This window comes from Harpia harpyja, chromosome 12 (genome assembly GCF_026419915.1).
Source record: "Harpia harpyja isolate bHarHar1 chromosome 12, bHarHar1 primary haplotype, whole genome shotgun sequence".
NCBI lineage: Eukaryota > Metazoa > Chordata > Aves > Accipitriformes > Accipitridae > Harpia > Harpia harpyja.
In genome coordinates, this window is record NC_068951.1 from 8175731 (window position 1) to 8752446 (window position 576716).

At 42.8% G+C, this 576716-nt stretch overlaps 9 protein-coding genes and 2 long non-coding RNA genes across 28 annotated transcripts in view; 4 read left to right on the forward strand and 7 right to left on the reverse strand.

The window, feature by feature from the left end:
* The first annotated feature begins 393 nt into the window (after positions 1-393).
* Positions 394-2463, forward strand: LOC128149385 (DNA-directed RNA polymerase II subunit RPB11-a). The gene is made up of 4 exons (XM_052804531.1): positions 394-538; positions 705-794; positions 1082-1256; positions 1948-2463. The coding sequence occupies exons 1-4, from the start codon at positions 486-488 to the stop codon at positions 1981-1983; spliced, it is 354 nt and encodes a 117-aa protein (XP_052660491.1). The 5' UTR covers positions 394-485; the 3' UTR covers positions 1984-2463.
* LRWD1 (leucine rich repeats and WD repeat domain containing 1) lies at positions 2371-19336 on the reverse strand. Of its 3 annotated transcripts, none has more exons than XM_052804520.1 (16): positions 19184-19336; positions 16846-16992; positions 14434-14668; positions 13294-13413; positions 11632-11784; positions 10751-10891; positions 9768-10109; positions 9009-9135; positions 8653-8762; positions 7969-8176; positions 6363-6435; positions 6118-6258; positions 5338-5435; positions 4555-4716; positions 3648-3772; positions 2371-2755 (listed from the first exon to the last, which is right to left on the reverse strand). In XM_052804520.1, the coding sequence occupies exons 2-16, from the start codon at positions 16923-16925 to the stop codon at positions 2615-2617; spliced, it is 2256 nt and encodes a 751-aa protein (XP_052660480.1). In that variant the 5' UTR covers positions 16926-16992; positions 19184-19336; the 3' UTR covers positions 2371-2614. The 3 variants fall into 3 exon arrangements, with proteins under 3 accessions (XP_052660480.1, XP_052660482.1, XP_052660481.1); XM_052804522.1 differs by lacking the exon at positions 19184-19336 and adding an exon at positions 18413-18521; XM_052804521.1 differs by lacking the exon at positions 19184-19336 and adding an exon at positions 18359-18487.
* Positions 19238-22568, forward strand: ALKBH4 (alkB homolog 4, lysine demethylase). Its single transcript, XM_052804523.1, has 3 exons — positions 19238-19367; positions 20210-20407; positions 20853-22568. The coding sequence occupies exons 1-3, from the start codon at positions 19266-19268 to the stop codon at positions 21492-21494; spliced, it is 942 nt and encodes a 313-aa protein (XP_052660483.1). The 5' UTR covers positions 19238-19265; the 3' UTR covers positions 21495-22568.
* Positions 19821-21386, reverse strand: LOC128149386 (uncharacterized). The gene is made up of 2 exons (XR_008237624.1): positions 21295-21386; positions 19821-20443 (listed from the first exon to the last, which is right to left on the reverse strand). It is a non-coding gene; the product is annotated as an uncharacterized LOC128149386 (long non-coding RNA).
* A 1851-nt stretch (positions 22569-24419) lies between the features above and the next one.
* Positions 24420-42493, reverse strand: ORAI2 (ORAI calcium release-activated calcium modulator 2). Of its 6 annotated transcripts, none has more exons than XM_052804527.1 (5): positions 40372-42493; positions 40053-40163; positions 37581-37626; positions 35044-35284; positions 24420-29542 (listed from the first exon to the last, which is right to left on the reverse strand). In XM_052804527.1, exons 4-5 carry the CDS (start codon positions 35269-35271, stop codon positions 28997-28999), a joined length of 774 nt encoding a protein of 257 aa, XP_052660487.1. In that variant the 5' UTR covers positions 35272-35284; positions 37581-37626; positions 40053-40163; positions 40372-42493; the 3' UTR covers positions 24420-28996. The 6 variants fall into 6 exon arrangements, with proteins under 6 accessions (XP_052660487.1, XP_052660486.1, XP_052660484.1 ...); XM_052804526.1 differs by having other exon boundaries at positions 40053-40177; XM_052804524.1 differs by lacking the exons at positions 40053-40163; positions 40372-42493 and adding an exon at positions 39631-39833.
* Positions 42494-42624: 131 nt separating this feature from the next.
* Positions 42625-51548, reverse strand: PRKRIP1 (PRKR interacting protein 1). The gene is made up of 6 exons (XM_052804530.1): positions 51407-51548; positions 50048-50126; positions 48510-48610; positions 47631-47716; positions 45735-45802; positions 42625-43364 (listed from the first exon to the last, which is right to left on the reverse strand). The coding sequence occupies exons 1-6, from the start codon at positions 51524-51526 to the stop codon at positions 43249-43251; spliced, it is 570 nt and encodes a 189-aa protein (XP_052660490.1). The 5' UTR covers positions 51527-51548; the 3' UTR covers positions 42625-43248.
* A 3689-nt stretch (positions 51549-55237) lies between these two features.
* SH2B2 (SH2B adaptor protein 2) lies at positions 55238-81703 on the reverse strand. Of its 2 annotated transcripts, none has more exons than XM_052804559.1 (10): positions 81620-81703; positions 80509-80634; positions 70231-71118; positions 66992-67093; positions 62862-62953; positions 60605-60699; positions 59855-60037; positions 59536-59729; positions 58565-58736; positions 55238-58082 (listed from the first exon to the last, which is right to left on the reverse strand). In XM_052804559.1, the coding sequence occupies exons 3-10, from the start codon at positions 71089-71091 to the stop codon at positions 57769-57771; spliced, it is 2013 nt and encodes a 670-aa protein (XP_052660519.1). In that variant the 5' UTR covers positions 71092-71118; positions 80509-80634; positions 81620-81703; the 3' UTR covers positions 55238-57768. The 2 variants fall into 2 exon arrangements, with proteins under 2 accessions (XP_052660519.1, XP_052660520.1); XM_052804560.1 differs by having other exon boundaries at positions 81603-81672.
* A 13308-nt stretch (positions 81704-95011) lies between these two features.
* On the reverse strand, positions 95012-378683 carry CUX1 (cut like homeobox 1). 10 transcript variants are annotated; one of them, XM_052804538.1, is made up of 25 exons: positions 378548-378683; positions 325149-325259; positions 264869-264916; positions 250599-250677; positions 236586-236723; positions 233039-233162; positions 230994-231070; positions 230117-230183; positions 197558-197606; positions 186957-187061; positions 184070-184258; positions 178249-178307; positions 173252-173300; positions 172120-172216; positions 170349-170714; positions 169283-169348; positions 167832-167933; positions 164753-165579; positions 163146-163311; positions 162433-162489; positions 144058-144360; positions 142499-142561; positions 139409-139597; positions 134302-134566; positions 117510-129279 (listed from the first exon to the last, which is right to left on the reverse strand). In XM_052804538.1, the coding sequence occupies exons 1-25, from the start codon at positions 378608-378610 to the stop codon at positions 128568-128570; spliced, it is 4371 nt and encodes a 1456-aa protein (XP_052660498.1). In that variant the 5' UTR covers positions 378611-378683; the 3' UTR covers positions 117510-128567. The 10 variants fall into 10 exon arrangements, with proteins under 10 accessions (XP_052660501.1, XP_052660498.1, XP_052660493.1 ...); XM_052804533.1 differs by having other exon boundaries at positions 170349-171020; XM_052804539.1 differs by lacking the exon at positions 142499-142561.
* Positions 378684-379155: 472 nt separating this feature from the next.
* On the forward strand, positions 379156-381709 carry LOC128149389 (uncharacterized). The gene is made up of 2 exons (XR_008237626.1): positions 379156-380870; positions 381439-381709. It is a non-coding gene; the product is annotated as an uncharacterized LOC128149389 (long non-coding RNA).
* A 112149-nt stretch (positions 381710-493858) lies between these two features.
* On the forward strand, positions 493859-516315 carry MYL10 (myosin light chain 10). The gene is made up of 7 exons (XM_052803820.1): positions 493859-493902; positions 501760-501846; positions 504641-504716; positions 506180-506284; positions 509822-509900; positions 514906-514954; positions 515716-516315. Exons 1-7 carry the CDS (start codon positions 493900-493902, stop codon positions 515812-515814), a joined length of 498 nt encoding a protein of 165 aa, XP_052659780.1. The 5' UTR covers positions 493859-493899; the 3' UTR covers positions 515815-516315.
* Positions 516316-575062: 58747 nt separating this feature from the next.
* The window catches only part of LOC128149525 (3 beta-hydroxysteroid dehydrogenase type 7-like), a 14830-nt gene continuing 13176 nt past the window's right edge, over positions 575063-576716 (reverse strand). Inside the window, 1 exon segment of the mRNA XM_052804834.1 lies at positions 575063-576088. Coding sequence (XP_052660794.1) covers positions 575649-576088 — 440 coding nt within the window. The 3' untranslated portion in view covers positions 575063-575648.

Below are 576716 nucleotides of genomic sequence, written 5' to 3' on the forward strand. Positions count from 1 at the left end.
GTGTCACTGGTGGCCCTGCTTATGGTGGCCCTGGTGCCATCTCTGGTGACACTGCTGGTGATGCCATTTCTGGTGGCCCGGCTGGTGGCGGTGGTGGTGTCACTGGTGGTTCTGCTGGCAGCCTGGTGCAAGCTCTGCTGGTGGCGGCACTTGGTGATGTCGCTGATGGTGGCACTGGTGACGTCGCTGATGGCACTGCTGGTGGCCGCGGTGGTGGCACCACTGGTGGTTCTGCTGGGGGCGTTGCTGGTGGCGTCACGGGTGTTGGTGCTCCTCACGGCATCACCGATGACATCACCGCTAGCCCCGCTGCTGCCCTTTCTGGTGTCACCGACGCTGACGTCACCCCCGGGGGCGGGGCGGGGCTGGGAGGGGCCGAGCCTGCGCCGAGTCCTCCCGCTCGCCTGGGGGCGCTGTGGGCCGGCGGGAAGGAGCGGAAGTGAGGCGGCGGGCGCCGTGGTAACGGCGGGGCGAGCGGCGGCGGGATGAACGCGCCTCCGGCCTTCGAGTCCTTCCTCCTCTTCGAGGGCGAGAAAAAGTGAGAAGCGGCGAGCGGGGGCGGCGGACGGCTTTTGGTCGGGGCACAGACCCTGGTCGGGCCGCGGGGGGCCGGGGGGGGAGCCCGGGCCTCCCCCCGCGGCCTCCCGGTCTGTAACGGGGCCGGGGGGAGCCGCTGTGGTAACGGCCGGTCTGTATCCACTCAGGATCACCATCAACAAGGACACGAAGGTGCCCAACGCCTGCCTGTTCACCATCAACAAGGAGGATCACACGCTGGGGAACATCATCAAGTCGTGAGCTAAGGGCGGGGGGGAGGGGGTAAATTTGGGGGGGGGGGGTTAGGGCGTTTGGTTTTTTTTAACCTTGGGAAGTTTAGTCACGTTGTGATAGATGTTGTCAGGGTAAAGCAATTCTGCCTTTGAAAGTGAGGGGATTGCCTCCACGAACGAGTTCGTAATGCCCTGTTTGAAAGTGTTTTGGGAAAGCCCATCAGAAACACGGCTTTTAAATTTTTTTTTTTAATATAAAAAGCACTTGTGTTTGTGCTGCGTGGTTGTTCACTGTTGCTTTTCCGTTCCAGGCAGTTACTGAAAGACCCCCAGGTGTTATTTGCAGGGTACAAGGTCCCGCACCCGCTGGAACACAAAATTATCATCCGGGTCCAAACCACCCCAGATTACAGCCCCCAGGAAGCTTTCACCAACGCCATCACGGATTTGATCAGCGAGCTTTCCCTCCTGGAAGAGAGATTCAGGGTAAGTTTGTTTCTTTTTTCTTTAAAGTAATTCAGCTTCTTGCAACTAAAAGTGAAACAAAGGGAGGGGTAGTGTATCTTAGAGCTGCTATTTTAGGTCATTGAAGCCACGCAGCATCGTGATACTTGGCTTCTGTCAAGGCATGGTGGAGCCTGCCTGCTCTTAACGGTTCAGTGGCTGCTCTGTAATTCCCTAGATGGCTGCCATTGGTTTTCTTCACAGTCTTATTAGTGTAGAAAATAATTTTCTATTCTTCTAAGTGTGGGGGTTTTTTTTTTTTTCTTTACTTCTCCTGCCAAATCTCTGGGACAGTACTTTTTTTTTTCTTTTTTTTGACCACTTGTCATTGCTTTCTGCTCAACTGTGCCGCTGTATTTATTATTTATTCAGCCCCTCATTTTTGAGACTTAATCTGCCCAAAAGGTTATTCAGACAAAACCGGGGGGTTTATGAACAGGATACTGTCTGTGTAGCATTCTCTGATGTGCTGGTAAAAGGTAACAGTGCACCACTTTTGTAAATATGTTTTGATTTTAATTTAAGTATTATTTTTCTGGATGGTGTAGAGATTTCCACTGAAGGTTTGTAGCTCTTCCTGTGTTTCACAGAAGACTGTTATGAATGTTTAAGCTAACCTTCTCCACCTCAGCAGTGGTTCTTCTCTTAGCATATGTATGTTTGTGTTTTACAGGTTGCTATTAAAGACAAACAAGAAGGAATCGAGTAAAATCACCCCATTTAGAGTGGACTGTGCTTCTGAGGCAGAATGACGTGTCTGTTTGTTAGTTGAATGCTATATTTAAACCTCCATTCATGGCAAATATTTTCCCCCTTGTCCCACTTATGTTTAATTTTTGACAGCAGCAGTGACATTCTGAGGTGATTTTTTTTGTACTAGACAGGCACTTTGCCAAGAGGATAAATGTCTTGTTTGATTTGATGGATAAGTCATTAAAATTATTTCTACTTTTCCAATTGGAGCCTTAAGGCAAATATTTGTACTGGGCTGTTGGCGAGTTTATTGTGAGTGTACTGCCAGAATGAGAAGCTGCTGAGTGACAGTGGTAGATGAACTCTGCTCTTCCTTTTCAAAAAGTCTAGGCACTCTCAACCGAACTGGTATTTTGTTTTATTAAGTGTCATTTCTATAAAACAAATGCACAAATTGTGAAAACTTACAGTAAAAGAAACCGGATGTTTACAATGACTTAATGAGTTTAACAAACTCTTTTTTTTTTTTTTTTTCTTTTTTTCTCTTGCATGTAATAGCTGGTCTAGAAAACTTCATGATTACATGGGTAACAGTCACTAATACTGCACTATTTCAAAGCACGGGAATGAAACTCTGTTACAAGGAACTATGACTTCTTCCAAATTGCTGTTATGTTCACACTAGTTAGAACAACAAGGTAAGTAAAAGTAGGGTCTGATACCACATTGTTTATTAGGACTTCAGTCAGCTGCTCCCCGTTTGCTCGAAGCTCTGGCCACTTGAGAATCTACGAGGAGAACAGAGTTTGGGTAGGAAAGGCACAGTGGTATTGTCTCTGAAAGTGGGAGGTTATTAATTACTGCAAGGCCTGGTTTGATGATTGGGTTGCTGTGGAATCCGCTTCCCTACCAACCTGGGGAAGCTGAATGAAAAGGTTCTTCCCCTTTCGGAGGGAAGTGGTGCAACTTTTTGGTACTCCTCCTAAAGGAGCAGGGTTTAATGCAGAGGGACTTGATCAGAAAGGAAAAAGTGAAAGCAGCTGGAGCTGACTGTTGACTTGGGCAATATGCTCGCAGAAAGTTTATGGAACACTAGGTCACGTCATGCCTATATATATAATGTAGCTCAAGACCAGGCTCTGGAGTGAGAGCCTTTTGCATGTGTGTGCCTTCATCACACAAGGGAACAGTAACTGCCCAAAAGAGGACTATCACTGGAGGCCAGGGACGTATCAAACCAAAGAAAAAAAGGGTGGCATGAGCTTGCAGAAGCAGTGAGCCCTTTCCTGTGTACAGTTCTGCCAGGAACAGCCACTCTGGCTTCCCTCCCCTCAGCCCGCCAGGGAAATGGTGTCTGCATGCTTGTATTGTCAGGCTTTCCAGTTTGACCACTAATTTTTTACCGAGGGCCCTTCTGCTAGGAAAAGTTGCCAAGCTGCAGAACGCAGGAGCAAACAGCCCTGCTTTACAGCTCCTAATTCCTGTCACAGTTGTGTTTGTGTGAGATTTGAAAGATGGCCTTGGTCACGCTCTGGAGACAATTGCTTTTAATTGCTTGTGAGTGTTAGGTAGAGAAAACACTAGGCATGTTCTGGTGCAAATCTGCTCGGGCGACTCGGGACAGCTGCACGGGGAGCAGACGGGAGGTCTGCTCAGCCCCAGCAGGTAAATGAGACTTACCTGTGTGGGAGGGATCTTCTTGTCTGAGCGTTTTCCCTTTGCAGAGCTCCATGCTGCGGTGTAGTTTGAGAGGTTGTACATCCACACACTTCCCATCTCATCACCACAGAACACGTAGTCTTTTGCTGTAAGACCAAAAGAAGCAGCTGGAAAACGTGTGGAACCGAGAGTCCATTCTGCTATAAAGCAGAGCTCAAGACATGCTGTAGGATGCCGGGGAGGATGTCTTATTTCAGCAAAACCTCTTTCTGGCACAAATATACCCATCATCTACCTTGCTCTGAAAAAACTCAATTCATTTAAAGATAAATCAGCTATCTTACTCTAGTAGACAAAAGCTAGTGATAAGTGTTTTGGGATTTCTTTTTAGACTTCTTTTGGTTTTGGGAAGTGGTGACCAGGTCAGGTTTGTCTATTCCTTGTTAGTGTTAAAAGCCAGCTGCCCATCGTGTGGTGTTCCTACCCCTTACTTTAGATGCACTAAGCATTAAAATGGCTCTAGGAAAGCTACAGGGCCAAGCCATCAGCTCTGTGAGCTTTAGAGACCTGTACAAGGAAGACCGTGTTGGTAATGTAATCGGTCCACGTAATGCTGTAAAACCTCAGTTGTTTCCCCCTTGTATGGCAGATGGTATAGCTGTAATTATTTGTTACTTATTTATATACAGCTGGTGCTGGGCTGTTGCTGCCCAGTGCTGGAGCTGTGGTGCAGGGAGTCGAGGACTGGTGTTGCTTGCTCGCTGATGGGGGCTGAAATCCAGGCCTCTGGCTCGAACTACGGGCTCTTCTGATGGGTGAAAGGGGAGGCAGGCACAACTGTTCAAAGCAAATTTTGACCCACGTGGCCATCTCTGCTGCAGTGACTGGCACAGCCTCTCTGCTCACCCCGTGGAGGGGTGCTGCCTACCTGGGCAGGTGCTGAGCGTCAGGTAGGACAGGTCTGTCATAGACCACTCCAGCTCAGCTAGAATAACGGCAGATACCGTTCGCTGGCATCCTTTTCCCTTTGTGTCAAAAGACCGACTCCAGCTCCATAAGTATATGCATCCCGGTTTAGAGCTCTTGGAAGCTAGGGAAGAAAGACGGGAGAGGCTGTGTCAGTTACGGAGAAGTGAAATGCCTCAAGACAAAGGCTGGCCTCTGGTGAAGCTGGTCCATCCAGAAAGTGGCTTTTAAGACGTGGGACCTGGTACCGACAGCAACTGTTTCCATCTTCTTTACCTTATTTCAGGATAACTGGAGGCTGCAGAGGGATGTTCAGTCCCATGCTTATGTTCCTGAACTGTAGAACAAGCATAAGCTATTCAGAAAGACCCAGCCCATGCTTTAAGCATGCTCCCAGATGTGGGAACCCCCAATTCCCCTGCAAAAAACTACTGCCACCACCAGCCCTTGAGCAGAAAGGGGCTCTCCTCCCTTCTGCTTCAGCACTGCTTGGCCAAGCGTGCTCTCGGGGATGGGTCCGTCTGATTTTCAGTCTTGCTCAGACACGGGTTTGCACCTCTAGCCCACATTTCAGGGAAAGCCAAGTGGCTCTGGGAGACAACTCCATTCTGTGTAGCCCCCAAAAATCTAAAGAAGAGGTAGTCACACCCCATTCAGTCCCTCTGCTCATCATGCTGACTTCAGCCTGCCACATGCTGAGGTGCCTGACTGTTTTTCTGCATTGGGCTATTGTGTTCATACTCACCAATGACATCATCATTCAGAAAAGCCAAACCGTCAACCCTGTGAGATGTTGTAATGCCTCCATCCTCATCAGGAAACTGGAATACGGCTTCAAAAGGCCTAGAGTAGGGAGAAGGGTGAAATGAGTCAAGTCCTGAATGGGCAGCAGTGGAAGGGCTCTTGGGTACAAAACCCGAAACGAAATTCATGTGTTAGTGAGTCTCCTGCCAAACTCGGACGAATTCTCACTTGAACTTATGCTTTTGGCCACCTGGATTTATTAATACAGCAGAAGCCTGTTTGCTTAAGAGACTGCTGTTTTACTTCATCTGTTTTTGTAGGCATCAGGATTAGTCAGCAGGGCATGACTTTGCTTGCTGCGTTCTTGTAATTTTTTTCTGTGCTCCCATAAAACTCACATACCAGAAGCAAGGTAGGCCTTGCTGTGAGACTGGAACTCGATCCAAGAATTTACACTCTCGTACGCCACTTCAAGATGATACGCCCTTAAATTTCAGGGTATTGTATTGCACTCATGTCAGCCTTCCTTCAAAGCAGCCTGCAACACTTGTAGACTGGAGCATCAATACAAGCTCAGGGCTGTGAACTTTGAACACTCCTTTAGCATTATGCTAGTATTTTTTTTCTTGTCACTATGTGAAGGGGAATAGGGTTTAAGTAAGTTTGGTAGGACATGCTGCTTTTCTTGACCAGACCTCCTCGGTTAGAAATAAAGCCTTTGCTAGGACTGCCTTTTCTTGTTATGGGAAACAAATGCATGCCCCCAACTTTTGGTTCTCACCTGCTTTTTTGTTCCTTATCCAGTTTTATATTCCAGGCAAAGCAGCCGCTTTCACAGCCAGCCAGCAGGTACTGATCTGGGCAGGTGGGGACTGGGGCAATCCGTAATGGAATAGAGATCGCTTCCAGCACCAGCAGCTGGCTAAAAAAAAAAAACAACAAAAAAAAAACCCCGCAGTTAAGTGGTGCTGCAATGTGATAGTTACAAGCTCCTGGACTGGCCACATCGTTTTTTTGAACCTTTACCTTGCCTTGAAATTGTAGTCACAGTCTGGAATCCCAATATCCCAGAGTGCAATTCGCTTGTCATAGGATGCAGCTGTGGGACACAGAAGAGAAGCAGGTAGTGACACCGCTGCTCATCTGGCTCTTCTCATGCTAGCTGGCAATTCTACCTGTGTCACAGGCTGTAACACTCTAAGCCTGTGGCATCAGAGAGCTCATTAAAGCACAGCAGCAGTCACAGAGGCTCCTGGCTCAACACCACTTCACAGACATTGTCAAACATGCACGGTCAGTAATTTGCATTCTTATCCTGTGCTCTAAGAGGAGCAGATAAAATAAAGTTTGTTTCCTGGTGTCCATTACTAAGTTGTGGCTTCACAAGGTCACTAATTAGTGCCCCTTTGAGCTCATGTTTCTGGTTGTGGGTTCTAGTGGAATCTACATTACAAGGTCCAACCTCTACTCTTAGGCAGACACCACTTTATTCCACATGTCCACAGCTTACTGTGTTCACATCTGCAGCAGCTCTCATTGGGAAAGTCAGGCACTGATGTAAAGTGTGAAAGACACTTAATGTCCTTTGTCACCAAGCTGATGTACTGATAGCAGAAACAATCCTAATCAGATGGCATCCCTCAAACTCAGAGTAAATGGGTTAGTGTCCAGTCCCTAAACAGGCATGCAAAGACTCTCACTTTATTACTATAAATTTTTCTATATAATGTAATGAGCCTTGCTGTCCACACCATTATATGGGTGTGCCATCAACCTCCTTACCCCTCTAGGCTTCTGCTTTTTGCACTCTTGAGCTGCTTCTTGAAAAGTATTCACTACAGATACCTGTGTTTTAAAAAAATTCCACTTTTAATGGTTCATGTAGCACTCTAACCACTCCAGGATGTTGGCAATTGTAGGCAAGAGAAACAATGTGCTGTGGGGGGCAGGTGTGGTCTGAAAGGGTCTGTAACAGCTTACTTTACAGGCCTGACAATGCAGCTGCAATTTGTAATATGACGGTTCATTTCTTACCAGTCCGTAAGCCTCTGTGGGCCCTGCTGTGGCAAAGCTCTCTTCTACATCAGGACCTGAATAAAAACTTCTGACGAGGCACAGAACTCAAAATATTTTTCATTTATTCAAAAGCAATTAAGCGCATAGTTTTGCTCGCTGGAAAAAATGAAATCCAACAGCCCATTATACGCTGCATTGCCCCTGTTGCCATGCTTGATGAGAGCCCTGCCAGCTGACCCCTTGCTTCCTGGCCCCCAGCAGGCTGCTCTGGCTATCATTCTTCTTACTCATCCCTGCAGAACGGATCCACTACTGGCTTTGTTTGTGGCTAATGTGTGCGTGACAGCCACCCTGAGAGCTACTGAGAGGGAAACGGGAGCTGCTGCACCTCAGCTAAAGAGTCAGGCTTTGTGGCTGAAACAATTTGTACCTTGTGCAGATGACTGCCATATGACACTAACAATACTCTCTCCATAACGTCTGTCCATGCTCTTTGTGCATGTGTGCGGTCCCTACCTGCACCTGCTTGCACTGGGGACAATTCCCCTTGTTAAGGAAGCCCAGCCTTTTCTACATTAGGTACTAAAGCTAAAGAGATTCTGAACCAGAGACTTACTGAAGAGGTGAGTTTCTCGAGTTGGGCTAAAGCAGACAGTAGCTATGGGCTTTTTATGAGCCTTTATCTCTCCATAGCAGAAGTCAGCCGCCACATGAATCAGCTTGACAATCCCTCTCCTCCCAGCAGCTGCCAAGATATTATGAGATTTTTTCCGACTGTTGCTGATTACCATTGTGAGGGTTGTCCATGCAACACTGAAAAACTCCTAGGATAGAGAGAAACCAAGAATAGTGTGAAAGAGAACAGCCAGCAGGATGGCTGTTAGCTCAGAGATAAGACAACTATCACAAGAGCTACTCAGGTGAATGACACGACTATTCGAGCCGGAGCATCGAATCTCAAAACCACCCTCAGAAGAACATAAACTATCAAAACAGGATGTTTATTCCTCTATGCCATCAAGCAGTCTTAGCAGCCTGGATACACATACGTATGCCTGTGTGAGAGAAGACAGGCAGACTTATCTTTTAAACTATTAAAAAAAAAAAAAAGAAATCAAACCGGGCTAAAAGGATAAGCAAGAAATATTTACTATCTATCTTCATCCTTTTAAGACCTGTCCAAGCTAATGCTTGAAACCCTTTCAGAACTCTTTGTAATGTATATTATATATACATGTATGTAATTATAACAGATTATGGTATTTCCATTTAATGCTTACTCTTCCCACTTGCAACCTACCTCTGTAGCCACCTTATACTTTTTCAGCACCGTCCCTGTCTCACAATCAATCAGACAAACAGATTCCCCTCCACATGTTGCCACGGTTCTTGAGGAGCTCACAATGGGATCTGAAAGATTGAAAGAAGAGGTGAGAAGTTCCCAGGTTCACGGATAACACATGAAGACTGCAGCTTATCACTGCCTGGTGCTCTCCCAGTCTCCTGTTTTCAAAGTCAAAGAAGGAGTATGTAAGCAAGTCTCTTCCTGACAATGGAGACTACAGCTTGAAGGAGCAGGGGTCTAAGGCATGGAGTCCGCTGGGATTCCAGAGCCAGGTGGTTCTGGGAATCCTGCAAACCTCTTTAAGAGCTCACCTTTCCTGGCTCCACAGTCTAGCAATGGCTCGAAGACACAGGACCAGAGCTGCGTTTTAAAATCCTCGCGGCTGTTGCCTTTACTGTGACACTGAAGAAAATGCAATGGCTCTGCACTGACATCCTCCTACAATAAACCATCCACATTTAGAAAATTCATTCCCCTGACAGCGGTTTGCCTGTGATGATTGCCTTGACAGAACCCTCTACTGAACACAGCAATTTGAGTTAAACTGAAGTATTTTTCAGCCCTTCTGTGCTACAGAGAACAGGAGAGACTGAGGTGCCACCAATGCTCAAGACTCCTAAACCAGCAGTCAGCTGTTTAGAAAAGAAGTGCCCAGCAGACCCCAGCAGTGAACCCCATTTCCTGCTGCAGAGAAATGTGAAAAAACCTTTAGATCCCCGCTGGTCTGAGCTGAGGGGGAAACACCTTTCCCCATGCAGCCACCAGTTTGACCTGAGAGCAAGTCATGCCAGTTCCATTTCTAAGAACAGGCTTTCTTTCAGTGCACCACCTTAGAGCGCTGGTCCATCCATCCCCTGCAGGGGATTCACTGTCTCCAGGGGGGGCCTTCCCTGATGCCTCTGAGAGATTTAAAACAACAGAAAAAAAAAACAAAACAAAAACCATAACTCACAATATATCTGGCCAATTATGAGCTCCAAGCTGTGTAGAGCTCTGATGAAATCTGAATGCAGCTCCTCCCACTAAACCAAGAGGCCGAAAGCCAGTCCCAAGGGGGCTGATGAACATACCTTGCCCTTGGAGTTCTTCACTGGAGTCAAGCTAACAACTCCGTTGTCCTGCTCCTGGCTTTTCTGTTCCCCTGTCAGCTGGCTGGATCTTCTGTTGCTTTGCCCCTTGGGACACTGCTCTCCATTCTTATGTGTCCCTTCAGCTCCCTGCTCAGGGGTTGCCTCTTTGGCTGACTGGTTCGATGTTCTTGGTTTATCAGGAGCTGGGTCATCCTGCACATGACTGGACTTTCTGGGATTAACTACAGCCTCCTCCTCAGTCTTTGCCTGGGACTTGGATCTCTTGTTTCCAGACCCCGATTTTGAATTATTTCTTTTCCTCTTCCTGGGCATTATCGTGACCTATAAAGCATGTTGTCAGTTTCTGCAGGTTTCTAGCTTCTCTGAGTTGTGCAGATGATTTGTCAGTCAGAGATATTAATTATTCAAATGCAAGTACCCTCCCACAGTTATAGACTGGGTTCCAAATATCAGACAGCACAGAGCTCCAGAGTTCCTAGAGGCAGAAGCTAATGAAAATCACACAGCCAGCCTCATTTTCATCTCCCTTCCCTTGTCCCAGTTACTTACAATTTACATACGATGTGGAAAAACAAATCTGGCCCATGGACTGAGGGGGTTTAATCGGCAGCCATTTCAAAGAAGGCAAGCACCATCACAATCTGGCCATGCATCAGCCCAGTTCTCTCATAAAAATATCCCTTCCTCAAAGGATAGGTGGAGTCAGTAGGACTATACTCATGAAATCTTTTGGGTGTCCTATGAGAATGGAAGTTCTCTCCTCTTGGAGAGCAATTCTACCTTCACATTGCTGGGAAAGCTTCAATCTGGCCATAAAGAACAAGCCTCAGCTGCTGAATACAGGCTGCAGCCTGAGACTGCCCCTACGGTTACCAAAGGGTCATAAATGTAAACTGACAAGTGCTACTGAATTCATAAGAAATAAAAAGAACATTGTTAATGTAACTGGAAAAATCACCTACCTGACCCACGTCCTCTGCAGCTTCCCTGGGGCTCTCTGTACTTTCTTCCTCATTTTCATCCATCTTTTCCTCTAGTTCAGGATCTGTGTTTAACTCCAGACCCAGTGAGTATGCCAGAAACTCTTCTGCAATCATTTTCACCTTAGAAAAAAATATGTGGATATGTAAAAAAAAAACAACCCAAAAGACAAAAAGCAACAGCAGTCAAACTCTGATGTGTAATGACAAGAGCTGCTTTGCTGAGTTTTTAGTATCTGCTTCCACTATTCTACGTGAATTTCACAAGTGATGGATGAGTCGTCAGCTGAGAGCCTGGCAGGCCAAATCCTCCATTACATGACCCAAGAACTTCACTTTGTTACGGGTATCCAGGGTACACATTTGCAAAAACAACAGCACAGCAATGAAACAAGACAAAGGAGAGATGGAAGCCTCAACGGTATGTATGCACATACAATTAAAACATATGTTACAAACTAAATGGTATCTTTCCCCACTGGGAGTAACTACAGTTCTGTCATTATCTTTTCTCCTTTCATACAGCTTCCATCAAGACCAAAGGTTGCCATTAGAGTTATTTGCAAATAATTAAGTACTAAGGATACTGCAGTCTCGTTAATTAGTACAAGTATCGTTATTGCTTATGAATTAAAAAACAATGTTTAATGGCAGTCATTGCAACTTGGTGCACGTTTAGTCCTAGTGCTTCTCTAACTGCTTAACAAAGCAGTGAAGAAAACCAGAAAAAGTGATACCACCTGCCTTCAAAAGCCCTGATACCCTGAACCCAAATCCATGGAGCTTTTTAATCAAATCCATTTCAGAATAAGGCTGCAGAGTCCTTGCCTGAAGAACAGAAGGGTAAGTGAAATGTAACCTACCCGCCAGCGGGTGAATTCACTGAGTGAGCTGGGTCCATATACTACATTGGTTTGTACTGACTTCAGGAACTTTTTCTTGATGGACTTCACTTGCTCAGCTGTATATTTCTCAGGAAGTTGGTCACGGAAGAATTTTTCCCAGTGAGCAGTAACCTAGGCAGAAAGACTGAGTTTATCCAACAGAATACTACAGAAAACCAGAGCAGAAAAGCACAAGAGTACTTGTGAAAGCATTTAAGAAGTTGCCAACCCTGAGGCTCTGCTAGCTACACGATGGCACTGCTTCCATTTATTTTATCAGTGTTCAAACCATGACTTCAGCTAACAAGAAACCCAATTCCTCTGAACCAACTTTAAGTGAGTGTGGCTAAGCAGATACCATCAACATGGACCCAGAGCAATGCCTGATTTCATGCCTCTGGATCCATAGCAAATGGTCTTAAGGAGTCTTGCGCTGTGCCCTACTAACAGGGAGCACCTGACAGGTAACTAATTTATTATAACAGGCATGGCATAACGGGCATGTTTGAATTTTCTTGTAGTTCAAGAACTGTGTGTGCGTGAGCAGGACTGCTGCACGTCATCCCCATTTATAAAGATGCTTTGACTCCAAAAGGCTTCTGAACTATGGGCACAATCATGCAGACGCTCACCTATCAGCACAGTTTCCCATCTGAGAGTTTCTGGTGGGTAGTAACACATCCATAAGCATTCAGACCCAAAAGACATTTTACATTTAGACAGCAGTAAGAACTGGGCAGCCAGGTACAAAGCAATACCATCAGGGAAAAGTATCTGAGTATCTGGGGCACAGGCACCAGCACAAAATGAACAGCACGGGGGAGCATTTGGTGTCTCATTAAACAGCAAACCATGCTCAGTTGCCTGGAGAATAAGAGGCTGAGCAGCCCTCACCAAGACCCTTTGAGGTACAAAGTATTACACAGATAACACTTTGCACAATAAGCCATCCCAGTCTTCAGTATTTGATCTCTCCACCACTGCTACACAGAAGGAATTAACAAAATCAACTAACTAGAATACAAATGCTAAGAGCAGTGCTGTACAAAACCCCCCCTTTTTCATAATAGAACAATAATTTTGCTCAATATCACAACATGCTTTGTGGGGACAATCTGTAGGAACTAAACTGTGCACATAAATGAGCGAAAATACAGTTGCAAACATGCGCAGCTGAAGAAGAACAAACAAATCCTTGTTCCTGGTGTATGCTGGAAAAAGCAAGATTATCCTGAGCTTGGTTTTGTGCTCCCCGTGCCCGGGGCCAGGACAGTAATGTAAATTAGATGAGGAGGTGTATGCAGCTGTTATGTCAGCACCAGGCTTCTCCCATTTTTTAATGATGATCGGAGTGACCTGAAAAACCAGAGAGTCACACACAGACCTTGTTGGCCCGGCTCCTGTGATTTAAACTGAAGGCAGAAGTTGGCTATACAGAACAGGTAGAGCAAATGCAAGCAGTGACCAGAGAAAGCAGCTGTAAGACATTTACTAGGTGGCCAAAACCACAGGCTGTGCTTAGATCATACCAGAATTATTGTTAACCATTTGATGCTTGTTTGCAACTCTGTCATTAAACTGAGCACAGTATTTAGTTACTTCTAAGGTGTTTAGAGATTAAGAAAATATCACACATCTTACCTTGCTGGTGAGCTTACGACTATTGACACGCCTCACATGATTAGCCAGTTTGGTTATATCCTTGCCATTGAGTAGCCGAAGATTTTGCAAAAGAAACATTACTTTATAGTCATCGTTGAGCTAGAAAGAGAAGGCATCAGAGTTACAAAAATTGTATGCATGGTACTTGCTTTAGCTTTAGTCCTTTATTAAAATACAGCCAAGGATGAGAAGAATATATTTAGTCAGGAAAAGTAATTTCATGAAATCTTCTCAGCATTTCCGACTCGAATATCACCTTTTAGTTGTAAATTAACCTTCTCCTATGAGTTGGGATCTTAAACTGCAGACAGAAGACCTGCCTCGCACTTAAGCAGTACTAACATCCAACACAAGGTGGTGGCGGTGTAACCGGGCTCATCAGCTCCGGCCTGAGCACAATGCAGGGTATTCTGTTCACATCCTTTAACTCTGAGTGAGCATCTAATACAGAGGAAGGCCTGCCCTGCCTATAGTAAACGAATACCAGCAGGGATTCTGTGGGTCAGGTGTGTTTTAGGTCAGACCAGTTTCCCAATCCAGTTTACCATACAGCTGCACGTATACTTCCACCAGCATGCAACAGCAACTAGCATCTGGGTCCGGGATGGTGGCTGATGCCAGTTTGAAGCACAAGTAAAATTACAGTTTCAGATGCTTACACTGCACAGTCAGCAGAGCCTCTTGGGAGAAGTCAGAAAACCAAAACTAGACTAATCACCAAGTTTAACCCCTCATCAGATGACCAAATCTGCTCTTCCAGAGCACAAGGGGCACTAAAACTAACATCTAAGAAGGACACTTCTACACAGTCATTACTATATTTTACACAAGCATGAGCATAAGATATCCTGCCTGATAAGCTCCCTAAGATGGGACTCTGGCCTGGAGAATCAGCAGTTCAAGATACCCAGATTTTAATATCCGAGTGGTTTTGGGCAAGTCACTTCTGCAGATTGGGAAATAGTGGCACAAACTGGTGAAGGGGCACAAAAAGACTGGCTGCTTTCTCAGATGCCCTAACACTTGCTGCCTAAGAACAACATACAAGAACTAGGCACAACTGCTGTTTGTTTCCCCCTCTATTTAACGCTCAGCTTCTAAGGATGGGAGGTAACTCACTGTCAAGTACACATTGTTCTCGTAGGTTAGCTCCTCGAGCAGAGGGAACTGTTTCAGAGCAGTTACATCTTCTAGTTTGTTGTTGTTGCAGTTTAGGACACGCAGATCAGGCAGGGTTAGACTGTTGGGAAATTTGTCCAGTAAATTATCAGAGAGATCTAGTTTCTGCAGATGCCTCAGACGGGAAAACAAACGTGGGTCTAAGTCTCCAGTCTTCAACTGCAGCTTGGACAGGCTGAAAACAAAAGAGAACACGAACTATCTGCAGTTCATTGGAAAAACAAGTGCTGACTTTCACAGGATACAAGGTCCCACCTGGTGGCACCTCTCAGTCTAGCACAACTCACTGGGTAAATCTGACCAAACCTGCGTTTTCTTGTCTGCAGCATTCTGGACTGCAAGCACGCATACCTGGAAAAGATGCTGTGTCTGAGCTAACAGACACCATCAGAGACGCAAGACTACCAAAGTATTTGCAGTGCAGTTAACCTGCAATCCAGATAAACCTCCTATGGATAACAGAGCTGGCTGTGAGCAGTGAATTGCCGGAAAAGTTCTTGCTCATATTAAAAATTACTACACCTCTAAGAACGTTGGTATTTTATTCCTTTGCAACGTAAATTCAACAAAACAAGCTGTGGCAATACAAGACACTTATTCACTACACCGTCAGTCTAACCTGTCCACAGAATGCCCTAGATTCATTATTTCACTCATTTTTTTAGAAATCACCATCTCACAACTGGTGTAAGCAACATAAGACTACGGTGATTCCAAAATGCTAGTCCTGTCCTCCCCCTCACTTCATGCCGACACCTGCATTCACACAACAACGTAGCAAATTTGATCAGTTTGCTGATCTGGTTCAAAACTTTTCTTCTCTGCATTAGAAGTTAAGTTCAGGCCAAGTGCAGAGTAGGTCCCCAAATCATTTGGCTGTTTTCAAAGAACTAACAGCATAGAAAAGTGATTCTTCCATTTCTTTTACAGTGAATTTTACTGCAAAATCTTCCCATGGCAAATATGGAAATCTACCCAACAAAATCCCAAGGCTGCCACCAAAACAGAAGCAATCTGTCCTGAAAGAGGAAGAGGGGCAATATTTGTGAGGGGAAAAAAACACTCCTTCTCCATAAGAAAGTGAAAACTGCATATTATAAGAAGGGTCATTTAGATTTGATTAGATTATTTAGTTGAGCTCCAAAGAGAGTTCCTAGTCCTGACAGCCAACATCTCTTGAGGATACAAGCCTGAGTTCCTTTAACAAACAGAATCTCCATCTCTAATGATTAGTTAAAAAAAGGCCTTCTAAATATAAATGAAGTGTGAATAAATAAGGTAAATAAAATTAGGAAGCAAGACCACTCCTCCTTCACTTGTCATCTCAGAAGCCTAACCAGCCAGTCAAAGCATGTAAGAAAGGTTGAACAGAATTCAGCTGGCTGCAAAGCGTAGTGCGACTACTGTGTCATTTTGGGGAGAAACTCAACACAGTGTTCCCCAAATGGACTTTCTGAAATATAACCCTTCAAAATCATGGTACAAAGCTGCATGGAAAAAGCCACACTCTAGAAATTCACTACTTCAAACATCTCAACATTACTTTGTTACCCAGATTACTGCAGCTTATACTCTTCAGATAAACTTTCGATTTCTCTCTAAAAACAATCATTTTAGCACAAGACAAACTAAAAGAAATAACTTTAAAGAGTACATATGAAACCCAAAACTCTTACATCAGCAACAAAAACAACAAAGGTGCCAGCCAGAAATTGGCTAGCTGAGTCGCTCAGATTGACCAGTTCTGGAATAGCAAAATTCCACTGTATTAAACATTTGGAAAGACACATATTTTCAATGACCTCTGTTAAGGATCTGAGCATCAAAACTGGTTTTACTGGTTTCTAATTGTGTCAGAGTTTATTCTCCCTCTCTGCAATGTTTGAGGTACTAACATAATTAGATTTAGAAGAGATGGAAAGTGATGGAGGGAGAGGAAAAGGGAGGGGAAATAATGCCAAAAATATTTTTTAAACCCTCTAAAATCTAGGCCAGAAGAGATTCTCTTATTCACATTAAGCAACTGCTAGCAAAGACAGAAGTGGTTTGGGGGTAGGGAGTATATCTTAGGGTTAGGAAATCAGGATCCAGCCTTAAGCAGTTTTACAGAAAGAAGGTGGCAGCATATATACAATATAAATGGTGAAAAGAGGTGCTAACTGCTGATAACTTATCTAGTGAATGCAGTTCCACTAGTGCTTACTGGTCCTGCATCGAGAATGCCACCTCCTGTTCTGTGCTTTGTAACCGTCTCTCTTTTTTCAGTAAAAATGCTTAGGGGAAGAAAGACAAAAAAAGGGATCGCCCAGGCTGAATTCAGCTGGAATTTTCCATGGGCCTGTCTGCACTTACTTCAGCGTCTCGATCTTTCGGAGCCTCGTAGATCTTGGAACCGCTCTTTCCAAAAGAAGTTCTGTAGTAATTTTTGACATTTTTAATCTCCACCCCTCTGCTGGAATCACTAGTCAGTCAGCTGTAGGACCTCTTCTCGTAACCTTCCTGGTAAAACAAACAGGAATAAGAGGAAATCCTTTCAACTGACTCCAAAAGGGGAAAAAAAGAGTTATGAGGTTAGCTACTGATTTTGCTGCTGTGTTTGAAGTCGCCTTTTTTATACAGTTGAAATGAAAATACTAGAGATTGTTATTACACTGGGCACACACTCTCAACACGCTGACCCAACCCATCTCCAAAACAACAGCGATACCTCCCTTGGCTATTCATGCGACAGACTTGCTGTAGATGAAAGCTGTCCACGGGGTGACAGCACTCGGGACCAGGACAGTCTCGCAGTTACCTGTTTGTACCTCTCCTGTGCAACAGGGCCCTGCTCCAAGAACTCTGACACACTTTCAAATAAACAGCCACGGTAAGAATAAATACACCTGTTGTGAATGTCTTACTCCCAAGAAAATGACACAGGGCGCTCAATGGCCTGACCAGATGGATAGACTCTTGGCTGACAACTTCTAAATTCCCTAAAATTTTTGAAAACTGATTAATTAATTACCAGAAATGTAAATACCCACCGATCAGTAACATCATTTCTTCACCAAGGAAAAAAATCAACAGCATTCTGTATGTTATTGGCAATTAACAGATGTTTTCATGCGTTGTTGTGGATAGGATAGTGCCTGCACACGCATGGATACACTGATATTTAGAATAAGAACACTGATAGGGCCAAAGTAGCTTCAGGAAATTACTAGTTTGTGGCTCACCATTCCTTCTGACACAGATTCGAAGAGAGGGAAATAAAAGAGAAAAGAGCTCCAAGGCCAGGCTCGCTACTGTCTTTTTGTGTTAGTCTCGCTGCTGCCTAAACGCCACTTCAGTAAATCACGAGGAACACGCAAGGCACTAAGCTGTCCTTAGGCTTGACTTCAGCACCGTAACATGCCTACAGCACCCGGACCGTCGGGTTTGATGAGCGATGGGGCATTGCTTTGTTAACACCTGTACTTAAGGTCAAGCCTTCACGTATGGTGTATTTTATACCAGCATAAAGAGCATTGAGCCTGAAAAACAGCTGGAACAGCAGCCGTTCAGGATTTGATCCTTCAAGCGACAGAGCTGTCCCTGAAAGCCAAACCACGGGATCAGGCCCTTACCTGCTGAACCTAATAAACCTCCCTAAGCTCTAGTATCTATAAGAAAAATTTCACACCAGCGACTGTGGATGTTCCCATCACCCTCTCTTTGACCACCCCAACGCCTCAGACCACCCCAACACCTCAGACCACCCCGGGAGCAGCAGGGCAGACCACGACGTAACACGGCCCCATCACCACAACATCACGGGTGATGCTGCAGAAGACACGTTCAATTACCCGGGGGCCTGACGAACCCCGTAACCCAGCCTAACTGGGAACCGCCACCAGAAGCGGCCGCTGACCCTCCTCCTGCCCCCCAGCAGCACCTCTCGGGGTCGGCAGTCCTGCAGCAGGGTGCCAGTTCAGGCCGGACCAAGGCAGCAGAGATTAAAATGAGTTTAGCTGTAACTACTCCACAGCAGCCGGACCACCGCCTCGCCTAAACCGAGGAGAGCCCGGCCCAACCGGCGCTGCCCGCTGCACGACACCACCACCGCCATGCCGGGGATGACGACGACGACGACAACGACGGCCTGTCAGCCCATCCAGCGGCGGCCTCCCGGGTGCGAGGCGGCCCCGACGGCCCCTCAGACCGCGGCAGCCCCAGGCCCGTGCCCGGACCGCCGGGGCACGGGCTGCTGGGCGCAGGCCGCGGCACCGCCCGCGGGCAGGGACGGCGGCCCTGGCTTCGCGCCGAGGCGGCCAGGTGCGGCTCTGGACCGCGGTCGCCGCCTCACGCTGCCCCCGCGCGGCGCCGCCTACCCCGAGCCCGGAGACCGCGGTGAGGGCCGGCGCCTGCCGCGGCCTGAGGCGCCCTCGCCGGAGGGGGGGGGGGGGTGTGTGTGCGCGTTGGGTGGCGGGACTACAAATCCCGGCGACCCCCGCGGCGCGGCCGGGCCCCGCTCCGCTGCTCGGCGCCGCGGGGGCTGTTGGGAGAGCGAGTCCGTGTGTCCCCCTCCCCACCCCCGCTCATCCGACCGACCGACCGACCGCGCGGCCTGCGCCCGGCCCGTGTGTCCCGCCGCCGCCGCCGCCGCCGCCGCGGCTCCGGGCCTTCCCCCGCCCCCCCTCCCCCCCACCCCCCCCGCTCCCCTCACCTGGAAGCGGGCCGTGCCGCGGCGGCGGGAGGGGAGGAGGAAGGTGGGGGGGGGAGCCGTATCCTGATCGCAGGCGGCGGGGATGGAGGCGGCGGGCGGCGGCGAAGGGCCGGGCTGCGGCTGCAAGGGGATCCGCTCCTGCCTGCTCTGCGAGGGGCCCGCGCAGGCCGCTCCGCCCCCGCAGGTACCGGGGAAGGGGCGGCGGGGCGGGGCCGGCGGCGGGGCGGGGCAGGGCCGGCGGGAGGAGTCGGGGGGCGCCTGCCATGTTCCCCTCGGTGTGCGGGCCTGGCCCCCTGGGCGACGGGAGGAGGGACGGCTCAGGGCCGAGGGGGGCTGGGGAGGGGAGGAGGGACACCCCCCCCCCCGCTGCCCCGCCATGTCGGGAGAGGGTCTCGGCTCCGCAGGGGGCTGCAGGGCCCCGAGCGGGAGCCCAGGCTGGGGGCAAAGCAGAGCCACCCAGGGCTGGTCCCGGTGGCCTCCCCTGAGGTATTTGGGAAAAGGGCCCGTGTGACTTCGCCTGAGTAAGGTTAGGTTACAGATGCACACGGCAACCTCAAAAGCCGAGCCAGACGGTACCTGAGTCTCCTACGTTAAAAGACAAGACAGGTTTGCTACCGCTTAGCCTCTCAGCCGTGGCGATTTTTATCAACTTTCCTCATTCAACATTTATTGATATGACAAACCATATCTCTACAGCCGGCCTGAGGAATACCAACCATTAATCTCCTTATACATTTGGCACTGAGCATCATCTGTTCTTCCCCAGCTTTGCAGGATAAAGACATTACTGGGAAAGAAAAGCGGCTCCAAGCAAGCAGCGCAGGAATGCTGCACCTGTAAAAAAAAAAAAAGCAGGGAAAAGTTGTTCCCCAAAAGCAGCTGCAAAATTTCTCATGTCTACAAGAATGCTGTACCGACGGTTTTCATGCTGCGACATCAAGGTTGCAGGGGTAAATCATGGAAATACCTTATTGTGATAGGTTTTCCCCTCACTGCTTTTTTTTCTTCTCCATTGTTTTTCCACAGGGAGAAGATAATTTCACTTACTGTCCAGCAACAGGCCTAGCTAAAGGAAATGAGCACTCAGAATTTGCTGGCTGGGCATTTCCATTTCCAGGGGTGTTTCTGATGGAGGAGTTCATTAGCGAAGATGAAGAATCTGAGATAGTTGAACTGATGGATCGAGATGACTGGAAACCATCACAGTCTGGCCGAAAGAAACAGGTTTGACTTTAGAAACACATTTGTTCTTCGGTCCCTCTGGAAAAGGAAAGCTGTTTTCAGTTAAAACACAGAACATTTACATGTTTCATTAAATGTTTTCCTTTGAAAGCTTTTCCTGAAATCAATTGCAAGAATTACTTCTAATTAAAGTCAACTTCTTGCAAAAATATACAGTAGTTGCAACAAATCGTACTTGATTAAAGTTCACACAATCCCCAAGTGAAAGAAGTGGGTGTTTTGTTTTTACTTTGCAAGTGAGAAATCTAATTCCAGAGAGATTAATGTAGCTTCACTGAGTCCTCTTGCAACCTGGTGACCAGGTCACTGGAAGAGATGAGAACTAAAAAGTCTTGACCATGAGCCCTGTAGGGATCACAGCCTCTCCGAAAAGACTCGTCCTAGATTTTTCCTTAACGCTAGCTTCTCCCTTCTTCTTTTCCAACAGGACTACGGACCCAAAGTGAACTTCAAGAAACAAAGGCTGAAAGCTGGCAGCTTTACCGGTTTGCCAAGTTTTAGTAAAAAGATTGTGGCACAAATGAAGGCCTGCTCTGTACTAGGCGGTTTCTTACCCGTTGAACAATGTAACCTGGACTACATGCCAGAAAGAGGTTCTGCCATCGATGCACATTTTGATGACTGGTGGCTTTGGGGAGAGCGTCTGGTTAGCTTAAACTTGCTCTCAAAAACTGTGCTATCCATGTCTTGTGATTCAGAGGACAGTATCCAATTATTTCCCACTTCCAGTAAAGGAAACGGGGAATTAAGTCCCCCTGGATCTCTTACAGAGACGTCAGCATGCAAAAATTCAGACGAAGAGGGAATCAACTGCATTTTATCCCCAAGGCTTGTTCCAAGTAAAGAGGTGACTGTTGCCATTCACTTACCCCAAAGGTCTCTGGTGGTGCTGTACGGTGACGCACGGTACAAGTGGAAACACGCGATTTACCGTAAGCATATAGAGCATCGCCGAATCTGTGTCACATTCAGGGAGCTGTCTGCAGAGTTCAGCGCTGGAGGAAGGCATGAGCAACTGGGTAAAGAACTGCTAGAAATAGCTCTTTCATTTCAAGGAAGACCAGTGTGATCAGCAAGAGGAAGCCAGAATCGCATTTTGTTAGGAAATTTGAAAAATAAAGTACAGAATTTGTACAGCTCTGTTTATTTCTGAAGTGTGCGTAAGGGACCAGGTGTGTACAGAGATAAGCTCAATCAAATGGAAATTTAACAAACAGAAATAAGAGAGTGCAAGGAAGGGGTGGGCTATTGGTTTCTTCAAAGACTCTCCTGGGCAATGGGAACTTTTAGGCAAAAGTCAGAAATGAGCTGTTGTATTCATTGTAACAAAATGCAAAAAGCAAATAGCCAGTTTTTAAATACTGAAATGAAACCAAGAAAGAATCATTAAACTGAGCTGAGTATCAAACTGCCCTTGGCACAGATTCAGCCCAAACTCTGCAGCAGATTTTGACCCTTCCTGGCCTGTACTTGATTCTGTCATACTGCTTTTTGCGTTGCACTGTGCCGTAGGGACACAACTATCTTCTCGCCCGCTTCAGATAGGTCCTTTAGAGATCAGCTCTCCAGGGGAGGAGGGTAAGCGAGCGTCTCTCCACAGATAGTACAACACACTGAGAACTAATTAAAGTAATTATCCTTTGCTGAAGATTCATGCTCTAACAGTGAGGATTAATCATAAATACCGTGTGTGACCTATATCTTCTGGGACCAAAGAGAAGCATTTGCAGAGGGCCGAAGCTGACTCTTCCACAGAGACAGCTTGGACAGAGTTCAGACCAAAGACTTGCACAGACTGTGTTATTTTCTGATCATTTGTCATCTCTGAACCCTGCTGTCAACTCTCAGTAGCAAGAGTCTGATTTTGGGAATAAGCTGGGCAACAGACTGCAACACTGGCGGCTATCATTTTTTTTCTTGGCACCTCCAGCAGTCAGGTTTGAATCATGCCTTGTACCTAAGATTCAAGTAGTCATTTGTAGCAGAAGCTGATTTGAGGCCATCTGTCTGCTCTGAACAAACTTCTGTGCTCTTGAAAATGAAGTTGTGTCGTGGAAGAAGTGCGATCCTTTAATAAACACAGATGTGTCATCAAAACCATTCAGCACAGTCACACCTACAGCAATAAAACAACACTTTACAATGCTGCCTGGTTTTGGTCAGTAAGGAAAGGGGGGAGGACATGCTTTTTGTGTGGGATCTTAGTGTCCCTGCACAGGTGTATCCCTGCCCTAGCAGTACTTCCTTGGCACAACGCACAGGTTTTACTGTATAGTAATGCATTCGCGCCATAGACACTGCCCTCTGCTTCAGGCGCTGTGGGGGAGGGAGCTCTTCACCCAACAGTTACTAGAAAATCAGTTGGGTGAATCGGAATATTTGTTATCAGTTTAAGGTAACAGATACAACCACACCCCTTCTTGGCTGCAGTGAACCAGTTTCAGTTTAGCCCAGTATTTGAACAGTTGGGGACATCGTCTACATCATAATTCCAACAGGGACCCACAAGCAAGGCTCCCCTGGGCGGTCCTGAACCCCAAACTTCCATCCAGACCGGCCAGTGAGTGCCACCTACGTGCTCCAGCAGCAGTTTCGGCAGTCACAGCATGCCCTCTCTGACAGAAACCCATCACTGCAATCGCAGCCAGCCCACATGCAACAGGCAGGCCACGCTTGCTCACAGCAAGCTTTATCCCAGGAGATTTCTCATAGGCTACCACTTCTTCAGCTCGCTCCCAAAAGCAGGTCCTTGTGCTCTCAAAATAACAGTTCCTAACCTTTTTCTGGTAGACTGCTGTGATCAGCGCTGTGCCGCTGGTGTCCACGGGGCTCCCCAGCCGTAGAGAGCATGATGTCCCCAGGTCAGCGCCTGGAGCTACCGTCGGAGCAGAGGACCTTCAGCCAAGCAGGAGGACACGGCTGGCAGCCTGCTGGAGCTCAGCACAAAGCCACACTACGGGAGGAAACCCAGGGCAGGCTTTCACAGATAAAGCAAGCGTTGAGCCCATATCCTCATCACCCTTTCAGTACTGAGCCTCTCCAGCAATCTGCGGCAATCAAGTATTTCCATTAATGTTTGGCCCTTATTTCCAGTGCTCCCTTTTAGATTTATATTGTGCTCTCAGCCTGTTAAAATACTTTCTGTGTGCTACCTGCTGTTTCATTCTCTCCGCAGTGAAAACAGATGATGGCTTCTGATGAATCAGAGTGCCACAATAACAAGATACACAATATTAGTGCATTTTGTGCTCTGCATTTGTTAGCTGAATTTTTCTGCCTCAATCGAACTATACGGAAAGCTGCCATTCTTGCCAGAAAATTCCAGCTCTTCCTAGATGGTATCTTAAATAAAAAAAAAATGCAAATAATTAAATACTGAGCCAAAGACTGAGGGCTTTGTCTAGATGTTTTTGAAGTCCAAAACTTAATCTAGTCACTACACAGTCATTGCTATGTCTATCTTTTTGACATTTTTTGCCTGTTAAACAACCTCTTGGGCATCATCTTAGACCAAAATGCAATTACACACCCATTGGTTCTGTATTACTTCCTAAAACTTTACGTACATTCTCTCCTAAAAAGCCAGAATCGCAGCCCTGCAGAACATTAACAATTGGTTTGGACTGTCAAGTATCACAGAAATCCGAGAAAAGTATGAAGAGGTTTTAATCTTAATTAATTAGCTTTTAAAACTAATTTTGACCACTATTCTAGTATTATTAATGTAAGACAAACTTTAATGGTCTTCATGTTATAGGATTTTCTATCACAGCTGTTTATTTCCTTAACCAAGATCAGCACTTGTAAAACACATGCCAAGAACCAGGCCCTCATTAAAAGGAAGCACATCTGATTGTTCTCTACTTGTGTATTTTTGAAGGATAAGGATAATATCTGACCAAGCTTTTTTAATAAAAGGCAAAACCCAAGTTAACCCATAGAGGATGCTGGAGGACTTGAGCTGCCTTTCAAAAAAAAAAAAATCAGTCTGAAATCAGCAAGAAGCGTAAAACATAGCAAGTTTATCCAGTTTCTCTCACACAGCTGGACAATAACTGAGATACATAAGTTGTTCTACATTAAACATTGTTCATGCAGAGATAAAACAAGAATAGGCAAAGCTAAAATACAGAGTTGGTTTTTTTTTTTTCTCCTAGCACTTAGCACTCGTTGTTACAACCCTGGGCAGAAGGCAAAGCTCCCAGTTGTACACACAGGTATTCACGGGAATGCTTTCCAAATTCAGCCAGTCAGTAATTACTGAAAGTGCTTTGTTTGAAATGGGTACAGAGGAGACAGCCTGCAAGAAGTTAATCAGAAAATAACCACACTGGCCCAGTTGTGCTGGGATCTGAATTTGAGGTTGTAGCTTGGGGGGTGTTACTGAAGAAGCTATCTTAAAAGTAGATGTAACAAGATTTAGAAGATAAGGAAGCTAACAGCAGCAGGGAAACTCGAAGGCCTTTTGTTTGTTAGTTTTAAGGGAGGGGAGGAAGAGAAAGGACATTATGAAATCCCGCGTAAAGCCACGGAAAGGCAAGAGGAGAATGTGAAGCGTGAGCAACCAGTCCCACATCCAGCTGGGCACCCTGCACCTCCATCCCCAAGCCCAGCGCAGTCGTCCCTGTGGCAAGCTGGGATTGCCCATCCCAGAGTCAGGGAACTGAAGGATGTTCGCCCTGCAGCTGCACCCACCCCACCAGCTCTCTATAAACACTTCCACATATTTGAGCGCTTACTGCAGAGCACGCTCCACCCAGGGCTCTCGCACAGTATTGCTTTCATCCATCACGTGGGTCAGGCCCAGACGGTCGAATCCAACATCTACTCCATCTCCCCCGATCATAAAGCCTCCCCGAGAGTCACATATCCACCGAAACAACGGGGCAGCAGCTACCAGAGCCAGGCCTGCCCCAGGGCAACGTTAAAAATAGGCAGCTCACAGGCGTAAGAGCTGCCACTAACCACAGCAAAGGGAGAACCTGATACTGCTCCGGCTCCGACAGCTCCCTCCGGCTTGCGTTCATGCCCAGTCTTGACTCCTGCTAACGAGGGAAGGAGAGGGGAATCGTCCCCTAAACCAGGGCAGGTACCTGGGTATGATACAAAGCAGGGCTGTACCCCTGTCCTTGACAGCTCCTTCCCCGCTTTAGGCTGGGCAGGCAGGGCCCCTCCAGCGCTGGAGCCCGCAAAGGTGTTTTTCTGCCAGGCAAAAACTGTCCAAAAAAATCTGAAGGAGGACTCAGGACTCTGGAGCGACATCGTGGCTGTCCCCTGCGGCGAGCCCCACTGCAGAAATTGGAGAAATGGCCCAAACAAGGCAATAACTGGTCCAAAGAGTCACAGCCCACGGGAGCTGAGAATTAGGGCAACAGCCACCCCAAACCCCTACAGCACCCCAGAGCCCAAGGCTGGTACAGAAACCTAACACACATGTCAGGGGAGATCCTCGACACCCATCCCCAGCCTGAGGGTGGGACCCTTGGGAGAACCATTGTGCAGGCACTGCAGGAACAGAGCTACACAAAACCTGGGACACTCCAGGAACGACAGACACCCCGGGAACAACAGAGAGGTGACAGCACAGGTCAGACGTGGCCAGGCACCAGCAGGCAAACCTGGACGTGACACAGCGCGCTGCCAGCCCTGCTGAGACACCAGCGATGGTGTGGAAAGGCAGGCATCTCCAGGCTTGATTGATGGGAATCCTGCTGACAGTCACGGGGGCAGCAGCAGAAGCAAGGAGGATCTTCTGGCACAGCAGCACAGAAACCCATCTGGACAAGTACAACGTCCCTACTCATTTACGGATGAACTACGGTGGCTGATACCACAGGCAATCTTTCCACAACACAAGTCTCGACCCAACAGCTGTGAAAATGTAAACAAGTTGGAGAAAGAGAGGCAGGAGCAAGAAAAGCAAATGCTGTTGTTGGGAAAGAAGAAGAGGAGTTACAGCACGAAGGTGATGGGTAACCTACAGAGATCCCAGATGCCAGAGTCAAAGAGCAAAAATACTCCCATGGGCTTCTCACAGAAGGGAGAACTCAGTGCCGAGAAAGACACAAGAAACAAAGCTGCAAGCAAAGATGGGAAAGCACATTATTATTCTGTTTGAAGTGCATTCACCCTTGGGACACCACCTCAAACCGTACCTCAGACTCCCTGCTGGAGTAAGGCAATCCCACTCCAGTCACAAATGTGCTGCCTTGAGACTTATCTTGCATCCAATCCCACCAAAGACTCACCAAGTTATTCTACAAAATCAAAGCACAGTTTCTGCTGCATTTCTCCATTTGCTGAAGTTTATTATATTTGCAAAGAATTAAATGAACCATTTGGCTGTTTCCAAATGAGCTGCATTGCTTTTGCAGCACTGTATGCACACTGTGAAACTTTTTTTATTGCAAAAATGACTCTATACTTTCCTCAACAACCTCCTGAGCTCCACAGCACACAGAGTCCTATTATTACTGATGTTAAAGGAGAGTGCAAAGTACAGATGAGAGATTCATCCCATCTGGTCTGGCTCTGGCCTCACAATAGAAATTTTGTTGGTAGAAGAGCTTACACGTGTAATACTTGGCAGAAAACTCAACTCTGATTTTGTTGTGTAAACCTTTGATTTTTATTATGGTAAAAAGAGGAGGGAGAGAAGGCAGACTTCTGGGGAGATGGTATGAATTTTATGACCACCCACTTCCTGAAGGATACTCCTTATTTTTTGCGTATGTGCCTAAGTACAGACTAGTCATTTAAGCACACAAAGACTATTTTCTTTGCGGCACATCAGCCAATATGGTACATGCCAACTGTGGCAAGAACAACAGATGAAAGCCACAGACACGGTGCTAAACAACTTGTTCAGCAATGCTCAAACTCGCATGTAAACAAGAGAGATAAGAGTTGGGTTCCCAAGGCCCTCGCCAGAGAGGAATATTGGGATAGTCTCACCCCGCTGCACTGGGATTTGCATGCACTCTCCCTTCTGGGAGGCTGACATGTAATACACTGCCATTAGATTTCTCAAATCCCGGTGGAATAAGGGACCAGGGTTAAATAGAACATTACAAACATCCTTAATGATTTCAGAAACCTATAAAGCCTGGGAGACTCTGAAACTGCAATGTTTGAGTGCAGAGCAGGAGATCAGCACAGATCAGGGCCAAGAAAATGTGCTTGTGCTTCTTTCAGCCCTGTGTGGCAGAAAGCCTTACTTTCCCTTAAAAGAGCTGATGATTGCAAAACACTCTTTTCCCTCCACAAAGTTACCATAAATCATAAAATCATTTTTACAGACGTTTTCACTCACAAGGATGCTATAGAATTTACAAGCTTCCCTTGCTAAGCGATACAGACTTGCAAGTGTCATTTTCTCTGCTGCTGGAAAAAAAAAAAAAAGTCAGCTCAAATGAAACGTGATAGCTCTTTAATGGCACACAGCTCTCCTGCCGGATCCAGCTCCATCAGACTCGCCAGTACAGCTCCAGGTTCCACCAGAAGAGCTGCCTGCTTTGGTGGAGGGAGAAGGAAGCATTCGGTTTTGACAGATGAATGCTACAGCTGACAAAAACAACCAAACAACTGATGAAACACGCAGGACTGGGGCTTGTTCTCTCCAGCAAACCAGGCAAAAGGCATTACAACAATACATAAACGAAGACGACATAGTGACAGATTTCTACAATATGCTATATGCTGTCACTCCTTACCTCCTTGAAACTTGCTTTTCTAGTCCTTCAAAGTTTTGTCTCATTAAATTCTCTGTCACTGTTCTGTTTTAAGAATGTCCTTGTTAAAACTAAAACACCTGTAAGCCTTCCCTGGGCACTCTTGTCTCTTATTGGGAAAAAACACATGATCTTGGCATTCATTCAGTCTAAAGTGACAGATGTTGCTGAAAAAAGTACGACAGAACTTCCCAGTCTCCTGCAATTCAAAATTCTATCTCCCCAGCTGTAAAAATGTAGTAAGGAATAGCAAGAAAAGAACATAAGAGCTAAGGCCGATTTCCTTCTGGTTATGTATTTATGGAATACTTGCTTTGGAACAAAGGTGATCAACACTCGCCATTTCTATTGCGCTTTCCTGGACATCCTCAAGTCAGCTGCAGATACCCACGTTAACCAGCTCAGCTCTAGAAACGAGCTGCCAGTTAATTGCTGCTGCACTGACAGCCAGGGAGTTCTGACACATAAGACAGGTCCTACACACACACACACTGGCTTTTTGGACAGCTGATGCAGTTTTACTTTTGGCAACAGAATATTGCCTTTGTAAAAAATACAGATTTTTGGCTACCTGAAACAATGTTAAGGTAGATAAAGTTTTGATCTTGAACTCCATGACAGTGTCAACTTAAGTACGCAAGTGTGTAGGACCAGAAACAGGCCAGAGACCTCAGCATCTGAAACAGCACTAGAACCCACAGCTATATATGGCAGGCAATTAGCATTTACATATTTAAGCCTCAAGACAATCCATCACTGGTGCGTCTCACCAACTAGCAAAACAGGTATTTTGCTCTTAGCCTTAGCTGAGCGGATTTGCTGGAAGCAGCCTCTGCCTCTGTCACACTACCTGCATGCCTCTGTCATGCCCGTCTAACTGCACTTTCAGTTTGTGAAGCTCTTCGATCTCTCGGTTGTGGCGCTCCGTTTTGTGCCGCACCAAAGAGCGGTAGAAGTGAATGGTGAAGACAACAAAAATCAGACCCACTGGGACCATGATGATGGTGGAGACCAGCGCTGACTGCCAACCTGCATGGCCGCTGGGCTTCTCAACGTTGGTGGTCTCATTTTTCAGGATGGAGCCCACAGGCAGAAATTTTATCCAGCACAGAAGCACAACTTCCGCAAGGAAAAGGAGGATCCCCAAGACGGTGGAGAAGCCCCACGCCAGCTCGATGTAGGGATGCATGCGCTCATGCGGGGACTCACTGATGGAGTTCAGGTTGTGGATGTTGCTCACTGCTTCCACATTAGGCAGAATGCAGGTGCTGATGAGAAGGGCAAAGAGATGAACTGCCACGAGCACTGTTGTGCAGGCACTGAAAGCAATCAGCAGCATCTGGGGGTACTTGTACTGTACCTCCAGCTGCACCTCCACCATGGCAACCTGGGGGGAAAGGAACAAAAAGCTTGTCAACAGCTGCTAGTTTTCTCTTTTCAAGGCTTTCATCCAGGAAAGCATCTTTATTGAAGAACACCTAAGGTCAAGTACACACTCCAGTGCTTTTTAGAATTGCAGCCTAGACGGATCATTTCTGTTTCCCGTGAAGACATACAGCGAAGACACAGTCTGCAGCCTGGCCTTTCTGAAGGCTCACGCGCGCATTTCTGCCCTGTAGTCTTCTGAAATAACATATCTCTCCTTGCAACCATGAGCCATACGAACTGCATCAAACCAAACACACAACAGAAGGAACTCATTAGACAACAAGTGGAGCTCGGAGGCAGCTGACAGCCTGCTAGCCAGCCCACCCGCCCATCACACATTCTCCTTCCGCTCATCACTTGCGGCTGCGGTGCAGGAAGTTTCAACTTCAGGCGCATAAAGAAAAGCAAAAGCAAGCAGCTCTTCTGGCCAGCAGCCAGCAAGGTTTCGCCACCCCCCATGGGAAGCACACAAGCTACTTTACAGTTTAAGTTAGTCCATAGTTAAAATAGCTGCTTTCTATTCTCAGAACATTGTATGTTCGTTTTTATTATGAATATGCCCAGATACAAGTTATTTATATCCTCAAATTTCTCCCTTGAGAGCTAATAACTTACTGATATACACAGCAGAAGCGGACAGCTACTGGCTTATGGGCGTGCTCAACAACCAACGATTCAGATAGAAATCTGTCTTCTCAAAATAAGAGCTATCATATAGCATGTCTCTAAAGCTCTCTATTTTTAATTTAATCAAATAAAGCTTAACAAGCAGAATAAGCACAAGAGAGCAGGGGGCTCTTCTGAGATCAGAACTGGAGTCCTAGGCCTGTTAACTGGTTTAGCATAAGAATTTGTAAAATTACTTAACCTACCTGTGAACTAAAATAGTACTTCTGTGCGGTGGCATCCCTGAAAGGACTGCAGAAACCTTTCGCTAAGAAAAGCCACAAAAACAGTGGACAAGCCTATCAAACATTCCTCTCTAGTAGCTCTCTAGTGGCTTGCTTGGATCTGCAACTGCACTTCATGATTTGCATGGATACTAACTTGCCTGGCAGCAGGCACAACCTCTGGTGATCCCAGGTGACCTGCTGCTCCATCGTGGCAAAGCTTGCCAGATGCGTTAAGGAAAGGAGAAGCCGATGCTTGGATGCCTGCCTCAAGACCATCTCAAGAAGGCAAAGTCCGAACAAGCAGCTCGATTCTGGGGGCTAGATGGATTTTGCAGAACGGACTCATGATTACTTTATCCAGACTTCGCATGAGACCACCACTAAGCAGCCATTTCACGCTCTGTATAATAATCTGCACCATTCGCTCTGTCATTACTTGTTAATAATATTATTTGGGCACTGGAAGATTAGGGGTACGCTCATGCTCTCCCTGTTGGTAGCCCTGAAAAGGATTAAAGGGGATGGAAGCAAGTGCCTACATTGGCATGACTGCTGCCTTACCTGCATTTACTCTGAAACCATCAGCAGCCTGAATGAGGGGATCACAGTCAAGTCTGAACAAATCTAGTAGCAACTAAGATATAACACATGTGTTTGTGGTAGCAAATGGTCAATCTCTACAAGTCCAGATTTTATATGTACATCAACTATTTAGGATATTAGAGACACAAAAATACTGTGACAGTTCTTGGACATTCCCAGCTTTTTGTTCTGATTATGAACATGTGGGGTTTTTACTTTTCTGTTGTTTTTTTAAAGGTTCCTGTTTGCAGTTTACAGTAGTTCTTGTTGTATAGCGGAGAAAATAATAATGCAGGATTGGCTTCACCATCCACTGCAAGGTCAATTTAATTAAAACACATTACACATTGCCTTGCAAATGTTCTCTCTGCAGTTCCCCTTATATTTATTCGAGACGGAGATCAGACTTATTCTTTGCTGTATTGTTCTGTACAGTGAATTTGTACAGTGCTGTGATTGTCAGTCACACCCTATCAGCCAGGAAAAGCTGCAGGTATATTGTTCATTATTGGGTGCTGTAATACCCAGAGACATAGTATTCAGCAAGCTGAACAGAAATTGTACCTGCATGTTCAATTTATAGCTTTATATTAAAGCTGAAAGCCTGGCTGATGTCAACATATCAATTTCTACTTGTTATCCTTCGCATGAGCAGCACTTTTGAGCTAATTGGATGTTTCCTCCCAGACTAACCTATTCCCTAGGGCTAGCTTCAGCTGTGCAATGTGATGAATTTTTAACACTGACTGATGGCTCAGTAAGAGGTATTTCAGGGAAAAACATCAACAATCCAGATAGGGCAGCAAGGCAGAAAAACAGTTCATTTAACCCGAACAAGAGCTGGAAAGGTAAGTGAGCTTTTATCGCTTTACCCTGTACAAACTGTCATGTCATTCTCTGACCGGGATAAGAGAAAGAGGACAAGCTGACATAACCCATTTAAAAATCATTAAATATGCTGCTTAGTCTGTAAAACTATTAATATGTCATGTTTGATACAATTATACTCTTCCGTGATAATAGACCCCTTTATTTTAACCTCTTCCCAGAAGCCAAGGTGTCAAGGGCTTGACTTTGCAAGGCACTGAGCACTCTGCTGAGCCACAGAATATTTCAGCATAGGCTTAATTTTAAGCTCGAGAATCACCCTGTTGAACTCCACGCTCACAAGTTTGCTAAAGGACCAAGCACTCAGAACATTTCAGAATTAAACTGCAATTAAATTACATGCAATTATGTTTGGGGTTTTTTTTTTAGACCAGTATAGCCCAGATTGTCCACAACAAAGGTGATGCTCATCCTGAGAAATTTAGACCGGGATAGATAGTATCAAGCAAAAGGATGACAAATGGCTTAACATAAACCATGATACATTCACACAGATGGTTTGGCAGTTTGTAAAAACTATCACTCCAGTAGATCTGTTAGGTCGGGGTTTTTTGGGGTTTTTTTGGTTTTTTTATTAAATCAAATACATATCCTGTAGCAATTGGACAAGCACTGAGAAGACTGATTAGCAGCAATAGCTCTTATTTCCATCAGGAAAATTATTAAGGAGGTTTCCTACGCTCCCTCTGAATCTCATTCATCTGCAGTCTCCCTGGGGCAAATGCAGTAGCCCTACAGCCCACCTCCAAACAGACCTGGCACTGGAAAGGACCCACATCCTCCTGATCTGCCCAACTCTCTGCCAGAAATATCAGAGACAGCATCGAGTAACGAGGAAGGTTCGCATTATTCTGCAGCCTGTCCAGAAGGAGCTGGATCAAAGCCACTGCCTGTTGATTAAATATCCATCAGCTCATAATAATCTTCAGCCAATATGGAACTGGCTTGAATCAAACACACTGACAGGGAGGTAAATAAAGCAATAGCCAAGCCCTGTATGACATTTGTTTACATAGCTAAATGCACACAGGGCTTCAGGGAAAGTATTTAACTCTAAATAACTTCTCTCCTTTCATCAATAGCCAAATAGATGCTCTTATTAGAGAGTAAACATCCATGTACCAAATACCTGCATGCCAAATTACCAGTGGAGAAATAACCTGGTAGGAACAGATACCGCAGCTTTCACCGGAAGGTCCAGTACAATCAGGTGGGAAAAAGCTTGCTAATAAAGAGAATTCCTTATTGCAAAAATTTTTATTTCCAACAGTTACTGATTTCAGGTGTACTTATTATCTTAAGCTGGTGATTATAACTAACACTACTTATACCTATGTGTTTACTTGCAGTTTAAAGAGAAGTCAAATGGTTCATTTTGTGTGTTTGCCAAGGACTTTCAGCAAGTTTCTGTTGTGTGAGTTGAGAAGGCATGCTTTGTTTTCAGATACGTAGTTCAGCCCCGCAGTGCGGGTGGGCTGCAAGCCCCTCCCTGAGTCCCAGTGATGCCAGTGAGAGCACACCCCAGCATGGGCACCTGTTGTGTAACCATGCCGCCTAGATAGAGCAGTTCACAACAATACGAAACGTTAATTTAACAATCATGTTGAAGAGAACAGTCACAAGCGACTAACACAGAACTCTGGTAACCCAGAGGCACAAAGGGCAAGCACACGAGTGGCTTTTTAGAGTAAGAAAGCTTCTCAGTGAAAGTAATCTACAGGAAAGCACTCAACTTTCTCAAAATGAGGAGGTACCTTCTGCCATTTCAGCACACAAGCTTGGTTACAAACCAACATACGCTGCATGAAAAGTTCTTATGAGCATCGCTTGCACGCAGTCAGCGAGTGGAGAGGAATCGCAAAGCAACCAAGCACCCTCTCTCCTCTGCAGCCTGCTCCCCCTTAACTCCCCGCTTGCATTTTTCCAGCTTCACTTTGGGTGGCCAACTTGGTCATCCCAGACTATTGTAATGTTACAGATGATTCACGTGCTGGGGGATTGGGGGAGGAAAAAGCAGTGGAAGAAGCTAAAATAAAACAAGGAAAGCGATCCAGAAAGTTCCCAAGATCTGTCTTCCCCCCCAGCTTCTGAGCTGCAGGATGCAACATCTTCACATCACATCCCACTCACCCAGGCACTGCCCTCTGCCACTCTGCATTCAGCTGACAGACCTCAGGAACTACCAAACCTGCCCATTTCCTGAGCAGAAAACCTCCCCCAAACAGGTTTCAATTCTCACTCCCGGTAAGCAAGAACTGGAGGGGAAATGAAGAGGCTCACGCTGACACAGCATGGCTGTGTTTTGCTAATACCACAGCTTGGACAGTCTGAGCACTGGACCACTGTCTCCGTCTTGTTCATTTGCTCGCTCCCTGACATGATTTTGACCTATGCAGATAGCTTCCAGATAACACCGAAGTGCTGCACAGAGCAAAGCAAGCACCAGGGATTATGCCCAATTGGCAGTACTGACACAAATATACCAGGTTTGTCTCCCTTCAGGCTACAGAGTCCTCTGACACCAGGTCCAAGACTGCAGGGCCTCTTCTCACACCTCAGCGTATAACACGATCTCCCTGATCATGCTATGCAAACTTCACTCTGGCAGACTGTGACCCAACCTCCACCTTATTTTAGACACTGTGACCTGAAAAAACACATACATAAATTAAGATAATGTTCAGGACTACAGCAACCGCAGTGGCCTGGAGAAGCTCCACGCCCAAATGCAACCTCACGCGAAGGCAGCCAGCTACAAATGGCCTTGGGCCCAAAGGAGAGCCCAGGTCCTGTATTCTTTAGCACTGGTGGAGCACTTAGGATCACTTGCAGGTAGGGGATTAGTATTTTTAAAGGGCTGACTTGGGAGCATGTGGGTTGACTGTCAGGCAGCTCATATATCCGTGCTGCCTTGAGCGAGCCAGCCTCAAACTTTTCAGCAGGAGCCAAGCAGAAGCCCCCTGGCAGATGCCTCCTGCCTCTTCAGAAGACAACACTATGTCCTGCTTCTTCACAGGAGGCAAACACGGATTAATAGATGGTTTTAGTGAACCAAAACCTTCATGATCCAGAAAGTGTGGCTACAAAATACACATACCATTGCAAATCCAGAGAGCAGAGCAGAGGTTCTGCTGGAAGCTTTCAGTTTGGCTCGGCTCAGGTACAGTTTTCTCCATGAAAGGGCTTGAACAGAGTGGTGGTTTGATGTGACCAATTCCAGATAGCTGCGCCGGACCCAGTCCCGATAATCCATGCCTTTTGTGCCAGGTTCAGAGCAGCAAGCAGGAGTGGAAGGATCCACTGGAACATTTAACTCAGAACTCATGATGAGAAAAATGCTGAGGGAACAAAAGAGTCATGTTCAAAAGGAGGTAGGGAACAGGACAAGCATCAACTACTGGAAAAGCTACGTTTAAACAAAGTTGCCCTCGGTCAGTAGAAAAATGATGGACCAAATACCATCACGCTTGCAAGGCACAGAACAGAGAAAGGACCATCTGTAATTGCTAAAAATGACCATGAGAACTAGGAAAGATTACACAAGTAAACCCGGGAACTACTCCAGCAGGAATGCAGGAAGGGTGCACAGCATCTGGCTTTTCATTTCAAAGCTGGCATCTCAACTTTCCCCTTTAATGCTTCCTTGCTAATAAAAAAATTGTTTTACATAAAGACACTTTGGAAATAGGGCCCCCATCTTATCATTTTGTTTTAAGCTGACAGTTAATTTCACAGTGCATCACAGATTGGCTCCAAATGCATCTCCTTAGAGTACCAAAGTAATGTCCGCTAGCATGTTCAGGGAGTCACTTTTTGCTCTTTCTTTGGAAAACAGTTTTTTTCAGTTAAACCATTGCTCATCATAGCTCAGTTTAGACGGGCACAGTCCTTCCCCAAGACTTCCCCAATAGTCATAGAGCTGAATGCTGTGTAGGGTTAACAAATGAACTCCCCAAGCTTCTGCGGTGGTAAGTTTCCTGAACTGCCCACACTCCACTTATCAGCCACATCTGACCAAGAATCCTGTTCCTTTACTTCCACTGGTGGCTCTTAGCACAGGGAAAGGAAAAGACAATTCCAAGGGGAAAAGCGAGCTGCCTTCCAGGTAGTTTCAGCATCTTCAGATTCACGAGATTACACTGAAAGACGTAAGAAAGCAGCAAGACTATTTCAGGTGGTGAATGCCACAGCTGCCAGCAGAGACAAGCACAAGGTCCAAACCACCCCCTCCTTACACCACAACATAGCCAGGCTGCTGCCAAATGGCTCTGGTCGATCTCCATGCTATCCACAGACACAGAACAGAATTCACTAAATGTTTCAAGCAAAAATTTCTCAACTCTGACAAACATCTGAAACTAGACATTTAACTCAGCCTTCTGAAGAACAGAAACCACAATTCTCTGATTAATCGCCACATTCACAACTCTGCCACTGACCACCACGGCGGTGGCAGGTAACACCACCAAAGCTGCACCACATGAGACCCTTCTGGCCATAAATACTTACCAGCTCCTAGGAGGAGGAGATGCATGCCCAGAATCACACATGGTGTGGTACTAATTAGTCCCAGCGCCACACCTCAAGGTCACAGGCACCTTGCTGTTCGCTGTTCAGGCACCACGCTTGAGAGGAGCCCCAGCCCTGCCTGCATCCCCCCTGCTCCACCCAGCTCTCCACGGACGCCGGCCACATAGTGACAGCTAATAAACCCCCATTTGCTGTGAGATTTGAGGAAGTGGCAAAGATAAAAAGGACATCAACTGCCCACAACTCCGAATGCTGTTACTAAAAAGGAACAAAGATATTCCAGGCACAATAACAAAGATTAGACTGCAGCAGCAAATAAAGCATTGCAGGTCGTAAGACTGTCTGTCCCCCCTGAGCATGGTGGGCTTTCAGATTCCAGCCCCCTCAGACATAATAAGGATGGCAGCAAGAGCGCAAGATGACTTCTTCTGGGCAGTTTTTGATAAGGCCACTATTACAGCCCCTGGAGGACTCTATGATGGCTCCTGAACTGCTCAGGAGTTTTCAAATTATTTAAAAAAAAAAAAGTATAAAAGAACATTCACACAACAATAAAAACAAGAACAGAGTAACAGGGACGAACCTCCCTGCTTGCTCTGTGTTTCCAGAAAAGGCAAGAATCACCTATTTTACAGAAGAAGAAGAAGAAAAAAATCTCTCCCCAAGCCTCCTGGGACGACTGGAGCAGAAACATTCTGTGAGCAGCAAAATTATAAAGCTGTTTCCTGTGACAACATCCTGTGTGGATTCTGCAACGTATAGCGTGGGGTGAATTTACTAGCTTTGTCCTTATTTGGGACACTGATGGCCGCTACCCTGCAATTTATTTTCACAAAATACGTAGGAACTTTGTATGTAGGAAACTTCAACCCCTGGGACAAATTCCATTGAAAAGACAAATGAATTCAGAGGTTACAGAGGGAGAGCAAGGGTACCCAATCACATCTGCTTCTTTCCTTAGAAAAATAAGCTAAAAATACCACAAGGATGAATTTTCACTCTGGAGCAGCTCAAGAGATGTTCCCAAATAAGTAAACAACTTCAGAAAAAAATCCATAAACATAAACGTAACCCAAACAAGCAGTAACAGGACAGCAAACTCACCTTGGTGGCTACAGACATGGAGGGACTCAGTGGAGGGCTCCGAGGTCTGAAACACAAGACCAAGGAAGCATTTTACATGCACTGTATCTTAAGCAGTTTTACTCTGGAAATATTTTTCAGCCAGTTATCTGCATAAGGGCAGAGTTATTCCGGAGATTTCATGTTCCTATCTTGCAATGTTAAAGGTTTAGGACACTTGCTCTTACAGAAATAACTGTCCTACAGGGTTTTACCGCACAGAGCTGTTGAGTTTTGGATGGAGAATCAGGGCTTCCTCAGGTGACCTCTTCCTCAGCCTAACAGCCAGCTCCGGCCAAGTCCATCCCAGCTGTGTCTTTACTCACTTCCGTTGCACCACCGATGCATTTGACCCCGCTTCATTTCACACCACTGAAGACAGAAACCTCTCTGTGATTGCTACCTCGTATTGATTTTGTTAATCTGTCCAGTGTTGTCCTTCAGAGCCGCGAGTGTAGCGGGGAAAGCCTTTACCATGCCTTACATCTCAGCTGGCCCTGTGCAGTTGCAAGCACACATGAGGGGATTTCTTCACAGCAGGGAATGAAGCAGACGCCAGCGGGGCTGAGATATGTGGATCTCCCTCCCGCCGCCAGCATGCCCTGAACAATCGCCCACAGAGTGCTGTCTCAGCAGTACTGTCAGCTCCTCTGCCTGGCTTCGGGATGCCAGCCCCCCGCCAGACCCAGATTTCTGTCCCACACCCCGAGACTGATCAGTGTGTTTGTACCAGTGCCTTTCTCTCCTGTATATTATCATTCAAGACCCTGCACACCATGGCTAAGCCTAAACCCAGGCCCCGCTATTCCTCCTTCTGCTACTCTGGGCCACCCAAGCTCAGGCCCTCTTTGCTATGGGGAACCCCTTCCCATGTTCTCTTCCGGCTTGGGACCCCCCCCAGCAGCACCCCTGGGATGTCACACCACCCAGGCAGGGTATGAACACCCCACAGCTGTGACCACCCTTACGGCAGCACCCCTCACACAGGGGATCAGCCCCCGAGCAGGATGTGACCCCCTCACCCCACCACCACAGCTGGGATCCTACTCACAGGGCACCACCTGAGCAGGGGATTTCTCCTCCTCCTTCCCAGCCACCCTCAGCACACCCCGGGCAGGATGTGACCCCACACAGCGAGGATCTCCCCTCCAACAGCACCCTCAGACAGGGGATCCCCCAGGCCAGGATGAGACCCCCTCACAGCTAGGACCCTCTCCTCCAAAGGCACCCTGGACAGGGGATCCTCCCTCGGCAGGATGTGACCTCCTACCACTGGATCCTTGTCCAGCATCCCAAGGATCCCCTGCAACTCCTCAGGCAGGATGGCATCCGCTCCCTCCCCACAGCTGGGATTCGCCCTTTCCAACGGCACCTTGGGTCAGGGCCTTCCCTGCACCGTGGGCTGGAGGTGTCTCCCCTACAGCACCCCCAGCGAGACGATCCCTTTGTCAGGATACAACCCCCGAGAGCTGGCCTGCCCTCTGCATCCCAAGGGAGCTCCAAAACACCGCCGGGCAGGACGGGACACCCCCCCCCCCCCCCCCCGCTTCTCTGCCCACAGCGGACCCTTCCCACACAACCCCACCGCCCCTGGCAGGGGATTGCCCGCAGCTAGGCAGGATGAGGTGCGTATCCCTCCCCACCACCCCGGACAGGGGATTCCCCCCACCTGGGCAGGATGAGGCACGTACCCCCCCTACACCACCCCGGGCAGAGGAAGCCCCCCCCAGGCAGGATAAGCCCAACTCTCCCCCCGCAGCGCTCCGGGCATGGGATGCCTCCAGCCGGGCAGGATGAGACCCCCTCCACCCGGAGCACCCCGGGCAGGAGATGCTCCCCTCTATGCAGGATGAGCCCCCCCCCACCACAAACACCCCGGTCAGGATGAAGCCCGCTACCCCAGAGCACGGGACCCGCCACCCCGAGCAGGATGAGACACCAGCCCCCGGGACAGGAGACCCCCCCAACCCGGCCAGGATGCGACGCTTTCCCCCCCCCCACCCCGGGGCCGCAGAGGCGGGCCCTGGCTCACCGCGCTGGCTGGCCAGGGGCCGGGCCGGGTCGGGCGCGGCGCCCCGGGAGCGCCCGCCGCCGCCGCCGGCCGCCGAGAGCCGGAGCCGCCTCCGCCGCTGCCAAGGCAACGCCGGGCACCCGCCACGTGACCCACAGGAAATGGGGGAGCGGACAGCCGCCCCGCCCTCCCCTCACGTGACCGCCGCCTCATTGGACCGCGGCCACACCAGGCACCGCCCCTTGGCGGCGGGGGCGGGGCCAGGAGGGAGGGCTGCCCCGCCGCGTCCCGCTGTGCAGCGCCGAGCACCGCGGCGTGCGGGGCCGGGGCTGGACCGGGAGCTGCCCCCGCTGGGAGGAACCGGGGCCTCCGCTGCCCCCCCCCCCCCGCCCTCCGAGACAGGGGGGCACCCTTTGGGGGTTTTACTAAACGGGGGAATGTACTTAGCGGTTACAGAGGAAGGACATCCCGAGCTGTCCCCAGCGCCTCCGGGGCCACCGAGCCGTTCCAGCAGCGGGCTGGGATCCTGGGGGCCGCAGCCCTCGGAGCTCCCGCTGTGAACATACATCTGCAGGAAAAAAACATCAGGTCTGCGGCTCCCTAAATTCATGGGCGGGGCGAACCCGCCCCCCCCCCCAACAATGTTACTGGGTCCGGACCTTGCGTCTCTCAAATCTTTCCACAGAGAAGGTATTGGTGCAATGGGATGTAAATGTGCTTTTATTACAATTATTAATTATACAGCAAAAAGTCGCCACTTACATAAGTCAAAAGGCAGTGCTGACTTCTGCCTCCGCCGAGCTGCAACACCCTCTGGCTCCCTGCGTAAAGCCAGACCGCTATCTCCCTGCATTCCTCCTCCATTGACTCAGCAGGAAATCCTGTATAAACCCATAAAAAGAGCAAGGATAGGGACAGACTTATGGGAAAGAGGAGGGAGTGCCTTCCCTGCAAATGAGAGAAAATGCTGAGAGGCGGCACAGTGGGTCAGCTTTATGACACGGCAGTCCCATCTTCCTGAATTCACTTCTGCCTGGGGAGGGGAAAAGACAAAGGGAAACAATTCCTAAAAGCTTATTAAAAAGACAAATACATTTGTCATCCTGAGTGTGCTTTTCACCTCTGAGATTATGAATACTTCTGCTCGGTTACAGCACTAACACTGCTGTCTCTCGGGGTCCCATGCTCGCACAAACGCATGTAGAAATGGAACAGCAGCAAACTTTAGCCCCTGAAGATTAGTCTCCATCAGAGAAAGGAGAGGGACTCCTCTAGAAAAGAATCCAGAGCAAGAATTTAACGTAAGCAGGTCAAACTCCTTGGCAGTTTAAAGCCTTTACATTATTACTGCTTTTTTGGTGTCATATTTGGAATAGGAAGCAATTGTAGAATTCTTCCTCATTTTACTACACATGGGAGCACTCCCTTTTTCTACTCCATGGACAATATTTCCCCCGTTTTGAGGTCACGCAGTATTTGCATTTTGTCTTAATGAAGAAACAACCCTTCAAACGCTCACTCTGAAGTGCCTTTGTATTCTGGAAGACATAGTACTGACACAACCAACCAGAACATGGCATAGTATTTTTCAGAATTCATAGCAACACCTACCAAATACAGCTCCTACTGCTACAATTCAGCCACTCCAGCAAGAAAGACCGTGAGGCAGATACCACCTTCAGCAACACATTCCCTTTGCTTTTTATGGATTTCACCTACAAACTTAGCATTCCTAGAAAATGTAGCGTGTGAATAGTTCAGCATGGGTAACAATGGCATCTTAAGGAGGCAGGATGAGGCCACACACCTGAATTCCTTTAGTTCACCAAGTCCATCTTCCTCACTACTGAGAAGTGTGTCCTCATGCAGCAACATCTGCTCTAGTTAATGCAAAACAGCACTTATTTATTCAGCTCAAAAGCCTGACAAGCTCAGAGGCAGAACAGCCTTTATTTGTGAGACTCTCACTTCTTCATCCACGAAAGCTAAGAAACATCACGTTTTTGTGGCTTATCTTAGGACACAGACTTATCAACAGGCTTTACCTGCCCTAAGGGGGATTCAAGTGAAGCAATTCTCACAACTCATCCCTCTCCCCAGGGAAAATGCCAACACCTGCAGAACATCCATTCTGCAGCTTAAGCGCTAGGGAATGAAACACTGTGACAACTTACTCTGAAGCACCTGCCTCAATGGAGATTAAGCAGAAAACAATTCCATGCAGATCTCTAACCCGGGGGTGGGGTGGGGTGTGGGGATACGGACCTTGCAGCTCAGAAGTTATCCAGCTCTGAAGTCTTTGGGTATGTACAGGGGAACTAAACACAAACATCACTTGCACTTGATCACATCTGCTTCCTTGCCGCCACAGTAACACCACTGAGAAGCCATTACATAAAGCCAGCTCAGACAAAATGCAGGATTTCTGGCAGCACTGTTCAACAAAGGCTAAATCTAAAAAGAGAGCCTCCCTTTTTATTGTTTTTGCTTTAAATAATTTGGCATTAACAAAAGCTTGAGAAGAAGTAGCACCACATTCTAGATGCTGAGGTCCTGGGATGAGCGTGTCTGAAAGATAGCAGGCACTTCTAATTAAAGATACACTGAAAAGACAACAACCTAAGTTACAAATAAAACTGCCACTGCATATGCTTTTCATTTAAGCACCAATAAGTGAATATATATATGGATGTTATGATTCCTACCAAGGAACCCGAAGTTCAAAGCAGAGAGCTCAAGCAGAGAGCAAGGCAGGTGTCATTACATGAAACTGAACACAAGCAAAACCATTCCATTCCAAGCCTTTCTGCCACAGGGTGTGGAAGCTTTACAGACATAATCTTTTGGAAAAGATACTGTTCCAATCCAAAAGCAAAAAGTAAATGAAATGCAGCTAACACCTTTTTCCATATTTTCCTGTGCGCCACATCATTTGGTGTTTTTGTCCTTCCTGCAGCACTGCAAGCATCTCTTTATTTCACTGAAATCCTCTTCAAAAAAAAGAAGACAGAACAATCCAACACATCCCCTTTATTCATTTAAAAAACACAGAAGAAAAGTAATAAGGAAAGTTTTAGCAATAAAAAAGGGATCCTGCTTAAAAATCTATAGAACTTGTCTAGCAACATAAACTGATTTCTTTGGGTTAGAGATGACCCCATACAAAACCCCAAATTCAGAACACTCACAGTGCAGGAGAGTCTGGCTACAGACCACTTTTCTACTTTAGGTTATACTCTTCCCTTAGATTCATGTATCCCACTGCTACCAGCTTTGACATAAGTAGAATACGTAGCCCTCACAGTAATATTTTCCTTAAATGGTAATGGATATGTTTTAGCTTTCAGGCAGAAAAACACTCTGGGCCATGTTAGAAAGAACTCTAGGGTCACAGAGACTTATGGCTGACTCTTTAGAGCAAACTTAGAGCAGACTGCACAGCAGTTATACAAGCAATTAAGAAAAAAATCTCTTATTTGGCATTTCTCTATCAGTATCTCTTGGGCCTGTGTCGTGAAGGCCATTCACGGTTAAGCAGATACAACGTACGCCAATGGGTTCTGCTTGGCTGAGATGAAAGACTTTCATGCTCCTGAATATAAAGCAATGAACAGTGTTTCCAGCTGTCCCTGAAAGGCCTCATCCTCTTCCCATCACAAAACTGGGCTCTTCAGCATCATCTTCCTTCTCTTCCTCCTCCTTGCTATCCTCTTCATCATCCTCACTGCTGACTCGCTCTTGAGATTGACCAGGTTCTAAAAACACAAACAGTATGAATTGATAACATATTCCCATGTGTTTCCCTTGTTAAGTATTTCACAATGAAATAGTCTCAGGTGCTAAGCAAACATGTATTAGGTCACACTAATTAGTACGGATGGATAACATATTCCCATGCGTCTTCCTTGTTAAATATCTCACAACAAAGTAGTCCCAGATACTAAGGAAACAAGTATCAGGTTAAATTAATTCTACTGAGCGATGTAGAGCTCAGAATATCAAATTCTCCCTTGGAGAAATATTCCCTCACCTCCAATATTACCACTGTGCCAAGTCCATCATTAAACAACTCCACCTCCTACGGAACATTATTTCAACGGAGGCAGTCAAATGCTGAAGTGATAGATTATCTCATTCGCAATCTCACCTCTGCATGTCGGCATGAACTTTCAAGTATCACAGAGTACTGTTAAAGAATGCAGGCACTGGAAAGCCACAGGCAAGACTCGGTATATTTCTACGGTTATCCAAGTTTACAGAAATTCCACAAGGTGCCACAAACTTTTACAGAGTGTTTGGTATACTGCAAGTACAGGAACTCATTAAGATATGTGTAAGATTAACGAGGGTCACAGAAAACTCATGAAGCCTGCTAAAAAACCAGAAAACGGCTAGTAGAAATTAGATAACAGATAATAAAAATTAGGTATGGCATAAAGTGGCACCTGAATCTAATAGCCATTCTTCTGCTCCCAGCAGCTCTTGTACCTTTACTGTTTCTCAGGCCAAGTCACACTCAGCTCATGCTCTGACCAGTTACACTCAGGATTTAGGATTAGTGGTCTCATGCCACCGCGTGGTGAAGTTCGGCACTTTCATTTTTTATTAGGGATCTGTACAATAATGCAACTTTTAACAGCTGACCTTACTTAGCACCAAGCTTTGCTCTTCATGTTTTTACTATAACAAAGGTGAAAGCAACTCAGAGGTTTTATTTATTCATTCAAAAAGGAAGATAGATGCTTGCCTGCCACATCCAACAAATACACTTCAGTTACTTTGGAAAAACTCTCAGATCTCAACCCAGGGCACACAAAACTAGAAAAAGACAAGCCTGTTCTCGGTAGACTAAAGATGGCTATCAGTGGCCTCTATCTCCACTGATTTTTTTATTATTATTGTTCTTGTAAATAGAGAACCACAAACAGTAAAGAGCTAAGAACTGTTCTAAAGACAGAGGAGTTTGGATTCTGGCTTCCTGAAGATGACTTACTTGTGCCGAACAAAAACAGTCCAGCCCAACAACTGGTACATGGCAGTCCCATACCACAGTGCCAGTCCCTGATCCAGCTCCCCTCTCCCCCAGCCACTCCCTAAAGGGATGAGTATTCTGTTTTGTTCACTCAAAGTGAACAAAAGTATGCTCATATTTAAATTTTCTTCCCAGTCACAATAAATAAATGAGTAGCTTTAAAAAAAAAACAGAATCAAAACAAAACACCAAAAAAATCCACGCTGCTACATTCACTTGCTGTCACAAGTAAAATTAACCTAACGATTAATTTGTCCTCCCATGTTCATATGGGAGGCTGGCAATGGTCCAGCTGAAACAGATCCAATTCTGAAAAGCAAAGCAGAAATAAGGTAGAACTGTCAGACAAGTCACTGTTCTAGCAGAATTATCAGAAACCGTTGTAACTTTAAGACTAAGAATTACTGCAGAGTTGGTGTGCTAATCCACAAAGGACAACTATTTGAAAGAGTAAGCTAAAACATACTCACTGAAAGGAAGCAACAAGTATTCAAAAGTTTGAGCAAACAGTTACACTGACATTGCTGAACATTAACTTTCAAAACCGCAGGAGAACAGAGGCAATCAGGTTTTTCACGTTTATTTCTATGCAAAATAAAATAGTTGTGTGGAACAGATGGCACCAAGGTCGCTCAATTTCTTACACACAAAATCATAACTCAGTTTCTTGCTGTCCAAGCTGTGCGTTTCTTCCACCTGTTTTCCCATACACATTCAAAATATACTTTAAAAAAGAACAGCCTTTAACAATACTGCCTTTTTTAGCAAAGATGTTCTAAATCTGCAGTTTGTCAGAATTGCTGGAGCAAAACATCCACAATCAACAAAGTCGGATTCCAATGTTTGCTGTCCAAAATTTCCCCTAATAAAGGGAAAATATTCACAAACAGTCAAGTTATTTGTAAGATTAAATCTCAACATAGATGGCTTTCAAAGAGGACTTTCGAAACATTAGCTAAAATAACAAGCTTAAGGCTCAGTCTTCCTATCCATGTATCGAGAATGCTTGGGACAGGGGGCGGAACAAACCCTTCTAGGCTCCAATTAGGCAACAGCACTAAGTCTTGAGAAAAGAAAACAAAATTTCACTGACCTTTTTCCTGCTTCTTTTGTTCAAGTTTATTTTTCTTAGCTTGCAGTTTCTTCTCTTTTAACTTCTGGCTATAAAGCAAAGAAAAAAGACTCTTTTCCAACAAGCTTCTGCACATTCATACACTGATAAAGGACGTTACAGACATCTTGGAAAAGCAGCCTTCAGAAGAGAAGTTCAATTTAAATTTGGCCTCAACTGAAAATTCAGTGAGAGCAAACTTAAACACATGATCAATAGAAACTTTCCTATGTTGTTTTTAGTCTAATGGATTTTTTTTTAAAAGTCTTCTGTGATGCCACTGCAACCAAAACTATATAATATGCAAGAATCTCCAAGAACACAGAAGGAACGAAAATGAAACTGCCCCTACATTTTAGCTACCTAGCCTAATAAACCAAAAGAGAAAATGGTGTTAAAACCCAGACTGCTGGAACTGAACATTGGAAAAAAAAAATTAAATCATCACCAGTAATATATACTTCAATTGAAAAAAAAAAAATGCAGTATGCTTTGACCTTCATCTTTGGCTGCACTTCATCAGTATGTTGGCCCCTAGGAGTAGCATTAGGAGTAAGAGGGAATTTCTGTTCATACGACCCAGCTCTGTTTGCCTAGCAAAGGTAACCCAGCAATCTAACGGCAGACACAAGGCAGAGCAACCTGGGATTCATGTTCCTCTCTCAACACCATAAATGAATTCTCCTGAAACAGAGAGCCAAGTACTGTACCTGTTAGGTCAGGACAGAAGAAAAAGGGTGGTGAGGGAAGTTAGTTAGAGGGGTTCCTACAGGGCAAAGCTGGTTGGTACCTACATCGTTAGACTACAGAAGGGGGACAAGGAGGCGTTAAGTGTTTAGGCAGCATTTGCTGTTTGAACAGTTGTTCTCCATCTCAGCCAGGGAAAAGGCAGCAGGCCAGATCTGACTTGCTGGCCATCTGTTGGACCACACTAAATTAAAGTAAGGTGGCAACAGTGTTTGTGTTGTGCGCTTTTGTGCTAATATGCCAGCGACTCACTTTGCACAGGCCTTTCAGCAGCAACTCTCAGCTACAAGATGTAAAACCCCCATTCTCAAAGAAGCGAGAGAGAGGCTGCTCAGGGTCAGACCCTCTGAAAGACCTGAGCCATGATACTCTGCTATTTCTGAAAGGTATGGTGGACACACACTGTGGAATTTAAATTTTTGTATTGCTGTATTACAATGCTCAGACTATTTCTTGAGAGCATCAGTTTTGTAACTGTTTCACTTTGTCTAAAACTTAGGAGAAGGATGGATTTAATATTTTTTAATTTTTCCATCTAACTTACTAGACTTGACCTGCCAGGCATTTCAGTGAGGTAGGTAGAAGTGGCTACTGATTTTAACAATACTGCACCCATCTGTGGCCTTTTCAGTATTCACAGACTGAACTGGACTAGTCACACTGACAGTGTATGGGAGGACAGCATCAGGCCCCGCCACACCCTGCTAGTCCAAATCCATACGCGTACCCATTAAGCAGCAGCCATTTTTGCACTTAAGCTGCTTGGTGTCAGCTGTTTCAGATATTTATTTAAGCCAGATGTACAAACTTCTCCTGACATTGTTATAACAAATATGCAGTAAGGCATGCTGCGGTCAACACCACAGTGTCAGCAAAAGCTGCTCAAGCAGTCAAAAGTTATCCTGCTAGCTATGGCATGAAAAATAAGCCATGCCAGCAAAGCCTGTCAAGATTACAGCTACCTTTAGAAACCAAACAATGACATTAACAAAATTAATTTCCACAGCGTGACTTCTCAGCTGAGAGATGTAGACACAGAATGATAGCAGTTACCCAAAGCATGCAGCTACAGATGAGGCACAGGGCATGAGGGTTTCCATGTCAAGCCTCCTGGGAACAATCTGCCCTTACCGCTTCCTTCTGCGTTTTGCTGTTTGTTCTTCTGCAATCATCTTATTCCTCTCCAGTTTCTTCTGGAATTCCTCATCTAGTCTTTGCTGTAATTGATCACATGTCATACTTTGGTCACAATCTAAAATTAAAATACTTCTTTTAAAAGAAAGTCATGTCCTTTTAGGGAGAAGTCTTTTAGCAAAATACAGAAGGGAGCTTTGCCACATTTTGTCTGGCTGCTTCTTTATACAAAAGCCATATTCCTAGGGATGACTTCTGTACAGACAGCATTTTTAACCTGCAGCCTGAGCCAAACACTGAAGCCTTTGGAGGGAGGAATCCTCACCAAAACAGATGAGGGAGGTTGGGCTTCTGCCCTAAAGAACGTTTCAGTGAAAACAAGAGAATAATTTGAGAAACAAACATTAACATACGGATCAAAGGACTCATCTTGGCCAAGAGAGAGTATAATAATAATGCTCTCTGAAAAAGGTGCTATTCTACTCGATGAAGACTTAAAGGAAAGAGATCTGGACTGTGTGCACAGGCACTTGCTTTGATTCTGTCTGTGCAAGACAGTGGTATTAGGGATTTCTAGTTCTGAAAGCATTTTCAAACCAACCTGAGAACACACACATTCACATGCGGTCTTACTGTGTGCTAGGACCCCAGTGAACAGAGAAAATGGAGCATGTCTGACACAAAGCACCAAATGTTTCAATACTGACAAAGAAGCCACATATCACATACTCCTACAGCTTTCCTCTGATAAGGGGTGGCTTGGAACTGAATTATTTGTACATGACTTTAAAAGAAAAAAAACATTTGCAATGAACACCAAATAGTCGGGGGTGCAGGGGGGCAGGGGGGAATGGAATTATAAAGAGTCCTGCTGACCTTCTCAGCCATGGCATCCATGAAATCTTGCCTCTGGTACTCTCGCCGACGAAGATGCCGGTACACATGAAACTCCCCACTCCCAGCTCCAGCACTGGAACCTACAATAAAGAAGAGTTAGCCTACTAGAAAATAACATATACTAGATGTTCACAAATGACTACAGCTAGATGCTGAGGGACAAGACATGTGAAAGGGCCCCGTAAGATGAAAATCTACTAACAACACACAGAGTGTGTCACCATTTTATATAAGCTCAAATCACTCACAATCAAAAGCCAAAGCAAGCTGCAAAACCATACACTTATGGGTCAATGCAGTTTCTACTGGTCAGTTACTCCCCTAGAGAGAATCCAGTCTTAGCTGGACATTGAGGCAGTAAAAGAACTAGAAATCAAATGCACACCCCATTCTCTTATAGGCAGGGGTGAGCTAAAACATCCTACTGAGGCTGCTTCTGGCTAATTTTCAGCATCTCATACAAAAAATAAAGGTCAACAGAAAGGTGATAAACGCCATCATATTATGCTTTCCCATACAAGACAGATACCACTGACAGTTTTTGACCATTTCTTCATAAATGAAATCCCTATTGCCCTCTCTTCCTGGCATTAGTCTGCATGTTGAAGTCTCACAGGAGCTTTCAACATCACACTCCATTCTCTTCCTCTGTCTCCTGAGCCATTTCTCAATGCAAAGCACACAAATACATGCCTCAAAGACGACACCTAGTAATTAAAACATGGCAGCTGGGACTGCAATAGGGGTGCTCTTGATACCAACAGAATCCTAGCACATCAGGTGCTCCCAGAAAAACAAGAGAGTTCAACTCAATCACACAGCAAAGCTATTTGAAAAAGCCACGAGGGAATTACAATAAGCAGAACAGTTTATTCAGAAGTCTATAAAAGCTTTAGTCCCAGATCAATTACTCTGAAATAAGACCAAGTCAGCCTCTAGAAAGGATCATTAATAAGGATGAAGGTCCCAAAGAAAGCCAGAGCTTCTACATGCAGATACAATTTATACCACAACTACTACATTCAATCCCTGCAGGTAAAAGTAAAGTGTAAGCAGAATACTTGGGTCATGTTCCTTGCACAGCTACCAGCTCCCTACCTGATCATGTACAATCATATCTGCTGCACATGTCTGCTTCTCACTGCCTGAGATTCAGACTCAAAGCAGTCAAAATGGGGACTTCATAATTATAAGCTTCCAGAGCACTCTCAGATCCATGGAAAGGACAGATTTACTTATCATCATTTACTTGTCATCACCAGAGCAGCAGCTTATTTCATTGCACACAGTCCACATGCTGGAGTGCCACAGGCATTGTTCACTTTGCATTCTGACAACAAGCAGAAAGTGGCATGCAAGAACCAAAAAAAACTTGAAAAAGCAACTCTCAAAGCACATTTCATACCTCTCCAGCAAAATGAGCAACAACAGAAAACCACCTCTGGCCTTTTCTGTTAAACAATTTCCTCAGTTTAATGTAGCTGACCCTAGAGTTATCTGAAGAATAGTATCTTTACCCATCACATCTCTAACGAACTCCGGGGGAGGTCGTGGTGCCCATTCATTCAGTTTTTCAGGAATTGGTACAGTCTTTTCCTGCAAGAACAAACCAAGCAGTCATCAGTATCTTCTAGGAGCAAAGTCTGTAATTTTAGCACATTGTTGACAGGTGGTATATGTCTGACAACAGCTTCTTCCATCAGCTGACAGATCTCAGAAGGAGCACAGCTGTAGTAATTTCTTCATGCATAAGGATCATGCATGCAGCGTGGCAGGCAGCAGGCAGCAAACAAGAATCAGAAGGTATCCTCTCTTTCCCCCACATTCAGGCCTGCAGGTCAACAAAACCCAGGAGGATTAGGGGTGCCTATGCTTCTTTTCAGTATGGAAACTAGAAGAAAGCAAGTCAGCACCTCCAAGCACTCGCAGAAACTCAGTATACTCCCACTACCAGTAGTCTGGGAAGCGATGAAAGGCATTTGTGTACCTTCCATGCCAGATCTATGGAGGACCGGGAAGAGCAGGGAAGGGAGAACACATGGTGCAAGGTCAGAGGAAGAACACAGTGCGGGGACGCCTCAGCCTCCTCCAGCACACACAGAGGGAGGGTGAGAGTCTCTGCCTGCCAAACACCTCCTCCTCTGGACAAGGATCAAAACACCCGGTCAGAGGAACCAGGGTCATGCTCCCCCCCATTAAAAGCAGCAGGCAGAGGAGAGACAAGCAGGCAGAGCACTGAGGGGCCAGTCCTCCCCCTGGGTCCCCAGAGAAGGGTCTCTCCCCTCACAACAGCCCAGGAAAGACGGGTCCCTCTCCCCTCACGCCAACCTGGTGTGTGTGTGTGTGGAGGGGGTTCGGCCTATCTCCCCTCACAGACCCGGGGAGAGGGGAGGTGGTGGTGCCGCTCCCTTTTCCCTCACGGACTGAGGGGAGGAGGAAGGGGGGGCCGATCGCTCTCCCCTCACGGACCCGGGGAGAAAGGAGGTGGGGGCTGGTCCCTCTCTCCTTACAGAGCCACGGAAGAGGATCGGTCCCTCTGCCCTCAAGGACCCGGGGCGGGGGTGTGTGTGTGTGTGTCCGGTCCCTCTCCCCTCAAGGACCCAGGGAGGAGGAAAGGGGGGGTCGGTCCCTCTCCCCTCACGGAACCAGGAAGGGGGGATATCGGTCCGTCTCCCCTCACAGACCCCGGGAAGGAGGAAGCGGGGGGAGTCGGTCCGTCTCCCTTCACAGAACCGGCGAGGAGGAAGGGGGGGTGTGGGGGGAATATCGGTCCCTCTCCCCCTCACGGACCCCGGGGGGGTGGGGGTACCGGTCTCCCTCTCCCCTCACGAGCCCGCCGCCCCGGGCAGGGGCAGAGGCCCGGCGGGTGCCCTCACCGGGTTCCTCATGAGCCGCTCGAGGCGGAGGCGCTGCTCCTCGGCGGCGCTCCGCGGGATGACGAGCGGCTGCGGCTCCTTGCGGGGCCGGGGCGGCCGCGGGGCCGAGGGCGCCGCCATGCTCCAACCGCCACCGCGCCCCGCCCCGCCGCTGACGTCACGCCGCGCGACGCGCCCAGCCTGCGGGGCTGCCGCCGCCCGTCATGGCGGCGGGCCCTCGGCCTGCCGTGGCCGAACCGCACGCTGAAGAGAACACGCAGCGTACCGGGGGCTCCCGCGGGGAAACGGGCGTCTGACGGGCCCGCCAGGCCCCTGGGGCACGGCCGAGGGCCGTCAGGCCAAAGCAGGCAGCGGCGCCCGTCAGCAGTGTGCCCCGGGGGCCGAGGGCGGCTGCGGGCCCTGGCGCGGCCTCGCTGGGGGGCTGAAGTCGGCCCCTGCGTCGCTTCTCCCAGGTCTCAGCTGTAGCTGTGGGGCCCGCTGCCCCCGAAAGCTGCGTTTGCTGGAGCTCTGATTTCCCCCGTTCCCCCCCCCAGCACGTTCTCCGGGCTGCAGCGAGTGCAGCCTGTCCCCCACGGCACCCCCGTAGCAAGGCAGCTCCGGCATCTGCTGCACTCTGGCCAGGCTCTGGGCTCAGCCCCTGACAGCAGAGCCCCGAGGAGGGTGAAAATGCAGTGCATTTCACACTGGCACCCTCAGGCGTGCCAAATCCTTTCCCCGTGACAGTGTAAGCGATACAGGACTTCCTAGTGCCTCCCCGGCAGGCTGCCTGCACCATCTGTTCGTGTCACTTTGGTAATTAACCGGTGCTGCCTGTGCTGCCCGCAGGCTTTGTCCGCTGACAGTGATGAACGGCAGCGTGATTCCCCACGGCGCGGCCTTGCTGGGCGCTGGAGAGGCAGGCAGGTAGCAGAGGGGGGATGCTGTGCCATCTGCATTCATATTCACTTCTGGGCTTTGCAGGAACGGTACCTGGACCAGCTGAGGGCTTGTACGCCCAGATCCGCGCTGGTCTGACAGGGACGGAGGAAGCCGTGAGTGGGGAAGAGAAGACGGAGCTGGCTGCGATACAGGCTTCTGTGCAAGCCAAATTTCTTGTCAAGCCACTGTGGCCCTACAGAAATGGCATGGCATGTGCTCGGGCTGTGTGTGCGTCAGAGAATTAGCTAGTAAAGGTCAGCTGCAATGGAAGAGGGGCATAAGCCTTTGTGTAGTTCATGGAGATAAGCTGGAGCGGTGAAGTTGGGCTCTGGGTTTCAGACAGCTTCGTGCTGTGCATGTGGAGAGGGTGACAGAAGGGGGAACAGAGAGGTTGGGAAAGGCTCCTCCTGAGATTTATGGGTCATTTGTATGACCTGAATTTATGAAGTCCCCATGCTTTTCCCCCTTCCTTAAAGAAAATCGGAGCCGATCGTCAGGTTCAGCCCTATGTTTACAAAAGACTTTTCAACCTCTACTGAGGTTGCTATGGAAATCACACTAGTTCATGCCTCGTGTTTGTCTTACCAACCTGATTTGTAAAAGAATGGTGTGAATTTAGTGTTGGCTGAGTTCCCAGCTGGCCGCGCTGGCCCTGGAAGGCATCCTTGCAGTTGCAGCCCTGGCTGGAGCAATGCAAACAGCTCCCCCCATGCTGTCTGCCAGCTCATGAGCTCCTGTGCCTGTGGCTCTCCCAGCCTTGGGTCCTTTTCAGCTCACCAGGACAGAAACTGGGTAGTGCCAGCCTGTACTTGGCCCCTGCCAGAGAGACATCAGCTCCATTTGCAGAGGCCACGGCAGCTACATGCCCCCGTCCCCTCTCAGTCACTGCAGAATGGGTTTTAGAAGTAGAGTTGCTGCAAATCGATTGAGTTTCCTCTCCCCTCTGCTCTGCTGAGTCCTGAGCACAACACAGGCCAGTTTAGCTCACTGGCCTGTAAGGTGTCACCCTGTTTCTTCCTCCTTGCTGTCATGGCCACGTCTCCAAAACACAGCTTCCAAAAGCAGGGGTGTGAGGGACGAGCTGTCAGGTCTCAGCCCTCTCATGCTAGACCCCACGGGAGGAAGGCAGAATGGCAACTGTGCCCGCAGACATTGCAAGAGCTCAATTCTCTTGCCCGAAGCATGGCTTGTGCTAGTGACAGCTCACAGCCCTGGGACACAACAGGCAGTTGCCTGTCATCCAATGGAGCCCACGCAAACAGCATGGGGAAAGAGACCTGGGAGGCACCTCACTCTCAAACTACACATCTAGGGAAATGGTGCAGACTCTTGATGTATTATGCACGTATTACTTTTAAAGTATATCTATCTGGGGAGGGGGGGATAAGACTATTACTTGGATCATACAAAAATAGGAAGTATTTCATCATGCCGTTGAAAAATACGAAGCCCATGAAATCAGAGTGCTGGGCTGGGATCTGGGCAGAACTAGGCTTACTGGGGACAGGGGATTTTCATTAGAACAGGGAAGTGTTTTCATAGTTCAGTGCAAACAAAACAACAAAATTCAGCTCCCTGATCCATATCAAAGAAGTTCATTTGTGTTTCAGAGCAAAGGCGTTCTGAGGAGTTTTCCTACCAAAGGGATCCTTCTGGAAGCACTGTAAGCCTTTGCTGAGAAAGACCCTGTGTGTCAGGCAGGAGCAGCCCCGGACAGCTCAAACACCCACATGAAATGTGGGAGGCTGTGCTGCTGAAATCACTTCACATTTTTGTCCTCTTCATAGTATCTGCCAGGGTGCAGCTCAGCACCAGCATCCCCGCAGACCCGTCCTGCTCTGTCCCTGGGCAATGGATATCACTGGCACGCAATCCAGCCCAGCCCACACGCTGAGGCTGCCTTCCCCCTGTTTCACTACTAGATCTCTGTGTTTGATGCAAAAGGCTGTTGCGTCCTGCCCCTGCCCTCCCAGCAACCCTGTGAAAAGATGGAAAAGCATGTTTTCCAGCAAGACTAATGCTGTAATTAGTCAATTTGCTAATATGCTGAGGTGTGAACAGCTTACGGTGAGGCAGGAGGAGCAGCTGTCCTGCAGGCACAGCCCTCAGAGCCTGCCTTGCGGGCAATGAAGGAGGAGTCCATACAGAGGGGCTGTCACCTCCCCAGCTACCCATCTCCTGATGGATGAGCTCTCCAGGACCGGCAAACAGGCTCTGGAGGCTTTTGGGGAGGGAATGTTTTTCTGAATGGATTGTGACACAACCGTGGCCTGATTACAGAGCTGAGCAGCTCCCTCCACCCCCCCAAAAGCCATGTGTTAGCTGTGTCTGGAAGCCGTGTCTGTCACGCTGCTTAGCTGTGACAGTACAGTCTGGGACAACGTACCAGTTTTCTCCAGGGATCCTCAGCAGAAGAGAGCACACTAGAAAGACATACAACAGAAGAGTGTGTGGCACTGCCTCCCAGGAGAGGCAAAAGCATAGGAGGGGGGAAATGACACACTGTGGGGAACTCCAGTGCTAAGAGAGGCTAGCACAGGTCTTTGGCAAGGGAGGTCCATCTTCACTCCCCAGGGCTGCTAATTCACTATTATCTGTGCTGCTTCAGGGATGGAGGCATTCTGACTTGCACCAGTGACAAACCAGACAAAGAAAATAACAGACTGGGAGGAGAGGAAATCCTGCCCTGTGCAGCCTGGATTCATCCTCCACCTCCCTCTGCACAACAGTGAGAAAAATACCCCTCTCCTCCATCCTTAGTGCACTCCATCAGGGAGAGAGTCTGAGCCCAGCCCCAACAGCCTCGAGATAGCAACGAGGCCTACACACATGCAACATGACAGCATTATCCCTCTGTTTTTCTTTTTTTATGTAGTAAGTCTAGCAAAGCTCCAAGCTCATGCTCATGTGCTGTCCTTTTTGCAAGTGATTTTATTTTAAAACTGGAACTTGAATTCTCCATTTGTTTAACAAGTCCTCCCTTTTTTTTTTTTTAAATAAAATTAATTTATTCTACAGAACAGTAAACTTCCAGACTCTTCCCTATTTACAAATTAACAATTTTGCTTGTAGATCATTGCTTCCCCCTCCTTTTCCTATCCCGTGACGCAGAAGGTGAAAAATCAGACAACATCCAAAGGTCTGTAAGGCAGTGCTCCCATCTACAACCACCTGGCCCGTTGGGACCTCAGTGAAGAACAAGAGTGACAACGTACTGCTTCCAGAGGTGCCCCCTCATTCACAGTGTGTGTAAAGGAAGCAGTTCCATATTAAACCCATCAGCCAAGAGCATCTGGCCTCTCCCTGCTGCATGGGCTCCTCTGAGCTGGGTTTTAGCTGTGCTGAGGAAAGAGAAATACCCCCCACCAGAGCAAACTGCTCCTGTTGCCTTCTGAAGGGCCATGCATTTGGGGAGAAGGTAGCATTTGCTGCAGGAATGAGATCCATCAGCCCTCATCTCACGCACCCATGGGCCAGAAAGGCAGCTCTCACATCGCAGGAGGAGGCAAGGAGCCTTGGAAACAATTTCCCTGCCCTCTTGAAGTGGGAAAGACAAGCGACTCCAGCACTGGGGACATGCTTTGCTAGCTCAGGAAAGAAGGCACCTAAAAAAAAAAAAAAATTTGACCCAACCCAAAACTCCAGGCAAATTCAAGGGGTTTTGAGCAGATTGTGGCTTGGCTTGCACCTCTCTTTGCACTAAGTGGTAACTTCCTAGCTGGGTACAGTGAGATCTGCTCTACCTGGAGACCTATCCAGACACTTCAAAGCCACCTCGCTCAGGTCCTGGTAGCACTGTCACCCAGGCCTGGCAGCCACATGAGGAGCCAGGAGTCCTGGTGATGGGGAAGACAAGCTGTGTGAGGCAAGCCAAGAGGGATGTGCAAGCACTTTGTCTGCAGGCAAAGCTGCCCTTTTGGATGGTCTCCCACCCCCTACAAGGCATGCAGTCCCAGTAAGCAGCCTGGCCTGTAAAACCACCCTAAGGGCTTCAGTGACTTGTAGTAAAAGCATTGACAAGATACCGCATACCTGGCCACAGCAGGTTTCTGCTCTACAACTCTCTTCCAGGGCTCACCTCTACCAGGGACCTCTTTTTTTTCTGCTATAGATGCATGTGGCTGCACTGGTCTATCAGAAAGCCACCAAGTAGTGGTGACCACTGCAGTGCCTGGTCCTTCCCAGCAGCAGTGCTGCTACAACCATTGCTGGCAGGGTTTTACATCTGCGGGGAGGGACTTCAGCCATCGGTGAGGGCAATTGTGCCTGTCGCTGCAGTCGGCCTGGCCTGGCCCCTCCATGTCAGCTGGCTGTTCACCCACCTGGCAGCAGCCCCATTCCTTTTGCTCTTCCTGGGCATTTCTATTTCTCGAAGAAAAAAAATAATCCTTCAATAGCATCTACTAAAGATGTGTAGTGTTTTCATTCCTGGGAGCCCAGCCGAGCACCTGCAGGGTGAGGCTGCCCCTTACCTCTGGACCCAGCCTCCGGCCTCTGTCTGACCCCCCCCGAGACATCCCGAATGACTAATAACTGATGCAAAGCATGGGTGTTGTCATATTTTTCAAGGTTTGCCTTGAGCAATGGAAAATATTGCCTGGCTGCGGTAGAGAGAAGGCAGAAGGCTGAGCTGATGCCCTTGCAGAGAGCTTAGGTTTTGAAAAAGCAAGGAAGAGAGGGAGGAAGAAAGGGGTTATCTAGGGACTCTCCATAGGTACAACAAGGAGAGAAAGGACAAAGGAACAGAAATGGCAGGACAGCAGGAAAAGCCTTCCTCAAATGCGATTCATTAAGCTTTGGAAAAAATCTCCTGGCAGAGGGTTGGAAACACATGCCTCAGGGAGCCTGAAAGCCAGCCTGGATAAACCCTCATGCCTCTGCAGCGGTGCCCACTCAGGCACACAGACCCGTGTGTGCGAGAAAAGCCTCTGCATAGGGATCTGCCATTTCCATCATCATCCCAAAATGCCACAGTCCCTTGGCAACTGATTTGCAGGGCAATGATGTCAGAAGGGATGTTGGCCATACTGGGCTCTCACCCCAGAGGGGACGTGCCGAGGTGCTTTGGCTGGAGGATGGAGCCCGTCATAGCTTCGGGCTGCCATCTCATGATGGGCATCCCTGGGAAAGAGATGCAGGGACCCTGGCTTGGCCCCAGAAGAGCTCTTAGTCCGGAGGGAAAGAGAAGAGGCTGCAAGCTCCAAAATGGCACTGACTCTTTCAGCCTCCCAAAGCCCCAGCACTGCCCCAGCCTCGGGGCTGGTGCCGGCTCCAGCCAGGACATCACCTGTCGCTGACACGGCTCCTAAAAGCAGCAGGGAGCGATAAGGACATCCCGGATGGGTTGCTGGTGGTGGCAGGAGGAGGTGGTGAGGCTGGTGCAGTGGTGAGGGGCATGGGTGCCCCGCATCCCCCCACCATCCAAGCCCCCAGGCATGGGGGCTTCAGTAGAAGGAGTATTGGTTTTCCACTGCCCGGGTCCGGCTCCGGGCACCGTCAGCCTCGTGGTAGTCCTCGGCACTGGTGGTGGGGGGCTCTGGCCGGCGCTCGGCACTGTCGCTGCGGCTCCGGGGGCCCAGGGCACCCTCCAGGCGGTGGTAGGGTGCAGGGACGGTGACAGTGGGGGCCACGGCCACCCCCTCGGCAGGCGGTGGGGCTGGCGGGCCAGCGGGTGCTGTGCTGCAGAAGTAGTGCGGAGGCGGCAGGTCGACCCGGCAGCCTGGCGGCTGTGACACGAGGGCTGGCGGGGGGCCGGCATCTGCAAGGGAGACAGGAGCTTGACCCCTCCAATGCTGCCTGGGGGCTTGGCCCCCCCTCTCCCTCGCCGGCACCTTCCCATACCCACCTTCTCCCTGACTCACCCTCTCCATCCTTGATCCTGTCCTTCCCCAACCCTCCTTGCCCACCCTCTCCCAGCATAGCAAGATGCTCCGAGTCCCACAGACCCCTCTGCTCCTCTCCTGCCCAAGCCAGGGGACTGACAGCCACAGCCAGGGACACACAGGTCACCCTGGCACAGCCCTGCTGCTGCATGGTCCTCCCTGCCCACCTTCCGTGGGATAACATCCACCTTGGTGCATCTCCAGAGCCACGCGCACCAGTACGGGCACAGCTTTAGGGAGGGGGTCGGTGGGGGAAATCCCAGGGATCAGTCCCTTTTAGGTCCATGTGAGTTCCCAGCCCAAGCACCAGTCCAACCCTCCACATGCAGCCATGCCCCTGCCCGACCCCGGCACCTACCGGGCAGCGGGCTCTGGGCCACGACATAGCTGCGGAGGGTGATGTCGGCCGCGCCGCCCGACTCGAGGGGGATGGGGTGCGTGTGGAAGTGGCGCAGCATGTCGAAGATGGTCTGGAACCAGAGGTGCTGCACGTGGCACTGCCCGCTCTCGTTCAGCGACAGGCGGAGGTGCTGCAAGTGCAGAGGGCCAGCGGGTGAGCTGGGGATTGCAAGGGTGAGATTCACCTTGCAATCAGCAGAAGAAGCCATCTCCATCAGCCAAGGGAGGTTTGCTCGTAACATAGGGCTGTTCTTTTTTTCCCCGCCTGGCTGGGAGGGTCTCCTGCAACAGGGTGTTACCTGCAAAACCCCACTTGCTGCAGCCCCGGGAGAAGTTTATCCCCTCCTGGTGATGAACACTGTACAGAAGCAGCCAGAGAAGAGCAGCTGGGTGCAGCCAGGGGGGCTGCAACTCCAATCCTAGTGACACAGACAGCCTAGGGAAGCCCACAGCTCACCTGAACTACTTCTTGCGGGACAGGTGACAAGAACAGGCAGTTATACCTCAAGCCCTCATAGTGTGTGCCCTCTGGTAGAAAAGGGACCCAGCAGAAAACTACACATGGGTTGTTTTTTTTATAGTGCATCTGTGTACTTCAGGACATGGAGCGGACAAGAAGAGGGCAGGGGATGACGTGCCAGGCTATGCTGGGCTCCTGTGGGGTATTTAGCCTTACGCCCATGTAGCGGGCACTGATCCAGCTGCGAAAATGCTGAAGGGGCTGGGCAGGGTGCAGAGGGCTCTTGGGGGACAAGGGCAGGTAGTCCCGAGGGATGCCCTGCCAGGGTGCAGCAGCTCTCCGCAGAGCTGCCGTGTTTGGGGTCACTGCATGGCACCCACTTACTCACAGAGTGCCAGCAGGGCAGTAAGGAGCCTGGGGTGCAGGGCAGGGCTGGCACTAATTTTCAGGGAGAAGCAGAGGACACCCACCTTCGCTTTCCCCTGGAAGTTGAAGGTCAGCACGTACTCCCCCGGCCGCGTTTCGCTCTGCCGGATGACAAACAAGCCGTGGCTCCGGGCACCCCCGAAGAGCACCAGCTGAGCCGCCTTGATCCGCGAAAGAGTCCCATGGAACCAGGGGAAATCAGAGAGGTTGATCTCTGCCTCCGCCTCGCTGTCATCCCCTGTCCGCAGGAACAGCAGGCTTTTAGGGAGCACCCAGACATCACCACCCTCTCCCGCCCCTTCCTCCTCTCCCTCTGTGCACCCCTAAGAGCAAGGGCTGGGGCCACATCCTGCATCCCAGTACCTGTGAGATGCCCGCCAGCGGTGGGGGCGGACTCCAGTGTCTGCAGAAAGCTCTCCAGTGGGACGTGGGTGAGGAGCTCTCCCAGGGAGTCCCTGCCCCGGCTGTGGGGCGCGGGGACGGCAGTGGCCGTGGCGGTGGTGTGAGCGCCGGGCAGGGCACATCTGTCTGGTGGCCTGGGCACATCTGGAAGGGAATTTACAGAGGGATGGGCTCATGGATCAGCATCACCCACCATCGCTGGACAAGGCTGGGGGCTGTCCTGCTCAAAAGGCAACCGCATTGGAGCGCTCCTGGCTCTTGGGGACATCTCGGGGCTGGGTTATGTCTCTGGCCACAGTTTGGGGGACTCCCTTTCAGCCTGTGCTGGGTTTCCTTCCCCTGGCGCAACCGGGATGGGAGGCACGGATGTGTCTTGGTTGGGCATAGAGATGAGGTGGGCCTGTGCAGGTGGAGGCTGCTCGCTGGGACCTGAAGACCCCAGTGCCTGCAGACAGGGACTTGATTTTCTGCACATACCAGGATGTACGGGGGCAATATCAATGTCTTCAACACGGGTGGGCCACCTCCCCAGGGCGGGGGCAAGTGTGAGGAAGAGGAAGGCGATGGACAGAGGAAGATCCATCCCCACAGCACCCGCTTCAGGCTCCTTCACTTTATTGCTGGCAGGATCTGGCCCCCTCCAAACTAGAGCTGTCACCTAGAGACACCCACCCTCCCCGGCGGGTGTTTTTCCCAGACGTAGGTCCTTACCATCAGCCAGGAACTCGCAGCTGCAGGAGGACACCCTGCCTGGCAGACAAGCTCCCTGTGCGCAGGACGCCAGCTCGATGTCGTCCCCACTGTCCCTGGGGGTAGAGCACAGAACAGACAGTCACGCACCAGCTGCCATACTGCAGAGACACACAGGCATGGCACCTCCGCTCACAGGCATGTGATGGGGACTCAACCAAATGAAATTCCAGCTGTGATCCGGGACCATATCCCAATGCTCCTCGCTTCCTCCCGAAGGGGCTGCCACGGACAGAAACACCCACAGCATCAAGAGGCAGTGGCTGGCAAAGCAACATGGCTTTTTTGGGGTGAGAAACCAGCATGGGAGGGATTAAACCCTTGAAAGCCTTCACTATGTGGGTCATGCTGGTCAGTCCTAGCTGCAGTATTTTGCTGCAACCTTGTTGGTTTGGATAGAAACGTTACCTTGACTTTCAGCGCTTTGCTTTGCAAGACATCAGTACACACACACTCCCACCACCGACTTCCACCCAAGGGCGCTTTCGCTTTCACCCTCTGCGAAGGGAATTACCAACCCACAGGAATTACGCCCCTAAAAGACACCAAAAAACCAAGCTGGGAGGCCCAGAGCGAGACAGTGAGCGAGAACAGAGCAAGGGGGGGCCGCAGTGGTGCGGCCCCCGCAGAGAGCATCCCTACTGCCCGACCCCTGCCCGTGCACTTCAGCACCCTTCTTGCGCAAGCCCCCCAACTTGCTCCACAGCCTATTTTTATCCCGGCCGCCGGCCAGAGCCCAGCACTGCCGGAGCTGCCCGCAGCACTCGGCTACTCTTGCTTAACGGCAGCCACGTGGGTGCAGGCAGCGAGGAAGCGGCTGCGTTAGTGGTAACGGCTCACGAGGGAGCTGCTGAATTATTTAGCAGCCAGTAAGTGAATCAGCCATTGGGAGTCATTCAGCTGCAGCCGGTTAAAAACAAGAAGGGAGGAAGGAAACCAAAACCAACAGCGCTTTGCAGAAAAGCCGTCGACGGGCGCTCACGCAGCGGCTCCAGCGTGCAGCCCTTGGCAAAAGCATCGGGAGCTGATTGAAAATTCGTTCTTGGCACCAGGCATGTGTGTCGGTGTATTAAACAGCTCATTATTATTTGCTCTGGAGTTCATTATTATTTGCTTTACAGTCACGTCCAGAGGCCAAAGCGGGACTGCGCTGGGTGCTAAGCAAACATAAAAGGCTGGGAGGCTGCCGGTGGTGGAGCGAGGGGCTGGTGCAGGGCTGCCGGCAGTTTCTGCAGCGGCTTGAGGCGAGCATGGCTGAGGTGCTCGGCTCCGGCTGGAAAACCGGCACTGAAACATGCAGTGGGAAAAAAAGGGCCATTTCCCAGCCTCGCCTCCATCAGCAGCCCAGCCTCAGCTTCACTTCTTGAATTATATGTTTTTAAAAAAACAGCAAAAGGAGCTGAAGGAGCACAGATCTGGAGTGCATTTAGTGCATCCTCCCTGCAAGATGCAGCCTCCACAGTCACTGACCCCGCAGTGCCCATATTGCATCTCTCCAGCAGAAGGGGGCAAAGGCAGCCTGGGGGCAGCTGGAGCCTCTCCAAGCCCCTGTTCCAGGTTTGCTCGAGGTTTTCACCTCTGCAAGCTTCGACACCTTATTTTTCCAGAATTGTGCCAAGAAGGGCAGTGCCAGGGTTTCCCTGGAGCCTGGGGAGCGCCTGGGCTGATCCTGCCTCCCCAGGACTGGGCCTGTCTGAGCCAGCTGAAGGGCGGCAGCACCGGGCACACGAACCTTCCTACAGTGTAACCCAACGCATGGGCCGATGAAAAAGCAGATGAGAAGTTTTGGTAGGGTTGTCGTGACTCCAATGGCAGCATTAATACCACAGTGATAGAAACATAAATAAACCAATTTAGCCGGCAGAATCTTAAATATACCATGGATGCTGGACTGGCAAAAGGCATAGAAAATAGCTCAAATACAGTATAAAACCTTCAGAAGGCAGGTGTTAGGAGCCTCCCGTGCTGAGGACTGCGTTCCCGGGTCACCTGCCTCTGCCTGGCCGAGACGACACAGAGCAGGAAAGGGTGAGCAAGCAGCCAGTGCCCTGCAAGGCTGCACCTCTGACACACACAGGCTGCTAACTTTGCCTCCAGACTTCTGCTGGCGTGAGTCAGGGACTTTCTGTAATAAGTCAAGTAGCAAAAATTGCATCAGGGGTAATAACCCGTGCTTGGTGGTGAGGGCACCACAGCATCTTCCTCCAGTGAGCCTTACCCAGGGTCAATGCAGTCCTGGATGTCCGCCACCCAGGAGTGCTTCTGCAGGGAGTCGATGGTCTCCAAGATGTATTCAGCCCCGTTCTCCACCTGCAGGCAATGCGGGACAGTGTCAGGCTGTGCCAGGGTCCTGCCACCCACCCCAGGGCAAAGCACACCCCGTAACCCAGCTGGACCCCCACATTCACCTGCTGCTATGAAACAGCACCTTGGTTGAACAGGAGAGTTGTCTGCCTCATCCCAGCAAAGGGATGCCGAGGGGTGACCCACAGAGATGCTTTGGAGTGTCCAAGCGTGACCCCTGACCAAAGTCAGGGCTCAGAGGAAAATCCCCACCCCATCGTTATCAGCAAATGCATCACAAGATTTTTACAGCCTCCGTGGCAAAACCACACCTGGCTGGCAGCATCGGGGGTGCATGGCACCACACACCAGCACAGACAGCATCCCTCGCTTCTGGGGAGCCTCAGTGTCCCCCAAAAACCAGCTCTGCACAGGTAGAGCAGAAGCCATGCTGCTTTCTGCCCCCAAATCCTGCCAGACTCCTAAATCCAGGCATTTAAAACCTCTCCTCTGTTATCTTTTCTGCCTGCTGGTCCATGAGGCTTCTGATTTCTGATTGCAACAGGGTGGGAGAGAAACCCACTTTAACAGGAAAAAAAAAAAAAAAATTAAAAATCAGGATGCAAAAGAGCCTCCAAAATTGCAAGCCCAAAGGAGCTGGGCCTTTCTGGGGCCAGGGAGGACCCAGAAGCCCCCACATCAGCAACAGAGCAGCAGGTCTCAGAAGCCACACCATGCAATGCTGTCTGCCTCTGGCAGGTTTCCCCGCATCCCTCCCAGACCCCTTATACATCGCGTTACCGAGCTGGTGGGGCAGCCCTGACTCCAGGAGGGTATCGCATTGCCAGCTGAGACAACCTCCTAGCAAATTAAATTAATCACAAACAACTGAATCACTGTCCTGAAAATAAGCAGGGCATGCAGGGAGCAGTGCCCAGCGCCTGGGCTGGGGCCAAGCAGCAACCTGCTCCCCTGCTGCAGCCCAGGGCTGTGCATGGGTGATCCTGCCCTGAGCAGAAGCGGAGGTGAGCAGCAAAGATCTCTCCCTCTGTTTGTTTAACCAGAGCAAAGGAGCCTCTCTGGCATTCTGAGGGCAATGCATGAAGCTGGCGTGGGAGACTGGCTGCTCTCTCACGCAGAGCATGACAGTAAGCAAAGCACGTGCAGGGCTTGGGTATTTTGCAAGTGCCTGCTTGTGCAATGGAAAAAAATGCATGTACTTGGTGTCTGACAGGCGGTGGGGACATGCTGCCTGCTAATTTTTAGGCAATTTGATAGAAACTATTCCAGCGTGGCCTCCCTGAACAAGGCAGGGGCTTTTCCACCCATCATAACCTGCCAGAGTGTGGCACATTGCGTGCGAAGGTTGAGATCAGGCTGGACACTAGCCCTGTGGATGGGAAGGCAGCAGGGAAACCACAGCAGCCAGCTCCCTTTCTTGCCCCTTTAATCCATACCCCGACATCGAGGGGTTTTTCACCCCCTCTGCAAGTCCAGCCAGCAAAGGGGGAATGCAAAAGAACAGCAGGAAGATGTCCTAGCAAGAAGGGCTAGGGCAGAAAGTGAGCTACAAATAATAAAGGATGTCAGGAATAAAGGAAAAGCATCCTGCACCGACAGCCGGGAGGGGAGGGCAAAGGCTGGCTGGAACAGCAGGAGAGAGGCAGCAGGAGATGAGAAGCCAGCAGATGGGCTCAATGCTGTGTTCGCTGCCTCGGGTAACTCAAAGGATCGATTGCAATCAATTAACCCCGTGGCAGGGTAAGCACCCTGGCCAGAACAGGGCAGGAGCAGGGTTGAGGGTACCTGGTAAGTCAGGCATGTTCAGACAGGCAGGGTTTGGAGCGTTCCCCGGGGTAATTAAGGAAATGGCTGAAGCAGTCACAAGGCTGTTAGCGGTGGGAGTGGAGAGAGCATGTCTGGCTCCAAAAGATGGGAAGAGGGCAAGCCCAGAGCCCTCCTCCAGCAGCAAGAGAAACCAACCCTCCACAGGCACCCAAGAAGCATCCTGGAGCTGAATCCCCCCTAGCAGGGATCTGCCATGACCAAACCCTGCCAAACCCATCTGCTCGTGCTCGTGACAGCCCCAGGGATGGGGAGAAGCAGCGTCACATCCTTGGCATTGGCCACACTTTGGACACTGATGTGACACTTCAGCAAGCAGGGTAGCAAGACATGGTTAAGATGACTCTTGTAAGGGGATCTAGAAAACATGATCAGAAGTAGCTGATGAGCCATATTCCAAGAGCAGTTATCGATGGCTAACAGGTTATCGATGGCTAACGATCAAAGCTGAGGGATATGCTCAGAAGCCCCTTCACATCAAGGACTCTCTGTGCGTGCTGCTCTTCAGTAATGATTAGGACAAAAGCAAAGTGAGGATGCCTAATCAATTCATGGATGACACCGCGTTGCAAGTGTGTTGAAGGATGAGGCAAGAATTCAAATGAACTCATCGAAGCTGAGAAATGCTTGGTGGAAGAAAAAGCTGAAACCAGCCTCCAGCACAAGGACACAGGCGAGCTCTGGGCTCACACTGATCACTCTGGGCGTCTGGGCTGGGGAACCACGACTCTGGAGCAGTTCTGCAAAAAGCATCGAGGGGTTACACCAGCCCACAAGCTGCGTATGAGTCAACATCATCATCAGGGTATGAAGAAAGCAAGTGGATCAACTTGGGCTGGATAAAGAGGAAGAAGAAGGGAGAAGCAATCAAAGAAGCAGCAATCCTTCCCATCTGCTCCTGGCCACAGCACCATGTACATTTTGGGGCATTCTCTCTCCAGATCCCACAAGGAAAGTGGTGAGGACCTTGGGCTGGTCAGTCTGGAGAGGAGAAAATGCATGAGGTTGGTCTTTGAAGCACAGAAGACAACAGCTGTATTATCGTCTGTGTCCATTGTGGACACCGACCACAGCAGAGGTTGAGGTTGAACAGCAAGAAGCCCTTGGGGCAGGGAGGATGCCCTGGAGGAGGCTGTCAGGAGAAGGTGTGGGAGCTTTATAAGGAGCCAGGTTTGGTGGAAAGGGATTTCCCGCAGGAACGCGTGCCAGGGCCAGGCAGGCTACCAGGCTTGGGGGCTTTCACGAAGCCAGGCTCCATTTTTTCCCTCCTCTGCTTTCACAGTTTTCTAAGCTTTTAAGCAGGTGCATTCAGCCGGGAAGCCTGGCCTTTCCGCTCTGCCTTTGCCACACGCTTTTAGGGAGAAGCATCAGGGAGAGAGGTGTTTTTTTAGCAGAGGCAGGACACAGAAATCCTCAAAATGCTGGTGTTCCCCCACATACATGTGCTACCTCCCAATCAGGCACGTCCAACAGCTCTGATGGAGAACACGAGTCCGTTAGTACGAGCAGGGAGGCACAGCCTCATTAGCTGGAGAGAAACACTATCTTCAACAACATGTCCATCATCACGGTGGCACATCACGCCCCAAGCTGGGACACCGTGAAATTCAGCTCCGTTCTGCCATGACAGGTTGCTGCCTTTCGGCAGAGCAGGAGGGAGCATTAAGCTAATTAACTGCATGATGTGGAAACTCTTTCTGGGGAGAGAGAGAGAGACTTTCACTCTCTGCTCATGCCCCCAGACTTGCATGGGGTGGTTGATCCCCAGGGCCTCGGTGGCCCCACACAGCCGTTCCCATCGCACCGTGTCAATGAAACAGACACCACGTGCCACCGATCTGGGGCAGCAGCCGTCACAAAACCACAGGCAGCCACACCAAAGAGCGTTTCCCCTTGCAGGTTGTCTCTGGACACTAATTTAACCCATCTCCTGGTGACACGGAGAAGAAAACTCCACGGTGAAAGTCAGGCAAACAGCTCGATCCCAAAATACCTGGGCATCAGGTGGAGGTTGCATCATTTTGGAGGGGGGGGGACGACACACACAACTCAGGGAGGGGAGGCAGCGATCCCGCAGGGAGCTTTAGAGCTGTTGGCGTCTCAGCTCCGAAAACCAAGGCAACGATCCCCTTGGGGACTAAGCATCCCTGCAGCGGGGGCTGGATGCGAGCACGGATGGGGTCCCCGTCGGAATACGCACTGCTGTCGCCCTGCTCTCACCTTTAGGACGAAGGTGTTGTCTTTGTCGGGCATCTCCAACGGCATGGTGGTGCGGACCTCAATGATGGCCGACAGCGGGATGCTCACCTTGGGTTTGGAAGCCTGGGAAAAGAAAAACAAAGAAAAAATTAAAAGAAATCGATAAATAAAAGTCACTCAATTGAATCAAACTCTCCCAGGGGACGACGTAGCATGGCTCTCAGAGGCAAGATCGCAGCTCAGCCTGCACGGTTATTACAGAGGGGGGAAAAAACCGCATTGATTTCCTTCATGTGCCTGATAACTCCAAGCTCTTTTAATTAAACCAAGAGGCAGCCCCGTGGAAGATAGGGAGGTTAGTGCATTTAACTGCCAAACCTCTTCCTTGCTCCAGCGCAGACTGATATGCCAGCTCTGCCAAGACCACTTATTTCTCTCCTTTCTAAACCCTCTCCCGATGGAGATGTGCTGTCTGATGGGGGACAGTTCCTATGCAGAAAGCAGCCCAGGAAGACTCCCCGTTTATGCAGCGCAGGAGCAGCATTTCAATTGAGAAGCTACGACGCAGCAGCCTTAGCCATGCAGGGAATTTTAATTACATTAAAATAAAGAAAAATGAATTTACCCCGGGGACCCTGGCACCTGCCGGAGCCTCGATGGGGGGGCAGGACCCAGTGCCTCCCACTTGAAGTCTCTGCTGAGCAACAAATTCCCCAGATATTTGTTTTAATTATAACAAATCCCTCCAAAGGAGCCCGTGGAGCTGCTCCCGGGGGCTGGTCCCCTCCGGGATTCGGAGAATCGTGGCTGCAGGAAGCAGAGATGCAATTCAGTCACTGAAACCCGCGCCTGGTACCTTGGGCGCACGGGATGGGACGAGGCCGGTGATAAGCACTGGGCTGCACGTTACCTACAGTGGGTTCAGTTCCCTTTTTTTGGGGGGAAAAAATAAATAATCCAAGACAGAACAGGAACTGCTTTTTCCCCTCTAGGATGTTTCGTTTCCACCAGCCCCAGGGCCCCAGCGCTGCCTCCAGGCACCTCTCGGCTGCCCCGGGGAATTTTTCCATTTTGGTGTTTGCACAGGAGAAGGTCAAAAAGGAAGAGGCAGCTGCTTCGAAAGGAAATAAAATAGGGTGTTAATTCACCCCTGAGCCAGAGAAGGGTATTCTCCAGGAAGGCTCTTCCCTTTAAAGATTTAAAGATGTGACCATAGTTTTTGTAGGGCCTACACAAAAACAGCGCTGTGGACTGCTGAAGCTAGAAACTGTTTTCCTCCAGCTGTGCCAGGCTGGTGCCACTTTTACAGCTGAATCATTTGCCAGATGGAAAGCAAGATGGGATGAGGGGAGAAAGATGCAAACCAAAGCAGGGTGTGATTATAACAGAAGAGCAGACAATGTTCATGGCAACTTTTATAAAATAATTTCAAAATTGATTTTTAGAGGCAAATCAAGATACATTAAAAAAAAATGCCTCTATGAGCACTCTTTTAAATGTTTTAAGAGCAGAAGTTGTTCGATTTTAACCTGCGTTTATTGTCCCTTTGGTGTGGCCGGTGTGCCAGCGCTGCTCCGTGCAGCCTGCACCCACTGGGTTCACCAGATCCTCCGTGCATCGTGCCAGGGACATGGTGGTTTCCTTCCAACCAGGTCTCGTGCTGTCCCTGGGCCAAGGAAGCCCCCCGAGCCAGCTACCAGCAATGCACGCCATCCGTACCAGTGCTGAGCAGCTCTATAGAGAGATCCACTTGAGTTTAAACTCATGTTTCATATTTTATCAGGAAAGATGTGACAGTTAGGCGAGAGGCACGGACTAACACCAACAGTGCCAAGGTTCATTTTGGCCTCAAAAAATAGAAAATGCTGTCTAAAAATATGAAATATCCTGCTGTCCCTATGTATAACGTATGGATCCATCTCTCTACCAAACCGAGAGTTACCAGAGGTTCAGAGCACATCAAGACCCATGGAGCAGCAGCCCCAGGTGCGTGCCCGGCACGAGGGCTCACATTGGCCCAGCTTTGCTAGCAGGGACTGAAACATTAGCGGGAAAGTCCTGGAGAAGATGAAGTAAATGAGATTTGTCTTCCCTAGGTATTTAAATAACAGGAGATTTCATTACCAGCACATACAGCTAGTAACACCCCAGGGAACGGCTTATTATTTGCCCTGTGCTCTTCAGAGATGAGAACACCCAGCACAGGTGAGGCACAAGCACGGCGTTAGCACAGGTGAGGGTTTGGCAGTGCAAGGCATCCCTTCGCTCAGCCCAGGAGCAAAGGTGGTCCTGTGGCGAGAAGGGAACTGAAGGTCTCAGAATCCACATTTCTTGGGCAAACCGCTCCACCGCTCAGCCTTTCCCCCAGGAAAAGAGGGACGTTTCCCTCCATCATGTGCAGGGGGGATGCGTGTGAGAAGGGGAGGGAGGATGCGCCGAGGACACGCCGCAATGAAAACCGGCTCCTGCTTTTGAAGCTTTCATTGAAATTACAGAAGAACAGCAGGTGCAGGCAAGGAGAAGTGATATTGTGGATAATAATAACAATAATATCAGTGTTGTTCTGCCCAGGAGGGTACGTAGCTGGGGCTGTCTGGGAGGAGAGCTGCAAAACCCACCCATGGCAGTGATGCTCCAGCCCCGGAGGGTATCACTGGCGTCTTCTGTCCCCATCACTACAAGCTACACTGGGGGGAGCCTTGCAGGTGTAAAATTACTCCAAACAAATTATTATTTTTAAAAGAAAAAAAAAACCCAACCAAACCAAACCTGCTTTCAGAAAGTGGACTAGCAGCCCTCTGAGGTCTAAAGCACAAAGCCCAGGCAGCGATCCCAGCCATACTGCTGCTGCATGAGCCACTGGTCAATCACATGTCTCCCCAACACACTGGGAAGAGAAAAAACCCCCTGGATGGCCTGGACACCCCATGTCTTGATGGGGGAATAAGCTTTTCTACTAAGATTGCTGATATTTGGGGGCCAAAGGACCAGGCAGAGGCTTCAGCATCTCTCCCAAGGGCTGTGGGGAAGAAGGGGGCTATGCCCTGGTGAACAGCAGCAATCAGGGCTTGCAGGTTGGATGGGTTTCAACCACGTTGTCCTGTCTATTCACATCTCAGCCACACGGCACCAAATCTCCCTCTGGACCAGAGCTGGATTTCATCCCAGCTCAGCAGTGGAAATAAGAAAATCCTCAAGCAAAGCCCAACCGCTGCTTGAATTGCTCAGAAAAACAACAGCAGAGAAAATCCAGGACTTACCTTTGGAGGGACATAAAACTCGAGGAGGAACCTCTCTCCTTCTACTTTCACCGCTTTCCGGAGCAGGAGGCGGCACTTCTGCCACTGCGAGCTCCCCACACAGTTCGTGTCGTCGGCCACCATGTAGCGCAGCGTCCCCTCCCTCTGGATGTCCACCAGCTCCACCTTGGAGGAGGGCACCTTGGACAGGCGCAGCTTGTGGGTCCATTTCTCCCGTGGGTCACCAGGCTCCTTGCCCCCAGCCGGCCACAGCTCCCTCTCGGCTCTCCGGCTGCCCGGGGCAGCCTCGGCGCCCGGCTCCGGAGAGGACTTGCGATGCCACATCTCCTTCATACCATCCACCACACACAAGCTCATGTTCCTCAGGGAGAAGCCTTTCTTGAACTTGGGCTTGGCAGCAGCATGGATGGAGACGTCCTCCGAGCTGCGGGACTGGCCGTAGGAGGACACCTTGCGTGCCTGTGCTTGCTGTGCCGGGCTCAGGTACCGTCCGGCACCCAACGGGGGGTCCATGCTGTCCAAGGACTCGGTGGATGTCTCCTCCTTCCTCGGGGTGACCTCGCGCCCGTAGGGGACGTGGCAGTTCTGCAGCCCCACGAAGGGCACGATGTTGTACTTGGTGGGGGAGTCGGACACGAACACCCGGCTGACCTCCAGGCTGAAGATGTCCAAGAAGTTGGCGGCGAAATGGTGGGAGAAGGAGGTCTCTGCCCCGGGGGTGTCGTAGTGGGGGTTCTCCTTCAGGAACTGGCAGAACTTTTGGGCGAAGTCGACGGCGGCTGCCTGGGCGTGCAGCTCGCAGAACTCCCTCCAGTCGGGGAGCGGGGAGGAGGGCTCCTGGCACAGGGCATCGCCGTTCATGGCTGCCCCATTCCACCTGCCGGCGGGCTGCGGGGGCAAGGGGACAGCGTGAGTGTGGGCATGGACACGGGCAACCCACCCTGTTGGGCCATGCCGTGTGCCATCCCCAAATGGGGGTCTCCCCCCCGCCACAATATAGGAGCCAGTTTCCAGGCCCGGTGTACATGGAAGCGCCATGGGAAAGCGTTTTTGCGCCATTCCCTCTCCACCTCATACGCTAGAAAAAAATCTTGGCCCCGGCAGCAGCCATAAATTGTACTTATTTTACGATTATGACCATGCAAAAGCATTATTGATTTCTCATAAAACCGCTAAGGAGTCCCCGACCGGAGGAGCCCAGGGGGATTCGCCTTCAGGGTTTCTCTCGCCTGTGTGTTCTGCCTGGGCACAGCGGCAGCTCTCCCACGGGGTAAGGGAGCACCGGGCATCCCAGTGGCACCTGCATGGGTGCACAAGGTGGCACCCTCCCCTCTGCACCCAGCAGCTGGTCCTTCTCTTTCTCCATCCGTATTTCTGCTCTGATCCTTTGCCACATCAAATTTTTTTTTTTTTTTTTTTTTTTTTTGAGAGACACTCATTAGAAGAGACACGGATCTTGCTTCTTCAGGTGGCTCTGCCAGAGCTGCTCGTTCCCAGGCTTTATAGCCCAGACCCTCCTTGGCCAGGTGACATCTCTGCTGGGGCAGGTGCTGCTCTCGTGTCCCCCTGCCACGGCCGAGCCCTCACTGTCTGGTCACATCTCTGTCAGACCGAGCTGAGCTGCTGGAGCTGTGTGGGAGCTCAGCCTCTGCCCCTCACCCTCCTGGCTGAACATCAGGCGCCGTGGCATAACAGCTAACCCCCGGACAGGTCCTCAGAGGCCAACAAGTCGGTAGGGTACAGGGGGAAAAAACCCACCCAAAACCAGAAGCCAGACCCAGGAGCCCACCAGAAGTTGAAGGGAGCTGAAGGCCAGACCCGCACACCCACGGGAGAAGCGCCACTTTGCCCGACCTCCACATCGGTCCCTCTCCCAGCAGCCGTGGGACTCACAGGGGCATGTGTGCATCTCCAGCTGTGTGCTTACACTGTACTTCCCAAACCTCTTAACCTAGCTTTGGGCAGCTTGAACCACCTCCCTGGGGAGACCCCAGCAGTGATCACATCTCAAAAATCATCTCTCAGTGCCGAGATGGCTGGTGCCTGCTGGCAACGGTGAGCCTTGCCCAGTGAGCAACTGGTGCATCACTCAGCTCACGTCCCCAAAAACATGTTCTGTGTGTCCAGACACCCCTCCTTCCCACCAAGGGCAGCAGTTTGGCTAATCCACCTCAGCTGGCTCAAATATAGAGCCCTGGGGTCTCTGTGGCTGCCATGCTCCAGACCCCTGCCTTCTGCAGGGCCTCCTGCCCAGCACTGGACAGCCAGGGACTGTGCCAGGGGACCATGCCCGGGGAGCCAGACTTCAGGAAGGACGGGACAGCTCCCCTGGATTTTGCTGTTCTCCATTCACAGAGCAGTTCTTTTGCTGGCAAGGGATTAGTCCTGTTAATAAATCACATGCAGTAACCCGCCAGCAGCTTACACAGCCAATAATTACTGCTCGGATGAACCGCACAAGCCATGGGATCAGGGCAGGCACTGGGGACTGGGCTAACCTGCTCCTCGTCCTCCAGACCCCAACCATGTTGGTCACCAGACCCCAGGCGGGACCGAGCCCCAGAAGCTGTGATCCAGAGCAGCAGCCGTGGCCAGGAGCCGGTTGCCATTTCCCCAGCACAATCCTACGGAGATGAGACACTGCCTGACCCACCAGCACGAAACATCTGAGCGCTCTGGCAGCACCTCCATCCCTGGAAGTGGCTCTCAAACCCCCTCAAACAGGGAGAAACTCACACGCGCAACAAAAGCGCTCAGTGGAAAGAGAAACCCTGAGCTGCTTGAGAGCCAGAACCGGGGGAGCTTGGCTTCTCTGCTGTCTCCTAAGGACCACGCGGTTTCCCTCAGCAGCGCCTCTGCCCCCGACATGTGGCATCTTCCCGCTTTCGGAACAGGGATGCTGCTCGGTGCCCTGGCTGTGCCAGGGAGGCAGTGAGGACAGGGCACAGACATGGCCACTGAGGACCCGCACTGGCCCCCCATGCCCCGCAGTGCCATCACCAGTCCCCAGCAGAGCTCCAGTCCCTGCAGAAATCCCTGGCGAGGCTCTCCCCAGCATCGCAGGGCTTTCCCAGAGACCTGAGCGATCCTGCTCGCAGGGATCCATGCCAGCTAGGAAAAAACCCATCCCTGCAGTTTAGGAGCAGTGTCTGAATTTCCCCAAGAGACAGTAGGAAAGCAACAGAAAAATGCAAAGCTGTTTGTTAGCCGCCCAGCAAATGCAATTCCTACTTATCCATCCATCACCAAGCAGAGAATTTAAGGACTCAGCTTGCAGCGGCGGCTACCGCCCTTTGGCTTTAAAATTCACAGCCCTGGCTCTCCACCACTGCCCCGGGAGCTGCCCCGGCACCAAGCCACGAGCCGGGAGTATTTGGGCTTCAGGAGAAAAGGGATGTGAAAAGGAATCTCCTGCTGCCAATCCAAGTGGGCATGGCAAAAGCAAGGGAAAAGAGCAGAAAGGGGCTTAGGGGGGAAGAGAAAGCCCCACAGTGATGGGTTTGATTGCATCTGCCAGAAGGGAGCAGCTCAGCTCTGCCCCCAGTGTTGAGCCCCAGGGCTTTGCTGATGTCCCCCCACCGTGGATAGGGGGAGAACACTTCTCCCCATCCATCTCTCCAGGAAGGACCAGTGCTACAGAGTGGGGCCTGCCTGCCCCAAACCGATGGATGGCAAACCAAGATGCAACGGCCTCTGAGAGATTAAGGAAAAAAAAAGAAAAAAAATAAAAGGCACTTCAAAAAAGATAAAGCCCCCAACAAAAAGCCTCGCCACCCAGGCACTGCAGCCAGGCTCAGGCTCAGAGTCACGCACACAGAGGCATCACAGCATCTTCCTTTCATCTGCACGGGGATGACAGACTTTAAAAGGCCAATTTATAAAAATGAAGCCTAGACGAGAGACATCTGGCAGGTCTGAGGAGGCAGGGGGAGGGTGGGGGTTTACCAACCCTGTACTACATCTCCAGCCCCCCCTACCCGGAGCGGGTCCATGAGCCCCCCAGCCAGGACCCAGCAACAGAGGCTGGGAGTAAGCGGGGTGGCTGGGGGCAGCCCCCCAGGACCGCAAAGCCATCGCCACCCCGGCACCCACCCCGGCACGTACGCATTCACCTGATTTCAGCAGGAGACAGGCTCCCAATTATCTGCATAGATTTACCTTTAATCTCGGTGCCTCCGCTCCCCTCCATACCAACAGCACTGCCCCACTTCTTGAAATAACTTATCATGCCACAGACAGCATCCCTGGGCAGAACAGTGGAAGCGAAGACGAAAATAAGCTCAAGATGAAAGTAAGCAGCAAATCTGCGATTGCTTTTTGGAAAGCAAGGGCCATCCGCTTCCAGCCCAGCTCACTGAGGGTTGCAGCATGCTCCCAGGCACCTTTTGAAGGAGCCAGATCCCTTTGGAGGTGCTATTTGCCGGCTCCAGAACTGGCTCAGGGGCCACAGCCTCAAGTCCCTGGCCTGGGTTACATGAGAGGACAGACAGACGAATATATAAAACGAGGAGGTTTGTTGTCAAAGGGAAGCCACAGAGTGGCAACCGAGACATCAGGCTGGTGATGGGCTCCTAACCCCCCTGCACGAGTCCCCAAACACCTCCCAGGGCAGAGCTGTGCCCTGCTGCCGTTGTCACTTGGGAAAGCAAGCCAAGGTTTAAAAAGGAAGGAAAAAATAAAGGATTTCTGGGGATCGGCCAGGTGGAAACCCAGGTTGCAATCGCAGGCAAGAGCCAGCCGCTGGCAGCGATGTTATGACAGTATCTCCCAATAAGCTGTGCTGATGCATCCCCTGTACCAGGGATGCGTGATGGCACACACAAGTAGAAAGATCTGAAAGTTGAAGTAAGCTCCTGACCTCAAGAAGAAATGAAATTTAAACTGTCAGCACGAAGTGCAAGAGACCATGAAAAAAAAGTCTCCAGTGAAGCAGGAGTCAGGGAGCAATGACAAAGCCACTGGGATTTGCTGAACCAGAGACGTGAGGAGGAACCAACATCTAATGAGGTGTTAATAACCCGAACGCGCAACACCCGTCATGGGATAGCCAGAACAGCCAGCCCAGCGCTTGCTCTGAGGGCTTTATTTAAGGAAACAACCCTAATAAAGAGATGTTTCCCTTCCGCCCGGCGCAGCGCAGCCAGGCTGGGCCAAAGCGATCTAAAATTCAGCAGGGAAAAAACCACTGTCTGATGGAAGTTGTGAGAGGCAAGCCTGTATCCCTCCATCTCTACCTGCACGAGAGAGCTCCCAGGGCCAAGCGTGCACCCAGCTGGGAGCAGGGAAAGGCAGGAGAGGAAGGAAGAGTCCACACAAAGGTGTGCAGTGAAGCCCTGGCTCATGGGGAAGGAGGTCCCCAGCTCGGTCCCGGCTGCTCCGACCCAGCAAGCTGCTCAGTTTCCAGCAAGATCGATGCCACTCCAAGCCCCGGCTAGCGATCCCGCGGGAATGACGCGAGGAAACCCAGGCACCTGCTCCCCCAGAAAAGCGCCTGACCTCAGCGTGCTGGGCCAGGGGAGATCCCCAAGTCACGAGCAGGTCCAAGAGCAAGGCGATACCTCCCCGGCCCCCCGGCAGCCAGCTGCGAGGCGATGCTCCTGGCAGGCAGGCAGCCCCTCTGGCAGCTCGCAAGGGAGCCTGGCGCCTGCCTGTATGGCCCCGAAGCACTGCCTGCCCCTGGCAGATGGGGAAATAGCTAAAATCGGGATGGGGACTGCCCTTGGGAATGCCAAGGCAGGGTGAGTGGCACACAGGGCTCAGAGCTGACGGCAGAAGGGAAGCAAGCACGTCATCTTTGCTCTTACTGCGCGAGCCCAAAGGGATGGGGGATGCCGTCAGCCACGGAGCTGATGTCCCCCGCTTCCACAGCGGACACCTGAAGCATTCAAAGACCAAGCGACCTCCTACCAGGGGCTTCCTTTGCCACCTCGAGGGGCTGGGAAGGGTCCCAGCCCTCAAGACCCATTAGAGCTTTAACCACACACAGAGACTGAGCTGAGGAAGACAAAGCTGTAGGGCAGAAAAGCAAAAGTTATCTGCTCTTGTGTGTTACACACCCCTCCAGGCCCACTTACTATCCCCACCACAGCCCTGGGGTGGGAGAAGTTGATTGCTCTCTGCGCTCCTCATTGCTCCATGTACTATTTATACCCTATAGATCTTAAATCAGACTGGCTGCCTGAATCAGATAGAAGTGGAAACAATCTTTGTTACTCTCATTTACTGTCCATCCCACTAAAATATTAATGGAACAGCATTTTAGCCTCAAATTTAATGGTCAAACCACCTTCCTTGAACCAATCCCCCATTAAATGTGTGCTTTGACTCCCTGCCCAGATGCACCATAGGGTCCTCCTGTCACCTGCAGCCTAGAAAACATTTGTCCGGACTAAAAAGGCTTCTTGGGTCTTTTTCCGCTGGCTGATGAGGGATTCCTCTGGCCGCAGCATTAGCCGGAGCGGCTCTCAAAACAGATGCCCCCAAAGCACCCAACAGTGTTGGATGGCTGTTTTCCAGGGCAGGGTTTCAGGGCGCAGGTGCTGAAGGGAGACATCTTCAGAAGATAAAATGGGCAAGAAATGACCCTTTTTTCCCCCCCTTCTTGCACATATGACAGTCCCCCCACAGCTCTGGTCGCAATCCTTCAGTTCTGCATCCTGATGCCAACCCCACAGGAACCAACGCTCCTGCAAATATACCAGGCTTTGGGGGCCGCATCCTGCCCGCAGCAGCGCAGCCCGAACGCAGCTCCCACCTGCCGCTGACTTACTGAGCAAATCCCCAGCACTGCTCACCCTATGCCAGGGGACCCGCTCCTGGCCAGGACCCCTGGGTGCTGGGGGACACACGGACACTCTCCATTCCCACATGCAGCCAGTCTGCCCAGAGCAGCCAGGCAGAGCCCAGCCCCGTGAGAGTTCCCCAGCAAAACCTGAGATTTTTCTCCATTTCCCACTATTCTTACCAACTTCATATCACATGGCTGTTTCTCTCCCTCCCCTCCAAAATCCCCCCAGTGTACATTTTACCTCCCATGCTGACAGCTGCTGGAAAATAAAGACAAGTTAATAGACAAGATCCACTGGGTCTTAGATAATCTCTTCCCTGAGTAATTCCATCCAGCTTGCAGGGAGCCATGCTGCCAGCCCATGCGCAGGGCTGGAGCATCACCCAAGCCACTTAGCACGCCACTGATCCGGGTACACCGGCGTGGGACCTGAGGAGTCTCAACCTCACCCATGGGGAGGGGGACCCCAGGGTGCAGTGATACCATGCTGTGCAAAGCATCGCTACAGCTGGGCATCATGAATGCAGCCTGGGGCTTGGAGGCAGCATGATGTGTCTGGAAATAAAGCAAAGACACCCCTTAAATGCCCCGAAAGAAAAACTGGCAATTTCTTGAAAAAATAAAATAAAATAAAAATTTAAAAAATAGAGCTTTTAGTAAAGGTCAGAGGCTGTTGTCCCTTCCCTCTTCCTCAGGTGCTACCTCACCTGCCTGTCTCCGGCCAGGGAGCTTCCCACAGAAGACTAACCAGTCCAAAGTCTATTTTTAACCACCACAATAGCAGAGCTTCCCAAGAGAAGCGGCCGAAGTCCTGTCCCCAACCAAGCAATCTCGCATTTCCCTCACTAAGCCTAGATTTCCTTCCGCTCCTCAGCCCACAACAAAACCTCTCGGCTTCCCACCCTTGTAAAACTATTTGCACATCCACCTCCAGGCTGGACCATCACTGGTGCCATGCGGCAGCAGGGTGCATGGTGTCACGCACATGTGTTACATATTAATTACTGACCTGGTACCTCAGGGCAGACCCTTCCTGAATTCAGACATGCCAAATAACAGGAGATTTAGCTGCTCACTCACCACCCCTGGATGTACCCGAAACTCAGGGGATTTAAAGAAAAAGCCCTGCAACATAAACCCAACTGCAATTCCCCAAACAAGTGCAAACTCTTTTAAAGAGATTACTCTTGCCCTGTAGATTGCTATGCCATTGAGGGGCTCCAAGGGTGTTTTTGGGAAGTGAGCTGTGCAGGTCAGTGGTGCAGGATGCCCAGCAAAGTACATCCCGGTGTGGTACGGCACAGCCATCGCTGTGTGCCTCCATCCTGGCTCACAGCTGGGGATCCCCCCTTCGTTAGGGCAGAACCCCCCCCAAGATTGTTTTTTCAATTATGGCACATAATAAACATGGGATAAAGTTACACAGGTTTGTAGGAAATTTTCTTATTACGTTTCTTTATTTTGCAGATGTAATTCCCCATACACATCACCGTCTCATACTCGCCTGCAAACGGCATTGAACTGTTGCCTAATGGTATCTGAGCTTGGGAAATTCAATTCTACCCCGTGCCTTACCCAGGACTGCTACAATCGCTGCTAATTGCTTAAGTGGTGTATTAAGCAAAACACCTCATAAAAATTCCAGTGGGCTTTGAAGCCCCCCCTCAACAAGATGATGCCAAAACACCCTGTTACGGCTGCCATCCCTGGCTGGAGATTCAACCTCAACCATCCCTTTTCCCTTCGCCATGCAGGGGAGCTCCCGGGCAGGCAGCGCTTCGTACCCAGCGTGGCAGCCACGACCACGCAGGAGGGATTTACGGACTGCGTCCGACTTCTCCGCCAGCCCTCCTTCCCAGGCCTCCCGGCCAGGGCACTGCCCCGCTGCGCTGCCATCGCAGCCCCTCTCCTGCCCCAGGGTCTTGCATGCCAAACGCTGCCAGGACCTGGCGTAGCAGGGCACAAACCGCCTCCCGTCTTCCTGATGGGATCCTGGAGCCGATGCACACCGGCTCCCTTTCCTGGCCCGCCCCCCCCTCCGAAGCATTGCAAGCATGCCCTGATGGATGCAGGGCTCCAGTCGAGTCTCACCCCAAGCCCGGACCTTGCACCCAGCAGCATGGGCGCTCCCCCAGCAAGCAGATTCTCCAAGCCCTTGTGGTTTTCCCTTTAACAAAAATCAGGTCTGGGATGCAGTCTTGCCTTTAGGGATAACCTCTCCTCCTCTCCACTGCGACGGAGCCAGCTGGAATTCAAACTTGTAATTCCTGGGAGCAGGGAGCACACCAGGCGCTCCCCACAGTGGCAGGGTCCCCAGTTTCCCTCTTCCAGCCTCCGCTCTCCGCTTGCATGAGGAAGCGGAGCACCGAGCCAGGCACAAGTCTCCAACCCTTATCCCACCACCTCGCTGGCACCTACGGGCAGGGAAACCAGCCAAGGGCAAGCGAGGGCACCAACACACGGGTGCACCAGGAGGGGAGCACTGCCAGGAGTGGCTTTGCTGGCCTTTGGGCTGGAGAAGAGCAGGGAAGGCAGCACTGCCCTGGGGCATCCCAGCCAGCCTGATTCAGCAAGACCAGCAGATGTGCAACCATCATCGGGTTTCTCTGCCTGCCATGCGAAGAAGAAGAGGAGGAAGAGGAAGGGCGTTAGCCAGTAACATCCTCATCTTGAAAAGATGGGTGATTTACCTCTAAGGAGGAAGGACAAGAGGAGGTTGGACAAGACCACCCTGCCACGAGGGTGCATGAGATGTGCTCACACTAGTCCAGGAGAAGAGGGGACAGACCTGATGGTCAAGAGGAGCAGCCAGAAAAGGTAACCCTGCAGTCAAGCAACGACAGTGCCCCTGAGCTAACCGAGGGGCTCACACTTGAGGAAGGCGGCAATTTTAACCCCAAATCCTTGCCCAGAGCAGGGGCTCCATCCTGCAGCCCCCAGCACTGACTTGTCCCACTTGACGGCACAGGGGGAATGGTCACCTTGTGTTGGGCGAGACACCAGACACCGGCAGGCAAGCCCACACCCTTCTCAAATGCACATCAACAGGCTGGAGCATCTCTGCAAGAATTATGCAATTTTTTTAGAAATAAGTTATTCAACGGCCACCCCGGGGTGCGCTGCAATGGGGAGGCGCTGTGAAGCAACACCGAGGAATGCAAGAGGGGAGCCCCAAGAGCACTCGCGATCCCATCTAAGCACATCTCCTGGCAGCACACAACCACCTGTCTGAGTAAATGCGATGGCCGAGGGCCCCAGGGTAGGAGGGCCGAGTGTTTCAGAGGAGCCTGGTGGTTTAGGAACACAATCCCCGTTTAAAAGCACAGCCCCAGATGCCCAGCATTGCAACCGTGGTCCTTCTCCACCCCTCTCCCAGCAAACCAAACCGAAAATCCCCACAGAGGGGAGGTTTGAGTAATCCACTCAAAGAAGCAGTGGCAGGGCCTGCCATGGATTTTGGGCAGGGTGCCGGGTGGACAGAGCGGTTTTACCTCCTTTCCCGTTTCAGTTCACAGGGTCCCCGAGGTGCCAGCAGTGCGGTTCCTCCCGGTCAAGCGCATAACTTCAACTGATGAATTTCTACACTGGAATGAGGGGCCAGACCGACTCAGGAGGGCCTGGAAGGCAAAGTTTTACACTGTCAAGCCCTGGTGTGAGCGCAATCATCCCCAGGCACGTTTCACCCCTAAGCTGCAGTTCGGTTATACTCCAGCCTGACCGTCCGCTTCAGCAGAAACTAGAAATAAGGGCCACAGAGAAAGTCCCTCTGCTTTCCACAGGCCTTCACGTGACGCAACCCAGCCTCACCAGAGCTGGAGGAAGTTCAGGAGCTGCAGTTGCCCCACGGGTGTCCCCAGAGCCCCGCGGGAACTGGAGGCACTGGCTCCCCAGGCGGGACCGGTGCTGCTCTGCCCTTGGCAGCGGGGACGAAGCCCTTGCAAACCACCCGAAGCAGCCTGCAAGCCTCACGCAAAGCCCAAGCAAACAATAATGATTAAAAAAAAAAAAATTAAAAAAAAAATAATCCATGTGGGGTCTTGCGCGTTGTCCGTACCCCCACCGGAGCATCCCCCCACCCCCCAGGAGCTCCGGCCCGAACCGGGCAACGCCGGGATCCCCCGAGTTTCTCCTCCCCGGTACGGCATCTCGCCCCCGGAGCGCTGCCTGCCCCGGGGCGGCCCCAGCACCGCCCGCCGCCCCCCCCCTCGCCGGGGCTGGGGGCCGGCCGGAGGAGCGCCGGTGCTCACCGGGAGGGGAAAGGAACCAGCCCAGGGGTGGGGGGAGGCGGTAGCGGCGGCAGCCCCCGGCCCGCCCGTGCGGAGCCCCAGCCCGGCGGCGAGGGGAGGGGGCGGCCCGGAGCAACCCCCCCTCTCCTCCCCCGGTTCCACTGCGCCGCAGAAGCGACCCTCCCCCGGGGGGGGACTCCGCTCTCCCGCTGCAAGCGGGGACCCTCCCCCGGCCCGGGGGTGGCGAGTGGGGGGGGGGGGGGGGTGTCCGTTCCTTAAACGGGGGGTGGGGAATAACCGGGAAAACAAGGGACCTCCCCCCTCCCCCGCCGCCGCCAAAGGCGACCGCCATCCGGTACCGGAGGGATGCGCTCACCCGGGCGGCTGCTCGGGGCTCCCGGCTCGGCTCGGCGCGGCTCCCGGCTCGGCTCCCGGCGGGCCAGCACTGCCCGGCCGCCCCCCGCACCGCCCGGCAACGCCGCCTCCCGCCCCTCCCACCGCCCGCCGCTTTAAAGGGCCCCGCCCGGCCCCGCCGGGGGGGTCCCCGTTCTCCCCCCGCAACCCCGGGCCCGGCCCGGCCCAGCCCAAACGGGGTGCAACGCACCGGGCCGGGGGCCTCCGGGGGGGGCGGCACCCCGCCTGTGGGGTCATCCGGCCCCGCCGGCCCCATTGCCTGTGCTGGGGTGGCATGGCTGCGAGGGGGCCCCAAATCCCCGGGGGGCACCCCAAATCCCCCCCCAAGTCCTGGGAGGGCACCCCCATACCCTAAGAAGGGAGAGCAGCATTTTCTCGCCCCATCTACCAGCCCCAAAGCTCATTTTTGCGCTGCATAGGAGAGGGTATTTGGGGGGATCCCCCGGCACCCCCACATCCCCGGGGTTCACAAGGCAGCGCTGTGTGGCCGGAGTGGGCTCCGGGGGGGGGGGGGAAGAGATTTGTGGGCCAGCTCCAGCACTCGCCTTCGCTTGTCCTGCTGACATATTTATAGGGCCCATCTCCGAGCACCTTCCTCTGCCAAGGGGGTCAGGACAGATTTATAATCCACATCTTACCGCAGGGAAACTGAAGCCCAGAGAGGTTTAAGTGATTTAGTCAGGGGTCACATTACCGCGGGCTGCCCCGCAGACCCCACACGGCTCACCCCAACCCCCCCCCGGGCCTCCTCGCGATGGGTCCACAGGGCAGATAAGGATGACTCACCAAAAAAAAAAAAACCCAAAAAGAAAAAGAAACAGGATTTGCAGGAGGAACAAATCCTTTTTACTTCTGCAAAGCACCTGTAGGATTAAGACAATGCTGGTTATGTAAGGGGCGGAGAGGGGGGTGGGTTTTTGTTACTATTATTATTTATTAATTATGCTTCCTTGCCATCCTCTTACCCTGCAAGGTGTAATCTGGGGAGATTTTGGGAGAGGCTGGTTTGCGGGCACTCAGAGGGTGCAGAAAGAAGGAGGAAGTTTGGTTGCAGGGCTGTTGCACTACGATGCACCATTTGCTTCTTCTTCCCCCAAACCCCCAAAGCAGAAGAACGCATCATCTTCCTAAACCTCTTTTTTGTGTGTGTGTTTTAGGCAGTAGCGTGAAACACAGGGCAAGGGGGATTTGCAAAAGTGCTGTCTAGGAGGCACGACCGGGGCATGGACTCTCGACTTCTCTCCTTGATTTCATCATCGCTGGTTTTGTGATGATTTTGGGTGAATGCCCACCCTCCTGCTTCTGGCTGGTCACAATTCCCCTTCCCAGGGGTGTTTTGAGAGTGAATTAATGCTCACCTAGGGACTGGAGCCCACTGCTCAGTGCAGGTTACCCTGGACAGACCACGTTCGCCCATCTCCCGCAGCAGCTGATGCTGCGTTTCCACTCCCGCCCCCCTTCCCCGGCCTCTCCTCCAAAAAGCCTCTCTCCCATTCATATACATTTTTAAAGAAAATACACAATCAATAGTCTCTTAGGCTGGAATTTCATTAAGGGTTTCATCTCACTCGCGATCGATTGCCAGCAGGGCTGGGAGCTGCACGGCGTGGGTCTGGCAGCCCCGGCCGATGCCCTGCCTGCCCGTGCCATGGGACCATCCTGACCATCCTCCGCCGCAAAGGGCAGCCGTGGCAAGGACAACCCTGGGTTTCACACCAGCATCGCCGGCCGGGCAGAAGGATCCGGCTGGGTCGGCAAAGGGGCTGGGGGGGGGGCGGTGCTGGGGCAGAGGCAGCACGGCGGGCGCAGGGAGCCTGGCAGGGCGTGCTGTGACCCACGGCACCCTGTGCTCCCCTGGCTCATGGCCTGCTAAGCCCGCAGATATCACCAGTATGAACAGCACTGCAAGGCCAGCATGCCACTGGGAACCACTCACTCCAGACCCTCCTCTGCCCCTCCTAGATTTCAGTTACCATACGAGCAGCAGAAAGCCCAGCATCCCGGCTTTTACTAAACTCCCGGATTTTACTAAACATCACTCGAGAGCAAAACACGCCAGGAGCCCAGGAAAGGGCTGGGATGCTGGGATTTTTTCCATGAACGAGGATAAATGCTTTGTGATTGCTTTGGTACATAACAGGTCTCTTCTGCCTATCCCTCTGTGGGTTGCTGCTTGTTTCAGGACGTGTAGAACAAGGTTGGAAAGCCTGGCCTTGCTTGCGGTGAAACACCGGGTAACCTTGCAGGGCTGCAATTAAAAAGAAAACCCCAATGGCTCCAAGTGTGGAAGTGCACAGTTTGCACCACTGCTGGTCAGTCACTTGAAAAATCAAGTGAAAAATCCCAACCTTCAAAAGGATTTGAGGGCTAATTTTAGGTCTGCGCCTTGACCAAAGAGATTTACAATAATTGCCGGGGTGAAAGTTTAATTTCCTCCGCGACTTTTCTCAGCAATCCCCGAGGAACCGTGTTCTGCTGCGCAAAGAGCGTTCCCGGTCCAGCTCCCCAGATTGTCTTTTTAAGGCTTTATTTTTAAACCAGAGCCACAGGCTGCCTTCAATGGGACGTAAATTCTTCACGAGTGCCAGTCCGCAGCCGGTGGGACCTCCTGTGGAGGTGGATGAGCTTCAGCTCAAATCCTTGGCCCCAGTTTCTGGCCCCGCTCATCCCTGTCCCATTCCCCACGGACACGGAGCAGAGCGACGCCGCTCCCCCCGTGGACACCACCGTCCCCATTCATCACTAAACCCTTTTAATAGGAACCGTGATGCGAGCAAAGCAGAACATATTGCTTGTAGAAACACGGCCTTTCTGCTATGCTAAATGATTTAAAACTGGTGGTGAATAAACCTAATATCTGCTCGCTTCTGCCAATTCTCATTACGCCGGGACTCCCTCGGAGCTATTAGCTGCCTTAAAAAAATCGCTGGAAGGAGTCAAGAGAGCGGCGCAGCCAGCGCTGGGGAGGGTTGCTGGCAGCCGCCCGGCTGGAGCGTGACGTGCCCTTGAAATCCTGTGCCCGGAGGCATCCGGCGGCCGAGCGGTGCCAGCTCCGGCAGCGTGCCCTCCGCCACCCGCGCCTCCCGGCGAAGCTGGTTATTTTTAATTTCATCGCCTCCATCCTCTCTGCATCCCGGGGCAGGCGGGGGGTTATGCAGGGAGCGGGGACCGGAATGCTTTTGCAGATTTTCTTGCAAAATCCTAATGCTGTGGGTTTGCAAAGCCACAAAACCACGGTGGGGAGAGAGGAACGTGTTAGCGGGGGGAAAGCAGGGGCTGGAGGTGAAGCGTTTTGTCCAGCATCCCAGGAAAACCCTGGAAAGGAAGGTAGGAGACCTCCGTGGCCATGGCATGGGGCAGCCCAGCCGTGAAACCATTTGGTGGTGCAGGCACAGCAAAAAGCCGGGTGCGTATGTGAGCTGTCAGCCAGGCAGACAGGCCCCAGGCATCTCCCGGGTTGTCACAGCTGCAAATTGTCCAGGAACAGTCTCTAATGAGACATAAGGGAAGGATTTACTGGAGGAAGATGTCACAGGGATGAAAGGGGAAAAGAGAAGAAACCAGGAGAAATAGCGGTTTGGTTTTGTATTTATTTGTGTGGGAGAAACTGCTTTAAAATGTCCTTTGGTGTGTTAGAGAAGGCAAACAGCCAGTGACAGCCCGGCCGTGGGGCTGGAGGAGTCTCCTCCTGGGGATCGCGCTGATGTGAACACCTTGATGTGCAAATTCCCTTCTCCTCACGTCCCAACTCAGGACTTCCCTGCGAGAGGGAGAAAAGCCCTTTCCTTTCAGCACAAAGACCATGGCTAAAATTTCCTCTGCAACCTGAGCTTTTCCTTCCCCCACTGCCCGGGGTGCCTGCGCAGCCCTGGGTGAGCGATGGTCTCCCAAGATGACCCTCAAAGATGGAGAAGCCCAACCGCAGACCAGCGCAAAGCCAGACCAGCTGAAATCCCCTGGGGGAGGATATAAAACCAGGTAGATATACAAACAGGACCAAACCCCGTCCTCATCTCTCCCCAGGGTGACCGATGGAATTTGGGTGGAGGCAGAGAGCACCGGCCGACCGGAGGAGCCACGCAGGAGAGCAGTCGGCCGGCTTGCAGCATCAACAATTCATCCCGCATCCTTCTTGTGTGTGCACAGCCTGTCCCCCCGCCGTGTCCCAGCTCTTCTAGCATCTGTTCAGGATGACGTCCAGTGCCCTCTCAGTGTCGGCCCCAGATGGGGAGGGAGTAATATTTAGGGTTGATGATCTGGGAAGAAGTGCAATCTCCTGGAAGGTTTGTCCAGCTCGGTGTCAATGGACACAATCCATGGCTTCAAGATCTACCATCCTAAAGTGTTTCATTCTGCCTGATCTTGATGCCTCCACTGCATCCTGCTGGGACGGAGCTCAGTGGGCCCCTCTGAACGCCCTGGCCCCGTACAAGCAGGACGGTATTTGTGCTTGCTCAGTGTCTCCAGGGAGCACCTTTTGAAGAGAGATGGTTGCATTCAGAAACGCAACATCTCCTCTGAGGACACATCACTCATGAGGGAGTCGGGCGTCCGCAGGGGAAGCCACAGGAGCCCAGCAGCGGTGCTGCCGCTGCTCTTCTTCCTCCTGCCGATGCAAATGAAAAGCGATGCTTTTTCTGTGCTAAAACTTCCCCTCTGCACCCGCCGGCAGGACAGCAGGTGGAGAGCTCGCCAAGCGTGCAAGTATTTGCAAGCAGGTGCAGAGCCTTGCGCTGGGACGAGCACCCAGATTCCATCTCTGTGTTGGGGACACACACGTGTGTCCACACCTGGGGCTGCAGAGCTGAAACTCTGGCAAAAAAACCCCCAAAACCCCAGGGTGATCACTCCTGCCTTCTCTCGCCCAAGGGCTCTGCTCCTTTGCTGCTCCCCGCAGCCATGCCTGCCCATTTCTGCTGGAGCAAGGTCAGAGGCTATTAGCTACTCTTATATTGTCTCTGAAATATCCCTTTTCTTTGTGCTGTTCTGCTCTGCTGGGGCTGTGCTTGAAAGATGGTGTCAGAGGCTTTGTTTTGCCTGGGCAGAGCACCGTGTAGGAACCAGCCATGGGAGGCAAAGGCTTCAGAAAGCCTTCCCACACATCTTCCGTGGCCGTGCTGTCCTGGCCAGGGGGTTTCCCAGGAGTGAAGCCCTCCTCGCTGCATCACCCTTCAGTCACCTCCTGCAGCTGCATCTATTTGGTGGCCTCTGCTTGGGGACGGGCTTGGGACCCCCACTTCGCCGGTCCTCACCTACAGCCAGGATGACGGAGCTGTTCACCCCAAGGACCGCGGGACCACATCCTCCGGCACAGCTCTCCCACGGGGTCTGTCCCAGGTCGGATCCTTCCCTGCTTGCTCTCCCCAGGCATCACACAGCCATGGGCTGCCTCGACACTGCTGCTCCAGGCTCCCATTTATTCCAGAGTTCCCTCCGCTCTGTGCCCGCAGCCTCCAACCGGCGGGAGCCAAAGCCCTGGAGATTTCAGGCACACAGAAAGGGCTTTCACCTTTCTTGCTCGCAAACACTCTTGCAATGACAGCTCCTTGTGCCTGGTGATGGAGGGGAAACCACGCTGCTCCTGCCTGCGAAGGGCTGATCTTTGCTGTGCGGCATCCTCTGCCCGGCATTTCTCGCTGTGTTGGTCCAAGCGGCTCTTTCATTGCAGTTTCCCAGGGTTTTGCCTTTCCTACAGGCTGGAGAACGTCCTTCTGGCAACCTTGGCTTTGAACCAGTCCCACGCTGCTGGGTCAGGCTGGCCCCGGCGTTTCCGTAGCGCAAAGCTCTCCCTGCAGCAGCTCTGAATGCACACTTGCACGTGTGTTAAAAAAAAAGCATTAAATATTAAAGGCAAAACTGCCTCTTAAAAACATTAGCAGTTCCAAAATCCCAACCCTCCCTTAGCTTTGAAAGCTTCTTCCATCTTTTTACCAGCCCATGGGGAGCTGGTGCGAGGTGTTGTGAACAGCAAGGCTGGTGTGCAAAAAGCCTCTGGAGGAATTCCCAAAGTGAAGCCACGCGGCTCACAGCAGCGGCTGGGAAATTCCTAAGCCCTGCGAGCCTGCAGGGACTGGTGTGCGGAGAAGAACTGGGAAAAAGCCCTGGAAAAACCCAGTGCTGGGCCAGGGCACTGGAAGGTGGTCAGTGAGGGCAGCCCCCTCCCCACTCTGGGGCAGGCTGCGTCACCCCAGAGGAGGGTGACACATCACTGGGACAGGACAAGTCCCATCCTGACCCACGCACCCAGGACATGCACCGATTGCTGTGCAGCCCCAGCAGCATCTGCTCGTGGGGGTGGTGTTAGGGTCCCCTCCATCAGTGGGGACCACAGGGGGCTGGCACAGCCCCAGCTGCTGCTTTTCTTCTGCAGGGGAATGGTGATGCTTTGCCCGCTCCCGCACCCACTGCCCCCCCGCCCCCAGCACCTCCCTGGGTGGTGGGATGCTCGCTGGGAGTGGGCTGCAGAGGGGACAGCATTTGCAGAGCAAAGCGTGGGTTTTTAAACTCAGGGAGCCCTTTCCTGGCTGCTGAGGGGTGCAGTGCTGGCTCCCTGCACCCGGGGAAGGGCGAAGCCTTTTGGGGACATCAGTGGGACCATTCATGTGGGTCCAACCCAGAGCCCTCCTCTGTGCTAAACATCTTTCCCAAGCCTCTAAAACCACCAAGAGGCTATTAAAAACCCCCACCATTCCCTATAGAACCCTTTCTTTCCCCGAGAGACCCTCACGGGGGGACTCCACTGCTCCCGCTGTGGCTGGGACCTGTAGGACCACCTCCCTGAGCATCACCTTGCAGCATCAAGGCAGCAGCACAGACAGGCTGAGCATGGACCGGCACTGTGAAAAGGGGTTTCCATAGCGACAGGCACCTGCAAGGCGCCAGATCCTGGGTGTTCAGGGCAAGGATTTGGGGTGGGGGCTGGTGTGCAGAGGGGGTACCCCAGAGCCCCACACTGCAGCCGGTTTGCTGCTGGGGTGCATCCCCTGGCCGGCTCGGGGCCCCCATCGTCCCTGGGATGGCTCCGCATCTCATAAAATCACGCCTCGCATCGCCTCCCTCGATAACCCGCCGGGCGTTTTGCAGGATGCCTGGGGAGGACCTGTCCTCCCGGGGGGTTCGCAGCGGGGTGCTCAGCCCCTGCAGGGACTCCGGTGCTGCCAGCCCGCCCGTGCCTCCCTTCGGGAGCTGGGGAGCACAGCCAAGCCCCAGTGGGGTCTATGGGTTCCCCCCCGCCCCCGCTCTCTCTCAGGCTACTTTTGGCCACATACCTGGCAGGCCACATGCCGGTGTCGTCCCCCCCCCGCCGCTGCCGGTGGGGACAGTTATTCTGGGCAAAAGGTGACATCAGAGGAGGTCGTGCCAGGGCTGCGGTACTGCCTTCAGCCCCGGCACCGCTCCTTTGCGGGTGGGAAAGCCGGGCGTTGCTGCTGCAGGTTGCATTGGGGTTTTTTCCACCCGTTTTGTGTTACAGTGCTGAGCTCACAGGGGCAGCATCGGTGCAACAGGGGCAAAGCACCAGTGCAGGGGACAAAGCACTAATGCAGTGGGGACAAAGCACCATGCAATGGTGCTGAAGCACTAACGCAACAGGGGAAAAGCGCCATGCAAAGGTGACAACGCACTACTGCAACGGGGAAAAGCACCATGCAAAGGTGACAAAGCACTAATACAATGCAACAGGGGCAAAGCACTATGCAATGGGGACAAGGCACAGAGAGTGGCTCAGCGCAGACACCCTTGGCCAGTGGCACTGCCCATCCCCTTGCAGCCGTGGGCAGATGAAAGGAAGGGAGCAAAATGGGTTAGAAGAAAAGAAAAGGGTGTTAGTTCTTCCAGCACGGGTGGGACCTGCCTACCATTTGACACCTATACCGTGCCCACAGTTAGGCCACGATCGTGCCGTGCCCGAGCCACCCAAGTACCCCGGCAAGAGCGGGTACACCTCTCAAGCACCCATGGATCTGCCTGGCACCCGCACCTGCCCTGGGCTGCAAACTCCCCCCATGGCCAGGCACATCTTACCTGCAAAGCCAAAGGGAGACGTGCCTTTTGCCACCGGTGAGACCGCATCGGTAGCACATGTCCCTGCATCCCTCCCTCCCCTTGTCTTAATTCCAGCACGATCTCTCGCCCCTTCGGGTCACCGGGCCATGCTGAAAGCCAGCACAATCTCCAACTCGCCCGGGGGCTCACCGCCAGCTGGCAGCTAACCCTCAGCAAGAGCTGTTCCCAGCGGAGCTGCTGGGACTGAGCGTGGCTCGCCGGTTGCCTGAGCTCTTTGTCTTCCAGGGGAAACAGCCGTCGGGGACAGGGAAAAGAAACCGGCCGCCCTGAGACACCGCGGGGCCATGAGCTGGGTTTTTTTCCAATGAAAAGGCCGCACGCAGCTAACCGCTGAGCTTCCCACCCGGCGCTAATGGCTGGGCCAGGCTGGCAGGACACCGCTCGTTGAGCAAGGAGCTGCTGGCTGCGCTGGCCGGGAGCCGTTCCCAGTGTGACTCAGTGATCGATGGCTGGGGCATCGTTCAGGGAAATACAGCCAATTTCCTTCCTTGTTTTTTTGTTTGTTTTTTTTTTTTTTTTCCATTGCAATGCCGGCGCCAGGGGAGAGACCCTCACAGCAGCACATTGCAGGGTTGGCAGCTCGCGGGCATCTGTCCTGTGCTGGTCAATGTTAAAAAAACGTAATTGAGGAATAAAAGAATAACTGGGGCGTTTTGGAGATGCAGCCTTTCCGTGCCCGCCCTGGCTTTGCAAACTGTCACTCTGCCAAAGCAAAGCCTGGAGGTGGGCGCTGCCCCGGCCCCCCCATCCTGGGGCACCCCCAGGGATGCAGCCACGCAGGGAAGGGCTTTGCAAGCCCCCGCGGGGCTTTGGGCATAATGGGGGGCAGTGGGATTCCTAAATGTCCTCGTGCCACCCCCAGCGTCTCCCGCTGAAGGCAGGGTTGGAAAATGAAGGGCTGGGGTTTGGCTGAGCCCCCGGCACAGGCTAACGTCCCCGTAGGGAGCAGGGACCCCCTGAGGAGGGTCCTTGCCCACGGCCCCTTTGGCATCCCCAGCCCCGGCACTCTCCCGGTGCTCACCGCGGCACCACGGCATTTCCACCTTATGCGCCTCGTTTATGTTTTCCTGCCTTAATGAGAACAGACATTTGGGGGGGAGCGAGGTAAATATTTTTCCGCTTCCGCTCCGAGCTGGAAAAGCCTGCGAGGCCCATCTCCAGGGAGACTCTGTAAATAAGGCAGAGGGGGAGGACGGGGAGGGGGGGCTGCTCCATATGCTGCACCAGCTTTCGGCCCCGGCTTGCCATCAGATGTCTAACACAACAGGAAGCAATAAAACAGTTATTACCAGCCAGCACCTTCCAGCACGGCCGCGCGGAGGAGCCTGCCTTCGCTTTTGCCCTCCTTGCCCAAAACCCGGCTTAATAACAGGGCTCCCCTATTAATAGGGTTATCGGGGCACTCATATTATTAGGGCTCGTGGCAGAGATGCCCAGCTCTGCTGCAGCAGGGCACGGTGCCACTGCACCGCTGCGATTGCAGCATTGAGACAACCCTGCTGCAATTCCCATGTGCCCCCCCCCGTCCCTCCGACGGCTGCTGTTACCTCTCGCGTGGGACAGGCTGTCCCAGCTGGGGACAACCGCATGGGAAGAGCACCATGGCAAATGCATCCTGCCCAAGGGAGTTCCCAGGATTCAAACCCTGCTGTCATGTTTAAAACAACCCATCTAAAACCAGCAGCCCCGGCTGCTCCATCTATTAGGAAAGAAATGAGAGGGATGATGGTTCATAGATCGTAAAGCCATGGTGCTCGCCATGCGCCCTTGGCCGATAATTCCTGCCACGTGGCCGTAACTCCCGGCTGAACCAGAGCATGTCTTCGAGACAGACGTTCAGCCTTGATTTAAGGGCATCAAGCGGTGGAGATCCACCACCATTTCCCCGCCTGCCTACAGCAGATAATTAGAGCCGCTCTTCCAAAAATAAATACCAGTCGATCCCTATGGCCGGGCTGGTCAGGCTCCTGCCTCCAGATATCCAAACCCCTTAAATCTTATCCCCTTTTTTCCCGTATGGGCTGTGTCCATGCTCTGACGCAGCGCGATGGACCCTGCGAGCTCCCAGCCACGCGATCTGTTTATCTGCCGCATTTACTGGGTACACCCTGAACTTAAAATAACCTGCAATACCGGGTGCGTTTCTCCCGGCGCTGGCTCTGCGCGTGTTTGTGTTTGTGAAGCTCCTTTCCTGCCGGCGGGGGAGTCTCGCTCGCATCCTGCACGCCAGGCGCTGGCTCCGCTTCACTCAGCTCCACTCAAACCCTATCGATCTCACTTTTCCATTTGCAGAGCGGGGCAAACACGTTTGTGCTGCCTGCGCGTTAGTGCCTCTGCAGACCCGTTGCCAGCAGGAACCGGACCGGAGGGACGAGGCGCCTGGCCGGAGACCTTTAGAAAAATCATATTTTTTTTTTTATAGCACTGCAGTAATTGCTGCTGTGGCTTGCCCTGCAAATGCCACCGCATCGTCCCGCTCCTCCCGCATTTGGCATCCCCTGCACGGTGGGGACGGTGAGGGGCTGGAGCCGGATCGGGCCCCTCGCCACTCTCCCCTGCCTGGGGGGCAGATGGTGTGTGTGCTGCAGCCGAAAATCAAGACAGCTCGGCCGCATCCTGGCAGTGATTTCTCTCCTGTCTCCTCTGCCTGCAGCAAAAACTGAACTTGTGACCCAGATGTGAGCAGCCTGTTATCTCATTAACCATCCGGGCTTCCCCAGGAGCCTTTTATTACCATATAAACCTCCACCACCCCCTGAAATTCAGCCTGAGTCTCTGAGATGGGACGGAAGATTCTCAGGTTAAATGGATATAAAAAGCACAGGTTTTCCCGTAATTATTTTTCCTGAATATGTCGATACTAATTAAAATTGTTTCCCATAATCAAATTTAAAACAGCAAGGGAGAGCAAGGGGTCACTGAAATCCTTTTCGTTCAAGTCGCTCAGGGATAAAAGGGGCTTTCAAATGAAATTAGCAAAGAGTCCCCTCCCATCTCCCCTCCCTGCCTCTTCAGAAAGAGGACCAGCCTGTGGGGTGCTTTGGGGCTGCCCTCCGAACCCAGCCAAAAATGGGGTTTAGGGGGTGCTGGAGCTCAGGGGGGGTGCAGGGTTATGGCTCTATATGGGTGTGGCTCTATAGGCACATCATGTATAGAGGTGTGGGTCTGTAGGGATGCCCAGGGAGTTGCAGGGAAGCTGCTCACCCGCGGCAGTGGGGAGATGCAACGCCGTACCTGCCCTCACGCCACATTCAGGGGAGCATCGAGGCCCGTGCAGAGATGCCGGTGCATTCACTGCTCGCCGTAGCCGGTGCTGCCGTCGCACCGGTGCCGCAGGCAGACGCCGTGTCCCTTCACGTGGCTGCGTCAGCCCCAGCCCTGCGCACGTGCTGCCATGGGCCGTGGCCGTCTGCGGGCACTTCTGCATTTGGGGAACAGCATTTCGGAATGGTGCCGGGGAAGGGGGGATGCCACCCCATCACCATTTCTCTCCTCGCCTGACTGTAAGGAGAACTGAACCGGGCTCTGAGCAAGTGCGTCCCCAAAAAGTCATCCAGTGCAGCCAGTGACACCCGAGAAACCGGTGATGGGCCAGGCAGGGCACGATGAGTCAGCTGTACCCCAAACCCCGTGCACGCTGGGACAGCGAGGGCAGTCCTGCTCCCGCTCCCGGCCGGGCACGGTGGTGTTTGTCCTGCCTATGGCAAACCCCGCACAGGGTGAGCTGTTTTATAGCTCTTGCTTGAGGATGAGGCTTCTGCTTCCTTTAATTGACCCGCTGCTTTGGTTTTTTTGAAGGGGAAGGGGGTTCAGGCACAGGTCTGCCAGTCCTGCCCTTTCCCTGGTCTTGCCAAGCTTGGCTGGGGGGTTCCAGGAGGTTTTGGGGGGCTGGAGGAGACATCTCCCGGTGCCCAGCCACCCAAGGACACCCCCCGCCACATCCAGGGCATCTTCCCAGGCACCAAAATTGCCGATTTTTGTTTTGTGCTACGCACGAGCATCTCACCAGCTGTTCTAGTGCACGCTGCTCTGCCCGGAGGGACGAGGCTTCCCCCCGGAGCCCTGCAACCCCCGGCTCTGCCCGCGCCCTTCGTCTCCAGTACGTCTCTAGAAAGCAGCTCTGAAAACTTGGCCGAAGCGCCGGCCAGCCGCAGGCAGGCAGTGACCCGAGAGCCCTCCCCAGTTCGGGCTTTCCCTGCCTCCGGTCAGAGGTTTTTGGCAGCCAAAGCCGGACTCTCGGGAGCGGCAGTTGTTTGCTGTCCGGGACACCCACATGGCCCTTAGCTGCCGTAAGATCGCCGGGGCTGAGATGAGCAAGCGGTGCGTTACCCCGAGCGCTGCCGGTGCTCGCCGCGATGCCCCGGGTGCGCGCAGCCCCTCGCCGGCGGCTGGTGCCGGGGGAAGGCAGGAGTTGTGGGTCCTTGTGCCACGCAGTGGCAGTAGGAACTGCTGGAAGCTGTGAAACAGCATGATTAAAAGAGAAAACAACACCCTGCATCTAACCTCTGCCCTCCCCAGGAGGGATTTTGGGGCAAATTGGTGAATTTGCCATTTTTATTTTGCATGGAAGGAGGCCGTGACTCTGCCTGAGGGATGAAACCCAGCAGCTCCAGGGCCAGGGTTAGATGCTCCCCAGTAACACCTGGGAGTCCTGGGGGGCTGCAAAAACCTCTGGCACAGCCCTCTGCCCTCCAGCCCCTCGCGGTGGGGGAGCACGTCTCTCGGCTCTCCCCAGATCCCCTCGTGCTCACTGGGCTCGGCAGAAGGAAGCCATGGCTAAATCCCAAGGTCAGAGCCTGTAAAGCAGCCTGGCCCCACCAGGCTGGGGCTGCCGGGGTCCCCTGGGGCTGGAAAAGCAAAAGAAAAGGAGGATGAGGAAGGGGGGGCATCACGACCAGCTCCCCCAAAATTAGCCAGGCAAATTTACACCATTCAACCCGAGTACCTTTACCAACAGCCGCGTGGGGATATACAGAATATCTCTGGTTTTGGAGGCTGCCTGGGCTCAAGCCCCCCTGCTTCCATAGTCCCTCCTTCACTGGGAGCCGTTCACCTGGCCCGTGGGATGCCGATGTTCGCCGGCAGCCAGGACGACGGCTCCAGCACACGGGGACAGAGGTCCTGCCCTTCCTGGCGCTGCGAGACATCACTGCCTTTAGCTGCTGTAATGGGTTTCTAAAATTAGCTGTACACTCTGCCCTTGGATTCGAGCGGGACAGTTCTCAGTTGTTTAATATCAAAAGTCAAAAAAAAAAAAAAAAAAAGGAAGCAAAGCACAAAAGCAACCCCATCAATGCATGTCTAAGTTTATTTTATCACTTGTCCTGCAGAACTCAACATCTATGTTAAGTCATTTATGAAGAGTACAAGTGTGAATAACTGCAGAAGTTTTGCAATTCCAAGACACCACATACAGCTTCTAAAAAAAGCAAATTTAACCTTCCCAACAAAGCCTCAACAAGCATCCCACCCTTCCCCAGATCATGTTTCTGAGCTACTGATTTCAGACAGCAAAAGCTCATCTCCTCCACATCTGAAGTTGATTATTTTTATGAAGAGGTCCCCGGCACGCGGCAGCATCACCCCCCTCGCCCCTCGCTGGCATCTCGCCCCATGGGTGCCTCCCTTCCGGACGGGCTCAGCTTACCCCACGCCGAGCGGGACAGGTGCAGGTTGGTCCCTCAGGGTTTATCCCTCCCTTCGATTTATGAGTATTTTACATTTTGCCACGGGCCACAGCTCCTATAAATAAACCTGGGCTGCCCGTGGCAGATGTGAAGCCTATCGCTGCCTGCATGCTCCGTTAGAGGCCTCAGCTTCCCAGCAGCGTGAATGTGAATAGATCTGAATCTGCAATGAAATATTAATTGGAAGCAACACTATTCTATCTTCGGAAGGGGAATTTTAATTGAGGACCACCATTAGCTAACAAGCTAATATCTTCCTGCACCACGTGGTCACAGCGAGCCGAGGCAGGAACAGGAGGTGCTCTTTTTAATCAGAGCTTCTCCTATCACCTCTTTCTCCCCAAATCAACCCAAATTAGCAGCCCAGTGTTCATCACCCAGCAAACCCGCCACCAGCAATTGCTTGATTTGACTTGTAGTTTCCTAAAAGGGGCAGATATTGAGCAGATCAACTACAAGGCAAGTAAAGCCCCGTAAGGCCAGGTACTGCCTTGGATTAGGTGAAGCCGTTGCACCCAGCAGGGCAACCAACACTCCGCAGAAACATCTCAGCAAGGTGAGCGTCCGGAGCATCCCAGTGAGATCCGTCCTGACCAGCAACACCTCCCTTCATGCCCATTAAGTCATAACTAGCTGGGCTGTTTTCAAGCTGATGGCTCGAGTTCAAGACGAGCATCTGCTGGCGCTCAGTGGGGTGATACGGGGTGCTGCAGAAGGTCCCAAGAAGCCCTTCAGATGGAGCACAGGGCTGAGCAACAGCTTAATTTGACTTGGGAGGCAGCAAGAAGGCAAGGTGCTGAGCAACCCCGTCTTTGGGGATGGCTGATTTTTATCTGCTGCTGTCTCGCTTGCTCCGTCACAACCTGGCAGGACTGCTTGCTTTCTGATAATTCAATAAATGGGAGTAAAATAGGAATTCTCAAATATCACCACACTTGAAAATGCAAGGTTCAGGATGTTGTTTTTTCCCCCCATTCCTGGCTAAATTTAGTCCACCCAGTGTTGCACTGAATTCGAAACAGGATGGAAAGAGAGATTGTATCTGAGAAGAGTACCTCTAGTCTTGCATTTTCCATGTATTTTGGTAAAGACAGCTCTCTGGGACACCCGGGAGGACACGGGCACCACTGCAGCCTCCTCCAGGGAGGGAGGCAGGGCTGGAAACACCGTGTCCTGCAAAACAACTCTCCGTTAGCTGAGGCTTTTGATTTCCAAGGGTGGGAGTGGGGGATGATCATTGCCTCCATCCTACAAAGCAGAAAGCAAAGCTACAGCGAAGTGGCCAGCAGGGAGCGAAGGGACAGATCCTGCCGCAGGATGAAAGGGGAGCGGGCGCCAGCGAAGTTGCGTCCATCCGTCACTGCCACATGTCGCCCGTGTCCCCGTTCTCGTGGAACTTGTGGACGTGGTCGGCGTACCTGGGGAAAGGGCACAGCCATGTTAACTCACAGCAAGGTCTGAAGCACTTTGGCGGCTGAGCAGGAGCTGCTTCGTTTCTGAGCGCTAGCCATGATAATTAGCACCACGCTTTCCCCCAGCCATGGGCAGCAGCGCCTGGGAGCTGCTCAGGGCAACCGGAGTGAAGGCACGGGCCTGATCCTGATCTCCAGGCTCACGTTTGGCTTTAGCAGGCTTCCTCACCCGGGCAAGAACAGCTCAAGGGAAGGGATTTGGAAAACACCTGCCTGAAGACAGGCGGTTGCCTCGCTCCGTGCACTTTTTCTCCCCCCTCATCCTCATTGGATTAAGGATTTAAAACCCAGTGAACCACCCTCATTTGCAGGATAGATGTGCATTAAGCAGCACCCAAAAACTGCTGCAAACCACCGGGCTCTGTCCACCGAACCTGGGTGGACAATGCTGCCGAGCCCCGGGGCCAGGCTGACCCAGCCTATCCTCACACCCACTTCTTAGCACAGTACGCGGCACAATCCCTTCCCACGCTCTCGCTCCAGGCCGTTTTGTAGAGCACCTGCAAAATAAGAAATGCAATCAGCTCTGCTTTCACCTGCCCATCTCTGCCCACCCTTGCAGCAGCCCGTGTCACCGCTGGGCCATCCCATCCCTGCCATCCTGTTCCCGTGGCCACTGGCAAAATCTCTGCTACAGTGTTTTGCAGGCATCCGTGGCTTTAGTGCATCAAGCAGAGACCTGCAGCGATGCTCTGGGTAAAATCAGTGTCGCAGCCTTACACTACCAGCATGGAGAAACCCAGCGTGTGTTTCAGGCGGTTGCCCTCAGGACGGTCAGGACGACCTTTTCCAGTGGGTTATTTTTGCCGGGGCAGCGCTGCCGCAGCTGCGGCGGTTTGAGGTAAGGCGGGCACGCTCGAGGCTGCACCCAGATGGAGATGTGTTTTTGGAACAGGCTTAAGGAAGGTCACTGCTCGGTTTGGCTCCTTTTTCCCTTCAGGCCACCAGGTTTCCATTTCAAAGCTGTGGTCCGAGGAGGCGGGGAGGCAGCGGTGGGCGCTGGGAAGAGGGAGAAGCCCTCCCGTCCCAGGCTGATGCACTCAAGCCTTGGGGATTTGTAAGCCGTTGTTATCTTATCACCAGGGAAATACTCTAACTCCACAAACACCCGTCAGCGGGCCTCCAAATTAGGGTTAATTGAAATCACAACAGGCAGAAGGCAGCAGGCGGGAAGGGGTGAAGGCCGCGCTGTCTCCCGGGATTAGCAGCAAAGACATTGCTCCCACCGCCAGGATGGAGGAGCCGGCGGATTGTCCGGTCCCCAGTCAGACACATGGTGTGTGCCCAGCCCAGGCAGTGCTGGGTGCTGGATGTCAGGCCCTTTTGTGTCTAGAGGAAGTAAGATCGTTCCAGCCATGTAATATTTATGAATTTCACTTTTTTTTGGGGGGTTAGAGCTTTAAAGTTTAATGATGTTTAACTTTTTATTTTCTTTGCTCCTTTCCTCACCAAAATAACACAAAGTCGGTTTTACTTTGAGAAGATCAGGAGAAATATTGTTCTGATTTGTCTTTCATCTTGTTTCATCGTTTAATTATTGATGATTTCTTTGGGTTTTTTTTCCCTGAAATGATAAATAAACTCCCAGAAACTGCAAGAATATAGGAGGAGTTTGTACCACAACTGAATCCCAGGGGATTTGGGCTGGCTCAAGCCTCTATTCCTAACCAAACCTCTACCTCTCTATTTCCAACCCTACGTACAGTCATGGAAATTTGAAAACTAGAGAAAAACAGAGCCACAGGGCAAGTAAGAACCGTGGGGAGAACCACAGCTCGCACAGCATAATGCAGAGGCAGAGCTCATCACTTGGAGAGGCAGTGAACGTAACCGAGCTCCACTGAGCAGGAGGTTAAGGGATGTATGCAGAAATAGGAAGGTGGAATTGCACATGGTCTAGAAACAGGCAATGTGGGGTCACGGGATGTATTTTATTCCTAAAATTGCTTACGGTATTAGCTTCACAATAATTAATCAAAATTTTGCTGCCTGATGAGCAGAGGACTTGCTTGCCTGCGTGCAGGGATGGCAAACCAGACCTGCACCCAAATAGGCTAAACCCCGTGTGAGCTCCCAGGACGGTGGCACCAGGGCCCCACGGCTGTTTCCAGGCACGACATGAAGACACAGATGGCTTCCAGCTCCTGTCCTTGGGCAAGTCCGTGCCCACCCAAGGGTGGCCATTCCTGCCCCATGAAGCCAAGGGGCATATTTATTGGCATGTACGTGTCTCCGCTGAGCCGTGCTGCCCACGGTCCCAGCCGCCCTGTGCCTCCGGAGCCAGTGAGATAGCAGCTGCAACGCACTCACTTGGCTTAATATCTTAAAAAAGCAAAAATTGCCCCTGGATGGGATGCTTGCTGACACTTTTTTGGGGTGCCCCCCTCCCTACGTGGCCCCTGCACTTACCAGGAAGACAAGGCAGTGTAGGAACAGGGTGTAGAAGAAGGCAACCGTACGAGCTGTCTTGTTGGACAGGATGAGCCGCCCCTGCAGCAAGAGCAGAACAGAAAACCCCATTTTAATGTGGTTCAGTGGAAACCAGCCCTCCCCGCGCACAGTCTCGGAGAGACATTGGCTGAGATCAGGGCCCTGTTTGTGCTAGACCCTACGTAAATGTGTGGGCAAGATGGGATGCTTTGCCACCCATCTGTGCTCATCTCTGAGCAGCCGCTCTCCTTCAAGGTGACTACCACAAGTGCCTATGCTCTCAGCCCAAAACTGCCCAAATCGAGGTGAATTCAGGGCTGCGAACCGTGGGGTTTCCTGCACTGAAAACTCTCAGAGTTCATTTTGAGCTGCTTTTACCCCAGCTTTCTCCACTGGCTCTGCCTGCTCCCTCTGCACCAGCCCTGACTCAGTGCCTGCCTGCGGCACAGCGCTGCTCCGGAGAGAAACCCCGGCAGTAATTAAGTCTCGCACATTTTTAATTCATCAGCTCAAACAATTTGTGATTTGCAGCGTCCCCTCGCCGCCTCCTCAGCAGGGCGGCTGAGCAAACGCTACGCTGGTGTTCCCGAAAGCTGGCCTTGCTGCACAGCCCTGCCTGCACCCCAGCTCTGCTGTGGGACCCCAGGAATGTCTCAGAGGAGGATTTTGTAGCCAGACCCACAGCGATGGTACAGCCTCCCAAGCGCCCTGGCATGTTTTAAGGGTGACCACTCTGCACCCTGGGGTTTGCATGCTCCTCCAGCTCCTGGCGTCCCTCCCTGTGAACCTCCAGCCAGCTCAGCCTAAAGCAACCACGGTCCCGTGCCATGGCTCTGGACCCACCGGCAGCAAAGAGCCGGTAAAGTGGGATTAAAGGCTTGGTACGGTGTGGAGTCCCCAGCTTTGGCAGTGGCGAGGCAATGTGCTTGCTGAGAGCTGTGAACACCCTCTGCCAGGCTGCAGTGATGGCTGAGCACCTTGGAAAATGTATGCTCTCAAGGATGCCAGTTGCTGCTAGGCTATTGATTTTAGGGGAGTTGCGTGCCGGACCCTTGGCTGCTTTCCCCAGTAACAGCCCTGCTGCTGCACGGGGGAGGCTCATGGCTGGGCCTGGTGGTCCGCGCAGGTCCCTGGGGTCCCACAGCTTGTCCCGCTGCTCTTCCGACTTGTCACAGATAACTGTATTTAAGGGAAGGTCTTCACCCCTGCTTCCTCACCCCTGAGCATGAGCTCTCAGGCAAGTGCTGCCTCCTCCTGCTGCCAGTCCCCAGCACGGCTGGGTACCGCTGCGGGAGAGGTCACGAGGTGGAGGAGCATCAACGACCCTTGGGAAGGCACACAGCACTGCTCGGGCTAAAGCAAAGCACCCCCAAAGTAGGGAGTGCCAGATGGACATTGCCCTGTGGGATTTCAGAGAACAACCAGGAACATGGAAATGCCTTGGGCATCTTCAAAACCTCACTAGTACCCTGGTCTGCAGGTTTACCCATTTCTCTGGCTCTGCAGGGTCTATCCTGAAAGATTTACCCTCCACCTTTGCCAGTCCTGCGCCAGCCCGCAGAGATGTCCGAGCTCGCTGGGTACGAGAAACCCTGCGGGACCAGGCAGTGTCGTGCTCCAACCCCTCATTTTGGGGAGGCCACTGAACAGCAGCCAGACCCTAACGATGTCTGAGCCCTTCTGGCTCAGGACACTGGAGTCCCAATGGGAAAATCTTTGTGTCCATCCCTTCAAAAGAGCCAAAGCCGGGACTAACCGCAGCCTAGAAAAGCAGCTTACGAAGGATGGATCCTACCTTCCTACATAGAACTTTTTATTCCTGCTGTAAACGTTAGGGATTCATTATGGACATAAGCACATTCCCCAAACCACAACGTGGGCTTTCCAAAGCTGGCATTAAAACCCACAGATCTCCCACCAAACCAACTCTGGGCTGAAATCTTCTTTGCTATTCATGGCCATGGCGGAGGCTGCTGTAACAAACAAGATTATGTTCTTAAATATTCCCAAGGAATAACTCCCCTAAGTCAGTTTTTTTTGTAAATGCCTTTCATTAATTCTCTGTGGTGCTGGCACGCCACCCAATCCATATTCATGTTGGCATTTGCTTGGTTTTTATGCAAATGACAACTTTGCCTTTATTACAAGATAGTTCTGTATTCTGTGGCTGTTGCAGACCAGCGGTCCCACATTAACCTCTGTTGTGCCAGACAGCTGGGGGTTAGCTCGGCCAAAACCTGATCCCGAGCCTGCTGCTAATGTCACAAATAATGTCAGATCTCAGTAACAACACTTTTAGCTCAGAAAGCAGTATTCATCCCTAAGAGATGGTACCCAATACCCACCGTGGCAGCAGCAGCCCTCCTGCCCGCTACGGCTCAGGCAAGGACCCTCTGCTGCTGCAGACACTAGCAGCTCCCCAATATTTTCCCCGATGCTTTTTTTGGAAGAGCAGGAAGGGTCAGGGCTCGAGAAGAGGTTTTTCTGGAGAATGCGATAAGAAACCACTATGCGCCCGAGGATGCTGTGCTGTGCAAGGCAGAGCGTCTCCCCTGGAGCGGGACCCTTCGCGGCCCGGCGCTCGCCTGCTCCCCAGCTGTGCGGGGTGCCGGGGCTCTCTGGGTGAGTCTTCTATGGGGAGTCGGGCTGAGCTAACCCCGACTGCATGCTGTGTGCAAAGAGGCTTTGTCCCCGGGCCAGCCCTCGGCCGGGGGTGCAGTGCTGAGCCCCCCCAGCCATGTTACAAACCAGAGGAGAGCTGCTTCCCGCAGCCCAGCGCATCCTCCTCCCAGCACTTCCCCGGGGGAGAGACAGAAGTTCATGGTGATCCTCTGAGACACACGCTGTCCCCGAGCTCCCGGGCTGTGCCCTGACACTGCAGCGGCCTGGGCTGTGGCATCGCTGGCTGGGTTGGGTCTGGGTCACCCGCTCTGGCCAGGACCCCCTGGGATGCTGTGGGATGGAGTGGGGGAAAAGGGAAGGAAAAGGGAAGGGAGGAAATTGAGTTCTCCCAAACTGAGCCCCAGCGCGGCCCTGGCATGGACTGCACCCCTGCCCGGCGGAGCAGGGATGGTGTCTGTCCCCCACCCATGGCCAAGCCCAGCAGCAGCATTCCCAGTGCAGGCACTGGGCTAAAAACCTCTCGTCACCCACTGTGGCACGGCGGATGCAGCCCACTCACCATGCTCAGCGTGGCTTTATCCCAGGGACTGAGGCTCAGGTACTTCCGCTGGCGTTCCTGCAAGTAAACAGTACAAGAAGCTGATTTTTGAGCCTCAAATGGCTGATTTGGGGTTTGCAAATCAGGAAAGGAGCTCTGTGCCTTGGGATGCTCCCATGCCCCCATACACACAGCTGTAGGGGACACTGGGTGTGGACAACGGCTTTTTTTTTTTAAATTATTTTTTAATGTGAATGGCATTTGAGTATGTTTTGTGCTGTCCCTGGATTTCATCCGAGTCATAAAATAATTTCCCTGAGAGGTTTCATTCTCTGGCTGCTCCCTCCCTTCAACACACCCGGACCACCTTGCTGTGAGCAAAACCAGAACCGAGCAAAGCAACCTGCTCATCGCCCGCAGCACGCTGCAAAGCCTCTTTCCTCCCTATGCTGGGCAAAGCCAGGCTCTGTGGTGCCAAAACAGGGCCGGCTGAGTCCTACCCCGGCCGCGGGAGTCAACGATCCCATGGCAGAAGGAGGGTCTGATGCGGAGGGAGGGTGCTGGGGGCTTTTCATACCTTCCTGCTGAAGGAGGAGAAGGGGTCCAGGCGCTCTTCGTACTGGGAGGAGTAGCGCTGCTCGGTGTCGTCCCTGCTGCCGCCCTGCGGGAGCAAAGGCAAGGTGAGAGCCAGCGGGCACCGGTGCTGGCGTAGCTGCCCGTGCCTATCCCCCGCCAGTGCAAGAGGTGTATGGACACCCAGCACAGGGACAGGCCCCCCCGCCAACCCCCCTGAGCTGCTCATTTGGAAGACATCACCCCCAAAGGATGGAGCAGCACAGCCCAGAGCTGACCTGCGGGGCCGACAGCATCTGTCCCCTTCAAAAAGGAGAAGCACAACAGGAGCTATTTAACAAAGTCCTTTCTTCCACGGGGACTCCACCTGCGCCTCCCTATTTTTTGCCCTTTCCGTGAAATAATAGTCATCTGTGTCACCCCAGAGAGCTCACCTGGAAACACCTGGGCTAGTGCAAATCCCACTCTGAATTCCTTTGCTGCTGGGCCGGGTAGGAGGCAGACAGCAGTTTAGGAGGAGGAAATCATTGTTTAAACATACAGCTGTTATTAGCTGGGCAAAGGGCAAGGAAAATGAAGGAAACTCCTTCAAAGAAGTGAAAGGTTTAGGTCGGTTCAGCCAGGCTGGGTTTTAAACTCCTCCTGGGACAGAGGTTCCCCTCGCGCAGCCTCGCAGGCGGTGCTGGAGGAACGGCGGCAGCGAACCCCGAGGATGCTCGCGCAGCCTGCACATCCCTGCTCCTCCTTTCTCCAATGCTACCTCTGCAGGTCACAAGAATTGCAGATTCCACGTCGTTCATACCTAAATCCAGCCTGGAAACAGCACGTGCTGCCACCAGGCATGATCGTAGTCCAGTGTGAGCCCTGGCTCTCAGCTACGTGGGCTGCATGCCCCTGCTCAAGGGCTCCGGTGCTAATCCATCTCTCTCCCCCAGCACTGTGCCTTCTCCAGCTCTGCCCTGCCAGCACCGTGATGCTGACATTTACCAAGGTCTTTCTGGACCATTTACTACGTGCCGCTGGTTGTCCTCCTGCCCGACCACCCCAGCACGCTGGCCGGTGGCTCCGTTTCACCGCGGGTAAACCCCGCTGCACGCAGACCTTTAGCAAATATGCCCTTACACGCCGCAATACGATCCACGGGTCACCGCGCAGTCAGAAGCCAGCGATGAGACCAGCTCCCAATTTAGGGGCGATGAATTCGCTATAGCCTGGCCTTATTGAATGATCTTTGATGATTATTTTTAACATGTCACATGCCCGATTAGGTGGTGAATTATGCAATCCTCTGTGCTGCTGCGTCGAAGGCTTTTGCTCTTTAGATCATGTGAATGGCATTCAGGGGTTGCCTTGTGGCAGCAGATAAACAGGGGTATGATCTTCCGCGGGAGAAACGGGCAAAAATGTCAGAGGCCCCGACCCAGCGTCATCACTGAGACATAAATAAAAGAACCAAATAAGGTCCTTCACGGCTGTAGGAGTTTCCCATCCCCAAATGCTATTAAAATATCCATCAATAAAAAGGACTCAGTCCAGTCAGCAGCTTTGGGGGAGGACGGCAGGGTAAGCAGAAGGCAGGGTGAGGAGCCGGCATTCGAACCGATGTCCCACCCCCCGTTATTGTCACTTTTGCATTTATAAGGAAAGCCTGAGGTCACGGTAGCCCAGCTCCAACCAAGGAAGTGGTTGCAGCTGAAAGCTCCCCAGGCGGCAGCCTGACCCGCTGCCAAAACCCCCAGGGATTTCCAGGGATGAAACCCCCAAGGGACGTGACATGAGAAGAGCAGGTTGCAGCAAAGTCTGGCCCCCCTCCCCAGCCTCCTCCTGGTGTTACTGGGATGGTTTTGGGCCGGTTTCTGCTCTTTTGGGGACAGGCCCTGGCTGCCCAGGAGAGTGAGAAGCCGAGCAGCTCTCTCTGCTGGCCACAAGAAATTCAGAGCAGTGGGGAATGAACATAGGTATGACAGGATGAATTATTTTTCAGCCTCTGACTGTAGGGATTTATTGCAGAAGGTCCCAATTTAACATTTTGCTGCCTGGCTGGGCAGGAGCATCCACGACTTGCCTGCTGGAGCATCACGCTGCTGGCAGTGAGCATCAAAGGCGTTTCTAGCAGCTCTTTCGGGGAGGGTCTGAGCTTCTGTCATCGAAGATGTCAGCCACCCTTCAGCACAGTTAAAAACTACCTTCCCAGCAGAGAGGCTGGGTACCTCCTCCTCTATACAGAGCATTCAAACCTTCTTCACCCCGATTAGCTCTGATTTTCTAACTTTCATGCAAGGTGCATGTGGGTAATGTGCAATTTCCCCATTGGTCCTGTACACATAGGGTAATGGTCTGCGTTTGGAGTCTGTCCGTCCGTGTGAACCCAGGTGGAGGACGGACAGACAGATAGCCACTCACCCGGCCGGGGTAGCTCTGCAGGAACTTGATCTTCTCGTAGAGCTTGATGTTGTCGGCTCTCAGGTTGTCCAGCTCGCTCTGCAGAGCGTGCACCGTGTGCTGCATCATGCGGTTCTCCTGCATGGGGGAGTGAGGGGGCCATTAGCAGCGAGGCTGGGGGGAGGACAGGATCTGCCCAGGTGGGAAGTAGAAGGGGGTGTTGATTTGGTGTGTCCAGCTGGAGTTTAGTCCCCTCTCAGTACTTCAAATCCCACGGCTTTGAATTAAAATTGCTCCCAAATTAAAATTTTCCCAGCTGCTGCTGAACGAGGCCTCCAATCCCGAACCATTAACGAACCTGATCCCTCCGTGGCCGAAGAAGGGCCGGACAGCCAGGGTGGCTGTGGGTGGCTTTGGGCTGAGACCTTGCCCCACAGGAGGTGGAAAGCCAGCCTGCTGGCTTTGAAGAGGTCATTTTGAGCTGTACTTCAATTTGCAGAGCTATCGGGTTTTTACTCCAAACCACATTCCCTATGTGCTTTTTATAGGGCACCCACGAACGCTGTGCCAGACGGCCAAGCACACGTGCAAGGCAACAGGGATTCGGACCTGTCCTTGAAGTGGAGCAACACCGACGGGCTGGGGGGGGGCTTTGGTCCTGCTAACAGCAGAATAGATTTTTCTCTCGCTTGCAGTGGTGCTGACTGCGTTGTGCTGATAATAAATTCCCTGCAGGTCATTAAAGCAGCCAGCTCTAGACTGCAGGTCCTGCAGCCCCCGCTGGCCACCTTCCCCACCCGACGTACCCCCTCCAGCTCCTGGTTCCTGGCCCGGAAGCGTTCCCTCTGGCTGGAGATGATGGAGAGGAGCGAGTCCACCTGCCCCTCGGGGAACGAAGTGCCAGGGGACGGCGGGTGACCTGCAGACAAGGCTTGGTATGAGAGGTGACCTGGCAGATGCCCACCATCCATCCTGGAGCGAGCAGGGCTTGCTCGAGGTTCCCCCTCTGACACCATGGGACCTCAGGGGCACCCAGGCAGATAAATTCCTGTGCACAGCTATTACAGCGTGGACTAGTTTTTATGCTTTTGTTCATTTTTTGGGGACATCCAGGGAATGGACAGGTTCACTCCCCAGGGACAACCAGTCACGTTATTTGGTGCAACCTGTGGCTGCCTTCCCATGACCCCAACCCTCCCAGTCCCTGCTACGACTCCATCCTGCAGCTTCTGCAGCAGCCGTAGCCCTAAGAAAAGACCCAGTGCCGCAACCAGCCCCTCCATCCATGTACTCTTCTCTCCCCTTCCCCTCCTTGCAAAACAGTCACCCCCATTTTGTACTTTCTCCTCTTTCAGCCACCCCAGCAAAGCAGGGGCTGCTCGCCTGCAGCCATCGCCAGCTTGCCGTGCCCAGGAGCCCCATTTTGTGGGTGCCCCATGCAGCTGCCCCCCACGACGGGGCTCTGCCGGTACCCTGGGGGGGGCTGCGGCCATCTCTCCCCACTCTGCCTTCCCAGCAGTGGGAGGCATCCACGGCCAAGGAGAAATACGTCCCCGAGGCTGTGACTCAACCAGCTGCACAGAGGATCTATTCATAGCGCAGGATGGGTGGCTGCAGGTTGTTTGGCTTGGTGGGACTGTTGCTGTGATATTGTTTATGATGTGTTTTCAAAACCTTTCAAAACAAAAAACAACCAAAAACAACAACAAAAACCCACCCAGAAAGGAAGTGGGTTTTCTTCCAGAGGAGCCAAGTGTCATTACTTGTTTGATTCATTTTCTCCTGCAGACCTCGGCGCAGGAGCCAATGTAAAGGAAATGTTTAGCTCACTGGCTCTGGAGGGGGTTTGGTGTGGAAAGAGCAGGAGTTAAAGTGCAGGGTGTTTGGTTCAGCCTGGGTTCACTGACTCGGCACAGAGCCAGGCCTGGCACAGGGCTACTGCACCATCTCGGGAGCAGCTGGAGGACCAGCAAACCATGCTGAGCGTGGAAAACCCATCACTGGCCCCAGTGATGGACATGCTGGGCAGGTGATGTCTGTGCCTGCTTAGGAGCATCCTCATGCCGCCATCCCAAGAGGTGACCACCCTACCCATGGCACCAGGATGGCCCCTGCCAGCACCTTGGCTCGCAGCACGGCTCCAGCTTCGCGCCCGCCTCTCACCGTAAAACAGCGCCGTGGCCTCCTTGATGGGCTCAGGTATCTTCTCCAGGCTGGGGACGGCCGCACCCTGGGCAGCACAAGCAGAAGGGATTAAGTATTTCCCACCCGCCCAAAGGTGCCTGGCCAAAGCAAACCCCTCCTGGGTCCTGCTGCTGTCCTGGCACCCACAGCCTCGTGGGAAGCATTGCTGACAAACAAGCACCCTGCAAAGATCAAGACTGAGACAACGTGGAGAGGCTGGTGTTCAACCCTCAAATCCCATCCTTTGCCCGGGAAGGAGAAGGGCTGGACGGTCCCTGGATGCCACCACTGTGACTCCCTCCCACACCAGTACCATCCATTGCACGGGGACAATGCAACCCTCTGCTGGGCGAGTTGGAAAAAAAAGAAGGAGAAAAAAGAGGAGGGGATCAAACAACCCCCATGCCTGCTGTTGACCCCTCCATCAGTGACAGTCAACCTCTGGGGCCATTTTGAGTGGTCTCTGCCTGCTGCCGAGAGCCGAGCGTCATGGGTCAGGGTTACCTCTGCATCCGGGCGATGCACGGCGGACAGGGCCTGGATGGTGCTGAGGTCGTGCTCCAGCTTGGCGATGAGCTCCTTTTGGCCAGCCAGCGTGGACACAGACTCTGTCAGCTGGATCTGCAGCTCCGCACAGCGCACTGGAAAACAGAGCCGGGGCCGTCACCCAGGGGTGGCCCAAAACCCCCAAATTTTGCCAAGTGGACACCGAAAAGCTGAGAAACCCCCACCTGGAGCACCAAAGCCAACTCACAGGCAGCAACCCTGTTTTCTCCTTATTTCTGGGGGCAGCAGGAGGGACCACACCAGCAATCCCTGCTCTGCTCCAGGCAAAGGCAACCAGGGATCCGGCCCACCTTGGCGATGCCCCAGGGTGGGCAGCCATCCCCGGGCAGGACCAGTGCCACGTCCCAGTGCCAGAGGCAATGCGAGCAGGCAGCTGCTTGCACTGGCACGGCTGCTTCAAACGCATCAGCAATATATTTTTGGTGCCCCAGGGGTACCTGGCAGCATCCTGGCTGGGCAGAGTGGGGGGACCTGGAGAGGGATAAGGGGAGCTGAGCCCACGAACCGATCCCCAAGTCCGGTCTGTGTGATGGAGCCTCCGGGCAGCCCATTCCCGGCTGTGGGTGCTGTGACAGGCACACACGGGGCAGACGGCTGCTGGGGGGGGCGGGGGTTGGAGCGGGCTGAGGGACATCTCCAAGGAGGAGCTCAGGTGGGACCAATCCTGCCCTCAGGTGCTGGGCAAGGCCGTGCAGCCCCTGGCATCCCCGCTCGGCCCATTTTCGACAAATGAACCCTCCTTCCAGTTGCCCCCCCCAAGTAAAACCCACGCCCTAAACCACAACAGGCGCTGGCTGGAATGCTCCAGGAGCAAAACAAAACCCTCTCATTCCCCTTGTATAACCCCAGCCCAGATGCGAAGCAACGGAGAGTCGCGTCGGAGCCAAAACGCAGCTACAGCGAGAAGCACAGGACCAGCACCGCAGGGCAAGCTCCTTGCTCCATTTGCAAATCCATCCTGAAACGCAGAGCGTCAGCAAGCAGAAGCCTTGTCCTGCAGCAGAAATCTACTTCTTTCACCTTTCTCCCTTGTGGCCAGCAATGTCTGGGCCTCTGCCTGGCTGAAAAAACTGCTCAGATCAAGGTTCAAACCCTGCATTTTGCACCGCCAGCCTCCCCGCTGCAGGGATGCAGGATACGTCCCTCTGTGCCTGGATTTCCAGGTGGGTGAAAGCTCAGGTCCCAGCTGTTCCAGTCCCTCCCTGATAATTCCTGTTGTAATTATTCTCCTAAATTCCAGACGGCTGGAAGGCAAAAAAATTCCTCATTTATCAACAGCCAGGGAGCAAGAAACGCAAAAGCTGCCTGGGAAGCAGCCGTGCTGGGGGAGAAGTGAGGGCAGACTGTTGCGCCCGCGGGGCCTCCTACCCTCTCTGAAGACTTCAGACGAGAGGTGTAAAGTGTGTGCAGCTCAATTCCAGCTCGCCCAGTCCTGCTGGGCTGGGAGCTGCCCCGCGCACCCCGAAACCGGCTACAGAGGGGGGTCTTGCAGGGGGCTCGATGCCCTGCGGAGCCTGGATGGGATGGTTGGACTCAGGGCAGGAGCAAACGAAGTCATGCCCAAAACCAACGCTGCTTTCCCACGAAGCAGGGGCTTTGCTGGTGCAAATTCCACCCCCCCTCCCCTTTTTGTCAGAAATGCAATTCCTATGTTACTCGTACAAGCCTGCCTGCAGGGAAAGGGAGGTGACACATGCTTCAGACACAACGTATGGATTTATTTTTTTCCCCTCTACATAATTGCATTTTATAGCCTCCAAATAGAAGGCTCAGGAAAGCCAGCAGCAGTTGCGATAAAGGCGCAGTCCCACTGGAGGTCAGTGTTTCTCAAGAAATGGGGAATCGCTGCCTGCTCCTGAAACATGGGTGGCCTGCTGCAAAATATTTGCATTAACAAGATTTGGAAAGAAGAAAACCTCTTCCCTACGGTTAATTATTTAATTGGCTGTCTCTTTAAATTGCATTAAAGTGTAATTGGGAAGCTATTACTAGCCAAACATGAGCTGTGGGGCCCAATTCTGCACAAGGCAGCCCTGATCACTGTGCAAAGGGCCTGACGCTGCTGCCGGCGTGCCCGGGCTGCACCACGCCGGGAGCAGAGTGGAGGGCTGGCTGGGGCAGGACACGCTCCCCTGCCTCCCACCCTGCCCAAAAAACCTCCGCAGAACTGAGCTTTGGCATCCTGCTGAAGGAGATCTGAGCCCTGGATCCCAGCTCCTGAGGTTCTCTCTTAAATCATCTTTTTTTGCTTTTGAGTTACATGGACTGAGTTTTTCAGTTTGCTTAGGAGAAAAAAGGGTCACCAAAGAAATACGTTTCCCAGTTTTAAAGCAAGCCGCATCCTTCCTTCCTTTGGGTTTCACTGCATCGGCATTGGCCCGTCTTCTACAAACCGTCTGTGAAAAAAGAAAAGACTGGAACCCTGTCTAACACTGAAGACAACCAAAACGCATGGAGCTTCTCTCTCATCTCCCCTTCAGTATCTCTTTTCACAGTTGTTTTTGGTGTTTTGTTTTTTTTAATCATAACTTTATTTTTTCAAAGTGGCAGTGGCCACCCATGAGCTCATGACTTCTCTGCCAGCAACCCTTCACCTCCCGCAGCGGGTGAACGGCTCTCCCGGGACAGCAGGTCAGTTCAAGCACTGAGACCGAGCAAAAGAAAATCTGCCTTTGTCTTCTCTAAGCTGCTGTGCTGGCAAGCCCTCGCTCTGACCCTTCAGATGTACAAATAACCTCAAAAGCTGCAGAAAACAGAGAAGTACTGCAGAAGATAATGGGACAAAGAAGGTGAAGCCCTGGGGAAACTGGGATTTTAAACCACGTATCTTTAGCCTCAAACTCTGTCATTCCTGACTTTTGAGGCAATGGAGAAACCGGGCTTGACATTGCCGTCGCCTTATGGAGAAAAGTGATGAAGTGCGGCAACTGGGCAGCTAAACGCCGGCCAAAGTCACCTGCCCTGCCTGCTGCCACACTGCAGTGCTGCTCAGCACAGGCAGGTCTGGTTTCTCCTTGTCCGATACACAGAAAACAGCTGAGACTGGAGCATGACTGAAAAGTATCTTCGGAGTTCTTGGGAAGGTGGCAGAGCAGATGGGAGCTGGACTAGAGAGTTTTGCACAGGGCACTTGTGAAGTTCCTACATAGCAGTTGGCTGGGTGAACTCTCCTTCTTGATCAGGGTTTTCTTAATTCAAATCCCCCATGACACTGATCCTAAATCCCTCAGCTTTCATCTGGCCTGGCTGGCCAATAACACACGGGTCATTAAAAAACATTTCTGTGAACAGGCTCCCAGGAATTTGGCCGAAACCACCTGCAACAAACATGGGGTGAAGAGCAAGTCCCCAGTGCAAGCACTGAACTTTGGCTGCCAAGAGTTGAACCTGGGCTAGCACCTTAACACCACAGCCGGACCCTCCTGGGGAATCCTGGGCTTGAAGAGAAGCACCTTTCAGGACAACCATCAGCCACAAGCTTCTTCCCACATCCCCTATATGACTGACCAAGTCTTTTCTGTATCGCTGGATGTGTGGCCCCATGAAATGCCCAACATGAGTGGGGAGGGGGATCAGGCCCTCTGCAAGGAACCAACCGCTTTGCAAAAGACTGGTCATCTATCAGGAAGAATAATATTGGTAGGCTCTTGAAAAGCATCTTAGCTTGCCCCAAACCGAATGAGTGATTAGAAAGAGCCTCTGCTCAAACAGTGTGCTGTAAAGAAGATGTCTGTGCTGGGAAGTCTAAATGTACCTCCAACCCACTGCCTGAGGAGCACAGCCATGGATGACATTGCCATGGGATGTGTGTTTCTGAAAAAATGTAAAGCGTCTGTGCAGACAGGCCATGTGGTGAGACACAAAGGTGCCTCACGCAGAGATGAAACAAAATGGTACTAAACTGAGAATAAAAGATTTAGATCAATCCCACACTTCTTTCATTGTGGATAGCCCCATCGGTCTCGTACTCCTCCAAAGCTGCAAGTTAAAATCTTTGTAGTGAGTATCGAGGGGAAAAAAGTCCCGGAACCCCAGGCTCCATGGGCACATTCGCGGGGAGCCCTGAGCCCAGCAGATGTAGGGGCTCATCGGGAGCGCCTGTGAGACAGCGAGCCCAGCACTGTCACGGAGCAACAGCAACTTTGACTCCTATAACAAGCCCCAGCAATTGGACTCCCTTGGCAAATCATCCAAAATAAACAGCATCTGTTTTCACAGATGGAGAAAATTAAGACATACTAGCAACTTAGTTTGAAGTTATAAGGCCAGACATAAATAAATGAGAGGCAATCTTTCCATAAGATGGTGGCTTGATTACTGAGGATACAGACAGATGAATAAATCACCTTGGGGTGAGATAGGCTGTAACTTGCTACACATCCATGAGACTGGAGTAACTGCTCATGTGTATCTTCTGAGCCTGAAGGAAATGAGAGGTAAGTGGTATTGCTGAAGGGATCTGCAGGGTAGGAGCACACACATGGGCAGTTACTGCAAATTAGCTGATGCTCTGCAAGTTCACACCCTGACTTGCCTTATGGTAACTTTTTAATCTCCCTCCATTACTGTCTGGCCTCCTTGGATTTACATAACTGTAAAAAAATAAGAAAACAAGCAGAGAAGTGATGTGGCACGCTAGCAACTTTCTTTGAAAAACTATCCTCTCAGAAGTCAACTGAAGTGCACTGAAACCCACTACTTCAAAGGTTTAAAGTCTATTTTATTGACTGGAAGGAAGATCATGGTAAGATAACTAAATCTTGGAGTACCTTGACATGAAGGCTGAGAAACCCAGGCACAAAGCTGGAGACTTACTCAACACAAACACTGGTGCTTGAGCACGCCAGGACGAGGAGCGGGAGCCAAAGAAGTGGGAGGAAACTGGGTCTGCCACGGGTCCTCTGATTTTTCCAGCTCATTCACCTTTCCCCATGTTGGGCCACTCCGGTTAATGACCAGGTTGCTGTGGACAGTTACTTAGAAGTTGAAATTGTCCTTCTTCCCCATGCAGAAATAAGTGCTCAGGCTTTTTGGCATCTCTCTCCCATGAGCCTTCTCAAGCCAACAAAGTCTTACCTCCGGTTCCACCTGATGCCAGAGCTCCCAGATTTATACATAAACTAAAGCACAATTTCAGGCTCTTGAAATACTTGGCATTTAGCTTTTAAGGAAGTCTGAAAAAGACAGTACCGGTACTGCCCAAAGTCCTGCTCCCCTTCCAGAAGAATCAAAGGAAGATGACTTGACTCTGCGCTTCGTAGCTGAAAGGATGAGGGGCACACGGTCCATATGCTGCAGATTCAGTCCTGGATGAACCAGGTGATTTTCTCTGTCCTCTTTTTGTCTACGAAGATGCCAAGGAAGAAAGATCTAAGCCAAAATCCTTCCCGCAACAGGAAGGTTGTCAAAGGCCTTTCAGTGTTGCGCATCTCAACGGTTCTAGTTCTGTCTTGACCTTTTCATAATGTGGGACAGCATTTTTGCATGGTCCAGAGTTGCGTGGGAGTCATTCCATCTGTCTTAACTTTACGCAAAGCCTTTTCCTTGGGGCCACCATTGCTGTGAGCTGTCAGTAGGCTGAGAAACAGGACAAGAAGGCAGGGAATGATTGAACATTTCTTTCCTACAAGGCATCAGAGCCCTGTCTCTCAAATCTAGCAGAGTCCTCTGAGGTGCAAATCTGTTCAGAGGTAAAGGCTGAAGAGCAGATTGTAGCACAAAACCCCAGCTGAGCCGTCTGCTGAGGTCCACCTCACCTCACATAAGGCAATAAAAAATCACCATCACCTGAAGGGCGTATATTCTTCCAAGAATCTCCCCAGAGTGAATAAAGATACTGGAGATCAAGTGCTCCAGAGATCCCACCAACACTACAGAAGTCACACAAGAACTGGGCTTTTGAGACATTTTAAAGCAACCTCTCTAGAAATCTCCAGGGAGGGAGGAAAGATCAGTCACCTCCGAGAGCACCTGAGTAGCCAAAATGCCTGGATTATGTTAGTCTGACAATCATCTCAGCCTGCAACTTTCCCTATGGGTAGCAATCAGGCTGTCCTTGTTTATCACCTCTCTACCTGCCATGAGATTATTGTCTGATCAAACCCTCTGGAAGCTTTCTAAAAGGGTGAAAAAAGAAAGCAGATGATGAAAAGAAAGAATGATGACATCTCTAAAAGCCATCTGCAACTCCTAGCACAATCTACCTAGTCTTTAGCCACAGTTACCAGTCCTGGAAAAGCTCCAATAATGAAGTGATGAGGTTGCTCTAGAGACATAGAGGCTGTAGGAGAAGACATCAAGAAGCTTCAGTGACATCCTTCAGGGATGTATGCAGAAGATGTGCAGTCCTAGACAGCAAGGGCTGGGACTGGCACCAGCGAAGGCAGCAAGAACAACCCTTCTCATTTTTGCTTTCGCGAGCTGTCAAAAAGACAAGAAAAAATAGGGACAGTAGAAACCAGATCACATCCAACACCCCGAGGACAAAATCTGAGACTTCATCTGCCCAAGTGACAAAGGGTTGGGAGCACAGGGAAAAGACCTCTCACCCTAGCTGCCATGCTCATCACAATATATGAACATCCTTCTTTGAGTCCCCTGCAGCCCTTTTCATCAGTGTCCTCAGATGCATTTGTGGACTTGGGGAAAGAGCAAAGCGAGCTACCAAACCACAGCCAGGCGAGTGCCCGCCCCACAGCAGCTCACTGTCCAGCTCTCTGGGTTTCTCTGCCAGCTGCCGGCAGAGGAGGGCAGGCAAGATTTCTGCTCCCTCCCCTCCTTTTCCCCCTCTCTTTTCACATTTTGAGGACCTGCCAGGAAGGGAAGGTTTGAAGGATTTCTCCTTCCCTTTCCTCCTGGCCCAGCCACTCCAAAATAAACAGCCCCCAGCAAAGAAATATAGTACCGCTTAATAAATTCACCCTGTAAGGATAGAGATTTCATAGAAGAGCGGATTATTTCCAAGGATACTAAGATAATTACATGGGTAACTAGGAAGAGTTCAAGAAAACAGTTTGAATTTTCTTATCAGTTTCCCATAGCTTGTAGCAAAAAGAAAATAAAATGCTCTACTGTAATCAAATCATGTTTTCTGAAGCCCTCTGTTGGCAAGTACACAATTTCTTCACCACTTCCATTAAAACAGAAATACTTGGAAGAAAATGATAGCATTTCAAAATGGAAAGAAATGGGGCCCAAAAGCACCACGTCAGCTGCTCACAGTATGTTCTTACCTGGTGGGAACAAGATGCCATGTGAAAAAATATCCCCATTCCCACCGAAAGACAAACTACCTCTCGCTGACTGTGGGGCAGGAGCGGGCCCACGGCCAGTACCTGTGGCACTGAGGGGCTCACCGGGTGCTAACTTATTCCTGCACCTGAGGCTACAACGAACAAGGATTTCTCCCATTAACTCAGCAAATGCCTGTAGTATTTCCTATGTAAAACCTCACCCTTGCTACAGCATCTAACTCCAAAAGCAGCTGTTTACCGGCAGGAACACTGACATACGGGTATGTTCCAGTGCTGACCAGTTAAGGGTCTATGGGAACACAGCATATACTTCTTCCGAAAAGGAGATTTTTGACATCCTTATGAAAGGCTACCAACGAAGCTATCGCGGAAGATCCAGCTATCTCCATGGAAGACCATAAGTATCTGCTCCTGACTTCTGAGATGCACCCTTGTGCTTTTGGTTGCCTTCCTAGTTTCCCAAAAATACACTTTTCGAGACTTAGGCTTGAAAGGACAATCTGGTTTTATCCCCGATGCCTACTTCCAAGGTACAAAGAACCCTCTCCAGCTTCTTCTGTACCAGGTCTGTGCTTTCACAAGTATAATGCATCTTTTGCTTACAACCACGTGTGTGATTTTAGTAGTTCAGTGCCGATACCACCATACCTGAAGAAAAGCGCAGGTTATAAATACACAAATTAACCAATTTAAGTCATAGCACTTTAAAAGTGTAGATGTTTAGTATCAAGCTTAAAATGATTAGGGTGAAATTATACAAGATAATGCCATTTATAGCAATCAACAGTTTGACCAGTAGTTAAAAAGTAGGGGGGGGGAATTGTGTTCAACCTAGAACCTTTACATCATGTGGAACAACCTGTCACAGACGTTTCAAAAGCAGAAAACACACATTTATAAAGAAATTTAGGCATTAAAGAGCATTTTCGATACATGTTGAAGAGTATCCCACCCACTCCTGCAGAACGAATCCAAGCTAACGACGGCAAAGACACACATGGAACGCCAACACTGACTTGGGCAAAGCGCTACGCTGCACCAGGGTGTCCGAGGGGGAAACCAGCTGGATGGAACCCGGCAACGGCTGGAAGGGAGGGAGCGTGCTGGGAACGCCCAGCCCGACTCCCTGCTCTCCAGGACAGCCAGCTAGACTTTCTGGGACACAACTACAGGAAATTTCCAGCCTGGCCCTCTAAAACTCCTCATGCCGTGCTGAACATACCTCATCAACAGGAAACTCAGCCTACAAGGAGGCAAGCAACACACAAGCTTACAGCCTGGTAGGAAAAATATGTAAGATACGTACTGCAGGAGATGATGTAAATAAATGTAGGTCCCTCAAAATAACCTCCAATTCACGATTCAAAAAGCAGACACGAGCACGCCAGGTAAAAGAGCAGTGCAGAGGCAAGCACACACACACACGCGCGCGCTCTACCTGAAACCCAGAGTACTGAAGCTAGAGATTTATACTAGTTTTTAAAATATAATTCCACTGATGGATTACAACATCTGTTCCTTACCTAACTTCAAATTCTAGACTCTGTAAATACTGAGTATATTTATAGGAACAACACCTCATAAGGCACTAGAACAGGAATTTATATAAAGTATCTGTAAAAATAAACAGTGAGCCAAATATCTGAGAAAATTTTTACATCTTCATTTTTGAATCTAAAGCATTTCTGACCTCAGACAATGTATTTATTTTTTTAAGATTAGCTAATACACTGTTATGGTGCTCAAAACAACCCCCCTTGCAGTCTCAGACCCAAAATACATCTTTTCTGTCCATGAAGCCAGGTGTCCACCTCCACTGCCTACAGCAGGAATCGTCACACTTGAATTTCACTAAAAAAAGGATACAGTTTGGAAATCTGACACTTCAGTATTCAAGGTATTTAAAATATTCCCCCCCCCAACTGATATATAAAAAGTAAATTTTCCTCCCCTGGACAAACACAAATCCCCATGAAATCCAGCCCCTTCATTCCTTGGACATCACTGAAATAGAACCACCAATGTAAATGTTTGCTGCTTGGACTCAGGTCTTACCTTAATAAAGACAGCCCACGCGTAATTGTGTTTGTATAAAAGATATTTACTTCAATTATCACACCTAGGGTGCTAGTGAATAATAATAATAATAATACATCGTGTGAGTTTCATACAGTGATATTGCTTCTCCATATCATATAGGGACCGTTGTACAGTGCTGAGAACAAACATTATATGGCTAACCAAACAAAGACAGAAGAAACAATGCCATTCTGCTGACGGAGGGAGCGCTGCCCTGCTACTGCCAGCCATATAAACTCTTACTTTTATGTTTAAACAAATACCAAGAAATAAAATGTTACAAAAGATGAGTCACAGCAACACAATGTGGGCTTCTCAAAGCTACTTGTACAAAAAAATGACACTTTTTTTTTGGTCAATTGGGTCTTTGTGAGGATCTTTTTTTTTTTTTTTTTAAATCTGTGATTGTGAATATAACAAACAAGCTCTAAAAACATCTAAGACTTAGTGCGTTACAGAAAAAATATAAAATACTGCTAAAAATGTAAGACACCACAATACACGGGGTAAAAATTGAGCTTATTATTAAAAAAAAAAAAAAAAAAGTTCTCAGGAAAAAGTACACCACTTTCTGTTTGAGTTCATCTTGTGCTGTGTTAGTAGTCGGGGCATTTCAAAGGTCTGCCCATTATCATGGCAAGTAGTTATTGCACAAATGCAAAGAGTTAATTTTTTAATAAAAAAAATGAAAAGGGACATGAGGGAAACAATTTAAAAAAAAAAAAAAAAAAAAAAAAAAAGAACAACATCTCCCCCCCCAGCCAGCCTCCATCTGCTTTGGAATTAACGTCCAAATTTGTACATTTGACATTCTCGCAGCATTTCCAGCGAGTGGGGCGCGCGGTGCCCGCTTTCGGAAAAGGAATGGTAGAAAACGCTTTTCAATACAGAAATGCATAGAGTATTCTGACAGGAACCACCTTTTTGTTTTGCAGAGGTTATCCAATAGTTACTGTAGGGCTTTTTTTGTCTTTTTTTTTTTTTTTTTCCCCAGACTATGCCAGAAGGAAAGAACCTCGTATGGGAAATTCATCTGATGGTTTTTAGTGGGACACCCTCGAAAGGCAAAGTGCAAATTTGCTTCCAAATCCACAGAAGTGGTGATGTGCCCTGCAACTAGCTCAGCACCCTCCATCTTTGCCCACTGCAAGGTTTTATTGTGGGGCCGGCTGGTTCGGTGCTGACCGGAGGCCCTTTGCATCGTCCCTCGTGCAGACACACGCTCCCCCGCGATGAGCAGGGGTCGTTTCTAGCGCAACGGTTTTCAGTTTGGTTTACGCAGCTTTTCTCTCGCTCGCTCGTGAAGTGTTACCTAGCCAGGGAAAGCCTGTCTGAACGTGTTTCGACACTGCAAGAAAACTAAACGACTCCTCCGTGACAAAGATCAATTCATAATGTGTATTTCCAGAGTTCACACCAGGAAAAGTTGCTGCTGCACAAGGTGGTTTTTTTTTTTCCTTTTTCTTTTTTTTTTCCTTGACCAACTTTGAATGAGAAGAAAAATCAGCTCTGAATTCAGAAATTCAAACATATGCCAACAAAGATGAACATCACAGGAAACCAGTCTCTCATTTTAAATTAACACTCTTGAGTAAATCGCAATGTACTTTGACAAAGGGGCACTGCATCTTCATGAAATTCTCAGTAGAGGCTCTAGGAGGCTAAGGGTATTTTCTCTCTCTGTATATTTTAAGTCTCTTCTCTCACAACTGAGGCTTCTTATTCTCAGTCCTAAATTATTTTAAACTATTTAAATAATATTATTTATTAGGCATTTAGATAAAATACTTTTTTTAAACAAAAATGATTGCTCTAGAAAACACAACAGGGGCACAATGATATGGATACTGCAACAAGCCGACACCACCCCGCTCCATCGCTAGGATAGCCCAAACTTTCTCCAACGTCCGTTTAAGGGATATGTATACTCCTGTTGTGTTTATATCAAACAAAAACAAACCTCAAAAAAGAAACTGTTAAAATTAATCTCATAAATAGGAAATATTAGTTTGTTTTCCTAATTACAAACCACCTTTATATATTTCACCTTATGATGCTGTAGAGAGAGCAAGCTTGAAAAATAACACACAAGCGCTGGTAAGGGCTGAGGATGCCGGTGGGTGAAAGCCTGTTCTTTACAAAACCAAATTAAGACTGGAATGACTTTACAGTGCCTCGCCATCCAGAGACAATGCGGCTCTGGGCATGGAAATGAAGACAGCATGTATTACTAATGGCACAAAAGGACACGGTCACAGTAAGCGGTGGCTGAAGTCCACGAGTGTTCCTTGAATGCTGACAGACCTACGAGTACGCCAGGTGAGACTGAGCCTTACGAGCATTGACGCTGCCGGGCGATGGTGGACATTCTAACCCGAGAGCCTGCCGTGCTGCTGGAGCCAACCCAGAGGGATATATATGTTTTTTTCCCCAGGTACCTGAATTCTCATAAACTAGAGATCGTGCTCGCCTGCGTTTGGTGGCTGGGACACAAACCTCCGAATGCAGAACGAGAATTTCTATTGCACAAAGCCATAATGCACAGTGTTTGAAGTGCTCGTCAGCAAAGGGTCAACTCGTGTCGGGCCACTGAAACGCTCCTCGATCGGTGTTTGCTCTGCATCCCCCCACTCCCCCCCCCCCCCCCCCCCCCAAATGAAAAGCGGCTGTGAATGCTGCAATCTAGATCACTGTGCTTTAGATTATTCTCCACAAAGAGATTAGGAAATAAGGCACATAGCTTTCCAAGTATAGAAAGTTTGTTGAACAGTAAATTTTAAGAAAGTAGCAAAACCTAAAAACTTAACGGGAAATGCGGTAACATACAGGATTTTGATGACATGCCTATTGAATGAAAATAAAATAATTTCAAGCTAAACTAAAATCTCCCCCTCCGGCCCCCGCCCCTGAAAAAAAAAGATCCATGATCTCCATCTCTCTAGAGGACGCAAGAAGGAAATGGAATCCCTGATCAAGGAAAAAGAAAAGTACGATACAGATGTGACCTTGCTTATTCCCCACACACCTCCTTTACGAACTAGATGCTCAAGTACTCCCTGAATAGCCTGTACTAGCATCCAGAGGTAACTAGGTACTTTGGAAACACTTTTAAAGCTAGTAATAATTTACCCACATATAAATAATACATCAAAATAGCACTAAGGGTCTAATGTAAGCTAACAAAAGCCAGAGGGGTCCAATTGAAAGACTGATTGTAGAAAATATTTTTTGTAGTTACTTGGAGATAAGATTGTACTTCAGAGCAAGTCAAGTGCCAAGTTTTATTTCTTCTCTTGAAAACACAGATGCTCGCCTTCTAAGAGGAACTGCATAACAGAGAATTTCTATCTCAGTCCTAAGAATACTTGAGTTTTCAGCTTAGGGAGAGCAAGAATGAACAGCTTGCTTTAATTTGATACTTGGCTTAATTTACTGATGAGCTGTTTTTGTGATTGTTTTAAATATGTCTTTACTGTTCACCTTCCTGCTGTATGTAGATATAGGAGAGTATATTTTACATGTGCAAATATCTGGGGTATTAACTTCCTGCAGGCCGTATTGCAGCAAAAGCTACAGACCAACTGTTGTTACAGGATGTTGCAGACGAGGTTTGACCCTTTCAGATTACTTGGCTTTTGCACATCTCAGACCCTTGGAATTATTTTTATGTATTCTGAACGTGATCTTCCCCCTCCTTGTTAGCTAAACCCACGTTTTTCAAACAGTCTGATCTCTCAATGGCTAATCCCCTCTTTACAACAGGGAACTTCCCTGACAAGTGGGAAAATGGCATCCTCTACGCATCAAAAAACATATTGGTTTTAAGCCCTCACTCACCTATGCCCCAAATGATTTCACGAATTTGGCTGTAGCAATTCTACTGCACCATTAAGACCAAGCACGCAAATCCTGCATATACAGAGGGGCTTTTCCATACTGGAATCATGTACATACACACATTTAACAACTCCTAAAAATGCATATTAATTACCCGCATAGACAGAAGAGAAGAACGCAACTTAACGCCGTTATTCTTGTTATCAATAGAGAGATTGCACTGTTATGAACATTACCACAGAATTACACAGTAACTATGCAAAAAGCAGGTATGCCACCATAACAGCAGGAAATTCCTGGCATGACTCTCCATTCCCAAGGATCTTTGGATGAAGATTGTACTATGTAGTACAAATATCGCTAAAATTCAAACAAAAAGTCAAAAGACACTATGTCATGGGGACTTCAGGCATCTACTTTTGCTGTACTGTTTCCTGCACTATTTCATTATGGTTAAGAATTCAGTCATTCTCTGCACTTGGCTGTTTCAAAATATGAAGAAACTGAAATGATACTATGAAACCAACAGTTTATAATAAGAAATCTACAGAACTGTGGCGAAAATGTACTAACATCACTGTGAGTAAAGCAAGCTTGAAAAATGGCAGCAACCTCCTTCAAAGAATGGCTGGACAAGGAAAAATGCAATAATCTTATTAATTTTTTAAAAGGAGGCATTTCCTTTTAATGCACTTCAGTGCCAGAACATGTTTGTGAATAGCAATGAAAATCAAGCCTGGGAACCAGTTTTTTCCATTCACAAAATAGCTGTAGAAACACAGACTTCATAGACAGCCAAGGACTTTGGATCCTGGACACGGAATGCCCAGGTTTTGGGAAAAGCAGGTATGATGCCTCCATCAGTCCTTGGCCCTATCAGAGGATGCTGGTGAGGAGGCTCACTACTAAAGTTCAATGAATGACTTTCTTCAACTGGAAAATGACCTTACAACTAATAACTTATATTAAATATGCCACAGTACCACTTGGCTGGGGGGGAAATCAACCCTGAGGAGAGAGATGGCACCACTTACATACCTGTTTTTAAGGCTTTTTGACAACTTAAGTGCACAGGCCTAATGCTAACCTTCTCCAAAAGGATAAATTTCACCTTCAGAGCATAAAAACTTTTTATCCTTGCATATTAATAGGGTAGGGTATAGTACATGACCTGGTCATGTAGGACAAATCAGTCCCTAGGCATAGCATAAAGGGCTTTTCTTGCTATAAAGTTCATTATTAACTACATTTTATATATGGTATAGTCAATGTATCCCATAAAAGAGATGGAGAGGAAAGAACAAATTGGTGAAATAATATTTCTACATTTTAGAGCTCAAATACGTATGTGAAGGACACAGGGACTGCTAAATCACTTTTCAAACTAAGAAGGTTGAGCCAGAAAAGAAATTCAGATCTTGTGCTTTCCATGCCAGTGCCTCTCCTTGCAATTCAAAACCATCTGGCAAGATTTTAAATGCTGGGAAAAAAAGTCTTTTGTTTGTACAGAATTTTGAAATTATCTTTTTTTTTTTTTTTTAAATAAGTTGATTGTATATGCAACACAAAGGAAGAAAATGTTGATGTTCAAACAGTGGGGCAGCAGAAAGTGCAAGGGGAAAGTAGCAGGACAACATATGAGTGAACTGAATACTGCTTTGCAGCTGTTTTATCTGTGTTGAGTTATATTTAGGAATGAGGCTATAAGCAGCTCATCTCATCAGGGCCAAAACTGCCACTCACTCACAGGAAAGACTTGATTTGGTTTTAGTGAATGTTAAATCCAGCCCCCACCTAAGAACCAACTTTTCTTCTCCTATGTTTCTGATAGTCTTCAAGAAATGCTCACAGCTCAGCCACACACAGTGGCTTTACGACAGAGACTATCCTAGGATACGTACACTGGGTGAAGAAGAAAGAAGAGACAATTTAAGAAACTCACTTGTTAGAAAGAGACAAAAATCAAACAAAAATAGTGCCCGCCATCTGCATGTTAAAATGTCACCGCTTTACTTTCGGTTTGCAACAAATTGCTAAGATTACCAATCTCTTTGCAACCTTGCTAAAGGCACTGGTCCAGATTACTGCGACATTTCAGTTTAAATAAGCTATTTTGGACTTAAGTGCAAAGAAGTGTCCAAAACCAATTACTTTTTTCATGTATTCTCATAATTTATATATGGTCAACTTTTTTTCCCTCCTGTTTCTAACTTGCCCTGTTTTTGCCAGGAGCATTTTTATTTCATGTAAGTTTTAAGAATACTTGAAATTAATAATTTTAAGATGGAAAATGACAGACTTCTGACAGCAGCTGTGCTAGTGGGGACTGCAATCACTGTTAGCATTTTCCATTATTTCATTTCATTACTTGATCAGATCTCCCTCAATCCTATTTTATGTGAATTTATCAGCTTTGTAGTTTGAATTACCACCAGAATGATGCACTTCTCTAAGTATTTCTCCCATTAAAGGATTGAAAACCAGCAACTTTTAAGTAATTGGATCAGAAAATATTGCATAGAATTCTGTTGTGTCCATGAACCCCCTTCTCTACACCATTCCCGTATGAACAAGTTACATAAAAATAATGCGAAGATCTTTCACCTAAGGAGAAAGGCACATACATTTTTTCTCTTTTTAACCGTAAGAACTTTCCTATTACAGCAAGGAGTTTATTACTAAAGGACTCACTAATTCATGATATGGGCAGAGTGCACCGATACAGGTTCCTTTAAAGAGTGGCTCTATTTATAGGCATTTTACAGAAGAATAAATAAACCAGTCAGATTTTATGGCAGCAACAGCAATTGTAATTAAATGCATTTCTGCCAATAAACATGTGCAATTCTGTTGTCTGAAACCTGTATCCTCAAAAATGGAAGCATATCGACAATCCCATTGTATGACCCCTCTGCCAAGGGATACTCTTCCCCTGCTTTTAGCAAACAAAGTACTACACTTTTTTCCTTCCCTAACCATCCAGAGAGAAAAATCGACAATTTTAACTGCAGGATAAAGGTATTTCTGTTAAAATAGCCTGGGCTCTTCATCCACAGCTTTAGTAAGAGCATGGAACTAGAAACAGAAAGAGAAAATAAAAATGCTTTTAAAGAACCTCAAGCAAATATAGTCTGGCATTACAGATTTTCTGAAAACTGCCTGTGCTTTTTATCCATCAGGGAAAGAAACATGGTCAGCGAGGGCTCTGTTGCCACGCTCTGCGCTCTACAAAACGACTGCCCTGTTGAGATGAGCCCCACGTCACACGTGCCTGAATAATGCCTTTTCCCTTCCCGTGTGATCAGTGACCCAAGAGGGTAAAAAGCCACCCTGCTACTCTTTGGCATTTCTTCTCCTCCAACTTTTTATCCTTTTCTTTTAATTAAGTAAAAAAAGTTATTCCAATACACATTTTCCTAAAAGCTTGACTTCCAAATGCCACACTTGATCAGAAATACAGCTACAATCTTTCAGTGTTGCTGAAGTTCAGTCTCTAAACCAGGGAGGTCTCTGCCAGTTTGGAAAGCCAGTAGGTAACTCATCTCCAACAAGAGAATCTCAGCAGTAGTTCAAGCTAATCCATTTTACTTTCCACTGAAACAGAAAAGCAGCTGTGACCTTGGCTAAGAACCGGGAACAAACAGCTGGGAACATCACTTAAACTCTACAAGCTCGATCTGAGGGTGTTCGTCTGCCCGTGCCCTTAAATAAGGTGGTCACTAAGGAACCCAAAGTGACTCCCGGAAGGACGGCCCGGGTCACCCCAATAGCATCTCAGCAGGCTAATCCACATTCAACACAGACCATTAAATATGAAACAACAAAAGGAGCTAAGCCATTAATAAAGTGCCAAAAATATAGGAAATACTGACAGCATTTTATTTGATTAATTTTATAATAGATACCAATGACAACCCTTGGCAGGATGGAGTGACTTCTGACTTATGAATGCTGTCTTTATCCAGCAAAATTACATGATTCAAATGTAATAATGGAGCTTAGAATTAACAGTTAGTGTTATAAAAGAAAGATTTCCTCTAGGGCAAGCTACAGATTTGCTTTTAAAAAAATCATTACAGCATTAAAAACTGGGCAGATGCTAAAGAATCCTAAAGAACTAGTGGAAACCTGAAAAGCAAACCAAAAATAAACAGAGAAAAAAAAGATACAAGTTTCAAGGCACTTTCGTATTGCTTATTAAGAAGAGAGATTGACCTTAAGTGCTGCATTTGCGTTCAACCTGTGAATACAGTTCTGCTGTTGTATAATGCAGCAAGAGCTCTCAGTAAGCATCATGGAATGCAATCATATAGACACAGGCACAAGAACAGTTTGGGGAATATTAATTTAAAAAAAAATTGTCGAAAAGAAAAAAAACACGCTATCGAGAAAGCCGAGAGTAACCACTTGACTGCATCAAGCACCTGGATCTCAAATCAGCAGACAAGGACAGTAGAAACAGACTGGCAAGTGTATTGCCTAGAACTAATAAAAAAAACCCAACCTGAACCAAACAACAACAAAGAAAAAAAAATTAAGGAACATAAGAAAATATCTGCATCTTCTAGACAGAAGTTTTGCTTCTTTGCTGAAGACACATCTTGTTATGACTTCTATTAAGGTATGTGTATTTTTACCGGGACGTGCATTTATCGATGGAGCTGTGCTTTGTAAGTCAAACCAGGACATCGTACAGATACAGAGAGGTAACACTTCGCTTCACCACGTTATTTCCCTCGCTGGCCTTTCCCGCAGACTACCTGCACTCCAGATAAGAAGCCGTAACCGCTTCCAGCACGTGCTGTCACATACTGGTGTCTGTTATTACAAATTGTCTCCTCAGCTCATGACAGAAAGGGGCAGTTGCTCTCTCTGTTTCTCAATTTTAGTTTTGCATCACAAGTCCCCAATTACCCAAGGAGGTATCCTGAAACAGCTAGCAGTAAAAATAGGAAATAAATCCCTGCCTTTCAGCCTCCTAGAGCCTTCTTTTCTTAATCATGAAAAGGATTGATTTTAGTGTACTGATTCTTAATTTGTGAAAACTTGCGCTAAGTGCTGCTGTTGCATGTTAAGAGACTGTAAATGAAATACATAAGTTCTAAAACATCATGCAAGAAATGTGGTTTCACATCTTACAGTCAAAAATCCTACTAATGAATTAATACAAGCACACTGAGGTGTAATATTGGGAACATACCTTTAAAGTCGGAACTCCTCTCCCCATCCCTCCCTCCCCCAAAATCAGAAAAGTAATATTAATTAAACTTAAGAAGTAATGAATGCACCATTAAAGTGTCATCAAAAAGATGCTGACCTAAGACAAAAGTTCAATGATACACAATACGGTCAAAAAGTCTTCAATCAATAATATACAGTATGACAACTACATCTTGTAAATTATACCCAATACTGCCGGCAGTCTATCCCTCTAAAGAATATTTGCCCCCTTTCATCCCTTCCTAACAATCAGATAATAAAATACAGCACCTATAAATAAGCAAAAAAAAATTATATATATATATATTTATATATATATATATATTCCGAAATCATCTATTGTTAGTTTTAAAGATATGGCAATAAAGGAGTCTAAATTAGCAAACTTGTAGAAGCCATAACTGATAAAACAGCTTATTGAAAAAAGGTGGCAGTAATGCACTCTATGTGTGCACAAGTACGTAAGAAAATACACAGACGTATAAAATTGCACGCACACACTCACGCACACACATCCTTCCACACACCTCTATGCTCACGCATATACATATAGACAACAGGAGGAGTTAGAGACAAGTTAGAATTTGATTTGTACTTTGATCAGCCCTAACCTGTGCATAAAATAATGGAAAAAGGCTGTATTTCTGCAGGGCAGAATGGTCTAGACTGGGACTCAAGAGCACAAATGTTTTGGTTTGGAGTTTGGGCTATTTCTGTCCCGGTAAGAGCCCATCTGGTCATTGCCATGTACTTTTTATCCACACAAAAACAAGCTTCCCACAACTAAAATGTATTTAAAATCAGTGCTTGTGGTGGGAAGAGAGTCAGTAAATGGTCACCAACAGCAGGAAAAGGTCTCTATCTGAGGCAGCTCCAGTCCCCTCTTAGTGGTGTGTGACAGCAATCGTACACGTGAATTACATTTTAATCGATTCCAGGTAAGCTGAAAATTTCGGGTTACGGAATACGCCCCCAAAGTAGCAGGCTGAAATGTTACTGGCCAACATTTTTTGAGCGATCTGTCTTTACTGAAAGGAAATTCTGTACACTACGAACCAAGTGAAATGATCAAGTACATGCTGTTTCTAAGTTGTCTCCTAAACCTCCTAGATATGAGGTCTGATCAGCGTGCTCTGTGGTTAGAGGTTAAAAAGCAGATTATAAAATACCTAGATTCAGATTTTTTTTTTGTCCTGATTTGGCCTAAAATGGAGTGTATTAAACAAATTCTGGTCTGCAAAAGACCAGAATCAGTTAAAGCTATGAAACAATGTGCACTACGTGTCAATATTCTATTTCACTTACAAGAAAACACTAAGTCAGCTACCACAAATTAAGATATTTTCCTGATGTGACTTTTTTTTTGTTTTGTTAAAAAATATGTGGAGTAAATGTGTTTTTTTTTTTTAATTCAAAGTTTCAAACAACAAGATTCTTTTCTTTTCTTGAAAATATGTAGGAATCCAAACTAGTGTGTTTAGAGTCGGTTGACTGTGCAATCTCTTAGTGGCAACTGAACAGCTACAAAAAACTTTCTTTTTTTTTTCTTTTTTTTTTTGAAAAATCTCCCCTTTTTTCCTGGTTTAAGAAGATAATAGTGTATTATCGCTCTGTAGCCATTAGATGGCAGATAAAAAGCCCCCTTTTAATATGTGGGTTTGATTTTTTTTTTCTTTTTTTTCTGTTTTTCTTTTTTTAAAGCCCACACCAAAGAGGAGGGCACAAGGCAAAGCTGTATGAGTTATTCCAGAAACTGTGGAAATCACTTAGGGCAATAATAAAAACACTTCAGGGTACAAAAAAGCTTGACTACACATTTCAGTTTTCTTCCTCGAAAACACAAACATAAATTGGGCTTAACGCTCCTTTTTGTTTTCTATATGCACCTTGGCCTATGGCGTTTTTGCCCTGTGGCCCGCAGGGCGGTTAAGTGCGCAACACAATAAAACCAGTAGAGGTCCAGTTTCACTTCCCAGCTCTCCAGAGTTGGGCGAGTTTAATCTCAAAACTCCCACTCGACGGCCTCTTCTCGACTCGCGGCCTTCTCCAAGCGGTGGATGATGTTGTTCAAGTTTGCCGCTTTCTTTTTCCTCAAGGAGCTGTCTCGCGTGTTCCTGGAGCTCGCTGCCTCCGAGAAGCCGAACAAGCTCTGAAGAGAGTTGGCTTTCTGCGAGCCTGTGGCCGGCGTCGAGCTCGTACTTGGCACACTGGAGATTTTCTCTGAACTTTCTTTTGACTTGTAGGAGCTCTCCCCTGTAAGGACTGAGGTGGAGGCAGCTGAGGTAGAGGCATCCCCTTCCGTGGCAGAGTTTGGCAGTGTCTCCAGAGCTTCTCCCGGGCGCTGCGATGCCGGCGGAGAGCTCTGGCGCGGTGCTCTGAGCCTGCCCTCGTCGTCGGTGTCCTCCAGGCTCTCCGCCTGGAACGGCTCCGCTTTCTCCGAAGACCTGGCGCCTTGCAGTGCCTCTTCCCCCGCTTCGAAAGCCGACTCCGCTGGCCCTCCCTGAGACTTTGTGGTTGCATTGCTGTACTCATCCGCCTCCGGGCCACTCGGCTTTCCTTCAGGTGGGCCTTCTGCGTCCACGCCATCGCAGCTGTCTCCCTCGGAGCTGTGAGCGGCCCTGCTGCTTCTGGCGGAAGGAGAGTCGCTCGACCCAGCCTGGCTCTGGCTCCCGGCTTGGATCTCCTCGATGAACAGCTCCCGGCGGATGCGAGACCTAGGAGACAGGGGAGAGGGATGGTGAGTCTGCCAGGGGTCACTCGGAGCCACCCTGCTCCACCAGATACGCCGCTCAAAATGCCCTTTCACGAGACGCCATTTTGTCTCCCCTACAGGACAGCCGCACCAAGCCAGGTCAGTGGAAGCACTCACACCCCCAGACCCAAAGGACTGACTGAAAAGGCATTTGGAAGAACATGAAATACTATCAAGGTGCTCTTAATCTCATCTTCCCCAGCCACACGCCCACTGCAAAGCCTGCTGTGCTAGGAGGACGCAAGCTGCAAACCCCAGACTGCCCCAGGGGCTGCTCCACAGTCTGTTGGGAGGGCAGGCAGTCGCAGCTGGGGTTTTGAGCAGATAAGCCATTTCTGGTAACTTCTGCAGTGCTTAGTGTTGAGACTGACCCACCTCACTTCAACCAGGATTTTGTGTATTTATTGTAAATCTGATGTTGACGACTGCCCCTTCTAGTAACCACAGCAGGCATTACGGAATAAAGCAAAAATATAAACTTTATGCAGGTAATCAATTCGTACTAAAAGGACTGGTGAAAACCAATGGCAGATCACCCTGCCTTTTTTTGCAAGTTTAAATTAAGTAGCATTCATAACTGTATGCTCAATTTTTATAGCACTGGATGTGGTTTAAGGGACAGAGATGAAAGGCTCTGCAGTCTCCCATTCCCACTAGAAGTCGGACATCAGAAAGGTGAAACTTTGTAATACACTGGACCAGAAAAGGGACGATTTTAGAAATATGAATACATTTCTAATAGGTCCAGAAGAAAACGGCTTGTAAACACAAACCAATTCAGATTTCTGCTAGAAATGAACCACAATTTGCCTAAACTAAAAACAAAACAAGGAAAAAATCTGGACAACCCCCTTGGTGGTCTCCTGGACACCCAAGGGGAAACTAAGATGAAACAAAGTCCATTGTTCTGAAGCCACTCTGGGGAAGCACAGCCTTTTGACAAGTTGTCAGTCCATGAGCTAGTCTGACTTCTGCCTCATTTTTTATTTAAAAAATCGATTTCAGAACATGAATAGTGACAAGGCAAGCAGTGCATTTCAAGGGAATGAATGCACTCCATGTGTGGTTAAAATTGCCTGGTGTGCCACCTTGCGCCTTCTATTACTTGAGAAGGTGCAATAATACCCCAAACACACTACCTTTGCCGATTAACTTGGTCCTTCCTCCCTCTTCCTTCTCTGTTTAGGAGCTCCCAATATCCTCCCAAGTACAGAACAGTTTATGAAAAAATCTTAGGGTCTAGGCTAACTCTTTCTCAGTACTGCTCTGTCAGTAGGAGAGGTTATGACCACTGTTCAGGTCCTAATTTGCAACCAAGAGGGAGCCTCAATGACCTGTGGTCAGGCATGAGACTACAGACACAGGGGGAGTTCAGCAAAAATTTATCTTTCAGAGTGAAGATAACACTTTTGGTTTTAGCCAGGGAGAACTGCTAAGGGTCTTGCAAATCACAAGTGAAATGCTGTCCCAACACTGATGGCTGTATGAATTTTTCATTTTTCCCTAAACACGCTATGGAAGACAGCACACAAGGGAAAAAATTTAGGATAAATGCAGAACACCATCTGAATCCTGCTTTTGAAGCTAATGATATTATTGACTTACTTGAAATGCAACAGAGTATTTCAGCAGTACTTGCTGACTCTACACTTTTGAAGGATTTAGGGGTCTGTAATTTTCCCTAGGAGAATATTATTCACCCAACAGAAGACCACAGGTGCTAACATTAATGTTCTATTACCAGGTGCTAACATTAATGTTCTATTACCAGGTGCTAACATTAATGTTCTATTACCATTAATTGCATGCATCCTGCAACATTGATTATCAGGCTCTATTTATGCCTATAATCTCCCTGCATGGACACTGATCCAGAACACCCTGCTTCCGTAACATTCCCCAAGTCAGGAGAGGAAACAGGTAAGAGCTTTGTGCCTGCATAGCATTTAAAATACCTCAGCTCCAGCAAGACACTGGATGATGACATGCTCACTGAGTATCTGACCACAGCCCTACAGAATACAGGTTCAATGTCTGTGGAAATCCCCGGAATTCACACCCAATATAATGCTTCTGGAATCTAGTCTGGCTCCTTATTAACATAGTAATTAAATCCCTACTGTAAAGAAGAACTGGTGACAGCAGCTAGGAAATTCCAGAGAGCATTCCTCTCGGTGGAAGGTGTTGGCCTCAACATCAACATATCCTCTTGGCATTCATCAGTGTAACTCAAAATATCAGAGTTCTCCTGCGGTATATGTTGAAGTTCCCTGTACAAGCCTTCACACAACATCTAAACAAGCACAAAGCTACAGTTCATTGAAAAATATGCCCAGAGTAAGAGCAATGAAATTTAGGTTCCAAGAGCGCTAGATTACAATTCAAGAAAGTTTGGTTTAATTCCTGATGCTTCTGTAGTATCATCTCTGTGACCTTACCGAATTTATGTGCCAGTTTCCACATGTGAAATGGGATAGAAATCCCTACCTCCTACTCTTCTGTACCATTCTTAAGACAACAGAGCCTCAAACTCTGATGTGTCCTGTATGTGCTCCACTAATGCAAAGTGAGGTATATTTATTTTTATGTTCTGAGCGCTATGTGATTGGCTATGTTCTGAGGGCTATTGGCTATGCAAAGCCATAGACTTGGAGAATTTTGCAGACATGTCAAAATCCTTTATACCCATATATATTCTGAAGTGAATTATTTCTTTGCCTGCTGAGGATTTTTTTTAAGTTTCTTTTTCTGCAGAGAATAAATGCTAGTGCTGACTTCCTAACTGGTGGATATAAAGGTAGATTCTGCTGTAGCAACCACCTTTGGAAAGTGAGGTTTGGGCTGAATCCCAAAGGAAAAGCATCACTGCAACAGGATTCCCAAGAGACAGGAAGAGAAACTTGCCCAAATGTGTAACCTGCCTTACCTGAAGTTACTTTAAAGAAAAATGTGTATTAAAGAATAACTAGATGGCCTGAGATGTGGAACTGCTTCTGTATGAAGACTCTTCAGTTTGGAAGAGAAATGGCTGAGGTAGAGTATAAAAGAGATAAATAAAGTTAAGTGTGGCCTGGAGAAGATGAAGAGGGGAAAGGCTACCCATTTCTTTTAATACATGAGCTGCAGAACAGACAGACCCTGTTCCCTGAGCAGAACATGTAACTTGTACCTCTTCTGCAATGTCCTGCAAATGATTTAAGAGCACTTCATGCATGAAAGCTAAGAAAATTATCGTACAGAGGAAAAGAACAGGCATGTGTTTTGATTTTTCAGTGGTGGCAACCGCTCAGAGCACCCAGGGCTCCAAACAGGCTTGAAACATCTCTTTAAAGTCTTGGAGACTCAGCAGCACATCTGGGAGCAGGTCCAGATCACTCAGTGCTGTGAGGCTTGTGCTACCCACCAGCCTATAGCACCTTGTTTATACATTTTTTATTTTGTATACAACTGTCAGCACCTAGTCTACATTAATGTATAGCTTGGTGTGGCTAAACGCGCTGATCAATCATGACTTGTCACGCTTTCTCGCAGCACGCCTAAACAGGAGATCTCATGATAATGAGGAAGATGACACATGCCACCAGTGCTCCTGCACTTGTCTGCGTAAGTGAGAACAGCACATTTTGCTGTCAGGCCGAAGGGAACATATTTTCATAGGCATCCCTCCAACTTGTGTATAATTGCCTAGAAGTGGGAATTGGAAGAGAGGCCTGCATTTGGAGAACTCTGAGCAGTGAAAGAGGCTGCATCTGTAGCAAATTCAAGTCAATGAAATTCAGTGTAAATATGATTACTTGTTGGTTATAATTTTTAAATTTTATATTGTTTACTATAAACATTATTTAACTATTGTGCATAATATTTATGAGATATCTCATTAAACTGTGCTGCTTCTGCTTCAGCAACTTCCCCATTAAAAGCTGAGAACGGCCAAAGTGGAAAATACCCTTTAAATGTTAGCAGTCTCTAAAAACAAACAAGTTTAGCAATCTGGGCTAATTAGGAACATTACTGGCTCTGAGTGAAGGAGCAGAATAGTACTAAATCTGGTATCTTAACTGTACCTGCTCAATATTCATTAGCACAAATTTCTTGGAGAAAAGTCTGCTGCACTAATTAAGATTCCCAATCCCAAGCACAGTCGATAATAAGTTTATTCAAATCCTTGTAATTCTTATATGCCATTCCAGCATTGGTTCTTTTTATTCGTGTCTCTAGGCCAAAACCTACTTCAATGGTTTAAATGTGGAGAAGGTTCCTTCTAATATGAGAAAGGAACTAAACTGACCAACATCTTATCTCATTTCAGTGGGATTCAATGATTTAATCATAACAATGAAATAAATCTGCGGCCACAACTGACTTCAGGGTTATCGGTTCTCTGTCCTTCGCGACTGTGCAGAGCTTCCCAGAAATACAGCACATGCTGTGCCTATTTTCAGAGCTCAGTGACTCAAGACCTAAAAGAAAATCCTCTTTTTGTCTTTCTGTGGGAAAATTATATGATGAAAGCAGTGCAATTCTGGTGCCATCCAGTAGAGGACACTTCCAGGCACCCCCCCCAGGTGACCTAGGCATAACACCCACAACACACATCTATTTGTGCATATATACTTGTGAGTCTATGTCTGTGTGAGTGTGCATATGCAAGTAAGAAAGACCAGTCTTGCTTACTGCAATGGGAGTTATAAATATTCAATAGCGGACATGTCTAAATCCACACCCATCCCAAAAGCGAGAGTTTCTGTTTAAAAGTACTACTTACATCAATATGTGAATATTGCTATTCCTCAGGGATGACTTAAAATTAGTCTGGAGCATTAGCATTACTGTTAGTTAGAACCTCCCTGCTGTTGAAACTGTTCATTTTGTATAACCGCTCAACCCTAGCGGAAGCAGACACAGTCTGCTGAAGCAGAGTAGTGCCCTGCCAACGCAAATAAAATAAATCCTTTATGAGTAGGGCTCCCAGGAGACCTCATACCTGTAATTGTGGAACCAGTTGATCACGGTGCTGGTCTTCAAGTTGAGCTGCGTAGCGAGTTCCTCAATGGTTTTTGGTGATGGGTATGGCTTTTGCTGGTAGGCTCGTTTCAGAGCTTCTTTCTCTTCCGGTGCCAGCACCACCCGGGGCTTCTTCAGCTGATGCTGCGGCTGCGGGCTGGCTCCCTGGCTGTAGTCTATTCCAGCGGATGAGGACTCACAAGACTGACTGTCGCTAACAGAGCTGTGTCGCCGTTTCATGTAGGCTGAAAGAGAAGTGCATCGGATCATCCCCAGCTGAATACAAATGCAAAATCAATGAATATACGAGCTGTGGAATAAATGTGAAGATGACAGCTTGTAGATGCGTGGATGGGCTATTCAGAGACAACAGAAAGGAAGGGGCATCATCAGAGATCAGAGGAAAGCAAATGTGGGGAGGATGCAAGAGGCAGAAAAAGAAGAAAGAGGGGGAAGAAAAGAGGGTAAATCGACTGGAAACCTGCCAGAGTTTTCTGCTCTTTCAATGAACACGGGACACGAATAACAGGGTTCAGTTAACGCGACTTATTTCAAATTCACTCTTCCAAGAGTGGTGAACTTCCACATAGGTACTTGATTAGGACAGTTATACTTCATTTCAACTTAAATAGCTTTGGTTGTTAAACACTTAAGGTGTACACTAAGGTGTCTCTAACTCGTAAGGTCTCTGAATTAAAAATACGACTATGGAAGCTGAAGGCAGCCACAGCCACGTCTCCAACACACGATGGCGCCCAGAGCCCGGAGATCCCAGCGATGGGCTGAATAACCTGTCAGGCATTTGCTGCTTTTTGCTGCAGATCTTCGTTATAGCGGTGACAGGTTATGAAAGAAAAACAGCCCACAGCATCCTCCCTCCCCTATGCAAGGCTCTTTCAAAAATGCATATACTTTTAAGAAAGCTCTTGCTGCACTGACGGAGCTCAGTGAGGCTGACGGCAGAAGCACGCAATAGCACCGCTGACCCTCCTCCCCAACAGGGACTGAATTGTCCTGGCAAATTCTGCAAGGAAAGAGTCCCAGCAAATGCTGTCACTGACTTGACTGATTTACACCGGGCAGAGAGAGGTGGGATTTACTGCACCTGGCAGTATCATGCACAAGCATTGCTAATGAGGGGGCTGAAAACGGCAAATATAGATGAATCTTGTCAATAAAATATTTAATGGCCTGTTAAATACCTTCTAGATATTTAAGAGTTTAGGTATTCAAGAACTGCAATTTGATAACCTTGGCTATTAAGTTCCAGATTACACCAGCCTGACATCAACGTAGCAGGCACTAAATCTCCAACAGCCAGGAGCTCCGATCGGAGCCAGGGACCCATGTGGGGCACGTCCCACTGGTCAGCAACCAAATTCTTCAAAAAATAAATTTCTCTCTCCCCACAGCTCTGCATTTAGGCTGAGTGTGCACAAAGAATAAAAATTCAATGCAATCAAATAAACTGAAATGTTCAAAGCCCTTCTCACACAAGCCAACTTCTTCTGGCAGAGCTCCCTACAGGACTGGCTAGGTTTTCTGTCTCCACTGGGTTTCAGCATCCTGTCCTCTACACGGTGGTATATCCAGTGGGACCTTTTTACACTGTGTCTTACTATCATCTAAGCGAATTTTGAACACACTCTGTAACCTTTGGGGGTATCTGCGTGGCCCTCATTTTGTTCTTCCTGAATATGACAGATTACCTGTGGATTGCCTACTGTGTAAGATCACTCATATGGAACAGAACGTGAGTTGCTCATGATCCATCACTCTGCCATGATACAGTCTTGCATGTGTTTGAAATAACCATAAAAAGCAAAGTTGTTTTTCTTTTTAAAAATAAACTGCATTAAAAAAATCACCTATTCAAGTTGTTCCAACAGGATGTAGAACTGCAAAGTGACCACAGGTAAATGCATTATTTCAAGGTGACCTATTGGCCTTATTTTTGCAGCCTTCAAGGAACTGCTACAACCTTCAACCATGGAATTAATCATTCCAGCAATATAATCTCACATTTATATAAGGTCTTTAATCTCAAAGACTCCCAGGTGTTACTTCAAACTTGCACTGACATCCAAACTATATACAAGGTTCCCTTGTCTCCTTTGACAGCACAACCAAGAGGGCTGAAAGACAGCATCTATCACTCCAGCAACATGCAGCAGCTTAAAGGAGGCCACAAGACAAAACAGAACCTCGCATGGAAGATGTAAAAGGTGTTTAGGCTGTCTCTAACTGGAGTTTCTGGAATTTGGTTAGGCGACTGAGTTAACACGAGACACCCATGTATCGGGATGCTCTGAATCTGCTTTCTCTGCTCTCCAAAGGATGGCATTTCTGGCAGGTCAGAGCTCCCATCTTTAAACTCCTAAGGACAGCACAGAGCTGTGATAGCTTGGGAAGAATTTCATGCCTTAATGTCTACCTCTGCTTTTGTAACCTCACACTGGGATCACAAAAGGTGCAATGGCTTATTTGGGTCTCTCTCATTTGAATGGAACAAATTCTATAAATGCATGTATTTCCTTAACATAAAAATAAAGAGAAGGATGTCCCACTGTTCTGTCATAAGCAATTGCTTTCTGGAGGATAATATATTATCAGAACAAATTTCCATTGGGCCAAAGGCACAATCCTGGCATTTCACCACGTGCTGAACTAGCACCTAAGCTTTAGGCTTTAATGGTGGTCTCTGGAAACTTTAGATGATGTTTATAAAAGCTTTTCCTTTTTAATTCTTATTTTAAACATATGTGCTGCGTGTAGACAACATAAGGAGATCATTCAGCACATCTGCAGTGACAGCAAGGCTCAAACTGGAATTCAAGTCGCAAACACACTTGATTTTTGGAGAAGTTTGCTTTTTGTCTGTGATTGGTCTCCGTTTCTCAGGAGACCTATGAAAAAAAAACAACCTCAAATGTAATTTGGGCAAAGGTCTGGATCTGGGTCTGAGACCAACTTGTCAAGGCCAGCTGTATCCCCTGAGTTTTACTACCGTTTTTTTTCCCTTGCTGTTGCAAACCCAGCATCACCGTGTCCCTCTGGGAAGACTCTCCAGCATGTGCTCAGCTATAGACACAGCAGACACTATTGCAGGACTAGTGGCTGCCCACTGAGGTAAAACAGAGCCCCTTTTAATATAATTTTTATCTTATGCGGTATTGAACAAGATTATTAAAAAGCGAAATAATGGGGAAATAAAGGGAATTAACTTTTCTCCTGACAGCAGGCTTCAGTGGTGTTCAGTGAGGAGTGTGACGTTACGAGCAGCACACACACTGGGAGGTTATAAGAAAGAGGAATGAACTCTTCCAAGGCAGGAAAGGTGGTGCAGAGTGTCTCAGCCTAGTGAGCGTGAACCCCCGTCTTCCTCCAAAGAGGTTAGTTAATGTACATTGCAAATTTTCAGAACCTCTTAAAATGGACATTTATAGCACAAACTTCAGACTGGCAGAACAGAAAGAGAGATATATGCAGCTCACCTTTATCATAATTATTAATTTACTCCCTTAATAAAATGTGGCAGAGAAATAAGTGATAATAATGTTTCACTGGTAGCAGATACAGCTGCATTGTTCTTTAACTGACATTAGCTGAAGGGAAAGCTAAATTCTTAATGTGGCTCTAGAGCAATTTAAAAGGTTAAATCACAGGATCCTTACCTGCATGAAAGGATTTTGCAGAAAATACAGGGTTGAATTCACTTTAGAGTGCTCTGCTATGAGGACAGCACTTACACAGTTCAGGAGCTCAGCACAGAGTCTCAATGATTTATAGCCTTATCTCTATTCAGGTACCATCTATAGAGCATATGTATTGCACAGTGTTTGATAAGAATCCAGTTTAGAAAATAGTTTTGAAAGGATATTGTCAGTACTACTTTTAAATTATTTTTATTTTATTTTTCTGCATTATGGGCGATATTCTCTTTGAGGCTATAAAAATCCAGATAGTTGACAATTTTATTTCTGCCATGTTTCCAATACAGCAAAAACCATCATGGCTCCCTTTGGTTTACAGTTGTAAGTGGGAAACCCAAGTGGATTTTACTCCCCACGGAAGATTATACACAATTTGTGACAAGATACTGCACTGCATTATATTATACTGGTTACTACGACAAGGATTCGAATTTCTTCTTAAAAGCATGCAAGACTACAATTTTCCCAGAAGCTCCCTCACTGCAATTTTTAATATAATCATAACGTTCTTGATCAAATGTGTTAATGCTTTCAGGACATCAGTCAACAGCAGCGCTTTCAGTGCACACGATTAATGCTGTCTGTACTAATATCATTAAGGGATAGCTCAAGAGATGTATATATCATTAATTAGTTTACTGCTGATAATGGCAGCCTATGAGTCTCTCTTGTAAAATCACACGAACGTACTAAAAACAGGGCTCTGAATAACCACTGGTTTTTAGTAATGACTTTAAAATATAGAGAGTAGGATAAATTTTCATGATATACTCCCTACTAAGATACCCAATAAAAACTTAGAACTCTCACTGGTACATACTCATGACCTCGCCGTTTTATGCGAGCATGTATTAACACAATCACCTTTCCCCATCCCTATAAAGGCTACAAATTTAATTATTCTCAAATGGCCTTTTATAAAGACTGCATTTTTCTTTCCTGCTAGCGACCACCAGTGCAGGACTGGCAAGAAGCTCTCTCAGGAATCAATGCGCAGTTTTTCGAGCCCAACATCTGTGACCAGCTGCAGCACTATTAACTAATAACCCAAAGCCAGCTCTCAAACTCACATTTCTCATTTGGTAAGGCAAGTTATCAGTGATACACCAGGGCCTCAGTAATTAATCTATAGGAGAATATAGCAACGATTTCATGACAGCTGGTGAATATTCAGGGTTTGGGGTTAGTTTTTTTGGGTTTTTTTGAGATGTATCGGCTTGAGCTAGCATCAAAAAAAGCTGTCATGAAGTCCTTGTGCATAACCTTCATAATACTGGATCAATGGTGCCTCTATACTATTTATGGAGAATTATAAAAGACACGGTCATCTTTGAAATAACAGAAAACATGAGTCAGCAGTCTGCTCCAAGTTACCTTTTTTCTCCATTCGTTTCATATCCATCAGCTTCTCCACGTTGTTGGGATCGTTCAGCCACAGCTGCATGCGGACAAAGGGTTCCCGTCCCTTCAAACTCAGCTTGTGCCAGGGCTTCGGGCGAGCCAGAAGGTCTGAGACAGAGCCTTGTGTTAGCCCTAGGATTGTCTCCCCAAACAAACGCTGACCTAATACGAAATTGAAAATTGCATGAATTCATTCAGCTAAGAGACAAGGCTAACTAAAAAGACAGAACACATCTACGAAATCATTCGTCAATTATTCTTACTTCAGAATTGCTTGAAAACCCAAAGGAAACATTTAGAAGAATAAAAGCTCTGCCCCCCACTAAAAGTGTAAATATTGAGCTTTCATTTAATCCTTAGGATCTGACTGTGGCAAAGAGGGGAGCTCAACATGTTTGGGGACCAGGATCTTACAGTGAAACAGTGTGCAAAAAATAAAATCAATGTGATTAAAAATAAACAGAACTTTTAGCTAAGCAGGCAACTAGTGAGAACAGTGAGGCTACTTAGCTCTTATGCAGGAGGGTAGTGCAACAGCTTTGTTCCAACAGGGCAATCCAAACATTTCAAGCAATCAATGAACCAAGACCAGTGCAACCCACCCATTCAGCAACGGTCATGTAAGTGTCTGCAAAGACACATGTAAGTACATATTTGCTGTGTTGTACTATCTGTGGTGTTCTAACTGTGTCTTACCAACCACAGATAATCACATTTTACAATATAACAGCTTTTTTTACAGCCTTTACAGTACTTCTAGTTAAGAACACTTAATTTTAGTTCTCTTTTAAAATGCTATCATCTAGCAGGGTGAAAACTGCATATGCTTTTCAATGCACAGCATTTGTATGTACATTGGTAATACTATTTTCATATGGTTAAAATCTAACTTATCAACGACTGCGGAAAATGCCTGTGCAGCTCAAACCCCGTGATACAGCTGGTTTTCTAAACCCCTTCCCTCACTTCAGTGTTCTTCCTAAGCTAAACTGCCTTGATATGGAACAGCTTTTGTTACAAGACAGAGCCTAAAGTCATCTGACTCATCGGTGGTGATTTCTGATAGAAGTGCAGCTATCATGTATTTTCAAGGTAACCCAAAGATCTTTCCATACCAACCAAGTTTAGGCCTCAGGGTCTTGTGTCTGATCCGTAGCTTCTGAATGCCCTCACTAGCGCAAAGCAGAACGCTTTTCCTTCACTTCCTACCAATGTTAGCATTCTTAGCCAGTGGCAACAAACAGATCCCTAAGAGACAACGCAGATGCGTGGGGGCTTGTGCTCCTACAGCTCTGCAGGACATGCCCGTGCTTGCAAAAGGACCATCGACTCTTGCCTTCATAGCCTCACCTGATCCTGACAGAAACAGGTTGTAGAAAGTATCTGCTCTACAGACCCATCCCCTGTGCTTAACTCCATCAATCTCCTCCTCCTCTTTAAAAACATCCCAAGACTTTTGCCCTGGTGATTTTTTTTTTTTGCCTGTATGGGGAGAGGAAGGAATGTGGGACCAGTTAGAAGCTGCAGAATGTCCCATTCAGATGCATGGGGCAGGTGGGTCTGCATAGCTTTTGGAGGAAGCAGCTGAGATAATGAAAGGCAGAAAGGGGAAACGAGGACAGGGCTAACATGACACAGCCTGCTAATAAGCTCTAAAACTAACCCTGGAAATGGTTCTTACAGACTGAACAGAAACCTAAATTCAGAATTCACTTAAGTTCCTAAGTAATAAGTCATTTTCCACTACGCTCAATATCAGGAAAATCAGACAAAAGATGTAATTCAGGGCCAGTTTTAGATCACACGTATTGCAGAGTTAACCTACTCCCTGTTTGTATTTAAAAACATCAGTAAGGCCTCATCCATTTACCTTTAAACCTGCCAGCTACTAGCAAGATAAGACAGCTACTTTAAAAATCTTTTAATTTGCCTTCATAAATAACTTTCCTTTAACATTCCCCACAGTTTCTAACCCCAGGCTGTGCCCAGGCTGCAATGCGATGAGCATTTCTCCCAGCGGCCGTGAGAGCTCCGACAGCCGCTGTGCAGTGCCAGTGCGGCCACTGCAACTGCCCGCGTGGCTGCGCAGTAAATCGGAGCAGGAAACTGATCCGAGTCAAACTAACCTACCAAGAATAAAACGGCCTCTTTTGACTCAGACCAACTGGTCCAGTTTACTGTGTGGCCACATGAACAGGAATATTGGCACAAATTTGCAAAAGGGTTGGGAAAAAGCAGCCCAGATCAGGTACTAGCAATGCTGCTAAACAAAAGGAACTTCAAACTACAGCCTAAAAATTAAAAATGCAAACGTGGAAGGAGGTAACAACATGTCCTCTAGGTGTTAAGAACAAAGCTAAAGATGTTTGTGTCATTTGTTTTATCCCAGGATACTGGAGGACAGGATAAAACACCTGAAAGACTCCAAGCTAATGGGGAATGTGTTAGAAATCATTCTCAGGAGGTAGCAGGTGTATCACACTCCATCTTCATCAGAGTGCTATTAATAACTGGAATACTTTTAAGCACAGGTTTCCTAAAACTCCTGCTAATTCTCTCCATCTTTTACCCTAATATCCTTCACGCCTGTTGCCACTGATGTAGCTCCTCATGGACAAAACTTTCTGTAAATCATGCTGGTTTCATGGTTAGTCCTGGCCCTTTCTGCAAAATCCCCACCATTGCCATCCTTCAATAGCTCACTGAATTTGCCTCCCTCTCTGTGTTGCCCAACAGGGAATCACTGATAATACTATGACATTTGGGACTAGGAATACAGCAACATCCCAGTGTTAATGCTGCCAGCATCGTCTGCTAAAATGGTGAGTGTTGAACAAATGCTAAAAGGCACGGGAGGAGAGACCCGCCAAACACATCTTGAATGGTTTTGCACAACCGTGGTCTTTACTGGCCGATGATATTGGAACAACTGAGCCACCACCAGTTGCCTAAGACAGGTTCACAAGGCCCTGTGGCCTAAGACAGAGAAACCTGTGCACCGAGTCAATCTGGTGCACTAGCACACTGAGGGCACAAAAGGAGACATTGAAACTGGTTCCACACCTAATGCAGAGTTTGGGGCACATTTCCTGGCTCTTCTGCTGCTTTTTAGGCTTGTCAGCCACACTGTAGGAAAACAAAAATCATGGGAAATAAAAAAGACTAAGTAAAAATGGCATCAAAGCAAATGTAAACAAAAATACTTTTTCAAACCTCTCTGGAACACCAGAGCAGGTACAGCACTCAACAGCATTTTGCCCAAAAACTAGGGGCTTGAACCTGCAAACCCTTACCGTGACTTGTGGTTTTATCTCTACAATATCTCCACTGAACAAGCAATCACAATCTGCCCATGCCAATGTGCACGAGCAAGTAATTCTGCTCGGTTCAGTGGAACGCAATCTCATGCAGGGTATGTCCATGATCAGGGCCATTTTCTTTTTTTCCCAAATTATGTTAAATGAGAACTTGCAACCTCCCCCATCCCAGTATTTTTCCCCTTTAAAAAAAAATAAAAAAAATAAAAAAATCTAAGGTAATACCATGTTATTCTCTGTCTAGCTGAAAAAAGGCTTCCTTACATACTAAAATAAAGGAGTTTTTACTTATTACAGTCACAGTGTTCAGATGATATGGATGGAATTCTTCTCACATAAGCATCATCAGTAGTCTAAAGCTACACTTATGTTTTTGGTCCCATCTGTAGTGAATAGAGAGAAACTGGTACTTCTGGGGAGTGATTCATCCCAACCATCTCGGACATCGATTTTGAACATCTAAATGCAGGCGAGATGAATCCCCTGCTAAGCCCCAGAAGCATGTGCAGGTAACACTGGGGCAGCCTTACTGCCTTCCCGCTAGAGACTTCAAAGGACTCCTAAAGGTTTCCCAATGCCTTGTGAGGGAAGCAAGTGTTAAACACATATGAAGAACTAGTGATTTAGAGGCACAGTCGCAGTATTAAGCATGGATTTCCCATACTCAGATCAGGTCATTCTCTTTGACTATTCCAAATATATAGCCATGTCAACATTAAACTTAATTCAAAACCTCATCTGTAAGCAAGAGCAGCCTTAGCTTTGCACATCTCTAAGCAAAATAACTGAATGGCCCCACACACTTATCTACAGGTTCACCTAAACCTCAACTGAGTCTGAATTTACCCTCCCAGCTCTACAGGTATGCTATGACTTTTGCTTGTGATGCACCTCCCTCTCCAATCATGCTGGACTGTACTTCACCTATGCCTAAAATGCTGGGGCCTTGAATCTACAAGCACGGGGAAAACAACGTTTCTCAAGGGGAGATCACACTGGCTTTGGGCTTTTGGTCTTCTTGACAGCCTGCTGGACTGTATTTAGGGAGGTGGGAGCAGTATCTGGCTGGTGAGCCAGGAGCAGAGCTTAAGAGCAAGAGTATGATGACATTTTAAGTAGAGTGTGACAATCTGAAAGGATTTTTCTACTAGTTTAAAAAAAATAAAAAACTTTTTAACAGATTAAAGCTTAGACCAGAGTCAAACCCAAGTATTCTTGTAAACATCTACTGAAATATAGTTTAAAAATAAAAGCATGAACACCTTCGTTTTGTTTTGGTCAAGAAATGAGAATAAAGTGATTTACCAAGATTGTTGTCTGTTAGCACTTCTTTGACCCTCTTCGTAATGCCATATGTATCCAGCTCAGGGGACATAGCAACCAGTTCTTGGATGCTGAGTGCTGAGTGGCCAGACAGTGGCAAAGGTGTTGTAGACTGGGATTCAGAAGCAGGCGGCTCGCTAGGTTCTTGGGATTTGCCGTCTTTACTTGTCTCTATAGTGGGACAGGGTTGCTGTACCAATTCAGTCAGGCTTTTCACTGATTCACTGGAACTCATGGGAGATTCAGGAGCAGGACTGCAACTGGCAGAAGTCTTTGGAGTGCTTTCTGCAATTAAAAAAAGAAAAAAGTCCCCACTTTAGCAAAATTGTAATGTTTTGATTGCAGGATATTTAACTTTCCTTCTCATTTATATTCTACCTACTTAAAGAAATGCCTAAGTATGCAAAATGCTACTTGTTATGACTTGGTTACTAAAAAGCCTCTTTTTAAAAACAGAATTATTTTCTAATTTTATCTTGAGTCATGTCTGCTTTCTTATAAAGACAAGATGTACAAATAAAAATCAGGAAAAAATGAAGTGCAATAGTCTGTAAGTTTGCAAGAAATTTCCTTGGTCAGGAAATCTCATAGTTTTGCTTTCCACACCATTTTTGTATAAGGATGCTCTTAAATCTACCATTATAGACTGGTTTAAGTCTCCTTCTGTGACTTGTAACTCACTCGCTCAGCCACTATTTTGTAGTGTCATAAGGGATTTTCTACAACTGATACAACTTTTTATCTTGAGAGTGTTATTGATTTCATTTTGTTTATCACTCGTATCACATTTTTGCACTTCTCTTTGCCCAGAAATAACTTAACAAGATTAAAATACAGTTTGTAATTATGTTGTATTAATTAACGTGTTTGAGAATCCAACATAAAGTTAGCCAGTGGATCAGAAGACACTCAAATCTGTTATTGTGACACTTTGTTTAAAAGAAAGCTTTCTGAATCTGTTAATTTGCCAACAACAATAGGTTCTGTACAAAATGTTGTTTTCCCCTAATAAATTCACATTTATCTCTAACGGAACGTACCAACTGAGCTTATGCAGAAAATCCAGACATCAAGGGTTCAGTCTAAACATTTTTTAAAGCAACAACACGTAGACAATGTGGTTTAGAACAATTCCCTTCAAAAGATAAAGAGCACAGGCAATTTTTCCATTCACAGTTCTTCCCCATTTTTGTGGGACTGCTTCATCCTCCTTGCTGTCTCACATCTCATTATTTGACACGGTTAACTGCATGTTTCTCAGATTCATACATCAACGGATTTGTCTCAAGATCTCTGGAGGAAGCTTACAATGCTCTCAATTGTACAAGGATGAGGCTAGTCGACATCAAAAACTTAGTCCCTCTAACAGAACTGTGTTTTCCTGAGCACTGCAACACTACTAGGAGAGCAGTTCGGTCTGCAGCATCATGTCCTGTCGCTACCACGGTGATGGCCTATAGCAAATTTCACTATTTTTCAAGTTTGCTTGTTTATTATCCAGAATATTGTCAAATCATTACAGAACACGCAGCTTGTGTAGCATGGAAACATATCCCAAATACTAAAGGAAAATACTACAGAAGTAAAAGTAGGGTTCAAATGAAGCAGCGTGCACAGTGTAATTGTCTTGTTCAAGGTAATAGCAGCTTTCACGATGCTGCATTGAAGAGAGGTTCCCTGACACGCTTACATAAAGTTGGTCTCTCAAACCAAGCAATTGGACTTTTTCCTTCGTGCTTTGAGAGATGCAAAAGAGGCAGACATAAAAGGAAAGCAAGGCGCATATAAATCTTTAAGGTAATAGGGATCTTAAAAATCTTATTTCTTTTCTCTGTTCACCCTAGGTCATCATACAACTGAATACAAAACCCAGCAAATGTTATTTTTGTATCAGGAGCAGCAAAGGAATTGTACTGTAAATTTGCCCTGATTCACCCATGCGAGGGACCAATTTGGCAGATCATCCATCTTGTTCACTGTACACTGTCAGGGATGGCATGAATTCCCTACATGATAAACAGATTTCTTCTCAGGTCTGTGTCCTTTAACCCACAGCAAGGTCAAAATTATGGCTGCCTAGCTAATAAACTGCACGGCACTCGTTCAAGTTCCCTCTAATTTTGTCCCTTGTGCCAGCTTATACAAATCTTACTGAATAACTAGAGCAGCTGCAAATTTCCTATACAATTCCTCATCCGTGCACTGCAAACCACATGCACACACGAAGCGCAGAAAAAATCCAAAATAAAAAAACCCCAACCACACAGGACTAAACAAAAGCATTTATTAATGCTTCTTTCTCCCTCTCGTTTCCCTGCCCAGCCTAATTATGTAAACAACAAAGGTAATCTATATTATCATCTATCACTGAAATGCTCTATGTTGTTCACATATTAGCTTATTTATTTTTTATATCACATATCAAGAGCTTACTTGAATTTCATTTTTAAGACCAATCTGCTGCTTATTTACTCAAAAAGGTAGGATTATCTGAATCTAATTTTGGAAGGCAGTACAGATGACAAACTGCTTTTTTTTCCCCAACGAAAGGCAAGTGTATAGTGATTTCAGATGAGGCATTATGCACATATACTACAAATAACTCAAAATATGTTCCCCATTCATTTTTAGCATTTTTCCCTTATGGAAAAACATTTTCAATATCACATAAATATTTGAGGAAAAGATCTATTATTTGGAAAAGTCAATTCAATAATCAAACAATGCAAACATTTCCCGTTAATCTGCTTAAAAAATTAAATAGACATTTAGAGTACAAGTGACTGCTCACAGAACAAAGGGGAAAATTGAATGTATTCACTATTACAGATTTAACTGTCAATCCACAGCCATTTCGCATGTTTTATGAAATAATTTGTCTGTATTCATTTCTCTCAAGTTTCTCACAGGACAAAGAAACAAATTCAGGACATCTGAAAAATACATATTAAGATTTCAAAAGTAGCAATTGAACATTTCCAATGAAAACAATACATTGAAAGCTTATTTCTTTAAAACGTGTTCTGCTTTTTTAACCCCAGACTGCACTGAAGAATAGCACTAACTTAAGAGCGATCCAGTTTCTTACGAGTAAGTGATGTTCACTGAATATTTACATGTTTGTATTTACTGAGGAAGAGATCATTTTGTCAATATGAGTGTAAAACTGCATTATGGTAGGCTATACAACCTGCAAACCCCAAGGCCACCATTTATTGATGAAGTTACTTTAATAAATTCCAGATAAACTTTGCTATACCAAAGGAGTGTTGCATTTTGCTTTCCAACAGCCTGCACCCAGTTTAAACCCTGAAGCAAAAGCCCCAAAACTTCAAAAATAATGTGCTAGAAGTAAGAAACTGGAGAGATCAAGAGCATCATGAGCAATGAGGTGATTGCAGAACCTGGGATTTTTTTAAGTCTCAGGTAGCCAAAGGCTTTAGCCATGCCCTGCGCTTTATAGAGGATGGGAGAAACAGGGTCTCCCCAAACTAACTTGGTGGAAAGACGGTGTCCATTAGGTCCCAAAGCACGTAATGAATACACAGTTCAACATGACAATTTTAAATGATTGGGAAACTCGTGTAACTTCTGCACAATTACAGGTTGATGTTGACAAATGTCATTAGAGATTCAAATACACCATAAATGCATTTAAGTGATCCAAATCTTGTAAAGCTGCAAGTATAACTGAGTCATGAAAGGGTAAAGGCTCTCCCATGCACTTTCTACATTATTAATTCAAACTATATGTCTGGGGTATAGGAAAGTTAAGACACCTCCAACCAATTTTTAAAAGCACATTCAAATATGCAGCATAGAAAATAATAATCTAATGCAAATCAAGTACTAGAAAGTAATCCTGCATAAACGGGTCACCAATCTGAAATACTTGGCAGGTGCAGTTGGCCTCCATTCATAGCTAAAACACGAAGACAACTGAAACACCAACACTGGCTATTTCACAGTTGATGAAAACAGCTAAGAGAGAGCTATGACTATACAGTGAAGGTGAGCACTCAAGTCTTTGAAGGCAAATATGTCTTCATAAAGACAAATACATCTGATGCAGTTTGCAAACGCCAGAGCACCATACTTAGGAACACATCACTCCTGGCGGAACACATGGTCCTTATTCGTAAGTCAGGAAATTCTTCAGTTTTGTTTTTTCCTACTACAATACTAGTGAGGGATGCATAATGTAAGATGAAGATGTATAAAGGAATGGAAACAAAGTCAACAGTATACAAATACCTTCTGTTTTCTTTTTAAATATTATCTTCCCCAATATAAAATTGCCTCTTGAATAACCATCTTACCGCAACAAAGCCCCAAACCAGCTTGCCCATTTCCCTCCCCACCCCTTAGTAGTTATCAGTTAAGAAACTAAACAAACTGTGCAAACAATTTAGCATATATGTGGTCTGTCTGAGCATTTTACAAAACTAGTTGAGAACCATAACAAATTGACCTTGCTTTAATTACATGAACACAGAAAAATCTTTTGTGGTCTTGCGTTCCTTAGTGCAATGGATGAAGCCAAATGATGCTTTGGTCCTGTACATCCTCTAACACCTTTCCCATAGCTTCGATCAAGACAGTGTTTTGGAAAATGTGAGAAAGTCGGAAAACAGGGTTCCAGTCTCAGTTCATTTGTTACGGCGGTTTTCCTGAACTTAACATTAGATTTTCTTGTTGTTCTCCAACTACAACATTTCCCAGCCCCATGCTGGGGTCAGGTCCCCAATACTGGATCCCAGGTCCTGAATTGCTTGAACACTGGTTGTAGAGCATTTTGGACTACGAATATCCCACTGGTGGCCTGCAAATTACCTGAAAACACTTCCCCCAACACAGCATCAGCCTGACACGTTCCTCTACGAGGTCCGATCACGTTCTGCCATCGTAACATGACAAAATCCCTATAGGGTGTAACAAACTAGAGGCCGCACTGGGCTCCCCTCCTGCAGCACTCCTGAGCATCACTCGCTCAGCTGCATGAACTCAGCAATCAGAGACATTTAATTATGTTCTGCAAAACTGCAGGGCACTGGTCAAGAAGGACCTTTTTTGTGATGTACAGGAACTCTTCCAACCACAGGAAGTAATCAAACATGGCCCGCCCTACAAAAGCAGCCATATAGCTCAGATCCACCGCACACTTCAGCTGGAGGCTCCTTCTGAAGCTCAGGACACCTCAGATGCAAAGACTTGCAGGTAACGCCTGCTACAACCTCCCCAGAAAATCACAGATGTCTACATGACCTGACACCAGTCCCGGATGTATCGCCCTCAACGGAGGTATCTAGATGATGGAGCAGTGTTGAGACATGGATACGGTTTCACCAGTCCCAGAGGCATCACGCTGCTGTCTGCCAGCACCGGCAGATTCCTCCAGTGGAATTTCTTGTACACATTTTGAGAGCTGCAGGTTTGCCACTTTTGCTCAGACCCTGCCTCAACTCCTACAGCCATGGCAGCATGCTGACTTTGCATCCACATGTAAATCCGAAGTTCAGAGCGAAGATTTGAACAAGAGCATCTGAATTCGCAAGCATAAAACACAAGCTCAATGCTCCGAGCCTCTCCTCCCAGCACACTCGCCTGTCTATAAAGAGGACTCTGTACTTTTGCAGCTCAGGAACCGCTGGGAGAATACACTGCCCAACCTTTGTTGCTAACACAAGCTTAGCTAATAAGCTGCAAAAGGACTCAAGGGGAATGAGGTACAGAACATGGCGAAGTTGGGGAAGACCATGCAAAACACAGAAGGTATTCAGGGGCCTCTAAAAGGATTATGAAAAATATTATATTCTAAAGGCAGCAGGCAGACAACAGCTGCCTTAAGTTTCAGAGTGAAGTGGATTGAAAAAGCAGATCCACTATAATTTTCAGAGACAAATCTCTGTAGTTTATCTGATCCACTATTTAAATTTCAATACACAGTCCTCTATCTGCAGTAATAATAACCTAAATTCCATTTAGTGTTCATTTGAGCAGTCAGGATAAAGTCATTTCTTATTATCTCCCCACTGTGTAAAAAACAGCTTGAAGGTAGGAAGTCAGCAAGCATTTTCACCAAAAAGTAATTATTGTAAGTGACATTTTTACTGCTGGCATGCCATAAGGCGAACTGCGCATTTGGAAGGACAAGTTGCTAAAACAAAATGACAGGGTACTCTGTGACATTCCGACAAGAACCCAAACATGATTTAACTGGCGCTTGGTTTGATGCACCACTTTTCATAATGTCCAAAGCTCAGGCTTCAGGTCTATGCCAAACTAGTCAAATTCAAAGTTCCTTATCGAGGCAAAGCGAGAACCGCCACGTCCTGCGCACAGCGGAGCGGGGAGGCAACGAAGCATCCTGTGCTCTGCTCGTTCCCTTTACGGCAAATTAGTAGGGAAGATGAAAGCAGACAAATGTGGACAGGAGACTTCTCGGCCACCTCTTAAAAGAGCATTTGCTACTTCAGGGCCTGCATCTACCTCCTTGTGCAGATGAGTTAATGGACAACAACAGACCTGGCAGGTTGCCTGAGATCAAAGCATCTCATATTGGGACTGGATTAGTTTCTGCTTTCCCCGGATGATGAGGTTGCCCATTCTACCCAACTTGTAGACCAAAACCAGGGGTATGTTGTCCTGAGAATCAGGACCTGATCACACAGCTGATCAGCAACATCCTCAAGACAACTGCATTATTCTGTTTACCAGGCCTGAAAATTTCAGGGAGAGATTCTTTTCCTCCGATTTTCTATCTAATTTTACCTTTAGCAACGGCTGTCTTTGCAGTATCTTCTAAAGCATCATAACAACTCTCCTCGCTAACAGTGGTGGCGTGCAAGTTTGAACTATGTAATAAATCTGATCAGCATTTGTGGAACAGCACTGCAATACATCCCTCTTCTGACTAATTAAACGAAAATACCCGTGAAAGCTGAACGCTTTCTCACAGGTAGTGGTTTTGGTGGATTTACTTTAAGTGAGTGAACCTTGCCTATTCACAATTTGCAAATTAATGTGGCTTATGAAAATATGATCCTCCCTACAGTTATAAACTCCCACAGTTATATGTAGGGAGTATACAAACCTCCCTACAGTGTGCATATATAATGATGTAAAGTATGTAGGTACGTGCAGTTATAGTTCCAAGCACTTGCTGTAGTTACGATTATAGATTTCCACTATGACCGTGGAGATTTTGTTTGTTTGTTTGTTTTGCAAATGTTGTAACTTTGGGGAAAATGTTATTTTGGGTCTTGGCTCAGAGGGAGATTTTATGTGGATGGGGGGAGGGATCAAAAGAAAACCCCTTTAGGAAAGCATGCAGATGTATTTGTGTCTGCACTGAAAGGGGAGGAAACCAGCTTTGGTTAACTCTGAAATTACTGGGGCAACACTAAAAATAAAGGTCCCCATTCTGCATATGAGTATATGTTAAACGACAGGAGCACATAAAACTAACTGAATGATGAAGGTGAATGTTAGAAGTACTTGAGAAAAACCTGCTTCTGAGTATTGTTAAAGGATTACAATGTTTCGCTGCAATTTTACGTTTCATTTTAAATAATTATGTTAGCTTTGTGCTTGTATTAAAAAAGGATGTTTTCAGCCATTCTAGAAACCAAAAGGAGCTGGAGACATCAGATGAACTTCAGAAAAAAGCAAGTAAGATGGGAGTTGGTGATAGACCCATGAAAAGAGATTTACAGCTGGACATTTAAAAGTACTTAGAGAATTTAGGCAACCAATTCTCCTTTCAATGAATGCACAACCACAAATGCCTCAGACAGTCTTGGATATCCCACTATTATGCCCAAACCTACATTAAGACTGCAACTTCTCATAGCCAAGAACTGGCATCAATTCCAATCTAAGGTATTCCTTTCCTGGCTCCATCCTTTACCTCCATTTCTGCCTGACACTGAAGAACAACTGTGCTGTCCCAAGTGCTTGGGGGAACCAAATCTGTGAACCAGATTTGAAAAATAGCCACCTGCCACCACACACCTGCAACACAGTATGGGTGGAAGGGATTAAGAACAGGAACCTGGACCTCTTTCCTGATCTCATTTGCAGTGCAAGCCCATTAGCAAAAGGATGGTCTTTTATGCCAGTCTCAGTGTTAGCGTAACGAGGGAAGTCCTAGTGCAGCCTTGGGAGTTAAATGTTGCTTGCGGAACGACAACTGAAGAACATCCTGTGCCCAGGGCCATCCAACCAACTTTATAACCAAGCAGAGGCATGTCTAGCTGCTGTGTGATCTATGCCTGCTCAGTCTGGATAGCGTGCAGCGAGGAACTAGGCAGGGGACCATCCTGCCCAGCTCACAAGCTTTGATTGGGTCAGATTTTCCTCCCTATGCCTGCCTCTTAAAAAGCCTCTGCCACGAGGAGTATGCCAGTGCTATCACTTGGGGCTCATCCCTTTTCCTCTGGCCACTGTAGGAAGGCAGCACTGAACGTTCTGGCCGGTGAACACTTGCATCCCTTTACACGCATCCCTCAAGCTCACACCTTGTGTCAGCGAGTGCCTTGCTGCTCTCCGAGAGGCATGCTGTGCCCCGCTGATGCCAAATGCCTCAATAGCTGAAAAGTTCTGTTCTGCACACTATATGCACCATGCTGCGCCCAGACGTGGGGAGGCAAATCCAGGTACTCTTACAAGAAGAATGGCTAAGCAACGTCGCAGAGCTGGACAACTAAGGCTGCGTAAACTCCAACCATCAAACTTCTACTGAGCTGGGAGGACTCTGGTACTTGGCTGTCTGTTGCAGTGTGGATGGGCTTGGATGGGGAGTACAGATGGCTACGAAGGGCAGTCTGAACATCCAGGATGTCCAGAATCTTGTGCAGAAAGACACAACTTGAGTTAATCAATTAAAATGAAAAGCTGCACTGAGATCTGTCGGACTTTGGAACAGACACACCAACCCCTGACACAACCGCACCAACTGACAAAACTCTCAAATAAAAAGCATTAAGGGACATTTTTGAAATGGCCTACAGGGAAGCGTGAGGTCTCTATGTAGCCATGATTTTAAGTGCTATTCTACAACAAAAGAAGGGGGGGGGGGGAAGGAACTTGAGAATTTTTTTAGCTGGATGTAGACATGCAATCGGAAACATCACAGCAATGCTCAGGTCAGCCCAGCAGCCCCAAATCCTTTCCCAGTCTCACTGGCCAAAAGCAGATGTCTGTGGACATCCATAAACAACACTGTGTAAACAACACAGCAAGCACGAAGGGAGAACATCCTCAAATGCCTACCTGCTCACGTATTGCTTCTTGAGCCAGAAGTAGGGTCTTTGCATTGAAAAGTGCTGAATGATAATTTTTTGTTTTTACGTATCACCTTTAAACAATTAAAAAACCCTTTCTAAAAAGAAATCAGATTTTAAATTTGGTGATTAATGACAAAATCATGGCTGCTTTAAAAGACATTGCTCTAATCTGCTATCTATTTAATATTCAGATTTTTCTGTGTTTCCCTTAGTCAGAAGTCAGTATTTAGAAATAACTGCTGGAAAATATTTTCAATAACCTTATTATTAAACCAGCTTGTGTGCAGAAGCTTTATTAAGGATTTTCTGAACATTAAAACAAATATGTCATGAAAGCAATCAATCAAGATGCCACAACCCCACATAGTTGTATTTTTAGTATAATCAAAATAAATGCGTGCACAATACCTCTTGGAAAACAGAGTTAGAGCTTTTAGAGGTTCTGCTGCAGTTTACGGTGTCTTTGTTGACTTGCTGACCTTGTTATTAGAGACTAACTTTAACGTGTTACCATGTTTATGACTGTTTGTTGTCCTCCTCTGTCGTAAGCCTGAGTGTGAAGGTATTTCTATATCCTCCTTCAAGATTTTAACCTCTTGTCTGCTCCAGACTAGAGTATGAAGCAGAATGCATATGTGCACTGTGCGCTGCATTTAAATGTATCTCCCCCACTAAATAATGTGGACATTCATTTGCTATGGGCAAGATACATACGGGATGGATCCAAGGCTAATGACTGCCTTCCTACCCCAATAAAGAAGTCCTATCTAACATCTGCAGCACAGTGGGTTGTTCTTCGTCTCAGAAGAAAGCAGTCGAAGACGAGTGACCCTGAACATTGCTATACTAAATGCACTCCTCTTCGGGAGGAGTATTGGCTAAAGTACTGAAACAAAATGACATTTACATTGTACGCAACAATATTATAAAAGCTATTAAGGTACATTATTTTACACATCCTCATAATCTCTCCATACTGCTTTACTTAATTTCTGATAAAATTGTTGAGAAAGGGTACTTAATGTAGGACAGTCAGTAAAAGTAATTTATCATCTTCCCGCTTCGGTGCTCACGTTATCAGCGAACTCATTTTCTGCATTCATCATGCAATCAGCCTATTATTTGCATATTAATCAGGCAGTGGACCATGAAAGAGCCGCATCCCAGCCAAATGCTGCACTATCTCAGGAGGAACACTCAGTAATTATCATACATCAGTGTTATGATGTGGTAATTGATTATAACATCTTTCTGTTGCCCCTGGGGAGTCCCACTGCTAACCCAGCTTCAGGCATTCTGTGCAGATTTTTCTCTGAAAATTAGAGAAACCATTGCTGTCCTTTTATTAGATTTCTTTTTTTTTACCTTTAGAATAGACAGCTCTCTGAGCATTTCCAAGTTACTTTTGCTTTTTTTTTTTTTTTTTAAATGAAACCTTCATTAGGAAAAAAACCCACCTGACTCGGATCAGAAAAAGTAAAAAAAACCAAACCCCCAAAACAAAACAGTTGGGCTCATTCTTGTTCGTCCTCTCTCTTTCAAGGTCTGGTGGCTTTTTAGGTGCTGGTATTGCTTACATAATACCCTTTCCCCATAAAACACAACAAAATGTTGCAACTTCAATAGACAGTAATTGCAAAGTTCGCATAAAGGCAGTTAAGCTGCTTTATTTAGGTGCCAAATGAGAGGCTAATTTTGGTCCTCTCGTAAAGGACAAATGAAACATCTGCCAGTTCAAACTTGCACTATTTTTAGGACCCAAGTTCCAGAGGGGTAAAAGAGAGAAACAAACATAAAACACAACCGTAGCTACAGTGCAGCTAATCTCACACCTCCTTCATGTGTGCAAACCAGGCAGAGAGGAGCTGGAGGGGGCAGCTCCTGTCCCCGCACTCATCCCAACCTCCCTTCGGCAAGCGAGAAGGAACCACGCCATAGAGAAGGATGTTTTGGCCGGGTGTCTGCAGCGGGGCCGGGCTACCTGCGAGGAGAGGTGGTGAGAATACCTCGCAAGGACAACGTTACTCTCCAAAGCAGCTTCTTGTCCTGGGACAGTCCCATCAGAGAGACTCTGAGCACTGACAGCAACATGGGGATATTTTGGCAAGCTCAGGTTTTGCCAATAAATAGTATCAAACAGTGCCTGAATTATTCTGGGAAACAATCGCTGTTTTCAACCCCACTCCAGGGCATTATAGATACAGCCAAAGGAAAAGTATCTTCTAAGCTGCTATCAGCAATATCTTTGACAAGTATAAATATGGGACATGTACTATCAGGCCTATTTTACATTTCTTGCTGTCGTTATATTTTCTCCTTTTGTTAGGCTTTTTAACTGGATATTTTTCTACTTTCACTTTTATTTAAATCTGATCTCAAATCCACTTTGCTTTGTTTTCAGTGCAAGTTTGTTTCTCACAAGATTTAAAATAATCACTGGATTCCTTCACTTGCTGTTTCTCTGGACGGCTGCTGGCAAATTTAAAAACCTCTGATACCCATTTTAGGTGAGAAAAATTCATCAGTTTTTCTTGCACCCTAATGCAAAGGACAGGCTAGAAGGTAACTTAGACGACATTAATTTTCTGGTAATTTTCTGGTTTTTTCTTCTCGAGAATGATTTGCTATCAAGTAATATATAACTCTATAATCAGAACAGGATTTCGTTGTTAGAGTCTAACAGGCTGTTTATTTCCCTGTTTCAGAGCTACTTGGTGGAGAAGACAGCTGTCTCGTAGCTCCATCCCCATTACAAGATGGGAATAACAACTCGTGAGTTCGGTGCTAGCACACCTTTTTTCCAGTGTTTTGGGAGGAAAATAGCCCATTATCTGTTCTTTGAATTGAAAGCAAGGTAATTTTCATCCAGCAGAGGAGCGTTCTGTAATTTGCTGAGCAGCGGTTGGGCTGTTGGCTGGGGACGGCCGAGGGCGCGATGGCTATCTCCATCCCACCGGTGGCCGCCACGTGGCCACGGGGGCTGGACCTGCAGCCCCCTCCTTTTCCCACAAGCAACCACAAGACCAACGTGAGCTTCTGCCAGCTGCCAGAGCCTCCTATTACCAATAGAAAAATAGCTGCTCCCTTCGGAGAAGAGCCTTTCCGACCTCTTCTGCAGCTGCCAGCCCACGGGGGACAGATCCCGGCCATCACCCTGGCTCCTGACACCCCCCCCGGAGCGGCCTGGCCTTCCTGTGCTGCAGCACGACTGCGACGGCCTCGCTCGCCTTTCAGTGCTGCTCCAGTTATTTTTATATTTGGCTTTCTAATGTATCAGCTCATCATTTTCCACCCAGCTCCTCTGTGGTTAGCAGCTGGCAGGAGAAGCCCCCCGTGCCTGGAAGCAGGGAGGGGAGGTAATGTGGGCCCCCTCCCCAAAGGAGGCTGCTCATCTCCAAATGCACAAGTGGAGGGAAAAGAAAATGCTGGTAATTAATGAAATGAAGTAATAAGTAATGAAATGATGAACAGTGGAATTTACAGAGCTCTAATATTCAACGGCCATGGTTTCTTTTAAACAAGGCCTGAAGAGAGCGCAAGGAAGTTACACGCTCAGATTGATGCAGAAGTTACAGTGGAAGCACGTCTTCACAAACTACATCTACTTTTTAGGAAGTATTATGCTAACTGGTACTCCTATGAACTACCTGAGAAGCGTAGCAGCAACAGGAAAGTTTCTTTTTTCATACAGCTTAAAAAATACACTCATTCATTAATTCTAATTTTTAAAAATGAAGACTTTGAGAATGAGCCATTAGTGTGCCTGACTAAATGCTACTGCAGAGGTGCACATGAGCTCTTTGCTCGGAGATCTTTTCCCGCGCACCAAAGGGGAGTGAGCATAAAGGACCCACATTCCCAAATTAGCCACAGAAATAAAAACATAGCTGCAACTTGACTGGGTAACTTCTCGAAAATGAATGCTGAGAACCCGTAACCACACTTCAGAGTGAATTAAATTTGTCTTCAGAATCCAGCATGAGTCTCCTCTTTGCCGTATTAATATGAAAAGTGTGTTGGTGCTTTGTCATTGTAATTCAGCCGCAAGGAATATCTGCCTAGAAACCAGTGTTCACTCTATGATTATATATTTTACTTTAGCACTTTCATAACAGTAAAGCTATGACCACAATGAGGATGGAGTCATCTTCTGCAAGTTTAATCACTGGGTGGTTCAATGGACAGGAAAGAATACAACTAGGACAGGAATTTCTCTACAAATACCAACTACTTGCAAAGCATTGCTGATGGACAAAGGACTACGGCCATGCAAGACAGCCTAGGGAGGACAGACCTAGGCAGGAGGCAGAAATGACCAGATGATGGCTAGCAATGATAGCCAATGTTATATTAAGAATGAACTTGAAACACTGACTTCACGCTGCATTCCCAGGTCCCAGTAAGGTGCCTTGACAGCGATTCTCCTAGTTTTATTGATACCAGAAAGGCTGCCAGGAAGGTTTTCATGGTCCAAATGTCAGGGAAATGGCACAGAATACGATCATACACACTACAGACAGACTACAACAGCTGCCCTTATGAGGAGCCAACTGATATCCTATGGTTTGAAATCAAGACAGCCACGGCCAACTGCTTCAGAGCCGCAATCTCAAGCCACACAGAAAGAATGTGGAAACTTCACCAGTATGCACCAGTGTGCTTCAGGCTTAGCATGAAGGTAACTGTTTGGCTGACTTAGTTGTTCAGCTCCAAACTTTAAAAATGCATTTGCACCTAGCACAAAAGCAGACAACCTTCTTGAACAAATGCAGACTCAAAAATTGGTCATCAAACATACACCATCTATGCGAAGAATTCTTGCAGTCCAACTACTCAGCTATTAAAAGCCATGTGATCTCCCTTCTCTTCCATTTTATAGACTACGTTAACCACAGACATTCCATGTCATACAATTTTATTAACCCAGAATGCCAGCAAATGAACGCAAACCAACCTCTCTCTTCTTTTTGATTCAACAACAAAAAATAGCTCAGATTTGGGAAGACCTGTCAGCTTCACTGGACTGATCACTTGTCTGATCTCAAGGATCATCTCTCCATGTGCTAATTCCAATCGTGCTCTGGAGTACCATCTTGGACAGCTCTGCCCGTCCAAAACAAAACAGTACAACGAAAGAAATAATCAGGAACCATGGCGAAATGGCGGGGTGTGTGTGTGTGTGTGTGTAAGAGCTTCTCCATTGCCACCATGTGGCCAGTGAGCTCCTCCTGTAAGCCCATCAGGATGGTAATCCTGAATATGGATTGCAAGCCTGAAATACACTCTCTCCCCACCTCGTTTCTCTCAGAGTAGTCAATGTGACAGCATCCTTCTGTTATTAGGTAAATGGGAAGATCTACCCCGTACATAGTTAACTACCTGCCCACTCAGCAGCTTCAGTACTGAAAAATATTACAGGAATATGTATTACATAAATAAAAATATAATGGATACCTGGGTTTGTCATCATTCCACAACATGTCTGTTAATACCATAACTACAGTAAACCATAGATTGCATTCTGATTTTTTTTCTGGTTTTCTTTCCCAAGGGATGATAAGAAGTAATCTCCCTGTTGTTACAAATGTTTTATTTTGAAAATAAAGCTTTTATGCATATTTTAGTTGATCTAAATACAGTAGATCTTGGGTTTTTAAATCACCAGATAATATGCAATTATCTCAAGCTAGATTCTGATTTTGAAACAAGCTCTAATTAGCTCCCCATTTTATGCTGCTATAATCCTTTCTTCAACTCCCATGAGTGTTACTATTGCTAAGCAGCATGAGGTTAGGAATGATGGATGATACCCAGAAAGGAAGACAAACAAAAGGGAAATTCAAAATCCCCTGAGATCACCCGCAGCTGTATCGGCAAATGAAGATTTCCACATTAGGTCATAAGACGACCCTTACAGAAACACATACCAAAAAGGCACGTCTTTTTCCCACTGAGTATTTGCAAGTCTTTAATGTAGTATATAGAGAGTATATGTCCTTCACAGAGGATAAATACAAAAGTGAATAAAAATTCAGCTTTCCTGGGAGTAGCTATGAAATCAACAGCACCAAAAGAGAAACTTTGTCTTAATGTCATATAGATGCTCAGTAAAGACATAAGACCCCAAAATAAAACAAACTAATAAGAGCTATATACAGTACAAGTATTTAGAAAAATATCCAAGCACATAAACCTTCTTCTGGCACATGGCTACTGTCCAAACCCAACCCAGCTCTGATCATCAGTAATGCAACTAAATAAGGGCCAAATTCATCATGAAAAAATGCTGATGCAGTTGGGTGACACTAATTCAACTTTTTTTTTCCATGTGATTTGGTCCGTGCTTTTGACACATAAATCATTAAAAAGGCAGATTTACCCAAGGGCATTAGAGCATTTAGGTGGAAAGAAATACACAGAAAAAACGTTAGAAAAGGCACAGTGATACTATTTTTGACCACCTAGGGTACAGACACCATTTTTGTGTAAAATACATTCACTGAAACTTGCACAAACTCATGAAAGCCTTGATGAAAGGTCACAGGCAGAAAATACAGATATATATCTGGTTGTAATTTTGGTATAGACTGTGGTTTTTTTCAAAATTCATAAATACAGCTTTCAAAGAAGAAGAACAAGCCTGGCTTCTCTTTGCTATCTCAAAATATATATACATGATGCTTATCCATTCATTCCCACATATAAAAGACTGATGGGTTCATCTGTCCACGTGTGACAATGGAAAATTACCAGACAAAAGAACAGATTTTCATGAATGAGGTGTTAATCAAAACCTTATGATCTAGAAGTGTAACTAACTGGGTCAGAAATCCAGAAAATCTTGCTAGTTTGATAGAATACTGCCAAACGGTAATGAAAATACTCACAGCTAATAAAAGTTTGAGACATTACTATGCATGTTGACACTCTGTACACTGAAGACCTTCTTGGCAAAGCACTCAGGAGCCACTGAATGTATTAGTTTAATTTTGCTTCTTTCCCTTCATGCATTCAACAAGTTCCAAGCCAATTATATTACATGGAAAAGGCTCCAGACCTTTTCTCGTTTCAAAATTGTTCTGATTAATTTCTGTTTTAAAATTACAAGTGTGCAACCTTTTCTGCCTTGATTTTCCTGGGAAATGTCTCAGAAGACCAGAAAATTGGAGCTGTCTCTTTTTTTCCTGCCCTGGAGTGGAGGATCTTTCACAAATGCATAATTATTATTACCTTTTCCAAACTGTTTGCTGCGTTTTTAATTACAGAACAGCTGCTAATAAAAGAAAATTACTAAACTGCCCTTCCTCATTCAAGTAACTTCGTTTCGTTCTTTTGTTCTGCGTGGCGTCACAACCTTCCTTATTCCTTTATACAGAGAAAGCCACCAAGAAAAGAACGTTTTGTACAACAATTTTATTTTTAATCATTGGAAAGGAGGAAGAAAAGGGCACAAGCCCATTTTCTCATTTGTAAGTCTGCTTTAAGGAAAGAAGGAGGGCGATCATCAATAATATGATTTTATTAGCTGATAGGAACGTGTTGCCTCACAAGATATTAGCTCAAGGGCAGGAACTGACAAACGAGATTGGGAGTGTGGGAAGGGAGCAAAATATCACTGCAGCAAAACTGAACTTCCTGAAGGAAATCACTTTCAGCTACCAGCGATCCTCACGGGAATCCGTAAGGTGGTCGGATTTTAATACTATGGGCTTGTCTTTCAATCTTTTATAATTACAGTTAGTCATAAATATGATGATTAGCAATAACAATGCAGCCTTTTCCCAGCTCCTCTGATTTCAAATTCCTCTTAAAATGGCTACAATTAATTACTCATATTTTCCATGCTGTCTTAGGCGTTTATAACTGTAACAGTTACTCTTGCATAGTACTGATGCTACGAAAAAGTAGTCAATGGCACACTTTTAATGAATGGCAGTGTATAAAACGTCGCAGGAAATTTCCATGTTCGCTAAATGCTTGGCTATAAGTAACAATAGCCCTATGATTGCAAATAATTTTTTCCCATTTTGGTTTTGTTTTCATGGTTTGCTTTTACCAGGGGCATTTTTTTTTTGCTTTTATCTATTTATTTTCCACTGTTGCTCTTAAGAAAAACGTGGACTGAATATCATCATGGATTCTCTTCTAGTAAAATCTTTTAGAATGCAAAATAGTTTCCCAGTAGAGAGAAAAAGCAGTTTGGTTGGGGTATTCAGAATAAACCCAGCAAGCTCCAGAAAAAAAAGTGTTTCAGAGTGCAGAAAGGTGGAAGAAGACCACAACCCATCCTTCTCTGTATCCTGAAATGCAGTAATTCTCCAATACAGGGCACCAGCTGTAAGTACAGAGCAGGGCACAAGTATTTTTCTAGAGTACAAACCAGCCCGAGTGGTTTACGTCAGTTAAACATATCATTGGTAAAAAGTCTGTGTGGGTAGACTTTGGTATCTAACAGCAGGAACACAGCTGTTCTGTTCCAGCCTCCTTCCTATACTGTGGCCATCTTAAAAAACCTTTAGCAATTCACTTCTCTTTGACAGTCATCTTTGCTGCATCTGCTTTTTTTGTAAACAGAAAGGGGAGAGAGAAAAAAAGGTCAGCTTGGAATATTTAACAAAGCTTGAAAAAGAAAGACATAATGTGGTCTTTTCCCCACCTTCAAATTAACAAAGCAGATCTTGTGCAAATGAAAGTGGCAAAAAAATATGCCAGTGAGTAAGGCAGCTGGAGTATGTAGATCACATTACAAACGAAAGGCTTGTTTTACAGCCATTGTCACATGTCAAGTTGATAAGCTGAACTATGGTAAAAAAAAAAAACCAACAGAGCCAATGATCTCCAAGATCAGACAGAGTCTCTTTACCTAATATATGCAGCTAAATATGTGTACTCCCTACATCTGCCATAGCAACAAGGAGAGAACAAGGAATTAACTGCGTTAATAAAAAAATTGAAGGGACTCCTGTATGATACAACAAAACGTGAGAAACCTCTCGGCATCAAAGCAAAAGAAATGTAACAAAAGCACAGAGAATTATTTCAGAGCAAATCATTGAAACCAGCTGATTACCTGAGCTTGCACATCCCTGCTGTAGGGAATCCTGTAATGATGTCACAGAGTGAAGGACTAGATAAGAGAGGAGAGGAAAATCAGGGAACAATAAAAGGAGATGCCAAACCACAAACTAAACAGTAAGCAGGCTCAACAAATAGCAAACTGCTGATCTCGGCAAGGGAACACTGCTCATTTAAGTCAGTGGCATTATAAGGGTACAACCGAGGCCAAACTCTAGTCTGGCCTTTCTGTATCAATAGGTATTAGGATAAGAGAGAGCCACAATAAAAGCGTAATTGCAACACAGCATTCCCCCTTTAAAGCCTACTTCTTCTAGCTCACCTCCTGAGAAAGCAATCGATATTCTCCTAGGAACAATAAAAATCCCCTATGCAACCCTAGAAAACAGCACACAAGATTTTCCAGCTCTTTGGCCAACATTTTTTGAATTACGTATCATATTCATGCCTAGATAATATCATCCTAATTAGGAACTTGATAACTGCTGCTTATCAATTACGCATAAACGAGTGCTTCGTTCGTAAACATTCCCAGCGCATCCGCCTAGGGACCGGCTGGGCTGTGAGGGTGGATGCTGCCACTTCCAGTAATGCCTGGACTAGGACCGGGTGCAAGTCTCACTTATTGCAAATTTAAAAAAAAAAAAAAAGAAAAAAAAAGAGTTTTCCTCCTCCTCAACTCAAACAACATAGTGGAATTTTAATTACCTTGTCCTTGTTGCTGCCCTTGTGCAGGCAGGACACACTGTCCCAGCTCACCATTCAACCAGAGCTGCATACGAATAAATGGTTCTCGGCCTTTTTGGGTCAATTTACTCCATGGCTTTGGCCTGGAGAGCATGTCACTGACACTTCCTTGGGACAGCCCCAATACCTGAAGTGAAGCAACCAAGAACGGCACGTTAACACATTTGATGTGGAAGGGGGGTAATTTAAGTCACTTTGGTTTCCTTTACTGCTGTACCGCTCAAGTCGGTTTTATATGGACAATTAGTAAAACTGAAAAATGATATCTGTAGGTAATTAATTGATGGAAACGCTTTTCTCCTGCCGTGGTTTCCTTCTGGAGCATAAGTTTTTTCCTGCAGGAACAGAGCGGCAGCACAAACGGCAGAAGGATGGTGCAAGATTTGCATGCTTTTCATATTTTGTGTCAAATAGTTTCATCAGTTCTAACAGGAAAAACACAGAGTCCAGGCACACACAGGCAGATAAAACAGGAAATGATTGGCATGTATTTTGTTCTCAAACAAAAATAATTGGGACTTTTGAGACTAGGCCTATATTTGGTTGATTTTTTTTTTGATATGAATTATAACAATGTGTGTTTTTACCTGTAGCAGCGGCTGCTCCACATAAGTAAATATTTAAGAATACAGCCGACTGCAGCGAAGGGGGAATTTCAGATGGGCAGAATGCAATTACTTGCCTGGAATTCAGCACAGGTACAGGGGTTAAAAATCACACTTAATGAAAGCTGCAGCGGGATCTTTAATGACCCCAAGAGGTCAGGCTTTTCATTTTACATCTTAGTGAAAAGGTAATAGTGCGATGCCAGCTCCTATTATACTATTATATTGATTCAATTCTTTATAGGAAGAAGGAACACCCCATGTCCACCATTTCTTATAGCTTGGGAGGTGTTTTCTGGTGGTTGGGGACCCCTCCGAAATCCCATGTGTTCCATGCTTAGGGCCCACAATGTGGGAACTTCAGAAAGCCTTATCATGCATCGCATACCTGTAATCAAACATTACTTAAAAACGTCTCAAAGCACACTAAGATACCAAGCACTAGGTGTAAGAAATGACTGTGAATTCTTGACTTCAGACTAAGGAGAGGTAGGGGATTTTCTGTGTGTTTGTTTAAATACCCTTGTGCACATTTCCAAATATTAAAAAAAAGGAAAAATGCTCTTGTGTTCATAATCTTCACTTATAACAAATTTAAGACTCTCCAGTCATGACAATGGTATTACTCAAATATTCCATGAATTCATTACATTAAGCATGAAATATTGAGTCTCAATAACGTTTGCTTCAGCTTTCAACGTTTCTAAACTGGGGGGCCCCATTTCTAATTACAAGTGGCTGAAGCCAATCTTTGTATAAAAACCTATGCAATTCACAAAATACAGGAAAACGAATACTTTCCTTTGTGAGCTTATTTTTTAAATATTTAACATCTGAAGAAAGAACATTTTTCCGTAAGACACACGTGGCATTACCCCTCCGTTAAGCTGAGCTCCGTACCAACGTAAGGAGCAGAACACACATTCACAATACTGGTGTAACAAGAGATAACCAGTTCTTTACCTTTTCCCCAAAGATCCTTTGGCAGATGCCATTCTTTGCTAGCTTTTCTTTGACCTGCCGCGTTAGCTCTATCGTATCCACTTCCTGGTACATATAAATCTCATACTGCTCGGGTGTCAGTGGAGGAACTGAAGGTTTGGATGGCTTTGACAAAGACACGATAGGGGATGAAGGGAGGGGGCTATTTTGTGGTGTCTCACTGCGACTCGCCCCAGTCATGCTCAATTCAGAACTCTGGGAGTACGGAGATTCAGCGTTTGGCCACTCTTTCCAATACTCTGAAGAAGATGGTCCTTGGAGCTGGCTACGATCTGGCCTAGTCTGATTGCTGACCTTTTCTTTTCCACCACTGGCTTCCTCAACTTTTATATCTTCGGGAAGAGCTGCATTTCTTCTCTCATGCTGCACAGTATTCCACCAATGGTCCTTCCAAGCACCACCACGTCCCAACTCATTTTTAACATGCCTCAACATACCCTGGGCAGAATCACTTATTCCATGAAGCTCTAAAACAGGTGCCTCCTGAGGCTCCTTTTTGAGCCCAGAGAGGTTCTGCAATGCAGAGATACTGGAATCAGTGACAGATGAATGTTTCTTCAGGGATATGGCCAAAGGAGAATAGCTGGAAACCGAAGACATTGCAGGTGTAGATACTAGTTTGGGGGACAGGATAGAAATGTCAGCTTGAGATAAAGGTGGTGTTTTTAAGGCAGGTTCAAGGGCAGCCTGCTGTGCCTCCATTTCGCGTCGGGCTTGTTGCAGAATGGATCGAATAGCATCATCAGAATTGCCACTGCTAGATGCAGAAGGCGGCTGAGCCGGCTCAGCTATGAAAAACAACCAAAAGACTAAATGCAACACAGGAATATGTTTTATATTCAACACGTGCTACTGTAAATACTTCCCTGTCAGAAAAGGGCTGCAATACATTTCTGGATGGGAGGGAGGAATTTTCACTAAGCAAAGATTTGCACTTTTCAAAATAAGGTAAGATTTCCAAAGTTCTTCACTGTAAAATTTTTATACTTGCCAAAGTGCTGGACATTTGCACACACAGACTCAACTGCAGAAGTCTAGTACTACTTGCCTGTTCTCCACCATTGTAAAAATTTTCAAATAAATGCCTTTGAAAATCAAGCCTTCACCTCTTCCTCCCCCACCCCAAGTGGTCAATAACATTTTATAGTTCTATTTACAAAGTTATTTAACCTTTCACTTCTATCTCCACAAATGAATCGTAACGCACACTCAAAACTGAACACAGCTGCATTCACCTGGACATACTATTAATACCCTCTTACAATATAAATATAGCGAGTCCTTTTACCTCCAAAAATATAACACACAAATTACAAAAAAGCAAGAACTTTAGTAAGAGACTTCATTATTTCATTTGACAAGCTAAATAATGCTCCTGCTTCCTGTTTTCTTGTTCCATGGTCCCAACCACTGAAATAAACAGCTCTATAAAAATCAGGCTGATGCCTGGCCATCACTCTCTGCCTTATCCGAAGCCCTAGAATGGAGCCATGGGCACTTGCAGAAGAGATAATACCTAAACGCAATATTTCAGTGGTGAACCAGGACTCATGTGGCTGTGCTGCAGCAGTCAGGGATGAGCAGAGACTGGAATGTGGGTGTAGAATTATCTCTGCAGAGCTAGGAGGTTTTTGCAATGGCATCTGTTTCCATTTAAGTTAGTCTCCACTGAAGTCCACAGTGCTTGAAAACCAATTCCTCTGAAAGCTACTCTACAAAGAATGGGGAAAGTGAAGCACTAGATAGTAACAGGGAACCCGTACACTGCAAGAAGTGGCCTCAAAGTGAAATAAGATTCGAAACATGCTGCGTATTATTCTAGTAATATTATGCCTCATCTGAATACATTTCCGAATTTGCCTCTCTACATTCCTTCCTGTCACACACTATAAAATAGATGAAAAGCCAAGAAATGGGAAAAAAGGCAGTGGGACCATCTCTTCTGTTTTATCTACTGGTTTCATAGGGAGTTTTGAGGCTGAATTAATGTTTGAAAGGAAGTCTGAGATTCTCAGATGAAACATGCTACTGAACAACATGCTTGCAGTTTCCTACACACAGCCCACATTTTTCTCTATGTAATAATTACTTGTATAAACCCATATTATTGAAATCATATATTAACTATTCTTTTCTATTTTGCCATGAGATTAGTTTAGTTTTCATTTAAAAGACAACTATCCCAAACTGTAAATCAGTATTTACTTTAAAAAATGAAACAGAAGTAATGCACAGTACTCTATACTTCAGCATTAGCCCTTTAGCAGTGCTGGAAAGTTGGGAGGACTATGAACCAGACAGAAATGTTAACTACATGACAGCATACAATTAGAAATTAAACTTATCTCAGGCTAAGATGTTAAACTAATGATGTTTTTGGGAAAGGAAATGCTTTTTGGATTTGCCAGTTCATTCACTGAATACATTCTGTAACCAAAAATAAAGTCATATAAAAGTTAGAACTGAGTTTGCCTATATTATAATTTCAGTACATGATGTCCACAGTACGATGGTACTATGTGACTGGTAATTGCTGGCTAGATCATGACCTTCACCCTGACAAATCCATTCCGTTCCCTCTCCCATGCAGTTGTGTCCCTGGGGCCTGAGTTAGATAGAAGAGAAGAGAAAGCACAAGCCATTCCCTCTCCAAGGAGCAAACTGGTAGAAGAAAGGATTTTGTAGGTTTGTCCTGCAGAGTGACTGCCTGCAGGTCTGGAGTGTTGTAAAGAAGGCAGAGCTCTGCACGTGGGAAAAGGTGCTCAGAAATCTCCCAGCATTGCTCTCCCGGGAGGGGGGCAGAGCAGAGTGGGCAGAGCGCTGAGCAGAGACGCTGCCAAGCCGTGACACGTGTAACCTTAACTTGGGATGTCTTATAGACAGAAACAACTCCACTAAATAAAAATAATAATAATAAAAAAAAGCTCTTCAAACCTAGATTCAAGGCTTTAAGAATATAATTAACTGACCAGAAAGCTCATGGTAATTGTTTTAATTAAATTCTGAAATAAAAGGAGCTAGAGAGAAAATTAGACCATACCTGTTTTCTGTACTTGCAGCTCCCTTTTGGCTTGTTCGAGAATGGATTTGATGGCTTCATCAGAGCCAGTCTCTGTGGTTCGGATTCTTGTGGTTATATTACCTGAAGAGGAATACAAAACTAATGACACCGGGAAAACTTTTATTTGTTTGGTTGTTTTTTTAACACAGACAGCATATACTGATACACCGCCAGCATGACCTGACGCAAGTTTACATAGGACCTTTACTAACATTTACAACACCAAGTACTTAACATAATAAAAGACAAATATCCTCATTGTGCAAAAGCCTGCCTGCTAGCTGCACTAGAATGATGAGAACACTGACACCATCAGAGGAAGAACTAGGTGGTCATATATTCCTTTTCCAGGATAACATACATAGGTCTATTTTTTCCCTTTTCATTTTTTTGGAAGGGGAGGGGAAACAGAAGGGAAAAGAACCAGAGGTGAATGGAAGAAAGCTAAAAACTAAGATCAGGAAACCTTAAAAATTGCATCAGCTGCTAGGCGAAGTAGGATGAGTATACATTCAGCCAAAACAGAATTAAAAAGTAACTAGATAAAATAATTTTTAACTTTCTAGAGGTTAATACATTAAGAGAAACAGTCATTTAAACGCAGATACCATTTGAAGTACTCTCCAGCTAAGAGCTATTACTTGCTATTACTTGGTGGTTTGATTTTGTTTTGGTTTATTTAACCACTAAGGGGACGAAAAGGAGGGAAAACTATGACTGCGAGTGTTATTGCACTTAACTGCATTTTTCATTATGAGATTATCATTTGTGAGCAAGATAATTTCTGACTGGAGTAAAAAATATCTACAGAGTTTCAGGGTACCTGTTTGTGTTTTTTCTTTTTCTTCTTGCCTTGCTAAAAGAAAAATTCTGCAACTAATCTATAACGAAGAAAAACGTTCATACTTCCTGTTCTGTGATAATTTATTGGATCTGATGTTCACTTATGTTGTTGTCTTTTTCATACACCATACTGAAGTATCATACTAATTTAACAGCATATTAAAGTGTATTTGTCAACATAAGCCCCATGAGAAGAAAGAAGTAAATCTAGAGCAGAAGCAGTATGCGATCGATGTTGTAATTGTGCAACCTTCTGCCTCCAAAATCACAAAAATAGCAAAGAGAGCATTTCAATAGATCTGATGATTTTATAAAGTCACTTCTATCACTTATTTCTTTTTATCTGCGTACACAGCGAGGTTGGGAGTGGAAAAAGTATCCAAACAGGGTTACGTTAGTACAGCAGCAGCAGAATTAGAAAAAGCAAAGTGTTCGTCTAACCCATGGTTTGTTTTATACTTACTGTCTGTTTTTCTATCAGATTCCAGGCCAGAATCAAACTGCACAGTTTTAAGGAAACACACAGCTAAAGCACACTCCACTTCCTAGGTATTGACTGCAAAGAAAAACACCTGCCTGTGACGTACCTTCAGACCCATTTCTTCGTTTCGGTACTTCCTGAAATAGTCTGTTCAGGTTCTGGCCTGGATTCTCTGTTGAAAAACAAGTTTGGTAAGAACAAAACAATCAGGGGATGGTTGCTCTGACATCATGGGCTGTGTGACATGAGAAGCTAGCAGCCTGTCTCTGAACACGAGGGTTCGAGCTGTCCTCGCCCCCTCAAGCCTTTGTCTGAGCGCTGGAGGAGCTGGCTACTTTGGAAGAAGCAAGGCTGGCTGATTTGTTAATAAAGATTACAGCTACGTTCGGAAAGGAGATTAGACAGATATAAATAAATGTCTAGAGATACCAAAAATGAAGAGGTTAAAGATGGGCAGATAATCCCCTCAAGTACAATCATCAAAAGGAAGAACAGATTATAAATCTAACAGTGTGCGCTTTCAATTAAACAAAATCTAGGAAAACCCTGCCTGTCCTTTCCAATATTTCTTGACTGTAAACAACTTACTTTTCAGTTTCTCTAAATGTAAATCTCAGTCTTTGCTTAATATGAATCACAATGAAATGCATGTTATTTCTTAAAACCACTGCCTTAAATATGCAAAGCTGCTTTAAATTAGGATTGTTTTTTAATTACTCATCTCATGCATCACCTATGATATTTTGTCAAAACACTTTAGAAAAAAAAAAAAAAATCACACAAGACGCAATAAGAGTCTGGTCTCAATAAACAACCCCAAATAAAAATTTTCAAGTATTTCTGAGGGCTGATACCCTTAGTAGCTGCTGACCCTTTTCACTCAGTATTTAGCTCTGACATGGAGCTATTGGGAAGTGAGGGATGTAAGTGTCCCTGCTGCTTGCTCCTGCTGACAAACACAAGTCAGCGGCTAAAAAAAGCATAAGCAAAGATACTAACCTGCTTGAGTGCTGAAAAGCAGAGTTAAAAAGCTGTGCTTTCTGTACCTGACATTTGATTCGGGTGAAAAACGGCAGCAACGCACGAACGGCCCCGTACAGGGACGCGTCCGATTTTTAACATCTGTAACTAACAGGAAAACAGGGCAAGACCCTTGGCCGGCGAGCACTTACCTCTTTGTCTACCCTGGATGCTGCGAAGAGCCAAGATGTTCTGCTCGTCCGAGAGGAACTGCTTCATCTTATGAAATGGCTCCTTGCCTCTCACAGTCAGTTTATTCCATGGCTTTGGCCGGGCTAGTATCTCACTCACAGACCCTTGCGACAGTCCCAACACATAATGTCCAAATATCCGCTGTCCAATATTGTGCTTGATCAATTGCTCTTTCACCTGACGTGCAATTTCAGCTGTGTCTATCTCCTCGCCTTCAGAGATGCTCCCAGCACTTTCTGACTGGCTGGGAGACGGGGCCATGCCATTTACATCCGGACTTTGTTGTAATGGACTTTGGGAAGATATGGAGTTTGTGCTGTAAGGACCTGTTGAAAAAATCATGCTTGTGCTTCCTGCTTCCTGCATTGCCTTGGAGTAGAAGGACTGCATTAGCTGTCGCTGGAGGAGAGAGTTTAGTGCAAATTTTCCTGTGGAGGCCAGGGGTAAGCTGGGGCTCGCCAGGGATGAGCTGAAAAAGTCTTGACTTAAACCCGTTGGTGAGAACTGGTGTGTACCATTAGTATTGGAAGCCTGCTCCCCCGCGTTGCGGAGCAACTGAGAAGGAGGGGAGGCCGGCAAGGTTGCAGGACGCTGACTCTCAGGCTGGTCTTTCCCTTTTCTCCTGGCTGACCCTACAAGGAAGGTCAAACATAATGCATTATGGGGGATCAAAGAGGGAAAAACCAAGATTAAAAAATGCAAAGTTTGCCCCGCAAAGGGAAAAAGTGCAGATTTACAAGGGCCAATGAAGTGGCGGTGGGATTTTTGTTTTCGGTTTGTTTTTGGTTTGTTTTCGGTTTGTTTTCGTTTGTTTTTTCCATAATTGAAATTTTAATAAGCCAAACAAGGCCCCCAAAACAAACAACATGCATTTCATGTTTGCACCTTTCTTGTATGTTGCAGCCTGGAGAATCCCCCTTACAAACATTAAAACTAGAACAATTACATGAAGTGCAGTTATACATTTAAAATAAATGCAGTTACAGACAGCAAGTCTCTTTGTTGTCTCTCATTCAAGACATTACTCATTGGACCTGACTGAACCCAAATGCAGCAAACATTTACATTTTGGAACAAACCAATTTGAATAAAGGAATCACCATTAGGTGGATGCACCAAGATCACTCAGTTAAAGTCATAAAACGCTTCAGAATTCAGTAATCCCAGGGCCAGTGGCAACTTTTAACTTTCTTCCAGCTGCAAAAACCATAAGCATTCAAGTATCTGGAAATTCCATGACTTGCCATTTAAAAAATGTGCACACAAGATGTAAAAAGCCCACATTAGGAAAGCTAAACGGCAAACACACTTCACTAAAAAGAAAGTATTTTGTTTTTCCAAGCTGACCTGCTGGTAGTATATCTAAATGTATCAGACAGGAAGATTATTGTGTTCTACACGCAAACATTTTGCATAACATTGTGTGTGGGGGAAGAGACTTCTGGTGCCATGGATGATTTTGTTCTCAAAACGGAAGACAGCCTCAAACGCTACCACTTGGTACATCTTGTAATGCCTCTCTTTCCTAACCTTTAAAGACTCTCTGAGGTCTCCAAGTTTTATTTTATTATCCAGCCTATAAAACTGCAGAAATCAAATGTTACTCAGTGTTCTTGTTGCCTCTTAATCTTTCTGCCATGCATTAGCTCAGACATTCACCTCTCACTCAGCCCTCCCTCCCTTTACAAGACAGCAAACAAACCAGAATAGCCGAAAATCGTGTCAACCTACCACTCAGGTCACTATTTGTGATACGCAGTGTGGCGTTCTCAGACTGCAAGGAGCGGTTCTTCTCCAGCAGCAGCACCTCCAGCGGTTTAGATGCATCCTAAAGAAAATCAAAGTGGGAGGTTTGTTTCTAAAAGCATTTAGAGTCTCACTCAGGCACTGAAAAAGAATTTCAGAACTAAAAAACAAATGCTCATCTCTGCTATGAACGCAGCTAGGGAATTCACCATGCATATATTTGCAGGAATCACTCAGTGCTCCTACATGAGCCATAGAAGAGATTCACTGTTTAGTTTTCATTGTAAATCATTCATCAATTCTGCATTATTTTGAAATGTCTAATGGAACATTTTCTTAATCCTATTTATTTTAAAATGGTACTGGCATGCTTTCAATGTAAAAGCTGTAGACTTCTTTTAATCTGATTAAAATAGGAGTTAAGATTATACTATTTCTTCTAGGTCAACTGACACAAGTTAAGCATTTCCTTGAAATGCTGTGTTTCAGTATAAACAGTTTGTTAAAAAATAAATCAGTCACCGAAACCTGCCATTTACCTTCCACTAAATAGCTAACCCTTGATCATTAAAAACCATATTGAAAATTAATGCCAGTATATTGATATTCAGTTCAGATTTCAGAAGCAGGAATTTAATTTATAACCTTTAAACTTAAGAAAGATTAATTTGCTGGAGTAGCAGAGCTTTCTCCTATCTTCTCAATACTCAAAGGTTTGTTTTCTTTTGTGAACATTATTTTCAAGGCTAACAAAGACTTAAAAATGCTAAAATCCTTGCTCAGCGTACTGTCAGTACAAGAAACATGCAAATCTCAGTGTAGCTGTACACCAGCTCTAGTATCTTTAAATGACTCAACTTCACAACATTATGGTTATCCACTCCAGCACAGCTGAAATGTCATTCTTTGTCCTTGACCACTTAAGAGAAATTAACAGGCAAAAAATGTTCAGTTCAGCTTTTTAAATAAGAAAACATCAGGAAAACAGTGATCAACCCATATGTCTCAACAGCAACAGGAAATTGTCCCTGCCAACACCAACGAATTGCAAGACAAAAATTTTTGTTAATTAGCTGAACTGCTGAAGTAAGTAAGAAAACAAAAGTAGGTTCAGTACCTGCGCACCAGAGCTTTCAGATGGTGCAAACTCCATGGATTTCAATATACTGTGGAAGGCAGAAAAAAAAATTATTTTCTATTTCTTCTTTTCATAACAACCCCACTAAAGAGCATTAACATTATCATTTCCTACTCTCCAGCAACACTACAAGTGATAACAACTTTCCTTGCAGTAACACAGTCTCATAATGAATATAGAATAACTATTCAAACTAGTTATTGGATAAGAAAATTTTCTCGAGCGTCATCTAAATCATTCCATATGCAATCCCACCAGGCCAGTTTAAAGCGTAAATTTAAAGGTTAATAAGGATATAACATTTTAAGCTGTCAGAAGCGATATAAATTTATCTGTGAAGCTTGAAGGGAATGAGAAAGTTGTAGCACAGCAACAAAGCAGGGGAATCACCACCACAGTTACAGTACTTTATATAATATACAGCAGCTCACATAGCAAGGAAAATATGCACAAATAATCTTCCTGACCAAGACACTACAGGCTAAAAGGCAGTTTTTCATTTTAATAACCTCCTAGTTCTATGGCAAAGGGAAGACAAAATGGCACAATATTTCTTAAGAAATTTGAAAGATCCAAATATTTATAAGTACATTAAGAGAAGAATCTGATAGTCTCATTGTCAATATTTTATATAAATACTGAGCAGTCAAAGGATGTCTCCCTTCAAAGTCTTTCAGTTAGAGTTGTATTGTCTGGCAAATGAGAATCTTACAGGAATACAAACTTATTACTGTGCTTTGTCTTCTAAATTTTTTTAAATAGGCCTGCTGCAGGCAGGACGTTAACTTCCTCAGACTGAAGCAATAAATGATTCCAGCTTCTCATTGTACAAAGATGACATTCATTTGTTGAAGAAAAATACATGAACAGATACAGATAGCGTTTATACAGCATTTTTCATGTATAAAGCACCAGGAACTTTGTGAGGCAGGGAGAATATGTTTAATCATGTATTAAATGTGGAAACTGAGTCAAAAAAGGCAGAAGGCCAGTATTAAGATGTAGGAACTAGTTCTGGATGCCACTAGGAGTCAGCCAGGCACCCAGCATCCATTAACTGCCTCAGACCATGTGGTGTCCAGCTCCTCTATAAACCTCTGTGCATTAATCCAGAATTAGATGTCCATTAAGTGACACTCTGGAAATCAGTGGTGTCAGTGAGTCATTCAAGATCACTCAAGGTCATAGCAAATCCAAGGAAAAAAAAAGTCATTTTGAGACAGAAACCTCACGCATTTTGCATCTATGCATACTCACTGCATACAGCGTTAATTCTGACAGGCACTCCTACAAATCTAATAACTAATAAAATCACAAAATTCTGGCCGTCAGTATCATCATATGACATCACTGGACGACACCTCTTGCTGGCAGAAATCGCTGTAAGGTAGAGCCGTTGTCCAATACACAAACACATAAAGTAATGCTGTCAAGACTCTGCTTTACGTGGGCACAACAGCTCACCCACATGCAAAAGCACTCCTCTTCTGCTATTAAAGGAGTCGTGCCAGTCAAGGAGAGAGGTTGAGCATTAATGGCTCGAGTTCTTAGAGATCCTGACATTATATTGACATCGCAGGTTCGTTTACTCAGGTTGCTAATCACTGCTGAAAGCAAGTGTTTCTTGGGACACCTCTTCAGAGGCACAGCCCTGTCTACCAGGATTTCAAGGTGCTGGGGGAGAAAAATATACAGTCTCATCTCGGGGAAACCCCAGTCACTGGTAGGTAACTGTTTTCATCCTCCCATGGATTCTGCAGGGTACGGCCTCTGAAAGGACAACAGGTAGTAATGTATGTCCTCATGATGCCCAAATAAGGAGACCCATCTGAATTTAAAAAACCAATTTCTAACAGCAAATTATCATATGGCAAACTTCCCGTGGCAAGTCACAGGTGTTTCTCCCATTTCAATTCAGATCAGCAGTACACTTGCAGTGCAGGTCTCCCAATAAACCCCACTTACCACACTTTAGTTTCCCATGCAGAGCAGTCCTGCAGCATACCAACCGCATTCCTTCTGGATGAGACTAAACCAAAAGAAGCTGCATGCTCTCGAAGGAGAGGGTGTGATGTGCTCTGACCACTACCGTGCTGCCTACAGAACCAGACTGAAACCAGCTGGAAGTGCAAAGTAAGCCTGAACGTATTTAGTGTGTGTATCGGGTTCTCGGCACCAAAAGTTTGGCTTTAAAGCCCTGATCCTGTTGTGTCCTCCACTTGCACAGGTTGCTCTACCAATGCATTTTGGTTCCGAGCACCTCTTGCCAGCTGGGACCTTCAGAAAGGATCCTGAACCTTGCAGCAGCTGCACTTTTCAGTGAGCTTGGAGAAGGCATGCGTATTCAAACCTTGGCTGGAAACTTACTGACCTCTGCCTACTTCGAGTGGATTCTTTGCTACCTGAAACAGCCTTCTGGCAATTTCACAGCTAATTTCCTATATGCTTAGAACCCAAAATATACTAAAACCCAGGTTGATGATATCTGGAATTGCCCTTGGAGGAATATTCGCTACAGCAGGTTCATTTTTTCAAAAAATGTAGAAGTTAAACATGTCAAAAATGACTCTCCAAATGTGTCACAAAAGAGACATTTTCCTCAGGAATATGAGGAAGCAAAATGTTTCCCCTTTGGATTCCAGGAATATCTTTGCCCATGAGATCTCAACTCAATCTGCTGCTCAAGATCAGTTATCTGCTTTTAAAAGGAATGATCTTGTGGCTTGAATCTGCACATCTAAGACGACTTGAAAGATCTTACTCTAAAGCAAGGTGTGCATACGAACTTTCTGTTCGTATGATCCCAACTGCAAAGGCAGGACGGTTAGCACAGTTGTATTACTCGAGAGGGAACTGAAAGGACACACAGAGCTCTCAGATCTCAAAAATAGGTTTAAAAGCCATTTGGCACAAAAGCCAATGCAGAAAGCAAGGAATCCTCCCATCCCAGATCTTGACGTGGACCCAGTTAAGTTCCTCCAAGGTTAGAAGTTGGCTGATATCGAGATCCCTCAGCCTAGAATGCCTCTAACATTCTTGGGAGGATTAAGGAAAATACATCAGTGCCAAAACAACTGAGAAGTTTATTCTCTTTCTTCCTTACTGACAAGATAATTTTTTTCTTGGCGCGTTATGCACGTTACAAGCAGTTCATTTTTGTCAGCGTTTCAGGGCACAAAGGCAGGCATAGTAGGATTCAGTATGAGGGATACCAGATTTACAGCAATAGATTTTTCATAGTTTCACTTCAGATCAGACTGTCGCTCTCAGGTGATGCACATTCAGATTCTGACACATCTTTTGGACCAGATGGGAGCAGAGAAGGTGGCATGACTGAGCTGCTGTGATGATGCAGCATTGCAACCATCTTCAGTGCTCTCACAGAGGGTCTTAATGCCTCCCACCATCCAGCAGGATGGTGTATGGACCCCAGGCCACCTTACAAGCTAGCTGGCTGTCCCTCCAAACTCAGCCTGCCCAGATAAAAATTGTTACCACCAAGTTAGGCGATATAAAAGCTATAACAGCCAGGAGAACAGAGTTAATTTATTGGCACCCAACAAGGGCCACTTCCAGGAGATTCTCCCATCTATTTCACTGCAGGCTCATCTCGAAATAACAGGAACAGGCGGAAGCACCATATGAACACTCCTGTGTCATGGCTTCTCCTGGACCTCTTATCTGCCTTCCAATTCCTGCCCTCATGTAAGTCAGTGTTGTAAAAAAGAAAAAAAAGAAAAAAAAAAAAGGCATTACCACCAGGAATACAGGGATCTAAATAAATTTCGTATCTAAAGTCAAGTCATTAAACCAGGTAGGATTTAAAACTCATTTGCTGTTTTGGCACATCCACATTTAGTAACTCATGTAGCAAATTGGAAGGTTGTGGCTTAATTCCCATTCACTACTTTACATATGAAGGCATAAACTGGCTGAAATCTGAAGCTGAGTTTCCTTAACTCAGGAGAGAACATGGACATATTTACCTATATCACTAAAACGATGACACTTTTTTGAGACCAGTTAATATTCAGGTATAATGACCACAGAAATGGTCAACTCATTTCATCTGACGGAAACTATATACCTACATCAGGGTGTGCTGCAGCTGGCAGTGAACCAGAACCACAGCCAGTGTGGCTTGAATATAATAGCACCAGGGGCTGGGCAGTCATTGGGCTTGCAAAACCAAACCTGCTTTCCATATTCTCCAGGGACGTGTAAACAAAAGCACATGACTACCAGCCTCATCTGAAATACCTCATTAAACAAGGTAACATTTTTTCAGTCTTCTTAAAATACACACAAAAATGCCAGAATGATGAAAGAAGAGATGGAGTTTCTTGCAGTTATTTAAACCTTGACACTAAACATACTTCCAGTCAAAAAACTTCTCTTCTGAACCTGACAGCTTATCTTGTTATAGTTTAAAATGAGGCTCTTTTAAGTCTCTTAAAAACACCCCTTGAAATAGGAAGAGGCTGTTTGTGGCTTTAGTTTAAAACCACAATATATTAGCAAAAATATACAGTGAAACAAGTACAGCATTAAAATGGTAAGTGCTGAACACTGGCTGGCAAAGGCATAGAAAAGGTATTATGGCCAAAGGCCCTGCATTAAATTCTCGGTCCACATTACATTCAGCTGTTGGCTGGGATTTTTTAAAGAGTGGTCCACCTAAAGTACCACAGATTTTCAAACTTTTTACCCTTGGTGAACGATAGTTTTAGCGCCTTTTCTTCATGGACACTTGTATTATTTACTATTGTGATACTCTGCTGCAACAAAAAGGACTACTCTCAGTTACAGCAGTTGCACTGGTTCTGGATGCAATTTTTGCCAATACTCCCGATTTCCCTGCCTTTGTGGTTTTGCTGAATTCTTTATTGTTCCAAGAACACAGATTTGTGGCTTCATTTAACAAGCATTGTTAACCTAGAGTTTGTGAAAAAATTATGTAAGCATTTAATACTTACTTTAATTCTTTCTTAACCTCTTCATAATCAGCCTGTCCTTTCAGTTTTTCTTCCAGTTGCTTTAAAAGAAAGAACATGGATTTAATTATTTAGATTTTTTCTGCAGGCTTTCAAAATCATCTTTAAATTATTCTATATATACAGCAGTGCACAAGTGAGGGTTAATGACTCATACCCAATTTACATATATTAGAAAACAAACTATAACCAATTCAACGTAAACACAATTATACCTCACTCTTCCTTTGTTTACAGAGTGCCAAGCATTACAGAATTCAGTAGGTCCCAGTTTGGCTGTTTGCAATGTCACTGTCATGTGTTCAATAAAGAGATCGGGGAAGAAGGTATTAAAAATGCAGCAGCTGAAATTTTTACGAAACTGATAAATTCAGTAAACAAGCAGGATGCTTTGGCACATACTGTATTCTTAATACCACAGTTCTTGATAACCTTATCTACAGGAAAAAAAAAAGACTGAAGAAGCTGTTGTTGACTGGAACGCCTTACGCTTGTAAGACTTCTACAATGCCTCATGCCCGAACAAAACAGCCGTACCAAGTCGTTTCACAAGCATTACGTATTGCAATAACTAATATGATTACACACCGGAGATGAAACATTGAGACCACCTCAGCAGGTCTTTTTGCTCAGGTCTACCTGACCTGGAGCAGTCTCAATTGCTTCTCTTTGGTGTGAAGATGCCACAAACGTTGAAACAGACCTCCTAACACAATCTGTAATGCAATGCCACACATTCGAACCTTTCCCAAGAGCCCCTGCTCCCAACAACAGTGCTCATCACTGTGGGAAAAATGCTTCAGGAGGCTGATGCTGTTAACGTTGCTTGCAGAAGCCACATTAATTTCTCACTAATAATTTCTTTGCAGGCACACCTGATCTAAGCAAAGAAAGAACAGAACTTACTGGCCTGCAACTTCCATGGGTAAGTTCAGGCTAGCTCTGCTTCACTTATTTTTTGGTGTTAAAATTGGCACAGAATCCCAAAGGTCACAGGAAACAGAAATAACACAAGGGTGTACCACCCTCAAACACAGAGCACCTACTTTGAAAAGGAAAGAAATATATGACATGAAAAAGAAAAACAGGGCTTTATGTCCAGGAGAGGCTGCCTTCAGTGGAGAAGTGAATTCAAGAAGATCCTACATTCACTCCTGGGCTGCTCATTGAATGCAGGAGGAAGGCAGGGAAGGGCTGCTGTGAACTTGGATAATTTTAGCAAACCTGTTTAAAATGCAGCCTCACAAAGCTCTGCACCAGCACAGTTATGGGTGCACGAGCAGCAGGGCTGGGACAGACAAACAATTAGAAGTGGGAACCTCAACCTCATGTTGTCTTCCCAAAGTAAGCCAGTGTGTAGGTATCACCCATCTCAAAGCCATCCAGTGGGTACAGGCAGCTATGTAATACAGCACACAGATTAGTGAGTCCATCATCTGAGCCACCTTAATAATTTAAATGAGGCTTCTTCAGATGACAATAGCAGCATGATGGGGCTTTGTTGGATTTCCAGCTGTTTTGCCATCTTCTAAAGGACTTCCTATCATGCCCTTTCCAGCTTATGCATTGCTGACACTTCTGCCTTGCCATTAGTACGCACATTAAAAAGCAGTGACAAAGTGGACATCCATGTTATCAATATACAGCCCTCTTAAATTCCTGTTCCTGTTTTTTGATACCATAATCCACAATCCTTAGCCACTGCTGACAAGAGGCATCTCCTGGCAGTAATACATGGGCCCAGCTCTGGCAGCTGTTCAACAAGCAACTCTTAATGGATCACCACCACTGCTTGCTGCAGGAAAGCAGAAACTGTTGTTAAGTGTGGAATTTGCACTCTACGGGATGTTGATGAAACGAGCAGCTTTTTAAAAGGTCTTGTGTCCTAGCATCCTTAGCCATCAGTAACTTGTGCAGTCATTTGGATTGTGTTAAAAAGAAAAAAAAAAAAACATGTCTACTTCAGCTAAAACAGTTTTTTTCACCTGGAATAAACACAGGGCAAGTTTTAGTCATTTCTTCTGACATGTCCTGCCTTACCAAATTCCAGTTACTAACTGGAATTATAGGGAGTACTGACTGCTTTATATAGCAGACACAGCGCTGCAGGTGTTTTAGCCCTGCTAAAAAACCGTATACTGACATAACCAGGAAAATCCTGGTTGATGTGACCAGGAAAATCCTACAAATATTAAAGATGTTTGAGGTTTTGATAACCTCCAACATGTGTTGAAATCTCATTATGCAAATGTACTACATAATCCCAGGGACCAAGGTGTCACTTCAGTTCTCTAAGTTTTAAGGAGGGCTACCTACAACATGCCACAAGTTTAAGCAGCTTGTCAAGCTACAGCTCAACGCTGAGCAAAAGAGTTACTAGACTTTTTAACGCACCAGATCAGGCTCAGTAAGACTGGAGAGGGATCTTTAAATGAAAGCAGTAAGCCAGAGAGCCGCTGGTACTGGGGAGGAGACTCAGCATCATGACTGACAGCTTCAAAACTCGATGCAGGCAATGGGAGGACCCTGCTGAACACCACACACACCTTTCAGCTTTCCTTGGCCATGTCACTCTGCCAGCTGCTTCTAACTGCTTTTTGCTGCTCTACAGCTTAAAGCAAAGATACACTACCACTACAATTCACCTCTTCCTTAACTCTGACTCGTAACATTTTTGGGTCTACAGCAGATTAGCTTTTACAGTGGGGATAGCTGGCTATTTACACTAGTCCTCAGTATAAAAAGTACTGGAATAAATTTAAACTAAACAATATCCTGGATTAATATGTTAGTTACTTATGCAAAGAAACACTAAGAAAAAAAGCCTTTTGTAGAAACAGATATAAAATACAGAAAAGCTAATGATTCCCATTTTAATGCAATCTATATTAAATGTAATTCTGTATAGGGATATGCTATACCCTGAAAATACTTCTGGAAATTTTAGGTACAAAACAGAGTTAGAAAAAAGAAGGAAAAAACCCGATGTTGACAGAATGAAGCTGTTTTGGACTCTCAGGTACTTGTATGCTGTTATAGCAGTATGGCAACCAGCAATACTTTACTTTGAATTGTATAAAAAATACATACATCCATCATTCCCAAGTACCTAAAACAGAGATTGATGCCATGGAAAATCTGCACCTAAATGTATACTTTACTAAACAATATAAACTAACAACTGAGAATGTAATGCCTGTATATAAGCAGACCATTTAGGCACCTGGCATCTTCCCAGTCAATGACTGTTTTAAAATGTATTAGTATGGTAATTGTCTCAAAGAACCCTGTAAAATGCACAGAACATGGTATAACAAAGGTTCAAGCTGTGAGACAATCTGGAGGAACTAATGTCTTGCACTAAATATCAACCTGGTTAATTCAGACAAAATATATTCTAACGTTCTCCAACACACAAAAATGCAGAGAGCCAGAGGATAGAAGGAATGGACTGGTGGCATTTCTGCACAGTAAATTTGCAAATATTCTATGTTAAGGAATCGTATTGCATTTGTTGTATGAATGAACCCATGTTAAAGCATGCGCAGATTGGGTCCCCTCTTACGTTATTTAAAAAAAAAAATCATTACTGTATTATTAACTAAAGTGTCTTAGGTAAATAGCATGGGCTGTATTAAGGGGCTTAAAACATTTTTAAAAACCCATTAGATTAATGTCGTAGTTTAGTTTAGAGTGATAAACTAAAAAGCCCATATTTAATTAACTCAGGTTATTTGATGTATCTCTTTGCTAACTAGCACTGTTGTATTTTAACTGGGTAGCATGGAAGCTCTAACTCCCAGCAACAAAGGGTTAATATAATTCTAGTGAGAAAAGTCTTGTTACTAGAGGACATGTTTTGATTATTAGATCAGATGAAGATAAAGAAGCAATAATTTTGAAAGTATTTCTGTATTGTTTCATTAAGTCATAGGGTATTAAAGAATTCCCGCAAGATATGGTCTGAGAACATTGCTTTAATTTGTGAAACTGTGATTCATTTTTTGTGGAGGCAACCATTACAATCTCAGTTATTTTAAAAGCAATTCCTCTATAATCAAACATGAGATCAACGTATCACCACTGAGATTTCGTTCTTTGTACAACAGATCTCAGACACAGTTTTTCCCAGCATTTTGGGGTAAAAGTATGTACTTTGAAGTATTTTTATAGTGCAACAAATAAGGTTAAAGAGGGCTGAAAGGACTAAAACTTTATCAATAGAGTCACTGCATCAGACGCTATCAACAGGAACCTAAATACAGAGCATTAGCTGGGCAAGCCTATGAGAAAATAGGAGGAGATTACTGAAATGAAAATCAAAGACTTGCTGTCATTTCTATGATCCTATTCCCTTTGAAGTTAATGGCTAAACTAATACTGACCTCACCAGGAACATGCTTTATTCCAAGAAAATCTGTCAAGTGCAAGGACTCAAGGTATTTTCTATCAGGCTTTACGAAAAAATAACCACCCCCCCCATAAACATGGGTGTAGCCAGCAAAATGTGTCCCTCAAAACCAGGCCAGCTCCTTCCTCCCTCATTAAGAGGGGTGCCCACACGGTGACAGATGGGCGGAGACCAATACTGTCAACATAGGAAACTAATAGGTTTCCTTTGCTCTACTGAATTTTCGTAAGAATTCTGCAAGGCTGTCTTAAAACATGCAGAAAGCATAGTGAATGCAACACTTCAGCTTTCATCCCTAACAGACGTTTCTCCACATAAATTATGCTACACCAGAGCAAAACTAGTAACTGCTAAAAAATGTCAGAATTAGAACAATTTGTAGAGTTTCAATTGAACATTAAATCATTCTGAGAGAGGAAAGCTACCCACGCCACAGTCAGAGCTAAGTGGGTACTATCAGCCTCCTGCTTTCAAAAAACTCTCAAGACTATAAAACCTGCAAAACTATGCAGTCTTTAATGGAATAGATAAATTTATCTTGTTTACACTTTGAAGCTCATAGATGGTAGAACAATGAAAGAGACAGGAGTTACAGGAAACTGATTCATAACACATCAGGAAACATTTCTCATACTTACTGATAGATCAAAACTGTGTGGGCTAGCTCAGAAAGAAAGTAAAGCTGCTGAAGCAAAAGGTAAAAGGGTCACTCACAAAATTGTTAAGTTGTTTCTTCTGGTTTTAGTGCAGGGGTACTGGTATGCAAGTGAATATAGGACTGGACTGCTAATTGTAAATGGGAATTACTCTGCAGCAAATATACAGTTAAAAAAAATAATTAAATGGTTATTAAGGCTAAAACGCCTTCTCTCTCTGTTTTGATTTTACTTGTTTTTATGCTCTAAATGATACACTGCCCTTTTCCAGTGGAGAAAACTAGAGGGGGTACCAGGTAAATTCAAAGACAGACCACAGCACAATAAACATTCCTGACAAATCTGCAATACCAATCACTGGAATGGGAGTTAAAAGTTTTAAAACCTAAGAAGGATTTTCTGTGCCTTTTCAGTTCAGCTACTTCACTACATATCCTTGGTAAATATATGTTGGGTTTTGTTGGTGGGTTTAATTCTAAAGGTAGCTAAGTTCTGCAAAAACAAATTTCAAAAATTTCAAATTTCAAAACAATGAGAACTAGGTAAATTAAATTTCAACAAAACTGTGATCGCTTAGAATAAAATGCCACAGAAACTAGAACTCAACAGCACCCTGAAGAAGTCAATGGCTTTTACGGTGCCTCTCAGAACCACAGAAAACTTGCATCAGTAAAACCCAATATTGGTACGTCAGTTATATCCTTCGAAAGCTGCTGAGCACAGAACTGAGCCTTACTTTAAGTGTGCTGTTCTTGGCGGTCAGCTGCTGCTCCAGCTGTGAGATTTGGCTGCTGGAGTTCTCCCGCAGCTTGGTGAGGCTGCCCTGGAGTCTCTGGACATCTTCTACAAGCTGGGCAATTTCCCGCTCCTTCGCAGCCAGTTCTACTTCCAAGCTGGACCGTGTTAGCACCTCGATGGCCTGCTCCTAATGTGAAAAGAAGTATTAGACCACACAAATAAAAAAAGGCAACAAGCCTGAATTTAGGACAGTTAGGTAAGGACCAAACATGGCAGCGGGTGGCATGAGAGACAGAAACAATTTCTAAATCTGGGACTCCCGTGATTGACTGCGTGAACCAGGAAGATGAACCCTTCTGCTCCCCAGCACAGCTCTTTGGTAAAATAGGGATAATGGAGAGAATAAATTTCCCTATTTCATAAGTGCACTGGAGAGATACAGCCACAAAAGTCAAAGGATTGTATTTAGATCTATTTATTATTAATAGTCCAAATGCTTTGACAACTATCAAAATCCATGCTTACAAAATACTAATCAGATAAAATATTCTGAAGTAATGGAGCAGAATTTCTTAATCAGGAACAGCAGAGTCATGTGCCTTTGGCTCTTCGTATGTATGCTGCACGTTTCAGGCAAAATTGTCAAAAATTGCCCCAAACTGCTACTTCCAATGAACTTGCTCCTTGCATGGAAACTGTTCACTGTTAATATTATTGCTAGCAACTAAAGCCTGTCGTCCATGGGGATGAAGATAGATGTGACAGCTGTAAGACAAGGCCATTCTCCCTTTGGTCTCCGCTTTCAGAAATTCCCTTTCCTAAATCAGGATCTTTCTTCTTCCAGTTTCCCACAGCTGCAAAACCTGTCCTCAAGTCTGCAACTTCCTCACTAGACTGACTTTCCAGTAGGACAAGAAATAAGAGAGGACAGAGAAGTTAAGAAGAAGGTAGATATATTCAGAAAAGATAATACAGACTAATTGTACCATCTCTTCTGTCTCCTTTTGTATTAAGAAATCAATAGTTATAATGCATTGGAGAGCTCTGAACCTCTCTTCCATGAAGAACGTAAGGAAATCCTTGTGCAGATCTGGGGAGCACGAGGCAGCCCAATGATGAACACATATTCCATTAAAAAGCCTAAAACGCATCTTACAAAGGTTAATGGCTGTTCCTCAGAAAACACCAGTGAAGTAGGAAAGATTCCATTTACCAAGAGAGACAATGATCGTAAGCATTATACCAAAGATCCTACAGCGAAAGAGCTGAAAATTCAACCCACCGACGCTGTCACCCAAGCACTTCCCTTACAATTCAAGATGACATTGCAGCAGATTGAAATATACTCCATACCCTCTTTTCTGGAAAATACAGGTACAACAAAATACCTCTTCCATATCTTCTAAACACTTAGCTTGATTCTCAGTGACTGCATACCATTGTACCTCACAGAAAGCTACATGTACGAACAGCGGTTAACAACGCTCTCCTATTACACTGAATTATACTTTTAACTTGAAAAAACCTCTAATTTGCTTGCATGAAACATCACAAGTTGTATAATCATCTGCTGCTTGTGCCTATTGAGACTAGAACGTAGAGTCTGAAATAAGATAGATAATGATCATTTTCATCCTGCAGTAGTTGTCATATTAAATATAAATGAAGTGCAGAAGTACTATTAAATACAAGAAAGACCTAATGTTAAAATAATGATAAGACTAGGACACGAGATAGGAAGAGGCAGGTAATTCAGAGTTACAAGTGATATTCAGGCTTTTTATTTTTTGTTTTGCAGCCTGCTTGTCTATCTTTTGACTTCTCTGAGAAAATACTGGGTTGTATTAATAGATGACCAAACAGATCTGGAGGACTTATGGTTTGTTACTCATTCTCTGCAAATGTATTTTAAAGGCAACCATGTGTTTCTCCAATATCAGTGTCAAGTATGTACATGGCTTGCAAGAAAAAAAGCAATGTAAGGAGCACGATTTCTTTTGTTTGTTAAATCTGCTGCTTAGAAGTACACTAAATTTCACTTAATTGCATATTTACATTTAAATACTCCTATTTCTCCTTTGGCAAACAAAAACCAAAATAATCTGTCTGCTCATCTGTGATACCTGTTAACCCAGGACCAGCTGGAGTCCTGTAATAGCATTCTGTACCCGCAAGGTCTGATCAGCAGAGTCAGCTCTACCAACCTCCCCAAACAGTGGTGTTTGCTTTATTTAGAAACACACAGAGAAGGCAACAAGCAGCCAAACCTTTAGGAGTACAGGGTATCTTCTCAATTTCCTAAGCTTCTTTTATTGGATTTATAGGTGTAATTCTCAGTTCAGATACAGTCAGTGAAAACTGCAATGATACCAAATTTATTTCTAGTTCCTCTGACACTAAGAATAACAAGACCCAGAAATGGGCAGGCAGCAGGCCCTTGCTAACGCAACCAAATCTGGGGAAAGTTGGTTCCCTTGGTCTGAAGCTCTATGCCTCTGCTGTGCCCTCCAGGCAGGCATGTGCTGATGGCCCACCAAGACACTCTGTTATACTGCATCGCTGCCTTTATTTTTCCTCTGCTGATGCTCTTACCAATGTCAAATAATTTCTGAGAGTTGCTGCTATCCACCTGGACCGGCAGCCATTGAGAGCTATGGATCACTGCACCAGTCGCCACGCAGCAGAGGACTTCTGTCCCTCCTGTGGTCTTCTGCAGCCACCAACCCCCTCAGAAGTTTAAGCAAACCACAATCCCAAAGGAACACAATTCCATTTCAGTTAAAATACTACTCCAAACAGATATTTTTATAGCTGCAAGCATAAACTGAAAGAGCTGTACTGCAGGAATGTCAGAAACCTGTAAGTCAGTAAATATTTTCTCTCACCACATCAGGTGCCTTCTGGATCTGCGTAGCAAGTTGGAGAGATTTGTTAGCTGACGAGAGCTGCTCCCTTAAGGTCTCTGCCTCTCTCTGAGCCACCTCTGCCCTCTGAAGGAAATGAAAAGGGGTGAAAAGAGAAAGTACATTCAGTTTAACAACTGACAATTATTACAAGAACATTCATCAATTCATGCCTGACTGAATATAATTGATTTTCCTAAACACTCAACCTAATAAATGTTAGAAAAAAACATAGAATGTGATGGATTTTTATTTTAAACAGTACAAGGAAGAAATAATTGAGCGATTATGACAGTAATTTAACGCTAGGAGCAAGGAATCCCCTGCTGATACTAATGCTGCGGCCCACTGAATTTCCCAGACTGAATAAATACAAGTGGAAATGGAGTCTTTTTATTCAATTTCTTTCTATTCTCATAGACCAAGCAGATTTTATTGCAAGGTTCCTCATGGGAATAATTCTCACGGGTAAATGCTGAATTAAAAGATATTCTGACCATTCTCTCTAACACACATACAATGTTGTGGGCTCTCTTTCTTCAGTAATTATTTCCCAAAACATGAATTGTTAGATTCTGTTCTTTCAGCAGGTCTATTTATTCAACAATATTTAACCCTAAACTGACCATTTTGCACAGATCAGTTACCAACTGCTGAGCATTTACGCAATATCTGATAAGCCTGTGACTTGGCTACCACACAAAATTCCCATATAAATACTGAATAATAACAGAAAGGAGAAAAGCAGAATTATGAGGAAAGATTGTCTGTGCAAGAGTTTGGGTAGAGACAGATGGATCAGTAACTTCAAGCAATAAATAGCAGCAAAGTCCTTTCCATAAGCGTGTATAAGCTTCTGTTAAGAAAAGCAGAACAAAGCCTGGTTGTTTTTACAGTATATACTCCTCCTGGCCAGACTTTCTTCTTTTTTTAAAAAAAGAAAAAAGTATTTTATTGTTATAAAACCACACTGCTTACCTCCTTGAGTAATCACTGCTTTTCACCTGGGCTACTTCATGCAAATCATGCTGCACTTTCAGCAGAAAATAGCTAAAATAATTTTCTATCTCCACTTCCAAGACGTATCACCAACTCTTCCAAACCCATGAGCTGTCACCAATCGAGGCCAAAACTTTTCTTGACCAACTTTTACCCTTTACACTGATAGGTCCCTTCCTTTATTGAATAATAAGTTCACACTGCCATTTTGAAGCCACGAAAACTGCTGTTATTTCTGTGTGCCAGACTCCCTGCTTTTTCAGCTAATCCTTTTGAAAACCTAAGTCATCTAAAATAGTGAATATAAACCCCAGACCCCTGTGGGTGTGCATGGTCTTTGACTTACTTACTAGCCAAAGCAGAGACTCCGTCTGCATGTTTAATCAATCAGTAAACTAACGGCAATCAAATACTAAATGCATCATCTGCACTATTTGCTCACAACATTATATTAAATGATTTTGCTTAGGTTCTACAGCTGTAATTAAAATGTAATTGTAAAAAGTACAGTAACATGGCTCTAATAATCAGAGCATGGGACACAACCTATTGTGTGCTTGAAAAAATGGTAGCAGTGTTAAAAAGGCAGAAAAAGAGAAAGTTTACATTGTTTGTGCAGCTGGATAATATTAGGATGAAAACCTGAGCTAACAATACACATTGAGGTAAATTATTTTTTCGCACTTTATTAGATGTGGATGTACGTATATTGATCTAATAACTGCTAAACAACTCCAGCAAAGCAGGACAAGTTACTACACTGTGGCACTTGCTCTTGCATCTACTGCTGTATAAGTAATGGGTTTTGCAGCCTTAAGCAATTCTGCTGATGGCTTCCATTCACAGCAGCATTGTTTTGAGAATCTATTCAGCTTGCATGCAAGCAAACCACAGAGGATATTTCTAATAGATGTTACATCTGCATATACAGTAAGCTGTCAGCTGCCCTTTCTGCCTAGCCTCCCCAGCCAATTCAGAACACCTGTTGTAATCCCGTGAATAATATTAGACAAGATTTCATACTATGCATTGTTAAAAATACATCAGCGGAAACTTTGGGCAATTCTATTTGGGAAATACTGGTCAATTTTTCTTTTTTTTTTCCAGAATGGAAGCTTTTTAGAGCCAGAATTATAAATGTGTTCAGTGTCTGGAAAGCACTTTTGGGTGCTATTGCAATATAAATTATAAATTACACACACAAACCTGTTAAAAGAACGGTAGTTTCAAAATTGAGCACTTAGAAGTTTTGAAAAGCCAACCCCAAGGCTGCGGGTATGTTCGGCCACTCCCTGCGCGCAGAGCTTTGGGAGGCAGGCTGGAACTGCACAGTAACATGCTATTGCTTTTTCCTGACGAGACCCCCTACTTCATTCAACTCTCTGCATGAATATTGCTCAGCGAGTGAATATTTTGTTTTGTCCTCCTTGTTCTGTGTGTGACCTCCGCGGCTTATTTACTGCAAACTAATCTGCAGATAGGATTAATCGCTTCCTCACGGGCTGTGGTCTGGTTTCCACCACCAAAGGATCTAAGTGCTTCAGAACCGTTTACGAATGCCCTGGCACTACCCCCCATTTTGAGCTGTATGGGTTCCTCAAGCCCCCAGCGTATCGCCGTTCGGGTGCTGTGCACAGCGGTGTCAACCACAACCTCACTGCGCGGTACGGGCTGCCTGCGGCCGCTTCTCACCTGCACCAGAGACTCCATACAGCAGCTGCAGTGCTGCTCCCCTGCAAAACCCTCTGGTTTTGCCCCTCTGACTCCTACCCCTCTCTGCTTGTCACTTTGTCCCCTTCCCAATTCATTCTGGCTGCTGGAAGCACCATTTCGGTCTTGTCTGAGCTTCAGGCAGGCAAAAGCAAGCTTACACTTCGCACGACCTAACGAATACACACAAACTTCCAGAATTAGTCTTACCCCCACGATTTCCTCCTTCCTCTTTTCCTCGTTGCTTCTTCTCCAAATGTCCTCGCAGCAGCCCCGTCCTGGTCCTCCTCCTCCTTCCCTCCCTCCCCACCACAAACCTCCTCTCCCCTTCCTGCTCTCACGCCGATGCTGCCCGTCTCCCCGTCGCGGCAGGGGCAGCCTGGGGGAGCATCTCCCCTCCCGGTGCTCCCCGTCAAAGTGGCACTGAACCTTACATTACTACCGAGAGAAGAAAAACCTGGCCGGTTAATGTTCACCCAGCCGGCGCAGTGATAGACTGCAGCGTGCTTGGGACAGGCACGGACATCAAAGCCCACAAATTCAAACCAGATTCTGTTGAGTTTGTGTGAACTCTTTTTTTTTTTTCCCTCAGACGCTTATAGGCTGGCCAAACTTGGGGCTTTTTTTTTTTTTTTTTTTTTTTGCTACTTGAAGTAACAGAAGATACAACCCTGAGAAAAAGGCAAACCCTCCCTCATCAAGTGCCAAGCTCCCTCTCTTAAATATGGTCACAGCAGGCTCCTCACCAAAACAGCAAGAACAACTCGTAACATGTGGGGAAAAATGGATTTTTTTTCCTAATCTTGTTCTTAGAAATGGTTGAACAATTTTTCCTGAAATAAGAAAAGACACTGCAGCCAGAGACAGACGCCCAGTATGGAAAATGGCTAAAACCTAGCAATCTTGCACAACTTGGAGCCACTAGAAAGTTCACACAACCTTCTCTTTGTGTGAAACTATCCCACTTCAGCTAAGAAATATGTATGCCATAGTACAGTTGCTTCTCATCAGTCAGTGCTAAAACTCTTGGTTTCTTACTTCCAAATCTACCATGCACAGCCTAGAAAACCCATGATGACCAGTGACAGTCACACTACTGGCCTTGATAGAGATCATGCAAATCCAGGATTGTCTAAAACTGCTATTTTTCTGGATAGTTCAGTCATACAATTCCTCCTAATTTCTATACCACTGTTTTTCTAGCATAGGGCTACCTCCCTGGTAACAAAATATTTCAAAATACTTTCTTTCTCCTTAATATAGCATGTAAATACTGTACTGATCACAGTGGAGCCAGTAGGTCATGATCACAATGCTGCCGTGTGCTTTCCAATTAAAAAAAAAAAAAAAAGGAAAAAGCCTTACACAATATATCCAGTTTAAATGATTCTCATTGTTTCCTGACAAGATAATGAATAGCATGAACTGAGTGCTCTTCTACTTACAGAAAAATGCTAATTTGATCAAAGACCAGTAGTGTGAATAGCAAAATGTGATACTTACAAGCAAAAAAGTATAACCTTTCCCTTAAAGTTCCACCAGCCAAACTATATTTCCTTATTACATGCTAAATTCAGTCCTATACATGGCAAAATCTTCCTATGGGCTAGGAGTGTATATTATCACAAGTAATTCTGCTGAAGTTAATGAGCCTGGTTATGGCAGTAATCGCCATGCTTGATTTTAAGCGCTTGAAGCTGACACTCTTACTTGCAAGCTGCTGCAAAAGCTATGTTTCTTGGAGTATGAGAACAATTAAAGCACACTGGTTCAATGTGCTTTAATTTTCTAACTTTTGAGATATAAGAATTTATTTTCAAACCTTTAAATGACCCTTGCTTTCACAGAACAGCAAGGTTATCAGAAAATCTGTGACATGAAAGACTCTTCAGGGCTCTGGCACCTATGTTTTCCAGTAATGGAGAATTACATGAAAAAAAACAAAAAAACTCCAACAAGCAGAAGAGGTTGTTGGGTTCTCTTCATTCTTGTCTTCAGGCTATTGCACTTTCTTCTGCGCACTGAAAGGCTGCCAGATAAATGTATTCCCAGCTGAAAGCTAAGCATTTACAGCAAACTCCTGTGTTTGTATGAAAATAATATTAACCATATTTTGCCTTTATACAGCACTTCTCCATGCAAGGATCTCAATGCACTTTATAAAGTAAATGTTATTATTCCCATTTTACAGATAGTGAAATCACAGGATTAAGTGAATGACCTCATCTGCTATAAAACAGCATAACTTTGCTGAATTCAGCAGGGCTATGGCACACCACGATAGCAGAGCATCTAGTTCATTGCAAAGGGAGTCAGAAATAAAAAGCAAATACTCTGGCAGCATTTGTGGGCAGTATCTGTGTTAGCCTTGGTGCAGATGAAGGAGTCGTGTCAAGACAAATACCCTTCTTCGTGGAAACATAAAAACAAGGACTGCCTCGACACTGGTTTTGTTACCACTGGTGGGTCAGAGCAAAACCCTCCTGCACAGCACTTGCACTACCTATATTGTGTTGCATTTGTGTTGCTAAGTGAAAGAGGAGAATTTATTCCATCTGCTGCTCAAAAACATACATATTTTATAGCAATCTCACTTAGTGGGAATATCTTTTCAAACCATTTTCCAATGTGATTTGTTAGAGACAGGAAGGTTCCATACCCAATTAAATAAAAAAAAATAATCTTGAGAACAGCATTTCTGCTAAAATGCCCTGGTGAGGTTTTCTTTCTACTTCTATAGCAGACACTGTTTCATGTATTTTAGTGGTAGTTTGGTTCCAAAAAATGCTTAAACTCACTAACCCTTCCTCTACAGATCTTAAAATCTAACACTACATTTCTGTGGAACAAATGGCACTGACGCAGTCTAAATGCTTTAATAAATGGTTATGTATTTTAGAAAGAATAGTTGTTCTTGTACTATTGATAACAGAAGTTTCTATATTTGACTTTCTTTCCCCAGAAAAAAAAAAAAAAAGTAGTGGAAATCTGGGAGCACTATCAGCACTGTGAATATGGAAAGAAAACCAATGGAAACATTTTGCTTTTCCAAAGGGATAACATGGCATAGATGCAGAAGAAAAAAAATTAATTACTTCTTTTTCTATAGCTTTCACAATGTAGTCCACCAAAAAAAAGTCCCACGTTCTCTTTCTGTTATTACTCCCAAAATCTAAGGATACCTCTATCTGAGTCTGTTTTTCAAATCTATTTCCTCCTCCTCAAGATTAAAATACAATAACCCAGGATCAACCAACCCTAACTGAAGTTCTTCTCTTTTTCTTTTAAAAGTGAAAAAGCACTTTTTTTTTCAGGAAACCCAAATTACAAAGCCCATTAGACTTTTTTTTTTTTTTTTTTTTTTAAACCAATGTGAACTGAATGTATAAAGCTAATAAACACATCTGGATACACCAGTGGCATGAAACCACAAAGTTAGACTCAATATTAAAACCTTAAAATGAGCCGCTCTCTCGCTCGCTTTTTTTTTTAAATTTAACACTCCAAAGTATTTCTGTTTTCACAACATAGGAATTATTCTTTTCAACAGAAACCTCAGTTTTTCTCATGCACAACTGGGTGATTCCAGGCTGCTAGATGAAGTATAGAAACAGAAGGATAATTCATTTGAATAAATTTGTCATCCCAAAGATTCACGACTTCCTACCATAAACACTTATGAGAAAGGTGTAAACTTGAAAAGGTACAGAAAAGCGCTAACCATAAATATTTGTGTAAAATATACATTCACACAACTGTAACTGTTACAAATGCAGAAAAGTACACTGGAGCCTCATTAACTTCACTGATTGGAAATTATAATATTCTGGGAATCAAACAATAAAAAATTCAAAGATGCTATATCCCAAACTATGATAAATCATTTATTTTGACAAGTAAGGGTAGTTTAGTTTTAATTATTTATTATTATACTTCGTAGCATATCAGAAAATATGCAGTGATTTATTGTGCAAAATGAAATCTTAATAAAACGAGTCCCTTCCCCAAACTACAGGATTATTAAATCTTCATGGAAATGCAAGGGTGAACTCTTGGGTTATTTTTGTTATCGAGCTGGCGGGTTAGTAAAGTGAAAATAAGCCATTCCTATTGCATTTAGTTATATTTCACTTCAGCCCTTTATAGACCCAAGCCATACAAGTCATACAACCTTGGGGATGAGGACAGAATCAGAGAGCAGTAACAGACCCCCAGCTGCCACTGCCCCCAGCTCTTCTGCTGTCTTGCAGATGACGCAGTTGCATCTTACCGCTAAAGCAAGCAGGGGCTATTGGCTTCAGACTTTACACCCCTGCTAAAGCTACACATAATGGAGCTAATGGCTCCTCTTGAGGCAGGTGAAGGTAGACGAGCCATTTTAATGTACTATCCTTGTCGTTTTTGTACCAGTTTATAGTTCTCAGGACTTCAAGGTGGAAGGGCTACTCCACTGGCTACCACTGACACCTACAGCCCAGCCAGGACCCGCCTCACCCTAACAGTGCGTGTAAATTGGTGTACTTTAATTACTCTGTTTGAGCTTTGTCAGTCTGAATGAGACTAGACCTGCTGCAAAACCCGACTCGAGATCTTGGATTAACTGCACTGAGTGCCTGGATTAGCAGCTGAGGAAGGGCTGTCATCCCAGCAGCCGTGCTGCCACCACATCCCAGCACCCGTTTCCAAACCCCTCTACCCCAGCTTGCTCCACTCAAGTGAGGGATTTATTTCTCTCCTTGGTTAGGGTTACGGTTTGGGGGAAAATTCAGTTTATACCTTGCGTTAACGATACAATGGAGAGAAACCGGGCTTTGCAGTCACTACCCCTGTTTCTTTCTAAGCAGAAAATTGCAAAGCTCACTGGTATTTAAAGGTAATTATTTCTATGAGCTTGTAATTTCTTCTGGGGATGATAGCACACAAACAAGCCCAGAAAACTCCTGCATGAAACAATTTGAGGATCTAAATGAGGAAAAAACAGTGGGAGAAGAAAGGTGATGGAGTCTGAAGACTAAGAACAGTCCATGCTTCACCCAACACAACACGAGGGTGGGAGTTACATCATCAACTCTGTCCCCATGGCTTTCATCACACCTGGATCAATGGCGATGAGTACATCCACCCTCTCATTGCTGCAGAATTGGAGACGGAAATGGCACTCCCCACCTCTTAAGAGTCAAAGAGGTGTCCTCACATAAAGCAAGGGAAGTTCAGAAATGCCAGCTCTGGATTTAAAAAGGGCAGTAACTGAGAAAGGGATTTTAAAGAAATAGCAGATATTTAAAAATTTACAGCAAATATTTTTCACATATTTAAAAATTTACAGCAAATATTTTTCACATTTTCAGTGGAAACATTTCGCTGTTCTGTAAATTTCTGCTCTGAATCCCAGTCGTTTGGGTCAGTGTTAATTCCAGAGCAGCAAAACATCACATCAAAATCAGCAAGGCAGTCTGTCCTCAAAGTAGGAGTCATGCTGAGCACTACTCTTTAAAGGTAGCCTTAATAATGGGGAATAAGTACTGAAATGGTAAAAGGAAATGTTAATTTAACTATTAAAGACATAATTATGTTAAGTACTTGTTTCTGCAATTGTAACACTTCAGCCTGATGCGAACTCACTTTCTGGCCTGTGCAATGGATTTAATTTCTTCCAATTTTTTTTTCAACTATAAAGAGGTAAAACACAGGAATTGCTGCTACAAAGATTACTTAGTTACAATTTATAGAAGTGTTTTATAAAGGTAAAGCATCACACAAGACAAAGACTATGGGCATGTTCCAGCAAATCAGCTGAGCTACTCCAGCACCTCGCTGCTCCTGCTCAGCCACTGGTGAACCTCTCCTTCGCCGTCTCCTCCGAGGCCACACGCTCCCCTCGCATCCCTCATCTCAGCGCTGCTGCTTCTCCAATGTTTTGTTGAGCTGCCTCAATTTGCTAAACCCCCAGAAAACAAAACTGGTCCCTTCACCCCAAATTCAGGCCTTTCTGCAGTTCCTGAGCTCAATGGACTCAATGAAGGGTCCCCCAATTGCAAAAGCTGCTGTTAGGGAGGGGACAGGACCACAGCAGCTGGGAGGGGGAACCAGAGGAGGGGGAGATGGGGAAAGGAGAGAGACAATCGCTTCTTCTGGCTTTACAACACCTCAGATGAATTGAACACTGATGTTTACATACAGATTCAGAGTTTGCTGAATTACAACCAAACTAAAGGTTATGCATATAAGCAGTTATAAATTTTGAGTAATTTAAAAAAAAAAAACAATAAAGTAAAAAAACCCCCACACTGCAGGTTTGTTCCAGTTAGGAAAATATCTTTAGCATTTCTGTATAAATAGATATATTCCATTTTAGTATGGCAATGAGGAAATCATAAATACCTGTTCTTTAACTACAACCACCTTTGTACTATGAGAAAAGAAAAAACCTACCGGGTAGATCATTGCTACAACTTTGCAAAACGTACTGCCTTTGCAAAAATCACAAAATAATTCTACCAAAACATCTTTAACACCTACATCATTTCTAAAAAGTCTACAGATTTTCAAATAATTACTAGCACTTTCATAAATATTTAATGCCATCTACAAAAGTTCTTTGACAGAACTAAAAACCTACTGTGCAAACCTCAATTTTCTTTTACTGACTAAATAATCAACACAACAACTTACAAATCTGCCTTCTGCTTCATTAGTATTTTTCTAATTTATAAAGAACTAATGTAAGGGACAATATACTTGCTATACTTCTCAACTCCTGGGGGGTGTGGGGGCTGAAAGCTGATCTGGCAAAAGGAAAAAGACAAAAAAAAGCAGCAGCTGGAGGCAGGGTTAGTTTTCAACAGGATCAGTGACCTGGTCTGGCTCATGGTGCGGCTCCACAACCACTACCGACAGCATGAGGCGTGCAGCAGGACCACATGGCGGGAAAGGAGGTGCAACTATTCTTCTTGGAAGAGAGCTGCTCTTAGGTAAGCTTAAACTTGATTATAAAACCATAACCTGAGAGACTTAAGATCTGTAATCTCTGATTTTACCTGACAGAGGGATTAATGAAGTTCACTGATAAGCAAATGCCTGGTTGAGGCTTCCCTCTGTGAAACCATCACCCGTTGCATATATCACCTGTGAATCCTGCATGTCCATACACATCTCCTTCATCACCTGAAACAGTCACTCAAAGTACAGACTGGACCACAAGAGCACTTTGCTTGGGTGTTGGGTTTGGTTTTTTTAAAACTTTGTATTTTAAAAAGTTCCATACGATTGTGCCACTTTCTCGGGAGTGTGTGCACTGTGAGGGAACGTGGGAGGGACATTTCACAGTCTACCAAATTAGGATCTGCAGGAACAAATTACAATTTCTTTGTTCTCCTGCATGGCACAGTCTGATCCAACCCTTGCTAAAAATTAATACGCTAAAAACATAACAGAAAAGGAAGGAAAAAGAAAAGTCCAGAAAAGTCCACAAAAGCTAGAGCTGCAGCAGAAGGTCAGGCCTCCCTAGGTCAGGCTGCTGGCAGTCCTGCCACTGCTGCAGGGCAGAGGCCCTTTAATTCAGGCAGTTACCTGCACGTCCGAGTAGGGGCCAACATGATGGATTTAGAAACATAAACCCAAGAATAACTATAGTGGGAAACTTAAGTTTAAATTATTAGAAGGTAAATACATGGCAAGCACTACTCTACTGTGCATACGATCCTCACAGAGTATCCCTGAAGAGCTGTATTTTTCTCTGAATTTGCATATTTTCTTACTCTACACAGTTATGACTGCTAAGTGCATATAAAAGAACTGTCATGAAATCCAAAAGAGAAGAAACAAAAAAATCAGTCACACTTAGAATTTTATGGGGGACTCATTTAAAATCCTACCTGATTTGCTCTTTCAAGGTCTGTCATGATCATCTCGATTTCATCAGCCCTGCGAGAACAAGAGAGCAGAAGTACTGTTATCACATGAAGAATGCCTGCTATATGAGTTCATGCACAGTACAATTGCAACATTCATACAAACAACATCAATTTTCAGTATTTTTTTAAAAGGACACAGTAAGACTGATCAGCCAGTCTTTTGACTGGTGAAATCCTCTTGGGTTTCAGCTCTGTGGACTGGTTTGCAAGTCTCCAATTCCTTTGCCTGTTCCCTTTTTGCAATGAAATAAGCGTATTGATATTTGAGCATATTCATCAGATCTTTGAAGATCTTACTCCCCAACCTTCTGCAGAAGGGCAGTGTCATCTTTCCTACACATAACTGTGCTTCACAAGTGATGATTATGGCGAAGTCAAAGACTACAGTTCTTCAGTCAACTACTTGTATACACGTACATGAAAGTGGCCTGTTACTCTTCTGTTCCAGTGTGCCTACAAGTTTGGTTCTAAATTTGGCTAGAAAAAAAATATCACAAGGTCAAAGAGACCAAGAAATTTAATTTTACATTATGCAGATAAGAGTTTTTTGACACAAATTTATGAAACTCTGAATTTAGACTCAGGCTCTTAATGCACACTACAAAGCTGAACAGGAAAATTGAAGGGTTGGAAACTATACAGGTAGTCAAGGAAAAACAGATCCTTCACATACGTGCGTTAGGTGGCAGCTACCAGCCCTGACCCTTTAAAAACCCCAGCATTTCTAAGACTTCGTTCACACAAATGGATCCAATCCTTAAGCAATCTTTTTTTGTCATCAGCCTGAATCATGGGCAAATATTTCACACACATGCTCTCACCTGTGAAAGGTACCAGGAAAAGGGCCTACAGACCTAAAAGTACGTTCTGTATCAGTATAATAAGACATATTACTTCTCCCAAGACATTATGCCTGTCTTATATCTCTGGACCATATGGAAGCAATAAACACTATCCTCATCTCCTATGAACAGCAGCTTTAACCAGCAAGTCCTTTTGCAATCTGCCAACACCATAAAGTCTGTTTTTTGTTTTTAATCTGTAGCAGATCATTATCAGTAAAAGCTGTGAAATACTGGAATTCCCTTCCTCTGCCAATGCAGAAAAGTCAGGGTTTGTTTTTCTGCTGATCCCACAGAAGATCCATTTTTCTGTGCAGGTGTTGCTGGGAAAGATGGTTAATTGAAGTACATCAGGGTACTGGCACACTCAACACTGGATCATTACACTGAATATTGACTTGCTCTTCATCAGCATTTTAGGTTTCTGCATGCACACTTAGGGAAATGCAGTAAAAGATCATAATAAGTAAATGTGTATGTATGTAAGTTAATGGAAAATTATTTTTAATTACAGCCTTTAATGTTGTCAGGGCAACATGAATTGCCATTTGAAAAAATCTTCTGGACAATAATGGAAAACAGATTAACATGTGTTTTCTTGTGCAGGAGAAGCTAATGTGCTCTTACATTGGAAAGATATAATGCACATGACGTTCTGAATTAATAATAAATAATAAACATTAGTTACTGAATTGAACAATCACTCCTTGGGCAAATAAGGATTCAAAGTGTGCAGGGAGTAGCCAGAAGACTCACCTGGACAGGTTAACATAAGCCTACAATAACACTTTCGATCTCTTTAGCCTCTGTAGTTGTGAAACATCTTTTGTTTTAGACTTCAGCCCCAAAATACTTGCTAACCCACTTAAAGAAATTACAGTATTTCACATGGAAAAGATGTCCCTAAGACCATGCAAGTGACCCCATTATGAATCTGTAACAGAGATAAGAGCGGAGAGAGCATCCTAATGCACCAAAAAAAAAAAAAAAAAAAAGTTTCCCAGCGTGTTACAAATATTTTTAGCCAGGATAGTTTAAGGATCCTCTTTATATAAGCTTATTCATTCAGGCTGAATTTATGTGTGAATGCCTCAGGTTATATGGAGCCAGTAAATGATGTCTGGATTATGTCACATGCCTCCCAGATCAGAGCTGGGAATGTCCCATCCCAACACGCTGGCTACAGCTTAAGCGAATCCAGTTTCCACTCACTTCTCTGTAGGGTTTGGAGAACAATAAAATCACTGCCTTTCCTCCCAAACAGTGGGTGCCAGGTATCAGCCAAAGGTCTGAAAAACTGCAAAACCTGAGAAGAGCAAAGGACTCAGAAGCGCAAAACCCTTGGACCGGGAGAGGAAAAGTGCCCTGCTTTGGGAGCAGAAAGGTTGTTTTTCAGTTCAGCGAAGGGAACTTTTTTTTTTGGAGAAAAGAAGATGACTCTGGTGCAGAAGAGATGAGCAGGAAGAGGCAGAACTGTGAGGGGGTCTGGACCCATCAAAGGACCCTCAGTCACCTTTAAAGGTCACAGAAGCAAGGGAAGGGAGTCAAGGGTAGGGAAACAGATGAAGACAGCAGAGTGAGAGAAGGAACAGAGGGATGTGTGAGGCCGAAGGACCAAGGGGAGATTATACCAAGAGCAGTAAAGCAGAGGAGCACCCCAGGCCAGCGGAAAGGTGCGTGGCTGCCAGTAAAACAGGCTGAAACACAGGACGGTGCCTGAAAAATGAGGTGGAAAGACTCAGGACAATCCTGTATTTAAAATGGACAGAAGTATTAATACCAGTATTTGTATGCCATTTCAGCTGGGGTCAGGATTTAAGAGCTCTATTACAGCACTGGTATACGAAGCCAATTACAAAAAAAAGCGACTGAGGATATAGAACGCCATAAAAATGACATTTCTGCCCTTCAGCGTGCACAGATAATTCTGACTAAATCCAGTAGAAGTGTCAAACTGTAGCCAAGGGCAAAATTGTCCCTTTGTCCTTGCATCCAGACACACCAGCTGACTGATCCTGAACTCCCCTTTCCCTCATACATTTTTGCTACGTAGCTTTTCCACACACAATCTGTCTCCCCACACCTAATAGAAGGATGCAACATCTCCAAAAAAATTCAAGCAAAACATCTCCAGCCTAGCAGTCTGCACACCAATGGAGGTTAATGCTGCAACCATAAATGTTATCTTTAAGTGAAGTAATGAATTAAATTACTCTATATTCTTTCCTAGCACAAGTGTCAACAGCATTCAGAAGAATCTTCAAAAGGAATTCAGTCTTTTCATTTTAAAAGCTCAACTACCACATCAGTAGCTGGTACTCGGCAGTCTAAAATCACTTATTTGAGAAAGTCTCTAATAGCTACATTCACTGTTTGCTCAGCAGAAGTATTTATTATAAAATAAATTACAGTTCTCACACCTTTTATGCACTCACAGAAACAACTTGCATTGATTTACTGTTTACAAAGCACCGTGTCGAATTCAAACCTGCAAGGTACGAGGAAACTCCACTTTGGCTGACTGAATTAGTCCCACACAGGTAATTTTTGATGTATTCACCATCCGCCACATTTGCTCATTTTCAGCCCTCCCTATTTCAATATTTCTCTTTATTTCACCGGAACTATTTGACAGGCAAAATACCATCGAGCTCAAGGCTGCCAGCATCTTGTCCTGCAGGTTTTCATTGAAAATCTGGTGGGAACCTTGAAGGGAACAATGGCCAAGTTTAGCAAATCCGTGGCTATACTGACCCTAAATTTCTGACCAAAGTCATTCCATGCGAACTAAACTCAATTATAAGAGACACAGATCTGATGATTTTACTTTTAACTTCCTTTGCTCCTGAAGCAACACATGACTTGGCCTCTTTTGAGTGCCTGCATTCCCCCATCACCCCAAGAGCTGAAGGCAAGGAGAAAAACCCCAAAGTTCTGCCTTCAGATAGACACAGTGAATGAGGGTAATTAGTAACAATTACACCTTTTTCTAGAATACACTGATATTTACAGTGTTTTACAGCAGATTCTACATTGCAACCCAACATTATTCAGGGTTTGTCAAGGGTGATAGTTTCTTAACATTAAAACAGATAATCAGAAAAAGAGTTGGTAAAAGCTGTTTCAGGAACAAATATTATCTACCCTGTGTTTTCTCATTCCACAGATAGTATAATCATTTATCTGATCTAATTCCTTATAATCTCTGTGTTAGAGGAAAAGTAATCATGTAAGCAAGACAGTTCTTCAGTCTGTATTACAGATAGCTTGCTCTAAGTTTCAATACTTTCAGGCTAAGGAATTTGGAAATAAAATTTTAAGCCCAAGCATTTGGAGCTACAGAATAAGCATCACCAAGTAAAAAGAATCTGAACTGTTAAAACAGCATGACCATGAAATATTCTATTATTTCTTCTCTTGCTACTGTGTTTGAAGTGAAAAACAAAACACATTAAAAGTTATAGATTTTACAAGGTATAAGCTTTTACCAGTCATGAAAGAGCCCTCAAAGCTAACATGCCATCTATAAAAAAAAAGAACTTAAGGAGTTTAAAAAAAAAAAACCAAACAAACCACCCTACTTTTCAATTCAATTGCTTATGGGAAATAAAAACCACAGAAAGGCTCAATTTTCTTTTTAAGATCAAGATAACTGATTAGGTTGGAACAGCATAACAAGCAAGCAAATTCAAGAATTGGTAACATGGAAGAAGCTCAGTTCTTTTTCTAAATAAAATTAAATCAGATGAAACCCCTAAACACCATGAAGCTATTCACTTGCAAGCAAGAAGAATCTGGACTTTATGATTAAAATCCAGTTGATCCAACTCCTTCATTTAGATACTAGCTTAAAGAGGCAGAAACAATTCCTTTTTTATTAACATGACAAGCGAATGGTTTGCCAAATCTTGTGGCTACAGCCCCCTAAACATTCAAACTTACTGAACCTTGAAGGAAACTGCTGTTGGATTCTTTATACATGGAAGAACTGAAAAATACAGATGACACTTTTGAAATTGCAGTCAGTGGCATGGCCAAGAAACTTCACTAGCAGGGCAGATTAATATTTTGGTTTGGCAAAAAACAAACAACATTTTTTCCCACACATTTGTTTTCTTTAAAAACATGTATAAGTTTACTGGTCAGAGCAAACGGTATGTGGAGCCACTGGGGCTTGTTAAAATGTTTTAATTACTAAAACATTACACAGGCAATTTCAAACTAAAAGCATACATTATCAACTAATGTGCATTTATGTGTAATTAAGAAAAAGAGAAAAATCCTACTTGTAACATGTATCTACGATCGTCACAGAGCAAATTTTGACTGAATTAGGTAAACATCTTAGCCTCGTAAAATTAGAGGCAGTATAATCTAGTACTTTGCTAGCACAAGACAAAATGGGAAGAGTTATTTGGGACATTTGGGAGGGGAAGGAAAGAAGGAGAAGGGCCAGAGGATCAAAAAAGACAAAAAAAAAGGCAAGCAAAAAAAAGCAGTGCATTTAATTTTTTTCAAGTTTCAATAAAATTTTTAGCAGGGAAGGTTCCTGGGTCTAGAAAGTAATTTCGGATCACTAAACAACGTCAAAATTGCCTGCAGCCCAATGATCACGGCATTCACTCAGGGCACAAGAGCATTCCAGCATTTGAATATTCAATTCTATTTTTATTTTATTTTAAGTAAAAAAGGATGATGAATTTCCTACCCAAATTCAAGACTCTTTCTAAGCTCTGCTGGTAGATGCCCTCGTCTAATCCCTGCACCTCAGAGACCATGCCAAGGTACACATGGTACTTGGCTTGCTTAATTTCTAGGACCTACGTATGAAGAACAAAATGCTTTCTTTTAAGCTGCTAGAAAGTTTCCGATAGAAGGTAATATAAAAATATCCACTTATTCTGTTTTTCTTGCATCTTATAAATATTGCTGTACACATAGTTTAGGTATTTTTAGAATTCATAATGATTCTAATCCACCAAACACCCATATTAGATAAATCCACCTTAATGGCTAAAAAACCTCCAAAAGTCATAGACACAAGGGTTGTACAATGAAAGAAAAAAAATGGTATTTCAGCATAACCAGTATAGCACATCAAAGGCCAAGAACTCACACACTTTTTACCACTAAGTTCTCAAATCTACTTTTCAAATTGCAAGAGCTATAGGTTAATATTTTCTTTCACAGCAACCCTCTAAGGATCTTCAGATCAGATAATCCTTCTTCCAATGTCATATAAATCCAGACCTCTTGTAAAAGAATTTCTCTGTTCAGGGATTCATAAATCCACCAACTTTAGTAATGAATTGGGTGTTTCCTTTCCTAGGAACTCAATTGAAGAAAAAATCCTCTCTCTGCTAAGCAGTGAAACGCTGAAGGCTTTAAATTGAGAGATCAAAGAAACGCTGGTTTCAGGTGCTCCAGCGATTACACAATACGTCATCTGGATTAATCTGAGGAATGGTTAAATGTCCGCTGTACATTGTCCAGACCCCCCCTTGCAGTTATCCTACACTAAATCAAGTTCCTCCCCTAGCAAAAAGGGCAGAGATTCAGTGCTAACTTTTCCAGGTTTTTTTGGTTTTATTAGAATTAATTCTTGTTTCCTCTCATTGCTAGCCTTGCAACCATGCAGTGCACTGCATACAGATTCAAGCTGAAAAAATAAACTAAATCGCACGCAAAGATTTCTCATTAAGCATACCAGGTTAGTATCGTAAGTACTGGGATCATGCAGTCGCACCAGCTGCAGGTACGATCTTCAAATAAATGATGTCCTAGGCGCTTGAAAGATGTCAAGTGATCATCAAATATTGATACAGGTTAAAGAAACTGCTTATAAAGCCCAAGATATTGAGCAATACTTGGACAATACAAGACAAGAATCACCTCGATCGTTAGAAGGAAAAGACCCTGTAGTATAAAACCTCTTTCAGTCTGTAGAAAAACTGCTTTCTAAGAAAACCTGCACAGCACTTTGTTTTCTCTTTCATGGATTAAGTCAGGATTTCAAGGATAAGAAAATCATGTTTGCAATTATAAAGTTTTACACACAACAGAAATCAGCTTTATTCCAGTGATACACTAGGGAGCAGAGTTTCTAAAGATCAGCAGTGTTTTCTTAATCATTTCTACAGAGAGAAATTGATATGAGTGACACTAATTGATACGCTCAATAAAATATAAAGAGAAAAAAAAAGAATTATATGTAACAGAATATATCAACTCATAGAACCCCAGAGCTGTAATTCCCATAGTGTTACACACACATGGCCTTGGCACACTTTGCAAACCAAAGAACACTTAATGTAAGCAGCTGGCATAAAGAAAAGGCGTATTGGTTGTATTAAAAAGTAGCCAATCTATAAATAGATGGTACATCTTTTTTTATTTGATGACAATACTATTTTCTTACGTGGCACATATTTACATATACTGCACCACAGCCAGTATGAATCTTAGCTCCCCGTACCACTTCATCCTCCACTTAAACACCTCTTACTCAACTATCATTGTGTTTTTCTCTCCACAAGAACAGGTCTCTTGTGAACTCTGTCCAGCCATCATGCTGCCCATCACAGAAAGGAAAACAAACGCGATAAATCCTTTTTCTCCCAGTCTCATGATCAAACATGTCCTCTTTCACAATGTATTTTTGCTTTACCCTGCAAAGCCCTATGACTAGTGTTAAAATCAGTAATTAGGAGTGTCCAGATTTGGATCATTCTGGGCTTCCTCCCACCTCAGACCATTGGTAGACAATCCTTTGGGCCACTGAGGAGTTCAAAGGCGGCTGTTGAAACACAAGGTAATTTCTGCACCTGAAATCTGCAGAAACAAATGACCTTGTTTAGACGGACCTAAAAATTGGTTTCCACTAACTTCTGAGGGAGCTGGTGAGAAGACTGCACCCTCACGAGCTGTCGACTCGTGTTCCTGCAGGTTCTAGTACTGGCAGGCAAAGAGAGGAGTCCCCACAATTCAGTTCTGGTACAATCATTTTGACCTGCCTTTAGAGACTGTGAAGAAAAGCAGAAAGAACTTTCTGATGTTTAGTTTTTGATGTATTTATGCCCGAATCCCACGTGCATTGATGTTCTGAGATTGAGATACTGCACCAGTATCAGTACAAACCCACCAGATTTGCAGAATGAAGTCCTCAGGGTGAGGAACACAATCTCCAGGTTCAGGTTATGCTGAACATTCATGCTCAGAGGAGCCAATTTAGACAAACAAATATTTCCACCTGCCTTCCTGGCCATTGCCAACCTGCACTGTGCTATGCCCTGGGTAGCAGGAGTCACTGCCTGATCCAATACTACGGCTCTGAGGATTTTCTAACAATGCAAGATGACACAGATGCGGCAAACTCTCTATTTCCTAGTGCCTCCTGTTACAAATTGAAAGAGCTTGCTGCAATTCCCCTCTCCTGACTTCAGTTGATTCAATAACATAGCAGAATTTAAACACAGACACCCTTCCCTCTCCCTCACTTGGACGCAAAGCGTATCGAAAGCATGGAATTACTCCTGACTTGGCCTTGAGCAGCCAACATGATGTCAATTTTACATGTTTTATAAAGCAACAGCATGTAGAAAGCAACTCAAATGCAGGTCATATCAAGCATGTGACCCACAGAGCAATCAAAGACTGCCTGAAACTGTCATTCAAGGTTCAATCATCTTCTTGCAGGAAGAATGAAACATCTGTGGCCCAGAGAATTAAGTTATGTATTGCATAATTCATCTGGTGTCTGCCACAGCAGCCATTTTAATGCTCTAGTGATAAACATGTTTGATTATTTTTGTTTTGTTTCCTGTTGCCTCCATGGTATTTCTATTTATCTACCCATACTACAATGCATAATGGAGATAACAAATATACAAAACAGTGTTATAGTCGGCTGATAAGACGTGGGAAATCAGCAGTCTTATTAATCACATTAAGGCAGCATCATTATTAAACCTTACGTTCCCTGTAATTGTACTCATTTTGGTTCTTTTGGGTACACTCTGTAGTTAGATTTGATGATGAAATCATTGTTTCCCAAGGATCCAAACATAAGCTTTAGAGATTTTTCTAATAGAAAGCTGCTCTCCTTATATACAAAGCAAGTTTCTCACTGTTTCCTAGGTTTTCCATCCCATCATTTCTTTTTGATCCCAACATAAGCAGAAGGAATGTGCATCTCATACCAGACAATGCAGAGGACCCCCCTCTGTTCACTTATTCCACTAGTGGGTCTGTCGTCCACACTGTGAGAAACCCTAATCTAAAGCATCCTTTGCAAGTCGTTTTGGGAAGTGATTTTTCTACTAATGGTAGCTTAGTTCAATTTACTCCCAAACATGTAAACCCTAACACTTTCTCACCTGCCATGAACTTCACTGACTTTCAGAACATGTCCCTGCAGAGCAGGTGGGAACTTTTAAAGCTCTGGGTCCATGCCCTGCTGTCTGGGTGTTTATTCCTGTTGCCAGGACTTGACCATTTCTGCAGCCTACTCACAGAGCGTTAGATGTCAGTTAATTTGTTACACAATTAAACAGAGAAGCTATCATTTGTGCAAAATTTAATAGACTTGGTCAATACCGGCTTGCTCCAAAAAGGTGCTTTGCACTGGCCTGATGGAAGAAAACAAGCAACAGCCTCTGAAGTGGTGGAGTCAGGTATATTCTTACCCATTTTCATGATTTGGAGTCTACAGGATTCCCACAGTGAGCAAAATCCTCACTATAAAGCAACAAGTCAGCACTATTACAAAACCTGATTTGGTAGGACCAGAGTTTTACCTGAGATGCACTGAAAGCTTGCACACTGTTTCCTGTGATGCTCTACATGGAGGTGAGTCAGTGGATAAAATAACACATTCTCCCGTAAGCCCAAATACAAATAAAGCACTGTTTCCTATTGATTGTTCCTATAAAGTTGTTTAGACAGTATCTATTGTAATAATATCAGCTGTCCCATCTGTGCTTTGTAGCTGCCCCCCATTGCTACTTCCTCCTGCAGTATTTCTAAATCACTCCCTTATCCCCTAAATGTCACCTCTTTACCTCCCAGCCCACAAATGGAAATACAGATTATGAACGCTTTCCAGCAACACATACATGGCTGACGAACCAGCAAGTGGAGAGGCAACTGCTGCTCTCTCAACCTGCAGCCCACCACTCAAATGGATTATTTGTCTGTCTTTCCTATCCATTCCCAGTTCCTACAAGATTCACCAGAGCTCCCTGTGCCATGATTTCTAATGCTGTTAATTACTGTTGAAGTCAATCATCAGCTTCCAAGTTAATTTAGGAGGGGAACTGATGAACTGCAAACTGATCACCAAGCAGGCTGGCAGTAAAACAGACCACAAGCTCATGGAAGCTTCATTTCCTTAGGAAGCTGGGCTGAAGGCTGTGGTCATGCAGTGCTGCTGCTGGCTACATGTGTATGGACGCACAACTAGGCTGCTCTGCTCCCACGGCACAAGAACAGAACTTGCCATTTTTTATTTTACTTGAAAAAAGTATATAACAAAGTATAAAATAAGAACTTCCTGAAAGACCAAGTCTTAACTGATTAACTCTGCTGCTCTACAACTCATATAAGCTGGTTTATAACTGTTACACCAAATAAATAATAATAGTTTGGCATTTTGGAAATACAGCACCTGCAACAATTTACTTGTTTTTACTGATGGAGTTAAAATAGATAATTTATCCAAAATTAGAAACCCTAACTGCAGGCATCTTAGGTGTCATTCTTTTTTACCAGAATGGCAATACTTTAAACTGTGAAGAATCAGCAGGAAGAATTGTCTATGCTTTGATTAAAGATCCTCTAAAAATACACACAAATATTTTAACTTACTCAATAATGTCCCTGGAGTTACAATGTGTAAAATCAGTACATATATATTGGCAAGGTCATGGGGCTTTTTTGCTGGTTTTTTTGGTGGTTTGGTTTTTTTTAGAATCACCATATCACACCTGAAAAATTACTTTAGGTTATGAGTAGTTACAACTCCAAAATGAACAATCTTCCCTCATTCTACATCAATACTAAAATCACATATTTCTGTATGTTTGTTTTCTTTAAAACAAAAATAACCTCAAAAATTGGACACTGTTCATAATTTTTACTATAGCAACATACATATTCCAGATTCATCTTTAGGAGTTTCAAGAGGCACTCAGCATCTCTTCTTCTCCTTAACTGCAGAAAGAGCTGGGGAGCTCAGTAATTTGGAAAATCTAGGTATCTATTAGTTTCCCCACTAACTTGCTCTGTATTTTCATCCATCGCTGTAAGTACCTATAAAATGCTTTTCTTTAACTTACCTCAGTCTATATTCAGTGAAACAGATTTAAGTCAGTTTGAAAATAAAACAGTACAGTAAGCAATTTTATGTACAGGTGTCACTCCACAGGAATACATCAAGGGAAAATTATTGTTTACCACCACAGCAATAACAGACCATCAGTTCCTACCTTGTGGAGAACGATAATTTTCCAGTGGCCTGAACATGTATTAGGGTAAACATAACAGACTGAAGAAGAGAAATCCATACCTGCTTCAATCTTAGCTGAAAAGCTCAAGTTCTCCAAATTATCTGTCCCCTCTACCCAGTCTGACTTTGGTAACTGGTACTACAGAGTATAAGACAACATCCTACAAGGCCTTTTGAAGGATTTACTGGCATGAAACAAAATAAATATGTCCACTAGGCCAATAATCTCCAATTCACTATTTCTTACCAAGCTGCTTACATATCCCTCCAAGTACATTTACTAACAAGCACCCAAATATGATAATATCCTGCTTCCCTACATTGTCAAATGCACCTGTAGCATCTGGTCAGTGGTTTATGATGGACAACAAAAAGGCATTATTTTGTGATAGAAAGTGGATAAAAATGCAACTTATTTTTGCCTTTTGCCTTTATCTATGTAAAGGACATGCACATTGTGCAAAAGAAAAGCTAAATGTTGACTCTGCAGTAACACAGCATTCAAGTGGGAGATATATTTGGGGAATGAATGCTTTAGATGCTTTTGGCTTTAGAAGTGAATCTAGGTGATGTGCCTATTCTCTCCTAGCTACTCAAGCAAGTATTTCCTTCTGGCTATCAAAGTAAACAGCATTACATGGTCTCTGATAAAGGCAACTGATGTCCTTCTATCCAATAAATGGACTGAAAATAGCATAAAGATGATGGGAGATGTGTTTACTGTACATTTTGAGTAGGCTTTACCTTTCCCATGAGCTATGCTGAAGATTAAAAACCAGGATGATTGCTATCTTTATAATAATGTATCAAATTACCAATATGGTTTTCTCTCTTCCCAATTTGTTCCAGCTTTGCTTTGAATGGAAACACTAGTTCTGTCAAATTGCAATCATGTCACCATTTTGCAGTTTCAGTTTATAGCTATCAATTGCCTGAATCTTGTTGACCTGAGTGACAAAGCTGCAAAAAAACAGGCAGAAAGAAACAAAGGAGGGAATGGGAGACCACAGAATAGAGAAAACAAACCAGAGGAAGGAGAAAAGGTAGGTATTGTCTAAATCTGCACAACAAGCACCGGTTCATTATTACTTAATGGAGACCGATGCCTGAGCCACAGAACAATCTCCCTGTCTTCAGATGAAAGGGTTGCCTTCCTCTCTTTCCCTTCCCTCCCTCTAGATTTGCTCTCACTCCAGTGGGGCACCCCAAAAAGCAGACTCAGCCTCCAGTTGCCCTCAGGAGTTTTACTTGGTCGAGGAGCTGGATGGTAGGTTGGCACCAATTAGATGCTGTGCTGGTGTGAATCAGCACAACTTCACTCGAATCACCTGTACCAGCAGAGTATCTGGCATATTTTATTTTTACATCTTTGCTGAATATATAAAGCTGCTCAATTCTTTTTTAACTTATAATCCGATAAAACTGGAGGCTTAAGAGATGCTCACTAATATGATTGACAGATTGCCTGTCTACACAGAATCTAAACTAGATATGTATTAGACAGCAAAATTACTTTAAATAATCCTTCGTGGCAAAACCCAACAACACTAGGTACTACTGCAAGCCCTTGGAGGACAACAGTGCAGTACTTTCTGATTTAACCTTTTACAATTTTATTTGCAGAAACACTTTTCAAATTCTCTATTTCCCTCTCAACAGTTGTTCAGCCTTTAAAATACTGCTGAAGTAAAACAGCTTTAGGCTTGACTAATATTGTAGTCTGTGGTATGGAACTATTTGATTATTCTGTTTCAACAGTTAATATAACAGGTTTAGTATTTCTACAGAAGGGGAGTTTGAACTGGAAATAATAGTTTTCTGTTGCTAACGACAATTCCTCAACATTTCTACTATATCCAAAAGATATGCTGATGTCAGAAGCCTCTTCAGTGGGTGAAAACCATCCTTCCTAAAGGTAACAAACAGCTGTAGCAGAGAAAGGAGGTAAGACAACACTGATCTATCTTTTGGATTTGCCTGTTTTTTAATGCAGTTCTAACTCTATTAACCAATTGGTCATAGAGCCACAAAACCAGCATTTGCTTCATGAGCAAGTCCACACTGTTTAGACCTTCAACAGCCAAACACCCTTCCCTGCTTGTTCCCTGACCTTGGGGGGCGTAAAGGTAAGGCCATAACCATACGAAGTGTCACACCTCCACCGCACTCCCCTCTCCCTCCTGCTGCAGCACCCACATTTCTCCAGGTGTGATATCCTCTGCCCGGCTCTGTGGTCTCACCTGCGAGCCCCGGTGAGCTGGGCTGATCTGTAAGCTGCTGAGCCAGACACGCGGGCTGGGTGTACACCTACACACTAAGCTCTATGTTCAGTGGGACACCCCAGGAAGACACACTGGTTGCAAAGATGCAGCTTCTCTTTCCTCAATTTGAGTGCAGTTGGGTACTTATCTGGAGCATGAACTTGTACACAGGCACAGCCACAGTGCAGGGGAATTTCCCCTTCTTTTACCCTAAGGGGACAGTTTGTGCCATCAGTTCCTGCACTGTATGCGTAAAAGTTTTAAACTTCCCAGATAAAGCCTATCTAGTCTTCTGCTATTTTCTCTAGGCTTAGCTACTTTTATGGCATTAAGGAGTAAATCAGTAATTCAGGGAACCTTTGCTTCTGAACTGTTACACAAACAGAGAGGATGGGGCCAGACTTGCTGGCCCCTCCAGCTGCACACAGCTCTGCCTCCTTCCCCCACCGCCTTGCCTTCGCTTGCAGGTTGTTGTAGCTGCATCATCTTCCCAAGCCACAGGCTGAAGCGTGCAACAAAATTTTATTTGATGTTATATCAGAAATAAGACCAGCCTGCTGTCATACACACAAAAAAGGTGTGGGACGAGAGGGTCTATAGGGGCAAGATGCAAGAATACATTGTAAAGCTCACGAATTTAATCCAGGGACTTTTCTTCTTAAATTTGTTCCCAGAAATGGTTAATAATGAAGTCTTCCACAGGCCCTGGCCATGTAGCTTATTTTAGGGTATTTGGTACAGCTAGCCTTACTACAATACCAGTGCTATGTAGGTAGAAGATACAAGGGAATAGGAATTAACCACAAAAAAAGGTGTGTGGGGAAATGTTAAATAAAAAAAGTTTAGTTGTTACAGATACCAGTCAATAGATTCACCAGAAAACACTAACAAAAAGTGTTACGAGAAAGAGGAAGGCTTATCTACCATACATTACACAGATCGATTGTTAAATACTGACCTGGGTGAGAACCGGCATGTGCCCGGCATGTCTCACTGCTGCCAGCTAAACTGCCTGGCTCCGCTCTGCACGAACACAGTGCCACAGCATCACTGACAATGAGGCGGTGACAAAAATCAATCCAACAGGCAGCAAGACAAATAAGTCATCTGTATCACAGCTAAAATATGTTTTTGATCAATAATAGAAAATTAACTCATACTCCTTTGCCAAGAAAATAGATTATTTAATCAGAGTACAGACAGACAGAGATGTTACATAATCAAAAATAGCTCGCTCTGCTATATTTAGTGGCCACTGTCTTTCAGTGAAGAGGGCAAAAGTACACCCATTATCAGTTACAAGCCCTGTACTGAAATGGTTTTCTGATGAGTTAAGCTGGTCCGACATACTTAACATCAAGATACTGTATATTTAAAACTACAATAACAACTATGACAGTATGAAGGCAATGAATAGGGAAAAGACAAGAAAGTCATTGCTGTTCTATGGATACTTATCCAGCTGGATTAAAAGGATCAAGTCCCAGCTAAAACTTATACAGCAGGGGATCTACAACAGTGATTTCTAACCTTTCTAACTTTCAGACTACCTGGAGTTTTCCATCAAAGGATGAAACATTAGTATAGCACATTTACAGTTTATGACTGGTTGCCTTTCACAGTTATTTCTGTGATGTCTTACCAATAACCAGTGGAATTGCAGGAATTTGCAGAACACACAGAAAATCACTGATCTAGACCATCAACACAGAGCTCACTTAATACTACTGCAGCCCAACTGGCCACACTGTGCGTAGCTAAGAGCCTTCCACCATTTCTGAGATCCACAGTATCTTAATTAGAAGCTCAAAGAAATGTCTGTCCATGGATAGTCCCCCAGATGTGAGCACCACTACCATCAATGCAATCGTCTTTCCTTCCCTCCAGCTTCCCCACCAAACAAAAAACACTGGCAAAAAAGTGCAATTAATGCTTAAGTCAAGCACCTCTAGCTTTTATGGTTTCAGATATGGAAAAATTCAAATAAGGCATCAGAAAAAACAAGTTAAACTAAAGGCTGGTTTATAGGCCTTCCACACTTTTAAATAAAAGTGAAAGAAACCCCCCTGTTCCTAACTGGAACATGGATAAAAAGAACGTTTAGTAGAATAGCCGGTGATTGACATTGGTAACTACCATTTCTTATATTGTTTTAGGTATCAAAAACAACAAGCAACTACATCAACTGGTATTTGCATCAGGTTTACAGAACTGCTTCACAGAGCATGGGTGTCCAGCCACAGCAGCTCTCTGAGACTTCTGCAAAGAAGTCATGGAAGATGGTGAATCTGCAGGACCATGCCTTTAAGGTATATTTTTGCCTGGGATGTCCATTTTAGACATTCAAGAGAAACAAAAACTTCATGCAGACAAAAAACTCTTAGTGATCACAGCATTTTAGAAAGATAAGAAAACAAACAGTATAAACAGAAATCAAAGACTGCTGCTGCAGTACCTTAAAGATGCCTTCAATGTTTAGGAAAGCCAGAGAGGAAAGAAAGCACTATGCCCATTAAAAATAGTAATGATAAAGATAATTATAGCTGGCTCCAAATGTTAACAATTTAATAGTACAGGATCTAAGTACTGTAAATGACTAATGCATGCAGCAAATGTATTCGCAACAGCGTACAAAACAAAGCCCTTAAAAGTAGATAGCTCTGGAAAAAAAAGGATAAACTGTTTTATAACATAAGCTCTGAAGCACATGACATTGAGAAAGTCTCTGTATTATCTTCCTTTTGTGACTGGCAACAAGAACATCTCCTTGATTTGCCAAGATGACTAAAGACCAGTAATGCACGATTTGGGAGCTCCACACCTGCATGATTAGAACAACAATGTTGTATCTTTACAATTCTTAAAAGAACGAGACATGATGGGTGAATTTTTTCTACCTGCACAAAAAGTCACAACGTATTTTAAGACAGTCATCTATATGTATAGCCAAGGAAAGACTGCTGATAAATTTAAGTGGCTACAAATTGGAGTAACTAACAAAACTCTGCTGATTATTTACTATGTGACATTTTGTGTGCATATTTTTTTCCAGCAATATTCAAAAATACAACTTTAATCCCTACCCCCTTGCTGTGACTACAGTTCTACTTTTAATAAACTATCAGCATTTCCCCCAAATAATTAATGAAATAGAAGCATAGAAATCAATCCATTCACCCATGTCTTGTAAACAAATACTAATCTGCTGTTTATTTTATTCAACTAAATGAAGCTTATGTACACATAACTGAGAAACCACCAGTTACAGGTTCAAGTTGTTTGTTAAAAAAAGGACTTTTCTGCCTCAATCTGTGCACGATATGGCAAAGATCGGAGTGCAACAGGGTGGGCCCCGCCGGCAGGACAGCTCGGCGTCCAGCCCGAGTCTGGAGTGAGCAAGAACACGGAAACATTTCCTTCTCCAAACATGCCCACATGGAGACCATCACTTATCTTCCTAAACAAACAGCAGCGCAGGTCACTCCTTCCTGCCTCCGGGTAGGCACTTCCCACTGCTACGGGCTAATGAACAATGTCCTTAAGGCTCGGTGGCAGGGGCTCTGGACACCTATTTATCAAGCAGGGAATGAAAGGAGAAGTCACAGACAGCAGTAGGCTTCTTGCCCTCATTTCCTTGTGGACGATCTGCTATTGAGCTAAAAACAGCAGCCCTGCCAGCTAAAACTTACAGTATATTTTCTATTATCAAAGCCAGAAATTCTGTTGAGTAGTGCTTTCATTCAATTTGCTCATGATGTTCTCTGTTGATGAATATATCTGATTTCATGTAAATGTGATTAAATAAATCAGACAATGCTAGGCTGTATCAGTCTCAAGAGGTTCTAGTTCAAGACGTGAAATACTTGCCCCAATAAGCACAACTTGAACTAAACCTTGTGCATTCTGGATTTTTATTACCTTCTTAACCTCAAAAAACCTCTGGTTGCCTCCTTATTTTTGTTAACATGGGTGTAATATCGGAATTACAGATTTTGCATAAACTGCCACGCTGATTCAAAGGCTTTCATAGTGAGGACTAAAGAGGAAGGTATGGGAAATGAAAAGGAGAAATAAAGAAGATGGAAAAATTCCTGCAAAGTATTTTGACTTATTTGGAGTTCATGGCTCTTGGCACACAGAGGGATCAGGTAACAGGGAAACAAGTGCTGTGGCTGACATTTTCAGATATCAGAAATCAAAAGGAACAACTCTGAAATCCAGGCCGTTTATAATCGGTTGTCTACACATGATGTTACAGGTCTAATCTTAAGTAGTCTAAGTGTTAAATCTTCATCTGCTGTGCAGAAGTTCATGTTACACCATTCTCTTTGAGAAAGGACGGACATCAGCCAAAGAATACAGTGATCCCACGCCACATACTCCTTGTAAAATAAAAAAGACTTTTCAAAAAGATATCAGTTGAAAAGCAGCATTATTAAGAAAAGGACCTGTGTCTGCAAGTAGCAATGCCACCTTCCTCTGTCATTCCCCACCAAACTCTCATTCTGGAACTAGTAAAATGACTCCAGAAGATGACAAGGTTATCACCTCCAGCACAACTACACAACAAAAATTTATTTCTAGCTTCCAGGTACTAGGGAATGATATGCAAAGGACATGACTCTTTTTCCTGACAGTCACTTACTCTCTATGAAATTAATTTCAGATAGACCACAGAAACCCCCACTCCTTCTACAACAGATTATCAATTGCTTTGTGTTCATGTTAGATGCACCTTCTGACAGGAGGCACGAATTTTACCCCTTTATCAATAAGCTCCCAGTCCTCTACTCCTAGAGCCCTTTGGTAAAGGGGTGAAGAATTTCCCAGCCTACACATTTCTGTGATGAAACACATCTGGAACTGCAGTCCACGGATGCAGCTCTTCCCGCCCAAGGAAGAACTGCTGCCACCAAGGCAATGCTGAGTTTGCACTTAACTAATAGATTAAGGCTCATCCATACCCCCAAAAGGGGCTTTGTTCCAAACAAATTTTGCATATGAAATGGCAGACAATGCACCAGCTGAATGCTGAAACAGAGAAGCTGTTGGTATCTTCAGCAAGTTAGGGACAACACTAAACAACTCAGCTTTAAGTAGAACATTATTTTCCCTGGTATCATACACAGAAGCTGCTGTTTAATTAAAACTAAGCTGCTTAAGCCATTAAACTGGCAAATGCCTATACCAATGACTTGTCAGTTGTTAGCATTCAAATAGCGGGAGTTGTTTGTTGTCACACTCAGATGGCAAGTTGCAACGCTAATGCACATTTCCCTATTGGCTCCACAAATCTAAACAAACCCAGGACTGTTATTAAAAGTACTACTGCATTATTACAAGGAATACTTTCTTACCATGATCTTCAAAGACACCAATATCATGCATTCTGCTGCAATTTAATTATTTCAACTTCTGCCCTAGAAATGTAAGCCATTCCAGTCATTTACCTGCATTTTTAAAAGTAGAACTTCTATTAATTCTGGCTCTGAACCCCACATTTAAGCAAGTCCAGATACAGCCTCCTGATTCAGATCCTGCATATCTCAAAATCAAAATCTGTAATTAAAAAGTGTAACTTACTATAGCAGCTACTTTCTTCTGATCACATGCAATCAAAAAAAAAAAATCAATGTTTTATTTTGGGTCAGTTACAGGAAAAGATCATTCCAGCTATGCAGGCAAACTTCAAAGCCACAGAAGGTGAGCATCACTGAAAGGGCCTAAGTCAAGACACTCTAGAAGACCCCGTTTGCTTACCACTAGGATTTGGGTCGAGACAGGGAGCGTCAAGCAGGGGCATCTCTGGAATTCAGGTTGGGAGACTCTGCCTCTTGCTCCTCTGCAGTCTTCATTACCTTTCCCCAAATGGGAAGGACAGTGGCAAGGAACTTGAAACAGTTAAACGCACTGAATTTGTTGATCTTTTTACTTCCTATGAGTCATGCTCCTCAACTCTACCATTATGCATATAAAAATCTGCTACAACTCATTAAATAAATATTTCCACTTTGGCTCAGTAAAAGCAGAAGACTCCCACATTAAAGCACCACACAGGTAAAACAATGAAAAATGCTATAATGATTAAACTTGCCCATTCCAGTGAGTTATAATGGCCATGCTACGGGGCAGTCAGTGGTAATACAGCATTATTATTATTATGACAGATGCCGTATGCATCTTTTTTCCTTTGGTGTAGAGTCCAGGAAAGAAGAATATTTCCATTCATCACAGAATGACCTAATGGATGGCACTGTTCAAATGAATGGTCAGCAAATGCATTTTATGTGCTTCTATTTATGTACATTTATTTTTACAGGCTACAATGCAAGCATCAGAACAGCACTTCCACTTTTCTATCCAAGGACTGAAAGACTATCCACATTAATAAACTCTTGCCTTACCCCGTGTGCCCTTTTTACATATGGCAAAACTGAGTCATCAGCCTTGTTTTAGGTAGCATGCTTGACACCACAAAAATAAGATGTAGAGCTAATCACCAGTACAGTACATGAAAACAGGAGTGTCCTTTCCATAAGACAAAGTCTTAAACTAAATTTTCTATCAAAATACAGTGCTTTTTTATAGAAGTAAAGTTAATAGATGCCTAGAACTACTGATCCAACGGGATCTCTCTGAATTTAGTAACAAGCCTTGAAAACCTTAATCTCATGAGTCAGTAATAACAGTGGAGGAAGTAAAGACAATCTTGGGTCTATAATCAATGAGACAAGCTGCTTAAAAGACCTCATCTGAAACAAATGTGTAAATGTCTCACCAAAGGAGAGATGCCGATTTATGATTAAAAAGTGTAAATGTACTTCTGTGGTATCAGTTAAGAACAACTTGCATGTCTCATTCGCAAGAGCTTACAGCAAATGGTTTAACATCACCAGAGTACAAACTCCTCACTAAGTCTTCCTCCCAATTGCCATTAACACCTCCGCATGTTCTGTGCCCCGTCTAATTCTCTCTGGCTTACACCAGTCCTATTGCGATTTAAATACATCAGACTCCTTCTCCATTATCAAAGTTAAACCTACAAACGCATTTTTCTCTTGACAAAATCCTGTCAAGATCCCTGACAAGGCCAGTCCTGGCTGTGACACGCTCTGCTACCAAAAAGAACTGGCTACGAAAAACCCAAAGACTACACAGACAGACTTTAAAGGATTTTGAGAGCAATATTCCTCCAGATAATACATTAGGAGTGGTATTGTTTAATAAGTAAAGGGATGATTTAGAAAAGCCAATGAATGGCACAGTCACACTAACTGCAGTAAAGCAGAATTATTATTGTCAAGACTGCAGAAGAGTAAAAAGTCCAGACACTAAAACAAGCTAGGTGAATAGGCAGCTTTACGACAGATTAAATTCAACACTGACAAACACGTGCTAATGCCCTGAAGAGTAATAATTTGGACTACTTATCTACACTGCTGGGCTCTACACTTCTCGCTAGGTAAATAAGATGATGGACAAATAAGAACATCCACACCTAGTTAAGATCATATTCCAAACAGAGCAAAATCCCTTCAGATAAACTATCATGATTCACGGCATGAACAACTAAATGATATGATCAGGAAGAACATTCCTATGGCAAATTAATCTATAATGATGCATTAGAGAGCTAATTTAATTTTTTTCCCCCCTTTTCAACAGCTAGCCTACCAGCGTGGGTCATTATCAGAGATCAGACAGCGGCCAAGACAGTGTCATTTTATCCAATACAGAATGACTGCATCATTGTTGAACCCAGGAAAAGTAAATAGCCTTAAAAATTCCCATTATTAGCGAAAGAGGGAAAATACATCACAGATAATTTTGGGAGTCAAATTCCAAGTTATTCTGATACTTTTCCAATGCAGGAGTATCTGGAATCTTTCCTCCCATGTCTGTGTTAATCTACAGGGAAATTAAGTGCTACACACTCAGTAATGTAGGGGTTAATTCCGACTGCTGTCGAATGCCCCAAGTCTGTGCTCTGTTCATCAGAGCATTAAATCTGAAAGCTCAAGAGAGTAGTGCAGCCGTGCTGCAAGGGCTATGTTATAAAGTTCTGCATTAAAAATTCATATCGTAGGCTTGCCACAGTACTCTGCTCTGGCTGAAAGGAGAGCTGGCGGGGAAATATTAGACACCCCACTGTCTTTCTGGCAATTGGAGACATTCCTCAACAAACAGCACCTCAGGAAGGGAATGAAAGGGCAAACAAACCGTGAAACAAATCAATGAGTTCAATTATCTCTCTCTCTCTCAGAAAGGAAACTTTTCATTTTTAAGGCTGTTTCATGAAATCTTTTAATGATGGCCCTGAACAAGGATGCTGGGCAGTCTGGCTGCAAAACCAGCTGCTTGGCAGTGCTTTTTATTTGTTTTACACAAGACAGAGATTCCCAAACATAGAGGGTGAAACAGAGCAGGGTATAGGAATCTCTCCGCAGAACAACTCTACTTACCCTTTACATTACCGTAACCACGTGGGATAACAGGCTGTAGAAATTGTTCCCACTTTCCCTGAAGTGTCTCCAGCAAAGAGTGAATTTAGATTTATTAAGATGGTTAGTTACTCCATGGTTAAGTTATGTGCTCCTCACTACTGGTTAAGGCTGCGTGCATTTCACAGCAATTTATGGCAACCCAACTGGTAGATGACATAGTTCACAATGATGGAAATGGGTGTTATATTTTTATGAAAGCCAGATGTGCCCCTCAGGTTATCTGTCTGATATAACCGCTGTATTCAGGCAGGTTAATAATCCACATACCATCAATGGGGAAACACGCAGGAAATGAAACATCAGTAAATACAATTTCTTGAGGAAACCATACAAAGAAAGTTACCTGTTTCACAGTTCTCCCCTGCAACTCTGCTTAGCACCAACTGTAATAGAAAGATTCACTTTTCCCAGTGCTGAATTTTGAATCAAAGGAAGGAAAAGGAAGAAAATGTAAGCCATTGGACAGAAGTTGCCATGGCACTCCCTCTATTTTTTTTTCACTCATATATGTATATATATATATATATATATGAATATATATGCTTGTTAGTATAGCTGGAACCCAGACTGACTTCAACCCAGCAATCCAGGTTATGAGTGGTTCAACCACACCAGTTCATCCAGAAGGAGGTGTAGGAGGGCAGGTTTATCATCTAGCAGGTGCAGTCCACAAGGAACTGAAGAGATTTCTGCCTGGTAGCTAGCACAAAACAAATTAAGTCCAGACTAGCCTAAAACCCCTCACAAATAAAAAACTGTATTGGTGGAGGAAAAAAAATACACCATTCAGTTGAAAGTTCATTAGTTTGAGGGAAGGAATGAAGTCACGTTGTATAGTTGGTGATCACAAGTAACCAAAGATATCTATTGCAAGCCACTGAAAAACTGCTACAAAAGATTAGTAACCCTAAGGCAGTGCCTCAGTCAAATTTATTTTTTGATCAAAATTTGTTTCTAACAGGCATTTAAAACTTGCAAGCAAGATTCAATCAGCTAGGGTTTATTCTGGGCATCAAGCAGCTGTATCTAAGCAAAATATGGGAAGAAGTAGGCCTTTCTTCTATCCAGTGATTTGGTTTCTTAGTTTTGATCCTTGCTGTAATACTGATTGTCCTCCGCGTCCCTGACCAATCTTTCTGTGACTCAGTTTCTCAACATGTTAAAAAAAGATCAGAGCCTTTGCTATGATCTGCTCCTGCAGAGACACACTAGATAAATGTTAAGGGTTAATAATATCAGGCTTACAGGATTGTAAATGCATTTGTTTATTTAATGGTTTACATGAATGCTAATGAAGTTACTAACAGGCCTGCATGTTGTCTATTGTTTTTCTTGGTTTTAGTGTCTGCACCATCCTGCCTTATCCCTTCTGTTCCATGAGCTGGCCAACATCCTTCACTTCCAAATCCCTGAATTAGTGCTCAATCCTGGTTCCTAGCTCCTTATGTTCAGGATTCTCAGTTTCTTATTCAAACATACTATTTTTAAAAACTTACTCATATTTTAAAAAAATTTCATCAAGATAATGAGATTCAGTTTCATCATACCAGATATTTTCTGTGACATAAAACTGCAATCCCACATGGCATTATTGTCTTTTAATTGAGATCAGAGGATATGTAAATGAGACAATATTTCTTAGGTCCCATTAAATGTCTCCAGGATGATTAGAAGGGGCTGCACCAGACAGGACACGCTTCTCTGACATTCGCAGGCAGCATGGCCAACCTCCACACTGACCTGCTCCATGCTGCAACTGCTTCTCAGAGAAGTCTTTGATTTACTGGAAATGCCACTGTTTCTGGGCCACTGCTTCATGGCTGTATCACTGCCAAAACTGCTAAAAGTCTGCAGACCAAAATCCTCTTTTCGCCTGCAACCATGGCGCAGGGCAAATGCAGAGGTGCAAGTGCTGAGGGTGATTCCTGCACATAATGCCAACACAGATGCTTCCCTCCCAGCTCTGCTTCTGCCATAGGCATCAAGGATAAGGGCTAAAATGGAAGTCAAAGATTTACACGGGGGTTGGCAGGAGAAATAATTGACCAAAGTTTTAAACCCCTTGCAAACGCAGCAAGGATGACTTGTACAGCGATGCAGGCATAGGACTTCATTTGCTAGCCTTTACCCTGAGTGATGTGAACACCCCAAAGTTCCCATGTCAACACTACTAACAGATAATATAAAACAGAAATACTTTTTATTTTTAAAGCACCTGTGGTGAGGATAATGTCCTTATTTCTGTAGTAAGGTGGCTTATAGCTGTGGCATCATAGCAACATTTTAAGGCAGGGACAGGATCAGACACATTTAGGTATACATTCAATGAGACGCTGAAAAACCTGTCTAATGAGGAAACAGCACAGGGATACTTTCATAAAGGTTGTGCCAGATACAGCCACTGACAGTGATGGCACATACCTTCCTGTTCGTGGAAGATGCAAACAAAAAAATCAAATGAAAGCACTGGATGAATGTGAAAGCTGTCTGTATGAAACAATGTGGTACATGGGAGAGCAGGTCCACCAGCTCTCACAGCAAACGCGTGGCTTTCCAAACGGAAAAAAGATAAAGGCAGAAGAGAGAGACTGTTTTTCAGGATACAGAGTTTTAGTGCTTGGGATCTTACAAAGTTTCCTGAATTTCCATTCTCATTCAGGACAGCCACCTCTTTCCATTAAATGAGGGAGCACAACACACAACTACGTGACTCATTTTTTTGCCTGCCCTGTCATCGTGTGGGAGTGGGAAAAGCAGCTGGAATCCATCTACAGAGCACAAGGAGAGTTTCAAGTAAACACCAGTAAAGAAAGCCTACACATTAAATGCGTGGCTAGGTAAAGACTACTGCAGTAACTGCCAGTTTAACTTAGTGCCTGATGGAGAGCTTTGCTTTGCGATTGGAAATAGGTAACCCTGCATACTACACGGGGCAGGTCCCAATTGAAAACAGATGAACCATTTGTTTCTGATGATTCATGGATTTATCCTGATTGCCTTTCCCATGATCCCAGCCCAGCAGTAGCTGTGCTGAAGGAGCCATGGCAGAACCACGTGCCCTCCTTGCTTTCACAGCCAAGACCTCACAAGGAAGTGGTACTGTACCAAAATAACTCTGTTGATGTGCTACTTTGCATTCAAAAAAATGAGACTATTATAATTTGTAGACATACATGAAAGGGCTGCATGAAAACCAAGCTCAGCTGACTGGGACATGGAGGCCCAAGGACCTTGTCCATGCTCAGGCGCAGATGTGCCTTTGCGAGAAGGGTGCTCCTTCCCTGTAAGTCACTCCTCTTCCTCACAAAGCCCTCCCAGGCACCTTACAGAGTTCAGCTGTTACAGATAAAATGAGCCACTGTGGCAAGATGGCTCAAAAAATTGGACTGCCCTTTTGTCGGACTCACAGGGAAAGCCAGTTCCTGCTGGCAGGCTGGGACTGCAGGAACATGCTCGTCGTTCCTCTGCTCAATGGACTAAGGCAGCTTGCAATAGCCTGAAGAGGTCTGGCTCCAGCAAGAGCAAGTGAGAACAGACAGGACAGGGATGCTTCTGCCCCTTGTGATTTCATACAGACCCATGCACCAAGGACGCTGCAGCCTCTTCCATGCAGTTTCATGCCCCATAAGGAGCCGTAGTTGCAGCCATGGTCAGGGTGACCAACAGCATGGCTGGCACAGTAGCCTAAGACCCTTTGATGCAGTACTTTGCATTTATTTAAAGATTTCCATCTAAGAATCTCATGTCAACCCAAGGTTATAGATAACAGCGTGATGACTAGAATATGCTGGAATACCCTAAGGCTGCTTTTTTCTACTTTGGGCTGTTAAATAACACCAGTTTTTAGGCTATACTAGAAAAAGGAACTGAACAGTCTCACTTGAAGTTAAAAAACAAACCAAAAAAACCCCTGAAAGGACCTAGGGCACTTCTGTGCTGTCAAAAAGTTACATTAACTAATTGCAAGCACTACAAGTCTAACAAAAAAGACAACAGAGCCCAGCTACAGCACTAACTCCTACAAACTCTAAATGCTCCATTTATATGGAGCTCTCAGAAATGCACCCTTAGAAATTGAAAAAAAAAAAAAAAAAAACCAAAAAACTTTTTGCCAGTTTGTCATTTATAATTCTCATGTCTGCATATTTCTAGACTCCAGCCAAGACCAGACTCGTTGGCTTTGAGCATTATGCTTACTCCTCATGCCTCAGTTTCCCTACCCAAAAGTAAAGACTAATGACAACATTTCAAAGCAAGCACTCAATATTTCACAAAGGCAAGTGTTACAGTAACACTGTAATTCACTCCCCATAGCATACTATCTTGCAACTTTTCTGGTTTGACTGTAGGCCGAACCAGAAACTTGACAAAAAAATGCTGGTTTGCACATGGGCTTTCAAGCCTTATTTCACACAAGAGCTTTAGATCAAAATAAAGAAGCTGATCTCCAAAGTATTTTCATTCATCTTCATTTCTAGGTTTTTAAGCAAAATATTAATGTTACACAGCAACTTTCAGCCTGTTGAGTTTTGCATAAGGCACAGTTAAAGCTTTTAACAAATATCTCAAATTATAAAATGCAGACAGAGCTTTCTGTAACATTTAAGACATTCAGTTTTTCTCCCCCTTTTTTTTCTTAAAAAAAAAAAAAAAAAATTAGTTCTCTGTAACATCTTCCCTGGTTTCTGATCCCCCCATTACCACTACTCCTGGGGTTTCACTGACGGCTGTATGACTAGGAAATTTAAAAGAGAAAAAACTGTAAGAGACATGGCCTATGAAGTTCTCCGTGTCCTGTTTTTAGGGAAATCACTTTAAATACAGCAATAATTCCAGAGACGAGCATTAGAAGTTAATGACTCATCAAAAGAACAGGAAATAGGAAACTTTAAGACCTTAAAGGCACAGCAAATAGAAGCTATTTCATGTCATGTACAACACAAGCACCCTAACTACAGTATTTCATGCTCAATGGGGGGAAGCAGCATTTGAGACCATCTATCACAGTAATTATGTGATGCTGGAGGGAGCACGACTTTATTTTTTATTCAGTTTGACCCTGAGCACCGTCAAAATGGAAGAGTACAAACATTTGAGAAGTGATATATTGGTACCAGCCAGCACTTAAACAAGAAAGATTTGTTAAAAAAAATTAAAGTAAATAATTCATAGGCCAAATTCCATTCTCACTATATATTGGGAATTATTCCCCTGAAGTCCAAGTTAACTGAGATTCACCCCAATGTAACAGAAGATTTCACACGAATACTTGAACTCCAATTCCATCACATAACTTCAGGCAGAAATAATTCTTCATTAATTCTCTAAAACTACTGGTCCTCTGTCTTCAAGCCCAATCCTACTCTCCTTCCATGCAGAAAGCCACATCTTTACAACTTTATTCTGCACTGATATCTGATGAACACGTCTGCTCGATAATGAGTAGGAAGAAGAGCATGCTTCTCCCCAAACAGCCAAAAAACACAGGCATCCCCTTCTGTTACTGTATTTTGGCGTATAATCCATGAAACCTCTTCCTTTCCCCGCAACTGGAGACTCGAGTGCCATGCGCCCGCACGCAGGTAACACGAGGAGCTGTTTACCTCCCCGCTGTCCCTGGCTGGCAGCCCTCCTGCCTGCCTGACACCATCGCCTGCCTCTGCCCCAGCACTCCCCATCTGTCACCCACCTCTGACTTTGTGCAGATTACTTGAGGATTTATTTTCAAGCAGGATACAGGGATGAAAATAGGCCTTACTTTGTCCTCCCAATCCCGAGCTTCTACCTATTTGTTTCGTTAACTTCTTTTACGTTGTCATGATATCATGCTGTAAGCTCTTTAGGGCAGAGACGGCCTTTGTAAGAGATACATGCACAGTGCCCACCCCAGTATCCCCGGCCTCGCAGACTGAGGTCTATGACCCCTGCAACAAAAGGAGTATTAAATACTGATATTGAAATCCTGTGAGTCAAGTTTGCTGATTCAGGCCCTAAAACAATGAAAAACTGTCCTTTATCGTAAAGCAGGGACTGCTAGCTCGCAGACCGCACTTTCATCAACCGCGCTCGTTTCATTTCCAGATTTAGTTTTCATTAAAATGCAGTCCAGGATTAAAATAAGTCAGCTGGATCTATACAGTGGGGTAATTTGCAATATTGCACCAGTGTACAGTCTTAATGATGCTACACCAATATGCCCTCCTGTGCCATCCTTAGCTGTGTTGCCAAAAAAAATAATAATCAGTCTGATCTATGAAAGGACAACAATTCTCTGCTTCATACACTGGAAGGCAAAATATTTTTCTACAAGTTATTGAAAGTAGTTGTTTTAGGATGACCGCTTTAGTAAATATGAAAACCTCCTTCTCCATTGCATTTTCTATGCCTACCCTATTTTCAGAAGAACCAAAAGTCTGCATTTTTCAGAAAATCGCATAGGTAACAAAACTGGTAGCAGAGCTGCTTTGACCAACAACCTTAACCCAAACATTTTTTGCTTTGTGTTGTTTATGAAGGCATTTTATTGCAGAAGGGAGGGCAGTACCTAAAACCCTCACAAGACTACTTAACATTTACTGGTGAAAATGTAGCATTTCAGTGAAATTCGATATTTTCTTTCATCAAAGGCAGGGAGCCTCAACCCACATGTTAACAGTAATGTAACAAGCCTACTGTATGTGCTACAACCGAAGATCCTTTTCCAATTAGAATTCATTTAGGTTGGGGGAGAGGAGAGGTCGGAGCAAAGAGGTGGCTCTGGAATTGATCTAAAACTGGAATTCAACCATTTTAGCTGGAAGCATTAACCACTCAGCTGGGAATCCCAAACACTTGCTCGGAGTCTGCAGCGAACCAGAAGTGAAAGAGCAATGTTAGCAAGGAGAACAGTTTGTCCCTGGAAAACTATGGAAATGCATACAAGAACAATTCTTTTTCTACAGATAAAGAAAAAAAAAAAAAAGTCTGTTGCACTAGGAAAAAAAGAAAACCCCCAACATTCTTTAATTTTCCTGAAACTCAAGTCTGAGTTTGCTTTTCAGTTCCCACTCTGATAGAATGTCTAGATCAAACTCATTAGTGTTGGTTAAATCCAGGTTTGCTGATAGAAACGTGTGGGACAGCAAACAAAATCAGTATCAGGCCTCGAGAGAGGATGTGCCTCTTTAATTGAAAAAGGCAGAGTAATCATTCATTTATTTAACCCAGAGATGATTATAATCTGAAAACCTTGAAATCCTCTTACACAACAACTGTTTTGGCAAGCCCCTCTGTGTTCCAACAAATATTAAACTGTGCTTGCCATTTGTCTAAGGAATCTTGTATTAATAAACATGAAGAAGAACACTTTTACCTCCCACACTCAATGACAGAAGAAAACAAAGACCAGCTGTATTCATCAATGGATCCTTGTTCTGCACATAAAGGCTAATTACATTTTACTTCAAGCCTACACATGGAAAACTTTGCTGCTGCCATCTTGTCAAATTCAGCTTCTGATATTCCAGCTGACAGACTGCAATGACTGCACATAATAAACTTCTTTTTGTCATTAACACCTTCAGTGCCCTGCATGCAGGCTATCTGCAGGATGCAGGGGCCAGGGGAAGGGGCATGGGCAGCACCTCTGCTCCCGCTTTACCCGTTACCTGCTCGCGGGCAAAGGGAACGGGGGATTTTTATAGACTGGGATGACAGAAGCTAATTTGACTGAAGATTTTAATTTCAGCGATCGATCTCATTTGAAGATGCCTTGCTAGCATCAAGTTCGGACGGTACCTCCGTACCTCACTTTGCACGTAGTATTTTGAACGGGGACATTTTAAAAAGTTAAACAAACAAGTAGGCATCATCATTTCCAACTTTAAGATCTCAACAACCAGTTGGCTCGGACAAAATCCAGACTCCTTAATGCTGATACTGAAGACTTCTTACTGTATATTTCTTTTGCTTCTTTTTTCTGTTGTTTGAAAGATTTTCAAAGTTACAAACAGTTGAAAGACAGCTTTATTCCAAAACTGAAAATCTTAAAAGCACTGTTAGCTTTAAAAAATTGACAATTATCTTTTTTTTCCTGAAGGCACTCCAATTCATCTGCATCAAATAAGCGTCAGTAAAACTAACAATTCTGGCCTAAGATAAAAATCACATGTTTTTAAAACATAAAATTAAAATTGGCAATACAAGTAGCTTTTCAGACTTAGATCAAAAGAGGGTTTCTTTTTAGAAAAGAATCAAACTGTCTTTCACCGTTTTTATTGGTGTTTTTTCAACATTTCTCCCAGCTTTTACAATTAAAATAGATGACTCAATTTCACTGTCTACATTCAGTTCCCTTTTCATGTTTTTCTGGATTTCCATATTGCAAAATTTGGGCTACAAACGCCACAGATGGCTGTTGTTATGCAAGAACTATTCCTGCCATAAATATCCAAAACAATGATAAAATATTTCTGCTGTTATTAGGTCCTACAAGTTTGTTTTCACAGTACATTAGTTTGGGAGATAAAGTACACGCTTAATGCCTGCTTCAGAATTCAGCTCCATGATCACTATATTCTAGTCCCAGCCTTCATAATCGTTCTGCTACAGAACACAATAAACTTGTTACTGCAGATGCTACTAATTTTATGTAATTCTATATATATTAGGTAAGAATCATATTCAAGATCATATGAAAATATTTCCGCATGAATCTCTCTGAAAGAATGAAACACATTAGAAACGCAAGCAAACATTTTAAAGTACATCTTTTGCTCAGTGTAAGATAAATTACCGTACTTAGGGAAATAGTATTAAAAAATGAAGCACACATTCTGCAAACAAAAACATTAAAAAGGGTGAGGGGTTATTAGGTTCAGTGCCTACAACCACTGAGCCCTGATCTCTGACTGTTCCCACAGAAGCAACTGCAAGACAAAATAACAGCAGAAGAGCTGCCAGCATCAGTTACGTGCAGAAAGAAAGAAAAAAAAAAAAAAAAAGAAAAAAACAGGAAAAAAAAAAGCAATCTGCAGTAATTTAAGGCTCCATCAGAAACATCATTAGCATGCATCTCTTAGAGACAGATGAAATCAATGAGGGAACAAAAATACTTTTTATCACCTTATACAGAACTCAAAGGAAACTGGACTTGGAGAGCAAACCCAAAATTTACCTAAAAGATTATCTTGAATGATGTAAAAAGGTGCTTCAACTCCAAGCACTGATTCTTAACTACTATGGACCGAATTTTGTAAGCTCCAAATTCCCCATGTACTCAGTGGGGAATTGGATCCTCAACGCTTACAGAACCACACGCCAAGAAATTAAAACTAGTTGCCAATTTGACTGGTTTTGAAAAATGTGTATTATCTAGACCGCCATGAGCCATATGAGAAAGCACTTACCTACAGACAAAACCAAGACTACGTCATTCCTCCCATCAAGCCTAGGCTATAGTTTCTCTTGCCCCAAAACAGAGACTGCCAACAGCCTTCCCTTACCATTCCTCCTGTACCAGAATGGGTGGTAAGGGCAGAAGCAAGGGTTCTCCTCTCCGTTCAGCTGAACACCCGCCTACCTGGAAGCAGAGGTGAAGCTGGGGCTCTGTGGGACGCAGGTAGTGGGCACAGGGATGTGACGTGCGTCTTCTAACCCTTGCCCTTACAGCAGGCCAGGGACACCCGTTTGAAATGGCTGCTTCTTTCCCATCCCATTTCCAGACACAGAAATGACTCTTTGGTCTTAATACTGCTGATCATGAGAATTCCTTCTCATTACTAACTTTCCTTAAATATGAAGGGTTCAAAGAAAACCAGCAGAAGTCTGTCTCTCTTTTGTTGTTTCCTGCACTGATTCTTAACAAAACCAGGGGATAATTGAAAACAGTAGCCATTAAGAAGACAAGGACATATATTTTTGAGACTACCTTCATGTTCTACTTTAAAACAAGAAAAATCTGCCAAAAATGCTACTCTCTGTACTTTGGGGTGAATTTGACAGAGGGATGACCGCTACCCCAAAAGCAGAAAGAACCAGGGTGCCTAACAGTGAAATAGAAATCCTTTACTAAAGTAAATTTTATTTTCACCAAGATTGGAAGATCATGGTAAATATCTTATTTCTGAAATTGCCCTATTTCTAAATAAAATACAAGAGATACGTAGTACAGGAGATACATAGTAGATGCAGCACCTGAGAATGAAACCAGGAATGCAGCAGCATGTGTGCCAGGAAAAGCGCCCTGTTGGGTGGAAGAAAATATGAAAACTAGTATCTCTCTATAGGAGGCCAAATTATGACCATGTTTTCCAACAAATCTGGACTCCCGAACCTCTTCCATCTCATCTGTCTCCAACAAGACAGATGCAAAAAAAAAAAAGCAGTGATACCCTGAAGGAAGACATAGAAAGAAAACAGTGAAATCTTACTTTGCAGTAGTTTCTTCATCGTATTTTGTTTTCAGATCAAATAGTTCTGTTCTGGTTTTTTCCAAGGCTAAAAGGCATAAACATGAAGCATTACAGCACTGTAACAGCAGTGAAAAGCAAAAAGACTACTCCTTTTTCTTTTATTCAGCCATAAATAAAGCTGTACACCTCCTGATGAAAAATTCTCTGCTTTATCTTTCTACCTAGGCAAACCATCATGACTTAGAAAAAACAGCTCTTGATTATTCACAATTTCTTATGGTATTTCTTTTACATTGCAAAAATTCCCAGTTTCTGCTTAACAAAGCTAGACATTATTTATTTCTTATTAAGCTGGCTAAACTGCTTATTCATTTGAAATATTTATTGCAGTAATTCAGGGAATAAAATTTCTTGTGTTCTCACAGTAAACAAAACCAAATGTGTCCAGACCTGGAATCTGTAACTATGCAGAGATAAAAATTAATGGCAAGCAAGTCATAGCAACAGGCAAGACACACTGGTATAAACTGGGTTCATACTGAACCCAGACCACTACATGTATTTATCATAGTTCAGAAATGTGTGAAACCAGAGCAAAACACAACATGGATGAAAAGTTCCATGGCCTGCTTTAATTGCAGCGATGCTCTAATATTGTACGTGCTTCATGCTTGGCCTTGTCCACTGTATTTACCAATAGACTGGCTGCAACACAAACGTTCGCTTAAGGTGCGAAGCCCAGAAGGAGCTCCGATTCACAAAGCATGTTCAAGCTCTGTTGGATCTCTCTGCACTTGCAAGAGCTGGTTCACACACAGTCCTGATACATTTAATGATTTCTATCCTCTCACCTCCAGCCTGATCATTGGTATAGGTCAGAATAGCGATGCCAAACCTGTTTGCAAAGCTTGAACTTTGTGTTCGGCTTCTTCCAGCTTTGAGGCTGTCGACATCTGTGTCTCCTGCAATTTTCTATAAAGGGAAGAGAAGAGGTGAGAACAGAGCTCGTAATCATGTTAAACAACTTATTTGTATTTTGCAAATTTGGAAGATGGAGTGATTAAATGTCTCAACTGTAATCAGACAACTGACAACACCACACAGACTACAAGGTGCTTCAATGGGACCCATAAATCATGTCACATTGCAATACTGTTCATACTTTGCAGTCCCACTTATTAAAATTTTAACAGTGTAGCCACCTCATAACATAAGCTGTGAACATTATACAAGAGTTGACTGCTATATAAATGACAACTTTAGTGGAAGGTTTTCTTGAGCATAATTTGTTTTGGAAATGTCACACACATTAAGAAAATTGTCACCAAGCACCCTCTGTTGTACAAAGTTAGTACAAGAAGAATGATACATTTCCATTTTACTGTCATAATGAAGAAATTTGTTGCCGTAACTGATATAGTGAATAGATGCGGCAGCTGTTTCACCATAGCTGTAATGGATGCCAAATGCAGCAATATTATTAGCTACTCTTTAAAAAACCACACATATTTCAAAACAAATCTCACATTGATATTTTCTATATAACATGAGCAAACCTTTAATATGCTCACATTTCTGATGTCCACAGGCAACATTTTCTCATTTGTGTCAGTTATACGCATTTTAACATCATCTGGCAATACAGTCACTACACTTTGCTAAAGGCTAGACTACAGGAATTATAAAACTCATCTCTGAAAGGGAGTTGCTCCAACATCTCCCAGGAGTCGCTGCTTTTTACGACATTGTTTTTAAGATATTCTGCAGATTTCGGAATTGTGAAATGGCTTATGAAACTACCAGCATCCTACTTGCACTCCATAGGGTGCATAAATTTATTCTGCAACACTGCTGACCAGGTTAATAACTATTTATAGCAAGAAACATGCATCAGTTCCCTTCATACCAAATTATATACTTTGAGAACTCAAAACCTCTCTTATACACACTTTTATTTGCATTCCATGCCCTGTCATTTTATTTTATTTTTAAGCATATCTAAATTGCACTTGTTAAAGCCACTGCTTACATGCTACTTATCAAAAAGTAACCACAGATATTGATGAATTAAAAAAAGCTTTGCATTCACTGGTAGATTCTTCCCACTCAGACCTGAATTTAAGCGACCAACCCACCAACTAAAAAGCTCACGCAAACTGAAGGGCTTCCACACTAAGTTGAACATATTATAGCTTCAGTGTTATTGATCCATGGGAGAAATAAATTCTCAAGGTAGGGAATGCAGACTGAAAGAACTCCCTCTTAAGACCCTTGGTCTCGTCCTGCCTGATTTGTTTGCCCACTAACCTGAAAGATTCAAACACTCCCTGCTCATTTGCAAAAGATTAGAAATGCATCCAAGATGCTTCCAAAAAATCAATAATAAATAATTAAAATACTTCTTAATTTTGACATGTAGGAATACGCAAACCTTTTCAGGATAATTCAGGAACACATCCCCTCTCTTAGATTTTACCACAGGAGCAGGGGTGATGCATCTTTTGCCCAGGCTCTTGGGTACAGTGTTTCATCTTAAACAGCTCAGGGTTGTACAGATTGTACAATGGTACTGTGACACACAAAGCAGACACAGCAGACTGAATTACACTGTCGGCTAATGGAGAAAGATTATTTTCACAAAGGACAATACAGCTAGTGAAGAATAAAAGCAGGTTTGCACCCTTCTGAATATGACAGCCCCCACACAACACTACCGTGAAGAAACAATCTGTCCTTGTTTTACTTCCACACTTTCACGATTGTTTTTCTGTGCAAAGTTGAGTATCAAATGATTCCGTGTCAAACACATAAATCGCCAGAATCGCTCAATATATGAGCTGTCTCAGTACACTGAAGAGAGAGTCCTGGCTGGGAAGATTAAACAGAAGAATACATCTCTCCTCCCCTACAATACCTACAGACGCACACATGCACACTCACCTCTCCTTCTCTGCGAAATCATTTTGTAACTTTTGTTCTTTTTCAAGGGCTATATTCTCTGCTTGGTTCTTCAGGGTCTGTTCATATTCTCGGATTTTCTCTTTAAGTGCTTTTATTGTAACCTCTACAGAAAAACAATAGGGGAAGAATGAGTTTACACAGCTCCACGTGGTTCCACAACACAAGGCTTTCTTTACCCTGTAGGCTCAGTGTGTTTTAAACTTTAGCTCTTCAACTCTGACACAAAATCAATGGATATGAGTCCCTTTGGAGACCTTTTACTCCCTAAATGTTAAATTGAACTTTAAGTGTTTAGGTTGAGAAGGATCAATGGAGTTTGCTGGAAAGCACAGCAAAGAAGGTTCCTCTAACATGACTTTAAAAAAAAAAAAAGAAGAAAAAAAAATCAGTTGTAAAATATAATATCACTGTATTGACTAGTCTCAAATTAGCTCGCTGCTGAGTGGAGATTAATAAAGTCCCAGTGTAGGTTTAAGTATGCGTTTACACATAGGACAGTTAATTCACATAACTGTGCTCATGTAAAAAGAGGCAGTTTTACTATGGCTCATGCACAGATGCAATCTAACACTAATTGAACACATATCTGGGATACAGCTACGTTCTGCTTCACAACTGATGAAAAATACGGCAGTTAAGATTTAACTGCTGTATTAACAGTAGATCAGATTCAACAGACACTCTGGAGTCCTTCATATTCTAGTTGTTCTAACTGCCTTGTCATCGACACTGGGTTTTATGCACAAGCATTAACTATTATAACTTTCTGAGTACACTTGTAGCCTTCCAGTGAATTTGCAGAAACCCTTCTCTCAGATAAAGAGGCTATTTTGCATTTACTGTGGCCAGTAATGGATGAGAGAAGATACATAAACCTGCGGAGTTAGGGCACAGCCTCTGATGGACAACATCTTGTTACATGCCCTGATCCATTCGCACGTGAAAGCCCTTTGATCCCACCCACAGGAAAGGACTGAATCCTTATAGGGCTCGTAAGAGGAAAAGCAGGACATTCACCAGAGTATGCTTTGTAACAATAATGGAATTTGGAAAAAGCGTTAGACTGCCAGAAGACTCACAGCTAGCAATACATTTCAATGTACTTACACAGAGATGTGGAGGTTTAAAGACATCAGGTTATTAACAGATGCCATTAACAATGCTTTAGGAAAAAACACCTTTGGACATAAAAAGTTTCTCATTCTGCAGAAACATCATAGAAAGACAAACTCTACTATGAAAAGTAAAGCCTATGGACTTGGGGAAAAAAATCTCAATAATATCACACAAAATCATGCATAATCATTCCAAAGTCTAGACTTTAGACTTGACTAGAGAACTGTAAAGCCAGACAGTAGATAGTGGGTGACAAGGTCTGCTGTCTGGGAATTACACCGAAGGCAGCTTGGGCCACTGTGACCACAAAAAAGCAGGGGGAAGAGTGGTAAAAACGACTGCCAGCAAACCAGCTACTTTTGAATGAAGGAGTGGGATTTTGCTAGCTGTGCAAAAATCAGATGAGGCTCATTACTGAGTAATAGGCCGTGAAAAGGACATGTCACTTTTTTTTTTTTTTTTTTTTTTTTTTTTTTTTAAGCAAAGGGAAATTCTTCTCTGAGATCCGGGAAGTAATACAAATCCTGATCTTTTCCTGAATAAGCAAAGGATGCTCCTTCACACAGACAAAAGGATGCTCATTCATATGTACAAAGGATGTACTCTTTGTACAGGAGACACCTTTGCTCCAGGTATTTTCAGATGTAAGTCTGCAAAAGTATTCAGGTATATGGAGAAGCAGACAGTGAAATAATCTCATTGAAATGCATATAGTTGCATCTTGACAAAATTTGAATGTTTCATTTTAAAAGGAAACAAAACTACAAAAATGAATGCAAGAAGTGCACAAATATGGGAAAAAATTATGACTTTTCTAACAAAACCTGTTTTTACCTTTAGGCACCTAACAATAGACATGTTGGACAAGCACAGTTTAATCCTCTACACTGCTTGAAGGACTAAGTGCTTTCTTTCCCGTTCAGGTCAGCTAAAGCTTGTTAGCCACTGCCATTTATCCCAGTTTTGGAAGTTCTTACAGGCACCGTATAGCTCATACACAGCCCTCCAAACAAAGAGATTAACTGATCAAAGCACCCTTAGCTAACAACAGGCTTTTCCCTGGATATCTTATTAATCCCTGTTTGAAACAGAGTGTAGAACTATTGCACTGGAGTGAAAAACAACGCAAAGACTGCAGTGGCAAACCAGAAAGGAAGTTAGTGCACACCAGGGAAGATAAAAAATGCCAGTTTATGAGTGATTGCAGCAAAAAACTCTGGAAGTCAAGATCTTCCCCACTTTCTGGGATGAACCCCTGTCATGCCTGGATGTACAGGATGCACAGCCTCAGGAAAACTCTGCACAGTGAACTGCAATTATTGTACATTTCCAGCAGAAATACTGTTGGGCTTAGAGCATTACAGCTCCCACATGACATCTTTTGCAGTCCAGCCTGAATCCTCGCATGCTGATACCTGTCCTCTCCACAGGTCACACCCTCTGTGTTAAAACATAAATATGTAACTGCATATATGCTCCTTCTGCTGAAAATGAGATGTAACAGAACCAACTTAGTTGCTAATGTAGCTTTCAAACGTTACCCACTTGGGTGCAACAGTTCCATAACATTAAAAAAAAAAAAAAATCTCCATCTTCCCAAACGCCTAGACAATTTACCTTTCCACCACCCAGAACTGAATATTAAACATGGAAATAAGAAGTCCCATGTATAGGCAAGTAGGTGTATAACTGAGCAGATTATGTTTCCTGGTGCAGGAAACTTTCTTCTGAATCACAAGAAAACTTGAACAGTCTTAAAGACAACAGGCTTTAAATCTCATTGAGATTTTCACGTATTTTCATGTACTCTGGTCTCATTAAAACTTACCTAAATAATTAAACAGTATTAGTATTTACATTGCTCTATGGATAGTCTCTAGAGTAAATATAAAGTATGTATGCCGAATGTACCCCAGTAACACATTTCAGATTTAGACAAGGAAAAACAGAGTACAGAAAAAGTTCCATTTTGTACAGATTTGTATGTGTGTATAAAATACTGGATTTTTCTGTTTGTCTGTGTAAAATGTATGTACTACAAGCACCCACACCCACATTCAGCTTGACGTCAGTAGTAGTACCGTCTCTCATAAAATGTCTACATCTAACTTCAGTCAGGGGTGTAATTTTCAGGTAGCACTGAAGGCTACAACTGAATATGCAGAATAACAGCTCCAGTCTCTGACTTGGTGTTACAGAAGATGAAACTTCCAAAGGAACCAAAGAGTTTATCCAAAGTCATATCCATACATATAAATACAGAACTGGCTATAATAGATTATTATACTTTCTTTACTGAATTGCAATGCTACTGTCAACCCAACCTGTAAGAAATAAAACTTAATTTAATCCCTGTCTTCAAATTTCAGTATGCATTAAAAGCTGATAAAAGAATACGTTTGCAACCTACCCTGATTTTTCACCTCGGCGAATTCCTTATTGTACTCCTCTAGAGTTTCCCTAAGTTTCTGGTTCTCTGTTTCAATATCGTGCATACGTTGAACCTTCAGCTGAAGCTGCTGTCCTAAATCCAAGGCTGGAACTGGATCTGAAAAAGAAACAGTAAAATAAAATGTAAGATAACAGGAACACTCCCGTGACTCAAGCAGTTCAGAGCACAACTATCCTTTTTTCCTCTATTAAAATCCATTTTATGTGCCAGTAAGGCCCTACTTTGAGTTATTATTCCTGTATGATCCTCACCTCATATCCTGCAAACTTCAAAACATACAGATAGTTCATTGTACCTATGTTACCCTTTTTATTGGGGCATGCCTTATTCATCCTGGTGTTAATCCACAGGGCAGTATCCCTGGGTGCAGACGGTCATGATACAAAGGCATGTGGGAGTCTCAAGTTTCAAATTTTTGTTTGCAAAATGAGAATTTTGGGGTAAAAAGCAATGAAACTGCAGGGCTTACTGACAGCTAGTGTCCCTCACATACCTCTGCTTCTGCAGGAGTGAATTTCTGAAGCAAATTGTGCCCTCCTGCACAGCAGAGCTCAAAAAGATTATTTGATCATAGAGATCTGAGCTATACTTTTTCTAATTGACAGATCAATAATAATCAGAAGTATTGTGTGGATGTAATTAATTCCATGAACCTTGGGTTTTGTGACTCCTGTTCCCTCTTTTTCTTATACTATTAATCGAATTGAAATTAGAAATTATTCTGAATGTCCTCTCAGTGTTAATTCTCCGATGTTCGTCCCCTTCTGCTAAAGAGTCCTTAGCACACACCTGATGTGTGCACATGTGATTTATTCTGGGACTTCTTCCCAGTCAGAATAGGAAAACGCTGGAGTCCAATGGACTTATAAAAGATTATTGAATACATTTCTGTTATGGGCGCCAGCATCTCTTGTGAAATGGCTGCAAAGATTTAGTCTCCTGTTGAGGAATGCTAAACACCAAACTCAGTGGATCAACAACAGTATATATTAGGGAGTTCACTTAATTTTCAACCACCACAGTCATTAATTTTTCAGACCACCCTCAGTCTCTGGAAACACATAATAAGTCTATTGTACCTCTGTTAACACATTAAGCATGAGCCTGTGTGTTTTTTCAATATGCCAGCGTTGTTTCATAGTTTATAAAAGAATAGTACTGGGTTATGTTGAGCTCAGAGACATTCTAAGTAGCAGCCTGCTGCATTTTGTTACTTCGGTTCTTCAACAGCTTATGGCATTACCCTGTTCATAATACAAAATCTAGGTTGCTTGTCATCTGTTCTCCGTACATACATAGTTTATGACTACATAGCTTTTTCATTTATGCTTTTTAGGCCAAATACTTTTCGTTATTATTATCTGTATTAAAATATTCATAATAAATCAAACTTAAAATGTTATTGTGGCAGAGACAGGGGGTACAGGTAAGGAATTAAATATAAAGTTTAAGTCACAGCAGTAGCACGAGTTAAAGGCCCTGCAATATTTATGTATGGTCCAATTACAGTACGGGCTGTCACAACATCACCCTTCTCTCATGTAGGTCTGCCGACCTTTATCTGGAATGACCATTTTGTCACACTTCTGCAGCTCAGCATTTCTCCAAAAGAGCTAGCCCAGGACATTCATCTGCTGAACATAAAGAAAGGCCGGATTGTCTCAATCCACGTCTTAAATTGTTACAGGAACCACAAAACATATCAGGCAGGGATCTTAAGCTTCAGCTACAATATTTCTATAAAATAAGTGTTAAAATTCCACAATGAAAGAAAGAAACCGAACTCTACAAAATTGTGGGTGCACTTTTCCCCCCTCGTTTTAACATGCCCATTGCAAAAAGCCAGGACACCCACAAGAGGTATTTTGCTCCAAATACACAGGGCTTTTTATATTTAAATCAGCGAAGAATTAAAAGACAAAAATAACATAGGCATTATAAAGTGAATAATGACTAAACCTTTAGTCAAATTTGCAGTCCCTGAGAAGCTTTATGTACAAAATGAAAATGCTTGCAATCTCATAATTATTCATCAGGACATGTATATTTAATTTAGCTCTATTAAAGGTTAATGTTCAAGTAGCAAAACAGTGGCAGAACAAACAAAATGTAAAAACAGTCTCTCTGTGCATTAAACTTCAAACTTTACTAGAGCCTATTTGAAGGACTAATGGCCTGCAGCCACTAAATACTGCTGAAGGACACGTGAAAAAAAAACATAGCTGAAGCACCTCTTAGACTTAATTTTTATAAGCTGCATTAAAGAAAACTAATCATTGCATGACAACAAAATGACCAAGACATTTTGGGCAGAGACACAAATACTTCATTTCTCATGGCAAGCCCCAACATGCTCTTTAATCTCAAAAAACCTGAAAACCCATGATTTGTGAAGTATTTATAAACACCAATTGATCCGAAACAAGTATAAACCTTAAAATCAGAACGACTTTCTTCTTACCTGAGTGGATTTAAAAATAAATAAAAATACTCTCCTTTTCACAACACATGCATGCATGAAAAAGCATACCTTTTTGTATTAACCAGACTTACAAAGTATGTTTCATGTCATTTAACAGGAGGTCACTGAATTTTTAAACAAGCAATGGACCAAAACTTTCGATTCATTACACAAACAACAGGCATACACATTTCAGAAAAATCAAGTGGCACTAGCTTATGGAGAGAGGCAAACAAGGAAATGCCCCTTCTGAGGTCTGCAAAAAAGAAAAATCATCTCACTTAACACTTAGATGTGGAAAACTCATCAGAAATTATTTTCTTGGTTTGAATCTTCTCTAGCTTGCAAAAGCTCAGAATTCCTGCTAGGCACAAGATAAATAAGAAATGAGAAAATTGGTAAAAGGAATCTGATCATCCAGAACTTGAAAAAGTGTTTTGCAAGATCATTATTGCCCAAGAGTAAATTGAGACGTCCATTTTTAAACTAGATTTGGTATATTTTTTCTACTGCTTCCTATTCTGTTCTACCTTCCTAATCCACTTGTTGCATCCTGTACCCACAAAGAAGCCCCGCGCACCATGTGTTTGTACACAGCCCAGCACATCTGGATCCGATCCCTGATAAGGCTTCCTCCACGCTACCACAGGGAGAAACAATAACTGCCGTATTTTAAAACCAGTGTCTGCGAAGCCTGTTCCTGCCTTTACTTCCCAATGAATTGCCTTTCAGTGCCGTTTCACAAGCAGTTCTCTGGGCACATCCCTGCGCTCATTGCTGTGACACACCACACCGGTCCCCTCACAGACAAGCTTCTATCCTTACAAAGGAGGTGGATGGACATGTCTGAATGAACACAGATGCGAGAAAAATTAATGTCGCAAACGTAACGTAACTTTTATAGCAGTTAATACTTCACATCAAACAAGCTGGTGCAACGCAGCCACAGTAACACCTCTCAGACTGTTCTCACACCATATACATACCCTGACGATAGATCTTTTTCGAATAGCAGCACAAGAGAACCAAATTTTTTTTTTTGCTGCTGCTGCTGCTGCTTATGCATGTAAACTACATATTTTCCAATTTTAAAACAAAGACGGATCTCGCCAAAACAGGGCATTACATGACTAGCTAGAGGGAGCACCTCACCACCCGCAACCCCACGCTGCTCAGCCCAAACCCAGCCTCAACCCCGGAGATAAAACAGGACTATTGATGACCAGCTGAATTTCCAAAGTGAGTGTCGTTTAAAAAACCCCATTCCTCCCTCATTCTACGAGCTGGAAAAAGACACAGATCTTAATAATTCAATCTAAGTGTTTACACAAAGAGCACTGTGGGTACCGTTGCCCTCCCCTGTCATTAGGCAGAAATGAATGCACCCCCTTGTGAGCGCTGCTCGTGCAATGACATCACGCTCCTGCCTGCGTTACTTTTCGCCAGGGCACTCTAGGCTAATGTAATCATACGATTACATAATTAACCCAGCTGTCTCATTAAGAAAATCAACTGGAATTCAGGGCATAATTAGTCATACAGCAATTAGCATGCTGATGAGCAACTGATGAAAAGCTGTCTCGATATAGAGTATGCTGGGACCACCCTCGTTATTTAAGAAGCGAGGGGAAAAAGCCCACCTCAGCTCAAGGAAAATAAGCTCGGTCTGGAAAGTTAACGTTTAAAACCCCCTCGGCCGCAGTTGTTTTTGTCGTGAGAGGCGAGAAGCCGCCTCCCGAAGAGATCAGCTTCCTTCCCACCGCCGTTTGAACCTGTTAGCTAATACAGGGAGACCGATGGAGGGATGGGCTGCGGGAGGAAAATTTGCCAAACGAAGTGGAAAAACTATGTCATTGTTTAAATGTACAATTTACTGTGGCCAATTACCCTCCCTCTCCGTGTGTGTGTGTATATATATATATATATATATAAAAAATATTTTTTAAGCACAGCGCTGCGGAGCGCTGCTCGGCGGGAAGTTTCTCCGAGGCAAGCGCCCTGCCAACCCCACCTGGGAGGTGCCGCTGACCTGGGGCGGGCGGGCGGCAGCGAGAGGGGCGCTGGCCGGGCACCGCCGGGCAGCGGGGGCGGCGGCGGCGGCGGGGCTGCCCGGACCCCGCGGCGGGCGGCGGGCAGCGGCCCGGGCTGCGCGGCGGGGGAGAGAGCGGCAATGCGCGGCCTGGATCGGGCGGGACGGATCGGGAGGCGGGCCCCGCACCCGCGCCCGGCAGCTGAGGGGGCTGCAGCTCCGGGCGGGGAGGGGGGGGGTGCTCACACCTTGCAAAGCCACCGCGACCGAACCGTTTTCGGGCACGGTGCGACGCTCATAAACGCGTCAGGTGCCGGCGCTCTGCCCTGCCCGGGGCCAGCCGGCTGGCTCTTCTGCTTATTTGCAAAACGCGTTCCTCTGGTATCTTAAAATGGAGCTCCTGAAGAGACTTTTCCAAAACAAGGGACTTCTCCTAAATCCCCTCCTCCCTCTTCGTTACAGGCCTCTAACGCTGGAAACGTGAAGAAAGCAAGTTATGAAACAGTGCCAGAACTACAGGGGCAATTAATATTTTATATCACTGGAAACGTGTTTCCTAAGGTTCAGATCTAAAAATAATTCATCGGAGGCAATGCGTTTCTTTCAACAAGGCTGTATTTCTGTTGCCTAAACCACACTGTAAGCAAAGCTTTCTTAGCGATCGCTCACAAGAAACGCCCACGCAAAATGATAAGGGGGGGGATCCTCCTTAACACAACTTTATTAACGTGATTTAACTTTTTAAAAAAGCCAGAAGTTCAGCTCTGCTGTCACAATACTTTCATCACGAAGTAAAAGAAGTTTTTGACTTTCTAAATGCATCACTGCTCAGCCCTACCGCTGCTCCTTACAATGAACATTTCTTCTGGAGAACAGGCTCTGGTTTACAGGCAGGAAGAGCAGGAAGAAGCTCTTATTAGCTTCTGATGCAGTAAGTGCTTTTTTGGGAGGCTGCGTATCTGAAAATAACCTGAAAATGTGTTTTAGAAAAAATAATAATTACATTGTAGCTTTTGAATATTCAAACACCTCACAGCATACTTAATTAATTCATTAATTATTCCCCAGAAATTTCAGGGGTAAATTGAAATAGCCTAGAGAGACTGAGACAAAGATTTCATGGAATAAATGATAGCTTTCCTCCTTTTCCCCTATGACTCTGGTAGCCCAGGGACAGAAGAGTTATAGCCGTAATTCCGTTTGAAACAAAGCTCATCATCTCTCCAAATCCTCACTTCATAAAAAACATGAAAAGGTTCTTCCTTCGATCAAGAATTATACAGACCACCCCCACCCCCCATCCCACAGGACTGGGATCTCTCTCTTCCTTTTATTTTTTTCCACTTTTTTACAGTGTCCTCCTCACCCTCCTGCTGTCAGAGCATTTTGTAAGGGCCGTACCAGGGAATTCAAAGTGCCCACAAGAGGGTGAGGGACTGTCATTTTCCCTACTAGCAAAAAAGCAGAATCCCAAATTCTGCTGACCTCTGAAAGCAGTAAAGCAATCCTGATGCGACCCCTCTGTATGAGGATGGGGGGAAGTCGAAGCAAACCGGCGCCTTTCCTCCCCATTAATCACGACAAAAGTTCTCCGTGGCGGCACTCTCCAATGCTTGCAGGGGTAAGTGAAACGATGCAAGATGGTATATAGCCAATTTGACCACAATCATATAGATCCCTTTGCCAGAATGTGGTTCTTAGATCTTGCGGACTGTTATTTAAAAACATCCTTTATTTATCTACCAATTCAAGAATGGCTACTGCCGGAAAGATGCTCTGGCCCTGCCCCAGATTATGAGATCTGTCTCTACCCTAGTATCCAAAAAAGTCATATAAGGCAGAGTAAATGATTGATTGCTTAATGACTTGCATTGCAGTTCCCTGTATTTTCAAAGTAGTTACCAAACTAAATCCTCAGAAAAGTTTTTAATATTAAAAGTGGGGTATGCATAATAGGTGATAAAATATTTTATGGCACTATAATGTCAGCTGAAAAAGGACCTAATGAGTTACCAGAGAAGCCACTGCAACTGAAAATGCTCCAGTTTGATCGTTAATTTCTAATAATGGCTGAAGACATTGGAATTTACTGCTCGCACAGTGAGCTCAGTGCAAAGCAAAGGACAGTTACAGAAAATCACTTGTACTCTAAGTTTCGTTTCTCCTACTTTGAGATTATAAAAAGAAAAAAGAACCTTCTACTATGTTTGAAAGCATTTCTGCCACAATCACCCCTTCTTTCTCCTAAAGGCTTCTGAACAGAGTTAGCACTAAACCCTCCGAAAGCTGGGGTTTATTCTAATTCCAGTTCACATTCCTGCAACCGAGAAAGGCAAAGTCCAATGTTCCCCACCACAACCACACTCTGCCTCTTTTGCTCCGAACGTGCAGCACTGCTCCAGTCACCAGGGTTAGGGCTGCTCTAACTCCACTCCCTGAAGCAACTGCTTTCAAAGGGTGCCGCAGTTACCACCTCCAGCTGAAGGCAACCAGTGCCCGCAGAGATATCTTCTCTCTTACGGGGCACATTCTTCCTGCTTCTATTCATTGCATCCTTCCCCTTATCTGCACCTCCCTCTTCCTTCCGTGCCTCCAGCCTACCAAGTAAAATAGGGCTTGACAACCACACAATAAATTTTTTAAAGTGTATGCTTTAAGGATATTTATTCCTTCGAATATTTATTCCAGCTTTTACAAAGGAATTTATCCAATTATTAATTCAATGAGAAAAAAGAAAAAAAGTATGTGATCGGACAAGCCCAATTTGAAGCCACATGTTCAGGTAACAGAGCTATTTTTAGTTATTTTGACATCAGTTTCAAAACATAAGGATAAAGTGAATGAATACTAAAGATGAGAATTGGCCAGGACTTTGCGCTTCATCTGAAAACAACTATGTAATGCTAACAGTATGCCCTACCAGCGTGCATTCATCTAGTACAGATCCAAAATTGTTTTTTACGCTGTGTCTCTGAATTCAAACCCCAGAGGGAAGGAGGCTGAAGTGATTATGAGCTACTTCTACATTCCTCAGCGCTGGACTACCCGAAGGCTAGAGCAGTATCCCAGGCGATTCAGACTGTTCTGGAAAATAAAACGGTAGCAGCCGCTGACCCTACCAAAACACTGCTCAAAATCTCCCATCTGCAGCCTGGACTTTAAACTGTCCCTCTCACCCCCACCTCAGGCATTTCTTTGTGCAAAGGTTTGCAGAACAGTTTGGGGCAAGTCACCAATGTCTACAGTCCCTCATTTTTTACTGTACAGACTTCTCTTCCAGACACAGCTTCCAGGACTGGGGCATTTTTCGTATGTTTATGCAACTCCAGTTTTTTTACCTGGTCTAAACATGCTGGTGAAGTATCAAGGATTTTGTCTTCAGATGGGATACAGTCACAAGCTAAATCACTGCCTGCAGCCACAGGGGTTTATCACTTTTCACTCTTTCAAGTATTAACTGTGCTCAATTTTCTGCTTAATTTTATCAGATTTTCAAGTGTGTTTAGAAAGATACCCTACTGCTCTGAGTGGGGTGTCTGCACTACTTCTGTTGTCCACGAGCAAGTTCATTTTGCTTCCTTTCCTCCTAAGACTACTCACTGTAATACTGTTTTCTTTTCCCTCTAAAGTTGAGAAAAGGCACATTATGAATATTCATTTCCCTTGCAAAGTTAGGGGTAGCAAAAATATAAGCCTTTTTATTTTATGTGTCTATCTTCAATTTTATTCAAACATACTTTATTTGGAAAGGGGTGACCATTTTGACACATCATATTAACAAACCAGGAACTGCTTAAAATTGTTCACACTGTTTGTAATGATACCAAACGTTTCTCAAAAATTGTCTGTGCTGATCGGTCTTGATATACCACAAACTCAGGGTACACTATAACGCGATCTTGCTCTTTAGACAGAGTTTTGTCAAACAGTTAACTGTTAGCTCAATGATGAGTGCTCTGAGTATTAACTTCTTCAAACTATGTTTTTAGTATTCTAGTTCGCCATGTGCTTAACACAGTCCCTTGGACTGAACCTCTTTTCCTTCCCCCCTAAATTTATATTCAAGGAGCTCTTCTCTAGGGGCACAAAAGGCTGGGTGTGCTTATGTTGCAATTTAAGCACATCATGCAACTTCTGGGTCATCCGAGTATGTAGAAGTCTATGCAGACTTTCTGCTATCAGGGCTGGCATTAACCTTTATGCTTTTTGCTTAACGTTATGCTTTACAAAAAAATCCAAACACGTCACATAACGTATATAAATACAACAACTTCATACACATTTATCACCTCCAACATAAGCAGCAGATAATTTTTCGGGGGGGGGGGGGGGGGGGAGAACATCAAACCTGTTTTTCTCTTGTATCACCTTTAATCTTAGAACATTGATCAAATACACTTTAAATGGAAGTCTTCTCTTAGCCCAAACAGCAATACAAGTCTGGAGAGTGTTACTAAGTTGTAAATAATCACAAGTCAAGGGAGTGACAGCAGTAAGCACTGCATCTCACACTGCTGCTAGCATGGGCTCTGTGGTGAAGGAATGAAGCTCTCTTTATGGGCAAGAAACAAATTTTCATTTCTGCCTTTAGAATAATTCCCTAACACTTTGTGCTTTACTGATTACTTATTTTAAAAGAAGTTTGTGTTTCCTCAGCTAAATCATTCCTTGGAAAAAGAAAGCCCTATAGAATCATAGAATCGTTTAGGTTGGAAAAGACCTTTAAGATCATCAAGTCCAACTGGCAGCCATGCCCACTAAACCATGTCCTGAAGTGCCTTGTCTATGCGCTTTTGGAATGCCTCCAGGGATGGTGACTCCACCACTTCCCTGGGCAGCCTGTTCCAATGCCTGAATGCAGGGCAGTTTGAATTTGCAAGGCTGAACTGTGATTATATGTAAACAAAAATACTACATGTAATGATGGGTGTGTGGAAAACTCCCTTGGAACTAGCCTGTTCCTCCTCCAAACCTCTTAGTAAGACACAGCCCCCGTGGCAGGGCATGCAATTTATGATGGCAAGGAGTAAGGGAAAGATAAAATTTCCACTTCAGCCATCTTTCACCATTATTACTTTAAAATGTTTTTTTCTTCTTTTTAGCCTGTTATTTTATACTTTCCTTAGATAGCGGGTCCTCTGAGCTAAAAAACACGTCATGCACATTATATAGCTCCAAACTTACAGCAAATCTGATCACAACACAGACCTGTGAAGAGTTTCCAATAAAAACACACATACATCCCCTTTTACACTGCAAGAGTCATTTAGTTTCTTGATGAGAAAATTCCCATTAAGCAGAAACGAATACCATTTATGGCTCAACCCTAGAAGGCTGCACAGTCCCCAGCAAACTAAGAGCAAATATTTTGCATTAACCTGCCCCGATTCTCAAATGTGTATATGCTGAAAAAGTGCAACACTTTTTCCTATTACATTTGTACAGGGTATAACTGAGATGCAATACTGTGCCTTAAGTGGAAAGGCATTACGGAGGAGCGGGCGAGGGTTAGGACTATGTTTCAGCAGAGCAGCGCGCGGGGTGCCCGAGCACGGCCGGGGCTGGCACTGCTGCACCCATGGCCCAGGCACACGAATTTTCCCCTGGAGTAGAGAGAGAAATGGGAAGGAGGCAAGCTTTTTGGGTACTCCCCTTTGGTGGCAAACTCTTAGCAGTATTGCAAAAGATATACAATCAGCTTTTATAGGAAGACAGCCACGGAACGCAAATTTGTTTTAATCGTGGCCACATCAAGATAGTGGATTTTCTGTTTAAAGGCAGAATTGTTTCTTCTGTGCCTACGTAAGAGTCGCGCTTAACAGGAGCAATACTGAAAACTAAGCAAATCCAACAGTAACTGCACAGTAATAAAGACACAGCATAAAAAGACACTCTATTTAACCAGTTTATCCAGATACTGTCATCTGGCATTCACTCTGGGTCTCCACATTTTAACTTTCACTTGAAAATTACAGTGAAGTTTTGTTTAAAAAAAATTAAGTAATGAACACTGCTCCTTTTTAAAGGAAAAATATTTAATTTTTTGTATTTTTAATGCTTAATATTTTTCTTTCAAAGCTTTAGAAAAACAGAATTATGAATATACTGTTTCTGCAAGGCAACAGCGCTCCTCCAAACACTTGCACAACAGGGCTCCAATTTCACTTGGAAGTGTTTGCAAGATTAAGACCCTAAAAGCCAAGGGTGCTAACATAATACACTGATTTTATAAAACTGAAGAGAAAGGAATCTTGAACGGATGGAAGAAAGCTTCCTCAAAATACACACCCAACCTCCCTTTACTTCAAAATAAATATATTCACATTATTTTTAAAGGTAAGTTGTGACAACCTTGTTGATTAGTGCAATTCATGTGGCAGCATTCACTTTTCTCTAGCTCTCTACTGCATACTGAAAATAAGGCAATTAAATGAGAAAATTAATTCCATTAATTAAAAATGTTCAGTCTCAAGCAAGACAGAATGATCTGAGTGAGAATTACAGCTGTATAAACGTACATAAACCAAAATGTTTTCTTTGACATGTACTTTCCTTTAGAAAGGATAAATTTTGCAGCACGAACCAATGATAATGCTATTTTAACAGTATCATAAAGCTGGAGAGAGATCTGAAAAGGTCTGTTTTATCTTTTCAAGAGAAAATCCCTGATGTATATAGGAAAATTTACAAGTAAAATACCACCCTTCCCACAAATTTCTTACTGCTGAGCCTGAGTGAAAACTCTGGTCAAGTCAGGAAAGAAAATCATTAAATTTAGCTGAATCCATAAAGCACCGTAGCTGGAGTTTCAATACAGATCATTTTATAGTAAAATTAAAATAGAAGCCCTTTTTAATTATATAAAGTGTGCACATTATTACTGAGGAGAGGAATATATGCTTTCCTCAAGAACCATAAAATTGGCTGCTGGGAATTAGACTTCAGCTGCAATTATTATATGGTCCTATAAAGGATATTGAAAGTCTGATAAAATTGCACCCTTGTCATGTAACAGTGATGCTTAATGCTAAATAACCACTCCGCAGCATTCCAGTCATAGCTTTCTCAAAACATCATAGCTCCCTTCTCACATCGAAAAGAAAACATAGCAGGATTTTGGAGCTAAAAGTATACCTAAATATTTGAAATACCAACTGGACAGGTCAAAAGATACATAAAGCCACAGAGGCAAAACAACACATGTGATAAATGAATACTGATGGTCTTTTATAAAGGAAAGCCCTCTATGGATACATACACAAAGTAAAAGACTACATACAATGAGAAGTAAATAAAAAAAGCCAATACAGTGAAGCAAGCCCCTAACTGCATACGCCTAACTCAGCCCTACCGCATCGTGACGAATACCAGTGCCATACATTCCTAACGGCTGTTTCCCTTTTCATTGCAGTATGTGTTGTAAACGGTGAGTATTTGTTACGCCTGCATACAGCTACAGGAGACTGGCCGGGCTTCTCCGTGAGAACCTGGAATTTGCTTTTAGCAACATCAGTACACCCCTCGTGTGCCTCTCAGGCCTGCAGATAGAGCATGGGACTAAAACCTGTAAATAGTTCCAATCCCACAGACTCCATCGCACTCACAACATAGCCAGGCTGAAATTTTACATGTAGTAAGAATATCAAAGAAATAGTTCTCTGACACATAACATAAGGCACACGCAGGGGAAGGCTGGACAAGAGAGAGATTATGGAGTGTGGAAGAAGGGGTGTAAATTTTGCTCCGGCAAATGAAGGAAGAGGGAAAATTCTTTCTCCTACAAAGAAGTACTGACAAAGTCCCTCACCATTTAGATCCTACAGCACAGGTGGGATGTATGTCCTACCTCCTCTGTAAGGCTTTGGTCTGACTCTGCTGTTCAAATCCCAGCACCTGTGATAATGCCAGGCTTCAGAAAAAAGCCTCTGCACAAGAGCATGCAAAGGATCCCACACAGCTCTTGTTTGACACAACTACTCAGTGGTGAAAAAAACCAGACCATTAGAAATCAAACCTACTTGCCTCCCAAATTGTGGCAGGAAACAAGCACCCTGGGCTGCATTAGATGGAGGCCCTACAGCTTCTCTCCTTAGCACTGAATGGTGGACTTGCAGGTATGTTGGGTACGTTTTCATGGAGGGGTTTCCTTTACAAAACAGAGCTGTGAGAGCCCATCCCATGCCCCTGCTGCTCGTGCCAGTGCAAACTGCTCGCACCCTTTAAGCAACGGTCTGGAGCCCCTCTGAGTTACCCTCCTCTTCCCACGGCACGAGCAGATGTGCAAAGGAAGCTGTTCACCTATGGAATGTTAACTAAGATTATGAGCAGGAAACAAGTAAACGAAAACTCACAGACCATAGCTGATTAACCTAAACCCCAACATTTCTGAGGCAACTGTGGTCTAGGATGAGCATGGTAAGTCCTTGCATCTCTCTACGTATACTGCACTTAATACAGCAGGTACTGGCCGCTGGGCACTACTCGACTATAAATGTGAAAGCATAAAAAAAGATGTATGTTAGCTCTGACTAAGCATCTGAAAACCCCATACCTTTTAACCAGTTAAGGTGTAAACAAAACATTAAAAAATTAATTTTTATTTGAAGCGTGCATGAAATGTGCTCCTTAAAAGGTAAAACAAGTAAAGACTAGGGTGCACTTTGCAATGAAGCCTTAAAAGCCCTTAGAAGTATTAATTATGCCCTCAAAACCTCTCTTGAGGTAAGTATTTTGAATACTATATATAATGTCAACATTTTATAAAAGTATAAAATCATACACACACACTGTCATATGCCAACACCTCAGTCAGGCCAAGACTTAGAAGTAGAGACTTGGACTCCTAACTCCTTCTCATCTTTGGGTACAGTTGCAAAAAGAAAAATCTGTTCAGACAGTATTTATCTACCATTGGGGAAAACAAAAAAATCAACCTTCAAAAAAGTAAAAAGAAATGAACTGGAAACTTCTGATGCCAAACATAAAGGAAAGTTGAAAACACATACAGTAAAGGCCTTTGAATAAAATTTATGATCACACTTACACTGAACAGAACTGAAATTTGGTAGTGATTTACTTTTCAGTAAGGCTTTTTTTTTTAATTTGGAAGGTATGAAAAATTTTCTTTGTCCTTTATAAGTACAAATATTGCTGCTTCTTGATGAAGCTTCAAGATGTATCTTTTTTGTTAAAAATATCTGAACTCTCTAATAAAACAAATTACTGAGAATCACGCAATATTGTAATAATATAAAATGACTCATACAAACATTAAAATGTAAATGCAATGAACAGTTTTAAGAGAAGTCATGAAATGTGCCTTAGTTATAGTTCTTTTGATTAGAAACAATACTGGAGCGTTATCAGTTTCAGAATAGAACCATTGCTCATATTTACCTTATCAAAGGTAGAAAAAATGCCCAGTAGCGTTCACATGAACATAAACCATCAGATTTTCAGAATAAGGAAATAATTCGCTTACCTGGAACATCAATTAATCTCTTATAAACATTCAAGAAGGCTGCCTCTGCTTCTTTGCTTCTTTTACCCAATGCGTCAATCTAAAATGGGTGATGAGAAAAGGCTTTTAGACCTGTTCAAATACAACTCTTACACTCAGAGCTATAAAAATAAATGAATATATTTCATATAAAACTAGTTAACACATAAAAAGGGAACCTGAGTCTCCTGTGTACAGCTGCTATAGAAGCAGCCTTGTAAGGATATTTCTGGTATGTTTGTACTGAATATAAGTTGAAGTCCTGTTTCAGCACAATAGCAAGTATCAATATTTTTATGAACACTGCTGTCTATTGTGATTCTTTACTTTAAATCTTTATAAAAAGCATGGTATTTGCCAGACAGGTTCTCTCCTCAACAACAGTTTTCCTTTACCACTTACTAAGATCTAACACAACAAATGGGAACTGCATGCACTTCTGATGTCACGCTCTGCCTTTATTGTGGCAAATACATTTTTCTCTTATTTCCACTAAGCCTGTGAGAGGATGAAAAGATGTACTTGTTGGGCACCCTGTGATACTTAACACTAAACAACTGTGAATTTTCTACATGCAAGTAAGTTTTCTGATAAAACTCAGGCACAGCCTCATAGAGTCTATACTGTCTTGCACTCATGAGCTCAAGCCAGGCTCCTCTGACTAGCTTCTCTTCATATTTTGTAACACACGCAATACTAATCTAAGAAGCTGTCTGCCCAGGTGAGGGAAAATACTACTTCACACAATCTGTTATTTTCTCCTAAATCTGTATTTTCATCTAAAACTTCATTTTACAAGGAAGGGCAGCTTTATGGCTCTGAGAACAGAACACTTATTCCACAGCAACTTTTTTTGGTAAACATGTATTCTCCTAATGTACTAGAAAACAGAGGATTTACAATTACTAAATATTGACAAAAAACAACCAAACCGACCCAAGACCAGGTCCACTGAATTAACACTCTAAAGCAGAAAGAGACAGAAAGGGAAACAGGAAAGCCTGACACCGTTCTGCGGCAGCTTACCGAAATCAGGAAACTAAAAGTATGGAGATTATCGTTCCCATATTTTAATAAAAAGCAAGGAAGGATCTGAAGAACTACGGATACAAAGGCCCGATACCAATTCTTCTGTGTATCTGAAAAGCAGTTCATATTATGAAACCATTTAAAGATGTGTACGTCAACATGTACTAAAAAAGGAAGGTCCTGTCTGAAAAACGTCCTTGAATTCTTTCACCACATTATTGATTTGGTAGATAAGGCAGAAACAATGGACAGAGTTTACTGTATCTGTATTTCAGGAAAGTATCTGATATTTTATTACACAGGAGGGAGATTTGCAGAATTAGAAAGCGTGCTACAAACCCAGTGGGCTGCAGCGGTTTGCAGGGCGCGCTGGCACAGGAAGCGGAGGGTGCCGGGGGAGGAAGCGGTGCTGGGAGGAGGGGAGATAAGCTGGAGGGTGCTGCGGGGTCAGATTTGGTGCCACTTCTGTTTACTTTGTACGAAGGGAAGGACCGGGGGGGGGGAAAATCCTACGATGTAGATGATTAAAATAATGGAGGGAGTCGGACGCAAAGTGCACAGGAACGCCACGTGATTTGTATAGATTAGTCTTATGGCTGATAAGTGACTTGTAGAGATCGTGACGGAGAGGATTAAGGCCAGAAAACCAAAGGACAAGGACAATTGTAAAAATTACACAGAATCACAATGCACAACATATAAACTAAGAAAAGACTTGAGGGGAGGGGTCAAGGAGGAATATAAGGACACTGAAAGCATCTGCACAGCGTTTGGCAGCAGCAATGAAATCTTGAGAGATATGGCGAGAGGTTGTGAAGAGACAAGTTATCGTAACACAATACAAGATGGTATTTAGAGAAACAAACGAAATTCCTCTTTTTTTTTTTTTTTTTTTTTACAACCCCCCAAAATCTGGATTAATTTATGTAGCTTGCTGGAGGTGTAGCGTAACTGAAACCTGACCTATTTGCAACTTATTCTTATCAATTAAAAAAAAAAGGGGGGGTATTGGAGAGATGATAAACAAGCAGCAGAGGCCAAGATGATGAAGGATGTGGAGAGCAGATACAAATTCTCAGGAAATGCTGGCCATACTTGTCTTTTAGAGCTTACCAAGAAAGGCTATGGAAAGGCACTGGAATCTCACTGGGCATATGACGTGCTGGAGAGCGAGGGATTGATGGTTGTGAATAACCCATTTATTAAGTTTAATTCAAGCAATCACAGATGGACTGATGCTCATTAGGGAATGAGAACATAAGTAATTCGGTTAGAACATTTTCACACAAAGAGTATTTGAAATTAGAATCTGGAACAAACTGCCAAAGGCAGAGAGGCGCTGGGTAGTGTAAATCAATGCTTGGGAGTATCAGACACCGTTTGTGAACGGGCGAGAAAGGAGGGGGCAGCCATCAGAAAGACTTTTGCAGTTGAGATATTTCATGGGTATATAAAGACAGACTTTGAAGGCCAAAGCACACCATATGTTAGACTTCTGGACTTTAACGTTCCCACATACAATTTTCTCTCGCTGCTGCTCAGCAGAGTACAGCCAAATTTAAATTACTATTATTAAATACAATTAGCATTACAGAACTGATTCTGTACTGTATTTTGAAAAATTCATTTGCCCCTTTTACGAAAACCAAAGCATTTAAAATGCTTACATTTCTGTGAAATAACAGGATGGATTTGCTATTACAGCTTTTTTTCACATTTTAATAAAGGGCATTTGTACTTACAGTCTCCCTAAGTATTACAAAAGGTATGGTTTATTCACTCCTTACCAGTTATATAGTGATTGAAATATAAAACAGAATTGAAACAACACCTTCCAAGGAGATCAGAGACTTTTGACAGAAGCAGTTTGTAAATTGCAGGAACTTTCACCACCCCCACCCCCAATTCAGAACCAGAATTCCAAACAATCCCACAGGCAGAAAGATTATTTTATGTTTTAGTTGTTAAAAAAATCAATCAATCTGTTCAGTTTAAAGTTCTATTAAAAATGAACACCACAACTATTTTATGTATTAAAATAAAATTTAGAAAAAGCACCATGACAACTTTAACTGGAATAAAAAAAATAATTAAGTATGCCAGCTTCCAGCTCCATAAGGAAATAAGGAAATATGGGATGAAAAAGACACCAAAAATAGCGAAATATAAATGAAGTCCAGAAACAGAGGAAACAGAGCACTGAAATGACATGGAAGTAAGTATTTGGAAGCTCACTGAAAATTTTCCAAATCAAAGTAAAATTGGTTCAGGAGCCAACAACGATAAGCTCCAATCAGCTCACATTAAAGCGGTTGAACTACATTATAAAACTCTTGCTGAACATTTTTATTTGACTCTAAAAACTTCAGGGACCCTGAAAGAAGTCAACTTATAATTACACTAGCGTAGTCTTGACATGAGCTTAGCTCCAAATCTTAATTTATCTAAACCAGGCCCCATTATGTCTTCTCTGACTAGAAAGAAACAACAGTGACCTCTGTATTCCCCACCACCCCCATAAACATATGTTCACTTTTAAGTTTTGGCATACTATTTGTCTTGATAATACCACTGGCGCTATACTGAGATAACAGAAATGAGACACTAGGAATCCTCCCTCCTTAGCACACTCTTCATCTTTAAAATATCACTGGAGCTATACAGAGGGAGCCGCTGCGAGACACCGGTTTGAGAGCAGTCCTCCCTTTATCCACCTTGTTTTTCCAGGTCAAGTGCTTTCATGAGTTGTTGCTCAGAGTATACCAAGTTCACCCCAGAGGCTGAATGACACCCTTCCCCTCCGTAATCATCTCTCTCTAACTTGCCTGTGAAGACCTCCTTGGTCTGCTCCCATTCTCCACTGCCAGAAGGACAGCTGGTTGCCCGATGTTGCTGGCATGCTACTCCAGCAGCATAGACAGCCTATTTTAGAAATGTTTGGTCACAGTCTAATATCTACTACATGTGGCTAAAATCAAAATATCGTCAATGAAATCCACGGTTTTATCTCCACATTTAGGTAAGCACCATAAATTTGGCCACCTATGTCAGGGAAGATGCTGAATGTAGTTTCATCTGAACATTGCCTCTTTCCATTTCAGCTACGTCCAGTCAAGTTCAAAAAGATAAAAGCAAAGCCTGTGGCTTTATTTTGGAATCTTGTCACTCTTTATGCACTAAGAAATTTCAGCATTAATTAAAGTCTGATGTCTACTGCCCCACAAATCGCCTAGATTCTGTATGCAGGTTCGCAGAAGTGGGATGCTCTTCTGTGCTGTATTGTACGTGGTATTGTCACATCGACTACAGTCAGACAGAAGGCTGCACAATTGTGTTTCTGAATTTAAAGATGAAACAGGAAGATAAAGCTCTTTGCAAGGAAGCTGGAACTGCCAGATGCCGGCGCATTCTGCATCAACACTTAAATTCTCTGAACTTACAGATATCAGCACATTAACACATTTGCAGACCACGAGATGAGCACATGGCCACGATGTGTTGCTCCTGACAGATCAGCTTGCATCATTCAGCATTGCTGTGTTTTTCTTTTGTTTTTAGACAACTTGGCATCCCAAAGACAACTCCTTAGTGAAGGGATCACATTGCTTTCTGTGCCTGTGTGGCATTACTGAAGTATTGGTGATTTACTCGCAGTACAATTAACTGCATATCCAGTGTCTCAAACACAAGCATTCACACAACTATGCTAAATATGAATTTTGTAGTCCTAACTCTTGTACTTATCCTCATTGTTCTTCAGTTGTCATTCTCACTCTCATTAGCCACCCTAACATGAAAGACATGTCTTTTACTGTCCTACCCAATCTGGAACTAACTTATCAAATAAAAATAAATGACTTAAAACAGAAGTTATTTTTCTGTTCTGATATTTAATAAATAGATGCCTTAACGAGACACCCATCCCCCTTCATTTGCAAAGCTCCCTTACACATCTTTTGTCGTATTGTTTTGAATCACAAAGTTTTTCCATTTGTCTTCAATTACTTCAAGCTACCAAAATGCCATTAAGAATTGTAAGAAACATTAAACAAAGGGAAAAGCATGATAACAACTCATTAACGCACCATTATTTTAAGCCGTGCTATATTCTTGAATAGCTGCCTTGGAATCAAATGGCGGTTATAGCAAGCATTATTAATGCTATGTAATGGCATCAGTCTTTCTTTGAAGCCATTACAATAGAGCTTAGCTACTCTTTCATATAAAACAGTACATCAGTTGCTAAGGTGGAGCACCGCAACAGCTCTAGAAGACACTCTGTGTGTGTGGATTAAGAAGCATGCAAGGTATGTGCACAGTTGGCTTGATTTCCCTTTCTTTATACCAACAGATATCTGTATTAATAAATTAAGGAATAGAAGTATAACATTATAATTTTAGAAATTAATAAAAATATATAGTTCATCATTCCAGTTAATTTATGACAAAATAAAATTTTGTCAGCTGACAAAAGAAAAAGTAAAAATACTATTTTTTTATCTTTGCTGCAATTAAAAGATTTTTGAAGCAAAATTAAAAAGAAATTATTCCTGTGCAGCTGCTTAAAGCATATGGTGTGTATTTTAGCTGTGCTATAAATTCTTTAACAAAAATAAGGACTTCACAGTGGATACAATACCAATCTGTTTAACAAAGCTGTTTGGGTGCAGTGCATAGGTATGCTACCAGCAAAGAGCTTGGGAAGAGCATGCCTGCCTCACCAACTTGATGGTTTAACCTCAAGTTAAGAAGAGAGAGCTTTAAGGACTCAAATCCTTCAAGTTTTCAGTTCTGCCTCCCTCCACTGTGAAACAGCTGCAACCTTGAACCCTTGAAACCTTCTATTCCTTTCATGCCCAGATAAATCCTGATTTTCCCAGACAAAATGCTGTCATCCCCTGAGGAAAGCTCAGCTCCCTCATTTTCACAGGACAGCTTCTTGTTGCTTTTCCAATCCTTGATCTTCCCAGTGAAACAGCCCAGCCCAACATGTGCCTCAAGATATTGACAGCAGAATGACAGCTTTGTTTAAATAGCTTTTACTATATGCCACCCTGCCTTCAGATCACTGCAATGGTGGGTCTGCTATCATTGCTGAACCTCTCCTGGATCCTTTGATAAACCTCCTCACACTTCTCTGCATTTCTGAGCAGCATTTCTCACTTCCTGCTCTCACTTGACTCCTAATCCGTCCATCGGGCAGGCACCAAACGGCGCAGCCCTGCTCTCTCCTCCTGCCTCAGGCCACAGGCTCCCGCTTCTCTTGCATCAGATCTAGCAATCGCACTGTCGTAGCATGATTCAGCTCACTGGCTTCACAAAAACCTAAGCAACGAAGGAAAGAAAGAATTTATTTTCCATCGTGCCGGCAAACTGAACTGACTCATCCTGTGCATTTGCTAGACTCAGCACGAGGGAGGAGGTGGGCACCCAGGGCTGGGGCGAGGACACGTGCCAGCGTCAGTCCTGCGCTGGCATGGATTGAGCGTGGCATGAAACCAGAGCAACAAAATATGGATGGCAAAAGGAGGGTCCAAGTGCCAAATGTTATGAAAATTCCCCTCCCTAACTATTCTATCAATCCGTCTTTATAGTATGAAAGTGTATTAACTTTGTTTCTTTAATATATATATATATATATAAGTTCACATTATACACTGTAATGTAATGAGGTAGTAGAATTTTACTGGAGACTTTGATATTGCTCATGCTTAAGTAAAACAAACTAAAGGGCAGCCTGGTCCTGGAAATCAGGACTTTGCTTCGTCGAAGCTTAGAGCTGTCCATGAAGAATAAAGGATACCCTGGACAACCAAGATAATGCCAGCATCCTAGCCCCTCTAACACATTATTTAAACCCTCCCAGTGTTTTCTGGTGTTATAGATAAGTAACTCTAGCAAGACTCACTCCAGGGACGTCTAGATCAATAGACAAGCAGCAAGAATGCTGCAGAAATATAATTGATTTGCAAAGTTTTACTCTGATTAGAAAAATCAGTAGCGTGGGTGCTAGTGATCAGCCAAATCACGTTGTACCTGAACATTTGAAGGGTGTAAGAGCTCTGTGTGAAACCACATTTAGGGTGCTCCAATTTGGCAGGGGCACCCCACGCGCATGAATAATTATTTACCCTTGTAATTCTATACTTTGCATCATAGCCTCTCTCCTCAATTGGCACGGGCCAGTTGCGAATTTTCATAGTGCAAAGAAGGTAAAACACATAGCAGGAAGTAAGAAAAAGACGACCTCCAAACGGGAGACGCATACTTCCCCCCAAATTGAAAGAACTTCTATTGAATTGAAAGAATTTCTAGAGAATAGATCACCAAATTACTCACTACACCACTAACCAGGGAGATGTCAGAGCCTGCCACTTTTGATCCTCGAGGTTCTGCAAGAGCACAAGGCGCGATGGGCAACATCTCCTGCTGCGGCCAGCCCAGCCATGCTTGGTGTAGCAAAGTGGGGCAGGGGAGGAAGGAGAGAAAGCGGTGCTCCTGCCAGGGCACAGCAGCCTGTGCTATTTGACATCGCCTCCAGCTTCCCAGCGGGAGAAGGAGCTACACAGTAAAGCGAGCGGGTGCTTTCACCTGCCCATCAGCCTCTCCTCCTGCCTCTGTGAACAGTGACCTAGAACCCACAATTGCTCTTCTCCCTTATGGATGATCCAAACTTTTGTTTATGTATTTAAAAAAATTAGGGCAGAGGAATCCTTGCAAGAATGAGCTCATGAACTGCCTTTGTGCAAAATCCACCTGCACATAAATAACAAAATGTAACCTTTCGCTAATATTTTATACTGAGCTTACCCTCTTGCTTCTCTATTACAACAAAGCAAAACCAGACACTGGCTTGTATAGAGCCTCATAGCAATTTTGTAATAAATACAGAGATAATTCTGTATTTGGAGAAACAGGGACTGGATTGTAATGATACTCGGCAGAATACTGTGCCCAGCACAGCTCTCCCATCCCCATTCCTTCCAGCACACTTCAAGCTCTCGTTTTTTAAGAGGATGAGAAGATACTCCTGACACTGTGAACTGAAACAGTGCTGCCTGTCTGAATTTTGCATAAATAGTTTCCCACCACTGTTATCATTTCACCCAAATGCGTGGCAGCGGCATAGCGGGCCTTAATATAGACAGCCCACCAGCTGCCAACAGATATTTCAGCACTTTGTCAATTATATAAAAATAAGAGGATTTGGGCTGATCCTCCCCAAAGTTACCCTAGTAGTAACTGCTGTCTCAGTGCAACTTGCCTGCACACTGGATGGGATGGAGATGAACCTTGCAAGAGCTTCAGAAAGGTGCACGGTGCCTGTTGCTTGCTTCTAGTGGTGTGTGTTAGGTTTCGGACCTTGCCCATTATCCTAATAGCTGAGGTTTGTCCCAGGAAGGTATCAATATGGGAAGGAGAAAGAGGTACATAGAGGAGAGGGTCTGACTGTATTTGAGAGTTTCTATGGTTCTGTCCCTAAGTCTGGAGTTAAGCGTCTCTTCTCTCAGGGATGTTTTCGACCCTGCAGCCCACTGCCGGCAGCACACATCGTACATGCTCATCAGGCAGAGCGCATCTGCCTTCGAGATGCCGAAGTATATTTAAATCACCTTCCTCAGAAAAGATGTTGTTTAAACTGCAATCAAGCCAGCCAAAAATAAATAAATAATCATTTACACACTTGTGTAAACAAAGAAATGAAATGCTGCTGAGCTGCTGTTACCCCAAAAGCACGCTGTGCGCCTCTCTCCTTTCCCTGCTAGCATCGGGAAATAGAATCGAGACGAAGCACAAAACTGTCCCCGTGCTCCTGTTATACAAAGGAAATTACCCACCACCCACTCCCTGTGGAGTGGACATTAAAAGAAAACAATTACCCAACCAAAATATTAGATTTACTCCATTTTGTTACACAGAGTGGTTTAACGGGACTTTCATTGAAAAGCAGGAAAGCTCTGGGCCTAAATCAGCACGACGTGAGCTCTGAATTTTGATGTATGCTGTTGACTTCCCCAACACAGAGCAATTTGTAATAGCTTTGCCACGCTGTTGTTTTCAAAGCTCCTGCTACATCACAAGCATTTATTTCTGACCACAAAATTACATTTATTCAACAGAAAGCAGCTCAGGGTCTTTAAGAGGTTAACTTCTGGAGTGCTTGGCTGCTCTCCAGCCTCTGTACTAGAATCAGTGCTAACGCAACAGCACACAACAGCACCCAGGCTAGCCGTGATTAATAGAGTGCTGAATACGCTGCTTTCCACATACACACACTTTTCATTCCCTTGCTTCCATAGATCATGGACTTATCCTCAAAATATCTGACTGAAATTGAATTTGGCTTCTCTCTCAACCGTTCATTTCCTATGTTATGCAAGGTTATATCCTTTTCTGCATGAGCAGAACCAAACCAGCTGCAGCTTTTGAGAAGAAAATGTGTTTTCAATTATGAAGCTGGCCTGAATATTGAACCACAGTTCTACTGCTACTCTAATTGAGCCATCATGGAGTGAACCTACAGGAAAGAAATTGTATTAATTAGGTTTGTAAATTTAACATAAGGAAATTAAAGGGGGTTAAAAAAAAAAAAAAAGATGAGTATCAGCTCAGGAATACTCCTTCAAAACACAGAAGGAAACTAGGTCTGAATTTGTTTAGGCACACATTATTAGAGTACTCCTTCAAAGGCATGATTAGTAGTTCCAGCACACCAAACTGATTTTTTCAGCTTCTGTTGTCTGCATATGGAAAATTATTAAATTACTCTACTGACCAAATTAATAGTTTAAAGAGCAATTCAGCTAAGTGGGGAGCCAGAGTGGTCTCATCAGAATGGCAAGACCCTTAAAAGTACTTGCTTTGTGAGAAGAATATGAGAAATGGTTTTCACAGAAATAAAGTCCAGCGCGTTGTTTTGGAGTGTGTGCCTTAAAGGGTTCTCCAAATGAGGGATTACTGCATTACTGTTGGACAGTACTGTTATGCCACATGAAAAGAATGCTAATGACCTCAGGAAATCCTTTCCCAGCCTTAATATATCTATTTGATGACTTCACAAATAGGGATTCCAACATTAGATTTCCATACCACAACTTCAGTTCTGTAAATTAACATAGCCCAAGAACATAACTTTTTTTTTTTTTGAGATTTCATGTACAAATATCCATCCACTGATGTAAACATGGTAATGCACAATGACCTACTAAGTACACAGCTTCTTTAGATGGTTGCTTGAAGGAGTGCCTTGCCAACTTGCAAATGAGATATAATCATTTTACGATTGAATGATAAAGCTCTTTAGCCTTTTCTGATTCTGTCCTGTATTTAGCCCAGCATATGGTGAGAACCATTAATAAGTTGCATCCTGAGGTTAATGGTAAGCAAAAAGGGGGGAGGGGGGGGGAACCCACCAAAAAAAAGAGTAGATATTTAAGAAAGAAACAACAGGAATTTTACACCTCTTATATTAATGACTTCTAACTGTCTTGCTCCCAATAGCCTATTTACACCATCCAGACCTTAAATCTTCCAGGAAAGCTAGAAAAGTTACCCACAAAGATCAAAAGAACAATACCATCAGCTCTGAGTCAGACAAAACATTCTATTAAGTTAAAAAAACCCCTGTGTTCAAATTTCCATTAAAATCCTAAATAAGGAAAAAGTACTATAATAAAATTATCTTACAGTGATGAATTAATAGGGACTCACATTGAACTAGGAATAAATTTTAAAATTTGTAGTATGCTAAATTGCATTTTATAATGCTTTTACTTTAACTGTCAACATAAAAAATCCAGTTACTTAAAGCACCGAGATCTATACAAAAAAAGTTATTTCCCACTACTAATGGAAACTGCATATTTGATAACTGGAACAGTTTTCATCTGAATGAATGAGATAAATATATCTATGGAATACAGAATGTTCTGGTCTGGGGGGGGGTATTTATAAATTCATATTATACAAAGGGAAAAGGCGGGGGGGGTGGGGGGGGAGAAGTATCACTATGCATGCTCAAACTGAAAAGAAAAATTGGCTAAAGTGACCTGTGGATTTATTTTAAAAAGTCAACTAGCCGCAGGTTTACAAGCAGATGTCCCATAAAGCATGCTTGGGAGGATATTTAAATATGTGAGCTTAAGTTAACCTCTCTCCAAGTCACGTCAAGCTCACCGAGGGTACAGTTCAAGGACAGTTTAAGTCAACCTAAGCTGGCACATTTGCACTCCTCCTGCCCTTGGCTTTGCTCTCCTGGCCTCTCCCCTGCCCCGCAGGCGCCTGCAGCGAGCTGCTTCAGTGAACCACCCTGGCAGAAAACTAAGCCAGCAAAAAAGGGGAAAAAAAGAAAACATTGTGTTCACCGTGGGATCACACTAGCAAAAGTGCTGAGGCAAGGCAGGAGGTGGGGAGCTGAGTCCTTAGGTAGGCAGGAACACAGCAATATCCATATAAAGCTACTTAAATACCTTTACTCGTTAGGGAGCTATCTGTCCCGTCTGATCTTCTGGCCCTCCCTAGTGCCCAGAGCCCTGTGGAACATAGTCATCCCACATGGGATTTGCAAAAGCCTGCTTCCCTTCTGAGATGGAATCGTAATTTATTATTACTTGGACATGCAAAAAACACCTACTTAGTTCTGTCATTAGAGATCAAGAAAAGGATGGGGCAATAGCAGTAGGGGTGGAGATAGGAGTCAGAGGCAAAAATGTGGTGGAGACTCTCCCGCATGGTAACCGGAGAAGCTGCATCATGCAAGAACCTTTTTTCCTAGCTTCCGCATGAGCAACCGATGAGAAGGCGGCGGTGCTCTGAAGTTCGGTAATACCATCCACAATGCCTGCAGAGGTGTGAACCAGAGCACTCCTACAGCATTCCCTACCTGCTGCTCGAGGGCACTTGCTCTCCAGCAGAAGAGACAGTAGAAAACATCTATTTTCACTGCTTCTCCGCTTACCTCTGTTTTATTTACTTACTCCTGTTGTTTTTTTAAAAAAACCAAAATCCTAGTCTGGGGATGAAAACTGAAGTCTGTGTAGCAGAAGCAGGGAACCTCTTATGAGCTGATCACTCTCTATTCCTCCTTCCTCCTCCCTGCTCACATCCCAAAGTACACGTACTGTGTGACCAGAAGGTCCCTCTGCCACCTCCTCCCAGGACATTAAATATCACCTAACAGGTAACACTCACGCTACTGCAAAACAATCCCACAGAGTTTGTGGGATGGGTGTCCGGCTCTCAGCAATACTGCTTGCTGAGCCATCTTGGGGGAGAGTAAGTCGAGGCATCTCCAGTGGATTTGAAATGGAGAAAAGCTTATGTGCTTAACACAATTTGTTCTTGAGATACCTGGAGCATTCATCTCATGATCTTTTAGAAAGTCAGCCTTAACAATAAACAGAGACCAAATCTATATACTGAACAATAAAATATAACTCAACAGAACAGGCTAATGTTCTTGGTATTTTGATTTGTCTCCAAAACAAGATACAGTAATTACATCTATAATCAAATATCACAATTCATAGTTTAATATTCTGCATTTAGGTAGTCAATCATGATTAGTTCAGGTTTTTTAGGTTTCTAAACCCCTGTCTAGATTAAGGAGACTGGAATCACCGGCTCACAGATTCAGCAGCACAATCTTGTAATGTATTTGTGCTTCATTTATCTAAGATCAGATTTCTACCAACAAATTTTACTCTTGTAATTTGTGAGGTTGAATTTATACCAACATTAACTTCACTTTTACATTAGTGAAGCAAAACTACAGAAGAGGAGTGTGTATGAGCCATACCAAGGTTAACAGTGAGCTGTCTCCAACAGGCAAGGTCTAATCAGAGAATCTTCCTTCACTGTAGCCAAATTTGGATTTATGATTCTTACTTCATCCTCAGACATTCCCTTCATTAAAGAACAGTGCTGAAAGCACACATACACTTTTCAGTCAGTGCACTGCAAGCTTGAAGCTAAAGTGAAAAGGTTTTAAGAACACTGCAATCCACTCAGAGCAATTTTGAAGTGTAAATTTCCATTGGCAAACGGACTCAGACAAGTCATTCTTTGTTCTCACAAATTACTATTAGATATATCAAGGACAAAGTTGTTCTGTTTATTTATTTATTTCTAGCAATACTTGGGAAATTGGGTTGTAAAATAAAAAATATCATACTGCTTTTAAGATGAGCAATTATTGCCTATTTGGGATACATATTTAGCAGGATGTGCAAGTAATCAGAAATGTAGCCCTCATTACAGATAACAGGAGTTGTGCACTTAATTCCCTATGCAGACTTCTGAACACACGCTCCTCAATTTCTCTGTGCTCTGATGGGAACTGCAACAATATAAAATCAGCCAACAACTTAGAGACCAAGGAAGTAAAAAGTGTTGCTGTTTTAACGCAGCTAACTTTAAGAGCAGAGCTCTACAACGTGTAACACAGTGTGAGCTAAAACCTGTATCCACCACCCCACGCAGGCACTAATCTTCATAACAAGAAATATAATTTGCAAACTTCATACACGACATTTTCTTAGAGGCAGTACAACAGCTCCCATCTGGCCTAAGCACTCACGTGAAGTGAGCGCTTCAGTGCTGTCCACAGCTAAAATGTAAAATTCTGTAATTGGCCCAGCTGCCTTTTCCTATAGAAATTCTTCAAAATAACAACAGTTGGCTTTTAAACTTGTGATCACTCTAATCACGTGTTTCTTAGTGGAGTGGTGTGAAGAGAAATCAAAGTAAGAGCCAGCAGCAGAGCCAACACCCTAATGCCTTCTCTTGGTTTTCCAACAAACACCTGCCAACTTAAGGTTTTCCATCAAGCCCTCTAGAATACATTGTTTTACAGCTGAAAAGGTTTACAGTGAAAACTATTTGTAGTATCTTCATATTTTTGTATATGTACATTACATTGCATTCATTAAGCGTTCAAACCATCAAGTCACTGAAGCATAGCGAGTTAGCATGTGCCACCTGAGTCACTGCAACGGTAAGCTTATGCTCAGGTATGCTGAATACAAAGTGATTTGACCAGTTTAGCTTGTCCAGCACAAATCCAGTGTATCACACACATATCCTGCACGCAGCAAAATGCAGAAGGGCTGAACCCCTGCAATGCTCTCTGATCAAGGGCTCTGTACCCACCCGGCCACGCTGAAACACTGCCAGCACTCATGTGAAGCAATATCTAAAGCACCATGAGAAGCATAAGCTCTTACCTCTCCCTGGAAACTCTTCAGTAATGGAGCTACCTGTTTGCGCAGGTCCTAGAAGACAGAAGCAAGATATTTCATCAGAAAAATCTGAAAGGACAAGTCATTGTCAAGTTTCTCCTAACACTATTTGCAGTTCTGAAATACTACTTAAATTCTGATCGCATTTTATGGGAGCTTTGATTAAAAGTAAAGTATACCTAGAATTCATTGTGAACAAGTCTGCATTTCCAGTTTGACATATACCTGTATCTGTTGCAAACAGTATTAATTAACAAAACTGTAGTGATGTTCGGTAAGCACTGAACGCCTTCAAGCTCATAATTCAGCTGAAACGCTAATGCGATTAGAAGTAAATGCCTCTATCAACCTAAACAGCAGCTACACCTCTGAACTTACGCCAAAGAAATTTCCACAAATGGAAGCTAGGCTTAAAGGAAGATGACTTGGGACCATCATTTCAACTAAGAGTGTTGCCATTTTGTAAAAGGTCTATTTTATTATTTTCTCAAGAGTGCTCTGACTTTAGCCATCAGAGAACTGGAGACAGCCACATTGAAGAAGACAGTATTATTTGTTGGGTTTCATATAACTCAAAATTTCTTCTTCCAAATTACAACACACTTAGCGCTACAAAATTCATTAAAATACTGCCCATGGAATCACTCTAAAAGTTTATAGCATATTTTTACTTAGCAACCAAGATAATTTAGGACAACAAAGGTCTATTTACCTTGCATAAAATTCTCAGTGGCTCAGCTAATTTGGGTCTAATTCACTTACAGATTCTCAGAATTCTCATTATGTGAATGCCTGAAGAATAAAATCCTGTAACTTTGCAGAGGACACTGTATTATTCATGCACAGCCTAGAAGCTGGACTCCTATTTTTGCTGTGGTATTTCACCGACAAGGCACAAGTAGCTACTTGACAGTACACTTGCAGCTAGAAATAAATCTGTAAGAGGTATAAAACAATAACGTGATGCTGCACCATTTAGGAGGGCAGCACTGATGTGGGTTACCCAGGAAGAAGGTGGATTTCCCATCCTTGGAGATTTCCAGGGCACTGCTGACCAGACCTAGTGTGGGTGCTAAAGACCCATTTTTAGGGCCAGGTGAGATCTAGTCAGCCTCTGGACATCCCCTCCAACCAAGAGTCCTATGATGCTCTGAGAATACTGCTCACAACTGGGACAGTCACGAACTGCCTAAGTAACCATGAAATCTTCCTAGCTTCACACAGGCTACAGTCCCTTAGCTACCCTGAACCTCATGCAAGAGGTCATAAAGAGGTCTTTGAAGTATTTTCTCTCCATAAAAAGGGTTCACTGAAGCCCCGGGCCTTTCGGAAAAGAAGGTGACCTTAAAAAGTTGGGAAATTCTCTTTTCCAATGCATTTACTTTTACATCTAGAGTCATGCAACATATTGGACATTAAACCACTCACCAAAACACCCTCAGCCCTGGATTTAATCTGATTTTCCTGAAGGAAAAGTAGGCTTTTGAGAGAAGTGATTTTTGTCATTTAAATGACAAGTCATGCAGAGAGTTGGAGTATCAGGAGTTCTCCCACTCCCTGAGAAATAGCTTAGGGGGCCAAACGCAAATGAAGCTATCAAAGACAAATGATCAGCCAAATTTCAATTCTTACACGGTTACTGCACTAACATCTAGCTAATCCCTATCAAGTTAAGGATAATGTTGCAGCTTTATAAACTCCCTCTTCAGCACCAAACCAAACAATGCTTCTTTTATTAGACCAAGTCAAGTCACCTAATTGTTTCCTGATATTTTCTGCTGTTTTAGGACAGAAACAGGTTAGATACTGTCCTTGTGTATCACGAACATCTACAAATTACCTCTAACAAAGCAAACTGGCAGGTTGAGCAGCTTTTCCCCACTTCCTGACTACTCCAGGAGACCAGAGGGCTGTGCATGTTTTTTAACATGTTTTCTTTGTAACCTGATGATGATACTGAAGAGAGTAACAATAACCATCAATGGCAAAATAAATGTCCACATTCAGGGCCAAAATCTGGCATGGTAGGTTTTAATGCACAGCGAAATTACAAACAGAGACATTAGATTTACAGTCAGAATACTGGCACACTTTATAAAACCAGGAAAAGTTATACCATCCAAGCAAAGCAACATTTCTTGAAATAAAAATCTCAGCTGGTAGGAAATCATCAGTTTTAGGGCTTCTGCCCCTGCTATTGCCTCTGAATTTACTGACTAGTTTGGCACCAGCCAGCAAACTGATGTCAAAACTGAAAGCAGAAATACAGGAGATCTAATTCCAGGCCAGCCCCAAGTCTCTTGCTTGCACAGCTCTCAAGAGCAGGGCATTATTCCCACTGCCTAAGCACACAGCGTAAGAATCAGAAATCACCCTAGGTACATGGGCAGATGACAAAGCACCGCTATGGCATTCAGTAAAATAAAGCACGGCCAGCTCTGGAGGCAGGGGAACGTAAGCCCTGCTCCTCTCTGTGTGCGTGGTGAGCTCTAGCCAAGAAGCTGCTATTGAATTGCATCGTCTGACACGTACTAACTTTTGAAAGACAGGATTTGCAGCACTTTTTATTTCATGATATAAACTATGTCAGGACTTTGCCTTCATATTCATCTTTAATAATGAGAGATGTTGGTGGTGGTTGTTCATAGCAGAGAGAAGAGGGAGAGAAGCAGGGGGAAAAAAGGAATAGAAGGGGCACCCCAAAGCCAAGAAAACAGTTGGTCAAGCTGTCAAAAAGGGAGAAAAGCTTTCAAGTACAAAATCTGATTCCCACACATCCTTCATTTAGCAAATTCAGGATGCTAAACACTCATCCCAGCAATCAAAACGTTACCAAGCAAAATTCGTGCCATAATGGGAAAACGTGTTGTGCTTGATTTAGACAGCAGCTTTTGTTGTTGGTAAAACTGTTTTTAAAACATTTCATGATAGAGGAGAATGCAACTCAAAATGATTCAGTCCCACTGGCAAGCAATCGGTTATACCACAGTAATCAATCTGGGGCAATCCTGGGACACACTGGTCATTAGAGCACACAGTTTAACAGGGTCAAATGCTTTGACAACTTGAAATCTTAGCAATAACTTGATATCTGTTGCAGCTGAATGACAAGAGTCAGAGCATCCCACTTCCATTATCTTCAAAGAGCAAACAGTCTAAGAAAAGTAACTGCAAGGAATTTGCTCCAGTATTTTAAATGCAACCAAATATGCCATGCAGGTAAGTGGCACACACCATAACAAAAAGCATAAACACCTTCCTCACACCATTTTTTGTTTCCTCCCCACGTTGGAAAGAGTTTATAGGCTACTTTTGTAATTCCATCCTTGGCTAAACAGCATCAAAACTTTAGACAGCTCACAACAAAAGGGAAGTAAAAATAAACAGAAGTCAGGAATACATATGCCTCGAGTCACCAGCTAAAACTCTGCTGGTGAGATTTATTTTTGGCACTTTGGAAAAATTCCTCATCAGACTTTGTCTCAAAATATTACACTAACATCAAATAGCATTTTACCTTCTTTGCACTGAACTGAACAGAAAGAAGGACGTTCAGTTCAGGCCCGGGGGAATCTGTAATGTTGGTTAGCAAGGACACCATATGATTTATTATCTGTTTAAAGTGTAGTGGCCTTTACTGCCTGGGCTGTGATCAAAACAGGAAAAGCAACCAACTCCAGCACTCGCATACAGCTAGCAAATCATTGCGATCAAGCAGAACAGCTAAAAAGGGTACATGCAACCGAACATTAAAACAAATGATAATTTATCAACACAAATGCATTGAAATATTCGAGTACTCCTATACAATCACATTATTAGCTTATTTTTCCATGCCATCTAAACGTGCGTGTTCTCTCTCTCTCTGGATGATTTATCAGGGTAGAGCAGTTTTCTGAAAAAGGCTCTATCACAGTCAAACTCAATATCTGAAGTAGAGACTATGAATTAGGATGCTGTATCATTATCTGAATCAAATCTGATAGCTGAAAGCTAATATAGCATTTTCCCTTTACAAGAATATAAACAACGAGCTTATGTTTTGATCAAGTAGCTACACAATGAAATCTGAATCCAAATAATTTTTAACTCCCCTTCCATTCTCATTAAAAATAACTCTATGGAAAATAAACTGAGAATAAATCTATGGTAAAAACCTGGGCAACAAATGCATCTTTCTGACAACTAAACTACATTATTTATCTATCACTATCTTAATACACTGTGTACAGTACAAAGGACATATCAATGGTCAGGCTACCAAAACTGTATTTGTAATTTACTTGAGGTCTGAAGCTACACAAGCACCTTCTGATCTCCTCACAGACTGCTCCATCTCATTTACCTCCAAAATGCTTATCTCTAAATGTCACAAGAGCCCTATGACCCTGGTTTGATAAAGTGGTCCAGCAAGGCTAAGCTTGACCTATATACACCTTTATAATCTACAGAAGTAGTATGCTCTTGTAAAAAACAAAACAAAACAAAACAAAAAAACCCCAAACACCCAGAAAAACAACCAAACAAAAAAACCCCACAACAACAAACTGGGCAAATGTTCTATCGTATGCCTCCTGCGCCAAATTTCCTGTGATTTGTTCTATATATCGTCTACTCAAGACACACACTGGCTCGTGAATGTCACTATGTCTGGCAGAGAAATCATAATGAGAAGCAGCCCACTTGTATCAGCATCGGTGACATCATTAGTTCAGCTGTCACAACCTATTTTTGAGCTGCCTTATCACCAGTAAGATGCTATGGCTTTCCTGCCATCTTACCCTTTCGCATTTCCTTCCTTGTTAGCCCACACTTAATAAGGAACTAACAAGTGGCCCTGCACTCAAAACTGGCAGGGCTGAACATCCAGACACTTTCTTATAAGAACTTACAAAAAGGAAAAAAAAAAAGAAAGAAAGAAAAAACCAACCCAGAACAAAATCCAATACATATTGACTGTGCAGGAAGATATTTGTCAGTTCAATCAACATATAAAGAAGAAATAGCACACCCTCAAGAGGAACTCTCGTGTCAAAAACTGGCAGCCAGGTTGGTTTAAGCCCCTCTTTCAAGAGGCAGTGTGCTGGTATGATGGATATTTGTTTCTTGCAATTGGGAGGATGTTTATCCATGTACCCTCACAGGCAGGGCTCCATACACTTTGTCCACACAGCTATTATCTCTTTAATGTTGTTGAGTTTCTCTTTCATATAAATACAGCTGAAAGGGGGAGAGGTAAAAAGCAGCCAACCATGAAGGATTTGGGAAGAATGCTATCATCAACTTCTGAGGTGTGTTTGATTATTATGTACTTCAAGGACACAACTTGTCACTGTGAAACACAGAAATCAGCAAGTTAACTATAATTAGTAGTAAACAGTTCTGCTGGTTAATTAGAGAGAGCCAGCAAGCATCTATGCTTCACCCTGCTATGGGTAAACTAGTGAACAAGTTGGGATCACTGAATCAGATGCTCACCCACCAATACAAAAGTTTAAAATATTATTTCTTTGCACCCACAATTATGAAAAAATCCATAATATGCCATTTTTCCACCAGAGATCCATGGCACATGTGATTGCAGGAGTACTAAGAGAAACACTTAAGTCTTTATGTTCAATTAGTTCCAGCAAGCTCTGCTTTGCTTTGCTCTAAAAGATATGAAACTGAAATCCCAGATAGTTGTCCAAACAGGTATTATACAGTAGCTTAGATGACTTACTTAATTCCTAAAATATAACGCAAATTAAATCATATGAGCAAACAATTTATTGCTCAATTTACACTACGATTTAATGAGATATAAAACCTCTTATTACTTAAGGTTGCTATTTACTTGAAATCTGATCATTAAAGAATGAATCATGATGTTATCAATTTTCTGTGATATTCTTAGTTATTTTAATACACTAACATGCCAGTATTTTCTCTGTACAAAAAAAATCTTTTTAAGTTACATTTATAGATGTGTTTCAACCTAGCACAATGATAAATAAAAAATCTTGATTTACAGTAGCAAAATGTACACCACGGTACTTTCTGAAATATTTCAGCTCACAAATCTTGTGCAAATTCCATTAGCTTTAATTATTTATTAGCAGTAGATTTAGATTACTGTTCTTGACCTATTTTTCAGTGTACAGACCCACCCAGCAAGAAGTGAAAAAATATTCCATTTGTGAAAGGCTGATTTAGTGAGAGCAGACTTTAGCTTAAAGTAGAATATTAAGCAAAACCACACGCATTGTAATTCAGGGGGAGAAGCTTGCACTTCAGAAAGGTTACGAAGCAGGGCATAACCAGCCTACAGAATAAACACTAAGAGAGATTCCTTAAAAAGAGACAGAATTTTTGCTGTTTAACCACCTCAGACCATTTTGCAAAATAGCAGCCGCATGACAATCCCAGAAGGAAGTGAGCCTTGACAGCAGACATACAGAGAAATTTCAAGGCTTTCTTTGTGGACATACCCTTGTTTCTACCAAACTCTGTAGACCACATGGGTCCTAATAAACCATGGGGAAATGGGTCTAGAGCGAGCAAGCATTTTGGGGCTGGTCCTGTGGTCCCTTTCACTGGTGAGAAGCAAACCGTGCTCTTCCCAAGCACGAGAAAAATGGAGCATCTGTGAAGGTGTCTACTTGCCACGTTGCCTTGGGTCTGGGACTGGCACTTCACTTTCAATGGAACTACTCACTTGCGCGAGTCTTAATGGAATCCTCTTATAGCTTCTTCCAAGCTAAAATAAACAAAAAGCTAACAAGTTTACTCTGTGCCTATGCAGCAACGTATAAACAAACTGGTTACCTTCAAACTGTTTAAAAAATCAACTGTGCAAAAGAAGAACTGTTGCACCCATATATATGTATGTATGTGTGTATATATATACACACTCATACACTATATATAACAGAAAAAGAATTTTTTTAACGAACTTTACAAATTAATTTAGTGAACTATGCTTTTTAGAATCTTGTTAAAACCTTGCTGTCATTTATAAAACAGCAAGTTAACATTGGCTAGAAAAGATATTGAACAGAAACAATTCAGAACTTGAAAACTAGAGTTGCTAGGAAACTAAAAAATTAATTCAAACAAAAATGATTCAGGTAGCACTTTGGAAGGAGATAATTCTAATGAAATGAAATCCTGGTCACTAAAATTTCAGTAAGGGAAAAAAAAAAAGGATGATGTATTTAACAGCTCACCAATACATGCAGAAAATCAAGCATCATTTTTAACAAACATATTCATTTAAAAGGCTACATAGTGGCTAATCGCCCCATGGAGATTTTTCCTCCTGATAACAGTTTGTCCTGCTTTCTTGTTAAACCCTGTAGTCCTACTGAAGGCTGCAGGCGACATCAAACATGCCACGATAGACCCTTGTCATGGGAAAAACCACATGTCTGTATCATCCCAGGTCAGGAGAACTACTTATTTATGTAATGAAAAACCATTTGATTAGCCAAATAAATATTTCAGAATCTTTGAAGTGCACTGCTCTTGCCAGCAGAATAATCACGTGTCAGTGAAACCCAGGAATCGCTGTTCTTAGGACTTTGGCCAGTATCTCTGCATACAGAAAAGAGAATTACTTGGTGCCAAGCTTTGTTAAGTACCTGCAGATTCTATTAGATGAGTACATCTGTCCAATAAAACTGAAAGGAAACTGACTGCTTAGTTGTGCATCCCAACAAACAGCCTCACCTACATTTGTCAAGTTTCAACCAGAACCACTCTGTCCCTCCAAAAAGACCATGTCATTCCACAAGCTCTCTGCCCCTGCAATTGAGGTTTCCAGTGAAAAAGATCCTTAACACTCATCCCAAATCACATCCTGCAGGATCTGTTCCTCCATCCACTACAGCACTCTCATTTTCCACTTTGAAAGTCTACAAAGAGTTCACAATGCTTCCCTGATTATTCAGAATTACAGCCTGCAGAACAGAGGTTTCTCTTCAGTGTAAAATGGGGAACTTCTGAAAAAAGGTAATTATTATGAGTCTTAAAAAATTAACGTGTCTAATGAGAAGCTAATGACATGGGCCATGACTCTGCAGAAAATGCATCTAAGTACTGTGGTCCAATTAACAACACCAGTTCAAACACAGACTAATGCTTCACATGGTGGATTTAAAAAGAAGAATATTTAATGTGAAACCATAATTGCGCCTGTAATTTTCCATATTCCCTCCACACAAGCAGAGCTGTGTCTGAATCACTGTGCACCCTACTTCAGCGCTCAGTCTCGCCTTTCTGGATGATGAAATCAGAAACCTGGGTGCCGTCTGGCAGCACTGTGCTCATGAGATTTGAATTTCTCCTCAGTCTCAAGGAAAAGATGGGTAGGACCATTCAAAAATCATTAATTTCAACGTACAGTTTTATTCAGGAAAAGTGAGAGTACTAAAAAACATTCATGTTTTAAAACCTGTTATTGGACAAGTGGAAAGATTTCCAAAATACAAGCATCTTGCTTTTAAGCCAGGTTAAGTTTCCAAGAATAATTCTCTGCTAAATATAATAATAAGGAACCAGGCTTCATCCTCACAGACCATACCTAAATTGGGGGGGGCAGTCTGTGCATTGCCGAGACATCAGATATTGCAAAATTGTTTTCCCTACTTATCTTTTAAATACAGGTTAAAAATATAGCTGTGAATAGACCGTGCATTAATCATACTCTGACATACCTACATGTAAGAACACAGGTGTATTTACTGATTTATATCATTATAGTCAGCCTTTTTCTATGATTCCAATGCAAGAAAATCCAATACTAAGCAATCCTCTAATAATCTTTTTATAAGATTTGCTCGCTTAATCTTGACCCTGACCATTCAGTTTTATTCAAAAGCCAGTTGCTCCAACAGAAAACAAGTTGTTTCATGAGGGTCAGAGTGAAAAGCCTGCTGTCCTGCAAATCCACGTCCTACATTTGCTAAAGCCCTTGCGACTGTCATCTTTGCTATCTTTATGTTCTTTGAGGGCTCTTCTATGCAGGGAGTCACTGGCTAGTTGCCTGCTGCAGCTCACAGGTTACCATGCCTTTAGGAGGCATCGGGCTTTAAATGCAGCTGAAGTGGTAACTTCAGATTCCTGCAAAGACGAGAAATTTGAAGAAAAAAAAACCTGACAACCTCAAAAACATCAGGATATAAACCCAAAGGGTTTACTACATCTAATTTAGCATACCTAGTAAAAACACCTCAAAATTAATATAACTGTCATCCTCCTGACCTAAATAAAAAAATACAGCACAGATCTTTTCATGTTGCTTCAGTAAGTGAAGCAATTCAGAGAAAACAAACTTTCGCTGCCTTTACGCTTCCTGGCAAAATTCCTACCGAAACACGCTCAGGCCTATAATGCATATGCTTTGGTAGCACACAGTAGATAGAAATGAATCATCAAGATGAAAGCAAGCAAGATCTCACTACAGACTTATTCAATACGCTGACTGTTTGTTTGTTGAACTTAAGAAATAAAAAACCCACATAAAGTGCTTTTCAGCAGCATCATCTTCTCACAACTGTAATATATAGTATCAGCTGGGACTAATTCCCAAATTAATGTGCTGAACTGTGAACTGTTCCAGTTGGCTTTTTTTGCGGGGTTTGGGTTTTGGTTTGGGTGGGTATTTTGTTTTGTTTTTTGGTTGGTTTTTTTTTTTTTGGGGGGGGGGGAGATAAAAAGATCAGGAAAAGAAACCCAGAGGATTGAAGATTTAAAAAGCAGAGACAGAAAGACAGAGACAGAGCAAGCGCACAGTCTGTCATTCCTGTGCACTTTTTTTTCCATTGTTAAAGGCATGCGAGCCTAGCACTGAATCACAATGAACTCAATAGCAGATTAAAATGAAACATACTTGTATAATAATAAATCAACAGAATTAATACAAGCTTATCTTCTACTAACTTAAAAGGAGGAGGTGACAAATTGCACTTAAGGAAAAACAGTTTTACTGTTGCTAGCATAAGCTGAGCGTCTATAGGAAACTGCTAAATTTAGAAAGGCAGCTTTTGATGATAGCAACGGAAATTAATTCAAGTTTTGTGTGTGTGTGTGTGGTTTTTTTTTAAAGAGCCCTAGAATGTTACTCATCTTCTTGAAACTCTTACCAAAAGTAGAGACTTCATAATGCACCATCCTCCCTCCTACTCTTCCCCCTTAAAAAGGCAGAATTGCTCCTTTGGGCTACAGCAATTTAGGAACTTAATGCAGTTTAACAAATTCCCTATCTCTTGGCTGGAGCTGTTTGGCTCCAACAGATGAATCAGAGAAGTCCATAAACGTCTGGAGGATTTGTGCAGACTTTTTCTTGTATGACTATATATGGCAACTACAGATCAAGTTATCTACAATCATTTTAACCTAACCTTCAAACTTTTTACCTTATTCCTATCTTTGTGGCAAACTTCCTCGATCTGCAGTACCACTAAATTAGACATAAACTGTCAACTACTTTTCTCAAAAGCATTTTCCCACTCCTTACAAGACGGTAAAAATACTTAAGATACACTTAAGTAAATACTAACTTTTGTTAACAACTTCTGCTTCTCAGAAATACATTTCTATATATGAGCGAACCAGAATGAGATGCTGTGAAGCTCGCATTTTCATTTACTCTATTCGACTATTACCGAAGACATGCACCTCTCCAGACAGCAGGTGTCTTCCATTACTGCTTACCTGACATACCAATTAACACCAACTGTCTTAAGAAGTATAGCACAAACTGGTAAAAGTGAAATCTACACTCAAAAAAAGCAGGGGAGGTCAAAACTCACTGATTGATGTATGCAGGGACTTATAAAGGAATTCCAACAATGCCTGCAACGCCCTTTAATCCAGAAAAATAGTCTAACTTCTTGCAATCACCGTCTTTTATACATATGATAATTTTTTCAAGGTGTTTAAGCAAATACATCAAAAACAACAGTATGTAATACAATATTGAAGCCTTCCTTTAGGTGGATCAAAGAACTTCTCTGTGCATCCAAAGCAAAGGGTACACCAACTTCAGGTGACTTTTTAATGCTAAATATTCCTAACACACCTCAAAATGGACATCAGGTGCCACTGAGGGCTCAAAATGGATTAAGATTACAGCTCCTCAAACCCAGGAGTGAAACCTGCGTAAACAAACTTGAAAGACTGAAAGTAAATATTGAGTTTTGTATGCACAAGGGAATAATAGGAGAGTATGACAGACAAAGGAGATGGTACACCTAGAGAGGCTCAAGTGAAGAGTCATGTGAAGAAACGTTTATTTAGAAACATCTTTATTAAACAATTTTCTGTGAAGTCCGTTAAAAACAAAATACACATGCACAAAAATATTTTCAGGAAAAAAAATTCACCACTAACCTCCAAAAAAGCAAACCAATAGACAACACTGTCAAAGTCCAACAGCATAGTATTCAGTGAGAAACCAAACAAAAAACCCTGACTGCTTTGGGGACATGTCCACAACAGCACAACGCTGGTATCTGCAGCTCTCTGCTCTCCCAAGAGTTGCATAAGGAAATAATATCACAAATGACAGCTTAGCTTATAGGCACAGTTGTTATCTACCATACTTGCTTCAACTCCTCAATAACATATATAACCATATTTGATTGCTAAGACTGTACAGCATTTAAAACCCAGGTGTTTCCCAGGGAAAGATCTGGTCCTGAGCGAGGAGATAGCATCCTCCTCTCTCAGAGATTCAAGATGCTATTATTGTTTTATTTTACAATGCCTAGTAACCTACTGAGTCCCTGACCTTCATGTTCAGAGTCACAGGAATGCAACAGTGATGCAAAAAAAAAAATCCCAACAACTACCAAACTTAAAACACTTTTGGGTTTTAGTGGTGTTTGTAGGCCCGCTGAGAACACCTGAGTGAAGACTGCTCACAGGGCTTCCACAGAAAAGTTAAAACACTCCTAGTGAGCTGTTAAACTCTGTAATGTTTCTTGCACATTTTCAGTACCTTACTCATTTTGCTGAAAGTTCTGAAATTCTCCTGCTTCTCCTCTGGCTGGCTTACAACTGCCTGAAAAAACATTAGTAAGAAATAATCCTGATGCATAGCCCCTTCCGAAATACCATGAGGGCTTGCTTTAAAATGTTATTTAAAGCAAAGATCCACAGACAGCCTCTTCCTGTGCAAGATGTGTACAACAGTTAATTGCCCTAATGACCATGAGCCGCTTTGAAACCTCAGCACATGATGAAGCCTAGTACAGCCACTGCCTGATCGCTAAAAACTGTGGGCCAGATTCACAGAGGATTGAGAGCTGCAGGCGCAAAACGCGAGCACAGTCACACTTTGTCCTGTGAAATGGTCTTGGGAAATGCAGAGATAAAAGTTAAAGAAAAAGCTACTGTTCAGAGGAGATTATATCTTACCCAACTGCTTATTAACACCATGCAGTTAAAACATGTTATTTTAAATTTCTAAAGGAATACTGTATTTGGAAATGCAATATTTGAATAAGCGCTCTTAAGACCCAAAGCATATCAAGTTGTCCCAACTGATTACAGCCTTATAAACTCTGACATTTCTGAACCACTGATCTCTTTCTTAGCTAGGTCACAACAAACACTGAAGACCATCTTTAGGAAAATAAAAACGGGGGGCAAATCGGGCACGTGACATGATGGACTCTCAGAATCTGTATTGATTAAGCAACTTATTTGACTTTACAACTTCTACTTATCAGATCCTGATGATCTATGCTTATAAAAAGATGTAATAGTTCATTTATTAAATTGATTTTGAATTTTCATGATATTAAGGGTTAAGAAAAATGCATGTTTTAGTGTAGCTTCTCTCATTTTAAAAGAAGGTTTCCAATAACCTAGCAGAGCTCTGTTTTTGTAGGTTACCTACTCATCCAGAGAGGATTCTCCTCCTACTAGAAAACGAAGACAGACACTGGACAACCTATAGAAGGGGCTGGGGGTGATCATGCATTTCGTAAACCACTTGCACATGAAAAGATGGGAAAATTAAACTGACTCCATGTTAGATTTAGATGAGAGGAAGGTAATTTTTCAGGAGATGCAGGGAACGGGAGCCGTGGCGTTGAACGCCGCCGGCCCTGCTGTGGCTCTCCTTCCCGCCACGCAGATCTCGGGTCAGTCAGAGACGCTGCGAGCTCGTGGCCTGGCCACGCTGTACGTGGCGACGACCGTACAGCTCGCTTTGGGAGCTCCTGTTGCCACTCTCTCACTGGGCATCCTTCAGGCTCTTACAACTTTTACATAAATCAGAATAACCCTCTTCGATTTTTTTTGTCGAGCACGCAGCAGTAGCGCAGGATCGCTCTCCAGTCCCCGTGCCGTCCTGCGCCGCTACCTCACCTTACATGAGCAGGCTGCTGGAGACAGAGCTCGGAGCGTGCCCTGCTCTGACATGTGCTTTGTAACAGACGTGTATAAAACGTCTTCACCACATCACATGTAAGTAGACGGCGAGAAACAGCTAACTTTCAAATTAGAAAACGGTGCTATTTTATTCTAATGCTATTAACACAGTGAAATATCATCGCTCTGGATGTAACTGCAAGTTAAAATAACGAGTCCCATGTGGGAAAAGAAATAAACATCTTTACACTACTGTAACTGCACCCATATTCTTGTGTATTATAAACTGGTAAACAACCACAACCCCACATCCCCTCCCACTGCTAACCGACATTTATTTCTACAGAACTTTCAAGTGTAAACCAGCCTTGGGCTTTTGTGATTCTCTGGAAGACCGGCCACCTCCTCTGCCCACCTAGACCTCTCGGCACTCCTCAGAAACCCCCTTAGCACCAGCCGCCTCAAGGAGCTTTTCTACTTGACAGTGCCGGGGTGAAGTTACCATCTCGGTGGCTGGAACAGCTCTGTCGGATCTGAGGACTGAGATAATTCACTCATGCCACAGATTCATCAAAGCAGACAAGGGTGTCTGATGCATTATTTCTGATGCTGCTCTCAAAGTTGTTAAAAGAACGAGGAAATGTTTCATTGCCGTTATCAGGTAATGGAAGCATAAACAACTGTTAGCTCCTATTGGAACAGAAAAGGTATCATTCAGTTATATTCCATGTGGTTTCTTAATAGTGCAGAAGGTAGGGAAAGGGCTGCATGACAAAACCTCCTCGTTGGTCAAGTCCTAGATGCACCGGAGGTGAATGAGATGAATCCACAGACTGGCTCTCTGGATTGCAGTCTGCTTTTTTCCAACCATGTCAGACCTAGACCCCTAATTTTTCTGGCTCTTCCTCCTTCTCATCCGCCTGATGAACTCCCAGTGCTGTGCAGCAGGCACTGCTCACTGCCTGCAGCCGCCAGCTCGCCATCCGATGTGCTCCCTGCCGGCCTCCCAGCCGGAGCAGGGATTTCTCAGGTAAGCTTGGCAACTCAGCACAAACTTTCTGTTCCCTATCCCCCCAAATCCTCTTGTGTTAAGCACACTCCTTTTGACCACAAGTTCACTTTTTGGAAAAGTAAGCCATTAGTGTGATCCAAACCAGCCAGGGTTATTCCTCCATAAACAACTTGTCCAGTATTTCCTCAAGGACTTTGCTCTCTTCCATTTTTCTGCTCAATTTTTTTGACAGCTCTAACTGACAATCTGGAGCACTACCCATTAAAAAAACAGCACACTGAAGTGTGTAGTATGTTCGTAAAACATAAATATTTGCCAGATTGTCATATAGAAATACTTCATTCTCTTCCATAACTGAGTAAAATACAAAAACTTTCATTGCAACAGCATGAAACACTCCTGAAAGTGTGAAAATTATTGCTCATTTTCATGTAAACTGCAGTATTAAAATACGAATCATAATGTTTACATTAACTAATCAGGAGAATTTCAGTTGATGCAAGTAGGAAGCTAGAATTATTAACAATTTTTTCTGAACAAGGTCTGTTAACTAATAGCTTTTTTGCCCCTTATCAGCTGCACAAACAACAATGGATTTTAAATCAACTAAATGACCTGTGAACTTCTCCTAAATGGGGGGCATATAATTTAAGACAGCCAAGAAAGTTTCACAGGAGTCAAGAGGGCTCCTCGCAAGGGGCACATGTGGAGACAGTTAAAGCTTTAAACCACTATTTTTTTTTTCCCCTACTCAAGTGTCAGCTGTGATAAGCCAAAATTAACAACCCTACACTGTACCACTTCAAATGAAGGGGAAAAAAAATTCTTCTTGCTATTCTAGGTATTTTAAGTTGCACAGGAGCATGGTAGCTAAATATAGACAGTGACAACAAGAGACAGCATTGTCCCTTTGGGCACATTGAATATTATCTCAGAATTCCCATCTTCCTGGGCTGAGCCTCAGTTTGTTAGGGTCTGGGTTTTGCGTTTTTTTTTTGAGGGGGGTGTGTGGGGTGGTGTGTTATTTTTCTTACTTAGCAAAGTGTGTATTAACCCATACTTCGTTTTAGATAGATGAGTTTAACAAAAAGTGTATTAAAAAAAAAAAAAAAGGAAATCCTGATTCCACAAAAGCACCAGAAAGATTTCCAGTAATTTTCCCAGCTCTGTGCTACTGTCCAGTGCACAGAGCAGATGCCTTCTGAGTGGACTGTCAAGCTGTTTTTAAAATGAGGGCATCAATATGAAGTTTTTACAGCATACTAGAACAGAAAACTAAGTTAATATTTGTAGATGTAAATGTCTTTTTTTCCAGGAATCATGCACTTCACTTTCACATTTCAATCAGAAGTATAAGAAATAAAATGAATAATTACTATTTTCAAAACTATTTTCCGTCCTAGGAGGACAACTACATTATTTGGAATCCAGCAGACTCATATGAGCCTTTTATATTGAACATGACCAGACTTTCAAATGACATGGTTGCTCCTGACTTTTGAAGTACTTAAATACTGTTGAGTGAAGCATACATTTTCACCTAATGTACCTAATGCACTTAGAACATTGACAACACTTCATTTTTAAGCTGGCTTCTATATAAATTTTAATTTTTAAAGCCATCTATAAATTATCAATGACATCTGTTCTGAAAAATGTCAATTCCTATCCTTAGGTTGGCAGAATCCATCTATTTTGTGTAACATCCTCTTCATATTCAAGCCCTGTTGGCATACAGTTTTCAATAATGAAATCTAGGATTTCATTATTTAGACAAGTCCCATTCTAATGTAGTGATGACAATAAGTACACACAACTATTTCTGGACTATATATCCCATGGCTGTAACTACAAATGATGAAATGGTTAGATAAGTGATAGGCCCAGATACCCCATAAATATCATTGTGTATGGCACCCCCTCCAAGTCATACAAACTGATAGCATACCATGTCAAGAGTATGCTGGAGGTACCATCTTGCAAAGGCCACTTAATCTTATGATCAATGACGTATAGTGACACTCATCATCACTAATACTTGCAACTCAGATGATCTTGTAACAATATACAAGCATGGGGTTGTCACCACATACCCATTCCATCAGCCAAAATCCAATTTTGGTTATTCTATTCTGTTTATCTAACTTTACCATACAGTCACAATTTAGCATGTCATTCTTTAGTTTCTTCAGCTGTTGCGCACTAACATTGTGGCTTATTAAAATGCAATTAGGATTGCTTTTTATGCCCTTATGATGTTACAGAATGAGGGATAAAAATAATTTTCAAATGTCCACAGTAATCTTCCAAACCCTGTACAATACACACTACTTTCACTTTTTAAAGACTACACAGATTAAAAACATCTCATCTTCGTTTCCAAGTCTAATATTCAGGGCTCTTTTTGCCTTTTTTCATTCTCTAACCAATAAGTTACCAAGCTCACATCTATACAGAGGCACCCTCTAAACTCAAAGCTAGGTTTCAAGTTGAATCTCGAACCAACAATTGCAACAAGTGCTCTGGTTCTATATGAACACATCATAAACTGTCACCAAGTCTTCTTACACAATTTGTCATACAGCAGCAAAAAAGACACTGCCTGCCTCAGATTCTGTAATTGCGGAGCACTGTCTACTGGATGCTGAAATCCTGCTTTCTGGTCATGGCAAACATAAATCAAAGAAAAAAATCTGCTCTATTAAATCTATTTGCTCTGGGAGAACAAGGATTTATCATCCTCTAAAGCAAGTGGTCAATAAGATTCCGAAGTGCTTAGTACAGATCTTGATGAATCAGGATGCCACAGGTGACGCCGTAATTGTATTTGAAAGGAATCCACGAACAGAAAGGTGAATGCTCTATTTATTTCAGTGTATAGACAGGCTGTGGATTAAATGCATCACAAACATAGTAGGATTTTCCCTCTGCATCCCCTCAGGGAGAATCCTTAACAGATTGTCCCAAGAGGCAAAAGCAGCAAGACAGCAGATAGGGCTGCTTTAACAAGTAAATCTAAAATGGGTATTTCTTATACAGCCCTCACAGAAGATATGGCTTCCAGTAGTTTTTCAACACCACACAAACGTCGAGCAAGTGAAAAAAAAAATAAGCTGCAGCAGCCAGGAGCAGCATCAAGACCGGGTCAAGTCTAGGGGCCCTGGGGAACCCATGGAGTCTGAAGACAATTCACTGGCAAATACCACTTAATGACTCAGGAATGGCTGGGGCATAATCCTTGCCTCAAATCACATGATGATTCCCAACACAAAAGGGAGCTTGGTTTCTCACCCAGGACAAGAATTTGGTCCCAAAGGACAGAAAGGAGGCTTAAATAGCACAACCATGTAATTAATAAGGAAACGAATATAGGTATATTGCTATGACACCTTTGGGAGTTATTAAATTAACCACAAACTAATCCCTTTTTCCCCCGTTTTTGAACAGAGGAATCCGATTCTGCTGCTTTATGTGTTTGATTTTTGTTCCAGCAACTTAAACATTGTGTGGAATCAACGTCCTTCCATAATGCAACGGCCAGTTTTAGTACAGCACACAAAATACTTCCAAAATGATAAAAACGCCTATCTTCCACAGCTTTCAGCCAGCTAGAATCTGAACTTGGATGGCAAAACTGCATCTGGTTTCACTTTTCAATAACAAAACAAAAATCACAGGCATCATTCATTATTGATGAGGTCCAACATGAAGGCTTTCAAATACACTTTAAGAACTAATTAAATGCTTATTTAAAACTGAACTGAATGTAAATACTAAACTGAAACTGAACCGATTAACTTGCAACATTTTGTGCCCCATTATCTTTCTGAAGAATGAGCTCTTGGCTCTCTGGACGTTTGCGCTGGAGGATCAATTTCCTGTTCGCATCAGGACTGCAAAGGAAATCTTCCACACATTTGATTCAACTTATGTTTAAAGTGTCTGCTTAGCCTTGGACACAGGACTAGACAAAGATAATGTTTTCGACTGGGTAAGATAATGTTTTGAATTTAGGGGCTAAACTCTATCAGTTTTCCCATTAGACTACAGGCCAAAATTCAAGGATGCTCAAGGCAGTCTGGCCAAGCTGTGTATAATCAGACCTCTCCCTTTCAACCCAGGACCCAAGACGCTACAGAAACTCCTCATATGAGTTCCAGAATGCCTCATTTTGGTTTAAATTTTCTTAACATGGCAACACACACTTGTGAGATATATGCATCTTCTGCATTTAATATAGCTAAGGAGGGAAATGAGATTCATAAGCTATAGCCTTCATTCAGTTCCAAAATATTATCCTAGTAGCTAAAGAAAGACATAATTTGCTCCTACTATTGTTCCTTTTGACAGTTGCTTATTACAGCCAGCCTTTTCTTGCATCTTTGAGGTTAGGAATTCAGTTAAGTCATAGAACAATCTTTATATATTGTTTATTTCTGTGCTTCTGTCACTTAAAGGTATAAAGCATATTCCTAAATTTTATACACTTGTATTACAGTAACACAAACAAAAATCCAGACAACACTCAAGCTCCTTCCATGCTGGCCTCTGCCCCAGGCCTCTCCCCCTTATATCAGACAGGATATAAGAGAACAGACAAATGTAGTCTGAGGGAGAGGTACTAACCGAATAGCATTCAAAGAGAAAATAGGAGAGACTGCTGCTTACAAGAGCCAGGAGACATTTTTACACAGCATACTTCACTAGGAACATCACAGGATTTAAAAAAAAAAATTAGTCCAGTGTTTGCACTTCAGTATCTATCCAATTTCAGTCTATGACAGAAGAGGCAGCACAATCAAAATTAAAAGCATTCCTAACAGAGACTGTTGCTCTTTTATTGTGATTGTTACAAGTCACATTAGTATAAATTTGTGAAGTGTTTTAACGCATTTTCATTTGAGCTTAATTAATTTTCACAGGAGTTTGAGCTTAATTAATTTCATAGAAGTTTGAGCTTAATTAATTTTCATAGAAGTTTGACAATTTTCTCATTTGTTGTTGAAATCACAACATGAGTTTTCCATATGCAAGGCAAATATAATAATATTAGCTCACAAAGTCATTTTTGGACTTGTTTTTGTATTTCACAACCAAAAATACTTCCAATGTAAACTGTTAACTGAAGCTCTGACAAGTTTTATTATAAATATTCCTAGCTTTAAAGAGAAATTTGAATATATTCACTTAGTGTATGTTCAAGACACAGTTTAGGTCTGACAGCTTCAGATTATGCCTCATTTATATGGAGCAGTGATCAAACTCGTTAATATGTGAAAGAATTAAAGGAGCAGAGGATTGTGAATCAAATAGCATGAGCAAAGTTGTCTAGTAACATGAATAGCTTATGAGGATTTACGTAAGGTGATAGTTTTCATGGTCCCTTGTGCCAAGGTTTCTAAAGTAGATGAATAAACAGGGAGTAGCTTTGAGCAGCACTTCTTACAAGAGACTGAGGTTGTGTCATCAGCAGTCGCTGCAAAGCCAGCGAGGCACACAGTGCTGATATCGTCACCAAGTCTGCATTACCTCTATATGCAGAGCTCTGCTGCATTAAGTCAAGAAGGAAGCATTTAATCTGCCCATAATTCATCCCATATGTTAAAAGCGATAGGGCCCTTTCTACTCAGTCAAGGTGAGCGATTTGACAAGACAGGTAAGCTGGTTCAAACTTTTCTCCGTTTGGCTTTCGTACTGCCAAACGATGTTTGCAGTGCAAGTGCAATGGCTCAAGAATTTAAGAAGCGTTCTTGCAGAAGAAAATCAAATCTTACTGTGAAGCAGAGTCTCCTTAAGATTCATTTAATCTTCTGATAACACAAGCTGTGCACACACAATCACTGAAGATGATAATCTGCTATATGTAACACTAAGTCTACTATTATTCCATTTATTAAAAAGTGCTATAATAATGTTTTGTGCATACACGTACTAAAAAGACAAGTGGATTAGAAGATGGAAATTCAGGGTACTTCTTTGTTACAACATATGGCCGCCTAATACCTCCAATTTATTACGTACAAATGTGCAGCTTAGCATGTTTTGTTCAGTCTCCCCTGTATGAGAGCCCTGCCAACAGCAGTTTCTGCAGCAAGAGCCGGAGGCCCCCACACCTCAGACTTTTGGGGGAAGGATAACCTGCAAATCAAAGACATATTCACTTGTTACTAGTTGTGCTTTTCCCTAAGTAAATAAATCATCAACAGATGTAACGTAGGAAAAAAGGGAGTGCTGATTTATTTGGCATAAACTCCTATGTTTCTGAAACAAAAATAACTGGTTACTGCTGTCAGTACATGCCACAAATGACTTATCAAAGTGACCAAATTTAATCTTTAAGAGATATGGAATGGTTTTGAACCAAAAGACAGAGGATTAAGAACTCTCTTATCAATATTCTCCATTCAACCAGTTCTTAAGAGCTGACATATCAATCGCTGTTCAAGTCACAAGGAAGCACTAACTTAAAATGTTACTGTTCATCCAGAGACCTACAAACAACCATGTGAATTAAAGAGAATAAACATTACTAGGAACATTATATTTCTGTTCGCAATTTTCTATTCACACACACTGCTTAAAGGGGCAGCTGCCAGGAGAGAAGCTAGACCTCCTGCACGTGCTGCACACACAGTTTGAGAGCATGCAGTGAGCCTCGCGTGTTAAAGAGCCCATCCAAGACTCCTGTTCAGGCTAAAACTACTTTGCGGCACACACACAAGACTTCCGTCGGGGACAAAACGTCTGAGGCTCACGGTGCATGCGCTATCGAGCTGATCTGCACATGCGCAGCTGGGCTTTGGCTGGGATTTCCTGTTCAGACCAGGGCACCAGACAGTCAGAAATCCTGGGCAGAGAGCCAACCTTCTCAAATTCTGCCTGGACAAAATTTCCATGCCAAAAGGAGGAAGAAAGAAAAAATAGGAAGGGGGAGGGGCGGGGGGGGGGGAAGTGGGAGAGCATGGTTGGAGAATACCAGGCTTATTTTAGCACTTCACATTACTGAAAATATCTGTTTAATATTTCATGTAATTTATGTGAATTTCAAGGAACCAAAGCTGTAGTTAAAGACAATACACACACAAGTGCAAGTTACTTTTGTTTCATCTGCAGGTTTGGATCTCCTGATCCTCCCTCTACCTTCTCTCCCATTTTTCCCTCACCTGAAGTTAAACCTAGCTCCATTAGCGCAATATTCCTCAGGGCAACAACTAGTAAATAAAGTTTATTAATACCCCTCAGCACCGAGTTCAAAACGCTATGGGCTCTTGCTCACCTGCGGGTTGATCCCACATGTACAGCTGCTTATGTAAAAAATTTCACCTGACCATTCTTTTGTACTAGAAAATTAATGACAATCATGTCTTGTATTTTTTTAATCAAGTGATACTTAGAAACTACTGACAAGAAGACCACTTCTAAATTATTCTGACTGTAACTTTCTCATTACACAAGCATTACACAAGCCAGCAAGCTCTCTTTTAAATTACAACCCATGCTACGGTTACTTGAGATAGGATTTCTGTTGAATTTTCCTGCTTAAGCTCTGTATTACAAACCGCTAGAAACTGGTTCCAGGTAACTTATTAAACAACATAGTTGATATATGTGAAATGGCTTTCCCAACCATCTTAACCTTTTCTGACCTTTGCTGTCCTTGTCAATGGCCATGCTTAGTTCCAGCTCTGGAGTCTTGGTGTTCTTAGTGCTTTATCTCTGTTAGCAATAGTGCATAGCCAGACAAATTGCAGTAATGTGCCATTTCCTGACGTTAAGCCAAAAGGGGAAGACAGTACAGGGCAGGATTTCTGATGCGTTTCTTCACTATTTTGAATACAAGCCATTAGCAAAACAACCAGAAAAATTAGGGTAACATTTAGTTAACCAACTCTGATTACTAACATGGTACTTCATTCCACAACCCCATTGGTTTATAAAAATTATAGTTTACTAATGGTTTACAATCAAGGTGTGCATTAACCATGTTCAGGTCCAAATCTTATAGGACATACAAAAGTCTTAGGACACTGAGATTTAGTAAGTAGTGATCTCAGGCTCACAAGGAGAAAAGGATTTTGAAAGCAGTTTATCACTTCTTAGAATGAGAGTTCTTTTGAAAATTAGTACTAAAAATTTAATCCTATGATCTACGCAATTCAATTTTGAACAATTGATGTCTCTTACACAATAGCTGCTGTTTTCAAGTTGAAGCCTGTGTATTTTAAATGCATGTCAATAACATGATTTATCATAGAAGTATTTGTGGAAAGCAAAATACCCGTTTTGCCAATAGCAGCAGCAGTTCCACAGCAGCACTCTGAAGTCCAACAACAGCATCACAGCCACAAGTTGGGGAGGAGCACACACCTGGTCATGATCCCTCCCTTTGCCCGTACCCTTTCACCCCCCTATTTTCTTCTTCTTTCTGCTTTTAAATGGAGCTTAAAGTGATGCTTAATCCAAATATTACATGTAAATCTTAGTAGAGAACATTTAAAAGTGATAATTACTAACCATTTCCCAAGATAATTAGCTTATAAAGTGTATTTTTAATGTGGATTGCCAAACTCTCCACTAATCATCTCACACCACTTCCCCACAGTAACAATTATTGAAGAACAGTTTAAAAATGCATAAACAAGAGCATTTAGTGCTCATTTACTTTAGACGTCAATAAAACCTCAAGATACTGCGAACTGGGTGCATTCAGAAATTCAGTATGAAGCTACCACAAAGAAACTGCTGGGCCTGGACTCAAGTTGCCTGTTTGACTTCAAACTTACTTGTTCCTTTCTCCACCGCTACCACTCTCTTTAGATTTCCAAAACTTCCGTCTCCAACAGCATCATAAAAGGAAGCCCAGGCTGCCAGAGCACACTGAAACGCATGAGACTCTGCATGCATTTTCGACCCGGTGAATAGCCAAGAACTTTTGTGTTTATACTACTTAGTTGTTCATACCAAGTTTCAATAGAGCCATTTCAGCAGCAGCTTTCGTATCTCTATCGCACCTGAAAAAATAGGTCGTGTTTCCTATGGCATTTACTTTGTCTTGTGAAGAGTCAGGAAGCCCTTTTGCAGAGGCGCTCCTTCGCGCTTGCTGCCTTTCGCTTTGGTCTGACGCAGTGAGTGAGTGGCACTGAAGGTGAAAGGATCTGAAAGCCAGCTCTATATACAGTATACACACAGCAATTTGTTACTGTGAAAAACCATCTGTTTCTCGGTATTACAATCCTCAGAGGGGAAATTATAGCTAGCGTTCAACATAAAACATCAATTTAAACCATCAACTATTCATAATTTCAATTCTTTATTGGAAACCAAGGACATAAATGTCAGGGAATAAAGCAATATTTCTTTTATTAACTGTTCCATTCATCTGGCTATTAAATAAAACCAGGACCTTAATAAATAGCATTAGCCTTTGTACTGACAGCCACCCCAACTAGCACCATAATTCTAAATAAAATGCATTCTATTTCTAGTATCTTTTGGTTTTAAAATAAAAATCCAAGACTAAAAGCATTTAAAAACATATGTATAGAATATTTTTGCAGTGTTACTGCTCCTGTATAGTTAAAAGTTTTAAGAAACAATACTGACCAAGTAAACCTCCCTCTATTTATATGCAAGTTTCCAGTCAACCAACTACCTCCTGATAATATTCTACCAACATTAGTATTACTAAAGAACGGAAGGATTCCGGTACTGACGCTGCTTGCATGTTGCCAAATGGAATTATTCTTTTAATCCCCTGCTCCCAGATATGATGCCTGCTACAAAAATAATAACAATAGTAATAATATTAAAGGAGCGGGTGGATAGAGAGCGGGAGAAAAGAAGAATGGCAGATACAGGGAATGTGTTCTTCATACAGCATGTCATCACCCATTACTAATGACAAAAAAGTATGTATTTATGTTGACAGTTATAGAGTATTTCTGCAGTTTGGTATTTAAGAATTACACACAAAAATACTGCAGTCCAACTGACTGGGACAGCAAATGCAGAGATCTGTTTGTAATTCTTTTGTGTGACAAATCAAGGCAGATCTCCATTTGCTGTTAGCAAGGGCTTGATTGAGAACTGCAAAATTTAACTTTGTATGATTAGATAAGACTATTTGGGAGTTTCCCCACATCTTCGAGGAAGAGAAAAAGAAGCATTCTGTGTAAGAGCTGAGAAGTCCTAAGAAGTCCATAGGTTCATTATTAACGTTCACATAATTGTCCATTATTCCTCCTTAAGAATAGCTCCCCTGCTCTTAGTACTACCAGCATGGGGTACTCAAGAACACCATTATAGGGGAAAGGAAGCACAACTGTAATCAAAACAATGATTACTATCACATTCATTTAAATGCAGAGTGAGAAATGAATACAAAAATATTCACTTGAAAGTGAAAGGTAAGAAATTAACTTTTTCCCCATGGACATCAGAAACCTAACCTCAAAACCAGGAATTACTTGTAAATTTTTTACATCCCTTTGGAGCACACATTAGTTTCTCCTTCTGCATTTAAATGAATGTGATGGTAATCATTGTTTTGATTACAACTGTGTTTCCTTCTACCCAAAATGGTGTTCTTAAGGACCCCATGCTGGCAATTCTAAGAGCAGGAGAGCTGTTCTTAAGAAGTAGTAATGGACAATTATGCAAGTGTTAGCATTGAATCCACGGACCCTATAGGGCTGCTCATCTACTTAATGCAACATTTCCGTACAATTTCCTACAACTCCACATACAATAAAAACCATCGTGCCAACATTAAGAAAAAAACAGCATGATTAAAAACAGTTGCCATTGTGGTTAACATAAAAACATGTTTCTCCTTCTTGTAAGGTTTATTTATGAAGATGGAACCAGCACTGTAAAGTCAAAATTGGAGCATAACAATGAAGGTTATATACAGTTTTCATGTCTCCTGGTAAACGCCCAAATTCATCTCGGATGCTAACTTCAGTATATATATTCTATTGCCTTCAGTCATTTCTACCAACCCTAAGTTACTGTCCAATCTCATCCTTTTTCTGTCTCCTGGCAAATGGTTACCACCTCCTCCTTCTGCTTTCAGTTTGAACTACCCTCTTCTATTTCTATCTCCCTTGCTTGAAGTCCATCCCAGTTTACTGTGCCTGGGCACCAGTAAGCAGGAGCTAAGCCTTTCTTACACATGGAAAGCTGCCTTCCAGATAGCTGCCTCTTGTTTTTCACTGCCACCAAGCTGACAACAGCAGGACTGAGTTCCGGTGGGGATGGATTTTCAGCAATACCCTGGTTTGCAGTTGATGGCCAGACTCACTCTTATAGCCTGCTTTTTCCATCAACCTCAACACCATCTGCCTTCCAAAACAACTGTGTAGCACCAGTGGCAGAAGATAAACTGTTTAGCTACTTTCCCAAATGGTCAGAAACTGAGCTATTGAGGGAAAGTAACAATTATGCTCAGGGTCATTAATCAATGTTAAGCATGTGCATCAGCCATAGGGTTAAAACAGAGTATTATAATCCAAGAAATTGTGGTGGTACTGTCACAGGGAGAAATGACAGCTATGCACTGCTTGAGAGCTGGGATTTTCCTCCAGATAACTACTCCTAGCTTTGAGATACTTGATACCGTTTATCAAATTTCTTATGAAGGTCCCTCCTAACGGCATCTTTACTGTAAGCATTGAGCAGCAAATGATATTTCAGGAATTGTCAGCATGTCTAGTTAACCAAGTTTAATAAGATACTTAATTTCCTTACAGTATCTATTGCTAGCATCCCCCAGAAAGTTATCAATTCTGCCCTCCCACCCCTTGTCTTCATCAATTATGATCAACAAGCTTCTGAATAAATGCATATATATACATACTCCAACTAGGTCTCCAATACGTACAGTCAGTATGTATTTACATCAGTGAATTCAGTAAATTCAATCACAGTGTCAGCAGAACCACCACAGACTTGACTCTGCACATTTTTAAGGAGTAAAAATCAGGGCAATCAACTTCTGTCACACCTTGTTACTGCTGCTTTCAGGTTTCATAGCATGTACTTGAGCGTAATGCTGAACAGAGAGCACCCTGGGATTCTGCTCAAAGAGGAGGATGCCTTGTGCAAAATGCACAATGAGACAGATGCAGGGAGGAAAGGGGCCAAAAAAAGAGAAGGGTTGTTTCAAACATCAAGGATTCAATACATCTACTCCAAGATTCAGATACCTATAGGAGACAAATTGGCCAAAAGCCTCTGGTCATGACCAAAAGCAGAAAACAAACACAGGAGCTCTTATAATGGGAATTTATTCTCAACTCCAAATGAGGAAGATTAGGTACAGGAGACGGGTTTGTGAGACATGCACTATTCAAGACAACAGAGTAACAAATTCACGTAATTGGCAGATTAAGTCAGAGAGGACACAAACCTAAGGGGAAAAGAAGTTAAGAAGAGCTTGGCAGAATCTTAAATAACTGCAGTTACGGACCCAGGTCCAAATCCCCCCTGAAGAAGAGGAGTGTGAAAAGGGCCCAATGGCTAAAGCACAAGCTCTTCACTGACCTCGAAAGAAGAAAGCCTGAGGGATGAAAGATTTGTGTGAGACTGACAAAGACAAGTATAAACGTACAGCATAAACATTTAGAAATAAAATCAGAAATGTTCCAACACAAAACAGGAGAAAACTAGCAAGAAATCCAATAAGCAGCAAGAAATACATTTTATAAATAAACAATGAATGACAACCAAAGGGACGGCTGGCTTACCATACAGTGGAAAAAGGAAATCAACAAGAGCACAAGGGATATCTTTTTACATCAGCTTTTACTAGAAGACCTGCCAGTAGATGGCTAACATGAGGAGAAAAGAGACGAGATTTTAAAACTTTATCTGGAACAGATTACAAAGATGTCAATTAAAGGGTTTAGGTATTTTCAAACTGGCTTGGCTTCATAAACTTCGTTGTTATGTATGCTAAAAAACTGACAAATAATTCAAGATAGTAGCTGTTACCTTTAAAAGGACCTAAAAATGCCAAATATACAGCACATTTTTAAAGTGGCAGAAAAAGAAGCAGAAGACAGGGAGGCTGGACACCTTATCAGCAATCAAGAAAAACTCTAAAACAAATAACCACCTGCTTGTAAGCACCTAGAAGAAAACTGATAGCTAGCTCGAAATTGTCACAAAAAAGCCTTGTTAAAGCAACCCGATTTCCTTCTTTGAGATGCTAAGTTGCTTAAAGGACTGAGGAAAAAGCAGGAAATGCCACAATTTGAATTGAGGAAGGCTTCAAGCTCTTAAGCTAGCTAAGGAAACCTGGTCTAGATCCACCTATCTAGGTTAGACATCAGATGGGCTGGGTAGCTCCATCCACAAAGTAGCATCCAGAAAGAAGTTATCAGTAGCTGCTTATTAAACCACATGGTGTTTAGAGAGAGGTTCCTCCAGCATCTGACCTGGATCTGGCCCTACTCAGCTGTCACCAATAACTTTGTGACAGACAGAGGATAAATTTATTTAATCTGCAAAGAACAGGAACCTGGCATGAACAGAAACAATGACAGATGATAGGATTACAATTCAAAGTGAACTTTACAAACTGAAAAAATTAACTGGAAAAAAACCCAACCAAAAAACCCCCAAACCCTAAGATTCAACAGAATTATGTTTAATGGAAAAGACTACACTTGAGGAGGAACAACTGGGTACTCAGTAGTTCTAGGAAAAAAAAAAAATCTAGGGGTTATACTGGATCACAAGTTGAACATGACTCAACAGTGTCCTTCTGTTTCCACGGAGGAAAATATCATACTGAGAAGAGCAAACCCATAACATAAGCCAATAAGATGTGAAATAATTCTTCTGCTCTAGTGAGTGTTGGACAAAGTATTCCAGCTGAGGACTTGCTGGCTTTGGGTATTGCATTTCAAAAATCATATCGCTCAATTTGAGAACATCCAAAGTAGTGGAAATGATCAGAGGCCCAGGAAGCATCATCTGCAGGAAAGACAAGACATGAGGGCAGTTCAGCCTGTTCAGGAATCATTTCTCTAATGAAAGCAGTGTCCCTGCTAAGGCATAAGCACACGCCAAGGAAGGAAGTGACAGCGGCAGTTCTGTGATGAAGAAGGAACTGGAAAACAAAGGATGGGGCGCTTCAAGATAATCACTGCTTAAAATGAATAAAAGAATTCGTGGATTAGGAAAGAGAAGATGATGGGGAAGATGGTATTTCAAAATGTAAAACATTGCTACAAAGAGGCAGATAGTAATCTGTTCTCCATGTTGCGGAGAGAATATGGAGAAATGAACTTAAAAGTATAGCATCGTTAAGGCTAAACATCAGGGCTATTCTGTAATGGGAAAGACCTAAAAGCACCAGAAACAACTACCTGTGACCCTCCATCAGCACGGGGAATTAAGAGGAGGTTAAGCAAACATCTGTCAGGTATAGCTGAGCTTGACTCGGGGCAGCCGATGGACCAGATAACCTCCTGAGCTTCTGTCCGGCCCAGCTTTTCTTTAAAAAATAAAGCACTAGGTAAGTCTCCATTAAATACATATGTTTAATTCAGAGTGCTGGTTCCCCCTCTGCTCCATACCCATGCCACGTGTTCTGTATACACTTAACATCCCTGAGCAGATCATCCTATATTAACACTAAAACAAGCAGCCCAAAACTTGTAGAGAAGAGACAATTTTTTTTTATGCACTTTGCTAATAAGCTTTGCAGAAAAGTCCAACAAGAGTATAAATCTAACTTTCCTCTTTCCACAGAAACTGTAATACTTAAATATCTAGAAGTATGGAGCCATGTCCTGTTTTCTCTACTTGATTACTACTGACTCACTATATTGGTGTTTCCAATTTCCACCACTAAAATGAAAGTTAATTCCTCAAGTGCAATATGAAGCTCATTTATTTTCTCCCAAATGCTCCTTTTTAAAGCATATCACACTGCTTGGAGGAAGGCTCTATATCCTAAAATTCATCACCATGATGATAGGGTTGCAATTTCTCATGCCTTGCTCAAACAGGAATGACTTCTTTCTTTAATTGGAAGAAAAATGAGTTTATTTGTTTTGAAAGCATTAATGTTTTGAATCTGGCAGGAAAAACTCCCTGAACCTATTTGCTCTCAGCTAAGCAACAGATAATTTGAACTTGAACCTGCAGTCACGTACAGGGAAGATGCAGTGGAAGAATATGCCCTTTTGGCAGGAAGCAAGATCATTAAGGACTGGGAAGCTTCACACTTCTTTGATACTTTGTACCTTCTACATTTAATAAACCTGAATTAAAGTTGAAACAATAGCTTCAGTCATAAAAGAAAAAAAATCAAGACTAATAGCATAATTTATAGACAGGCACACTTACCAGAATATTCCATTCAGGGTAAAAAGAAAGTTGTTTTTTTTAAAAAAACACAAGGCCTATTTTAAAAGGCGGGTGGGGTGGGGTGTAAAATAAAAGAAGAAAAAAATCAAATCTTATACACTACATAAAACATGGTTTTCCGCTCTGACGTGGGTAATGCATTTCCTCATAGAGTTTGTGGACATCGTAAGAGCAAGAATCTCATTTTCCTTTGCTTCTAACCTAGACCTTTCCAGTAAATGTTCATATCTCCTGGGACCAGCATTAGGAACAACAATATTTGCACAAAGGTCTCCTTTGGTCACTTTTGTTTTCATTAGCACAATCTGACCTTAAGCTGCATAGTCAGAATTTACCTTGTGTTGCACTTTGGTAAATCTGGGTGCAAAGCTATAAACTCCTACTGTAGATAATTGTCATCATGTGGATGGAAAATTGAATAATTCTAGAGACAACTCAAGTGAAGGTTTTAGAGAAACAACATGTTTAGTACTAAAATGCATTTCAACATGATTTTATTGCACAACTGAAAAGGCTTTGAAAAACCAAACAAGAAGCTGACTCATGCACCTGTATAATAAGAAGCAGAATCTCTTGTTTGATTTCTACATTTTGAGCCAAAGCATACGAAGCCATAAAAACAATGCAGTTCCTTGCAACAGTCTCATAATGAATCTGGGACCATGTTTCTTACTTTGAAAAGCTGCTTTCACAACGAAGCATTTAGGATTCTGGCACAGAACTTGCTCCAAACTATAAAATTCTGAGCATGATTTAACATGAAAATCTGAGGACATCATGCCTTTTGGAGGCTTCCTATATGAAGCTGTAATTTCCTACTAGCTCCTTACTTGTAGGAAAAAGAAACAGAGGCTATGATATTTATTACTGCTCTAGTTAAGCTGCTCATCGTGTAGCATCTCTTCTTAAAATGAGGAATGGCCACATTACTGGTCTCTACATTAATTCTCTCCACTTCCCCTTCCTCCCTCCCCTGCTGCTGGTTATTGTCATGACTGACTGAGATAATACATGATGGCATTTTTAGGAACATGAAAATATTTATAAATTCTGCCCTAATTATGGTCTCCCAGAACTACCTGCTTTCCCTCCTTTCTCTCAAGACCTCTTGCTAATTGGGTTTTCTGCACTTCCAGGACCCTATGTAGCACCTCCAGTGGTACTGCTAACGCTGCTGTGGAGAAAACTAATTTACCAGCTTTTTCCTTCTAAGAAAAAGACATTCAAGATGCTTTTAAATGCCAAAATATCAACAACTGCTTTGTGATCTTAAAATGAGCATGAGAGATACACATAGCTCGTTGCTATTAAGCAGGGAAGAATACATACCTACAAACTAACCAGCAGGTTAAAAGACATGAATTTGAAGTTTTTGCTAACATACTATCTTTGATCCTCAAGAACAAAAAACTGTTTTACAAAATATTAATATATGCTTTTTCCATGTAGAGAAACACTTTACTTGCCAGTATAACACAACCACACTTTAACAAGAACATGTTTAACTGTAAATAGCAACTCCAACAGTATTGGACCATGTAAAATGCAACAGGCAATGAATTAGTTGCCAAGGAGAGACAGTGAAGACCCATTCACTTGGAAGATTCAAGGCAAGACTCTAGAAGGCAAAAACTCAAAAAATAACCCCACAACCACCTATGTGTAGTACAGTATCCCTAACAGATCTAGATCTTATCCAACCCTAGCATCATCTATTCAGCTGCTATTCACTGAAAACACTGAAAACTTGCATGACTACAAGAGATCAGCATTTCTACTGTAGGTCTTTCACATAAAACAGACTCTAATAGATCAGTAACTACTGCTGACATAATGAGTCTATTCCCAATATCAGAAAAAAATGCTTCCTCTGAATTGCATACATTTTTGTGGAGCTCCTTCAAAGCAATTAAACCTACCCTAATTTAGGAACCATACATGATGGGATTGTAAAGTGATGTTTCATTTGGTGTTTCAAAAGTAGAATACAGACACAATTTCTAAAAGGAGATAAGCTATTAATGAAAGGAATTGTGAGTGCTTTTTAAACTTTCATTCTCTCATTAATCAGTTACAACAATAAGTTAAATGAGAAGCATGGTTACTGCTTCAGGGAAGCCCCTACCCAGAAAGAAAATTATTCCAGTATACGCAGTCCAGAGAAAAACCCCATGTGACAACTCCAGGCAAATCCTACAATCCCCTCTAACTCGGTCAGTCTTTTTATGAAAACAGTATTCATTTAACAGAAGAACATACCTACCATTTCCGAACCACTCCAATTTCAAAAAGAAAAATAATACATTAATCTTCTCATATGCACATGGTAGCACCTAGGAGACACTTAGGAATCTTCCATGAACAAAACTGCTCTATAAATATAAAATACGTAATTGACATCTCAATGACCCTATCATGATAAGCTATTGAGCAAAAGTCTGTTCTTCAGCTGCATGCAAGCAGTTCCCCATCATCCTTTTCGGTACAGAAAGAATAAGTTTTCATCATCATTGAAAATAACGTACTTTTTGGGGTACATCAATTCAGAAATCTGCTTGATGACCTTTAGATTTTGATTATAATAGCCTTTTTGTAATTATATATACATTTATACTGAGTATTTAAAATGCTATTGAAGATAAGATGAAGAGCAGTTACGAAAGAATGAAATCAATATGGTTGTCTATGCAGGTAATCAGACTTAAATCTTTTTTTTTCTTCTTTTTTTGAACTGTCGGGGGGGGGTTGGTTTTTAACACTATCACTAGATAAAGTTTCTGTTCTAAGCTATGTAATGTCACAAAATTTCCTGAATGGCATATTTCAATATCAGGTAACAGAAAAGTACTTTATAAAACAGAACTGAAAAAGGTAGCAGAAAAATAATTAATCTCATTAAAAGATCTTAGAAATGAGGCCCCTTGCAAACTGAAGCTAAGGAAGTGATGTTTGAACACAGGTTTCTTCAATAATAACAAAATAATATTCCAGTAATTAAGATTTTGGTGTTTATTGCTACATGTCAGTATGTTAAGTACTTCAACTGTAAATGCTATCAGGATCACCAAAAGGACATTTTCCACAAATGAAACACATTTTTAAGTAAGCCTCACTATCACTGCTAGAAAAAAATCTAGTTGGCACAAGGACTGGGATTATACAGAAACAGGAAAACTCCTACAAATTTTAACTGACAAAGAAACATGATTTTAATAAAAAGGGGATTTGCTTGATAAATTGTACTTTTATTAGTAGTAAAAGTGCTATAATTTTAAGATGTTGCTCAATCATTTTAAGATTTTAGAAAACTGTTTGAAAGTACTCTCTAATAAAAACATAACCGATAATAGAAGGATGTTGTAGCAACTAAAAGGGTATTAAAATTGTGCTTTCGTTAGTTCTGAGTTAAGGAACAATGGCAGGATTAGCAGGAAACTATTACGAAATTAATCTGATTAATGCCTTATAAATAATGAAGCTATACTTAAAAGGGTCCACAAGCTCCACCATGTCAGAACATGGAACTAATATATGATGCAAGACTAAAAAGGAGGATATTTTCCCTACTAATTAAATAGCAAAAACTGAATCCTCCCAAAAATCAAGTAAGAACAAACAGGGAAGGGGAAAAAAACAGTACGACTTGTAAAAACACAATAAAATTAACTGCAACGAACTCCACCCTCTTTATAATCAGTTTCAGAGGAAAGAGCAACACTTTATTCCTGTCGTGTTGCACACTATCACAATTTCTCCATAAACAAATATCTCTTCCATATGGTTTTTTTGTTAGCTGGATGTGAAATCCTTCTCAATAGAGCACCAGCATGTGGCCAGGCAGGGAGAAGGACAGTCCCTCCAAAAGGGAGCACTGCGTTTGGCCACAGCCTTCATGCAGCTCTGTTCAAAGCAGTAACAGAGCCACAGCCAAGTAGATAAAAATCCATTTTAGTTATTTAAGGTTCATTTTACGTACTATGGCCAAAACCAGTTAAAATGTGTTCATTTATTACTTGCTAAAATAAGTCTACAATCAGTGATTACAGCAATCATTCAAACTCCAGATTAAATGAGCTAGGATAAAGTTGACAGACCAGTATCTAATCTTAATGCTGGCCCCAATATTGAGTGAGTCTTGGTGGTGATATCCTGGCAGTTTGGCTTTGTCTGTGAAAAACCCACTTCTGGTCTGCAAAAAACCCCCACCTTTCCTTTTTTAAAAAGTAAAGCAAGATTTGTTGTGGACAGTAAAATACATGCCTCCTGCTCACACTGGGGGAAAGCTACGTTGCAAAAGATATTTTCAGTAGTAAGTAATGTAAACAGTTTTCGGGATCCTGAAAAATAAGACTGATTTTAATGCTAGTCATAATAAATCACAGCTACCCCAACTCACTTTCTGAATAAGCCACAATCAGGGAAGAGAAAACAACTAAAAGTTCCGACTATCAAACTGCTTTATGAGCAAAAGCTGTTATTACTAATGCAACTGAAATACCAACTGCAGCTTCTCTCTAATTCCACCCACCATCCAGCCACTAGCAACAACTGTCACTCCAGGAACTGCCACGCAGAGCCACAGTCTTCACAGAGACCTGACTATCACGCTCGTTACTTCCAAAATAAGAAGATGAAATCAAGCTGTCCTTGCATACAGACACAGCACACCTACAAAGCAGTGGATCTATGCATTGAGGTCGATATTAATCCCGTATTTCTAAATTCTGCTAGCTCACAGCTTATCCGCGTTCTGTAAACACCGCTGGGCTCCATCTTCTGCTGAGTCACTGGCAGTTTTTACCCTTGCATTACTTTTCTGGAGCTATTCAGCCTCAGTGCTGGTCCTCAGCTGGTGTATCAGGCTGCTTAAACCAGGCATGGGACAGAGAAGCAAGTCACGTTGTCGAACCTACAAACGCTGCTTTGTTTTAACAGTTCGAGAAGGAACTGCTTCACACCTTGCAATCATCCAGCCCCCATGTAAGGTCCCTCATATCTAACTGTGGCTTCAATTGTTTAAAACATCAAGTTAAAAATAGGAGGGAAATGATGTCCTGACCTGAACTGTCACCAAGCTACTGCCATGACCTCAGGCACATCTTTTAACTTGCACGTAAATAATTTTTTTCCAATGGGATACAACCATGATGGAGTTTAAAAGGATTTGGAGGGAAGGTAGTGTGAAGTACTGAATACAATTGTCAGCGTGCAAAAATTATTCAAGAGATACTAAAATTGAAGAGAAGTTACTCCTGCCCCCACTCAAATGTTATTTATCTACAGCACTCATTAATGTCCAAGATAACACCTTCTTCCATCTTAAAAACATCTCTGTATTTTATGTATACTTTCTATTGTTTCTACAGCATGCTGTGTTTCTACTGAAAAATTTCCTTTCGAATAAAAGCCATCCATTCTCAAACATCATTAAAACGAGGTAAAAAAGAAAACAGTAGAAGGAACCAGCACTTTAAAAGTTATTTCACATTTTCAATCATGACCCTTTCAGCAGCCAGTCAGTATGAAATACTGCTACTCTATTTTACGAAGTGTGTGACATTCTTTGCTGTTCTCAGGACATCGCACAGTGGGGGAGCAGCGATACTCCGCTGCAGGAGTTCAATCACCGGTGTTCGAAGCTTTCAAACCAAATAAGCAAATGGCCTCCCTAATGGCAGCTGGCTGGGCAGCGTTGCAGTTGGGAAAAATCATCTTCTCAATAGGTCATCTCAGGACCTCCTACATTCATGAAGCTCAAAAGGCTAAAATACATATATATTTAAAAATACATACATATTCTGGAAGTTTCATAATATTCTTCATATTCTTTGCCTTAAAATGCCAGTTATCAGTGAGAAAGATGAATCTGGTCAATGAGGACAAATTATTAAGATATTGGTGAACGACATTAATAGCAAAAGAGAAAGACTCTTGGAGAAAATACAGTAACTTCATGCATTAAAAAGGACAGAGGAATGTGGAAATACTACTTCAGCATACTTACTGCAGAATAAACTTTCCTGGTCATCTCTACAATATTTTTAATTATGTTCTCCCAAAATACTTTGCTAGCAAGGAAAATGGCAATAAATGTACCAGTGGCCATGGCCAGTTTAGGCTAACAAGTTAGCTTTATTAAAGCTTATCAACCCTTGTACCATAATCTTTTTTAAAAACAGATCTTCAACAGCACTGGTCTAAATTTGCTTGAAAGGAACTGGTGCTTTACAAGAAGTTACGCTGAGTCGAGCAAGGCAAAAACTGCAGAATGCCACTTACCAGAAAAACATCATGGTTGCCATGCTAATGGCCATTTGGACATGGGCCAAATGCAAAAATGAGGAGGTGTAAAGGCGGTGTATGGTTTTGGTTTGTTTGTTGTTAAATACATATATATATTTGTGTGTGTGTGTCTATAAAAATAACTATTTCTTTATAAGGTATTGCTATTGTGCCAGTCAAGAAAAATGAAAAAATTTAATTTTGGAAAGTTTTGCAGAGTAAGAATTTTGCATTTCATGCCCACTCAATTCATCAACTCTGGCTAATGACAGAGTGAAAAAACATGGTAGTTACAGTAGTTATGGTAGTTTCATTAATGGTAGTTAATAGAAGTTATAATTAAAATACAAAATTTATTTTTTGCTGTCAGAATTAAACCAAAGTATTACTCCTAAGGATGTTACCTAGGAATTGAAAGTAAAGCTACAACTATAAAAAACCATCAGTGAATGTGTTTCAAGGAACTAGCAACATAACCAATCTTCTTGTCAAAACCACTATCTACTAAGGAACATGAAGCCACTGAATTAAAATACTTCCTACCCAGTGATCTAGCCCTTAAGCTAATGTTTAGAGAAATACAGGGGAACATATTAATTCAGTTCTCCATATCAGATTATTAATAGGTGACAAACCAGGAACTCATTACGGGAGTGAAAGAAGCCTACAAAGAGATAATCACATTTGTTGAATACTGAAGGATAAAAGCTGGATCAGATCGGCCTGGCAGGATCTTAGAAGCACAGATCATAGAAATAACTCCACTGTTAGAGCCATCATCCCACTTGAGGTGTTTCAGAGCACATCTAACAACTACAGACTCCATCCTCCAGATAAGAAAAATGCCAGAGGTTACAGAAGGTTATGCCTCTGCCACCTGCACTACAAGGACTGAAATCTGAAAAATACTTTGAAATGCATTATTCTGTCATGTAGATTAAGTTAGTAATTTCTTGTCCCAACTCCCTGTAACATTTGATTCTGGTTATGGAAGGTCTGAGAAACCCCATTCAAGAGAAGTCAAAAAAAGAAATTAACCATTTAAGTAAGAAACTAGGTATCAACAGGACAGCAAATGCAACAATCTGAAAGGCGGTATATGCAAAGTGATGAAAAAGACAAAGAGGTCAGATTTCTGAACGTTATTTTCAATTGCACTACTGATTTAACTCCCCCAACAAGAATCTTCTTTTAAGTGCAGACACAGTTTTGATCAATCCTAAATACCATCTTTTTTTTTTTTCCCTGCCCCCCTTTGGTCTGTGTTAAACTGCATTAAAAACAAGCTGTGTAACTCTGATCTACTATATTTATATTGTATCACTGCAATTATCTGATGAGAATTTTCTGAGATGATTTGTAACTCTCTTTACAACAGTAATTTAATGGAGTCAAAATAACAGAATAAGAAGCAGAAAATAGAAGAACAGTATAAAAATGGTAATTTTGCTATGGGAAGTTGGGACTTGCCATTTCAAATTAGTAGAAACTGTGAAGTGGGCATTACTGACAACGTGAATATAGTAATTGGGGTTGATTTCTTGGCACTTTGCCGAATCCTCTGACTAGCGCCTTGCAAGTTAATTATAGCTCTCTTAACAGAGTGGGGACACTTAGCAGTGACGCAGAGATACGACGAGTGCATAGGCCTCCAGTGAAGCAACCTTGAAACATTATGTGAGAGATGCAAAAGAACTGCACTGCTCGGCCCATTAAGGGAAATCCATACCGAAATTCAGAGTTAAAAGTGCAATAGGATGGCTCAAGAATAAATAACCTGTTAGGCTTTTACATGGCAACAAAAAAGAATCTGTTCAACCAAAGGGTCATCATTTCATCCATTAAAACAAGTCACCTGTATCCAAAATTCAACAAGATTCTTATCACTAACCTTTGATTTTAACTAGTAGTATTTAATTAATTTGGCAGAACTACATAACTCCTTCCTGAGCGATAACTAGCTACCCTCTTGGGTTCCTTCTGTAATCATTTCCTTTGATTAACTTTACTTTATTTACTCAAATTAACACATGTATTTCATACATGTTACAACAAATTAGAACAGAAGAATTAAAAAGCAGCCTGCCAACTTAAAAACTGAGCAAGTGGAACTTTTGAATTAAAGCAGACAGAGTTATTAGCTGATTATTATATGGAGAATGTTCAGAAGAAAGAACATGCCCTTTCCATTTTCATTCTGTATTACTAGTGATTACATGATATATCTTAAATTATAATTTGAGGTAAAACTATGATTAAAAATAATTTAAATATTGCACAAGTTAATTGCTCTGGAATTTCTTCATCTTTGTTCCTGTTCTTTGATTCAAAGATTCTGTATGGAAGGTATCTGCTCCATGAGTCTCGCCCAAGGTGCGGGGGCTAGGACTTCCTAAAACACGTCGCTTTGTGGTCTTTACCAGGGACAGATGACAATGGGAACCCATTAGGTACCACTTTTACATACCCCACCTTTGTTGCAAAGCATTACTGCATGCTATGAGGCAGAGATATGTGGCAGTTCTCCCTTCCCACAAAACCTTCCAGTATTAAAAAGGGAAAAACAGAATAAAGGAAATGACCAACCCTCTCCCCAGCCATCCAAAATTGGGTGAAGTACAAGGAAGGAGAGGTGGAAGGCAATAGTGTCTCCTTTGTCACTGTCACAAACCAAAAGTGACTGCCTTAATCACAAGTCCTCGTGTTTTCAGGATTAGACTGTCTTTCTGAAAAAGTCCAAAAAAGTCTACACAACATAAATTATAGTTCAGGAGAACAAGCTGTTCACCTTAAAGCCATAAACTCTCTTTGCACTGCAAGTGGAAAAGCTTTCACAATAGAAACTAATTCAGTAGCTCAGTGTTAAAAATCATTTGTGCAGGGCATGGACGATTCTTGTTTAATTCCACTGTACCACTTAAGCAAAGGGATCCTAACCTGAATCCTCCTTGTTACAGACAAGCATTCAGATCATCAACCCAGACCTCATCTCAGATCATTTCCTTCACTGTTGGATGAGTTGTCTGGGAGCAACCATTCCCAGTTAAAACTTTATCAAAACATCTTCCCATGAAAAGTCTAGTTTGATCAACTGGCACTTCAAGACAATTCTTTCATGAGAAACATTCCCAAATACCTCTACTTGGGGAATATTGCACTTCCAGCTTTGAGGCCAATAACAGGCTTACACATGATAAGATGGAGCTAACCCAGAATAAGGCAGTTGGTGAAATTTAGGAGTCCTGTTTGGACCTGCTCACTGCAGTCAAGGAGAAAAGCAGGAACTTCAGGCAACTTTCTTTACTTGGGGTCAAATTAGGGGAAAGGAGTAGCTGTGAGGTTGTCTGATTTTTTCAACGCAACCACGAAGAATCAGTCTCCTCAGATGAAAAAAGACTGAATAGAAGACAGTGACTATGCCCTTGCTGCAAGGGGAGAAATCATTACAGTACAGGAACTCTACTTCGAGTATTTTTGTTAAATTTTTGTAGGGAGTTTTATCCTGCAAGATCCAAGTCTTGAGAAACGTGTTACACAAGCATGTGCAAATAATCCCATGTAAGGATTACTGATCGGTTTGCCAGTCTTTAAATAAATAACTTTTAAGCACAAAGAGAAATAAAATTGGATCAATGTGAAAACTATCTCCAAGCAAGGGGATAAGAATACGTGGGCAGTGCAGGATGAGACCATCTCCTTTAGCAGCACTGCAGCTGGATCTGCTTAAACCAGCACCGAGATTCTACCCAGAGGTTTGTTTTTCCAGTTTTTCCTCTACTGTGCACTTCTACTTTGCTATTTTACATGGATTTAAGAGAACCAGCCTGAATAAGTACAAGCTGGAGTATATAAACTAACTTCTTGTATAAATAAGCCACCAAAATTACTCAGACTACCAACCTGACAAAGCCAATACTAAAACTTTAACCATCTCCATGGAAAGAAAACACCACCATTAATCTTGCCAATGAAAAAAAAAAAAGCCTGAGCCCTTAAATCTCTGGTAAGAATTAACAGATAAGACCCATAAGAGACTCATGAAGATCCTAAGCTGATCAGTCATAATCACAACACCAGAAGAGGTTGAGGAAAGAGATGGCAAAATAAAGAGATGTTGATGCAGCGTGTGCAGGCCAGGAGGAAGCGCTCCACTTCCCTGAAAAACAGACTGTTTGTGTCCATTTGGTACTCAGACCACTCCTCAATCTTGCTCACAATTCCTAAGAGAGAAGGTATTATCTTGTCCTGCGAGCTATGGAAAATTACACACCCTTGTACGTGAAACCTCCGCCTTTTAAAATCTCACTGTTTTATATAGCATTCAACACTATGACTTGATCGATAACGTACCAAGCTCCCATCTTTTTCAGGTTAAGGGTTAATTACTACTAAGAGGTATCTTGATGGTCAGCAAATAAAAGTGAAACTTTTATCCTACAGGCGTTTACAGTATATATTTTCAATTACAGTGCTACTTGTAGACAAGTACTGATAAAGTTAGGTTTGACACTTCCTGCTCCTAAGCAACAACAACAAAAAATAGGCGAAACAAAAGGCCTATCAACAAAAGTTGGATTAAGAGCTACTACCTGTTTTTCAAACTGCCAGATGCCAGAACTAAACATGTGAAATTTTAGTTTATAATAATTCTAATACTACAGTAAACACTGAAAATACTTTCAAAACAATGCAAAACTATTTTGCTGCCAATTCTTGTAGCCATCTCCCCTGCCACAGAAGTGTCCTGGATGCGAGCTCTGCCGCACAGCAAGTTCACTATTGATTATGCTGCCATCTCATTCTCCCTGCTCAATAATCATGCTGCTAATCTTCAGCTCCTGGTAAACATTTCTCTTTCACAGCTGAGAGGGGAGTTTCTTCTGTGAACTCCTGCAGCCTCTGGCTTGGTTTTCTATATTGGCAGGTCCAACCTAAGGGCCAAAATAAACACATAGTGTTCACAAAGTGTTAAGTAGTCCCAGGAGAAGAATCTGTCCTGGAAGTCCAAACAAGACTTTCATGATACAGATTCAGTGATTTCTTCCTCCAAAAGAAGGTGCCAAAGGATATGGGGTAGAAAGCATTTTACTAGAGTCACTAAAGATAGATTTGAAACAAATCAAGGTAAGTGGCTAAGAATTTAACATCCAGTTTGAATGTAAACACTTAACAGTAAATACAAAGCAAACAACAAACCAACAAATTTTGTACAACAAATAGCAAATATATACACCTAGGAAGTTTCCTCAATGTAATTAAGATGCTTTTCACAAAATCATTTCTATACCTAATATTTTTGGTAAATTCCAAACTGTATAAATTATCAATCCCTGGAATTTTATTTTGAAGAAAGTAACTGATTTTGTGTGGAGAACAATATTATTTTTAATGTTCTCATCAACTTGCCATGAACTACCTCCTAATTAGCTCATGTATGAGAAATACAATAGAAAGGTGCAGCTGAAATTTTAAAAGCATGAAGATTTACTGATGGCAAGGACACAGATTTCCAACAATCTCTTCTATCTGAAAAGTGTTTACCTACAAAGCGTTTTACAAATATTAAAGCAATACATACTGCTACTTCTCCTTCACACAGACTTACTATGTCACGTTGTATATAAAAATCTGGCATCTACCCACAACTTCCGCAGAATACATAACACTCTACAAGAGCTATTGAGAAAAGTCAAGCTACTCATACTGAAAAATATATGGGTTTGTTATCTGAATATGTCACGAAAATGCAATTTTACACAGTCCAGCAATACAAAAAGAAATATTAGAAAAACGTACACTTTTCCCCGAAAAATTTAAGTGAAAGTTTTAGATCCCACTTTGACCTTTCCCAGGCTTTCCTTGCAGGTCAAGAGTCCGTGTTACACTGCACCTCATTTAATTTTCCATTTCTTTCACCTCTCATCTCCCTTTCTGCTCTTAAATACTAAACAAATATTTAAAAGTATCCTACGGCACATCTACCATCACTGTACAAGCAGACCATACCTATCCCGATTAAAACAACTACTCAAGAATTCTCGGAAATTATTTAAGATGCTTTCAGAGTATTGATAAGTGAATAATCTTTGGATTAAAGAATTCCAATTAAGGAGCAATTGTTTTCCTTTCTGGGAATTTGCTGGTACCAGCCTGGGAACTCCACCCAGCAGCTTTGGGAGTTGTCTTTTCTTTCTTAGTCATCCAGCTTTGGAAAGCCTCCAACCAAAGATCCCAACCTGCAAGACCCTGTTTTTAAAAAGATGAATGTCATGATTTTTATCAGCTAAGCATCTTTTTTTTATCCACCCACTAATATTAAGGTTAATATTTCCTTTTTATCTAATAAAAGTCACTACAATTCTCAGAAATAGCTCTTTTTCATAGATTTAAGCACCCTTCTCTTATTTTGGCTCCAGAATGTTTTGTTTATGAAGTGAATGTACTGAAGACCAACCACCAAGATTCTTTTTACTCAATCTTTTATTAAAAAAATAGCATTCTGCTGTTGGGACCACCTGTGATTGTATATCACTGTACAAAATCTATAGTACAAACACAGGATTTGCTCCTAAATAAGAAAGGGGAGAAAGCGGGAGCACCAGCATAATAGCCACAAATATATCTACTTGCCATTTAGAAACCATGTTTCACTGACATTTAGAAGCCAATCTTTTAGCTTTTAGAAACTGTCAACACAAGAGAAAACGTTCAAGTTTTACTAATAGACACTTCAATATTATTGTGTCCAAGGGTCTTCAATAATTGAATTAAAACCTAGCATGTTTCAAGTACAACATATTTACTAGTTATCCCTTTATTATCTTCCATGGTCAACAAATGTAGCTGTTGAATGTTCTGGACTTTAATTAATTACAACATTAAATTCTGATTCTTGGCACAAATTTTAAAAGATCAGATTGAAGAATATCAAAGCATGGAACACATTAGGTTTTATATAATATATAAATTATAATGTATCTGACAACAGGTAAATCTTTCCATAAGACTAGGTTACTGGAATACTAATTGCCAATTTTCCTACTCTGAGAGCAAGAAAGTCAGTACATTGGTAAAACTAAATTATTAGTTTCAGTAAAAATACTTTATTTCTTAACAGTGCAGATTTGGCAATAAGATTTTATACAACATCATTTACACCTGATTGTATTTCAATTCCAATTTTTTTAACCCTGCAAGATAAAAAGCAAATATTTATGAAAGGGACATGCAACTAATGCCAAAGTTTCAATTACAGACTTTCCTATTTGGCAGCAACAAGTCAGGACTTGTGAGCCATTTTCTCTTCCTTCAAACCGTCATGCTAAAAGAAGAGAGAAACCTAGAGATGCTGTTAGCACTTAAGTATCTGTTTATCCTTAAGTGCTGCAGATGATGCCATATCTAAGCATTTAGCATTTACTTGTATCAACAGGGGAAAAAACCCACTTTTTTGCCCTCTTTCATAGAATTGAAAACAATACAAAGAATAGAAGAACTATTAATGAGAATAGACAATTTTTCAGTGTTAAAATGTTGTCTTACATTTTTCCAAGTTCCTCTCCCCTCCACACTGTATAGCATCACATGTACAGGCATAAAGTAGTGGTGCATTTAAAAAGGCTACGTTCTAAAACGATTGTGTAACTTAAAGGAGTAAGTGCAGAAAACAGACAATGGTGCCTCTGAATCTCCCAAAATACCGACTTCCTCTCTTAACTGTATTCTGAAGCATGCAGGTATTTAAAAAAAAACAAAAGAAACTGAATGTGTGAAAGAACTTGGTATGTGATGATCATCATCATAATAATAGGGACTTTTGGAAAAGTTATCAAACTTTTTCATCCCAGGTCTGTGACAAGACAATCCCTTTTTTAAGGTCACAAAAATGAATGTATGATCAGATTTAACAAAAGATAACAAAAGACTCATACCTACCTAAAGCTGCTTTTGTTTCTGAACAGCAGTTCAACAACAGGCACTTTGCCAACTAAGCCATCTCCCCAAAATATTTCTAACGTTTCAAAAGCTCACATGCAAAACATGTTGCACCTCTTTTGTTTTTTTTATCAAAAAAAAAAAAAAAAAAAGAACACAGAAATCTTTTTTCCTTCTCAAACATTACACTGATTTGGAAAACACAACAGCAATATTTAATTTTGGACCAGCAATAGGTTTTAAGAGTCAAATACCCTATAAAACATACTATCTACACTTACCTATTTTACCCAGTTATTGCTCATGTAAAAAATTCCTTATCAGATGCTATTTTCTAAGACTTATTTTACATGTATTCACACATCTGAAAACATGCTAACACTATTGTTGAGACACAGAATTTACTGGAAAAGCATGTCCATTGGAGAGATACTGTAGCATACTTGCTCTAAGACACCATTACCAGTTTCATCTATAAGTAGAACTACTTTTATGTGTGTACATATACATAAATATATATACACAAATATACACACATATACAGAGCATTTGAGTGCCTTTTCACTAGCTCACAGTTAAAGAATTTCAACAGAAATTTAAGTAAACAATACAAACTCACAGATTACCTTCTTTAGTAAGTCACCTTGAAGGCTGGGGGGGGGGGGTGTGAGCAAATTATCACTTATGAGAGATCAGCAAGTAGTATCCTCCACAAAAGACAGTGGTGAGGAACTTTAGGGTAAAAGCCTAGAGAGATGCAGCTGAGCATCCAACAGCACTTAGTTTACACACTCAACTCTTCACACCTCAATGCTGACAAAGAACAAAGACAGCTCTAACACTAGTGAGCTGCAACTTTAAGTCTAAAGATACTCATTTTTTGGCAAAGACTATTACTGTTCAGTAAAGCTTGTCTTTATGTGCCACCATCCAGTGGGGAAGAAACCCTCAAAGCATTAAGCTTGCTAATCTCCTGAGCAGAGAGAGTTGCTATTAAAAATGCTATTTAGACAGACAGGCTTCTATGAAAGTCTGCTACACAGGCTCATCAAACTCATTAAAACTAGCTTTAAGTCCCAGGCTTCAGAATGTAATCCTTTTAAGAAACCTACAGACTAGGCTAAGAGAATAAAGATTCGGTAGTTACTGAACTGAAAGATGTATCAGCCCTGTTCACCTCACGGTCAGCATGGGTAAAGAACACACCATAGTGCCAATCTTCTCAGGTTATCATCATGAACATGCTGTTGCACACTGGCTCCTTCCAACACTGAATTTAAACATGACAGTGGAATAATCTCTTTGGAAACTGCAGACAGACTTTGTGTCTTTTAGTTCAACAGCAGAAAGGATGTTGACCTACAGCAGCATCAAGCCTTCAGCCTCTACCTGGTGTGGAAACACCTCCTCTTGTCATCTGAACTACATCAAGGTAAAAGTTCTCTTTGAGCTGGCGTAGTACAAAATTAGTGACTATCCTTAATGGAATAACAGAAGATGGCTCGAGTGCGCACCTCCCACTGGCAGAGGCAGGGTTTGGATAGGTAAGGCAAGCTTTCATGCTATGCCACCTTGCACAGCCTCGTAAAAATCCTCCATCAGGAGCTATAAGATGCTGTGCCACAGTCATGCATTTGGACAGTCCCAGTAACTGACCTTCAACTTACATGCATGTATGTAAAGGAACTGGTAGAGATGATTTCTGTGTTTCTTCCTGACTACAAAGCTGTTGTTGCCCAGGGGGAGACTGAAAAAAACCCCAAACCTAGTGCTAAGGCTGCGACGAGGCAATGTGCAACGTCACAGGCATCTCGTTTACAGAGATATAAAAGCAAAAGCTGTAACTCGAAAAGGCTGCAAGATGCAGGAGTCATAGAAAGAGGTCCTCTGCACAGGACAGCCTTCAGCAGTAGTCTGCCTTGGGGGATTTTGCTCCAAAAGTCATGGCATAGGGATGTTTTCAATCACTCCAGGTCCTGAACAGAGTGCAGGACTGCAAACTGCTGTGCAAGTTGTATCCTGTCAACTGACCATCAACTGAAGGACTGCGGGGAAAAAGCTATGGCACTGAATTGTAGCCTTCTGATGCTGTTTTTTTAGGTAAATATAACAGCGTGTCTCTTCAAAATGACACCAGGAGGCTGCATATGAAGATTCCCAGTACAGTGACTAGACAAAATGTAAAAACATGAAATTAGAAGGTTCCCTATGGGGTCAAAGCAGTAAAACTGGTTCTGATTAAGTTGCATTACCAGATGGAAGTAGGATCTCAATAATTTACAGCCAGAGATGGGATAAGTGTCCATTAGCATTAGCGTCTATGGATGTACACTTTTTTCCCCACATTTTTAAGGCCTCTGAGACCACATCTGGGTCTCTGTCTTTCCCTCTTCCTGGCTCTCAAGAACCACTGAAGTAAAACCCCTTCCCTTCACGCAGAAGAGGAGCCTTCCTCTTCAGCACCCCCTGCGCCCCCAAATGGTAGGTAAGGAAGAAGGCAAGATCATTTGATGTGAATCTGGACACAGTAAATAGTCTCTAATGATATCTAGAACACAAAATTCAGGATAATTTTAAAAAGTTATGAGGTTAGACATGATCCAAATTGCAGATGAACACATCACAGCCGCATATTCTTCAGATGTGCCGGTGGCTCTTAAGTTTAGGAACAATGGACCCTGATTTTTTTTTTTTTTTTAAATATAGCTGCCTTTCAGCATTAGCAATATTGAAAAGGGCAAACTTGAAGCCAAACAAAAATGTAACACGAAGTACTAACAGAAGAAAAAAAAAAAGCTACATCAATCATTACAGAAGACTGGTCTCATGATATTAATGGTGTCTAAACCTCCATCAACATGTTCTTGCCCTTTTTTCCTTCAGAAACCAATGCAGAGTGGCTCAACTCATTTGTGCCTCTTCCACTAACGAGCAGTCCACATCCCACTTCAATACCTCTTTTCTCCCAGAAATGATTACCTCAAGAGTTAGAACTAATTTGACAAAAATCTATTCTGTACCATCATTCCCAGCTTCTGGAAGTTTCAAGAAACCATTGCAATGCATTTACTGACAGGTTAGAGCTAGCTGTCCATCCTGTCTCCACCAAAAACAGATGACTAAGAATATTCAGTTAGAGGTTTGGATTCTTTTTTTAAATAACTGCTTTACATTCAAGGTATCTGCTTTTTCACGTGTACATTTTTGAAAGCAGTCATGCGAAGTTACTCCTCTTGGTCCCCCAAATTTCAGAGACTGAGGTATTTTTCAGACTATGAGTGTACTGAAATAAAAAAATAATCACAAAACAAAACTAGCACTGGGTTGCAAGACCGTAGTGATGGCTTTTGTTTACTATGTCCCCAGTTTTGGGGTGGACAGAACACCCCTGCACTGGTTCTAGCTCCCAGTCGCAGGAGATGAAGGCGCTATCCCCTTGGGATGAACTGGGATCATCTCGGTGTCTTTTACTTTTCCCCAATGCTTTTAAGTGAACAAGGCAGGCAAGGGTAACAAGCTGCCAGCCACTTCTCTGGCTGACTAGCACCAGCCACCCAAGAGGTAGTTGCACGATTTTGTATATATAAAGCTTGTAAAGCACTTTAGGAAGCTGTGGGATGAAAAGGACTATATAAACGTAAAATATTATTATTATTAAACCAGTGATCTGACAAGAAGAGACAGCTTTTCAAATCTGTACAACAGCTTGAGCTGAAGAGATCAGGGAGTCCAATTTGAAAAAATAATAATTTGAAACGAATTTGAGGATTAGAAGTGGCAGCTCTTTTGTGGATTCTCCATGGCAGGTAAATTTAGTAGGCTACTTTAATTTTGCATCGTTTTAACTCCTGGCAATGTCCTGTGCATTGAATCTGACAGAGAGACAGAGTGTTTGAAGCTGTCGCGGCTACATTTTAGTCTCCCAATTTTACAATCAGTGTTTGAATCTGCTGCTACAACTCTGGGTACAGAGATCAGAGGCTTATCAAAGAGGCATCCATTTCAAAGACAAGCAGCAGCTTTGACTTCATTCCTTCAATGCTTAAAATTCCAGAAAAAGCAGATGAGCATACCACAAAACAGGTCTGAAGGAAATCTCTCTATCGGCTGTAAACCTACTTCAGTGTTAATTTTTTAAGGATCTATTTTGGTCTCATCTAAAATGAATGTGTTTAGCAGAGATAATCCTCTCAACAGGTGAGCTTAATATATGCCTTTTCCTGTAACTGAAAGTACATTTTAAACTGGCTTATTGCTTTATCAAGCATTAATTGAAGAACTACTTCAACCAGTTACCCGACTTTTTTTTTTTTTATTAAGAACGTCTTCCCTTTCCCAACAAAGCAGCACTTCATTTCTTTATTACTGCCCTTATTTTAACTGCATGCATGAACCAAGTGCACTGTAGGCAGTAATATGTGTTGTTTGCAGTAAGATGGCATGGTTTAAATGCATATCACACTCAGGGAGTGCTGCACAGCTGCAGTGTGCTGTTGTCCACATTCAACTCTTGATTTTAAGCAGAGTTTCAGCACTCACATGATTGATAATGTTACTGATCTCATCAGCATCCCCTCCCGTCAAGTCTGCAGTCAGGCTGCTGACGGACCCTGCTCATGTGGGACACCAGCTGCTTTGCGCTGTGAAACATCCCCACTGAGGGCACAGCATAATGAGAGGAACAGAACAGCAAGGAGAGAAATTGTGCCAAAACAGAATTAACTTTTACTGTTGTCTATTCTTCCTTTTTAGCTAGAAACGTGTTTTGTCTGTATCTCTAACATAGAAGAGAACTGCATTTCAAGAATCTGAGCATTTTTCTTCCTTTGCTTCTCATAGATGCAGCATAAGAACTGCCCACACACACTGCCTGTCATCAAGACCTTTGTCCACTCACAAGAAACAACTGTTCAGCTGATTTTTGCTAGAAAGCAAGAGTGGATTGCTACAGAGTGCCAAAGAGATGTGCAAATCTGATCTGAGTTCCTCCAGCTGAGCACTGCCTAGCCCAGGAAAGCTCTGCAAAGCTTGCACAGGGAGCAATGGATAGTGTTTCAAGATAGTCAAATGATTTAGGTATTCTGATGGACACTGCAGTGATGTAGGGTAACCTGGCTCCTGCCAAGGTGATGCAGGTGATTGCAGCCCCAAGCCCAGCTCCAGCTTCTTGTTTTCACCGCAAACCTAGAGCTTCTCACGTGCCCGCTCCAGTTCTTCAGCTGCTCATCAGCAGGAGTTAGAAGCAAAGAGAATAATCGGCAACAGGTTAATTTGTCTGATTAAGCCTTCAAAGATCTGGCATTTCGAACTTGCACTACAGCACGGTTCCCGAAGCCGTGCTCAGCCAGCTAGCTTGAAAGCAAGCCGCATGCTTCTGACGGCCAAGGGTAGCAGCCGGGGAACACATCAAGCCGCATTTGAAACCCATGGTCATACCAGCAGACTTAGCAAAGCAACACTGCAGGTGTAGACATGCCCTAAAGTGCACTGAAAGTGCGTTAGAGTTCAGCTCTTCAGTGCTCAAATCACTTCTGACAAACAGGACTGAGAACTCTTAACACAGTTGGGCATTTTTAAAAAAGCACTCCCAGCACTGTCTTGCACTAAATGAAAGCTTCGGTTTAAAATGAGCTTTTAAAACTCCAGAATATTTACACATCCCTCTTCTCACAGAACAGCTCATTTATCAGCATTCAGCCTATACACAAGAATTTCTTTTGTGATATCCTGCCCATTAAAAGGTCCCCGATGCCCACCCCATGGTCAGACAAACTAACTGACAAACCTGACATACACTTCATAATACTTTAAAGCACGGTTATTTACCCAGTAGGAAACAAAACACACAGAAAATCACAGTAGAAGTTTTTACAAGATGCAATGCTGGTGGATCTACATTAGCCAATTCAATAAATCGGATTGCTTTCATTTATGAAGTGAAGCAGTTGATATTTTTCATTGCCTCCTGTACTTCAGAGAATCACAAGAAAAGATAGGAAACCATTTTTAGGCAGAAGGGCATGTGCTCCTGCTGGTCCTCAACAGCCTTAATCTTTAAGAGTAATAATGAACTGATCCTCCAACTGTGCAGTTTGCTGTAGACACTGGCCCGTGTGTAACTCCTATGTTAGGGTAAGCATCTAAGATCAGCAAAGTGCACACATAAATCTAATTTCCAACTCAGTGGACCAGTCAGTCCCATCTTTACTGCTGAACACCGGTCTAGTGCTGCTGCTTCCGATAAAAACTTTTTTTAAAAAGTCAGTGTATGTTCAATAGATAAATAACCACCTCTGTACTTAAAAAATGCAGAAATATAGCCATAAATAAGCATTAGTGCTTCAAAAATTGTGAAACCACAGTTTTATGGTTTTAAACAGAGACAAGGTGGAATCATGAATGGTAGCAATGTATTTCAGATGAAAGCTTTCAAGCAGATGAGAAATAGTTACAGGAGTTGGAACGTGAGTAACTACAGTTGCATTAAATTATTCCATCTGCAAGTCCATTAAAAATTGTTAATGGTTTTGTATAGCTTTTATATTTATTGGGTGGGTTTATTCCTGTGTGAGTCATACATATTTATTACCAGGGTCCAGATAATGGTTATTAATAAAACTTCTTTTATTTGCATACTGTCTTGATGCTGGCCTAAGTATTTACAACTTGACTATAAAATAAAAGAATCTTCAAAAATTATAAATAGCACCAGGAATGCATCACAACTTTACTTTTTGTACTTTATTACTTTTTTGGTGTTTTAGTTTTTTCAAAAATGGAAAAAAACAACCTAGTAAACCCATTTCTTTTTTCAAGTCTAAAAAGCACTAATTCTTTCAAAGCTTTAAAGTACAATTTGTGTTGAGGAAGTAAGAGGAGATGCAAAGCTAAAGCAAGCTAGTTTTTATAATTAATACATATATTTCTACACATAATTATGAACAGTAACAAAAGCTCAGTATTAAAATAGGTTCACTGAATCCCTGGAATTGTGCCTGCCAACTAAAACACCTACTATGAATTTAGTAATGGGTTATACAAACATAAATTACAAGGCCAGACATTTTAAAAGGAAAAAAAGTTGATTTATTCTCACATTGGAGACACGGCAGGATAGAAGCACAATTTCATTTTTCCATATATTCATCAACACTGCAGATGTGTTAATGCAAAAAGAATTCTAAAATAAAAATGACTCTCAACTCCTCTAATTCTCATATGTCATTTAATTTACTTAAAAATGGTTACCAGGAAGCTTTCTTTTTTGTTTGTTTTTGGGGTTTTTTGTTTTAAGCAAGCAAAACATACTCAAAATTTCTGGAAGAAAACAGGTTTCAAGAGCATCTTCCAAACATTTCTCCCCCTAAAAATTTACCTCAAGACTCCATCCAAAATTGACCATAAAAGAGCAGTACTGCAGAAAGTTGGGCTATTTGGTTTTGGTTTTTTAATAGAAAAGCTTACAGCTATAATCTGTAATCTAGTTGTTTTGTTTGTGAGCATTTTCACTCAACTTATTAATCGTTTCTGCTCTTCTTTCAAGCAGATCCAACTTTTCACTTATCCACAGTCAGAGCAATGAAAAGAATCTCTTGTAACTGGTAACTATTATTAAAAGAGTTATTCATGACAACATAATAATTTTAATGAGAACAACATGTTCCTTTAATTACACCTGAATGACTTTGAGGTGGTCCAGCCGATGAACTGAAGTAGGTTTACAGCATATTTGTTCACAAAGTAAAAAGGAAAAGTACTAATTGAAGATGTTTAATTATTTCTTCTTTTGGTAAATACACACAGGAAGGAAGAGCAGCTATCTTGCTTGCCTGTTATTTTCATAAATCGAATCTTGAAAATAAGTCAAACTATTGTTCAAATGGCTCAAAGCAAATTTAGGAACTGAACTTCAGACTTGCTTTGAGAGTACTCAGTCTTATCTCTGTGTGATCTATATGGAAATTTCCAGTTTTACACTTACCTTTAAGTAACATAACACAGAACCTAAGAATGGCTGTTAATTGTCGGTACCACAGTGAGAAACATCTCAGCTATTTCATCTAAATAAATTGAAATATTTTCCCTTAAAAACAGTCAATGATGCATTCAGTAAATCATGTTACTAGTCTTAATGCACATTTATTTAAACTACAACTGTTCTTCAGGAGGAAGGATGATAAATGCCCTGTAAGATCAAGTTTTTTCCTTCAAGTTCTAACCTTGAAAATGTTCTCCTCTTAGACCTCCACGCCCCAATCTTCCCCCTACCCCAGTCACTCGCTCTGGGCAGCTTCCAAATGGGTCAACGCTGAAAAGTTCAAGCAAAGGCAAGTACAACTTAAGAAAAACAATTTGCTTTTCATTGTTTCATTCTTAGTGACAGGAGAAATTCATAGTAGCATTGAATGTTTAACAAGAGAGATTGATCTGTAAGTATTTGCTTACAAGTATGTCCCTTTGTAAACTTCAGTAATACCAAAAATATCCCCTATTCTCCTTTTCTGCAATGGAAAATACAGCACCCTTGACATTACTGAAATCTAATACCTGCAACTGATGTTGCTAGAAGAAAAATGCATTCTTCAGCTGTCAAGCATGTTTAACCAGAAAAATGCTTAAATAAAATAAATCTAAATTACTAAAAGCAAGTGACTTCAGAGTAATTAATTTCTTCAGCTACTCTAATGTGTTCAGTTGAATCAGGTGTGTCTCCCTCTTGAATATTTTTGGAACTCTTGAATAGTAATCACCCATATATTTTCAGATTTATAAAAAGACTTTTAAGGTAAATGTGTTGTAGAAAATTGATTTAAGGATATTTTTAAAGCAAATGGAGACAGCGACAGTAACTCAGAGTGTCCTAGATCATGTGGTTTCAGCAAAATGCTTCAAATTAAACTTCTCTGCCTAGTAACATACAATGCACCACCATTACTTCTGCAGGTCAAGGGAATTATTTTCCTAGATTTCAGACCTTTACAAATGCTGTTGTACAGCTACACAGTTATCCATGAAATCCTACATACCAATAATCCCCAAAATATGGACTCATTTTGTAAAAGGACCTTCTCAAGTCCAGTTATCTCAAAGTAAGTTCTACAGATTCTGCAACTCAACAGTCTGCTGCCCACCTACAGCCTTTGCTGCCACCTTTTCCCTGCTGAGAAAAGCAAAAACTGCTTGCTTTTGGAAAACAAACCATAATTGAAGTTTTACTGAACCCAGGATACCAGTTCAATCAACAAACTGACCCAGTGTTTAGGGGGGGTAGGGGGAATATTCACAACTATATTGCAACACAGAAAAATTAGGCAGGTACGCCAGATAAAGGCTTACATGTTAAAAAGGTTTGTTCCTGGCTTGGATTTGCTGTTCCTCAATGCACTGAGCTATAGCAAGAATCACTGCGATTACTAAGTACTGTGTGCACAGCACACAGCAGGGGAGATGCCATCTGCCAGAGATTCTGGCTTAGCTTTTTGTGGGTGATAAAGACAATTTAAAAAAAAAAAATTAATAATATCTAGTAATTATAGTGGTGAGAACAGTCAATGTGCAGAAAAATGGAGGTCAGTTTTATGAGAATCCTAGAAAAATACAACTGTGAATTATAATTCTTTTATTGTTCCCTCATTTCCAATAAAGTGAAAAGGCAGCAAGAGATCATAATACAGAAAAGCATGTCAGAAACACTGATGTTTTTCCTATTACAATTAGAACATGCTAAAGGCAAATATGTATTAAATAATGACAACAAAATTATTGAGAAGTCATGAATAAGGGACCTCCAGGATAAGGTTAGATCTGATTTAACCTAACTGACTCCACAATACTAGTTTTTAGATTACATATTAAGACATGGGGCTATATTATATTATTTTTGTGCAAAAAGTCACATAATAATAATAATAATACACTTCTTCATTTAGCTTTTGAAATAACAAGCCCATGTAGTACAAATTATCATAAACATCATTTACCTTGCAAACAGAACCTCTTCAAAAAATGGTAATATTCAATAAAAACATTGAAAGGGAGGCCATGGCACCCAAATATCATTATCTTAAAACAGAGGTATTCATCTCAGTTCCAAACCTGCAAGGTAAGTCATACTTCTCTGTTCTTATAATTCTGTTTTTTATGGAAGGAAATGGTGATCTTTTAATTCAATAAGGAGAGTATCCTATGTATTTAACATTCTGCTAATGTTTTAAATATATGAAGAATCTTAAAAATACAAAACAATTTTATAATAGAATTAAATATTGATAATTGCATTCGAGTCATACAAATTAACAGAAAATACTCTTTTTGAATAAGCTGCTTCAAAGCAAATTCATTTCTTCTTCACAAAATCTCTTAATCTCTCCTTTTCAAAGTCATGGGAAAGAGAAAGAAGGGAGAACTTAAGCAGCATTTTTCTTCCTCATCTTTTTCCTGAAATAATTTTTAAGTCAGGAAATATATAGAAAGGTGGTATTTCTTTTTATTCCCTATCATGCACTGAGACATTTACTATTTACAAATTGCATTGACTGCATTTAGTTGTATTATGCTAGCTAATTTTTACATAAAAATGTCATGTATGTTCTTCCATATTCAGGCCACCAAATTAACAGGATTCCTGTATGTTCCTGGTGAAGGGCAGGAAGGAAGATCCACACACTATGTATTCTCAGGCACACAGGGAAAGTAAATTAAAAAATGGAGGGCAGGGGGGGAGAGAAAAGGGGAAAAAGGGACAAAAAAAAAAAAAAAAAAAAAGGGTAGAACAACCCAGCTCTAGATGGCAGCAAATCAATACTCACCCCTATGTACACAGACACTGAGAGCATCAACTATTTTCAAACAGACTGTATATTTTCAGTAGTTTTTCTAGGCATGTTATTATTTTCATTTTGTTACACAGGCTAGACCAAAGTTGACTGTGCAAAGTCATTAGGAATCAAGGGCAATTCACAACCAACAATTAGAAAGATACCCCTCTCATTTCAAGAACTAATCTAACCAGCAGAATTAATATTCTCTTTTTTTTTTTAAGCTTAATTTGATTATCTTTTGCTGTAGAGACTGGATAATTCAATAGAATGATCCAGAAACACTGGAACTAAGAATTTATGAATTTTAAATTTTGAAAAATTGAGCCCTTGCATAATAACTGTGTTCACTTCCTTTAGTTAGTTATGACTTGCAATTACAAAGGTATTTTTGTAAAAAAACATGGATCTTAAAAACATGCATCACCCTAGTACGCAATGCCATGAATAAAACTATTACTTTTGTAACAAAAAATTCTACAGACTCATCTTCCTTTCTCTTTCGCAGCAGTGGCACTGCAGAAACATAACCGAGTAGGACGGGGACGATGGCGATAGTTCAGGTAACAGGGGCAACACCGAAAGCCAGGTAGGTAAACGTCACTCATTAGAGATCAGCGAAGGCAGCGCAGAACTGATGGTGCAAAATGATACCCACAGCGTAAATGCACTGAAAGTGGCTGTAGCAACTTCTGTTAACACAGGCGCATGCACAAGCTCACAGAATACACACAACAGCGGAGCACTGGATGCTCCTCAGTGGCAACATCGCTGTCAAACTGCAGCACTTATTTATAAAAGTGCTTGGGGTCAGCAGGCTGCCACGTCCATTCCGTAGGTGTTAAGATATGCTATTCATATGCTCATTTAGTTTGTTTTCTGGCACCTTCCAATATTCCATTTTCCAGGGCATTTTAAAGCTATTTATTGGAGAAATACTTATGCTGTCTATGTCTATTTATAAAGGTCCTTCCATGTCCTTCCATAACTCCGCGAATCCAATCTTTAATCTGCTTTACAAAATACAGATGTCAATTTGAGCATTCAAAGGTAATCTTGACTTTCTAAATCTCACCAACAGAGTACATTTGCAACCTAGAAACAGTAAAGGGCAACAGCAGTGAGGAATCATCAGTTCAACTTACCATCAGAAAAAAAAACCAGTGACCAGAGTAACAAGCTCACAGGGCAAGCTCTTATATCCAAATATATGCTTTATGCAGGTGCCTCACATTTGCCTGATTTTTCAGAGCTCATGCTCTCACATTAGAAAACTCACATTAGTATTTTACTTCCCAAGAGCAGCTGGCCCAGGCCTCTCAGGCTGGTCTTTTCTCTTGTGCCCAGTTTAGTGACCCATGTTTCAGGTGAGCCTGGTAATAACCAGCATAGCTCAGCATTATCTAGTTTACATGGCTGAATCATAAAGGAAAGCAATGGAGAGTTATAGGTTAAACAGGCTTAAGTATTATTGTCTTCCCTCTCCATGAGTATTTAACAATTATGTATTACTTACTTACAAAGTCTAGGCTTACTCAGTTATTTGTTTTCTGATATTTTTCACTATTTTTGTTGACTAGCTTAGAAATATGCACCACTGGAAGTTTCAGATGAGCTTTTCAATGTTTAAAACGGAAACAGGTAAGCAAAAAGTAGTTACTCAACTAGGAATCTGGGTAGAAACGAAGGCAAAGTTATCAACATTAGGAAGTAACTTCCCTTTGTGCCAAAAAGTATTAACCTATGCAACTGAAATTATTTAGAGACTAAAAATAAAAATAAATTCTCAAAGATGGTCATTCAAACATTTGCTTATTCACACCAGAATCGGCATATAGGGACATGATGAATTAGACCAAGAACTTCACAGAGGTTAAAATACCCCAAAAGTATCACAGTTAGTCACAATAGTTCAGGAATTATCACTGTAAGAAAATAACCATCTGATGCAGAGTGGCAATTCACATGATATATTTCAAGATGTCTTCCAAGTAACAGTCATATAAAATTGATGTTTCAAGTAATCTCCTGACCACTCTCAGCCTTCCACACTAGCTGCTCAGGATGAAACAAATTGAGACTGAAAATACCCCAAAACATCTATAAGCAGCAGGTCTGATATAACCTCTTAAAAGCTGTGAGGAGGTAAAAAGTATTTTTGCAATAACATGAATTAAGAATCCTTTCTAAAAGTTTCTGCAGGTAACAACCACCACCGAACTTTCTGTTCTCACAAGGCTCCCAAACACGAGATACTTCTTCCCAGAGTCATCTCCCAGTATGCCAAGTCAGAAACAGTATTTTAACATTTTTAAATACCAAAAGCCCTAGAGTCATTCCTATAAACATGAAAATATTCTATTTCTTTTGCAAATCTGATAATTTGCAAGGAAGGCAGAAATGACCCAAACAGATCTGTCACATTTTTTAAAGAAAGAAGAAACAGAAGTATCCTCAACTTCATTAGTAATTTTTCGAATCCTTTTCTGCTACATAGGAGACTGCTTTCAAGCAGACATTAGGGAAAGTCTAGAGGACATCCCAGACACCAATGGACAGGAAAGTCAAGGCAATTGACACTTGCCTCCTTATTTATGGTGAGACTGGCTACAGCAGAAGAAAAGAGATGCTGGAACAGGCTAAACCACTACTGCACTGACAGGGATGCATGCAGAATGAAAAAGAAAATGGAAAGTAGATTTCTGAAACAAACTGTTACATTTAACAATTCCATCTTTGTGGTTTGGGGTTTTTTTTATACCAAGAAAGTTGCTACTTCATTGTGGAAATTTAAATTAAGCTGTATGCTGGGTTATTTATCTGAAGAACGGTTCTGCATGCAAGCTGGTTTTCTACGACAGACCTCTTTTGTTATTAAAAAGAGTATGTTTGATGTTTTAGTAACATAAACGTATCAGTCTGGAAATGCCAGTGGCTCACTGTGTGTTTCCTGTCCACCTCCAGGACGTTTTCACCGTATTGGGTAGATTTTTCAGACAAAGTTGCAGTTTTGGAAAAATTCAGGTCCAGTAGTTAATAATCCTCCCTTCTAATTTTCAACTGTTTTCCAAAACTGTCTCAGCTTTGAAAAGTATTCATAGACTTCCCTTCTTTTGGGGGAGTGCAGAAAACAGCTGAAGGTGAACACACAGTGCACAAGCTTAAACTTCTGTGTAAAGAGGAATACCAGTGAAGTTTTCCAAGGACAGTTGGACACTGCCTCACTCGGTTTTTGTCTCTTACACACCCACGCCTACCACACCAAGCACTGGGACAGGAGAGGGTGGCCCTATCAGACCTTCAACATCTGAGCTACTGCCTCCATGCCTCTGGGAGCAATAACTGCATATCAAGTCTGTTACAGCTGGCTATTATTACAGTTCGGATACTTTCTTCAAATTCTTTGATCCCATTTCCATTCTTTAATTCTGTCAGAGAAAGTAGAAGAGGAGTTAGATTCTGTTGCTGTTCAGAAAAAAAAGCTGCAGAAAGAGCATCACAGCAGAGAAGACAGAGAAAGAAAGAATATAAAAAATCCACCCAAGCTTATAAAGGAATGTGGTTTCATAGGAGTCCCAGGACAAAAGATGAGGATGTAGAATCTAGCAGAGATCCAAATTTCCCCAAACACTAGGGATGTTCAGAGCCATTGTTTTGAACCTAGTCCCTAAACGAATAAAACACCTTCCATATAATATTTTGGAAGAGAATAGAGGCTACAGAATTATATTTTGTAAAATTATATTTAAAGCCTTACCATCAAATAATTTAACTTTCCTATCTTGCTTACTGGGAAGAACTAACTGCATATCGTTTGCCACTATATCTCTTGAAGTAACTACACAGAGTATATAATTTTCCTCTGCGCATCCAACTCCCGCTGAGTTACCAAGGCCCTCTCACGATGTACTTAAAAAGTGCACTGTTGGTTGGTTGTTTTTTTTTGTTTTGGTTTGGTTTTTTTTGTTTCTCCCCACAGTAACCTTCTGCTCCATAAAAATAAAATTGGCCTAAAGAAATCATCCTGAAACACAACTGTAAACATGCTATCAGCTAGGAGCTGGCAGCTATAGCCACATTCTGAAGAATCTGCCATTTTCCTTATAGTAAAAAAAGGCAGGCAGCAGGAAACTCAATTCTTGTAGAATGAACTTAAGCTTCTAGCAAACAATTTGAAAATGTGGCCCCAGAAGTCTATTTATTTTCTGGATTTTGTACAATTTCCTATACCCTCCACATTTTTTCACTTCTCTCCTTCCTCCTCTTCTTCCCAATAGTTTGCCTGCTCCTGCAAAGGGAATCAACTCATTCCTCACCTTCTCAGAGCTATTGCACTCACTCTCCATATTCTTTTGCTCGTTTTTAAAAGTTCTGTCCTTCAAAGCTCCAGTCGCCAAGTTTTCTCTTCTTCTTCAGAGAACTGATTTCTGCCCCATAAAGCCTCCTCAGGGCATCAGTTAAACACTCCCCCTTTCCCATAAGTCACTCCTGCTCCAACATACTCTTTTCTCTCTCTGGGTCAGACCCTCCAGCATCTCTCCCTCTGTACCAAGAGGAAGAAAAGCAGCATCTGCTACTTGAGAAGCAGCAATAAGGGTTAGAAAAGCTGCCTGCTGCTTCTCTCCCAGGAATATACTTCGAAGGAACCAATACTTATGTATCGGTTATCCAGAACAGGCTTTGAAACCCTGGAACATTCCTAGATGAACAGATTGCTGGCAATCATCGGGGGAAAATAACCACAAAACAAACAAACAAGCCCTACGCATTGCTATGCATTCATTAGTTAACAAAATGAGTTTATACGTATTTTCGATTTAACTATGCATACATGTACACAGACACACACACTGCACACGCTAACATAGGCATGGAAGAGTTTAAATACTCCCAGCTTCCTACACACAATATTCACCTTTACAAAGCTTGCCTAGCATTGGTCCTGACACCTTTTACACACCACCTGCTGCCTGCGATGCACATCCTCCAAGTGGAGTTTTCTAAAGAGCTCAGCACTGACCTTGTTGCATTTCCAGTGAAATCAACAGCAAAATTTAATTTGATTTTTGATGGAAAAATGAGCATCTTTGAAGTTATGCCCTTGATATAGATTTATTTAGGCAGCAAAATGTCACTTTCTACATCCAAGTGCTAAGAGAGTTTGGATTAGTGAAGAAGTTTTTTTGCAATTCTCCAGGTTTTACATTATTACAAAATTTAGAGCAAGCCTATTTGAAGGCTAATGCTCATAATTCCTCTAAAAACATCAATTCATATTTCATTATTTACAGAATGCAAAAGCTGCCTGATGAGAAAGCCATCAAAGGTAAGCGGTCTTAGTTCAGATGGTGGACTTAGCAATACATACAAGAAAATCATGGAAACAAACCATTAGGAAAAAAAACCCCGTTACATAGGCCTAATACCATATACTACTGCAATAAACTCAACAGACTGAAATAACTTTTCTCCTTACCTCTGGAGTGTTTTTCTTGAACTCGCGACTTTGCTCAATAAGTTTTTTCCTAGACTGCTCACTTTCATCTTGCCGGTTAGCCAATATTGTTGCTGTGGCATCGAGCTCTCTCTGTCAAGAAAAACAAAACAACAACAAAAAAAAAGGAACTACAGTCAGAGCTCTGTTTCTCACAGAAATAAACACAAAAGCTCAGAGGTACATCATGTCATTTGGAATATTGAGATGGCTGGACTACAGAGCAGTACAGAACAAAGCACCAAGCTTCCAGAAATTGGACCTCCTGAGTAACCAAATGAAGTTCTACAACTTTTTTGATGCCATCTTGCAACCAAAATATCACCATTTTTCTCAAAAGCATTCACAGCTTTACCACAACATTATACAGGATAGCAGCAGTGGCATGCAATACACACCTCCTAATAATTTCCCAAATCCAGTGAAGATTACAGATCTCAGACATGTTCAAGCCAGGTTTATTTTCACCTGCCTGGTTTTTAAAGATACTGGATTTTCCCTTTTTTAGTTACTCTATGAAAAAAAATTCTGATTAACTCAAGTACTGGTTAACCTCATACTTCAGCCTAGACTGGTTATGCTTCAGTCACTCTTAATTTCAAATTACATACTGTACATAATTCTATACCGCCACTGCAATGCTCTTTTTCCATTTATGTCTTCCCTTATTTGAATACAAAATTATCATTTCCTGCTATTGGAATCTATTCCTCTTAAATTATTAGCAGGTATCTCCTTTTCCTCCCCCAAACATATCTATTTTTAATCATCTGATGAATACCAGATTATCTTCCAACAGTTTCTACTAGACTGAAGTACAGGCTTAGCCTACAGACTGTTGCCCAGCTTCCTCCAAGAGTGTTATCTCCATCCCAGTTTCTTCACTCAGTGCTCTGCTTCCAAGTGTCACCATAATAGATTGAATGGGTCACTTATCAGCACATAAACCAACAATACTCAATCTTCCATGTCAGTTTATTCCTTTTCTGCAGTATTTCCACATAACATGAAAAAAATAAAGGCTAAATCCTCAACTCAGCTATGTACATCACTCCCCAAGACACTTGGAGTTATAACCAAGAATTCCTAAAAGCGATTTGGCACGGTTTTCCCCCCTTATTAATTTGAAAGAAGAAAAACCTGGCTATGAGAAAGAAGTTCATGAAAAGTGAGAACAACATGCTAGAGCAAGACATAAAGCAGGTCTCCTCTGTGGCTATCTTCATCACATCACTCTGCCAACATGCCTCTGACGTGTGCAAACAACCCAATATTCTCCACCAGAAAACCTGCCGTGCCACTGGCATTTGTTCATAACTCAACAACCTGTAATGGACCAGACCAAAAAAACAAGCCTGGGACCTCCTGTTGGGTCTAATTCCAGATCCCCAGTAGCTGGTCAAGTCACTGACCAAGTCATCTCTTGATACCACCACACACAAAAACCACAGTAAAAGTAAAGCAGATTTGGTTACTACTAGATGGTTAGCATAAAAACTTTACCATGCGTTGGGTCATATATACTTCCCAATGGAACCAGGCACCCGGTATGGGGAAACAAAATGGGAAAACAAAAGATTTGCCTCTTCCTATTTTTGCAGAGGTGTTGGAAATAGCAACAGACAGCAGGTTCCTACATGACACCTGCTAAAATCCCTGTTCTGCAAGTTTTAAAAAAGTACAGGACTAGCAGATAAAAACTAAAAGGTAAGTCAGCTCCTGATTTTTTTACTAGATACTCTGTGAAAAACCCTAATTCCAAATTCTTAGTTACATTATGTATGGTTAAATCCTGTAACTTTGAATGACTGGATGGATGTACATGTGTTTTACATGACTCCACAGTCTGACCTCGGGGGGGGGGGGGGGGGGGGGGCGGGAAGCGCCTTCTGCAGTTTCCAACTCAAAAGGATCAATACTTTTTTCCCCCTTCAGGTTTATTACCACAAAACTAAGATACTTTTTTTTTCCCTAATAAATATATGGACCGTGGTTATCTTAATCCTTGGAAATAAGCTAAATATGACAAATGGATTTGAAGCTAGGCAGCATGCTGCAGCCAGTGACCTAAATATTGCCACTGCAATGCTTAAAAAACCCTCTATTTCTGACTTTGAAGAAAAAAACAGGGCAATATGTCCACCAGATCTTGGTTTGGAATTCTGTAACATATGTGAAATCTATTGCAGAAAAGTGGGAAATACTTAACAGTTGGATAAACCACATTTGAAATTCATCCCAGCTAAGTTTATGCAAGAAAAAAGAGCAACAGAAACCAATGTGGTTAAGCAGTACTATAAAGAGCAATATAACGGCTAAGCAGAAGGCTTTTAAAAAATATAAACAATCTGGTACGGCCAGCAACTTGGAAAACTATATTTAAAAAGGAAGCACACATTTAAAGCAAAGCAAAGAAAACACAAATCATGAAGTAAGATGGAATTTCAGTAGACCAAGGAATCAAATGTTTTGTTTTACAATATAGAGTGCTACAAAGCAACTTTACATATGGAAAAGTAGACTTTTAAAGACCTATACTTCCAAGTTTAGAGACAAGAAAGAAACAGAACTAATTAAAAAATAATAATATTTCATATTTTGTGCTATTATGAAGAGAAGTGTCAGGTGGCAAGTGAAGAATAACCTTCTTGCCCTCACTGCTTGATTTATAACCACTGCTACGATGCACTTACTATGGGCACCTTCACATTACTTTCAAAATTCCTTCTGGGACAGGTTTGGTAATTTCTCACTGCAAAACTTTTCCTTATATGACATCTCAGGCACAGACATCACCAAGAAGAAATGCCAGCATGCAACTACACTGAACTGTTTTGACACTGTGGGCTGAAGCCCACAGGCTCAAGATCTTGCCTAGTATTTATGAACAGCAGATACAGTAAGATGCAACTCCAGCTGAGGAACAGTAGATATCTAGCCCCTGTATAGAAGATACTAAATCTTCAAGCTATGTCATAGTTAATAAGCCCCAAATAAAAACTATTTGAAAAATCACTGGTTTTTTTCTTCCTTATTTGATCTCAAGAGTGTACAATGCAAGTTTCATTTATTTAAACCTAATAAACTATATAGCATTACAACCCACAAGCATTAACAGCAGATTTTTCATACTTTTGTGACTTAATCTCATGAGATACCCCAATTTTTGTAAAAATTCAACATGGCCAAAGCATTATTTCTGCAAGCAAGCATGTATTAAGGAGTAAGTAGTATTAACTTGGAGATTTCAAACCTGAGTACTGTATAACACTCAAAGGTATACACGCTTCCCAAGCTTTGCAACCACTCTCTAAGTAAATATTAAGTAAAAGGAGATGTAATACTGTACAGAAAGAAGCATATTGGGAAGTCCTTTACAGTGTAACAAACATAGGAGATCATGTCTCAGTATCATTCTCCACACCTTTGAAATCAAAAAGGTTCCAACGAAAAGCAAACAGAAACCAGGGCTCAAAGGTGTTGCAATGGTGACCTGACTACAGAAAGGATTCAAAGCCTGGAAGCTTTAGTTCCACTGATTCAACACTGGCTAATAAACTTTCTGGCCAAAAAGAGCCACCGTTCAATCGTCCCTGCAAAAAGTGAGTCACTACTTGGAGCACATTTTAAGAGAGAACAAGCAAGACCATTACCTTTCCCCCTGCCCCCACGTCCCATCAATTTAGGGCAGGCACAGTTCACACTGCTTAAGCCATAGATAACTAAAGAACTCTCTCCAGGGTTTCTACCTTGACCCATTTCAACAAATTTATTGGGGGTGGGAGGGAGGCAGTGGGAAGAGAGGAGAGTCTTAAGTGCTGGAGTCATTAAAAGCAATTCTCAGAAAACAAACATTAAAAGGTTTCTTTCATGCAGTATTGTGCTGGTTTTGGCTGGGATAGAGTTAATTTTCTTCATAGTAGCTGGTATAGTGCTATGTTTTGGATTTGTGCTGGAAACAGTACTGATAACAGCAGTGCTCACACAGAGCCAAGGCCTTTTCTGCTCCTCACCCCACAGCACCAGTGAGGAGGCTGCAGGGGGGGCACAAGAATTTGGGAGGGGACACAGCCGGGACAGCTGACCCAAGCTGGCCAAAGGGATATTCCAGACCATATGACATCATGCCAGTATATAAAGCTGGGGAAAGAAGGAGGAAGGGGGGACCTTCGGAGTGATGACATTTTGTCTTCCCAAGTCACCATTACATGTGATGTAGCCCTGCTTTCCTGGAGATGGCTGAACACCTGCCTGCCGATGGGAAGTGGTGAATTAATTCCTTGGTTTGCTTTGCTTGCATGTGGCTTTTGCTTTACCTATTAAACTGTCTTTATCTCAACCCACGAGTTTTCTCACTTTTACTCATCTGATTCTGCCCCCATCCAACTGGAGGGGAGTGAGTGAGCGGCTGTGTGGGGCTTAGTTGCCAGCTGGGGTTAAACCACAAGTATAAAAAAAAAAAAAGAAAAGAAACAAAAAAAACAAACCCACCCAACTCTAAAACTAGGAGGGTCAATCTGCTATCCACTGTAACAACAATCAATTTGAAGTGAACTTATCTTCCTTTAATGCAAGTATTTCCAGCCTCTTTTAGGCTCCCCAGAAGCCGTCCCTCTTCATTCTGCCTCTGTCACCCCTGTGCCACAGACCGTGATGGCATGGCTGCGCAGGGAGCCACAACAGGAAAGCAAGCCCGCTAAAAACACATCCCACCTTTCCCCTCCTAATTTTTGTTGCACTGAATCAGTTCCCTGTTCAGGCCCCCTCTGCAGCTACAAGGTGTTGTATCATTACAAAAGGGAGGTGGGAAAACACAGCTGGAGCAAGGGGGGGCTGGTGGAATCCCCTTTTTCAGCACCAACCTGCAATTAGGGTGACCCCAAGTAATTACAAAACTCCAGCTTCACTGAAGGCGAGTTTCAAGGTTGTTTTCTTTTATGGCTGACAAGTCTTTCTCTACAAGATGCATACCTTGATAATCACCTAGCCAGCAGGTCTGCACCACTCTTGACAGGGATGGTTTAGCACACCGGAGTCCTCCTTCCCTTTTTACAACAGGAAGCTTCAAACCAGCCCTTCTGCCGCCTCAGCCCTGCGAGCGGCTGGCTGGCATGTCTCAAAGTGGAGTTCCACAGGGTCTCAAAAAACTACTCACTTGGGAAAATGATTCTAGAAAGAAATTGGGCTTTCTTGGTTATTTATGAAGTCTCCGTTCCCCCATCCAGAAGGTGGGAGAAAATCAAACTGTATAAGCAAAGAGAACCCCATGGTACCGAGGCTGCACACTCCTGCGCCGCTCTGCTTACGTGACTGAAACTGGACTAAAAAGAATTTCTGTGAAAAGCGAAGCCAGGGCAAGAAGAGCACCCTCTGCTTTATGGACACTGCAGAAAGAAACAGGGGATAAGCAAAAAGGATACATAGGAAATGTGAATTTGGGAGCGTGATGGTGGGAAAGGTGTATGTGACTCTGCGATACAGCTCTATCACCAGGAGGGAAGACAACAGCAAAATTAGACTCATCACCTCTGGTCTGAAAAGGTGCGACAGAGGCAGAGACTGTGCAGGTCCCCATCCCCTTCCAGCAGCAAGAGATGGGCCCTGAGCAAAGCTGCCTGAACACGACAGGGTTAGGGACGGACACTCACTACGTTTCTCCATAGCCGTGCTTCCTTCTCATTCAAAGTAGTGTGAATGGAATAAATAATACAAACCAGTGTTTCCCTATGCTCTAGCCAAGCCCATTCATATGTCCAGCTCTCACTGATACCTTCTTCTGCCCTAACACTCACCATGGATGATCCTGCATCTCAGACACCCATTTCTAACAGCTATGGCCACTGCCCTGACACAGGTATTTCAGGACCCAAGAAACGAAGACACTTCAGCATTCCAATCCCCACAAAAGCTGCTCTAACATAATCTGTCATAACTAGTATTCAGTCTCTGCTTAGAACCAGTATTCCTACGTTTCACATGAAAAAAGTTACAAAAAGCTGTAATAATCATCTGCAAGTACTGCAATGTAACTATATCCCAAAATTTTGTTATTCTCCCATTTTATAATGCTTAATCCCTACTGTGTTTACCACAAAGCTCTTACACTGGAGCAAGAAACATATATCACAACTTTAAGGCTGATTTTTTTCTGGTAGACTTCTCGTCATGGACACAATGCCTAGGCTATGCCTTCAAAAGCCTTAAGCTTGGCTGCAGATGTTAACAGCACATTCTCACCATAAACCTCGTTTTACTTACTACAAGGATAGACACAAATCACAACTGCACGTAGATTGGGAATTTTCTACCAGTAAATGTAGTAGTAACCATTTCCCCTGAAATCTTGTTTCTGTGTATGTAAGGTATTTCCCTTTATCATCACTTCAATCAGTTACCCCGTCTACATGATAATCTGCTACTGAAAGGAGTTTTCAGTAGTCTCATTTTTGTTTTCATCCTCTCTCAGGATTGCATTTGTCAGATCTATCAAACCTCTAAATGTAGCTTCTTGCAATTTTTAATTTCCTATTAAAGGAAAATTTCTTGGTGCAACGATGACACCAATGTAGAAGTGTCTGGCACAACTCGGCATATGCACAGGCTACTTGTCTTGGGAAAATTTTACATTTTCCCTAACTGATATATTAGACAGTCTACCCTTGAATCTTAAAACCCCCATAGTTTTCACCTGTTCAGAAGCCTACATACTGATTGCATATGTATTTCAGAAATATTTCAGAAAATATAAACTGCTTTGCAAGCTTGATGTGGTTCTCTGGAAAAACAAATAGACATGCTCACTTCATAAAGCTCTAGATTATGACCAGGGAAGTAACCACAAAGCTGACATTGGGAATTTTTGTTAAAGTCTATTTTGACTGTAAAAAGCAAGCACCAATTCCAATCTGAAAGCACTCAGAAAGGTAAAACATATTGTAAAAATGCAACAATGGAAGAAGTTTCTTTTCTGTAAAATGAGTTCGTGTCTGCCTCGCTGTAAAGCCCCTTTTTAACACAAGCCAAAGGAAAGATCAGACAGTTCAATGAGAGTGCAACACCTCAAGAACCACAGTTCCCTTGCTTTACAAATCAGCAGTGAATGACGAGCAAATAACAAAGCAGAGACCAGAATACTTGCATTTTACACTTCTGGAGAAAAAAAAAAAATCAAAAACCATAAGCATTAAACAAAACACCTTTCTTAAGAAACAAGCATTTTGCCATTTGGCAAACTGATGCAACTACCTTTCACACGCAGAGTTAGTTAGGAAATTTCAATAAACACATTTTATTTCCGCGTACTGAAGTAATTTGACTCCAAGTAAGTTTTTAAACAAGCTTTAACTGGAACAAATTTTGTGCTCTATGCAATGCTTTTGGACAGTGAGTCAACATGTGTGGTGGCCACCGCATAAAGCAAAGAGAGAACAAAACCAGAGGTGCCGATATGTAGCTATCAGTAAGGTACCCTAACTAACAGGCTCTTAAAAAAAATAAAAGGAAAACATAAAAAAAGTTTGTTGTGGCTTTGTCTGTTCACAATAACACCAGCCACTACCACAAACGTAGGGAAAGCCTATCAAAAAATCTTGCAAGAGAGGAAAGCTAGTACTGGCTTTTCAAAATGAGCTACTATCAACATAAACCAGCCGCACAAATATCTACACCAGCAACAAATGCACTACAAGGGGAAAAGACTGCTAGTGCCAGAGCCAACACAATTATGCCTGTCTTTTCTTCTACACCTTGAATTCAAAACTTTTTAGAAAATGCAAAGAACGGGAGACTGTCCAGAGCTATAAAGACCTTAATGCCAAAGGTCTGTATTTAACAAGCTTTTCCTCTCACTCAGGAAAATAATGAAGCATTGCCTATTTGTTCCAAAAGGCAGTTTTCACCTTCCAGCATTATTTATTCCCTCTTTCCAACCTCCTCAAAACCACATGAATTCAGGGCTGAAGAATGCCTTCACAAGCCCTGACGAGCAGCACCCGGGCTGGGTCTACACCACTGGTGACAGTGGCACCGCGCTGGGGATGCAGGGATGCGCTCTGACTTCTCTCCAGAAACGAGGTTCAGGTTTCACTCATAGCGTCCTCAACCCTAACCCCAAAGCGTCTCTCCTCCTCTTCATGTTCCTCAGCTTCTACACCAGACTGTTAGTCATCTCTGTCTTCGGTCCCATCAGGTCTACTCTCACCTCATTGCTACCGCACAGCAGTAAGCGTTTGCCTCAAGTGTTGGGCAAGCTAAAAATCAGCTGGAAGGTGTCACCCAGACCCCAGCAGCACTTGCTGCTCTCCGCATCTCTCCAATTCTGCTCCTCTCCAAGCCTTCTTTAAAGGTGCTCTGATGCAGATGCTCTACTACCCGTGCCACAGTCTCTACAGCGTTGTGAAACCATCAGCTTCCATTACCTCACCCAAAGACCTTGCAGTTTGGTTTCAATACGTGGCAAAAAAAATCTGTCAGCAAACCTATTCCATCAGTTACTTAACACTCTGCTAGGTTCTGCATTTCAGTTCTTTACACTTTTAAAGGACATAAATTTCCCAAAAAGTAAATGCAAGTGTTTGCTGGGGAGAGGGCTGCCTTATTTTTGAAAACGCAGCACGTCCACAACCAGCCTGCTGCAGCTCCCATCCTGGTGGGGTACTGCTTACAACTTCACTGACTTCCCACACATTAATTTTCACACTCTTCCACTTAAAAGCAAAAGTTCAAACTAGTTGCTTCAATAGCTACAACAGAAGAGGCCAAAAAGTAATGAATTAATTTAAACGTTGCTGCAGTGAAGCTTCCCAGAAGGTAGGATTTCAGACAGATAACGAGTGTACAGCACGAAGCAGCAAGCGTTGCTCCAACTCGGAGCAATCTGCTCACCCATTGTCTCCTCGCCACGCAGTAAGTCACATTACAACCGTGTAAACTCCTGCTTCCCTGCCCTATGCAGCTGATGGCTTTCTACATGTTAAAGTTGTTAGCTAATCACGTACATGCTGGTTAATTACTTTGAAAAAAAAAAACAAAAAAATGCCTCAGCTTAATATTTGTGACTTTCATAGCAGCTAGAGGGTGGTGGGGAATCAAACTACATCTTCTTCTGCCAAGTAAAATACATTATGGGAAACCAAAGGAAACCCACTGTTGCTTGCAAAGACTTTGCCTCGGCAAGACACAAAGTAAAATACATCTGTTTGACCTTCTATCTTGTTAGTTGATCAAAAGCTGACCAAGATGCAACGCCAGCAGCCATACTCACCATAACTCTTACCACACTACAGCAGACAAATTACCCCTTCTTTTAAGTGGCAACAGAGAACGCAATAACCACACTGTCGAGATCCCAGCACGCTGGGTCCCACTCGGGCCACGCTGCCCTTCTCGCCCCCCTCCGCTTTTGTCACTGCCAACAGGACCACAGTAGGTCGGTCCCCTTCACAGCCCTCCCTGCATCCACACCAGCAACAGTGACTGGAAAAGCTGCACGTGGGAAGGACAGTGAAGGAAAAAACAACAGTCTAATCGCGTTTCTGAAACCAGCAAATCATTAGGTTTTAGCTAGGAGGTGCACAGCATCCATGCCCTGTAAACCACATTTTTTGTAGGCAATTTGTAAAAGAGCTTTGGCCCTTAAAAAAAAAAAAAAAGCCCAATTAACTGATGAGCAATTACAAACTACTTAATGCACTATTCTTATCATTTGTTTCAAGCCACTAATGCAGCAGCCACTGTGTTCAGGTGGAAAGGGATTACGCTGCCATTTTGTAACAAAACACTGTCACTAACTTCAGCTAATGTCTTACTTCCAAGTAAGATCAGATTCATGAGTTACATTAAATAATTCTTTTGACTATAGATCAAAGCAAAATGTAGTCTTGAAAGAGTGGTTTAAATAACAAAAGTTCAACCCTTTAACTAAGCTCTTGTTACATCATTTAAAGTATTTAGTTACTCCCCTTTTCAGCCTAAGCTTTGCTAGTAAATGAAGCATGACCATGCTTTAAGCAAGACACATACTGTAACACAGACCAGGATTTATAACTTGCTATACAGTTTGCCACCAATAAATCAATAATACATATACACACACAGTTTTGTTTCAGTGCGAGTTCTGGGAACTTACTGCTTTAAAAAAATAAACTTAAGCTTTTTTGTTTTGTTTTTATTCTAAATGAAAACAAACTCGTTGCTCTCATTTTATTTAACTTCACCCAAATCCTAACTACACTGTCATTTAGAACAAAAATTTACAATTATTTTTCCTTTGACAACATGTGTTATTAATTTTTAGGTTTTTTTAACATGGTTAACCATTACAGACAGACCAACTGAACATGCTGAAGTCCATCACAACCACTCAATAATCTTTCAGTCTCCAAATGCAATCACCAATCTGAAAGCTACTTAAGCTGTTTCCTAACATTCGGACATAAAATATTTACCAACAGAAGTATAAATACACACTGAAAAAGCAACCTAAAAATACTTTTAAAACCACATTCCAACAAAGTAATTCCTTGAGAATGGGAAAAAATTACCATGGACTTGAACTAGCACACCACCTCATGTTTCACTCCCTTCTCATGTTTTTGGGCATTGCAGCAGTGGTATAATAGATGCATACACTATCCCGTCATATGTATGACAAACATGGTTTGGAAAGATGGGGCTAGTCTTAACTTGGAATTTCTTGGTACTAGGTTAAAAACCTTAACAACAGGCACGTGCACCACGAAAAACCTACAAAATACATCTTGAAAATGTTGTCCAGCGACTCCCCTCTAGCAGGCTTAATTTCACCTGCCCCTTCTACTGCTGATCAAGGGACATGTTTAAATGCCGACACGCTCCTTCACTGACGGTCTTTTTTCCGCTGCAGAAGAGCTGTATACCTGCTCCACCGCGCAGCTGCACAGCCAGAGGGGCATCAGGCACAGGACAGGGACCGCAGCAGTTTGCAGAGGAAGCTGGATGGGGAACTTGTATTGAGAAATAAGTAGTACAAAAACAAGATCAGAAGAAATTTACTGGCAAATGAAATTGTTGTTTGATAAACAATTTAAGCAGGAAGAGTATTTGGCAGAGTGTTTTCAGAGAACGGTCCTTGACTCCTGACTAACATGCTTCCTCCCTTGGTCTGAGTTTGTTGACTTTCTGGGCATGCTGTAAGGTTTATGCCTTTTCCCATGATGGGAAAAATACAGCTTTTTTGAGAAGTTGCCTGTGAATGCAATTGGTGGATGTTTTCTAAAAAATTATAGATATAAATAGGAAACAAGAAAGCAACATTTTCTTTATTTAGGTTTTTGCTACTACTAAAGTCCCATTCAGGCCTCTTAGTATTCCTTCAGGTCTAAACCCTAAATAATGACTCAGCTTGGCATGATAACACACAACGGTATAAATGTATGTCTGGCATTTAATACCGATAGCAAGTATTATGTATTTTGGACAATTAAATGGAATACCAGGTTTTGAAGCCTTTCAGAAAATTTTTATAGGTTTTAATATTTTATCTGGACAATTACAGTTCAGTCTAAGTATCACACCTTACACTGAACTGAAATCAAGAGGCAGAGACGGTGGAATGCAGAGAACGCCTTTTCTATCTAAGTGTTTCCCAACAACATATTGCAGTACTTAGTTAAGCTCATTTTCTGTGACATGAAAAGGAAAATAGCAGAATTGACTCATGAAGTAAAATTAGCTGATGTACAGTCACAAGGAAGCTGGCTTGGAGGTGACAGCATGCATAACAGCACATAACAAAAAATAACATGCTTAATATTAATAATGTTGCAAGCTAGTTTAGAACCAGAAGTACTATTCTCTGTACGGTATTTTTAATATGGACTGTCCATTTTTTTAAATCAGCATTTCTAGTAGCATACCCTAAACTGTATATCAGGAATTATTATAAAGGCCTTCTAGAAATCATGCATTAACAAAGGCACACATAAAATATTTTTTACGTACTGCAAATCTGGCATTTAGAATCAGTAAAAGGCATGCCTACCAGGATGAACACTGAACTACGGACAGCCAATGTCTAGTTGCTCCATGAACACAACTAAGGTAGATAGTACAGCTAAAATACTTTTTTAACCATAAAAAAGTTCTTTGGTGATAATTTGTAGAATTCCCCCACTATTCCCTGTGACAAGTCACACCAAAATGAAAACAACAGATTTAGCTGCAGTGGCACTGTCAACCTTGCTATGATACACTGTCACTAAAAAGTCCTTAATTTTGGCTATCAAATACAATTTCAATTTCTTGCACTTTAGAGCAGTAAAAACAATTCTGTGAAGACTCTGTGTTTACAATCCCTCAGTAAAGAATGCAGCTGTCTCAATCAATGCTGATTGTCTGTTAATTAGTTCAGTTTTACAAGCTGATGGAACAGATTACTTCATTCCCTCCCTACACACAGAAAGAAACTCTACCAATACAGTTATCTATGATACAGTAATTTTTGCTTCCCGGCAATTTGTGGAGGTAGATGGTGTACTGGGGATGCAAGCGATCCCTTTACCAAGAAATCATTTACGTTTGTATCTTTTCAAGGGACTCCATCATACAGTGATTTTTCAGTCCATATATATACACACATACATATCTCTCTCCTGTGAAAATTGAAATAAAGAGCCACACTTTCTGATACAGTGCGAGTACCTCCCCTCTTTTTTGCTGTGACTGAAACCAAGTCCAGAGTTACCCAAAGTCCTTTAGGAACAAAAGTCAGGTCCTCATTAATAATTTCCTATCTATATTATGTATTTAATCAGAACCACATTTTTGAACCAAAATCAGCGTTCAAATTTGTGACCTACAGCAGCAAGCTAAAGGTTTTTAGTGAACAGTTTTAAGTTGCTATCGCCATCCGTGTGCTTTTCAGACAAACCACAAATAAATAGCTAGATTACCTCTGAGCTACTCACTCTCAGATTCACTGCCTCCAGTATCTCCATCTTTTATCTAGACACTCTTGAAGAAAAGCCAAGTTTTAGCTTTCATATATGCAGACGACAGTGTTGGACGCCCTCATCGAAATGTCAGAAAGCACTTCTGTTGAGAAAACCGATGAAATACTATAAAGCCCTAGGCCTGACAATATGAAAGTTTGATCCAAAAATGCCTCTTTTGAGATGATACAACATGCTACACATTATATCAAATAATAAAAGTTTCACTTTGAGACTGGCTTTTGTTCTCTCTCAGTTTATATACTTCATGATTAGAAAAAAAGAAAAAAGCGTTCTAGGTAAAGAACATCTATGTATTCAGAAGAAAACGCATTTCTTGTATGAACTGAATATGTAACTACTAAGCTTACTGCAGAAGAAGCAAGTGAACAAATATGAAACTCCACAAAGCCATGGAATTATTAGACCACCAGAGCTGGTTTTTGGCAGTGTACCTGGCTGATAAGTACAAAGGATAATCTAAATAAAACAATAATTCTTCTACACAAAGACATCTATAGACATCTGCTTCAATAGCAGCATCGCAGAGATCCTAAAACCTCTGAATGCTTTTCAGAGTTCAGTATTTCAGTATACAAAAAAATATGAGAGTTTAATTTTTGCATTATGAAGACAGTCATCCAAAGTGGATCACTGAAAATGCCTTGCAGAAAATTCTCTGGATCCACATAAACAGCACTCGGGGAGAAAAAGTTTGAAATGCAGCAGTCATCTCACTTCAGAGATGTTAACCTGAACAATAAGGGAACCAAGATCAACAGCCATTCAGCTGAAGCCTGATTATTTTTTCAGCTATTGTTTTTCACTTAACTGTAGATAAATCATATTTCTACAATCCTCTAAGCAAAGGTCAAACTCTGCTTAAACCCACCACAGGTTTATTCTGCTTTCCTGCCTCTCCACTTCTTTCACATCACCCAGGAAAAAGACATTTAGAATATGATCCTGGCTTTCCGAAGTTCTTATGCAGACCAGAATAAAAATGGATGGGGGATGAGGGGGGTGTTGTTTGTTTTCATTGTTTGTTGGGGGGGGTGGGGTGGGTGGGTGTTAAAAAAAAAAAAAAAATTCTCCTGATACTTCTTTGGGATTTTTTGTTGTCTGTCCCATTCTGCAAGCTGCCTTACCCACCCAGTTTTGAGGACAACTGGTTGGCTTCGCCATTTAAACAACAAACAAGCCACCTTTGCTAAACATGCTGCATCAAATGCTACATTTACTAACGCGGACTTGACTATTATTGCTACAACACTCAGACGCTTCCTTGGCTTTCATGTGCCAGGGTACAGACAGTTAACAACCCTGGGAAGTTTCACCCAAGTTCCTCCTTGAACCGATGCCATCCACTCGGCTGCCTGATGTTGCGACATCCGAGTTGCATCTTTTCCCACATGGGGACGAAGCAGAGCCGCAGAGCGGTGTGAGAGAGACTGCGACCCGCTGCACGCCAGCTGTGGCCAGAGGCAGGACTTCAGCCCCCCGTGCAATCCGTCCAGGCACTCACAGTAACATTAGATTCCTATTAGAAGAGAGTAATTTGGAAAGGGATTGCTAGATGCTATTTGATGTAGCACTGCAAATTAAGCATTATCGGTAAGCCCTCGGAATTATTTCCCACAATGTCTCTGGTTATATTAGTAACGTTACTATAAATCAATCTTTTAATTTTTGTGCTTCATGTGCAGCAACACACAGGGTTCTGCAGTTGCAGATGAAAAATCTCACAAGGACTTGCCAACCTTTCCTCGATCTCTATCGGTACTCAGTGGGACACATGCTTTAGAGTTTAACTTGCGTAGGTTTGCTGTGGGATGAACTCTAAAATGATGAAAAACGTTTGGGAAAAAGCAATGCATGTTACGCCATTTACTTTTTCAGGGCACCACCATTAAAGAAGTTACAAGGCAAAACAACCACCTACACATACTTTCTTACTTTTGTTGAAAACCTCGCTTGATTTGTTTCTGTATCTTTCATGCTTTGTATTTTACACATTTCTAGACAGATTATGCTCTAGAAAATTGTCTGGGAAAGAAGGGAAGAGGGACCTACACTACAAGGTTAGGAATTAATGCTTTGAAAGAAGTACAGTTTCTTCTGTGCTACTGCCCAAACAATAATAGGGATAGCAAAAATAACCAACAATTAAACTAGAAATAAACCCAGAACACAGACTCCTCCTTGCCCATCTATTCACAGGGACTGCAGCAGTCCTGCACTACCTTGCCCTGTTCCTTCATTACCACATGTAGAAGCTATTTAGAGAAACGATGCAGAATGCCTTTTCTTCTTTCGATACTCCTGCAGTGTACCCTAATCCTGTGCTTTAATCCGGCCCTTTGTGGGTAAGGAATAAGCCTACTTCTGCATTTTAATACTGACTATACACATCAGGCCAAGTTCAGCTTCAAATACCTTTATACAAAGTGCCCTAAATATTCAGCCAAAAAAGAATGACAAAATTGCACATTACTTTCGTCATTATACACTCTCCTTTACCGTATGTCTAAGGTAAGCAGAATGCTATCTACATAATGGATTCAGCCCTAGAGTAAGTCTGGACTGCCGAGGCTAGTGAACCTGAGGTAACACTCCATCACTTATTTACTGCATCTCTAAAGCATTTCAGATTCTAAGCTGAATATATATTTCACACAGTACCAAAACTTTTAAATATCCACAGGAAGATTTCATTTTTATAGGCAATAAACATTAAATCTAAAGGACTGGAACATAAAAAGTGTTTTAATACCATATAAATCACCTTTCCCTAGACAGAATAAATCTCTGAAGGTTTTAAGGACTGCAATATAAATTTTTATGGCAAATTATCTACATAGGAATTACTTGCATGAGATGCACTTTCACTTCTCTTTCTCATTTGCATAGTGCTGACAATCTTTTCAATCACAACATTCAATCCAATTTGGAAAGTCCAGAACACAATGCACAGAAATGCTAGGCTAAATGCTGGGTGGTTCCTACTTCTCTTCATCAAGATTCTTCTGACTACTACTCTCTCTATCAAATAAGAAGTTCACTTTGCAGAGATAACAACACTAATATATAAAAATTAAGGCTCAGATGAATAGCTACATCCTCTTTCAAAAGAATTTGTGGGCTTTTCTAACACAGAAGCCCTGCTACTAGCCCTGACAACTAAGACGAGCTCATTTCATGCTGCGAACAACAGCTCTCTAAAGCAAAGAGTAACAACAGTCTTAACTGGGAGGGTTTGAATTGAGGAGCAGCAGCCAAAATTGCTCTTGGGGATGCTCAGAAGGGACATTTTCATTGTAAAGGTGGTACAGCACTGAAAGGCCATGACAGGGCCGGGGGGGGGGGGGGATCTCCATCCATAGGGGATTCCCAATGCTCTGCTAGGACAAAAACACAGCAGAGCTGACCTAGTAAGGGTGACAGTCAAGCAGGACATCAAGCTAGAGACATGCTGGAGATCTCTCCCATCCAGCGTGCCTACAATGCTAGGTTCTTTCCTTTGGATGCCTCCAAAGGAGACTGACTGTAATGAGACGACACCCCCAGTCAGATTTCAAAAAGGCTCTGACTTCCAACTAAACAGTTAATAACTGCAGAAGGTGAGAGGCTGATTATTATCCACAGTGAAACAATAAGCGATCACTCCTGAAAACTTCTGTCCCAGCCTGTCGGCATAAATACTTCCTCATAACTAAAGCAGAAACACGCACAAGATGTGTAATTCCCAAGTCTCCAAAGCACACACATCCTCAAAGGACAGGCACTGTAGAGGTGTGGTGTACCACTGTTACCAAAAATACTTTGGTTTATTCACCATTTCATTACAGCGAAAATGTGCTGACAAGGATTCTCACAGAAAAGGCCAGAATTAGTTCTTGGAAAACCTCCTGTTGCCTTGGAGTCAGGTCTAAAACGTGTTCAGTACTTCACCGAATCCTCCCCTCGAGGGAAATCAGAGTAAATACAAAGTTAAAGCACCTGAAGAATAGCAAAGTCCCAAGAAAAAAAAAGTAGGAAGTTCGCAAAAAGAGCTAAGAATAGCACTGCATTATTTCCAATGTATATTTCCCTTAGAAAATATTTTCAGGACTTCTGTACTACCAATCAAATTAAGATAACACAGCAGAGGAAGAAACACAAGTCAGTTCCCAGACGGTTTCCTATGCTTCAAAGGTATTTACTTAATAAGTACCATGTATGGATAAAATGAGATCATCAACCTAGTCATAAGATGGTTCTCCAAATTTTTAATGAAATCTTGCACTGTATGATTTAAAGAGTGATCATTTGTGCATGCTGACTACAGGAAGCATATGCAGCAAGCTTGATTGCCAGAATGCCCCAAGACATTGGAGGGTTTAAGATTACTATTTGAGAAGGGGAGGGAAAAGTCCATTGAAATATATGAAAGTCGGTGACTTGCAAAAGAAAAAATTACGGGGTCATTTCCAAGACACAGAGTTTTGGCCAATGAAATGAGGTATTTGCTTTCTATCTGATGAAGGAGTGAAGTGACATTAAGCTTTCTTCCATGTGATTTCACAAGCTTTTATTACTTTCCTGAATTATCTTTGAATCTAGAGGATGGAATATTATTTTCTTTTGAAATACTAGGTTGTTGCTAGTCTTCCCACTTGTTCAATCCACAAAACCTATTAACATTTTCAGTAATTAATGCTAATACTTGAGAAAAAAAGCCATTGTGTTAAGAAATGCTTTAACAAGATCAAGAAAGAAAACAAGTGCTTCTCAGACTGTACATAATTTATTTTGCTACATGATAATTTTTTTTCCACAGAAAACCAAGTAGGGACTATGTATCACTGTGTTCCAGTACTCATCTTCAGTCTTCTGTTTTCCCTCTTTCCCTACGAGTAATACTGTGCAAGTTTTACAAAAACATTTATTTCCTTCGCCACAGAAAACTACACACTTACATAGACCATCTCCTCTCTGAACTTCCCTTTCTGGGGGGGGGGAAGCTTTTGGGCTTTTCTCTGCCCCCAGTCGCAAGCAGTTTGGTGGAAGGGAGCTGTCTGGGATTTTTCTTTTTAATACTTTGAATCTAGATTTATTTTTAATGAATTGGGCCCCTGCAAAATATGAGAGTTTAAAACGTTCCAGGATCACACATATTGCTGCTGGAGACCCACAATGACGTAGCTTTGCAAGGGGGATATCAAGACTGGCTCACCTGGCTCTCCATACAGTGTAAGAGCACACGGACGAGTTCAACGCGTGGGAGCAAGAACCAGGACTTCCCTTTAAGTCAGGCTGATGAACTTCATAATACTGGAACCAAGACATACCGAACTGGAAAGTTTGAGTCAAGTTGTGGCTGTTTTCCCAAACAGATCATGAAAGAATATTCAGCCCTAAACTCAAAGCAGCCCAACTATGCATTTTATAGGATATTTATCTATGAATCAGCAGATCACAGACTTGAAGGCCAGACATCTTCCCACTCTAGCCTTTAGTCACTCAATCAGGAGAGCCAAGAAAGAACTCACTGAAGAAGTTTTCACTGGTACTTTTCAGGAAAAAAGGGGTAAAGAAAAAAAAAAAAAAAAAAGAAAAAAAAAGAAGAAATAAGGAAAACGACAACCCTGAAGCTAGCAAATAGAGAAATTCCAACAGGAAAATGCAGGGACCTGAAATGCCAAGGCAAACACCATGCCAGCTGCTTTGGGGTAGGGTGGAGGGTATCTTCAAAATAACTTACCTTTTCAGTAGTTTGAGCTTACAGTCAACCCCCCTGGCCTAATGCATCCAACCAAAAGGTAAGTGAATTTGTTGAAAAATGAATAGTTTTAAAGATGAAATGAAAGCTGAAGAAAGGTTTGGTACATGGGTCAAAAGGGGCCCTTCAAGCCCAGAGTTAGGAAGAATCGCTGAGCACAACCTGCACTTGATAGTTGTGACTCCATTCCACCAGCCCCTCTCCTCACGTAAACCCACGCTACGTTCCTTCTACAGAGTGAACCCGCCTAGGAAAACCATCTAATTCAGGAAAAAGCAATAAAATCCACAGACCATTGTACATCCTGCTATAATTTGGTGACAGAAGAAGGCATAGAGTGCTCAGTACTTTGGGAAATAAATTGTTACTGTTTACTAAATTATGGTTTTGCTATTATAAGTTATAGTCATTTGAACTTAAATATTAGTGAAAAATAATGCAAACATACGTCTGCCCACAGGCACCAACCAGTAGTTGGGAGTTGGCTCCCGAGTATGTCTGAAGACAGGCTGCACTATCCCTGTGCCAAGTGCACGGGGATGGACGGACGGGTGAGGTTAGAGGGACCAGGGCTTGGACTTGGTTTGCTCCACACAGTTTTGTGCAAAGGCTACGTTTAAGTGTCCCCAGCAAGTACCATTACTGGAGTGTGGGCCCCAGACTGGGCAATATGGGCACAGATGGATATGACAGAACTTTAACGTTGGCACCTTCTTCAATTACTTACCCTAAAATAATGTGGTTCTTTGTGGAAAACTGTAATCCAAAGCCTAAACCACAAGGTCTTTCTGGATGGTACTAACAAGACCATAGCATCTGCTGTCAAGTTTAACGAGTTCCCCCAAAGCTACACACAAACCTCAGATAAATCTGTAAAACAAAATCTTTTCCTTCTGGGTATAGGTCAGTTCCAGAGTTAATTGACTTCTTCAGACTTTGCCCCTAAGGGATGCCTCAGCTACAAAGCAGAAGAAATGGAGACACATGGCATATATACAAATGTGCTGTCAGAGGACTCTGCTACTCAGAACATCAAACATGTTGCCCCACAGAAAAGATGAAATTTTTACTTCAACCCTCCCCACCCCAAAAAAAGGCTTTGCAGTGACATCAAGATCCAGAGAGGATACCCGGTTACTTCTGAGCAACTCATCTGGCTTGAGTAGGATTGCTCAACCATATGATCAAACTACATTATTCCCCTTCAAATATATGCAGCAACTTTTCCTCAAGCAGTTGTTCTCCTGCATGCATCAGGTAGAAGGTAGTGTCCTCTGGTTCTGAGGAACAATCCAAACGTTTCATCACCTACACACCAGGAACTTCCCAGACTTCACGTAACATCACAGACCCAGCAAAAATATCCTGCAATCTTCCTGGCACAGGTATGTATTTTTGATATAACATCAGAATTAAAAGTTCTTCGTAAGGTTCAGGGCGTACTGTTCAGTGCTTTTAAAATACCTATTATCATCTAAAGAAAATCGTATTTCTGTAAGAGTAGTAACATGCTCTGCCCTTGGAAACCTTACACCGCTGGGCTGCAGCTGACTGCTTAGACAGGACTCTTACGATGAAAACCCTAGGCCAGGCTCAACCCTAGATGGCACTGCTTATCGTTCATTGGTATGTTCCTCGCTCGGCTACAGGAACCATGCCAACGAACGTACTCATTGTATCACAAATTATACATTCAAAGGTACATGTTGAAACCTCAGCCACGCTGCACGAGAGTAGAGGACCTACAAGGCTGCCGTGCCCCTCTGCAACCATCCTGGGCCGCGGGGCTGAGCAGCAGCCCCCCTTTCAGGGACGCCATCTCATTTACACGTCCCAGTGCTGCCATCACCTTCTGCGTGAGTAAGGGTGTGACCAGGGGACAACCATTCGTCAGCCACCAGATCTGAGTATAGGGAGCTGCTCCTGAAGAGCAGGTTGATAACTGCATTTAGACATGAATATCAATGGGAATGCCCGGCTCTACAAAGCCAATGAATAAACTCCCAAACTGGTTTCTTAAATAATTTACTGAAAAAGATACCACCACAAAAAAAATAATACCCTAGAAACCTCTGTTATTAAGAGACACCACAAACACCGCTGTTCTGTACAGCAGAAGGTGCTGAATTGTATTTTTTAAACATTATTTCTCAAATGCAAGCTAGAATTACATATTTAAATCACTGACAAAGAATTAAACAAGATTTGATAATGGCTATTTTCAGAATACCCCATAAGTGGCTGGTGCTTTTCAGGTAACACAGTCATAGCCTCAATGTTAAGGCACACACCCCTCTTTTTTTTTTTTTTTTTTTAAATAGTTGTCCACTTTTCTACAGAAGCAAAGGATTTTACGATTTCAGGACAGACTCTAGGGTTCTCATTATTTTCTACAGAAAACTGTGAAGTAGGAACAAACGAACCCTCTCCTGTTGCTGCCCCGAAAGGATCTCACCCCAGCTGACAGCACAGTGCTCTGCCCTCTGATTTTAAGAAGTCCCCTTGTATCTCTGGGAATCAATCAGCAGCGCAACAGACAGCATCTCAGGGCACCATTTGAGAAGAGAGAGAATTTGTTGTTCCCCCATCACATGCAAAAATTAAGAAAAGGCACTTATCAGTATGCTTTTTATAACCTGTGATGTTGTTAAACTGTCACAGATTATTACAATTTCAGATAGATTTGATAATAGTTTTGACATAAAAACACAGGTACTTTTTTGTTTTCGGGAGATCTGAAATGACAAATGAACCCACTGTCAGCTCACAGTCTTGCCGATCTACTCCGATTTATGTACTTCTTTCTACTGTCAGTGAGCCAAAAACTGGGGAACAATACCTGTAAGGGTGACACAGTAAATAGGAGGGACTGGCATCTTGCTGGAAAGCAAGTCAGGAATGCTCTCTTCACATGTTCTCCACTCCCTCCTTCCCTCTGCACTTCAACATTACCCATTATCAAGGGTTTTTTTGTTGCCAGCAAAAGAAACTGGTAAGGAAAATGTGTTCATTACTACTCTGTTTCCAAACCAGGTTTAGTATACTGAGATGTTGATAAAGGACTCTGTTCTAGATGCCAAATTTGAGAGAGAATTCCAAGTTTCATTTTGCACATAGTAATCAGTCCTTTTAAAGGTATCATATCTCCAAACATGCTAAAGGTGGGCATCATATAATTAAAACAGTAATCAGATTTGGCAGGGAAATATTATCAAGGTTGATAACTGACATGCCGTTTAAGAATTGAAGTTTGAGAATTATGGTAAAGTTTTAAGAAGCTCATCTCAGTCTTCTCTGTACAAACATAAAGTGGATCAAGTTAAAGTCCTTCCAGAATGCAAGGGTGCATTCACAACCAAGTCAATATTCCTGTTCCTCAGAAAAACTAATTAAAAGATGAATTAACACTACTGAACTGTAGGGAGAGGTTTAATGATCCAACTTAAAATATCTGGTTAAAGGAGATATTTTGTTTACAGAAAGATCCTAGGGTTTCTTGTTATCTTTTTGTTAAAATTTGTAAGAGTCTCAAACCTACGTTAAAACATAATATGATCTCCCTTCATACTTAAAATTGGAGTGACTAAGTTAGAATTTACTTAACACAAAGCAGGTGCTATTTTTTAAACACTGTTTACAAGAAAGGTCATCAGATTTATCTTGGTATATGGTTGCCCAAGTGACCCATACCCTTCCCATACTACTCAGTAACCGATGCCCAAATATAAATACAAAATATGAAAGAATGCAGAGTATCTTCTACTATTTGCATCTGAATCAAGGAGTACAGTGAAGTCAAGCAGCAAAGGACAAGTTTTCAATTTGACTAGAAAGAGCACAGACAAAAAAGGCATCTTTAAAACAAAAGAAAAAAAAAATGGCACTAGATACACATCACCTTGCAGGAAATCCTGCCAGATAGCATCTGCTATATAAAACTGGGATTTTTCACTGCAATGACATAATTTGCATAGGTTGTCTTAAAAAAAAGAGAATCTTTGAAGATAAATAATGTTATTCTACCTGGCCCAGTGCACTGCACATTCCAGGGCAAAGAAAAAAAGAAATGGGTTGCTGTGACAATTTCAAAAAAAAGGTGGTTTGTTTTTTTTTTGTTTTTTTTTTTTTTTTTTTTTAACACCTAATGCTTCATATTCCAGTGTAAGACTGCATTCAGTTTAAACTACAAAAGATAAAGAGAAGTTGGGAAACCTGTTTACATTTTTGTCTTTGCACAATCTTCTGCATTAGCAGGCCAGCAATAGTAACGAAAGTAACTCGTCACAAACAGCTCAAGCCTGCCAGCAACGAAAATTAATGGGAAGGCAAGGATTTTCTTTTGATGTTGGAAAGACTCCAGTAAAAACTGGTTTGTACATGGGAACATGGTGTCAGACTAGAAGAGAATCAGCTTGTCTGACTTGTGGTTTTCTTGACAACATTCATCTTCTCTTGGCCTGATAGAGAGCAATTAGTGCTTGTCAGTTGAATCATGTGTTATTAAGATCATTCAGGCATTTTTTAATTATGATTACCTAAACAGACAGCAAAAGAAATTCTCAAGCAACTTTAACAATCCACTTCCTTTTCAGACGCTTTCAAGTCTTTTTTCCTTTAATGTTTTAAAACTAAGGTATAGTATTTTACCTGCAAAAACCTTAGTAGCTTTTCCATTTTAAACATATATATATATATATATAAAAAGGCACTGTAGCCTAAAATCTATGCACTATCACTTTATCAGATGCTGAGTAATGGGTTTTTTTTTTTGCAGTTAAAAAGTGGATCAGTCTTCTATAAACCCAGTAAGCTGCTCTATATGCCAAGACTTGTTTTAAAACATCTAAAACAATGCCTAATAGGTTTATAATGATACAGCATTCCTAATACATACTTCTTTCTTTCACCATCGCTGATTTAGAATCAGGATATGAACAGTGTCAGGAATGACATCATCCTTGGGTGTTGTTTAAAACTCCTCCCCAAATAAAATGGTTCCTTATCACTAACTTGGACAGTTTTTCCCACTGAAAAGAAAGCTAAAAGCAAGACAAGACTAGACATAAAGTTTCTAGTTATTTAAATTCCAGATATCAGAGTAATTGGATTTTATAGACCTTGCACAGATGAGATCAGGATAGCTTTAGTTTTATGTTTGAGCTTAGAATACCACTTTTAGAGCAACACTATTGTTTCTTCCCTTTGGCATTTCTCCCTTCTCTTTATCAGGGGATTTTTCAAGTTTCTATATTAACATTTCCTTTTTTTCCTGCCTGCTGTAAACCTCGGCCTGCAGAACTTGCAAGCTCTTCTTGCTATACCATCTGCTCCTGTACAAGGCCAGGCAAAGGCCTGCACGGCATCCATCAGAAATTGGAAAATGAAGGACCCATTCAGTGAAAATACTGATATTCCTGGGTGCCTATGAACCACTCATTCCTAGTGCATCAGTGAGCTGTGCATTTACGGTGCAGATGCAAAAGAAGCTGTTTTAAAAGGAATACACATTTCAAAACAAACAGAGTAAATATTTAGCATGCACACTGATTTTAATAGGCATCAAAATCTTGCTCCTAAAATGAATGATATTCAAGTATCTATTACCAATTCCCAGGAGTACATCTAATGAAGGATCCTTGAGGATTTTTCTTTTTGGAAAGATTCTTAACATTTGTTTGCAGCAACAGCAGGAAAACAGAACAGTCATAAGATGACTTTGCCTACGATCAATACTGTATTTAATACCATATTTAAGTGGTATTTAAGTCTCATACAGGGAATAGCAAGTATTTTAGGAAGAAAACAGACAATAACGGCCGATTTCCTGGAGTGGAACAGATGCAAGTTAATGACACACTTTCTAATAAATACCTAAAAGCTTATTAAAGTGGCAACTGGGCAGATGAAGGGACTACTATGCGCATGCAGATACACAGTAAAGCAAAAAAGGAATTCTTAGGACTATTTTAATTTAAATTTGGTTCTCTTATGGGCTCTGGTTCCAGTATATTATGTGTCTCATTCTTCCATTGGGGAGAATCTTACAGACTAGCTCTGAAGTACTGTGAAGAAAAAAGGAAGTTACTCATTTTTGGCTGAGCTCTGAGCAGAACATTATTTGCAGGTTTATGAATTATTATGGAAATAAAAAGGCTGAAAAAGGTAATGCTGACCGAAACAGTTAAATCTCTATGTACTACTGCTGATTCCTGATAAAGCAGACAGAAGACTAAAGTAACATCCAAGACTCTACCATCTTCTTAGGAAGTAAGTTTGCTGGCCAAGTTTATAAAAAAATCAGCATTCTGCTTCCTAAATTAAAAATCTGAGTGAATCCTTTTGCTGCAACAGCTGATCATTATCCAAAGCAACTACCATCATCAACATCAGATTGGATATATTCAAGGCATAATTAAATAGGTCTGAAAAAAGTCTTCAAAATTAGAAGAAACAGGAATTCTTTTATCTTGGATTCAGCATCCCTTAGTAACAGGCTATTCTCAGGAATCTGATGTCCTCATTTCATTACTCAGTCTGTGCTTACCTTTAATAACTTTTCTTACTCATGGGTGATATAGTATTTTTATACAAGGTTTGCCTTTTGTATAGACTTGAAATATTTATACTTTTTTAAGAAAAAAGATCATAGGAATAGGAATTTCTTGCAAGATGCTGCTTTATGGTTTAAATAATTTAGGCCTATGATAAACACAGCTAGAAACACTGCACACATGAAAGTTGCAAAATTATTTTTTTCTTTAGAAAGAAACTACTCTTGGAATCATGCCTTCTACCAAAGTAGTCAAAACCATGTATTCAGAATACTCAAGTCATTTAGATTCTTATTTCTAGACACCAAGGATACTAGTCGATATGAACAGCAAGCCAACAATTTAGCTACTGTAGGTAGTTTCTGGATCAGAATGACTTCTGCTTTTTGGTTCAGATTCTTCTGCTTTCTACAAGAGGGCTAAATGACAAAGAAACACGCTACCATCAATTAAATACCATGCTTGGCAGACAGACATACTTTAAAATACAGATGAGGCTCTTTCTTAGTGCTGCCATACCTATTTTGAGTCAAAGCCTCAAGCTTACTGAAATGCTACGCAGTAATACCACCTTTTAAGCAGGCTAGTTTTTAATACAGTGGTAGATTTTGATTACAGGAATAAAATCCCACCCCCCTTTTTTTTCCCAAATAATCACTCCCTTTGGCTACCAGTAAAATACTCCAGCAAACCAGTTCTTGCCAAAACAAAGGATGTTGCTCAGAAATTCTCCATTTGCAAGACAAACAGCTGTGTCTAATGTTATCCCCCACTCAACAGCAAACACAACTCACCTTCTGTCAACTTAAAACAGCCATAGCAAATATTTCAACTCCCTGCTCAGGACAATTCCCGTTGTTCAGTAAATTGCCTAATATTAGCTGCCACCCCTCCACTAGATTTTTCCAATCTTTCTTACAGAAATTACCAAAAGGATGTCAAATACAAAACAACTGTAAATCCTACAGTCTATAATTCTGCTACTTTCCTGTTCATTAGCCACTTTTAGTTAGTTTTTTAGTATATTATTCATTCTTGTTTCTAATACTCCTCCTCCTGCAGATAATCCATTGATGTTGATAAAATCCACAAATACCATCAGTCACATCAGTTTTCACTGCTGCCTTGAATCTACTGCAGAACACTCCAGCATGCCACTTAGATTAGACTACAATGTTCAGGCGATGACTTAAGGGCAGCCACCTTGCTGCTCGTTTAGGAGAGTAAAATGCAAGCCCCATTAGCAGGTTTCTTACTAGTTTGTTAGACTTGCTCTCAGGGTATCTGAATACAGAGGAACTAGCAGCTCCCCCACTCCCAGCATATCGACAGAGGTTAACGCTCACTTTTGATTATTTTAAATACACAAAAGATAATCCCTACTTTTAACAAAATTCTGCAAAATCTGTAAACCCACACCCAAGTCAGAATACCTATAATGAAGAGCACTCTAAGAACAATGAAGTTAACTTGATATTACGTGCTGACTTATCTGGAACAAAATAGGACCTTAGAGTACAGCTAAGTATTTTCATTTACAAGTGAAACAAATCACCATGAAGCCTCAAGCACTGTTTCTATGATTAGACTAATTTTGCAGCAATGTGTTCTTAAGGTGGAAACCAACCCTCAAAAAAGTGAGGTAAGCAGAGATAACGGAAAAAGATAAGAGCCATTTTTCTCCTCGTAGCTTACACGCTCTGACCATACATGAACTATTGCACATGCACAGTTCCCTTCCTTACTCTTCTGTACCACAACAGTGAAGAGAACTGCATTTAAGAAAACGTAATTACAAGACCACAAAGAACAAAAGAACTGACTAGAAGGCAAAACTCTTAAACCTGGTTAATGTCTGTATTCGTTATGTGAAACAAAGGTTTCTGTTTGTCTCTTAGGTCAGTACTGACGTTTGAGCAGAAATGAATGTAAAGTAAAAGCTTCATTGATAGACCCATAAATGCCACCAGCACACAAGGTCCCCTGCATAAACATGCAAAAGCATCTGATAATTCCACATTGATTAAAAAAAATACATTAACATAACTCAAAATTGTGAGCAGCCATTTGTTACATATATTATTAAAAAACAGTGTTTCGTAAAAGTCCAGACAGATTCTTCTCATTAGTCATTATGTTTCATTAAAAAGCAAAATTATTCTAGCAGTCCTCAAGAATTTTGCTGATTTTAAAGTATAGTTTCATAGAAAAAAAGAAATTTATACGAGCAAACTTCTGCGAATGTACTGAAATAGATTTGGGGTTTTTTTTTCCTTCCTTCCTCTTTGTAGAGGACAGAAAGAAGGAGAATTTGTGTATTGTGTTTGTCTGAAAATTTGAAAGCAAATTTGCAAAAGGTATTCCTGTTCAAATCACCTGTTAACCAGCTACAGTGAAAGGATGTACAAACCCATATAGAAGCACCATCCCAATTTGAAAACTACTGCTTTCAAAATAATTTGCTTACATACATAATTTATTTGCAGTGCCGTCAACAGCAGCTACAGTTCAGGCAGGCATGCACACCTCACTTTGCAGCCTTCTGGTAGGTATAATTTAGCAGTTTGAAAGGAGTCCTCTAACTAATTTTGAAATGTTAAGTACAGCCTCTTGAAAGCTAAAGAAAACAGTGAAGCAAAGATAATCAACGTAAGTATTTCTTTCACAGCTGAGAATCATCCAACTCCAAATCATCCCCAGAAGAAAACTCTACTGTGTTTTACAGAAAAACTAGAAATTCAAGCAGTCTAGAACAAATGGATGGTCTTACTCTCTAAAATGAATGACACTCTAAACATACCCACTAGCTAAAAATACATTAAGTCTTCTGAAAATACATGCCAGGCATCTTCACAGAACCCTGCCCTCCACCCTAATCCTTCCCCTCCTCCCACGTTACTGTAAAAATTTAGGCAGTTTTTAGGGGCTGAAAGTCTCACTGACTTCATTAGGATCCACAGATGTTCTTAAAATCTGTTAAAAAAAGAAAATCAAGTAATTAAATATATGAGTCTGTGTTTTCTTTAATAACAAATGCTTGTACTGAAACCTGAATTAATTCTAAGTATGACTAAAAGCCCTAAAAATGAAGACCATGAAGCCTGTCACTTTACTGTATTTATATTAAAGACTGAATCACCAAAATTAAAAGATTACTGAGTTTATGGGAAGAAGCCATTACTTACTCTCACCTAGAAAATATCAACTAACAAAACCAAGTCTCCCGCTGTCAGAGAACCATCCATTGATTGGAAGCATCATTTTATTCACTACAAGATGTTACCATTTGAAAACATTTATTCCTGCATTACAAAATACAGAACCTACTCACTCATCACTTGATAAAACCATCTAAATCTTTTACAGAAGGGCTCTATAATAAAAAAATCTAAGCACGCACCCAGATGAGCAGTAAGAACAGGCATGAAGAGTTAGCCATTTTATTCACTGGTATGGGAGAATTCATGAACAGTTGGGCAGATACGCAACAGTTAGATCAGTTCTACAATTTATTTTTATAAAGAAAAAAAATATCAAGGCAGAGGAAGACTGGAAAAAAAAATGTTTCAAGGATTTGCTTCAGAAACAGCAAAGAGCAAGACCAAAGAAGTATAAAGTTTGGCAGGGAGAACAGGCCAGGTGGCAGAACATGCAATGCAGTAGACACATGGGCATTAAAGGACCTCAGCAGCAAAAACAATTTTCTAGCAGATAGAGGGACAGCAGGAAAAACAATTGTGATTTCCAACCATAGGAATAATAGGTGAAAAATATGCTACTGTGCTACAGGGTGAGCTTAAAATTAATGCGCAGTTCCCATGAAAATTACAGATTTTCAGAAGAACAGATTACTTTTATGTAAACAAGTGGCTAATATAAAAGTCTAAATTGACCTGCATCACCATTACTCATTTCCACTGGAGGAAACAGTATTTTCCTTACTCAAGGGAAAAAAAAAAAAAAGAAAAAGACACTGAAGTTATTCTTTTCCTTCTCCCTGACAAAAAAACCCAAACAAACAAAACCAAAAAAAAACCAGGGGAAGGGCACCTCTTGTTCTAAGTAAGTATTATTAGCAAATAGATAAGCACTAAAGTGAATTACAGTTTGACTGGATAAGCACCTTTAAAAGACTGCACAACATCAGAATACTATAAACAAGTAATAAGAAAGAAATAGCTGATTTCTGCAAAATAGGTAGTTGTTCTCACTAGCAGAGTCTTTTTCAGTTCCTAGGTGTGGTTCAAATCACACAAACTCCTAGATTATTCAATACTTCTTTCAAAAGTGGTTTGCTGTAAGAATCATTAATCTTAATAATTAACACTATTCCTGTATTATGAGGAAAACAACATCAAGATGCTTCAAAATAAGACAGCTGGAAATGGAAAAATTGGGTGGGAGAACTGGGCAGATACCTGTTGAACACAATGCAAATCTGATTAGCCTTTTTTAGTTTAAAAACAGACAATGGTTTTTCAGCAGCTGTAGCACTGCATGGCATTTGCAGCTATACGCCATTTAGAAACTGCCATATGATTGTGAAGGTATCCAAGAAGCCTCTCTTCTACTTAATGCTAATCGATTTACAGGCATTAGTACAGCGATAGTGTCCACGTCTATGTAGTTCAAACACATCATTACAGAAGATACAAAAATTTTATGGATCAAAGAAGAGGCAAGCAGAGGCCTCCTTTCCTAAGCTGGCTCTCTGCACTTTATAAATGTCTTTTTGTGGTCAACTTGAGGGTAAAAGCTCCACCATGTGGGAGAAGCTTAGCACTAGCCCAGGTGAACAGTGTTTACTGGTGGTGGATCCACAAAGCATCCTCCTCGCAGGTACTACGCAACAGCCCAACCACCAAGACATTCAAGCCACCATGAGACCCAGAGAAGGCTCCTGTGCTATTTGTCAATTTAAAACACATTGTTACTGCAACGTGTACCCACATATCATAAATACCTGTCAATTATGAAAACTAGGTAGCTCAGAGTACTTCCTATGCTTTTGTTTTGTGAAAGAGTAACTTTTTCCAGGACCATGAATAATACTTGGTGCTGTGTGACTGAGAACAGTGAATAATCGCAAAAAAAGGAACTGTTCCATGTTACAGTGAAGAGAGAGCCTGCCAAAACAAACATATTATGGCTGCAAAGAAAGTAATGTGTCTGTAATTTTAAACTCTGTCCACTTTAGTAGTTCAACAAGTTTTTATCTCACCCAAACAACCAAAGCAGTAACATACAGCACAAAAACTGCATGAGCTGACCTGTAATGTGTACGTGTGTGGTGGTGGTGGGGAGAAGCAGACAACTCAAACAAAATGATACCAATGGAATTTCATGATAAATCTACCTTCAAAGCACAATACAGTTATGCTAAACAAGCAGGGTACTACTTCTAAGCAACTAAATAATTAAAAAATTAATAGGAATACTACCAAGTCTTTTATTTTCACAAGTAGTCACAGAACTCATCAGCAAGCCCCCCAAAAAGGAAAAGAAAATACGATGACTAAGAAAAATAAGAAATAGTATTAGAAAACACTGACAACGTTTCAGGATTGCGTTTACACCAATAAAAGGGAAGAAGCATTAAGTATTCTTCAGCATCAGAGCAAACAATTTTAAGAGTGTATTTTAGAAGAAAATAATTGGGGAAAATATCTCTATTTCAGAATTTAAACATATCCACTACAAATTTTTTAAAAACGAGAGCCTAATCAGCATACAGGGACTAGGGTTTCAGCAGTGACTACTGATTTTGCAGGTGCTTGTTAGTAGCCCCATTTGAACAGCCACCCTATTTATCTAGTTGATTAAGCACGTGTGGGGAAAAAAGGCAGCGCTGTCTATCAGGGTGTGCATTTAGCAGGCGTGCATGTTGAACACACTACCCAACGCTGCCCAGATCCAGACAATGCACAACCGACACGAACCGAAGGCTGACCGTCTTTCACCCTCACTATTTCAGTATACAAAAAGTACCACCAGGTAGGAGTCCAACAGGATGGATACTGAAAGTAATGAGACAGCAAGTACTGAATGGTAACTCCTAAAGAGACCAATCTCCACTCTGCTGGCAATGTCTCACACAGACATAGAAGTGCATTCCACTTCTATTTTATTGTATTTTTAAAAATATGGATCACAAAGAAGGTCTGGTAGACTACATTCTGAAGGGAACAGTAAGGAGGAAGGTATCTGTGATCCCTCACTGCCCCCAGCTCCAAGCCTGGGGACACGCGGCCGGTCACCTCTTGCTCTGCAGCTGCACCAGAGCCAAGAAGTGGCTCTGGGGAGCCCCTTCCTGGCACATCGTGCCACCACCACACCAGCTCCCTGTACGTGCCACTACTTCTCCCAGGCCGGGACTGCAAACCAGGGAGCACTCCCAAGCCAGAACAGGCAGGTGGAGATCCACTACCCTGCCCAGTATGGGATACAACCCTGAGACCTGCCTGGCCTGATCCAGACGACATCACCTGGACAGCATCGGGTGGCCACACGTACACCTTCTCGCTCCTCCACCACACCCTGGGTTTTCCACGCTGCTAACACGTCGCATGCGGATGATCCGAGCCAGCTACTAACAAGCCATGAAGCGTCGGTCAAACGTGGTCAAAAGGCTGTCAGCTGAAAAGTCCTGCTCTGCGTGTGGAGCTTGCGGAGACACCAAGGTTACCGGGCAGATCAAGACAGGTTTAAAACGTTGGAGAAGTGTACCAGAGTTTTCAACACTGACATGACAAGCTGGCTGGGCGCCACGAATAACAACGCTCGCCGGGGAATCGCTCGACACGAGAGAGCTCAGGGTGCTGAGGAGAGACGTCCCAGCCACCCACCGCAAACAATCACCTCCGGAGCCTCCTCCGGCGTTCCCCAGCTGCCGGACACCCCTGACATGCCGAGCAGCAGCATACCAGCAGCCAGCTTCTCTGCAGCAGTCCCTGGTGAGATACCCATGTACAAAACCACCCCAAACAAGCCCTCCCTTTTAAAATCTCATCCCTAGAGCCTGATCCAGGCTGCTAAGTATGTTGATTTTCAAGTATTTAACATCCAGTCGGATATTCAGCTGTCTGGGTGGGAAGGCGGTGCGGGAGGAGGGATAAAAATCAGCCTCTGTCATCACTACCAAGAGCCGACTTATACCCACATAGCCAGTTGGCACTAGCCATCCATATCTCCATTAATCTGAATTTATGCTAATTCTGTCACTCATCATTACCAGTCAGTCACTCCTAAACCAGCTCTCTGGGAAACACCCCAGTTAAGCTCTATCCTTACTAAGGAAGGATGACGATACATTTTAAGAACTATTTTTTCTTAAATAAAGCTGGAATAGAACTGAAGTTCTTGAAGCTGGTAGAAGAGGACTGTTTAGACATACCATGTGAGCACCTGTTTTTTCAAAGACAAGCTATCTTTTCAAACCTGACATTTTAAATGCCCATAAGGTAAGGCTAGTTTTACCAAGCACATTGCTCCCAACCAATCTGTTAAAAGACATGCCTGCTCTTAGTGTCAAACCACCTCAGCTGACTCCACCAGGATCAACATTAATTTTGAGTTGGACTGGACTCTAAAGTCCGCTAATGGCACTGCATTATCCATGTATGATTTAGGTGACTGTTTTTAAACTACAAATGATCCTTCAACCAAGGCTTTTACAAAGTCACACTCCATTTTAGCTTCATGCTCCCCTTTAATCTACACATACCTACAGCAAGTTCATTCTCAAGGCATAAGCATCCCACTGCATTCACTGTACAACACCGCTTTCCACAACATCTCACCTACCCTTAATGCTTTTATTTGACCAACAAGGAACAGTTGTGTACCACTTTACTCTTGGTATGTTTACAGACATGGATAGTCAACATCTCTCTTCTCATCAACAAAGGTGGAACTGTACTACTCCAAAGCAACCATCAAATGGGCCAGGCCTCTCATGCCCAATGGAAAAGACTTTTGCTGCCTCATTCCAGAGCTGGTGGTGATGGATCTGGCTGGCAGCTTCACCATAAGGGTACTCTTATGAAACTTTCCTTCCTGTTTAGTAAAATCTGAACTTCTCTGTATTAAAAATATGAACTGTATTAAGAATATTAACTGAAGCATTAATGCAACTTACGGGGAAAAGAGCCTGCAAAACATAAACCATTTACATGCACAAAAACTAAGTGACTATTTGGATAAAACGCTAATGCCTCTGTGGAAATGGAAGAGAAAGCATTCAGAGATGCATAAATCTATTTTATGTCTCATCTCTGGAATTATCATTATGTCAGTATCTGCAGTGGAACTGAAATGAACCCAAGAAACGTACAATGTATTGAAGTCACCAGCAGTACTTCCTACAGCAGTGAAATATTCATTACAGGTTTGACATCTAAATAGTGACTTGCACTGATCATGCTTAACTTGTTGGATGTCTGATGATCCCAGAACAAGGCAATATATCCATAATCATTCATTTCAGTGGTCCATAAGTTTTGGATTCAAAATAGCAAGGACTAGGGCATATTTTATTTATATGCTCAATGGCTACAGAGCATAATCTTGTCATTGTTCAAACTGCTTAATCTGTCTCAGCATTTAAAATTAAGTTGAAAAGAACCACTAGTGCTTTTAACTGTCCTTAAATTACATTAATTGCATTGTTAAGCACTTTAACAACCTTATGAAGGAAGCTAAGTAAATCACTGCTCAAAAGTAAGTCTATATAACTACCTCCAAACCTCCATGCACAGAACAGAGCTGTCGATATCCCTGAACTGCAGAACGAGGATCTCCCATACATGATCAGATCAGAAGCAAATCAAAGCAGAGGCTACTTTTGCCATTTGCCTAGGCAATGGGCTATGTGAACATCAGCTACTGTAACATCAATATATTGTATGCATGGAGAAATGCGGAGAGCACTGAAGTTATGCTGTCATGATTCTATTTACGCCCTGTCCTGCTAGCAGGCAACTGATGTCAGATGCCTGTATACAACAGAAACAAATTCACTACCTAGAAATTTCTGCTGGCAAGAGATCAACAGGCTGTAATGAGCACTGAAAACAAACTATCCAGCCTTTAGCCAGAGCTTACTGATCTCTGCTTGAACTATTACACTAGGCTAAAACTTCACTGCTTTGACTGCAAAGATGTCATTACCAGTGTCAGCAGCAATCTGAAGCAAAGTCACCGTCAGCGACCACAATCTTTGGATTTTTAGATCTACAAATTTACTTTATGGGATCTGCTTTCTATATCCTGTGTAACTGAAGTATACAGGTGTGGTGGTCAAACAGCTTGACAGAAATACTCTTGTGCATTATAAATAAGCGTGCCTGTACTGACACGCAGAACATTTGAACTTGCACAGAACAGCAGCCTTTTGCTGACAAATTCCTATAGCAACAACAGGCAGAAGTTGAACCAAATACAGTTCAGATTGTTTTAAGAATAGCAATTATATATCCAGAGATACTTGCTATACCGAGAAGAAACAATGGAATGAAATAAAAAAATTCCAAAGTTTCAAGCCATCTGTATATATCTGTACTGAGTATCAAACCATCTGTATTATATTCTTAGATCAGCTAAAGCAAACCACTGGCACCAGTGCCAAGTTTGGCAGCAGAGACAATTTGGACCGCCACCAACAAGAATAAGCTACCATGCCTTTTAGAATAAATTTTGTAGCAAACACCAAAAGGGTTGATCAACACAGATTATCACAGCTACAACAAGCCAACTAGTTTAAAAAACAGTATTTGCCATCCCACAGTATTTGATTTTATACTTGTATCATACACTCTACACCTAAAAAAGAAATTAAACTTCTCACTATCCCTGTCCCACAGGGAAATGGCTAAAACCACTCAAACAGGTTTTGTACACCAGCACAAAGCACCTGCACATGGTGTCACCGAGCCTGGGGCCTCACATCAGCTAATGCAGAAGTCCACAGCCTTATTCAAGCACACCAAAATCCCATAGCAGACAGGTGACATGGGCAACTGCACCACAAACCAAATCCTCAGTAGCATTTTCCGAGGCACACGTACACCCTCAGAAGGTCTCCCACTTCACTGTGGGATAAGGCTTGGCTTCCTTCTTTTGAGACCTGTAACAGGCCAGCAGTATCGAGCGACCTGCACTCATTTACTTGTCTTTTCCAATTCTAGCCTCTACCATTCTACAGCACCCTGTTCTCCCGGGAAATTCCATCTATTCTTTGAAGTCTAGCCTAAATTTCAAAAGCAAAAATACCAAAATATCCTTGAGGATAAAGGTGCTGATGTAAAGAACATTGACTAACCCCAGTAATTTTATTTTCATATTTTAGAAGGGCCTAAAAATAACTATTCACCACCTTTTCCTCTGCTCAAAATTTTGAGAACAACCCGCCTACCAATAAGTCTAATTCTCTTAGCGCTAAGAATTTTGCATGGGTGGAACTCTTTAGCTAAAAGTGATGATAAATAACACCTCCTCAATCCTGCAATCTCTAGAAACAGTTTACAAGTACTAAGTTGATTTACAACGTTAAACTAGAATTTCTGAACCCTCTGATGTCCACCTGAAGTATGCTAGGTGAGACATCAAGATCGAGGTTGTACAACACAAAATTCAACTGTCCCAGTTGTCTTCTATCCTCTGTACATTCACTGTCGTAAGAATATATAACTCCTTGATATGTTTTTTGCATATAGAATTATCAAATGTAATGTATTACCACAACCAAATGTACCAATAGCTCGTCCATCACACCCTACAGACAGCCTCGCAGGACTCTTCACTTTACTGGGAAGTACAAGATCAGCCCTAAGTTGAAGGTACGAACCTCTGATGCCAGATTTTTTTATTTTTTCAGTATTCACACAGCACTTAGGTGTTAAATCAGCAACAATATGCAGCATTTTTTCAAACTCTTGTACAGTTTATATAGAAACTATGCTAATTGATTAAAAACCAGTGTCTAGAAGTTCAAGAACTTGCCTGCACATTCTTCTCAACTAAAAATTTGCCATGCAAAGAAAAGGCCCCCACATACCTCCCATCAATGAAATAGGTAGAACAATTTTTTTAAACTTGTGCTCTGCATGAAGTATATGCATCTTCTGAAATCTCAAATTAAAGGTATCGAAGAATGGCAGAATAATCTCCTTTCCCCAATAAAACATATTTGTGCTTTAAACTATGCATATTGTTTAACGCTGTTAGGAATCCTATTATGGGAAACTTATTTTATGAGTCTGCCAAAAAGGATGGTTACCAGAAGCGTAATCGCAGTAAGCAATAAAGGCTGACATGGAGTATATTTCTAAGCAATTATAGCAGGTGTTTTAAAGGCATAAAGCTACAGAGTTATAAATCCATTTAGAGTCTCAGACACGGAAAAAGTAAAAGGCTACCAGAAGGTTCAAACCCTCGCAGCAGCCGAATATTGTTGTTCTCCCCCTGCAGATCACAGCAGCTACAGGACCAACTCCACTATGAATTTCAGCAAGCCAAAAGAATATAATATTAAGCACCAAGGTACAACGATCATTAAAAAATGAATGAAGAGCCTTCAAAGGAGGATGCGGCATACATATGCTACAAAGCTCAGAAAAATATTATCACTATAAGGATTGTAGATCTGGTTTATGATACTGTTTCTTTTCAATCTAATTAAGCAGGGTTGCATGTAATATCTTAGATTGTATGAAGACGTTTTAAAAAAGAGAGACTCTAACATGGGGGGTATCTATGAAAGGTAAAGTACTCTGTCAAAGTAAAGTACTGTGGATGTGACAAGTCCTATTCAGGCCTTACAAAAACTTGTACATGAAAACCTATCTACAACACAGATTTGATGGAAGAAATTCAGGGAGAGCTGACTTGCCAATATAACACGTAACTTTACAGAACAATTGCCAGTTATCAAAATTGCATAAGCCAAGAGACAACACTAACTATAAATATGACTACGAGCTATTCCACACAACCCAAAAGCGTCCTGCCAAGCCCTCCTTCATGTTCTCTCACACAGACAAAGGCCTCAAAGCCATGGGACATCTGCCAGGGAAACAAATGAAGTTAAAAAACCAGAAGAACATGAACATGTACTAACCTAAACTTGCATGTTCTTTCTTCCCAATTCCTCCCCCCACACCTCCCCCTACAAAGAAGATGTCTCAGTTTACTGTATTCTTTTCCTTCTCCCAACCAGTCTTAACTCTTGGACCAATGTTTTAAAGTTTCCCTACCTTTGAAAAAATAATGTTCAGTTCTTAAATGTTTTGCCAGATCTGGACCACACCCTGCCCTCTCCCAAAATCTTGGTTGTTTGTCTCCTATTGCACATAATCAATTATAGCACTTTCAGGTTTGTATTTTGCATGGTGGGAGCTGATCCAGAAAGGAGATTGTGCTTGTGTGAGCTTGTGTGTTTACACAAACATACACACACACATCCACACACCTTTATAAAATTGTTTTGTTTCTATAGAACTTTAGGGGATTTTCCTGAAACCAAGTTTTTCACTTATAAGCAGATAGCACTTGATAGAAAAAATAGCTGAAAATTTTCCGCTTACTAGATCATGCTAATAACTTAAAATATGAAAGGAAAAAGCAAAATCTCTGCCATTCTATCACCACAAGAACTGAGTATCAATCATAAGCAATAACTACAAAAAAAAGCACAAAGACACGCAGCAGATATCTTCAGTTCCAGTGTACATTTCACTCTCCCCGTTCTTATTCCCGGATTCAGGGTCAGACACCAACTCTAATGTTTGACAAAAAAGGGATACGGCAGATTGCCCACCAGCCGCATCATGTGCTGCCAAGTGAGAAATACAAGCTTGGAAACAGTCTCGAGATTCCAGCCAGGACAGCAAGGCTCGAAGCATCACACAAGTGACATAACTAAGCATGGTGGGGAGAGGCTGGAGGGAACGTGGGAAGTTACTGCATGGAATAACTGTAGGGCATGCAAAGGAGCTGTTTTCAGTACCGAGCAAGACAATTTAATCATTTAGGATTACCAAGAAATAACTGCAGGTTTTCTCCTTCTGATTTTTCTTTTTTTAACGAAGTCTAACTGCAAAATCCCCTTAACTACTTGAATCTGAATTATCCAACATGGTTTTACTTTCCTGTGAATGTTCTGTACCTAATTTTTCTTTATTAGCTACTGCAAAGCAACATAGCAATCAGCTTTCAGAGCATTCAGCAGAACAAGGATCACCCTGGGTCTAGTTCACAACTTAGGACTCCTACAACATCTAAAAAGAAAGTTTACATCCTATAAAAGACAAGAATCATCTTGTTAATTTGTTCGGTAGCTAGCACAACAACAGTGTGAACACCACATGTAGACAAATACTCAATTTGTCTTCAGACAGTTTTTAGAAGACAGACATTTTATCAGTGTATCTGTTAACACTTTCCTTCAGAAAATATGTTTCGCCTGCCAGCAAACAAACAACAAAATAATGTGTCATATCTGTAAAATGAGGGAGAGAAATGATCAGGATTAGCTTCAGAGTGCTGTAACAAAATAACAATAATCAAATGCTGGAACACGCAGCTAATGTTTCAGCCCTGCGCTTGCAATCTTGCGTTTACTTGCGTTACTTTGCAATACCTATGCACTTGGTCACATTACACGGAGATTCTCTCCAGTTCTGCTATTTAACAATAACCAAAGAAATTTGATGGTTATGAACTCAGCTTGCAGTGGGATAGCTGGTGGAAAACAAGGCATCTTACACAGGCTGTGCTACAGCTAGACAATCCAAAAAGGCAAGTCAGCTACAAGCTGGGAAAGGAAATCGGAGCACAAAGCAGAGATGGCACTACTTGTTCAAACCCTTCTCAAGTCAAGGAGCACCATCACAACTGACTTACCCACTAACTTAAATTACAACAAAAAATTGTAAAATTCTGTTATCCTTCTGTTTAACTTTACATAGCAACTGCTACGTAGGTTCTCTATTTCAAATTCAGGAGCGTAGGACAAGAAACCTTAATCAGCAAACACTATACAGGAGCACTTTTGAGTGAGGCTTCCAAGATCCTGAAAACATTTTTGGTAAGTTCCATAAATTGTAGTTCTAATTAAGGATTAAATTTGGAGACTAAACACCTCTTTATTTGAGGGCAGGGAGGCTTAAATCTTTTTGTATTAATGCTGAGCTATATCATCTGATATTTTTGCTATGACCAACCTATAAAACCTGTCAGCTTCACTCAGTTTACACAGGGCTCTAATTATGTTTAACTAGAATCTGAATGATCTAATTACTTAACATCTTATAGCACAAACTACTGAGGACATCTGGTTGAACAACTGGCAAAGGAGTCGGAGAAATAAAATGACTGTTCTGTACCCTGCTCAGGACCCCTGCAAACAGCTCTCCCACCAGACAGGCTCATTTTTCCATCCCACCTGAACATTCTGCTGACTGAAAGCAGCCCTGCAAGAACAAATCATCCACTGGTTCAAAGAGAGTAGTCAGGTGAAGAAAAACTCTCCGAGTGCCACAAGTAGGATGATGGGACTTTGAAGAAGTTTTTCATTTTGCTTTGTTCTTTATCGGGTGAAAACCCAGATCATTCTCTTGCATCTCTGGAGCTCCTTCTCCCACCGTTCTTCAGAAATTGAGAAACAGAAGATCACCACAAGCACTAAAACTGATGTCAGCTCAGCTACATCAGTGCCAGAAGGAAGCTCCCACACCTGCAAGCCTTGAACAATTTTGAAGTTTTTAACCATCGCGATAGTGTAAGGGAGCAGATTCTAGCAAAACCAGGGAAAACGCCACTGGGGCAGCACTAAGGTTAAACTGGAAATACGCAGCAATATGAGCTGAAGGATCTTTTTTGGCCACAAAGCACTTCGTTTAAATGGTTTCCATAATGTCAGTCTTGGTCAGATTCTTTCCTTTGGCCTGGCCATCTGCCAGGGTGATATCGTACTACATACCTGAGGACTGTTCAAAGAAAAGGGTGCCTGAAACACAGGAAACTGCTATCGTGACCCATATTGTGCAGACATGCTCCCACTTTGATCTCTTTTCCTTGAAACCACAGTGCACTGTACCCAACAGATTAACCTGACATGGTCAAAGAAGAAATAAAACCTAAAAGTTTTGGTTAAAAAACCAGTTAAAGCTGCCGTTCTCCGTCTTTACTTTTTCTTAACGAACAGATGGAAACCAGCAATAACCATCTGTGTAAAGCAGCAATAACTGTAAAGCAAAATAATTCCACAAAAATATACTAACAAGGTCAGTTAAGTGTTTCTCTAATTGTCTACTGCCCGTAACCTTTTTCAAAGATTTCAGATTAAAAACAAAACCAGAACAACTTGTGAAAGATCCTTTGGCACCTTCGACAGTAGCACAGTTCAATTCTGTATCCTGGGGAAATTCCAGTTTGGGAGCGATGTTCTTCTGCCTTCCCAGATTTCCCCTCCTCACATGCGGATGTGCTCCTCACTCCTCCTGACCTGCTAGGTAGAACATCCAGCTTCCATGCTCCACGACAAAACTGATTATCCCTGAACAGGCAGTAAAACTAAACCACTCCTGTATGTGCAATGCAGCAAATGTTTTGGAATCCTTCAAGACCAAAGCTACTCTATTAATAAACTCATATTTTTATATTCCTTGCAGCTGAAAAATCCAATTAAAACATTACAGTGACCTTTTACCAGAGAACTAACTACTGTCACAGTGAGGATAAAGTATCAGAAGACACCCTAAGCAGGGTTCCAGCAAAAATGGGATAGATACTGAAAGATACTATTACAGTTGTTTTACTTCAGTCACTGGGGTGGTAAAGGATGGCCTAATTCAATAGCAAGATCAGAGAGGCTTTTATTAGGTCTCCAAACTAGTGTAACTGACAGTGAAACAAACAAAGTGTCAGGCCTTAAATCAGCATTTAGAAAGTAAATTTCTAATGAAGAGCTGACAATCAAGAAACTGTACAAAGAGGCTGCTGCCAACCATCAACTTTAAAGAAAATAAAACAAAAAACCTAGCTATAGAATGAAAATGTCTTACCACTGAAATTAACTTCACAATTTGTTGGTAAAATGATTATAGCAAATAAATAGGGCGTAAAAACACTATGATATATGACTGCATTTTGCCATGACATATCTAGAAGCAAACAAGATAAAGAGCAATGAATGCCCCAAACCAATTGAAGTAGGTATGTTTTTTCAAACTAGGCATGCCAGCTAGCTTACCAGCTTCCATTTATCCACCTGTACAAAACCAAAGTTCACTTAGAAAATGAAAAATAATACATATATCTGACATTTCCTGATATCAGGAGCTTCCACATTTGCTTATGTGCTCCAGAAGAAAGCCTCTAATATTGAATGCCTGCCTACCACCACCTTTCACCAGCAAGGATCCTAAAGGGCATCAGAAGTTACAAACCCGTGAGACTGGAGACATAACAACCTTTGGCATAGCAGGCAGCAGCCAAGCACAGAAAGCACCTTTTACAACACTGGGAAAGACTGCACTGAATGACCAAGAGGAGCATGCTGCAGTCCCAAACTAACTTTTTAGGCCTTGCAGTAAAGTTAATTTTCAAAAAGATGGCATGTACAACAGCTTGGGTCATAGTGACCACTTTCTAAGATCCTGAAAATCATCTGAACTACTCAATTCTTCTAATCCTAGTTAAAGCAGGTTTTCACAGTTCCAATTTTAGACTTCAAGTCCTATTTACAGGACAGAAAATCCCAGATAGTGACATTAATCAAGTTTTACTTAGCTTGGCACATTAAAGAACTAACTATTCTCAGGATATGCCAGGACATCTCAGATGCTAACAGATTTTAATTTATTATCTAAAACAAGCTGATCACAGCACAGTGTGTGTGCTGTTTTAATCGTTTGTGCTGTATTTACATACCACCTCAAGAAAAAAAACCATATAGTTCTAGTTTCAGGAGTTGATGGCATGGAGCACAGCAAAGGAATCAGACAGACAGAAATGAGTATCAGAAGTTGCACAGAAGAATGCAGCTTTACAGTGCAACTTTCCAATCATGGGACTGACCAAAGCTCTGCCTGCACACACATAGAAAGCCTGAAACTAGCTCCTCCTGGCAAGCATGGAAACAGCAAACAATGTTTTATACATAAAACTGACAGCATGGCTTTGTAAGACAATTTAATTTGATTCAAATCCTGATCTAAAACAGGGAAATAATGCCCAGTCCTGGAGAGGTTAAGGACTGTCAGTAACACAGACAGCACCCACAGTCTCGCAGGATCAAGACTCACACTAGAAAAGCTTTCTTCATTAGGAAAGTACAAAAAATAAATTCTCATAGACCAATTCTTCCCTCCTTACTGTCTGCTTCACCTTGCACCTAATGCTTCTTGCATCCTGTGAAGCAAGAGCACAGCAGCCCCCTGAGTTTACCCTACAAAGCAGCAAGTACTGACTCACTTTTGAAAGGAATGAAAAAAGATATTCTGAGTTCAAGCAGTAATTATGAGTATAAAGTACGTTTGCTTGAGAAAACGGGCAGGGTGTTGTGAACAGCAGTGGAGAGATGAGCTGAAGACACAATATTAGCAAGCTGCCCTTTTCCAACATCCGAAGAATCTTGATAGCAAGACTCCATGCCAAAGAAAACGTGCAGAAACCTATAAGCAAAAGAAAACTAGAGCTCCTGAAAGAGACAGGACAGAACTGGAAGAAGAGAAGGGAGGTGTAACTGGTGTATTCACAACTTTTTTTTTTTTTTTTAAATATATGAAATACTTCTTGCACTCACATAAAATAAACTAAGGTTACAATTGTGTAAGCAACTCTGCACAGAGGTCTCTCCACAGAAAATCAATTGCAAGACTACTGGCTCCTTGTTTTTAAATGTTTAATATTATCCCATCTCCACGATTAATATTAGAAAAGCAACTATGCTCATACCAGACACAGCAAACCAAAATTGAGCACTATCAATATTAACACGCACTTACAAAAGTTGCAACAGAAAAACAGACATGTAGTTTGCTGACAAAATTAACATTAACACATTTCAGATCATAGACAAAGGGTACATTTTACGCCTAAAAACAAAGCAAACATCTTTAAGTGATAACACAATACAAATTTACTTTGACATGCACATGCAATAAAATGCAAAAATACCCAATAAAAATAAAATTAAAAATAATTACAGACAAAACACAAGTTTTATTGAGCTATTCTGACAACATTTGTATGTCACATCAATGAAACAACATGAAAAAGAATTAAGTTGATTAAAAACATGAGATAAAGGAAGAGACTGAGAATTAACTAGGCACAGCAGCAGACTGGTAAGGAGAGATTTGTCTCTAGTCACAACTTAACCATGGGCCAGGTTAGAAAAGGCAGCTCCTTCCTACTCAAGCTCAGCCAGAAGACTATGACTACGCATGTGTTAAAAATTAAGCACATGCGATAATGCTTACTGGGTCAGGGCCTTTGTGTTGTGCTAAATAGGGATAAAGCTTATTCACCTTTGCAAAGTTCACCGAGCTGAGCACACCAGACCTTCTCGCAGCGGTGCTGAGGAGGAGCTCAGCAACCGAGCGCAGCACCTCTCCAGCCTCATAGCTATTCAGAAGCCAACACATGTGAAATGAGTAGGTGATCAATATCAAGTAGACAAGTAGACATCTAAAACATAACCTCTAACCCCGCTGACAGTCTTAGCAGGCTATCGATACTTAGATTACAAAACCTGAACAATTTGGATAATAGATAAAAGTTGCTGCAAGAAAAAGTTTCGTGCTACCCCATCATATGTGTTTTGTGAATAAAACATTCCAGCCTTCAGATATGAATCTAACACCTTAAATGAAAACTGCTCTGAACACGTCCCTCTCCTTCACCATTTGGGGGGCTCGCGTGCTGTCATTCACAGTCCTTACAACCACCGGAGGGTGGCTTGGATAAAAGCCCTGCTAGCAACTGAGGATCCTCCTTCACCTGAGCTGGCAGAGGCCAGCCTGTCTTTCTGAAACAGGGAGCTATTTCAAACCTACGGCTGCAGCTAGCTGAGGACTGCAGTTTTAAATGATGCAACCACAAACTGTTGAATATTAAATTCAACTTTTATATCACTGGGCACCTATAATGTAAATTTTAAGCAGCCTTTAATGTGCAGAGAAATCTGAAGGGAAACTTGATAAATTGCATATCTTGCCTTCAAACAGTATACCAAAGAACATGCAGGTATGTTTTAAAGTAAGAGTACGGGTATGTATGAATAACTCCAGATGATACCTTTATAACTATTTGCAGGAAATATTTTCTCCCAGTGATCTGGTACCAATCATCAATATTCTTTTAGGACACTCAACTACTCAGTTCTTTTTTCACAGTCATTTCTATGGACATTGCTTCCAGCAACAAGCCTGAAAAGTACCTACAAATCAACAGTGGTATATCCTGTTCAATCCATTTAAAAAGAAAGCTAATGAAGGTGCAGAAAATGTAACAACAACTAAGTCTTATTTATCCACAACACAGAATTAACTAGTAGCAAAAAGGAATAGTAAGTGCTAACTCACAGTCTTGTATCTCAGTGCGCTCTCAAAGCAGGGGTCGGAAGCATTATCAATGTTTTCCAGATGAAGAAGTAAACCAGCAGAGGCCGAGTGACGTGCTCAGAGGCCCAAGCAGACCCATAGCAGAGCCGAGAAGAGGCATGCATCAACTGCTAACTGCAAGACTGAAACTCCCAACTTATTTCAAAGTCACTACTACCTAGTAACTACCGCTCAAACTGAATCCGAACCAATTAAAGGCTTTGTACGTTAGTACCAGTCCCCCTAAGCATCACTGCCCAAAGTAAGCATTCACAATGTATAGATTTTTGATGGGCTGATGCATACCAGCTGAAGCTTACCATTCTGATTAGAGAAATCTTTTGTTTTCCTTAAAATAATGTATCAGCAACACCATGCAACCTCAAATACCTAGCAGAAGTACCAGAGAGAGCACAAGGAGTAAGACTTAACCCATCAAACTTCTATGCATTTCACCATATGCAGCACTACCTTTTAACTTTGGAGTTTAGTTTCTATAGGAATAACTCAAGGTGTTTCCATGCAAAACATACGACCTTTTTGCATCTAAGATCTATCTAGTCTGAGTCTTCATTTAAAAAAAAAAAAAAAAAAGGCAAAAGCTATCAAATTGGTTTTTGGTTTGTTTTTTTTTTAAGTAAGAACAATGAGAATGCTTCTACTATTCACAATACCTTAAAATACCATCCAAATGGTTAAAAAGCTATTTAAGTCTAACAGGAACATAAGCCCTATTTGTCACAGGACAACATTAAAATCTGTCAGTGTACTCTGAAGTCATACCAACACCCTGGTATCTCATGTACAAATCTTCCCAGGATGTTTCCACAAGAACAGCTTGGTGGTAAACCCCAGGCTATCCTTTTATACGGTCAGTGAGTGCAGGTGAGCTGGATTTGATTGCAACACTACAGCCAGGCATTTGTTGGGAGACCCTCCATACTGCCCAGCTGCACTGCGGAATATTTATATAAATTCTAAAATAAGCTCTCCTCCCAACTGCACTGCAATAAGAGTTTCATTTCCAAGTCCTAGGCCTAAGCTCACTCCTTAACTCCTTTGTTTCTTCACCACTTCCCTCTATCCCATCTAGTCCTTTAAACAGCGTCATTTCCCCCACTCTGCTTGGTTTTGTTTTTACTTCCCTGCAACATCACTGTCCTCAGCTTGTCACGTGTGAGCCACAGACAGAAGCCAACATTTCTCAGCGAGCAAAGACCTCTACAATGTAAGCATCAGACGTGATTGAGGTTCCCTGTACGCACACCCCCAAACCCATAAAAGCAATCCCACAGCGACACGGTAACGCAGCAGCACAGGACCATCCAATCTCCACAGCTCAAGAGATACTATAAAATGTTAGCAGGAATTAGACCACAGTTTGGTCCCACCCGCATACTCGTGCGCAATGCACGCCTGGGCTCACCTGACCATTAGACAAACGCAAGATCACTGGGTTCAGCAAAATGAAGGGTCTAGCTCCGCTGTGAAATTAGTCCAGCCATTTATCAGTACTGTAGCCTAAATTTTCATATCATTCACAGAAACCTTGTACTGGCGCTGCCAGATGCTGTTATGTCCAATCTTGCTTATTCACTAAGGTATGTTTCCACACAAAAGATAGGAACAACAGGATCTGCTCAGCTCTGATGTATGAACTCCTCTGAAAAAGCCTCAGAGACAGCCATGGCCTACATCCTTGCATGCCTTAAAAAGCTCACAGCCAGAAACACAAAGATACAGGGGAATTTAAAGCATCTAAACACAGCCGCTTAAACATTTTTGTGCATCTGCTTTTGAGCTTTTCCTAGGAAGGGTAATCTTTACCTCTCTCTTCCCAGAGCAGATCCCTGTGGGTCCCTGAACCCCAGCGGGAGGGAGGCGACCACCACCCCAGCTCCCCCCCTCCAGCCCCCGAGACGACAGCACCACTCCGGCCCTCACAGCCACTTCCTCATTACCCCAACTGTCGACAAAGGCATTAAATTATCGCAAGGCAAGGAAGCAAGCAAATTGCCAGCGAGGCAAAAAGCTATTAGTCTGAAAGGCTCCAACTTCAAACCTACGTCTGCTGTAACACATCCGCACAGAGCCGTCGGGCCATCTCCCGGCTTTAGCACCTTCATACCAAGAAATACATTTATTCATGCTACATACTTAACTCTGCTAAATCACAGAAGTGACCAAGTAACAGTGCAGTATGAACTGCTGTACCCTGCTAGAGTCAAATCAGGAGCACGATCAGGGAACCGCGGTGGATCTACTACAAATTCTTTCCTGCCTATTGCTTTCCCAGCAATGCACGTACTGTTTGACAACAGGGAAGACCACTGTTACATCCAAAAACCTAGATCCAACACCTGCACACTTTGCGTTTAATCTTTTATAGAAACTTACTGCTGTTAACATTCAGTTATCTCTCTGGACTTCCACGTTCTTCGCAACCCAAGCAATGTAATATACTGTATTTTCTTAATTGTAACTAACAATAAAAGCAGAAATTACTAACTTATTTGCCTTGCCAAATCGGAGACAACAAAAACAAGCTGAGAACATGTATGTCACAAAATGAGTATGATTTATCTTATCTTTACTAATTTAAGGACATTAACTATTCTGATCCTGAGGTCTAAGTTCCTCTCGTTTTTCCTGGTAAATTCAGCACCACACCTCCAATCCCACGTGTGAGCACTCTTGTACAAATCTCTTCACCCTAGACTCCTTGTCTTCTGCTACCTACCCCATTTCAGCATTCTCCCTCTCAGCTTCACATCTTCCTCCCTACTCCTTCATGCAATGCTAGAACACTGTCACTGTATTCTCAATCCAGAAAACACTGTATTTTCAACACCTCGCCCATGAAGGATATGGGAAACAACAATCACAAAGATAAGCAAAGAATAAAACGTAAAGAACACATGCAAGAGAAACCTGAATATGCAAGATGGGAACTTACTACCCTGCTTAAATAAAAAGGACCCCAAGTCAATGAGCGCTGCCTGCTTGGTGTCTTAAAAAATACTAAGCATCCATATATGTATCTGTTCTCTATCCAATAAACTGCCTTTATTTTCAGTCTCAATGTGATCAAACTGAAACTTTGGATTATGCATTTTTCTACATCCACTTTTTGCATTACAAATCAGCTTGCAAATAAAGAATGATTGTTCATTGGAATTTTAGACTGCATGTAATTTCTTCTATAGCAAATGTTTCACCCATTACTTATTTGGTGTTATTATACACAGCCGAGTAGTGCAATCTTTTTTCAAAAAAATCCCAACCATTACCATATTCCAAATCCTCACTACTGCATTTCTCAATACATTATCCAATTAACCACAGGCTTGGCATCAGAGCAGAGCGATTGAAACACACACTAATTCTGCTACGTTTCAGATGGGCATTATTTCATTTGAGGAACAGGAAAGAAGGCTAGAAAGCTTTCAGAAATTTCTTTCCAAGGAATAGGATTCAAGGAATAGGATTCAAGGAATCCTACGAAACCCAAATTCTCAAGCCAGACATATATCAAGGGCCTTTCTTCTAGTATGTCATGCGTGTTGGATGTCCAGGGACACCACCCTGACCACCACAACAAGCCAAAGCCTTCCTGCCACAGGGAAGCAACGATAGCTATCAGAGTATATTGGCAGCGGTGCCCTGGCTTTTACATCCCTCTCAGTTCTCTGTACTGCATCTTCCTGCAGAACTACCAAGCTGCTTTCACTACACATCTCTGATCAGGTGGGGGGAGCAGAAACATGTTTACAGTAGCTAGAGACTCTTTCTTGATGCACATTTAACTACCATTACAAATAGTAAAGCACTGTCTACTTGTAGGACAGAAACTACAAGTTCTACAGTGACCTACCTGCACAAATAAACAAAATTAAACACTAAGATGTGATTGCTCATTCCACTTCTCATGAAGCATGTTAACTCCTTCACTTAAAGCAAACCAGCTTGTCCTCTGGTACAGTAAGATCCAACTAAAAGATGCCAACAACTCCACCTGTTTCTAATTCAATAAGAGAAGTGCTTCAGTATTTAAAAGCTACTCATTAGTACTTAGTTTTTCCAGATTTTGTTGCAAATTTTATAACGTTATAAGATCAATGGTTTACCTTAAACAACTAGTCACAGCCTGCACAGAACTAATACTCCATCCTTACTTTAATCACGTATGATGCAATACCAGGACGAGATTTTAAAAAACAGAAATGCATGAGCAAGATTTGCCTTCAGATTTTCGTTCCCTAGCTTGATAGTAACAAGTTATGCTGTTCTGCTCAAAAGCAATAAGAAACTGTACTTTTTACCAGTACGTGTACCTGTCCTAAAAAGCTATGATGACATTTTGAGACCTGTGTTTATTGTCAAAATACTTCAACACATACTTCGTTTAGTTTTCAAATGGTATTAACTTCCTTCATTCATCCTACAGATTCAACTTAGATCTGGGAGCCAAGCTAGACTTACTCATGCAACACTGCTGGTCAAAAAGATAGGGCAGGACCAACTGTCTCCTCTGCTACAGATATATTCACACACATATTCAGAAATATTAAGCAAGATCTTAAAGAGGAATGCACACCGTACCCGTGGGTACACGACGCTTGTTTTCCTGTTCTCCAACAGAGGGTTGTTTTTTATAGTGAAGGCAATGGCGACACCAAAACCTGCAAACTCACAACAGGTCCACGCAACAGCAGGTAACCTTCACGCTGCTGTACACCAACCTGATTCAGATCACACAACTGCCTCCAAACAGGAGATGCAGTTTTAACTCGAGGGCAACAGCATTTCTCCAGTGATTTAATTTGCATTTATTGCCACAATATTTACCATTTGCAAGGGTCTGGTTTCTCTACGCACTAAGGTTCCCTTGCCATCAGTTATCAAACACAGGTCCATCTTCAACCATGTGGCAAACTGATGGCAGAAATGCCATGCTAATTCCACTGTTTCTTTAGGAAATATAACTAACCTTTACTAGAGAAAAGGGTTAAGTGTTCAGCTGCATGCCTTTCAGGTACAGTCTCAAGTGAAGAGCCACGTTTGATACCTGTAGGAAACTGCCGTTTTTGCATCTCATATTCCATTTGTGAACAGACCTTTTTGTTCTTTAATCCAAGTTCTGAATTATTTAATCCTGCCTCCAACTCTTGAAATCTCTCTTCCTATAAACAAGAGGTTATTTAGTGAAAGAAATAAATAATTAAAAGAGTCAGACCCTAAAGTGTTCCTGGCTCTGTTTTTAATTAATATTGATACAATCTTGAGAAACCTGCTGCTTAATATTACAAGGTAGGTCAAAGCTCATCAACAGTTAAACGTCGTCTTCTAACAGAACGTAGAAGAGGAAGTTGCAAGCAGACAGGGTGCGCGTCGCTCCGCTGCCAGCGATACGGGACTACACAGTTTCAGCTCCTCACAACTTTCTTATGCAGAAAAATGATAGCTTCAAAGCCATCTAGACCCAGAGCTGCAAGAGCTGGAGTTTACAGGGCACAGCTGGAACTGCGTTAAGCATAAATCCTTCAGGTTTTTTGCCTTGGAACAGGGTAATGGAAGTGTAGATGAAAGCGTTTTTATTTTCTATAATTCCACACTCAAAATACGTTAGTACAAATGAATGACGGGGGAGGGAGGGAGGCATGGACAGTTCTGTAAGACTGAACTTCATACTCAGTAACGATAGTTTTTATAGCATATTGCTTCATCTGCAAGTGGGAGTAAGTATTACACTACCTCTTCACGCAGATGGGTGGATAACAACAACAACAAAAAAGCTAATTTGAAACAAATTAACTATTCTACATAAGGATGAAGGTACTCTCTACCTCTCTGGTCACTCCAGGACTCTCCACAGACAGACCGCGTGCAAAGTTAATAAACTTTGCACTGCATACAGATTGCCCGGTGAACCTGCGAAAAGGTGAACAGCCTCGATCCACACCACGTATAAATAATCACAAGTCCTCAAAAGCAGGTAATGAATATTGTTCAAACAACTTCAAGCCAGCGTTACCAGAATGCTTCAAAGAGGAACCTACAAGCTGTTCAAGTCAGACTGTCACATTTAGTCCGCAAAAACGAGATTAAGGTTCATACAGTGATACTCCACAACAGGTTTTACAGTATGCACAGAAATTAAATTATGATAAAAGCGAGCTATTTTTTACTAAAAACAGAATAGAACAATCTATCAAAATGCCATTTGGCTGCGTTCATTACATTTTAGAATTTAATTTACATGATAGATACTTTAGCGTAATATGTTTTAATCAATAAGCATTTCTGAAGGCTTTATTTTTACAGGAAATATTTAGACTTCTTCACCATTAAATGTAACGCCACAGCAGTGATGTTAGGAGCGTTTATTTTCCTATGCTAAGCAAGTACAACCACACATACACAGAGGCAAAAGCAAAAGTCCACAATTAAAGATGTCAGACCTTGTTTAACTACATCTTAATTTAATCCATTTTATTTTATACAATTCTACATCTGGATCTCATTTTCTGTATTCCTGTAGGTATTCTGGGCCACTATTAAGAACCCTTTCAAGTTAGCAAAGTTCAGCCAAGTCTACCTTAATCTAAAGCCTTTAAAAGAAACAATAAAACACGGAAGGGGGGGGAGAAAGAAAAGCCTAAAACAAAACGCTACTTTACCCCACCTCCTAATGCACCTGAAAGTCAGAAGGGACCAGCCTCCCACTACAGATCCTACGTAGCACTTCCCGTTTTGGGGCTGCTGGGTTGGTTTTTTTTTGGTTTTTTTTTTTAATCATCGCTCCCGCTAGCTCACCCTCTGCAAGCCCCGCCGAGGGGAGGAGAGGGGACGGCGGCAGGCCCCGGGTCCCGCCGGGTCCCGCTCCCCAGGCCCTCCCCCGCCAGCATCCCCTCACCTCCAGCGGGGCTGCGGCTCTGCCCGGCATCAATGCACCATGCCTCCGGCTGCTGCGGGGCTCCGGCCGGGCACCGCCGAGCCCGCCTCGGAGGGGGCCAGGGTGGGCAGCCGGCGGCTTTCGAGCCAATTTATTTAAACGGGAGGCACCGGAGGGTTTGAAGAGGCAGGGCAGCGCTTTCCTGCACCAATCAACTGGGAGAAACATGCATGTTGCAATCCCATTCAGCGGCGGGAGCAGCACCAATTCATCGTTTGACAACCTCCCCCCCCCGGGCCTTATCTATACCCCAGCAATTACATTAAACCGTGGGATCTGCAATTTCCTCAGGGCACGCACCCAAAGGGTGAAGGGAGGCTGGTTTGCGAGGACTTTCCCTCGGAGGAAACAGGACTTCTAGGCTGTTAGGAGCCAGCACAGTAAAGCATCAATATTCCACTCATCTGTCAGATCCTGGACAGCAGGAGAGGCTGGAGAGCCCGTGAATTATGTAAGCGTGCCCTCCGGCCGCCGCCGCCGCCGCCGCCGCGGGGAGATGCCCCGCCGCCGGCCATGCCCCGCCGGGCGGAACGCCCCCGCGCCCTGCCAGCCCCTCACCGGCCCCCCGCGGCCGGCGGGAGCCACCCCGGACGGCGCTGCCCCTGCCCTCCCGCACACCCCCCCACAACCGCGCACACCCCCTCCCCGGCCCCGGGCCGGGCGAGGCCGGGCGCTCGCCCCCTTCCCGCCCCGCGGGACCCCACCGCGGCTCCATCCCTCGCCCCCCGCCGCCGCCACCGGCGGCGGCTTCCCCCCAACCACTCCCCGCCCCCCGGCGCAGTGCCAGCGGGCCGCGGCGCTCGCAGGGCGGCGGGAGCGCGGCGGACCAGAGCCCCCCTGCCCGCCGGCGGCGGAGGGCCGGCACCCCGCGGCGAGGCGAGGCGAAGCGAGGCGGCGGCGGCCGGGCAGCGGCGGGGGAAGCGCCCGCCTGGCCGGCACCACAGCGCCCCCAGCCCCCGCCGCTCCGCGCCTGCACGCCGAGCCCGGCCGGCTCCCTGCGCCCCCACACAAAGTCCCAGCACTCGGTAAACTTTCCCCGGCTCCCGGGGAGAAAAGGCGGCGGGGAAGCGGCGGCGGCGGCGGGAAGGGGCAGGCGGGGGGGGGGGGGGGGGAGGCAGGCGGGCGGGGGAAGAGGAGCGGCCGCCGGCAGCCCTGCCGCCGCCGCCCGCCGCCCCGGCCGCCCCGCACGGCCCCGGCCGCCGGGGGGGAACGGGAAGCGGGGAAGAGAGCAGCCCGGGACGGAGCGGGCGAAGCGGCGGCGGCCCCGGCAGCGCCGGCTCCGGCGCCATCTTGGGCTGATCGATGAATTGAACAAAGAGGATCAATTTCCGATGGGGCCGGTGATCAATGGCGGGGGAGGGGGGGGGGGCGGAGGGAGCGGAGCGCCGCGGCCGGGCGGAGCGGGGGGTTCCCTTTAGGCGGCGCGGGCCGGCAGCGGGAGGAGGAGGGGGAGGCCGGGCCCGAGGGAAGGCGGAGAAGGGAAGGAGGGGGGGGGGGTCCGGCGGCGCGGCCCGGCCGGTGCGGCGAGCGGGGGAGCCTGACCTGCAGCTGCTGTAAATCAAAGCGCTTCCAATATTGAAACATCGATCCCACATTGGCCGCCATCTTGAGACATATTGAGACAGAGTGAGCGGCTGATAGAGAGAGAGGGGCTGGAGTTCAGGAGCCGGGAGGGAGGGGGAGGGAGGGAGGGAGGGAGGGAGGGAGCCAGCCGGGAGGGGGGAGGAGGGGCGGGGGGGCAAGGGGGAGGGAGGCGGGCAGGGAGCGCCCAAATCCCGGCCTGGAGCCCGCGCCCGCCCGGAACACGGACTCAGCCCGTGCGCTCGCGGGGGGGGGGGGGAGGGGGCGCCGCGCCCGCGCTCTCACAGGGCGGACGTCGTCCCGTGTGTCCCCCCTCCGCGTGTGTGTGTGTGTGTGTGCGCCTTCCCGGGGGGAGCGTGGGGGCGCCCGCAGGCGGGGGGGGACGGACGACACGGACCCGCCGCCGCGGCTGGGCGGTGCGGGGGCAGCGGGGTCCGGCCGAGCCTGGCGGCGCCAGGCGGTGCGGGGAGCGGGGGGGGGGGGGGGGCCCTGTGGGGCAATGCGGGGTGCAGCCGGGCAGTGCGGGGCCGGGGGGGGGGGGCGGGACACTGGGCAATGCGGGGCGCAGCGGAGGAGGCGGGGGGCACTGGCCGCGGCGCGGAGCTCCCGCCGTAGCCGGCGCTGTCCGCAGAGCCCCCGGCGCGGTGCGCGTATCCTCCGCGGGTGCGGTGTGCTGGGGTTAATGGCAGAGCATCGCGCGCGGCAAATGGTGCCCAAAGACGCGGGGAGGGTTGTCAGCCCTCTCGGGGAGCCGGCAGGCTAAAATTAGATAAGTGGAGAGAGTTTAGGGGAAACAACAATGAAAAAGTACATTCGAGGCAGCCTGATTCACTGTGTCCGGGGCGGTACAAATACGTCTTTAAAAGGGATTTATTTGAATGTAGACAGGCACTTACTCATAGGGCTACTGCCACTGACCACTGCCTTGGAGGGGACGGCGCGCGTGAAGGTTGGAAAATCGGATCATAGCTCCACGCAGGATATCCATAGAAACGGAGATTAAAAGGATGAAATAACTTATTTTGTTCTAAACAATAACGTTGCTATAAATACGAACGTTTTCCTTGTTCCCTTCCTGAAAAGCACAGAACATTTTACCAGGCTCATCTTTTAACAAAACAAACCGCCGTTCACAAACAGTCTGCAAATACGTTAGCCCCCAAGAAAGCATTCCTTATTTCCTTACTGGGAAATGGGCAAAAACACAGTCTGTACCTGTCCCCTTTGAAATCAATAAGCTGCATGGTATTTTTCCAAATACAGCTACTTTCACTGTTTTGCACTTCATATGTAAAAGGAAAATATATCTTCCTCTGGGTAAGTGAGTGATTGTAGATTTTTTTTCTCAAATTGTATTTGATCATCAAGTGAATTTAGTGCTCACTCAAGTCAGTGGGTTGACTACTTGAAAATGGCTCTGTCTACCTTTTGAGAAGTTACAGCAGAGACAGCGGCAGAGCAATTGCTACAGATTATTTCCCAATCTGCTGGTGTCCTCGTTTGGAGGAGCACCATTATTTCAGCCTCCATTTCCACTTTTTGCTGAGGCTGCTGCTTACAAAGATGCTAATTGGGATGGCGGGTTTTATGTTAATGGTTCCACGTAATGATCAGCCCGACAACTATAGACCTTCAAATTGTTAGGTGGCTGTACTGGGAATAAAACTAATGGCATTTGGTTATGAGAATGTCAGGCCTCCACCTGGGGAACTAGGTTGGGCGCTCAACGAGACCGAAATCCAAGAGCCTCCGCACCATGGCATGTGTGGCTGTCGTGGGGCTGGACCCAGGGGTGCCTTTTGAGAAGGAAACCCCTTTTCCTCCAGAATTGCCACGCTTTGGGGAAGAGCAGCTCTTTGCTGGGGCGGTGGCTGCATGTCCGCAGCTGGCATGACAGTGGGGAGGTGTGGGGTGCCCGGCCAGGGTCCCCCCTGCTCCAACGAGAGGGTGTCGGGTGCTGCTGAGCGACAGTCATCTGCAGGGATGGAGCTGCGCGAGCCTCCAAATTCTGACTAACAACGTAACCAGTTTGGTAGCTCTAAAATAGGATTTTAATCCTGGGAAGCATCATTTCACATTCCAGTGATCTAATCAAAATCCTTTCCTCTAATCTCTCCATGGTCCCCCCTTTCTAGATGAAAGAGGCTGGAGTTCCTGTCTTCACCCTTTCTCCGCTGCCTCCCTGTTCTACCAGTCTGTTCTGTGTCCAGGCAACTGCAAAAAGACATTTCAAAGACTCCTGCCGTGCCGTGTAGATGTTTTCTCTTGTTAGTTTGGACTGCAGGTGTGTAAGCCTCAAGGATGAAGTATCATGGTGCTGTTTTAGGTTCGGGGCATACAGTCATAGTACAATAAATCACATAGTAATGCTCCACTTTGAACGCGCACGCACAGAAAAAGGAAAAGAAAAAAGCATCTGACCTGAATCGTTTTCTGGAAACACATCTGGTTAAAATCCAAAGTTTTAAATTGAGTAATATTTTAAAATACATTTGGTAGGTATTAAATTACAGTGTTATATCTGGTAATATTTATGATACTAATGTGTTAAGCGGAGGTTTATATCTGTCAAGAAATATGAATGATTGTCATATGGGGTAACAAATGTATCCTGATATAAATAATATTTCATGATATTTTTAACATTATTGTAGTCTTTTTTGCGGGAGTTACATCTTGTCACATTATTGCCAATTTGAAATAAAAGCTCTGTGGCTAGATACCAAAGCTTTTAGCTATATAATTTTGACTAAGTATAAACAGTACAACTGATTTTAGGAAGTACTGAGAAACCTTAACTCTGCCGGAAGACAAACGCTGAGCACCTATAATTCCTATTGTCTCCTGTGCAGGATCAAGTCCCTTATTTGCCATTTTGTGTGGCAGCAAGCCCAAGGAAATCTTGCTTGACAGCTCTGTTTTCTCAAAGTGCTGCATTTCTTCAGGCTGGATTCTGCAAAGATCCTGCAGGGTACAGAGCTCCTTGGAGCAAGCGATAATTTGCTTTGTGTTCCTGCTGAAATGTACCCATGTAAGATGGAAGAAGGATCTTGGAAAATTTGGTGCACCCTGGCAAGAAAACGGCTAGAATAAAGTTTCCTTGGATTATTATGTTTTGAGAAATCAGTCTCATCTGTTCATTTGAGGAAGGTTTTCTTAAGGTTAGATTTGATCTGTGTAAATGCTAACTTCTTTCAACATGCACTAATAGAGTACTGAAAAAGTAAGTACAGTGTACTTGAAGTTTAAATCTAAAATGATGGCAGTAACTAATAGTACTTCAGTAATTCTTGCGACATCCAAAATATTTCTGAGTATGTTGTACAGATTTCTTTTTCATTTTCTCCCAGGTGTAGTCATACAGGCACTATTTTAGGAATTTGGCAAATATCCGATTAAAATTTGTTTTCTATTAATGTCACCATGTCATAAAATGTCAGTAATACAGATATTTAATTAATACATTTGCACTTTGGGCCATCAATGGCAATTGGTCTTGTTATGCTTCACATGTCGTTGTCCAGAATCCTGAAGAAAACGGACCTTTATTCCAAGGGTCCCAAACTTGTCAGAAACAATTCATTGTCACAGCTGCTCCTCTGGGCAGCAGTCTGCATTCATTAAGATATCTTGGACCACGAGTCTGGTTTTAATCACTGGACTTAGGCTTCTATTTGCCTTAGTGAATCTAGCTTATTTCCTTGGCCAGGACACTGAAAGATGAGGTGCTGCTTCTCCCAGCAAAGCTGTAACTTTGAGTCTCTTCTCCATGGATTCTTCTATTGTCTTCTTCTCTTTTTCACTTACACTGACTCCCAAATTTCTACAGTTCCCATAAAAGAGTTCCTCTAGAGCGTTATCTGTACCCCTGCCTGCTGCTTGTCCAGCCCATTCCCTCCTCACTTCCATGCTTCTCTTCTTTGTATTTTCTTCAGCTGCTTCTTGTCCCCGTCTGCCTGCCTCCACGTGCCTGTGCCCGCTGGAAAGGAGTGCCTCATTCCAAAATCCCATCCCTCTCCACTGTGAAAGTGTCCTTCTATTCACTCTTAAACAGGATTTGAGAGCAAAGCAAGCTGTGCTCCATCTATCCTTATTACACCATGCCATTGCATAGTGAGACTCCATAGGGATGGCAGAGAATAGAGACAGCCAAACAGACAGATAATTTATGTTGCTGGGAGATTTAGCCCAAATTAAGATCAAAACTCACATATGTTTTCCAAATCACAGATTAATTTTTTTCCCAGTTATTGTCACTGACTCCAATTCTGCTTGATTTATATCCGTTGTAGTAGCCAGAGGTTTTGCAGCATATAGATTGCCAGAGGATTTGGCCAGTGATGGGGACACAATGATGTGCACGAGCTCAGGAAACCGCCTGAGCAGAAAATGGTTGGTAGCTGGGAGAGTACTGGGGAGAAGTATCCCATGTGCCTGCACACTCTTCCCTGGGTGTCCCCTTATGGTTACTGGCAGAGACAGGAGACTCAGCTGGATGGACCCTTGTTCTGAACCAACGTGGCAAGTCCCACATTCTTTGGTAATTTGTGAAACTTTTAGCACAAATCATGTAAGATGGTGGCATACATGATCTAAGCATGAAATCCTATGACTACTGAGTAGCTACGGATACACACTGGTAGGTGGAAGAAAAGAAAGCAATTCTCATAGAGGGCAGGGAAAACAACCACAATTAAAAGCAAAGTAAATTTGGGTGGTGTGGTTACTTGCTGTTTAACTCTGGAGACATTTATAAGTATCCAGCATAACCCACAACAGATCTTCTGTGAGGATTTGTGGATTAACCCATACCAACAAAAACATGTGATGACATTGCAGCGGTATTCTCTGCCATGTACAGTAGGAGTTACTGAAGACCCCAAAAGAATGAATATATCACTGTGCCTAATGAATTGAGTCAGTCTTCCCAGACTGAATATGTTTGCAACATTTCTGTCAAATAGCTGCTTTTCTTACGGTATATTCTATCCAGATGCATGGTCATGTTTTGGCCAGCGTAAGTAGTAACAATACCCATAGGCAATCAAGAGAATTAGAGAAAAGGACCTATCAGATTATCCGCTCCCTGTAGCTGGCAGGGAGTAACAGTTTCATACCAAATTTATTGAAGTGTATGGTTCATACCAGTTTTAATTTGTAAGCACTGTCCTTGCCTTATTGTCCGTTATCCCATGTGCAGGATGATACCAGAGCTAGCGTTTTGCTGGAGGGGAGGTGCGTTGCATCCTTTCTTGGCTGGGCACAGCTCACGCTCCCTCTAGCACTCTTCTCTCTGACTTAGGCTATTCTGTTGATTTGGGCATTTATCTTCTGTGTCCTTTAAAGGTGCTTGTTAGGAGACAAGTTAGTAGGTTATGTTCCCAGGCAAAATTCCCACCTTTTATCTCACTTGGAACCTTTCACTTATTTTTTACCTTTTACTGGTTTCTGTTAGGGTTTTGGTTTTGTTTTTTGCACATCCTTTTTTGTGGTATTTAACTCTTGCTATTCCTATCATGAATCTCCTCACCCTCTTCATGCAGCCACTTCCTCACTTTCTTGCGCTTCCCATCTCTCCCTCCCTGCTCGGTCAGGAATCCATTTTGGCTGTGCTTTCTTCTCCACTAACTCTGTCCCAGCCAGGTATTTCTCCCAGTTTCTGCAGAATCTTCAGGTCCAATATTGCACATATACTTAAGAATAAGAAGCTGAAAACATTATTATTAGTTTAAATCCCTTTTTGTTTTCTGAACCTCAGCTGGGAAGATTATATTCTGCTTTCTTTGTGCCGCTCCCCCCGTGGCAGGAGAGCTGGTTTAGTGACTGTAGCTGGGGATAGGAGCTGCCTTTAGCTGCTGTCACAGGGCTCTTCGTGACATGAAACAATTCACTGAATCTTCCCTCAGATTCTCCATTCTGTAAAACACTAGTGGTCACCGGGAGATAAAAATCTCGTGCTGTCTGTCGGGCACATGCATCTCGCGGGTTGCAGAACAGGGAAACTGCAAGAAGGAGACGGAGGGAAATACATAAATAAAGCAGCTCAAAGGCTGCTCCCTCACCTACCAGTTTCCCTTTCATTCACTTCCAGATAGGGCCTATAAAGCGGGTGAGTGCAAAGCTGACGCTGCCTTGGAAAAGGAAAGAGAAAAAAGGTTTTTCTTTCACTTTCCAGTCACAAACACTTCATGTGAGGAGGCAAGAAGGGAATATCCTCTGCTCCTTTCCTCCAGCTGGGCTTTTTGGTCCCTTGTCCCGGCTTGTCACCACCCCACGGTGGTCGCACCCCTTGCCGTGGGTCCCCCGTGGGTGCCGGCCGTCCCCAGGGTGGCTCAGCCCCACGTCAGCACAGCCGGATCCGGCACGTGGGTGCCAAGGGGAGAGGCGTCCGCGCCTGGGCCCTGTTGCAACACGCAGGGATGGGAGAGGAGAGGCAGACGGGTGTACGGGGATGGAGAGACAGGTGTGTGCGGAGATGGGGAGATACTGAGACAGACAGACTCGCCTGCCTGTTGCACGGCTGTAAAACAAAACCCCGAGCGCAGGGCTGCAGCGCTTGCTGGAGCTATCAGGGCAACCGGGAAGCTGGCTTTATTGTAATATGTGATGTTTAGGATGTTTGAGGTGGTTTTTCTTCCAATAATGAGTGTGAGATTTCATTTGGGGAAGCACATCTTTTCTTAGAAACACAACTGTGACTGACTGCACAACTGTGATTTTCTGCAAACACAACTGTGTTTGGGGTTGTTGCATTTGAATGCTAGGGTAGGAGAAACAGTAATTCTGGATTAATGCAGAAAGGGAGAAAATAGACACCCTTAGAGGAAGCCGTAAGTTCACTGCAGCTGGCATATACTGGCAAAACCGATGCTGCATCCCACAGGAAACATTTTAGTGTGGAGAACCTCCTTTTTGAAGAGACCTTACTGGGTGCCTGTCACGGCATACACAAGTGAAACAAAGTGCTTGGGATAGCATATGAATCCAGTATTTCTTTAGTAATGTGTATGAAATTGATTTTTTTTTCCCCTGGCATTGCATCATTTCCTATTTGGTGTTCAGGTGGTGACGGATTACCAAAAAGGGGGGGAAGGTAGAAATCCATATAATTTTTTATATCTGAACATTACCTTCTCCTTTGGAATAAAGAGATCCTGTCTTATTCTGGCCATGATTCTCCACATTTATATGCTGGCCCTTGTTTGCATCTGCTTGGCATTATTCTGGATTGGGGCTTTAACCTGATATGAATCCAAAGAAATTATACGGCAATTGATGGGATCACTATGAATTTCCAGGGGTGTAGGCTAGTGCAGACCATAGCCTATTAATCTTGTTGTGTTCTTTCTGTAAATAACAAGCTGGATTTGGCCCAACAAGAGTAAAAGAAATTGAAAGCATTCATAAAGAGAAGTAAATGGGTTTAAGATGTAAGAATAACATATTGGTGGATTGTCTCCAAGTATCCAGTTTTTAAAAGTACCAAAGCATATAGAAAACTTTAGTTTAACATGTTCTTAAATGCCCTGCTGCATGGGGGTGGCTGCTGAATCAGGGCCATATGCATAAGACCTGCTTTCATGAATGGATTATATAAAAAAAATCAAAAAACGGCAAGAAGGAGAAAAATGTTCAAGGGCAGCCAACCTGGAGGAAACAAATATAATTTAGTTATGATGTGAAGTGTTTATAAATGCAGTTTATGAACACATATGAAAGAGTAATTTTTTTACTTTTCAGACTGCAACTGTCACACAGAAAAAAAACAATTGCTTATTTGTCTTCTTCAAGGATTTTTAGAGAATGCATTGCAGTCCGGATATTTCTTTTGACCTGCTTTTTCCTTTTTAATAGCTTATTGTTTTGTTGATGATTTCAGATTAGCTTTTTTTGTGTGTTCTCCTTCATTTGTGATTGATAGAGAAACATTTACCTGCTTTATCTGAAAGTGGGAGTTGATTTTAAATTTTGTTTAAAATTTCAGACTTTCTTTTCACATACATGGGTTACCAAATATGATCTATAAACCTTTTTATTTCTCTTGCATCATCAGAATAAATATGAAATGACACAGAATGCCTGGAATTGCAATAATGCAGTGTAACAGAACTGACTATCAAGCTTCATATATAGATTAGATTAATGTATAAATCTAATTTGATGTTTTACATTACTGAGCTAATATTTTACAGATGTAATGCCAAGTTTTTAAGTAAATGAAAATCATGGAGAGTCCAATTCTGAAAGGATTACTCAGGCAAAAATCCCTGAAGTCAAAGGGAGTATTGCCTGAACGAAGTCTGCAAAATTAGAACTAGAGCCATATTCCCAAAACAGAAAAGCAGATTTATCTTAGAGATCTGCCCATGAGTTGAATTCTTGTAACAATGAAAGATATATAGGGAAAACGAACAAGTAGGTAACCTGAAATATAAGGAGAGACTGATAAGATCACACCAACCCTGAGCAAGCACTTGTGTGGTTGGTGATGTCAACAGGAGCCCAAGCTGTTTTAATAAACTTGTTCATAGTTGTCCTATACTGTGTTTTATATACTGAAGTACATAGATCACGTAAGAGTTTAACAAGAAGAGGATTCATATTAAATTTGCACATAAAATACCTCCATGAAATATGTGAAATGCTTTTCTTTTTTATATGATTCCAATAAAACATCGATCATAAAACTCTGCCCTCCTGCTTCTTTATATTCAGTTTCAGCTGTTGCTTTGTGTTTAAGGTTTGAATTCATGACACTCGGCAGATATAATTTGGGGGCAGTTCTAATTTGTGAAGAAAGACCATTGCTCTGCTTGCTCACTCAAGGACCATAAATAAGGAGAAACCCCACCAGAATTGGTGAGATGTTGCATCTGTATAAGAGACTGTTGGGCCAAATGATATAAATGGTTGCAACGCCTATGAAATACGTAGTATTGTGTCTGTTTATAGCTGCTCAGGATCTGGCCCACTGTCTTGGATGGAGCTAAGCCAGGGGTGATTTCTGCCCTTTATCATGAGTTTGCTCAGTGTTTTGCACTGCAAATTCTCCTGACTCTTGCTGCCAAACTCATCTCCCTTCTTCACAGTTTCATACTCTGAGTGTGAACTGATACTGGTGGAAATCCAAGGGTAAAAAAGTGGTGAGTATAAAGCACAAATCTGTAGCCTGGATCTGAGAGGAACAGCTTGACCACAGAGGAAGTTATTTGCACAAAAAGTATTCAAACAGATATGCACGGTTTACACGTGTTTAGTAAATCTTGTCTGAAAACTAGAACCAGCTGTATAGTATATGGAGGCCCTGATCCCCAGCTCCTTCTGAGCAGTGTTTCATACATTTGGATGATACATTTCAAGTCACTTTTTCCATCTTTTAATTCGGGGGCTGCTACGGATTGAAATACGAGGAGCATGATTTCCATTTCAGTTTGTAGTGGTTGTCAGCATCCTCAGGTAGCTGTTCACAGCTCAGCTTTCCTGCTTGTGGAGACATTCCTATCACAACCCCTTTCCTCCTTACCTCCATCTGCAGCCTAGGAGCAGAGGTACGGCACAAAGCCCCTATGGTAGCTCAGGGGCATGAAAGGAGCCTTTCATGCCAGGCTCGTCCTTCCATGCTAGTGTTAGGGCAACAAGCAGAGACTAGCTGAACCCTTAAAGCACAATTATCCCACAGCTTTTGCCCTATGTGATGACAGCGAAATCCATTGAGCCACTCTTGGTTCACTCCTAAACGAGAGGAGAACCAGGCCTGAAAGCTAAATTTGCATGCAAGATTAAGAAAGTTGTAGATGCAAGCAAGATCTTTTTTCTTTTTTTTTCTTTGTGTGTGTGTGTGTGTCTAACTATGCAACAAATTTTGTAGCTGAAATTTACATACTTCTTGATTCATGAAATTATGAGCAGCTGCTATTTTGCTACATTCTTAAATTGAAAAGGCAGCGAAGAAAAGAACAGACACATTAGGCAAACTCCATCTGCCCCTCATGTCTATCACTTTCCTTCACTCTCTCCTTTGCCAAACAGGATACAATGGCATAATCAGATGTCTTGGTTTGCCTGGGAGAGTCCCCAGATTCATATAGCTGTCATCTAAGACGGGATTTTTGTTTTTAGGACAACTTCTTAACATGGTCTCTTGTTCTCCCCTGAAACGTGTATACATATTTTCAGAGGAAACCACAGAACACAAAAGATCTTCAGGAAGAGAATAACCTTCAAAATGGCTTACAGGCTTTTGGAGGCTCCTGGAAGTCTTCAGACATCTGTTCTTTGGGATCTTAGGATCACTTAGATTTAAGAAGCTTTCCTGGTTTTATTTTTTTGCTTCCATCTTTTTATTCAGACTATGGAAGTGGAAAGATTTGGGGTGAGAGGGTAAAATACAGGATTCAGGATTAGGACAGATGGGTTGTATTTCTAGCTTTTACAATGAATCTCTGAACAAATCCAATCTGCAGGTAGTTCCATGCTTGGAGAAAAGGGTTATTTAATCTCTTTGGAGAAGAGAACTTCCATCTCTGGCATAGTTGCAAACAGCCTGACCCTTTCTTTGTACTAAATGCCACTATACAAAAAATAACACTACGTTTCATCATGATGTAAATGTTTTAATTTTCCATTTTTGAATTAAAAGATGGAAGCCCAGAATTTTAGGCCTATTTAACACCTGGTTAAACACTTAACAAACTAGTAACAGCTGAGTGCATCCCTGTTAAGTGGAGTTTTTTTCTTTTTGTTGCCCCACTTAAGAAACAGTCATTGTCATTCAGTCTCATTAACATAAATAGGTTCCCTAGGAGATGTCCCATTAAAGTGGCCATCCCTATTAAGCATGTCCCAATTAAGTAGTGTTTATTGTATGGCAGGTTCCAGACCTCAAAGCAGAATAATTTTCAGTTCCTAGAGGGAAAAAAAATAAGTCAAAGAAATTACATATTTAAAAAAGGCTTAAATTGATACAAACTGATAAGAGCCCAAAAATGAAAAATGAGGGCTGACACTTCATCCTTTTGTTTACCCTGTAATGCTGCTTTTCTGGTTTTGAGTTAAGAATGTAGCCTACACCCTAACTATGAATTTCTTGGCTTTGATTTGATTGTGTCATAACTTAATGTTTTATGACTTACAATCACATTAGTCATAGGAGTCACTCAAGTTTAGAGATGATGGAAAAGACATAGGGGATAGACAAATCCATACTCAGAAAGACTAACAGTCTTGTGATTGAAATGGTGGGCTGGGACCCAGGAGATCCAAGTTCAGTGTCCAGGCCTGTGCCAAATGTTTCTGCCTCACTTAGAGCAAAACACCGAGACTCTATTCACAACGTTATTTAGATACCTGAACAGACATTAAAATATATTTTTGTATGCTTCTGTGCATACATAATCTATTTTGCTCTTTTCTCAATCAAGGCGGATTTAAGTCAGGGGCTTATTCAGGGTGCTAATAGACAAGCTTTGGAAAATCTTCCTGCGTTGGCTGAAGATGATACAACTCTCAGTTGTCTGCTGCCAAAGGCTACCCCTTATCCCCCCAATTAGTGTCAGCCACTTTAGCATAAAATCTGGGTCTTTAGCACAAACCTACCTTCAAAGACCTGAAATTACTTGCCTTGATTTTGTCTCAAAGTGGTGGAGATGCAGGCAGGTATCTCCTGCCTATTATGCTTCTGTGGGAGGTAACCTCCAGCGCAGAGACTGAGCGGAGGAGGAGGAAGAGTAACGCCATCTTCAACAACTGAAGGGAGTTCAGCACATGTACACTTTCAGCCAAGGCATTTGCACCTCAGTGTTTACCCTACAGAACTAAGACATCCCTTGTGTAGTTTTACCCCAAATTAGACAACCTGTCCTTCCTGTGAAGGAGAAGCTTGTACCTGGGTGGAGTTCAATAAATATATGAAAAATATTCATGTCACAGGGCCACAAACAGAAATCTTTTTATGGCAGGACCTCCAGAAGTTTCTTCAGTAGAGGTAAAAATGGAAATACAACAGATTCAAACCTTCTCAGTAAACAGAATTTTGATTCGTACACAGTGATGCCTTCTCTGCATCACTCTTTTTGGAGTTTCTGAGAAACAGACAGTTTGAGTCGTCCCAACTTATTTTCTTTATTTCACAGAATCATAGAACCATTTAGATTGGAAAAGACCCTTAAGATTGAGTCCAACCATAAACCTAACACTACCAAGTCCACCACTAAACCACGTCCCTAAGCACTATGTCTGGAAACTTCCATGCAAGCTTCCCTGAAAAGCAATGTACACGTGTTAAATACCTTTCCTTAGTCTCAATAATCACTTTTTTTTTGAAAAGGAATTATCCCTGGAGTACAGTTTCATATCAAAAGCTGTGATTTGTACAATGGTGCACAAGTGGTTCACACATTTAATATATAGCCCATGCTCTGAAGAACCTGAAGATTCCTTGCTTTCACAAGAGGCATAGTACTTCAAAATGAGGCTTTGTGAGTAGGTGGTAAACTTTCTTCTGGGTCACTAAGTAGCAACTGGGTGCTTTGAAAGCATCTACCAGGAGCCAGGTAATCTGTGGTTGAGCGATGCAGATGTTCTACTGTGGTCAAATCAGAAAGAAAGACTTCTATCCTTAAGGCAGTAAAGTAATTACACCTGGTATCCTCATATCTTACTTCCAGTAAGTAGGTGTAGAACAATGTGGCTTTGTAGTGCCCATTAATAATATTAGTAGTTGGCAACAAGAGCCTCTGAGAGTCTTTACACAGTTTACTGAAACACTACATCACTATGTGCAGGAGAAATGGTTAATATTCAGAGTATTCAGGGGTTCATCTCAGAACCAAAAGACCTGGCTTTGTATAAATCTTGGAAGTTTGTATGACTGGGATGAGAATCTCAGCAGAGGAAGCTTGCTCTCATTTCTTAGTGTCTCTTGCTTTAAGATAGAGATTATGCTTACAACTATACCAGTCTGCATGTCTGTAGAAAGTGCAAAACCAGAACCCCAGCTCCAAAGACCTGCTGTCCTTAAGAGAATTGCAAATCTGGATCCAGATTTGGGCTTGATATTTAAGATCTCCAATTAATCCGTTCTTTGTTAAATAGCAATACTGTAACAGCACTTTCTTAAGCTCCAAGTAGACATTGTGTCAGCATTTCTGGTGTGAAACCATTTGTCTCGGGTTTAGAATTTGTCCAGGACTTCCAAAGCAGGTGCCCACAGTAGCATGTGAAGACTCAAACGGGTCCCAGTGCAGAAAGCAAACCACAGCAATGTACCTGCATTACTAGAGACTTGAGTATATTCTTTCAGCTCTGACACAAATCAACTGCAGGGCACTTTGACACATCCCAACCTTTCAGAGTGTATTTTTTTGAGCTCTGCTCATTATCTGAGCCTCCATTCAGATGCTCTCAGCACAGATGCCTTCCTCATCAGCTCTGCACTAAAACATACAGTAAGTGAAATTCTGCCATATGTTAATACATATGTTTCAGTTTCAATAAGCATTTGATGCAGGGCTGTTTTTATTTTTTTTCCCAGGCAATAGAAATTACAGAGTTTATACTATTACCTTCACTCTCTATTTAAATATACTAGTGAGTTTAAATAAACAAATTAAGGTTAGCTATGTGCAGCATAACCTGTCACAATGGTGGAAACATGTATTGATTCTTAATGGTTCAGCATTTGTCTGTTTGGTCCAAACCAGCTGGGGGATGGCAGAGTCAAACTGTCTGAGACTCTCTGTGATGTTGTAAAATGATGGAGAGGCAGATAGCCTGGAGAAAAGGTGTAACCAGGATTTTCACTTCATCCCCACCTCAAATTTTCCCATCTGGCATATCACAACATAATGATGTGAATGATGTCATCAAACTGGGAAAGAGGATCTGAATGGGGTAGTTTTCTCCTTTACTGAACTTTGTAAGTTGGCCGCAAATTGTAATTAGCAAGTGTCTACAGTTTATTTCTGGCGAAGGCTCAGTCCATTTTCCACAGGCTGGAATCAGTCTGTTCAGCCACGATGATTCTTTTTGTTTGTTTGTTTGCAAATAAACTCTTGGAAAGATACTGGGCACATTATGAGATTTACAGATCAGTTGCTATGCACAAGTATGCTGCTTTTACAGCAGCGCAATACCTCTGAGTAATGCTTTTGATTGAAATAGAGCTACCCTAGATTTGCACCATTGTAGGAGCCAGATTAGGCCCCATAACTCTTGTACGCAGGCTTGAAAGCATCCAAGCAGTTATGAATGAAAGCAGCATTTGAAAGATCGAACAAAGAAAAACAAGCCAAAAAAAATATCCAACTTACATCAGCTTTGCCTGCTGGATTCTTTGCTTTACAACTAGAGAAATATCTAGGCAGACCCTCAGCTAGCAGAAGCTGGCACAGCTTTGTTAAAAATCAGTGGAGCTTTGCTGATTTATATCAGCTGAGAATCACTATCTGCCCCAATGACAAAATGAGGCATTGAACATAGTGGGAAGGCAATAGGGTTTATCTATGGTTACAGCATTAAAGCAGCATCATAAGATAAACTAATTCTTGTCTAAAGCTTTCAAAAAAGAAGGTGTCTATGGGAATACAGTACTGACTTTGCTTTCTCGGTGTTGGCTTCTGATCACTGTGCCAAGACTGGCATCTTCTCTTCCCTTAACAAATCAGCATGGCTCCTGCAAACTCTTCATTGACTGCCAATGCTGCGCTACCAATAATTTACTGCTATTGAGAAACGTCTCTGCTTTCACTCTGCACAAGAGACTTTGCTCCTACATGCCTGGATTTGTTCAGTTACATACTTTATGAACATTATTAAAAAGAATCAAAGGATTCTTTTGGGTTAATTTTTCATAAAATGTCTCAAGCATTTGATAAATAAATAATCTTCTACTTAAAATGGGCATGAATTCCCTAAAGACTCAGAGGTGCAAGCAGGTATGTGCCAAGCCCAGCTCTCCTCCAGGGGGATATATATATCTATATACCTGTAATTATAGGCTGATAATTATATAATTCACTGTATGTATATCATCATTTGTGAATAACTGGGTAAGCTGGCAACACAGAAGGGCGGGACTGTATCATAAGCTAATAAAAAAAAGCAATTATATTTCTTTCTGATCCAGTTCTCACCTTCCCAGTGAGATTGGGATATTGTGCAATAAGTGAGAAATGAGGAACCTCAGAACACTTGGAAGCAAGATAAGCATCCAAATGCCTGACTGTGTCATTCAGAGCTCAGCTGAACTGTTTCAGTCAGGAAATTATGGGCTGCCATGGGAACAAAGGTCCCTTCCCAGATTACCAAAAGGACTCTGAAGTGGGTCAGAAATGTTACAGGAATAGGCTTTCAAATGGCATTTATATTATTTCCCAAGTTAATACAAGTTTGAATCTAAGCACTAAGGCTAATATGAGAAATTTCATTTCAGCTTTATGCAACTTCTCCTCTCTGTACATATAATCCACCCCCAAAAAGATTCCTAGAAGAAGGCATCTCTGCAGTCCTGCCTGCATCTGTCACATCTAGTTTTATACTAACTTCACAAACTGCTTAAATGGGGACCATTTGTAATCTGTGTTGATGCGGCATCCTGCAGAAGGTGCTTTTGGAGCTGACATATCAGAAATCATAAAATTTTACATAAGCCTTAAAAATTTAATAAATTATGAACAAATGCTTTTGTTTTTTAATATACAGTGTTCATGCAAGTCTCTAATTCCTTTCCAAGATGCACAGCAGAGTGTCCCCAATTGAACCAAAATGTTCACCCACTATCTTAACTTTTAAATCCTTGGGACTGCTTATACTCTCGAAAGCCTAGAGACAGTGCCCAGTATCAGGGTAGGATTGAGCCTCTAGTACGCAATCCAGAACAGAACAAATCCGGGCTTGCAGGAGATAATTTAGTTGTGCAGAAGGAAAGCACTAAAGTTTCTCAATTCTGGTAAATTATTGGTAGCACAGCATTGGCAGTCAATGAAGTGCTTGCTGAAATTGTGATGATTTGTTAAAGGAGAAAGAGAAGCCAATCCTGGCAAAAGAATTCCAGGCCATGGAAAAGAGAAAAAGCCAGCATTGTACTTACACACACAGTCTGTCCTTAGAGCTCTAAATGAAACATAATTTTATTCAGAGGTTCAAATGCTGGAAGCACAGATCAGTCGCATTCTCTCTACCATTTATTACAGCTTTCTGTCGCTATGTCGCTGGCTGTAAAGCAGACAAAACTGCTAAGCTGTTTTTTCTGTGTGAAATTAAAATGACTGGAGTGGGACAAATGTAGAGCCAAGCCCTCCATTTGGAGCTGAGCTGGTTATCTCACTCTTAAGGTCCTCCTCAGCAGAAACCAAATCAGTATCATCAGATAGTTTATTTGTACTGGAGTATCTGTGGCTCTTGCAAAGTCCTAAGAGGTCTACAGGATGCTTTTCCTACTATGTCACTATTAGCTCCTTTGCCCTGAAACCAGGAAAATCATAAATGAAACGTGGCTCAATTCTAATGATACTGCCTGTGGTTCAGCAAAGCATGGAAGTATATCCTGAATTTAAACATCCAAGTATCAGCAAGGCTCCTCATCAGCAAAAAGCTAAGCATATGCTTGTTACCTTGCTCAATCAGAAAAGCTGGTGATTCAAAGTTTGAATGAAGCTTGAAATAAAGTTTTAGGTTTGGGTGATCTGTCCTCTACTTCAAGAAGGTACTGGAAGGGAGAAGGCATGCTAGGAAGCAACAAAGGTGTCAGAGTTTTGGAAGTTTAAGACTCCCTCACGTAGTCCATAACAAGCTGATAGGACTGACCACAGTTGTACCTGCAAACAGGTTCCATATATTTCTTTCATTCACTTGCTGGCAAGCTGTCCATATTCAGTTTATATCTGGTTTTGTGTGTTCATACTTATGCAGTCATGTATGTGAAATGGAACACTCTAGCCATTTCTGAGTGTTGCAGAGTGAAATTAATACCTTTTCCCTGTTTTGGATGAAAATTATTGCCATGCTTTTCTACACCACACAGACAATTAATATATCAAAGAACTCTGAAGCCTGATACTTGGCATGTAAACAGTTCTCATTGAGGGATATGTCCACAGCCCCTATAGGAGAAAATAGTTCTTTGGTTAATATTAGAGTTTGAAGGACTGCAAGTTGGCTGTTACATGTAACAGAATATTTCAGTGACTTAGAAAGGTCTGTGTGACAACATCTACAGAGAATGGTGTACTGTCAATTCAGTACACACACTGGGATAGTTACTGAAGTAGTTTCTATTTGAGGGTTTTTTTTCTCTTTGGGTCAATAAGCCCAACTTAGCCCAAAGGACTTAAGATAACTTAAAATCTTTCAAAAGAGTATGGTAGGCCTACACTTAGTACCCTCACAGTAGACAATATGATATTCGCTTAACAGGAATTATACGCTGTGCTGAAATAGGGCTCAGATGTTCATGGTTCTGTAAAACACTGGTTTATGCTCCTTTCCATGTTCAGGGTAGTACAAAATGCCATGGCAGCTGAGAGTACTCTTAGATAATACTTGTACTTTTCTAATGTTCTATGGGCAAGGACTCTAAATGTCTTCACATGCAGTAATGAATTTTGGCAAAAAGAACTCTGTAAAACAGGTTAGGAATTAATATGACAGCATAATGCATGGAAAAAAATCAGTCTCAGTTGATTAAGAAAGTTTTTCAAGAGTGCCCCAAGTTTTATTTATTTATTTGTTCAAAGTAGATTAGTATTAGTAGTTAGATTTTAAGAGATACTAAACAACCTAGAGCTCCTGTTGAGTTTATACCATTAATGATTCCTAGAAAAATGCAGATAGTCACCAAAAGTTTGGCATTTTAATGTGCAATTCTATTCTTGAAAAAAGGATAATACACATCCTACCACAGTGAAGTTTTAGGTTTTGTCAGTGTCGTTACCAAACATACTAAAATTTGGATGCAAAAATCAACTATTGTACAGCCAGTGCAGCTCTGGAAAAATGAGATGGCATCTGCACATCCCCTATCTCATGAGCAAAATCATTACTATGTTCTACTCAGATACATCTGTTGCCTTTTAGGTTTCAGCTGTCCACCAGACAGTTAACCAAGTCTGTTTTTCATTCACCCATTTATTAAATCATGTATTCAATGAAATTGTTCAGAGAGGCCAAATGGACTTTGTTTTTACAGCACTAACAATTCAGCACTTTTAGCAGAAAAAAAAGGAGGACTGAATACTTAGGAGGAATAATTGTGTTTTGTACAAAGCGCTCTCTGCAATTCTCTCCTGTGATGGCAGGAGAGAATGATAGAAATCTGTCTGTTCCCAAGGTGAATCGCTTGAGAATCTCATCTTAATAGGGTGGGAGCATTGCTAGATGGGGAAGGTAAGAAGTTTCTTGAATTTCTGAGGGCTAGTCTGGGCTAATTCCTCTGTGCTTGTCGGGAGGTATCAATTCCTGAAAAGGGAGTTTCCTTTCTCTTTCCTATGACTAGTCAGGATGGTGCCTACACACTTAACATATCTACATATGGGCTGACTTCCCCGCCCGCTTGGTGCCTACTGGCCCCACTCCCTTATCTAATCAAGGTTCAATCAAAGTTAATTAGGGATCTAGTTTTCTGTTCCTACATTAGGCGTAAAGCAAAAGAAGCTCCTGGGCATATCTGATCAAGAAGCTGATCTGTGTTATAACTATGTAATAACTGGCACAACTGTGTAATTACAATACAGCACTATCTAAGGTTACATCATTATCATTATGCGTAACACTAAAACAAAATGTGGTTGTCATGATTGGTGTCAACACATTTGTGATATGCCACCCAGGAAGATGAGGCTATATACATGTCACCCAAGCCCTATTTGAACCTGGAAAAAAGTTTGTTCCCGCAGATAGGGCATAAGAAGAAAAAGAAATACTTAGGACTATGACTATTTGGGGTTAAATTTACCCTTCCTTTTCACCTTTCCTCTTCTCATTGCTTCCTTAGCCAGACTTTTACTTGTCAGTGAGTACATTGACTCTGGAGTCACTGGTAATAAAAATGTGATCTACCTATCTATGTCTGTAGTCTATTTCCACAGGGAAGAGAACTGCAAAGTTCAAAGAGCAGTGTTAACTCAAAGGCATTGCACAGAGAACATATTTTTTAGTTTTGATTTTCTGCTTAAATAGGTAGTTTAATGAACTAGTATGTATCTATAAAAAGTAGACGCCATGAAACATGTAAGAAGTGCAATTCACTTGAAGGAAGGACAATATTGAAAATATCATTTTTACATCTGCTTCTTGCTGGGTTTAGTTATAAAATATTAGGGAAACCACATTGCACAGCTTTTAGTGACTAATATTTATGTGCAGTCCTAAATATCAACAGCTTCAGCCTTTTTTTGTTAATGATAGGTCTGGATGTGATTTCTTAGCTAAAGACAGCTTCCTTAGCTTACCTCATATCACGGCATCTGGTATCTCTAATTGGAATCATTTTCATAATAACCATAAGCAAGATACATTACCATCTAAATATGAAGACTGACTACAATATAGACTTGTCTACAGCTCTTTAAGTATCCAGGATCCAGTCCAAAGCCCCTTAAACTCGAAGGAAAGTCTCCTGCTGATGTTAGTCTTATCTAGTTCAGGCGCAATGTATCAAAAAGCCCCTCCTGTAAGTCCATGTAAGAAAGGAGAGATGTATTCAGTATTAATAAGTTTCAGTACAACTCTGTCAAATCCCTCCAAAGGTGGTGTCCCGTTCTGTTACTAAATAAGGCCTAATTCAGTCAGTATTTAGATACTTGCACAACTCGAAATGCTGGAGTAGTTCTGTGGATTTTTATGGAAGTTAAAGGCACTCAGTAGGTTAGTCTATGCAGTAGTTTACTGCTTATGAGTGCTTAATTGTTCAAAATTTTACTGTTTCATTAGTAGTAATAGAAAATTACCTAATTCATAGAGAAAGACATACTCAATACTTATTTTTTATTGTGTTATGAGCTTGTCTTGAATTATTTCAGAAAAAACTTGCTCCTATGCAACACTCATAAATTCCTAAGATATCTATAGCCAAAGTCTTCAGCTACTCATTTAGCAGTAGACATTTATGATATGTTCCAAGTGTAACATTTTATATTCATCACAATCAGCAGTTCTCAGTAAGATAAAAATACATGAATTCATCTCAATCTGGAGAGTTCCTCCAAAAGGAACAAGAAATCCAACTGTCGAATTAAAGGGAAAAGAAGGTATTAAATAGAGTCCCCTAACAACTGCACACACAGAGCTTGTTTAAGCTGAAATTTTACATAAAAAGGTGCAAATGCTTTTAAAGACAACCATCCCAGGTTGTATTTTCTCGGTCTCTCCCATATAATTGTAAACAGCTTTGATTTCAAAGGGAAAATCAGACAATTATTTTATAATGAGAGGTGTGGTCTAGTGATTCGAGCATCAGACTGGCAGCCAAAAACCACTGGAGTTTTAATCCTGGCTCTGACACTGACACCATCTATTGCCTTAGGCTAATCAGTATGGGTTTGACTGAGATCTGTTCCTTGTGGGTGCAAGAGGTAGGGACAGCTGCAGAATTCCTGATTCAAAGCTACAGAGGTGAGCGAGAACCTTCCCTCCGCTGCACCCAGCTCATGCCCAGCATGTCCCTGAACTGAAGGACAGTATCCCTGACCAGAGGAAGAAATTAAACCTACGCAATGTTCACCTTAGGCAAGCTGAGGTTCAGGAAAGCCATAGTTGCTAAGTGCTGTCAATAAAAGCTTTAAAACCTCTTTGCATAAGCATATTTGAGTAGGTCTCTGCTTTGAAGAAAGCCTGCTGCTTAGGTCGAGGGGTGAGTAAAGCCAGTCTTGCCTTTAGAACACTCCCGGCACCTGGGGAGATTTTTATTTCCTTTAAGCACCTTGTAGTTAAATTTTTAGTCATTGTTTTCTTTCTTCATGTGTGTGCCCATCCCCCAGTGACCCCCAGATTTTCCTCATCCTTTGCTTCTCAGTACAATTCCTCCTGTCTCATTGAGTTGTCTGATTTCTTACTCTTGATTAATACAAACACAGACAAAACTCTCATCCTTGGGGATTTTAATTGGAAGGTTGATTGCCTTTTCTTCTTTGCTTGTACACCTTCCATCAGTTTAGCTTCCTTGGGGTCCACAGACAGACTTTCAATCTCCCCCCCCACATTCACCGTCATGTTCTTGATCTTTGTTTGCTTGAGGCTTGAGTCCTTCTAATATAAATATTAGGCATCTTGCCATTTCAGATGACAGATCAGCTCTTTGATGTGTCTAATTATGATGGAGAGGGGGCAGAGAAAGCAGGACCTCCTGAAGCCAGGATAAATTTGCTGTCCATATAAACTCTAAGCAGCAATGTGTACCTCTGCTTCCCCTCTTGAATGTGACAGCATGCTAGACTCAAATCCTGCCCAACCCGAAACAGTTCCACGAATACCCTGTCCAAGGGAAGTTTTCACATTTGAACCTGTTTAATTTGAAAGAGGGAAGCTGGCAGAAGCCAGGATGCCATTATGATAGGGAGGGGTAGCAGAATGGGGAGTTCTACCTCAACTTTGCATGGCAAAAGCATAGGTGGCTGACTGAAAGCAATCTAGTGAGAGAACCTTGTTCCTCCACCTCACATAACTCTCTCTCTCTCTTGCTACCACAGAGTGACACTCAGTATTTATGTTAGTGCTTTGCAAAAGTCATCAAATTCAACCTCACAACACCTTTCTACGCTGAATTTTCAGTTCAGTTTTATGGATGCTGTTCAGAGAGAAGAGGCATGCTGCTCTAAGAGCAATAAGCTTAGGAGCACACCAGGCTTCAGTTTCTTCTCTTGCTTTTAAGTAATTTAGACATTTTCAGAGCATCCTATCCCAAGTTCTTTCACTTTGGTTAAGAACCAAACTTGTGGCAAAGCAGGAACTGGACTCACTCTGGAGTCTGTGACAACCAGACCTGAACTCAACTCACAGCTGTCTTCCAGGACTTTAATAACACCCCTCTCTGCCTATGTTTGTGGAGAAGCTGCCTTGCTTGGTAGGAGAAGGGAGAGAAGATTGGATAGACCATTTAGCACTGAAACCTGTTTAAGGGCTGTACTCTTGAACTTGTACTGTTCTTCTGTTGCACGTGTATGCCCACAAAACTGTTGTACAGTTCTTACCTGTACTGTACTAACATGTGGCTGCCCTGTTCAAGACCAGGGCTCTGTTGAGGTGCATGCTTTACAAACACATGAAAGGCCATGGTCCCTGCCCTAAGGTACTTGAAGTCATTAGCAAATCTCACAGACATTTCTTATATGAATTTATTGCTGATCTGTCTGCCCCAGAGCTTGAAATTCTTTATTTATCTACCAAACTGGCACAGCAGGAGTTTCAGCATTGCTTCCCCTTATAATATCTGGCTAATATGCTTCAAGCCTGACCTACAATGATCATCTCCTGGGAAGAAAGGTTAGTTTAGTCTTCCTTCCATTCAGCATTCAGCCCTTGATCTTTCTACCAAAATGGGCAATCAGTACTAGTGAAATGAATACTGATCAACACTGACAAAACCTTTCACCTCATTTCATGCAATAAGCTGGGGTTACATTTATGCTGTTGTCCTTGAGCAGAAAGTCTTGACTGGAAAGTTTCCTACCATCTCTCTTACCTCTTCACTTTTCAGATCAAATGCAGAAACCTGCTTTAAATTAAACAGCCAGAAGGTGAAGGGAAGTAATGTTCTAGTCTACAGAGTGACAGTGTGAAAGGCAGCGAAGGGGATCGCTGTGCAGCAGGGGTAGAGGGAGTACAGGGAACATCTATCAATATTTACTGAGCAGCATTGCTTTTCCATTTTGTGTTTCTCAGCCCTTCATCTCTACAGAGCCCTGCCCTGTAATAGCTTTGTGCTTATTCCTGTACATTGCCAAACAAGAAACCTAGTTCCTGGCTCTGATCTTTGTTGACAGGGATGAGGAAGATTGTGGAAGCCTTTCTCTCGATGGGTCCTCTCTACGCACCCCAGAGGAGAGATTAATAGTTTCTGAAAGCATTTCCACCCTGCAGAAAGGTCACCAAAATCCTGGGGAAGTTGAATAAACAGGGGTTCATCAGAACTCTGTAGTAACGTGGGAGGGACCTCTTCCAGCAAAAATATTGCCAAAAAATTCTTAACAGTGGCAATTTCAGAGTAGCTGCAGGTAGGCAGGTGACATCACAGGTTATTGTTTTTCACACAGTGCAACACAGTCCAATCACTTCCACAGGTGTGGGGTTTTTTAACAGTTTTGTTTGCATCAAGTGTTTGTCATTGTGTGGACTGTTATCTGTGGGGCATGCTGATTAAGGCTGTAAGAGAATATATCCCTGTCATATTATCTTCTGTATACAGTCAGCTGTCTTTTGGATTCACTCAGAGCTGTGAGTTAGGGTAGGATTTTGCTTTAGTTATTTTATGCCAACTCTATCATCTTAATATTTGTTGCTCTGGCTCTGGACAGTAGAGTTACCCTGAATTAACTTGTTAGATACTCTTATGTATCCTTGTAGTGCTCCGCACAACTTTTGGGGCCTGATATACTGAGTACCTTAATGCAACAGTATTTACTTCACTTTTAAAGTAGAAAAGGTCTGCCAGAAAAGCTAGCAGAAGCTAGCAGAAGCTCAGCTAAAACAGCAGAAAAATCTTCCTTTTAGGTTTTTTATTCACTGATTTAGGATGGAGTAGCTACATTGCTATGTGTTTACTTTCTAAATAAATTCCATACTTGTGATGTATACACACACATATACACACACACAGAGTGTAGTTCATTATCCTAAGTTGCATAATCAAGTTATCTATGCCTAATATTCTTTTAAAGATGCAATGTTAAGTAGTCATATTGCTGAAAAGAGAGGAAAAAAATGTCTGAAAAGGACGGATGCAATTTGTCAGATTATCATAAACTACCAAACCTAAGCTATGAGAATAGATGATCCTGACCGATGCTTGCAGTTGGAGTGCCCACATAGGGAGAAGTCTGCTTATGTATCTATCTGGTGGGAGGCATAAAGACAGAAGAAAGTTCATTTGCTTTATCCTGTCAATCTAAGGATTCACTTTGCAGGTCATACTTTATCTACACACAATGTTTATTTAGACAATGAAACCATCAGTGCCATTGATAGAATCTAATGCGCCAGCAGAGATGTTTTTCTTTCTCAGTGTTTTTTGTTGTTGCTGGAGTATGTATTCCTGCCACAAAAGTCTTTTTATGGAAATAGTATTTTGTTATAAGCACTATCATCGTGTATTGTAATTATTATTTTGTTTTACCCTGCCCACACAGAAAACTGTTTGCATTATATTCCGTTGAAAGATACATTTTAAGTTAGCTCTACTAGTCATGAATAATGTAAATTGACAAGAACTATTATGGAGGGAGGTAGACAAAGAAACAGAAAGTTAAGTGGTTTCCTTTCTTTTTATGGCAGAATGACATTTACCTGTAAGTACATTTGATTTTAACACAATAGGATGAGTCTCTGCTGTGCTGGATTATGATTGAGGCATGTGGAGGAGTTCAGATAAAGAGTGGGCACTGAGAAATGCCCTCGCCAGACCTCTCTAGGGAGGGTACTTCAGCAGCAATAGCATGTCAGAATGTCTTTTTTTTAGTCCTTGTATCTAGCTGACAAAATCTTTCCTTGTTTCTGTATCTATAATTCCAAGAGATCTCTCAGTGCTTCCCACAGCTGTCTAACAATCTAATACTTAGTGCTTGTCACATCACGTTCCAAAAAAGGGTCAATGTCACTTTCCCACCCTGACAGACAGGGAAACCAAGGCAAAGAGAAATTGTAGGTGAATGAGGGTCACTTAGAGACCCAGGACCAGCTTTCCTGGTGTGTGTACTCATGGCCCAGACTGGTACTGCCTCTCACATTCAAGCTACAAATTTCACCAGTTCCCCTTTTCCTCAGAGTTGCCAGAACTGTGCTAGTTGGGTCTAACTCTCCTGCAGTTACACTGAGTTTAAATCAGAAATAACTTCAGTGGGTTAGATTCTCACTTTTGTAAACAAGAGCATTCCCCCTGAAACCAGTAGGGCTCATTTTTACATCCGAAATGGTATAACTTCTCTCATGTCTAAAAACATCCCACAGGCTGCTTTGTTTCTCTGGTGCGGCACATTTACTAAACTCTCTGATCCAGCTTTTCCCCGCAGTATAACTTTCCACGTCCACAAGGTTGCCCTGGGGAAGAGGGACAAAAGCTAGTCAACCCTTGTCTCCAGTAAAAAACCAACCAACCAACCAAAACAAAAAACAAATAGGCATCATACTGTGATCAAGAGATTCCCTTCCCCAGGGGAGTCACAAGTCTGCAGGGGAAGAGCTAACATCCTTCTGTTTCTACAGTGCCCTGGGTATCACAGTTTAAGCTGTCCATATTCCTTGTAGGAAAGCTTTGGAGAACATCGTCCGGACCACCTCCCAGAGCTTTTCTACTTTTCTGATCTATCCTTTAAGTTTCTCCGCAGGAGAAGGACAGGATCCGGCTGATTATAAATGTGACCTGTCCTACCGAGTTATTGTTGCACACTATGGGAGATAAGCTTTTGCAGTCCTCTGTTTTCTGGTGACGTAGTCCAGGGTGCATACACACACCAGAATTGTGTCTTGGGGCTTCAAATGCCTTTATCTATGTCATGCATTGGTTTTTACAGTTTGCTATGAATCACTGATGCCTGCTGGGAACACATACCCGCTTCTGGTTATTTTTGTTACAATGTTATAATGGGCACAAGGACACTTAAAAGTGGAACAACTGAGCATCTCCTGGTAGCCAGTGCTGTGCAACAATCCTGGGATGCCTGAGAACACCACGATCTGCTGCTGAACTGCCTTACTGTAGTGAAAAGAAATTAATTCCGAGATTATGGCATAGTCTGTGTCCTGTGTAGCAGCTCTACTCATGTGAATGATAGAAAAGTAGCTAGAGCCCTGTCTTAAGTCCTGGAATATGTGATCAGAGACCTCAATATGCTGCAGGTTTCCTAGGTGAGGGTGGATCAGCTATTTAGGTACTCTGATTATGTTTCAACGGTGGGGCAGCTGCTCTCTGTTACATGACTCTCTGTTCTGGGATGTCCAGGAACTAGGCTGGAAAGTTTCATGGCTCCCTTCTAGCCAGCATCTTCTGGCAGGCATTTTCTGGTCTGCTGGCTTTCTTACCAGCAGAAAATCAGTGGGCAGAGGCATGAGATGCATGGCAGGGTCTCCTTCTGACAAGGAACTGAGACATAGCTTGGACAAACACCTGGACAGCGTGTGAAGAAAAAGGGATTAATGGCATGCTGATGTTATACCATGCTGATGCTGTGTGGTGATGCCAGGATGAATACATGAATGTCTGTAAGGAATTCAGTACTATGGTAAAAGGGAGCATATACAACCCAAGTTAGTTAATAACTACTCGCCAGGGACGTGAGAGTTTCAGCTTTGAAGGTCATAATATTTGAAGGACAATATTTCTGTTCCCAGATAGAGAAACAGGGAACAAAGGAACTAACCTGAGAAATGCTGTGCAGTCAGCCCTTTTGGTATGAGTGTTTAGTGTTCAGTGATTTCTGAAATGTTTGTTATGGATGGGGAGCGTGTTAGAAAAACATCAAGATACTTAGAGAAAACAGTACAGGGAATGGTAGGAACAAACAATACTACATATAAAATACTAATATTATCTGGAGTTCTATTAGCTCTGGAGGTCTCAAAGTGGCCTTCTTTGTCACCTACATTTTATGAAGAAGGTCAGACACAAGAGAGGAACTGATTTGCTCAAGGCACACAGCCAGCAAATGGTAGAATTGGGACTAGAATCCAAATCTTTTTATTCTTAGCAGGAAGTGAGAAGATAGGTTTTCTGTAGTTTCAAAAGACATGGCTACAAGAGGACTCAAACTAGCTGAGGTTGATTTTCTAATTCCATTGTACAGGCTTTGGCCTGCTCTTTGGATTTAATTCTCCTGTGCCACTACTCACAAAGTAACAGTCACTTTTACAGAAAAATATTATTCCCAAACTCTGCCTTTGGGTACAGAAAGAAATCACAGAGAAGAGAAGCCACCGAGTCCAGCTGATTGGGATAGTGGCCATGTGCCAGACATCATCTTTTGTGGTAATAACCCCTTTCCAATGGCAGTCTGAGCTATTTGCCTGTCATGATTTGCCTTTTTTGTGCTTGGGGAATGCTAGCTGACCTTTGTCTTTGATGTTGCTAGGCCCTTTCCTTGCAATAGGGCAGTTCAGGAGGCCATGACCACATCTGCTTTGGCTGGTTCTGTTATCAATTAATTTGTCCTGCCACATCAAAGAAGAGAGATAAAGCTGTAGCATTTCCTTACCACAGATTTTTATCTTCACTCCCCAGTTCACCTCACAACACAGCAAGCAGAGAGAGAGAGAGAGACAGAGAAAGAAACTGAAATGACATCCTAATAGCCTCCCTTGAGTGCTGATGGCACCTGGGTCTCTGTGCTGAGCCTTACACCCACTTCCAATCTGGCCTGGCCACAGCCAGTCAGTTGCTTACTCCCCCAACAAGTTATTTGTTTTTCTCTCTAGACAAATCAGTGATGTTAGAATGACAAATAGCAGTTATAGCTTTGCACTTAGCTGAGTATAATTTCAGCCCATCAGTACCATCTGTCTCCCTTCTTGGGCTGCAGCTCCATTAAGCGACAGCCAGAGATCCTCAAGGACAAAGAGCCAAACTCACATGGATAGATATTTTAGGGGTCAGTATTTGTGACTCTTTGCCCTTTGCAGTTAATTCCAATGGTGAGCTAGAAAAAATGAAGCTGGGACATAAAACCTAATCCAAATTAAAACTTCCCCACTGATCTGCCATGCTGATCCTTGACTCTCCTTGTTGAGGAGTTCTGCACTGAGATTGGTACTAACCACCATCCAAACATATCTGAAGACTTGCTGGCGTGATGCTGTTTGTCTTGGCTTTGAGAGAGCATTCAGGATTATTTCTAGGAAATGTTGTGTTCATTAACTACAAATCATAGAAAAGATGAGAAAATTCTTATGTGTAGTAGGGAACTTCAGTATTAATAAAATAACCTAGTCTATTTATGATAATCTTGCCTCATTTTGCTGAACTGCCTTGTTTTCCAAAGAGTGATTCCTTTTGTCTCATGGCACTCACTAAGGAAAAAAATGCTTAACGGAACTTTCAACCTCTATCAAATTTCAGGACAAGATGGCTTCTATGCTGATTATGTCTTCCCCTGTCTCATGTAACCTCCTCCTCTTTTTCATCTATGACCTTTCAAAGTTCCTTGTGGTCATTTTGTATGAAGTTCAAACTCCTCTTCCTCATTTTGTCTATCATCTATACTGTCTATCAGTAATTTATCTGTCATATCCTCTGTCTTTGTCTCCTGTTTACCATGTGCCCTGCTGAAACCTGGCCATCTGTGTCACCTCCTAAATATATGGCTGAAATTCCACACAGGTCCCTCTGCATAGAAAATATAGTAGTGAGGCATTTTAAAAAGTTTTTAGTGTTACTGTAAGGTGACTCTTACCACATTAAAGTAAGAAGGCCACATTAAAGTACTGGGCTGGGAGCCACCAGCCAAAAGGGAACACTAGTGACAAGGATTTGTCTGCATGAATATGAAATAATTTGTTCAAAGTCTTTGGGCACTTTCCTTTTAAGAGCTCAATTCCTATTTAGCCACACAGAAAAATGATCAGATTTGCAAAACAGCGTGGTTTGCTGAGCACAGTCAGAGTGCTATGCATGTTTGAAAATCTGATCCCAGACATGCTGAGGACTGGGCTAGGATCAGCACCTAGGAATCCTCATTCCCAACTTTGGCCTCATGTCCTCAAACTTTTCTGATTTATTTGTTTTCTCCACAGGCTTTCTTTCTTTATTTATTTTTCTTTTTTCCTTTCTTTCTTTCTTTCTTTCTTTCTTTCTTTCTTTCTTTCTTTCTTTCTTTCTTTCTTTTTGTTCTTTCTTTCTATTCTTGTTTCTTGTGTTTTCAGAGGGCTAATTTGATCACATCACAAAACGTGGGGAGAAAACAGATTTGGAACCATTTTGCATGTGCTATGAAAAAGCCCAATCTTCTGCAGTGTGGTTATGAATGTCCTTCTCTCTCATTGAGTAAAGACCCTGTATACCTTGCAGGATCAGTTGCATTCAAAAACCTGTCCTTTCAAATTTGTTTAGGTAAAGTGCAGAGTGCAGATGATTCCCAGAATAACTCTTCTGGCTTCATTTGGAATGACAGCAAAACAAATCTGGACCTAGCTTTTCATCTCAATGGAAGGGCATACGAGAAGCAGTGAGAATATGTCATTGCTTGTAAAGGACAACGTTACATGAGAGAGCGAGCACAGGAGAGAGGCAGAGAGAAAGATTTTTCCTCTCTGCTAAATAAGGGCTGTTTTGAGGTGTGTGAGGACAGCAGGGGTCAGTGAGTGCTGGAACTGACTCTGAACTTCTGGCAGAACAATCTCCTGGAACTAAACCCAAGAATACCTTTATCTTCAGCAACCTGCCGGGAGATGTTCCACAGCCAGCTTTCTCCACAAGAGCCAGGTTATAGTGTCTGTACATGACAGCAACTGAAGCAAAAGCTTTTGTCTTTTAAAACAGACTAGCTCACATACAGCACAGTAGACTCAAGCCTGAAAACATTTTGTATCAGACACTGAGCAAGAATCCATTTGTAACAGAGGAGCCCTAAACCGTGGTATTATTTGCCACATAACAGGGAGATGGTGAGTACAGATATTCACACACCATGTCCAATTAGAACAGGAACAGATATGTTACAGAAATTAAAAAATTACTGAAATTCCTTCAGTAAGGATCTAGCTCTACACACTGGTCTGTTTTAACTACCAGATACTTTATGTGTCTGAGCCACTTTTCACCCATGAAATGAAGCTGTTTGGCAGACACTCCTTAAACCTCATTGCTTCCCTGTCTTACGAGGGGAGTAAAGGCTATTGTCCCCACTTGCCAGATAGGTGGTTTCACTGAACTTTCACGTTACTTGCCTACACATGCAGTCAGCATAAGAACTAGAAATAAAGCCCAGGAGTTCTGATTCTTAGTCCTCTCCCATCACCCACGTTCTTCTGAGCTTGCTTTACCTGCATATCAGGAATTTTGTGGGCAACTACAGAGACAGAGAACAGATTGCCCCCAAATGGTGTCTTCAATCACACAACTTTTATCACTGAGACAGTAGCTTCCCTCCCTACCTCCTTGAAAAGCTTTTAAAATAAACACAGGTACATTAGAACAACAGCCCTTCAAAAGGGTCCCTTTCTTCCCCTCACCTTTCTTGCTCTCTTGTCATTAAGCAAAGCAGAGCCATCCTTACATGTGACATTTGGACAGATTGACTTAAGCTATTTACTTTAAGCTTTTCTTCCTCCCATTCAGGATCAGTTTCATTCATTTTTCAAGTGTCTCAAATTTTCTTTTGCTAAATCCATAGACCAGGTGATTCAGAAAGAAGCAATGGGATATGTGCCATTCTGATAAAAGCACAACCCTGAAGCTTCCCTACTCCTCCTGTAGCCCCTTTCTGCTTACTCTTTAACTCACTAAATCTGCTGACAAAGTGAAACATACACCAGGAGTGGTAAAGGAAATCTCACTCTTAAAAGCCAGTTTTATTTTCTTACTACAGAGGGTATCTTGCCGGTTAAACTATTCAGTCATTGTCTTCTGGGCTTCGAGACAGTGCGTCAGATTCTGATCTGAATTATATCAATAAAAACAACCACTCCAGGGCAACCTTTCATAAATATGCTTGCTTTTAAACCAATGTGCTCACCTGTTTGAGGATGCCTTCCTAAACCAAATCCTAACCCAGAATTACCACATTAATGTCAGTGGAACTGACAGATGACAGAGTTCAGACTCTGAACTCCATCGCAAGGGTTTTCTCTTTCTCCCAGCAGCACAAAACCAGTGAGCAGTTCTAGCACAATCCTCTCGACTTACATTCTGCTCAGCAGAAGCCCAGGAGCTTTGCTGGGTAGGTTGAAGGTGCAGTAGCATAGATGTATGTCTGAAGTGAGGATGTGTCATGCTGCTGTGAACTAAATCTGTCTTAAGGCATTACTGACCAGAGCATGGTATTAAATTCAGACCAGAACTTATAGAAAATTAAGACCAAAGAGAGACAAAAAATTCCTTGACTCTGCTGAGTTCTTTTTGTTCAAATATTGCTGGGCTGTGGTCTTTAGAGTATGAATGTTTGCAAAGGGTGAGGATGCTTTGTTGCTGGGGAAGCACAAGGAGGAGGAAAGGTGAACTGCTGAGAGGAGACAACTGGGCTTGTGTCTCTGGATTTGCTCAGCTATAATTTTCCTTAATTTTTGTTATGTTTTACAGTACATATTCAGGTTCTGTCTAGGCTAAAAGACAGTGATGGCTGGTAGGGTTAAACTGGTGTTTCTATTGGGAGAGTGGAAGGGATTTTCAGGAGGAGGGCTTCAAACTCCTAAGGCTATGTTAGTTTCCTGGAGAAACCAATCCAGCATATTAAACCCATTATTGTGTGGTTAATACCAGTTCCTTGTGACTGTGTCTCTACTTGTAACATAGAAGAAATCAAGTGGACACAAGATGAACTATCACTGCAGAAGAGATGGATACAGGCAGACCCTTCATATGCCAGCAGCAAAATTTCTACCTCTATCTTTCACAAAAGAGATAAGGGCACCCCTCAACCTGTCATGCAACAGAAAACAAAACCACTGTTTTCAAGTTAATTTGTTTTCATGTTGTCTCTCCCTGGTTACTGTGGTCTTTGGTAGCTGTTCCAGCTTCCCTTTTAGCTGGGTGAAAATAGTGCTGTTCCCTCCTGCCAACACAGGACACAGGGGAGCCCAGGGTTTTTTATAACCTCAAACCATACTGAGTCTGCAGATGCCTAGCAGGTAATTTCAATACCTAATAAAACAAAGTAATAGCTATAGCTCTTAAACAACATTCAGAGCATCTAGTACTAGGGCCTGAGACTTCCCAGGATTTATGGAAAGTTGCAGGAATTGGAAAGCCTGCTACAGTGACACATCATATCCTTGGGCCTTTTGACGGGAAACCATCTTTGTCAGAAATGGGCAGGGCCTGAGAATATTTTTCATTTTTCCAGCTGAATACTTTTTCCCATGTTCATATTGCTTTGATGCTCCCTTTTCACACAAGTTTGCCAGCCTGCCTATTATTACCATAGCTTACATAAGTTATGGCAGCAGGTAGTGGTCCCAATAGAGAGCAGGACCCTGTTGTAGCAAGGGCTGAACAATGATCTGCATACTACCTTGTTATCATGAGCTTTGGCAAGCCATTCTCTCTCAGAGCCACTTTTTTCCTCTCATTCTTGTTCTATCTTGCTTAATGGCAACTGGAGGGTCTTGGGTGCTTCCTCAAGCTTCTGTATTAACTCCTCCTAGGGGGAATGTGGTCTAAGTCACCTCTTTTCAGAACACACAGAAGGGGGGATAGAGGGAAAGAATTAGGGATGCAGGAGCAGTTGAGTGATGCTAAGCAATGTTCATATTACAGAATGGTCACGTCAGCACATGGTTGTTGGGTAACTGGAACTGCAGTTTGTGGTACTCCTGGGACAACAACTCACAGTAAAGTTAAGGCTTTTTGTGCGCATATAGAGTTTGAATTAGGGGAAATGCTCAAAATACATAAACAGGAACTAGTCTTGCAGAGAAGATAAGCTTTGGAGTAAGGGGGCTGTCTCTTCCAATGTGTATTTAGTGTCTGCTGCAGTGGGGACTAATCTCATTTTGGGCCTCTAGATGCTGGGCCTCTCTTAATGTGTATACTGCCATAATACACATAACTACTTCCTTCCATTGACTGCCTTTTTGTTGCATTGTTTTGTGTAATTGACTCCCTTTTTCATCCAGAGGCCAAAGAGTGATTATTGGAGATTGCCAGCTCCAGACCTGAATTGTTTCATTCAGGAAGTTAATTAAAATCAACCCACCTCTTTAGAAAACCCTTTCGAATATAGTGTGGATGCTCCTTTCATCTCAGCGTTACTTCTTCTTTTTTTTTTTTTTTTAATCAGTGCTCCTTAAATCATGGAAATAACTTGGCAAAGCAGCTGAATTACAAGACAAATCAGTTAGGAACGTAGGTAAAGGCACATAATAGGTCTTTAGAGGAGAGGAATGAATTTAATTGAGTGAAAGCTCAGAAAACCCAAAAGTAAACTCAGGGTCATCAGCATGCTTCTTTCACTTATCCCTCAGTTGCACTTCATAGATCCAGGCTTCCTTTTGCTCTGCTGTTATCACACTTTCCTTTTGCTGTGATTTATTAACTGTGGAACTGTCAAATTATGAAACTGAGGTTCTAGAAATACTTATTAATGTTTGAGAAATTCATTTCACACTTGAATACTTTTTCTAACACTTACTAATGTCCCTCATTTTGGTCATGTGGGTCTACAGGGCAAGAAAACAAGGTATCTTATTATATATTTAGAATGTGGAGATGAAGGATGAAAAAAACCAGTATTTTAAAAACCCCTCAAACATTGCAGTAACTTTATGCATTTGCTCCTTGTGCTGCTGTTTGTGGTGACGCTGTGTGTATGTGCATAAGCACGGCAACGTCTGTACGTTCAGTGACACCATTCCAGCTTCCTTTCAGTCACTATTAAGAAAGCACTTCTAATCCCCTCTGAGAAGCTTGAACATAAAATTCCTTTCATGCCAGTTTTGTCTTCCTCAATTTGGCAAACACTGACCTTCCCCCTGTGATTCCAATGGAACTTGTAATTCAAAAGGCATTTCTGTTTATTACTACGCTGTTAGTGTACAAGAATCATCAGGGATGCCAGTACTGCTAAGGCAGCAAGGTTACTTTCTGAGCTCTGTTGCAGTTTTGTACTGCAAAACAAAAATACAGTAGGCCATAGATAAATGTTGATTACTTTATTGACTATTTAATCAGAATAATGAACCTAAAAAAATTACTGAATAATTACTTGCCTTAAGATCCTTGAGAGTAAGCTTGCCACACAGTTTTCTGATGGAAATTCATTTAAAAAGTAGAAACAAACAAAGACTGCCAATAATGTCAAAATTTATGAATTTGCTCTTACAGGACTGGAACATTTCTACTTCTTGACACTCAGTTTTGAAATGTGTTATGTTATGACAGTATCAAATTTAACAGTTTTAGACTGGTATACTCTTACTTAAAAAGAGGTTTTCCTTCAAAACATAATTTTGCACAGAATACTGAGCTCTGTGTTTCCATCAGCATTAATGAAGTCAGGTTTAGTGTTTAACCTAATCTGCTCAAAAAAGTCCTATTACCCTGCATGCTTAGAGAGGCATCATCTGATAGGAAATGGCTGCAATACCTCTAGCTTTCCTAAAATACTGACAGTTTCAACCGTTTCTTAAGAAATACTTACTCATTGGGGACTGCAGCTCTTAACAGATGCTTCTGCTTTAAAATAGGATCACTTTCTTTAGCTTAAATGGATGACTCCTTACAAATGAAGCAGTGGTATTGCTAGCATAACACTGAAGGTCACCCAAAGAAATGAGTGACCACCAGACTTTTTTCCTTGAGGTATCTCTGCATACTGCTTTTCTCCCTCTGCTACCTTACTGTTACCATCTATGATTTCTTAAGGACCGTAACATTTTTCTTCAGGCAAGTATTTCATGCCAGCATTGGGAACATTCTTTTTTCAAAGGACAATTTCTGCTTTGAAACACTAACAGCCATTTACAGTTTTTCACATTTGATAAGCTACTCCTGATGAAAACTGAGTACAGCAAAAGTACCCTTCTAAATGCACAGGTGTCCACTGCATGCTCAAAATATCAGACTCAATGATAAGGGGAAAAAAGAAACCTCTTTGGCAGAAGTAACATGGAAGACATCATTTATTTTTCTTACCTACTATGAGAGGTCTGAATTCTAGTCTTGTTTAATCCAGCACAGAAGCCAATGATGGGATGGGCTGGAGTGTTTGCTCTGCCGTCTCTTCTGTTTAAGCTGAGGACAATACTAAAAGTTAATATAACAAGTGAATCCTTGCTGAGACCCGATCCTGCTTACAGCTGTGCCCCACATATCTGCATGCCACTCAATGCCGATGTTTTCAAATCTGCCAATTTGTGGTTATGTAAGTGCTTAATTTTGGTATGTATGAAAATGCTCATGCATGAACGTAAACCCCCCCTAAATTCTGTACATAGGAATTTAGAAGTTCATTCAGATCAGCATGTGCCCATTCGAAAGTTTGTCTTTGAACATCTGTCCTGTCGCTTTTTCTTTGCTACTGCTCTTCAGCTTTTATGCCTGTAGACTTGAAAACTTGTGCCATGTGAAAGTGCCCAAGTTACACTAGCTAACTACTGCTTCTTCCTTAAAACCATACACATTGGTTAGTATTCACTTTGCAAATTGCTCTGGATTTGATATATGCAACTTACTTTTTGTGTGGAAGAAATTTTGAAAGATTACTTCCATGCACATTTTTAAACTTGACAGGCGAGTTCTACAAATTATTTATTTGTTTTAATGTTACTTAGCATCCATGAATCTAAAAGCATTTCATAGATATCATTCACTGATCACTTCATTAATAATGATTTATCTTGTTATTAATGCTTCCATTTCACAGAAGCAGAAACTGAGATGGAGGTACCTGAAAGAAGTGCTATCATTTTTAGAAGGGTTCAGCATGCATAATTGGCTTCTGATTTCTAGAAGAACTCACCTTGCTGAGGGCTCAGCTCTTCTAAAAAAATCTGTCTACAAGGGTCAGAAAGAAACTACTAAAATGCCTGACACCTATTAATCTACTCCTCTTTTAGGTATGTAGCTGTGAACTGAGCTCTTTTGAAATAAAATCTCTCGTACTTGTGAGATCATGTATTAGAAAATCAGTCCTGGTGTGCCCAAAAAGTTGGCCCCACATTACATTTCCTTACACAAATAGTAATAAAATACTTACTTTTTTTCCCCAAAATATTTTATTTTAGGGAAATGCAACAGGAAAGAACAAAGGTAAAATTCCCATTTGAGAAAGCACAGCATGTGCAACTTCACTATAACAGGCAGCAAAAGGTCTAAGAACAAAAAAAGGACTACTGAGACCTGCACACAGAGAGATTCTCATAAATTAGCTCAGAAAACCAAAGGTAGAGCACTGCATGCTCTGGAAGGCTAGTATCATAAAATATTTTTTAAAGAACCCGAACAATATTAAAATCCTGCTCAGAAACAAGTATTGTAATACAATTTTCCCCTCTCCTTGAAAATCAATTGTGCAGCTCTTTTCTTTGTTAAAAATTTTCAAAACTCTGAAAACATGGAACCAGTTCCCACCCTGGAAAAATGAACGAAAGTGCTTAATCCATTGGCGTTGGTGCACAAAGTGCATTTGTTGTGCTGCTGAATGTAACACGATCTGAACCAAGGAAGGAGAACGAACGCTTTGCGGCCCCTGATGGATTTCAGATTTATTAGACACTGGAATGTTTTTTTTCCCCCCTTGTCTATAAGAACATGGTGTGTAAGATGATAAAGGGCAGGAATAAAGGGAGCAGACATTGTAGCCCTTAAAATTAAAAGAACTGTTTCTGGATTTTGAAAGTGTCAATGTATGAAAAAGCAGCCTAAATATAAGTGTTGCATTATTCAGTTATGCTTTCCTCTTGGAAAGAAAAACATTTTGCAACCACTGACAAAGCTATGGACATGTGACTAATACTACTTTTATTTTCCTATATGGAGAAAAACATCATCACAAAGCATAAATGGAATATTTATGCTGTAAGATAATACACACATACCTGTAAATTATGAGTGCAAGATGTAATAATTCATCTTTAGTTTCATTACTCATGCTCTATGGAGCTTTCGAGATTAGGGATAGATTTGTTATGCCACTACATTCCGGTATATATTTTCACTTCCTTAACCCTCTCTCTTCTCTGGCACACACATCCTATACAGTAGGAGCAAGTTTCTTTGCACCAACACATACAGACTGTATAAGCTACACAGAACTGGCATAATTTTCAGAGGACATATTCATGATCCATTTTGTGATGTTAAGCAGGCTGAAAAAAATTAGCTCAGGGTATAGGGATATAATTTCAAATACATTTTTGGGGAAAGTTTCCTATTCAGAGAAGAGCTCCAAGGTGTAACATTAATAAAAAGCTGTTTTATTCTAATGTTACAGGATTGTTCTCTTGAGCTGCCAGGATGTGAACCACAGTGGTCTGCTTGTAGTAGTGGGAGTTTTGTTCCAGTATCTATATGTTGCTTTGTGAAAGGGAATAGCAAAATTCTGGAATGAATTGCTTCAATAATTAGAATTCCTATGAAAATGTAAACAACAAAACTATTCACTGAAAGCAAACTTATGTTTAATATATAAGCAGAGGAATAAACAAGCTCTGTTCTTCTATTTTTGACTCCATATGTATTCTAAGTGTCTGAAAGCGATGTACGTCTGACAGAGATGACAAAAGCAAGGAGACAATTTGAGCTAGTGTTCCAAGCACTGGGACTCCAGACTGTGCTAGGGTCTGCTACTGAGTTATTGTGTAATCTTGGGTGAGTCATTTAAATTCTTTATGTGCTGATTTCACCAGTCTGTAAAATAGGTATAATCCTCCCCCATTTACTTCAGACAGCAAAAATATCTATAAAACATCTTAGATGACATGTTATGTTCAGGCAAATTTTTCTTCAGTAAGAAATTCTCTGTATGAGCTATATTTGTCCACAGATCTTTTTGTCCTGCAAATCTCTGCCCCCAGACACACACATACACAGTCATGTCAGTTCTGCCTGAAAGATGAGATGAAGATGCCTTTACTGTGAAACGTAAAACATCATTCTGCTCCTATAACTGCAGAAGAGAAATTACATTAACTATCAAACTTTAAGTCTTTTCAAGAAGACTGCATTGGCCCAAATCTTGCTTGTCTTAATCAAGTGAGAAGTCCCAGTAAAAATCAGTACGATACTTCAAGCCATTAAGGAAAGCGGGATCTGGCCTCTTGTAGAGCATTGAGGTAAAACAGACACACTACTGCAGTTTGCATTGGACAGTTCTCAATTAGAATGTCAAGATTTATAGTGTATTTTATCCGGTTTTCATTCTTTGCTGTTCAGTTTAACTTTTGACCTATGGTTATTGGCAGAAGGGGGCTTGTCCCAGAAGGCCATTAGTCCCTTCCAAAGAGGCTTTCTAAGAAGTGCCAAAAAAGAGGGTGGGAAAGAGGTCTCTTTGTAACAGGACCCCTCCTCCTTCTCTGAAATGCTCACACAATCAACGTGATAGTCAGGATACAAGAAAACAGGAGATCCTCTGGATTTTTCTGCAATGACTAGTTAAGGTCTTGCATTCTTCCTCTTCTGTCCTGCCCTGCCAAGAGGTCAGATGGAAACAAATCCTGTAGAAAGGGTCAACACTAATTGTGTCCAAAAATCCGCATGGAGTTAGAGCAAAAGAAAATGGAGGTTATAAATATAGGGAACTTATGCTGAGACCCTGATAAGAGCCATAGTAAGGTGTGGCATCCAGGTGTTCTCCAGAGGGCTGGAGTTTACAAAGCTCTCAGGCAATATGGGACATATCATCCATAAAATATATGATAGAAGAACATGAGCTGCAGATACATCCTTGAATTTGGAAAAAACTGTATGGGAATAAATAGATTTACCTAGGTTGGACAGCCCTGCCCAATGTATTCCCTTCAAAAAGGGAGGTGATAGCTGTGCTGGAGGGGAGCCTGCTGGCATGTAACTGGCACAATTTCTCAAGGCAAAACCTTAAGATTGCTAAAAATATCAAACAAACAGGATCAATGATCTTGCTGTAGGACTGTGCTGGTGACACAAATTAAGGGCAGTGCTGTAATTGTGGAGGGCCAGAGTATTCCAGGGGAAGACCTGTATGATCCTGGGCATTACAGCATTAGGAAAAAAATGAAACGTAATAGGATGAGATCTCAGGCTGTGCAGTTTGAGATTAATAAGTGATGCTCTGTGGTGAGCAAGATGCTTCTCAGACAGAGACGTCCTTACAGCAGTGAGGTTCTCCAAGGGCCTTCCCATGGACACAGGGGGACAAAAATAACCTTGCTGGCTTTAGGATAGAGCTAGCTTCATTTGCAAAAGGGATTATATAATGTAGTTGCCTCTAACAACAGAGGACTAGTCTGATGAACCAGAAGGCCCCTTCCAGTCCTATTGTTCCTGCTATTCCCAAAGTTAAATTAACACCAACCTTGCCTAGCAACATCATGTTCCCGTGCGTGTGGAGATGGAGTTTGCCCTGGAGCTCCCGGAATGAGATGTCTCCTTTTAAATGGGAAATGAAAAGCCTCATAACGAAATGAATAACTAGGAGAGGTGGCAGGTTTCTAATTTTTTAAAAAAATTAATGAATTTAAATCCTCCCGCTTGTGGGAGCAGAAAGACCTGTAACGATACAGTGTGCTATAGGAGACCAACCTTAAATTCCCCTCAGGAGTGGCTCGCGGCAGGCTGCACAGCATTCGGTCCCCTCACGGGCACCAGCTATCCTCTGCCAACCTGAAGCAACTGGGGCAGGAACAGTCAGTCTGGGAAAGTGACTTTTCTCTAGAAAGCAGGGACCGGCCAAGCGTCTCCCACCTCTTTCCTCCAAGCCTGGTTTCTCACAGCCTTCCCTGCCTGTCGGGCTGACAGGGCCTCCATACCCCACAGACCTCATCCCATACAAATCCCAGTGCCTGGGAGCAATCTCTCCCACCTGTGTCATATACGTGTATAATATATATATTTTAACATGGAGTATGCGACATGAGGTGAAACTCAGCTCCCCTCCCCACTGTGTATGGCTGCCAGGAGGCTGTGAGGAAGCAGAGGCAGGGCACCCTGACTGGCCCTACCCACCATGTTGGGTCCTGAGGCAAGCAGTTGGGCAGCCCCATGGTGAGTGGCCTTCCCCTGGCAGGGTGCCGGCTACGGGCGGTGTAAGCAGCAGCTCTGCCACATCAAGGAAACAAAGTGAGGTTAGCAAGTGTTACTGAAATGGGGAAGCCCAGGATCTGTGGGGGTAGTGGCGGTGCCTCTGTGCCTGCCTCTGGGTCTCTTCCGGGCATCATTGTAGGTGTAAACCTGCTTCCAAGCCTCAGACTGAATAACAAAATGGAGGGAAAGCTGTTTCCTGTAACAGTGGACTGCCTGAAGGCTGACAGATCCATCTTGGAGCACACAGCCCAGTGCAAAGGAGGGTAAGTGCAGTAACATCAATTTAAAATGTGTGGGAATAGAAATTCCCCATCCCTGACTTCCCACCCCTTTGCAGGCAGGCCCCTACGGAGCCAAGGAGAGAAAGGGGCACTTGTTCTGGTAGAAATTTTCTGACCTGCTTTTGTCCTGTCTGGGGTTGGGCAGGTTGGATCCATCCCCACAGAGGTCCCGAAAGCACAGGGTGCACCTCCCCCTCCTCATTCACACAGCATTCCCTTAGCTCAGCTCAGCCCTGGGGAAAGGGCGCAGACCGCAGGGCACAGGCTTAAGCCCTGGGCTGTGTGTGACAATGGCTGTTGTTGCTGTGTAAGACCACACTGTGGGACTGCCCCACAAGTAGAGCCTGGACAAGACTGCACTGCGCCTGGCACTGCACAGGCCAACAGTGAACGCCAGCATCTCACATTTAGGGAGTGTCCCTCGTGCTGCTCTGTCACCGTCACTCCCTCCTGCTCCAGAAGGTAGGCCTCCAAGGTGGAGACGGTGTTGTAGCCTGTGTGACCTCTGTTCCTGGAAAACCATGATTAGAGAACCTTTAGAAACGATTAGAGAACTTTTAGAAATGACTGCAGCTGGCATCTTGGATTCAGAGCAGGGCTTTGCTGGCATTCATCAGCTGAGACAGGTTCAGGTTGTGGGGCAGGAGGCAGGAGCGGGATGGGAATGGATGTAGCCCTCCATCTTCTCTCACCTCCAGAACAGCAGCAGTAGCAACTTGGGAGGGGAGCTGTTGCAAGGATGCAGGTGTCTGCTGGGTGACATGTCCTTGGAGGGGAGCTGGAGGGGAGTAAGCTGAGGACACCCTTCTCCTCGAGGGAGCTGCCCCAGCCACCAGAAGGTGCCAGGCCCCAGCTTTCTGTTGAGATTCCCAGTGTGGTTTAGTAATGCAACAATTTGCTCACAAGACACAGAGCAGAGCCCACCTACTCATTCCTCGGAACAGCCATCAGACGATAATGACTTTCAGTCAATGGCCTAGCTTTGAACAGATGCCTAGAGGTGAAAGGATCTGTATTCCATTACTAGCCCCTTCAACTAGCCAGGGTCCCCTAGGTTAAATATTTTTAGCAACAGCTTGTTTACATGTCAAACTTGTCAATGAGCTTCTGAAGCACTGCTGCCACAAAGCTGTGTTGGTGGCAGCCAGTCAGCTTTCTCTATGCACAGAACTAAAGCCTTCTAAAGGGCTTGTCAGATATATTCTTCCTACTGTGTCACAAAAGCAAGACTAATTTCAAAGAAATGCTCTTTATTTCTACTTAAAACTGCTAAGGAAAATATCCAGCACTGTCTTTTTTCTTGTCATCTGTTCGACAAGTGTCTCATAAAACAAATTGAGAGGTTTAAATCTTCAAGACAAAAATCAATAAGAGGATAAGTAAAGAATAGGAGGAAGTCAGCAGGCTGAGATTTATTTCACTGGAAATGTTTTTTCAATGGATTTACTAATAAATCTAAAGTGGCTGGTGCAGCTGCCTTTGATATGCAGTATCCCCTTTACTTAGATGGAAGCTGCACATGAAAAGGAGCTTTGAATACTGATTTTTACAAGGGTGTAAATCAGTGAAGCCCCACACGTTAAATATACCACCAGCATCTGCTTCAGGTAGAAGTTAACAGAAAGGATTTGTTTGTGTGCCAGAGTTTTTCTCTGTAGTTTTGCCATTTTTTGTTTAATATATTGCAGTAGTTGTGATCAGGGCCTTGCAGTGCTGGATGCTGAATACTCCGATGTAATAAAATCATCTCTGTCCCAAAGAGTTTATGGAGTTTCAAGGGCAGGAAACCACTGAAATATTAAATATGGGCTGACCAGCAGTGAAATCACAGGGAACGAAGTGTGTGATGGTGGAACCGAGCTGTGGTATCTCTTGAAAATCTGCTCCAGTGAGTACTTCCCTTGTGGTGATGTGAAACTGGGAAAAATTTAAATTAAATGGATGAGTCAAAACAGACTTACAGGTAGAGGAAATGAAATAAACTCTTGAAACAGTCCAGAGAAGGTCAGCATGGACTGGCTACCAGTCATTTTTAGGTTGATCCCACAGTTGGCCTATGCTCTTCTATGGAAGAAGGGATGTTGTCCTGAGTGACAATAATAATAGCTGTTACTGAAATGCCTAGACTTTGATGTGGACATGTAGCAATGGAAAAGACTGCACCCTGGTCCAGAATGCCTGTCCTCCCTGCTGTACATTCCCAAAGACTGTGATCTTTTACAAAAGCCCAGTAGATGAAGAGGAAACTATAATGAGCTCCTTGTTGAGTAATATTAGTGGTTTGCTCCAATTGGCACACATGACAGATGGCTGTGGGTAGGGAGCTTGTTGCTGGGGTCTGTGTATGTGCATATGTGCTAGGAGGGGTTCCAGAATGGCATGGTTCACTATTCTATTTCAAATTAAACAAATAGTCTTGGATGCTTTTACAATGTCAGATGGGAAATCAGCCAGAAACTAGCTGATATCTTACTGTTCCTTGTTCTTCAATTGATTCTGCATTTTTCAAAAGATTTCTCTGCACCAAACATGTATCAGAACATGGTTAAGCTCCATCGTTCCAGTTCACAAATTTGATGTTAGGAAGAAACATCGAAAGTGAGAGTAAATCAACAGAAATGGTCATTTTCATCCCCTTATATGTTTTTTCTCAAATCAACATGAGAAACATTTCACAGCTAACTGTGAAAACTGGTACCTCATTACCTACTTTATTATTTCTTATGACTTATTAAGGATTATTATCATTGTTCATTATTCTTCTTAATAATGCATACCCTGGCTATCATATCATGTTGTTACTGGATAGCAGTAGCAAACTCTTACATTTAGGGTCACTTAAACAGCTTGTATTTAAAAATTCCTATGGCTATTAGTCTGAAGGGCTCAACCAGTACTGTGACTTGCACACGGCTTTGAAAATGGAAAGAGGAAAAATATGGAACGAAAACTATATGTGATTATATGCTAAATGACTGTGTCATAAAGTCATATGTACAGTGGGGCTGAACTCAAGTTGCATTGCCCACCTAAAGTCTGTAATTTCCTTCATTTTCGAGCACTTTCCTTTGGAATCAAAATAACATTGCATTAACACAGTGTTTTTAAATGCAGTTATGTATATGTACATTATATAAACTCACACACATGTATACAAATATATTACTGTGGAAAGTCAGACAACCTTCATAGTAGACAATGCTACCACTGTTTTCCATAACACACACACATTTAAATCTTCATAACTGAAATAGGGATAATACATTCCCTATGTCACAGAGCTTTAAGGATATATTATATGGTTATATATGGGTCTCACCATGAATTGTTAAATGTCATAAAGTGATGGCCATAATTTATACAACCTCCAACTCTATACCACACATTCAAAGAGGTCAGTACGGTTCTGCAAAACAGGAAAGTATGATCTCCATCTCTTTGAGGAGGATGCGGAGAATTGACAAAATCCATATTGTGAGTCAGCACTACAGCTAAAATTAGAACTCAAGCTTTAAGTATCAGCTTTTGCCAAAAAGTGTCCAGCAGTCTTTCATGATGAGGACTGGTCAGACCTTAGTTTGACTTCCAAGTCAGGAGCAGGACCCTTCACGTTTTGGCAATAAAGCAGTATATATATATGTATATACTTTTCAGATACTCCGTGATATCTGCAGAGGGAGAACATTGCATGCTGTGCTCCACATCATCTCTGCGTCACAATGCCCTGTCTGGGGTTTCATTCAAAATCTACCATCCATGTCCTGACCCTGTTTGATCTCTTACAAGATCAAAGTCTGAAGAAGTTGAAAGACACACAATGACATGATTTATCCTCAGGGGAGCATGATGACTTCTGAAATTTCTTTCTCCCCTGGATGCCACACACTGTCCCCCTGCCCATAAGATGGAAATACTGATTTTGTTTCTGATCGGGCTTGTCTAAATATATGTGGGAGAATAGCAAATGTCATTGCACAGGGACACAGAGCAAGATGTTGCAGAGAAGAGGGGGATATTACCTCTTCCGCTCTTTTAGATTTCCAGGCTGCAGTGTAATCCTACAAAATTAAATAATATGATCAGGATTTCCCCCTTTCCTCTTCACCTGAATTTTAAGCTAGGGCTAAGAATTGCAGCACATTTCTTTTCCCAAAGCAAAACACAATCCTGGATAAAAGTCAGTTTAGTTGAGAGAAAAAAAGTAAAACAAAAATAGATCTTTTCCATAAACAAAGCTGCTTTCCATTTTGCTAACATAAACAGGCAGATGCATTAAGAGATCATGCCACCCAGGCCCTGGAAAAAGAAGCAGGGAAGTATATTTCTGAGTATTTTTCTGAAGGTGCAAGGATGGCTGATCCTGAGGCAGACTCAGCAGTAGGACAAGGCTTTATAGACAGGGCAGCTTTACGGTTTCACCTGAGACTCAGAAGAACTATACTTCATAGTTTAAAAGTGAAATGCAACATCCCCTCCTTCCCAAATGAAATCTCTGTTTATAGTAGGCACTTGTGCACTTTGTATGCTTTCAATTGCCCTATAGTCTCACAAAAATATAGGGTTTTGCAGTAGTTTCTATAGCTGTGCAAACAGAATTTCAGGTCTCTGGATACGGACACGGATCAGGATGAGTAATGGCAAAAAAGGCCTTTCAGAAATATAAGTGCTCACCTTTGCAGACTGAGAGGCTACAAGGTACTCTGTATAGGACGGTGTTCAGGCTCTTGCTGTACCAGCTCTGCAGTGAATGAAAACACCTTTCCCCCAGGGACCAGAAACAAGGAGATGAAACAAGAGAACTAAGAAATGAGTGGTGTCCTAATTATGGACTGGATTTTCTGACAACCAAGCTGAAGCCGAGCAGCTGGGATGGAGCCTGTTCTGTTAGAGCCCAGACTTCTTTTACTCTTCTCTATCACCTGAATCATTCCCTTGGTGGGAAGTTCAGCCCTCTCTACTGCAAGACCCACATACTACTTAAGCCATGAAAGTAGTCTTTCTGTAGTTGTCTGGATATGTCTACAGTCTAGATATCTACAGTCTGTAGGCATCTTTAGTTAAATGATGCTTTGCAATAAATCAAACCCAGGAGATGCTGCAGTCTTCTGATACAGCTGGTTTATGATATATTTCAGTCATACATTTAATTCATGTGCTGTAGCACACAGCTCTTCCCAAGGTAACATCCTTGCAGACCCCCTTTTGTTGTTTGTGGTTTTGTTTTTTTTTTTTTTAAATATCTCTGGTTTTGTTACTCAAAGCAATCTGCCAATATTAATCTCCCAACTAGATACTGCAGGGCAAATTCTGCCTTCATGCATGTTGCATTTGATTAAAACTGGTGTGTATATATATGCATATAAAGCTGGTAAGAGCAAAGTTCTTCCAGGGCTTGATACTGTATCTGATTCAGGTAAATTTAAAAGACAAGGAGTATGGCCAGTGCAAAAATGGCTTCTTTCACTTTGGCTGATATCTGAAAGGAAGTTTTGGCATTTAGTTTCAATATTTGGATTCAGCCTAAAGATATGTCCAGTGACTCAAATGCTACTTCTTCAAACTAACTGTTTGGAAAACGGTCTTTAGGATCTTAGCAGAACAGGACGATTTCTGCTTTTTCTTCCTTCCTCTTGGGCCATAAATGCAGCAATAAGGGCCTTTTGCAGAAGACTTTGACCCTCTGTACAGGAAGTTCAAGTCTACATGCAAATGAAAAATATTTTAGCCAATATTCCATATCTACGGTTGTTTTGTTCCTTCCCCCGCCCTGATCTGAGAAAAGGATCTGGTTCAGGTTGTGCTGGAGGTAAATTTGGGTTGTATTTTCTCTGATCTGGTTTTGATGATCTTTGGGTATGCCATCCCTCTATCACTTGTCTTAAAAAATAAGTGCATGGAAAGAACTAGTTTAGATTAATTTATCCTTTCTGATACTTTTTTCTCCTTTACTCCCCTATTCATTTTTCCTTCCTCTGACCCTCTGGGGCTCCCATTAAGAACAAGTCAGTGACTCATAAAGACACATTTTCACTCATTCACTACATCACAGCCCTACATGCTCAGCCACTACAGGGTTCTGTGACGCTTGATCTTTGCCACCAGGAGCATCCAATTCTGTGGCCAGCTTTAAGGCCAAAGGGAACTCTACAAACCAGTTATTCTCTCTTTCCCCCAGGAACAAAACTGTGGTGATATTACTGCCCTCTAAAGATGTGTGGATCAGCATTAAAGTGCTGACCTGTTCAACACTTCTAGGACCCTTTGAACTGTCGATCTTTGAAGCGATGGCTGTAACAAACTAGTGTATAATAAGCTGCTGCCCCATGCCAGGAAAGGCAGAGGTATCAGGGACTGATGGAAGCTTTTGAAGGCACAAAATGCTATTAAAAACTGAGAGGGACTAGAGAAAAAGAGACAGTGAAAAACAAATCTCTTTTCCAAGCAGTGATACATGTAACTTTGGCAAGTTAGAACTACGGTCACTAAACTGGATTCGACGCTTACAAAATTTTGGGGTGGCTGGCTTATGGTTTTGGCTTAGATACACTTTTACCGAAATTGGGGCTTTACCAGGAGAGACACTTAGTTCAGTTCAGGGCTTTCCTTACCTTTCTGCACCAGTAAGTTGTTAGGGAGGGGAGAACCAGTCTGCATAGCAATAATTATTATCAATTGTATTGTGCTTTTTATCTTCAAAGTGCTTTACAGACACAAACTAATTATTTCTCTGCAACACCCCTGTGAAGAAGATGGGTAGTATCATTATCTCTGTTTTACCAATGGGGAGACTGAGCCAGAGCATTTAAGCGATTAGCCTGGGGCCACAGGGGCAGTTAGTGTCAGGGCTGGGAATGCAGGAGTGTCTCTGCTCCCAGTCAGCACCAGGCAACATATCTCTTTAGTAGGAACAAAAGGGAACCTTTCTTCAGACTTGGAGCCTAAAAGAAGCTCATCTTTTTTGGCAAGGGATTATAAACTCTTTCTTTAAAATGTAATCATAATTGGAAAAAAGACTGTGGAATGATGGCACTAGAGAGGGTTGAAAGTCAGCATGTCTGCTTTATAGGTAATCCTAGAATTTGGAAATTTGGGAAAATTCCTGGAAAATTTGTGCAGGGGATGAAGAGTTCTATTTCAGTGCAAAAAAGTGACATATTTGAAATTTCCCATGGAAGGGAAAGTAAATTATAATAATTTTTAAATATCAAAATGTTTCATTACAGACATTTCAAAATGAAACTGAACCTGAAAGTCTGTGCTCTGAAGTTCCCGGTTCAGACATGGCTTCAGGGCTTTTAAATTCCTGCATGCCTATCGGCTCTCAGTGAGGTTCTCAGGGCTTCCACAGGTATGTTAGTCGTCACCTCCCGACTGAGCACAATGCGAGCTGTGGAGTGCCTTTACCCCAGTGAAAAAATCAAACTCCTTTAAAAACACCTATAGCTTGGCATACCTATTTGACTTTGCGCTGGAGCAGAAAAGGAGTAGTCATGCAAAGAGGTCCAGATGGGAAGCAAAGAACACACAATAGCAGGAGGTCACTTGCTGGGCCAAATCTGCAATTGGAACATTCCCACTAGAGCTGATATTGCCAGCTTCATAGCTCCCTGACCAGTCTGATGTGGAGAGGATGTCCCCAGACTGTACATCCCAGAAACATGTGCTCCATAGTACCCTATTGGGCAGGCTATCCATCAGCTTGGGCAGGTCTGGTCAGGACTCTTTCTGAGTCTGACAAGCCAATAAGTTCCTGGAATTTCAAGGATTCTGTCATTTGGGGGGCACACATAATTTTCAGCAATGAATTCTCATCCAGCTGTGAGGGACATCTCCTCCAACTGGGTTGTTCTCCCTGTGCATCAGACTCCAATCTGCTGATTTCAGAGACCAATGTGGAGTTCTCTTCTTCCTTCTCCTCCATGCCCTTCCCCTTTAGCCTTGTAGGGCCAGCGCAGCTCAGAGGAGGTTGTGCTGTTAGGTATCAGCTCATAATTAAATGCCAAGAGCTGTGCCCTGCAAACATGCCAAAAAACATAGAGCAGTTGCTGACAGCCTGTCATACTTTCAGAGAGCCTTGTTGGGTTTTGGCATGAGATAGGAGGTCCCCCTAGTCACCCCTCACAGCCAGATGTTCCTTGGTGCTCTATTGTGAGGTGAAGCAGTGTTGGAAGGCATGGAGCTGGAGCAGATTGTCAGCAACCCAGTTACAGCTACCTGTCCTGTCCCAATCAAAGCGTAATCTGGAGCAGTGGCACTGAGTGACAATCCATCACATAGCATACTGCTTGCCTCCCTCACTCGAAAATGAGTTACAGATTAGGGACACTGGGAAGGAACATATACAGCTAGTGCTCCCTTTTCCATGAGATTTCCTTTTGCCTGGCTATGACCCTTAGAGAACTGAAGGGCAATCACCAACCTCGGGCACTGCCTGAGTAGTGAAGCTGGATTGAAGCTGAGTTTTCAGGGCAGGAGAATAGGAAAAAAAGGCATCTTTTTATTCTAAGCTTTGCATTTTTGTTTGGAATCAAGAGCTGATGGAGAACACAACACTTCTTTGCACAGCTCATCTTACAGTACCTAAGAGGGGCTAGAACTTCTGAAAAAACAATACCCAACACTGAGTCAGGGCAACACTTTTCACATAGCTCTGGTTCCCTTTCAGCCTGAAAAGCTGAGCCAGATCCTCAAATACTCATAAGCTGCCATGAGGGCTGGATTTTCTAAAGAGTTCTGTAGCCCGCCAGCTTGGCACTTCTTAAAATCTAGATACTGATTTTGGTGCCTAAATGTGAGCTGAGCTCTTTTGCAAATCTGCTTCTGATCGTGCATGCTGAGCTGTTCTGCAAATTCTGGCTATCATTGCTCTGCATTCTTGTACTTCCTGGTTGTGAGCTGTGCTGGGAGCAAAACTATCAAAGCACCACAAGGAAACCACTCCTGCTATAATCAGGAAGCACAGAAAATCTCAGGAGCCAAACCGTTCAGCCTCCTATTACTATTTGGGCAATGGTTGTACCTCTGGTACTGCTTTATCCTTATATGGATCAGAGCTGTGCAGTGGCAGGTGCTATAAAAACCTCTAAAATAGAGACAATTCCGGCACTGAATAGTTTATAATCAAAATAGAAGACAAGGCAGAAAGTGTGTGCAACAGATGGACAGATCTGGCATAAGGAAACCATGGGGTAAGTGTTCTAGTGAGCGTCTCCAGCACAGTTTGCAGAGTAGAAAAGAGCAGTCAAGGATAAGCTTAGCTGCTTACCTTACCTGACCCCCTAAACCTTTTGAGATTTGCCCACAACAATTAATTATTCCTTTGACTGGCCAAGATGACTCACAGCTGCTCATGCCATCCCAAAGCTCAAGATCTAAGTAAATTTATTGAAATTAGTGGTGGCTCCATTCCAGGAAACTTGCATTTAGTTTTGACTCAAAGCAGCTCTGCACCCTTCCCACCTCTTGTTTCTCCCCACTTCTCTTCCAGCCCTCAGAAAATGTGAAGCTATACAGCTTCGATCTAATAGTGATTAAGACTCAGGAATGGGAGTCATGAGATCTGAGTCCTATTCTTGTCTCTAATACAGGGCGTTTTTCGGTGAGTCACTTCCCCTCTCTCTTCCTCAATATCCTTGTTTGTAAAATGGGGTTAACAATACTGATCCATCTCACCGAAAAGTTGTGAATTCATTAATATTTGTGAGCATTCAAGTAGCTGACATTCTGGAGACTTTCCTTGGCTTTAGTAGCTTTGTGTCTGGCACTGACCATGTACTTTCACAGTGCAAAAGAAGTTCGGGGTGTTAATTAATGGGACTGTTATGGATTGTTAGGGTTTTTACTTCTGAATTGACTTATACCTCCTTAATAATTAATATTGCCAGGAGGGCAGACAAGAGGGAAAGCAGATAAATGAAGTTAACCCAGTTCTCATTTGGGAAAGTGTGTGCCATCTTCTTACGGAGCGAATTTACTCACTTTGGTGTTTACCATTACAGTGCTGTCTGCAATTTCCTAAGCACTTTTCTTTTTAATATCACCCTTTGGTTTCAAGTATAGGCACATACTTGTGTCATTCCCAGACCTAGCTGTTGTCTCCATTTTGTAGGTGCTGATGCGGAGGCACAAATAGGTGAAGTCACTCACCTAGCTCACTCACTGAGCGTCAGCTGTCTGGGGAATCCTCCCTGTGATGACATTAATTCGTTTCACAAAGACCATTCACTGCTCTCATTTGATATTTTAGCCTTTTAGGAGAACTAAAAATTACCAATGCCGGACCTCAGTCAGTTGAAAATGGACATTTCAGATATTCAGATAACACTGTCCTTGAAGCCCTGATCTCGGTTCCTCCTTTGCAGGACACTAACCTACAGCTTTAAGAGCCCAGTTCAGACTTCTTCTACCTCCAGCAAAGTCTGTCCCAGTAAAAGCTGACACTGTATCCATTTCTAATTCCCTTAATTAGGTTTTTCCATATTGGGTCAGTGGGCTAGACAGCTTTGAAGTTTGCTTTACATAATTGTACACAAGTCTTTTGAACAGAGAGCCTGCTGTTGGTGGGCTGGGAGGACTTGAGGATGGTTTAGTCAAGTGTCTGCCTAATCGCTCCACCTGTAGGAAGGTGGAGGAAAATCCTTTGGGGTTCTCAAAAGACTGAAACCCCTCGATTTTTCCAGGAAGAGCTTGTGTCTATTGCACAGCTGGGCAGGCCTTTCTGTGTACTTCTCCTTTCCTCTGAATGATGCCACCCAGTAGCCATGACTGGCTGGTAGCTACAGCAGCTGCACCAACTGTCAGCTTGAGTGTCTTCTCTTGATGGAGAGGTTCATAGACTACAAGGGCAGGAAGGAGAAACCTGCAGAGTCATCGCCTTCTACAGCAGCTGAAGCCACAACTGCCTGCAAGACACAGCAGAGTGGAGTGGGGGGGTTGACTTCCTGAAGCAACCCTGCCAAAACTTGGAGAGAAAGAAAAATCACAGGGAGGAAAGGCAGGCAGAGAAACTAGAACTGGTGGTTTGGGTCTCTCCCCAGCCCAAGAGAAACCATGGTGCTTTTCTTCTGACAGTGCCTCCCTGTGTAGAATTGTGGTCCTGAAACAGTAATAGCTACAACCTGGGGTTTGAAGCTGCATGCAAGAAGAAATAGGAGGCACCCCGACATGGCACAGTATGTGTGTGGTCCTTGTTGAAAAAGTGTATGAGACAAAAATAAGAAAGATAAGAAAATGAGACAGAACTTTGACTAGATCTTGCTGGGTTTACCATCTTATTTCCAGACTTGCCATATACTAATAATTCTCATCTGTGTTTCATTTGTAAACTTGGGAATAGAGCTCCAGTACCACTTCATCAAGCAACAGAAGAGGGCTGTTCAAAGGGCTCCACATGCATGGCTGATTTTTTTTTAGCTAGTGCAGTGAGACACACAGAGCTATGCTGCAGTAGTGTGTATTTGGCACTGCTTCTCTCACCTGATTACACCATCCTTCCCCTCTAGTGTGACTGGCACTGCTCAGCTTCCGTGCCTGAATTCATGGCTCCCACAAACTGGGCAAGTTTCCAGCCCATTATTAGTTACCTTATGTCTATGTTCTTGAGATCAACTGCCCCACTCTTTCCTTATCTTTTCTCCTTTATCATATGTTATTTGGAAGGCAAACGTCACATCAAGGATCACGTCTATCTTACATTTGTTCATTGCATAAGAAACATTAATAATAGCAATATTATAATCAATCACAGCATCACAGTAACACATGAGTTAACGTTCCTTAAGATCCTATGTCAGCTTACTGAATTACAAACATATTTGGTACCTGAACTAAAGGACTCGTACTTGCCAAGACTCAAAGCCAGATCACAGGTTCACATTTCTCTTTCTAACACTGCTGCTCATTCTAGACCTCCCAACAGAAGTGTAGGATGGCCATTCTTTCCCTACACCTGGAGCTAGAGGTATTAGCAATTAGAAGAAATGCACACAAACAAAGAGAAGAGCTAGAACTTGGTTTAAAGGAGACACTGATTTTAAACAAGTTCTGAAGTGTGTATATTTAAAGTTTTAAAGTTTGGCTTTGGGATGTCAGCATTTTGGGAATGTGGAAGGGGGGCATTTAGTTAATGCTTCATCCACTCATAAATAGAAGGCTCTGCATTCTGAAGGAATCTCAGAGAATTTCTACTAATATAAATTGCTATAGCTCTGTTGATTTGAAAGAGGAAGGAGACAAGAAGGATGTCCTGGCTGGGAGTAGGTTAATACCCCTGGGGTTGCTAGACTGATGTACTATTCGCTGTTTTACTACAGATTTCTTGTGTGACCTTGGGCAAATCACTCTCCCTCTCGGTATCACAGTTTCCCATCTGTAAACTGGTGAGAGCAACAACCGCCCTGCCCCAGAGGGGTGTTTGGAGGATAAATATGTTAGAGGCTTGGAGCTGCCAGAGTACAATAGTGACAAGGTTCCGAAAAATACTGAAGATAGATAGAAGCTGACAATCAGGCAGACTGCTATTAGCAGCTGATTCATTCTCTCTGGTTAATGCATATTTTTAGCAAGCTGTTATTGACTAGACAGGCACACAAGTCTGTCAATTAACAATGTTATAATGAACTAAATCTCTACACCAGTAGTCTTTGCAGGGTGAATTCAGAACTCCCCAACCCTGTGGCACAACACCTGCACTACTAATAAAGGGTGAAGATTTTCCTATAAGTCAAGTGGAGATACCATGGGCTGTGGGAAGCAAGTGCCCAAGCATAACTGGCATTTCCACTGTGGGGTTCTGAGCAGCTTCGGTGTGCAGTACGCTGACGGTTAAGAAGTCTTAGGTGGCCATAGATTTATAACAATGTGTTCATAAAACCTTGTCAAGGCACCATTTCAATACAACTCATGGCCAGACATTCCAGTGATTGGTACTTAGAGCCCCTCTTGCAAGCTGCCCTGCAATACCATCAGGGAACACTGCTTAATTGTATTTCTTTTACAAAGTGATGAAATGTAAAACTCTGCTCCCGGCATGCTGGCTGGTACAGGAGTCTCAGCAAATATGTGATTCTCACACTGCAGCTGGACTCTAATGACATGAAAGGTGCTAATGCAATGCAACTGGAACCTTTAATTATCCTAGTGACTAATAGGAAATCTCTCAAAGGGTCTAGGAGAAAAAGCCTTATTCTTCACTGAGAGTTCCCTGAACTGTGCTTAGAAAAGAGGAGAGACAAATGGCAAGTCTAAGAAGAGACCTAAGTCCCAAAGCTACAGTGTCTGGGAGAGGGTTTCTCTTTCCTTTGACAATTAGCTTGTCAGACATAGTAAGTAGAGAGAGGGAGAATAACACTGGGCCCATTACCGGCTTACACTAGTTGGTACCTAAACTTGTTCTACATCCTGCAGGTAACTGGATAAACCTGCTGATGAAACAAAAAGATTTGGATTGACTTCGAATGTGTTTGTGTTCAAGGAAGAGAAAGAGTGACAGACAGACAGCTGTCTCCCACTTGCTAATTGAATGGAGACTGTCAGATCTTAATGTACCTTGGGGATCACTTCTGTTTGATACAGAGCTTCAGACCCTGTTTCTTAATCTTTTTTTATCAAAAATCTTTGCTGAACCATCCAAGCTGAAAACCATGCAGGCCGCATTGCCCGGCTTTTATGGAGGAAACAAAATGCATGTGGGGTTGGGTAGTCCATCACGTTACTCAGTACCATTGCTGCCTGGTTTTCAGACTGATGCATATGCAGCCTTGTGTCACCATTAGCTACATCAATTTTTCTTCACTAATTATGGCAACCAAGGGTAGAAAAGGAACAAGGGCTAATATGGCTTATATGATATTACCTGGCAGCTCAGAGGTAGTAGTAGTCTGCAGACAGAAAAACTTTCTCTATGTCTTTATTCACCCTTTCTCTCAAGCCCTTGACAAAACTTGGCAGTGCTAGATAATACAAGATCAGTTACAGGGATTTTAAGGACAGAATAAATCACTTTCCTGAAGAAATGAAAAAATCAATGCCATGATTCAAACCATGGAATTTAATCCAGTGATTTCTGCCCCAAATACTACAGAAGTTAGGAAGCTGTTGAACTGCTGAAGTAGCAGTGGTGGTGCTGAGAGCATTAAGGGTCAAGGCAGAGAGTTAGAAAACCGGACCAAGTCTTGCCTCTCATGTAATGTTCCTGTGGCATGGCACATATGGTGCCTACAGCAATGCAGTGTGTGTGTGTGTGTGTATGACAGTGTGTGTGAGTGTGCGAGAGTATGTGCATGTATGTGGTCATGTGTGTACTACTGCCCTCTACCAGGTAGAATTACACCAGTTTCACAACTGTGCCATGCAAGGCATGGCCTTGGATTTCTCAGGTGAAAATGCTGGTGCACTGGCCTTAAGCTAAACCAAATCAAAATAAGAAATTCCCTACAAATTAAAAGTCACCCATTACCAGCCAGTTCTAATCATGAGTCCCCCAAAATGCAGAAGAAGCTATATCAGTGCCTTTGAAGCATGTAAACGTATTTGCTGCTGCCACCATGCAAGCCCAGGCAGTCCCAAGTCTGTTACTTCTTTCTGTTCCTGCTTTTCTGGTTAAATGCACCTGGGAATATGTAATTGTTTATGTCATAAAACATTCATCATAAACAAACGGGATGGGCAAGCCAGCTGAGCAAATGCTTGGGAAATGAGTTAAAAAACCCTGGGATTGGTATAATTGGTAATGCACTTCTTGTGAGCAGGATGAAAGATGCATGTTTTGTATGAAAGTATAAAAAGGGGACAGGCACTGTGTGTACCTGGAGAGAGAAAGCATTCCATGTGTAACTGTGGCTTGGCAAAAGCATGGGCACTGTTGTTAGAAACACACAGAATAGATCACTGGCAGAGCAGAGGAGTGATGTGATAAGAAATTTAAAGGCCTATTTTAAATCTCTTACAGTGATCTCTGATTTACATCAGTGCAAACAAGGGCAGAGACATGGCCTAAGTCAGAGCTGTAGGCATTGTTCAAATGTCTCGGTTGTTTTGTTTTTGTTTTGTTTCCTATATAGATAAAAGATAAAGACAACATATATTCTTTGTTAAATAATGCTCACTACTAAGGGACTTTCCAGGTCTTAAAGCTGAGGCTGAAGAAGTTAGCTTACATGTGGAATTGCAGCTGATCCAAGAGCACAGAGAATAAACAGTACATCTACCTCCATCCCTTGAACACTGTGAACTAGTTTTGTGGTTATTGTTCCCTTCGGTATTGCCTTATCTCTTGCCATGTTTACAGGATTCACCTTGTCTGCTGCCCTGAGCCTCCCTGCCAATCACAAAGCATCTGAAAGTACACAGAGAGGTTGGTTAGAGTGTGTGGTAGGTTGACCCTGGCTGGATGCCCACCCAAGCTGCTCTATCACTCCCCTCCTCAGCTGGACAGGAGAGAGAAAATATAACAAAAGGCTCGTGGGTCAAGATAAGGACAAGGGAAGATCACTCACCAATTACCATCACAGGCAAAACAGAATCAACTTGGGTTTAATTTATTGCCAATCAAATCAGAGTAGGATAATGAGAAATAAACCCAAATCTTAAAAACACCTTCCCCCCACCCCTCCCTTCTTCCTGGGCTCAACTTTACTCCCAATTTTCCCTCCCTCTTCGCCTCCAGCAGCGCAGGGGGATGGGGTATGGCGGTTGGGGTCAGTTCATCACACGTTGTTTCTGCCACTCCTTCCTCCTCAGGGGGAGGACTCCTCACTCGTCCCCTGCTCCAGCGTGGGGTCCCTCCCACGGGAGACAGTCCTTGATGAACTGCTCCAGCATGGGTCCCTTCCATGGGCTGCAGTCCTTCAGGAACAGACTGCTCCAGTGTGGGTCCCCCTGGGGGGGGGGGGAGCAAACCTGCTCCAGCATGGGCTCCTCTCTCCACGGGTCTGCAGGTCCTGCCAGGAGCCTGCTACAGCGTGGGCTTCTCATGGGGTCACAGCCTCCTTCGGGCATCCACCTGCTCTGGCGTGGGGTCCTCCATGGGCTGCAGGTGGATATCTGCTCCACCGTGGACCTCCATGGGCTGCAGGGGGACAGTCTGCCTCACCATGGTCTTCCCCACGGGCTGCAGGGGAATTTCTGCTCCAGCACCTGGAGCACCTCCTCCCCTTCCTTCTTCACTGACCTTGGGGTCTGCAGAGTTGTTTCTCTCACATATTACTCCTCTCTCCAGCTGAAGTTGCTGTTGCACAGTAACTTTTCCCCCTTCTTAAATACGTTATCCCAGAGGCGCTACCACCATCACTGATGGGCTTGGCCTTGGCCAGCGGCGGGTCCATCTTGGAGCCGGCTGGCATTGGCTCTGTCGGACATGAGGGAAGCTTCTAGCAGCTTCTCACAGAAGCCACCCCTGTAACCCCTCCGCTATGAAAACCTTGCCACACAAACCCAATACAGAGTGCAACACTTGGAGTGGCGGCTGTCACATTGATGGTGCCAAACTAAGTGGTGAGGAGACAACAAATTTAAATGTCAGTGTGACTGTGTAGACATAAAAATTAAACAGACTTCTTGTTAACGGTATGCTGAGCAGGGAGGCCATTAAACAGAGGGAGTATGTATATGGGAGAATCAGTAAGGTATCTGATACTCAATGTTGCTGGTTTTTTTTCAGCTACAGTCAAGTGCAGCATGATTAGATTTAGACCATTTCTTCTTTGTCATTCCATTAGCAAGCAATAAAGCACGATGAATGCGTATGAAAGAAAATAGATCTCAGATCTAAAGCACCCAATCATCTATGCAAAGCTAGACCCTTCTTGAGCAGATAAGAGTCTTCAGCCACTGCTTTGCTTTTTTTTTTATTTCCTGACTGGATCAGAGACAACTATTATTATGGATGGTTAGTCTTTGCACTGTGGTAGAGTTGCCCGCTGGTGGCAGCCTATTCCAGACTGTTGGCCAATCCCAGTCTGTTATGATTCTGTCACACCTTTCTTGGTCCCAAATGGATAGATGCACATACCAAGCCATAAACACATTTCTCAGCAATTAAGTGTCCTGGATAGGAAACAACCCAGTGGCAATATTACACGAACTTAAGTTGCCCAGGACGTGATCCAATTTTCTTCTTTGGCTGCTTGTCATTTTTTAATTGAACGGCAAGAAGTTTGTGTCATTGCTGCATCTTACAGTTGTGTAACAATGAAGAGGCCGCCAAATGGCTGGAAGTCAAGAAGCACACTGAGCCTAATCCTAGGAACTACAAAGCCAGTCAATTCAAATGATACTTGGTAACCCTAAGATAACCCTAAGAAGTTAAAAGTGAGAAACGTCTGCTAAGATAGAAGTATGTTCCTCTGCATAGTAAACAAAAGTGAAAAAATGCAACTTGCAAATATTTGCCTGTGTATCTCTCTCCATGTGGTTGAGTATGCTTCATTTTGTGTTTCTAACAAAGAACATTCTAAAACTAGCCTGAATCACTGCAGTATTGCTCTCGCACACCACTGCATTTTGATTTCTTTTGGATTGCAACCTCTTGTACTGCTTGGTACGTTCCTTAAACACCTAGCTATTGGACAGAAGTAATTAACTGAAAATCTCCACTTTCCTGGGAAAAAAGTCCTTCAAAGGCTGCTTAAGTGCTTAAAACCATGGCCTCAATGCTCTCCCAAGGTTGCAAAACTGAGAGGAAAATAAACCAAAAAACTTTAATTTGAACTGAAAATTATGATTTTTCCTCAGTCTCATGATTTTTGGTGAGCCTGACTCATGATTTTGAATGCTTAAGATTTGAAGTACCCCATGAGGTAGACACAACCTCTGCAGGACAGGTCCAAACAGCCCCTTAAAAATCATTTATTAGCTCTCCCTTCCTTTGTACTCCCTTTTGTTGGCTGCATTTAATTAATTAATTTTACATGTTCTTTCTGCCTGTCATTTTTTAAAAAAATAGTTGTGGATTCAGGGCGCCAATAAAAAATTCTTTTATTTTAAAATTGAAAGATGAAAACCAGCATAATGAACTTGCCACTTCCTTAGAGTTCTGGTAACTTGGGTGTGATCTGATGGTACAGAATGATTCATGGGATAAAATTATAGACTTATGCAGGTGTGTACAAGAGCCTGGGTGGGGTGTAGGCAAACAGGGAATTTTATATGGCAATAAACATGGGCATGTGGTATAAAGAAACTGAACTGCCTTAAAAAATCTTATTTTATTTTATTTTTATTTGATAAGGACAAATTGAATGAACTTTCTGGTCAAATATAAAGGCATTGCCTTCCTCTTCTGCCAGAGTCCAACAGAGATACCACTATATACCTTTGAGCAGGTGGAACCCTTGTCTGATTCTTAGCACCATGCAAAACCAATTGCAGCTCATGCCCAGATTCTCCTTATGCCTGAAGTCTGCCCTTATTGGAATTGGATGACATGGCAATATTTAAGCTCAGGTAAACCTTCATCTGAAGACAGTGTTTTTGGGGCTTTCTCCTTGCACAGCCTTTAACCCTGCATTCTGTCTCACAGATAGTCAGCCTTTTCAAGTTCTGTGATGGAAAGTGTAGGCCCCATCTGGTCTGGCTGGTGGACTAAGTGAAAAAGCTCTGCTCCACTGAGCAGTGAGTTACAATCTCACACCTGATCATAGTGCCAGATACAGTGAAGGTCAGAAGGCCAAAGGTTGAGAAATCTGGCTTGCAAAGCAAACAGAAATGTTTCTGTTTGCAGACAGAAATGCTGACTGTACATAGAGCCACAGGAACTTCCAAACCACAAGAATTGCCTCTCACTGCTTCCCTCTTCATCTTCTGCTCCTCCACCACCAAACTTTTCTCTTTCTTGCCACTGTTGGCCTGAAATTCTTCTTGCCTGAAGCCCCTGCTGTCTGAGACAGCCTACACATGTCTGCCTGAACACCTCTGCTGATTTCAGAGCTCATCAGAAGAAAGATTAAAAAAAAAGAGAGACTAGCTTCTAAGCTGGTATAAAGTTATACAGTTCTATTGAAATCAGGGGAGTTAGTTAGGCAAATAAGAATTTTTGAAATGTCAGGGATTGGTGTTTTGCTTTTTTTTTCCTTATGCAGTTTCTACCTCCCTCTGTGGTTTGTTATCATTCAGCTCTACAAGGCTTTGTTTAACTCTAGCAAAGGCCACAGGAGCTGGAATTAGATCCAATTTTGTTTGCACAGGAGTGTGTGGCTAAGGCTGGGCCTTTGAAAAAGGGTGCATTATGCACTCTGGAGGTTTTGGAAGATCATTGTAACTATTGCTTGTGGGTCAGACTGTACCAGGCTCTTTCTCCTCTTACAATATCTTACTCCACAGACAAGTCCTATTTGCCAGAGTAAAGGAGAAAGTAAGGTACTTCTGAAAAAGGATAACTGTCACTTGTCCTAAGGCAGCTCTAAGAGAAGTGTGCTTTATGGGATGTATGGGGCTCTGGCCCATAGATGGTTCTGGCATAGGAACCATTATCCCCCTGAATGCCAACATTCCCCAGATCATGACTAAAGCTGTATGTTGGGCCTTGGGAGTTCACGGGCTCCTTAGCAAAGAGAGGACAGAAAACTGCTCCATTTTATACCAGCCAGGTGTAGTTTGGGGGCTTTTGACAAAGTCAGCATAGGTGGTAGGGTGCGTTCACCTGCAGCAGCTGATCAGGTCTTCCTGATACCTGGATACCTTCTGCCGGGAGGAGAGATAGGGTGCTGAAGGACGTCAGTAGTAACATTTAGAAGTACAGATCTCTTGTCATCTTATTGCTACCAGCTCAGCATAAATCCAGCCTATTCAAGTAAGCGGTAAAGCCCACCCCAGACTGTCCAGAAAACAAAATCAGAATGCAGTACTTTCTCTGCATAAATAACTAGCAATTCCAGAGGAAATGGGTCCCAGATTTCCCTATGAATTGGGGCCTTAAGTTCTGACATAGGGAGCTATTCATAGAGGAAATTCTAATTGAGTCAGGTTGTGCTTTTTCCACAAATTGTTTACCCTCTGTCTGGGTCTTTACTGGATTCCTAAAGGGACCTGTGTTGCACCCAGGTGCTGTGGTGGTTAGGCAGATTTAGGTGAGCACTCTTTGCATGCAGAAGTCAAATACTAAGGATAAGAAACATGTCTATGGCCCATAAGAGGGACAGATCATATGGTCACCATCTGGGGCTCAGGGATGGCTCTGTGCACTGAAATAGCAGTTGCCGTGCCTTGCTATGTTTCCACAACAGCAACCAAAGATGGTGACATGGAGGAAATTAATGCCAACTGCCCACTCATTTCCTGATTCTTTGTTATACATGCTCCAGTGTTTTTAAAAAGAGAGACTGCAACATAAGGAATCTGGAGTCTCATCTCTGACAGGTATGGATTGAAGTGAGTGGAGTTACCCTGGTGTAATCCAGGTTAAAAGGAAGAAACAGGCCCTGTACTCTATGCTGAAATTCTCTCATGAAACGTTTCCCAGAAATATCAAAGAATATTAAAGTTCTTTGGGAGCAGGGACTGTCTCATACTGTGTGTGAACGGTGTCCAACACAATGGGGCTTGCTCTTGGCAGAGACCTCTAGGAGCTACAGCAATACATGTAATAACATCTAACTACACCTTCAAGACATGGTGTAGGGAAGTACATTGTGTTAACTCAGTTGAGTGCCTGCCTAACCTGTGATTTAGAGGGGCCCCTCCCTCAGTGTTCAAAGGAGGAAATGAAATCTTCCCCAGGGAAGAAGTATTCTGACCTTTCAGCAGCAGGGTCTATGTGTATCGGCTGCAAAGGAGGAGCAGGAACTGGGACACTTAGGATCAGTTCCCCAGTTTGGCTACCTGGCCTTTGGCAAGTCACTTAATTACTCTGTTTTACAATTGCTCAATTGTCATAATAATTCTTTCCTTTCCCATAGCAGGGTGGGGATGGACGGAAGGGAAGCAAATTCCTACATTTATGATTACAGAGTGCTTTAAGGTGCTCTGGTGAAAGGGCAAAGGGACAGTAATAGATCACATTCATCTTTGCTAGCTGATCCCCAAAAGCATTTACTTACAAGACTGAGGCTTGCTCGCTGTCTTCAGTGGTAACTCTTTAAGGAAACAGTTGCTTAAGGTAACATTTTCCAAAGCATCCAAGTGAGTCTCCCAAATCCCTTTGAAAGTGAAGGAATCTCAGACATTACATTTCAAAAATACACCTGAGCCCCCACCACATTTGAAAACAGCTGCATCAGTTTTTTTCCCATGTGAAGAGTATGAAATTATAGAGCCATCAACTGACCCAAGGAATTTAACGCTCATATTAGTAAAATCTAGAAAATTAATATCCCATAACTAGCATGTCACTAAGCAGAGAAGTTTTCCCTTTGTTGTAAAGATTGTATCAAAACCCTCGGCAGACTTGCCTGATTCACTAGCCATGAAATCTTGGTCTCATCCTTTGATCTTTCTTCAGATACTACTTCACGTAAGAATAAGGCAGACTCCCTTGGCTTGCCTCCAGCAGGGAGAGACTAAGAGAGTTTCTGTGCTTCCCTGGCTAATTAGCCACTTGCAGGACCCCAGAGATGTGTAATCCACAGTTTTCCTCCACTACATCCATTCCTGTAAAAGCCTGGATCCTGGTCTTTACTTCAACACTATGAGTTGTGGGGCTGACAGAGATGTCTAATCTCCAAATTAAACTTCTAGCAAGGCTCTGTTCTTGTAAAAGAGTACTATTGAGATAGGTAAGCAGTGTCTGAGGAGGTTTGTAGATACTGAGGTATTAGATGCTAAGGAGGTACAAAGTATTAACTTCTTTCTTCCTCTCTTAATTGCACAGTCACTCCACAGGCTGCACATGGATGTCTCAGGAATGGAAGAGGGCAAGGCAGAGAAACTGTCTGTGGGAAAAGCTGCATTCCATACCCTGAACCTCCACAACGCAAAGTTTTTCCTGCCTCCCTCTAAGTTATTTTGCTTTCTTGCTGTATACCTAACTCCCAAGGAAAAGACCTTGCTGACTCAGCCTGAATCCTTTTCTGTTGAGTCACCTCCTTCAGCTTCCAAATTAAAAGGCCAGTAACTGCCTGCATATGAAGGTTTAGACAATTGCTGCCTTATAACCTCAGCATGAGCTGTATGTGGAATTTCTCCTGTTACATGTGAAAAGACAAGCTTAAGTGAGATAGTAGTTAGAAACAAAACTGTTGGATGAGCTGTTCTGCCCTCCCCACATGGAATCAGGGCTCCAGACATCCCAGTCCCCCAGTGCTAGATAAATGCTGCTGGAATGCTGCATTCTGAACCAATGACTGCTCAGGAAAGCTAAGATCTGATGCCTGATCCCAGCTGCAGTTAAGAGCAGGAATGTATCTAACATCAGGCAAAGGACAACCTGGCCCTCTCTGCCGTGAGCTCTTTGCATCTCACATCCTCCATCCAGTGGGTGCTTAACCCATTTGCCTTTCTCAGCTCCAAGTGCTAGAGCTACCCCAGTGCTATGTAGTAGCCCAACACAAACCTGCTCCCCACTAGCAGCATCTGCATCCTCCAGTTGCCCTACTGCATAATCTAATAGTGCTTCCCCTTCCGAGGTCTCTGCCAACCCTCTGCTGTGATCACTTCCTCCTGCTAAAGCCTGATTCCTCTTGCTTCTACTCTTGTCAGCCAAGATTTATTATTCTCAGGGGACACTGATGAAGGACATGAACCTCTTCATATAACCCCTTGAATGTCTTTTGCTGCTACCTTGCATTGGGGCTGGTAATACTGCCATCTCCAACATGAAGTAGAAGGAAGGACGTGCTTAAGATAGCGAACAAAGAAGAGTTCCAGTTTGAGTTTGTATCTTAATTTCTTTCTGCCTCTGTTCCCCCGTCAAATCAAAATACATTGGCATTTCTCTTCCTGCCCTTGGTGCTATGGAAACATGTAAGGGAGGCAGGGTGGTCTACTAGGATAATGTCAGGGTGCAGCAAGCACCAGCTGCTCCCAAAGAGACAGGGAACTGAAGGGGATAATGTGGCTGCAAGGTCAGGGTCCTCACCAGCCAAGGGCCCTGTCCCACAACACTCAAGTGGGGCAAGCAGGACAGACATAGGAGTGGTAGCCAGCTTCAACCAAGAGTGCACATCATCAGACAATTTTGTGGTGACGAGGCAGGTCTGACCTCAAGCCAAGAAGTCAATCCACAGGTCATGATCAGGTCTAGTAAGGCTAACCAGGGTCAGACACAGCCCAGTGATCACCAGGTAGGTCCATAGTGATGAGGTAGGTCTGAGGTCAAGCTAGGAAGTTAGTCAATGGGTCAAGATCAACAAGGTTCATGGTCAGGCACAGGCATGGCTGTGCATGAGCTGGAGGCAGGCGCTCCTAACAGCTTTGCTCATATGGTGACTGAAGACCCAGGATTGAGCTTAAGTGGGGCTCCTGGGCCCATGGGCAGAGGATGGAGGCTTCAGGTGAGCCTCCTTACGGCCACTAAGACTTACTAGTGCTCTTGGCGCCCTTATAGGCAGATACTATTTCTGGCTCTGCCACTGACTTCCAGGTGATCTTGAACAAATCCCCTCCCCTGTGTTTCTCCATCTTACCTGAGTTCCAGCTGGAAAGAAGACCAGTACTGTCGTCTTCTCTGAAGCTTCAAATTAGTAGAAAGGAGCAGTGAAGGTAGCATTATTTGTCAGCATGCTTGTAATTGCAAGATATGCACCTATTACAAGGACAGGAGTCACAGTATCTCCTCTACACAAGAATATTTTATTGTTCACGTGAGTAGATTCTCATATTTTCCTCTAACAAGCTTCTGAGTATTTCCGGCAGAATTCCTGCGAGATTAAACATCATATAAAATGTATTTGTCTCACACAAGATCTGACTTGCTTTTGAGCCATCAGCAATCATCCCAGCAATTGCTGGGATACAACTGTATTTTTTTATTGTTATTACTATTTTCCCACTTTCTGTCCTGGATCTTGTAAGATACAAGTCCTATCACTAATTATGCTAACAAGGTCCTGAGGTTGATTTAGAGGCTCTGTTATAATGCCAGCCTCTCAGTTTACATCTCAAGTATCAGCATGTTTATTGTAGATGTCTGTTAAGAGAAGCTACTTTTTTGTGCTTGTATGGAGAGTGAGAGCAGGAGCCAGAGTTAGAGGACAGCAATACAACATAACACACAGAAATGAGAAAAAGCAAATATTTTTGCTATGTCTGCATCTTTCTGACAAAAGGACTGACATTTCCATGGGGCGCAGAGATTTGCCTGTAGCTTCTTACGGACACATAACGTTTGGTTTCATACAGTTTTTCCCCAAATACAAACCAAATAGACTCAGGAAAGAATGAGGTCTGGCACCCTGTTTGGTGTGTTGATAAATTTCCAGAGCTGATGTGTGTATTAGTCACTCTTGCTGGTTCATCGCTGATCTGAAAGACAAAGGTTAAATAATTGCGAAAGCAGGGCTGATGTCATCATGGCGCCTGACTGAAGCTGGTAGTTGGGAACTGTTGAGAGAGTTGTATTTGCTTTGCTTTTGCCCAGGAAAGGGGTCACACTGAGCAGTGGTTCTCAACCTTTTCTCAGACATACAGTCCAATGCACAATGTCTGGGTGGCTGAGTCACCCCCACCTTCCTGAACCACTCACCAACGAGCATCATGAAGAGGTGAACTGTAGACAACATGTCTTCCCTCTGCAGTCCTCTTTTTCTCTCTTTCTCCCTGTTCCTCCCAGTCTGAAGGGATCCTGGAGACTTTTAAAAGTCAGATGCATGCATGTACATTCACAAGGGCCTCCTTCCTACACTGTACCATGTGTGTATGCCTTGACACACAAGTCAGGATCTGTTTTGTTGTGTATAGAAGTAGAGAAGTTTCTTGTACAGGCCTGTTTTACTGACCATATCATGTGTATATCATACATAAGCTAGGCATATATCATATAACCTTGTATATGTGTATGGGCCTTTTCTACTTACTGTTTAACACTGAGACTATGACTTGGCTCTGTATGAGACGTAAAAAATAAAGGCAGACCCTGCCTAAAGAGTTTGTACTCTAAATGTCACACAGAGAAAAGACAGGATGCGCTGTGGCGAGGAAGATTTCTGAGGTGTTTGTAATTTAAATAGGAAAAAAACTAAACTTGCTTCACAGGAAAAGAGCCTGTGCCTGTTTGTTTTTAAGAGGACTTTAGAAAAGAAAAAGTAACAGTTTTATGACAGTTTGCTAGGGGAGAGGTTTCTCTTAACACCTGCACAGAGGCTCAGGAGAAGGAAATGGGTGTACATGCCTGTGTGGTCTAGAGTATCTATGCCTATTGTTCCTCTGTTCTCTGAGTGAAATTCAGTTCTGGCTTCTGAGGGCACAACTTGTAGCTGACACCATGACCGGCTTTATTGGCAGATGTGCCAATCCTTTTACTCCTTGAGCTCTTCCCTGTGGCTCTGTTGCTTTTGCCTGCCTCTGTGTCTAATCCCTATCTTGCTTTGTGTTTTATGCTTTTAATGAGAAGGGATAGACAGCAAAGCAAAACTTCCATGCTGTGATCATAGAAGAGGAGCTATTTATTTCTGTGTTTCATGTGATGCCATGAAAACAGTCAGCACTCTTACAGTAGAGCTCTGCAGTATCCACAGCACCTTTGCTGATGCCAGCTGACATTATGTAGCACATGCCCCTTGCAGTGTTGTTCTGCATCATCACGGTGATGGGCAGGCTGTAGAAGCAGAAATTAGTGCAAGGGGCACATTTTGTTCTTTTTTGGGTGCACAGGTTTTCAGGTCTAAAACTTCTTAAACTCTGACTAGGATTTGTCAGCGTTTTTGTTATACATGTACGTATTTGTATTTTAAGAAAATGAAGTGCTGGGTGTGGGTATGTGCTAATACTAAAAAGGAAACATAACCATATGAAGCTTCTTAAAGCCTTACATTAAAATACCGGAAGCATTTGACTCCAAAGCATTGGGTTGAAGAGGTATGTGGAAAAGGCTTGGTCCACCTTGCTGCTAAAGACAGAAACTTCTCATGGGTTTATTTGAAAGTGGTCAAGACCACAGAAGTAAGCAGGAAAGTTCTATGGGTCACAGCACCTTAATGAGAGACTGTCACAGCTAGAGAGCCCCTTGTGACTTTGTGGGGATATAATGCCACTCGGGGAGCTGTTTCAAGGTACTAGAGCCTGTTAGATATTTGAATTCCCTTAGTGATGTCTATCTTGTCAGCAGTAAACTTCAGAAGACAGTTAAGCCCCAGATCCCAGATTGTCCAAACCGTCTTCACACTGGCATTTTCTCTGGTTTTACTGCAGAGAGAGACTCAGTTTCCCTGGCTTAAATTTATACCACATCTCTAGAGGAAGTGTGAACACAACTAGGCTAGTTTCTGTGGCTCTGTGAACTCAGAATTGAGCACAGTGTCTTGAAGTGATGTGTGTATATAAGGACTCCAGACTGATCGTACTGCAAATTTAATAGTAATTACAGCAACAACACCCTTATCACCTGGATGGAAGTGAAAAATAATGCAGCGATAAAGCCCAAACACAAGGCAGGTCTCCTGACCCTTTGGTACTGGCCATTTCCAGCTGTCTATAGCAAGCATGCTGATTTGGTCAGGTTATGGCAGGGAACACACAGCAGCTGGTGGGAACAGGCTGAATTGCCTATGGGAAGCTTATGGTTACAGTCCCTCTTCCAGCTGAGCTGTGATCTGCCCAGGACAGAGCAGTGATTACGGAGGTGGAACTAAAGCGTCCTTGCCTGTCTCCACTTTTAACCTGGCAGTCATACCTACTTTTTCACTCTCTGCTGATTACTGAGAATAACCAAAGTAGGCTTTGCAGCTAAGATTAGCTAGAACACAGTGCTGGTCTGACCACTGCATCTCTTCTGCATCCAAAGCAGGATGATCACTAGTCTTGGAAACAACGACGTGATTAAGGGAAGAATGCCCTTTTTGAAGGGGCAATTTAGAGAAATGTCATTTCCCTTAGCAAATCCTATATTTTTTCTCCTTATGTTCACATCTACTACTTTTGAATATACAATTCAGTCCTGTAACTTCAATTTGTTACTGAAAATAGTACTTATGACCAGTTTTGATACTTTTCCAATACATTTTTAAAGCAATTCATAAGACTCTTTACATGAATAACTGAAATTAACCTTCATTTGTGCCTTAATTTGAAGTTCATACTTAACATAATCAATATTTTGTGGTCTTCTGCAATCTGTTCGTCTGTTTATCCAAGGAAATTATTTGTTCCCCTTCTGCATTTGAGGTAGAAATGGACATAATTAATTCTGCAAACTATAAGAAATTGAAAGAACTAGGACTCTGAAGATAGAGAAATATACCATCTCTAAATTCAACACTTACGAAGTACATGCACACTCCACTTAATTATTTTAGTGTATAATATATATGCTGTTTCTCAGCAAACCATCCCTATTCAGCTTTTTGTAAAATTTTAGCTCTTCAAAAATGACTGTAAAGCATGCTTCTTCCCCCCCACCTCCCCCAGTGAAAGTGATTGTATAAGGTGAAAATAGTCATATTTGCTGAAATCAGATATGAGAGCAGACATATACTACTGGATACAATGCATTGTTTTTGTCACGATGTGTTTTTGGATGAGCTACATTTATAACCAAGTAATTTGCTATCAATGTTTCATTGTAATTTAGTCTCTAAAGAATTCATCATGTCATAAACTTCAGTAGGTACAAGATCAGTTCATTCTAATTTTAAGATTGTATCATAAGAAACATTTTGCACATTGTGAAATAAATTCAAGAAGCATTTAATCACTGCAAGTCTGTCATGCTCATCTTTGTCATCCTTAACAAACTTAAAAACTGCAACTGGGCAATTCTCAGCTAATGTAAAAAGTAACATCTAATAGCTTTCAACTGCAAGTCAGACAGATAATCATCTTGTGGGGACATGCCTCAACATTGCCGTGCATTGAAGGTTGACAAAATGATATAGCTTCCGTAATTCTGAAACTCTGGGCAGCTAAAGAGAAGTGATTGAAAACTTTGGTTACACAACCCTCAAGATCAAATGATTATTTGATCAAACACTTATTTATAAAGTAATTTGCTGTGTTTTACAGAAGATGAGGATGCTTATTTTGCTTCCAGCTAATTGCCCAGCTCATTTTCCTGTAATTTATAGACAGTGATGCCTCCAAATGTTAACATTAGTCTTATTAGCTGAATGCGAATAACAAAACTCAGACTATTTGACTTTTTTAAATACTTCTTACATTTTCAGATATTGTCCTACAGTTTCACTGATGCCCTGCAATAACAAGAAAACAGATTTGTTTGTTACTGTATGGCTGAGAGGAAAATGACGATTAAGAACACTTCATTATGTCCGTGGTTTGAAAGTTTGTATGTGCAGAGTAATGCTAGTGCAAATCATCTAGAGTTATTCAAACTTATTTTTCTATATTTAGTTGCTATTTTCTGTTTAAAATTTGTAATTAAAATTTTGAGAAAACAGAAGTTGTTGCTTATGAGTGAGTGGATGGAATTTGATCTCATATAAAGTGGGCAGAAGATGTAAAACAGTCTGCTTCAAATATAGTTCCAGTTAAGTCAGTCAGCAGCATCCCTGTGGGAGTGAATACCCACATTAAGTCTCTAGGTTGTTCTCGGTTCTCTGCCTAACTGTGGCAGAATCTCCAAGCAGTAAGCTCAGTGTAGGAGTTTACTCCATTCTCCTTCAGTTCTCCTGTGAAATTAGAACTAGGTTTTTGTGCTAAACTTGAATGCAACCATTTCCCTTCTGGTTTCCACCATATACTTCTGATTCCACCTTCTATAATGCTTTTCAAAGCTCAGAGCACACCAGCGATGCAATACAGAAAATCTTTTTATTGAGTAAGCGAGCAGCTGCTCTGCTCTAGAGCAAACTCTGTTTATATACTGGTAAGCTGGATAAAAATTTCTGAAAAGCTCTGGGAAGACCTTTACCTAGAAACCGCCCCACATCTGTTCACTTCTGTTTCAAGGTCTTGTGCTATACGTAGCACTGTAACTTAGTTTTGCTTTGAGCAGGAGTTTGAACAAGGGATCTCCAAGGTCCTTTCTAATCCACGTGCTATGATTCTTTTCACTGATCTTCTGCAATAAAATTCATTAGTACCTGTACATGGCTTAACAAAACTTTCTATCTCTGTAGTGACTTAAAAGGGCTCTAGCTCAACAGAAAGCTGAATGCTCAGTTTAGATTCCTCATTTAGCTTTTTACTTCCCAAAGGCTGAAGATAAAATTGAAGCTGGGTATGCGAGACTTCTTCCACAGCAATGAGTTGGCCCAACAGCATCCCCTCTGGTTATCTGTGGAGAAGCTGGAAATAGGACCCAGAGGGACCTTCATTTGTTCTTTGGCTACTGGATTCGGGTTGCTGGACTGGTTTGATTTTGCTCAGACTTCTGATCTTTTGGGAAAACTGAATCTGGGTAAACTCAGATGTACACTCAGGTGTAGCGTTATGTGTCATGCACATCTAATCAGATGCATAGTTTTATGTATTTTTTTTCACTTGCAGCTGGTAAAAATCAAAGAATAGTAAAAAGAAACTGCAAGCAGGCAGCTGTGTGAACCCAGAGTGTTTGAAATGGGGCAAACTGGATGTGGGGAGAGACATAAAATGGGGGCAAATGTGATAATTTTCAAAGCTGTGCAAGAGAGGCAGAGAAACCCCTTGGGGACAGGGGTAAAGTCATCATCACATTAAGTGAATAGTCTGTTGTGATTGTTCTCTGATGTGAAATAGAGTGAAAAATGATGGAATTTTTTTCCTTTAATTTATTGGAAATGTGAATGACTCAGTCTTGCTTTAACTTATTTTCTATCTGCTTTATTTGGAGTGTGCTCTGAATAAACAGGGCTTTCTGTTTTCATACTCCTGTAGACTTTGCTTCTTGCCTCACTTTTTCTATCTTTTTTTCTTTTTTCTGAAAGTAGAGGTTTGGGTGAAAAGTAGCCACAACATTTCTGGTATCAGAAACATACTAAATTAATTCCTTTTAAGCCAGGGGTAATGAAACTCCAAAACTCTTCAGAGTCACTCAAAAAGTTCTGCTCATGAGAATTGTAGCCAAGCTTTTCTTCCCACACCCTCCTGGATGTTACCAGAAGGGCAAGCCTTGAACCCAAGAACTCTTCCAGCAGCAAACCCACCGTTCCCTCTTGCTAGCCTTCTGTCCTATTGCCCATCAAAGGGCATAGCTGTTTGCAAACTAACATCTGAAACGACTTGATTTGTGAATAAGCAGCACATTGTGGTCAGCTGTGAGCCAGACTACAGCATTCATGAAAGATGAGGAAGGTGGGTGACTCACGTGGTTCAAACAGATGGAAGGTGACCTCTGGGCCAGCCCTTGCTGTCCAGTTAAATGTAATCTCAGAGCTGAACAAGCTGAATAACTCTAGCAAGTCTGTGTCCAGTTCTGATTTTTTGGGTAGAAATCAGATGACATGCAGCTTAAGGCTGAGTTTGTGTTTAATTAGGGGATTATCTCAAATCTGAAACGGAGCCGCTTTGAAGCGTGTGAACCAAAGCTAGATAAAGACTCCCACAAACCCCCACAAACTGGAAATTTATAGGTTTCACCCTGTATTTATTTGCTGTCGCTCAGTTTGAGGTGAAAGGTACAGCTCAGCTGCCACAGCTGGACTCTTTTTCTGGTCCGCATTTCTTTCTGTAGGCTGCTCTAATTTGTTTGTTGAGCAGATCATCTGAAATCAGATTGGCTGGAGCTGGAATCGCTCTGCTCCGCTCCCTTAGCAAATACAAGAGGTCTGAGAGGTGTCTGGCTGCATGTAATGAAATGAGCTGACTGGCACTTTAGCATTCCCCTGTGTAGGAGCGTCTTAGGAGTAAGACACTTAATTATTATTAACATTCTAATTGGCCTGTGCGAGTGCAGATGTGTGTGCATGGCTGTGCTGCCTGGCTCACCGTTGGTAGAGAAGCCACATCACATACTTCCCAAACTGTCTCCCTCTGAACCAAGCAGAGCCCGTATCTTCTAAAATTCGTATCTCAACCCTCAGCTGTTTACAGTAGCAAAACCCCAAACAGACTAAATGTGAAGGGGAGAGGGAAAAAAAGTAACTATATTAAGGAAACATTAACAGGAAAAGAACATCTTGGTAAGGTCTGCAGATAAGAATAGTAAGAATTGTTCTCTCCAAGCAATGTCTGGAGTACGACTTGTGCTGTATGTTTTAGCCGCTGCTCTATGCCAGCATATAGGGAGGACATTAGCTCTTAATAGGAAACATTAGGTGTTTAAATCAAGAACATTTTTCCACAACGCGAAATTCTGTCAGGTGACTGCTGAAAGCCTTGGTTGAGGCTCTGCTCCCCGAAGTTACTTCTTGTTAGAGGCTTGCCACCTAGTGCTTTAATTTGGTACTGCTCTTCCCTGTCTTTTGCCCGTACTTAGTGCTGGAAAAGCCGATTTAAAAAAAAAAATTGTTTATTTAACGTAAGCAGCAGTTACTACATGCATTGACTGTTTGGCTCCTAGCTTTTGCAAAGAACAATATTTGCTCTGAGACAGCAGCAATACTTGTTGTTCCAGTGAAACATGCTGCTTACACTGACAAACTACATCAGAACGGAGGGTTTATTGTAATAATGTCCTTTCACCCTGCTTTGGCAGCATGAAGCAGCCTAAAAATGAATGACTATAGTTTATAGCAGGGTGCTTGCCTTGGTGTGTAACTGCAAATGACAATCAGTTCTGCAGGGTACAAAGATTTTTTTGATGCATCCATGACTGGCAGAGAACAAACACTGTTCTTATAAACTCACACTTTGGAAAAACATAAGAAACTGGCAATTTAAAATAGCTTCCTTTGTGTTCAGACCATCTCTCTCAAAGACATAATCTGACCATTGAATATGGTCTGCATCAGTCCAGGCTCTGCTCATCATGTTTATTTGACAGGCAATAACCTTTTTATTGAACCCAGCACATTACACTGATGATCCACCCTTCAGCAAATATGATTGTAATAATCACTCGGTATTTATTTAACAGCCAATTGCTGTCTTCTGGGAAAGAGTCAATTTACATAGTTCCAAATTAAAATTAATACATTTTGTAATGGTTATTTAATAAAGGCCAATGTAGGGGAGTTGCCTACTGGTGAGAGGTGAGGATGGGAGACCAGGCATCCGTGTGTAATACTTGATTCTGCCACTGACTTGCTTAGTGACCTTGGGCTAATCACTTAGCCGCTACATCCTTTTATTTATTCCCTTGTAAAACTGGTATAATAGTACTCTGGTGCCACGAAGCTTAATTACTGTTTGTAAAGGATTTTGACCATGAATTATACTATAGCTAGTCTGTTGACCCTGACTGAAGGAAATGTATGCAGCTGTTTATCTACAGGAATGTCTAGTTAGAAATACGTTTTAGGCCAGTGAAGTATCTTTCATTTAAGATAAAAGAACACCTTCTTCCTCCTACACTTTCCACCAAATGTCAGAGCTTCCTATTGCTTTTAAGTGCAAAGTCTAATTTTCTCTGAATATATGTACTCAGGAGCCTGGCCAACTCCCCTTGATATTGATTTCATTGGCCAATTGATGAGGCGTGTAGGAATTTTTTTCTAATACCTAGCTTGGGCTTTCCTCAATGTTGTAGTATCAGACTCTGACTCCTTGTCCTGTTTCTTTCCTCACCCGCTCCCACACCTCCTTAGGAATATAAAGCACTTCAGAAATGGGACTAGGTTTGTAATAAGTTACTTTAATTGGATTTTTTTTTTTTTTGTATTGGTATGCAGAGGTTAACTTTAAATGATTTACTGATGTACTGCCAAGCATTGCTCATTTAACCTCCTTCCTCCTCTCTTTGTATATGGATTCCTCTAACAATACTGGCAAACAATCTTTTAGAGAGTGTGCAACACATTTCTGCAATGAAAATCCCAAATGGAAAGCTAGAAGACACTGCCATTTCACAGATGTCATGTCCCAGTCTTGTAGGTTTTGGCACTTAGTCTCCGATGACCTTTGCGGGCACCCAGCACCTGGCAGGGTGGGGGGCTTAGCCAGCCCCAATCCCAGGAAGATAAAGGGGAGCCTTTTTTAATTTCTCCTTTTTTTTCTTTCTCCTTTTTTCTTTCTCCTTTTTTCTTTCTCTTTCTCTTTCTCTTTCTCTTTCCCTTTCTCTTTCCCTTTCCCTTTCCCTTTCTCTTTCTCTTTCCCTTTCTCTTTCCCTTTCCCTTTCCCTTTCTCTCCTTTTTCTTCTTCTTTTTCTTCTTCTTCTTCTTTTTCTTCTTCTTTCTTCTTTTTCTTCTTCTTTCTTCTTCTTTTTCTTCTCCTTTTTCTTCTTCTTTTTCTTCTTCTTCTTTTTTCTTTCCTCCCTGTGATCGTTGAGCCACTCCGACGTGAATTTATGTGTGTAATCATCTGTGTTGTAATTGGCAGCCTGGCATATGAGTCACTAACCAAATTAACTGAAGTTTCCTTTGGGGAAAAATGTAATCAGTTACTACACTCAGATACATTGCAACAAATTAACTCTTACTGTTTGTATGGGTTTAGACTTAGCTGGCTGATGGTTTCCTTCCCCCCCCAAAATGGGGGGAGGGGGCCAATAAAAGAGAAGGGTTAAAAGCCCCAGGGATGGAGGTATCCTGAAGCACCTTTCTCAATAGCTCCTGGAAAGTAATTTGCAATATTCTCTACCCTAAGAGTTAAAAAAATCACAAATAATATCCATCCATATTATGAGATTGACTTTAAAATCAGTAAGATGGAAAAATACATGTTTTGCTTGTTTGGGGCATTTAAGCCTTTAGTGCCCCACCATGCGAGTTTTTGTTTGCAGCCCAAATTATCAGACCTCAACTTTCTGTGGGAAAGCAAGCTGAAATTTTCATATAATCACATGATTCAAGAAGCTGGGGCTTTAAGAAAAAATCCACTATTGCAGAACTAAGAAGTAATTGGTCGGAGTTAGCAACACAGCACTTGATTATTTTTCTTCTGTACCGAAATCTGTTCAGAGCCCAAATCTAAGCAGCACTGTGGAAATAACTGATAATAATTTTTTGGTTTGCTGGCTGAATCAGAAAAGTAGTAAAAACTTTAAGTAAAATGAGAGCTGAAATGAAACATTTTCAAAATTTTTTCACTTAAAAAAAAAAAATCAGATGCTTTATTTTAAAATGTCTTAATCACTGTAAGTGTTTCTTCCCCAAGTCTGGTAAATAGTTCCAGCTGAGCTTGATCCACAATCATCAGAAAATAAACTATTCTACTAAACAGATCACAATGGCTGACCTGAGAGGTCCTAGTCTAGCGGGTGACTGAGACATTGGAAGACTCAAGACTTTTAAAGTGGTAATTGCTGCTTAGTAGTCTCAGGGGCCCAGTTATATGAACATGTAGGTGCCAGTCTCTTTAATTTTAATCTCTGAAGCTTTGGTATCTGGGTTTTTTTGCCTTTTTATTGCCTGAGGAGCATAGGACTTCTTGCTGAAATGTTGGTAGAAGGCAGCTATGTTAACTAGTATGAAGTGATACGCAGTAATGAAACAAGAAAGGAGGTAAATGGTGACTGAGGGACCAAGACAGCTTTCAGGAGGACATTGCAGCCTATGTCCTGGGAATTTCAACCACAGCCTCCTGGACAATTAAGATTTCGTAGTGTCTTCTGTATAGGACTGAACTTGGACAGTTAGAGAAAAATGATGTATGGTGCCTAGTGGAAGAGAGAAGATGAAGGCTGTTTGAAGAAGATAACCATGATGGGCAAAATCTGTAATTCAGGCATAAAACCCCCATGCTGATCAGTGAATGCACTGCAGCTGCTGGAGGTATAACCAGAAGATTAAAAATTTTGGCCCATTCTTGCTCCCACTGAAGTCAATCAGCTGGTGCAGTGCAGATTAAGTTACAACATCTGCTTTTATTTTAACCTTAAACTGCCTTCAAAAAGACTCTATGAAAAGGTGTGGGGTTTTTTCCTTTTTTTTTTTTTTCTTCTTCGTTGGTGCCCCTGCAAAAATATAGCACAAGTGTCTTAATACCACTGTGATTCTTTGGTATGACTCTGACTTCTGACTACACTAGTATTTCCTTTCTCTTTTATCTTTTCAATTTTTTTCTTCATATATTTATTTTAATAGCTAGAACAATCTATTTTTGCAGTTGGAAGAATGCAAAATTCAATTTATCTCACAGAACACCTAAAATTAATTCATGCAGAAAGGGGGGTGGTGGAAGATTTAGGTCCTGACTGTAAGCTTTTGACTGGAGTCATTTGTCATTTTGCTTCACGGATTGGAGCAATGAAGGTTTTATAGTGTGAACCCTTAGAGTGACAGAGCTGCATGTGATTTCACACTGCTGTGTCAGGGTTTCCTTTTCCAGGCCTTCATAAGCAGCATATATAAATTCATATCTGCTTGAGACTGGTGGAGAATGGAGTTGGATTGGACATGGTCCTACTGTCTTCTTTTATACGCTGTGAAATTAGCTCTTCTGTGCTGATGAGGACAAGGCATCTGGATCACTTGTGGTCTGCCAGTGGTTGTATGTGGATACAGATGTCGTGCACGTAGAACATTCATGTGAACTTCTTGGTGGTCTAATTTGGTTCTATAAGATGGTCACTGAAATATTAGTGCTGCAGAAATCAGAGAAAATAGCTACCTGAAGGAGTGTTTGATGCTGGATTTTGATGAAGCCAAACTGGGGATACATTCTGGTCTTTGAAGGTACTGTCTGGGATCACATGCCTGAATAATCCTTCGAAGGAATTGGGCTGCTCGCTGCCTCCTGCTGATCAGCTGCATTTTCAACTGGTGGAATCAGTTCGCTGTGGCAAAGTGGTACTGGGGCAAAGAAACCACTGTAATGGAGTCTGTGGAGTGTGGCTTTAGTGATGAGGTGGAAACGCAGAGCTGGGCATATCTTCATGGTAGGTGCTACCAGAAATCCTCTTTGGCAGAAGCCTTGGAAGGACCAGGTATCAAGGTCTAGTTGCCTATTTCAGCCGAAGCAGAACTTCCCTGACATGCCTTCTCAATGGAAAATGAAATGTGGAGAGCAGTGAAGGCTCTGATGGTAGGGATGCTTTGCGCCTGCTGAAGGAGTGGGGGGGAGCTGAGTGTGCAGGTTCCTGATCCTTCCAGTCAGTTTCCACAAGTCCCTGCTTGTCAACACCCCCTTTCCCAAGGTTATTTATCTTCCTGTCTGTTGCTGAGAGCTCTTGGATCCAAATGAACTGAATTAGTTCACACCTGCCATATAAACCAGTAATACTGTAATAAGTGAGTGGGCTTCACTACTGAAAGCTATGTGTTTCAGGTGGGATGCGAATCTGTGCTCTTCTGTCAGGGAAGGAGAAAGCGGGGTAGCAGGGCTGGGTCAGGCCTACCTCCTGCCATGCTTTGCAGAGTCAGTGGGAGCTCTAGAGTGACTTCGGAGACACCCTTCTTCCTTGTCCCTTCACAAAGGGAGCAGTGATGGCAGAGGAGGCAGAACAGCAGTCAGGTTTGCCTCATAAAATCCCTCTAATGCATCTCCTTACTCTAACAGTGACTGATGGCCTGGCGCCCACCACATCACTGTAAAACCAAAGAGCACCGAAACCCTCTCACTTCAACTCAATGCAGTGAAGGGAATGGAGGAAGAGCTAGGAAGCAACAAGGAGATGCTTGGGAAATGCTTCCTTACTAACGCAGCCTCTGTTGCGTTGCAATTTTCAGCCTGGTCTCGGTGTTTGCTTGTCAGGAAGCGTGCGATGCCCTGGAGTGTCGAGGGGAGAGGAATATGCCATTTGATCTTGCCCAAAGTGGCTGCAGTAGCCCTGGTTCCTCAGCCTTTCATTGTTACTGCGTTATTAGTATTATGCCAGAGCTGCAGAAAGATCTTTGAAACATGCATTATAATCAATGCAAGGCAAAATTTGCACTTGGAGTGGTATAAATAGTGCATAAATATCCTTCTTGCTGTCTGCACTGAGGTGAGTCTTGTCTCCAGAGCTTCCACTGTTTTTATTGCTTTTTTTTTTTTTTCCTTCACAATACTGAATTGACTGACTTTATCTTGGCACTTTCTGTGTCTTGCCAAAAGAACAAACTCAAAATGGCTTTCTGGGGTGCATTTTGGATGTTTTTTCTGTGCCACTGAAAGAAGAGATGGTTCTTTTAAAGAATGCAATTTATTTTACCCACTTTCATCCTGAATTTATACATGGGCCATTAGCTGCCAGCTGAGTGGTAAACACATAAATGGTGGTGGTACTGCCTACATCTCAGATCCACTTTCTCCCCTCCAAAAGCTTTTCCCTTCTCCCTAGCTGTGGTTATGAGCTAGAAAAACGCACTTAACCCTTTTTCACCAGCAGAATTAACTTCCATTAATGTTATGAGTGCTTCAGGCAAAAGAGCATTAGTCTGTTACACCTCCTCTGAGATGCCTTCTCTATGGTGTTGAACAGGGTGAATGACAAAGCAGCCATTTAAAAACCTGTTTGAAGATCATTTACCAAGAAAGGAGAGTTTTGTAGCTAACTTTTTTGGGAAGTGAAAAGTCTCAATTCAGTTCCCAGCTCTTTATGAGTCTTTTGGCATGAACCTGGAATATGCAATCTCTGGTTTTCCTCACCTTCATCTTCTCTGTAGCAACTTTTTCCTCTGGAGAAGGCTATCCATGAGCTATGTGGGGGGCATGGTGGTGGAAAATGTAGTCCTTTATCTCCCTGAGCTCTAACCCTTTGTGTATGAAATGGGAGATAATACTACTTCCTTGTTGTGCATTTTCTGCCCTTTATTTAGAGTGGGAGACCTGATCTCAAACAGGGGCATAAAGTATAATACAAATATAAAATGTAAATTAATTTCAGTGTTTTATAATCCCTTGTCCATGTAATTTCAGGTTAACTAGTACTGGGGAAGTGACTACAATCTCATACTCCACCTTTGTAGGTCATGTTTATATGCAGGTCTCATTGAATTTCTGCATAGTTATGAGATCTTGAGGAATAGCCAGAGCCCATTTTACTTAGTAATGGAGTAGGTTGTGAATAGGTCGGTTGTTGAAGCATTTATTGTTTTTCAACTTAAGTTACAGTTTCATATAAATAATATATGTAGCTAGTCAATGCTTGGGAAATGCATTCTTTTCCTTGTGAAATATTTATGGACGTCAGTGCCTACTAAGTACCCAGTCAATTTTGAGAATACAACTCTAGTAAGAAGGCTTGGTTGCCTTTTAAATTCTTGGCCAGAGATTGGCAGGGTGGGACAGACCTGTTAGCTGAAAGATACTGGAAATCTGCCATTTTATGTATTGATTTCCCCTGTCTTTCCCCCCTGTGTGAGGGGTCTGTCCATCTGCCTTCAGGATTTTGGAAATGGATTTTATGTTGGTGAAAGTTTCTGTTCTGACAGAAAAGACAATGGAATCCCCTACATCAGTAGGGGACAGGTACAGTATGAACTGGTAAAAAAGGTAATTCATACTGCAATTGAAATCTGTTGGTATTTTCAAATGTCAATCAAATAATCAAAATTTTCTGAATATTTTCTATAACAAATTATAACCTCCAAAATGCTGTCACTATTCATATGTGGTGCAATTTTGCCCAGTGTAGAATTCCCATATGTGGCTTCTGTGTTTCTCAAGTCTTCAGGGTGGAAATGAGAATTAGTCCAGATATGGGTTGACTGATAGGATAATCCAATGAGACATGCATACCAGGGGTCATCTGAGACTCCCTTTGACTTTACTAGCCTGGTAAGAGGTGTTCCTATGTAAGAACTGCTGTGATTTAAGACAAAGAAATGATATGCTCATTCTTTACCTCAGATAATATTTCAGTCTTCAGATTCACTGTTGGAAATTGTATCCTTTTTGACACAGGGCTCTGTCCTGCTCTTTGACTGGATGACAAGACTTTGTAATGAATGAGACTTCAAAGAAGTGGACACCTGAATTTTTTTTTTTTTAAGAAATCAGCATGTCAGTTCCTGAACTTGAAACAGGCACTTGGGGCGCAGTGGTGGGTGAGCACTTTGAAGTATCAAGGTTTTACACAGGCAACCAGACAGGAGCACAGATGGCTGAAAATCATCCATGATGAAGTTCAGTCCTGAAAAACCCACGCTGAATTCAAGAATTGGCAAATCTGTTTGAACTGACTCAAGTAATCCTAATAATTTAAATAATATTTTTTTTTTTGGTCCAGTTCTGACTCCTACAGTCTGCAAAGAGACAGCACTTGCACAGACCAATGAAAAGCTGCCTTTGTAATGCTTACTGCAGTTTCCTGCTCTGGTGGCCTGTGAATAGATGGTTTTCTTTTTTTTTGCTTAATAAACAGCCCTCACATCTGTCTGAAACTCACACCATTAAAGCCTTAATGCAGCAATCTAAAATAGTGTATTTTTTTCCCCGCACCTACATGTCAAATCATAAACATCAGCTTTAGTAATAAATATTTCTATTTTATATGTATATTTTTATGCCTTTATCCCAGTTGTATTTTCAAGGCTAGGGCTTCAGTGCGAGATTCTTGCTGCATGTTTAACAAACAAATAGTGAAAAATAAGATATGCTGATGTCGAGATTATTATACATAAATCATTGAAAAATGCTCTTTTTTAGAGAAGGGAATCGGAAAAGGAGTCATTGACCTGAATAAAAGAAGCTCAGCTATACTCCAGAGAATTTGCCATTTTCGATACATGTTAGTGCCTGCTAACAATTGTAATTTATTAATCCTGTTCTCTCTTCTTTTCCTCTCTACTTGCACATTTGCTTTTTATTGTAAGCAAGAATTGTATTTACTTTCTAAGAGTGTAAATTGATCTTGTGGTCACTGATAACCACTAAAAGCTACTTGATAGTCAAAACAAGCTCTCAAAAGACCCATAACCAAAGTAGGTAGGAAAGGCCTCCTCACTAGATCATTCAATTTTAATATTTCTAAGAGAAAAAGCAGTATTTGCATCCTGAAACAGAGCCAAGGATATTCTGGACTGATTTGCAGGTCATAACTCTCCTCATGGTCTGTTTGAAAACAGAAGCTCCCTGCCTAGTGCAAATTGATGTACCTCTGCTGCTCCAAATGAAATACAGTTAGCTATGCTGATAGACTCCAGGATACAGAGCGGTGATAGGATTTTTCATAATCTCTGGAAAACCAGGATATCTATTTTTCTATTTAAATGAGCTGAACTCTTGGAAATTGTGTTTCTCATGCAGACAAACTAGAAACAGTTTAGAGAGCACAGGTACATTACTATATGCTATCTTATTTTTATTTACATCTCGAGCATAACTGTTGTATAGAGGCTTTACTTGTTAAAGAACTATCAGGCCCCTGCTTCCATCCTTGGCAACCCAAAGTTTCCATCTACATTCAGTGTTTGCCCAACATGTATTCATATCCATGTACAGATACATGTACATGCCTACCTGCATTAACAGATGTGATTGCCTTTTTCCTCATGTTTCTGTTTTCCAAATGAAGATGTAATAGTACAGTATTTTATACCCCCAGCAACCAGAACTAAATTCTGCAAAGGAAGAGGCAAGAAATGAAACATAATCCAGGGTTAGGTAATCTTACCTCGGTAAATAGCCAGTTCTAATTTGTAATCACCAGATGTCTGTCTGAAGCATGAGTTTTCTCTCTCCCAGTACTTCTTCCAGTTACCTGTAAAATTGCCTAGCTTCACTTTGAATTGAGCTGTAGTCTCATATTTTGTTTTATTTAATAAATGTTGACTTTTTTTACGAGACCTGTTTTCTTCTTTTGTCAGTCTACTCAGAATTTGTCTAAGGAGTTTTTCTGTGCATCTTCCCTGTGGTATGTTGCAAATTTACTGACCGAAGTAATCGAGTACTTAACCAATCATTAGTGCTTGAGTTTCCCCTTCAGCTGCAGCCATTCTATTTCTGAAGGTAGACTGTGATGTGCCTGCTGTCTGTATTCAAGTTTTAAATCTTACTCAGATTCAGTAGGTGCTGTGCATAGCTTAGCTCTTGTCAAGTCTGGAAATGATTTTTTTTTCCCCTGTTATGTTGGTAAGATGAGGTGCTTGCTTTCTAGAATACTTATTTCCACCCCCTCCTCTTCAGTGCCTTTGAAAAATATTATTGGGGGAAAAAAAGATAGGAAATAAACCAGCATGCAAAGAGAAATAACCAAGAAATATGTAGTATATTTGTGCCATTCATTTTAGTAAACTCTTAATGTGGACACGAGAGTATCTGACTTTATAGATGAATTTCTGTATTCTTAGCATTTATTGAATCAGCAATGTACCCATCCATTATGTAATACTAGCAGCTGGTCAGTCTTTCATGTGGTGTACAGTTTCCTTTTCTTCTGGTAATAATGATAGAATAATACTGTTATTCTTCAGCACCTTTCAGCTAATATTCCTTTAGATTGTCATCCCACTACCAATTACTTATATGTAAAGGCAGATCCTAATTTAGAAGAAGAATTAGCTTTGAGTAAAGCATTAGTTTATACTGATAGGGTTGGGAAAGAGCTTTCCAAATGGAAACTGTTGGGCAGGTTAAAGAAACAATTGTCAGTATCATTCCTCCTATGTGCCTGAGCAGTTTCAGAAAGAGGGTTCTAATTATTGGCCTCAGCCAAAAAGAGGGATATAAAAGTCTGTATTTCACAATCCTTCTTTACAGCATAGGTACCTCTCTGGCCCTCTGAGAAAAACTGTCACTGCCTCCCTCAATACTAGGAGGTCACAGTATTCTTTAGCACGTTTGCAGATTACGCCTTCCTTTTTCTCCCTTCTTTTACTTCTTTCTGAATTTATTTACTATATGTTTTGGGGAAAATTTGACACTATTGAAAATGGGGTGTCGGTGATTGTAAACCTTTCCTGATGACAGGTCACTTATTTTCACTCACCTGATACATCCCACATTATTTTGCAATAATTAAGACCATAGTGAGGAACAGTCAGTAGCTGAAGGGAGTGGAAACCAGTTCTCCAGTAGCTACAGAGCTGTAGAAAAGAGATCATCTGATTCTAGCTATGCAAGGATCTTGCACAATTCCTGCCACTTTCTCTCTGCGACTAGGAAAAGAAAAATCAGATGTTAAGAAACAGTAATGTACAGAAGGCAAAACAGCAGACCACTGACCTTTTCAATGTGGTCTCCTGCCATGCTTCTCTAAATGATGTTTTATTGTAAAGAACACATCTTTTATTTCTATTAAACAAACAAACAAACCCAACAACACATTTTGGGGAACTGTCAAAGAATTTGGGGTCTGATTCACAGCCTATTGAGTTAATAGAAAATGCTTCTTGTTATTGGTCACATTTTTAGAAATGGTTGCAATGGAAAACCTTAAGTTGGGCAGATGTTAAATGTCTGGTATCAGACCAAGGGCTCCCTTCTACAAAATGCTGAGTAAAGCTGGCTAAAAAGCAAAACATCTGTTTTAGGAAAAATGTGGATGTCTTAGAATTTTTCTCTCATCAAAATAAAAATCAGACCACTTGTTAATGAGAGAGCAAGTGAGCAGAACAGAGGTTCAGCTCACAGTATGCCAAAGCCTGGTTCTGAGGGTATTCCTATAAGATGTAAGAGACCAGGGTTCATATTTATGGTCTACAACACCTCCTTGACCAGGATCAATTTGTTAAGTACAATTGCTCTTCTTGGATTGGTTGTGACTTCATGAAAGTCCCCTTCCTTGGGGCAGAGGAGAGATGATGACCCAGAGGTTGGAGTATTTGCAATGACTGTGGGAAGACTATGTCAAATCCTTGCTCTGCTTTATTTGGAGCCAACTCAATCTTTCTTCTATCACATGGTATAAATCCACATCACCAGGGAATGTGCTAACCACTGGGCTGCTGGCTATGCTGACATCCTTTCCCAATCAGGTTTTGTCCATCAGTCTCAAGCTGGGCTGGAGGATTCTTCCCAGCAAGCAGTTTGTTGAAACTGATGTGTTTCCCATAACAAAAATTCAGTTTTGAGAGATCAGCATTTTCTGTCCGCCCCCCCCACCCCACCCAACAACAACAACAACAAAAACGTCTTGTTGGAAAATTCCTGACTAGCACCAGTGCTGAGCACTGATGAGGTCAATTGACCACTTGCATCCTTCCAAAATTCATGTCTTTTTATTTCAAAACAGTTAGAGAGCTGGTCTTCTGGGCAGGAAATTGCAAAAAACCCAAGGCTGCATTTAAACAGTGCATTCAACTGCAACTTGCACTGGGTGCAATTTTGAAATAATCTTTATACAGAAGATGTTGTTTCAACTACTTATTGAACACATTGAACCTCCCACATGCCTAAGCTTCTTGCTTTGCACAAAACATAAAATTTATCTCTTAAATACCAGAGCCGATACCATAAGAAAGAGATCTGGAAAATGAAACTTCAGTAATATAACCCTTAAGCACATCCCAAAGGGACTTTCACCGTAAGATGAAGCCTAACTGGGAATGTGTATGTTGAGAAGGGAGGGGAAGAAGAGATAAGGGGGTCAGAGAGGTCTAAACAGCTCTTGCATGTGTTGTCCCTAGCAGAAAGACAAGGAATGCTAAACAAAGATTTTATTGGCATTAGAAATGTAACCACTATAGGCAGCATGTATGTGGGGCAGCTTTCCTAGTCAGCAGATTACTATTTATATTCCTACCTCTGCTGTTGGTCTATTGAAGCGTTCTCCGACAAATAACTTTCCCCTTTGTGCTCCTGTTTCCCTAGCTGTAAAGTAGTGTCGATGACATTTGTTGCCTTTGTAAAGCACTCTGAGATCTGTGGGCAAAGGGGATGTGTTAGGGTTGTTACTAGTTCAGAAAGGGAAAAAGCTGTAAAGCTGAAGTTTGAAGTCTTCCTTATCTTTCTATGTCTCTTTCCTCTTAGGGAATTTTTTTTTCTTTTGGGAAGAAATTAGTGATTGCAAACTAGTGAACTTAGAAGTGGCCAACAGTCTTGATCTCTGAGCCAAGAATCAAACATTCCTGTAGCTTAGTTGTAGGATGCAGATTATGTGCATTGAAGGTGTATGCAGGTATTTGGAAAGTAATTTACAGGTGACAGATGGTGATGATCCTCTGGGTGTCCCATTGCAAAATGTGTTGAGCTAGATGGAAAGCTGGGTCAGAGGCAAGCCAGTGATGCCGACCTCAGAGTAAGCATCTTTACCCAGTTGGAATTCAGATCAGTCAGCAGCCCTGTGCCAGAATCGTCCTATTGCTGGTCACAATTTATCCTGGCATGAGGGCTGTCTTGAGCTACATCTCAACTCCATGTACTTTAAAGCCCCAGGCTGGCCAATCATGGGCACATACTTACACTACTCCTTCCTTCAGGTTATTATTGCTTGTGCTTGTTTACATTGTCATAACACTTAACTACCCCAGTATGCAGTGACTATCCTCAGAAGCTTCTAGTATGCAAAGACCAGGCAGGCACAAAAAAGTAATGTCTTTTGCTCATGAGTAAAACAAGACTGAAGCAAAGATAATGTGCGTTAAATAGAAGTCATATAATATTTTAAAAAAAATTGCAATGTTCCTATTTTCTATACGTGAATTGCCTGCATTTAGGTCACAATAAAAAAATGTTTTAATGCCTTTGAGCCCTTATAACCTATTGCCATGGGCCTCAGAAGCAATCAATAATAAAGCCAAAGCAGCTGTATTTAGAGATTTTGTTCTGCCATTTGATTCCTGAGCAGATTTTTCATCACCAAGATAGAGAATGGAACAAATGACTATTCAAGAAAGCTTGTTACAGAATGAGATCCCATACTCCAGTCCCACAGCTTATTGTCCACACGGAAACCCAGCTGAGAAATCCAGCATTGCTTTATCAGCAAAGTTACAAATATTTACTGAGGAACAGAAGTCAAATGGGAAAGACTGTCTAATCCAAGCTATGTATGCTTATAACTGCCCTAAGCATGAAAAGAACTGTTTTTTCTCAATTTTTCTTGCCATATGGGTGGTCTCCAATGTTATCCATAAATAATCTTTTTTTTCCCCCACTTTGTGCAGGATAAAGAGGATAATAACCATACCAGCTTCACCAACCCATGGAGAGAACAGCTGAAGAGAGCATGTGAAATTGCTGGGATGAATAGCAGAAGAGGGGAAGGCTTCTTGCAGTGAAAGAGATCTAAGCAGCACTTCAGGCCAGGAGGCAAACTGAGAAAAAACTTTTTCGGATTTAACCAGGTACGTTGCTAGGATCGTATTAGGAGTGGTGTATGGTATTATAGAACAGAAACCCAACAGGTTCTCCATGCAAAAGAAAACCAAAGAAAAATGAAAGCAGTAAAATATGTGATTCAAACCTTATCTAAATTAAGGAAGGAAAACTGAAGTGCTATTCCAAAGAAAGAGCTTGAACTCAATAAAAGAAAAGAGATTCTAAAAAATTAATCTGTAGCTTAACATGGGCACAGCAATGAGAAGTTTACCTTGAAAAATCAATTGCAATTGCTGGAATAGTTTCTCTCTAGGTGTATCATAGTATCTAAGATTCCAACCAGTATTATAGTCTGGTATGCTAGGCACTGTCCTGTATGCCAGCACCGCCTGCTGTCACCATTTCCGGATTCAGTCTACTCAAAGACTCCTGAAGAAAACAGCTTGAAAGAGGTCAGTCTTCTGACCATCATGCAGCAGACTAGTGCTGCAGATCTAATACACAGCAGTCTTTTCTAAGTTCCTAGTGGCTCTGAATCTTCTTTCCTTCTAAAGACAGCATGAGGATAGCTTCATTAAGGTCACAGGAGCTAGGCTATTGTGAAACTGTCTCGAGAGAGAAGAGAACCTTCCTCTTCTTTAGAGACACTAAAAGAGAAAGTAATGTGTACCTTTCTATTAAAAATGTGTCTTGCCAAGGAGGAGCAAGGCTTGAAACCATTATGTTTCAAAGATATTAGCCCCACTGTGCTCATAGTTAACTGTTTCAGCTCAGTGTGCGGTGATGGGTAGCAATGGTGGTGGCGGAGTACTTCTTGGGAGCTTGAAAAGCAGTGACCTAGAAGCCTCTATTCCAGAGGCAAGATGTGTCAAAGACACTGACCAAATTCATAATATATATGTAGGATATATGCAAACCACATCTATAGCATCCTGGCGTCCCCACTGCCTTTAGTAGCTGCTAAAGAATCCAGATAGCTCAAACCAAGGAGATATAAGTTGATTGACCCCTTTAGCTCCAGATGCCTTTAAACTATTGGTAGGAGGACTTGCTAAGCTTTAATCTGACTCTGTCCAGTCAACACACTTATCTTGTGAAGACCTCAGGCTGGTTTGACTCTTTGCTACCAGGAGCAATCCAAATGTTAAAGATCAGCACATTAGATAAATATTAACAGAATTTCAGGCCAACAGTTCAGCAGTAAAATGCTGCCATGTGTTGAGATTTTTTCCTGATCTATAGCTGTCACTGATGTGAGTTTATGCTAGTGGCCCTCTTCTCCATTTCAAAATGACAGCTGTAAACCTCCTCTATCAACAAGCTGGCTTAAGCTATGACATATTTGACTGCCTGTCTCTCCGTACATTTAGCAATCTCTTCCTTCTTCTTAAAGTGTTTTGGAAGCTCACATACTTCATGGTGGGACACTGAATCTATTGGTGGCTTAGTGATGAACAGATGTCAGGAAAAAAATGGCAGCAGGAGAAAGTCTGGAAAAAGTATTCTTTTATGAGGGCCTTCCACCTAGCAGAGGCATTAGTAAAATGCAGGAGAGTTTTCTTCGGGTTGTTCAATAGCAATCAGTCTGATGTTGTTTAGGTCATTATTGAACTGTGTTTTCCTCGGGCAATAAACATGGGAAGTTACTTTTCCACCAGAGTGTTGGTGGAGCTTGTGTACATGACAGTGTGACAAATCTTGGACTAGCATTTAGGTACATTGAATCCACAATGTTGACTCCCTCTCCCCCTGAGGCGGGCCTAAGACTTCTGGGTAAGTATGTTACCAGAAGAGGTGTATGTATACCATTCACAAAAATAATTACGCATTTCAGAAGACACTTGATTTTTTTTTTAAAGTAGTTCTTGAATTCCCAAGTGCCTAAATCACTTCTGAAAGTAAAATACTGACTCTTCAATCAGAAGATTTTGAAAGTATTATCCTCTGTGTTTTTGAGTTATGTTCCTTTTCAAGAACTTAAGTGATTTTTAAAGGCACTGATCACCCATAGATTGCTTTGAAGTTACTGACAGTTGTGAGTAGTCAGCACCTCTGGAGAAGTTGAGAAGTTTGGTGCCTCAGTTCATTTGCCTGTATTTTAAAACTGTGGCCTCTGCTTTTATTGACTTTTGGGACAGGTGAAGTTGATAAAGTGAATGAGTATAAAAAAACTTAAGCGCAGCAGAGGATTAAAAAGCAGGGAAGATGATGAGAGAGAGATCGTGGCTGAGATTAAAAGGCAGGATTTCATTGGGATGTTTTCCTTATGTCAGTACCTCCTTTTTATTGCCTTTTTTTTTTTCTTTATGTGGAGTTGCACTGAAAAAGCTGCATCCTGACTCTCCCACATTCCTGTATTTTATCATAGTCAATGATGCACATCCTTGTAAAAAGCAGGTTAAATATTTTTGTGGTTAAATGCCACCTGGCTTGGTGGAAGCAGAAGCCTCATATATAGGACTGGTAGGAATGAATCATTTTATAAGTTACAGTCTCTGCTGCTCCCCCTCGTCTGGACCTGTTCTCATCCTAAACCTAGCAAGGTCCCGTCACTGAAGTCACTTAAAACGTGGAACGGAGAATTCATGCTACAGCATACTGTACTTGTATGCTGCAAGCAGCAGTTCTGAGCTGGGACACTGTTCCCTGGCTGCAGTTCCTTATTCTCAGACTCCTCTGAGGCTTTGTGGTATGTTTCATATTTAATTTTGGAGGTCTGGACAATTCTGCTGCTTGGATCTCCTAAGTTAAAGAGGGTCAGACCTGGTTAGTTCTTGGATGGGGTGACCTCCAAGGAAAACACAGGTGTTAGCCTGCAGGAAGTGCGATGGTGATTCAGTAGGTGGCTCAGTTCCCTTAGAGTCAGGATTGAACTGGCAAGTCTCTCCAGGGCCAGAGTGTGCAGTACTGGCAGAGATGACATCTTCCAAAGGTCAGGGCAGGATGGAAAACTGATGTCTGTTTATTTTGTTTGCGAGGGCATGAGGAAAAGTTCCTGCCCTAGAAATGAGGCACCTCTGATGTGATTAAAGAAGTCAACAAAACCCTGCTTCTTTAAAACTGGGAAATGACCCTTTGGAAAGATCACACTGATGGTATTCTAGGAGGCCACAACTTAGCCTACAAAAGCCCAATTCTTTTATAGCCCTGCTGCTAGTGGAGAGTCAGCCCTGCTGTCTATGTGAAGAATGTTCCTCCTTTACATGCCAAAGACACCAGCTTGATTACCGTGATGGGTCATTATAGGTTATGCACAGAGTAGGTTTACAGATGAAACACATCCAAAACAGTTTAAGTGTGCTAGCTACTAACAGCACCTCCATTTGTGCTCCTTCCTCCTTCAATAGTAACAGCATGAGCTAAAACAATCCTTATAATATTATGGGTCATAGGTAGCCCAAGACTTCCATGAATGGGCCTGTGGTTTCTGTTGGCACAGTGTGAAAACCTCTTCAGGGAAGAGCAAAGAAATGTTGTTTCTCTGGAGAAAACTTGCATCAGGTCTCCTAATTTCTCTCCTCTACTATGGCCATGTAGTTGCATCCCCTGCCCACATGATCAGTCTGTACAGTGCTATAACTGGGAAAATGCAAGAGGCTTCAAAATGGGTGGGACAACTTCTAACTACCTTTCTCACTCTGCTTGTCTAGATACTGTTCTCTGCTACATGCAAGGAGGAGAACAACTACTGAAAGGTTTTCCATCCCAACCAGGATTAAAGCAATTACTCCATGTGTGTGGACAATTGTGTCTAAGTGTCGTGGTTTAACCCCAGCCAGCAACTAAACACAACGCAGCCGCTCACTCACTCCCCCCCCACCCAGTGGGATGGGGGAGAAAATTGGGAAAAGAAGCAAAACCCGTGGGTTGAGATAAGAACGGTTTAATAGAACAGAAAAGAAGAAACTAATAATGATAATGATAACACTAATAAAATGACAACAGCAATAATGAAAGGATTGGAATGTACAAATGATACGCAGTGCAATTGCTCACCACCCGCCGACCGACACCCAGCCAGTCCCCCGAGCGGCGAATCCCTGCCCCCCACTTCCCCGTTTCTGTACTGGATGGGACGTCACATGGTATGGAATACACCGTTGGCCAGTTTGGGTCAGGTGCCCTGGCTGTGTCCTGTGCCAACTTCTTGTGCCCCTCCAGCTTTCTCACTGGCTGGGCATGAGAAGCTGAAAAATCCTTGACATTAGTCTAAACACTACTGAGCAACAACTGAAAACATCAGTGTTATCAACATTCTTCGCTCTGAACTCAAAACATAGCACTGTACCAGCTACTAGGAAGACAGTTAACTCTATCCCAGCTGAAACCAGGACACTAAGTGTCTCTTAGAAGTCTCTTTGCAGACTTGATACAGTCTCTGGCTTGTCTCAGATTTTCACGTAGTAGGTTACCTTAGAATGAAGTCCTCATTCTTGTCTTATTAAGATCAGTTTGTACTTTAATCATTTTGGCTCAAACTTCTTTTTTGCTTAGCACTTCCTAAGTTTCCAAGTCGTAGTGAATGAGAGTTCTTCTTGTAACATAAATCTTTCTACCTCTTTGGACACAGTCATTTATATGACACCTGGCTCAAAACTTCAGCTCTCTAAATGAGAAATGATGCTGTGTTTCGTCCCACTACAACTGGACAATGATCTTACTAACATCAAATTTACTCACGTGAAATACCTTTATGAAATTAGTGTGAATGAATATGCCTTGTTACAATGAAGTACCGTAAGATGAAATCTATCATCTTGAGGATAGATTTTGGCCTCATGAAGAGAGAACATTTTCAGGACAATTATTGTTATTCCTCGCTTATATTGTTAGTCTATTGATAATGAATTTATTGTATCTTTATTTGGGACAGTGCTGAATGCATGCTTAGTTATAAAGTATTGAGTCACTATTCATTACTGATTTATTGAAGCCTGTAGTGGGAACAGAAGGAAATACTGCAAAGCATTTTTGAAAGTAAAGTCAAGTGAATGTAAAGCATATGATTAATGTTAAGTGCCTGCTTAAAAGTTGTCCTAAAAGAAGGATGGATTTCTCATCCTTAAGCATTTTGCATTAAATCATATGAATCAAAATTCAGGATTTGTTTCACTGAATCAGTCAACTCGGTATAAATGAGCTATTTTCTGATCAACCACTGATGGTGCTTTCTGTGCAGACATGCTCTTGGATGCTCCATCTCATCTGCTGCTTGTTTTGGTTAGTCCTGGAGTTCTTTACGTACATTTTTGCCAATTGCAGCTGGAATTGCCGCTTACTATTTGAGAGGAGAATGGGGGAGCAAGTAAAATTTCTAGATTTTTGTGGGTTTAGGCATCTTCATGATAGCTTTACTGAGCTTGCTCATATTATGCTCTTCCTGCCATTTCCTCCTTTTGAAATCATTAAAACCAATGTCATATTTATAAATAAAATGTCCTAATGCATCTAATATTTGATGACGTCTGGCTGCTGCCTACTTTTCTTTTTAATGTTTACACCAGGTGCCTCTTGCTATCAAGGAACCAAGCAATGAATAAATTTAACAGATATTTCTTTTAATTAGCCCCCAAAGAGCTAGCAATGAAAAACACTATCATCAGAAACATTTTACTGCTTTAGAAAATATAAGACTTCTTCACAAAGCCACTACACAGAATTACAGAACAGCAATAAAATCATCACTTGCATGCAGAAATAGATTGTTTACACAAGGATCTTGTATGAACTGTGCATTTATTAGTATTACCTTCTAATCATGCAAACACTTCCACACATGCATCTGAGCAGAGCTATTGAAATCAGTGGGACAACTATGCTGCCTAACATTAGGTACAGGCATTAAAGCTTGTAGGATTAGAGCTCCATTTGTGTATATCCCTAAGAGCTTTGCCTTCTCTCAGAAGGGGGGAGGAAAATTTATATTCCAGATTGGTGTAATTACTGTAGCACATACAAGATCGGCAAACTAGATTCTCTGAATGTCTGCAACGTTTCAAAGCAGTTTAAGATACAGGCTAAAGGCTGACAGTTTCTTATTCTGACTTATATTCTGCCCCCTATGCTTTTGATTCTGCATTCAGAGCTGCCACAAGAATGTCAGCACTGCAATAAATATGCATTTATGTAGCACCTTTTTTTGAATTTTTCTAAACACTTTACAGACAGCCCTTTATATTCACAGATCTCAAAGTATTTTGGTAAATCTCTGTTAGTATTGTTATTCCTCTTTTATTGAGGGAGAAATAGGTGTGTTTCAGGGGAAATGACTGATCCAGGAATCATTGCTTTCAAATTAGATAAATCAGAATTCTCCTATGAAAATTTTCTCCGAAAGATCTCAGGTAGCTCTGAGGGAAAACAAAGGTTTTATTTCCATGTTGCAGTTAGCTGATATATGCAGGATTACACAAGGCTAATAAAACTCATGTGTGATGACAGTCAGCCTAGAAAACTTCTATCAACCAGACACACAGTAATTATCTCCACTCTATGGCTAGGCTATTGTGAAGAAAATCCAAGAATCCTGACTCCAGAGTTGTTTGTTGTAGATGGTAGATCATGAGGGTGCGGACGTGTGGTAATTCTGCACTGAGTCCCTCCCACAGGTCAGTTTTACATGGGACTTTAAGGGAGACTGAAATGACATCCTGGAGTCTATTTTTTGTGTATGGTTTATCTGGCTTGCAGCTGAATTGTCCCCAAGGTGTACTGATAATACAGCTGACTATGTGCCCATGCAGCCCTGCACTGGAAATATACCCAAAACTTGGACCAATGGGCAGTGGAGAGGAAACACGTCCATGCACATCTGCAGAAACCAGACTGATCCGACGCAGCCAGGGTTAGCATATCCTTTTGGTAGCTGATGCACTGCTATCAGGTGTGTCTGTGCCACGGTCTCTGGCACATCCCATAGGATCCATGTTTCACTGAGGAGTCACAAACCCCTGACAATGGAGTGTACAGGGTCATCCCATTGTATTGATCCAATCCCTGAAACAGCTAGTTGAGGAAAAAAAAAATACTCTCTTCTCTCCCCCAGCTATATAGAAGTTCCTTAATTAGAGAGCACTATAAAGCTACAGAAACATTCTCTGCTGGCAAAATATTTCCCATAATGTTGTTATGGGAAATGTCTTAACAGTGGCAATCAATTCTTCTTTGAAGTTATTAACAACCAAAAATGAATGCAGAAATTGGTGTGAGAGGGCTGGAAATATGAGAAGATTTAAAGTGTATCTCTTACATGTGCTCCAGCAGAGAGAAGGGAAGAGATCCAATGGCCTTCTTACCCTTGGAATTTCTCTGTTGGTTTTAATAGTGTGATGCCCTAATGACAAACTCCACACACACTCTGGGGTATGTTCTCAACTTAATCCATGGGGATACATGTCTGTAATACTCATTAATGTCAAGGAGCGTTAGGACGAACATAAATCTTTGCTCACTAAGATGTGAATCTAGACTCTGATGTACACCATACAACATCAGCTGCTGACTGAAGAAAAAAGAGGAATTCCAGCACCTAGAAAGTCTACTTGAGAGTTCCTAGACTAAACAATTGATCCAGCCAAAAAAATCAGGGATGAAATTTCTACTCCACACTTTGGTTCAAAAACACCAGCTGTGATAGAGAAAGATGCATACCCAATGGGCAGTCTCTGGCTCACACTGGAAATCCATAAAACCCCTATGAATCCCCAGTCAGCTAGACAAACTCTCTAGTTCCACCAGAAACCTTGAAAAATAGATAAGCAATGCATTTCTCAGTAAATCTTCAGTGCCATACAGCTAGGGAAAACATCACACTATGTATATACATAAAGAGAAATTTTGATGCCAAGAAATTGGAACTGCTTTATAACAGACTTCTGATTTGTGATTTCTTTGGCACTGAGCCTAACAAAAAATCACTGTGATTTCCAACTACAAATATTTTTGGAACCACCAGACTTGCTCCCATGTGTACGTTAAATGAAATGAATGTTCAAAACCCATAATAAAACTCCAGAGGGAAGACTCCGATCAGAATATTAACATTAATCTTAGGAAGTCACTAGGAACCATTCAAGCTATAATAATAAATTGCAATGAAGAAGCAATATAAGGGCTTTTTTTCTGTCTGTCCAGTAAGCAGGTGTTACTATGAACACTCCAATCTACACAGCACAGAACTGAAGTGGCTGCCCTTAAATTTTCCAATTGCGTAAAATAAATAAATGACACTACCATAATATGTACAACAATCCCTCTTATACTCGCTTAAGTGTAGTTTAGGGAATAGTGCAGATGATACTGAGATAACATAATGCAGCTATCCGAGACAAGGCTGGAAAGTTTTCAAAAGCAATCCTTCTATCAACAGCTTCAGGGTCAAAAGCAGGAGTCTGAGTTCACTCCAGATTTATGGTAAGAGCCGTTGCCAGGCCACTTGCTTGTGACTGGGTCCCTGGTCATTCAGCCTGGGAAGTCAAAGATGTCAGGACACAATGCTATCACGTTGCTCCCGTACTAGAGCAAGTGGTTGAGCTGCACTTTTCTGACCTGCCACCTATACTGAAGTTTGCCTTTGATTTTATTTGGATCCAGACTGAAGTGCCTAAATTAGGTATCTAAAATAGCAAAGTACCCTATCAACAGTGGCTCAATTTTCAAAACTAATGATCATTTTCAAAAGCAACTTCCTTTGACGAGCAGCAGTTAATCAGGACTGCTCAGCACTGTCATCTAGATAATATGTATATATATGTCTTAAACCTTTGCATTTAAATGTTTTGACAACAGTCTCTAACACTGAAATAAAACTGTGGTTCTCTGTGTACAATATTTGCTTCTAAAATTTAGCAAGAAGAATGATCAGGAGGTGAATCAAACCAAACCAAACCAAACATGCCCTTTTACTTTGATTGGATTTTTTTTTAAGTTTGGTGTGAGATTTAAGTGGTGACAGAAAAAATTTCTTATTATCATTAGAAAGATAGACTCTGCCATGACTAGCACACAATGCTACTGGCAATGTCATAGTGTTTTCACAAATAGGTGGGAAATAAGGTGTACAGGAATTTCCTAATTCAGTAAAAGGTTGCTTTCCAGTTCAGGCACTGACTTCCAATGGTGAACATATTTCTGTTGTCACGGAGAAGTCATTTTTCACACCTGGCTATTTGGTGGTGTTCACTGTATTTCTGACGCAACTCAGATTCCAGGAAATCTGGGAACTCCCACAGCAAAGCCTGCTCTGCAGAGATCTGTAGCCCAGTGGCAACAATAAGCAGTTGGAAGCTAATCCATGTCGAACTGTATCATTGAAAGAGGTTATATCTCAAATCCTGAAATGCAAAGCATCAAGACACCTCAAGGAAATTTTTTGATCACATGTGCAATGCAATTCACAAAGAACTGTCTAAACATGTAGTGGCTTTAGTGTGTTTAGTGTGTCCTTATGATGAGTTTTCTGTGTGCAGCCTCACAGAATAGCAAAACTGTCCTCCCAGGTATGAACAGTGTTCTATTAATAGTCTATCAAGTACTAGGAGCGAATGAAAGACACTTCAGATGACTCTTGAAAAATGAATCAGTATCTACTCTGAAATTGGACCCCAAGTATGGAAAAAGTATGGCTGTGAGAGATTATTTTGGGGCCACATGGTTTCTTACTCTGCTCTACCCTCCTTTTCAGGAAACTAACATGTCCCAGCACCCTGTATTCATTTGAGATTAATATGGGCATGTTTTGTGAGAACAATTTGTTGGGCTACTAGGAATTTTGTTCTCTCATAACAGGCAACTGCTCTGGTAATGCCTCCTGACCCGTCTTTGTGGAAAACACTTATGCAGGGAGAAGCTCTTATGCACTGATTCTTGTCTTCATCCTACAAATAAGTTGCTGGTTTTTCTCTTCACCACTCTGCTCTTCTCTCTCATCTGTCCTATTTGACACATCTCTCCTGCTGACTGCTGGTGGGGCACGCCTGTGATTAGTTCCAAGCAGACACATGTGCACAGTTTCCACCATTGTGGGGTCTCATGTTATGAACTTACCTGTGGGTGTTTGGTGGCATGACCTGGTATTTTGTAGTGCTGTATCTTTTTTCTCCTTCCTTGATATTTTTTTCCCCTCAGCCACGATAACTCTTCGTCAGAAGCTGCTGCATTTCTACTTTGATCATATAGAACGTACCGTATAGCCTCGGGTAACACAGTGCTGCTTAATACAGATGAAATAGCTACAAACCCTCTTAGAAGTAGGGTTTAAAAAGGGATACCAGTGAAATCAGATCCCTCTAGCTGGACAGCAGTCTGATAGGAGAACAAGGGCTGTTGTGGTATTTGGCAGCCAGACAGTCTTTATTGTTATTAGATGAAACAAAGCTTGTGATCTTTAGTCCTTGACCTTAACTGCAGCAGCGCACTCTTACTCAGACCTTAATTTAACACCTAACATGGTCACAGAAAGGATCGGACATGGATTGCTGGTTTAATTACATATAGCTGATATCATCCAAACCAATTTAACCTCATTGCTGTGTGTTGGGCACTGGATGGGAATCGCCCTTTAGACACAGAACAAAACAGTTTCCAACAGAAAAACCAGCAACATACCATTCAAAGTTTTGTGCAGTCACTTAAAAAAAAGAAACAACTACTCTTTTGGATGCTTTGCAGATGATGTTACAACCTTTTCAGGAAGAACTGGAATCAGCATGATTTGCTAAATCTGTTTGCCCTTTTTACTTTCACTCTGGCATTTTAAGTATTTCCAATATTTAAAGATCAAGCATCTTGCTGATGGAATTCTCCCATCCACATTCATTGAATCTGTTGCTGTGTTGTAGCATCTGATGACTGAACTGTGTAACTGGCTAAAAAAGTAATATTTATCTGTTTTATGATAAGATTTTCACATTTTGCTACTGCTTACTTTGTGCTCAGTGCTTCACAAACTGACACAATATTTATTTTTGACATTTAAATATGAACTGTCATATTTTTACATGTTTTGACATAAAATTTGATCTTTTTCTGAGTTAGTCTGGAAATCTGAAAACATCCAAAGTCTTCCTTCAGAAACAGGGTTGTTTTAATTAATCAGATTTCACTCAAATTTTTTCACCAAAACCACCATCAGCAAACCAAATCTACAACAAGCATTCTAGATATTCTGCAGTTTTTTAGTGAAATCACAACTTTTCCATGAAATCCCAGTTAAATACAAAAAGATTGTTGTGAACATCACAGGTTTACTTGAAAGAGATTGCCTCAAGTTTGCTAGAGGTAGATGTCTAACTCTAGCAGAGCACTTAAGCAAAAATACTAATGAATGAAAGTAACATAAAATTTTAACAAGCAGCAAAAGCTTGGTCTCTGGGACTTAGAGATTCCACTGTCAGTGTTTGTCACTGGCTTGCTGAGACCTTGAGCAGGTCATGTTACTTCTAGAGATGAACTCTGGTTGCTCTAACTGAAGTGGTTTGAGACAATAATATTCTGCATTGTCTCTCCGACCTGTCTGCAAGAGGTTATATGCCTCGTGGCAGGGATGGCAGAACAGGACATGTGCCAGCACATTAGCCATTCATGTTCGCAGTTTGGCATATTAGCCTGCATTATCAATGAAGGTGGATTTGCACTGAGACACTGGGCAGCAACATGCAGGCGCTGGGATATACACCTTGTATAATCATTGCGCACATGTAAAGGTAAATGTGGATTACCTACCACTCTCAGTAGGAAGCTTCTTACTTCCACTCTGCACAGATGTAAATGACTTCACAAGCTGTAAGAATCAAGCCCAAATATTTTAGGTTGAAATGAAATTAAAAGCAAAATGAATCCAAAACCTCCATGTGAAGTTCTGAATAAAATCTGTATTTTCTTCTGTTGCAGATGAAAGACAGACCTTGCCCATATAAGTGCTTTTGCACTTTAAAGGCCAGATCTCTGAAAATCTTCTCTGGTGCTTTCAGTGCAGAGGCTGTTTGAATGTGAATTTAAACTGAACTGGCTAGTGTGTGTTGTTTCCCAAAGCACAAGCTTTGGAAGTAAAGTAGGCTATTGTATGTTTAGTTCTCATTTTGAGTTTCTACATGATGACTGCTGTGTAATTACATTCTGGTTTACTTTGCACAAACTTGCCATTGTAGACCCTTTACACTGACTGAGCTTTGAGACAAAAGAAAGACTTGTAGTGTTAGACCCATGGTGGTGCAAGGTTTAATCTCTAGCTGATGGTATACTTATACAAAATCAATATGAACAGCAGGTTGTCACTGGAACTGGAAAGAGAATCTCTATGACAGGCTTATACATTTTTTTTAGTATTTCAGTTTATCTTGTGCAGTTCTTTTGTATAGGTAATTCTTTCTGTTGGAGGGTCTGCTGAAATTTTCCCAGGCCTGGCTAGAGGATCAGTGTTGTTTTAAAACCTGAACAAACAGTTAGATGCCTTGGTAGCTTCAGATCCAGTAGCCAGAACAAATGACATTTTGCATGAATTCTTCCAAATGAATTGCTCTGTGACCACTGTAGACTTTTGAGTTTTTGAATCATTATAGTAGAATACTGTTAAGGCTTTTCTTGAAGAGCTCTGTGCCCTTCTTTCACTACCCCTGATTGTTTCCAAAGTTAATGCAGTTAGCTCAAAGCCCAGTATGATTTCACATACTCCTGTGAGTTATGTTTTGACTTGGGGTTTGGACTTTTTTGTGATTGAATGTTTTTACACAGCTCTTTGTGACCTCATGCTAGGGCAATCACTGTGTTGATTTGAAGGAATGTAGATGGGTCTGCAGAAATGTCAGGGTCTCCCATTAAGATGTTTCTTTCACCTCAGCAGGAGTACTCAGCATTACTGTGCGTGTTATTACTGAGATGCCCTGTAGTAAGTAATAGAGCACTAGAGCACAATCGCTCTGATGTATTCCAGTAACATGGTGTTAATGTGCCATTGCTTCTCTTTATTTCAGCACCAAGGCATCACTTCTTTGGATTACAATAACACAGACAAGTGGACTTCTGCTTTAAGAAAACAGAGTAAGTCAGTATATGCAGTAGTGTTATGCACTGGGACAGTGGGATACAATCAGCACTTTTCACATTGTGCCTGAATGCAAGACATGGTCTCAAAAGGCTTCTGAGTCCTGCAAAATCTTTGTCATATGCTTACCTTTACACTCCATGGACTCGATCCAAGGTTCAGTGGAAGTCAGTGGCACACTGTTTCATTGCCTCTGGATAGCTTTGGATTAAGCTGGGTCAGTACTCCATTTCAAAGTGGCCCCTCTTTCACAATGTCTAAACGTAAGCATTTACAGTACCAGAGTACAGTGTACATGGTAACTCATATAATAGGTTTTGACTAAAGTATTTGACTAGGTATTTGTTATGCTGCGGATTGAACTCTTGCAAAGGAAGCAAAGTTTGAGCTTTCTTGATAAAGAAAAACAACACACCTTATTCATAGTTCTCCGAATTCTTTTGTGATTCTTATCATGTGTAGTGCTCTTCTTAAGTCTACAGTCCCTGAAGCTAGTTGATTAGAGAATCTTAGTTTGTGTGAAACTCAAAATAGGAAATTTTGAGCTTTCATTATTGTAGAGAAAAGCTTGGAAATAAATGCACATGGAAAGCAAATACCAGAATGCTAAAAAAAGGAACCCAAAATCATAAGCTGAATTGGTGCAATATTGTGGCATAGAGAATAATTTAGGCCCAGGTTCTCACTGAAAATTGCTGCTTGTTAAGCAAAATAAAAGTATTTTTAATTTTATTGCCTTAAGCATACTTAATCAAACATCAAAATGTTTTTGTTTATAAGATTCATTTCAATATCACAAATATCACATTCTATAGGAAAACATAATAAAGTAAATTTACATCAAGAGTAAATTTGATACAAAATTAAACATTAGCCTTATTCAGAGGTGCCTGTATATCCATGTGGGTATATGGGTTTGAGTTTGTGTCTATGTCTTCTTATTTTATTTTAATATTGGTATTTTCATGCCTGATTCATGATTTTTGAATGCTTGAGCTTGGCAGCACTGAACATCTGCCTTAGTTGTGGGTACTAAGCTTCTTTGAAATTCTAACCTAAATTTAAAATTTCTGCCATTTAAAAAAAATAGTCCTAGACCAGACGAGCCACTTGCCAAATGCTGGGCTATAAATTACAGCCATTTCTTTTTATTACACTGTTATACACTAAAAAAATAAACCCAAAACACCTAAACCCACAAATCTAATTACACCAAATGTGCTCTTCATCCAAAGCTGAGCTGCTGAGCTTAGCCTCAGCTCCAAGTAGAGTGTATGGTTTAGCTGTAAACTAAACTTTTGGAAAAACAGAAGCTGAAATAGTAACACAACAGTAACTGTGTATTAGCCCTTTAGGGAAATATCTAAATAAGCAGTAAAATTAATGAAATACTATTTATAGCCATTGTGTCATAAATGTATTATTTATAAATAAAAGCAAGGCAGGTTAGCTGCAGTAAACTGACACAGCTCTACTCACAGTTCTGCAAGATCCTGCACCTGGGTCGGGGCAACCCCCAATATCAATACAGGCTGGGGGATGAAGGGACTGAGAGCAGCCCTGCGGAGAAGGGCTTGGGGGTACTGGTGGATGGAAAGCTCAACATGACCTTGCAATGTGCGCTTGCAGCCCACAAAGCCAATTGTATCCTGGGCTGCATCAAGAGAAGGGTGATCAGCAGGTTGAGGGAGGTGATCCTGCCCCTCTACTCTGCTCTGGTGAGACCCCACCTGCATCCAGCTCTGGAGCCGTCAGCACAGGAGAGACATGGACCTGTTGGAGCGAGTCCAGAGGAGGGCCACAAAGATGATCAGAGGGCTGGAGCACCTCTCCTATGAAGACAGGCTGAGAGAGTTGGGGTTGTTCAGCCTGAAGAAGAGAGGGCTCTGGGGTGACCTTATTGGAGATTTTCATTACATAAAGGGGGCTTATGAGAAAGATGGGGACAAGCTTTTTAGCAGGGCCTGTTGCGATAGGACAAGGGGTAATGGTTTTAAACTAAAAGAGGGTAGATTTAGATTGGGTGTAAGGAAGAAGTTCTTTACTGTGAGGGTGGTGAGGCACTGGAACAGGTTGCCCAGAGAGGTGTTATGTGCCCCATCCCTGGAAACATTCAAGGTCAGGTTCAACAGGACTCTGAGCAACCTGGTCTAGTTGAAGATGTCCCTGCTCATTGCAGGTGGGTTGGACTAGATGACCTTTAAAGATCCCTTCCAACCCAAACTATCCTATGACTCTATGATTCTACTGAATGTAAAGGTGATTTATACTAATGGTGGGTCTGGCCCAGCCTTTTCCAGTATGGCTGTTCACTGCTGTATTGGAGATAAATATGAGGAAAAGACATGCCTGTAAAGTATTGCACTGGTTCTCTCACTTTCAGCCTGGAACATCCTCTCACCTCTGAGGCCTCAGGCTTGGTCAGCAATACGTGGGTGTGAGCATCATTAAAACCAAAGCAGAACCAGACTAGCTAATGTTTAGCAAAATCCTTCAAATTCCGCATCTTCTCTGGACAATCTTCTTCTGCTTGTCTATCCTTCCAGACAGAAATTCTTCCTGGTACCTAACTTAAAATCTCTCATGTTGCAATTTGAGGCTATTACTTCTTATCTGTCATCAATAATCCCCACGGAATAAGTGATAACCATCTGTTCTCTATGTCACAGCATTGTTACTGAGTTTTCTCCTGATTTCTTTTGATTTCTTCTTGCTGGTTACGCTTCTAGACTTGCTCCCTTCAGGGATATTACCCATTCCCAGTAGAACTGCAGATTGACTCCATAGCTAATAAAGACACTCGTCCCATTTATACCCTCTGAAATAGTCTTACACTGCTTGGGTATCATTAGGTGCAAATATGTATTACTGGTCAGGACCAGTGACTTGGACATACATTTACGAACATAGAGAGGAAATGTTCCTATTCACATCAGGAGCTCCCACAAACCTCAGAGTAGGGTTGTTCTATCAGATCCATGTCAGATTTTGAATAAAGCTGAACAGGACCTACTGATTATTTCTACAGAACACCTGGCAATATCAAAACACCTTTTGACATTGTTGTTAATATAGACTTCTGAGAAGGCAGCTCATGACATCAGATGATAGGTGGTCTCGAGGATCTTTAGAGATGATCCCCTGTATATGCTTAGCTTGGTTAAAGAGGAAAAAACATTGTCAGAGCAGTGATCTGGAGCAGGTTTTCTAAAATGTTGAGTAGAGAGTCCATGTAAATATTTGAGGACTTCTAGGCAATGTTCATAGAATCATATCATAGAATGGTTTGGGCTGGAAGGGACCTTAAAGATCATCCCATTCCAACTGCTCTGCCATGGGCAGGGACATCTTCCACTAGACCAGGTTGCTCAAAGCCCCATCCAACCTGGCCTTGAACACTTCCAGGGATGGGGCACCCACAACCTCTCTGGGCAACCTGTTCCAATGCCTCACCACCCTCACAGTAAAGAACTTCTTCCTCACACCCAATCTAAATCTACCCTCTTTCAGTTTAAAGCCATTACCCCTTGTCCTGTCACTACATGCCCTTGGAAAAAGTCCCTCTCCGGCTTTCTTATAGGCCCCCTTTAGGTACTGGAAGGCTGCTCTAAGGTCTCCCCAGAGCCCTCTCTTCTCCAGGCTGAACAACCCCAACTCTCTCAGCCTGTCTTCATAGGAGAGGTGCTCCAGCCCTCCGATCATCTTCGTGGCCCTCCTCTGGACTCACTCCAACAGGTCCATGGCCTTCTTATGTTGGGGACACCAGACCTGAATGCATTACTCCAGGTGGGGTCTCATGAGAGCGGAATAGAGGGGGAGAATCACCTCCCTCGACCTGCTGGTCACCCTTCTTTTGATGCAGCCCAGGATACAGTTGGATTTGTGGGCTGCAAACGCACATTGACTGGTCATGTTGAGCTTCTCATCAACCAAGTCCTTCTCCTCAACACTGCCATTTCTGTTCAGAACTGCACCTGAAAACATGCTTTCACCACAACGGTTGACACTGAGTGACACACACACAGGGTCTGCAAAAGCCAAGGGCCAGCCACAAGACCTGTGCATCATGTAAGACGAGTGCTTTGCCTTTATCACTGCTTGAGTTGATTGGTTGAGGACAAGGAGAAGGGAATTTGACTTTTGTAGCACAGGAAGATGAAGCTGTGCACATTTGCATGCATTTTTGCATTTTCCTGTTAAATGTCCCTACATTTCGAAAAGTTTAGCCCAGGAAGTTACATAAAAAAATCAATTGCTATTGAATTTGTACTTAGCGAGTGAATCCTATTACAGGAGGCTTTTTAGAGATGGTCATTTCAATGCATTTGCTTGTTTTGGTTCATAGAGTTAGGCAGGAGTTTTGTCTTGTCTACTGACTATTGACCTGGCATAGCCACAGGGTTAGTTTGCAAGACAGAGAAAAAAAAAAGGTGGAGGCATTAACTGTGCATTACAAAGAGCAAAAAATTGTAACTAATCATGGCACAGTGCTGCTGCTAATGCACTTGAAACCTCCCTCTACCTCACCAAACCATATGGGGGTTTAAAATGTAAATACAATTTGTAATTGAGAGCAGCATTTTATTACTTGCTTTTAAGAGGCACAGGACGCCTGTAACCCTCAATATGAAATTTCCGTTGGCTAGAAATAAATTCAGGTCCATGTTTTGTTTTTATTCCCGCTGCGACACCCACACAAGAAAGGTAACGGCTAGTCTGCAAGCTTTCACTCTCTCACTTAACACTGAGGGGAGAAGTGGCTGGGAGCTGTGGTTTTCAGTCACACTACTGGCTTCCTCACATTGCACACTGGAGGCAAAAGCAAACATGCTGCAGAATAAATCCTCAGAGATGCTGAGAGCTGCTGAGCTACCACAGCCTGGGCTGGAGTCAATGAGAACTGCAGGCACTCAGCCCTTCCCTGAATTTTGCTCTCATTTTCAGTAGTTTGCTGCCTAAAAGCAGCTTTTACTGCTGATTGCAGTTATTTATTTATCAGCCTTGCAATTGCACCTACAAAGCATGGTTGTGGGCTCAGATTCCATTGTATTAGGTGCTGTACAACTACAGAACAAGTAACAGTTCCTGCCACGGTGAGCTGCAAATGTATGTGTAAGACAAGTGACAAGAAAAATATACAGAAAAAGGAGTGTGGGACATTTTTGCTTCTTCTGTGATATGGGAGATGTCACAAGGATATATGATTTATAGTTAGACCCTTTAGGGAACCAAATACTCAGGGTGTATTTGACTTACAGAATAACTCCTGAATGTAACTGTAACAGGATTCCACTTTAAACTTTCAGGATTTTAGCTGATCTGGGAATGCAATGTTCCTATATGGAGATGGAGGCCTTAGAGTGCCACCACCAAAGAAGTTACTCACTGGTACCTCTGTCAGCAGGAAAATAATCCCCCTCACCCTTCCTGTCTTCCTTCTCCTTTTCTGTCAGCTCTACATCTGGGAAGCAGCATGAAAAGACATCCTCATAAACAGCACAATAATCCCGCCCTGCAGTCCTTGCAGGACATCAGTAGGGAAAGAAGAAAAGGAAGTTATTCACATTTTGGCTGGAAAGACTAGTGACCTCCACCTGTGCAGATGTCAGGAATATCTAGAAAATTAAAGAATAGTGAAGGGGCAGGGATTTAAAGAAAGATAGAGAAAGACCTCTGGATTTTAAGGTAAACCATTACAGCAGCTCATTTGCTGGTTGCTCACCAGCAAAACGGACAGTTGAGAGCAAAGTGGACAGTTCCAGGAGAACTGTAGGGGAAGGTTTAAGAAAATATCCAACCGTGGGTGTTTCTAAGCTGAAGAGCTCGCACCTTGGCTAGAACTATTAGAGCTTATATTTCAGGAAGAAAAACCCTGTCCCACAACTCTAGTAAAAACAGAGAAAATAATAAAAATAAAACTGAAAGTGAAATAAGCACTGCTTTGAATGGATTTTACTGGAATATTTGCCTTCAGTGCAAGTTTTGAGACCTTGTTAGGTGCCCAGTGCCTCACAGTGCTTAACTCATTATATACTTCTTCACTGAGAAATCAGGAAAGTATTAACTGTAACACTTGAAATGAAGGCAACTATGCCACTGCCTGCCACTTTAGTGAATAGAAACTCATTCTGCTACTTCAAGACTTCTCAGCTGAATTAATGTGTGGGACATAATAATAGCCATGCTGAGAGTGAAATATTCCCTCTCTCATTAGAAACCACTTCTGTTCTTGTTGAGCTGTATCCTCCTACCTTCATCTGCTCTGGGTTCTATCCAACATTATTTACAATAATTGTATCCACCTTCGCTGTTGGATTTCTCAAAGGAATTGTGGCTAAGAGGGATAAAAGACATCTACACACTCAGTGGCTTTTTCCTCAAACAAATCAGGAAGTCAAGCATGGTTTACAATGAGAAAGAGCTACTTGAAGAGCTCTGGGGTGGTTTTCTTTAGCCTCTTAACATTGCAGGACACCTAGACATCCTACCTTATACACGAGAAACTTACATTCTACATTCTGTCAAGTAGATAAGTGAGTTGATTAAAAAAACCCCTGAATATCCAAGAGCTCCTACTGAAATCTCAGGATACATAACACATTCCTTGACCTAAAGGCTGGAGTAGGGTAACATCGGAGTAATCTACCCATAGTTTGTCTTCAGGGAGTCCTTATCTTCCAAGGTCTGTCAGCTTACTGGTAAGAAGCAGGCAAACTGTCCAGGACTAAGCTGCAAGTGTGGAGTGATGACTGGATTTGCTAAAGTTACTTCCCTCTGCACCTCTATTAGCCTTGAATATTTGTGTGTTTCCTTATACAAAAAAATTATAAATACTAAAAACAAAGTACAGAATGACATGCAGCTGATGCCTCCTTGCACATTAACTGTTTTCATGTCACACTGACAAATACCAAAAAGCCAAAGACCTCTCTTCACTAGCCCACATTTACCTACATGAGTTTCTGCACAGTGCACAACTACAATGGCTAAATGAATGAAGAAGACTCGATCATATATAAACACATTAAACAATAGATGAAAATAGGGTCTAATCAGGCTGTACATTTACCTGCCTCACTGAAGTATGCACTCAGTAGGCAAAAGAGTGTCTGGATTAATGAGGTTAATGAAAACTGGATTTCCTTCTGCCTGGCATATTTGAGAAAAACCTTAGGCTAGGAGTTCACAGCAAAATCTTTCCTGAGGGACTTTGGTTTTTTCTGTGCTCTCTATGACTGATACATACATGTGATCTATGAGTTCTCAATGGCATCCTTATGTCTGAAAGTGAACACTGAGAATTTCCTGGGTTATTATAATTTTTCCTTCTAATACAGCATGAGTTCAATATCTGTCATTGGTGGGGGAGCATTGCTCACTCCCCATAAGAAAATTAAAAATAGAAAAAAGTGGCTATTCCTTAATTCCATCTTCTGTGGAGTTTGTTAAGTTTTTGGCTTGCTGTAGAAAGTTGCGGTAGCCCTACCTCTGCAGTCACTACTATTATATGCCATTTGTTCGTGGAAGTTAGGCTGAGGGTTGACTGGGAGCCACAGTTATTAATGATAAGCATCTTCCACTTTAGATTCCAACGTTTTTCCCTTCCCAATGGACTTTTTCCTCACTGCATTGCTCTGTACTTTTTCGATGAGGTGGTGCATGATATCCACCCATGATTATGCTGAGCAGTATCATGGAAGTGCCTGACCCAAGTTCATTCTGAGGATAGATTGTATGCTTATTTTCACCCCTTTGTAGGAACCTGGCTTGAGCTGACATTACAGCTGCCTGAATTTCAGTGGAAGAGGTAAGCCAACAGCAGTTCTTTCCTGCATTTGTTTTCTTCAGCAGGGAGCAGCTTTCATGCCTGCAGAGGGTACAACAGACAGTCTGTAGAGCAGTATCACCACATGCATAGTCTGATCTGCAACTAACTGGCAAAGGAGGTACCATGAGCAGTTTGCTGTTCTTCCTTTCAGGAGAGATTTTGGCTTCTAGAAGCCTTTGTCTTGACTTCTACTGAAAGGTACAATGTGAGTCAAGTTTATTTCTTACACATGTTCAACTCTGTGCATCCAGAGCATTTCAGTTTTGTCTGTTCTCATGGTCTGATATCTGACTTTGTGCTTTAGGGAGTCTCTCTGTATAGCCAAGATGTTGGGTTCATGGCCCAGATTTCTTTCATGTATTTTTAAACCAAAAAGCTCAAGTTAAAGATATTTCCTTCAGACAAGGAAGGAAGACTAGTATCTCAAGGAGTGATTCAGCCCACCTGAGATGCAATTCTTACAATTTATTATTAATTTTTCAAACCTTGTGTCCTCTAAAACATGACTTTTGGAGTGTTGACTCATGATTTGGGCATACTTATATGGAGTATTTTGGAATATGACAATATCTCTGAAGTGGCATTTGCATTTCCTTCTGTTTAAGTGACTGTATTGTGTATTTTCAAACTACCATGGGATTTTGTGTTGCATTTCTGAGTACATTGGGGTTGGCTCACATGCATACATAACTAATGTCTGTGTTTTGAAGTGCCAGGAATGTAAAATGGGTTAGCTAGTGGAGTCGAACAGCAGGTCGAGACATGTCACAACAGTATAATTCATCCAACAGAATGAGGATAGCTTGGGAGGTCCTAAGTTAAAAGATCTTGATTAGTCTCAGCTCAGAGTAAAGATTACCACAGACTGGCAAAGACAGGAGCAAAGACATTCAGACATGGCTTAGGGTCCCAGTTCTGTAAGGTTCTATCCACAATCACCAAAATATTTAGGAACAAAGTCCCAAGTGAGTCAATCTGAGGATTCAAGATCATCATTGTGAACGTGTCTGCTTGCCTTCAGAAGATTGGTACATGAGGTGCTCACCTTGTCTCACAGGTGTTCATTGTCTGGCCAGGCTGGGTCCCACCTTGACTTCTTATGCTGGCATGATGCACTGTCACCCACTATGAGAACTGAGCCTCCACTGTCAGTACAATCCACCCTCCTGCACATTTCACGTACAGCTCCTGGACTACAGTGGAACCACAGTTTCCTGCATTATGGACCAGACGGTCTTCAAAGGTCCCTTCCAACCCAAACCATTCTATGATTCTACGAATGCTACAAAGAAAAATTATATTGGCCCAGATTCTGTCCTCAGCCACATGATGACCAATCCCAGATAATCCCACTCATTCTAAGAGGTGACAATGGATTTATGCTATTGTTTGTGAGGTGAGAATACAGCACCTTTCTTATGTGCTGTGCTCCTTTTCATAATTTTAAGCCAAGTTTATAAGTGTGGGTTGTTTCTTTAGTACAAACATGAGAGTTTGTTACTATGCCATGTGATAATTCTCCCATAATGATTTTTCAGAAAAGTGCCAGAGGATTGAATTAGGAACTTGTGACATTTACAAAGAGTTGTTATATGCCTTTGTGGTTCCTAGCTTTTACAGCTACTGTGCTGGTAGAATATGGCCCTATTACCATGTCCCACATTCAACATCTGCAAAGCAATGCCAAGCTACTATACTCATAATTTCCAAAGTGACTATTTCGGCTGGCATTTTTCACTGCACTTAAATTCTTGAATTGTCCCTCACTTGGCAGTCCTTTTTGTAGTGCTCTTGTGGATGGCATAGCTTAAAATCTGTGCTGTATTCTGAGGTAGTATTGCTGCCTATCATCTTCTCTTCCCTTGTGTGTGTGTTGTAACCTGCAGTGGAACATAAGTGGCTCCAAACCTCAGTATGATGTGATCCAACATACTCTGGGATTCATCTGCAATTAAACCACAAATACATTTAGCCACTGGGTCAATATTCAGATATTATTTTCTGTAAACAAAATTGGCTTTTGCTAAGCTGGATTTTTGACAGAAGAGGTAGAACCTTATATTTTAGCACATCCTGATATAGTTAGATCTTAGGTGAAGAGTTCCAGTTATTTATCCTGGAATTTTAGGAAGCTCCGTGCCATACATATTCTAAATGTTTTCAGAAATTATGCATGTATGTGTGTACAAACAGAAATTACAAATGCATCAGGTTAATTTAGAAAAGTAGATTTTATCCTAACAGAAAAAGGAGTAGTAGATCCCATCAAAAGCTAAATAAAAGACAGAAACATTCAGGCAAAATTTCTGACAGGGAGAACCATTTGTCAAGTGGTGGGCTGGTTCCTGCACTCTTTCAAAGTTTTAAATGCATATAGCCTGTCTTTCTGTGAAGATCCTTGGCCAAAATGTTAGCAGATGTCTAAACCTCACCTGCTTTCCCAGAGCTCTTTAGCTTTTCTCCAGCCTCTCTCAATTCCTGACTTCTGCTTTGTTAAACCCTAACTACTCAGCAGGGTATCTCGCTGCCAGAAAGAACAGGCATTGTCAGCAGAAACTAATTACTTTCTCATCAAATCCTATCTTGCAGCAGAAATGTTGTCATCTGTCCCGCTGCTTCCAGTGCCTCCCAAATCATCCATGTACAGATGACACCTCTTGTGTGGCCAGCAGTCCAAGGTGGGTGTGGAGGATATGCTAAACTGGAGACGTGACAAAGTGTGGAACAGTGAGGACAAGTCCACTAACCAGACTGTCTCAAAGTCAATGGGGGCTGAATTCTGTCACTAGAGGATGCCATGGCTTGAGTTGACTTGGCCAACTGCTATCAGCATAAGATAGTACTAATAGTAATACTAATACTAATTCTAAAGACAACAACAACTTTTAAAAATACGTTGTAGCTCAACCAGAAGACATGGGCTTGATACAGCAACTGATACATGAAATGCTGTGGTCTGTGTTAGACAAGAGGTGGCTGGAGATAGTTTTTTGATTGTTTCATCTGTAAAACTCTGGTGGAAATTACAATAGATTTCGTTATAATCCATCAGCTCAATTATTTTGCTTACCGTCGGGTCTTCTGTTTTGTTCTGCTGGATGGAGAACAAGGCAGAGCTGTTGCATAGGGATTCATAACATCACTGGAACATTCCATCTTCATTTATTATTATTGTTTGAGGTTTTTACAAATAAGGCTTATGTCTGCTTTTTCCACTGGGGAACTGAGCAGTATAAAGTAGCCAGGGAATAAAAAATAAAGAATTAATGCAAAAGGCTGGGATTTTGCTGCCTTGCATTCTAGCCTTGCCTACAACAGACTTCCCATTGGGCCTATAGTAAGATACAGTTTTGTGCTTCTGCTCTCCGTCTATGGAACAAGGAAGGAATAACAGTTAGTTTCAATCTTGTGGGTGTGTTGGGAAGACCGATTCAGCCTTGGCTTTGAAATACACATATATTGCGGTAATTAAAACAATACAAAAGGAAATAAAAACAGGAAGAACAAAAGTACCTAACCCACAAAAGGATTTGGTTGATGTGCAGCAAATGAGATATGGGACCACAGACTACATGATGAAGTTAAGAGAAATATTGAACAGCTGCTTTGCTACACAATTCTACAAAATGAAATGACATACTGCAGGAAAAATAGTACAGGCTTATTTACTACCCAAGACGGCAGAGCTAAGGTTACAGGGACTATAACAGTGTTGTCATTTCCTTACTCCCAGGAGCTGCATTTTCCAACTTGATGGCTTTCTTAATGTAATTGCATTTTATGTGATGATTTTTTAGAGCCTGATTCTTGCTAGAGTAAAACAGGAGGAACCCCAGCAAAGCCAGCGAAGTGATCTCTAGTGCAAAAATGATGGGAGCCACAGCAGAATCAGGCATGCTCAGTCCATAACCTTCTTCTTGAAATTCTGCAACAAATGCCCCATGCTGGAAGAGCAAGTAGGTATCAGATGAAAACACAAAACAATGACAACAGTGCATTTTTCAGTAGCCACATCATATTATGTCATTGATGTCAGGTTGAGTTATATTAGTCTGCTTTTCATTATGTTGTGTTATGCCTTTTGACATAATGCAACACACTGTAAGTAACATAAAGTGACCTCCAAGTATAAAAGAGAACACAGTTTTTGTCAGATTAGATAGTGGCTATGAATTCTCAGACAGGGAGGGGTAAGTCAGAGAAGGAGAGAAGGAGGTTTGGATTCAGTGTCCTGAACAACAAATGCACAGAACTTAATTAACAGTTACATCAGCCCTGGCTGTTTCCAAATAAGTGTATGTGTCTCCACTCAACAGAGAGAGAAGATTCTCAGTGGGATTTGCACTGTTTAATTTATTTAAAATTCTGCAGAGGTATCTGTAATAGCTCTTTCTTTTCTGTACCTGAGCTGTAGGATCTTCTTATACAGTGAACATAAGACTAACTTCCCTGAGCCTTGCCTTGTTGCCAGGCTCCAAAATACAGCAGTCAGACCAAGCTTAGCCATTGGGCTTTCTGAGCAGCCCTGTGTAACCTTTGTTACAAGGTTAACTTGTATCAAGGTATCTATGTCCTTTTTATCAAGAATTTAATAAGCTGCTAAGAAAACTACTGTAGGGAGAAAGGAAAAGGGAATCATCATGGCTCTGAAAAGAAGGGGAGCTCCTCATTAATTTAAGGTCATTAAGGAAAAGTGGGTGGTTCACGGGAAGTTGCTAATTTTCTCTGAAGGAATTGAAATCCAGCTCAGCTTGGTAGTTCTTGCTGGTGGCTTTGCTGGACTAAGCTCGTGTTCTCACTTTAGTGCCTACTTGAGAGGCGCTTGGTCTATACTCCTAATCCACAGTTTGCACACCTGCCAGGACTTGCAAGACAATGCTTCAGTTTGCTGCTTTGCTTTTAATTCCTTTCTACATTTGGAGAAATCACTGAGTATACCTGTTCCCCACCTGTAGAATAAATGAACATCTGTGACTTAGAGGATGTTAGGAGCACATAGCAATGAGAAAACAAATGACATGGCCAGAGAACAGTGGTAGTTGGCAATTCCACAAGGTACATTTTACCAGAATGCAGAGTGCCAGGATGGGGTTCACCTGAGTCCTATTTTTAGGTAAGGACTGGCCTTGTCTTTAGCCTCAGCACCAAATTAGATATCACACAGAGAGATCAAGCCTGGTCAGTGCATAGAAAGTGGCGTCCTTTGTATGAAGGCTGTGATTCATCTCTTCTAAAGGTTTGGGGACTGTCCCAACCTATTGGCAGGATATGGAAGGTTTCAGTTCCCAAATATGATTACCTGTCACATGTCTTCTTTTGAAGGCATGCCACTCAAAAACATGAAGGAAAACTATCTGTGTGCAGAAGAAGTGTAATGTTGTGATATGAAGTTGGTCTTAAAACTCAGCCTGCAATAGCCGGAATACTTACAAAGGTACTTATACATTTCCCGTGTAACATAGTCAGCATTAGTGGCTTTTTTCTGTCCCCACTGAACTAGGAGAAGAGTCCACATTCTGTTTGGCATCCCATCTGGCATCCCGTCTTACCACAAGAATTATCACAAAGTCCTGTTATCTGCATCTTTTTAAATAGTGAACGTTGTATGGATCAGAAACATTTTCATGATCAGTCTCGAAGATCGAAGTTGCAAAGACACCTGAATACATTTGATGTGGTCTTCCTGAGCAGTAATAGATGTGGAATCTCACTTAAAAAGGTGTTTTAAGATTAAAATTTAATATTGCTAAGAGGAATAGAGTGTAGCATTTTGTGTGAAAAAGGCGCATGGATGAGCAGTTAGAACAACGCATGGTATCAGAATGCCATGTGTGTCACAGGCATTTTCTTTATAATTTCTCCATCTATAAAGGTAGTATAAATTAATATCTACTTAATTTCCAGGCATGCAACATTCCTTTAAAATGTGTATGAGATGCTGTCCTTGTTCATTAGGCTATTAAATATTAGAGAATTAGCAGTTACTTCTTCTGAACAGTGTGCAATAAACCAGCCCTGCTCTCCATCCTGCAAAGAGATCTGTGCAATCAGACCTCTATGACACTGACATCCACAGTGCTCTGCATGGCTGCAGAGATCTACCTTTAAGTATCATTTTGAAGCATCAGAGAGTCCAGCATAAACATGAAACATTCTGCGAAGTATTGTTAAGTTTATAAAGAAAGCTGTTACCCGATACTTGATAAGCTCATAAAGAAAGCTGTTACCCTTGGTAGGACATCAAACTTTGCTTATGGCCAGACACGGAGACTCAACACTGGAAAATCTCACTGAGATTTGCAGCCAGGCTGGATCTCAGGAGACTTCCTATTATTATTTTCTTTACTAATAAATCATTATGTTGTCTCCATCACAGCACAGAGAGTTCAAATAAACCTGTCCCTGTGACAATCTGATTCTCTGAAGGAGTGTCCTGTTCTGTTGAGTCATGTGAGAGGAAAATACAAAGAAGTAGAAAGACAGATCAAAAAGGGGTAGCAGAAAGGGCCCTGGAGGCAGACTTAAGTTTGGTATTTAATATTTCAGGTAAAATATTCACTTAGCATCAATTATCTTGTTGGGTTCTTTTTTTTTTTCAAATGAAATTGCCTTCTGAATCAGCCAGCTCTCTAATTACCAGATTGAATGATTGAAATTTTTAGGGCAATTAAATTCAAGCCTTTCTTTTCCAGTCCTTATGTTATTCCCCCCTTCTCTCCCTCCCCTCTCCAGTCTGGAGCCTTTCTACAATTTGGAGGCAGTTGCAGAAGCAAGCAGACCTTTAAAGCCAAGATGTATGTCTCCCTTAATTCCTCTGTGGATTCGTTTTATAGACTCAGCAGAGAGGGTTCTGGTCTCTCAGGACATGTGCATTAGAAACACACAGTATTGTGTGGGTTTTATCCTAACATGTCATGCCATTTAAAAATAGCTTGGAAGAATTCATTTAATGTAGAAACTCTGAAAAGACAAAGATCAATGTAGAAAATACATGCACTATTGGAAAATGCCTGCAGATCAAGCTAGAAAACGAAGGAGCAAATTGATGATAATAATGATGATTGATGATATACTGGATAAGAGAAAGCAAAACTTCCAGAGAAACAGTACAAAGCATCTGTTAACAGAGCTGTTAGGACAAACTCATGAAATGGCTGGATGAAAAGATAAGCATTCTTCCAAAAAAGGACAGAAAATTCACAGGATGGGATCCTGGACCTAGTGAACTCAATGACAAAGCTACTGCTCATTTGGCTGTCTTGTTAGGATTAGAGCACTGATCCTGCAAAACAAGTAACCATATTCTTAAATGTAAGTATGTGAGCTATTACATTGATTTCAGTGGGACTATTCCTTGCTTAAAGTTAAGCAGATGCTTAACAGCTTTGCTGAATCAGGATCTAACCCAGCGAACGTGATAAGTCTTTATCACAATGAACCTTTGAAATTATGTAAGATTTTCCTGAAAAACCTTACTTTGAGCTTTTCAGATTACCGTACTCAATCTAGTATACAAACCTGGGTCTGCTATCCAGCAGGCCGTTGCAGGCAAATGGACTAAGGGACTTATTTTTATGCTGTGTTACACTAGGTATTAGTATAATAATGTCACTGAAGTCAGAACAATGAACACTAGGCTAACTTCCAGCTTGTAACCACGACAATTTCACTAAAGCCAGATGAATTATATTATGCTTATTTATTACTTAATTATCCCTGTAGGTGTTCGAGGTACTTCACAACAGCTAAAATAGTCCTTGCCCTGAAGAGCATGCAGTCAAATCTAAGATTAGAGATGACAGCACTGCAGGGGGCTGGACCTGGAGGAAGAACAAGGTCCTTGTTCAACTAGATACTTAAACGTATGTCTGTCTCAAAGTTCAGTTGATTGGTTAAGCACTTTCGTGACTCAAAGTTAGTGGGACTGATGTAGACAAGTATTTCAGATGCTAGTGTATGTTCCTGAAAAACCTATTGCTGCTGCTGTTTTTAATGCATCAGTGTTCCTGTATAGACACTCTCACAGACACAGATCAGACCTTTAGGAAGTATGATTTCATGTCCGTGGAATTACACCATTTTGTAGTGGTTAATGTTTTGGCCCATTGTGATAATGCCAAACACGATTCATGAATCGGATGGAATGTGTATGCATTAATGAGCATTCCCTGGGAGACGCAGCCCTTGTGGTTCCTATGCTGCCTTCTGTTTTCTCCTGCTCTCAACACCATATTCATTACTACACATCTCTTTTTTCATGCTTTGAAGTCCATGACTCTCCATCAATTTGCAGAGGCTTGAGATCTGGCCACTGGACTTCAGGCATGTGTGATAGATTCAGGGAAAACAGACCTGATCTGAGTCACTTTATTGCCATCTGCAGAGCAGTGCTTTTCCAGCATACCTCCCAGTTATAGATGCACGTATACAGAACCTCAGTCATTTTTCTGGAGCTCTGAATGCATGCACCAGACTCTGGAGCTACCAGACATCTCAGTGGCCCAGATTTTTTGCTAGTTTCCTCTGCATTTTCTCAAGGACCATGTTTCTCTTTTTGCTTTCTCAGGATGCCATGTCCACTTAAAATCTTTTTAGTGCGTGCCCTGTGTTCATTATTTAGAAGTACATGGGAAAGCCCTTTCAGCTCTAGCTTATTGTGAGTCCTGTACAATTGTATCCCAACTGCCTACTCTACTTACCTAACGCATTATTCCTGTGAAAGCAAAAGCCATGCATGGAACAGATGCTTGGAACATATTGGGATCCAATTACTGCACTTTTCCAACCTTACATCTATTGTCTAAACTTGGAGCAGGCATATTTTTATTCTTTGGTGACACTATATAAAGAGACAATTGGCATTGAGTTTGCTGGCTGACTAGTTGGCAGAGAAGGGGTGGAAGGAGCAGCAGCAGTATGGTAGGTTTTATTCTTTCCCATGTCTGTCTGTTTATCTCTGCCTGTATTTCTTTCTGACTCAACAATTCAAACAGAGCACTAATGATCACACTGGACCCCATGAAGTCTCATACTTATTTAGTATCACATCCAGAATGAAGATATACCCCATAAAGCAAGCTGTGAACTTCCAAGGACTTTTCTGCATGTGTTTAACAAATGAGTTAAGGTAGGGAACATAGATGTACTTGCTGAAGGGAAGTGCTTGCGCATCTCGTTCCAAGACTAATACACTAGGGCAGCAATGACTGGCATGGCTGGTGTTAATTAGTGCTAAGGTCTGCCATGGTGTGATGGGGAGTGAGGTGAAGGGATATCTCTATAATGGTAACTGTGTTGCTCTTGAGACTGAGAGGAGAAGTAGGAAGTACGGCAGAAATTTCTGTGTCTTCTCTTTGCCCTGCTCACTGGTGGCTTTTAGCTCTGGGACTCCAACAGCCACCTCTGCACCAAAGGTGCACCTGATGTGATTCCAAGGAGCAAAGAAGAACTTCTGCCTAAGGAGCAGTGGGCAGACTGGGCTCTATCTTTGTCTTCTGCAAATTCAGAGGAATGACTACAACAATATTAAAAAAAAAAGCTGACGGTTTTCTCTTTCCTTAATTTTCTCCTTTTTGCAGGTCCTTTTCAGGCTATCTTAAAGTAATGCTGGCCAGTGGCTCCCTGGGGCTATGGAATATTTGATTCTGGAGAATGCCAGAGGGGGAGCTGTATATGAAAAGCTTTCTCAAAGCTTAGTTCAAACCTGATCCCATTTAAGCAGGTGATGAATGTGATCCAAGTGCTGTTCTGAGCAGAATAAAACCGCATTCAAAGTAATTTCTAAACTCCACGCACAAAACTAGGTTCCAGTTTCACTCAGTGCAAGCCCAGTGTCAGTGGTTTCACACTGAGCACACGAGCCACTAATCACGTTCTTCACCACTGTTTTAGAAGTGAGCAGTGCCTTGTGCTGATTACTCCTCTTCAGTTGTGGATTTACAGGTTCCCTTTAATCAGTTTCACTAACGTCTAAGCCAGCCCTTTTGTGGGGTGGGGGGCAAGTGCTGGGTCTTAGATTTTCTTTTTCCCCTCTTTTTTCAAATTTTATTTACCAGTTTTCTTCCCTCCTTTTTAGTTCAGTGACACACCACGCTGCTTGATGTTTGAAGACATTTCAGGACATTCTGTGGTGAAATTGCTTAAGTTAGGAGATACGAAAGTATAGCGAGAGACTATTCTGTCTCCTCACTCCCAGTTCAACTGACGATTCTCTGTGGTGGTTCTTTTCATTGTGCCTTTTGTTTTGGGAAAATATCTTCTGAGGTACCTTACTATACAGGGACACATGAAACAGATTTAAAATAGAAGGAAAATAATAGCCTTAATGAAAGAAAGCTGAAGAATATCTTTACATAAGGAAGTGATCATTTTTTATTAATCAGAGGGAAATGTATATGTAATTATGCTAGATGAACTCTGTGGGGAGGTTTTTTTCTCTCTTTATGATGTCTTAAGGGATTTATAAATATTACAGAGGTTTTATAGCATCATAATATTTCAGATGTGCAGTAAAGCTACTTTCAAAGGATTAGTGCAGACAAAGCAGCATAGTAAAAAATAATTACTAGTGCTACTAGGCTCTGACATACAGGGCTGATGAGAGTGAGAGAGGCAGGGTTCAGGGAGATAATTTTTCTAACAAGAGCAGACCACACAAGTGCTGTGGAATGGAGTTCTGAGAACTGTCTACAGCTCTCCGTTAATTCCAGAGAATTTCAGTGAGGTTGGGTCTGTGATGTCTCCCTGCATGCTCTGTGCTGATGGAGAGAAGGAAGGGAAGAAGAGAAGTGGAAAGAAGGAGAGGGAAGCCTTTTTCTTATTCCCAAAACATTCCTGTGTTTATTCAGTTCGAGTGACACCTTGTAGCAAATTCTGTATGCTGAAGGGAACTGCGTACCCAAAAATAGATTGCATTCTGATCAAATGTGTTTTGCAGCCTGCTTAACTGTCTGGAATGTACCACCTGAACTGAAAGAAGTACTGATCTCAGTGGAGCAATGCTGATTTCACTAGCTGAAAATGTGGCCAATTGTTTAACTGTTGAAGTGTTTGTGTATGCATCTGCACATGCATGTGTGTACACATACGTGCGTGTCTGTGAGCATAGAGGACTGTGTACGTAGAGAGGGACTGTTCATCTGTTTACATGAAGGAGGAGGACATGTATATGCCAGAGAAGACGATTTGTTGGGTGGGGAAAGCAGCTGGTGGATTTTGGGTTGTAGAGGTTGAGCAGTCTGCAGTCGGAGAGGTTATCTGCTGTTCTGAGATAAGTTTGGGGAGATAATGCATTCTCTCTGTATATCTGTGGAAGAGAAAAAAGGAGACTGTGATTGGGAAGGGATTTTATGTGGGGCAAAGGAGAATGCTTTAGTGTATGGGAGTGTGAAGCAGGGAGGATGCAGTTCAACAGATTTTTCTATCTAGCAGGGATCAAAGGTGTGCGTGTCTGTGTGGGTGTGTGGGAGGCTGGGACTACATATAAAATGGAGTGAGGATGAGAAGGGAGGGATCTGTTTGTGAGTGCAGAGTAGGTAATAAAAAGATCTTCTGTTTCTCAGTTCTGATAACGTGGGTTTTTATTTGAACGATCTGAGGCTGTTGCCTGTTTGAAATGCAAATTGTGCCCTTAGAGCACTTTATGTTGCTTACTCCTCTAGACTGTTCCCTCAAAGGCATGCACTTGGGTTGGCCTTATGCTGCTCACCTGCCATGAAAAGGACCTAAACCACACTAAAAAAAGGGGTGGCTTGTCCATAGCTGGGAGCTTTGGTGCAGATGCAATGTAAATTATCTCAGCAGAGCAAACTTGTGAGACAATAATCAACAAAAATCCTGTCCAGTGCTGCAAAAATCCCTTGGATGGGCCTGAGATGTAACTTTTGATTCAGAAGTTGGATTCAATGATAACAAAAATTCAAAGACAGGAAATGTCAGCACTGAGATTCCAGAGTGGATGAAAAACAAGCAGAGGCTGTGATGGATGAAAAAGTTATAGTAACTCAGAGTTAACATCATACTGTGGATCACAGTAGGGGCCAGAACCTGAGCAAGATGATGGATGATTCTGTCTTTTCTGTAGTCACAGATGTAGTTGCAGAGGAAGGAAGTATAAAATGTGAAACAGTGCAATTTAAAGCTGGTAGTATCTTATGTCTAGTTTGCCCTGAGCTGAATGAACACATAAGGGTACAAGACCACAGAATCAGGCTCTTAACAGTGTACGCCACTCTTTTTCTCTGAAGGACTCCCTCACAAGAAACCTGCTTATCCATTGGTGTCTTCACTGTTAAAAAAATTAAAAGAAGACACAATAAGTTGCTGAGTGGGGAAGTGTTTCTGCTTGTGTTTTAACTTTGGCTGTCAGGAATATCAAACTGTGTCATCTTTAGTTATTTAGAGGATTTTCTGAGTGTTCTAAGGCATGGTGGACCAAACAGGGAACTGACCTCCCCAAACCAAACCAAAAATGTGGCTTCTGGCAGAGTGCTGCCCATTTTGCCTGACTGCCTGTGGAGACATTCTTGCTCTGCAGAAAATGCTAAGTAGAGGTTGGTTAACTTCATACTTACTGAAGGGTAGGAGTGTGCACCCGAGCAGTCAGTGCAGAGTAGCACCAGTTATGGAGCTGTGCCTTTGTTTATCTTGCAGCAACTTGTCTATTTTACCATACGTTTCTTGGTTGCATGCAAAATTCATTGAGGGGCTGAGATGATAAAGTTCTGCAATAATCCAGCATCACTTCCGTTCTATCTCTGGTCTCACAAACCTGCTCTAGCACCAGCCTTTTATGAATTTATCAGGGTAAACAACGCCTCACGTTCTGAAGTGAGAACCAAGTATTTTCAGCTCCTTCTTCCTTTGCATGTAGAGATATAAACTGATTCCCTGGCCCCTTTTCTTTTAGGTCACCCTGAATTCAGAGATTTCTTCACTCTGATTCACTTGAACATACACCCCCATCCGCAATATACAAAAAATGAATCCCTATTCTTATATCCAGAGAGGCAAAGGCAGCGCACACTCATTGTTTCTGCCTGCCTGTGTCACTGCACTATCCTTGTTCTCTCTGGCTCCCTGATGCTGCCAGAGAGGAGAAATATAAAGAACCTCAGTGAGGGAAACTCAGCTCAAAGCAAATGGCTGGTTCAACAGAGTTTTCTTGGGACCAGATTTTGGTATGGCTCCATTTTTTCATTTAAAGATTCTAAAACAAACCAAACCCAACCAAAGAACCAACCAACCAACCAAAAAAAAAAAAGACCCTTTAAAATCCAGGCTAATTGGGAGAGTGCTAACACTAGTAAGACAAACGAGTGATATGCGACAAGCCTGTGGTTTCTCTTCTAAAGTGAAGTGTTGTTTTCTTCACAATGGGATGATTAATACACTCAGGCAGGAATATTAATAGGCTTGTTCAGTTGTTGCAACATTCTTCCCACTGCTGTGCTATTGAGGCCTCGGAATCTGAGCCCAGGGGACTCTCAGCTCTTCAGTTTCTCATCTGGCACGTTTTGTATGTCAGTCTCAAAGCACATGTTGCAAAGATAGAGCAGCTATCTTTGCAAAGTGCAGCTCAGCACACTTTGCATTTTACAAATGGGGAAATCAAGGCAGACAGAAGTGATGTGTCAGTCACCCACTTGCTCTTCTGTAGGTCACCTACTAAATCCTTGACAGTTTAGAAACCATATGTTTGCTCAGTTCTGTATTGCTCTTTTTACTATGCCATTTTTTCAGAGAGATACTCCGGAGTCAGAATCCTGATTCTATTCATCAAAAAATTCTGGAGTGTTTGGAGTTGTCAGACAGCAGCACAGACCTATTTCTGTTCTCCTAGAGCTGCCTTTTAATTTGACTTACCCACCAGAAAGACAGTAACAATGTACTGTATTCTGTTTCTGCTCCACCTACTTATCTCTCAGCCTTCCTGTTCATAGCGCCTGCCTACCCACCAGTCATGCAAAATCAAGGTGCAGTTTCTTTCTGTGATTATGTATTTCCTAGCCTTTCAGAGCAGATAAATTGCATTCCCAACACTGCATACGCAAAACCCAAGAGTCTGATAATCCAGGATGCTCTATATGTTTGATGCCAAAAGACTGAGCTTGAAACTGGTTATGGAAAGCCATTCTCATGCAACAGCTGTTCATTGGCCCCTGTGAAATGTATTGGTGGTCTCAGCCCCATTCCACAAGTGAGGAGATCATAAATAGGATCCACACCCAGAGCTTCAGCAGAAAAACTAAAGATAGATTGAGCGACATGGGCACTGATCTCCTTTGTCATTCCTGGAGGTGACTAACCAGAGAGCAACATTGAACAAATACCATGCTAAGATGAATTTCTCCTAGTACAGCGATTGCTCTCTGGATAACTAGTCTTCAAACTTTTTTGCCTCGAATAGGACTTCACTAATGTAAAGAAACTTTGGGGTGGTTTTTTGTGTTGCTGGTCTGTTTCTAATAGATACTGAGCCACAGCTTTTGGGTTTATCTGATCTTTTCTTATAGCTACAATCCTTGCTTAAAAACTTACAGCACAGAGAACCCATTAAACTGAGGAATAATGGAGGTATTGCCAGTGGTTAACATTTAAATTTAATAAAACCTGGGGCTGGAGCCCTCTGTCCTTCATTGTGGTGCTAGCTTAAAAAGATGCAGATTGTTTGCTAGCGTGTGGAATATTTATCATGCTGAATATGGATGCTGTATTTGGTCACAGCAGAGCAGAGCATGAGAATGGTAAAGCATGTTTTGTCTTCATAAAGACCAGCTACACAAGCACAGGAGAACCAGTTCTACTACCCCATCCAAAAATGCTGAGGCCAGCCTTGTGCCCTGTGGTCAGTTCCCCTAGACAGCTTGCAATACATTCCGCTGGGTAACATCTGCTTTCTTTTTACCTCGGGGAACAAATACATGTAAATACGTAGGATTGTTCTTAATATTTCCATTCGATCTGGAAGTGTTGAAAACCTCCACCAGGCACCTCACGTTACATGGAAGATTGCCCATTACTGCTCAAAATAACACTTATTTCATGTGGAGGAGGAGGAGGGAATCTGTTTATTCCAAAATCAATATTTCTACATTCATTAAACATTCCACTTATTCACTTTTTTTTTCCATGCCTGTGGTGGCATTCTATCCTTATTTTTATCCTCACTGCAAATACATTTTTCTTTTTATTTCCATTCCTATTTCCAGATTTTAGTGCTTTGCATTAGCTGATTTGAGCTTGACAGGTCTGGAGTGTGGGTGTGTGGGTGAGTGTCTACCATAGCCCTAATTTTCAACCTGGGATCTGAAACAGGGTGGCTGAGTGCGGAAATCTGCCTGGCAAATTAAATTGATCAGACAATGTATACTTCAAACACAGTCAGGTGGGAATATTTCCTTGAGCTGCTCTGCTCCTCAGGATATTTGAAATCAGTATTGAATTTGAACTTTCACAGGCTTTTTTATTTTGATGAAAGGAGACAGTAGAAGTTGCCTTCTGTTTCATGCAGAATAGCCCAAACTAAGTAAGACTAATTTTCCATGACATGAGAACCAGGTGGGACTATGATGATGAAGTTTAAAAGTAAAAATGATAAAGAAAAAAATAATCTGTCTGGAAGGGAACTCAAAAGGCAATGTAGCTTATTATCCTGCCCCAAGTAAGGATAATGCTGTGATTAAAACATTTCTGTAATCCTTAGGAACCACACATTTTATTCTTTACTGCAGAACAAGAACTGTATTGTTTTAGGCAAGCTGGTTGGGCCCTTATTCAAAGGTATATAATAAAGTCTAGTTCTGACTGATTTTTAGTGAGCATTAATTCTTAGATATCATTGTAGCTCTTTCCCCAATCTTTCTCTGTCTCAGTCTTCAGATTACAGAATAGTGATAAAAGCTGGCCTGCCCTTTTATTTAAGATGACTATCTTGAATATTAAAATTATATGGACTAGTCAGGCAATGTAGTGTAGTGTCATAGGTTGGTGCAAGAATATAGACTGTCCTCCAAGTGTAGAAGGTGTTCCTACATAGGAAGAATCTGTGCAGTCAGTGTTGGTCCAGACAGAGCAGACTTCTAAACATTTCTATGTGAGTAGGAAATGATATAATTTCCCATTATAGTTCCTGAACTGAGTCTTCATGTAGGGCCTCATTTTGAGTCTGGCTGCCTGTCCCTGCTTGGGAACTGGGAAGAAGGAGTACCTGTAGCCACTTACCTGAATTGCTTGTATTTCTTGAGAACAGCAGGTTGGGAATTTTAGCTTACATCTCCAAGTGAGTCTGTAAGCTTACATCACTCCTCCTGTAGTACAGAGCTCTGAAAAGCCAGGGCAGAAGGGGGAGTAGTCTTCTGCATCAAATGGTCTGGCATAGGTGACTTTACCCAAGGAACAGGCAGTTCCTTGGGGAAACAAGCAGTGCACCCGCTGTGATATTCAGAGTGAGTCACACTTTGAGTCCCTCACCTTTTTTAAGGCAGCACAGTGACAAGCCATCCTTGTTTATATCTGAGCTGTCAGGTTCCACGCCAGAGCAAGGGAATGGCAAAAAGCCTCAGTGACAGATTAATCTGTTACTAAAGGAGCATTTTTCATCCCATTTATATATATATGTATATATATGATTGAATTAAAAACCTTGTCATAACAAAACACAATCCTCTTGTGTTACTTGACTGTATATATTTTACCTTCTGTTAAAGGTGGAATTCGCTTTCCTGGGTGCTTAACAGACAAAGTAATATATATTTAATCTTCTTATTTGTATTACAGGCTCCAAAAAAGGCAAAGAAGAAGATAGAAGGTGGTTCCAATGTATTCTCTATGTTTGAACAAACCCAGATCCAGGAGTTCAAAGAGGTTGGTCACTATTCTGCTGTTCTCTATAGTCTCCTGTCATTGCTAATGAATAACATAGGTTTTGTTTGTAATCCTTATTCAATTCTCCATCTGCTTTAATAGAACACACAGTTGTTTTCTGAATCATCTCTGTGGTTTTGGCTGGTATATAATTTTCCTTGTGTGTTTGTTTGTTCTTTCCTTCGTTCATTCTTTCATTCTTTCTTTCCTTCTTTCTGTCCCTCCCTCACTCTCCTGTCTCAAGACCTAGACTTATTTGAAACGACCCCAAGCCCCCACCCCAAAATAAAGGAAAATTATCATCTCATCCACTTTAGCCCTGATTCAGGAAAACACTTTAGCACATGTTTAAAGTTAAGTTTAAGTGGTATTTTAAATAAGAATAGTCTTACGTGCTCAAGTATTATCCTGAATAGAGATGCCTTATTGAACCAGGGCTTTAATTAGTGGACTGTTCCACAATAGCAATAGAAAATATTCTTCTATGCCCTTCTAATACTGCCCACAAACTAGAAACAAAAATACCAAGAAGCCCTCAGCCGACTTCCTCCATAAATGCCAATAAAACAAAACAACATGTTGAGATTAACTAAGTAAGCATCTTTTAGCTCCCAAAGAATTTGGTATTACCATGCACTGTAGATTCTTTGACCAGTTACCTGTGAGGAGGTAAATCTAATGGGCTGGCATAAAAGCTTAAGCATATTAAAGACGGATAATTTGTTTGATGAGTTTATGCTCTTTTTCTGAGTGGACATTCTAGAATGTTTGTGAGGCCATCACATTTTGCACTGGTTTGTAATTTTAAATTATTCATTTTTTCCCCATTTTTTGCTAACTCACACCTCCAAGGCAATTTCCAATGGGATAAATAGCTACTGTTTCAGTTTGTGCATGTGGCTTTCTTTCAACTTTACTTTTCATGAGCATTCCCACCAGTAAAGTTCAGTGTGAGTGAGACTAAAAACCCATGCAAAGGATTGTGAATATGGCCCAGGTAAATGAATTGAAACCACTAACCTTTTCCCTACAGTTAATGGGGAGATGTTTAACACTCTTCTCCCACCTCTTCTCCATATCCTATGAACCTCCAGTCTTATTTTCTCCAAGGACTACTGTTTGAAGATGTACCAATAAAAAGAAGAACTGGTCAGAATGCTGTATCTGATCTACTCTAAATAATACTAGGAGCGTTTCTGGGAGGATGGTGGCAGAATAATGCCAAAAGCATGAGGCAGTGGAGTTGTCCAGTGAAAACCAAGACCACGCTGTGTCTAAAAACTGCATACTTGGGACAAGTATTTCTGAAAAGCTGTTTTTGATCAGAACATTTTTATCTACAGATTTCAACCAGCTCACCAGAAAATGTTTCAGCATTGCTGTTACTACATTATTTTAAGTTCACCCATTACAATACATACCTAACTCTCTTCCTGTTTTCTGTGAGCTTGCTGGGCTCTGCTTTGCTCTTCATATTTTCTTCTGTTTTGCTTCCAAATTGTGGGGATCATCATTTAAAGCAAGCCCCCCCCCCAAAAGGAGGGAAAACAACTCTAAAGTCTTGGGCTTAATTTTTATAAGATGATGGTTTGGCAGGTAAATGAAGGGTTATGAACATGCATGCTGCAAGTAATCACATGGGCAAACTGGAATGTGAGCAGGGGAGCTTTGTAAGAAACTGGAGGTAAAACTACATGAAGATATGTTGATATAATATGATCGTGGAAAGAAGTGCACCCCATGGAGCAGTAGACTTTAAAACTCTGCAAGTTACTGTAGCTGCAATGAGCTGTATTCTCAGGAGAATGTTGTCTTTCATAATAATACTGAAGTGAGAATAATTCCTGGTCATTGTAAAGATACACTCTCATATTGATGTGTATATGTCAGACAGATAACCAGCTTCAGAGATATGTCTGGTTCTACTATTCCCCATTGTATGACCAGGGGAATTTCAGGTCGTTAAAATCTTTCAAAATCAATGAAACATTAAAAGTGTGACGGCAGCAAATAGACAGACATGCAAATAGGTACATAGATAGATAGGCAGTTAGCTGGCTTGGTAAATAATGGTTAGAGTACATAAATTCTGTGTTAGCTGAAAATAGAAAGGCACTGGTTTTTTTCTATCAAAAGTTAAATTTTGCCTGACAAGAAGTATTTAAGGTCAACACATCAAGGTCAGTCAGAGCGCAGGGTACAGTCTGAAGGATGCAATTTATTGGAAAGGGAAACAAACTTTGAATAAATAACACTATGAAACCTATATTTCTCTGTACCTTTGAAAATTCAGCTTTCTCTGTATGATGGATCATTTTAAGGCCCAGAAGAAATTGACTTTAGCTTGATAGAAGACAGATATCTACAGTAATTAAATGTTTTACAGAATATGATAGCTGCACAAAGGAACAAAGTATGGGAAAAGTACAAAACACATGGAGTAACCACTGACTAAATCCTTCCTAACTAAAGCCTCCCTAATTCAAACTTCTATGGGTTAAGGCCTGAATGGCTGGAGCTGCCAGCATTGGCTTCAGCCCAGCTACACGCTGCACTGAGCACTAATTTAGTAAGAAGAAGTTTGGGTGGGTTTAATTAAGCCTCTTGCCAAGATACAGTAATGTGTTGAAAGTGAGGAAAGTGCAATGATGTGGCATGATGTGGATGAATCAAAGGAAGTTAAATATTCTTTTTTACACCATGAATATAATACCCCCTGGACTGGTAGGTGTGATTGTAGCACTGTCCAGTGCAACATGGCAATGGCAATAAATTTTCCTTTTTCTTCCAACAGGCTTTTACCATCATGGATCAGAACAGGGACGGCTTTATTGACAAAGCGGACTTGAGAGACACATTTGCTGCACTAGGTAAACTGGTAGTAATAATTAAATACTTAAAAGAAATACAGTTTAAATTTCAAGCACATAAGAAAAGTTTGTATTAGAATTACAGTGGGGGAAGTAATGAGATAAACATGAGGCAAAAGGAAACCTGTTCAGTTTGATCTTCCTCCTTTATGGTAGTTGCTATCTTACTACATAGCTCCAGCTGGAAAGTCTCCTGAGCAGCCTCTTTCAGAAGCAAAATGAAGGTCTCTCTGGGACTCAGTGGCGGGTGCAAGAGAGCTGTGCAGCTGGCAGCTCTCCAAAGGCACTGATCCCTCCCCTGCAACTATTTCATAAAAAGCCCACCCAAGCAGGGGTCCATGCCACGCATTTCTGATTTGCCTCTGAATCCGGGCTTCACAGGCTGCACCTTTTTCATCTAGGAGCCATGCAATATCTACCAATTAACATTGTTGTCATGGACTAGCTGCCCCTCTGCCCACACAAAAGTAGGAGGACTTCATGTGAGGTTCTGTGCTATTGTGCATTTATGTGGGGTGGAATGTGCATGTCATGAGATTAGGTATTGTCCATTCCATGCGCATCACAATCCTGATAATATCAAGCAGATTAAAGCAAATCTTCCCAAGGAAAGGAAAAATCAAAATGTTCATGATCCCAAACCTGGAGTTGTATCCTTGTTGCAACATTTGAGGCTTGAACAGTGATGTAGGCATTTGGGCTTTTGCCATCTGGATCTTATTAAAAAGAGCTTGATAAGAATCTTTAGTGCTCCCTGGGGTGGAATCAGACGCCAGCAGAGTCAGTGCAAAGAGCAGAAGCTCCTGAACTCTTTATTGTGACAACGAGGTTTGCAAACTTTGGCCTGTAGCTACTGTTACCCTGAAATATTTATTTCCTAAGGGCAAGTTCTGGTATCTTTCCCGTTCAGTGAAGCCCTTCAATGCCTATAAAGTACAGTCACAGCAAATTACCACTCAATTTGAGTAGGGGTGCCAGGATCTAAATTTTCATCAATAGGACTGTGCAAAGATGGGGAAGGGATAGGACTACTCGACTCGTCCATCTGCCCTCTACTCAGAAAGGCATCTCAATATACAGGAGGGCAAAGACTGAGACCTTGGATTCACTTCAGTCACTTTGAAGTCTGCTATATTAATATCAGTGGGGCCCATATTTCACCTGAGGTAAAAAAAAACCAAAACCACCACCCCCCCCCCCCCCAGTTCATTTAGAAATGCCCCTTCTTTTGTCCACTGCTGGCCACGTCCATATTATTTATCCTTCTTACTCCTTCAGTCACCCTTTGATCTTAGAGCCAGCTCTGCCAATTTGTTTTACACTGGGGTATTCTGGAGTTGTGTTCTACCATGTTATTAGCAAAGTTGCACACAGCCCTGAGCTCCCCAGTGGGAGGAGATGAATGGGAATCGTTTTTTGAAACACAATTTGTGATTTATTATGAAAAATGATCTCTGCTGCAGGTCGTCTGAATGTCAAGAATGAAGAGCTTGAAGACATGGTGAAGGAGGCGCCAGGTCCTATTAACTTCACTGTCTTCCTTACTATGTTTGGGGAAAAGCTGAAAGGTAAGTACCTTTGGGGGCTTGGAGAGGTATCTGTCAAAGATCCTCAGCACTGAAATATCTCAGCACCTTGCAAATTATAATAATGTATCCACAGAACAATGCTTAAAGGCAAGGAGTGATCTCCATTTTTGCAGACAGAGCTGAAGTATGAAAAAGCTAAGGGACGGTCCAGAGGACAATTCAAAGGTGTGATTTCAGCTTGCATAAGCTAACATGAAAGTGGTGAGTTGAGGTCCAGAAAGTAATGAAATCACAGCAGCCTGGAGCAGAGTGTAGATGAGTTATTAACTGTCAGGTTCCTAGGCTGAAGTCTGTTGCTCATGCTATAGTGGTATCACTCCCAGTGTTAGCTGGTTTAAAAGTATGTTCAGTATTTCTACAAAAAAACCTTCTGTGCTCCTTTGGCTCATCATGCAGACATGACCTCTGCACCATCCTTGCAGTTATAGGGCATGAAGGAGCAACATGGCTTTCCCTCATTTTCTGTATTAGTTTTAACTCAGTGGCGCAGCCTTGGTTTCACTTGAGGTCAATAGTGCTTTTGCCATTGGATGAAGATTTTGCTGAATAAGTCTTAATGGAGTGGATAAACTGAAATAATTTAATCTCAGTGGGTTTACAATGATGAGGGAAAGGGATTTTGCCCATTGCCACAGAATATATAGGGATCACTGTAGGGAGTTCGGAAAATGTGGGTACTAAATTTGTTGTTAGCTGGTAATTTAGTCATCTCTCTTATACTGTTAATAGCTAGAAACTCCAAGAGAGGGAGTGTGAGGCCAAGAAAAACCGCTAGTCATCTTCCTATATGCATTAGACATAGGTGAAAGCCTTGACCTTCAAAGAAAGGTTGGCCTCAGCCAAGCACGTTCCAGAAGTTTGTTAAAATAATTAATGAACAGAAAAATGGAAAAATCTGATCCCATCTTCTTAAAAACATTTATTGTATTGCTGCTGGACTCTGGCTTTATATTGCTGAGCACAATTTCAGTGAAGGGCTTTCTATGCTTGGAATAGAAAACAGAGAGTTCTGAAAGAAAGAATTAATGTAGCTAGTCCTCAAAGAAATACACTATTGCTAAGGAGCACAGCATGTCTGGAAAGTGTAAGAGGCGATGGAGAAGGCTGTAGACTGACACTCAGGAGGGGATTTTATTACGCAGACATCAATCTGTCTTGATCACAGTGATACCTCCACCTTTACATTCCAGATGTCATCTTGCAGAGTAGGTAGTGCCCTTCTCCATAATCTTCCTTCTGGGACATGTGACTATATCTTGTGGGGTGCCCTGCACCGATTCCTGTCTATTTGTCACCACTTATGACCACACAGAGCATGGAAATGAGCTCTTCTTCCTTTCCCCTCTTCCCTCTTGTCTCTTACGATTGCTGAAGCTGGCAAAGAGTCTGGCCCTGCCAATTGTGTGGCCTAAAACCAGAGCCAGCACAGGAAGGTGAATGGTAAAGCATACCCCTCTTGTCTGCAGGTTTCCTGTTGGCTACTAGCAGAGGAGGAGGGTTTTTTTAATTTCCATTTGGTGAAGGGAAAATCACAGCTGTGCTTGTCATGCCCTTCTGGTTGGGTTTGTCATGCAAAGGAAGCAGAGCCAAAAGACTGCACATTCCCAATCAAAACTAATTGGGATGAAGAGCCTTTGTAGTGCAATTAGAAAGGGAGAAAGGGCTAGAGGAAGTGGATATGGCAATTTTGCAACACTCTTTATTAGCTAAGTACCACTCAGAGAATTTGGTGAAAGGTGCTTTCTAAGTAAAATTTGTTGTGCTATAATTGATTTCTGTCATAAAGGGGAAGCTGGGATTTTCAGGACGAGCTTTAGCTTTATATATTGAGATTATGATGCCAGATGAACAGCTAACAAAACTCGGTTTATGTTAATGCCAACCACATGGAGCTGTTTCTACAGGGAGTCAGAATAATACAATTTGTACAGAAAACAGAGATGCCGCACATCAAAGAAACCACTTTATTTACCAGCTAATCAATAAAGAATGCCTGCTGCATTGCTTCTTTTCAAAGCCAAAGTCCAAGGATATGACAGGGTAGAAAATGTAAAACACAGTAAGGAAAAAAAAATCCCCCACACAGTGGTGACTACTTAAAATGCAGACCTTTCCTCGGAGCTGGAAGATGTCTCTCTTCATGGGACAATCAAAACGCTCATTAAATACCAACGCTTTTTGTATTGATCATATGTTTATTGCCATTTGAATACATTGCCTACAGCTTGGCAAAAAAATACACATGGCCAGTGTGTGTGACAAGGAGGCCATATAGCCTTAGGTTTATTCACTGTTATCTCCACTAAGATACTACTGCTAATCCTTGTGAAACCTTTTAAACAAAGAAAACTGAGGCGGCATCAGGAGTATATGGAGTCATTAGAGCAGGGAACCTTGACTGGGTTCTATTCTGGTTGTATCTCTGCCAAACTTTGAAACAAACTTTGAAACTGCAATTCTTCATGTTATTACCTTTTTTTAATCATGCTTTCAACATTTCAGCATCCCAAGTAGCTTCATTTGTCCATGGGTCAGTCTACCTGCTTGTAAATTTGGTTTCCTACAGTTATAAATAATGATTTGTATTATATATACTACCGTAATATTTTGAAATACTGGGGAGTAGTCAGAAAAAGAGTATATAGTATATCCTTTGGTGTGGGTTGACACTGACCGTAAGCGAGTATACTCAGAATCTGCAGTATTACAGAATGGTTGGAAGCCCCAGCCAAGATTAAGGCACTGTGAAAGCTAGTCCCCGACCCAAATTTTTTCCAGTCTAAATAAATGGGACAGATAAAGGGTGGAAGAAAAGGAAGACTATTACTATCATTTTACTGCTGGGAACAGAGGAGCAAGGAAATTAAAGTCATACCAAAAGTCTCTGGCCCAGCTAAGAGCAGAAGCAAAATCTTGGAACCATAGCCTAGTGCTTTAAACCATCCGGTTTCTATAAGTAACATTTAATGAAGAGATACTTAAGTGGAAGTCCACTACAGAACATAAGTGCAGATCACCATTTTACATTGATCATCCTGTTTCCATTGCATTCCACTGACATTCTGATTTTATGATGAGCTCCATTTCCTTTAGTGAGGGAAATAACCTCTTCTCTATATAGCGAAGAACAAGTAACATCAAAAAGTGTTTTTACAAGGAACGTACAGTACAAGATTAAAGGAAGCCAGTGAGGGAAACAGTTTGTTATATTTTCATTTCTGAAAGCCACTAATCCTCTGGGTACTGATATTGGAGACCAGTTCCTGGAAGTTTTCTCTCCTGCAGACATAGAATAGATATGAGTTATTATTTTTAAGCTTCTGAGCATTGAACTGTTCACCTCTATTGTTTATCTGACATGACAAATGCTGCCAACTTAAGAAACCTTTGTCTTCAAACCTATAACTGCAGAATTCTCCATTTTGCACTGTTTTCAAGTGAATGCAATTACTTAGCAAGTATTCAGCAGCTATAGAAATACATCCAGGCTTCTAAATTATATTTCATTAATTTTAGGCACAGACCCAGAAGAAACCATTCTGAATGCTTTTAAGATTTTCGACCCAGAAGGAAAAGGCCACATAAAGGCAGACTAGTAAGTTTATTTCAAATCCTTTTAAAAGAATAATAATAATGATGATAATTGCACAGGTTTAAAGAACTGATTAAAAGCTATATTTTTCACAGTATTTTAAGAGACAGAGGAACTGTCAGGCAGAGAAACATTTAGCTTTGTAAGCCAGAGTTAAAAGACTGGACTATTGTATGCATGTATTTGTATACCAAAAAGAGATGTTATTGTCTTCAGACATTGCAAGAGGCAACGGAAATATAATCACATGTAGGCCATTAGATAGCCTTTTTTGAAGGTCTGGATATAAATCAACACATGATTCTGTGTAGATTAACTCCATATGTAAAATTAAAATGAATGTCTGGTGCCTAACTCTCAGAGTGCTTGACTAAAACGAGAAAGCTAGTCCCCTTTTAAAAAAAGTGATCAATTTAATTAACTCCGGGAATGAGGACATTTTCCTTGTTACATGTTTACTGTTTGAGCCTTCTGCTTTTAGACAATAATTTGCTGTAAAATTCCACTAGATATGGTGGGAGCCAACCCAAAAATACTATTAATAATATGGCAATTATTGTCAATATGGCTATTTTTTAAACAAGGAGGCAGGACATAATTTGTATTCATAACCTGTTACACCAACAAAGCAAGGTAAAAGGACTTTAAGCACTAATTGCACAAATGTGCAAAATGCACAAAATGTACATTGCACTGCCAGAACAGTGTAAGCAGGCCTTCAGGTAAATAAGTGATATCAAACCAGGGCAGTGGATGAAGAGGTCTGATGTATGGATCCAGTGAAATGCTTTATGTGCCTAGATTTATGCATATGCTTAAATTCCTTGGTGAATTTGGGGTCTATACTTTTACTGCAGCAGCCATTTCAGGTAGATTTTGTAAAGCATAATATGTATAGGAAGTTTATTAGGCAACCATGAGTTACAAAATTGTATTCGCATCAATTAATTCTGCTAATGTTGTGATAAGGTAAATGAAAACTAAACCTCTTACCAGAACCTCTAAGGTGGAGTTTTCGATGAAATTATCTGCAATTATCGATGTCTCATGAAAGTTAGTTGGAAATACAAAATTCACATACAATATTTCTTTCCATTACCAATATGCTTTTCTATGACAGTACCCCAGTGGGTATGAGAGTCCTATTGTGGTACACAATGTGCAAAATAAAAACAAAGAGACAGTCTTTTCACTAAAGAACTTCCAAATTAATTAAAACACAACAAGTGTATGTAGCAAACAATCAGAAGAAACAGAGGGTTAACAGTCATCCTGATTGTTCTGGGGTTAACATTAACCAAACAGCTTGGGAGGAACAGTCAGAGAAACACATCAGAAGTGACTCAAACAATCAGAATAAAATGTAGCCTGTTGCCAAATAGGCCAGATCACACAGTAGTGAAATCACAACCACGAAATACATCCTTCTGATAATACAAAACCCATGAAATGTTATATTTCCCACCACTATCTGTAACAATATACTGCATACAAAATCTGTGGCTTGCCACCCTATGTCCAGTTCTACATTCCTTGGACACTGGAAGCCAGTTGGAGTTTGGGGCAAATTAGGAATGCAGTATCACACTCCAAAATGAAGATGAGAGAGAAATACTTTTATTTTTCCTTGATGGAAAAGGTCAACCTTGTCCCCACCCCCACTGCACAGCTAACATTAGACAATTGTTTTAGTTCATCACCACAACAGAGCATAATGTTTACTTATTAGACCCGAGGGTAATGTTGATCATTACAGAACAAACCATTAAATCAATTCCGTGAATGTCTTTGAGGTTTAACTTCTATTCATATGCTTCCAAAATTTAGACATTTGAAGGTTTTGAAATAATTTTTATGTTGGCTTATACAGCGATTTCAATATGACAGTTAATGTTAATAAGTAATATTTCTCCATATTAAAAAATCTTGGAATGTTCCTCTCCAAAACCAGCCATGTTGACCTTTTAATCAGAACTTCTTTTTATGTTCATAGAGTTAACATCCTTCTGGGGATTTTTATGTCTCTTCCCTCTGCATGTTTTCACCTCTAGTCTGGAAATGACTCACTTAGTCCATCTGATGGTAGCTGGGATGGAGTCTTCTAACCTTTCCAGAAGCTCCAGGAGTTTATAACTTAATTCCAAACTCAGTGACAGACTTTGTTTGTCTGCATCGTTATACCACACATAAAATCCTTCCTATAGCATGATGTCAAAAAGAGAAAATGCTTTAGGTCACATTCTCAGCTGGTATAAACTGGCATAGCGTTTGGAAAGGTTAGATGATTCAGTCCTAAATGCCATTCATTGGACAAAGTGAGTCAGGCCAACATCAACTGTGTCTAGCCTTGATGCCAACAAAACTTTTCAGATTTGTACCAGATGAAAATGGACCCAGGGAGTTTACATGAATTCTGGACCTTTGGAGACTAGTTTGACTGATCTAATGATGGTTCTTATCATAGCTGTAGAGCACTGCTCATTTCAACTCATGTGTTTTTCTCCAAGACAGCACTGTAGAAAGGGCAAACCCAGTGGAAAACCAAAATGTCCCAGAGATTTCACAGATAATTTTAAAAAAGGTTTTGAAAATATAAGAATGCAACAAAGTATTTGTAACTGTAGAAGGAACTGATGTCAGCCAGGACAAGAGATAATATTTAGACTACTACGTCAAGGCAAATGGATATTCTTTTTTGCCCAGAAGACTTTGATTTTTTTTTTTTTTTGAGAAGCAAATAGTCTTTAAAAAAGAAAACAAGATACACAAAGAAAAGAGTGCATAATCTCTAGCTTTGGAAATTGTGAGTGTTTGTTTCCCTATAAAATAAATAATGGAAAATGTGCTTAGATCCTTAACTGAGTCCTTCTTCCTTATGAATGTGCCAGAGCCTACTGGGCTGTGCATCAGAAGATTATAATTAGATATTTGATCTTTTCTTTTCCCCTAAATACTTTAAGCATGGGAAAAGAAGACACATAGTGCCCAGATCTCTTTTTAGTTCAGTCCTGTTTGTGATGAAGTTTATTTGTGACTTCTGACAAAATTGCTGTAAGTGCTTCCTTCTACTCACCAAGCTCCTTCCTGTATCACACTTCCTATTTACATTTGCTAATGCTGTTCACCCCAGTGCGCATATATCCAATAATCAATTTGTGCTGATAAGAATGAATCTCTCTACTCTTGCACCCACTGATCATTTGTGAATTCCACTTCAAAAAATGCAGTCACATAACAAATGGCCAGGATAACAAAACAGAAACAGCAATATGAGAGAAAGAGATGAAGAAAGACTTTGCTAAGTAAAGTAATGCAGGAAAAATATATGCAATAGCTTAAGCTCTGTCTGTGACTTCAGAGTATTTCCCCAAACTTGCATGGATATTTTAACTCTTGTCCTTGTGGGTAAAGTCCTTATTCATTACCCAGAAACTTCTTTTTTCAGTTTTCCCTTTCTGTCTTTCCAAATGAGCCCTTCACATCAACAAGAAAGAGATTCAAAAGTGTATATGCCTCTTATGCAAATTGGGATATGTCTTTATTGTAGCCTTTTACTGGAAAAAAATATGTGTGTCAGAGATATGAGGAAGTACAGCTGTAGCTTTACCATCAAAACTACACTTTTATCTGTGTGACTTTTTTCACTCAAGACGCATGGTGTATGGGAGCAGAAAGGGAAGCTTTACTATTTTGCCTGAACATCTGCATCCACAGTAGGTGAATTTTGCTCATATGGAAGCATTCCTGTGCAGGCATGATTTCTATTATAAATAGTTAGTTTTAAATATTCACTTTAAAAAGCAGAAATAAATATTCACTTTAAAAAGCAGAAAGGGCTGTTTCCAGAAGAGCTATTGCTCTCACCTCCGCCAACAAATTCTTCGAAAAAGCAGCCTTTTTTTCAAATCTACAAACTAAACCAGATTTCTATACTTGTTTCAGCTCTTGTTTTTGTACAACAGACTGCTCATCTGTTATCACAGGTTTGTAGTCTGTTTTACTGATCTAGAAAAAATCCTCATAATATATAAATACCTTTGGTAGTAACAAAAGGACACAACTCTGTCCCTTCAGCATGAATGCAAACTCTTCAAGATTAATACAGGAATTCTTCTACCGGAAGGGGAAATTATTAGTGCAAGTGAAAGGGATGTTTATAACTGAGTTCGTACTGGTGGATGTTCTAGCACATTGTGCATGTACTACCCTCAGCACATGAGTAACTGGGTGAAATATAAAGATATTTTGTCTAAAGGTGTTAGACTAGAAACTGTAATCGTTCTTCCTGGCTTTTCTATTCACCTATGAACTTAGGTAAAAAAAATTACATGCTCGACTGACTTCCCACAATGGGTTTGAAAACACAGGGTAAATCAGCTGAGAGTCTGTCCCCAAACTATTCTCTTTGATGTAATTGCATAGGATGCAGATTGTGTGTGGGATAAGCTCCTTGTTACAATGCTGTAACTCCAGATCAAGACATTGTACCGTGAAATACAACAGGTCTCATGCAGTTTCACAGTCTCCTCTGGGAATGACTGCATGCAAATAAAGGGATTCTCAGATGATGATTCGGAATAGCTGTTGGAGTTCTCTTTCAAGTCCTCTTTCTCATTTCATGCTCTGTTCCTTTCATCCTCAGATTTTAACAGAAAATATTCTCTTTTGGTTCTGTTAAGTGATCCAAACTTTAAACAGCAAGTGAGAAAACCTACCATTTTAGGTTAAGATAAGCATACAAAATTGCTGTATTTCAATTAGAGTAATAACCTTAAACAATTTTAAACCTCTATAAAATGTCACAAAAGCAAAATAAGTTGGCAGAGCAAGGCGTTGACACTGACAGTGCCCACAGAAAATCTCTTACAATATCACGTAAGGATTAACAGCTTTAATTTATGCAGTCACACAGATTTTCTTTCATGCAACTTCAGGAGGGATCTTGCCATCTGAATTGTCATGTGCCATTATCACCCTTTAATCAGGTTATTTCGTTTTATTTGAACAGCATCAAAGAAATGCTTATGACACAGGCAGACCGGTTCAGTCAAGAAGAGGTAAGGACCTTCTTTATTCAAAATAGGAATCTATCTCCAGCTACTATTCAGCAATAAGTATTTGCCCCTCTTTAAATGCATGAATTCAGCTGAAATCCAGACTGAGAGAAGGTTGATGCCAGCTCTAGCAATTAGGAACAATTCAAAGCATCTCTTCTGAATAGCTCCATGGCTAAATCAAAGTCAGACAGATTCTTTGGACTTCCATCCAAGTGTAAGCGTGGCCTATCTCTTGCTGTTCTTTCCTATGGTGAGCTGGGCAATGAATTTACTAGAGTTCAAGTGGGTTTGGGTGGGGACTGTGATCTGGTTTCCATTTCTGTGAGAGTTATTTTGTTTGAAATTTGAAATGAGTTCTGAAATGAGGTACTGACTTTGTGGTTTGTGTGAGACTGAACATGGATTCTGCTGGCTGGGAGGAATTTAGAGGGACTTTATTTTCAGAAAAGGAGATTGAGTGGAGTTGGTTCGTGGCAAGAACAGACTGGAGTGCAGACTATACTACACTATTTGGCCAGGGCTTACCTGGATTTCAGGGAGAGCTCTTTTCAACAGGGAACTTGTTGGTATTCTAGCAGGACTGTATTAGCTAGTTGTGTCCTAATTCCTATTTCAATTTTACTGAAGCTAAGGAAAAATTTTCCATAGTGGTTAACGGATCAAGGCAGAAGGGAGCTGAACTGGGTTGAAAATGAAAAGCAGTACATGTTGCTGTCCCACAGTCCTACATTCATAACACTTATCTCCTGTTTGCTTGGCAGATCAAGCAGATGTTTGCTGCTTTCCCTCCAGATGTCTCTGGTAATCTTGACTATAAGAACCTCTGTTACGTTATCACCCATGGTGAAGAGAAAGACTAAGAGGAAAGAGATGAGCTTCTCCTGTGACGATGCACCAAGTTATTTCATAATGCTTTTGTGTGCAAGACAAAGGGCTAAACATTCAATATGTGAAGCCATGTGGTCATCAGAAGAGAACCAATAAAACAATTGAAATTAGATTAAAGTTATTTAATGCTCCTGTTTTTATAAAAGATGAAAATACCAATTTTGTGAGTTTTTTCCCATCCTTTTTTTTTTTTCTGTCAGTGGTTTGAAATGGAATTTTCTTGATGAACTGGTGCTTTCGTGATTTATTGACAATCCTAATGTTCACCAGATGGTCCACTGGGCACTGCAGTGTTGCTTAACCTCTTGTCTTTTATACATAAGTTCCATGTATTAATTGAGAAATCTAACTTACTGCACTAGGAAGAGTATTTGGTAAATCGAATTCTGTTCCATTTCACAGCCCCTAGCAATGAAAGTGTAAATAAAACAATCTTAAGCTCTTGTGAATATGCAATATGCCCTCTCCGTCTCAGTGATGTGGCCAGTTTCATAAGCCGCTTGGGTCATTTGCTTTGGTGCAAAAGAACAGAAATAGTGGAATAGTGGCTACTTTTCTCATAGTAAAATTTACCTAGGCACACTTAGAAACCAGTAATAACAAATTTCCCCTTTCAGAGGTACCTTTCTTATGTGTAGGAGGTTGTCCATGAAGTAACAATAAAGCCTAGTCTTTCACCCATTGGCCTTTAGCCTTGTTTTACAGGTGGGGCACACACTGGAAGGATGTGTTTTGCCAAAGATTATCAGAAGCCTAGGGACAAAGACAAGAAAAGAACTCAGGAACTGTCACGCAGGGTTACACATGAAAGCAGACTACCTCTCAAGTTTATAATCTAAGATCAGCCTAGTTTCTAAAATGGGCTACAGTTTCTTGTATTTCGACTTCTAGGAACTGGACATATTTTGCCTATGTGGAATATTGCATGAATACTTCCTGCGTGGGAGTCAGAAGGATGTTGCAGCCAAAGTAAAACAAGCTTCTGCTGTTTTAACAACTAATGGAAATGGTTTCCTTTTGCATCAGTGTTGTTGGCTCCACAGTTCCACAGACATTGAAAGGAAGTAACAAGCCACTTATTTTCCATTTCCACCTTAGTCTTTGTAGAAAGAGAACTTGAGGGTAAGGTGTCAAATTCTGCCCTCATCAGGAGGGGCAGAAATTACATGAAAAAGCTTCAGCATCTTCATGACTCAGGGATGTGACATTCACCCTCACCTGCATTTTTTGTTGTTCCAGCAAAACCCTGCACTCTGTGCACTTCAGTAATATAGAACAACTGGAACGAGAAGGCTCTTAGCAGGCACAAAGTTGATATAATAAATCTCACCCTTTGTCTCTATGTCCAGAAGCACTGTGCATATTCCTGTAACAGCAATATTTTTCTTGTATAAGTAGGCAATTCCCAATTGTATCCACCAGTAATTATCTCTCTTAAAAATATTAGTGGACACAGCTAGAAGTGAAATTCAGCCCTTTGTTGCATGAATCTTGCTGAAGATGTGGAGAGGGCTTTAGCACTTCTTGCCATATGTTCCTGTAACCTTTGAAATTGCATGGTCACCCAGACCCATCCCTCCCAACACGGTGAGGAGCTTAACTGGGCTTTGGGGACTAGTAAAACTTTATGCAATGCAAGAGTCTACATGACCTCTTCTTCCACCTCATGGCTTATTCACCAGAAGCTGAGCTTTCCTGTACAAGCACAGTTCTTACCTGTTTCACACGATGGCTCTTTTCTCCCCAGAATGTATTTTTCTTCATAGGTGAACGACCACTGCTTATGGGATGGGGTTGTAGATAAGCAATGGGAGGTCATGGAGGTAGAGGATTTTTGGTGGCACAGTAGAAACGATGATTTATGAGCTTCTGCTTTAGGCTTTTATGCAGACCCAAACAAGTGACAGCACTTCTCAGCAAGGAAAGGAGCTGCTTATGTGAGAGGGCTGCAAAATGGACATTTCATTTACAAACTTCATTTGGAAATTGCTTGAGTGGTAGGTCCAGTACATGCTCTTGTTTGGCACAAACGCACATGCAAAGTTTAATACTGCCTTGTATGAGCTCCACAAAATCACATACCCAACCAAACGAGTACTGACTGTTCCACTAATATGAGCTGAAGTCACTCAGGCATCAGATGTCAGATGGTGCTTTAAAGATTTCAGAATGAGACTGAAGACTAGATAAAATGGCATATAGGCTTACCTTTGGCTTTCAATCTAGAGACGTTTATTTTTCTTCATGCAAGGTGGTAGGCCAAAACTTTGAGGATAATGCTTTTGAAAGATGAGGTCACATTTTTCCATCAAAGCATGCACACTTTTTGATGGGTCCTTTTTCATCTGTTACTGCCTAGTTACATGACTTCTTCAAGTGCAGCTCTGTGGCATCTTAGGCTGATGGAAGTCTGGTCTGAGCAGTTCCCCATTCTCCTCTTCCCCTGGCTGTGCCCCCTCCCTCCCCTCTCTCAGGTCATCACTAGAGCTCATACCCACACATCAGGTGCTGACTAAGAAACCTCCCTGCTCTTCAGTCACATCAACTCCCTAAATTTTCTTACCTGTCTGCAACTGTCAGGGCCCTGAGTGCACTAATAGGCTTTAATAGCCTTGACAAGCCTCACCTGGAACTTCCACCCACACCTGCTGTCTGTGGGCCCAAGAGCCCCATTTAAGCTCAGCCCAGGGCCTTCAAACCTTTTTTTGAGCTACAGTCTTGGACCTACACTACTTCTTGGGCCTTCCATATCACTGTGGACCTGCCTAACAATCACTGAACTGTGCATGACTCTAGTAACTGTCACTGGATGTAACCCTGACCTGCAGCTTGCCGTCTCAGCTTGATCTTGGACCTGCCTCATCATCATAGACTTGCCTGGTAGTCTGGACTCTTGAACCTGACTACCATCTTTGGGCTTGCCTTGCTTGGATATTGGTGAGGCTGCTTTCCTGCTGGCCATGTTACCATGCCCTGCTGCTGGCTCTGTGTTCCTTAGGGAGTAGTTGCTCCCTAACAGCTGCAGATGGAGCAGGAGTATGGAGCTGTGGGTAGGACGGAAAATAGGACCACCTTAGTGCAGATTAGGTTGAGCTAGCTTTGCTTAGATAAGCAATTTGTTTTGGAGCAGTGCTGTTTTGAAGCAAATCACTTGATTGTTCCTACTTACCTTGAGCAACCTAGGTAGCTTTTTTTGGAGGAAGCTGAACCAGAGGCTCTGCTTGAAATTCAGTCCAAATTCCCTCCAGTTCCTGATGGGGACCAAACCAGGGTGCAAGCTGTGAGGTCCTCCAGCAGCTACCAAGCATTTGTGCACCACCAGAGTGCTCTCAACCACTCAGAGCTCTCATGACACTCTGAAGTGGTTTGTGGGCTATATAAAGCTCCAAGTTCCATGTGACTACCTATTTTCCTTCAGGTTTTTTGCAGCTCTGCTGCTCCTTCCTCATTGGTGCACTTTTTTCTTTGTTCAAAATCCATTTCTCCCTTTTTTTCCCATCTGTTGCCCCAGACTTACTGCACTTCAAGGGCAGTGCAGCAGACACATGCCTGTTACAGACTGCTTGAAGAGATCTTTGGGTTGGGCTACGCCACCAAGCTTGTTGCTTATTTGGACTTCTCCACCTTAGGATCTTGGACCATTATGCAAGAGAATTTGGAGCTGTAACCCCCCCCCCCATCAGAGGGAAGGAGAGATGTTCAGATAAATATAATGAAAATATTAAAGATTCTTAGAATAAGCCTGTATCAATCCCAATTTCATTCCAATCTCCATTTTCATTTGGGGACATAGGGCTGTGCTTATGGGTTTTGGATGCAGATTCAAATAACTAAAGGGAACAAAGAGCTGAGATTAATTCCACAAAAACAGATTCTCACCAAGCATCATTAAAATGATCAGATGGGAATTGAACTTGCATGAACCCTGGCAGTTGCTCTTTAGTGTCAGCCCTTTCACAAACAATTACTATTTGGATGGGAAAAAACAAAGAAACAGTGTAGAATTGATAATGTGTTTTATTAACTCTTAAACGTTTAATCCTGTAAACCTTTCTGAAACCTTGTGAATGGGTAGAGCAGCCTTTGAAATATACTGTCATAAAAGGCAGAGGAAGGTTCTCATGAGTTTCCCCCAGCTTGTTGTTCTGCTTGGAGGCAGGATCGTTGTTAGAAATGTTTGTCTGACCTGTCTAAACTTTCTAGGTAGCCTCAAGTCCAAAGCTAGCCTTATATTTATGCATTTTTTCCCCCTACCATCTAACCTAAATCTTTCTGTCTGCAAATTAAGCCAATTTCATCCTTTGCATCCTCTTTGTAATGAACGTTAGCACACTGGAAGACTTTAGTTTTCTTTTTTTCAACATTCTTTTTCCAACTTTTCCTCTCAGCAATCTTTTCTACACTTCTAATTCTTCTTGCTCTCTTTAGGATTACCTAAAATTTGTGCATATTTTTCTTAAAACATGGAATGCCAACTTGGACACAAAATTCCAGCGCCAGCTAGAATGGAATAATTATTTCAGGGGTTGGTTATCTGTAAAAAAACAAACCAACCAACTCCCCCTCCCTGTGATTCAGCAGCAGTGAAGGTTATGTATGTTTCTAGGCAATGTGGGTAAAAGTTTATTCCAGAACTCTCTTTCTTAGTAAGTGCTTGCTTCTGATCCCCCTGTAGCCTATCTATCCCAGTAACTTTCTGATTCCCCCCTGCCTCTGTTACCTTGGTAATGTGCCAGCATGGGTTATCTAAGGACATACCTTGAATTTTCACTAATGTTAAAAAGGTGCAGGTTGTCTGAAGTATGAGTTTTCTATGTGAAAATACAATGGCAATACAGTTTAACATTTTCATTAATGACCTGGATGATGGGACTGAGTACAACAAATCCATACTCTTCCCAGAGGCGTCCATTGACAGGATGAGAATCAATGCGCACATTTGAAATGCAGGAAATTCCATTTAAGCTTCTTCACTGTAATGGTGGTCAAATATTGGAACAGGTTGCCCAGATAGGTCATGGAGGCTCCATCGCTGTAGTTATCCCAAACCCAACTGGATATTGTCCTGGGAAACTTGCTCTCACTGGTGCTGCTCTGAGCAGGAGTTTTGGTCTAGGCTATCTCCAGAGGTGCCTTCCAACTTCAATAAATCTGTGATGCTGTGAGGTTACATACAGCAGCATTGTTAATACAGCCCCAATAACACCTGCCTCTTACTGGGTTAACATATGATCAATCTGTGCTGCACTTTGAACCTCAGATCCTTTCCTGAGGAACTACACCCTAACCAATCACTCTCTGAATTTTACTGGTGCCTTTCTTCCAATGTGTAACAATCTGCTCTGATCTTTAATTCCTTCTTGTGGATTTTCTATCTCCCCTTTGGTTTAAGGCTGTTCTGAATTCTATCCCTGTCCTCCAAATTCCACATGAGTTGCCTTAGCTTACTGTCCATCATCCACAAATTTTGTATGTGTTCTCTGTTTTGCCCTCCTTAATTCTTAATATTGAACAGTATCTGACCCTAGGACAGTCTCCTCCTCTTCCTTCTCCCTTGTCATCTTTGAAATCTCTTCTGATTTTAGCAGCGATAATTCATGTTGGACATGTTTTTTAACTTTACTTCAGGTCACCAGTCTTTAACCTGCCTGTAGGCAACTATACAGAAAAAGGTTCTCACTGGTGGGCCTTGCTTCATTTCCCCCATCAGTCTGTTTAAATTCAGGTGGTCATCAGCAAGATGTTATCCATGAATCACAGACAGCCATATCTCTCTAAGTCATCCTATGATAATGCTTATACCCAATGAGAATGGATTTCCCACTATGAATGGGGGAAAACCAGCTTCAAGAAAGCTGGTTTATATGCAAGAGCAAATCCATTTGGATTCCTAAAGGCAAGCCCATGGCTTGCACCAGAAAAGACTCCAACTCCCACAGCTCTGATTACATGGCTGGGGATCACAACTTGCGAAGGAACACTTCTGGGCACGTTGATGCTGTGCAGAACTGTCTGTACAGCTGCAGCATCTGAGGTCCCTTGTCTTTCAACATGCTATTATGCCCTTTTCCAAACTCAAGACTTCAGAAGGCATAAGAGGGCTTTCACATTGAAGGAGCCAGACTTTGGATCCTTGAAGCATATGTGGGCACAGAATTTGAAAGAATAGTTTTCTCACATGCAAACCTGGAAATTGTTGTTAGAGGTATGTAACTTGGGGGATTCTCATGTGTATTGACTTAACTTTGGCCAATTAAATCTAGTGTATATTCAAGGAGGCTTATCTCTGCAGGACTTCAGTGATTGAAGGAAGAGAGGTCCTTGAATAGGCATTTCAGGGCACTTAAGTTCATCTCTCCTCTGATTCAGCTTCTGCAAGCATCTGTCTGATTCCACTGATCATAACACAGGGGCCTAGGAATGCTAACTCAGGTATTTAAGGTCAAGCATGGCAATACCTCCTTGAGTCCTTATCTGGGGAAATGTTGCCATTTGTTATTGTCCCTTTCAGTTTAAATGATTGCTTAATGTGCCTTTTGACCTGAAGAACATCATTTTTTTTTTTGCAAAACATACTAGCAAGCTCAGTGTTTGGTCAGTTGCTTCAGCAGGATTACAGAGCTCAGATGCTAGGCCAGGCAGGAATTTTTCATTATAATGATCAGAAGACAGTAGCTGCCCTTTCATGGGGTAAGAGAACTTATGTACATAAGTGCAGGGAGATCCAAACAGCCAGAGGACTGAAGGAAAAAAGTAAGGTAAGAACCATCTTGGCTGAGGTCACATAGGAAGTAGGTATAAAGTCAGAACAGCCATGTCTTCTGTTGACCAGTATCCGTTGGTTACGTTGTCTCTCCAGATGCTGATCCTGCAAAACTGTACATGCAAGCTGACACCCAACAAATCTCCTGATAGGCTTGGTCAGGTATTTGCTGCAGGTGTTACAGCTTTTCACATTTTATTACTGGAGAGCATAAAAAAAAGCCATCTCTGGAGACGAAGTGTGGTTATTTGGATAGCTGTGAATGCTACTCACCAAGCTCAAGCAGTGGCCAGCTTGTATGTACCTGTACAGCACAGATAAACCGCATCCCACTCCATAGTTGCGAAGGAAGGAAGCTGGTTCTCCTTTAGCTGACTTGCACAGTGTTACTGAAAGCCTTTTGATTCCCGCTTTGTATGCGTTTTGGCCTCCTGCATGAACCTACCCACACTGTACTGAAAACTGGTGTTGCTCAGTGCGTCAGAGGCTCAGATGGTTCAAAAAGAAGTCGCTTTACAGAAAACCGGAGAGGATGGCGGGTAACTTCACTTCTTCTACCTTGTCCCTTTAAGTTTTGGAAGTTGCAAGTACCACCGCAGCTGTGATGAGTATAAAGTTCATTACCAGAGAGAGCGGGGTGGAGGGGGGGTTTCCTCTAACGGACCAGAAAGAGATAGATCTCCATGAATTTACTGGTAAGCTAGTGCCTTTAAGCTATTGTATGTAAAAAGGATGTAGTTTAAATAGCAGCCAGAAGGTTATTTGTAGAACAGGAATTAGCTAGTTTCAGCAAGGATCTCTGCCCTCCTCAACTGCGCTGAGAGTGTAAAGGCTGTAACAGAATTTAATGCTTGGAAAAATAATACTGGTGTGAATCAAGTGCTGAAGCAGTACGAGTATCCGTATTTTGTCTGGAATTGCGAAAAGCCTTAAGGAAATATCAGTGATTTCTTTTAAATTGGTGTTACAGTTCACCCAAGTTTGTACAAACAGCAGCATGCAGGTAACGCTGAAAAGATGGAAAAGCTTAGTTTTGTTCCTGGGTTAAACACCTAGATGCAAGTGTGCTAACTAGAGCAGGGCAAAGCCCTGAGCCCCTCGCAGCCTGGCTGCTGGCAGCGCACATAGCTCAGCCAGGCACCAGGAGAGGAGTTTTCCCTCAGCCGTGGCCGTGCTGGTGAAACATGGTGGCTGTGGCAGCCCTGCTCCGCAAATGCCAGCAGGCTTTTGCCTTCCTATGTTGTGTTACAGCCATAAGCTGAGGTTGGCTGAGCATGGCTGACACCTGGAACCTTCCCACACCTGTGTGGGGCCAGGAGGGCAGCTCTGAGTGCTCCTCCAGCCCCACAGGTGTGGGGGATTAATGCTAACGGGCTCCACTCTCCCCCTCAGGAACCGCTGCCAGATGAAGGACACAAGGAGAGGTTGCTGGGCTCAGTCATGGGCTGCTCCGCATCTGTGCACGACCTGGCTCTCCTGTCCCTGCTCCTGCGTGACCAATGTGGAGGTCAGGCCTCAATGCGCCAAGGTCAGCCAGTGGTTTTTTTCCAAGCAGCATGTTAATTAGGGTGTTTGAGGCCTCGGATCAACTGTAGGCTTGTGCCTGGGGAACTGGTCCTTTGGGGGAGGTGAGACGGGAAGGTTGTGGGGGTTTTGTTGTTTTGTTTTGTCTTACCTTGGCTGTGAATGACTTTCAGTGCCCTGTTTAGTCAGCTGTGTCTGATTATATAAAGTAACCCCCTGGCTTTTCATATAACATATAAAGCTTATCACCTTTTCCCAGCCACTACAACACAGTGTGCTCATTAAAGCACCCCTCAGTCACTGAAAAAACAACCGCCTGCTTTTAGTATTAAAGATCTCCTGTGTTTTGTGCTTGCACGTATCACGCTGGTATCGGTTAAGCCCTGGGGACCGAGGCGCTGGGCAGCGTGCTCTTACTGGCAGGGTCTGGCCAGGTTGCCTGTCCACATACCTGGCTGATGGAGCAAACTTTTAATCCTGTTTTTTCCAGATGGCTCCCTCTAGTTATGTTTTAACGGCAAGGTAAAAACAGTGGAGAAAAACGGAGCGGAGTGCCTTGAAGCCCCTCTATCATTGATTCTCCATGTTAGAACTGGGAGAAAAATAAGAGGCCTTAGCCAGTTTAACTGCTGTGGGTATTTATGGCATCTTGTTGAAGTGCTGAAGTGAAGAACAGGGGCTTTGGTGCTTTGTTTGTTTGGTATTTGGTTTGGTGCTTTGTCAGTCTAGTGAGGGATGGCCCAGAGGGCACTTCAGACCTTTGAAGTGAGGAACTAGGCCTGAACTGGCTCCTGAAGAAGGCACCCCTCCTCTCATGACCGCTATGTTAGTTGGTCGCTAAATTCACCAATGGATTTGGGTAACTTGAAGTCATTCAAAACTCTTCTGATCTAACTCATTGCTCCTTGCAATTACCAAGGCATATTTCTTTTGCTTTGTTAAAAATAAAACCCTAGTGCTGTGGGGGCAGCAGAGTGTGCTCTGTAAGCAAGTGCCAATCAGCCCTCCCTGTGCCCCCGCCAGCATGAGATGGCCCCACGACAGCCCTGTTGGCTCCTCTTGGGCCAGAAAGGTGCAGATAGGGATTTGGGAACAGCTAATGGAGAAGCGGTTGAGGTTGAAATGGAGCCTCAGCTGCCTTTTGCAAAGACAAGAGCAGATGTTCCCAATAAAACTTTGACTCCTTAGATGTGGGTGCTTGGCTGATAACAAACAGCATGAGCGGGCCCTGTGCTATTAGACAAGTAATGAACGCTGATGTGGATTCTCTTATGTCTAATAAGCACCTTAATTCAGTGGGGCTCTTAAGTGCATCTTCATCCTTTACCCAGCTGCCTATACTGTGAAACCCACAGGAACTTCATATCTTTGAAACCTCTCCCACTCTGACAGGCTTGGCTGAAGTTTGCATGCGGTTATTAGAGCAGAGGACAGGCAAGCACATGTTTTATTATTCTATATCCCCCCCAGTGTGCTTTTTAATGTGTGTGCATATATACTGCTGCTTCTGAATCAATTTCATGTTGAATCTTCAGTTTAGTTTAATTTAACTGGCAGAGACAGGAACTTGGAGGCTTTCTTTTCGTTTTCTTCTGAGTTGTTTCCGTCTACTCTTTTATGAATATTCCATTGCTCAATAATGGGAGGTGGAAAATGAAATCCCAAGATCATCTTTTAAAGGATGTTAATGACCATGAATGTAACCAATATAGTTAATAACAGTCCAGGCAGAGATGGAAGACTGTTCTCTTCTTTTGAATAAGGGCCAACATAGCTTTCTGATTATCCCTTCTAGAGAGGGGATCTGGATATTAAGGGATAAGTCATGCTAAGTATTTCCTTCTTAGACTCCTTATTCATTTATGCCTACTGTTTTTTGTCATCTTTAAAGGTGTTGTTTAGCCTGGTTTGAATTACTTTAAAACAAATGAATCTTTTAAAAACCAGCTCTTGAATCCATGGAGATGTTTACTAAATCCTTTTGATTAAAGGGATGAGGTTTTTCTTCTTTAAGAAACATTCTGTAACAAAAGTAAGAATTATTCTTAATTGGAAGTGTGAAAGGGAGGAATGAGGACTCCAGACTTCAGAAAGCTCTACTTGGTGGAAGGAGTAGTGTGTATTCTGTTTTCTTGTACTTTTCTGAGTTAAACTTAGAAATTTGGAGGCTCAGCAATGAAGTATCATGTCACAGATCCCAGCACGGAATTTCTGGGGGTTGGGGGGGCGAAGTATTGTTTCCTTTCCATAAACCAAAAAGCAGCAGAAAAAAAACCATTTTAACTCTGGAGCAATGAGAAGGTGAGGAAGTATTGGGCAGAGAGAAACAAAGCCCTTTAGGCTAATGAGCCTGTTGCCTCTAGGTTTATCTCAGCTCCACCTCTCTCCTTTGTCACTGTATTCTTCAGTCTCCTCCTCCAGTCTAGCTGCCTCTTAACCTCATTAATACTTTGCTTTGATGGTCTTAAGTTCTTGACAATTTATTCCAGATGTTTGCTACTTTGAGTGAAATAGATTTCCCAAATTTCCTGTTTACTCTTAATGTCTTTTGTCTTTTTCTGCTTTGAAAGTGTGACAATTTTTTTAACCTCTTAGCAATCCAAACATGTTAGTTCGCTGTTCCACCCCCTCTTCCACCTAGCACCTCCTAAAGTTTGGGGTGTTTTCCTTAGAATGGACACTCCTTTTTGTTGTCTTCTGTGAGGCAATCTTAACCTTTTTCACCTTCCTTAATTCTGCACACATGAAATTCTAAGCTCTAAAGTTTTTTAGGTGTGTGGGGTTTTTTTTTTTTCTTTTCCTGTGGGTGCCCATGCACAGGATGGGAAGAAAATTATGGAAGGAAAAAAAAAAGCCTCCTACTTTTTGACACACTCCAGACCAAATGCTCTTCAAACATGGGTTTGCCCATGTTGCTTGTTCTATCAGGTGTTTTCTGTGGATGAATTACCTAGAGAGCTTTGAGTAGACATAGTGGGCTAGCATTTCCTTGTTGAGCTGCTTAAGGTGCAAAAGTCGGGGCTGCTCTTAATGGCATTGATGCAGCTCCCTACAGTGTGAGTGCAGTTGGAGCAACATAGGTGACCTGGGAATGGCTGTACTGTTGGAAGTTCCCGTTATAGTAATAAAAATGTGTCCACTTTAAAGTGGTTGTATGGCTTTAATTATTCTGTTGTTTTCTTTAAAAATAAAACCAAAACCAAAACAAACTTTTAAGTGAACCAGTTCTTCAAGTACAAAAGCTGTGCCTAGACCAGGCCTTAGGCCTCAATCTTGCAAACACTTTCACAGGTGCTTAACTTTACCACTATGAGTAATCCTATTGATTTTAAATGGCACTACTCAAGCAATAAAGAGTGGATTTGTATGATCTGGGACTTACCATGCTGTGTATTAGAAGTCACTCTTCTGAAGATAATGATTAAATGGGTGTAAGAGGAGTGTCCAGCCCAGGATTTAGTTAAAATTAATAGTATTTTTGCTTATAGGCTTCCTTTGAAGTATTTAAGTGTCTTGTCTGCTCTTTTGAGTGCTGTATCTTGAAGGCCATCATTTTTTGACTGGTGACTTTTGTTACAATGTCCTTCAAAATAAATATTGAGGTAGTACTTGGTGTACTGTGGCTTTCTATCTCTTGGCCAACTGTAAGCTTCCATTGAGGCTATTGCACATGTCAGTGCCTTTACAATGTCATTTTCTGGTGCCTGACAATGGGTGAACTCATGCTGTAGCTTTCCAGCCTCTAAATCTCTCTTCTTCTATCCAGTTGCCTATTTTCATGAAACTTGTGGCAACATGACAGCTCTGAAACTCCTGTCTCTTTATCAAATTGAGCTGAAAGCAACCAACTCATTCAAAAGTTATTAGATATGCATGCTCATGCACACCATGATCATATATGCATTATTTTTGAAGGAAGTCAGGCAGAAAAAAAAAAGTTATTTGATTAGATATAGATGCATTATAATGTTTCATGAGCTTGAAAAAATGACTTTGCTGTATGGCTGGTTTTACAAATATGCTTTACCCCAACTCATCTCTCACCTCCCCTTGACAAAAACGGGCATAAGGCTACTTTTTTGTGCAAAACATAGATGGGCAAACATTTTTGGAAGTCACAGAAGAAAAATTCCCCTCACAGTATTTCAACAATATAAGCAGGCTTGGCACTAGGGCTGAAAGATCTGTGCCAGTTGCCGACGCGGTGGGTGAGTCATTTCTGCTCAGGTGTTTGCTGAAGAAGGAAACCTTTGAGTTCTGCTTAGTTAGAGAAATACTTAGGGGAAACAGCCCTGTTGTGTTAAAGCACCAGGAATCTGACATCATAACCAACTTGGTCCCAGCTGGCTGTGCAGCAGATCATTAAAGGGAAAGGGTATTTTACTCACTCCAGCCTTTTCCCCTTTAAAAGGGCAAACCCTTGCATTTTAATTTTAAGAATTTCAGAATAGAAAACAAAACAAACCCAGGTACTGAGATCAAGAAAAGAATATCCAACTTCAACTGGAGCATGTAGAAGAGGAATGTTCAATGTGAGAGGGTTTATTCCAGATGGCTGGAGTACCTGGATGTTGCACAGCATTATGTGTTACAACTCCAACTCTCAAACTGTGAGTGCTATTAATGCAGCAGTTGTGCTATGACACTTGTGTAGGAAATGTGACAGCTTTGGCTGGCAAGAACCTAAATTGCATGTTTTGCAGAAATTGTGGCAGAATTTCCATTGAGCTCTGCAGGAGCTAGTCAGTACTGACTCTCTCAGTTAAATCGTGCTGTCTGGCAATGTGCCGCAGGATGCATTGAGGAATCAAGGGTGGGGATGTAGAACACCAGGTGAAGATTAAGAAAGCCTAGGTCTTTCGCTGGCTTAATGAACTCTTGAACAAGTTGCTTTGCACTTGCTCATCTCATTCTCTTTGGATTAGTCCTGGCACTTTGTTAGTATTCTTGGCACTGTACAGGTGGGTGCTTTGCAGAAGAAGTCCTTAAGGCCCACAGGAATTACAAGGTAGATGATGATAACTTGCGTGTCCATTATTATTTCTTGGGCTGTGTGGAATCACCTCGTTCAAACCAAGTTTGCATGTTAAGTTCACAAGACAAATGTCAAAAATCCAAGCTTTGGGAATGGGTGTAGGAAAGCAGCATCTATGTTGATGCTGTTTCTTTCCTGCTGTTAAACAGCGTGTACTGCCAGTCTCACTCTCCTGCCTCTGTTTTTGGGAGAACTGTGATGCTTTGAAAGGGGATCAAGGTTACAGCTGGTTTTCTTCCCTCCTCCAGGTTGCAAGGCCAGACTTCTGGGTGCACCTAGAAATCTTGCACTTTCCCTAATGAAAAAGATGGGGATCCTAGCTGTTGGACAGCCTGAGGGGCTGCTGCCACTGGCCTTACTCCTAAGTATTGTTCTTGGGGCACTGCCACTGCTACTGCCAGAACTTGAGGCTCCAGCTCAGCTCCTGCTGATGCTATTGCTGGCTCGGATGCCTCTTCTGCAGCTTTCTGGTTAGATAGTCATTAGCTGCAAACCCGGGGTGTGGAAGATTGGTCACTACTTGTCTTAATTTCTCCTCTTTCTCTTCTTTTGCTATTCATCATTTTGGAGATGAGTATAAAGGGAGACACACCGGGTAGAAATAATGTTAACTCTGGGAATGATCCAAAAGGCATTTTTTTATCACAGTCTTTGATTAGATTAGGACCGAGTTGTGTGTCCACATGAGGCTGAACCAATGAATTTGGGTTTGAAGGCACCAACATTCTGTGAAGAGAGCTAGTGAAACTGGAGCTCAGGATAGAAAAATGTCTTTGTCAGGTTGTCAGAGCTATGCAGCTGTTCTATTTTCACTGTTAGTCTACAAAATAGTCCATCCCTTTTCCATCTCCAAGATGCCCCTCAGGTTCTGCCTGCAAGAAATAGCATCAGCCAACATCTTCCGCACAGGACCTTCCTCTGTCCTGTGTCATTTGGCAAAACAACACAGTAGAATCTTTAATGAAGAAATGTTGGTTACAAAATACCCATAATGGGCTTTTAAACACATTGAATTTGCTAATATTTTTCTTTATAACTCTTGTGTCTAGAAGCCCCAGCTGTGATCAGGGCCTGTTGTGTGAGAAGTTATGCAAATGCATATTTTGTACAAACAGGATGATGCAATCACTTGGAAAACTATAATCAAAGCAGAAGAATGGCAAGAGGAGAAAGAAAAACACATGAAATGGAGTGGCTTCTTCAGGGTCATGTGGTAGGGCACTGGCAAAGGCAGGAATCGCAGCAGGTCTCCTGGGTCCCAGGCTGGTCCTTACCCACCATGGCATCCTGTCTCTTCTAAAACACCCATGTGGTTTCCAAGTGCTCCCTAGCCTCTCTTAAACTCTGTTGCAGAGCTGGAACACTAAGTGGGTTCAGCTAATTCAATTTAACCTTCGTTTGTTGAGCTGCTTTCGTATCCAGAGCTGTGTGGCTGCCCTATGTTGCTGGGAGCTGAGCTGGATTTGTTAGGTTTCCAGAGACAAAATGGAGCACAGCAGAACTGCCCTTAGAGCAGAGTTGGGATGCTGTACTGAACTGTGGATATGCCATCCCAAGAACAACTTGTGGTCACAAACCAGGCTACCTGGTTTTAAATCGTGTCTAACTTTTTGAGCCAGGCAACTAAATGTTTCTGAAGCTTATTAAATTAACCAGTTAGACCAAGGCAATATACAAGGTATACAGGCCAAAGAAAGCATCGTGGGTGTAACTTTCTGAAGGAGAATTATAGTTGCTGCTGATCATGCTGTTACAGTAAATGTTGTGTCAGTGTTTCCATTATCGGTCTCTTTTTTTTTTTTTTTTTTTTTTCCCTTCAATGAGTTGTTCTGGGGCTGTGTGAAAAGGTTTGCACCTCATGAAAAGGTTTTCATGTGCTGCAAAATGTAACGTGAAACCACTGAATCTCTGTTACCCAAAGAATCTGCACTGTTTGTACAGGGAAGGAGCAACCTTCAAAATTGGGATCTGAACCTGATGCTGAGCACCCAAAATTTGGGGGAGTTCAGCTCACACTTGATTCTCCCTATTGTGAAAAGTATTCACTTTGGTTCTTGTTTAGCGCTGAAGAGGTGACAAATCTTCAAGTCAGGTATGCTTCTGTGGTTCAACTGTGCTGATACAAACAGCTTTGCTGTATTTGTGATTTGTCTTGTTTTACAATTTGCGTTACATTGCCATGTAAGGATGCTGTGATTGAGGGTAAGATGCTATACAAGATGCTAGCCTTACCGCAAAGACATTCTGTTACTGAGCATCTCTGTGTCTCAGCCCACACAAACGTGCAGACGTGCTGTACTTGATTAATCATGTTCATTATGGCCGTATTTTCAAGCAACCAAGAACAGGGCTCTCTTACGCTGGGCACTGTGCAGCTCCAGAGAACCAGCCTTTCTTTGTTTCCTGTGTAATGTGCCAACCTGTTTCTCCAGGCCAAACCTGCTTTCTAATTCAAGTGACAAAATTAGTGAAAAACTGGTTTGCGTCTTGCTCTTCCATCCGCCTGGGCATGTTTGGGAATCCCTTAGAATGACTGAATTCAGTGGTTTAAGCTCTTTTTTTTTTTTTTTTTTTATTGCACACCTCCCACAATAACTCTGAAGTAGCTTCATAATGGAAATGCTGACACAACACTATCGTCTCAGCCTGAGGAGTGTGTTCCACCTTCTATTGTTTGCCTTGGACCTCTGTATATTGTATACTGCCTCAGTTTAATTGGTTAATTTAATAAACTTCTGAAGTGCTGTATCAGTTGCCTAGCTTAGCTTTTATCTACTAGCCTGATGAAGAAAGTATAAGTTTCAAAAGCTTTCCTGTATGAACTTAATCAAATAAAAGGTATCTCCTACTGTACTTTGCCTGTATGTCTTGGAAAGACTGCTTGAACTCACACATTTTTACAATTAAAGCATTTAAAAAAAACCCTCTAAAAATCTTTGTGTAGCTAATGTTCCAGGTCTGACCTGCCTAACTTCAGTTTCAAAAAAAAAAAAAAAAAAAAAAAAAAAAAAAGGAAATTTTAAACTTAAGGCTATGCAATGCTTCAGTAGCCACATCTGAATTATCTGTTAGGCCAAACTATACTTTAGATGGACTCTTGGGGTTGGAAAGGAGGGATAAAAGTGGGGAAAAGCGTAACAAAAATGATTTGAAGGTATTATGGAAGGGAAGTCTTGCAATTCAGCTGTGTGTGAGACTTGGGTGATCTGCACTGAATTTCTGCTTCTCGCTGAAGCCCCACATAACCATGAGCTTATCCCTTAACACCTCTCTGCTCCGCTCCCCATTTAGAGGTCTTTTTCACATTTTGTGTGTCTCATTAATTCTGATTTTGAGATTTGGGGATTGTATGCTACAATGGGGCTTTTTATTGCATGAGCTGTAATAATAACGAGTTGGAAAGATCGGTAGATCTCACAGTATGCTTTCACTGCTGGGGTAGTAAAGCCTCTTTCGGGCCAGTGCAGAGAGCACTTAAGAGAGGCCGCATGTGCCACACGTGAGGGAGTATTTATCTGCATTCAGCAGAGCCAGAGTGCAACGCGTATGTAATATGAGTCCATCTTTATCTATTTTAATCTGCAGCTTGAGCATCCCAAGATTTAGGGGTATTCATCTATCAAGAGTGATTTAGATATACTTGATCATGCCTCAGGGCAGGGGAACAGCCTAGGTTACTTCTTGATATCCCTTCCAGCCCTGTTTTTTTTATGACTGTATTAGATCTGACAACAACAGAATCGTATGCTTTGTTCCAAAGGATTCTTCCATTAATTAGTACTTTGTGGTGCATAGCTCCTCTTCCCTTGAGGAGCTCTAAGAGGTTGACAAGTGCTAATTAAGTCCTACAAGAACTGGTGTGTTGGGTAATTATTATTTTACAGGTAGAGAAACTGAGGTGCAAATGTAACCCACAGGAAGTTTTGGGACAGAATCTCACTTCAGTGCTTAGCATTTTAGCTACTTAAAATTCTCGCTGAGCTGTGCCTCTGGGCTGTTGTCGCCAATGGAGAATAACACTGGTGTTTCCCTCCTCCTGCCCACATCTGAGGTAGTCAAGGCTGTAACAGGCTCATCAGCCACATTTGGGCTGCATCAGCATCAGAGGGGGACTGCTAGCAAAATGAATCTGGCCTGTGTGCCAAAAAAAAGTTTATTTTTTCTCTATTACCATGCTTCCTGGACTTGCAGAATTATACAGACTTTAAAGGGGAGCTGCCCCAGAGTCCTGAATCAGGCCTTTTGTATTGGAAGGGAGGTAACCTCTTGCAGTCTATGTCATTTCAGTATAATTTTCAATCAAACATTTGCCGGTGTAATTAGTCTGCTTAAGTTCGCTGGTGTGGAGTGACATGGCCAAGTGGCATTTGAGAACACTTGAAAAGGAAATGGGCTAATTAGCTCTGGGTCAACAGTACATAGGGAGCCATAGAGCCAGACTGGCCTCTACCTGCATCGCTGGTGTTTAAAATTCTCTGTTTAGTCAGCAATACCTTGCTAAAGGAGGGTCTTTCTAGTGTGAACAATGAGGTGTGGCTGGAATAGTTTCTTTTGTCCTGTAGTAAGGTTATTATCCACCTGTGTGTTTCTGGGTATGCTGTTGTATCTGTACGAGAGACATTGTGTGCTAGTTTTTCCATGCTGCTTTTTCCGTGTCTTCTGTGTCCCACAACACCTGTTTGTAAGGTTACACTTTATGTAGAATTCCAGGAAAACTTGCTGCTTCCAGAAATAATATTTATTGTCCTCAGTCAAATTCTGTCCTGAATCTTCAGCGATTCTACTGACTTCCTTGGGTCCATGCAGACTGTGCACATGTATCTGAATTTGATCACCTGAAGATTCTGATGAAGTGAATTTCATTCCACCACACCAGTCTTCAAACCTCCCATTTGCAAATTATCCAGGTGAATTACCACCTGAGGTCTATGCATGCAGGCCAAGATCAATTTTACAAGAGTTTTTGCTGGCTCCACCTGAGACATGCACTACATGCTGGCAACCCAGGAACGCAGACCTGAGAGCACAAATTCCAGGGTGGTGGTAGATTTGTGTTCTTGATGTGATGTAGAGGGGCTGGTTAGACAAGTTAAACTCAGATTTGCAGCTTTCATGTGATAGAAATTATTGTCTTGCTGCCACTGTCCAGCTCTGTCATGCTGCTGCACATCAATTCCCTTCACCCTTCCAGGGTGTGGTCTCAATGTTTGCACGCTGTAATCTGTGATGTTGCTCAGTTTAACAGGACAAAATTTGCCGGTCCAAACCACATCTTGGTGAGAGAGTAAGGTGCTTATTAAGATCAGGAGTTTTTTTGGCGTTCACACGTGGTCTCTTCTAATCCCACAAGCCAGGGTGTAATGCAGCTTTGCACAGCAGCGGTGGCTGTGAGATAATGGGTTGGTTGTAAGGAGGGCAGGAGGAAGTGGTAAGAAGGAGCCCCAGAGATATTTCTTGTATAAGAATTTCTCTCTCTTTTGTTTTTTCTCCCTGATGAAGAGACTTTGTTGAGAAGCAATGAGTAGGGCTACACAGATAAGATTTGCAAGTAATCTTGTCCTGAACTGTGCTTGACATGCAAACATTCCTCCATGCTCTGTTATGCTCCTGCCAGGGTGATTACACCATGGCTGGTCTGATCACGTGCCATGCTGTGAAGTCTCTGTAGTAGTCTCTGTTTCTGGGGAATACTCCCATAGGGTCACAAACCTTAAAGAAACCATTCATGCAGTTCTGAACATCTATAACAGTCCCTGTATTTAATGTTTCAGAAACGGGGCTTGTTTTCTTTCGGAGGTGGTCACTGCAGTATGCAGAAAGAGGACATGCATCTCCCAGCTCTTTCCAAGAAAGCAATCCCAACCTGTTCTGCTGGAGAGGCAGTAGTCAGGTGGAGAGGTACAGAGAATCATCAGGAGCAAATAATGCCCTGTGTTTTTTCTCATGGGTTACAAGCTGAAAAGGCTTGTGAATGGACATTAGCAGTTTATCCTCCCCCTCCTTGACTCATTGTGGGCCAAACCTCCTCAAACACATGTCCCGCTCTGTTGTGTATCCAAGTCTGGAGTCTGTGCCAACCAGGAGAAGCTGCATTTTACGGCTGTGCGGGAGAATGGGGCTACTAAGGGAAGGTTCAATATTCAAGGGCTGCAGTTGTGAAGGGGCTCTGATTAAGCCAGAGCCCAGCTGGGCAGACTGGCCAGTCCCTTGCTGCTAAGAGAGCAAATCAGTGAGGAGAAATGTCCCTGAGCGTTGCTGAAATGGTCAATGGATCCAGATCACATCCTAGCTGAGAGCTGGGGCATCTTCAGCCTGAGCATTCATGTGAAATCAAAGGTGAAGCACTGGCAGGGGACAGCAACTAATCAGTCCAGGGTATCTGGGGAGGGTGTGTTAAACACCCCCTCTCAATTCAGCAAGCCCCTCTGAGCACGTTAGCATCCATCTGGCAGGTAATTAGCTAGATATCTAGTTGAAGAATTGGTGAAGGGATCCCTCTTCCCACATCTCCTTGTAAAGTGCCTACTCTAATTTTTGTGACATCCAGCTGGAGGGTCTCTGCATCTGTCATTACAGACCATTAAACTGCTTCAGATCCATCTATATATTTTAAGTAGTTTCTGACCCTTGGGTGACAGTGGCTGACGGGGATCTGACCTTTTTTCTTTTAAGTTAAGGAACATTTGCTTGGGTGGAATGAGTCAAAAAGTTCCTGGCTAAGGAGGGTGCATGTTCACAGACTCCTGTCCCGGCAGGCTGGGCATGGGCAAAAACCACCTTCCACAGCAGCGTTGTCCTACCCTGCCTTATAACCTGTTGGATTGTCCCTGATCTTACCAGAAAATGGGAGAGTTTTCTCTCCAGCAAGAATCCCTCTGGTTTCTAAGTAACAGTAGTCTTGATACCGGTAGGCACAAATTGTCCTGGAAGAGGCAGGAAGGAGTTGAAATGCTGCAGGGAACAAAACAAGCTGAACAGTCTGCTCCAAAAAGCTGCAAGGAAAATGTTTCTTAAAAACCAAAAAAGCCCCTCAGATTCAGGAGAGGATGATGATACTAGTGAAAGGACCAAAAAAGGGAATCGGTTCAGGTTGAATGAAATACGTTGTTTGACTTGATACATAATGCTTCCTTTCATTAAAGTGCCTGTAATCTTTTCTTGTTAATTGAAATTAATTTATTAATTTCAGTTTGAAAATGTGTAAGCACTTTCAGGCCGATGACTTTTATTTTTTCAGCTGAAGTGACAAATCCAACATAAATTTGCCATATTTTTGTTGACCCAAATATGCCTGTTTTCTTTGGGCAGGGATAAAAGTTTCAACTGCGAAACTCTGCCTGCTTCTAATCTGGACAACACCTTCTGCCTAAGGATACTTTCATTCATAAATAAAAAGACAAATAACTGGATGGAAATGAAACGCAGGAAGCCAGTATGTGCTCTGTAAGGGTTGAGGAATTCACACAAACCAACAAAAAGTGAAATTGAAAGATACTGAAAGGTATGGTGTTGCTCAAAACCCTTTGGCCAGCCAAACGTACAGGATTATTTTCATAGAAAGCATTAGTGATAGCATGTGTTGAACAAAGTTAGCCATTTTGCTTAGCTGGTTGCTATGTAAGGTGTTATCATGACTTCTGTGGTGGTAGTACATCTCTGAAGTGTCCATACAAGTGGTGAACTTCTATTAGGTTACATGAGCTGGAGATTTGTGTAAATAAAGTAGCGTGTATTCAGAAATGCATGGGGAAGCAGAGTACATAGGAGACCTGACATCTCAAAGCCACCATTTCCAGCCTGTCTTCATCCTTCATCTTCTAAACAGTGGTGAGAATGGTGCCTCATTTGCCCAGTAACCAGTCTTCAAATGCAAAACAGGAGAGTTTTGAGCCTCTTTCCCTGTGTGCTCCCCCCCCCGAAAAAAGGGTCCTTTATTGCCTGTGTGCAACCACAGATGAAAAGGTGAAGTTTTCTTTAGTTGTTGTCAATAACAATATTTTTTTCTTGCAAAAGGACAATAGGAAAAGTTTACAACACTGATTGCCAGTGGAAGCAGTTTTCTAAAAGGGGGATCTGGTATCAGCTGTTTAAATGTTTACTGGTGCTTGATTAATAGCTAATTAGAGAAATATGATTTTATGTAGTCTCTAAATCTGTGAAATCTGGTGTCACTCAAGGATTGAGCCTGTAATTATTTACCGTGTTGGGAAAAGTCCTATTGACGGTCCTCACTGATGTCCAAAGAAATAGCTGGCATGAGTGTAAACATGGAAATCATTGGGAAGGATAACTTACTGGGGGTCTGTTGCATTTTTCTCTAATATATATTAAGAACTTATATGAGTTTACTATATTCATATATAATATTTGAATGTAACTATATAAATACATCTACAAATATGTTACCTATAATAAATATATATTAATTTCATTTCATAAAGGAAACTAATGAACTGAAACTTGCATTTCTGTTTCCTGAACTACTTTTTCTTTTGTTAGAAAGCTGGAGAGTTGGGGTCTCTTCTGAGAGAGGTAGAGCTTTTTTTGGAAGGTGTTCAGAACTCAATTTAAGATAGCTAACTAAAAGTTGGATTATCAAAAGCATCCATCATGTTAAGTAGCATTTAATAATGTTGAGACTTTTCTGAAAGCTGCAGTTGTGAGGTATCCGACTGCAAACTAAAGTTCTGAGCAATCAGCTCTGGTGCCATCATGAGTACGTGAAGGGAAGAGCCTTTGCCAAGGGCTCTCAGTGGAAGCCATATTTTTGAGCTTGTCTCTGCTGAAACAAATTGTGTTGTAAGCTTCAATAATGAGTAAATGTGCATTTCTGTTACCCTTTAAGACAATTCCTTGTACTTCCTTGTGTTTGGAAATCTTCCATTAAGCCCCTAAAGGCACAGAGTGAAAAAAAAAAAAAAAAGGTAAAAATCAGCTTACATAGAAGTGAAAGGGAAGAGCAGAGGTAATATTATTCTGTACGAATATTCTTGTAGGAAATCAAAATACACCAACCTTCTACAAATTCAGAGTAAATAAACTGTTTACCAGTGACTACCTAGTTTGGGAGAGTGATGGTATAATCACCAAAAACATTCTGAAATACATTTCTAAATAAAAAAGCATTTTGTGCAGTTGCAGTAATTAATGGTTGCTCTCTTGCAATAGCCTGCAGAAAACTAACTCATGCGTTTGACAGCAAACATGAATATGCTTGTAAAACTGAAGGGAATCGTTAGGCTTGTGTGAGCTTGATCACTTAAAAACAAACCAAGAAGCTGAACGTGGAAGCATGTTATGACTTAGGGGCTTGATTGAAGTCAAGGGGAGCATGTCAGTATTAAATCCTATGGAAAGAAGGAAGGCCCAGCTCATTTGCAACTTCGCCAGCTGTGGTACAGGGGTTAACGTACACATTAAAGCAGCACACTTGAGGCCCTGAACTGCCCAAGCAACATGGATGTTTTGAAGGAGAAGGGCAATTGTTACACCATTATATATGTGGTTGCTCTGGAAAACTGGACCTTGCTGTAGGCAGATATGAGAAGACAGTGATTTTTTTGAAATTGTTGTGCATACTTCTGTTTCCTTTTTGCCTCTGACTTGCATGAGGGCGACCTCTGTCACATCCATGGAGTTCCTGTAGGAGGAAATGTGTTTGTTTATGAGGGTAAAGAAGGGAGGATTGTGACAAATTGTGCAAATACTAAAAACTTCAAAAAAGCAAACAAAAGGTAATTCAGTTTGCTTCTCACTTTGCATGTGCTTACCCTGATTATTCCATCCAGTGAATTTGCAGGCATGAATTTTCAGGAGCATTCATTGGAAAAGCTTATAAGGAAATATGACAAAGCTTGCATGGAGAGTGAATTTTAAAAATCTGTGCTGTGTTGCTGTAGCCGATTCTCTTTTATATATGTCTGAGCAAGGGACAGAGGCACCTCATGTGACCACTCAAAGTTTCTCCTTAGGCAATTTGAGTATTTTAGATTTGGTGTGTACATCAGGAAGTTGGAAATGGTGAGCATCGGTTTACAAATCATTCTGAACTGTGGAAAAATCTGTAAAATGAAAAATGGGGAAAAAGCTCTACTTACTTGCTGTAAGTCTGTTCACACAGCTGTAAGATGACATAGCGACTTGTTGAAGATGAGGTGCATAAATTCTACTGAGAACTATAATTCATACTATAGAAATTAAATGTCTAATCAATACCCATTCCTCATTTGCATTGTGGAGTGCCAAACACGGAATTCTCACAGCTCAAATACATCCAAGTATCCAAAACTTAATAATTACTGGTAAATTTCAAATTTTCTGTTTAAAGGGATGAAGTTTCACTCCAGTTCTGGAGAAGCAAGCAAGTTTTGCTCTTGTTTACAGAGAGATTAATCAGGAAGACCTCTGCTGTCTGTCCGATCTACCCGTTTGGATAGAGAAGAGACCTCATGAGCTGTAAATGAATGCTCTTCTCCATAGCAGGGCTTAACAAAAGCTGTTTGGAACAGGAGTCATCTTCATTGTGTTTATACTCTATAACGTTATTTCTAGTTGTCTCTTGGACCGTGTAGGATTGCTTAGTCCCTGGCATTACCTCAGTTATGAATCTGACAATTTCCTGATAGATTGTTTATCAAAGAAAATATTATGTCAATAATGTCTAAAAGCTGTAGCAATATTGCTCCCAGCCCAGAGATGTAAATACTGTGTTATCTCATGGCACAGCCTTAAATGACGCCACACATCTTGAAATAACATGTCCAAATGTGTCAGAGGAAGAGATTGTTAAAGCGTTTGCCTTATATTACCTGCCTGCTAGCAAATGGGTGGTGAGAGTCCTAGAGTTTAATTTTTTTTTCTTTTTTTTTTTTTTAATGTCTATTAGGCAGATCATGCAACTATCTAAACACAGTTCTGGAAAACCTGTTTGCTAGCTTACTCACAGCCCCAAATGGCTTTGAGTTGCAATAGCGTGGTGCCTAACGCTTCGGGGGGAAAAGAAAAACATAGCAAGCCCAACCCAGTGCACCTTCTAGAACAACATCTTCCGAATTTGTGAAGATTGGGGGGGGTGTAGGGAGGGGAAAAATGGCCTGTGTGTGAAACCACGAATTATATTATGTCTGCCAAACCCCTTTGAGAATTGGACCAACTGTCGGTTCAAATGATTTGTGCTTATCCAAACTTTACTCATCAAAGGTTTTTATGAGTTCACTTTGGCAATGGCTGTGTTTTTCCATGTGGTGAAATCATACACCTGGAAAACATGCAGCCAAAATGGTGTGGAGCTTGAATAACTCTCCTTGTTCTCCAAATGCTCTTGAGTTTTAAGAATCATGGTAGTTAAAGTGTTTGTGGTGCTATAAAATTTGTACAACTTTACTGTAAACCTGACTCTTGCATAACCCTCTTGGCCAGATGATTGGCAGCTTGGTTGTGATCTTGTAACACAAAAAAGGAACAAATATTGGCCTTAAGTTTTTACTGTACAGAGGGAAGAAATCTGAAAATCTTTACCTTTGTACAAGCTGTGCATGGTGGCATGGAAAACATCCTGTGAAGCAGCAGCCTATGAATAATCCTATTTTATGGTTTGATTCACAAACAGTGTACAGAGCTCTGTCCAAAACAAGCCAGTTCTGGGATGGACAACAGCGATCAAGAAGATGACTGTACTTCACAGAAGTGATGGGGAGAGGCTGACAGAAGCTACTGGTGGAAAATTCAAGAGAAAGGGTATGTCTACAGCAGTACTTGATGTTGACCTTGAAGTTACCTTAACCAGTCTGTGTGTTGTTTCTGGCAGCCTGCAGCAAAGCCAGTTATATTGCCCTCCTAATTTGCAAGTTGGGCCCTCCTAAGACTTGTTCTGAGGCCAGCTTGTCTTTCCCCGTGGGCAGTAGAGAGAAGCAGAGCTGGGGAGGAGTGGTGAGAAGTGGGAATGGTGGGACTGTTGTGGGTTGGCTTCTGTGCCCTGAGCCTGTGCTGGCTCCAGACATGGTTCAGGGGAGCACAGGGTTGGAGGACTGGCAGATCTGGAAGATCTCTGATCTGTAATTGAGCAAAGGTCCCAGGATCGTGGTGGGACCACTAGTAAATTGTGGCTTTGGCAACCTCAAGGTTAATACCATTGGCGTTCTGGGTATTGGGTGGGTCTTTGAGCATGGCTGAGAGAGGTGCAACTTTTTTTATTTAACTGAAGAGCGTCCTTGCCCTGCATAGTGTATTGGTTTATTTTCTAACTGCAATTAAGCTGGAGTTGTCTAGGAAAAAGGGCAGAGCATAATTCTCAAAATGGTATCATGAAACAAAAGATATGTAAAACTAGTGTAACAAAACTGGTGAAGTTGTAAAGAATTTAGGCCACGGTGAACATCAGTTTCTTGACTGCAATGCCTAGTCACTTGTCTTTCTGTTTACACAACAAAATAGCCTGAAGAGAGTTAGTAGGTTTAGAAAACAGCACTTGCATGTATTTCTAATGGGAGAGGAAACTCAACAAATTGATGTGACTCAACAAATTGAGTATACAGAACAGATCACAGCTCTGATTAGGCCATTTGCAGATTGGTTTGAAGAGTGCTGGCCTCTGGCCAGTGAGCTACTTCTTACTTGCAAGGAACATAGACAAACAATGAGGACACTGAACTAATGCTACGCTATGCTTTGTCTCTAGCAATGATGATCTCGTACTTAGAGCATACGCTCATGGCTGGCTGCTTAGCATAATGGAGCAGTGCTGCACCACACATGTCTGTGGCCACGCTACAGAGGCTTCACCACAACATAACTGCAGACCTCTTCCACTAAGGCCTCGTAAATGGCACGGATTAAAAATAATATGGGTAACATAAAATGGAATTTAAAAGAATACGGATGGCTTAATATGAAAGTCATGAATAATGCTGCATAAAATGCCTGAGCTATTAGTTCACTTATAACCAGTGTACCTGTGCACAAATCTGTATGCTGGTTTTGCGTACTGTAATATAAATGGTCTTTGTTCTTGCCTTTATATAATAATGCCCCACCTAATATCTAGACACCCTTGTGTCTATTTTACGTGTACATCTGATTTAGTTGTTAAATATTGCTCCAAAACCCACACGTACACCAAAAGAACCGTATATTGTCAAACTGGTTTGAAATCTGAAAAGAAGCACTGCTTGGGAAGGGAAGGGTTGAAAGCTGAAGAATTAAAGAGCATTCCTTTTAATTTAGTGGCCTTGTAATATGCTACTGAGTGGGAGGAGAAAAGAATGAGTCTGGTGGCTGGATTGGGTCTGCGTTTCCTGTGTTGACATGGGATGGGTGGAGCAGGATGGTAATGGTGTCTCCAGTCCTGGAAGGAAGAAACAAGCATTTGCTCTTGATGTGGAGCAACTCTCAGGGTTTAACTCTGGGACAAAGTTGTTAGATTTGCTACCCAGTCTGGTTTTCTCAGTTTCAAGTAAATGTTAGTGCTCCTTCCCCTTAAATTCTAGTCTTGTACTTACCAAGAAACCACTTCTTGGAGGGTCTCACTGCTGTGAGGCGTGGGACCCCTCCTGGGTCTGTTATGTCCTGAAGCTGTGGTGAGGCTGTGAGTGCTTGGGATCCTGGGGGCAAGCTAGGGGAGGGAAGAAGCAGCTGTGAATTACTGAGGAATCTCAACAAAGCCAAAACACTTGGGTTGTCAGAAACCCGAGCAATGTTCATGAATTGCAGTGTTGGACTGATTTATTATTTTTTTTTAATCATTATTTTTCTTTTTTCTTGGTGTCTGCTATTGTATGAGGGCAAGAATCTGCAAAAAACCAAAGGCCCAACCCCAAGGAGCCTGTAAACAAAGCTAAACAGTTAACACATGAGCCTGCCCTGAAAGAGAAGGGAAGGGGAAGATGTTTTTCATTTTGTGACGAGTTGCTAACTGAGAGTCAGTTTGCCATCTGCTTGTGGGAAAGCCCTAGGAGGAGGCTTTGACGTACAGCCCATGGAGTTCCCCACTGCTCCCCCTCCAAACCATTCTTCAGCATGGAAAGCTGATCCTGCTGTGAAAGCACTACATGCTGGAAGTCTGCCACACTCGTACTGGGGAAGTCAGAGGCAAGATGCTTAGTCTGTGCACCCTATGACCCTCTCTGCACAGTAGGGACAGCCAGTGCTTCCCTACCACACAGGTGTTTTGCAGGGGCAATACTCATTATGATTTCCTAGATGTTTGGGATGTTGGAGTGGTGGGAGAACATGTCCAAATCTCAAATGATGGGTAAAGTGGGTATGGGGGAGTTCCTCCCCAGTGAGAAGAGGTTTTTCTGCATGCTGTGGGGATGTTCAAAATTATAAACTCGGCAGTTGTGTGTTGTTGTGACCACCCATAGGTAAGTTTATCTAGTGGCTGCAGTTGTACCCTGTTCTTCTCCTCTGCATCCCCTCACTGTTCAGCCAATTCTCCAAAGAGGTTTTCCCAGAGGTTTTCAGGTGCCCATTACAGATATGTTAAATACATAAATTAAAAGCATCCTCCCTACATCTGTTCTCCACCATGTTGTCTGGAGCACCTATCACATGACCTCCTGCTTGGTAGAGCTGATGATGCAAGGATACAGATTACTTCTGCTTGCAAGAATTGCATGGCAGTTCCAGCCATGTATTATAATTTTGTGCCGGTTGGCGCCAACTAAGTAATCTCTGTGATAGCCTTAGGAGCAGCTTTGCCATGAGATCTTAGAAATGATATGTTGTCTCCCTGTGAAAGTGCTGAATTAAACAAGTATTTGCAAATTTTCATGACAGTGAAATTCCATTCCCTGAACAAAACCCAGGAATTTTCTTGAATCTGTGGAAATTAGATATATAGAGGAATTCTGTGGTTAAACAGTGACTCTGCCCTTTTAAAATACCCTGCCCTTTGTTATTCTTGTTTCTTTGAGAGTGAGAATGGTTCTAAAAATTCTGGCATTATGGTTCAGTATGTTCCGTATCACAGAGGGGAAAGAATCTGTAAATCTTTTATCAACCCAGGAATTTTGCTCTGTAGATTTCCAAAGGTGAGCACCTGCCCCTTGTTTTATTGAGTGAAGGTGGTGAAGTTTATTAAGCCTGTCTTGTTGTTGACTTCATCACTTTGATGTCCTCCAGATTACCAAATTCTGTTTGTATTAACATATAATTTCTACCTGTATTGATAGACAATTATATATGCAACTGCACTATATCACATGATACTAAATGAGTGATTCATCCTTTGTTCCTTGTGAATCTAAAAACTGGGTCTCCTGCCTTTCCACACTGTCTCTAATTTAGAGACTACAAGCTTAAGGCATCAAAATCTGCTGTGCTATATCTATGGTTTGTTACAAGGGAATTGATTCTTCATCCAGTTACCCCAGTGAGGGGAAGAGAGCCTCTCTCAAACCCGTAGCTACCCTGGGGAGGTGCAAAGGCTGAGTCTTCCTGTACCCTTGGCTCTTCTGAGGATAGTGGGTATGTTCTTCCATTTAATGCATATTTAGAGCAGTGCTGCTTTAAGATCAAAAGAATTACTCTGGATTTATACCAGGATAGCTAAACATGGAATCATACATAATTCCCAAGCACATTTGTCTTGCAAGAACCACACCTGATCTGCCTCCCAGCTCTTATTTACATAAGACACCCTCACTGTGTTGAGAACATCTGGGGTGGGGTTGCCTGCTGCCAGGGTGGGCAGCCGTCATTGCTGCGCAAGCCTGAATCCTACCTCCTCTGTAACCGTAGATCCTGACCGCTTGCAACCCTTCCTCAGGCAGCAGGAACATCTCTCTCTGCTTGGTTTGTGCATTTCTGTGGTCTTAACACTAACCTATTTTATCCTTGAACACAATGAGATGAAATCCTACAGAAGAAAGACATATCTCAAATGTTTCCAGGATGCGTACATCAGTGATGCATGTGTAGTTTCTAGCACAGAGAGGATTAGAATAAATGCATTCTTTGTAGATGCTGTTTTAATCTTTCAAGCTAAACTTAGATCTCGGACACCTGTCTCTGCAGCAGTCTGTCTCTTGAGCTCATGAATTTTGTGCGCAGCTGTCAGTGCTGTATGTGGGGTTCTCTCTTTTCAGCTGGCTCTATTCCCAGTTGGCTGAAAAGTAGGAGCCTGTCTTAGAAAGAGAATTTCCACTCCTGCATACTTTGATGGAAACAAGAAGATATAAAACAAGATTTAATGACCCAGTTTTTTTTGAACCATTTATTAGCTGTTCTGTACATACTCAGTCTCTGGGGAACTAAGTTACATATTATGATAAGTATAGAGTGCCTGTTCCCTATGGACTTTGTTTCATGATTTATGTGGATAAAATAAAGTGTGTAAACCAAATAAATTACCTTGGATAGCTTACTTTGAAATAGGACTCCGGGAAGTGCCACGAGGTGGCCAGATGAAATGCTGACCTGAATCGGTGGTGCTAAAATGAGTATACCATCTCCTGCCTCTGCCAAGCCCTTTCTTTAACTCTGAGATTGAAGATTACAAAAGGAGGAAAAGCGTTGTTAGGAAAAACGTCCACCTATGTTGTCTTCATTCCTTTGGGGCTGATTAGATGGGGGGCATATGTCACAAACTGAATGGCTTCACTGTGAGCTTAATGATGAGTGGCACCTGCAAAGTTTTGCAGTGTGGTCGACTGCTACCCTTTTTCTCTGAGAAATGGCCATCAGACTTTGGACCCCACCATGCTCTATTCACACTCTTGGTGGGAACAAAAGCAAAGCTCAAAATGAAGGGTTGTCTGCTAGGATCTGCAGTCTGTGTGGGCCTTGCTCTTTTCTAACTTGGGTATCTTCAGTCCTCTAGTCTTGGTCAGTTTAGGTGTAGTCGTTCAGTTCCAGACAAATGGCCAATTCAGCCTTCTCAAAAATGGTAGCCATTGGGTGTTCGTGCTCAGAGGGAAATCTTGTCCCCAAATTGTCTGCAAAGAGTTTAAGAAGCCTGGTGCTATATGAGGGAAGTGTAGAATTGAGGTCCTGTCCTTTGTGAGCAGTAACAGGGATATATTTCCAGGGAAAGGCATGTCCTTTTGCCTAGGTCAAGGGAGAGGGTGCATGTGGAGATCAGGTTTGCACAGGTGCAATAATTGAGATTTTTACCAACAAGTCATCCCATGAGTAGTAACAAGGAGGTGGAAAGGGAGCCCAAAAGTTCCAGTGCCGCTTTCCACACAACACAAGTTCGGCGTAGAGGACGTGGCAAAACTGGAAGGGTCAGCAGTTCTAGCTGTGCCTGGCTGTCTCCGGAAATGTAGGTTGCTGTGCTGTGCCATGCCACTGAAAAGAGCTGGTTTTCTTCCTTTTTTTACAAGTTTTCTATGATAACACTATGGGCAAAGTAAGTCGGCTATATTTGGGAAGCAAAAAGCATAGCCTCCCTAGGGTGAACGTGAGCCACTCTGCATTTTGTAAAAGATGCTGCTGAAGCCATCAGTCGTGTACTGCGGGGGGAAGGAGCCTGCTGGAGCCTTGTATCCTCTCTAGAAAAGAGAAGAAGCAACTGAAGGAATTTGGCTCTTGTTAGACGATACACCTACACTACCAGATAATGATTTGATCAATCGGCAAGCTTGTCAGATCGGACCCCAGATAGGATGGCAGCTTGCCAGGTGCTGGATCAGAGAGACTTTGTTTGATGTTATCAGAGTACAATTAGGTTACATGCATTGCTTCATAGCGCAGGCCAAGTGCGGGCAACCGGGAGGTGCGTTTGCTTGCCATCAGAGGCCCTGGGTGCCCCGGCACCTCTGGTCACCCGCTGTGGTGGCCGGGGGCAGGTCTGGCGGGCGGTGGCAGGGCACCCCACAGTCCCTGCCTGGGTTTTGGTTCCCCTCAAACTCCTGTCAGCCGGCAGATGAGAGAACAAGTAGATTCAGTTTCGGGAGACCTCAGGGCTTAGTAAAAAAGAAAGCTCAAAGGAATTACTCTGTAGAAGAGTAAAATACCAGGTGTAACATGCAGCTAATTATGCCACTGGTTTACAGGAGGGATTTTAAATGTTTCTTTCTGAAAAGCCTGAAAGGAAAAAAAAATCAAAGGGGAAAGATTGAAAAACAAGTATGAGAAGATATAAAACAAGATTTATATCTAAATAATTTCCTCTAATTGCTGTTAGAAGACATTAATTTTCCTTTTGATGCTCCACTTTACCTTAGGCTTTGCTGTACCTGCCAGGATGGCAGGGAGTCAAAGAGGATTAGCTCAGCAGCTCTCTGCCTTAGTAGCCTCTGTAAAAGATTTAGCAATGGGAAGAATATACAGGTTTAAAAAAAAAATTTTAAAAACTCCTGATTTAAACAGGCCAACTTCAACCTTCGTTTATCCTGTGCAATCATGATGACTTCACCAGCATCCCATGGGTACAAATGAGGTAGAATCTGGGTTCAGAGTGCCAGGTGTGTGTTGCTTTTTAAAGATACAGAAGTACCCGATGTATCTGTGGCTGCATAGGTGTCGACAGTGGTTTCAAAACCATTTCAAGTGGAAAACATTTTGTCCATACAGCCAGCCAGCCTAAAGCCCATGCACCAATTAAGGTTTTCCTAAATCTTGGTCTGGAAAGGACTTAAATAATGCTCAGGGGTGAGCTATCCCTTTGCCAAGGGGGGACCTTGCCTGGGGAGGATCTAGACAGAAGCAATATGATTAATATTTAATTTTCCCAGATTTTTATAAGTTTCCGTTCTGGCTTGCATGTGTGTGGGACTTCTCTCTGTGTCTATGGCGGCATTTGGGCTGTGATTCCACTGTTGCCCGTTTTTCTGTCTCCTCCATCTGAAGATTGTGCAATTTTCTTGACTGAGACTGGGAGCGCAGAGATTACAACTTACCTGAGAGTCTGCTTGATGAGGCTAAGTCTGCTAGTGATGCCAGCTGGATAGGTCAAATGCTTTTTGTTTCACCACCTTCTTTGTCAGAATTTTTCATTTTAAGGGTAGTTCTGGATCTCTGATTGCACCTGAAATCCAGAATTGCTTTTGGTGGTTGTGGCAACCACTTCCCAGCTTGACTCAGACATACAGATACCCATTCAGTTCAACAGGAGTGGGAAAGTCCACGTTCCTCAGGCTGCACTGAATATCTCAGCCTGGAAGTGTTGTTTATCAAAACTTCTCTTAGATGAACCTTGCGGTAATTCTCCATTAATTTATTTCCTCCAGTTATTACAATGAGTTCTGCTCAGGGGTATCCTAGAAAACCACTTGGAAGCATCAGTGAAGAAAAATGAAGTGCGGTTGGCTGGAAGGAGCACCCTATGCCACATCACAAGACTCGATCTCTTATTTTCCCACTGCTTTAATCTATTCTGTTCTCTGTGTAGGGCTTAAACAAAAGTAACCTAAGAAGATACTGTCTCTTTGTTTTTGTCCTGCATATCATTTTGTGTGAGGCAGTGGTTCTTAAACACAGCTCATAGTTCAACAATCGTGTAGACAGGTCTTTTGGGTGAACAATAAAACAGATGGAGAAATAATGAGAATCAAAAGCTGCTTTTAAATTGCAGGTTGAAGTTATGAATAAATCCCCTCCTTCAGATGGAAATATAGGAATGTATAATGTGTATTAACTGTCCAGTTCACTAAGGTCATGGTTTTCATGAGAGTCGTTCTCATTTAAACACTGTAATAAATACCCAGGCTGTCCAAAGAACTTAGTGTGTTGAAGACATACACTGTTTGCTGAGCTTTTCTAAAAATCTGGTCCCACTAAATCAAGAGCAGACAGTCTCTCTTATTCATCTCCTTGTCTGGTGGTGGTTAAACAAATGCTTTTGAGTCTGAGGAACATTAAAATTCTGCAGCTTCCATAAATGACTTTGATTTCAAGATGAACAACGAGATGTTACAATCAAAACCAAAACCGCTGCAGAATGTAGCACTGAAGGAAGCTGTGCTAATTTCTTCAGAAACAAATGTAGAAGTTAGTAACATGAAACAGCTGACCACGAGCCAGATGCTTCAAAGCGATAACAAGTAGTTCAGGAAGCCCCCAATAGCTTTGGCTTTCCAGAGAACTTTAAGATCCATATGTATACCTTTAGGGGTAAAGCTACTTTGCTAAATGCAATAGTGCTCCAGATACAAAAATATGAATAAGCAATGCTTGCAAACACCAGTGAGTACCTCTTCAATGGTAAGACTAGTAGATTTGTCCTTTTGAATATCAAGTTAGGAATTAAGTTATTTTGCACAAGCAGCTACGGAGTAGAATTGATAATAATCAAAAGACTTTAATCTGCTTTAATATGTTTGATGAAGTCCATTACCATCATATTTATAAGAAGCTCACAAACCCATACCAACATTAGGAGTAGATTACAAAATAACTACTTAAGAAAACATGCATTATTTTCGATTCTTCATTCGTGCTTGAGAAAACTATTCAGTGCCCCCAAATGTGACTGTGCCCTCTGTTAAATCCATTGCATCTTGCCTGTATTCTGAGCTGCTACACCCTCTTTAGTCACAATTTGACCAAATTTAGCACACTTACTCTGGTTTGTACAACATGCTGAGTAATGGTGCAGACTTTGAACTAAGTAACGGTGGTTTGAATCTTAAGCAGTACCAGAGTTACTGTGACTTTCTAGTATCAGACATGTTCTTAAAAGGAAGTCCTCTTCTGCTGTCAGGCTTTTCATTTTCAAAACAATAGATGAGTGTTTGGGAGTTGAGGGGAAGAAAACTAGTCTCCTACAGGAGATAAGATCTGATACAGAGGCCTCAGAAATAAAAATACGGCTAAATTTATGGTTGCTGGAGTGCCTGCTCTGTATCTTATTTATCATTTTTTACATTCATCTGAATGTATATTTATTGCTTCTCCAACAGTTTTGTGTCACTAAAAAAGTTCTTTCCAGTGAATTTAAGGAATAATTTAAAGAGTGTAAGAAATGGACAAAATCTTCTAGAGCCTCCTACCTGAAGTTTCCTCTGTTGGGGGCAAATTTTTTAAGGGCAGCCAAATGAGTTAGTGATCTGTCATATGGAGGTTTCTTTGTACTGAAGGGTGATGGGTACAAATACTTCCCGAGAGGCCTCGTTCAGGGTCAGGGCCTCGCAGTGCTGGTTGCTGTACAAAACAAGGAAAACCATATCTGCGTACCCTTCAGCATTCATTTTTGTTGTATGGTCATGTGTTGTGCCTAGGATCACATGCAAAGTCCTTGGGAGAGCACAGAGCAGAAATCTGCCATTTTCTAGTGCTGCTTCCATGTTATATCCAGCAGGATAACGCACGAACAACGTTGAAGGGGCCTCCAGCTATTGCCTTTACTGACATCATGTGTGTGATCCCTTAGCTGAGGGAGGGAGGGATGCTGGACTGGGAGCACCGGAAGGAAGACCTCGCGTTCCAGCAGAAAGGAATTTGCTAACATCATATGTTCCTTTTTATCTTTTTTTTTTTGGAGGAGGAGGAGGAGGGGGCGCGCTATCAGTCTTTCTGAAAGCAAAATTCTCTAGCTGTCAGTCAGGGGACTGCAGGACTTAGTCTTGCTTTCCAGATTTGAGCATTATAGCTATCATTTATGCTTGCAAAATAACACTAAGGCTGAAATTCCCAATCTCTGTTTCAGGATGCAGTGCTTTTCAGTCTTAATTCATCCTGCAGTATGGGTTTGTTTTCATGTTTTTATACACAAAGTGCTGTGGTACTTAAATGCCTTTGAATCCTTCTTTCTCATAAATTTACCCCAGCTCCCTTCAACTAGTGACTTTGACCAGAGCCATGAACATTCATGACCTCTGAAAGTCAGTCCCAGGCTCTCTTAGTGACAAAAACAAATTGGGGAGTTTTTTTTTTAATTTAAGTGAGAGGTTTATTTACTTGCCTGGAAGCCTGGGGCACAGCCAAAGAGAGACCTGAAGGTGTTCACAGCCCCCGTTCATGTGAGCTGTGCTAGACAGTGCTGCTGCCTTATATTAGAAAAACTTGATGATTAAAAAGAAACAGCTAGATATATCTAACTTAATAAGATACAACCCATGTGGATCATAAAAGGGAGATCATGGCTGATTAAAACTGCATGAATTGTTTCAAGTGCATTCCTCAATTTTTAGACTAGAACAAAGGAGATGACCTGATTTATCCTGGAATATGGAGGTAGATAAGAGCAACTACCTTGACTAGACTTTTCCTCTGCCAATTCGGGATTGTATATTTAAAAACTAGTCTGGACAAACACTAGCTGTGTGCCAAGCAGCAATGTTTCCATCACTTCCCTTGGAACAGTATTCCATATGCTAATAGATCTTGTTGTCAGGAGGCTTTTTCTTACAGCCCAAATCATTCACCTCAAAACATTAAGGAACTGAGGCAAGAGTCTAATGGGTTGCTTTTTTTCCCTTGTGCCTTGCTCCTCTCCAGTGTCTCTAGGCTGTAGCCACGGTACGTGGAGCTGCTGCTGAGCCAGATTATCATGCATTTGGGAAGACTTTTTATGAAACAGACTGCTCTGAAAAACCAGCATAGAGACTGGTTAAAAACTGGCTTTTGGACAAAATAGAGGACGTCACAGCCAGGAAAGAGTTCAAGATGGGGAGGTATGGCAAAGGTCAATTTTAGCTACACTTTTTTTTCCCTTATACATAAAAATGGTCTTCACCCATTCTGGGCTTGAAACAAACTGCTGTTCAGGCAAAAGGAGACCAAACAGAGAAGGTTTTTTCACTAATACCAGAGTAGTGTTTGGTGGTGGTGGTGTGGTGAATCGAGCTGACCTGTCTGTGTGTCTGTCCTTGTCCCTGATCAGTCAGCCCACACTTTGTGGGTTTTGTGGTACAGGACCATCATCCTTACATGCTGCGGGTTATCTGTAAATAAATAAAAACAAAGCAGAAGCAGTTTAAATAAGCGGCCTTAAAGTATTGGTCTGATAACTGATTTATGGGACTCTCTCCACTCATGTGAATTGGCACAGCTCCACTGACCGAATTAGGGCTCTGCAGCTTTACACCAGCTGAGGATGTGGCTCGTTGCGTTTAATATACCAGGAACTCTCGGGCCAAAAATAGCCATAGATACCTTGAAAGGAAATGCCACGTGAAATGCTGACCGAGAACAAGACTGTTGGGAGGAGGAGGAGGGGAGTGTTGGTGGTGACTAATACACTACGGCCATCTGCACAAATTGGCAGCTGTAAAGTAAAAGCAACGAGGTTATTGCACTATATATATATTGAAGCATTAAGTGTAAAGTGTGTGGATATACTGTATGGAAGCATTCAGCATTAATCAGTGGGGAACGTGAAATAAAACACGTAGGCTATTGTGTGCGGTTTTAGTTACCTTATTATAGGAAGTGTGTCGCACATTTGAGAATGCAGAAGGGGCAGTGTAGGGCAACCAAAGTTATTCAGGGATTTGGGGAATGAATTATAAAGAAAGATTAGCTAGGCTTGGCCTCTATAACTTTGAAACAAGAATTGTTGAGCTGAGCAGCTTGCTTAGGCCTGGTGATACTGAATTGGAAGCTCAGGAAAATAATGCCTTAGCCAAGCTCTTTGACAGACTTGCTGGAAAAAGCACCATGAAAGATTTGGAGGGTGAAGCTCTGTCTCAATGTACTGAGGCTGACCTCGAATCCACGTGTGGGATTTGAGTGCAGGGATAGATGAGACCATGGGGAGTTTAGACACCTGAACTTCATTCCACTTTTGAAGTTGGAGAATACTTTTCGTGGTGAGGGAACAGAGAGAAGGTAAGACTGTGGCCCTGCTGAGGCATTGGTGGTGCTGGCTTTCACCAAGGCATTCCACATTTCTGGTTTGTGTGCTGAAGTCTGTCACTGACTTCTCGGGATTTAAAAAGGATGACCCGCAAGCCTGGCATGAAGTGTGTTTTTATTTTCACTATGTTTTTTTGAGTCACCATCCCTGGAGATATTCAAAAAGCGAGTGGACAGGGTACTCCAGGACATGGTTTAGGGGGCATCGTTAATGGCTGGACTCGATGATCTTGAAGGTCTTTTCCAACCGAAATGATTCTACGATTCTATGATTCTATGTTTTGGCTTTCATTATGATATTTCTAGCTGGGTTTTCTGGAAAGCTTTTTGGAGAACCCATCCTGTTTTAGACTTTTTCTGTATTGAGGACCTATTTTTCAACCTACCCTTAGTATCCCTGGGAATTAAACCAGGACACTTAACCTGTCCATGGCATCTCAGACCATCCAGCTATACCACAAGAACAAAGATGAGTTTGCAATACCTTGGTGATCTAGGTATTTGTGACTGTCTCCACATGTGTGGAATTTGTGGCTTAATGAACGTCTGAAAAGGGATTTGAGGTCCTCGGGTTAAAGGCCCATATCCTGTAAAACACCACATTATGATTATTATATTCCTCCTCATTGATCAGCTGTCAGAGAGACAGACTCCAGTGCCACTTCAGTGATGAAACGGCAGCAATACAAATACTAGTGCTGCTCCATAGAGCAGCTTGCAGTAATACTGCCGAGTGCAGCTCCAGTAATTGCCTGGCAGAGATACAGGCGGTAGTGCTGCTCCATTGATCAGCCACTCATCACCAAGGCTCCAGCAATGCTCTGCAGATTGCTCGGCACCACTGTGGGCTCCAAAGCTGCTTTGCAGAACCAGCAGCATGGGAGGCTCCAGGAGATCCTCATCTACCTGGTGGAAGTCCTGCCCCGAGAGCTATATTCAGGCTATACAGCCAGGACCTCGATAATTTATTTGGTTTCCCAGGTGATTTCCTTCTCAGCCACGATGGAAAATGCTGCACTAATGCGAAGTTGCTCCACTTGAAAGCCCAAGGCTCACTGCTTGCTATTCTGAGTAATTGCCACAGTCACCAGCCCTCTGCTCTCCCATCCAGTCCATGTGCCTCCTAGTAAAGGCATCTCTTGCAGAAGTGTGTGGGTGTCTTGGGGTGTGTGTGAAATTGCAGTAATTCCCGTACCGCTCCATGGACAGACAGGAATAAATGTTTAATAATAATGGAAATACAGCAGTGTCTGCAAGTGAATTATTCCTTAGTGTTTCGAAGGCTGGGGGTGAGAGGTGGAAAGGAAGTTGACCTGAAATGCAGCCAGAACATGCTGTTGGTATTTTAGCAGGGGACTCCCTAAAAAATGTGCTCCTTTCACCTGGCTGATTGCTCCCAAGGAACAAGAAGCGTGCTGCTGAAAGAGGCAGGCGGGTGAAAGAACTGAGCATGTGAGATGGGTTGGCACAAGCTAGTTTTCACAGTGTGCCACTGGAAAAGAATAGATGAAGGTGTTGCTTTGTCGTATCCCACAGTGGCCAGTCCTGCTCATCCCGGCTGGCCCTCTCAGGGCACGCACATCTTGCTGTTCTGTACGTGGGGAGAGATGGGGACTGACCCCTTTAAGGTTCTTACTTTTATTCTCTTTTTTCTTCTCTTTACCCAGGAGTGACTATTTCTGAGTTCAGCAAAGCTTATACATAATAAAGGGAAGCCCAGACTTTTACTTTGAGGGACATTCACCAAAACCAGCCCTTTACATTCTCCTGGGGTTAACACTGATGAACATACTTCATGGTTAACTTCAGGTGTCTGGTCTTTACTTGGTGTTGAGGTTTTTTTCTGTTTTGTTTTGGTTTTATGCTTTCTTTTTTTTTTTTTTTTTTTTTTTTTTTCCTTTAACCCCAGGACAGTTCAAATGTGTTAATTACTCCAAGGTAAAGTAGACATCTTTTAATATGAAGGCTACCCCTGCATATGTGAAATATTTAACACTTGGTATGCTGAGACTTGCTCTTCAAAGTATTTTTTTTAGCTTCAGGGGTAAATAATGTTTGGCAAGGATGATTTAGCAGGCACCAGAGAAAGGGTGCCTTCGCACAAGGAAATCACCCAAACACCCCTCCAGTTTGCAAACTAATTTCAATATACCCTGTGCATCTTGTTCTACCGTGCTGTTGAAGCATGGAAAGTGCAAAGTGGGGGCAGATACTGTGCTCCATGGGAAGAATCTCATTTTATCTTGTAAATTTTATTAGCATCCTTTAGTATGTAGCAAATATTCTATTGGCATTTACAGAAAGAAAACTAGTTGATTAGGTTGTAGATGTGTGATTTGGGACGTGCATATGGTTAAATCCCTGATGTTTTCTTTACAAACTAATTCCTGGCCAATTTGGTTACGTGAGGCAAAGCCTTAGATGATGGCTTCTGAGCATTGAAGCTTTGTGGAAAATTTTAGTGTACTCAATGAAAGGCTGTATCCAGAACACAGAGGTCTTCTGAATCTTGGTATAAGTGCAATGTGAATAGTTTGTTTCTTTAAAAAAAGAAAAAAGCTAGAATCAGTGCTGTAATAAAGCAGACAATTTAAATGCAAACTAAAAGGAAATTCATTTCAGGGGGATTTTTTTTGATCTATGGTTCCCAAGAAAAGTTCTTCTTTTACAGTTCAGAAATTCAAACACTGAAAAACTCAGGGGTTTGGCCAAAATACTTTTGTTTTTAGGCATTTAGTTTTTCAGGAAAAATAGGGCAAAAATTTTCCACACAAACCAACACTTTTCACAGCCTCTCATGTTTCCTTGGAAATTTTCCTTCTAATTTGTTTCTGTTGGAGAACTTGGGCTCCACCCCCTGCCCCCCCCAAGGGAAGGATCTGCAGCCTACCTGACTTAAGTCCTCAAAAGCAGGCTAATATAAAGTTACTCCACTTCATCATGGTTCTGTGGGCAGAGAAGGGTTATCATTAGCACAGGCATGTCATGGATATTCCTGTGCGCCCTTAACCCTTTTTTTCCTAAACCTTTCCTTTAGCACACTCCTAAACACTGTGCAGCTACCAAATGATGGTGACTTGTGGTCATTGATGAGTGCTGTGTGTGGCTTGCTCTGAATCAAACCACAAACAAGTATGTTACGGCTTCTGCTAGAAAGCTCGCTCTTTAGTTAGCTCAGGCTTGCAGGTGTACCTCAGGGGTTCCCAGCGAACCACCAGAAAAGGTGCCTCTCTTAGTCCTGTTCCACAAGGCAAGGCTGGCTCGGTCGTTAAGGATTGATAGAGGATTCATATTCTCAAAATGGTAGCTTTGTATTTCTGGAAGCTGGAGGGTAAAGGAGGAGCCAAGAAGGAGTATAAAGAAAATAGAGGATTGCTTTTCTGCTGGAAAAAGGTGTTTTGCAGGCAAAGATGGTGACAGTCCCCAAAAGCTTTAAATCTGTGGTTTCCCTGTAGGAGTTCAGGCTCCAAGGAGCTTCTGCTTTTAGTTGCAAGGTAAAGAAAGTATTACATATGGAGATTTGCAGAAGACACACTGTCCCCATATGATTTAAATTACTGAAGTAGGGCTGTGGGATTCCCAGGTGTGGATTTACCTGGGAGCTGGGGAACAGGAGGGGAGCGTGCCTCTCATCCTCTGCTGATGCAGAAGTGGCCATGTGCTTGCGAGTGCCGCTCTCTCCCTGCCACCGTCCTTGTTACAGCTACAACTGGCCCTGAATGCTGAGGTTTCGTTGCCTGGATTCCCTCTATGCTCCTTTGGCTTTATCCTGTTAGGCTCCTATTTCCAAAGTGTATTCGGATGCTTGTCAAAAGCACCATGATGCTCTATTTTTACAGAAAATCAATGGGGTTTAGCTATTAAGTGCTTTCACCTGAGTCTTTTGAAAATGTCCCCCATAAATAACAAAACAAAAGCAAAAACCGTGTGAGCCAAGGGTTTGCAAACTGGCTTCATACATAGGACCAGCACCAAGAAGTCAGAAGGTGCATAAGGACACATCTCACAGCAATGAGCTGCGTTAGCGGGTGTAAGGGATTATCTTTGAGCTGTAATTTCCACAGAGAAAAGTTCACACCGGTCTTAAAACGTTTATTCTCACAAAGTGAGTGTGCCGCAGAAGCAAAACACTCAGCCTTTTAATGTCTTGTATAATTAAGGACCACTTTATTTTCTCTTTTTATTAATGACTTACCTTTAATGTTAGCCCGATGACACAGTTGTGTAATTTAATGTGAAATGTATTATTCAGCTAGCTGCCGCCTTACAGAAAGGTTTTGACAGGCTGTAATGGTTTTGGTTTCAGGACAATAAACCCTCTTTTTTACAAATGCTGGGAAGAAACTTGAAGGAAGTGAGGTGGCTCTTTTAGTAGTTTGATGGGATTAATTTTTTTAAAAGAAAGTGTAACTGAAGAAAAAAAATACAGTAAAGGACCTATCATAGCAAAGGCAAATTAGTTGTTCAGTCCCTAATTCAGAGGAAGCATTTAGGCATACGCTTAAGTCTCACTGGGGACTTGCCCCAATGAAGCTTATGCTCTCTTGACTAAAGATTGAGTTTAAGCAATTTTTACCCTTTGCATAGTGAAATTTGTAGAAAAAGATATAGCATCTTTTTTTAAACCAGTGTTTTGTAAGGCACATCAGCATGTCCTTTGTCTTATGAAATGCCAGCTGGAGTCAGTTGAAAATTAGCAGTTGCTTTAAGTTAAACAAATTTAGGAGTGTTCCCATGATTTTGTTGAACTGGGGGGCAGAAATATTAATAATTAAATGGGCTACCTGAAAAGGTTTCCTGTGGGAGCAAATGATGTGATTCAGTGACCCGGTCCTAAGTTATATTTGCTGAAGCAAAAACACAATATAGGGAAAAACTGAGAGAAAGTTTGTTGCAGTCCTGTGCTTTATACTTTCTTCCAACTGAGTGAAAATGTGGAATCTTTTTTTGGTGCCATTTTCTTAGGAAACAGAGCAAGTGCAGTCAGTCTGTGGTACTCAGTGACTTTGGATCTGATGACCGATTTCTTCCAAATTGGATGGAGGTTTCAGAAGAAAGCTAGTTCCTGCAGGTTCTGTGAGATGAGGTGCTGGGCAAAGGCAATTGCCCAGGCCCAGGTCAAGGTCTCCCACGGGAACTTCAGCACTGAGGCACCAGAGCATCCACAGGGGCACAGAGCAGAGGGACACCTGAAACATGGTAAAACCCTGGTGGGAACTAGCACTCAGGCCAAGGCATGCACCCAGGTGCTATAGGTCTCCTTTGTGCAGGGACTCTCCCAGTTAATTTCACTGGCTTTCAAGCTGGCTCTCCTATACACCATCTCCATCACTGGCATTGATCTCTGATTTTTGTGTAGGCAAAAGACTTACTTGTACCTATGCAAAATCAGATTATTATATCTATCCCTGCCTGCATGACAGGGACAAATTCCCAAAAGAGAGTGCTTAGAAGCAACACTTGCCATCAAGCACTTTAAGTGCACAGATTGCCTTTTCACAGTACAAGCCCTTGGCATTGCATGTCACTTCCCCCCAGCCCTGATAAAGGTAATTTGTTTTCCCTATAAACCTTGTCCTAGAGTACCCAAACATCCTTGGAGTACTGCCTACCTACGTTCTAGCAGCCTTACCGAAGGTGAGGGATGTATTATTGCTCTTACGGTCAAACCAAAAGAGTGAACAAAGGTGCACAGAGATACCAACTGAACACACACATCCCTAGCAGGAGCCTAATGCTTAAGCCACGAGGGCTTTTCTTCCTTTCCTCCCTGCAAAAAGCAAATAATTTGGAGGCAAGCACGTAAAGGAGGGGAAGAGAAGTCTGCACTGAAGACAGTGGTGGTTGCTCCCTGCCCTGCTCACCCTGCAGGTGATGTCAGCAGCCTTTCCAGGGCCTCGCACGTCCTCCCGTAGCTAGATACCAGGTACGAGGGGAGGCTGTGGAGAGTTCGTCTCACGTCCCATCTACATTAGGCAGCACTGATATGCTTAAATTATGATCTTGCAATTAAAAACTGTATTAAAATCTTCTGCTGGTTCTGGAGTGGGGAGCTGTAGTAAATCAGATAGCTACACGGAGACTCTTAGACAAGTTACGAATTATTCATAACCAATTATGTAAATTCCTCTGGAGCTGTAATAGTAAAAAACATCCCAGAGCCCTGTACAGAAAGTGTGTTGGTTTGGTTACCCCCAGAGAAGGAGAGGCACTATTATTGTTTAAGTCTAGTCTGTAAATGTGTTAATGGATCCACTCTGAAGTATCTGAGGGGAGAAAGAACAGACGCAACCTATTAACTGCCCGTGTCCTAGTAATCATCGAATAAATTGACTTTTATTGTATCCAAAAGTAAGAAATCTTCTGGGATAAAAAACCTTTTGCTACTTGGCTGCTGATAATTGGAATCAACAACTCAAGGAATTAAGGAAGCTAGATCAGCTACATGCTTTTAAAATGATTTGTAGCTGACATATTGCCAGTTTTGCACTCTATGGGCTAATCTCTAATTGTATTTTCATGTATGGTTCTGGACTGAGTGGGTGATTTATTTGACACATGGTTTGATCTACTCATCGCCAGCCCTTAATATACAGGATTTGCTGTTCCACATCGAGCTCTTTGTCCAACAAGTCCGATCCTCTGCCTTTGGTAATGGCTAAAAACATGCTTTCATGGAAGCAACCTTTGCTGAAGCAGACAAACAGGCAGAGGGGTCGCTCACTGCTGAAAATGGTGAATGCAGGCATAGTTCCTGGTAGTACTGTGGCTGTTTGTCGACCTTCGGACACCCCTGCTTGGGGCCTGACCTCTCTGTGTATGCAATAGAGACCGGAGGCACTTTCCAAGGCCGCTTCAGAGCCATGAAGTTGTTGACTGTGTCAACTGCTTGAGAGCCTCAAGGCAGAAGCCAACAGGCAGTACGAAGACCCTCATGTTTTGAGGGAACCTGTGTGGTTTAGGCACTATTTCATAGGCCAGGAAACTGTTAGCTAGCTCTGCTTTGGGAGATATTGAATCAGTTACTCTATCTCTCTGAACTTGTTTCCACCCACTCCTCTTGCATAATTAGACTGTAAGCTCTTCAGGGCAGGGACCATCTCTTTATAATCTGTTTTGTGTAACACCTAGCACAATGGGGTGCCAGTCTCACCTGAGGCCTGCAGGCACTGCTCTGTTATAGATAATTAGTATTTTTTTAGGCACCACTGTAGTACAAATAACCAGGGTGTTTTGTTGTTGTTTATTCTTGGCCAAATCCTGCTTGCAAGCTGAAGGCATGCAGCAAGCAAAGGTTCAGCAGATGCACAGCAGACTTCGTGGCACAGGCAGCAGTGGCACAGGCTGAGTTTAGAGAACAGCAAATACTCCTGTGAGCTTGTGGTGAAGACGGAAGGGCTCTGCAGACCTCTGCTTTATTCCTAGCTCAGCCACTGTTCCCAAGTTGCTTTTAGCTAGTCACTTCATTATTTTCACCAAAGTTTCCTTTCTATGACAAGTGTAATTAACAACCAGCTCCTTTATAAAGGGCTTTGAGAGGTTTGGCTAGAGACAATGAGTTTCAGCAGAAATAGTAAGAAATGATATGTGGCAAATTCTGTTTAATTCCTCCTTACACTTACATAGACAAGGGGATGTTCTTACAGCACTTCTGTAACATGCTGTGCTCTGGATAGGCAAAAGCAGGGAGAAACGACAGAAATTCAAGTGCCAAAGTGTGTGTTCATCTGACCAGCCATGTATGCCTATGCTCACGTGAGTCAGAAATGCCTCTTTTTTTTTTTTTTTTTAAATTCACACAACTGTTCTTTGTTTCCTTAATCTCACTGTAGATGGTTTCCTCTTTGCATGCCCATTCTGTAATTCCCCCAGTAGACATCTGTCAGGAATACACAAAAAACTAGCACAGCTTTGATGCAACAACAGAATCCTGGAAACTAATCAAGAAAAAAAAAAAATTGCCCTTGTAAAACTGGGTCTGTAATTATAATGGGAGCCAAGATATCGAGATAATAAGGAGACAGCCCTAAATAACGTGGGGGAATTACAGAAGGTAATAATGTACTGCACCACTGCCAGACAGAGTTAGACAGACAGAGTGGCTATGGGTTTTGGCCTGGGTTCTGCATTGTGTTAGGGCTGCTCCGTCACTGCCAGACCGAGAAAGGAGCGTGAGGAGAGGGGCCGTGCAGCCCTCTTGCCTTGGGCTGTGCCTTCCCAGGCAGCACTGGAGGATCTGCGATTCCTCACTCCCGTCGCCCTGCAGCCTGGTGAGGCTTCAGTGCCGCCTCTCACCTGGGAGCTAAAAGGGGCTGTCGCAGAGTGGCCTGAAACCTATTGCGATTTCGGGGATCAGCTTTTCCTTGCTGTGTCTGCTTGGCCATGACATCTCGTACCCACAAGATGATCTGCTCCGTTCCAACAAACCTGCCTCGAATGTAGAAATCTCAGCCATTGCCCCCCCCCCCGCAATGTGATACTGGCGTGGTACCCAGCGATGCAAAATAGGCAAAGGGTTACCAAAAAAAAAAGCAAAACTGTTGCTGTCTCTGAGGGAGGGAGTGTCAGCTCGGCTTTGCTGGTTATGGTAAACTGTTGTACACAAGCTCATATCCTCAAACGGGAATCTCTGTGCCAGAAAGTCCATGTAGCCTTGGAAAACAGATGGTGTGGGAGCGAGCTAATCAGGAGTGGTTGCCCTGTTGCATTTGTGTGTTGCCAGAAGAGTCAAGCCAAGATCACGTTGCTTTCTTTCGCAGCCACCTTCAGCGGGGCAGGAGAAGCAGGGTAAATTAGCCTGCAGAGGAAATTTGCTCAGTGCTGCTGGAGCTAGCCTGTTTCCAGTACCAGAGTGAGCTTGTTGAAAGCTGGCATGGGCATCTCAACGCTGTGGTGTAGACATATCCTTTGGGTGTAATAACAATAGAAAGATGAGATATGTAGTTTTCAGAGGTTTTGGAGCAATAGGGTGTTAAGATAATACAGGCAATCAAGCTCAAAATATATCTGGTGGTGGTTTCTAACCCTACTGGTATTTCTCCTCGGGGTTCAGTGTGTTAGAAGAGACCAAGGGCATGTTTTAAAGTATGCAGAACCCACAACCAGGAGTAAAGATTTCCAAGGATCTTAGCACTCATTTAGACAAACAAAAATCAGCCTGTGATACAAAGCTGCTCTGCAAACTGGGGGCTGAACTCGTTTGGAAATTCAGCTTTTAAGTGCCGTGGATTTACTATTCAGCAAGACAAGATCTTTGCATCCTTTTCAGCAAAGCAAATGCTATTTAAAGACACAAATGCACACTTATATTATTAAACTTAATGTTTCTGTTTTGCAAGGGTGTTCTAACTCCAGGATGGGGACGTAGAGCTGTTATCCCTACAGGCTGACTTCAGTCCTCAAAACTGAATCTTAAACAGCAACCTCTTCACTTTTCCACTTAATCTTGGAGATGCACTAAAATACTCTGTGCCTTCCTTAAATAGAAGAAAAAACATGACTTTCAGATGCGTGAGCACTGGAAATCCCAGTAAAGCTGAAGAGTCACCCTGAATAGCAGCACTTTCCAGGGACACTTATTACCTCTCTTCTAATGTCCTAGTACTCAGTAACTGTAGGAGCATAGCATGCTACTGCTAAGTGTTTTTAAATTAGGATTTTAAAACTTCTCCTGTGGCTACCCTGGTTGATTATGAATCTGTTTTTTTTCCCTACCAAGACCCAGAGTTTTGGCTCCAGCACCCTCATCAGTTGTAATTACTGTGCCCTTTTACATGGAAAATGTGATCAACTTCAGCTTGTCTGAGCTGCTTCATCCATCTGCACCTGTGGCTATGGAGGGAATGGCTCATGCTGGAAATTCTGACTCTATCAGAATGGCAGTTATTAATCCTAGGAACTGCATTAAAAAATACCTCCCTTTTTATTAGTACTATTAAGAGAAGTTTTATTCTTGATGATCTGCTAATCGCTTGTCATGTTAATTCCAATGTAAAGTATGAAACCTCTTCTTTAGTTTGAATCAAAATCACGTGTTTTTAAAAACATAGGAATATATTTGACGAATGAATGTGGTTGAGGGTAAATATGGCCAGGGTAAGTCCTTTCACTCCCTCTCTCTTTGAATCCTGTTTAATTCACACAGAAAAACGGCAATACAATATCTTAGGCATTTTTGGATTTCAGTGGGCCTTCTGATTGTGCTAAGCACAAATGGCCTTTGCAACTCAAGAGTTCAAGATGAGCTTGATGGGGTGTTACGTGGCACACAACTGTCAGGAGCATCAGCTAACTCTGCCTATGTCCTGCATCTTGCTGCAGTTCACACCAGGGTTTGGATTCTTCTGTGGCTTCAGTTTCAACAAAATTTTCTCTCGATCAGGCCAGGAGGAGCAACTCTGAAGGTTTGCTCTTTTAAATTACTGGTTTGGCTGCTTCTTTTGGTACTTCAAATAAGTTGAGGGTAAAAAGATGAAAGTTCACAGTCTCTATGCACAAACACAGGGAGAGAGAGAACAGGAGTAGTTCCCAAGTCCTGCAGCAGCCCTGGAAGGCACTATATGTCTCCTCCTTCTCTGCAGCACGTGTCCCCCTGGCTTAAGACCCATGCTCAGATTAACCCTGGCCAAGGAGCTAGGATATCCACGTGCAGTGGTCAGATCAAACAGCAGTTTGCGTTGCTGGACCTTGCTTCGGTTCCCACTGCTCTCCCTGCAGCTGCGCAGCTCTCCCAAAGCCCTGCAAACATCCCGTGTTTGCAAGCCTCAGAAATCCGCTTGCACAGAGGAGAGGTGGGGCACAAGTGCTCCTTTTGCAATAACAAGCTTGTCTTTCCACTGATTCTGCCTGGGTGGCACCGTAACCAAAGGCTCTCATCATTAGCAACAATTGGTGGGTCCCAGATTTAGCTCTGTCACCACAAACCCTGTCTTTTGCTCGAGCGGTCTCCAGCTTTAGCAAGTGGCAACTCCCTTAATTATACATTTTTATCTCCTCCACCCCAGCTACTGCACTCAGGGCTGGGGGAAGGGAGGAAAGAGCAAAAAGAAGGAATCCAAGGGGGAAAGTTAATTTAAGTACCTGGCTGCAGGGAGCACTGTAGTCCATCTTACTGGCTAGAGCATAACTCTCTGCAGCACGATGTTAGCAGGAGCCCTGGACAGCTAATTTTTCCTTTCTATTGGAGCTGCAGCTTAGGGCTCTATTTTGGGGCTTCCCCCCACCCCTAACCTTTTCTTCCTGCTCAGGAAGGCTTATTGTGTGACTCCCCTTCTCTGGCCAGCTTTGGGGTGAACCCAGCTTTGCCCTAAGCCCACCACCGACTCCTTGGGCATCCTCCTGCCCCAGCCGGGGGCTTTCCAGGTCCCTTGGGCTTCCCTGCTCCTCTTTCTTTTTCCTTTGCTGCCCTCTATCCCCCAGCCTTGCTCTGCTGCCTCGCACGTAAACCCGTAATTTGCTGCATAGGCATAAAATACTGTGAACTGCTGCACCTTTTGCACATGGATAGGTCAAAAAGAAGTGTAGCAATTTGCTTGAACATGTGCACGGGCAGTATTAATGCAGATCAGTTGCAAGAAATAACGTAATACAGATTTGCCAACGTATGTATTGCATAAATGCTGACAGGTGCTGACAGAAGTGTGTGCGTAAACATTTAATAGCACTGTTAATTCATAGCACAACAGTTGCTGTTGGCATCGTTTGGAATTTATTATATTTTGCTATTTATTCCTAGTCAGCTTGTTGTCCATCAGCCTCCCAGATGGCATGTCTACCGCAATTCCTTCCTCCTAAAATTTGCATGATGCTTTTCCTAGGAGCAAGGCAGGGTGGCTGATAGCTCAAGTTGTGCATGCAGTCTCCAAAGCTTCCTTTCTTGCTCAATATAAGCCCACTTCGTGTCTGTGAAGAATTCCCCTAATCTCTTTATATCTTAATTGCTCTCTGTGAATAGGGGAAATAAATATTTCATTCCCTTATAGATGTGTTTCCCTTTTCTGTTTTTCTTCCCTAATCTACTCAGATTGCTGTGGTGAAAACCTGGCCCCATGGAAGGCAAAGGCGAAACCACCACTGATTTCAGTTCAACAAAGATTCACCTGAACTGACTCTGCCTAAAAGTTAGGTGTCTAGTCCAAGATAATCATCTAGCCTCCTTTTACAGTCCCTGTCAAAAGATACTGGCACCTCCAGCAGCAATTCACCCTACCTGTCTCAGATAGCTATCTTGGGATGGGATGAATAGCCCTCCATAGGTGCCAATTTCTCTCTCCATTGACTACAGCAGCGGCTGAAAGTTTGAACTTGAACCAACTTTTAGGTGGCTATTTTTCAGTTGCGAGTGACAGGGATGACTTCTTGCAATGTGGTAGCACTCCCTCTCTCCCTGCTGGAGATGGGGGCTCCAGTGGGATGTCGACCTGCTGCAACATTGCAAATATTTATAGCTGGACCAAAAGGGTGTGATTTCTGCCATGGCTTCGGGTATTCCCCTGCAAACTACACTCAGGTGGCCTTGGACTGTGCCTTGCTCTGGCTGCCCGCTGGCATCACTGCGTTAATCCGTGACAGGTTTCAGAAGCAGCAGCAGCAAAAAGGCGTATATATATGCTGAGCAGCGTTTTGCTGGGTTTTGCCAAGGGAAAAACTGAACCATCGTGTGGGTTCCAGGTTTTGCTTTTCTCAGTGGAAAAACTGGACGCTATCAAATGACATGAATGGCTTTTCTTTCCAGCAGTAAGCGAGAGAGGAGCATTTTCACTATTAATCTCTAAAGGTACACAGTAATCAGTCATGTTTCAGGTATGAGGGACAGTAAATGTCTGCTTGGGGGTCTCAGTGCGTGTCTAATCATGCTGGTCATCAGGAGCGTAGGAGTTCTGAATGACTGAGCATGTGTGATAGTCTCTAAGACACATTCCTGATTGTTTCCCCCCCCCCAAACCAAGGATGCTGGTTAAGAGAGGACAGTCTCTGAGGAGGCAATTGCCTATACGGGATTCATTCCTTTAATTTCACCAGGAGCCCCATAGGAATTGCAGTGTGGCCCTCTGGTTGGGGGGGGCGGGGGGGGGGGGGTGTTGCTGCCAGACAGGGCTAGCCATAGGTGCTGAATTACAGCCCTAAAAGCTGCTGGGATGTCCTACTGACAAATGAGAGGGAGAGAAGTTTCTTGGCTTTAACAGAGTTGCCACATAGGAAAAGTCAACACAGAGAAGAAAATCAAACCTTTGTTCCTCTGAATTGTGAAAATTATTTCCTCTGTGTGTGTAAATTGATGGGGGATATTCTGATTTATCAGGTAAGGATCATGGTCTAACGTGCAGTAAAAGCTTCAAGTTTTGGCTGTAACTCAGGGGTTAGTCCTTTAGGTAGTCACATAGGAGGTTTTGCAAGGGGATCAGAAGGTAGGGCTCTTGGGAACCCCAGGAAAAATAAACATAACCCAAAAAGCTGTGAGAGATTGTGTGACAGCCTCTGGTGAATGAAAAGTGACTGAACACCAGGTTTTTCTCTTTCACAGCCATAAAAACCAGGCTAAGGAGGCTGTCCATTACATCTCTTCTACGGTATCACTCCCCATGTTTGACATAGCTCACATGATCTACGAACTGGGGCCTGGTTTTGATTTAGCACTGTTTATTAACCTAACGGTGCTGACATATTTTAGTGCAACATATAAAATCTAAGGCTTTTTCTTAAGCTGAGGAAATGAGGTTATGTGACATTGATCCAAAATGGAGGGGAGTATTTTAGGTTTCACTTTAACAGACAAGGGAATTGAGACAAGGGAAATGCAGTCTTTCTCCTGTCCCCTCTGCCAAGTCCTCTGCAAATGGGGCAGAAATACCAGGTTTCAGCAAAGTCTAGCGCACATTTAAAACCAGCTGTAAATGGCTTTTGATCATGTTGTTGTGTTTGTGAAAGATTGTAAGAATCAGTTTAAAATTTTAATTGAGGCAATAAGAAAATCAAAATAACAGGTCTGCTTGAGTTACTCGTGTCCAGGTCTGAAAACAGTTGGACACCAATGTCCTGTGGCTACAGTGAAGGTACAAGACCTTGTCCCCATTATATAGAAAAGGAAACTGAGGCCAGAGGGTGGGGGAATGGTGAGTCTGATACTATGGTGATTCAATGGGTAAAAAAGAGATTGGTCCTCCTGATTTAGGACCTTATGGAATCCCACCAGTGTTAGAAATGTCAGTTAAGGATAACTGATTAAGGAAATCTAGAGCTTACTGGCACAAAATAGTGATCTGTAGACAGGCAATGACAGGCCATTAATAGACCCAGTAATATGGATTTGCATTAACTGTTTGGAGGTATTTTGTAAGCCCCTTGGCCGCATGTCAAATCACTAAGCTGGTACATTGTTCCAGCATTGGAGTTACTGTTGTTGGTGTGAGTCCAGAGTTGTTGTGGTTGTGCAATACTACCAAGTCCTTGCTTTTCTCCTGGTTATCTTTTGAATGGAGGTCCTTTCCTTGATTTTGGTAACAGCTATTAGATTTGGCTGCACCCACTCAACATTGCTGAGCCTCTTGGAAATAGGGTAGCAGTTGTGTAACTTCCATTCATCCATCCATACTGAGCAGTTAATTTCCATTATTGAGGTTTCCCAACATCATAACAGAGTTGCATTAATGTGGCTTATCTGTGATAACCAGTGCAAACTAGTGCAGGAAAATCCATGAGCAGAGCCAGTCCTGTTTAATTCAGCCTGGTGACTGAACATTACACCATTATACTCCACCAGTGCCGCTTCAGGGTGTAGCTGCACCATCTCTCAGCTTCCTGCTCGTCCCCACACGGTTCCTCTCCTGATCTGTGCCGCAGTGGTCACTCTCTGCTTGGATGCCCACTGGCTTTATTTTGATCCCTGTATCTGCTGGAGTTGCCTGTAACAAGTTATCACGATCAGTTACTGTGTGATCTGAGCAACCAAATTCCCTCTATTCCCACCATGACTGTGTGGTTGCCCTTTTCCCTCCTGCAGCCAGCCCAGAAGCTCACTGGTGCATCTTTCCTTTCCCATCACTCCAGTCACCCCATGAAAAAGGGCTGAAGGAGCTCACACGTTGCCCCATGTAATCTTGCTGCTAGTTGACGTTTCTCCTCCTCCTCCTCTCATTTATCCCAAATCCCTTCCTTTTCAGATTCCTTCATTTCCTCCTGCTCTTGTTTTTTAAGCCTTCTCTTATGTGACTTACTGTCTAGAACAGCTTCCCTCTGTACTTCTCTCCCCTTTCAAATCCTTTCTTAAACCACAGCCACTTCAGCAAGTCCTCCTTTTCAGAGGCAGTAATCCCCATTTATGCCGTAGCCCACAAACATTATCTGGTGTCATGTCAAGCATGTGTACAGCCTCTAAGGTAGTCTGGTGAGGTTTCTGAGAGCGAGCAGAGCTTCTAAATCCCTTTGAAATGTAATAGAAATCTGGCACCTAATTCTCTTTGGTTTAAAAATCCCAGTTCTCCTGGGGCAAGGCATGTGTATTGATCTAGGTGATGTGCTACAGTACCACTGTACGATGCTATGTGAGTTTTATATTGAACCATTAATCATTTGAATGCACAGCAATGTGCGAGTTAAGAGCATGTGCCCAATATTAAGATGGGCTGATTTAGATGTGTCTCATGGGACTGGTTCTTGCTCAATTGCTCATTTCCAGATGTGAATTTTGAGAAAGGCCGAGCTTGCAATTGCTGTGTCTGTCTTCTGTTAAGGATCCCCCATAGTCAGTACCTATCTCTGTGTAAGTAAGTGGGATTACTCCCAGTGGTATCAGCCACAGCAGGACTGTAGATGCTTTGCTTCTTGGTTACTTGCTGTGAAAGAGTTTTGCTATCAGCCGTATCTGCCAAGCAGGTGAATTCCCTCCTTTCCCACTGAGGCTGTTGCCATGAGAGCCCTGTACAAAAGGTGACTTTGAGCATCATGGAATTGTCAGGAATATTTAGCCTGCTATGTTTCTCAAAGGAAAGGAGGCCAGAGCTGGGATTTAAGAAGAGTATAGTATGGTCATAAATGGGATTAGGACTAGGGCTAGACATGGGTGTGACTATAGGATAGTTATGTGGATTGTTGTCCAGTGTTGTCCAGAGCAGAGAGAAGTAATTCAGGAGATAGTGGGTCTGCTCTTACGTCCCAGAGAGGCAGGCAGTTTGCACAGGGGCCACCAACAGTCCTCCACTTGGCCCATGTCTGCTTTTATTAACTCAGTGGTAAAATTTCTGTGGGGAGCCTGTCAGGTCCGAAGTCCTAAGCACTTTTGAGAACTTGCAGCCTCTCAATTTTGATCCATTACATTTGTTCCTCATGTTGTGATTTAATTCTCAGGAGCATCGTCAGAAGTAGTCTGTGGGCAGATGGGACTCTTGTGTCTCTTCCTCTGGCGCAGGACTTTGCCTGATAAAAAGTGCTACCCAAGTAAATGTAAACTGTCAGCCATGGTCAGTCCTTAGTGGGAGCTGTGCTAGATTCAGCTCAATTAGAAACCCACTTTGAGGGGAAAAAAATCTACCGTGTCAATGTTTATCTGGTAGAGTAAAATGCAACTGTCCTGGGAAGGAGCTGTGGTCTGCAGACTCATGCTGGACTCAGCTCCCCCCCCAAGCAATGGCTGACAGCAGATGCAATGCAGCACGTTTACGGGATACATTCTCCTCCATTAAAAAGATGAAAGGTAGGAGAAAGAGAGGAGGCTAATTCTGATCAATTGCCAAAATCATAAAACACGGGGGGAGGGAGAGAGAGAGAGAGAGGAAGAACCCTGCTGTAAATTACCCAGTGAGTCCATTTTGGAGCTGGGGATTAAACCCAGGTCTGCAAAATTCCAGTCAATTACTACAAGCATGAGGCCACTTGCATCTGCTGACTCCCCGCTCCGGGTACTCCTCTTCTGAAGCAGTGAAGGTGCTTGCAAAGTGTGAGTGGCAAAATTTGGGCTAGTCAGCAATGCTTTTCTAAACAATGCAATTCACGTGAGCCCTTGAGTAACTACGGGATGGCAGGATCACGTACCCTCCTGCTATGTGGCACGCTGGAGCCGTTTAAGAAATCCCTCAGTCTCGTGAGCTCCTGGGCAGAATTACTGCACTTGGTTAGGCTGAGTGGGGTTCACTGGCTGTAGTTTATGCAAGCCGGGTGGTGAATGAGTGACTGGAGAGGATGAACAGCAAGGGAGGACAGGCTTTCCATTACAGAAGATCTGGATTTATTTCCATTCATTCATTGCAAGTCAGAATCCATTCTCTTCATTTTTATTCTTCCATGCTGTGACACCTTTAAAATCCATGGTACATTTAACTTTTGATTTTCATTTAATACCCTTTAAAGTGATCTAATGCAGACAGATTACAGACAGTAAGGGTTACCATCCTTTGGTGGAAATACCCTATTTAATAAAATGTTGTAAGACAGATTGGCCACTCCATGCATTAAAAAAAGAAAGATATACTAAGTTTAGATGCTATGGCAGTAAAACTTTATAGGCTTATCAATTTTAGAGTCATACTCTCCTGAAGTTTTCAAATCACTTTGCAAAGGTAGCTAGCTATCCTAGTTTTGAAATCGGAAATAGTTGTTGTTGCAGTTTGCAGTATTTAATGTAGATCTATGTAAATTGCTAGGGGAGGGGGATGAGAACAGTTTGATCTTAAAATATAATTTGGACCATTCTCATCTTTTCTTGTAAAGGCTGTTTTGATCGTTTGTTGCCACCTCCCAGTTTTCAAACATCTCAAGTCTCTCAAAAAGTTCTGATACTTTTAAAGATAAGGATCAGATTTTATGTATTTTTGTCTCTTAGCTCTCATGCCTTTGACATTCAGGTTTGCAAACTTCTTCCCCTATCAAAGGGCTTTAACATCTTTCCTTTTTTTATTTTTAAATGAAAATTGACATTCTCATTTGATAATGTGACTCTAGGAGCCAAGACTTTAAGAAAAATGCCAAATACCACAATACCTATGGGAATTTGCAACCTTATTATTAATAATGGGCGCCTCTCACTTCTCTTCAAGCCTCCTGAGATTTTGGTGTTTCATCTAAATCCACCCAAATTCTTGTGATCTTTAAAGGTGGGGAGGCAGTGGAAAAGTACTTCCTTGGGAGAAGAACTGATTACAAAGCATGGATCCAGTTTCCTGTCTGCACCTCTTTAAACATCAAATATTTTCAGGTTTAAGGTTTGGTTGCCTGCAATCTTGCTTTTTCCCCACTCCTTTTTGCTTTGCTGGTAGAATGAAGAATTTGATTTAAGGTTATATGCCTGGAAAAATAAAGCATTTAATTTACATTTTACAAGGCAGTTATTGCAGGTTAATTAAATATCAATTGAGTGTTATAGGCCATATTAAGATTTATTAATAACCCAGCAGATAAATCTCCTTGGAATTCAATTAAATGAAAATCGCATAAAAATATATGTGTAATTTTATTCATATAATACATAAAACTTGTGAATTATAGTGCAGCATTGTACAGTAAGTTGATTAATGGGAATTAATTGCCGAAATAGAGAAAAATCAATTTAAACTTCCTGTATCAGATGTAAGAAGCATGGTATACTTCTCCCATACCCTTGGAAAGCTGAGTTTGTGTCTGCACTTACACTGTCTCACTCCATACTGTAAGATGTATCTTGGGCATAAATGTGCTTCCTCTCCTTTCACCTGCTTTAGCTCAGCAGGCTAAGCTTTTAGGCTTAGAGAAAGGAACAACTCTCTATTGCCAGTATGCTCTGTTGAGTTAATTGTATGACTGAAGATTTTAGAGCTGAATGAAGCAGGAGACCAGCGTATCAGCTGGTGGGTATCCCTGACGCTGAAGGTGCACATGTCTGGTGTCACAGGCAAGATCTCTGTCTGTAAGGGAAAGGCTCGCAAGTGTATCGAGAGGTTTGGGAGTGTTTGTACCGATGGATGTTGGAGACTTTTGCCCTTGCTGCTTTTTCAAATCTCTTTTAAAGCATTCGTAAGATAGTTAGCAATAGAAACACTGCTAGCCAGGTTGTCTGCAAACTCAGGAGCACATGGGTATGTTGGCCTTTAACCAGGATTAGTGAGTGGATCTAGGACCATTTGGGGAAGCAAAGCTTCTGACTTTGGAGATGAGGTTCAGGAGCTGGACTTGGAAAATCTCTTTCCAATATTTGCAGAACAATTGAGGCCTGGCATGCTGCCATCTGTTCCCTGCGCATCCTGTGTTAAATACTGTCAATATGAGATTATGTTCCAATTACAGTACCAGACTGACTGGTTTAACTCCTACCATGAATCTATTTTCCTTTATTACTATGTACTAACTATGTGACTGATGTACCAGACACCAAAAGAGATGGTCTCTGCCCAGAGGGCTTTGTCTAAAAGAAACATGCTGGGAGAAGACAGAACGCAACAGAAAATGCAGATGAATGAGTAACTCAGTTGAGATTTTCTTTTTAATTTGGGGATTCTTTGCTTGTTTGTGTGTTTGGCTTGAGTTTTAATATTACTAAACTCCCTTCCTTCAGACATTGCACAAGAACAGAGACTTCCATAGAAACTCAAACAGGGTTAGGCATGTGGCTGTTTGAAGTGTGTGTGTGTGTGTGTGTTTTGGGGGGGTGTGAATGCTCAGTGCACACATGGCAACATTGGAGGATGGAAAACAAAGGGAGAACCATGTTCCAGCTCAGACGACAGCTCCAGCAGACACCATGGCTCGTGCTGGGGAAGTTTAGCTGTGTTTAAAATATAGCAGGTGTCTTTCTGTCAATGCACTCCTTGCACATCCTCCTTGCTCCTCTAGTAGAGAATGCATGTATCTGTCTCCTCTGTGCTTCATCTCTGCCTCTCCCTGCAATAGTTGTCAGGGATATTAGCATTAAATACTTACTGCCTGGCTTAACTAAGGGGTAAGATAGGATTTAATTTGTATGGCTGAAATCCAATTATATAATGGAGCCCCTGGGGGAAGCAGTTATACCTGCTGAATCTCTTGGATGAGTAATTGTGCACAAAGGCTCCTCTCCAGAAGTAGAAACAGATCTGAAATATTTTTCTTTTCTCTTTTTTTGCTGCAGCTGTTACATAATAGGGCTGAGACCCTGAAAAGAAAAGGCAATGACAACCCAGTGCAGTAGAAAGAATTAAAGCATTGCCAGGAGAAAACAAGTTATAATCTGATAAAATCAAGGATCTAACAGGAAGTCTGCAGCAGCATTAGCTTGGAGGAGCCAAAATGCAGGGCAGCCAAAGGAAGCTTACTCATCTTTTTGGAAAACAGCACAGAGGCTTTGCTGTCTAACTTTTTCCCCCACTTCTACCATGAGCAGGGAAAGGGAATCCTCTCCTTGCTTTTGTCAAAGCTTCAGAGGTGGGTAGATATAAAAAAAGCTAAGCAGCCAGCTAATTCAGATCCTTTTGAAAAATCCTGCACTTAACTACCTTTAAAAATCCCTGCTCCTTATCCTGCATGTCATCTGCATCCTGATAAGCATCAAAACCATAGGTGATGATGAGCAGGACAGGAACAAAAACATGATGAGGTTCCCAGCAAGGTTTCTGAAAGCAGGCAAGCTTGTAAAGCATTGATCTCTGGGATAGTACTGGGGCTTGACAACTGTCCCATCTGATATCTTCAGCAGCTCCAAATCCCACACAGGAATATACCAAGGGCTCTGAATGGGACTGAAAGCATCAGCTCGTTATACTTAGGCAAGTTTTCTCAAAGGTCAGAGTGCCATATTTAATTCTATTTTTAAAAATAGAAAGCAAACTTCTGTTCTTTTTTAATGAGTTCTGAGTGGAAAAATAATTTTCTCGGTCTCTTTGATTAAATGATTACATGAAGATAAAATGATGGGTTGCATCCAGCCAGCTGAGGGAAGTCCAAAACTCCAAATGCCACAGAGTGAGGCCAAACCCGGATGGTCAGATACCCCCACCCCATCCATCAGCCCTACTGTCTGGGCAAGTCTTTCAATTCTTTTAAAAAACAGCTAAAGCAAAAGCAGTTGCAACACTTGAACTCCTGAGGAGAGAGTACCTGTCTCACAGACTTGCAGCTCCACCCAGTGGCTCTTTTTTGGCAAGATAAAACCAAGGTTTCAGAAGCATTAAAACCCGTTGAGGCCAACGTTGTTATACTGTGGCCATGCTCTGGCAACGTGCTTGAGAAATTGGGTGTATATTTCTTTGTCAAATTCTTAGCCATCTGTCATGGCTAATATTTGAATAATGGCAAAAAAACTGCAATGAGAATTTTTAGCGGAATCGAAAACCCAGCAATCTTACTACTCCCTTTCTTAAAAACCTCCCAGCACAAATGGTAGGAAAAGTAGGGAACTGATAACTTACATGCTTCACCTTCCCAAATTCTCTATGAGCAGATTGCAAAAGTTTCCTCAAAATTTATTTGATATATGAACTTATTAATGAATTACCAGAGCAAATGATTTTTTATCTGTAAGCTCATTTTGCAAAGAATTCTCTTGTAAGTGTGAATTTCAGAGAAGTTAACTTGGCAACTCACACCATATTGCTTTGATTCCTTCCTGGGTAATTACTGTGACTAACAAGAAGCAAATTTTGATCATTTCTATCAAGGATGCCCTGCTGAAACTTGCTTTTTTCAGGAGGATTAGGACACTTGTAATTAAAATAAGCTTTTATTTGTGCATGTGTACACTTCTACTGTAGGAAAACTTGAGAGACAGGTACGTATTCACAGAAAATGGAAGTGTGATACCAACAGAACTAATTTTAGATTTGAACCAGTATTGTAAAAATATACCATTCTTCCAAGCTCAAGTGAAAACTGAAATCTCTATTGTGCTTAATGTAGGTTTACCAGTCTCTCTGTATGTCTTCAAAACAGAGGAGCTGATAAACTGATTCAAACCACAGTTTTTGTTGTGAATCTTCTGGAAGTTCCTGCCCCGTCTGTGTTAGGAAAATATCATCTGTGAAATACTGCTCCCGGATGGCCTGTGTAGCTCCCGTGCTATGGAATGAGTTGAAATGACCTCTTCCTCCTGAAGTTCAGACATTATTTAGCATAAACGCAGCCCCTAAGGCCTTCACTGAAGTTGCTGTCTGCCAGTGTGGCGGCTGAACGTGGGCTTTAATTTGTTTTGCTTTGCTGCTAGAGTGCTGTGAGGTAAAAGGAGTTACAAACTATATGAATCCCACTCTAAGCTTGTAGACATCAGTTATCCATCCATACAATTAGAAAGTCAGTCAGCCTACACATTGTTAGCACAAGAGATTGGAAGTTTCTTTTTACAGGGATATTTCAAAACAGATATAATATTCCACATGTTAAAAATAACAGAAAGCATCTTGAAAAAGGTAGCTCTGGAAAAGGGAATTTTTTTTTTCTTTTATTAAACCCTAAAACAGAGCAAGAACTTGCTGGGATTTCCTTGTCTTCCCCAAAATTATCACTGAAGACCCTTTGAGTGTATGAGCCACGTACAGCCATCCCACCAGCTGCCCAAGGCCATGGCAAGGGAGAGGTCCATTTGCTGAGTATGGAAAGAGATGGAGGCTTGTCAGGCTGTGGAACAAAACTGGTTAACTAATTTTATCAAAAAGGTGTTTTCTGTGCGCAATCTCTCATCTGAACCTGTCTCTCTCGTTCTCACAAGTGATCCCCGCGCAGTGGTGGCATTGTGGGAATGAGTGAGGCCAGCAAGCCCTGCATCTGTGTGCACATAACTGGTGTGATAAGGTCTCTCCTTGCCCCAGACGTGCTGCTTAGTTCTTCTTTTCATGAAGTTGGGGGGGTTCCAGGTTCCCTGCAGCTGCTTTCAACCACCGTGCAGATCTGTGCTTGCTCTCTTTCCAGGTGGAGAGAGGTTTGTACCCAAAGTGCCTGGAGGCTTTGTCTGTCTTGTAGGAGAAGATGGTGACTATCATGTTCAGTAAAGGCAAGTTTAGGAAAGGCTGTGGCTTCCAGAAAGGGTACTAGATGACCTTGGTTATCCTGTGCAATTGTATCACTAACCACATCTTCCAGTAAGGGATGTGTGAGCCTAGTCTCCCTGAGGGGTCCATAGAGGACAACAGCTGATGCCTGATCAGAAAAGCTTTTCTTGTTGGAGTGTCATCGTAGGAATAATACACTTGTCCTGCGAGTAAGTCGGGTTTCAGCTGCAAGTTCCTTGCTGCAAGAACATGCATCCGTGCAATGTTCCCTGGAGAAATAGGAGGGGGAGCGAAACAGGTATTCAGGAGGAGCTGAATTTTGCTGTTTGCTGTAGAATGAGTACCTTGGATCTGCCAGCTTCAGTGCTGTGAAGTAGGGAATGCACTCATCATGTTACTCAGCTGTACTGTAGAGAGACTGAGTAGTTAATCCAGACCTCCAAGATCCTTTAAACCTTTGGTCTCCCCTTTGAGCTGGACAATTAATGTGCCTTGTGATACTGGTTCATGTGAAGCGAAAGGGCAGTGTTTTGTAGTGAGAGCAGGATGAATGGGAGGCAGTGCTTGAGGGTTTTATTCCTGGCTCTGCTGTGAGCCTTTGAAGAAGTCACTTGATTTATCTAGGCCCGATTCTTCTCTAACAGCATTTTCAAACTACTGTTATCTGCACTTTTGGAAAAAGACATATAAGTGTGCTGCACAGAAATGACTAAAACCCTGCATGATTTAATGGTGAGTTTTACTCCTCTGAAGTGCATTCAACACCACAACAAACTCTTTCTATAGGTTTTGTGAGTAGTTTCTTGTGCTTGCTAAAATCAGTTACGTAGTACAGCCTTTTTTGCAAGGAATTTTACAAGTAGTATTAATTTAATTTCTTCTAATGAAGAAGGCATT

Coding starts and splice junctions, on each gene's coding strand:
- LOC128149385 (XM_052804531.1), top strand. CDS start 486: ATGAACGCGCCTCCGGCCTTCGAGTCCTTCCTCCTCTTCGAGGGCGAG. Junction 539..704: donor CTCTTCGAGGGCGAGAAAAA/GTGAGAAGCGGC, acceptor GTATCCACTCAG/GATCACCATCAACAAGGACA. Junction 795..1,081: donor CTGGGGAACATCATCAAGTC/GTGAGCTAAGGG, acceptor TTTCCGTTCCAG/GCAGTTACTGAAAGACCCCC.
- LRWD1 (XM_052804520.1), bottom strand. CDS start 16,925: ATGTCAAAAATTACTACAGAACTTCTTTTGGAAAGAGCGGTTCCAAGA. Junction 13,414..14,433: donor AGAACAATGTGTACTTGACA/GTGAGTTACCTC, acceptor TTCTCTTTCTAG/CTCAACGATGACTATAAAGT. Junction 3,773..4,554: donor GACGCTCAGCACCTGCCCAG/GTAGGCAGCACC, acceptor TTGGTCTTACAG/CAAAAGACTACGTGTTCTGT.
- ALKBH4 (XM_052804523.1), top strand. CDS start 19,266: ATGGAGGCGGCGGGCGGCGGCGAAGGGCCGGGCTGCGGCTGCAAGGGG. Junction 19,368..20,209: donor AGGCCGCTCCGCCCCCGCAG/GTACCGGGGAAG, acceptor GTTTTTCCACAG/GGAGAAGATAATTTCACTTA. Junction 20,408..20,852: donor AGTCTGGCCGAAAGAAACAG/GTTTGACTTTAG, acceptor CTTTTCCAACAG/GACTACGGACCCAAAGTGAA.
- ORAI2 (XM_052804527.1), bottom strand. CDS start 35,271: ATGAGTTCTGAGTTAAATGTTCCAGTGGATCCTTCCACTCCTGCTTGC. Junction 29,543..35,043: donor TGCTCTCTGGATTTGCAATG/GTATGTGTATTT, acceptor CTTTCCCCCCAG/GTTGCCATGGTGGAGGTGCA.
- PRKRIP1 (XM_052804530.1), bottom strand. CDS start 51,526: ATGGCGGCGCCCTCGGCCCCGCGGCCGCCCCGGCCCCGCAAGGAGCCG. Junction 50,127..51,406: donor AGCGGCTCATGAGGAACCCG/GTGAGGGCACCC, acceptor TTGTTCTTGCAG/GAAAAGACTGTACCAATTCC. Junction 45,803..47,630: donor GCAAAACGCAGAAGGAAGCG/GTAAGGGCAGAT, acceptor TTTGCTTTATAG/CCAGAAGTTAAAAGAGAAGA.
- SH2B2 (XM_052804559.1), bottom strand. CDS start 71,091: ATGAACGGCGATGCCCTGTGCCAGGAGCCCTCCTCCCCGCTCCCCGAC. Junction 62,954..66,991: donor ACAACACCTTCGTCCTAAAG/GTGAGAGCAGGG, acceptor CATTGCCTGCAG/GTGGAGAACGGGGCTGAATA. Junction 60,700..62,861: donor CAGGACTGCATTGACCCTGG/GTAAGGCTCACT, acceptor CTCTACCCCCAG/GGACAGTGGGGACGACATCG.
- CUX1 (XM_052804533.1), bottom strand. CDS start 378,610: ATGGCGGCCAATGTGGGATCGATGTTTCAATATTGGAAGCGCTTTGAT. Junction 184,259..186,956: donor TCCAGAAGGCACCTGATGTG/GTGAGAGAAAAT, acceptor TTTTCACATTAG/GAGCAGGCCATCGAGGTGCT. Junction 167,934..169,282: donor ACGAAGAAATGGGTCTGAAG/GTACGTCACAGG, acceptor ATTCCTCTTCAG/GTAATATAACCACAAGAATC.
- MYL10 (XM_052803820.1), top strand. Junction 506,285..509,821: donor GTTTGGGGAAAAGCTGAAAG/GTAAGTACCTTT, acceptor CATTAATTTTAG/GCACAGACCCAGAAGAAACC. Junction 509,901..514,905: donor GGCCACATAAAGGCAGACTA/GTAAGTTTATTT, acceptor TTATTTGAACAG/CATCAAAGAAATGCTTATGA.